The sequence below is a fragment of the Bufo bufo genome, chromosome 7 (assembly GCF_905171765.1).
Source record: "Bufo bufo chromosome 7, aBufBuf1.1, whole genome shotgun sequence".
Taxonomy (NCBI): domain Eukaryota; kingdom Metazoa; phylum Chordata; class Amphibia; order Anura; family Bufonidae; genus Bufo; species Bufo bufo.
In genome coordinates, this window is record NC_053395.1 from 146,531,838 (window position 1) to 147,108,553 (window position 576,716).

The 576,716-nt window shown below is 45.2% G+C and overlaps 3 protein-coding genes across 6 annotated transcripts; all 3 read right to left on the minus strand.

Annotated features, from left to right (window-relative positions):
- Nucleotides 1-18,846: 18,846 nt before the first annotated feature.
- Nucleotides 18,847-48,911, minus strand: LOC121008796 (uncharacterized protein KIAA2012 homolog). The gene is made up of 8 exons (XM_040441489.1): nt 48,902-48,911; nt 48,501-48,616; nt 47,894-48,035; nt 43,632-43,975; nt 42,315-42,517; nt 40,811-40,983; nt 25,170-25,389; nt 18,847-19,213 (listed from the first exon to the last, which is right to left on the minus strand). The coding sequence occupies exons 1-8, from the start codon at nt 48,909-48,911 to the stop codon at nt 19,054-19,056; spliced, it is 1,368 nt and encodes a 455-aa protein (XP_040297423.1). The 3' UTR covers nt 18,847-19,053.
- Nucleotides 47,908-317,096, minus strand: LOC121008393 (uncharacterized protein KIAA2012-like). Of its 4 annotated transcripts, none has more exons than XM_040440895.1 (23): nt 316,815-317,096; nt 280,070-280,351; nt 252,388-252,550; nt 249,482-249,640; nt 237,171-237,361; nt 236,260-236,443; nt 229,102-229,205; nt 221,405-221,615; nt 214,334-214,483; nt 201,005-201,196; nt 188,399-188,530; nt 184,490-184,561; nt 133,613-133,698; nt 132,258-132,314; nt 105,802-105,966; nt 101,676-101,798; nt 97,172-97,249; nt 96,885-97,019; nt 85,734-85,851; nt 81,261-81,428; nt 76,284-76,379; nt 67,323-67,482; nt 47,908-48,035 (listed from the first exon to the last, which is right to left on the minus strand). In XM_040440895.1, exons 1-22 carry the CDS (start codon nt 316,899-316,901, stop codon nt 67,370-67,372), a joined length of 3,066 nt encoding a protein of 1,021 aa, XP_040296829.1. In that variant the 5' UTR covers nt 316,902-317,096; the 3' UTR covers nt 47,908-48,035; nt 67,323-67,369. The 4 variants fall into 4 exon arrangements, with proteins under 4 accessions (XP_040296829.1, XP_040296828.1, XP_040296826.1 ...); XM_040440894.1 differs by having other exon boundaries at nt 85,734-85,848; nt 132,246-132,314; XM_040440892.1 differs by having other exon boundaries at nt 132,246-132,314.
- Nucleotides 317,097-495,514: 178,418 nt separating this feature from the next.
- FZD7 (frizzled class receptor 7) lies at nt 495,515-499,309 on the minus strand. The gene has a single exon (XM_040440150.1). It carries the CDS (start codon nt 499,038-499,040, stop codon nt 497,370-497,372), a length of 1,671 nt encoding a protein of 556 aa, XP_040296084.1. The 5' UTR covers nt 499,041-499,309; the 3' UTR covers nt 495,515-497,369.
- Nucleotides 499,310-576,716: the final 77,407 nt, after the last annotated feature.

The window sequence follows — 576,716 nt, forward strand, 5'->3', positions numbered from 1 at the left end:
GCAGTAGATGTTTTTTGCTGGAGTTTGAGTCTTTGTTATGCTTTTGCAGCTGATTCCCATAGTGTTGAGGAAGATAAGGGAGGACAGAACAAGAATAATTCTGATTGCTCCTTTTTTTGCCCCATCGAGCTTGGTTTACCTGGCTTGGAGTGCTCTAATTAACGAACCCTTGGATTCTGCCAGAAGTACTATATTTCCTTATGCAGGGTGACATGCACCCGCACTGAATCCTGACCCATTCATTTCAATGGGTCTGTGTACATGAGCATTTTTCACGCATCAGTTCTGCATGAAAAACGCAGCATGTTCTATATTCTGCGTTTTTTCACGCAGCCCTGGTCCCATAGAAGTGAATGGGGCTTCAGTGAAAGACGCATTGCATCCGCAAGCAAGTGCGGATGCAATTCGTTTTTCACTGATGGTTGCTAAGAGATGTTGTTTGTAAACCTTCAGTTTTTTTTATCACTTGCATGAAAAATGCATCAAAACGCATTGCACCCGAGCGGAAAAAACGGAATAACTGAACGCAGTTGCAGACACAACTGACTGAACTTGCTTGCAAAATGTTGCGAGTTTCACTGAAGGCATCTGGAGCCAATTCGTCACGCTTGTGTGAAAGAGGCCTAAAGGTCTTCCACCTGGTGGCATGGCTTTTGAAGGGGGATTAAGCAGGTGCCTTTCAGGTTCTGTAGTGTCCATGTTGCTGAAAAGCAGGAGGTCTGTCTCTTTGAGAGTTTATGCCAGAACGTGGTTTGCTTCAAGTTTTTAGAGGTCAGTCCTTCTGCCTGTATCCAGCTCGGCCCATCCCAGGTTTTAGATTTTCTTCAGAAAGGCTTGGATAGGGGGTTGTCACAGTACCATGAAGGTGCAAATCGCTGCGCTTAGTGTATTTGTGGGATGTCAGACTGGCTTGTCATCCTTGAATTTCTCGTTTCATAAAATCAGTCTCAAGAATGGTTCCAGTAAGGCTTTCTTAACCTCCTCCCTTTAAACTTATAGAGAACACCCTTATTAAGATCCTTAGGCCTAGTTCACATTTCAGTGATTTCCATCAGTGATTGTTAGGCAAAACCAGGTACGGGTCAAACACAGAACAGGTGTAATTCTTGTGACAACCTGACATCTCAGAATGAAAGGTAGTTTAATTGTCTTAGCTTACTTGGATCCAACTAGAGAATGGAGAAGGTGGTAATCCCCTTTTGTAGAGTTTGCAGGGGCAAATCAGCTAGTAAATGTGGATAAAGCAGGCCATATGATTAGTTTCTCTCTCCATGCAGAAACCTGTGCCGGCGGGACTGATGGCCCACACGACTAGATCAGTTTCCACAACTTGGGAAGAAAGAGCGTGACCTTTTGAGGACATCTGTAAAGCAGCTACTTGGTCGTCCTCTTATGTTTTTTTTTTTTAAGCACTATCACTTTTCTTCTGGCCTTTACTTTGAGTGCAAGGTTCCCTAGGTGGTATTCCCTTTCTGATTGTTTTACTCCTCCGTTATCTATCCTGGTGCGTTCGTTGTTAAAGAGAAAAAAAGGCGATTACACTTACTAGTAATTTGGTTGTCCAGGGCCCATGACGGCACCCTTTTAATTTCCTCCCTCCCTTTTTTCATACTCCTTCTGGGGTTTCTGGTGGATTGGTGTGTCGCTGGGTGTGCAGTAAAAAAATAGACCTAAACGAAGATGCAGTATAGAAGCTTGTCTGGATTCTTGGATATGGATTTAACACTCTTGGCGACCTCTTCTCTTTCTCTATAAATCACTGAGGATGGTGGGAAGTTCCACCTTTTTTATATCTGCAGATTTCCTTTCCTGGGAGGTGGACCCTGTCTACTGGTGCCGTAATGGGTCCCTGAAAAATGTAATAACAAGTAAGTGTAATCATAATTTTCTCTGCAATGTGGCTACTGAACGAGATGGGACCAACACCATTAGTTTTAGCTGGTTATATTAAGAGGTGTTTTGTGATGGATTCCCTTAAAGGGGTTGTCTCATCACAGACCAACATCACAGCTGACTTTGCCAGGAAACATTGCCGTTCTCTTAACCTTGTATCTCCCGCAGCAGAGGAAATGTAGTCCATGTGCCCTCATAGCTCATGTGGCGACAGATTGTTAAGATAAAAATCCCTTTAAATGTATGCACACGTCTGGTGTACTTGATCATTTGTGTGGTAAATGAATCCCATACCCCATGATAAAGGTAGGCATGAATAGATGCCGGGTGATGGCCTGGTTTCTCCAAAGTTTGTCTTTTAGACATCTTATCCACTTGTATTGCACTCAGGTCTTTATAGTGCACCCTTCTTTTTCAGGACAGCAGTGAAATTCACTTTAAGGTAAAGATGACGACGCATCTGAAGAAGCTGAAAGAGTCCTACTGTCAGAGACAGGTAAAAAAGTTATTTTTTTTCCCCATCACTATTGAGTCTGTACTGTTTCCACTATAATATGCTGCAACACTGCGAGGATCGTCTTGGAGTTGCGCATTGGCGGACTTACAAGCTACCTGAGGCGTGACAGTGTTGGGGCCCTTTTGAAAACTTACAAACACTGTTTTGTCAGTCATATTAGGGATGACATTGAATATGCCTCTACCCTGTATGAGATTTATCTAAGTAAGCTTCTAGTCTTAGAATAGGCCACTTGTTATAGCTTAGATTTGATTAAAAGGGTTTTCCGAGATATTTTTTTTTTAACTGATGACCTATCTTCTGGACAGATCAACAGTAACTAATCGTGGGTTCAGACTCCCGGGACCCTGCTAAATCAGCTGTTTGAAAAGGCAGCGGCAACCACAGTAGAGCCACAGCCTTCTCGCAGGTTTGCCTAGGCCGGTGATGTCACGTTCATCGGTCCCATGGCCTAAGCACAGCTCACCTCTGTTGAAGTGAACCTTATGCCACTATCTGCTGGGATTATTACAAGGGCGCTGGGACATCTGAAAAAGGGGCATCGAACCAATTTGCATATTTTAGGGGGAAACATTTCTTCCCGACTCCAATCAACACTCCTTCTCCAGAAATCTACTAACTATAACTTGTATTATTACACTCCAGAAATACATCCAGGCCCCTCTTGCACTCTTTTAGTGAATTTACCATCACCGGCAGATAGTTCCATAGTCTCGCTGCTCTTACACCTGTGGAGTCATAATGCTCACTACACTCACAGTAATGCCCCATTTAGTGCCATTATATTAAAAATGCCCTGGTAATGCTCCCTATATAAATATTGCTGCCAGTAATGCCCCTTATACTGTTTCCACTATTAAAAAATTCCCCCAGAATGCCCCCAGTAAGGCTACTTTCACAATGGCGTTTCTGGGTCCGCTTGTGAAATCCGTTTCAGGGCTCTCACAAGCGGCCCAAAACGGATCAGTTTAGCCCCAATGCATTCTGAATGGATAAGGATCCATTCAGAATGCATCAGTTTGGCTCCGTTCAGCCTCCATTCCGCTCTGGAGGCGGACACCAAATTCTGCCTGCAGCGTTTTGATGTCTGTCTGACGAAACTGAGCCAAACGGATCCGTCCTGACTTACAATGTAAGTCAATGGGGACGGATCCGTTTTCACTGACACAATATGGTGCAATTGAAAACGGATCCGTCTCCCATTGACTTTCAATGCAAGTCAAAATGGATCCGTTTGCTAATTATCATGATCATGCATGTTCATGGTAATGCAAACGGATCCGTTCTGAACGGATACAAGTGCTTGCATTATAGGTGCGGATCCGTCTGTGCAGATACCAGATGGATCCGCACCTAACGCAGGTGTGAAAGTAGCCTAATGCTGCCAGTTATGCCCCTCCACAGTGCTCCTCAGTTAGTAATGCCCCTCCACAGTGCTCCTCCGTTAGTAATGTGCCCCTCCACTAATATACCCCACATTTACCCCCCCAGGAATGTCCCACATAGTGCTGGTCTCAAACCCCCCACAGTGGTCTCTTTCCTGCCAGTAATGTACCCAAAGTGGGCACTGAAGAAAAAAAAAAGCCAAAAACTAATATTCACCTGTCTCCTGTTCGCTTATGTTCACGATGCAGGCTGCAGCCTCTTGTCTACAGCTTGGGATGGTGGGACACAGGCAGCCAGACGCACACACATCAAAATAAGTGAAAATAATCAATATAATAAATTAAAATAATGACATTGCTGTTTTTTATGTAATAACTTAATAAATAATGGTCTGAACTACTTATTTGCTCATTTTTAGGGTGTGCCCATGAATTCTCTAAGGTTTCTCTTTGAAGGGCAGAGGATTGCAGATCACCAGACCCCTAAAGAGGTTAGTAATATATAAATCAAGGCTGTGGAATTGTTAAAGAGCATCTGTCAGCATGATCAACCCTATTAAACCAGGCATAATGCCTGGTAGGGTTGATTATGCGAAGTAAAATTATACCTTTCTTTTGTCTCTACAGTGAACTGCAGCTGAGAGATTTTTATTTTTATACAAATTACCTATTTCGAGCACCAAGGGGCTGGGCATTTCGTTTGGAGCACTGCTAACACAACCCCCTCATGCTCTGTGCATTCCCACTTCCCATTTGATTGACAGAGCTATATATCTTGTCTAGCCCTGTGTTCTTATGCCTGCGCCAAGTTGGTTTAGTGACTCAGCACTTGAGCATTGGATGTAATGCTGATTTCTGAGCTCATCAGATCCACTGCATTGGAGCCGAGTTACTGAGCCGACTCGGCACTTGCCGAATGGATCTGCTCTAGATTGGTGCTTGAAATAGGGCCTTTGCATAAATATAAAAAGTAATACATCTCAGCAGCAGTTCACCCTATAGAACAGGGATCGGCAACCTCTGGCACTCCAGCTGTTCTCAAACTACAACTCCCAGAATCTTCCTTTCACTTCCATGGGAGTTACAAGAACAGTTAAGTGTGCATGCTGGGAGTTGTAGTTTCAAGCAGCCGAATTGCAGAAGGTTGCTGATATCTGCTATAGCATAAAGAAATATATCATTTTACTCAGCATGATAAACCCTACCAGGCAATGTGCCTGACACTCTCTCTGACTCCTCCATGAATGATCTAAGGGTGTATTTTCATCTCATTGATCCTATTTCAGTCTGTTCCTTATAGAAAATGAAGAGGTGAAAATACATTTTTTTTTTCTTTTTTTTCCCATCTTTCTAGAGATGTTTTGCCTCATACCTTTCTGTGCAGGTCCATGGCTGCACTTGCGCAGATACCGCTGCTTAGATTCTGAGTTTGTAGGGGTATGTGGGAGCACACATGTGGAGATCATGTACAGAGGCTCCCAGCCTGGCCGCCTCTCTGCAGTTCAGTGTATAGGATGGCTTCTGGGCAGTAGCTTGTTAGCTGTCCTGTACATCTCCATGCCCAGCCATCTCCCTCCCTTCTGCAATAGAGGAGAAGCTGTTCTCGGCACACCCTGTTGAAGAGCTGTAATCTGGGTGGTTACCATGTGCTGCGGATAATGGTGTTGATTTTAGAGTAAGCTGAGTACATATGGTACATAACTACAGTCTGCTGACTGGGAAGTAAGCCACTCCAGCAATGCATAGACACCAGTTTCTCTATAACGGTGCATATGCATCCAGTGTCTGCTACTCAGCTAGCGACTGCAGTTATTAGTAATAATATTTATAGCGGCTTCGGGAACATGAACTTCTCAATAGTCACGTAATTAAGAGGCTTAGTCCCCCCCCACAACTGCAGAGAAGCCGGAGAAATTGAGAGAGATAAGAATACCCCTTTAATTATAGTAAGTTCCACATACTTATTGTGTATGAGTGAGTTTGTACCCAGGGATAATTATCTGATCGATTAGAGTCCAACCTCTGGGACATCCATCAGTCCCAACTCCTCTGACTGATTGGCGTTTGATGGAGAATGCACAATGCCACTCTATTCATTCTCTATGGGACTGCCAGAGATAGCTGAGCACTGCACTCTGCTTGGTCAGAGCTTTTCCAAATACTGTCACTTTTAGGAATAGTTAGTTGCTGTGACAGCCTAGGGCCTTGTAAACGCTCCAATGCCTGTTACAGTAAGCTGTCTAGAGCGTGACAGGCTGCCAGAAAACATCCCATAGACTGCAACAGTATTCTATTGCAATCTATGGTACAAACGAACAGAAGATTGCATATTCAAGTTTCCCATGATTACTTATTACAGTGTGTGTATATGTGTATATGTATATATAGATAGAGATATAGAGAGAGAGAGAGAGAGATATAGAGATATAGAGAGAGAGAGATAGATTTTTCAAAGAAGAGGCAGCACTCCAAGATAAGATGAAAAACGACCCGCTTTATTCCCCTGTGCAACGTTTCAACTGCTCATTGCAGTCTTTCTCAAGCATGCTTGAGAAAGACTGCAATGAGCAGTTGAAACGTTGCACAGGGGAATAAAGCGGGTCGTTTTTCATCTTATCTTGGAGTGCTGCCTCTTCTTTGAAAAATCTACAACTTATTTGACCTTACAGCCAGAGGTTAGAGGATTTTGCACCCGGCTTCATCTGCAAGTAGTGCTGCTGCTCTCTAATATTTTTTCATTACAGGGAATGTGTCATCAGAAAAGGACCTGCTGTTAAAATCACATTTTTAAAGAATTTATTATGGTTTTTAATTGTCCATGTATTCCATATATTAAACAAAAAAGATAAAATTCTGCAGTTTTCGCATTGGCCACTATGTCTAATAATTGGCACCACTTCTTGGTCTGTACTGATCGCTTTACTGCAGTTATATATTATTCTAAACCTGTTTGTAATGATATCACCTCTGTGTATAGATAAGACAGGATCCACCATCCGCAATAAAATACCAATAAAAACTACAGCTTGCTACACAGAATAAAAGCAAGCCTTCAGCTTTGTAGAGCTGCCCCTGATCATGGTCTCTGAATTGTATACAGGAGAGATCGGCTTGCAGCAGAAGAGGTGGCAGCTGGATACGTTTTCACCTAATGATACAGATCTTTGGAGAGAACTTTCTCAGTAGTAGCTGCAGCATGTGTCCTCTCCCCTACCTTCTCCTTAGACTTTGATGGGCTGTGTATGGACTTCCGTGTACACAGCTCATTGAAATAGAAGGAGGTTTAGGTATGATTTTAAAGGGGTTGTCTTCTGAAGACAACCCATATGCAGGTGGCTGTAGAGTGGAAATATGTCACATCACCACTGTACGCTTTTGATGATGTTGGCAAAGTGTGCATGTTATTCTTAATCCAAGAGACTAGTAAGCAGAAGATGGTACTGTTCCCAGGAGGACATTTCCACGTCATGCCATTGTGTGTATGTGATCTGACTGAAGAGTTGACACTGTCTGCCATGGTTTCTCTTACCTGTGACTTCTTCCCTTACAGCTGGGCATGGAGGAAGAAGACGTTATTGAGGTTTATCAGGAACAGACTGGGGGCCACTCGTTGATCTAGCGTTTTGTTATTTTTCCTTTGGAAATTTTTGACATTCTGGATTTATTTTATTATTTTTTATTTTGTAATAAGTTGTTTACCTCCCCCGCCATATGGGTTCCTTTCTTGTTGTAATCCACTTGCTGTCTTCACCTTAAGATCGCATCATTTCAGCAGCCACACTATGTACCAAGATGAGCAGCATCTGCACACTTCACCAGTTCAAGCCTTTTTGTCATCTTTGCCTCTGGGCTATGAGGATCCAGCTTGGAGTCTACTTGGTAACTTTGTGACAAGAGGAGAGAACTTACTGGGGACTCTGCTTCATATTAAAGTCTAATAACCTTGGCACCATACATTCATCGTTCCAGCGCCTGCCTAGAAGAGTTAGGAGTTGTGTTTTTAGAAGTGGTCATGCTAAAAAAAAAAAAAAAAAAAAAAATCCCCTATGTATAGAGAATTGTTTGTTGTATCTCTTATTTTTGTGGGGCATGGGTTTTAAGAAAATAGAAAACAAAGAAAAAAAAGTGCATTATCTGTATTGGCTGAAGTAATATTAAAAAAAAAAAAAAACCTTTGTAAAATCTGAGATCACATTTAGTTTTTGTTGTGAGCGTTCTAATCCATTATTATTGTAGGCGAAAATTATGGTCTGGGCTTTTATCTGAGGACTGCTAGCCTGTGACGACGTAGTCCTGGTCCTACAGCTTCTCTGCATAGACTGTAAGTGTAGGTGTTTGCAAACTACCGATTTATAATAGAGAAAAATATCCAGCAAAGGAATATCTTCTAAAACTTACATTAATGTCCATTAAAATTACAGATCCAGAAGCAACGCAAACAGAATGGTCTACGTGTTTTGAACAACCAGGTTCTTACCGTAATCTGTCATTTTAATGAACATTAATGTACGTTTTAGAAGATTTTTCCTTTCTTGGACCTTTTTCTCTATTACAAGTCTTTTATACTCCAGGAGCCCATGCAAGGTTTTTTCTTCTTCCACTGGGGTCAGAGCGAGCACTTTGTCTTTGTGTACTCAAGATTTATACACTTTTGGGGTCATTTATAAAAAAAATGGTGTAAAGTAGAACTGACTTAGTTGACCATAGCAACCAATCAGATTCCTCCTTTCATTTTCTAAAGGAGTTGTGAAAAAGGAAAGGTGGAATCTGGTTACTATGGGTAACAAAGCCACTTCTGCTTTACACTAGTTTGATTAATGACCCCATTTGTTTTTTTTTGTGTGTGTGGTCTTGGCGTTTTCTGTGCCACCTTTTGACCCTTTCACTACCACGGAAATTTTCATACTTCACACAAACATGAACACAACCTAAAATCCCATTTTATAAAGCACTGGTCTTCTGCTTTTGTCACTTCCAAAGTCTTCTCTTGCAACAAAGGTTAGTCAACTTTTATTTGCATGCACTTCAATGCTTATCGGCCCATTCTGAATTTGTGTACTTGGGCCAGGTTCACATCACAGTTTTGTTTTTTGTTCCTCTGATCTGTCAGAGACCTGTTACTTTACACAGGGAAAGTTCTACATGCATGGTCTTTTTCTCCTGCCTAAAATAACGGGTCTCTGACAAAACAAATGCAAAATGAGCGCAGATGCTCAAAAAAAAAAAAAAAAATTCTGTTCTTCTGACATCAGAAGAACAAAAAACTAAACTGCGATGTGAACCCAGCCTGACTTGTGACATTTAGGCTATGTCCACACTCGACTGAACTGCATGTGCCAAATCTGTGGCGTCGTACAGTGCCAGTAAAGGTGAGGATTTGAAATCTGTAGTATCTGTCAGCTTATGCTGCAGATCTCCACTGCGGATTTCACCCTTTGCAATGGAAAGGGTGGAATCCATGGCAGATATCAAATATAATATGTGGAGGGGGGGGGGGGGGGGGGGGGTTTGCAGTGGAGTGGGTCAAGAACCATAACTGCGTTTTCCCCTGTATTTTCAGTCATGCATGAACCTACCCTTTTAAGCAAATTTTACACAAGTGCCTTTGGTCCGGGAAACACGTTCCATATGATGGCTGTATTTCCCGGATCAAACACTGCTCCACTGACCGCAGCTCACAGATCTTAATGACTTATGATGCGGTCAGTTCATACCTGACCGTGGGTCTCTAATGTGCTGTACTCATGGCATTATGCGAGTACAGTTCTGTAGACCCATGGTCGGGCACAAACTTGCAGCATCCTACATCATAATCGGAGCATGTGTCCTGGACTGAACACACTTGCGTGAACTTACATTTAAAGTCACAATCCATACAAGGTGCTTGAATTAATGCACTAGTTTGAAATCTGTGTGGCTGAAACACCTGATCTCAATGACATTAATGCTTAATGAAAATGTGTAGAAATCGGAGTCTCGCTTCCTGCTGGGATTCACCTATCCCTTGGTTGAACTTGATGGACTTATCTAATTTCTCGTGAATGGCATTGGGGCACACAGCACCATGGGTATATGCCCAGCTGACACTAGAAGGAAAAAGTGTTGGCTCCTCCCATCTGGGCATGCACATGCAGGAGCAAACCAGTTTTTTTCTAGTGTTCATAGGAGGCAGGTCTTGCTGTTATTTTATTTTTCATCTTGATGTTTTTCTTCCTTCTGCAGGTGGGTGCTCCATCGTGGGCTGCCATTTTAGTTGCACCCCTTGCGGGCACGCTACTTCAGTGCCTCGCCGGTCACCCAGTCCCCATTACTGCCTCCGCAGTGGCTTGCCAGCATTCCCACGGGTCCCGTGTTGAGTCTGCTGATATGGTTACCCTGCGGCGCCTGAAGACGACAGAGGGTAAGTACTGTAACCATCCCTTTACACCTCCTGGCCAGGGCGTCTATTCCGTCCCTGGAGAACAATCAGCAGGGGCACTTTAAGGGACCGTTCATGTGGCAGTATGGGTGGTTGGTTAATCGATTCTCTGGCCACAAATACCTCATTTTTCTCCAGCCTGCCGGTTGGACCCATTGCCTTCCAGGGCCCCAGTTCTGTTACCTGGGGTGTCGTGTCTCCCCCGCTGGGGTCAGCAACCTTTTCCCTGTTAGGGTGCTCTCCCACGACGTCCGGACCTCCGGCCTGGCCTTTTTTTCTCTAATTTAGCCCCCGGCTTTTCGAACTGCTAGGTCACGCCCTTGTCCCACCCCTCTTCCATCTTGGGCTTTGGCGCAGCTCTTCCTCCTCACATCGGGAGGGGCCTTCTGAGGCAGGCGAAGTATCCATGCTAAGTGCGGGCTCTTCTAAAGAAGGGCGGTATCTTCTGCTGCTTCTGAAGAGGAAGACACTCCATCTTGCTCCAACCAGTGATCTTCCTTAGCTGCTGCAGCGCATCTTGGGACACAGCATCTGGGGCCTGGTAGGATAGCCTTTCCTGGCTAACCCTTTATTTTATTTTTTATTTCCCCCCCCCCCCCCCCCTCCCTCTTCAAAATTTTCTTCTCCTGCCAGCATGTCCTCGCCCAGAGAAGACCCCCAAACCCGGGTGCCTATTGGGGTAGCTGTTATTATATGTGCTCCTGATGCAATAAGGCCTTGTGTACCCCGCAATCTAGCTCGCTCTGTGCGCATTGCCTTAACCACATGCCCCCTCCTGATGCCTTGGTCCCCTCTGTGGTGTCGGTCCCTCTTGATTGGGCCGCCTCACTGTCCTAAGCCATTGGGAATCTTGCCAGCCTCTCCCGGTCCATGGTGCAGTCGCTTGATCGCTTGCCTGCTCAACTTGTGTCAGTTTCAGCCCCATGCAGGGACCATGTTGCTGAAGGGGCACGCCCCTGCTCTGACACCAGGTCAGCTGTTAATTCTGTGGCCATCCGCCGTACAGTCTGGCTCCATATATGGGCGGCAGATGCGGTCTCAAAGAAGGCGCTCATCTCTCTCCCTTTTCAGGGCGAAAAATTATTTGGGGATACGCCTGGGGGAACTTATCTCCGAAGCCACGGGAGGAAAAAGCTCCCTCCTCCACCCCCAAAGCCACTGTCGCCTTCTCTTGGCGGCTTCGCAGTCCAAAATTTTTTGTTCCTTTCGGGACTCCTCTTACCGCTTGGACAAAAAGTCGGTGGGGCCTTCCTTCAAAGCCAGGCCCACCTGCCATTCTCGCCCCAAGCCTTCCAAACCCCGGTCTGCAAAAACCTCTTCTGCATCACTGCGCTTTGGAGTGGGGGGGGGGGGGGGGGAGATTTGGCGCGCAAGCATAGATGACGCATGGGTTCTGGAGGTCGTTTCCTCCGGCTACAAGATAGTGTTCCACCCTTCCATCCGGTCGGTTTTTCATGTCATCTCCCACAAAGGCGGCATTTTTTATTTTTTTTCCCAAGCCATTCATTCCCTTCAATCCCTCGAAGTAATCGTTCCAGTCCCCGATTTGCAATGCTTCCAGGGATTTTACTCAAATCTCTTCACAGGTCCCAAGAAGGACTGATCCCTCCGCCCTATCCCGGATCTGAAGGCACTCAACCGCCCTGTCCGGACCCGACACTTCTGCATGTAGTCGCTCAGGTCAGCGATTGCCTTCCTGGAGGAGGGCGAGTTTCTGTTGTCCATCAACATACAGGACACATACCTTTACGTCCCCATAGCCTTGGCCCATCAGCGGTTCCTTCACTTCACGGTAGGTTCTCTGCATTTCCAGTTTGTGGCTCTACCCTTCGGTTTAGCGTCTGCCCCAAGGGTCTTCACGAAGGTCCTGGCTCCCCTTATCGCTCTCCTCTGTACCAGGGAAGTGGCGGCGATTCCCTACCTGGGTTCTGGGCCGGATGGTTGCCTCTTTCGAGGTGATTCCCTTTGCTCAATTCCACTGCCGACCTCTTCAGCTGGCGATCCTGTCCAGCTGGGATAAGTCCCAGTCGTGCCTCGACCGCCTGGTTCAACTTTCCCCTCTTGTCCGCAGGGAGTTGAGCTGGTGGCTGCTACCTCGCATGCGCTCTCTCGGCAAGTCCTTTCTTCTTGGTGGGTGATTTCCACAGATGCCAGCCTGGTGGGTTGGGGAGCTGTCTTTGGGTCCCTCACTGCCCAGGGCCTGTGGTCAGCGGTGGAATCCTCCCTGCACATCAACATCGTGGAGCTCAGGGCGATTTTTATCACTCTCACTGGACGCACCTTCTCACCGGACTCCCAGTCTGGATCTAAACTGACAACTCCACTTCTGTGGCTTACCTGAACCACCAGGGGGCACCAGAAGCGTGAGGGTCATGGAAGAGGCCTCACGCATACTACGGTGGGCGGAGGACTTTGTTCCGGTCCTCTCCGCAGTTCACATCCCCGGGGTCGACAATCGGGCAGCAGACTCCCTCAGTTGCCAATGCCCTGACCCAGGCGAGTGGGCCCTTCACCCAGAGGTGTTCCTACAACTCTGTCAGCGTTGGGGCTCTCTGGATGTGGACATCTTTGCTTCCCGTCTGAACCACAATCTTCTGCGTTACTTCGCGATCAGGAACAGAAGGAAAAATCGGCGGCACTGCTGCACAAACGCCTAAGAAACACCCCAATAGAAACAATGTAGCCGTGGCTCAACAGCTGCTGACAGGATCATGTGGTGCTCAGCACGGAGCTCAAGCAGACTCTTAATGGAGATAAAGTAGTAAGTAAAAAGGATTGCGGCACCCACTACTGTCATGTGAAAAACTTCAATACTTTATTCATTCATATGAACATTAAGATAGGCAGGCTGGGGAGCGGGTGTGCACTCCACTGCTGGTCGGCAGTGACGGCCGTTTCGCGCAGTAACTTGCGCTTCCTTGGAACGCTGTGACGTCTCTGCGCACAGCCGAGCTCCAAATAAGCGTCAGCCCGACCATCGCTATAGTGACGGCGCGACGCTCCACAGGTGCACAGAGATGCAATTAAAAGCAAAACAACAAGACCACATGCGTACACACATGCAGCGCAACAATGTATCAATAAGCAGATAAGCTCAAAATTGGGATGCATAGTAAAACAGGACATAAAGAGAAGATAGATTAATACATATACAGGGATACAGGATATATTCAAAGAAACACAGCCATGTCGTTTTTGTCATTTAAGACCATGCGGACCCATGGCCTTAGTTCTGATGATGCAGCGTGCCTCCCGCTGCAGCAAGAGGCGATGGCTGTCCCCACCCCTAGGGATGGGCCCCTACAGCCTCAATGCCTGCAAAAGAGAGGCACGACGGATCACCACCATGGACCGCACGGAAATGTTCAACTAGGCGTGGAGACCCCCGTCCCGTTCTAATAGAGTCCAGGTGTTCACGCACCCGCTCGAAAAGAGGTCTTATAGTTTTTCCAATATAGAACATGCGACATACACAAGTAATGACATAAACCACAAAGGACGTACGGCAATTGATGAAATCTTTAACCTTATAAGTGACCTCACCCAGATGCAACATCTTGCTCTGTGAGTTATATGAGCAAAAGAAACATGTGCCACATTTAAAGTTCCCAAGTGGCTTCCTACTTTGTAGCCAATCCAATTGTTTAGGTTTTCTCACCACGTTATGGACTAATTTATCTCTGAGGGTGTGACATTTTCTAAATATAATCAGTTTTTTTTTTTTAAACCAAGTCCCCCAAACTAGAGTCGCCCTTGAGGAGGTCCCAATTATTTAGCACTACACGTCTTACTATATCAGCAGCAGGACTGAACTTAAAAGCAAGCGCGAATCTGTCACTATCACGCTCTTTCATTCTGTCATCCAGGAGATTATGGCGTGTATACTGACTGGCACGGTGCAAGGCTTCAAGGATGTCCGTACATGGGTAGCCCCTTTCTAAGAATCTTTCCTTAAGTTGATGGGCCTGACTAAAATAGCCATCGTCTGTGCTATTTATTCTGCGGAGACGGATGAACTGCTCGAATGGGACTGCGTCCTTTACTGCGGAGGGATGGAAACTGGTCTGATGGAGCAGCGAATTGGTGGCAGTGGGCTTGCGAAAGCCTGTGGTGCAAAGGGTACCATTCTCGGCGGTGACCCTTACATCCAAAAAATCCAAGGAATCACCGCCGAAATACAACGTGAACATCATGTTCAGCTGATTAGTACTTCTGCGTTACTTTGCAAGGTCTCGGGACCCTCATGCGCTGGTTTCAGATGCTCTGGTCCTTCCTTGGTCCCAGTTCAGCCTCTTATACTTCTTTCCTCCCATCCCGCTCCTTCCCAGGGTCCTCAAACACCTGAAGGCGGCTCAGGTCCTGGCGATTCTGGTGGCCCCGGACTGGCCTTGCAGAGCATGGTACGCAGATCTTCTGTTTCTGCTCGCCAGCGCTCCGTGGCGGCTTCCTCTACGTCCTGACCTCCTTTTCATCATCAAAAATTTATCACCGTACCTGGAGGGCTTATTTCTCCGGGTGTGAAGCTGGTCAGTTTCACCCTCTTTACCTCTCTATTTCCAGAATTTTGTCTTTCCTCTAGGCTGGTTTTGACGAGGGTCTTCGGCTGGCCCCTCTCAAGGATCAGATTTTGGCCCTGTCCGTTCTCTTCCAGAAACCCTTGCTTCTCGCCGCCAAGTGAGAACCTTTCTCCAGGGGGTTGCTCACCGTGTTCTGCCTTTTCGTTCTCCTGTGGGACTTGAACCTTGTCCTTGACGCTCTTCAAGCCTCTCCCTTTGAGCCCTTGAAGGATATCTCTCTTTCCTTCGTTTCTTTTAAGGTCGCCTTTCTTGTGGCGATTACCTCCATCTGCAGAGTCTCTGAACTGACTGCGCTCTCTTGCAGGTCCCCCTTCCTGGTGTTCCATCAGGACAAGGTGGTTCTGTGTCCGGTCCCTAAGGTGGTGTCCTCATTCCACATTAATGAGGAGATTGTTCTTCCATCCTTCTGCCCTAACCCCTCTCATCCTAGAGACCGTTCTCTCCACCGTTTGGACGTTGTTAGGGCGTTCGCCTCTACCTTCGGTTGACTGAGTCCTTCCGCTGGTCGGACTCCCTTCTTTGTAGTCCTTGAGGGCCCTCGTAAGGGCCTGCAAGCTTCCAAGGCCACCATATCCCGTTGGATTCGGTCGGCTGTCAAGGAGGCCTATGTGGCAAAGGGTAGTGTTCCTCCCTTTCGGTTGACCGCTCACTCCACTAGGGCGGTCGGGGCTTCTTGGGTGGTTCGACATGAGGCCTCGGCTTCCCAGGTCTGCAAGGCCACTACCTGAGCCTCTGTCCATACGTTTTCGAAGTTTTACCACATCTACTCCTTGGACTCTGCTGATGCCAGTCTGGGTCGCAGGGTTTCGCAAGCAGCTGTGAGTTAGATGCTTTGCATGGCTGTTTCTGCCCTCCCTCGTGAACTGCTTTAGGATGTCCCATGGTGCTGTGTCTCCCAATGCCATTCACGAGAAAACTGGATTTTTGTACTCGCCGTAAAATCCTTTTCTCGTAGGATGCATTGGGGGACACAGATCCCACCCTCTTTGGATCGTTTTAAGTTATAGCCTTCCGGATTCTTCAGGGTTTTTTTTCAATTGTTGGTCCTCCCTGGTTTACGACTTGTTGGATTCTCATCTTTTTCAGTTGTGCTCCTACTGCTTTTCTACCTACTGGTTTGCTCCTGCATGTGCAGAGGGAGGAGCCAACACTTTTTTTCCTTTTAGTGTAAGCCTCCTAGTGGCAGCTGGGCATATACCCATGGTGCTGTGTCCCCCAATGCATCCTACGAGAAAAGGATATTACGGTGAGTACAAAAATTCAGTTTTTTTTAACTGTATTAACTAACACCAGGGTCTATATACAGTACAGATGGGTTAAAAAAAATAGCATCCACAGGAAAATCCTTTATTCATTAAACAAGAATAGTGCAATATTTCTGCTCTAGAGAGCCTTACTTAAAGGGAACCTGTCATGTGGATATTTGATTATAATCAACTAATTATATACAATCATTAACTACTAAAAAGTACCTTCGATGTATTCACTTACTGGTGTGACAGATGGTTACTTCATAATATACACACAAAGATGCAGCATGCTAATGAGCTGATTTGAGTCCAGCGTGATGTCATGGAGTCAGCGTATATTTAATTCAGAGCTATAGCCACTCCCCTGCCCACCTGCTGCTGATTCATATGGGAAAAAAAATCTGTCATTCAGCAGCAGGTGGGCGGGGAGAGTCAGGAGCTCATGAATATTCAGGACTCCTCATTATCAGCTGGAGCTTTTCAATACAAGATGTTGGCAGATTGACTGGGTAAATTAAAGAAAGTGACCCAGCATTTTGCTAAGAGAATCAGTCACTTATTTATGTTGCCCTTAGTTAGGACACCATAAAACTGGTGACAGGTTCCCTTTAAAGGGAACCTGTCACCTCTACTATGCTATTCTGCTCTCACTCAGGTCAGTATAGTATAGTGATAGACCCTTTGCTTTCATGATTTCATCAGGCTGTCACTTTCAGGCTAGTATACAGTTCTGACATGCTGAACCTGCTAGCACTGTAAGAGATGGGTCTGTTGAGAGTCTTTCCTGTCAGTCATTCTCAGGAGGAGGCCGGGGCCAGCTATTCTCATCAGATTAATGTCTCTTGCAGCACTGTCGCGAGGTTTGGCCTGTCGGTACTGTATGCTAGCCTAGAACTGACAGCCCACTGAAATCATTGGGTCTCTGAGCTCAGACCTACACCAATCCCAATAACCAGGGTGGATAAAAAATCAATGATTTAATAAAAAAATCAGATTTAAAAAAAAAAATCTGATTTTTTTTAAATTTTTTTTATATAAAATCCTTTGTGAGGAAAATATATTATCATCCAAAGGTTATTCCATCATGAAATAAAGATTAGTTTTTTAATTATGTAGAATAAGGCTGTACGTGGACTCCCATCTTGTTGAATGGATTAGGCAGTGGCTGAGGGACAGACAACAGAGGGTTGTAGTCAATGGAGTATATTCAGACCATGGTCTTGTTACCAGTGGGGTACCTCAGGGATCTGTTCTGGGACCCATATTGTTTAATATCTTTATCAGTGAAATTGCAGAAGGCCTCGATGGTAAGGCCTTTTTGCTGATGACACAAAGATTTGGAACAGGGTTGATGTTCCTGGAGGGATTTACCAAATGGAAAAGGATTTAGGAAAACTAGAGGAATGGTCAAAAATCTGGCAACTAAAATGTAATGTTGATAAGTGCAAGATAATGCACCCAAGAGCAGAATATAAAATCAGTGATACAGTCCTAACCTCAGGAAAGGGATTTAGGGGTCGTTATTTCAGAAGACTTAAAGGTAGGCAGACAATGTCATAGAGCAGCAGGAAATGCTAGCAGAATGCTTGGGTGTATAGGGAGAGGCATTACCAGTAGAAAGAGGGAGGTGCTCATGCCGCTCTACAGAGCACTAGTGAGACCTCATTTGGAGTATTGTGCGCAGTACTGGAGACCATATCTCCAGAAGGATATTGATACTTTGGAGAGAGTTCAGAGAAGAGCTACTAAACTAGTACATGGATTGTAGGATAAAACTTACCAGGAAAGATTAAAGGACCTTAACATGTATAGCTTGGAACCTTAACATGTATAGCTTGGAAGAAAGACGAGACAGAGGGGATATGATAGAAACTTTTAAATACATAAAGTGAATCAACAAGGTAAAGAGGAGAGAATATTTAGAAGAAGAAAAACTGCTACAAGAGGACCTAGTTTTAAATTGGAGGGGCAAAGGTTTAAAAGTAATATCAGGAAGTATTACTTTACTGAGAGAGTAGTGGATGCATGGAATAGCCTTCCTGCAGAAGTGGTAGCTGCAAATACAGTGAAGGAGTATAAGCATGCATGGGATAGGCATAAGGCCATCCTTCATATAAGATAGGGCCAAGGGCTATTCAGAGTATTCAGTATATTGGGCAGACTAGATGGGCCAAATGGTTCTTATCTGCTGACACATTCTATGTTTCTATATGTGTAATTTTTTTGGTAAAATAAATTCCATTAATCCATTCACAATGTCATGCTTTTCCAGAGGTTTTTGTAAGATTATTGGGCAGTTTCTCTGCCTACAAGATATTATCACAGATGCTTGGTTTACTTTTGCAGTTCTCAAAACTGAATTTGACTTAGCAGAGATCACATGCCTCTTCACAGCAAAAATGTTATAACATGAACAGAGTTGAGAAAAAGACCTTAATCCTAACTTCTACAAACCTATGAATGCAGAATCAAACTAATATGAAAAGTTATTCTAAAAATCTTCATCTACTTGCATATTATAAGTTATACCAGCAAGAATTAGTCTTTATGTAGAAAACTATGATTTAAATCAAGCCTTACTGACTAGTGATTTAAATCAAATCCACCCTGCCAATAACATATCAAAATTTAATGAAAGTAAAGTGCCACTTTAAGTTTACATATTCTCGGATATCTTTGTGAATTGTGCATTGATTTCTCAAAGCAATGTGAAAAGGATAGAAAATAGGATGTACAAGTGCATACAAATAATACGATTGTACCAAGACAATTGTGGTGCCAAAAAGCTGCAAATTTACACGTGTATTTTTTATTTAAAGTATGTGGTAATATGTTACTATGCAATACTAGTTGTGGGACTGAGGCTGTAATCCATTTTCTAGCTGGTAAATGGAAATTCATATCATGCCTTTTTTTCCCAATATTTTAGGTGTTTCACCCATTTCAGTTGAATAGGGAAATCCTCATTTGAACCTGTAGATTTACTATGTAGACGTGTGTTGTATTTTTCAGCTTACTCCCCTTCTACTGGAAGAGGCATTCCAAGTAGCTCCAGAAACTCAAAATAGGAGAAAACCCAAGGTCTGGAGATGCCTTGTGTCTGGTCCATGCCAACTGATTCCTGCAGAAGCCCTCGATTAAACTGCAGCTGTTGCTCCAGAGCTGCTGTTTGCCTGTGAAGATAAATGATGTATTAGCCATCTACACACAACTCCATAATTTTCTTGTAGAATCATAAGGGTCCATTCACACATCCGCAAAATGGGTCCGCATCTGCTCCATAATTTTGCAGAACAGGTGCGGACCCATTCATTTTCAGTGGGGCTGGAATGTGCTGTCCTCATCTGCAAAAATAGAACATGTCCTATTCTTGTCTGCAATTGCGGACAAGAAAAGGCATTTTCTATGAGAGTGTCGGCGTTGTGCGGTGCGCAAAATGTGGAACACACATTGCCGGTGTCCGTGTTTTGCAGATCCGCAAACACAGATACGGACGTGTGAATGGACCCTAAGTGTAATTCTACGTATACACAGTGGAGTATATAAAGGACGGGGTGACACAGTAATGATAAAAAAATTAGGTTACTATTATGTTTGCTTGATGTGACAGGAGGCCTTTGTGCCTATATCTACATGTCATGACTCGAGTACATTTTCTACATCCCTGTTTTCCAAGATTGCAACCCTGTGTCCTTTGTGCAGGTTCTCACCACCCATGAAAATGGGGACAGGATCAACTGAAATGGCCCTAACTCTCTAGGGGCTCATAACAGCTGCACGATCTGCCTCTGTGGTACCTATGTCGGTGATGATCACCTGGTCTTTCAGTCCCAATATTAAATCCCTTACAGCATTGTATTTATGAATATGATAAATATTGGTGTCCTAGACCAAGCGTGTTGCATGGTGATTTATTAGACACAGTGCTAATTATCGAGCACTTAGTGCCATACATGATAACTAGAGATGAGAGAGAATTTCATGTTATGAAATTCGTTCACGCTTCGTTTGGTGGTAAAAGCAGAATTGCGTTATGGATTCAGTTACCACGGACCATAACGCAATTCTATGACAGAATGCCTTTAGAGGCATTCCGTTATTCATTCCATCATAATAGAAGTCTATGGCCTGCATAGCTGATCCGGGACGGATCCGTCTTGCAGCCCATAGACTTCTGTTATGATGGAATGAATAACCTTCATGCCTTTAGAGGCATTCCGTTATGTATTCTGTCATAGAATTGTGTTATGGTCCGTGGTAACGGAATCCGAAACGCAATTCTGCTTTTACCACCAAATGAAGCGTGAACGAATTTCAAAAATATCAAATTCACTCATCTCTAATGATAACCCTTAGGCCTCCTCATGCACACGGTAGTGTTCCGCGGCCGAGAGTGGTCCGTGGTAACCCGGCTGGGATTCCTTCTGACAGCAGGAGCGCACGGCGTCATTGGTTGCTATGACGCCGTGCGCTTCATGCCGCCGCCGCTGCTGTACAGTGATACACTGGTATAGATCATACCAGTGTATCACTGTACAGCAGCGGCGGCATGAAGCGCACGGCGTCATAGCAACCAATGACGCCGTGCGCTCCTGCTGTCAGAAGGAATCCCGGCCGGGTTACCACGGACCACTCTCTGCCGCGGAACACGGCCGTGTGCATGAGGCCTTAGTTAGCTAGTACTGTGTTATTTTCCCCGGTAATAGACAAAGTAAAGGGGAAAATTAGAGCTTGGCAAAAATTGTTAATATCCCAATTGGATCGATTAGCACTAGTGAAAATGATCATACTACCTCTGGTTCTGTACCCAATCTGTGCCTGCCCCATTTGGATAGAGGACGCCTTTTTTTTTTTTTATATAGATTCGAAGTCTTAATAAACAATCTAATTTGGGGGAGGAAGAGGGTTCGTATAAGGCCTCATGCACACGACCGTTGTGTGCACCCGTGGCCGTTGTTCCGTTTCCCGTGATTTTCTGCAGACCCATTGACTTTCAATGGGTCCGTTGAAAACTCGGAAAATGCACCGTTTGTCATCCGCGGCCGTGATCAGTGTATCCTGTCCGTCAAAAAAAATAAGACCTGTCCTATTTTTTTGACAGACAACGGTTCACGGACCCATTCAAGTCAATGGGTCAGTGAAAAAACACAGATGCACACAAGATTGGCATCCGTGTCCGTAGGCTACTTTCATACAGACGGATCCGAAGATCCGTCTGCATAAAAGCTTTTTCAGAGCTGAGTTTTCACTTTGTGAAAACTCAAATCCGACAGTATATTCTAACACAGAGGCGTTCCCATAGTGATGGGGACGCTTCTAGTTAGAATATACTACGAACTGTGTACATGACTGCCCCCTGCTGCCTGGCAGCACCCGATCTCTTACACGGGGCTGTGATCCGCACAATTAACCCCTCAGGTGCTGCACCTGAAGGGATTAATTGTGCGTATCATAGCCCCCTGTAAGAGATCAGGGGCTGCCAGGCAGCAGGGGGCAGACCCCCCCCTCCCTCCCCAGTTTTAATTTCATTGGTGACCAGTGCGGCCCCCCCTCCCTCTATTGTATTAATATCATTGGTGGCCAGTGCAGCCCCCCCCCCTCCCTCCCTTTAGTGTATTATCATTCGTAGCCAGTGTGCGGCCCCCCCTCCCTCTATTGTATTAATATCATTGGTGGCCAGTGTGCGCCCCCCCCCTCTATTGTATTATCATTGGTGGCCAGTGTGCGCCCCCCCCCCCCCCTCGGACCCCCCTCTATTGTATTATCATTGGTGGCCAGTGTGCGGCCCCCCCTCCCTCCCTCTATTGTATTATCATTGGTGGCCAGTGCGGGCCCCCCCCGGACCCCCCTCTATTGTATTATCATTGGTGGCCAGTGTGCGCCCCCCCCCCCGGCCCCGCCTCTATTGTTTTAATATCATTGGTGGCCAGTGTGCGCCCCCCCCCCTGGACCCCCCTCTATTGTATTATCATTGGTGGCCAGTGTGCGGCCCCCCCTCCCTCCCTCTATTGTATTATCATTGGTGGCCAGTGTGCGCCCCCCGGCCCCTCCCCCTATTGTATTATCATTGGTGGCCAGTGTGCCCCCCCCCCCGGACCCCCCTCTATTGTATTATCATTGGTGGCCAGTGTGCGCCCCACCCCCGGACCCCCCTCTATTGTATTATCATTGGTGGCCAGTGTGCGCCCCCCCCCCCGGCCCCGCCTCTATTGTTTTAATATCATTGGTGGCCAGTGTGCGGCCTCCCCTCTCCCCGATCATTGGTGGCAGCGGAGAGTTCCGATCAGAGTCCCAGTTTAATCGCTGGGGCTCCGATCGGTAACCATGGCAACCAGGACGCTACTGCAGTCCCGGTTGCCATGGTTACTTAGCAATATTAGAAGCATCATACTTACCTGCTGCGCTGTCTGTGACCGGCCGGGAGCTCCTCCTACTGGTAAGTGACAGATCATTAAGCAATGCGCCGCACAGACCTGTCACTTACCAGTAGGAGGAGCTCCCGGCCGGTCACAGACAGCGCAGCAGGTAAGTATGATGCTTCTAACATTGCTAAGTAACCATGGCAACCAGGACTGCAGTAGCGTCCTGGTTGCCATGGTTACCGATCGGAGCCCCAGCGATTAAACTGGGACTCAGATCGGAACTCTCCGCTGCCACCAATGATCGGGGGGGGGGGGGGAGGCCGCACACTGGCCACCAATGATATTAAAACAATAGAGGGGGGGGAGCACACTGGCCACCAATGATATTAAAACAATAGAGGGGGGGGCGCACACTGGCCACCAATGATATTCAAACTGGGGAGGGAGGGGGGTCTGCTGCCTGGCAGCCCCTGATCTCTTACAGGGGGCTATGATACGCACAATTGACCCCTTCAGGTGCTGCACCTGAGGGGTTAAATGTGCTGATCACAGCCCCCTGTAAGAGATCGGGTGCTGCCAGGCAGCAGGGGGCAGTCATGTACACAGTTCGTAGTATATTCTAACTTAAAGCGTCCCATCACTATAGGAACGCCTCTGTGTTAGAATATACTGTCTGATATGAGTTTCACGATCTAACTCAAATCGGATGGTATATTCTAACATAGCGGCGTTCCCATGGTGATGGGGACGCTTCAAGTTAAAATATACCATCGGATTGGAGAAAACTCAGATCCTATGGTATATTAACTCCTGACTTTACATTGAAAGTCAATGGGGGACGGATCCGTTTGCAATTGCACCATATTGTGTCAACATCAAACGGATCCGTTTTTTTTTATTGCACAGATTTCTTCTGTAACAGGGGCTGACATATTAGCCACAGTCACAGGGGGAATACAGCTGCCTGGCATTCACTGCAGAGTTGGTCTTCATCTGCTAAGACCCATATCGCTGAACAAAAATGAAAACCTGACCATGCCAGGTACAAATACAATACAGTGGACAGGGATATAAATTGCATTAATTATAATGCAATGTATGTAGCAGGGTAACTGACCCTGTAAACTGAGGGATACTTTATCCTGATGCGTTTCCCCATGAATATGGGTTCATCAGGGGACTACCATTGGGGACAAAAATAGATGCCAAATGAACTCGTAGATATAAGCCAGCCCACTAAATATTAAATAAAGAGTGATGGACACATACATATGCATTGGCTAGAGAAACAAATCAAATCAGTCACCTAAGTCAATATCAGTAATGATACCATTACTGGTATCAGAAATAATTAATCCAGCACACTTCTCTGTAAAAATAATTTTTTAAAACATTTTCATGGTACAAAAAAAAAAAGTCTTCAAGTTTCAGACACTACATCAGCAGCTTGCGCCACTCTCATGCCTTGATTCAGGGGAAATCACATCGGGGCAGTGATGTAATGGTGCATTAGGGCCAGGTTCCAGGATAGGGTCACCCTTCTTAAGGTAGGTGCTCTGTATATGAGGGCATCTAGGGTGAAGTTTAGGGAAAGTATCCCCCAGTTCACAGGTGTCTTAGTATTTGTACTTTGCATGGGTAGTGCCTGGACCCACCTTTTTATGTATTTCTTGTGTGTTGGCGTAATCGTTTATCTTTGTGTTTACTAAAGGTTATGTTTTATGTAATAATGCCTTCAGTAATATGTCTGCTATGACACAGCAGCTCGTGCAGTTACCCAGGACCTACTGAACATGTTATCACTACGATTGGAGCAAAAAGCAGCATTGCCACTTCCTGATCTGTATACACAAAGCTCATTTACATCTAAAAATGTGGGGGATTCAATCAGCACAACCCTATATGCAGGTGCACATCGCTATGGCGAAATACATATACAAAGAAAAAGACACAAATGCAATAGCACTCTGCAACCAGCATTCTGCCCTGCCTCTATGCTGGATGAGGCATTGGTGTACATTTTGGCCAAAACGTAATAAGCCACTCACCACGTCAAGGTCGCCTCTATGGAGTGGTCCCTAACACTAGTTCCTACCTGTTTATGGGCCATGACAGCCACACAAGGTCCAGAGTGCTATTGCATTTGTGTCTTTCTTTGTATATGTATTTCGCCATAGCGATGTGCACCTGCATATAGGGTTGTGCTGATTGAATCCCCCACATTTTTTCTTTGTAGTATATATTGGAGGCGTGGCGATCTCCATGCAGTCATGCACACCTGACCAGTCAATCTGTCCTGGAGGCTGGTTTTAAAGTCAGTATAAAACTGAGTCTGCTTATATGGCACCTACCAGTAGCCATTTGGCTCCAGGAGAAGTATATAGTGGGCTCAGCATGCATGTTGGTACTTGCATCCCTGGATCCGATGAAAGCTGTAATGGCACCGGACGGGGTTAAAAGCAGAGTGTGCATGGCGTGCATGCTGCACCTGCATTCCCTGGACTTTGTGTGGCTGTCATGGCCCATAAACAGGTAGGAACTAGTGTTAGGGACCACTCCATAGAGGCGACCTTGACGTGGTGAGTGGCTTATTACGCTTTGGCCAAAATGTACACCAATGCCTCATCCAGCATAGAGGCAGGGCAGAATGCTGGTTGCAGAGTGCTATTGCATTTGTGTCTTTCTCATTTACATCTAGATTAGAGTGTTTGCAGTCACAAGACCAGAAAAGCAGCAGGATCATTTTGCACTATCTTTATACACTTACTTGGCCAACAGTTGAGCTTGTCTCTGTGCTTCTTCCATTATAGCCTTTGCTTCTTCCTCTGCCTTCCGTTTCCTCTCCTCTGCTTCCTGCCTGGCCTGTTCTTCTCTTTCACGCTTCTTTCTTTGGTACTCCTCTCTTTCCTCAGCTGCCATTTCTAGAAGTCGCAGACGTTCTTCTGCTTCTAGGTGCTCCTGTTCTCTCTGTCTCTGACGCTCCATTTCTGGCAAAAAGTTGAAAATTTTAAATTTAAATTTGGAAGCTTACCTCGGCCTACTTTCTCATATGTCATTGGGGGACACAGGCTTGACCATGGGGTATAGCTGCTGCCACTAGGAGGCAGACACTAAGCACAAAAGTGTGAGCTCCTCCCTTCAGCTATACACTTCCTACAGGGACTAAGCTAAAACAGTTTTAGCTTAGTGTCTTTAGGAGACAGACCTCCCTGCTTTTCAGGTTTGCTGATTTTTTATTTATTTATTTTTCTCCTTTTTCTTTCTTTTTTGGGTTACAGGCAGCTCGAGCTCCCTGCGTTCCTACCCAGGAGAGGGGAGACCAGTGGGACCCCAAGCTCACTGCTCGCTCCCGCTCTCCAGAAGAAAAGGAGGACCAGAGGTTCCCAAATCCTCTGCATCCTACCAGCCTGCGGATCACCACGGCCGCCTACGTTAAGTCCGCTCTGTTCCGGTGTAGCAGCCCTCCCCAAGGGGGCCTCCATATGCCTCTCTCCTGTCAGGGGTGGGGGGTGGTTGGGGAAAAGGAAGCCTCTGGGGCACGCAATGCCCTTCTTTCTATGGGATTTTTTTCCCCTTGTCACAGCGTTCCCGGCCCCATCCTCCGCCGGGGACGGCTTCTCTGTGGCCTACTCCTGACCCGGTTCCCCACGGGTACCTTACACCTGGCCGGCATCTCTGTGCGGCCGGCACTTACAGCGGCAGCTCCGCTATGCTGTAAAGAGGGGGGGCAGGCCTCTTCAGGAAGGCCAGATGGCTTGGGCCAACACTCTCCTCGTTTTCTCCGGGGACTGATGATATTTGTGGGGGCGGGGCACAAAGTTCTGCCCACTTCCCCCTCCTTCCTCTATGCCTGGTGAAAATTCTTGGTGCTCTTTATGCGCTCCACCCACCTCCTGCTTCAGGAAGACCTCTGCGGGACTCTGGCAAAAGGCACCTCCATCCGGTCAATTAGATCCCCTCTGGTCTTCGTGCTCTGCTCTGCCACCAAGTGGCTCTGACCCTGACCCAGTTGCCCCTACCGCCCAGCCCATGGTAGAACAGTTTTCAGATGCAGACTTTTGTCTCTCCTGAGGACCAGTCTTCAAAACTGTCCTCTATGGTGGACAATCTCATTACAACGTTTATAGAAACCTTACAGGTTGAGGACCCTGCACCCTCATCGGCTGGCTCAAGCTTTTCCTTCAGGCGGACCCGTCGCTCGCCGAAATGTTTCCCCAACCATCAGGATTTTGATTCCTCTCTTTCCAAGGAGTGGAATTTTCCTGACAGACGTTTTGTTTTGCCAAAACGTTTAAGAACGTCTAATCTTTTTCCGGAGGATTTAGCTAAGAAGTGGTTGTCCTCACCTATTGTTGATCCTCCAATATCCTGCTAGGCAAAACAAACCACTTTGCCTATGGCGGATGGGGCCTCCTTCTCTGATCACAGGGATAAAAAATTTGAATCTTTTGCGAAATCATCCATTGAAGCAGTGGGCACAGCACTGCGCCCGATATTTGCCTCTACATGGGTGAGCAAAGCTATGGGTGAGTGGGCAAACAAATTGCGTCAGGGTCTATACTTGGGGGATCCCTCGGAGGAACTTTCCGATATTGCCCTGTAACTCTCCCATGCCAGTTCGTATATTTGATAAGCCTCTGTAGACGCGGCCAGACTAATGGCCCGCTCATCAGCCCTTTTAGTGGCTATTTGCCATACCCAATGGCTCTCCTGCTGGGCGGCAGATAATGCCTCAAAGCGGGCCTTGACAACCCTCCCATTTACCGACAGCAGACTTTTTGGCAAACCTCTGGATGAGATCATTTCTGACACTACAGAGGGAAAGAGCAGTAACAAGTCGAAAAAGGCCTCTTTTTAGCCCCTTTCGTAGTTTCTCCAGCCCCAAACGGCCAACCGACAAGTCTAACCTGGATCAGAAGCGCAAGCCTTCCTTCAAACCTCGTCCTTCCTGGCGTCCCCGTCAACAGGGCTCCAAGTCCTATAACCCCAAGACCTCCTCTGCATGACGTGCGGCTTTCAGCACCCTCCGGTCGAGTGGGGTGGCCGTCTTCATCTATTTTGTCATGTCTGGCTGGCTCATGTCTCGCATGCCTGGGTGAGAGAGGTCATCTCAGAGGGTTACAAACTGGAATTCAGGCTCCCCCCCTCCGTCCCGATTTTTTTTGCTAGTCTCCTCCGACCGCTCCCTCCGCCGCAAATTCATTTTTTCAGGCTGTCCACACACTGCTGCGGCACACACACTGATCGCGGGTTCTACTCCAATCTCTTTGTGGTCCCCAAATAGGAGGGTACGTTCTGTCCCATTCTGGACCTCAAAGCACTAAACCTCTTCCTTCGGCTCCACCACTTCTTGATCGAGTCTCTGAGATCGGGCATTGCGTCCATGCAACCGGGGGAGTACATGTCCACGATAGACATCCCCATCTCCGGTTCGCAGTGGATCCCTTTCACTACCAGTTTGTGGCCCTCCCGTTTTGCCTGGCCACAGCTCCCAGAGTCTTTACGAAGATTCTGGCAGCGGTCATGGCACTGCTCCATGCCAGGGGTATAGTGGCGATTCCATACTTAGACGATATCCTGATAAAGGGTCCGTCTTTCTGGGTAACAGCGGACAGCCTGCTCATAATCCTGGACACCCTGGAACTCTTCGGATGGATCCTCAACCGGCTAAAGTCATGTATTTATTCATCTCAGTGGCTAACCTTTCTGGGCATGTTAATAGACACCTGTCAGGCCAAGGTACTCTTGCCCCCGGAGAATCTATCCACTCTGTCTTCAGATTCTCCCATTGTTGCGACCCCATCCTCTTCCCATTTATCACTGCATGCGGGGTCTGGGTCACATGTTCTCTGCCTTCGAAGCAGTCCCCTCCGTTCTATACCTGGACTCTTCAGCGAGCCATTGTAACCAATTGGGACCGTTCCCCAGCCTCCCTGGATCGTCTCATACGTCTTCCTGCCCTGACCCACCGGGCCCTCAGGTAGTGGTTGATTTCCCCGATGCTGATGCCGGGCCGCTCTTTCCTTCCCCTCTGCTCCCTCCCAATCAACATTCTGGAATTGAGGACGATTCGTCTCTCTCTGCTTTATTGGACCGGCCATCTCCGGGGACATCCAGTTTGAGTCTACTCTGACAACTCCACGGCTGTGGTGTACCCGGAGCCTGGAAGCCATGGCGGAAACAGCACTGATTCTCAGCTGGGCGGAGTGCCATGTTCCGACGCTGTCAGCAGTTCACATTCCCGGCGTTGACAACTGGATCGCCAACTTCCTCAGCCGGGAGCGTCACGATCCCGGCGAATGGGCTCTTCACCCACAAGTTTTTCTGGCCATTTGCGAGTGATGGGGTCGGCCGGACGTGGATCTCATAGCCTCCCACAAGGTCGAGACCTTCGTCACTCGGTCCAAGGATCCCATGGCCCTTGCGTACGACGCCCTTATGATTCCGTGGAGTCAGTTCACGTTTCCCCCTCTTCCTCTTATTCCGTGTCTCCTCCGGAAGATCAGGTCTGAAGGTCTGCCTGTCATTCTCATGGACCATGATTGGCCGAGCCGAGTGTGAAACGCATCCCTAGTCACCCTCCTCTCCGACGAATCCTGGCGTCTTCCCCTTCGGCAAGACCCCTTGTCGCAAGGAATCGATCTTCCACCCAAATGTAGGGTCTCTACATTTAACGGCATAGCTGTTGAAGCCGCTGTACTAAGGGCTTGGGGTTTCTCGGATACTGTTGTACAGACCATGATTCGTGCCAGGAAGCCGCTGTCCTTTTGAATCTACCACCGGACCTGGAAGTCCTACTTTAGTTGGTGCGAGTGTCACCAGCTGTCTTCCATTTGCTTCTCGTTTCCGCGACTTGTCTTTCCTGCAGTCGGTCATGGACTTGGGTCTGGCTCTCAGCTCCCCCAAATGGCAAGTTTCAGCTCTTTCCATTCTTTTTCAGCGGAACTTGTCTTCGCTTTCTGCGGTTTGGACCTTTCTGCAGGGGGTTGTGCACGCTGCGCACCCCTTACAGTCCTCTGTAGAATCCTTGGGACCTTAATCTGGTGCTCAGCACTCTTCAGTCATCTCCTTTTGAGCCTTTGCAGCAGGTGTACGTACCTTCACTTCCTGTCCTACAAGGTGGCCTTTATAGTCGCAATCACTTCCATCCGTAGGGTGTCAGAACTCACAACTCTTTCCTGTCGGTCGCCCTTTCTGATCCTCCATCAGGACAAGGTACTACTCCGCCCTGTTCGTTCTTCCTTCCAAAGGATGTGTCGGCATTCCATCTTAATGAAGAGATCATTCTTCCTTCCTTTTGTCCTGTGCCATCTCACCCTCGTGAGCAGTCACTTCACACTCTGGATTTAGTACGGGCTGTTCCTATCTATCTGTCTCAGACGTCATCTCTCTGACGGACGGATTTGCTATTTGTCATTCCAGAAGGACCGAGATGAGGGTTGGCTGCGTCCAAAGCCTCCATTTCACGATGGATTAGTTTGGCCATTGTGTAGGCATACCGCATCAGTGACCGGGCCCTCCCCCTTCGGGTTACTGCTCCTTCTGCTCGAGCAATAGGGGCCTCTTGGACAGTGCATCATTGGGCTTCGGTCCTTCAGGTATGCATGGCGGCTACCTGGTCGTCTTTGCACACTTTTTCAAAGTTTTACAGAGTACACACCTTTGCGTCGGCTGACTATTCTCTGGGGGGTAGAGTTTTACAGATGGCGGTTCTCTAATTGTCCGGAGGGTTTCTGCTCTGTAATGTCCCATGGTCAAGCCTGTGTCCCCCAATGATACAGATGAGAAAACTAGATTTTTGTACTTACCGTAAAATCTGTTTCTCTTCTGTTCGTTGGGGAACACAGCTCCCACCTGTTCTCTCTTTTACGGGCCTCTTATGGCCCACGTGGTTCTGGGTTTGTACATTGTTTGGTTTCCTGTTTGTTCTTGCTTGTCCTATTTTGCACTGTTTTAGCTTAGTCCCTGTAGGAAGGATATAGCTGTAGGGTGGAGCTCACACTTTTGTGCTTAGTGTCCCCCTCCTAGTGGCAGCAGCTATACCCCATGGTCAAGCCTGTTCCCCCCCCCCCCCCCCCCCCCCCAATGAACGGAAGAGAAACAGATTTTACGGTAGGTACAAAAATCTATTTTTTTCAGTACTGCACCAGGCAATTACACCATTTCACTTCATTCTGAGGTGCATCTTTCTTAGCATTTAATAATCATTTTTAGAACCTTCATTTATACAGCCTACTGGTCTTCATACATTTTTTGCAACATTTGGTACTATTTCAGGAAAAATAATGGTAGGCCACTCTGGTCATGGCATCTTGAGGCTGACCGTCGGTGGATGCACCATCTGCTCAGGGCCAGGCCAGAATACAGAGGGTTGATGTGTCAGTGCTGCACAATATTTAAAGGCTTAGGGAGAGGCAGAGGAATGGATGCTCTAGCTATACAAGGAGTAAAACGGGCAGATTATAATGAGGCCCAGAAATTCAGAATGGACCACAGGATTACCTTCGTTATGATAACTAACAGTACTAGGATGTTGGCATAATGCTGTAAGATGGAACTGTGATAGCTGCTGAGGGTGTCCAGCTGCTGCAAGCAGCATGTATAGACTGTCTTTATAGAATAGGACCACTGTTTTATTAGAGGAGAGCCTTTCAGTACTTTTGACTGAGAGGTGCTCATACAATCAGCACTATTGGTCAGCCCAAAAGTGTGTGTGTGTGTGTGTGTGTGTGTATATGTATGTATGTATGTATGTGTATATATATATATATATATATATTTATATATATTGTGACACAGTGAGAGGTTTGGTCTGGGAAAACAGGTATTTTCCTCCCAGCATGTGCTGCTGGGCTGATTTACAGCCAGGTGAGGTAAAATACCGGACCGGATTTTAAATGCCGGTCTGGGTTTTGGCAGCACCTGGCTGTCCTTAAATAGGCAGCTGGGCTCAGAAGCTAGGTCTCTGTGTTGGGATCTGGGAGCCTTGTGTCTGGATTAAGGCTTGCTACCTGTTTGGCGTCAAAACAGGTTGGTGCTGCTATCAGCAAGGACTCTTTGAGGCAGAATTGCCGCATGGTGTGAATTACCACCAACACCGCAGGGTGACTTTTTGTTTGAATATGACTGTTTCGTTTGTCACTTGCCTAAAGTGTGAATAAAACACTGAACTGTTTGATCCGAAGAACTTGTTGTTGCCTCTATACTGCGATCGCTAATCCTATCTACCAGAGCCAGTCCCCACAATTGGTGGAGGATGCGTGCAGGTGCAGTGAGGCTGGCGTGAAGGCCGAAATATTTAAGTTTTTCCGGGCACGGTTGTATGTCTTATATCAAACCAGCGAGATTACAACACGTGTCTCTCGACAAAATGGAAGCTGTTGTGAAAGCCCTCTTGGAGGCTAACTTGCAACAGCGGGAGGCTAATAAGCAGCAGGAAACCAACCAGCTGCTATTGCAACATGTGATGGCTTTACAAGCGGCAGGAGTATCCCAGAGCATCCACGATGCCCGAAAAGCGGTCCAGGCGGAGATCCATAAGATGACCCCCCCCCCCCTCGGACGACGTCGAGACCTATCTGGCGGTGTTAGAGAAGATGGCCATGAGGAAATGACTACCCTGAGATCAGTGGGCTGAGGTCGTCGCTCCGTTCCTGGCATCCGGACCCCCAGAAGGTGTTTTTCGACTTACCAGATAATCAAGCAGCCGACTACACTACAGTAAAGGGTGAGATTCTGGCAAGACTGGGGGTGAATGTGTTGGTCCGGGCCCAGAGGGTGCATCGGTGGGAGTTTAACCCGTGAGACCTCAGTATTATGATCTGTTACACAGGTTTCAAAAAATGGCTGCAGCCTGACGTGCTGAGTTCCACTGCTATGCTGGACCGTCTGTTGGCTGATGTATTCTGGAGGGCTTAGCTGTACCCTCTCCAGCACTGGATCGGCCAGGTGTCTCCTGGTAATGCCCTTGAGATGGTCGACCTGGTGGAGCGCTAAGAGGCTACCAGGACTCTACAGGGGGGTTCTTTTGGGAGGGGGGCAGTTGAATCCCGGAAATCTCCACCCCAGACCCAACGACTGGTGCCAGCAAAATCTGCCCGGGATATACCCCCTACAGACCTAGCTCCGATAGTCTGCTGGCGGTGTCAGGAGCCTGGCCACATAAGGGCCGACTGTCCCCATCGGGGCGAACCTATGGATATTAACTATGGCTACCGCCACTCTTTGTATGCCAGGAGGCTGTGTGAAACAGGTACCACAGAGACTATAGACAATAGCCACCTGTGCCAGGTGGAAGTGGGAGACACTCTGGTGGTAGCTCTGCTGGACTCAGGATGTCTGGTGTCCCTGGTAAGAGCTTCCCTGGTGCAGCCCGCTGACTATACTGGCTGAAAAGTCAGAGTCGTGTGCATCCATGGAGACTTAAGGGACTATCCCACCGCCCTGGTGTCTCTGTCCACGGTGGCCGGCAGGTGTATCCATGAGGTGGACGTCGCCACCAATTTACATTATGAACTCATAATAGAGAGAGGCTTCCTAGCACTGTAGCCTGCTATGAGAGTGACTGATACCCATGAGACAGGGGTAACCCTAGCAGACTGGCCCGGCTCAGGGGGGAGACCAGATCCCCGGCAACCTGAGATCAAAGGGCCAGCGGTAGGGGTGACCGCCACTTTGGTGGAAGAAGGGGAGACAACCCCGCTAAGTGTAATGGTGGGAGATGTGGAGGACTTGCCACCGGGTCCTGAATTGGCAGACCTCAATGTCTCCGGGGATAATTTTGGTACCGTCCAACGTCGGGACCCAACCCTATCCCGCGCCTGAGAAAATGTGTTAATAGTAGATGGTGAACCACAACAACCTGGGGCAGAGTTAGTGTTTCCCCGTTTTGTGGTTCATCAAGATATGTTGTATCAGGTAAACCAACTACGGGGTGAACCTATTGAACAGTTGGTGGTCCCCAAAGTTTATCGCAAGCTTGTGTTAGATCTAGCCCACCAACACATTCTCGGGGGTCACCTGGGGCTGCAGAAAACTCAGGATCGTATTCTACAGCGGTTTTACTGGCCAAGCATATTCAAAGAAGTGGAAGAGTTTTGTAAGTCTTAATCGACCTTCCAGATAACTAGCCCCCAGCCACATTTCCGTAGTCCCTTAGTACCTCTCCCGATTATCGAAGTACAGTTTGACCGAATAGCTATGGACCTCATAGGCCCAGTACCGAAGTCCGCCAGAGGGCATCAACACGTCTTAGTCATTCTAGACTACACCACTCGGTACCCGGAGGCGGTGCCACTGCGACATACCTCGGTCAAACTCATAGCTAAGGAGTTAATGGAGATGTTTTCCCTAGTAGGACTACCTAAAGAGGTTCTGACCGACCAAGGGACCACTTTTATGTCCAAGGTGATGAGGGAACTCTGTAAGTTGCTGCACATAAAACAACTACGGACGTCCGTTTACCATTCGCAAACGACGGTTTGGTAGAATGGTTTAACCAAACATGAAAAAATATGTTGACGGGAAGGACTAGGACCTCCTTCTGCCCTATCTCATTTTCACAGTGCGAGAGGTACCCCAAGCCTCTACTGGGTTCTCACCCTTTGAACTGCTATATGGCAGACACCATCGCTGTCTCTTGGACCTGGCCAAGGAGGCGTGGGAACAACAACCCACTCCACATGAAAGTGTCATTGAGTACGCTACCCAGATGCAAGATCAGATAGAGACAGTGTTGATTCTTGTTAGGGAGCAAATGGAGGCAGCTCAGCAAGCCCAGAGTCGGGTTAATAATCGTCAGGCTCGGGTCCGGATCTTTAAACCGGGTGATCAGGGACAGTAAGTTCCTGGCTAGATGGCAGGGGCCCTACGAGGTACTCGAGAAAATTGGAGATGTAAACTACAACGTACACCAGCCAGGGCGGCGAAAGCCAGAGCAGGTTTACCATGTGAATTTACTCAAACCGTGGAAAGATAGGAAAACCTGTACAGAAGACAGCCTGTGGCCAGGTTTTCTAGGAGAAGAGGTACCGGCCTCTCTGTTTGATGCAAGAGAGGCGGCTGCCACAGTAAAAATTGCTGACAGCCTCTCCTCTAAACAGACTCAGGAGGCCAGGGATTTCGTTAGTCGGAACACGGATGTTTTCCTGGACCTCCCTGGACGCACTTCCATAATCCATCATGACATAGTCACTGAGCCTCAGGCAAAAGTCAGATTAAAACTATGCCGGGTGCCCGAGGCTCGGCGACAAGCCATATCGGGGGAGGTGCAGATAATGTTGCAGCAAGACGTCCATGAGGAATCAAAAAGTGAGTGGGCCAGTCCTATAGTATTGATACCCAAGCCGGACGGGACGTTGCGGTTTTGTATCGACTTTTGAAAACTTAATGAGGTTTCCAAATTCGATGCGTATCCCATTCCCCGGGTGGATGAGCTCACCTAGAGTGGTTAGGACAAACCCGGCATTTTTCTGTTTTGGACCTCAGGGGCTGTATCAATATAAGGTCTTACCCTTTGGTCTGCATGGCACCGCCGCCACTTTTCAGCGACTAATGGTCATTGTGCTTTGTCCACATCATCGGTACGCTTCGGCTTATCTGGACGATATTGTCATCCACAGTACCGACCGGGAAAGTCACCTACCCAAAGTGCAGGCTGTAGTGGACTCCCTTCGGAAAGCTGGCCTAACCACTAACCCAAAAAAATGTGCCATAGGGTTAGAAGAGACTAAGTACCTGGGGTATGTCATTGGGCGCAGAGTCATCAAACCCCAAGTGAACAAAATAGAGGCGATACGGAATTGTCCCTGACCTGTCACACTAGGCAAATAAAGTCATTCCTGGGAATGGTGGGCTATTAAATGAGGTTTGTTACCCACTTTGCAACTCTAGCCGCGTCCTTATAGGGACACAAGTCAGTGATGGTTCGCTGGGATGAGCGGGCGGAAGAGGCTTTTTCAACTTTAGCAGTAGGCCTCGGTGCTATACTGTCTCAGGAAGTCAACGGCGAGGAGCATCCCGTTGTCTTCCTCAGCCGTAAGCTCACCCCAGCTGATACCCGGTATAGTATAGTTGAGAGAGAGTGCCTGGCTATCAAGTGGGCACTAGAATCTCTCCACTATTATTTATTAGAGAGAAAATTCCGCCTGGTGACTGACCACTGGATGAACCAGACCAAGGACAGAAATGCCCAGGTCACCCAATGGTTTCTCTCCCTACAGAACTTTACGTTTTCGGTAGAACACAGGGCAGGCCGGTTACACTGTCTGGCGCGTGTTCACCCCCTCCGGGTTGAACAAAGGGGGGGGGGTATGTGACACAGTAAGAGGTTTGGTCTGGGAAAACATGTGCTGGTGGGATGATTTATAGCCAGGTGAGGTCAAATACCGGACCGGATTTTAAATGCCGGTCCGGGTTTTGGCAGCACCTGGCTGTCCTTAAATAGGCAGCTGGGCTCAGAAGCCAGGTTTCTGTGTTGGGATCTGGGAGCCTTGGTCTGGATGAAGGCTTGCTACCTGTTTGGCGTGAAAACAGATTAGTGCTGCTATCAGCAAGGACTCTGTGAGGCAGAATTACCACCAACACCGCAAAGTGACTTTTTGTTTGAATATGACTGTTTCTTTTGTCACTTGCCTAAAGTGTGAATAAAACACTGAACTGTTTGATCCAAAGAACTTGTTGTTGCCTCTATACTGCGTCCGCTAATCCTGTCTACCAGACATATACCAGATATATACACTGTTGTGCCTTTTCATAGGTAAATGCATTGATATCCAATTCATTCTAGTTAAGATGGATGTTCATTTCCTTTAAGAGCCATGCTCGACTATATTTACAATTTTGTATATCTTGAGTAGGCCAAAGTAAGGTCGTACAAAGGTTTCTGTTTCAAGTGTTATTCTTCTCATGAATGTACCAGTTTGAGAAGAATCCTCCTTGTCTACTTATAAATTTATGACGGGAGATAAAGATAAGCTCTATGCAGCTGGTGATAATTACCTATACAATTAGGTATTTATTAATGAAGCAAAATATATAATATGTATGTATTCATTTAATGAGCCTTAGTTAGTCCTTAGCATAAGACAATCAGTAGGACATATATATATATTTGTTTATATTATATTGTTATATGTTACGAAGACAACATGTATCCAGTATATGTTATATATTTCTCATTAGGAGAATATTCATCTCAGTGTCTGTAAAGATGTGTATTTTGTAACCATTAATCACATCTTTGGTATGACAGAAGGTACTGATATCTCTGTGAGAAAACAAGGCCATTCATATCAATAAATCAACAGTGTGAGAAACATTCAGAGAGACACCTAGAGGTCTGTCTCTAATTACTACAAGTGTCAGAATTAATCCCTATGGCTTTGAATTAAAGCTTCTAAGGTCAAAATGTATAGAATACATTTTATTCAGACTTACATAAGTTAACCCTTTATACTATGATGCAAATAGCTTACACAGCAGTGCCACCTAGGTATCAGTAGGTGACATTACAACAGTAGCAAAAGTGCATTCTGGGTAAGGTTATGATGTCACATTTTTTATCAATAGTCACGCCCATCCGACAATGATTGGAAAGTTCCAAACTAGGAAGGTGTGTCTAACTGATAAGTTTGTGATCATAAACCACACACAGAAGGTAGAAAAAAAGGGAGGAAAAAAAAGGAGAAGAGAGAAGTTGAGCTCTCTAGAGGGGTCTATCAAGATGAAAGCCATGGTGAGATGCGCTATGATGGACCACCCAGCTTTCCTAGGAGCAGAAGTGAGATTCCTACTAGGACTTGGTAAGAGACACAGAAAATGATATTTCATTTTATTAAGACTAATTTGATAGTGTGGGTGAAATTATACCATCTAGATTGGTGAATAAATAAATAATTAAATTAATTGATCATCTCCATATTGAGATGTAGTCTTAGGATATTGTGAGGCTTCATTCTACCTGCAGAAGAATCAAGACTCATAATCTAGCAAAGCATTAAATGATTGCTTATATATATATATATATATATATATATATATATATTGATAGAACATTCTTCGCCAAGCTAAGTGATGGATTCCCACAGGAAAGACTTGTTTCAAGTCCTTCCCATTTAAGATCCTAGATCCCTGTTATTTGTCTTAATATTCTTACCAAAGTTATATATGTGAAAATAGTCCAGGATGGGGCGGAAGGATACAGTTGTCTCTTCTAAGTTATATCCTTGAATGGATTTGCCCATCTTGAAGTCATGTGATGCGTAGTTGGTTAGAGGGGGGTGGAATGTATTTAGCATTCTATATTGATGTCTAGGATTAGACATGCCCATCCTGATAGTATGAGGTTTTCTCTGAACAGAAGTAATGTATATAACATCATAAGTTATTTTCACTCACATGTATTGTTAAGCTTGTAATGCTTTATATTAACGCTATATATATTCATTTGTATGTATCATTGTGTTTATTTACTTATATATGTTTATAACCTTGTAACCAATAAATCTGCATATTTTTATAATACCTGTGTATTATTGTATAATGCAGAACTACATTTTATCGTTAACGTCATCTCACGTCAAAGAGAACTTATTTATCTGAGGAAATAGTCGGACTCAGATGTGAATTGTATCAATTAAGTTGTCTACAATTCACCAGGTCATGATTTTAAGAATTTATGACAAATTTTGTAAATTTTATTTTTTTATGGTTAATTATTTTTATGACCATAATTAATAATTCTGGTATGTCTAGAATGTCTAGCATGCTGGTATGTCTAGAAGCATGTCTGTAAATGTGTGCTTTCATGTTTAGAAGTGTATGTTTTAAAGCATGCTTGCATATCACAATTAGGGATGTTTAGGGATTATTTTAGTGACCATGACCATAAACTAATAACCTTCAACCGTCATTCAAAAGAGTGATTCTTCATGGAGGAACAAAAATACCAAACTTCAAAAAAAGCTGAATTTAGCCAACTATCGGCCTAACTAACTGGGACAAAGTCTTCAAAAATTAACATACAGCCACAAAATGGGATATTTTTAAAAGCATCCTAAAATCTAATTGTGAGAGGTACATACCTTATGGGAATAAAAGGTTAAGGAACAAGAAAAAATGTGGATAAATAGAATTGTAAAGAAAGCAATAAATGATAAAACGAAAGCATTTAAAGTACTAAAACAAGAGGGTAGTGAGCAAACATTGAAAAACTATAAGCAAAAAAATTGAATATGGAAAAGCAGCTAAACTAGAGACCGAGAGATTAATTGCCAAAGAGAGTAAAACTAACTCTAAAATGTTCTTCAATTATATAAATGGTAAAAAGTATAAATCTGAAGGTGTCGGCCCTTTACAAAGTGAATGTGGGGGGGGGGGGGAATTGCAGAGGACGATGAGGAGAAAACAAAGCAATTAAATCTTTTTTTTATCCACTGTATTCACTGAGGAAAGAAAACGGTCAGATGAAATGCAAAATGTAACAGTAAATTAAAATTGCCCTATTTGACCCAGGAAGAAGTGCAGTGGCGTCTTAAAAAGATTAAAATAGACAAATAGCCTGGACCAGATGGCATACACCCCGTATCCTAAGAGAATTACGTAATGTCATAGCCAGACCCTTATTTCTGATATTTAAGGACTGTTCCACAGGATTGGCGCATAGCAAATGTGGTGCCAATATTCAAAAAGGATCCAAAAACAGAGCCCGGAAACTATAGGCCGGTAAGTTTAACATCTGTCGTGTGTAAACTGTTTGAAGGTTTTATAAGAGATGCTACCTTGGAGTACCTCAATGAAAATAAGCAAATAACACCATATCAGCATGGCTTCATGAAGGATCAGTCATGTCAAATTAATTGAATCAGTTTCTATGAGGAGGTAAGTTCTAGACTTGACTGCGGCAAATCAATGGATGTCATATATCTTAACTTCTCCAAAGCATTTGATACTGTACTACATAAAAGGTTAGTATATAAAATGAGACTGCTAGGACTGGGGGAAAATGTCTGTATGTGGGTAAGTAACTGGCTCAGTGATAGAAAACAGAGGGTGGTTATTAATGCTACACACCCAGATTGGGTCACTGTCACTAGTGGGGTACCACAGGGGTCAATATTGCGCCCTATTCTCTTCAATATTTTTTTTAATAATGATCATGTAGAAGGCTTGCACAGTAAAAATATACATTTTTGCAGATTCCACTAAACTGTGTAAAGTAATTAACACGGAAGAGGAACAGTATACTGCTACAAAGGGATCTGGATAGATTGGAGGCTTGGGCAGAGAAGTGGCGGATGTGGTTTAACACTGATAAATGTAAGGCTATGCACATGGGAAGGAATAATGCAAGTCATCAGTACATACTACATGGTACAACACTGGGTAACACTGACATGGAAAAGGACCTAGGAATTTTAGTGAACAGCAAACTAAGCTGTAGAAACCAGTTTTGGGCTGCAGCTGCCAAGGCCAATAAGATAATGGGTTGCATCAAAAGGGGCATAGATGCCCGTGATGAGAACATAGTCCTGCCACTTTACAAATCACTAGTCAGACCACACATGGAGTACTGTGTATAGTTCTGGGCTCCTGTGAACAAGGCAGACATAGCAGAGCTGGAGGGGGTTCAGAGGAGGGCAACTAAAGTAATAACTGGAATGGGTGGACTACAGTACCCAAAAAGATTATCAAAATTAGGGTTATTCACTCTAGAAAAAAGACGACTGAGGGGAATTCTAATAACGATCTATAAATATATCAGGGGTCAGTACAAAGATCTCTCCCATCATCTATTGATCCCCAGGACTGTAAGTGTGACGAGGAGACATCCTCTGCATCTGGAAGAAAGAAGGTTTGTACACAAACATAGAAGAGGATTCTTTACGGTAAGAGCAGTGAGACTATGGAACTCTCTGCCTGAGGAGGTGGTGATAGTGAGTTAACTAAAAGAGTTCAAGAGGGGCCTGGATGTATTTCTGGAGTGTAATAATATTACAGGTTATAGTTACTAGAGATGAGTTGTTGATCCAGGGAGTTTTTCTGATTGGAATCGGGTAAGGAATTTTTTTCCCCCTAAAGTGAGGAAAATTCTACCTCATGAGGGTTTTGTTTGCCTTCCTCTAGATCAACATTACAGAATGATTGGCTGAACTGGATGGACGGATGTCTTTTTTCAGCCTTATAAACCGTGTTACTATGTTCAAACGGCTTAAATCCATGAGAGCAAAACCAGTGGCAGATCAGCATGCTGGCCTTGTTACTTCTCAAGCGTATTTGAAGACAGCAGTATTAGAGCAGTAGTACGATTGTTTTACAGCCAGTTTCCTACTACTAACAAAATTCCGAACGTGCATGACACATCATGGTGTGCTATATGGTCAGGCTATCTATTTTATGTTCTCATATTACCTATTCTTGCCATCTCTTCCTGCTGTTTCCTCCTCTGCATTTCTTGCAGCTTGTGACGGTGTTCCTCTTGCTGCTGCCTCGCTCTCTCTAGTGCTTGCTGTTCCAGTTGCATTTTGCAAGCCCTCTCCTGTTCCTGGCGCTGCCTTACTTCTTCCTCTTGTTTCTTCCGCAGACTGGTGAGACAACAGTGTAGTGATTAGTGTTAATGACTATCATTGCTAATACCCAACAATTCACTGCACTGCACTACTCATCATTGTACTGCAGAAGTTAAGGAGTCCACAAAAAGTCTATTACTAAGGGAAATAGAAGAGGTTATTATGAAATGCTTCAAATACCCAGACATAAATTCGGATCTCATACATGAAGCAGTGAGTTCACCATCACAACCTTCTCTGGCAGATAGTTCTATAGTCTCACTGCTCTTACAGTAAGGCCCCTTTCACCCGGGCGAGTATTCCGCGCGGATGCGATGCGCGAGTTGAACGCATTGCACCCGCACTGAATCCTGACCCATTCATTTCTATGGGGCTGTGCACACGAGCAGTGATTTTCACGCATCACTTGTGCGTTGTGTGAAAATTGCAGCATGCTCCTCTTTGTGCCATTTTCACGTAAAGCAGGCCCCATAGAAATGAATGGGGTTGCGTGAAAATCGCAAGCATCCGCAAGCAAGTGCGGATGCGGTGCGATTTTCACGCACGGTTGCAAGGAGACGATCAGGATGGGGACCCGATCATTATTATTTTCCCTTATAACATGGTTATAAGGGAAAATAATAGCATTCTGAATACAGAATGCATAGTAAAATAGGGCTGGAGGGGTTAAAAAAATAAATAAATTTAACTCCCCTTAATCCACTTTCTCGCGCAGCCGGCATCTCTTCTGTCTTCTTTTTTGCTGTGTGCAGGTGTGGTGAAGTCACTCCGGTCATCACATGGTCCGTCACATGATCTTTTATCATGGTGATGGATCATGTGATGACCGGAGTGACGTCACCACAGGTCCTTTTCCTGCACACAGCAAAAAAGAAGACAGAAGAGATGCCGGGCTGTGCGATCAAGTGGATTAAGGTGAGTTAAATATTTTTTATTTATTTTTTAACCCCTCCAGCCCTATTGTACTATGCATTCTGTATTAAGAATGCTATTATTTTCCCTTATAACTATGTTATATGGGAAAATAATACAATCTACAGAACACCGATCCCAAGCCCGAACTTCTGTGAAGAAGTTCGGGTTTGGGTACCAAACATGCACGATTTTTCTCCCGCGAGTGCAAAACGCATTACAATGTTTTGCACTTGCGTGGAAAAATCGCGCATGTTCCCGCAACGCACCCGCACCTTTTCCCGCAACACCCGTGTGAAAGAGGCCTAAAGAATCCCATTTTTATGTTGGTTATGGGTTCGCTTAAAAAAAATGTACTGTACTGTGCTCACCAGTGATGAAGCCGGATTACCATAGAAATTAATATGGTCGTGTTCATGAGGGGTTATACTGACCGTATTTCCTCTGCCCTTCTTAGCTGCTCTTGCTCAAGGTCTTCCTTCATTTTGTCCAGTCTTTCCTGCTGCTCTTTCTCTAGGCGTAACTGTTCCTCTCGTTCTCTTCTTTTCCTTTCGACCTCAAGTCTTCTCCTCTCTGCTTTCTCTGAGATCTCATGGGCTCTTGATGACCTCCTCTGGCGGATAGAACTGCTTGTGACCTAACAATTAAGCACATAAATATTTAGAAGATAATTTAAGACAAAATACAATTCACCAATTTCATATTTATACACTTTATATGATTTGATCTACCATTTATGACATTCTAGATGGATCAGGGGTGAACAAACTATTGGTGCAGCCTATGTAACTGGACATACCACAATAAAAAAGGCACTAAGGTTCCCTTGGCCTAAAATTAATAACAGCTGTTCACATGGGTGGTCTTAAGTTAGAAAAATTGTACTGAATCTTTTCCCACAAAATTAGATATCAGTCTGCTCAGCTTCTCTTCCTGTATAACATGCTGCCCGCAGGTTACAATGCATTTTGTAGTGAGAGGTCCACTTTAAACAGCACAGGTCCACATGCTATTCTTCCACAGGGACCCTCTACTGTCCCTGATATAGATATATGGCATATAGCCCATTGAAGTATCAGACGGTTTACTCACACATCTGAAGCTCAGAAAGTTTTAGGCACCTGAATTTTTCAAACTCACTGGGCTTCTGCCATGTTGGCTATGTATACCTGTAGCTAATCTATGATGTACAAGCAGTACTGTTCAGTTTGGGTGTTACAGACTACATTAGTACTATAGTACCCAATCAGTACTGTTAAAGGAGAACTTCAACCAAAATCTCTCTAAACATCATGGCATACTCTATGCTATGTCCCCTAGAAGCACTGATTATAGTAGAGTTATACTGTGGCATACTGTACTTCAGTGGTCTACTATGGATCCGGCTGTGCGTTTTCACAATGAGCACTATTCAACTGATACATATAATCACATGGTACTACAACAATTCATGCATATGAACAAATGTGATTTTTTTTTTTTACTGCTTTTCATAAATTTTAGTCCTACACCTATCAAAGAGGAAAGAATAATCCACCACTTCCATTCCGATGCTTCCCAGTCCACTGCCAATCTCTACTTCCTGGTCTCCAATTACTGGCCACAGTGATGACCTGCCTCAACCAATGATTGGCATTTCTGTGACCAGGAAGCAGAGATTGTCAGGGAACCCAGGAAGCATTGGAATAGGAGCGGAGGCAGAAAAGACCATACAAGTGATCAATAGTATTTTATGAAAAAGCAGAAGGTACCTCTGATGTTTCACTATTTGAATAATCATCTTCATTGGCTTGACTTGTTACTTCAAGGGTGGCAGTAACCTGGTTGTCATCTGTCTGTTCTGATATCTGGTTGTATGCCTTGGGTGATTCGGATTCAGGATGAATATCTTTGGACTGTGTTGGAGTTGGGGTTCTCTCGTGATATTCAATGACAACATAAGAGTCTTCACTTTTTTCTGTGTCATTGTCCTCCTCTTCTTGTATCTCTTCAGATGTTTCCTGAGTTTCATGAATGGTATCTTCCACCATCACTTGTATTGAAGGTTTCCTTCGATAAGAGCTGTTGCTTTCTCCTTTCTTATTTTTGGGTTTCCCTGTAAAATAGAATAAGATACCTTGGCAGTGGAAGACAACACATAGGAAGATGAGAGATAACTGGCCCAAGAATAGAACTATGTATAAGGATATAGTAACTACAGTACTATATATTGTAATTATATAATATTATATAAGGAGTGCAGTACCATTTTTAAAAGGATACTATGTATAAGGAACCATGAAAGCTTTTTTTTGGGACTTTCATATTGATGGCCTAGCCAAACTTCAAGTGAATGGGACTGCACTGCAGTATCAGGCAGGGCCAGAATTGTTTGTACAGCGTTGTTCCTATATAAACAATGAAGGAGATGAGTACCTTGTCCCTTTCTTCATCAGCAGGGGTTCTAGGAGTAGGGCCACCACTGAAAAAATATTTATCGCCTATCTTAAAGGGGTTCTGCACTTTCATTTAACTGATGATCTATCCTCTGGATAGATCATCAGCTTCTGATCGGCGGGGGTCCGACACCCGGGCCCCCCACCGATCAGCTGTTTGAGTTTGAGATCCATTCACGTGAACAGAGCTTAGCCCCGCCCACACTAGTTGATACTAGTCGTGACGTCAGTGGGCCGGCGGTAAATAGTGAGAAGGCCGCGGAGCTGCTGGAGCGCCACTGCCTTCTCGAACAGCTTATCGGCGGGGGTCCCGGGTGTCGGACCCCCGCCGATCAGAAGCTGATGATCTATCCAGAGGATAGATCATCAGTTAAATGAAAGTGCAGAACCCCTTTAACCCCTTAAGGACTTATGTTTCCCGAGTCCTTAAAGACCCATGACGTATCACAGATCACCGCCGCCGATCATTGAACAGGCACCTTGGCTAAATGCGCGGGGGGGTCCCGTGTCAGACCCCCCCCCGTGTCAGACCTGCGGTTTGTGGCTTTACCTGCGGTTTGCGGCGGCATGTGGCGGTGCCATCGGGTCCCCATGCGGCTGTAGGGGGGACCCGATGGCATGGAAGGCAGCGCGATGCCTAAGGAAGGCATCGCGCTACCTTTCGGTGACGAGCCTGTGAGATCCAGCCCCCTGGATCTCACAGGCCGGAAGCTGTATGAGTAATACACACAGTATTACTCATACAGCCAATGCATTCCAATATAGAAGTATTGGAATGCATTGTAAAGGATTAGACCCCCAAAAGTTTAAGTCCCAAAGTGGGACAAAAAATTAAGTGAAAAAAAAAAGTTGAAAAAATAAAGTTTTCCCCCCAAAAAATTTTAAGTAAAAATAAACAAACGTCATTTTCCCCAAATAAAGTTAAAAAAAAATTGGTAAAAAATAGGGGGGGGGAAAAAGTATACATATTAGGTATCGTCGCGTCCGTATCGACCGGCTCTATAAACATATCACATGACCTAACCCCTCAGATGAACACCGTAAAAAACAAAAAATAAAAACTGTGCTAAATAAACCATTTACATCACAAAAAGTACAACAGCAAGCGATCAAAAAGGTGTTTGCCCACCAAAATAGTACCAATCTAACAGTCACCTCATCCCGCAAAAAATGAGCCCCTACCTGAGACAATCGCCCAAAAAATAAAAAAAAACTATGGCTCAGAATATGGAGACACTAAAGTATACATATTTGGTATTGCCGCGTTCGTATCGACCGGTTCTATAAAAATATCACATGAGCTAACCCCTCAGATGAACACCGTAAAAAATTAAAACTGTGCTAAATAAACTATTTTTTGTCACCTTACATCACAAAAAGTGTAATAGCAAGCGATCAAAAAGTCATATGCACCCCAAAATAGTGCCAATCAAACAGTCATCTCATCCCGCAAAAAATGAGACCCTACCTAAGATAAATCGCCCAGAAACTGACCTAACCCCTCAGATGAACGTAAAAATTTTAAAATAAAAACTGTGCTAAATAAACCATTTTTTGTCACCTTACATCACAAAAAGTGTAATGGCAAGCGATCAAAAAGTCACATGCACCCCAAAATAGTGCCAATAAAACCGTCATCTCATCCCGCAAAAATCATACCCTACCCAAGGTAATCGCCCAAAAACTGAAAAAATTATGGCTCTCAGACTATAGAAACACTAAAACATGATTTTTTTTTGCTTCAAAAATGAAATCATTGTGTAAAACTTACATAAATAAATAAAAGTATACATATTAGGTATCGCTGCATCCGTGACAACCTGGTCTATAAAAATATCACATGATCTAACCTCTTTGTTGTAAATAACCAAAAATTTAAACGGTGCCAAAACAGCTATTTCTTGTTATCTTGCCTCACAAAAAGTGTAATATAGAGCAACCAAAAATCATATGTACCCTAAACTAGTACCAACAATACTGCCACCCTATCCCATAGTTTCTAAAATGGGGCCACTTTTTTGGAGTTTCTACTCTAGGAGTGCATCAGGGGGGCTTCAAATGGGACATGGTGTCAAAAAAAACAATCCAGCAAAATCTGCCTTCCAAAAACCGTATGGCATTCCTTTCCTTCTGCGCCCTGCCAAGTGCCCGTACAGCTGTTTCCGACCACATATGGGGTGTTTCTGTAAACTACAGAATCTGGGCCATCAATATTAAGTTTGGTTTGGCTGTTAACCCTTGCTTTGCAACTGGAAAAAAATTATTAAAATGGAAAATCTGCCAAAAAAGTGACATTTTGAAATTGTATCTCTATTTTCTATTCATTCTTGTGGAACACCTAAAGGGTTAGCAAAGTTTGTAAAATTAGTTTTGAATACCTTGAGGGGTGTAGTTTATAGAATGGGGTAATTTTTGGGTGGTTTCTATTATGTAAGCCTTGCAAAGTGACTTCAGACCTGAACTGGTCCCTAAAAATTGGGTTTTTGAAGATTTCTGAAAAATTTCAAGATTGTAACATCCCCAAAAAATAAAATATCATTCCCAAAATGATCCAAACATGAAGTAGACATATGGGGAATATAAAGTAATAACTATTTTTGGAGGTATTACTATGTTTTATAGAAGTAGAGAAATTGAAACTTGGAAATTTGCAATTTTTAAATTTTTTTGGGTAAATTTGGTATTTTTTTATAAATAAAAATTTATTTATTTTACTTCATTTTACCAGTGTCATGAAGTACAATATGTGACGAAAAAACTAGCTCAGAATGGCCTGGATAAGTCAAAGCGTTTTAAAGTTATCACCACTTAAAGTGACACTGGTCAGATTTGCAAAAAATGGCGGGGTCTTTAAGGTGAAATAGGGCTGAGTCCTTAAGGGGTTAAGGAGCCAACACATGAGATAAATATTGGCCGAAATTACAGATTTTGTCCATTTTGCCTGACCATTGTTTGAGAATGTAATGCAGTTTACGATCACTGACTGATTTTATAGATGCCTGGCTGTTATACCTGGAAAGTGACAGTGATCTTTTTTTGGGTGTGATCCAAGAGCACTCTGCTGTGGGAACCACTGGGGAGATTTCCTAATCCTGTGTAACATGTAGACAGTGTAAACAGGAAGTCTAATGATGCAACAAATTTATCTTGGTGGCCCATGCACATTGAATCTTAAGTCATGCAAACTATCCCACTGAGGCTAGGTTCACATTTGCAGCTTAGAGATCCAGCCGCCTGATCCGGCAGAGAATGCCAGACAGTGGTTTGTGTCCGGCTGATTCTCGCCATTTTTGCCGGAATGCTGCTGGATCTCTGCCGGACTTAATGGGGCTGCAGCTATTCAGTTTTCATCCGGAAGTGCCGGATCTGGAAAATTACAGCAGGCTGTTCTCTGCCAGAACAGTCTGCCGGAATCCATGGCGCAGATGTGAAACTAGCCTACACCATGTCCCCTGGCAAACCAGGCAGAATGTATATTCTACACATTAGGAGAAATTCCCAAACATTTGATATTAGTCGTAATCCCAATTTATATAGTCCACTGCTGGGGAGCTCGGTAATTCTGGCAAATCACTTACCAACAACAAAAGCAGCTTTTCCTTGCTCTGCTCCAGCTTTCTGATTTACTTTTTTGGCTGGTGAAGCTTGAGCCTTCTCTGGATTTTGTGCCTTTTCATTTTTGGCTTTCTTCTTGCCCTTAAGCTTTGTAGTGTCTTTTGCCTACATATAAGCAACATTAACCATATTAAAGCAGGGATATATCTAAAGACCCCTTTACATGGGCCAACACTACAGGCAGTTATTGGAACAAACCATTAATTCCCGATAATTGCCTGCTCATTAGAGGAGCAGCATTTATATGCAGTGATCACCTCTGCTTTATGGCGACAAACAATTGCTACAAAGTTCGGTCATTCCCCAATCACATTCATTGTTTCTGGCTGGCAGATAGCTGTTTGTACAGCACAATCTGCCACCAAGAAACAATGATTTACAGTAGGTGACTGCACCAGCATGGCTTTCACCCGATAAACAAGTATTTTCTTGTTCACCGAGCAATTGGTGGAATGTTACACAGGACAATTATTGGGAATGAGCTTTCCTTCCCAATCATTGACCTGTGTAAAGGGGCCTCAAAGGGGTCATCCGGTAATTAATATTGATGACCTATCCTGTTTTACAAACTAGCATTGTAGCCACACGGCTGAGAAAACTGGATAGGACCTGTTGTGAGATGTGACATTTTGAAAAGTCTCGAAACATAAATGAGTCATAATCCCGGTCTAATCTGACGTTATCATCTAGAAAACAGAACTCATGAGTAGTGTTGAGCGAACTTGTGTTTTAAGTTTGGCGTCTAAAGTTCAGGTTCGGGTTATCGAAGTATCCCGTTATGGATTCCGCTACCATGGACCATAACGGAATTTAGAATCCATAACGGGATACTTTGATAACCTGAACTCGAACTTTAGACGCCGAAATTAAAACACAAGTTCGCTCAACACTACTCATGAGGAATTGCTGAAGAGACACCAAAGTCACAAAAACACACTTTGCGACTTTTTTAGATGAAAAAACAGGCTTACCTGGCTTCATATATGAGCCCCTTTTAGGTCTAGTTAAAGTCACAATTAGGGTACTTTCACACTAGCGGCAGGACGGATCCGACAGACTGTTCACCCTGTCGGATCCGTCCTGCCGCTATTTTGCCGTGCCGCCGGACTGCCGCTCCGTCCCCATTGACTATAATGGGGACGAGGGCGGAGCTCCGGCGCAGCACGGCGAGGCCACCAGACTAAAAAGTCGGACATGCAGTACTTTTAATCCGGCGGCCTTTCGCCGTGCACTGCCGTGCTGCGCCGGAGCTCCGCCCCCGTCCCTATTATAGTCAATGGGGATGGAGCGGCAGTCCGGCGGCACGGTGAAATAGTGGCAGGACGGATCCGACAGGGTGAACAGCCTGTCGGATCCATCCTGCCGCTAGTGTGAAAGTACCCTTAGAGATGAGCGATTATTATTTTTTTATTTGATTCGGCTGGTTCGCCGAATAAAAAAAACAAAAACGTTTGGTTCGATCTGAATTTATTCGTGTCGAAATGCGTTAAAAAACAGCTATTTCCTGGCTGCAGAGAGCCTTTATAGTGGTGTAGAACACTGTGCCTTGCAGTAACACGCATAGGGAGTCTTCTGTGGTAGTGAAATAATACTGTGAGTCAGTATGACATGCAGATGACAGGCGTCGCTCTTAGAATCACTGCACACTTAATTTATTGGGCAGTCACGGGGCCAAACCTGACCAAATAACTCAAGTATCAACTCAGCCTTACAGGTCGATGTTAGCGCCAAGAAGAAGCGCACTCCTTTTACACCGTTGAGAGCTGATTCCACATAGATGTCTACAGAACCTGTTCTATTAAACGCGTATACAAGTAGAGCCCCCACCCCCCCGGACAGAGTGGAGAGGGTGTCAGCAGTAAGTTTGTGTTGACGTCACTGATTATTTTGCCCTTCCTCTGATCCATCAGAACAATAACCCCCAAAAAAACGGATCCTGTTACGCATCCGCCTTCACTCAGTATTTGGTCAGTAATCAATCAGTATTGCTAATGCCAAAAAAAACAGTAGTGGATCCAAAACAGAGATGACAGGTGAATGGAATATTTGCATATCTTCTGTGTTTTGTACCCACTCCTGCTTTTGGCTACCAAATCACAAGCCAATTCTGATGGGACCATACAGAGGTCTTACAGCTGCTACACAGACAGGATCCGTTGTGAGTCTCATTTTTCCTTCCTTCATCTGATGTTGACTTGATCTTCGACTTCGTCGCAAGTGACCATTCAAGAACCGCTGGGTGGCTGGTCAAGACACGACCGCTAGCTGACACTGGGACCTCAGGCCTCTCGAAGTGACCCGTGCTACCAATGCCCTTTACTCTGCTGTGACATGTGCCTGCGCCAGAAACATTTAGGCCTCTGCCACTCCCCTGTGCAGAGCCTGACAACACACAACGGCTAATAAGCCCTTTTTCCCCCCACTAATACACACACAAAGAAGGGCTTTAGAACATATAACTGCACTGCTGAACGGTAAATAGGTCCATATTTTTTTCCACTTTGTGAGAAGGTACCTGGAATCATCGTGGATGGAAGGTATGTGTCACCGAGGTTCCTGGCCTCGGTGAAGTAAGAGCCGGTATTTTATGTGTCAGCAGCAGCTATTGCTAATTGACACCTTGAGAGTTAGCATGGCTGTCATAGCTGATCCGGGACGGCTCTTACTGGGAGTAGTCAAAGTGCTGGGTGGGTGACTACTGTAACGCACCTAGTTGATCAGTTAGGATCTCAACTGCGGAAGCAATGGACATCCACTATTATCCCACCGCCCTTGTTTTTGGCTGTGGGATTCGCGGTTACTCAGTATGTACCCCAGGCGTCTCTCTCAGTCTTGGGCGGAGAGTTTGGGGTAACAAAATCATTTACCGCTATCTATCTAATTAGTTACTGCTGGAAAGGAAGGTCCCCCAGTATTACAGGAGTCACAAGTTAGTATAAGCTTGTGCACAGTTCAGAGTTAGTATATAGTATGCCCTCAGTTTAGTATGTAGTATGCAGTAGGTTCAGAGTGAGTATAGCATGTCCTCAGTTTAGTATATAATATGCAGCAGGTTCAGAGTTAGTATAGCATGTCTTCAGTTTAGTATATAATATGCAGCAGGTTCAGAGTTAGTATAGCATGTCCTCAGTTTAGTATAAAATATGCAGTAGGTTCAGAGTGAGTATAGCATGTCCTCAGTTTAGTATATAATATGCAGCAGGTTCAGCGTTAGTATAGCATGTCCTCAATTTAGTATATAATATGCAGCAGGTTCAGAGTTAGTATAGCATGTCCTCAGTTTAGTATATAATATGCAGCAGGTTCAGAGTTAGTATAGCATGTCCTCAGTTTAGTATATAATATGCAGTAGGTTCAGAGTTTGTATAGCATGTCCTGAGTTCAGGGTTGGTTTGGGAATATCGCCACACACCAGCAGGAACCACCCCACTCTGAGTTCCAGGACCTTAATCAGAGCAGGTAACAGGCATATACTTGCGGTTAGTTGGTCCTTGCTAGGAAGCCAGCAGTGGGGAAGCCAGTGGCAAGAAGGTAGGCAGTCCTTCACAATGTTGTTAGGGATCCAGGTCTGGATATGTGGACAGAGTCCTCAGATGCAATGGAGCTAGCAGGGTGCGCACTCCATTAGTGGAACACCCTGCTTAGCACCTGTCTTCTATTTAAAGCCCGGAGGTTAGTGGGCGGAGTCACAGGGAGCCGCTGCGATCCAGGCTGTACTGTTACAGTACCCCCCCCTTAAGGGACCCCTCCGGGGTACCCCACTAGGAGAGGGTCGTTTGGGAAATCTTCTATGGAACAATCTTTGGAGTCTGGGAGCATGAACGTTTTGCACATCTTCCCAAGAGTCATCCTGGGGACCATACCCCTTCCATCTAACGAGATACTGGATCTTCCCCCGTCTTCTTCTGGAATCAATGAGCTGCTCAACTTCAAATTCTTCTTCTCCTTGGACCTCTATCGGCGGCAAGGGTCGAGGATCATTTGATGGGAACGGCCTAGGTCTAAACGGCTTTAGTAGTGACACGTGGAATGTGGGATGTACCTGTAATCGAGGAGGAAGGGTGAGTCTCACCGTGTTGGGGTTAATAATCCTATCTATCGGAAAAGGACCCAGGAATTGTCTTCCCAATTTCTTGGAAGGTACCCCCAACCGAAGGTTTCTTGTTGATAACCAAACCGAGTCTCCGACCTGGTAGGGAGGATTTTCTCTCCTACGACGGTCGTAGTAAAACTTCTGTCTTTCCTTTGCCCGTTGAAGGTTGTCTTTTAGCGTCTTAAGGGTAGTTTGCAAAGTGGTCAGATAATCGTCTGTGGCTGGAACGTTTGTGGGAAGGCTGGTTTGAGGAAGAGACCTAGGGTGAAATCCGTAATTAGCAAAGAATGGAGTATGTAATGTGGAGGAATTCGTAGAATTATTATAGGCGAATTCAGCGAGAGGAAGTAGGCCCTCCCAGTCATCCTGGAGAAATGAGCAGTGACATCTGAGAAACTGTTCCAGACACTGATTCACCCTTTCAGTCTGCCCATTAGTTTGGGGGTGATAGGCGGTAGACATTCTGTGGTCGATTTGAAGTCTGGAACAAAGTGCTCTCCAGAATTTGGATACGAATTGCGAACCCCTGTCTGATATGACCTGGCTAGGAATTCCATGTAACTTAATAATATTAGACAGGAATACCACGGCCGTTTCCTTGGAGGAGGGTAACTTCTTGAGGGGCACGAAGTGTGCCATCTCAGTCAGCAAATCCACTACCACCATGATGGTATTGTTTCCTCTGGAAAGGGGAAGTGTCACGGAACCATGAACCAGACGTACAACAAGAGATAAGTGAAAATAAGAAGGCTTTATTGAAAATAAAGCTGTAAAGCAAAAGTCCAAATGGATGGTGAAACCGAGCAGAGTCTTTGCGAAGCCAGAGGTCAGGAACCAGAAGGGTAGTCAGACGAAGCCAGGATCAGGAACCAGCAGGGTAGTCAGACGAAGCCAGGATCAGGAACCAGCAGGGTAGTCAGACGAAACCAGGATCAGGAACCAGCAGGGTAGTCAGACGAAGCCAGGATCAGGAACCAGAAGGGTAGTCAGACGAAGCCAGGATCAGGAACCAGAAGCAGCAGCAGTCTTAGAAGCATGTGAACACAAGAGGACCAAGCAAGGAACTGAAGCCACAGACCTCCTATATATATGAGCTAGGCATCCAGCTCCTCCCAGGGGAAGGAGGAGCCGCAGGGTGGAAGGCTACAAGAAACCCAGAAACCAAGATGGCCGCCAGCACATGTCAAACGAAGGAGAGCAGCAAGCAGGTAAGACCATGACAGTACCTCCCCCTCAAGGGCCCCTCCTCCGCGGAGCACAAAACGGTTTCTGAGGGAAGCGTGCGTGGAAGGCTCGGAGCAAGGCAGGAGCATGGACATCTGCGGAGGGAACCCAGGAACGCTCCTCTGGACCATAACCACGCCAATGGACCAAAAACTGCAACCGACCGCGGACCAGGCGTGAGTCCAGGATATTGCTCACCTCATATTCCTCACGATTGCCCACTTGGACCGGACGAGGCCGAGGAACCGAGGAAGTGAAACGATTACACACCAGTGGCTTCAACAGGGAGACATGAAACACGTTGGAGATCCGCATGCCAGGAGGAAGCGCAAGGGCATAGGCTACCGGGTTTACCCTGCGAAGCACTCGGAAGGGACCAACAAAGCGAGGCGCCAGCTTGGGAGTGGGCACTCGAAGGTTGAGGTTGCGGGTGGACAACCATACACGGTCTCCGACCTGGTAGGAAGGAGCAGGCGCTCGTCTGCGATCAGCCTGGAGTCTCTGGCGCTGCGCAGAGACCTCAAGGGACTTCTGGATCAGTACCCAAGAAGCACGTAGGACGGAAAGGTGATCCTCCACAGCCGGAATATCCTGGGGAGAGAATACCTCCGGTAACACGGCAGGTTGGAACCCATAATTGGCCATGAAGGGAGACGTCCCAGAGGAAGAGTTCACCGCCGTGTTCCTGGCAAACTCAGCCCAAGGCAGGAGGTCAACCCAATTGTCTTGGTGATCGGAGACATAGCAACGAAGGAATTGCTCCAAGGCCTGATTGGATCGTTCTGCGGCCCCATTGGACTGAGGGTGGTAGGCCGAGGAGAAGGAGAGATGAATCCCCAACTGGGAGCAAAAGGCGCGCCAGAACCTGGACACAAACTGACTCCCCCGATCCGACACAATCTCCTTGGGCAAACCGTGCAACCGGAAGACCTCCCTGGCAAAAATCGTGGCCAACTCTTGTGCAGAGGGTAACTTCTTGAGAGGAACACAGTGGCACATTTTGGTAAACCGATCCACAATCATGAGAATGACCGTATGGCCTCGGGATGCAGGGAGGTCCACAATGAAATCCATCCCCAGGTGTGACCATGGACGCTCCCCGGTGGCTATGGGTTGCAGAAGGCCCAACGGAAGGTGCCGAGGGGACTTACTCTGGGCACAAACGGAGCATGCCGCTACATATGCGGCGATGTCGGAACAGAGGGAAGGCCACCAGAACAGACGTGAAACAGCCCAGGACAGCTGATTCTTTCCAGGATGCCCCGCGGTCTTGGAGTTATGGTAGGTTCGCAACAACCGAGTGCGCAACTCCTCAGGCACAAAACATCTGCCGTTGGGTCTCCCAGAGGGAGCACCAGATTGAGCCGCCAAAATCTGCTCACCCAGGGGAGAGGTCAGGCTGGTGCGAATGGCGGCCAGGATCTGATTCGGAGGTATGACCGAAGTCGGAATCGACTCCTCCCTGGACAGCTCGGAGTACTGCCGTGATAAGGCATCCGCCCTGATGTTCTTGGAACCGGGTAGGTAGGAGACCACGTAATTAAAACGTGACAAGAACAGAGCCCATCTGGCCTGACGTGGTGTCAATCTCTTGGCCTCAGAAAGGTAGGTCAGATTCTTGTGGTCCGTCAGGATGAGAACCGGAACCACCGAACCCTCGAGCAAGTGCCTCCATTCTTTAAGGGCCTGCACGATGGCCAATAACTCCCTGTCACCAATCTGATAGTTGCACTCCGCGGAAGACAGTTTCCGGGAGTAAAACCCACAAGGAAGCAGAGGACCCTCTGGTGTTCTACGCTGAGACAGAAGGGCGCCTACTCCCGTCTCAGACGCGTCCACCTCGAGGACAAAGGGCAACCCAGGGTTGGGATGCGACAGAATCGGAGCCGACACAAAGGCGGACTTTAGGGCCTCAAAAGCTCGGATGGCCTCGAGCGGCCAGACCTGGGAATTACTGCCCTTCCTGGTCAGATCCGTGAGAGGCTTGGCCAGCATGGAAAAGTCCCTGATGAACTTCCGATAATAATTGGCGAAGCCCAAAAAGCGCTGCAGGGAACGAAGACCACTGGGCTGGGGCCACTGTAAGACAGCCAAAACCTTCTCAGGATCCATGGAGAACCCCTCAGCGGAAATGATGTAACCTAAGAAGGTTACCTGGGATCGGTGAAATTCGCATTTCTCAAGCTTACCGAACAGCTTGTTCTCTCGTAACCGTTGCAACACTCGTCTGACATCCAGAATGTGGGCCTCCATGGATTCAGAATATACCAAGATGTCATCCAAATAGACTACCACACACTGCTGCAACAGGTCACGGAAAACATCGTTGATGAATTCCTGAAAGACTGCGGGCGCATTGCACAACCCAAAGGGCATAACCAAGGATTCGTAATGACCGGTCCTGGTGTTAAACGCGGTCTTCCACTCATCGCCCGCCTTGATCCTTACCAGGTTATATGCCGCCCTCAGGTCGAGTTTGGTAAAGACCGTGGCCCCTTTAAGGCGATCGAACAGCTCGGAAATCAAGGGTATCGGGTAAGCGTTCTTGATCGTGATGCGATTGAGACCCCTGTAATCGATGCAAGGCCTCAACTCACCGCCCTTCTTTTTCACAAAGAAAAATCCAGCCCCTGCCGGGGACGAAGATTTGCGAATGTGTCCGCGTGAAAGCGCCTCCCTCACGTACTCCTCCATGGCCTCATTCTCCGCTACCGACAGTGGATAGACTTTGCCACGAGGAGGAACGGCACCAGATTGTAACTCTATGGCACAATCATATGGGCGGTGCGGAGGTAGGGCAACCGCGCGCACCTTATCGAATACATCCCGGTACTCCTCATATTCAGGAGGCAACAGAGAGTCCGAGGAAGTACACAGCAACTTGACAGACCCATGGATGCAACTAGCCCCACACTGCGGTGACCACGAGAGGATCTCGACCGATCTCCAATCGAAAGTCGGATTATGCTTCTGGAGCCAGGGGTACCCCAAGACCACCGAGTAGTGTGGAGACGAAATAACCTGGAGGCAGACCGACTCTCTGTGAACGGCACCAATGGCTATCCCCACTGGAAGGGTCTCATGAGTCACGTGTGGCGGCAGAAGGGGTCTGCCGTCTATCGCCTCAAGAGCCAGTGGGGAACCTCGAGCCTGCAGAGGAATGGAATTGGCGGCAGCGAACACACTATCAATGAACAAACCACCAGCACCAGAGTCCACCAACGCCTGGGTCGTCACCGAGCCCCCGACCCAGGAGAGGACAACAGTGATCAGTGGTTTGTCAACACGGGAAACCGGGGACGAGGAGACTCCACCCAAGATCTGCCCCCGACAGGATCTCAGGGTACGAGCGTTTCCCGGACGGTTCGGACATGCCAACCGAAAATGCCCACCGAGACCACAGTACATGCATCGGCCCTCACGTCTCCGGAGTGCCCTCTCCCCCTCGGACAGGCGAGCAAACACCAGCTGCATGGGTTCACCCCCAGACAAGTCATCCCCAGGAGGCGTGGGAGGAGAGGGAGGCACGGGTGGGACAGCAAACGTAGGCACCAATCTGTTAGAAGACCTCCACAGGTTCTCCTTAAAGGAAGGTCTCTCCCTGAGTCTGGTGTCAATCAAAATCAGGAAAGAAATAAGAGACTCGAGCTCAACTGGTAGGTCCTTAGCTGCAACCTCATCCTTCAAGGCATCCGAGAGACCATGAGAGAAAGCAGCGACCAGAGCCTCATTATTCCAGCCCACCTCTGCTGCCAGGGTACGAAACTCAATGGCGTATTCAGCTACGGATCGTGAACCCTGTCTGATGGACATAAGGAGCTTCGCAGCAGAGGCAGCACGAGCCGGCACATCGAATACCTTCCGAAGAGAAGCAACAAAACCGGAAAACTCGGCAACCACCGGATTGTTGTTCTCCCATAAAGGGCTGGCCCAGGCCAAGGCCTTGTCCGAGAGCAGCGAGATCAAGAAGCCCACCTTTGATCTCTCAGTAGGAAAGGCATGTGGCAGCAACTCGAAATAAATGCCCACCTGGTTAAGGAAACCTCGGCACTGAGTTGGCTCTCCCCCAAAGCGCTGTGCAAGAGGGGCAGAACCGGTCATACCCCGAAACACCGCAGGCGCAACAACAGGTGTCGGGGTAGACTCTGGCGCAACAACCGGAGCGGCAGTAGGAGCGAGCCCAGGAGCGACAACCGACCCATCGGCAACGGGAGCGAAATGAGCCGTGCGTTCAAGCAGGGTTTGCAACGCCACAGCGAACCGACCCAACAGGTGATCCTGCTGATCAAGTCTGGCAACCAGCGTGGGTAGCGAGGATGGCCCTGTACCGTCAGAATTCATGGCTTGGTCCTAATGTCACGGAACCATGAACCAGACGTACAACAAGAGATAAGTGAAAATAAGAAGGCTTTATTGAAAATAAAGCTGTAAAGCAAAAGTCCAAACGGATGGTGAAACCGAGCAGAGTCTTTGCGAAGCCAGAGGTAAGGAACCAGAAGGGTAGTCAGACGAAGCCAGGATCAGGAACCAGCAGGGTAGTCAGACGAAGCCAGGATCAGGAACCAGCAGGGTAGTCAGACGAAACCAGGATCAGGAACCAGCAGGGTAGTCAGACGAAGCCAGGATCAGGAACCAGAAGCAGCAGCAGTCTTAGAAGCATGTGAACACAAGAGGACCAAGCAAGGAACTGAAGCCACAGACCTCCTATATATATGAGCTAGGCATCCAGCTCCTCCCAGGGGAAGGAGGAGCCGCAGGGTGGAAGGCTACAAGAAACCCAGAAACCAAGATGGCCGCCAGCACATGTCAAACGAAGGAGAGCAGCAAGCAGGTAAGACCATGACAGGAAGTTCAACTATGAAATCCATCGAGACCCATTCCCAGGGTCTGTTGGCGATGGGAAGACTCATTAGGAGACCATAAGGTCGGTTCCTGTCAGTTTTACATGAGGCACAGGTCTCGCACGTGGAAACATATTCCTCAATTTGTTTGGTCATCTTTGGCCACCAGAAGTTCCTGCGTATCAGGGTTGTGGTTTTAGCAATGCCGGGATGTCCCGCGAGGGGTAAATCATGGCAAAGTTTGATCACCTGATTGGTGAGGGAGGGTGGTATATACAGTTGGCTGTCCTTGTAAAGGAGACCCTGTTGGTTCTGCGAAAGACCAGGGGGGGTATTAGCATGGTCATTAATTAGAGCATCCTTGAGCTGGGTTTCCAACGTTATGGTGGCAAGGACGAGTTTCTTCGGTGGAATGATCCATGTGGGGGCCGTGTCTGAGGTGCGAATTTCAGCCAGTCGTGACAAGGCGTCGGCCTTCCCATTTTTTGAGCCTGGTCGGTATGTAATTTGGAAGTTAAACCTGTCGAAAAAAAAACTCCACCATACTTGACGGCCTGATAGTGTTTTATTGGTTTTCAGGTATTGTAGATTACGGTGATCCGTATAAATTGTGATGGGGTGTATTGATCCTTCAAGTAAATGCCTCCAATTTTCCAGGGAGCATTTTATGGCGAGGAGTTCCTTTTCGCCTATGGGGTAATTGAATTCGGCGGTATTTAGCGTCCGGGAGTAGAACCCGATAGGATGTAACGGAGTTGAAAAAGAGCTTCGCTGGGACAGAACGGCTCCTATGGCTGCCTGGGATGCGTCTACTTCCAGCACGTAGTGATGGTTCGGATTTGGGAGAGTCAGTATCGGTGCCGTAGTGAACCTGTTCTTTAATAACTCAAACGCTGATTGGGCGTCCTTGGACCAAACGAACTTCGTGTTGACACTAGTTAAGCGGGTTAGTGGTTTAGTGGTAGCGGAGAAATCTTTAATAAATTTCCTATAGAAGTTTGAGAACCCCAGGAACCGTTGAAGAGCTTTCCTGGAATCCGGGATCGGCCAATTTTGGATGCAAGTGATTTTTGAGTGATCCATCTCTATACCCTTGGGTGAAATTATGTATCCGAGGAAGGGAAGAGAAGTAGTCTCGAACACACATTTTTCCTGTTTGACGTATAAGCGATGAACACTTAACCGTGCAAGAACCCAATGGACATGTTTCCTGTGATCGTGTAAGTTATCGGAATACACTAGTATATCATCAAGATAGATGATTACACATACGTCCAGTAGATCCCTAAAGATGTCGTTAATAAAATTTTGGAATGTGGCAGGGGCGTTGCACAACCCGAAGGGCATCACTGTATAGTCGAAGAGTCCATACCGAGTGCGGAAGGCTGTCTTCCATTCATCACCTTTTCTGATCCTAATTAAGTTGTATGCGCCTCTCAAAACCAGCTTGGTGTAGATTGTTGCTGTTTGTAATCTTTCTATGAGTTCGGATATTAGTGGCAAGGGGTACCGATTTTTGATTGTTACTTTGTTCAAGGCTCTGTAATCTATGATAGGCCTTAGGCTTGAGTCTTTGTTTCTCACGAAGAACATCCCTGCTGCTGCCGGGGAGGTTGAAGGCTGAATGAAACCTTTTCGTAAATTCTCTTCTAGGTACTGTTTGATGTGAACAAGTTCTGGTTGTGCCAATGGATAAATTCTACCCGTGGGTATCTCACTACCCGACAGCAAGTCTATGGGGCAGTCGTAAGATCTATGGGGCGGAAGAGATTCCGCCTTCTTTGCGCTGAATACCTCACCAAAGTCTGCGTATTGGCTGGGAACCTGGTTCACTCCCACGTGCATGAGAGATTTGAGAGGAAAGCAGGTCTCCATACAATAAGGTGACGTAAACTGAACTCTCCCCTGTTTCCATAGGAGGGTTGGCTGGTGTATTTGCAACCATGGCAACCCAAGAATCACGGGAAACAATGGAGAGTGTATGATATCAAGGGATAAGAATTCTGTGTGGTTATTTTCACATGTCACCATGAGGGGTTGAGTCTGACTGTGGATAGGACTAGAGGTGGTACCGTCAATGAAACTCACGGATATCGGAACGTTTTTTCTCATGTGAGGAATTTTATTTCGCTCAACCAGATGCATGTCGATAAAATTCCCCGAAGCTCCCGTGTCCACCATGGCTTCAACGATAATCCGGTTTTGGTCCCACTGTAAGGTGAGAGACGTGTATATGTAACCACCAGTACTATTTCTTGTACTGCCTAACGTACAAAACGTGCCGCTCTTACCTTCGCACTTCTTACGTATCGCGGGGCATCAGTCAATGGTATGGTCAGCAGACGCACAGTATAAACAGAGGTTGAGGTTACGTCTCCTGGCTTTCTCTCTCTCGGTCAGAGGTCCTCGGATCGCCCCAATCTCCATCATCTCTACAGCAGGACCCTGGCTGGACGGTCTTGGGTTGGGTGTGAAGCCTGAGACTCTCTCGGCTCTGCGTTCCCTCAGCCGTCTGTCAATGGTGGTGGCCTTCTGCATCAAGGCATTAAGTGTAAGTGGTAATTCTCCTCGGGCTAATTCGTCCTTCAGGGCCTCGGAAAGACCTAGGCGGAACTGATTCCTAAGAGTGAGGTCATTCCATTCAGTCTCCCGGGCCCAGCGAGTGTATTCCGCAATAAAGTCCTCTACAGGTCGTCTCCCTTGTTTAAGGCTGCGTATAGCGGTCTCAGCGGTCAGCTGTTTACTATGGTCCTCGTAGAGTAGGGCCATTTTTTCAAGGAACAGAGGGAAGGAATCCAGGACTGGGTCTTCCTTTTCTAAATAAGTATTGGCCCATGCTCTGGGCTCCCCCCTGAGGTAAGAGATCATGGTAAGTACTTTTGTTCTGTCAGTTGGATAAGTCCGGGGCTGCAGCTCAAACATTAGTTTGCACGCCTTCAGGAAATCCCTGAACTGCCTTCGGTCACCCGAAAATATCTCAGGTTGGCTGACCTTGGGTTCTGGTCCATCACGGAGGTGTCGTGGCCCCTGAGTGACAAGTTGCCGTAGTGCCTGGTTTTCTAGCTGGAGATGTTGTACAGTCACGTTGAGGGTCTCCACCCTCTTAGTGAGGGTGACGAGGTGACCTGCAACCTCCGCTGGATCCATGTGTGGTTCCACTAATATGTAACGCACCTAGTTGATCAGTTAGGATCTCAACTGCGGAAGCAATGGACATCCACTATTATCCCACCGCCCTTGTTTTTGGCTGTGGGATTCGCGGTTACTCAGTATGTACCCCAGGCGTCTCTCTCAGTCTTGGGCGGAGAGTTTGGGGTAACAAAATCATTTACCGCTATCTATCTAATTAGTTACTGCTGGAAAGGAAGGTCCCCCAGTATTACAGGAGTCACAAGTTAGTATAAGCTTGTGCACAGTTCAGAGTTAGTATATAGTATGCCCTCAGTTTAGTATGTAGTATGCAGTAGGTTCAGAGTGAGTATAGCATGTCCTCAGTTTAGTATATAATATGCAGCAGGTTCAGAGTTAGTATAGCATGTCCTCAGTTTAGTATAAAATATGCAGTAGGTTCAGAGTGAGTATAGCATGTCCTCAGTTTAGTATATAATATGCAGCAGGTTCAGAGTTAGTATAGCATGTCCTCAGTTTAGTATATAATATGCAGCAGGTTCAGAGTTAGTATAGCATGTCCTCAGTTTAGTATATAATATGCAGTAGGTTCAGAGTTTGTATAGCATGTCCTGAGTTCAGGGTTGGTTTGGGAATATCGCCACACACCAGCAGGAACCACCCCACTCTGAGTTCCAGGACCTTAATCAGAGCAGGTAACAGGCATATATTTGCGGTTAGTTGGTCCTGGCTAGGAAGCCAGCAGTGGGGAAGCCAGTGGCAAGAAGGTAGGCAGTCCTTCACAATGTTGTTAGGGATCCAGGTCTGGATATGTGGACAGAGTCCTCAGATGCAATGGAGCTAGCAGGGTGCGCACTCCATTAGTGGAACACCCTGCTTAGCACCTGTCTTCTATTTAAGGCCCGGAGGTAAGTGGGCGGAGTCACAGGGAGCCGCTGCGATCCAGGCTGTACTGTTACAACTACTCCCCATGTTCCAGGCTGGGTTTTGCCAGACATAAAAACCAGCCAGCACTGCCAGGTGTGGTGGATTTACCTCCCTCTGACAGTGGAGCGCAGGAGTCTGTGTGCTTTGAACTGAGGGCTGTGCTGGGATTTGTGGTTTGAGCCGGGCTGGAGGACTCAGGCCCCTCTAAAGGCGAACAGGTCGCCTATGGACTTGATGAGGCTGAACTTCTAACAGTGTGAATTAACACCCAGGAGAAAAGGTGACTTTTATTGTTTATGGACTTTCCTTGTGTGTGAACGAGCACCAAGCCACCTGTGTTTTGTGATACAGCTTATCTGCATTTTGTTATACACCAAGAACTGTGTACTCTATACTGAATCCGCTAGTCATAACTACCAGAGCGAATCCCCACAACTTATACATGCCACAAAAGCCTTTAGAACATATAACTGTGCCGCTGTACGGCAAATATATTTTTATTTTGCCACTAATACACGACAAAAAGGGCTTTAGAACATATAACTGCACCGCTGAACGGCAAATATATATTTTTATTTTTCCACTATTGTGAAGGCTCACATGGAGGCTAATTTGCAGCAGCAAGAGATCAACCTGCACCAACGGAAGGCTAATAAGCAGCAGCAAGAGACCAACCAGTTTCTGCTACAACACGTGATGGCTTTGCAGACAGCAGGAGCAACCCCAAGCCTCCACGATGCCTGGAAAGCAGTCCGTGCAGCGATCCCTAAAATGACCCCCGCAGACAACATGGAAGCCTACCTGGCGATGTACGAAAAAGTGGCCACCAGGGAAAAGCTGCTCCGAGACCAGTCGGCTGAGTTTGTCGCTCCTTTACTGGCATCAGAGTCCCAGCGGGTGTATTTTGACTTGCCGGATGATCAAGCGGCCAACTACCCGAAGCTAAAGGGTGAGATGTTGGCAAGACTGGGGGTGAATGTGTTGGTCTGGGCCCAGTGGGTACATCAGTGGGGGTTTAAGCCGGCTGAGACCGCGAGACCCCATTATTGTAACTTACTCCAACTTTTGCAAAAGTGGCTACAGCCTGATGTGCTGAGTCCCACGGCTATGCTGGATAGACTATTGGCTGACATATTCTGTAGGGTGCTGCCACCCCCTCTCCAGCACTGGATCGGCCAGGTATCCCCTGGAAATGGTGAACCTGTTGGAATGCTATGAGGCCACCAACAATCTCAAGGGGGTTCTTTTGGGAGGACGGCAGGCAAACTCCAGAACTCCCCACCCCAGGCCCACTGGTATGAGCCAATGACCCCCCCCCCCCCCCCCAGGAGGTTACCGGACCCAGTTAATCTGCTGGCGGTGTCAGGAACCTGGCCACACTATGGTTGAGTGTCCTCATCGGGTTGAGCCCATGGACACTAATTGTGCTTACCGACAATCGCTATATTCTAGGAAACTGTGTGCCACAGGTACCCCGGAGGTTCTAGACCACTTGTGTCAGGTGGAAGTGTGAGACTCTCAAGCGGAGGCACTGTTGGACTCAGGGAGCTTGGTGAGGGCTACCCTGGGGCGGTCCGCTGAGTATACTGGCCGGAATGTTGGGGTGATGTGTGTTCATGGAGACTTGAAAGACTACCCCACCGCGCTGGTGTCTCTAACCACGGTGGCCGGCAGGTGGACACACAAAGTGGCAGTCACCACAAATCTCCACTATGAACTCATAATAGGGAGAGACTTTCCAGGTTTCCCTGCCCTATGGCCGGTTATGAGAGTTATGGATACCTCTGAGACAGGAATAAGCCCAGGAGATTGGCCTTGTTCAAAGGGACGGCCAAAACACTGGGAACCTGAGGCCGAAGGGCCAGCAGTAGGGGTGACCGCCACTTCGGTGGAAGAGGGGGAGATAACCCCGCATAGGGTAATGGTGGGAGACGTGGAGGATTTTCCACCGGGTCCTGGGTTGGCAGACCTCCACGTCTCCGGGGAGAATTTGGGTACAGCCCAACCCTATCCCGGGCGTGGGAGAAAGTGGTAATACTTGATGGTGTATCCCAACAACCTGGGGCCGAGTCGATGTTTCCCTATTTTGTGGTCCACCAGAATATGCTATATCGGGCAAACCAGCTGCAGGGTGAACCTGTTGAACAGTTGGTGGTGCCCGGGACCTATTGAAAACTTGTGTTAGAGTTAGCCCACCAACATGTTCTTGGGAGTCATCTGGGACTGCAGAAGACACAGGACCAGATACTACAACGGTTTTACTGGCCCAGTGTCTTTAGAGAGGTGGATGACTTTTGTAAGTCTTGCCCGACCTACCAAACCACTAGACCCCAGCACCTCTTCCGCAGTCCCTTAGTGCCCCTCCCGATTATCGAGGTACAATTTGAGAGAATCGCTATGGATCTCATAGCCCCAGTACCGAAGTCCACCAGGGGGCACCAACACATCTTGGTCGTCCTGGACTACGCCACTCGGTACCCGTAGGCGGTGCCACTGCGACATACATCGGCCAAACTCATAGCAAAAGAGTTAATGGAGATGTTTTCCCAAGTGGGGATACCCAAAGAGGTTCTGACTGACCATTTATGTCTAAGTTCATGCGGGAGCTCTGTAAGTTGCTGAAAATCAAACAGATACGGACATCTGTCTATCACCCGCAAACTGAAGGCCTAGTAGAAAGGTTTGATCAAACGTTAAAAACTATGTTAAAACGAGTAGTAGCTAAGGCCCCTAAGTCTGATGTAAGGAAAGCGGTTGCCACAGTGAATATTGCTGACAGCGTCTCCTCTAAACAGACTCAGGAGGCCAGGGAGTTCATCAACAGGAACACGGATGTGTTCTCAGACCTCGCTGGACGCACTTCCATAATCCAGCATGACATTGTCACTGAGCCTCAGGCCAAAATCCGGTTCAAACCATACCGGGTACCCGAGGCTCAGCGACAGGCCATCTCTGAGGAAGTACAACTAATGCTGCAACTAGACGTCATCGAGGAGTCTCGAAGTGAGTGGGCCAGCCCTATAGTACTGATACCCAAACTGGACGGGACGTTGCGGTTTTGTAATGATTTTCGAGAATTAAACGAGGTATCTAAGTTCAATGCATATCCCATGCCCCGGGTACTTCAATAGGAAGTTCATGGTACAGACAGATGCCTCCGAAGTAGGCCTCGCAGCTGTTTTCTCTCAGGAAGTCAACGGGGAGGAGCATCTCGTTGTCTTTTTAAGCCGCACGCTCACCCCAGCCGAAACCAGGTATAGTATAGTGGAAAGAGAGAGCCTGGCTATTAAGTGGGCAATTGAGTTTCTCCGCTACTATTTGTTGGGGAGAAAGTTTTGCCTGGTGACTGACCACTCCCCTCTCATGTGGATCAGCCAGGCCAAAGAGAGAAATGCACGAGTCACCAGGTGGTTCCTGTCCTTACAGAACTTTAAGTTCTCTGTGGAACACAGGGCAGGCCGATTGCAGGGAAATGCGGATGCCCTGTCCCAGGTATACTGTATGGCAGGTGGTCACCCCCTCAGGGTTGAACAAAGGGGGAAAGGTATGCAAGAAGGTACCTGGAATCATCGTGGATGGAAGGTATGTGTCACCGAGGTTCCTGGCCTCGGTGAAGTAAGAGCCGGTATTTTATGTGTCAGCAACAGCTATTGCTAATTGACACCTTGAGAGTTAACATGGCTGTCATAGCTGATCCGGGACGGCTCTTACTGGGAGTAGTCAAAGTGCTGCATGGGTGACTACTCCCCATGTTCCAGGCTGGGTTTTGCCAGGCATAAAAACCAGCCCTCTCACAGTGGAGCTCAGGAGTCTGTATGCTGTGAACTGAGGGCTGTGCTGGGATTTGTGGTTTGAGCCGGGCTGGAGGACTCAGGCCCCTCTAAAGACGAACAGGTCGCCTATGGACTTGATGAGGCTGAACTGCTAACAGGATGTGAATTAACCACCAGGAGAAAAGGTGACTTTTATTGAATAAACGCCGCTGTTTGATTCAAGAACTGTGTACTCTATACTGCATCCGCTAGTCCTAACTACCAGAGCGGATCCCCACAACTTATACATGCCACAAAACCCTTTAGAACATATAACTGCACCACTGAACGGCAAATATATTTTTATTTTGCCACTATTACACGACAAAAAGGGCTTTAGAACATATAACTGCACCGCTGAACGGCAAATAGGCCCTTATTTTTTTCCACTTATACACGCCACAGAAGGCTTTAGAACATATAACTGCACCGCTGAACAGTAAATATATTTTACTTTTGCCACTGATGCACGACAAAAAGGGCTTTAGAACATATAAGTGCACCTCTAAACGGCAAATATATTTTTCTTTTGCTATTAATACACAACAAAAAGAGCTGTAATCTTTGCACTTCACCACACAACAGCTGATAAGACCTTTTTTCCCCCGCTAATACAAGCCAAAAAATGCTTTAGAACATATACAGCAGCTGCACCGCACAAGGGCAAATAAGACGTAGAAATATTTCCTTGTAATAAACCCTGTTAATGGCTGTATCAAACAGCACTTGCACCCGAATAACAATAACGGTTTGCTGGAATTACAGAGCTGTATAATGGCAATTTGGGTCCCCAGTCAGTGCAGCAAGGTGTAATTGGATTGTTCCTATTACCCAGGCTGTAACCTCCCCTACTGAACCCTGTTCAACATAAATGCTGTGGAATGATTTCTCCCTATCCTTTCCCTACACCTTGAATAATCTTTCCCTGAGGTTTTTTCTAGCACTGTCCCTAGTTCCTGCTGACGTCTCTCCCTGCACTAAGTACAGTGGAAAATGGCTGAATCCAAGGTGGCTGAGGCTATTAATAGGGCTGTGACATCACAGGGCTGGCTGGCTGCTGATTGGTTGCATGCATGGCATTATGGGTGATCCCGCCTTCCCAGAGTTCCTTGCTCCATGTCCTCACACGTGCAGCAGCCATTTTAGGAAAAAATGCTATTCGTTACTACGAAGCGTGGGTAATTCAGATTCGGTGCAAATCGAATTTTTCATGAAATTCGGATCAAATTCCACTTTGTCAACTTCAATTCACTCATCTCTAGTCACAATTCATTTTTGTTGAACTCCTTTGCAATAAATATTTTGTTATCCAGTGAATAGAGATAGATGTGAGTGTAGTAGTAGTGGCAACCTGCAGGATACTGACCACAGTGCTGGTGATTTCCTGGAGAAGTGCCAGCTCTTCTTCTTCTGTTAATTGTGGCTTCTCATCAGTGTGGCTGTTTTCCTGTTTAACTTCTGTCTGCTGTGGAGTGACAGGCACATTCTCTTTCCTCTCAAAGGACACTTTCTCCACATCTTTAAAACTAAGAGCATAATGGTTTAGATTTCTTAAAGAAAGACTTTAAGCAGCATGCAACGGAATTACCAGTGATAAAGCATGATATTTTAGTCTTCAGCTAGACATTTACCAGTACAACAATAGTAAAAGGGTTTGTCCCAAAATGTCAACTTACCAGTGATCAAACGAATGGGGAGGCCATTGAGCAAGCTCATTGCTGCTCCATTCAAAGTCTATGAAACTGATGAATAGACAGGGAGTACAGGGCTCTGCTACCTCTGGCAATTTAGCCATGCACTAAATTTATCATACAGCTCTAATTGAGCTGTCCAAAACTGTTAGGCCTCTTTCACACGGGCGTTGCGGGAAAATGTGCGTTGCGGGAACACCCGTGATTTTTCCGCACGAGTGCAAAACATTGTAATGCGTTTTGCACTCGCGCGTGTTTGGTACCCAAACCCGAACTTCTTCACAGAAGTTCGGGCTTGGGATCGGTGTTCTGTAGATTGAATTATTTTCCCTTATAACATGGTTATAAGGGAAAATAATAGCATTCTGAATACAGAATGCATAGTCAGGGGCGTACCTAGAGCATTTGGCACCCGGGGCGAACCCTTTGTTTGGCACCCCCCCCCCCTCCCCTTAAGAAAGTTAAGAAAACATGCACAAACTTTTTTCAATGTTTTCAATAATATTTATAATAAAATAAACCTCTGCACACCCCCTTAACGAAATAAACCCATTAACCCCCCTTAATAAAACCCATTAACCACCCCTTAATAGACCCCTTAACCCTTCCTTAATAAAATAAAAACCTGCACCCCCTTAAACCCCAGTATAATAAACATTGGTGGCGCAGTGCGCCCCCCCCCAACATAATAAACATTGGTGGTGCAGTGCGCCCCCCCCCCCCAACACCCTAGTATAATAAACATTGGTGGCGCAGTGTGCCCCCCCCAACATAATAAACATTGGTGGGCAGTGCACCCCCCCTCCCTAGCATAATAAACATATAAACATTGGTGGTGCAGTGCGCCCCCCCCCAACACCCCAGTATAATAAACATTGGTGGCACAGTGCGCCCCCCCCCCAACATAATAAACATTGGTGGGCAGTGCCAATGAGGGTTAAAAAAATAAATAAAAATTAACTCACCACCTCCAATTGATCGCGTAGCAGCCGGTCTCCTGTACTTTCTTCAGGACCTGTCAAAGGACCTGTGGTGATGTCACTGAGCTCATCACATGATACATCACATGATCCATTACCATGGTAATGGACCATGTGATAGAGGCTGGAGCTCAGTGACCGGCAGCAGCTACGCGATCAATTGGAGGAGGTGAGTTAATTTTTTATTTTTTAACCCTCATTGGCACTGCCCACTGCCCACCAATGTTTATTATACTGGGGGGGGGGGGGCGCACTCAATGTTTATTATACTGGGGGGGGCGCACTCAATGTTTATTATACTGGGGGGGGCGCACTCAATGTTTATTATACTGGGGGGGCGCACTCAATGTTTATTATACTGGGGGGGGGGGCGCACTCAATGTTTATTATACTGGGGGGGCCGCACTCAATGTTTATTATACTGGGGGGGGGGGGGCCGCACTCAATGTTAATGAAGATAACTGACCTGTTAATACAAATGCAGGAGGCGGGTGCCGGAATCAAATAGCGGCACCCGACCTCTATGACAGGGAGCGGCACCTGAGGGGTTAACTGCCGCTGATGAGGCTGATCGCAGCTCCCTGTCATAGAGGTCGGGTGCCGGCTATTTGATTCCGGCACCCGCCTCCTGCATTTGTATTAACAGGTCAGTTATCTTCATTGGTGGCGCAGTGGCCACAGCCCCTCCCCCGGCCCTGTCCCTCTTCTTATTGGCCACGGCGGCAGCAGCACAGGGGGAGGGAGAGACCATCTGGAGCCCTGCCCCTATCACAGCGCCACGCCTGGCCCACTCGCCACATTTTTTATTTTTTTTTATCCTCAGTCGCGGCTGGCACCCCCCTTGTGAGTGGCACCCGGGGCGGGCCGCCCCTCCCGCCCCCCCCTTGGTACGCCACTGTGCATAGTAAACTAGCGCTAGCGGGGTTAAAAAAAATAAAAAAAATTTAACTCACCTTAATCCACTTGCTGGCGCTGCCGGCATCTCGTCTGTCTCCTTCTGTGCTGAACAGGACCTGTGGTGAGCATTCATTCCAGGACCTTTGATGACGTCACTCTGGTCATCACATGATCCATCACCATGGTAAAAGATCATGTGACGTACCATGTGATGACCGGAGTGACGTCATCGAAGGTCCTGTAACTGTACTTAATGCTCACCACAGGTCCTATTCAACAAAGGAGACAGAAGCAGATGCCGGGCTACGCGATCAAGTGGACTAAGGTGAGTTAAATTATTTTTTATTTATTTTTAACCCCTCCAGCGCTGTTTTACTATGCATTCTGTATTCAGAATGCTATTATTTCCCCTTATAACCATGTTATAAGGGAAAATAATAATGATCGGGTCTCTATCCCGATCGTCTCCTAGCACCCGTGCGCGAAAATCGCACCGCATCCGCACTTGCTTGCAGATGCTTGCGATTTTCACGCAACCCCATTCACTTCTATGGGGCCTGCGTTGCGTGAAAAACGCACAAAGAGGAGCATGCTGCGATTTTCACGCAATGCACAAGTGATGCGTGAAAATCACCACTCATGTGAACAGCCCCATAGAAATGAATGGGTCAGTATTCAGTGCGGGTGCAATGCGTTCACCTCCCGCATCGCATCTGCGCGGAATACTTGCTCGTGTGAAAGGGGCCTTAGTCTTTTGGTCCGCATTGATGAATGAACTCAGAAGAGTTTACCAGGTCTCTATACCTTAGAATCCCTTAAAGGGTTTCTGTCATGAGAAATAACGTTATGTAGCTGGCTGACATTAGCGATGTGCTAATGTCAGCAGTACATAACAGTATGCTTTATAACTCCCTGCCTGCCGCCGTTCTCTTAAAACGTCCTTCACTCACTGTGCCTGCGCCGAATACTAAACAGGACGGCGCAGGATTTACGGGACACTGAGGAGAACTCGAAAGTCAATAAACTGGGTGTGCCAAATGGTGCGTAGACCGAGCCTCTAGGTGCTGAAGCAATGCCCTAATAGCACCTAGATCCAGAAAGGAGATTAGGTGTCTCTAGGGAGTTTAGGAACAGGCTGTTGTTTGATCAAGCTGAAGTAAAAATCTTTAATGAAACACCAAAGATTATGTCCAGTAGCGAAAGTTGTCAAAAAGACCTCCCTTCCATTGAGGATTTTTCTCAGCTACAGGATCCAATGGAAAGGAAGGTTGATGCTCTACTGAAAAATTCCTGTGAAGCATCCATATTTAAGATTAAAACGAATATAGTGCAACATCAGTGGCTAGATCCATGTATTTGGCTCAGCGAATTAGAAAACCCATATTAAAAACAAGACTCCTAGAGAGGAGATCCTAAACTCTATTCCCCTTCTCAGGTCAGCCACAGAGTTCTTGGCGGATGCCTCAGCTAAGTCTGTTAGGTTCGCCACTAAGGATGCGGCTCTCTCTAATTCAGCGAGAAGAGCATTGTGGATGAAATCTTGGGGGGAGATAGAACATCTAAAGCTAAGTTATGCTCTATTGCTTTCCTCTGGAGAATACGTTTTTGGACCGGTCTTGAACTCTATTCCCGAAAAAGCAGCTGACAAAAAGAAAGGGTTCCCTGAGGAAAGTAAAAAGAAGCCCTTTTGTTCCTTTAACCCTCAATCCAAATCCTATAGAGGCAAAGGAAAATTGGGGAGGTGGAGCTATCAAAAAGGGGGGAAAGGCAGGGGTTTCCTTCTCAATCCCCAAAATAAACAATCTGATAAACAATGACACCAAGGTTGGGGGAAGGTTGAGAAGTTTTCTATCCCAGTGGGAATCCATGACCCAGAATCCCTGGGCCTTGGACATCATAAAAAACGGATACAGGATAGAATTCTCCTCAACCCCTCCACAGAAGTTCCGGAAAACCTCCCACAACCAGAGCGTGTTAGAAAAAATTTGGCAGGGAGTCTTAGATTTAATACACTCAAACATGGTAATAGAAGTTCCCGAACTAGAAAAGGAAAAAGGTTATTATTCAAACCTTTTTTTAGTCCAAAAACAAAATGGGTCTTCCCGTGCCATTATAAATCTAAAAGGGTTAAACAAAGCCATTACCTACAAGAAATTCAAAATGGAATCTATAACTTCCATTAACCCTTTAATCAAAAATGGAGCCTTCATGACGTCCATAGATCTAAAAGACGCCTATTACCACATCCCCATACTCAGAAATACCTCAGATGTCATCTCTACCACAAGAAAAGTTGGTATCTTTCAAGGAAAAGAGATTCCAATCCCAAAGTCAGTGTTCTATCAGGAATGCCATGAGCCTTCTGGGAATGATGACCTCGTGCATCACCCCGGTGCCAGGCCCATACCAGAATAACTCAATTCTGGATACTAGGGAAGTGGGACAGAAAACAGTCCTCCCTAGAGAAAAAGATAACCATCCCCCTACGCGTAAAGTCAGATTTCAACTGGTAGACGGAAAAGAAGAATCTGTCGAGGGGCGTAACCTGGTTGAGAAATCCAGAAGTCCAGATTGTGAGAGATGCAAGCGGCACGGGCTGGGGAGCAAAGGTAGTCTTCTCAAACTACCAGGGCAGGTGGTCAACTGAAATAAAACAAAGATCATCAAACTATCGAGAGTTGAGAGCTCTCTAGGAGACTCTAAAAGTATCCCAAAAACTATTGTCCGGAAAACATCTAAAAATATTCTCCGACAATGTAACAGCTGTGGCCTACCTAAAACACCAGGGGGGCACAAGATCTCCAAGCCTAAAGGGTCTGGCGGAAAGAATATTCTTCTGGGCAGAAAGAAATGTACCTTCAGTCACAGCGATCCATCTAAAGGGTTCAAAAAACATAGAAGCCGACTACCTCAGCAGAAAAACTTTAGACCCAGGGGAGTGGTCCCTAAATCAAGAAATTTTTCATAAAATTTCCAGAAGATGGGGAGTCCCTCAAATAGACCTATTCGCGGCAAAAAACAACACGAAAGTGGCGCAGGTTTGTTCTCTAAACCCCAGAGAAGAGCCATGGGCAGTCTACGCTTTTTCAGTCAGGTCGACCTCAGACCCAGTACACTAAAGGTACAGATATCCGCTTTGGGTGCATGCTATGATACAGATCTATCCAGTCATAGGTGGATAAGAAGATTTGTAAGAGCTGCTTCTAAACTAAGACCATCTATAACCCCAAGGATTCCCCAGTGGGATTTAAACCTGGTCTTGAAAGGTCTAATGAAATCTCTATTTACTCCCTTACAGGACATTTCAATTAAACATCTTCCTTTCAAAGCTGCGTTCTTAATAGCTATAACATCAGCTAGATGCCTGGGAGAGATTCAGTCTCTCTTCTGCTGAGAACCCTATCTCTCTGTCTTTCTGGACAGGATAGTTTTGAAACTGGATCCGAGTTTTCTTCCAAAAGTCGTCACAGATTTTCATAGAGACCAATAAATTGTCCTCCCTTCTTTTCCTGAAGATGTAAAGAATTAATCTGAGGAACAATTCCAACTCCTGGATGTCAGGCATACCTGGCAGCAACAAAAAAATTCAGAAACATGACAACCTCTTCATTCAGTTTGCTGGTCAAAAGCATCCAAGGGCTTTCTATAGGTCGTTGGATTAGGTAAACTATATCCTGCTGTTACCAAATGTCAGGCTTACTAGTCCCCACAAATATATGAGCCCAAATATAAGAGCCCATTCCACAAGAGCAATGGCATCTTCATGGGCTGAAAGAGCGGAGTTTCCCTAGACAAAATCTGTAGAGCTGCCACCTGGTCTAATATAAATACGTTCATAAGATATTATCGTATTGATGTGTCTGCTTCTGTTATTTGACCTTTGGACAGAAGGGTCCTGCAAGCAGTCTCCCTCCTACTAAGTAATCTGTGTTCCTGCCCCTACAGAGGTCAAGGGGTCAATCTCATGGTTAACTCAAGGAAACAGAATTACCGTAAGTCTAATTAAGTTATTTATTTTTTTCTTTCTCATTTACTGGTGGTTTGCTGCACGGAGTGGGGTTAAGGGTTGCCGATTTAGGGGGATATCAATGTGAAATATTGTACTTTCGATATTCTTTTGTATTCTGGAATACCGTGCTTTGGGGTTGTTACTGTCATTTTTGTATGTTATAAAAACTCAATAAAAATGATCTGATGCAAAAAAAATTTATCATACAGCATATAAAAATGGTGCATCTTTAGACTCACTGGGGGTCATTTATTATGACCCTCTATGCCTAATGTGCCTAATTTAGGCCTCATGCACACGAACGTATTTTCTTTCCGTGTCCATTCCGTTTCTTTTGCGGACCATATGCAGAACCGTTCATTTTAATGGTCTTGAAAAAAAAACCAGAAGTTACTCCGGAATGTTTCTGTATGTCTGTTCCGCAAAAAAATAGAGCAAGTCCTATTATTGTCCGTATTACAGACAAGGATAGCTCTGTTCTATTAGGGGCCAGCTGTTCCATTCCGCAAAAATATGGAACGCACACGGACATCTTCCGTATTTTTTGTGGATCCGTGTTTTGCATGACAAGGATAGTAAAACCACATCCACACCTTCACCACAGTAACTTTCTATATGTACTGCCTATCACATTTAGACGTTATAATAGTATCCTTACTGGTCTAGGGAAGGTTTAGGGGTTAATACTTAATATTCCTGGTGGTCTAGGTTGGTGGTTTAGAGTGGGCTACGTCAGCCCTCTAAGCCCCATAGTGGCAACTAAGGCTCATGCACACAACCGTATGTATTTGCGGTCCACAAAAAACGGATACGCAAAAGATACGGATGACGTTCCGTGTGCATTACGTATTTTCTGGAACAGAAAAGCTGACCCCTAATAGAACAGTCCTATCCTTGTCCGTAATGCAGACAATAATAGGACATGTCCTTTTTTTGTGGAACGGAAATACGGACATACGGAAACGGAATGCACACGGAGTACCTTCATTTTTTTTTTGGACCCGTTGAAATGAATAGTTCTGCATACGGTCCGCAAAAAAAACGGAAGAGACACGGAAAGAAAATACGTTTGTGTGCATGAGGCCTAAGGCTGTAGATACATCTTTGGTAATGAAATATATTAAAAAAATAAAATAAAATAACATAAAATGGAAGTCCTCCTTAGACTACTTTCTCCTCGCGTTTAATGCGGATCCGTCATGGATCTGCACAAATGCTTCCGTTCAGATAATACAACCGCATGCATCCGTTCAGATCCGTTTATACAGTATATTCTGTAACATAGCCAAAACGGATCCATCTTGAACAACATTGAAAGTCAATGGGAGACGGATCAGTTTTCTATTGTGCCAGATTGTGTCAGTGAAAACGGATCGGTCCCCATTGACTTACATTGTGTGTCAGGACGAATCCGTTTGCCTCCGCATTGTCAGGCGGACACCAAAACGCTGCAAGCAGCATTTTGGTGTCCGCCTCCAGAGCGGAATGGAGGCGGAATGGAGGCGGAACAGAGGCAAACTGATGCATTCTGATGCCACTGATCCTTATCCATTCAGAATGCATTAGGGCAAAACTGATCCCTGAATGGATCTCAAAAACGGAAAACAAAACACCAGTGTGAAAGTAGCCTTAGGCCTCTTTCACACAGGCGTCATGGATTTGGGCCGGATAAGATGCGGGTGCGTCGCAGGAAAATGCGCGATTTTTCCGCGCGAGTGCAAAACATTTCAATGCATTTTGCACGCGGGTGACAAAAATCGGCATGTTTGGTACCCAAACGCGAACTTCTTCACAGAAGTTCGGGTTTGGGTTAGGTGTTGTGTAGATTGTATTATTTTCCCTTATAACATGGTTATAAGGGAAAATAATAGCATTCTTATTACAGAATGCTTAGTAAAATAGGGCTGGAGGAGTTTAAAAAAAATAAAAAATCATTTAACTCACCTTAATCCACTTGTTCGCGCAGCCCGGCTTCTCTTCTTCCTTCTTTCTTCAGGACCTGGGTAAAGGACCTTTGATGACATCACTTCGCTCATCACATGGTCCGTCACATGATCAATCGCCTTGGTGATGGATCATGTGACGGACCATGTGATGAGCGAAGTGATGTCATCAAAGGTCCTTTACGCAGGTCCTGAAGAAAGAAGAGAAGCCGGGCTCCGCGAACAAGTGGATTAAGGGGAGTTAAATTATTTTTAATTATTTTTAACCCCTCCAGCCCTATTTTACTAAGCATTCTGTATTAAGAATGCTATTATTTTCCCTTATAACCATGTTATAAGGAAAAATAATAATGATCGGGTCCCCATCCCGATCATCTCCTAGCAACCATGCGTGAAAATCACACCGCATCCGCACTTGCTTGCGATTTTCACGCAGCCCTATTCACTTCTATGGGGCCTGCGTTGCGTGAAAAACGCACAAAATAGAGCATGCTGCGATTTTCACGCAACGCACACGTGATGCGTGAAAATCACCGCTCATGTGCACAGCCCTATAGAAATGAATGGGTCCGGATTCAGTGCGGGTGCAATGCGTTCACCTCACGCATTGCACCCGCGCGGAATTCTCGCCCGTGTGAAAGAGGCCTTAGAGTTCAATTAATTTACTGACGACTGAAGAGAATGGGATATCTCTTGCAGCTGATATAGTTCACAGTATGGAGAAGATGTAGAAATTTTATTTGAAGGAATTCTGGATAAAGGTTAAAACATCTAAGAACCTTTGATGATTCCAGGCAGTCTACTCACATTTCAGAATTATTTCCATCTTATTACTGGGCTTTGGATTTTGTGCCTTTGTGACTTCTGAGGTCTTGGGTTTTAGTTTTGGTTGTTTTCCTGAGCCTAGTAAAGAAAATTCAAGGATTAGTAATTTAAAGGGGTTATTCCATGTCATCAGACAGACAATCTCTTTCTAACAACACTAGAACCAGCCCTGTACCTCACATGTATCCAGGGATCTCCCCATTCACTGCTCCAATTGTTCTGCTAGATTTATTTCCATCTGGCAGCTCAGGGAGACGTGTCCTTTCTAAGGGGGCATGTCCTTTCTGCTGCAGCTCTTTCATTGCAACTGACCACAGCTTCTAACAGAAGATATGACTTGTGGCAGTTGAAGGTTTAAACTGAGCATGTGCGACCACCAAAGTGAGGTGGACAGAGAAATAAGTAAAAGAACAAACAGCAGGTGGCGCTATACAGATACAGTTTATTAAATAGCTCAGTTGCTATACTAAATTTTATTAAAGTGTTGAGATCCAGGTGCTAGTTAGAAAAATTTAGAATAATTTTTGTGGCACAGCCCCTTTAATTAAGGACCGGGCTCATTTTCACCTTAAGGACCAGGCCATTTTTTGGAAATCTGACCAGTGTCACTTTAAGTGCTAATAACTTTAAAACGCTTTGACTTATCCAGGCCGTTCTGAGATTGTTTTTTCGTCACATATTGTACTTCATGACACTGGTAAAATGAAGTCAAAAAAATTATTTTTTTTTGCACAAAAAAATACCTAATTTACCAAAAATTTGGAAAAATTTGCAAATTTCAAAGTTTCAGTTTCTCTACTTCTGTAATACATAGTAATACCCCAAAAAATTGTGATGACTTTACATTCCCCATATGTCTACTTCATGTTTGAAGTGTTTTGGGAATGATATTTTATTTTTTGGGGATGTTATAAGGCTTAGAAGTTTAGAAGCAAATCTTGAAATTTTTCAGAAATTTACAAAAACTCAATTTTTAGGGACCAGTTCAGGTCTGAAGTCGATTTGCGAGGCTTACATAATAGAAACCACCCAAAAATGACCCCATCTAAGAAACTACACCCCTCAAGGTATTCAAAACTGATTTTGCATACATTATTAACCCTTTAGGTGTTGCACAAGAGTTATTGGCAAATGGGGAGGAAATTTGAGAATTTAATTTTTTTGTCAAATTTTTCATTTTAACACATTTTTTCCACTAACAAAGCAAGGGTTAACAGCCAAACAAGATTGTATCTTTATTGCCCTGACTCTGCCGTTTACAGAAACACCCCATATGTGGCCGTAAACTACTGTACGGGCACACAGTAGGGCGTAGAGTGAAAGGTGCGCCGTTTTGTTTTTGGAGGGCTGATTTTTACGGACTGGTTTTTTGACACCATGTCCCATTTGAAGCCCCCTGATGCACCCCTAGAGGAGAAACTCCCTAAAAGTGACCCCATCTAAGAAACTACACCCCTCAAGGTATTCAAAACTGATTTTACATACGTCGTTAACCCTTTAGGTGTTGCACAAGAGTTATTGGCAAATGGGGATGAAATTTGAGAATTTCATTTTTTTGCCTAATTTTCAATTTTAACCCATTTTTTCCACAAACAAAGCAAGGGTTAACAGCCAAACAAGACTGTATCTTTATTGCCCTGACTCTGCTATTTACATAAACACCCCATATGTGGCCGTAAACTACTGTACGGCCACACAGCGGGGCGCAGAGTGAAAGGTGCGCCGTTTGGTTTTTGGAAGGCTGATTTTGCTGGACTGTTTTTTTTGACACCATGTCCCATTTGAAGCCCCCCTGATGCACCCCTAGAGTAGAAACTCCATAAAAGTGACCCCATCTAAGAAACTACACCCCTCAAGGTATTCAAAACTGATTTTACAAACGTTGTTAACCCTTTAGGTGTTGCACAAGATTTAATGGAAAATAGAGACACAATTTCAAAATTTCAAATTTTTGGCAGATTTTCCATTTAATATTTTTTTTCCAGTTACAAAGCAAGGGTTAACAGCCAAACAAAACTCATTATTTATGGCCCTGATTCTGTAGTTTACAGAAACACCCCATATGTGTTCGTAAACCGCTGTACGGGCACACGGCAGGGCGCAGAAGGAAAGGAATGCCATACGGTTTTTGGAAGGCAGGTTTTGCTGGACTGTTTTTTTGACACCATGTCCCATTTGAAGCCCCCTGATGCACCCCTAGAGTGGAAACTCCAAAAAAGTGACTCCATTTTAGAAACTACGGGATAGGGTGGCAGTTTTGTTGGTACTAGTTTAGGGTACATATGATTTTTGGTTGCTCTATATTACACTTTTTGTGCAGCAAGGTAACAAGAAATAGCTTTTTTGGCACGTTTTTTTTTTTTTGTTATTTTTAACATTCATCTGACAGGTAGATCATGTGGTAATTTTATAGAGCAGGTTGTCACGGATGCGGCGGTACCTAATATGTATACATTTTTTTTATTTATGTAAGTTTTATACAATAACTTCATTTTTAAAACCAAAAAAATGTTTTAGTGTCTCCATAGTCTAAGAGCCATAGTTTTTTCAGTTTTTGGGCGATTATCTTGAGTAGGGTCTCATTTTTTGCGGGATGAGATGACGGTTTGATTGGCACTATTTTGGGGTGCATATGACTTTTTGATCGCTTGCTATTACACTTTTTATGACGTAAGATGGCAAAAAATGGCTTTTTTTTACACTGTTTTTATTTTTATTTTTTTACGGTGGTCATCTGAGGGGTTAGGTCATGTGATATTTTTATAGAGCCGGTCGATACGGACGCGGCAATACCTAATATGTATACTTTTTTTTTATTTATGTAAGTTTTACACAATGATTTCATTTTTGAAACAAAAAAAAATCATGTTTTAGTGTTTCCATAGTCTAAGAGCCATAGTTTTTTCAGCTTTTGGGCGATTATCTTGAGTAGGGTCTCATTTTTTGCGGGATGAGATGACGGTTTGATTGGTACTATTTTGGCGTACATGCGACTTTTTTGATCACTTTTATTACCTTTTTTGGGAAGTAAGGTGGGCAAAATTTCAATTTTCTCATAGTTTTTATTTTTTATTTTTATGGCGTTCACCGTGCGGGGAAAGTAACATGACCATTTTATAGATCAGGTCGTTACGGACGCGGCGATACCTAATATGTGTAGTTTATTTTATTTTTTTAATTTTTATTCAGTGATAAATGTTATTTTTTTTTATCTTAACTTTTTTCACTTTTTTACATTTTTTTGACCCAGACCCGCTTGGTTCTTGAAGATCCAGTGGGTCTGATGTCTGTATAATACAGTACAGTACAATATATATTGTTCTGTACTGTATTTTACTTACACTGAACAGATCTATGCTTTCAGCATAGATCTGTTCAGCACCATGGACAGCAGGACGCCTGAGCAGGCGTCCTGTTGCCATGGGAACCCTCCCCGTCTGCTCAGAACTTCGCAGACGGGGAAGGGTAAGCACAGGGCTGAGGGGGGCTCTCTGGGGGCTCTCTCCCTCTCCATCGGGGGGCTGCAAAGGCACAGCAGCCCCCCGATGGAGAGGGAGGGAGCTCCCTGACCGATGACAGTTAACTTTTTCCATACAGCGGTCCGTACGGACCGCGGTATGGAAAGGGTTAAACGGCTGACATCTGCACAGATGTCAGACGTTTATACCAGGGTGCCAGCAATGTGCTGGCACCCTGGTATACCCACTAGAAGCCAACGATCATTCATGGGGAGGCGGGCGGGGGATCGCGATCCCGCCTGCCGCACCGCCCGCCTCCCGCAACGACCCCACCGCATGCGACACCCCCCCCCCCCGCACCACCCGCCGGCATCAAATCATGCAGGGGTGCAGGGGGGGGGTGAAAAATATAGATTTTAGCCACTCTAAAGTTTCTGATCGCCGCGGTCAGGGACCGCGGGGATCAGAAACTGCAAAAAGCGCAGCAAACCGCAGGTCTGAATTGACCTGCGGTTTGCTGCGATCGCCGACGCGGGGGGGTCACATGACCCCCCCCTGGCGTTGTCACAGGATGCCGGCTGAAGGATTTCAGCCGAAATCCCGTTCCGTTTAACCCCTCGGGCGCCGGAATACAGATTTTAAGTCAGGACGTACCGGTACGTCCTGTGTCCTTAAGGACTCGGGAAATAGGGCGTACCGGTACGTCCTATGTCCTTAAGGGGTTAAATCGAAGCATAAACTATAATTTTAAAGAACAGGCAATCTGAGCATGGAGGACCAACCAACCATGCAGGATCAACCCTATCAAACTTTGCATAATGCCTGGTAGGGTTTATCCTGTTGAGTAAAAGAATACCTTTTTTATGCAGATCTGGTGTGCAGTTGCTGGGAAATGTATATTTTATTGTTTATGCAAATGAGGGCTCCAAGGGGCGGACCTGAGTCTTTCAGCGATGGCCACTCCCCCTTTCCTTGATTGACGGGCCAGGAATCATCAGCGTCCTCTCACGGGGCCCCGTAATCCCACACTTGCACCATACATTACACAATCAGCACATGTGCAGTAGGTCAAGCAGAAGCAGATATACTGTTCATGCACTGATGTACAGTATATTGTAAAGCACAAGATTACAGGTCTGACAGGACGCTAATGATGTATGGCTCTGTCAATCAAGGGGAAGGAGGAGTGCTTATCATTGCACAAAGCTGGAGCTAAGGTATATCGAGGGGCTCAAGACCACCCTGGGGTGCACTGAATCCCTCATTTGCATAAACATTAAAAGGTGAATTGCTCAGTATTGTTGCTACAGATCTGCATTAAAAAGGTATGCTTATACTCAGCAGGATCAACCCCACCAGGCATTGTGCCTGGTTTATGCATTATAAACACAAATTAGTTGAAAACACAATCCAACTTAAATTAAGATGTTTAGATGAATAATATGAAATAGCAGGAGCTGTTTCTTGTCCTAAAGGTGATCAACCAGAGGACCAATAGTACCTTTAATGACTTGTCCAGACGTCTGACTGTGGTTCGGATCCTGGCCAGTAGAGGGGGCTGCAGGATCACTGTCTGCACTTTCTTGTGAGCTGATGGTATCCGGTTCAGAAGATGCACTTTCATGATGTGTTATCTCCTCCATTAGTCTTGGTCTGATGTTTGTGGCATCTGGGTAAACATAAAGGTGGTAGAAGTATGAAATAAGGTCAATGGTTTTCTTACCCTCATTAAAAATAAATTGTCTTACTTTATTTCTTATCTGAGATTTTCCACATTGGTAAAGATGTCTACCCTTTACACATTTTTCTTCTGAATGTCAGCAGAAACCAAAGTATTCTTTATAATAACCATTTACTTGGCAAAGCAAGGGATTTTCTGGGTAAGGGTATGGCCACATGTGCAGGTTTGTTATGTCGTTTTTTAAACCAAAATCAGGGGTGCATCATCAAAAGGAGAGAAAGTATTAAGGTCCATTCACTATTTTGCGGAACGGAATTGCGGACCCATTCATTTCTATGGGGCAGCACGATGTGCTGCCCGGATACGGAATTGCACTTCCGGGTCCGCAATTCCGTTTCCTGAAAAAAATAGAACATGTCCTATTCTTGTCCGCAATTGCGGACTAGAATAGGCATATTCTAAGTGCTGGCAATGTACGGTCCACAAAATGCGGAACGCACATTGCCGCTGTCCGTGTTTCGTGGATCCGCAAAACACGTTACGGACGTCTGAATGGAGCCTTAAGTACAGATACTTCTCTCTCTTTTTATTATTATTTTTTTTTCTCCACTCCTGGTTGTGCCTTCAAAAACTGCATTAAAATACCTGCACACATGGCAATACCCTTAGGCAACCTGAACAAGTTGTGGAATACGTGCGGTTTTTCAGCACAGATTCCCGTGCGGAAAAACAGCAGCGTAGTACAGAACAAGCAAAGTATATGAGATTACACAAATCTCTTGTCCACTTTTTTTCTGTACGGAAATTGACCCGATTTCCAAATCTGCCGCATGCAGTTATGTTTGCGGTTTTAGTTGCGGATTTCACTTTTTTCCAATCAAGGATGGGATCTGCAGCAAAACTGCATCAAATCTGCTGTTAGAATTTGCGGATTTTTGTTCAGATATGCTGCAGAAACACACATAAATCCGCACAGAAATTCTTGTGGATCTTATGTGCATTCACCCGCACCTGTGTGCAGGCGTCCTTATGGATATTAATGACCGGGTTCAGAGCTTGGATGCTCCCCTTGTCCTGCGCTGGATCGTGCAGGGCAAGGGCTTTTTTGTTTTCATTTTTTACTGCTAGGTGACCAATAGGTGTGTATAACAAAAGATCCGTGTGTGTATACAGCCATCTGACCAATGTTTGGTCAGAAAATCAGTCAGATAATCTGTTGGTGTAATACAGGCCTAAAACTATTACTAGGTTTACTAAGGAACAGTGGTAACAATACTCGTAATTGTAATTCTCTAAGTTGAAGCTATTCTGCTTTAAATAACAATCCAACCCTTATAGGGGTTATCCGACTTGCACTGACCCATGTGTGGGCCACTTCCGGGTCACGTGTCATACATTTCCTATTCTGGAGTTAGAACCCACAGCACGCATGCGCTGTTCTTACACCATGTAAGATCATGTCCTCAATGTACAGCAAGTGATCCCAGAAGTAGCCACCGCACTGGAGTGCAGCGCAAGTCAGATAACCCCTTTAAATATGTAGGTCTTTATTTTCGCATGACTGTTCTTTTTATGTACCAATCATTCTCATGTTTAAAGTGATTTTACAGGAATTAAAATACTGATGATGTATCGTCAGGATAGGTCATCAATATCAGATCGGCGGAGGTCCGACACCTGGCACCTCCGGCGATCAACTGGTTGAGGAGGAGGCCGTGCTCCATGCAAGAGCTTGCTTCCCTTGATTGTTTACCTGCTCGCCATTGACACTGTAGCAGTGAGCAGGTATAATTACACATAAGCCGTCCCATTCACTTCTATGGGACTGCTCATTCCTATACACTTGAATCATGTCGAAAGTTTGTCTATGTGCTGCTAACCAGTGGTTGTGTTGTGTATTGCATGTCAAGGATTTTGACAGCATGTTGTCATGAAACAAAATTAATACAATATAGAGTCCTTAAAGAGATTCTGTCACCTCGTTTTCGGTTATAGAGCTGCGGACATGCACGGCTAGATCGCCGCTAGCATGTGGACAATATACCGGTCCTATAGGGCTGTGTCCTTTTATTTAGTTACAAAAATGATTTTAGAGATATGTTAATGAGCTTTGTAAGGTGCCCAAGGGGCTGCACTAACCTTCCTGGTGCCCAGCCACGCCCCCCTGTGAAGGAGCTCAGCACCGCCTATGTCCTCCAAATCTCCTTATTCCGTCACAGTTAGATTGCCGTAATGGGCAGTTCCTTCCTTGAGGCTGATGCCAGCACAGGGAAGGAACACTATACCAGCACTGCGCATGCGCGAGCTCGCACATCACGAGATTACGGCAATCTAACTGTGACGAAAGGAGGAGATTCGGAGGACGCAGGCGGTGCTGGGCTCCTTCACAGGGGGGCGTGGCTGGGCACCAGGAAGGTTAGTGCAGCCCCTTGGGCACCTTACAAAGCTCATTTACATATCTCTAAAATCATTTTTTTAACTAAATAAAAGCCCTATAGGACAGGTATATTGCGGACATGTTAGCGACGATCTAGCTGTGCATGTCCGCAGCTCTATAACCGAAAACGAGGTGACAGAATCCCTTTAACCAAATTAGAGCCAAGGTAAAGGTGGGCACATCTGTATTCTACTGTATTTTGTATTAGTTACAGAATGCACAGCAAAAAACTGAAATAAACTGTTTTTATGAACACAGCCTTAGGCCTCATGCACACGACCGTTGTGTGCATCCGTGGCCGTTGTGCCGTTTTCAGTTTTTTCCCGAAAAATCTGAAAATGCACAGTTTTGCAGCCGCATCCGTGATCCGTGTTTCCTGTCCGTCAAAAAAATAGGACCTGTCCTATTTTTTTGACGGACAACGGTTCACGGACCCATTCAAGTCAATGGGTCCGTGAAAGAACACGGATGCACACAAGATTGACATCCGCGTCAGTGATCCGTGGCCGTAGGTTACTTTCATACAGACGGATCCGAAGATCCGTCTGCATAAAAGCTTTTTCAGAGATGAGTTTTCACTTCGTGAAAACTCATATCCGACAGAATATTCTAACATAGAGGCGTTCCCATAGTGATGGGGACGCTTCTAGTTAGAATATACTACGAACTGTGTACATGACTGCCCCCTGCTGCCTGGCAGCACCCGATCTCTTACAGGGGGCTGTGATCCGCACAATTAACCCCTCAGTCAGGAGTTAATATACCATTGGATCAGAGTTTGCTCCAATCCGATGGTATATTTTAACTTGAAGCGTCCCCATCACCATGGGAACGCCTCTATTTTAGAATATACCATCGGATTTGAGTTACATCGTGAAACTCAGATCCGACAGTATATTCTAACACAGAGGCGTTCCCATAGTTATGGGGACGCTTCTAGTTACGGTTGCATGTAAATGCAGCAAAAGAAGGGCAATAACTGCTAATGAACTTCCCCATTCCCAATCACTGCCCACTCTGTTGTCCCACATAAAAGGGCCCTAAGATTGGTTGAGCGATCCAGCCTGGTGAAGTTGTCGGCCCAGGGAAGGTGCTCAGATTAATTTAGATAGGGGCTTCCCCAGTAAAGGACTTCCAGTGATGGAAATTATTCTGAGGCCCCAGCCCCCACTTAGGCCTCTTTCACACTACCGTATGGCTATTCCAGTGTTTTGCGGTCCGTTTTTTTACGGATCCGTTGTTCCGTTTTTTTGTTTCCGTTCCGTTTTTCCGTATGGCATATACAGTATACAGTAATTACATAGAAAAAATTGGGCTGGGCATAATATTTTCAATAGATGGGTCCACAAAAACAGAATGGATACGGAAGACATACGGATGCATTTCCGTATGTGTTCAGTTTTTTTGCGGACCCATTGACTTGAATGGAGCCACGGAATGTGATTTGCGGGCAATAATAGGACATGTTCTATCTTTTAACGGAACGGAAAAACGGAAATAGGAAAACGGAATGCGTACATTCCGTTTTTTTGTGGAACCATTGAAATGAATGGTTCTGTATACGGAACGCAAAAAAACGGAACGCAAAACGGGAAAAAAAAAACGGTAGTGTGAAAGAGGCCTTATACTGAACATGTCCATTTTAATTGCATCATAAACCTTTTTGATTATTTTTTACACACAGGTCATAAATCCCAAATAAGTCAAACAGGGGATTTATCAATAAACCCTTGTGACAAGTGACTGGCTCCAAATGGATTTGTCTTCTGCTGACCCTTGTAGCCCATGAGTAAGCCTGGGGGGGCTAGTTATTTTAGATTGTTTTGAAAGTAAAACTAAAAATGATGACTTGTCACCTGGTAAAGGATGGTGGCCCTCCTTTTTTGTCCGTTGTTCCGTTTCATGTTTTATTTCTATCTGTTGCTCTCCTCGCTCGTTTTCTTTCTCTTGGTCTGATTTATGATAATCTTTCTGCTATAAAGTAAAGAATTAATTAAAATACCTGTAATTGGGCATTATTACAACATACCAGTAAGTGAATGCTTTACATGTATTTAAGTACAGTGGCCCCTCAAGATACAATGGCCTGGGGATTAGAGATGAGCGAATTTCATATTTTCAAATTCGTTCACACTTCGTTTGGTGGTAAAAGCAGAATTGCGTTATGGATTCCGTTACCACGGACTATAACGCAATTCTATGACGGATTGCATAACGGAATGCCTTTAGAGGCATTCCGTTATTCATTCCATCATAATAGAAGACTATGGGCTGCAAAATGGATCCATTCCGTTTCTGTTATGTCCTCTCCTGCAAAATGGAAACGGGACGGATCCGTTATGCAGGCCATAGACTTCTATTATGATGGAATGTCTCTACATCTCTACTGGGGATACAACATTTTCAGCATATCATTTTTTTATTTTTTTAGGTTTTTCAGTACAGATAAACGCATATAAGCATTCACTTAAGATGTCATCTAGACAAAGCTGACATCCTTAAAGTTTGTGCATTATTTTCATGAGTAGTAAACAAGGCTAAAGCATTAGTCGTGTCTTGACCAAGCCACTCACCAAAACCTCCTCCAGTCATGTTTCAAAGAGGACCTGGATGATTACAAAGCAGTCGATGGTATACTGGACGTATAATGAGATGCGCACCACAACTCCCATCTTTTTAATGCCCGGGAGCTTTCCTGATATGAACCTGCATATATACATTCATGTTGCATACACTGCGTGCAGAATTATTAGGCAAATGAGTATTTTGACCACATCATCCTCTTTATGCATGTTGTCTTACTCCAAGCTGTATAGGCTCGAAAGCCTACTACCAATTAAGCATATTAGGTGATGTGCATCTCTGTAATGAGAAGGGGTGTGGTCTAATGACATCAACACCCTATATTAGGTGTGCATAATTATTAGGCAACTTCCTTTCCTTTGGGAAAATGGGTCAAAAGAAGGACTTGACAGGCTCAGAAAAGTCAAAAATAGTGAGATATCTTGCAGAGGGATGCAGCACTCTTAAAATTGCAAAGCTTCTGAAGCGTGATCATCGAACAATCAAGCGTTTCATTCAAAATAGTCAACAGGGTCGCAAGAAGCGTGTGGAAAAACCAAGGCGCAAAATAACTGCCCATGAACGGAGAAAAGTCACGCGTGCAGCTGCCAAGATGCCACTTGCCACCAGTTTGGCCATATTTCAGAGCTGCAACATCACTGGAATGCCCAAAAGCACAAGGTGTGCAATACTCAGAGACATGGCCAAGGTAAGAAAGGCTGAAAGACGACCACCACTGAACAAGACACACAAGCTGAAACGTCAAGACTGGGCCAAGAAATATCTCAAGACTGATTTTTCTAAGGTTTTATGGACTGATGAAATGAGAGTGAGTCTTGATGGGCCAGATGGATGGGCCCGTGGCTGGATTGGTAAAGGGCAGAGAGCTCCAGTCCGACTCAGACGCCAGCAAGGTGGAGGTGGAGTACTGGTTTGGGCTGGTATCATCAAAGATTAGCTTGTGGGGCCTTTTCGGGTTGAGGATGGAGTCAAGCTCAACTCCAGTCCTATTGCCAGTTTCTGGAAGACACCTTCTTCAAGCAGTGGTACAGGAAGAAGTCTGCATCCTTCAAGAAAAACATGATTTTCATGCAGGACAATGCTCCATCACACGCGTCCAAGTACTCCACAGCGTGGCTGGCAAGAAAGGGTATAAAAGAAGAAAATCTAATGACATGGCCTCCTTGTTCACCTGATCTGAACCCCATTGTGAACCTGTGGTCCATCATCAAATGTGAGATTTACAAGGAGGGAAAACAGTACACCTCTCTGAACAGTGTCTGGGAGGCTGTGGTTGCTGCTGCACGCAATGTTGATGGTGAACAGATCAAAACACTGACAGAATCCATGGATGGCAGGCTTTTGAGTGTCCTTGCAAAGAAAGGTGGCTATATTGGTCACTGATTTGTTTTTGTTTTGTTTTTGAATGTCAGAAATGTATATTTGTGAATGTTGAGATGTTATATTGGTTTCACTGGTAAAAATAAATAATTGAAATGGGTATATATTTGTTTTTTGTTAAGTTGCCTAATAATTATGCACAGTAATAGTCACCTGCACACACAGATATCCCCCTAAAATAGCTAAAACTAAAAACAAACTAAAAACTACTTCCAAAAATATTCAGCTTTGATATTAATGAGTTTTTTGGGTTCATTGAGAACATGGTTGTTGTTCAATAATAAAATTAATCCTCAAAAATACAACTTGCCTAATAATTCTGCACTCCCTGTATATTGGTTAACTAGGGCTATTAATGCCAAAATATTTGGGGTGATAGGTAGTTTCCCAGCATATAATGGTCTTTCCTCGGCCATCGTAAGCGGAAACTAGACTCAACATACAATGTCTCATTCAGATCCAACCAATCAACATGGCCATTTCACTGGTAAAAATCAATACTGTTTGACCAGTAGCTTCTCTTTACAGTATAGTGCGGTACTACATCTCCTGTACTGCCCTCTGTACCAGGATGAACGGCTCCTTTAGACATCAGGTGAGGACAGCTCTATTTTAGCTTTCTGGTACATTGTGTGCCATATAGGACCCTGAAGAAGCTCCTGTCCTCATCATAGACAGTGATTTACAGCTTCCAGCTGATATATGTAAGGACTTGCTTTATCTGCCTTAGTTATCTGCTTATTTTCTTAAATTTTCACTTTCCCTTATCTTGACATGACATTTTTTCGGCTTTGGAACCAATTACTAGTTTTCTATAGATTTATGGACTCATGTTACAATGGTTTCAACATATCATGGTCATCCAGGAGCCAATTAAAGCGGATGTGCCAAGATTATAAGTAGAGATGAGCAAATCAAAGTTGACGAAGTGGAATTCAATCCGAATTTCAGAAAAAATTCGATTCGCACCGAATCCCAATTTCCTCATGCTTCGTGGTAACAGATCACATTTTCTCCTAAAATGGCTGCTGCTTGTGTTAGGACATGGAGCAAGAAACTCTGGGAACGAGGGATCACCCACAATGCCATGCATGCAGCCAATCAGCAGCCAGCCCTATGATGTCACTGCCCTATAAATAGCCTCAGCCATCTTGGATTCAGCCATTTTCCAGTGTACTTAGTGCAGGGAGAGATGTCAGCAAGCGCTAGGGACAGTTCTAGGAAAGACTTTAAAACTTTTTGCTGCATAGAAGTTCAGGGAAAGGATAGGGAGGAATTATTCCACAGTACTGAAGCAGAACAGGGTTCAGTATGGGAAGTTACAGCCTGGGTAATAGGAACAATCCTATTACACCTTGCTGCAATGACTGCGGATCCAAATTGCCATTATACAGCTCTGTAATTCCAGCAAACCGTTCTTGTTATTAGGGTGCAAGTGCTGTTTGATACAGTCATTAACAGGGTTTATTACAAGGAAACATTTCTAAGTTTTCTTTGCCCTTGTGCGATGCAGTTATATGTTCTAAATAATTTTTTGGCTTGTATTAGTAGGAAAAAAAAGGACTTGTTAGCTGTTGTGTGGTGAAGTGAAACTAATTACAGCCCTTTTTGGTGTGTATTAGTGGCAAAAAAATATATATTTGCTCTTCAGTGGTGTAGTTATGTGTTCTAAAGCCTCTTTTGGCATTTATTAATGGCAAAAAAAAAAATATTTGCTGTTCAGCGGTGCAATTATATGTTCTAAATCCCTTTTTGGCGTGTATTAGTGGCACAAAAATATATATTATTTGCCTTCAGCGGTGCAGTTATATGTTCTAAAGCCCTTTTTGGCGTGTAATAGTGAAAAAAGAGGCTTATTAGCTGTTGTGTGGTGAAGTGAGAAAATTACTGACTTTTTTGGGGTGTTTTAATTTCCTTTTTATTTATTTATTTGATCTAACAGTATGTCAGACAGAGAAGTGCCAGGCCCTGCACAGGGGAGGGGCAGAGGCCTTAATGTTTCTGGCACAGGCACAGGTCGCAGCAGAGTAAGAGGGCGTGGCAGCAGGAGTTGCAGCAAGAGGCCTGAGCCCCCAGTGTCATCTAGTGGTCGTGTCTTGATCAGCAACCCAGAGGTTCTTGAATGGTTGACTTGGTCATCCATTTCGTCCCAAGTGACATCAGACACCCCCAGCCAAGAGTCGGTGGGTTCGTCAGACACAACCCTTAGTTGGCATGGCCCGGGAGCACGCCCTGTGCCCTCATCTGTCCTCAACCTGCCTCTGTCCTTTTCTGTTCCCTCAGCCAGAGAAGTATTATATGCTGTGGGCTCAGCTCCACTATACAGCGAGGACGAGCAACTAGAGGACAGTCAGCAGTTACTGGCCAGCCAAGATGCGGAGGAGACATCCACCGCTTCCTCCGGGAGGCGGGAAAGTAGTGATGAGGAGTGTGGCGTGGGAGCTGGTGTTGCGATCAGTCAGGCTCCTGACCCAGAGACCATTGAAGAGGACATCAGTGATGTGCAGACAGTACTCGATGATGATGTAGCTGTGGTGGACTCTGCACCTTTCAGAGAACTGATGGCTTGTGCCGAGCCGAGGTGGAGAGTCCCAAGCTGTCATTTCTTTGCCAAAAAGGCAGTACCAGCCCTGCTCATGTAGAACAGAAGGTGGGCCAGTCCTTGAGCCTGTCGGTGTCTGCCAAAGTGCATGGCAGCGCCGATGTGTGGAGCTGTAACTACGGTCACGGACAATACATGTCCCTTACGGCCCACTGGATAAATGTGGTTCCTGCACAGCCACACCAGAAACTTGGCCAGGTGACACTTCCGCCACTACGTTCTCACGCTGTTGGGCCTGCGACAATGTCCGCATCTGCCTCCTCATTCTCCACCATGTCCTCAGCCTCCACTGCAGAGACAATTGACAGTACCCCTCCAGTATACCACATGTGCAGGGCAATACGGTGTCATGCTGTTCTGCAACTCGTTTGCCTGGGCGAACAAAGTCACACAGGGGAGGAACTGCTCCGTGTCCATCATCAAGAAATCGAATCCTGGCTTTCTCTGCGACAACTCAAAATCGGAACCATGGTGACCTGACCGACAACGGGAAGAACATGGTGTCGGCGCTGCGTCAAGAAGGTCTGAGCCATGCGCCCTGCATGGCACATGTGTTCAGTCTGGATGTCAAGCGGTTCTTGAAGTCTTCTGCCCATCTGCAAGACATCATAAAAATGGCCAGGAAACTTTGAATGCACTTCAGCCACTCGTACACTACAAAGCACACCCTCCTTGAGCTGCAGCAGCAGAACGGCATCCCCCAACATAGGCTGATATGCAACATTTCCACCCGTTGGAATTCCAACCTTCATATGTTGGACCGACTATACGAACAGAGAAAGGCCATAAACGATTTCTTGATGTTCTAAGCGGACAGGAGTGTTTAACTTCGATGTCAGCCAGTGGCAGCTCATGCGTGACACCTGCCGTTTGCACAGGCCCTTTGAGGAGGCCAGGTTATTTGTTAGTCTCCAGGACTACGGGATGAACAACGTCATTCCACTGCTTCATGTCCTGGTACAGATGCTGGTAAATCTGGCTGGTCAGGGGAATGGAGACGTGGCTCCTAGATCTCACAACCACATGAGCCCTGTGGGGGCTGAACTGGAGGAGGAGGAGGACATTGGAGCACAAGCAATGTGTAGCGAAATGGGTGTTTTTTATACACAGGTGACATGAGAGCAGGAGCAGCCAGAGGAGCTACAGGGCAATGAGGAAGATGAGGCAGAGGACCCAGACACACCGTGGCAGTATGCAGTGGAGATGGAGGGATGCAGGCAGGGAGTCCCTCTGAGTCACTTGCACAAATGGCCCGATGCATGCTCACTTGCTTGCGTAGTTACAGCCGAATTGTCAGCATTTGGCAGAAGAATGACTTCTGGCTCTCCACCTTGTTGGACCCTCGTTACCGGTCCAAAATGGGTGCCTTTTTTACACCTGCTGAGAGGGAGGACAAACTGAACTACTATAAAGACATCCTATGTAGTCAGTTGGCCGCTGCCTATCTGCGTCATCATCCATCCTCTCGCAGGTCTGACCGGGGGGGGGTCCTCTGCTCTCATGTTCCTCTGCCATGGCTGCTGTGCCAGTTCCAGCTCCATCAGCAGCAACTTGAGTCTAGAGTAGCTGATGAGCAGCTTTCTTCACCCTCCTAGTGAATAAACTACTCACCAGCAGCAGCTAGACCTGGAGCAGGTTCTGAACCAGCAGGTGGTGGCATACTTGGACAGCACCCTGCCACTCCACATAGAAGATTTTCTGGAATACTGGGCAGCCAAACTGGATTTGTGGCCGCAACTGGCAGAGTTTGCCCTGTGGCCTCCTCCTGATGCTGCTGCCACCTCCAGACTCTTTCATTGGGCCACTCTGTGGTCTACTCATGCTGCTCCCACCTCACCACTATGTCATAGGGTCACTCTGTGGACTTCTCATGCTGTTCCCACCCTCCCTACTTCATGACTGGGCCACTATTTTGCCTTTTGGCCTGGCTGACATCATAATTTATTTGACCCTTCTTCTGATCTGTCAAAGGAAGGAAAAATGAGACACACAACGGATCCTGTCTGTGTAACAGCTGTAAGGCGTGCATGACATGGTCCCTATTTTGCATCAGAATTGGCTTATGATTTGGTGGCCAAAAGCAGGAGTGGGTACAAAACACAGAAGACCTGCAAATATTCCATTCACGTGTCATCTCTGTTTTGGATCCACTCCTGTTTTTTATGGCTTGAGCAATACTGATGGATTACTGACCAAATGCTGACCGAGTGAAGGCGGATGCTCCACAGACAGGATCTGTTTTTTGGGGGTTATTGTTCTGACGGATCAGAGGAAGGGCAAAATAATCATTGATGCCAACGGAAACTTACTGCTGACACCCACTCCACTCTGTCGAGGGGGCTCTACTTGTATAAGCGTTTAATAGAACAGGTTCTGTAGAAACTATGTGGAATCAGTGTATTGGTGTAAAAGGAGTGGGCTCTTTCACACTATAGTAGGATCTTGGGCCTCTGCACGGTACTTTATACCTGGTGCTAACATTGACCTGTAAGGCTGAGTTATTTGGTCAGTTTTGGCCTCATAACTGCCCAAATAAGTGAAGTGTGCAGTGATTCTAAGAGCGACGCCTGTCATCTACATGTCATACTGACTCACAGTAGTTTCACAGCAGACTCCCTATGCATGTTACTGCAAGGCACAGTGTTCTAAACCACTATAAAGGCTCTTTGCAGCCAGGAAATAGCCGTTTTTTTATGCGATTCGCCGAGAATAAAAATTCGGGGAAACGGCCGAATCAAATTTTTGAGAAATTCGCTCATCTCTAATAAGTTATCTTCTATCCAAAGGATAGGGTATAGCTAGCTAATCTCTGGGGTTCTGACAACTGGGACCCCAATGATTTCAAGAACGGGGATCTCAATAGAGGAAGGGTGGTCCAAATAAGGGTCGTCAATCTCTGGCTCCCATAGAAAATGAATGGAGTGGCAGAACACATGCCCAACCTGTCGCTCCATCATGAGGAAAACGAGATCCCCATTCTAGGAATCTTTTGTGGTCCCAGCGATCAGCTACTTATCCACAATCCTGTAAATAGGGGATAACATAAACTTTGCACAACCCCTTTAATATTGTAACTTGAGGGGTCACTGTACAGTACACCTTTACTAATCTCTGCTATTTTTCTACAATGTATTATTCTAAATTCCAGGCTGTTCACCTGGAAACAAAAATCCGAGCATTGTGCCGAGTTTCAAATCCACAGTACACTCATTCTTGTGCAGAATAGTTGTGGATTTTCACTGTGGATTCCACCTTTTGCAATGTGTTGCATTCCAGTAGGCTGAGATACATGCTGAATCTGCAGCAAACCATTGCAAAGAGCGAAATTCAAGATGAAAATCTTCAAGAATGAACATGCCCTGATGAGGGGTGGCCTAGGAACTTAAAGTGGCCCTGGAAAAACAACTAAAAGTGGCCCCATGTTGTAGGCAGGTCCAAGCTAACAGAAGGGCAATACAATTAGACAGGTCCAGCAACACCATATACTGCCCTAGCAGAACCAAATACGACCATGCAGCGCAAAACTCCTCCCCAGAAGCCATACTTCTGTGGTGACCAGTGCCAGGTGCCACTTTCTGTCCTCCTCTAGTGGCCTCAGGATGCCAATACATCTGAATTCTGGAGTCTGGAGGACACCTGTGGCCTCAGAGAGTGTCCGATAATTACTTACCTGGCTGGTGACGGAGTGAGGCCCAGGTGGTCCTCTGGGCATCAGCCCACCAGGAAGTTTCCCTGCAGAGTCTATGGCCAATCTGCCCCTAATTTTTATAATCCCACCGACTTGCACTTTGTTGTAAATTGTTGTTGATTTTCAATGCAGAATCCACACTGCAGATCCGCAGCAAATATGCCACATCTGGACCTACCTTAAGGCCTCATGCACACGACCGTATTTTTTCACGGTCCGCAAAACGGGGTTCCGTTGGTCCGTGATCCGTGACCGTTTTTTCGTCCGTGGGTCTTCCTTGATTTTTGGAGGATCCACGGACATGAAAAAAAAGTTGTTTTGGTGTCCGCCTGGCCATGCGGAGTCAAACGGATCCGTCCTGAATTACAATGCAAGTCAATGGGGATGGATCCGTTTGACGTTGACACAATATGGTGCAATTGCAAACGGATCCGTCCCCCATTGACTTTCAATGTAAAGTCAGGAGCTAATATAACATAGGATCGGAGTTTTTTCCAATCCGATGGTATATTTTAACTTGAAGTGTCCCCATCACCATGGGAACGCCTCTATGTTAGAATATACCATCGGATTTGAGTTACATCGTGAAACTCAGATCCGACAGTATATTCTAACACAGAGGCGTTCCCATAGTGATGGGGACGCTTCTAGTTAGAATATACTACGAATTGTGTACATGACTGCCCCCTGCTGCCTGGCAGCACCCGATCTTTTACAGGTGGCTGTGATCAGCACAATTAACCCTTCAAGTGCCACACCTGAAGGGGTTAATTGTGCGTATCATAGCCCCCTGTAAGAGATCAGGGGCTGCCAGGCAGTAGGGGGAAGACCCCCCTCCCTCCCCAGTTTGAATATAATTGGTGGCCAGTGTGCGGCCCCCCCTCTATTGTAATATCATTGGTGGCCAGCGTGCGGCCTCCGTCGCCCCCCCCCTCCCTCCCTTTATTGTAATATCATTGGTGGCCAGTGTGCGGCCTCCGTCGGCCCCCCTTCCCTCCCTTTATTGTAATATCATTGGTGGCCAGCGTGCGGCCTCCGTCGGCCCCCCCTCCCTCCCTTTATTGTAATATCATTGGTGGCCAGCGTGCGGCCTCCGTCGGCCCCCCCTTCCTTCCCTTTATTGTAATATCATTGGTGGCCAGCGTGCGCCCCCCCCCCTCTATTGTAATATCATTGGTGGCCAGTGTGCGGCCTCCCCTCCCCCCCCCCCCCCCGCCCGATCATTGGTGGCAGCGGAGAGTTCCGATCGGAGTCCCAGTTTAAACGCTGGGGCTCCGATCGGTAACCATGGCAACCAGGACGCTACTGCAGGCCTGGTTGCCATGGTTACTTAGCAATATTACAATATTAAAAGCATCATACTTACCTGCTGTGCTGTCTGTGACCGGCCGGGAGCTCCTCCTACTGGTAAGTGACAGGTCTGTGCGGCGCATTGCTTAATGATCTGTCACTTACCAGTAGGAGGAGCTCCCGGCCGATCACAGACAGCGCAGCAGGTAAGTATGATGCTTCTAATATTGTAATATTGCTAAGTAACCATGGCAACCAGGCCTGCAGTAGCGTCCTGGTTGCCATGGTTACCGATCGGAGCCCCAGCGTTTAAACTGGGACTCCGATTGGAACTCTCCGCTGCCACCAATGATCGGGGGGGGGGAGGGGAGGCCGCACACTGGCCGCCAATGATATTACAATAGAGGGGGGGCGCACGCTGGCCACCAATGATATTACAATAGAGGGGGGGCCGCACACTGGCCACCAATGATATTACAATAAAGGGAGGGGGGGGCGACGGAGGCCGCACACTGGCCACCAATGATATTACAATAAAGGGAGGGAGGGGGGGGCGACGGAGGGCGCACACTGGCCACCAATGATATTACAATAGAGGGAGGGGGGGCCGACGGAGGCCGCACACTGGCCACTAATGATATTCAAACTGGGGAGGGAGGGGGGTCTGCCCCTGCTGCCTGGCAGCCCCTGATCTCTTATAGGGGGCTATGATATGCACAATTAACCCCTCAGGTGCAGCACCTGAGGGGTTAATTGTGCGGATCACAGCCCCCTGTAAGAGATCGGGTGCTGCCAGGCAGCAGGGGGCAGTCATGTACACAGTTCGTAGTATATTCTAACTAGAAGCGTCCCCATCACTATGGGAACGCCTCTGTGTTAGAATATACTGTCGGATATGAGTTTTCACAAAGTGAAAACTCATCTCTGAAAAAGCTTTTATGCAGACGGATCTTCGGATCCGTCTGTATGAAAGTAACCTACGGCCACGGATGCGGATGCCAATCTTGTGTGCATCAGTGTTCTTTCACGGACCCATTGACTTGAATGGGTCCGTGAACCGTTGTCCGACAAAAAAAATAGGACAGGTCATATTTTTTTGACGGACAGAAAACACGGATCACGGATGCGGCTGCAAAACGGTGCATTTTCCGATTTTTCCACGGACCCATTGAAAGTCAATGGGTCCGCGAAAAAAAACTGAAAACGGCACAATGGCCACGGATGCACACAACGGTCATGTGCATGAGGCCTAACACAGACTATTATCTAACCAGAACCGATCAGGGTTGAATTTCTACCCGTAGCCATAACAATATACAGTGATTGCACATAGAGTCACAGTGAAATGCTGGACATCCCTCTCGAATATTGCATAAGTACAGCACTGAGCACATCCAAGGTAAGACATAAAGCTGTTTACGGTGTTCTCAGGACAATGATAGTACTATAAATCGAGCCACATACTGTAAGGACACTGTGTCTCTTGTTATTTAGCTTGTCAGTGTATGCGTATGAAGAAGACCCCTGCTCTAATACCAGTATGGTCGAATCCAGCTGCTCCTTGTCTGATGTGCTCCTGCTAGAAGCCTCTGCTTGTATCTGATAAGAAAGGAGTGCAGTAGAGCAAATTAGTGTATTTTTGTGTCAATCACTGAGTTGTTGAATGAAACAATTTTTTATGGTTTATTGTAGTTATGATAAATAATTTTGCTCAGAACATCATTCATTACATACATGATCGTAGTACATACCGGCGCTTTATTAAAAGATGTAGGATCCTGTGGTTGGCTGTAAGGGCTTTTTGGTGGCTGAATGTATTCCTGTGAAGGCTGACCAAAATTAGAAAGGAAATGTAATATATTAAATGAAATATACTAGGCACGTACTGAAAGGCTATGGACACATTTCAGGCCAATTTTTTTTATTGCTTTCTATTATCCTGGGCTAAAACTCATTTTTACCATATTTTTTTCTTTTTTCTCTTGCTCATAAGCACGAATTTAAGTTAAATTATGATCAAACTAAACTGAAGAATTTAGCTGAAATGAGTGTTTATAAGCTGTCAACGACCTAGAGAAAAGATGGAATACAGGATGAACCATCAGAGCAGCTCTAGAGTTGAACATTTTTAATAAAAATGTAGTAATAGGAAAATGAGCGAGCACTCATACACTTGGCAACCAGATTGACATGTGCAGAAAATATTTATTAAATCCCCATAAAATACAAGTAATCAAATTTATAAGAACAATGTAGCAATAATATACAACATTACAGTCACATATATTGTGGTAGATATGATCGACACTATATTCATATGACTCAATAGTGTCGATAAATTCAATAATATATATCACACCAAAAAACTTCAAGTATATGCTGTTATTTGGGAAGAGGGGGTATTATCTTCTAGCACTCTATCCCAATTTGGGAAACTGAATGTCACTGAAAATGTTGTAGCTGTATTCACTGGCAGCGCAACATGTTCATAAAGTGTTCACAGGAATCCTGATAATGTGAAAAGTCTCTTATAGCATATCCTTTTAAGGTCGATATGAGCTTTGAATTGAAGAAAGCTTTAAATCGATATTTGGCTTACCGTCTAGCGTCTGCTGTCTCCCTATTGCTTCAATGGAGCTTTAAATATTTGCCGGCTTATTCAGTCGCTCCATACAGCAAGCTGGTTTAAATTTCGCGGGAGTTCCAAAGATCGCAGGAGTTGCCACTCTGTTCCGCAATTTCCTTTGGTGCAGCTTTCGACGATAAGAATAGTGAATCCTTTACTGTAAAGATTTTCTTCTGTATGGCCATACAGTATTATCAGAGGCTTTTCAATGCAGGTACATCACTTGTTTCACCATACGCTTTACGGGTAGATTCACTCTCCCTTCCTCAGTGAGTGAATCTACCCGTAACGCGTATGGTGAAACAAGTGATGTACCTGCATTGAAAAGCCTCCGATAATACTGTATGGCCATACAGAAGAAAATCTTTACAGTAAAGGATTCACTATTCTTATCGTCGAAAGCTGCACCAAAGGAAATTGCGGAACAGAGTGGCAACTCCCGCGATCTTTGGAACTCCCGCGAAATTTAAACCAGCTTTCTGTATGGAGCGACTGAATAAGCCGGCAAATATTTAAAGCTCCATTGAAGCAATAGGGAGACAGCAGACGCTAGACGGTAAGCCAAATATCGATTTAAAGTTTTCTTCAATTCAAAGCTCATATCGACCTTAAAAGGATATGCTATAAGAGACTTTTCACATTATCAGGATTCCTGTGAACACTTTATGAACATGTTGCGCTCCCAGTGAATACACCTACAACATTTTCAGTGACATTCAGTTTCCCAAATTGGGATAGAGTGCTAGAAGATAATACCCCCTCTTCCCAAATAACAGCATATACTTGAAGTTTTTTGGTGTGATATATATTATTGAATTTATCGACACTATTGAGTCATATGAATATAGTGTCGATCATATCTACCACAATATATGTGACTGTAATGTTGTATATTATTGCTACATTGTTCTTATAAATTTTATTACTTGTATTTTATGGGGATTTAATAAATATTTTCTGCACATGTCAATCTGGTTGCCAAGTGTATGAGTGCTCGCTCATTATTCTATTACTACATTTGCCTTTTAAGAGAGGGTGGGGTGATTCCCTCTATATGAGCTTGCAGCACCATACCTTAACTACTTGCTAGTGAGCCACCACAACCTACCACTATTTTTAATAAAAACCAAGTGGAAAAATTATTTTTAGCCAAACATAAGTACAATGTTATAATAAGGAAAATGTCCCAAAAGGTGTCTATAGCCTTCAAGCAATCAGCTGAATACATTATCATTAAAGGGGTTATCTCTCTTCAGCAAGTGGCATTTATTATGTAGAGAAAGTTAATACAAGGCACTTACTAATGTATTGGTATAGTCCATATTGCTTCCTTCGCTGGCTGGATTCATTTTTCCATTACATTACACTGCTCGTTTTCATGGTTACGACCATACTAAATTCCCACTACTAAATTCCTACATCCTAAATGCCTACTAAATTCCTCTGCCAAATCAAAAATCTAGAAATGCAGTCCACCAGCAGTGGCCGTGCCTGCACACTATAGAAAAAAGCACCAGTCTCTGTGTGCTCCCACGGTCCCGACCACCAGAGAAGCCGGCGCTATTTCCTATATATAGTGTGCAAGCACGGCCACTACTGATGGATTGCAGGGTGGTTGTAACCATGGAAACGTGCAGTGTATAATGCGATGGAAACATTTATCACATCCACTGAAGAGGTGATAAATGTAAATTATGGAAATAACTCCTCTAAAAGGGTTTTCCATCTGGGACATTAAAGGCATGACTCTTAGGACAGGCCATCTACATATGATAGCTAGTGCCCATCCCCTTCGCTGATTATTCAGATACAGTGATATACAGTCAGGTCCATAAATATTGGGACATTAACACAATTCTAACGTTTTTCACTCTATATACTACCACAATGGATTTGAAATGAAACGAACAAGATGTACTTTAACTGCAGACTGTCAGCTTTAATTTAAGGGTATTTACATCCAAATCAGGTGAACGGTGTAGGAATTACAACAGTTTGCATATGCGCCTCCCACTTGTTGAGGGACCAAAAGTAATGGGACAATTGGCTTCTCAGCTGTTCCATGGCCAGGTGTGTGTGTTATTCCCTCATTATCCCAATTACAATGAGCAGATAAAAGGTCCAGAGTTCATTTCAAGTGTGCTATTTGCATTTGGAATCTGTTGCTGTCAACTCTCAAGATGAGATCCAAAGAGCTGTCACTATCAGTGAAGCAAGCCATCATTAGGCTGAAAAAACAAAACAAACCCATCAGAGAGATAGCAAAAACATTAGGCGTGGCCAAAACAACAGTTTGGAACATTTTTAAAAAGAAGGAACGCACCGGGGAGCTCTTTAACACTAAAAGACTCTGAAGACCACGGAAAACAACTGTGGTGGATGACCGAAGAATTCTTTCCCTGGTGAAGAAAAACACCCTTTACAACAGTTGGCCAGATCAAGAACACTCTCCAGGAGGTAGGTGTATGTGTGTCAAAGTCAACAATCAAGAGAAGACTTCACCAGAGTGAATACAGAGGGTTCACCTCTAGATGTAAACCATCGGTGAGCCTCAAAAACAGGAAGGCCAGATTAGAGTTTGCCAAATGGCATATATAAAAGCCTTCACAGTTCTGGAATAACATCCTATAGACAGATAAGACCAAGATCAACTTGTACCAGAGTGATGGGAAGAGAAGAGTATGGAGAAGGAAAGGAACTGCTCATGATCCTAAGCATACCACCTCATCAGTGAAGCATGTTGGTGGTAGTGTCATGGCGTGGGCATGTATGGCTGCCAATGGAACTGGTTCTCTTGTATTTATTGATGATGTGACTGCTGACAAAAGCAGTAGGATGAATTCTGAAGTGTTTCGGGCAATATTATCTGCTCATATTCAGCCAAATGCTTCAGAACTCATTGGATGGCGCTTCACAGTGTAGATGGACAATGACCCAAAGCATACTGCAAAAGCAACCAAACTGTTTTTTAAGCGAAAGAAGTGGAATGTTATGCAATGGCCAAGTCAATCACCTGACCTGAATCCGATTGAGCATGCATTTCACTTGCTGAAGACAAAACTGAAAGGAAAATGCCTTTAAGAACAAGCAGGAACTGAAGACAGTTGCAGTAGAGGCCTGGCAGAGCATCACCAGGGATGAAACCCAGCGTCTGGTGATGTCTATGCGTTCCAGACTTCAGGCTGTAATTGACTGCAAAGGATTTGCAACCAAGTATTAAAAAGTGAAAGTTTGATTTATGATTATTATTCTGTCCCATTACTTTTAGTCCCTCAACAAGTGGGAGGCACATATGCAAACTGTTGTAATTCCTACAACATTCACCTGATTTGGATGTAAATACCCTCAAATTAAATCTGACAGTCTACAGTTAAAGCATATCTTGTTTGTTTCATTTCAAATCCATTGTGGTGGTTTATAGAGCCAAAAATGTTAGAATTGTGTCGATGTCCCAATATTTATGGACCTGACTGTACATGCTAGTATGGCTGTTATTGGTACTGCAGCTCAGCTTCTGCATAGGGTGTGTACAAATCTGCCATGTGTATGTCGCCTTCAAAAACTGAAAACCAGAAAGTCTATTTTTTATCTACTTTGGGTGTGCAAATGCTTTGTTGTTTGAAACATACCTGCATGTTTTGGTCGGGTGTACCTTCTTCTTCAATGTATTGATCCTGAAAATCATTGACACTTGTACTAGAGGCTTCATCACTGTCTTCAGAACCATTTTCTGCAGAATAGTGTTCGCTTTCCTGTTGTGATACAGAAATTGTTGGTGTCCCTGCTTTCTTCTGGTGGGATCTGATTCCTGCCTTAACTACATCAGATTATAGTCATCATGATGTGGCCATTAAGGGATTGTCATATTAGAACAAACCCTTCTTCTTTCCCTCTGTTTATTAATATTGCATATCCATTATTAATAGACTAGACATTAAGCCTGTTACAATAACGAGCGCTAGAACAGTAGGAACAGTCTATATTAGGCCTCTTTCACACAACCGTTTATTTTTTTTCATTTGCGGGCCGTTTTTTGAGTTCCGTATACGGTCATTCATTCCAATGGTTCCGCAAAAAAATCGGAATGTACTCCGTATGCATTCTGTATTTCCGTTTTTCCGTTCCGTTGAAACATAGAACATGTCCTATTATTGCCCGCAAATCACGTTCCGTGGCTCCATTCAAGTCAATGGGTCTGCAAAAAAAACGGAACACATACGGAATGTACTTCATATGTGTTCCGTATCCGTTCCGTTTTTGCGGAACCATGCATTGAAAATGTTATGCCCAGCCCAATTTTTTCTATGTAATTACTGTATACTGTATATGCCACACGGAAAAACGGAACAGAAACGCAACGGAAACAAAAAAAATGGAACAACGTATCAGTGAAAAACAGACTGCAAAATACTGAAAAAGCCATACGGTCGTGTGAAAGAGGCCTTAAATGGCACTGTACTAAAATGGCCCCCACAGTCACCAGATCTCAACCCAATAGAGCATCTTTGGGATGTGGTGGAACGGGAGCTTCGTGCCCTGGATGTGCATCCCTCAAATCTCCATCAACTGCAAGATGCTATCCTATCAATATGGGCCAACATTTGTAAAGAATGCTATCAGCACCTTGTTGAATCAATGCCACGTAGAATTAAGGCAGTTCTGAAGGCAAAAGGGGGTCCGTATTAGTATGGTGTTCCTAATAATTCTTTAGGTGAGTGTATATAAGAGAACAATCAATCAAGAATCAATATGAGAATAGCTCCTGCAAAGGGTTAAAAGCGCTTTTGAAATGGATATTTATACTACCCTCGGCGCTTGCGCACTGGGACGTAATTTTTCCCTACCCCCACACTGCGCAGGAGCGTATATCGGGTGGATTTTCATGAGTTAACCGCGGGCCGTAATATTTCGCTATTTCGGCTCCCCGAAGCATGCGCAGTGTCCCGGTGTGCTGCTGAAATCGGCAGTGAGATTTTCCCTATACTGTCCTTTTGCGCATGCGCAGATAGTCAAAACTAAGGCACGCCTCCACACGTCATCTCCGATGCGACAGGAAGTCAGGAGGTAGGGAAATCTCACGAAGTAGGGTAATGTAACATTACACCGGACGCACAAGTATGGGCGCTGTAGGCGGTGTCCGTACGTGCATGCCGATTGGCGCCGCGCATGCGCACTTAACAAATCGGCACACACGCACGGACGCGCACGTACAGAGATTTTATTATATAGGATATGAACGCCATAGAGGGGGATTCTTCCTCTATTAGCCACAGCAGATAGCCACTGCAATAAATGGCTGGAACATTAAAGGATTAGGTGCAACCATATACTAGGTTGTGGTTGTGGCATTTAGACACCTTAAAGGGTTTCTACCACCTCATTTGGACCTAATTAGCTCTCAGACACTAGCGATCTGCTAGTGTCTGATCTACCCTAACAATGCTATTCTCAGACCTGTGTGTGGATCCGTTTCACAAAAAAACGAACTTTTATTAATATGCTAATGAGCCTCTAGGTGCTATGGGGGCGTCTTTTCAGCACCTAGAGGCTCGGTCTACTCACATTGTATGCCGCCCCGCTCGTCCGTTAAGCCCGCCCATCTCCTCTTGAATGCCATCCTCCATCTGAGCCAGCGGACGAATTCTCGCGCCTGCGCCGTGCGCGTCTGTATTCGGCGCAGGCACAGTGAATGTCTGACCGCTGCCTGCACAGACATCTCGGTGATTGGCGCAGGCGCAGTGGAGATGTCTGTGCAGGGAGCGGTCAGACATTCACTGCGCCTGCGCCAAATACAGACGCGCACGGCGCAGGCGCGAGAATTCGTCCGCTGGCTCAGATGGAGGATGGCATTCAAGAGGAGATGGGCGGGCTTAACGGACAAGCGGGGCGGCATACAATGTGAGTAGACCGCTCTAGGTGCTGAAAAGATGCCCCCATAGCACCTAGAGGCTCATTAGCATATTAATAAAAGTTCTTTTTTTTGTGAAACGGATCCACACACAGGTCTGAGAATAGCATTGTTAGGTAGATCAGACACTAGCAGATCGCTAGTGTCTGAGAGCTAATTAGGTCCAAATGAGGTGGTAGAAACCCTTTAAAGGTATTCCCATCTGGTACATTTGTGGCTTATCGCTAGGATCTGCCAGAAATGCCTGATACTTGCGGGTCCTGCCTCTGGGACCCACCTATGTTCCCAGAATGGGATCCCAAAGTGAAGGAACAGCAAGCGGCGCATGTAAGGTCACGTTCCATTGAGCGCGTAGTTCTGTTGCTGGAATTCAGCATTGGAACTGCACAGCTCCACCAACTGTGTAGTTGACAGAGCTCATTACTGCACTGCTGTTTCCCTTGCAGCTCCCTCCACACAATTAATGATGCTTTGTAGTTCCAGCACTGATTTGTGGCAAAGGAGATACAGCCAAACAGCTGATCAGCAGGGATATGGGGTGTCGGACCCCTGCTGATCAGCTATTGATGGCCTATCCCAAGGAAATCTGTCACTTCCGGCAAGCACTAATAAGAACAATAACACATACATAGGACATCTGCCGATGACTCCAAATCAGTAATTAGTTTTTTGATACGCACTTCCATTCCCCTGCAGAGCATCTGAAAAACAACCATGGAATGCATTGAGAAGACTCTTGTGCATGTGCACATAATGGAGAGGACTCAGGAGAAGTTCTCTCTCTGTATTCCACAGCTGGTTTGTGGGCACTTAGCAGGGGAATGGGGGTGAATATTGACATACACCCCCGCTACTCTACTATAGAAGGTAATGATGCATTCCTCTGTCATGACTGAAAAGCGTGAGAGGAACGGGGAGCTGGATTGCGCACCTCCTCCCTGTTCCTGTCAGGCTGCTCAGCCATGATACAGGATCACATCATTACTATCTATTGTATAGCAGAGTTCCGAAGCGCAGTGTAGCGAGGCCCACTCAGCTGCCCCCCCCCCTCCCACAGTAGCTGTAGAAATGGAGGCAATCGGTGCTAGTCACACTCTATGACGGGATACTGGGGCCATTTCGATACATGCCCCTTTAAGTTGAATTAAATGCTAAGTGTTTTTTATTCGATGTATACCGTATATATAGTTAAAGAGGACCTTTCACTAGAATAAAAAAATCTAAACTAACTATACAGACATGGAGAGCGGCGCCCAGGGATCTCCCTGCACTTACTGTTATACCTGGGCGACGCTCCGTTCGCCCGGTATAGGCTCCGGTATCTTCATATGTTAGGCTGCACCCAGGGGAACCTGCCGGTGTCTCCTTCTCCCATGCTGTAGCGCTGGCCAATCGCAGCGCTCAGCTCATAGCCTGAGAGAAAAAAAAGCCTCTCAGGCTATGAGCTGAGCGCTGCGATTGGCTAGCGCTACAGCCTGGGAGAAGGAGACGCCGGCAGGTTCCACTGGGTGGAGCCTAACATATGAAGATACCGGAGCCTATACCGGGCGAACGGAGCGGTGCCCAGGGATAATAGTAAGTGCAGGGAGATCCCTGGGCGCCGCTCTCCATGTCTGTATAGTTAGTTTAGATTTTTTATTCTAGTGAAAGGTCCTCTTTAACATGACATTGTACAAAAATCTGACTTTTAGGGTATTAACACCCTAAAATTTGGTATAATTACCTATTTTTATGCCAGATTAAAAAAAAACTTAATTGTCATTTGTCATGCTGTTTGTCTAAAAAATGTATATAATAAGGATGCTTCCTCACAAAAGTGAGAAATATTTACACGTGAATACTGGCACCTGTTCTGGAGATCTTGTCCTTGAATTTCTTTCTTCTACATCCTCTCCCCTTTGAGCACTTTCCTCCTCAGTCAGTTTGTTCAGTTTGTCCTTCTTCATCCCACTACTGACATCTTTCTTATGCCCTTTGTGAGTTTTTTCACTAAACCTATGTTGTTCAAGTTCCTAGAAAAGAAATATAGTTTGTGCAGTAATAAGACAATATAGTAGACTTTCTAAAGAAATAAATCAGTAGATGTAAGAAAACACAATCGTATGTAAGGCCATTCTATATGTGAAAGTACAACTCACACAAGCTTCTATAGCCATAATCTCCAAAAATAAAAGTACAATAGATTTTTTGTAAAATACCGCAATGCCGGATCCGTCCTTCCGGTCTGCGCATGAAAAAAATGCCGGATCCGTTTTTCCGGATGACACCGGAAAGATGGATCTAGCCTTTCAATGCAATTGTAAGACGGATCAGGATCCTGATCAGTCTTGAAATGCCATCAGTTGGCATATGCTTTGACGAATCCGGCAGGCCGTTCCGGCGACAGAACTGCCTGCCGGATTCCTCTACCGCAAGTGTGAAAGAACCCTAATGCTCGTAATGTTTGTAGGAGTCATGTCAGGACAACTCCTGTCTATGTGCCCTATTAGGATGTCATGTATAGGGGTGTTCTGCCCAGGATAGTCCTATATAAGCCAGAATGAAGAGCCGCTAACAAGTGACTCCTGGTTTGGCGGACTCCCATCATGAAATGATGACAGTACCCATCACAGCAGTGTTGCCACAACCACATGAGTGCCCAAATCACAGTGCCAGCCACAGCAGCACTCTCTGCACTGACACCCACTTTACTACTCCAATCATACCAACAGCCTGACAGGAACACTCACCATTGTGTAGTATATGCAAGTGCCAGAGCGTAGTGTGTAGTGAGGCTAAGTCTCCTCACCCCGCTCGTCAGCTCTACAAGCTCTGGAGGCAACCAGTCCTGCTCAGTCTAGGACAGGTTACTGGTGGCCATTTTAAATAATTCCCGGAGAACCCCTTTAAATGTCTCTATTGGTAAAAATGCCTGCATGACAGATAGGATTGAATGTAGTCACCTATAGCAAACACTTTGTAAGAATCTTTTTTCCTGTGTGTTTTTTTTAACAAATAGTCTACACTATGATATAAGGCTACCATCACTCATTTTAACATATACAGGTATTTACCCCAAAAAGTTGCGAACAATTAGCAGGTCTGAATTCTGCTCTCTGCCAGATGGTATAAATTTCCACTTTTAAACAAAGGCGCCTGGAGCTATAAGACACAGCTCACCTATATCCGCTAAACCTGACAACATGAAACCTGAGGACTTCAAGGCTTGCATACTTTCCAAGGTAGTAAATATTCAGAGAGTGCATTCATAAATAGTGCATGGTCTCCCAGCAGGGTGCCAGATCATACAGGAGATGAGAGAGGATCTGGCGGCTCAGGGGTGTCTGCCTGGGTTCTTCCGTATGCTCTTTCATCCACAGCTTCACACTACTTATTGTACCGCACTGGCCAAAGTGCCATGGGAAGGAGGGAGTAGATAAAGTAATGGCGCTGTGACTGAGAAAACAATTCAAAAGTTATAAAACTCCTTAAAACTTTTAGTTAAAGCTAAATTCCAATATAAGTAATCATATCCTAACCTCATACCAGACACTAGTCTTGTACACTGCTATACTGCTGTCTTAGGGTCACACTGCTGCTGTGTATATTTAATGCATGAGCTGGGAAAGCATTGTACCGATAGCTACATTGGGTGGATATCTGCTCAGGTTTAGAAACATAGAATGTATCTGCAGATAAGAACCATTTGGCCCATCTAGTCTGCCCAATATACTGAATACTATGAATAGCCCTTGGCCCTATCTTATATGAAGGATGGCCTTATGCCTATCCCATGCATGCTCAAACTCCTTCACTGTATTTGCAGCTACCACTTCTGCAGGAAGGCTATTCCATGCATCCACTACTCTCTCAGTAAAGTAATACTTCCTGATATTACTTTTAAACCTTTGCCCCTCTAATTTTAAACTATGTCCTCTTGTAGCAGTTTTTCTTCTTTTAAATATTCTCTCCTCTTTTATCTTGTTGATTCCCTTTATGTATTTAAAAGTTTCTATCATATCCCCTCTGTCTGGTCTTTCTTCCAAGCTGTACATGTTAAGGTCCTTTAATCTTTCCTGGTAAGTTTTATCCTGCAATCCATGTACTAGTTTAGTAGCTCTTCTCTGAACTCTCTCCAAAGTATCAATATCCTTCTGGAGATATGGTCTCCAGTACTGCGCACAATACTCCAAATGAGGTCTCACTAGTGCTCTGTAGAGCGGCATGAGCACCTCCCTCTTTCTACTGGTAATGCCTCTCCCTATACACCCAAGCATTCTGCTAGCATCTCCTGCTGCTCTATGACATTGTCTGCCTACCTTTAAGTCTTCTGAAATAATGACCCCTAAATCCCTTTCCTCAGATACTGAGGTTAGGACTGTATCACTGATTTTATATTCTGCTCTTGGGTTTTTACACCCCAGGTGCATTATCTTGCACTTATCAACATAAAATTTTAGTTGCCAGATTTTTGACCATTCCTCTAGTTTTCCTAAATCCTTTTCCATTTGGTGTATCCCTCCAGGAACATCAACCCTGTTACAAATATTTGTGTCATCAGCAAAAAGACACCTTACCATCGAGGCCTTCTGCAATTTTGCTGATAAAGATAAGGTTTCATTTTGTTCTGCATGGAATATGTACTGTACAGAACCATCCAGTAAAAAAAGAATTTCACTCGGTATACAGATCTTATAGCACAGCTACCTACGGGCAGTGCCACTCAGTGTCATCAATTGAACTCACATGTCCGAGGTTTCCATTGGAAAGATGGAAAACCTTGGATGCACACTGTGACACAGTGTGAAAAGTGCTGTAGACAGTTTTCTATATGAATAACATTTTATATAGTTGTATCTTGAGTTATGAAAATACATCTACTGGCAAAATGATGCCACGACTCGGGGGTGCTGACTGCATGCTGTTCATACAGTTGCCTTAAACAGGGTTTTCAGATTTTAATACTGATAATAATAATCCTTAATTATATAGCAACATATTCTGCAGCGCTTTACAATTAGGGGCTTCATGTACAAACAACGTCATACATAAAACAGCAACAAGCAAATCAACAACTCAAACAAGAGGAATGAGGGCCCTGCTCACAAGAGCTTACAATCTATGAGGAGATAGGGGTGACACAGAAGGTAACAAGTGCTTGTTTTGTACAATGGCCCAGCCATCTTAACACAATAGGGGATTCAGGGGCAGACTGGGAACTTAAAGTGGACTGGAAAAAAAAAACTGACCCCTATTTGTAGTCCAAGTTGAAAGCGGAAAGAAAGCGGGGCAGCACAAGTAGCCAGGGCCAACACAAGCCACAAGTAGGCAGGAACAACAGAAGTAGGCTGGACCAGCAATAGCATAGTGCAGCAGCGACATAGTTGAATTCGGGAGGGCATAAGTACCTGATGCTCCTAGCATTAATTAATGCTGAGAGCATCAGATTTTTATGTACCTGGCCAGCGGCCATGAGGAGGGCTTGGGTGGCCCCCTGGGCATTGGCCTACCAGGAAATTCCCTGTAGGGTCTATGGCCAATCCGCCCCTGAGGGGATTAGATATAAGGCTGCATGTGCCCGACCCCAGCTGATATCTGTAGTGCTTCTGAGTGTATGGGATGTGGATATCTGACAAAAGATCAGGTTCAGAAGAATGATGCTGGGGGAAGGGGGGGAGTGAATGGAGAAGAGTTAGATTAGAGGATGTGATAGGCTAACCTTAAAAAGATGCACTTTTAGGGAGCGCCTAAAACTGTGGATGTTATGAATTAACCTAATTGCTTGGGGTAGGGTGTGCCAGAGAAATGGTGTAGCTTGGGGGAAGTCTCGGGAGAAGACGGGAGTAAGAGGTTCAGATTATGGTGGATGTCAGTCGTAAGTCCATGGGCAGTTTGGTAGGCCGATGCCCAGGGGGCCGCCTGAGCGCTCCTCACAGCCGGCCAGTGGAAGTTTTTGGGGATGTATTTTGTTCTGCTGGGGCAGTATTTTGTGATGGACTGTGGTATTTGGCTCTGTTGGGGTGGTATAATGTGTCACAATATGGTATTGCTGGCCCTGCCTTCCATCAAATTGGAGCAAACTGCAAAACGGGGCAAATCTTTGGTATTTTTTCCAGGGCCACTTTAAGTTCCCAGTCAGCCCCTGCGTAAGTCATTGGCTGAATGGAGAGCACGGGTAGTGTGATAGACGAAAATGAGGGAGGAGATCTAGGGGGTGCAGCACTGTGGAGATCTTTGTGGGTGAGAATTAGCAGCTTAAATTGAATCCTATATTGTATGGGCAACCAGTGCAATGACTGGCACAGGGAGGAGGCATCGGAGTAGCGGTAAGACAGATAGATCAGCCTGGCAGCTGCATTCAGGATAGATTGGAGAGGGGAGAGTCTGGTGAGGGGGAAGAGACCAATTAATAATGAGTTACAGTAATCGAGACGAGAATGGATTACGGCAACAATGAGAATTTTTTTTGTTTCCACAGTAAGAAATGGGAGGACTCTAGTCTATGATCAGTGACTGCATTGTGTATAGGAGGTCCAGTCTCTATGTAAACTTGGTCTGCTGTTCTGTATCTCCCTCATGCTTTACACTGCATAACTGCCTGGTCAATTTTCCTACTGTGTGTAACTGGAAGGTCAGTACGTGGAGAGATGATTAGGTTACAGTAAGGACAGAAGATTCTAAACTACAGGGACCCAAACCCTCAGAGAGAAGAGGACTATCAGAAGTTGCGGCATGTAGATGGAGGGGCATTAATAAAGGGGAAGGGCCTGGGGAGGTTCTTTCATCAGCCATTGATTAGTAAACTTTTGAATCCTCCTCCTGAACGGTGCAGGACTTGCTGTGGGAGTAGAGGTTTTGGGGAAGTTGCTTGGGGTGTTTCCAAATTTTGCGCCTAGTTACTCCCTTGGGTACAGTAAGGCCTCAGACTACTTTGGGGTCTGTATTATGGCTGTGTACAATTTGCATATTTTTATGGTGTCAATGGGTGGCCGAAATGAAATGGACTCTACAATTTGGACAACCCTTTCTTAATCACCAGTGTGAACACAACACAAAAATACACATCTTATATACTGCACACCTTCTTATGAGAAGGACTGAGGCCTTATCCAATCTCTTCCTTACTTTTCAGAAAAGAGGTTCTGCAACATCAACATCTCAAATTTTGTAATTTTATTTAAAGGATTAAAGTGTTTCATATAATATAAAGATCTGACCCCTAAGTTTTGAAAGTATACAGATAAACAATAAATAAATAAAAGAAAAGCATCAACCTCCAATGACAGTCAGTCAGAAAACACATCCGCTCCATCTACCAAAGATGTAGGAAGCCCGAAGATGGGAACACCACAAGTGGAGATGGCCTATACCTGGAGAGCACAAAACAACTTGTCTCCAGAGAACTTATCCATCCTGAAGAGCAGCGGCCAGGAAGGCATGCTGGTTGATGACATCATTAACAAGGCTCAGGATCTCCTGCAGAATCAGTTGGGGACTACGATGAGGACAGGGTGCACTGGCTAACCACCTGCTTCAAAAATGGCGACATCCTAGTGGCCGACAGCATCAAGACCAGCAATTTGCCTCTATCTGTTTGCGAGCAGATGAATAACATCTACAGTGTCGTGGTCCATGAGCCCCTGAAACATCTAAAATTTCTGAAAGTGGATCAGCAGAGAAACACCTATGACTGTGGTGTGTTCGCCATAGAATTTGCCTTTAAGTTTCTGGCAGATGACGGTGAACCCACGGCGATCTTCCAGCACAAAGTGATGAGAGACCATCTAATATCCTGCCTGAAGAATGGCAGGATCACAGGCTTTCCCAAAAAGGTCAATTAGCGACTCCATGTCTTTCATGACATGTTGAGTCTAAGATGGGCCAAGAGATCACCCTGACCAGAAGCCTGATATTACCGAAACAGACCTGGATCCTCTATAACACCAAATTTGCAGTCTCCACCCGACTCCAGATTACAACCGCCAACCCATGGTACAGGTCAAAAACCCAAAGACTTGTTGGCATCGGTAAGTAACTAGTGACTTTTCTAAGTTTGATCATCTCCATGTACTGATTGTAATAATGTCTTCTCATATAATAATATATGTATGTGTAGTAAGTACTTAGACAACCACCAAAGATTCGGGATAATCACACCCCACAAACATTGGCCTATGTTCCACATAACTTTGCTGTGCCTATAGTTATACCTCTTAATGAGGGGTGTATCTTAATTTATTATTTTAACTCGTTCCTAGAGACCTGATTATCAGGCAGTTGTGTCCTGGGAACATGTGTCAGACTATCAGATGATAGGGACCGCATCCATAAGAAGACCTTGTATCTTTATTGGGTATATTGATGATTTGTGATTTTTCTGCTTCTTGATATTTATGGTGTTTTCTATATAATTTGGACACAGTGGTATCCACTGGTCATCACTGGAAATAAAAACTGCCTGGGGTAAAGAAGGCAATTGCAGAAGATGGCATCACCGGAGGTCTGAGACAACATGATGCACAGAATAAACCATCTCCTGATCTTCACCAGTGACCCCTGCTAGAAGTTATTGAGAACCAAAACAGAGCCCTAAATAAGGTAAGATCCTTGTTACAGCAGTCATAAAATGTAATGTAATTTATGACAGGAGCTCATAATAATAACAGACATGATGCCAAGTTTTGGAGACACCAGAGTAGTGGCCATTAGTGGAAAATCATCCAAATCGCCTAATACATGGCATATAATTATGATAAAATTCTAACTGCCTGAAGTCACCACTAGGGGGAGCTCCAATTGACCTTGATGTGTAGATCACCTTGAGCAATGGCTCCCAGAATTCTAACTATGGAAGTATGTAATAAAGCAGGGGTTTGGGCGATTTGCACCAAGAAAACTGAGCTCCAAACCCTATAAAGATATATTAAAATAAATCAGCCCACAATTATATGGTGTATTCTGTTTATGTTGGATACAGCAGTGGGTCCCAGAACAAGAATAACACCTATAACAGTCAATGACAATGATAAGCATTAGTATCACTGTTATAAACATGGAGTTTAATACAGTTAAATGGATTACAATGACCCACAGTGACCGTGAGTAAATTGTGTGTCAATTCAGTCATAATTTGTTATATTTTTTGCATCTGCAGATCACTGTACCAGAGCGGGGGTCTCACTGTGTCCCTGCAATGAATATGGGATACAGCTGGACGTGATGACTCTACCACAAGTCAATGACATGGTGGCCAACGTGTCAGGATCAGATGACCTGCGCTTCAGCAAGAAGCAGATTCCGGGCTCGGTTTTTGAACTCACCCACAGACATTCTGCAGTCAGGCGTATTCACTAAAGAAGTGAGTTTCCTGCTGCATCAAAGGCAGATTCCAGGCTTGGTCTCTGCAATAACCACTGGACTTGTCATTTACCGGACTTTCCGCAGTCAGATGTATTCACCGAAGAAGTGAGTTTCCTGCTGCATCAAAAGGCATATTCCAGGCTTGGTCTCTGCAATAACCACTGGACTTTACATTCACTGGACTTTCCACAGACAGATGTATTCACCAAAGAATTGAGTTTCCTGCTGCATTAAGAGGCAGATTACGGGCTCGGTCTCTGCATTCACCACTGGACTTGTCATTTACCGGATTTTCAGCAGTCAGATGTATTCACCGAAGAAGTGAGTTTCCTGCTGCATCAAAAGGCAGATTCCAGGCTTGGTCTCTGCAAAAGTCAACGCACTTGACATTCACCATTGATTCAAGTTAAAATCTACTGTCCTTGTCACGTACCATTGTTTTCCTCCACCGCCTAAGGGAAGGGCAGTCCTTCAGCCATGGTTCCCTAGAGGTTTCCTCCACTGGGGTTTTTTCCTCTCTTCTGAGTGCTGAAGGCCCGACTCTTCATGAGTCAAAGGCCCATCATTAACAGGGCCATAATTAAGACCAGTGCCCTGACTTCTAATGAGAACATCTACTGTACATTTGATACCTTGCAGTTAATAAAGAAGTCAGTGTATATTAATAAAGAAGTCAGTAGTGGTGTGTCTGAGCTTCTTTATGAATCTTCATAGTCAACTGAATGGGGGAGGCAGGTGTCAGACCCCTGCTGGTCAGATAATGATGGCTTTTCTTGGTTTTAAGGCTCATCTTATTTTTTTATCCCCTACCTATAGGATAGGGGATAAGTATCTGATCGATGGGGACTGCTGGGTCCCCCATAATCATGACAATGGGCATCCTGTATCCCCAAAGAAATATAATGGTAGGTCAACCACATTCCCTTCTGCTTCATTAATGCATTAATGTCTATGGGACTTCTGGAAATAGCTGAGCATTAAACTCGGTTATCTCCAGAAGTCACATAAAGAGTAGCTATGTGCATGCTCAACTTACCACTTCATTCATAAAGGGACACAGGATCCAGTTCTCGTGATCAGTGGTGGTCCCAGATATTCTGTGGATATGGGAAAGTTTTGTATTGAGAGGACCACATACCCATTGAAGTCAATAGGTCCTCAAAAAATGTTGATGCAACATGGACAACATCCATATTTTTTGCGGATCTGCGATTTGCAGATCGCAAAACGAATATGGTTGTGTGCATGGGGCCCTATACAGATTCTACTGAAAAAAATAAAAAATTAAGAGGTAAAGTCAGCGTTGTACATCCAACAGAGGCAGACCACGCAGCTGCTATGGGGCCCCTGGAGGAAGGGAGCCCGGTCTTGGACAAAAGGTGACTTCTGCGGAAACTATGACTTTAGGTGAGATATGACTGTGCTGTCAGTAATGTGTTTTGGGTATGAAGTGAACCCCTCATTTCCATTGCTGAACACCCAGTTCTGCTCTGCAGATGAACCTGAATCTTTGCCTTCTCAGTCACCGACACAGTGTAATGCCTCCATGACCTGCTGTGTGCACTCTCGTACAGTAAGTGTCTCTGTGTCAGACTAATGATTTACTTTTGTAGTGGTCACAAAGTCACATGCCCTGCAGCCACCACAACGGAACATACCCAGGGGTTTATGGATTAATTAAGTACTACCCCCCTTTGAGTGAAAATAATGGCTATGAACCAGTCTATCTCCTATACTCCTGCCTTTGCGGTAGGTTATACTTGGATCTGTCAAGATAACATCAGAGAAGTCGGGGTCCAGAAGTAAAACTTGGGGCATATCTTGGCAGCATTTTTATTGTTTCCACTGTACCCTATTATACAGTTCCAAGACCCCGCCAGGGTCAGACTGACTGGACTGGACCACCAGACAATCCTCTGAAGCCAAAGTGGGCCCCAAAGGTCCAGGAGAAAAAAAAAACATTTGGAGCTAATCACTTGCCACTAGGGTCTATTACTTTGATTGAAAATCTATTAGCCCAGGATCCCCAGTCTGACATTGCACCCCATACCCTCCAATCAGCTGTTCTGCTGTAGGTCCGGCACTGAAAGTTGGCACAAAACTAAACAGCTCTCTCCATTGTGTAGTGGACAGAGGTGGCAACTACAGAGCTGCTCCCATTGAAGTGAAGGGGTGCTGTGCTACAGAAAGGATAGAGTTGTGTAGTTCTGCCATCAGAAATACTGCAGAAAAGCTGATTGCCACGGTACAGGACCCCTGCCGATCAGATATTGATGGCCTTTGCTGAGGATAGGCCATCCATAATAAAATTCCAGAAAATCCCTTTAATAATAACAGTGGCAGAATTGTATCTGTGTAAGAGAACTATTAGTATTGTAAAGCACCATTTAAAGAGGACCTTTCATGGGTCCAGAGATTATGAAATAAGTAGGGGGTTCTGTAGAGCATAATTCCTGGATGTAATATCGCTTACTAGTGTGTCTGTCCTACGCTCCATTCCCCCACTGTGGCCCCTGTTCACTTTGCCCGCCTGATATGCTAATGAATAGCAACGGTACGGGGAGGGGGAGACTGCCCTATTTCTCAATGGCCGTTTCCTTCTCCCTGGCTGTACTGCGTTCCAATCACAGAGGAGAGCGTCACAGCCAGGGAGAAAAAACAACTCACCTTCTCCCTGGCTGTGACGGAGTGCCGGACAGACACACTAGTAAGAGATATTACATCCATGAATTATGCCCTACGCAACCCCCTACTTATTTCATGTCTGGATCCATGAAAAGTCCTCTTTAATTTCAGGGCACTGTGCATATGGATTGCAAGAATAGTTTTAGTACATAACATGAGACAATAAAACCACACTAAGGCCTCTTTCACACTTGCGTTGTCCGGATCCGGCGTGTACTCCACTTGCCGGAATTACACGCCGGATCTGGAAAAACGCAAGTGTACTGAAAGCATTTGAAGATCCGTCTTCAAAATGCTTTCAGTGTTACTATGGCAGCCAGGACGCTATTAAAGTCCTGGTTGCCATAGTAGGAGCGGGGAGCGGGGGAGCGGTATACTTACAGTCCGTGCGGCTCCCGGGGCGCTCCAGAATGACGTCAGAGCGCCCCATGCGCATGGATGACGTGCGATGCGATCACGTGATCCATGCGCTTGGGGCGCCCTGACGTCACTCTGGAGCGCCCCGGGAGCCGCACGAACGGTAAGTATACCGCTCCCCCGCTCCCCGCTCCTACTATGGCAACCTGGACTTTAATAGCGTCCTGGCTGCCATAGTAACACTGAAAGCATTTTGAAGACGGATCCGTCTTCAAATGCTTTCAGTACACTTGCGTTTTTCCAGATCCGGCATGTAATCCGGATCAGGATTCTTCCGGCTTAGAGCCCCGACGACGGAACTCTATGCCGGAAGAAAAGAACGCAGGTGTGAAAGAGCCCTTAATATTAACTAAATGAGTGACAGACTGGTACAGATGGGGAGGACCCTGCACACAAGGACTTGCAATCTAGCAGGGTTATTGCAGGCTTTTCTAAAGAGGTACATTTTTTAGGTTGCTTATGAAGGTTTTGAAGGTGGCTGACATCCGGATGGGGGTAGCGAGTTAAAGAGTATGGGTTGCAGAGTGTCATCTCAGCCTCGTGACATTTCAACCTCACCTTCTTTACATGATTTCTATATTAGAAAAAGTGGCACAGGCTAATTCTGATCATCATATTTCCCAATGTATTTACACCAGAGATCTGGTACAAATACACTGATAATCTCCCCCATACAGCTCTAAACGTCCCTTTACACAGGAAATTATTAAAGCAGATAGTCGGGAAGTAAGCGTCCCTTCCTTACAATCTGCTGATCGCTGGTGGAGGAGACCGGTACATTTACATGCAGCGATCTCCTCCATAGTATGGGGATGGGCGATTGGTAATGCCATTGCTCCTTCCTATAACGACTCTTCATTTCCCGGCAGCAGATCGTGTTTACACGCACCATCTGCTGTTGGGAAATGAGGATTTTCATGTTCACACAAACGATCCAATTACCCAATAAACAAGCGTTTCACTCGTTCATCTGGTAATCGGCAGTACATTTACAGTGCCAGATCATTTGGGATTTTCAGCCCTTAAGTCTCCTGCTTCCCTTTATCAATCCTAAGGGCCCTTAACACGGTCTGAAAATCGCATAGATCATAATAACGCTTGTTAGAAATGATCTGGCACTGTAAATGTACTGCCGATTACCAGATGAACGAGTGAAACGCTTGTTTATTGGGTAATTGGATCGTTTGTGTGAACATGAAAATCCTCATTTCCCAACAGCAGATGGTGCTGTGTAAACACGATCTGCTGCCGGGAAACGAAGAGTCGTTATAGGAAGGAGCGATGGCATTACCAATCGCCCATCCCCATACTACACCACCAGGGGGACTCCGTGCATAGCACTCCCCCTATTGGCAGTTACAGAAAAATGCCTTGCTTTTATGCTGGAAAGCAGAAGAAAGAGTCCAGCATCAGGCCAGCCCTGACCTTATAGTCCCTCATAGCAGTTTCATGCTTTGCTTCCATGGTGAATACACCACCAATGGCTACCTATAGCCTCACTGTCGAAAAACTGCTGCGTAAAACAGTACCAACAACGTGTATGAGATTTTACAAATCTTCGTTTTTGTACAGTTCTCTTGTGCAGATTGTTGTAAATTGCCGAGCACTATACTTGGCTATCTCTGGCCATCCCATAGAGATGAATGGAGTGTCAGTTTATATGCTCTTCCTGACTCCCTATTCATTTTGGGGGGTCCTGCGGAGTACGGGGCCCTTATTCTTATGATTTGTTGGTGTCCTAGCGGTAGGACCTCCATCGATCTAATAGTTATGTCCTATTCTGTGGATGGAGGATAACTTGAAATTGCAGCAATACCTCTTTAAGAGTAATGCGTCATCATTAAAGGGGTTCTCTGGGAATTAAGAAAATGAAAATACTTAAATATTACTTTAGTATAAATATATTCCCAAATACCTTTCATTAGTTATAATTAGAGATGAGTGAATTTCTAAAAAGATTTGATTAGAATTTATTTGCAGGAATCGCGTAAAAAAACTGCTATTTCCTGGCTGCAAAGAGCCTGTATAGTGGTGTAGAACACTGTGCTTTGCAGTAAACCCATAGGGAGTCTGCTGTGGTAGTGAAACAATACTGTGAGTCAGTATGACACGCACATGACAGGCGTCGCTCCTAGAATCACTGCACACTTCACTTATTTGGGCAGTTACGGGGCCAAAACTGACCAAATAACTCAAGTGTGAACTCAGCCTTACAGGTCGATGTTAGCGCCAGGTATAAAGAACCATGCAGAGGCACAAGATCCTACTATAGCGTGAAAGAGCGCACTCCTTTTACACCGTCAACTGATTCCACATAGATGTCTACAGAACCTGTTCTATTAAACGTATATACAAGTAGAGCCTCCCTGACAGAGTGGAGAGGGTGTCAGCAGTACGTTTGTGTTGACATCACTGATTACTTTGCCCTTCCTCTGATCCATCAGAAAAATAACCCCCCAAAAAACGGATCCTGTCTGTTGAGCATCCGCCTTTACTCGGTCAGCATTTGGTCAGTAATCCATCAGTATTGCTGAAGCCCAAAAAAATCAGGAGTAGATTCAAAACAGAGATGACACATGAATGGAATATTTGCATGTCTTCTGTGTTTTGTACCCACTCCTGCCTTTGGCTACCATATCATAAGCCAATTCTGATGGAACCATACAGGCCTTACAGCTGCTACAGACAGAATCCGTTGTGCGTCTAATTTTTATTTCCTTCTGACAGATCAGAAGAAGGGTCAAATACATTGTTATGCAAGCGGGAGTAAACCCACTGCGCCACTGACTGGCTGTACTCTGGAGGGGCGTAACTAAGCAACTACCTGGTCTTCACTAGAGCCTCTGATGGTGAAGATAGGCTTGAGCCATTTGGGTAGTTGCCAGGTGCCACTCCAGAGCAGTCCCCGAGTCAGTGGCAGCTGACCAGGGGGTCAAAGTACCCGATGCAAGCACCGAGGGTACGTGCGTGGCCAGGAGGATCCGGGTCTGGACAGACAGCAATCAAGAAAGGTCAGTAAGCGAAGTCCGGGGTCAGAGGCAGGCAGCAAACAGGCAAAGTCTAGGAGTTCAATAAGCAGAGTCTGGTACACAATGAAGCAGACAAGAGAAACACCTTTGCACTTGAAGCTAGAGACCATGAGTTGCTCAGGCATCTTCCTGTGGTAGGAAGCGCCTTTAAATACCTCCTGCAATCCAGCCATAGGCTGGTGAGACAGAGGGCGTGTATGTGCTGCTTCATTGGTGAAAAGAGACACACCTATGCAAGCTTCAAACACCAGTACAAGTCTCCACCAGGAAGGAAACTCTGGAATGGAACACAGATACCATAGTTAAGCTACCTGCTGCCCGTGCTTGTCATCAGGGATCCCGGCGCCCTTGCCCGCGGTTAGGGGCTGCAGCGCCGGCAGGGACAGCTGGGCTAGCAGTAAGGGGGGGGGTAAGGGGGGCCGCTTTAAGCGCCCTCTCCTCTGGCCTGGTCCTGGACAATAATTTTTTTCAGAAAAGGGAAGTGCATTGATGTTCTCTCTAGGTTCCCAAGATCTTTCCTCAGGGCCAAACCTCTTCCAATCCTCCAGAAACAGGGTTTTCCCTCTTCTCTTCTCCATCCCCAGAATAGCTTTTACCTCATAGACGTTCTCATCACTGACTGCAACAGGAGCTGAGACAGGTTTCTTGAAAAAACTATTCAGGATGAAAGGTTTCAGCAGGGAGACGTGGGAGGAATTCGGTACCCGGAGAGAGGCAGCTTAAGTTTGTAGGAAACATCATTGATTTGCTCAAGAATTTCAAATGGACCTATGAAGCGTGGGTCCAATTTGTAAGAGGGTATTTTGAGCCAGATGTATTTGGAAGCAAGCCACACTTTATCACCAGCAAGGAACTTAGGCAAACCTCTAAGTCTTTTATCAGCGGCCTCCTTCATGCGCACAGAAGAATCTTTCAGAGCTCCCCTGGTCTCCTGCCAGATTTTAGAGAACTCTCTTGAGGTGGCATCTGCAGCAGGGATACCGGAGTGGGATATTCGGTTGTTGGCCATAAATAACAAAAAAAAATGGCGATTTCTTAGAAGATTCGCTGACATGATTGTTGTACGAAAACTCAGCCCAAGGCAATAGTTTGACCCAGTTGTCGTGATGACTGTTAGTGAATTGACGCAAAAAGTTAGTAAGAATTTGGTTGACACGCTCCACCTGACCATTGGACAGAGGATGATACGCTGACGAAAAGTCCAGAGATACATTTAATAGCTTACAGAGAGCTCTCCAGAATTTAGACGTGAACTGTACTCCTCTATCGGACACAATACGGAGTGGGAAGCCATGGAGACTAAAAATGTGCTCGATAAATTTCTTTGCCAGTTGGGGAGCACAAGAAAGTCCAGGCAGAGGAACGAAATGTGCCATTTTAGAGAAGCGGTCAACCACTACCCAAATTACAGAACCAGAGGAAATGGGTAGATCAGTGATAAAATCCATGGCTATTTGTTGCCAGGGAACCTCAGGAACAGGAAGAGGAAGCAGAAGGCCGGCTGGACATTGTTTGGGAGTTTTATTTTGTGCACAGGAAGGACAAGCAGCTACAAATTCTTGAATGTCTTGTCGCATGGATCGCCACCAGTACCGCTGCGCAATGAACCTGAAGGTTTTTCGCTGACCAGCATGACCCCCACTTTACATGAATCATAGTAAGATTTGCTTTCTGAGAGACTCTGCAACAAAGGTCTTTCCAGAAGGGATTTCGGATAGCTTGACAGGACAGGCCAAGATTTTCGAGGGATCAATGATGAATTGAGGCTCCTTCTCCTGGTCAGTGGAATCAAAGGATCTAGAAAGAGTATCTGCTTTGACGTTCTTATCTGCAGCACGAAAGTAAAGAACAAAATCAAAACGAGCAAAGAACAGGGACCATCAAGCTTGTCGAGGATTAAGTCTCTGTGCAGACTGTAGGTAGGTGAGGTTCTTGTGGTCGGTATAGATCACTACAGGATGAGTGGCTCCTTCCAGAAGGTATCGCCATTCCTCCAATGACATCTTGATGGCCAACAACTCTCTGTCCCCAATCGAGTAGTTGTGCTCAGGAGCGGAGAAGGCCCTAAAGAAGAAGCCACATGTTGTCATCTTACCTGAGGCAGATCTTTGTGAAAGCACCGCCCCAGCTCCAATAGACGATACATCCACCTCCAAGAAAAATTGTTTACTGGCATCAGGACGATGCTGCTGATTCAGCCTCAACAGTACAATTTTTTGGATTCGCCCCTTTCTGCATCAAGGCTGAGATTGGGGCTGTTAAAGAAGAGAAGTTGAATGGCCTTTAAACCAGAAGGACGAGGCCACTTCAAAATCGCAGACAGCTTTTCAGGATCCATCTGTTGGCCAGTATCAGATATTATGTACCCCAAAAATGGAAGCAAGGCTTGTTTGAAGATACATTTTTCAAACTTGGCATACAGACGATTTTTTCTTAGTCTTTGAAAGACCAGACGAACCTGATTCTGGTGAGCAGCCAAATCTGGAGAAAAAACAAGGATATCATCTAGATCAGGCATCCTCAAACTGTGGTCCTCCAGCTGTTGTAAAACTACAACTCCCACAATGCCCTGCTGTAGGCGGATACCTGTAGGCTGTTCAGGCATGCTGGGAGTTGTAGTTTTGCAACAGCTGGAGGGCCGCAGTTTGAGGATGCCTGATCTAAATAAACCACAACACAAGAGTATAACAAGTCTCTGAAAATATAATTAATGAATTCTTGGAACACTGCAGGGGCATTGCTTAGTCCACTCATCCCCTTGACGAATTCGAATCAAGTTGTAGTCCCCACGTAGATCTAATATAGAGAAGATCTTAGCTCCTCTGAGGCGGTCAAACAACTCTGGAATAAGGGGAAGAGGGCATTTGTTCTTGATTGTGATTTTATTTAGGCCCCTGTAATCAATGCATGGCCGGAGAGAACCGTCTTTTTTCTTTACAAAGAAGCAGCCAGTGCCAGCTGGAGAAGATTATTTCCGGATAAATCCTCTGTCAAGATTTTCTTTAATATAATCAGACATGGCCTGTGTCTCTGCAGGTGTCAAAGGATAAATGTGACCACAGGGAGGTGAAGAACCAGGAACCTGATCAATAGAACAATCATAGGGCCTGTGTGGAGGTAACGTCTCAGCCGCCTCCTTATCGAAGACGTCGGCATAGGCATGGTATGCTGCAGGCAAATATTCAAGATTTGGTGGTACCCGAGGTAACCGAGCAGGCTGAACAGGAGAAAGACACTTCCCAAGGCAGTACTGTCCCCAATGAAGCGCCTCTCCAGACTTCCAATCAAGAACAGGTTCATGGGTACTGAGCCATGGTAGCCCCAAAAGGAGAGGATGAAAGAGACTTCAAAGAACCAATAACAAAATTTATTCTGTATGAAAAGCTCATACCTGTAGTTTTTACAGGTTCAGTAGAAAATTATATGTACTCAGATAGAGCTCTTCCATCGACAGATGACAACATCAATGGTCTCTGCAGGCGTTGGACTGGAATACGATATCGATCCACTATGGCTTGCTGCAGGAAGTTTCCTGCCGTTCTGGAATCCAGAAGAGCCGTCTCAGTGAACCAATTATCTCCAAACGACAAAGTTGCCGGCAGAGTCAGGGGTGGAGAGGAATTATCTTCACCTAGGGCCGCCTCTCCAACAGACCCTAGACTCAGGAATTTCCTGGCTTCAGGGAACAAGCACGGAGCACATGATCAGAAACACCACAATAGAAACAAAGTCCTTTGGCACTGCGGTGATCACGTTCCTGTTCAGTCAGCCTAACTCGGTCGACCTGCATGGGCTCAGGAACTGCAGACAACATGGAAGGCAGAGGGTTAGGAGCTTGCTGAAAAGAAGACACCAGGCAAAAAGGTCTCCCATCACGTGCCACTTCTCTGACACATTCCTGGAACTGCAAATCAATTTGAGTAGCCAGGGAGATGAGGTCATCCAAGGTGGAAGGAACATCCCGTCCGGCCAGTTCATCTTTAATTCTCCCACAGTAGCCCTCCCACAAGGTAGCCACAAGTGCCTCATTATTCCAGCCGAGTTCAGAGGCTAGCGTATGGAACTGGACTGCATACCGGCCCACGGATTGGTTCCCTTGAAGCAACCGCAGTAGGGAGGATGTGACTGAAGCAACCGCAGTAGGGAGGATGTGGCTGAGGTAGTGCGTCCGGGCTCATCGAACACCCTGCGGAAGGCTTCTAGGAAGGCCTGTAGATTCATTATGACTGGGTCATTCCTTTCCCAGAGAGGATTGATCCAGGCCAGTGCCTCCCCAGTAAGGTGTGACATAAGAAAAGCCACTCGGTCCGAGGCAAATTGGTGGGGCAAGAGTTCAAAATGAAGGGTGCATTGATTTATGAACCCCCAACACTGCTTAGGATCACCGTTGAAGCATGGAGGAGCTGAGAGACGAGGTCCAGATCCTGGTACGTAGGAAGATGGTGGAGCAGGAGCCGAATTAACCAGGGACACTGGGTTAGCAGATGTCAGGTCATTTAGACGCATATTCACATTACGTAAATAGGACATTATTTCATCTTGCCTCTCACAATGTTGGGCCAACTCCTGGTGTAACTCAGTGAGACTGGGAGGGTTCAGATCAGCGGGCTCCATGGCCTGAGCAAACTGTTATGCAAGCGGGTGTGGACCCACTGCACCACTGACTGGCTGTACTCTGGAGGGGCGCAACTATGCAACTACCTGGTTTTCACTAGAGGATAGGCTTGAGCCGTTTGGGTAGATGCCAGGTGCCACTCCAGAGCAGTCCCTGAGTCAGTGGCAGCTGACCACGGGATCAGAGTACCCAGTGCAAGCACCGAGGACACGTGCGTGGCCAGGAGGATCTGGGTCTGGACAGGCAGTGATCAAGAAAGGTCAGTAAGCAAAGTACGAGGTCAGAGGCAGGTGGCAAACAAACAAAGTCCATAAACGAGATCCAAGGTCAGAGGCAGGCGGCAAACAGGCAAAGTCCATAAATGAGATCAGAGGTCAGAGGCAAGCGGCAAACAGGCAAAGTCCAGGAGTTCAATAAGCAGAGTCCAGTACACAGTGAAGCAGACAAGAGAAACACCTATGCACTTGAAGCTAGACAAGCTAGAGACCATGAGTTGCTCAGGCATCTTCCTGTGCTAGGAAGCGCCATTAAATACCTCCTGCAATCCAGCCATCAGGCTGGTGAGAAAGAGGGCGTGTATGTGCTGCTTCATAGGTGAAGAGATACACTATGCAAGCTTCAAACACCAGTATAAGTCTCCACCAGGAAGGAAACTCTGTCATGGAACACAGATACTATAGTCAAGCTACCTGCTGCCCGCACTTGTCAGCGCGTCGCATGGCGACAGGGAATGAGGGAGCCTGTGGTTAGAGGCAGCAGCGTTGGCACGGACCGCTGGGCTAACATAAATAATGATGAACCAGGCCAAAAAGGCAAAATAGTGGCCCAGTCATGGAGTGGGGAGGATGGGAGAACAGCTTGAGAAGTCCACAGAGTGGCCCAATGACATAGTGCTGAGGTAGCAGCAGCATGAGGAGACCACAGAGTGGCCCAGTGACATAGTGGGGAGGTGGCAGCAGCAGCAGTACGAGGAGACCACAAAGTGGCTCATTTACATAGTGTTGAGATGGCAGCAGCATGAGGAAGCCACAGAGTGGCCCAGTGACATAGTGTTAAGTTAGCAGCAGCATGAGGAGGCCACAGACTGACAAGGTGACATACAGGGAGTGCAGAATTATTAGGCAAGTTGTATTTTTGAGGATTAATTTTAGTATTGAACAACAACCATGTTCTCAATGAACCCAAAAAACTCATTAATATCAAAGCTGAATATTTTTGGAAGTAGTTTTTAGTTTGTTTTTAGTTTTAGCTATTTTAGGGGGATATCTGTGTGTGCAGGTGACTATTACTGTGCATAATTATTAGGCAACTTAACAAAAAACAAATATATACCCATTTCAATTATTTTGAAACTAATATAACATCTCACCATTCACAAATATACATTTCTGACATTCAAAAACAAAACAAAAACAAATCAGTGACCAATATAGCCACCTTTCTTTGCAAGGACACTCAAAAGCCTGCCATCCATGGATTCTGTCAGTGTTTTGATCTGTTCACCATCAACATTGCGTGCAGCAGCAACCACAGCCTCCCAGACACTGTTCAGAGAGGTGTACTGTTTTCCCTCCTTGTAAATCTCACATTTGATGATGGACCACAGGTTCTCAATGGGGTTCAGATCAGGTGAACAAGGAGGCCATGTCATTAGATTTTCTTCTTTTATACCCTTTCTTGCCAGCCACGCTGTGGAGTACTTCGACGCGTGTGATGGAGCATTGTCCTGCATGAAAATCATGTTTTTCTTGAAGGATGCAGACTTCTTCCTGTACCACTGCTTGAAGAAGGTGTCTTCCAGAAACTGGCAGTAGGACTGGGAGTTTAGCTTGACTCCATCCTCAACCCGAAAAGGCCCCACAAGCTCATCTTTGATGATACCAGCCCAAACCAGTACTCCACCTCCACCTTGCTGGCGTCTGAGTCGGACTGGAGCTCTCTGCCCTTTACCAATCCAGCCACGGGCCCATCCATCTGGCCCATCAAGACTCACTCTCATTTCATCAGTCCATAAAACCTTAGAAAAATCAGTCTTGAGATATTTCTTGGCCCAGTCTTGACGTTTCAGCTTGTGTGTCTTGTTCAGTGGTGGTCGTCTTTCAGCCTTTCTTACCTTGGCCATGTCTCTGAGTATTGCACACCTTGTGCTTTTGGGCACTCCAGTGATGTTGCAGCTCTGAAATATGGCCAAACTGGTGGCAAGTGGCATCTTGGCAGCTGCACGCTTGACTTTTCTCAGTTCATGGGCAGTTATTTTGCGCCTTGGTTTTTCCACACGCTTCTTGCGACCCTGTTGACTATTTTGAATGAAACGCTTGATTGCTCGATGATCATGCTTCAGAAGATTTGCAATTTTAAGAGTGCTGCATCCCTCTGCAAGATATCTCACTATTTTTGACTTTTCTGAGCCTGTCAAGTCCTTCTTTTGACCCATTTTGCCAAAGGAAAGGAAGTTGCCTAATAATTATGCACACCTGATATAGGGTGTTGATGTCATTCGACCACACCCCTTCTCATTACAGAGATGCACATCACCTAATATGCTTAATTGGTAGTAGGCTTTCGAGCCTATACAGCTTGGAGTAAGACAACATGCATAAAGAGGATGATGTGGTCAAATACTCATTTGCCTAATAATTCTGTACAGGGTGTAGTGTGGAGGTGGAAGCAGCATGAGGAGGCCACAGAGTGACCCAGTGATATAGTGTTGAGTTAGCAGCAGCATCAGGAGGCCACAGAGTGGCAAGGTGACATAGTGTGGAGGTGGCGGCAGCAGCATGAGGAGACCACAGAGGGGCACAATGACAGAGTGTGGAGGTGGCATCAGCAGCATGAGGAGACCACAGAGGGGCACAATGACAGAGTGTGGAGGTGGCAGCAGCAGCATGAGGAGGCCACAGACCTGAAAGGTGACATAGTGGGGAGGTGGCAGCAGCAGAAACATGAGGAGGCCACAGAGTGGCACAATTATATAGTGTGGAGGTGGCAGCAGCAGCATGAGGAGACCTGAGTGGTGAGGTGGCAGCAGTATCAGGAGACCACAAAGTGACCTGGTGACAGAGTCGGGAGGTGGGTGGCAATAACAGTACCCGCTGACGATTGTGGGTGTAGAAAGGCGCACTTGGCATCACAGGCGGATGGCAGCATCAGAATAGTACCTGAGGCAGGTACCCAGAAGAAACCGGTCTCTTTTGTCAAGGTTTGGGTGAGGCAGCATGGATGATCTAATCTGATGCATCAGGCATTAGTGGGTGCAAATTCTGACTGATCCACGCCTGATTCACCTTGACAAAGGTCAGTCTCTCCACATTTTGGGTGGACAGGCGAGTTCTCCTTGGGGTAACTATGGCCCCCGCCGCACTAAACACCCGCTCTGATGCCACACTACTGGCCGGGCAGGACAGCTTTTCCAGGGCAACTTGGCCAGTTGCGGCCACAAATCCAGTTTGGCTGCCCAGTGGTCCAGCAAATCTTCAATGTGGGGTGGCAGGGTGCTGTCCAAGCATGCCACCACCTGCTGGTTCAGGTTCTGATCCATATCTAGCTGCTGCTGCTAGAGAGTAGTTTCTTCAGTAGGCGGGTGAAGAAAGCTGCTCATCAGCGACTCTAGACTTAAGTTGCTGCTGATGGAGCCGGTACTGCTCCCTCTCCCCACCCCGTCACAGCAGCCATGGCAGTGGAACGTGAGCGCAGAGGGCTTCCCCCTCCCGGTCAAACCTGCGAGAGGATGGATGATGGTGCAGAAAGGCAGTGGCCAACTGACTATATAGGATGTCTCGATAATATTTCAGTCCTCCCTCTCAGCGGGTGTAAAAAAGGCCCCCATTTTGGACCAGTAGAGAGGGTCTAACATGGTGGAGAGCCAGTAGTCATCCATCTGCCGAATGGTGACAATTCAGCCGTCACTATGCAAGCAACTTAGCATGCATCAGGCCATTTGCGCAAGTGATTAGGAGGGACATCCTGCCTCCATCTCCACTGCATACTGCCACGGTGTGTCTGGGTCCTCTGCCTCCTCTTCCTCATCTTCCTTCCTCTGGCTGCTCCTGCTCCTCTCCTGTCACCCATTTTGCTACACATTGGAGCACAAGCAATGTCCTCCTCCTCCTCCAGTTCAGCACCCACAGGGCTAATGTAGCTGTGAAATGTAAGCACCATGTCTCCAGTCCCCTGACCAGCCAGATTTACCAGCATCTGTTCCAGGATATGAAGCAGTGGAATGACGTTGTTCATCCCGTAGTCCTGGCGACTGACAAATAACGTGGCATCCTCAAAGGGCCTGAGCAAACGGCAGGTGTAATGCATGAGCTGCCACTGGCTGACATCGAAGTTACACAGGGGAGTACTCCTGTCTGCTTGGATCATTAAGAAGTCATTTATAACCTTTCTCTGTTCGTATTGTCGGTCCAACATATGGAGGGTGGAATTCCAAGGGTGAAAACGTTGCATATCAGCCTGTGTGGGGGGATGCCGTTCTGCTGCTGCAGCTCAAGGAGGGTGTGCTTTGAGGTGTATGAGTGGCTGAAGTGCGTGCAAAGTTTCATGGCCATTTTTAGGATGTCTTGCAGATGGGTGGAAGACTTTAGGAAATGCTTCACAACCAGATTGAACATGTGTGCCATGCAGGGCACATGGCTCAGCCCTCCTTGACGCAGCACCGACACCATGTTCTTCCTGTTGTCGGTCACCATGGTTCAGATTTTGAGTTGTCGCGGAGAAAGCCAGGATTTAATTTCTTGATGAAGGACGCGGAGCAGTTCCTCCCCTGTGTGACTCAGTTCGCCCAGGCAAGCTAGGTGCAGAACAGTGTGACACTGCCATGCCCTGCACATGTGGTATGCTGGAGGGGCACTGTGAATTGTCCCTGCAGTGAAGGCTGAGGACACTGTGGAGGATGAGGAGGTAGAGGCGGACATTGTCCCAGGACCAACGGCTTGAGAAAGTGGAGGCGGAAGCGTGTCACCTGGCCAAGTTGCTGGTGTGGCTGTGCAGGAAGCCCAGTGGGCTGTAAAGGACATGTATTGTCCCTGACCGTAGTTACAGCTCCACATGTCGGTGCTGCCGTGCACTTTGGCAGACACAGACAGGCTCAAGGACTGGCCCACCTTCTGTTCTACATACGTGTGCAGGGCTGGTACTGCCTTTTTGGCAAAGAAATGATGGCTTGGGACTCTCCACCTTGGCTCGGCACAAGCCATCAGTTCTCTGAAAGGAGCAGAGTCCACCACTTGGAAAGGGAGGGACTGCAGCACCAGCAACTTGGCCAGGAGCAGATTCAGCTTCTGCGTGTTGGATGAGTGCACGCATACTGTTTTCTCTTGGCAATCGCTTCAGTGATCGATTGCTGACGGAATGACTGACGAGGAGTAGGAGGAGGAGCAGGAGCATCAGGACCAGCAGATGATGGGAAGGACAGACAGCTCCATTTGGCTGAGGTGGTGGAGCCTTGACTGCCTGAAATCGGGTGTGTGCCACTGGGTGATGCAGCGGTTGATGCGGCAGGCTGGACTACCACATTGGAGCCACGGTTCTCCCAGGCCACTTTATGGTGACGCTGCATATGTTGACGCAGGGCCATGGTGCCAACATTGGCACCCTGGCCACACTTCACCTTCTGCCCACAGATTCGCAAATAACCATGTTCACCTCCTCCCGCGGCTTAACAAAAAACTGCCAAACCGCCGAGTAGGTGATTTAACCCCCAACAGTCCACACTGACTAACTGCTACCGCCGCTGCCTCCGTGAACCCCTGCACCACTACTTTCCAGGCAGGTAGGCTCCTGTGAAGCGGGTGGTCTACCCAGGGCACGTTTGGCTCCCGACTTCCCACTGCTGCCACCCTGCTAACTCCTGGCCACGCTACCGACTTGTTGGCTCCGCCGCTGCCTCACACTCAAGCTGCCACCCTCTTCTCCCGATGATGATGAAGCCCCTTCATCACCCGGCTCCCAATTGCGATCGGCTACATCATCATCGAGTTCAGCCTGCACATCACTGATGTCCTCCTCAACGGTCTCTGAGCCAGCAGCCTGACCGTTCGCAACACCAGCTCCCACGCCACTCTCCTCATCACTACTTGCCCGCCTACCGGAGGAAGCTGTGGATGTCTCCTGCAGATCTTGGCTAGGCAGTAGCTGTTGACTGTCTTCTAGTAGCTCGTCCTCGCTGTATAGTGGAGCTGAGCCCACAGCATATAATACTTGTCTGGCTGAGGGAACAGAAAAGGACAGAGGCAGGTTGAGGACAGGTGAGGGCACAAGGCCTGCTCGCGGGCCATGCCAACTAAGGGTTGTGTCTGACAAACCCACCGACTCTTGTGTGGGGGTGTCTGATGTCACTTGGGACGAAGTGGATGACCGAGTCAACCATTTAAGAACCGCTGGGTTGCTGGTCAAGACACGACCGCTAGATAAAATCAGGAGCTCAGGCCAATTGAAGTGACCCCCGCTGCCACGCCTCCTTACTCTGCTGCGACCTATGCCTGCGCCATAAACATTCAGGCCTCTGCCCCTCCCCTGTGCAGGGTCTGGCACTTCTCTATCTGACATACTGTTAAAATAAATAAAAAGGAAATTAATACACACCAAAAAAGGCTGTAATTTTCTCACTTCACCACACAACGGCTAATAAGCCCTTTTTTCCACTAATACAACCCAAAAAAGGCCTTAGAACATATAACTGCACCATTGAAGGCTAATAAGCCCCTTTTTTTCCACTTATACATGCCAAAAAAGGCTTTAGAACATATAACTGCACCACACAAGGGCTAATAAGACGTAGAAATATTTTTTTGTAAAACACCCTGTTAATGGCTGTATCATACATCCCAATGCACCCCAATAACAAGAACGGTTTGCTGGAATTACAGAGGTATCATCTATTGCAAACCTAAAAGCAGCAGTATAATGGCAATTTGGATCCCCAGTCAGTGCAGCAAGGTGTAATAGGATTATTCCTATTATCCAGGATGTACACTCCCCTATTGGACCCTGTTCTCTTTTTATAGTGTTGAATAATTCCTCCCTATCCTTTCCCTACACTTCTAATGATCTTTCCTTGAACTTCTTCTATTCAGCAAAATAAAAGTTTCCTAGAAATTTCCCTAGCGCCAGCTAACGTCTCTGCCTGCACTAAGTACACTGGAAAATGGCTGAATCCAATATGGCTGAGGCTATTTATAGGGCTGTGACTTCACAGGGCTGGCTGGCTGCTGATTGGCTGCATACATAGCATTGAGTTCTTTGTTCCATGTCCTAAAATGTGCAGCAGCTATTTTAGGATAAAATGCGATTCGTTACCACGAAGAATCAGGAAATTCGGATTCGGTGTAAATCTAATTTTTCCTGAAATTCGGATCAAATTCCGCTTCATCAACTTTGATTCACTCATCTCTAGTTATAATGGTTCATTTTGTCTAGGGAGCAATAATTAGGAGAAATAAAATGGCCGCAGTCCTATTAGTACACAGAAAACCTGTCCTAATCACACAGGAGGACAAGTTACTTCACAACACTGAGATAAAGAGCTGCCATATCCTCATCTCTACTCTACTTGTCACCCTGAATACAGCTGAATCTCTGTGGGAATGGAGTTCAGGAAGAGACAGCTAAAGTACAGAGAGGATGGACAGAACAGACTGTGGTAATGGAGACTGTATACAAGGACTGCTGCTCATTATCTACACCCCCACTATCCTCTCTGTACTTCATGTCTCCTCATGAACTCTATTCCCACAGAGATTCATGTGAAGATCATATTAAACTGTATTCAGGATCATAATCCCTGACAAGTAAGAGAGGAAGATGGTGCAGCTCTTTAACTTGTCCTCCTGTGTAATTAGGACAGGTTTTGTGTGTATTAATAGGATGGCGGCAATTTTATTTTTCCTAATGATTGCTCCCCAGAAAAAAGGGCCATTATAACTAATGAAAGGTATTTGGTAATATATTTATAATGAAGTAATATATAGGTACTTTCATTTTCTTAATTCCTTAAAAACCCCTTTAAGAATAATCCTGAAATCTTGCAGTTTTCATGCTGACATGTTTCTCTAGTCCGTGTTATAATTTGCAACCTGTATCAATAAGCAGTAGCCCTCATTATCCAAATAAATTTTTCATTTATCATAACTGTTTATATTTCCAAGAATTGGCCCTATAGTATTTTTCAAACACCAAATTATTGTATATGAAAGTATATCATCACCTGTACACTCACTTCAGTACCTTCCCCTTGCAGAGATGACTCACTATTGGGGTTCTTCCTTTTTTCCTTCTAAAATATACATAAAAAAGTCAGACGTGCACTTATAAAGAATGACAAACAAAATACATTGGGCATATTCAGAAACAGGCAGAGCGCATTTTTAAAAATTGTATTTTATCACAAAAGTATGGCATAATAAATCACTCCATTTCATGGATATTAAAAGTCAGAGGAGCACGTTTAGTGTGTAGTAGGTAAACACTGGCATAAAAGGCATCCTAGTTATCACACAACTGCACAGTTTTTTTTGTGACTGCTAAAGAGGTTGTCTGGCCTAGGAGCTAACAACCCCCAATGGATGGAATGGCTTACTTGCCACTGCCTTATTCCCGGCTGCTTCCAGTACCCGCTGCACCAGGAGTGGCTTGGTCCCGGGACTGCTACAGTCAATCACTGGCTTTAGTGATCATACGTGCTTGCACAGTGTGCTAGTGATTGGCCACAGCGGTCATGGGATCAACCCACGTCTTCTCAGGTGGGGACCAGAATAGCCAAATAGGTAGGAACAGGGCAGTGGGAATGGTGGGACTGCAGACAGTTCTTTTTTTTTTTTGAACTGGGCACCAGTTCCTTCCATTAGGGTTGTTGGCTCCTAGGCTGGACAACCCACTTAGTGACACTAAAGATGCTAATTTATCTTTGGAAAGAAGCGTTTTACATGGGAGTTTTCAAATGTTAACTGTTTTCCGTTCTTCTAAAACATGAAAAGAACAAAAAAAACTGATACTTTAATTTGAGCATCTGTTGTGCTTACTTTGCATCTGTTTTTGTCAGCTCGTTCTGAGATCCGTTATCGCTTCGGCAAAAATAATGGATTTTAGACAGAACTGACAAAAATGAATGCATTGAGGATGCTCAAAATAAAGGATACTTTTTTTCTTCTTTCTATTGTTCTGGCGAATCAGAAGAACGGAAAACAAAATGGTGATGTGAACGCGGCCTTAGGTCTGTTTGTCACATCTGTGCGACAGATTCATCAGAGTCTACAATCGTGTTGTCCAGATCACAATTTGCATGTTTCAGAGTAATCAAGACAATTATTGCTTAATGTGAATGTTAGAAAAGATCCATGACAAATGATAAAAACTTTTTGACCGTGCCCCGCATGCAGTGGTCAACCATGCATGATGCCACTCCATTCACAGTCTATGAGACTGACAGCGACAACCAGATAATGCAAAACACACTATCTGGCTGTCGCTGTCAGTTATGATAACCCATGGAGCTTTCCAGCAATCCATCAGAGCACTAGTCTGGATTCTGCACTGAAAGGTGAGGTTTTACTTCCAGAATTTATTTGGTAATACCTTTCCTTTGCGGTAGGGAGGTGTGGACACTCTTTCTGAAGAGCCTGAGCAGTCCTGGAGAGAAGGTGGGTTATCACTGTCTTGCTCTGAAAACAGAAGACAAATTTTTTTTTTTTCTCATAGTAATTTTATATCAATGATCCACAGAAGAGACAGGTAGGGCTTTATCATTGCTTTATGGCAGAAAACTGGCCTAAAAAATTACAAATTATGACAGTTTTTAGCCAATCACTGCACTTGGGCAGAGCTTAGAGGTAGAGCGTGGCTATCCTCCAATATACACCACACCTCAGAGCTGGTGTAAATTATTTTTTTCTGGTGAACAGTCAGTTTATGTGATATATTTAGGCCTCATTCATGCGATCAAATCAGTTTTGCAAATCACGAATCCACAAAATACGGATGCAGTCTGTGTTGCATCCGCATTTATTGCAGACCCATCGGCTTCAATGGGTCAATGGTCGGCATTTTATGGAAAAGTATAGGACATTTTCTTGATCTTTTTGGGGAACGGAAATACAGATCTGGAAAACACATGGATCATCCATGTGCTTTGCGCATCCATATGTTCATTCCACAAAGAGATGGATTATGGGGGGTAATTTATCAAGCTGAAATTCGCCTAAATTAGGCATATTTCATATGCAGATCACGCCGCAAACTGCGACTTTTCCCCACTCATTCCAGGTCTAGATAGGTGGGCTTGGCATAGGCCGGGAAGGAGTAAGGCCGGCAGGACTGTCTCATTTACCATTTTTTAGAAGTGGCAGAGAGGTCTTAATAAATGACCCCCTATGTCCATAAAATGCAGACGACGGAACCATTGAAGACAATGGGTTCTCAACGACAGCCGGTGTGAGCTCTTCAAATGTTTTCCATCCCTATAGACATGAATGGGTCTGTGTGTGATCCACAAAAAATGCGGATTGTATGTGGACTGAAAATGCTGTCGTGTGAATGATGCCTAATACAAATCCTAGCTTATATTTTGCCAATATGTTCTGTACTGCTTTACAATCATACATTCAATGGTAGCATAGGTAGATCAGTTAATAAGCTATAAATTGCATTAAAGGATTGGTCCATTGCCAGGATATGCCACCAATGTCTGACAGGTGCAGGTTCCTCCTGGATATATCTCTAGAATGGCTACCCTAAAGTGAACCAGGGCACACCGCACAAGCACGGCCACCCTCCATTCACTTCTGTGGGAGTGCAGAAAATAGCAGAGCGCCGATTCGGCTACTTCCAAAACTATCATAGATGTGAATGGAGAGGTGGCCATCTGACCATTGATTGGTCAGAAAATGTGTCAGATAATCTGTTGGTGTAACACAGACAAAGAAAACCATCATACTAGCACAGCAGTACCTGCCCATTGCCACTAGAGGGGAGTGTTGTACAGTGACAATACTTGGGCTCCCTCTTTTGTTACTTTCTCCATTTAGAAGTCAATAAATTCCAAGGCAAAAAGTTGACACATTTCCAATAACACAATATAATGCTAAATGTTCTCATAGACCACTAATCTATGGATACTGTAGATAATTTTTTCTAATATTACACTACAGTAGTTTTTCTGGGAAGCAAGCCCTTGGCACCTTTAATGGTTACACGACTCCTTCCACTTTATCAGAAAAGATGGGAGAGTGAATTACTGCCAGAAAAAAAAAGATGTTACTTGATAAGGTGATATAATAAAAATGTTTCTACAAAACCGCCATTTGCAATTGTTTTCTCTCAAATGCATTTTCCTTAGAGGTATGATAGGTTTCTAAAAACATTCCTCCACGGCTGGCTCCTGGAAGAGGAAAGGATTTGAAAACTTCAAAGCTTGACTTGTGATGGCTGAAAGGTCCAGGCTCTCCCTGCACTGTGTACAGGCGGCAGTGAAGACAGAGCCATAGGGAAAGAGACATATAATGAGGAGGGCTGCTCTGTGATGAGAGGCAGCTGTCCGACCTCTCTTTGAGCTCCTGATACAGCACAGACAGCCAGGCTCCAAAACCACCAAACCATCCAGCACTGACACAGGGGTCGCATAGCTTGCCAGACCCAGGATGCCATCACTATCTTTAAAGTGGGGTGGCGTGTGTTGCCAGCTTAGGCTACTTTCACACTAGCGTTTTGGCTTTTCGTTTGTGAGATCTGTCATGGGCTCTCACCAGGGTTATCTTTAATATTGATTGGACCCTGAGCAAGAGAGAGAACACAAGTGCCGCTGCCGCATTCATGGGTCCATACTTTATTAACTAAGTAGCAGGACATGTAGAGCATACTTGGGGGATGTCCCTGCACTTACTATTATTTCTGGGCGCCGTTCCGTTGCACCGCTGTGGCCCCCATTACATTCTCCAGCGCTGTATGCTAAGTAACAGGATTGGAACATCAAGGAGGAGACATCAGCTTCTCCCTGGCTGTAGCGCTGTCCAATTGCAGCGCAGAACGTCACAGCCAGGGAGAAGGCCCTGCAATTGGATAGCGCTACAGCCAGGGCCACCCAGGGAGAAGGAACGCCCACAGAGAAAAGCTGATGTCTCCTCCCTGGTGTTCCGATGCTGTTACTTAGCATACAGTGTGGTAGAATGTAATGGGGGCCACAGCGGCGCAACGGATCAGCGCCCAGAAATAATAGTAAGTGCAGGGACATCCCCCTGTATGCCCTACATGTCCTGCTAATTAGTTAAAGGGGTTTTCTCATCTCAGACAATGGGGGTATATCGCTAGGACCCGCTGGGACCCGCACCTAGATTGAGATCGGAGCCCCGAGGGTGAAGGAGGGCGCACTGCGCATGCACAGTCGCCCTCCATTCATTTCTATGGAGCCGCCGAAAATAGCTGAGCGCTGGATCGGCTATTGCCGTCTGCCCCATAGAAATGAATGGGAGCATGGGCCTTCACTTCTATGGGAGAGGCGGGGATTAGCGCTTGGTGGTGGACGGACCCCCGGAAATCTGGCGTCCTCCAGCCACAGCGGTCCCCACTCCGTTCTCGATATAGGTGCGGATCCCAGCGGTGGGACCCACACCTATCAGACAATCCGGGCAAATCCTAGCGATATGCCCCTATTGTCTAACATGGGAATACCCTTTTAATAAATTATGGACCCATAAAAGGCCCTCCAGTGGCCAGCGGGGCTCAAGAGGCAGTTGCCTTGGGCACCCCAGGAGCAACTGGGCCCGGGGCAACTGCCCCTTTTGTCCCGCGTTAAAGACGGCCCTGGCTCTCACAAGCGTTCCAAAACAGATCAGTTTTGCCCTAATGCATTCTGAATGGAAAAGGATCCGCTCAGAATGCTCTGGAGGCGGACATCAAAACGCTGCCTGGGATGCGGAGCGAGACGGATCCGTCATGACACATAATGTAAGTCAATGGAAACTGATCCATATTCTCTGACACAATAGAAAACTGATCCGCCCCCCATTAACTTTCAATGGAGTTCATGATGGATCCATCTTGGCTATACATAATACAACCCGATCCATTCATGATAGATGCACGCGGTTGTATTATTGTAACGAAAGCGTTTTTGCAGATCCATGACAGATCCGCAAAAACCGCTAATGTGAAAGTAGCCTTACCTATAATACCCCTGATAACACTAATGCCTTGCCAATAAATAGTGATTGTTAAAGAGCTGAATGCCTTCAATTATAAAAATTGGGGCCTCTGTCATAAAAACCCTGGAGGGAGTTGCTGTAAATGGGCCAAGGTCACAGACATGATATGATATGAAGCATCTGGTTGTTCCACTTCAAAGCTGAAGGTTTTTTTTACACTTTCAGCCACTGACACTATGGAGGTTATGCAAGTGGAAGTAGTTGTGCAGAACATGATATGTACTAGGAATACAGACAATAATGGAGCAAAATAACAATTACATATTGGAGAAGTGCCGATTTGCTTCTGAGATGAAATATGCAAGTGAATATATAATATAACCGTTAAATACAGACACCAAGGAGAAAGCAGGCGTTACATAGAAATAGGATAGTTAGGCTAAAACAATAAAATGCAGCTGTACCCAAATCACACAAAACCCTTATGGCAATAAAATGAAAATGTCAATCCGATTCAAATGGTTATCCTGCCGGCATCTAAGAGAGAATGGGGGTCCTCTCTGTTTGAGGTGTGGTCAGCTATCTAATGTGTATGGGCAGCGGCCTTAAAAAGGAGCTGTCACCTCTCCTGACCTGTGTGTTTCTGTGAGATGGAGAAACAGTCACCATTGTATGAATACTGATTCATTAGCACTGTCATTCTGTGTTTTGGCCACTAGATGCCGCTGTTTCTTAACACAGCTAACATTGTGCAAGTATTTGAATATTTAATTGCAGGTGGAGACTCTCTCGGTCTGGAGAAAAAGCAGGAAGCAGAGCAGCAGACATATTAGGAGAGAGGCAGAGGGGCTGGAGAACAGAATCTCGTCGCATCCAGGCGTCAGGGAGTCCTGGAGTGGCTGGAATTGCAGCTGAAGCAGGCTGATCGCAGTCCAAGTCCCAGAGTCCGTCCAGAGAAAGAGGATCTGTCTGCACCCTGGTCTGGAGCATTCTTCAGCGATCGGAGCTGCACTTGAGTGACCTCACCATTTGTTCCAGAACCAGATCCTGTTCCGAGGAAAGAGCATCGATTTCAGGAAGCTGATGAGAACGGAGGAGCAAAGTTACAAACCCTGCAGGATCGCATGTTGTGGCAGGGACTTGTTATTCGGTCCGGAGCCACCAGCGGATACAGTACAGACCCGGGTCAGTAAATTCGTGCACGCACCTCATAGAAGTTTGGGCGCCTAGAGACTGAGTTACGGCCTGTAGTTAGCTAGCTAGAGCCACTATCTTGTGTCAGACCGAAAGTGTTGTTATCATTCATCCCAGGAACTCCAGCCAGTTTAATGTGTTTGCCCAGAAGTGATCTTAGGCACGTGCTACGTTATCAGATAAGGGAAAGTGGGGAATTCTGTGTAATGTTGCAAGATTGTATGCTCTTGTGTTGCACCGCAGGCTTACCCATCCTACACACCCAAACAGTTATTCGCATTTTCTTTAGGGTAATAACAGGTATGGCGAGGCAGAGTTAGCTCTGATCGCAGTAGGTAAATTGCTCAAGTGTTTTCCGGCTACCATCGGAGGGCGCCCGTGCTGTGCGACACAGGGGTCTCAGCCTCCCTTGATAACCTGTTACAGTAAAAAGTCTGTTTTACAAAAGCTGGTGTCAGAGTTGCTTTTCTCGTTCGTGACTGAGCTGTATCCTGGGGAGCCCACCCCGGTACATGGCTTACATTTCAGTGACTACTAGTATTTCCCACATAATAACAATTCTGGATCATCTATTCTTATGGCTCTATGTTGTGCCATTCCTGTTAAAAGTTATGAATGCATTGCTATCAGTTTGCAAGGAAGGTCCAGATGGGCATTACCACTTTTACCACTCGGTGGTATGTCCCTGCACACTGGCAGCACTGACGGAATAATGTTAGACTGCACAGGGACACACCCCCCCCCCCCCAATTGGTAACACCCATCTTGAACTTCATTGCAAACTGCTAGTGATTCATTTAGAATTTCTAGCAGGAATAATGGACTGTAATATTATAGAGTCATAACAATGCAGGGGATGCAAGTGGTTAGTAAAATACACATCAGTAGTGGTTACAGGACCTCTTTAAGGCCTGCATACACATTAGTGCATTGATAGCCAAACCTACCAAGAACAGCAGATTCAACAATATCTATTCCATGACAGATGATGTTGGCATGAGAGAAGGATCTGGTAAAATGGATATTTTTGCTCAATCCTTTTGTTTTCCCAGGAGATAAGCTGCTGCCAGAAGTGTCTAGTGGAGGCTTCCCCCTCGCTCCCCAATTAATACACAGCTGAACCGAAAGTGTATACGGTATGTATGGGGGAGTTTGGATACTTAGGCCTCTTACACACGCCCTTATGTTTGTGGGCCGCAAAAAACAGATCCGCAAAAAATATAGATGACGCCCGTGTGCATTCTGTATTTTGCGGAACGGAACAGCTGGCCCCTAATAGAACAGAACTATCCTTGTCCGTTATGCAGACAGTAATAGGACAAGTTCTATCTATTAGCGGAACGGATATACGGAAATACGGAAACGGAATGCACATGGAGTACATTCAGTTTTTTGGGCGGAACTATCGAAATGAATGGTTCCGCATATGGACTGCAAATGGAAACCGCAAAAACAGAACGGAAACGGAAATAAAATACGTTCGTGTGCTAGAGGCCTTAACTATCGTCCAAACAACTGTTAGACCGACAGCTATTTAATGTGTAAGGGGGCTTTGTAAACTAATGCTGGGTTTACACGCCCCAACCAGCCTCCAGTTATCGAGAAGTAAGTGTTCCTTCCTGACAACTGGCTGCTCGTTCAGAGGAGGTGAAGCACGGCATTTGCATGCAGCGATCACCTCCACAGTATGAGAATGAGTGATCGCTACTGCTATCTCTTGTCCTCATACAGCTGCATTGTATCTGGGCAGCAGATCTGTTGTTTAGACATGACTGTATGTATTTTGTGGTCCGCAAAACATGGATCCGCAAAAAATACGGATGATGGCTGTGTGCATTTCGTATAGTGTGCGGAACAGAACAGCTGGCCGCTAATAGAACAGTACTATCCTTGTCCGTTATGCGGACAATAATAGGACATGTTCTATTTCTTTTGCGGAACAGACAGGCACACATACGGACACAGAATGAACACAGAGTCATTTCCTTTTTTTTAAGCCCCATTAAAATGAATGGTTCCGTATATGGACCTATAAAAAAAAATAACTAAACAGAAGAAAAATATGTTTGTGTGCATGAGCCCTAAATGTGGTGTAAGGCCTGTGCTCCAGAATTCTGGCTCAGTTTGCAGTATCAGGGCTTATGCACATAAATGTATTTTCTTTCCGTGAATGTTGTTTTTTTTGCAGACCGTATGCAGAACCATTTATTTCTATGGGTCCACAAAAAAACCGGAAGTTACTCCGTGTGTATTCCATTTCCGTATATCCGCATGTCCGTACCGCAAAAAAATAGAACATGTCCTATTATTGTCTGCACTACGGACAAGTATAGGACTGTTCTATTAGGAGCCAGCTGTTCCATTCCGTAAAATACAAAAAATGCACACGGATGTCTTCCATATTTTTACCGGATCCATGTTTTACGGACCACAAAATCCATACAGTCGTGTGCATGAGCCCTTAATCTGCCCCATTGTCTCTATCTTACTACACACGCATACAACATATATAACAAGGATTTCTTCAAGGCTTCAATACATAAAGAAAACAGGAAAGCTCTCCCTTCTATCAGTTTACAAGACTGTTTCTCTCTGCCTCTCGTCAGCCAAATGAAAACTTACCATAGCCCAACAGATAATTCGACACATGTGTTAATACCATGTATTGGTTCCAATGATCTGTGCTTCTATGGCATTGAAAGAACTGCTTCCAAGTGATTGAAATCTGATGCATTTTTTGGCTAATTTATTGGATGTGCTTAAAACATTCTCTGAGATGATTGTTACAATGTAACTCGTGAGAATACAGAAGTGCAAATGTAGAAATTCAAGGACCCAGAGGCGTATCTAGAAAAGGCTGGGCCCCATCCATTACAGCCCAGGCCTTGTCTGCCAGTACACACACACAGCGTTACACTGTATATGTGTGTGTACTGGCAAGCAAGGCCTGATCATGACAGAGAGGGCCCCCCTGCTACTGTGGGCCCCAAAGCAGCCACTATGACAGTAGTCTCGCCCCTGAAAAAACCATTTTGCTTCCCTGCCATCCCATCAAGAGGCAATTCACTATTTTATGAGAGTCTGAATACAGTCTGCAGCCTAATTGTTTCACAAATGAGTAAAGAAGGCATACAGAGGCGGCCATTAACTCATGTATGTGATGTCAATGGAGTAAGAGGAGAAAGCTGTTGCCAGACACTTCTGGCTATGACTTATCTCCTGGGAGAACAAAAGGATCAGGCAAAACTATTCAGTTTGCCTGATCCTTTAGAATTAGATGATGTCAGGGGAGAGTTGGGAGCTCCCCATACACATTAAATAGTGGCCAAACCCCCCGTTCTCGCCAGGTTTGGCCAATGATGTGAATGGTGGCTTTTAGGGGGTCCCTTGACCAGACAGAGGGCCTATTAGGCAGAGATTATTACTTAAATTGTGATGTAAACACCAGTCGTTAACAATGTAAATGCTCTAGGGGCGAAAGCGCAATAATCACAATGATAAACAAACAGCAAAAAATATTCTGGGATTATTGTTTTGTGTAATTGAACATCTTTTGAAAACAAAGAACTCGCAAAATCGTTGCTTGCTGACCGGTAAAAATATCTGCCCCTCTAATAGGACCCTAACTTTCCTTTCCCCACTGGTTATACAGTACATGTACACTCGGCTAAACTGAGCATGCATGTGTATAGGGGAGTCGGGATAAATAGGTCTTTTAGAAGACAGCTACTGAAGAAGTATGGTAACCTTAAATGGGTTGTGCATAAACTACTTTCTCGTACTTTTTTCCATTAGGGGACACAGACCATGGGTATAGCTTAGAGGTATTAGTAGGAGGGACACTATGCAACAAACATAAAAGAGAGCTCCTTCTCCTCGGGCTATACCCACAGGCTCCACCAGGAGAAACTCAGTCTTTGCTTAGTGTCTGATGAAGGAGGATGACACTTTTTATTCTACTTCCTTTTGTTGTTTTTCTTCTAGATCGGGACACAGGTCGGCATAGCGCCTTCCAGGGCCCCCGTGGAGTGCCCGCCGCCGTCCTCGGACGATGCCTGGCTGCCTCCATTTGTCCCCCAAGAAGACAAGTGGATCCGGGCTTGACCTGTTAGCTCCGGCATCCCACCAGCACCTGGGTCTCCTGCTGCTGCCGCCCTCCATCCAGAGCACTGAACTTGGGTGAGTCAGATGTCTGAAGAGGTGAGCCCAGCTGGTATCGATCTGAGGGAGAAGACTTCAGGAGCAGATAAGTACATACAGGACTCTCTGTTCCCCCCCCCCCCTCTCCCTCCCTCCCCACCCTGCATGATACTATGGGCCGCCTGGGTGAACGGGGACTTGGGTGTTCTGTCTGGGGCGCTGGGGCTCTGGGGGCACTTATTAAGGTTAGCTACTGGGTTTCATCAGCTATCGGCTCCCACCTTTTCAGCGGCAGCTCTGTTATCAGAGCGGCGCCGGTGCCGCTCTTTTCTACTACATCAGCAGCACACATCAGCGGCGGCCTCCCGCTTCATTCGGGGGCTTCCGACTCCTCTGCAGGTGGTACTGTGCTTTCTTTGACCCCCGCTACGCCGCGTTCGGCGCCGGAGGCCATTTTTTCATATATTACAGGCAGTGAAGCGCGGCTCTTTTCGCGCTTCTAGGACGCATCCTGGGGGCGGAGCCTAGCACTTCTCTCCGGCTTTTTCCTCTGGCTGAAAAAAGGCTCCTCTCGCCGTGTGGCTGCTCCCCTGCTCCTCTGGGTGTTTTTTCCTGTGCTGTTGCCTAGGTGGTAGGACGTTTCTGTTCTTGTTTGTGGGTTGCCATCATGCCTAAGCCTAAGTCTGTTAAGACCTCTTCTCAGACCCCAATTGGGTCCTGTATGGAGTATCTTCTCCCACTTTCGGTCACTGGTACCTGTGCCTCCTGCCCTGCCCCTGGACAGGATCACCCTTCTCCCCCTTCTCTTGCCCAGACCAGCCCATCCACGGTCCCTGCAGAGTCTGCGGCCCCCGCTTGGGCATCCGCCATGTCCAGTGCGGCCGCTGATTTGGCCTTAGTCGCCAAGGCAGCCATGTCCTTTATGGAACGTATGGCAGTTTCCAACCCTGTGGCGCCTACCACTCCGTCTCCTCGCAGTGGTTCCCGCAGAGGAGGCCTAACTACTAAGAGGCTGCTTGAGCGGCAGCATCACTCCTCGGATGACTCGGCTTCCCCCCCTCGTCTAGAGGCGTGTTCAGACGACTCCCCCCCCCCCACCCAGGGAGCGCAAGTCTGAAGGGAAGTTGTCCGGTTCGGACGAGGTCATGGAGCAGGACCCTCCGCCTAAGCTCTCCACTAATATAGCGGCTGTCCGTAACACCTTTAATCTCCAAGGGGATTCTCCCCCTTCCACTAGGAGGAAGTTCGCCCTTTTTCCACCTAAAAGACCGGAGGCTGACGTCTTTCCGGTCCATGAGGAATTTTCCGAGGTCTTATCCAAGGCTTGCGACCGTCCTAATCAAAAGTTTTCTGCCACCAAACGCATGGATACTCTTTATCCTTTTCCAGAGGACAGTGTGGAGAGGTGGTCTTCTCCCCCTAAGGTGGATCCCCCGGTGGCCAGGTTAGCCAAGAACATGGCCCTCCCTGTCCTTGACGGCTCCTCTCTGCAGGACGCGGTGGACAGGCGCCTAGATTCCCTTTCCAAATCCATTTCCCTGCGACCTGCCTTTGCCTCGGCATGGATGGCCAGAGCTCTTTCGGTGTGGTTACAACACCACCACCAAGACCTGGCGGAACAAGATACGTCTGCTGACAAGCTTCCAAGTTCCTCTGCGAGGCTTCCATGGACTTTGCCCGCCAGCTCTCTGTCATTCAACGCAGAGAGGTCTGGTTGAAGGTATGGGACGCCGACGCTTCTTCCAAGCGTTCCCTTGCCAACCTCCCCTTTGAAGGTTCCAGACTTTTTGGGGCTCAACTGGACGAGTTCATCTCTGCCGCTACTGGGGGCAAGAGCACTCATCTTCCCCAACCTAGGTCCAAACGCCCTTTTCGGACCAGGTCTTCTGGTTCCCGGTACCAGTCCTTTTGCCGTTTCTCTTCTAGCAGGACGTCGTCTGCTTCCTCTGCTGGGGGGGTCACAGGACTCCCGCAAGAAGCCCTCCTTCAAGCCCCAGCCTTCCTGGCGCTCGAGGGCGCAGTCGGCCCGGCCTGCTGCTCCCAAGCAGTCTTCCACATGAAGGTGGGGGGCCGCCTGCTCTCCTATCAGCAGGTTTGGAGGGTTCATGTTCAGGACGCCTGGGCCCTGGAAGTTGTAACATCGGGTTACAAAATAGAGTTCGCGTCCAGGCTGCCGGAACGTTTTTTCCCTTCCGGGGGATCCGGCCCGCGCCTCGGATCTCTTGCTGGCAGTTTCTTCCCTTCTAGACCGGGGGGTTGTTACCCCAGTTCCCCTAGAGGAACAGTGCACAGGTTTCTATTCAAACCTGTTCATAGTCCCAAAGAAGGAGGGGCCGGTACGTCCGATCCTAGATCTGAAACTGCTCAACAAGTTTCTGCGGGTGCGGAGGTTTCGAATGGAATCCCTCCGCTCCGTTATTGTTTCTCTTCTTCCAGGGGAGTTCCTCGCGTCCGTGGATATTCAGGATGCCTATCTGCATGTCCCTATCGCAGAATCTCACCAACGATTCCTGCGTTTTGCCATTGGTGGCCGGCACTATCAGTTCGTCGCCCTGCCTTTCGGGTTGGCGACCGCCCCTCGGGTCTTTACGAAGATCCTAGCGCCGCTCATAGCGCTTCTTCGCACCAAGGGCATTACCGTGCTACCCTACCTGGACGACATCCTGATAAAGGCCCCCTCGCTTCCGCAGGCCGAGGACAGCGTCCGGATCACTGTTCAGACTCTGGAACAGTTCGGCTGGCTGATCAACTTCCCAAAATCCTCTCTCCTCCCTTCCCAGAAGCTCTCCTTCCTGGGGATGGTCTTGGATACCTCGACCACCAAAGTGTTTCTTCCAGACTCCAAGTCTTCCCAGATCCAGGGGTCGGTGTCGCACCTGCTGCGCTCCCCTTGTCTCTCCATTCGGGAGTGCATGCGTGTCCTAGGTCTTATGGTAGCCTCCTTCGAGGCCGTTCCATTTGCCCAGTTTCACACTCGTTCGCTCCAACGGGAGATCCTCTCCCTCTGGGACAAGACCTCTCGTGGTCTGGACGATCGCATCCGCCTGTCTCAGCGGGTTCAGGCGGCTCTTCTTTGGTGGCTGTCCCCGATGAACCTGAGGTCGGGAAGATCTTTCCTCCCGGTTTCCTGGACAATCGTCACCACCGATGCCAGCCTCCTGGGTTGGGGCGGTGTTCTCCAGTCCCGTACGGTTCAGGGGGTTTGGTCGGCGACGGAACTCTCCTCCCGATCAACATTCTGGAGCTGAGGGCGATCTTCCACTCCCTCTCCCATTGGAGACTCCTCTCCTTGTGGGCCTCCCGGTGAGGATTCAGTCGGACAATGCCACGGCGGTGGCTTACATCAACCATCAAGGCGGAACTCGCAGCCGGATGGTGGTGCAGGAGGTGACGAGAATTCTACTGTGGGCGGAGTCTCACGTTCCGGTGTTGTCAGCGGTATACATTCCAGGAGTGGACCACTGGACAGCGGACTTCCTAAGCCGCAACAAGGTAGAGCCAGGCGAGTGGTCTCTGCATCCGGATGTATTCGAGGATGTCTGCCGCAGGTGGGGCCGTCCGGATGTGGACTTGATGGCGTCCAGGCTCAACAACAAGCTCCAACAAGCTCGCGCCCGGGATCCGAAGGCGTATGGGGTGGACGCGCTGGTGTCGCCGTGGCAGGACTTCAGCCTCCTCTATGTCTTCCCTCCGCTTCCTCTGCTGCCGAAGGTTCTGCGCAAGATCGAGGCAGAAAGAATTCCGACCGTGCTCATCGCCCCAGATTGGCCTCGCCGCGCATGGTTCTCAGACGTGGCTCGGATGCTGGCGGACGCCCCATGGCCTCTTCCCGACAGGGAGGATCTACTGTCTCAGGGACCGCTCTTCCACCGGAATTTACAGTCTCTTCATTAACGGCGTGGCTGTTGAAACCGCCATCATGAGGAAGAAAGGGTTCTCGGATTCGGTGTTAGAACCATGATCAGAGAGAGGAAGCCGGCTTCCTCCCGGATTTACTATCGTACCTGGAAGGCCTTCCTGACCTTTTGTGAGAACTCGGGCTTCCCTCCCCTTCGTTTTTCCATCCCTTTGGTGCTCTCTTTTCTTCAGTCCGGCCTCGAGATAGGACTGTCGCTGAGCTCCCTGAAGGGCCAAGTTTCGGCTCTGGCCGTCTTTTTTCAGAGGTCTCTTGCTCTTCTGGGTCCTGTGAGGACTTTTCTTCAGGGGGTGGCGCATTCCCCCTTTGCCGCCTTGGGATCTCAATTTGGTCCTTCGTGCCCTACAGACGGCCCCCTTCGAGCCTCTGAGGAAGGTCTCCCTGACCTTTCTCACCTGGAAAGTGGTCTTCCTTGTGGCCATATCTTCCATCAGGCGGGTGTCGGAGCTGGCTGCACTTTCCTGTCAGGAGCCTTTTCTGTTTTTTTCACCAGGAAAAGGTGGTGCTCCGTCCGGTTCCCTCCTTTTTGCCCAAGGTGGTCTCTCCCTTCCACCTTAACGAGGATCTTGTCCTCCCCTCCTTTTGTCCTTCTCCGGCAAACCCCAAGGAATGCGCTCTCCATTCCCTGGAGGTCGTCCGGGCCCTGAAGGTGTATCTGGCGGCTACCGCTTCTGTTCGCCGTTCAGACTCCCTCTTTGTGATTCCCGAGGGGCCTCGTAAGGGTCTGGCGGCCTCCAAGGTCACTGTGGCGCGATGGATCCGCTCGGCTATCTCTGCGGCTTATCGCGCTCGTGGTAGGGTTCCCCCGGCTGGGATTACCGCTCACTCCACTAGGGCGGTGGGAGCTTCTTGGGCAAGGCGCAATCGTGCCTCGTTCCTCGTCCTTACATACCTTTACGAAGTTTTATTAGTTGCATTCACTGGCTTCGGCTGATGCTGCCTTTGGCCGCAGGGTTCTGCAGGCTGTGGTTCCTGTTTGACCGATGGCTGTTTGTTCCTCCTGGTGGTGCTGATGTTTTCTCCCACCCCATGGACTGCTTTGGGATGTCCCATGGTCTGTGTCCCCCAATGGAAAAAAGTACGAGAAAAGGAGATTTTTTGTGAAACTCACCTGGAAAATCTTTTTCTCGTCTTTTCCATTGGGGGACACAGCTCCCACCCATTCTGCCTGTTGCAGGAGGGGTCTTCAGTTCAGTTCTGTTTGTGGTTGGACCTCATGGGCTTGGGTCCGATGGCTTCCATTGTTTTTTCTTGTCTCCTACTGCTTTTGCAACGCCTGAGTTTCTCCTGGTGGAGCCTGGGGGTATAGCCCGAGGAGGTGGAGCTCTCACCCATGGTCTGTGTCCCCCAATGGAAAAGACGATAAAAAGATTTTACAGGTGAGTTTCACAAAAAATCTCCTTTTTCACTCTAAAGTTTATGTTCATCAAGTATTTTTATCAAATTTACTTCATTTGCAGTTTTATCTTAACCCCTCCATTGCTTGAATACAACTTCCTGGTTTGTCTTGTAACTACTATCCCATCATGCTTTAGGGCAGTGACATCAGCAGGACATGTGGACATGTGGCACTAATCAGTCCATCCATAACTGACACTGCCCATAGAGGAGTGGTTATTGAAGGGGAGGAAAAGAAGCGCTGTGAGCATGTGCATCCTGTATACAAGGCTTCACTACTACAGGATGTAACCAACAGTAACTGAATATCCAAACTGAATTGCTGCAGTGGTAGGCTAATAACTTTAGAATAAGGCAGTTTCGATAAAGGGTGGTATTTAAGGAAAGTGATATAACAGCGATTTCTGTTGGGCAGGATACATTTATATTCGTGGCACAACCCCTTTAAGACCTTATATAAACTACATACATTTTTACCACAATTGTATATGGAAAAAAATAATATGTAGATATGAACTATTAGGCCTCTTTCACATGGGCGTTACGGATTGGGGTTAGATAGGATGTGGGTGCGTGGCGGGGGAAATCGTGCGAGTGAGCACACAATTTCAGTCAGTTTTGACTTTGATTGCATTGCGTGGTTCAGTTTTTTCCGCAAGAGTGCAATGTGTTTTGCACGCGCGTGAGAAAAACTGAATGTGGTACCCAGACCCCAACTTCTTCAATGAAGTCCGGGTTTGGGTTAGTTGTAGTGTAGATTTTTTAATTTTCCCTTATAACATGGTTATAAGGGAAAATAATAGCATTCTTTAATACAGAATGCTTAGTAGAAGGTCAATTGAGGGTTAAGGAAAAAAATAAATAATTAACTCACCTCCTCCATAGCTGCCGGTCTCTGCTCTTTCTTTAGGACCTGTGGTGACGTCACTGAGCTCATCACATGGTCCAATCACGTCCAATGACGTCACTGTCACACAGGTGACAGGTTTGAGAAGATCTGAAAGATTATCTGCTCATTAGTGATCTGACAGCATCTTTTGGTTTCACTTTGTCTGTGTGTTGCTTGTATGTCCACACCTCCTGTTCAGGTGTGGATCATGTGACCTTTACCTTCCCCTATTTAGTTGGACTCCACCCATCACTCCTTGCTCTGGATAGCTTCGTTTGGTGTTGGATAAGCTGGAGTGTGGTTCTAGTTGACGTCCTGATCATCCATCATCCATAGAAGTTAAGTGTTCCGCTTGTTGTGTTTTGTATTCCTCCCCTATTACATCCGTGACATTATCCAGAGCCAATACCGCCATTTTTTGTTCTGATCTGTGCAGCTATGGATGCTATGACTGCACTGGTCGAACAGAATCTGACTTTGGAGGTAGCAGACCTCCGTGCGATGATTTTGCAAATTCAGAGCCCATAGGCTGCTGGTTCCGATCGTGGGTTCCAGGCCTGCCCTGAACCGAAGGTAGCTCTCCCGGACAGGTTTTCCGGTGGTAGTGACAATTTCATCCAGTTCAGGGAGTCATGTAAATTATATTTTAGGCTTCGTCCATACTCTTCTGGTGATGAGTGGCAACGTGTGGGTATAATTATTTCATTACTTAAAGAGGACGCACAATCTTGGGCTTTTTCTCTGCCGACCGGATCACCGTCCCTCCAGTTGGTAGATTAATTCTTTAGAGCCTTGGGTCTAATCTATGATGACCCGGATCAGATCTCTCAGGCCGAGACCAAGTTACGGGGTTTGCGGCAGGGAGAACGTTCTGCGGAGACCTTTTGCTCTGAATTTAGGAGATGGGCTACGGATACAGAGTGGAACGATTCATTCTGCTCTCCGTAGCCAATTCTGCCAGGGTCTCTCTGAGAGACTGCAGGACGCATTGGCTTTTCATGAAAATCCTGAGTCATTGGAAGCAGCTATGTCCCTTGCTGTACGTCTTGATAGACGCCTGAGGGAGAGATCTAGGGGTCCTCACTTTCAAAACGTACTGTCCAATAAGGGTACTGCTTCCTTTGACACTTATGGTGGAGAGACTCGGGTCGTTGTGCCTTGTGATGAGCCTATGCAGTTAGGAGGAGCTACTCCTGGCAAAAGATTGGGTCATGTGAAAGGAGTCTGCTTTTGTTGTGGCAAGAAGGGACATTTTGTGAATATTTGTCCGTACTTGCAGCATCAAGGTGTAAACCAAAGAAAAAAAAAGTTTAATCCCCAAATTACTATTGGAAGTGTGGGTGGGCAGCAAGAAATCCTACTTTTGTCTTTTACTGGTAGTACCCGTTTTCTCCTGTCAGCCGAGGTAGCGCTAGAGTCCAAAACTGTGAAAATCGAAGCTTTTATCGACAGTGGGGCAGGAGTTAACTTGATTGATGGACAGTTTGTACGCATTCACGGGTTGACTACTAATGCATTAGAGAATAGTATTTCTGTCTTTGCAATTGACTCAGCACCTCTCGCCCAAAAATGCCTGTCGCAGGTAGTGAATGACATTCATTTAAGAGTGGGTGATTTGCATCAGGAATCTATCTCCTGTTATGTGTTGGAGGGTCTGCCTGCTCCGTTGGTGTTGGGCTTACCATGCTTAAGCAAACATAACCCTAACATCTATTGGCAAGCGAGACAGATTCTCGAGTGGAGTGATTTTTGCATGGACAACTGTCTTAATGCATCGTTCTCTATGGTTACCACTAAAACTGTATCCTTGTTCATTTCTGAATTTTCTGATGTGTTTTCTGAGAATGGTAATCAGGAGTTGCCTCCGCACCGGGAGTATGACTGTCCCGTCAATCTTATTCCCGTAGCTAAATTGCCCAAATCTCGGTTGTATAATCTTTCAGAACCCGAAAGAAAGGCTATGCGAGAGTATATCACCGAGAGTTTGGCAAAGGGACATATTAGACCATCCAAGTCCCCAGTGGCTGCTGGATTTTTCTTTGTAAAGAAAAAGGATGGTACCCTGAGACCATGTCTGGACTTCCGTGAGCTCAATCGTATTACCGTCCGTGATCCTTACCCCCTTCCTTTGATTCCGGATTTGTTTAGTCAGATTGTTGGTGCCAAGGTGTTCTCTAAATTGGATCTGAGGGGGGCATATAATCTGGTAAGGATCAAGGAGTGGGATGAGTGGAAGACCGCTTTTAATACCCCTGAGGGTCATTTTGAAAACCTGGTCATGCCTTTTGGGTTAACCAATGCTCCTGCGGTTTTTCAACACTTTGTCAATGACATCTTTCATCATCTGGTGGGGAGGTTTGTCGTTGTATACCTTGATGACATACTAATTTATTCGCCTAATATGGAGACTCATCAGGATCATGTGAAACAGGTGTTACAGATCCTAAGAGAGAATAAGTTGTATGCTAAGATGGAAAAGTGTGTATTTGCTGTACAGGAAGTGCAATTTCTGGGTTACCTGCTATCATCCTCAGGTTTTCGTATGGATCCCGAGAAGGTCCGTGCCATGTTGGACTGGGATCGACCCAAAAATATGAAAGCTCTCATGCGGTTTTTGGGGTTTACCAACTACTACTGTAAATTTATCTTGAACTATTCATCGGTGGTTAAACCTTTAACAGACATGACTAGGAAGGGTGCTGATATTTCTATCTGGTCTGATGCGGCATTACAGGCCTTTTCTGCTGGGAAAGAATGTTTTGCTTCGGCCCCTATTCTGGTGCAACCGGACGTGTCTCGGCCATTTATTGTTGAGGTTGACGCGTCAGAGGTTGGGGTAGGAGCAATATTGTCGCAGGGTCCTTCACCCAGTAAATGGCGCGCATGTGCATTTTTCTCTAAAAAACTTTCGACTGCTGAAAGGAATTATGATGTGGGGAATAGGGAATTGCTGGCCATTAAGTTGGCGTTCGAGGAATGGCGGCATTGGTTGGAAGGAGCAATTCATCCTATTACGGATCACAAGAATCTGGCCTACTTGGAGTCGGCTAAGAAACTGAACCCAAGGCAGGCCAGATGGTCATTGTTTTTCACCAGATTTAACTTCATCGTCACTTACCGCCCTGGGGTTAAGAACGTCAAGGTGGATGCTTTGTCACGTAGCTTTCCTGGGGGAGGGGGGGTGAGTCTAATGACCCTAGTCCCATTTTATCTGAAGGGGTAGTTATTTCCGCTCTTTATCCTGATCTCGAGGCCAGGGTGTTGGAGGCACAGGAGGATGCTCCGGACTCTTGTCCTCAGGGGAAATTGTTTGTTCCCCCCGAATTACGTCACAAGGTGTTCGAGGAACATCACTGTACGGTGCTTGCTGGGCACCCTGGGAGCAGATCGACTATCGATCTCATCTCTCGCAGATTCTGGTGGCCGGGGTTGCGTAAGTGTATTAAGGACTATGTGTCAGCCTGTGGTACCTGTGCATGTGCTAAGGTGACTCATACTCGGCCTTCCGGATCTCTGCTTCCATTGCCCATCCCATCCAGACCTTGGACCCATTTGTCCATGGATTTTATAACAGATTTACCAAATTCTTCAGGAAAGACCGTGATTCTGGTGGTTGTCAATCGTTTTAGTAAAATGGCACACTTTATTGCATTACCTAGTCTACCCAATGCTAAAACTCTTGCGCAGGTGTTTGTCGACAACATCGTGAAACTACATGGCATTCCCTCTGATGTGGTGTCCAATAGAGGGACTCAGTTTGTTTCCAGATTCTGGAGAGCGTTCTTTACTCGTCTGGGTGTACAATTGTCCTTCTCTTCGGCTTTTCATCCTCAGTCGAACGGACAGACGGAGCGCACTAATCAGAATCTGGAGACTTACTTGAGATGTTTTGTTTCAGAGAATCAGGAAGAGTGGTCTTCATTTTTGTCGTTAGCGGAGTTTGCTATAAATAACCGTAGACAGGAATCCACTGATAAGTCGCCGTTTTTTGGGGCATATGGGTTCCATCCACAGTTTGGTACATTTTCTGGTGCTCATAATTCCGCATTCCTGAGGAGGAACGATTTTCCTCTTCTTTGTCTTCTATTTGGCGGAAAATTCAAAATAACCTGGAAAAGATGGGCAACAGGTATAAGCGTGCGGCTGACAGGAGACGTATGAGTAGTCCGGACCTGAGAGTGGGTGATTTTGTGTGGCTGTCTACAAGAAACATTAAACTTAAGGTACCTTCTTGGAAGTTGGGACCAATATTTATTGGTCCATATAAGATCACTGCCATTGTTAACCCTGTAGATTTCCGTCTTTAACTTCCTCAGGCATTAAAAATCCATAACGTATTTCATAAATCGTTGTTAAAGAAATGTGTTGAACCTGTTGAGTCGTCCTCCTTGCCTCCCGCTCCTGTCATGGTGGACGGCAATTTGGAATTTCAGATCAGCAGGATTGTGGACTCCCGAGTAGTGTTGAGCGAACTTCTGTTTTAAGTTCGGCGTCTAAAGTTCGGCTTCCGGTTAGCGGAGGATCCCGATATGGATTCCGAATTCCGTTGTGGTCCGTGGTAGCGGAATCAATAATCGGCCATTATTGATTCCGCTACCACGGACCACAACGGAATTCGAAATCCATATCGGGATCCTCCGCTAACCGGAAGCCGAACTTTAGACGCCGAACTTAAAACAGAAGTTCGCTCAACACTACTCCCGAGTTCTCCGGAGATCCCTCCAGTATCTCGTTCATTGGAGAGGGTACGGACCAGAGGAGAGGATGTGGGTTCCAGCGACCGATGTTAATGCTAGTCGTCTGGTGAGAGCATTCCACAGAGCTCAACCTGATAAGATTTTCACGCACGGTTGCTAGGAGACGATCGGGATGGAGACCCGATCATTATTATTTTCCCTTATAACATGGTTATAAGGGAAAATAATACCATTCTTAATACAGAATGCTTGGTACAATAGGGTTGGAAGGGTTAAAAAAAATATATATATATTTTAACTCACCTTCATTGCATGGAAAACGCACAAAGAGGAGCATGCTGCGATGGGAGAAAACGCCTGTATGTGGGTAAGTAACTGGCTCAATGATAGAAAACAGAGGGTGGTTATTAACGGTACACACTCGGATTGGGTCACTGTCACTAGTGGGGTACCTCAGGGGTCAGTATTGGGCCCTATTCTCTTCAATATATTTATTAATGATCTCGTAGAAGGCTTGCATAGTAAAGTATCAATTTTCGCAGATGACACTAAACTGTGTAAAGTAATTAACACTGAAGAGGACAGTATACTACTACAGAGGGATCTGGATAGATTGGATGCTTGGGCAGATAAGTGGCAGATGAGGTTTAACACTGACAAATGTAAAGTTATGCACATGGGAAGGAATAATGCAAGTCACCCGTACATACTAAATGATAAAACACTCGGTAACACTGACATGGAAAGGATCTAGGAATTTTAATAAACAGCAAACTAAGCTGCAAAAACCAGTGTCAGGCAGCTGCTGCTAAGGCCAATAAGATAATGGGTTGCATCAGAAGGGGCATAGATGCCCATGATAAGAACATAGTCCTACCACTTTACAAATCGCTAGTCAGACCACACATGGAGTACTGTGTACAGTTCTGGGCTCCTGTAAACAAGGCAGACATAGCAAAGCTGGAGAGGGTCCAGAGGAGGGCAACTAAAGTAATAATTGGAATGGGGCAACTACAGTACCCTGAAAGATTATCAAAATTAGGGTTATTCACTTTAGAAAAAAGACGACTGAGGGGAGATCTAATTAATATGTATAAATATATCAGGGGTCAGTATAGAGATCTATCCCATCATCTATTTATCCCCAGAACTGTGACTGACGAGGGGACATCCTCTACGTCTGGAGGAAAGAAGGTTTGTACACAAACATAGAAAAGGATTCTTTACGGTAAGAGCAGTGAGACTATGGAACTCTCTGCCTGAGGAGGTGGTGATGGTGAGTACAATAAAGGAATTCAAGAGGGGCCTGGATGTATTTCTGGAGCGTAATAATATTACAGGCTATGGCTACTAGAGAGGGGTCGATCCAGGGAGTTATCTGATTGCCTGATTGGAGTCGGGAAGGAATTTTTTATTCCCCTAAAGTGGGGAAAATTGGCTTCTACCTCACAGGGTTTTTTTTTTGCCTTCCTCTGGATCAACTTGCAGGATGACAGGCCGAACTGGATGGACAAATGTCTTTTTTCGGCCTTATGTACTATGTTACTATGTTACCTTAATCCACTTGTTAGCGCAGCCCGGCTTCTCTTCTGTCTTCATCTTTGCTGTGCACAGGAAAAGGACCTGTGGTGACGTCACTACAGTTATCACATGGTTCATCACATGATCCATCACCATGGTAAAAGGTCATGTGATGGACCATGTGATGAGCGCAGTGACGTCATCAAAGGTCCTATTCCTCAAAGAAGAAGACAGAAGAGAAGCCGGGCTGCGCAAACAAGTGAATTAAGGTGAGTTAAATTTTTATTTTTTTACCCCTCCAGCCCTATTGTACTATGCATTCTGTGTTAAGAATGCTATTTGCAGCGTCCCACTACGTGTGTGTGTGGGCACTGCTTAAAAGTACTTTTTACCCTAAAAACTGTATTATGCTGTATTATGTGACTTTGTACTAATTTATCTGCAAAATCCCTGTTACCAGGCAGATTAGGTGTAATTTATACATCCCACCACTAGATGGGGATAAAACTTAGGTTCTATATATACCTAGGTCAGGCCTAGTGAGGCAGATCAGACCAGATCAGAGTGGAGAATGGAGTTAGAGATTAGAGCAGATCTGAGGAGATCAGATTAGATTAGTGTGAGAGAATGCAGAGTGAAGACTCCACAACACAGATTAGTGAGTGGAGCCAACTTTGCTATGAGGTAGTACCGAGATGTGAGGCGCAGAAGTGTGTTTTCCTTCTGTGGCCGGACTATATACTTGCATCCCTGACCAGTAGGAGAGAGTTTGCCTCCCTGGAATAGAAACAAGCTTCCTAAGGATTCATCGGTGATAAAAGCCATTATTTAGGGCCACAGACACCATTGCGCATGGTGGAGGACTTATAGCTTCTGGCAGCCACACCATAACTCTGGGAAACAGATGAGTTACCTGTCCCAATGTTCAGCTTGTAGGGAAAGGACAAGGTATAGGACTGAGCACATCAACAGAAACAAGGTACTCCTTAACCACAGCTCAAATCAAGCCTAAGAAAGCCTAGAAACAGTGGACTTGCAGATTAACTCTCATACCAACAAGAGACTGTATTTTGTACTGCTGCAACCAAAGTCAACATCAGTAAAAGTTGTGAGTTGCATCTTACCACTGTCTACCTCATTATTACTACTAATGGTTGTACCACCATTAACGGTACTGGCGTCACAACAAAAACCATCAAGGGACTCAGCCGCAACAAGCCCCCTAAGCACCCCTAACATCAAGGGCACCTCAATCACCATCTTGGCTGATGCTTCCCTACTACAGAGCGTGCTCCGGAGGATTTCGTGCTGTCCACCTCAACACTGTGCTGCCAGCCCAGGGAGGCTTTCTGCTAACCGTGAGTAAACTGATGAACTGTGTGTTATAATTTGGCCCCTCATCGGTCCACCGTGCACCTCACACGTTTCCCCTGCGCTACTGGCTGGCTGCATATCATTTCCCCTTATAACCATGTTATAAGGGAAAATAATACAATCTACACAGCACCTAACCCAAACATGCAGATTTTTCTCATGCGCGTGCAAAACGCATTACAATGTTTTGCACTCGCGCGGAAAAATTGCGCATTTTCCCACGACGCACCCGCATCTTATCAGGGCCAAAAAACATGACGCCCGTGTGAAAGAAGCCTTAGGGTACTTTCACACTTGGGTTTTTCTTTTCCAGAGTTCTGTCCTAGGGGCTCTATGCCGGAAAAGAACTGATCAGTTTTATCCCCATGCATTCTGAATGGAGAGCAATCCGTTCAGGATGTCTTCAGTTCAGTCATTTTGACTGATCAGGCAAAAGATAAAACTGCAGCATGCTACGGTTTTATCTCTGGCCCAAAAAATGAAGACTTGCCTGAATGCCGGATCCAACATTTTTTTTCCATAGGAATGTATTAGTGCCGGAATCGCGGATCCGTCGTTCGCGCAGACCGAAAAAAAGGTGAAAAAAATAAATGCCGGATCCGTTTTGCCTGATGACACCGGAAAGACGGATCCGGCATTTTAATGCATTTTTCTGACTGATCAGGATCCTGATCAGTATTACAAATGCCATCAGTTGGCATACGTTTTGCCGGAGGCGGTAGGCAGTTACGGCGACGGTACTGCTTGCCGGATCACTCTGCCGCAAGTGTGAAAGTAGCCTTACATGGCCTAAAAAGTCAAGGTTACCTCCAAATTCTCTCTTCTATAGCACTATAGCATTCCTATCTGACGTTTTAAGATTCAGAACCAACTAAGGGTACTATCACACTAGCGTTAGAAGAATCCGGCAGGCAGTTCCGTTGCTGGAACTGCCTGCCGGATCAAGAAATCCATATGCAAACGGATATCATTTGTTTCCGGATCCGTCTGACAAATACATTGAAATACCGGATTCGTCTCTCCGGTGTCATCCGGAAAAACGGATCCGGTATTTTTACTTTTTTTCACATTTTTAAAGGTCTGCGCATGTGCAGACCGGAAAACTGGAAGCGTCAATGCGGCAATTTCATGAACACTTGGTACTGGATCCGCATTAATACATTTCAATGGAAATTAATGGCAATCCGGCAAGAGTTCCGGAATTTTAGCCAGAGAAAATACCGCAGCCTGCTGCAGTATTTTCTCCGGCCAAATACTGTAAAAGGGACGGAACGGAAGACATCCTGATGCATACTGAACAGACTGCTTTCCATTCAGAATGCATTAGGCCCCTTTCACACGGGCAAGTATTCCGCGCGGATGCGATGCGTGAGGTGAATGCATTGCACCCGCACTGAATACCGACCCATTCATTTCTATGGGGCTGTTCACATGAGCGGTGATTTTCACGCATCACTTATGCGTTGCGTGAAAATCGCAGCATGCTCTATATTCTGCGTTTTTCACGCAACGCAGGCCCCATAGAAGTGAATGGGGTTGCGTGAAAATCGCAAGCATCCGCAAGCAAGTGCGGATGCGGTGCGATTTTCACGCATGGTTGCTAGGTGACAGTCTATTTACTGTATTATTTTCACTTATAACATGGTTATAAGGGAAAATAATAGCATTCTGAATACAGAATGCTTAGTAGGTGATCAATTGAGGGTTAAAAAAAAAATTAAAAAATTAACTCACCTTCTCCTCTTGTTCGCGTAGCTCCCGATCTCTTCTTTACTTCTCAAAAGATGAACTATCGGCTAGGACCTGTGGTGACGTCAGATCACATGCTCCAATCACATGGTCCATCACCACGGTGATGGACCATGTGATCTGACGTCACCAAAGGTCTTTTAGCCCACAGCTCATCATTAAAGAAGTAAAGAAGAGACCAGGAACTACTCGAACAAGAGGAGAAGGTGAGTTAATTTTTATTTATTTTTTTAACCCTCAATTGATCACCTACTAAGCATTCTGTATTCAGAATGCTATTATTTTCCCTTATAACCATATTATAAGGGAAAATAATACAATCTACAGAACACCTAACCCAAGCCCGAACTTCTGTGAAGAAGTTCGGGTTTGGGTACCAAACATGCGTGATTTTTCTCACGCGAGTGCAAAACGCATTACAATGTTTTGCACTCTCGCGGAAAAATCACGGGTGTTCCCGCAACGCACCCGCACATTTTCCTGCAACGCCCCTGTGAAAGAGGCCTAAGGATAAAACTGATGCGTTTTTTTCCAGTATTGAGCCCCTAGGACGGAACTCAATACCGGAAAACTTTAATGCTGGTGTGAAAGTAGCCTAACCTCATGTTAAGGTGGCCATACATGAATAAAATAAATAAATGCCAGCTAAACCCACTAGTTTAGGGAGATCTGTCGACTATCTTATGCATATGGGAATGTACTGACTCTCCTCCAAAAGATCTCACTGTAAGGCTCCATTCACACGTCCGTGGTGTGTTGCGGATCCGCCCGGCACCCCTATAGAAATGCCTATTCTTGTCCGCAAGCTGCGGACAAGAATAGGGCATGTTCTATCTTTTGCGGAGCTGCGGACCCGAAGATCGGGGCCGCGCTCCGCAAATGCGGATAGCACACTGTGTGCTGTCCGCATCCATTCCGTCCCCATAGAAAATGAATGGGTCCGCACCCGTTCTGCAAAATTGCGGAACGGATGCGGACCCATTTGCGGATGTGTGAATGGACCCTAAGGATTGGGCGTATTGAGTTTCAACATGCCTGATTCTTTGTTGTCATGGGAGAGGCTACTGACAGAGGTGTCTGAAAACACATGCATGCTCAGTCAGCTGAACTCAGCATGTATAAGTAGGCGGAATCGGGAGAGATAGCTGTCAGTTGTAAAAAACATTCGGCTGACGCTGTAGGTGTATGGACGCCTTTAGAATTGGCACAAAATGTTGGCAAGCTACACAGATGCTTTGTATTTCTCATCTAATACCACTTGAGTTAGGCCTCATGCACACGACCATTGTTCGGGTCCACATCCGAGCCGCAGTTTTTGCAGCTCCGATGCGGACCAGGATGGCTTCCGTTTTTTGCGGATCCGCGGTTTCGGACCGCAAAAAAGGGAACGGTCGTGTGCATGAGGCCTTACAGGACATTTTTTATATTAGTTCACATCCAAAGCTAATTCAAAATTCTGTCCGTGTTCTTTTCAGTGCAGACGGAAGCTGAGATGATGAGAGTGAGTCAATTACAGCTGATCTGTGGGGGTCACCCATCTGAGAGTGGAGTGGAAATAAACTGCTGTCTGTCTGTGTAGGACTCCCCTAGGGTGGCTGCACAAGGTGCAGATGTGGTTTTTGGTGCAGATTTGATGCAGATTAATTCCTGCACCTAAGAAAAAAGCAAAGTGTACTGTACATGAGATTTGTATCATCTCATACACTTTGCTGGAACTGTACATGAAATCCGCACAGAAAAACCGCAGTGTAATCCACACGAGTGTGGGTGAACACACATAAGACCCGCACAAACTTTTGTGCTGATTTATTTGCACTTATGCAGCATATCCGCACCAAAATCTACAATTTCTAAAACTGCAAACATAATTGACATGCTGCGGATTTGGAAATCTGCAATTGCAGATCAATTAGCGCATGGAAAAAATCTTCAATATGTACATTCGATTTGTGTAACGTCATACACTTTGCTGGTATTGTAATGCACTGTGGTTCTTTAGCACAGGAATCCCCGCAGCAAAAACTGTGTGTATTCCGTAACATGTGCAGGTGGACTTAGGCCTCTTTCACACGGGCGTCGCGTGTGAGGGCCAGATAGGAGGCAGGTGTGTCGTGGGAAAATCGTGCGAGTAGGTACGCAATTGCAGTCAGTTTTGACTGCGATTGCGTTCCGATGTTCAGTTTTTATCACGCGGGTGCAATGCGTTTTGCACGCACGTGATAAAAAACTGACTGTGGTACCCAGACCCGAATCCAGACTTCTTCACTGAAGTTCAGGTTTGGGTTAGTTTATTGTATATTTTATTGTATACTGTATATTTTATTATTTTCCCTTATAACCTGGTTATAAGGGAAAATAATAGCATTCTTAAAGGGAACCTGTCACTGGGATTTTGTGTATAGAGCTGAGGACATGGGTTGCTAGCTGCTAGCCGCTAGCACATCCGCAATACCCAGTCCCCATAGCTCTGTGTGCTTTTATTGTGTAAAAAAAAAAACAATTTGATACATATGCAAATTAACCTGAGATGAGTCCTGTATGTGAGATGGGTCAGGGACAGGACTCATCTCAGGTTAATTTGCATATGTATCAAATCGGTTTTTTTACACAATAAAAGCACACAGAGCTATGGGGACTGGGTATTGTGGATGTGCTAGCGGCCATCTAGCAACCCATGTCCTCAGCTCTATACCCAAAATCCCGGTGACAGGTTCCCTTTAATACAGAATGCTTACTAAAATGTAGATTGAGGTGTAAAAAAATAAACTTGCCTGTTCCAATTGATTGCGCAGTCGGCATCCTCTTCTTGCTTCTTCTTTCAGGACCTGCAAAAGGACCTTTGGTGACGTAATCGCGCTCACCACGTGGTGAGCGCGGTGACGTCAGCGCAGGTCCTGCTGAATGAAGATAGAACACAGAACACCTAACCCAAACCCGAACTTCAGTGAAGAAGTTCGGGTTCGGGTCTGGGTAGCACAGTCAGTTTTTTTATCACGCATGTGCAAAGCACATTGCACCCGCGTGATAAAAACTGAACATCGGAACGCAATCGCAGTCAAAACTGACTGCAATTGCGTACCTACTCGCACAATTTTCCCGCGACGCACCCGCTTCCTATTTGGCCCTCACACGCGACACCCGTGTGAAAGAGGCCTTAGGGTACAGTTGAACAGGGTTGACCATCTGCAGACTGTGGATTTTGCAGCAATTTCATAATGGAAATTCTGCTGTGGATTTGTTGCAGATTTTGCTGCAGATTATCTGCGTCGACAAATCTGTAGAGTGTCCGTCCTATGTGCATGTGCCCTGAATGTTTTACCCTCATCTGACAAGTGTTCAAATGTTTTTCATTATCAGGATACGGATCAAGATACTGGACAAAAATGCACAGATATTTCAGTTTACTGGAAAAGATGTTTGAAAACAAACTCATTGTTAGGGCTCATTCACACGACTGTGGTTTGGTTCCGCATCCGAGCCGCATTTTTTGCGGCTCGGGTGCGGACACATTCACTTCAATGGGGCCGCAAAAGATGCGGACTGCACTCCGTGTGCTCTCCGCATCCATTGCTCTGTTCCGTGGCCCCGCAAAAATTAGAAGTCCTGTCCTATTCTTGTCCATTTTCCGAACAAGAATAGGCATTTCTATAAAGGGCCGTCCATTCTGTTCCGCAAATTGTGGAAGGCAATTTGTGGACCGCAAAACACGGCACGGTCGCGTGAACAAGCCCTTAGAGTACAAGCACATGGGATATATACTCTGCGGATTTGTCGCTGTGGATTTGCGTGTGGCCAAAATGCAGTGTTTCACAGTATCAGCAAAGTGGATGAGATGTTAAGAAATGACAGGACAAGAATATCTGCAGCGTAAATTGATCTGTTGTGCACATTTTATATCCGCAGCATGTCAACTCATGCTTCAGATTTCCTGACAAATCTGTAGCAAAATATGTGCAAATCTACAGTGGAAATTCTGCTGCAGAAAATCCGCTTTTGTTGCTGTACACTAACAGACATAGGGGGTCATTTATTAAGTCTGGCATTTTAGATGCCGGTCTTAACCACCTCAGCCCCCAGTGCTTAAACACCCTGAAAGACCAGGCCACTTTTTACACTTCTGACCTACACTACTTTCACCGTTTATTGCTCGGTCATGCAACTTACCACCCAAATGAATTTTACCTCCTTTTCTTCTCACTAATAGAGATTTCATTTGGTGGTATTTCATTGCTGCTGACATTTTTACTTTTTTTGTTATTAATCGAAATTTAACGATTTTTTTGCAAAAAAATGACATTTTTCACTTTCAGTTGTCAAATTTTGCAGAAAAAACGAGATCCATATATAAATTTTGCTCTAAATTTATTGTTCTACATGTCTTTGATAAAAAAAAAAAATGTTTGGGTAAAAAAAAAAATGGTTTGGGTAAAAGTTATAGCGTTTACAAACTATGGTACAAAAATGTGAATTTCCGCTTTTTGAAGCAGCTCTGACTTTCTGAGCACCTGTCATGTTTCCTGAGGTTCTACAATGCCCAGACAGTACAAACACCCCACAAATGACCCCATTTCGGAAAGTACACACCCTAAGGTATTCGCTGATGGGCATAGTGAGTTCATAGAACTTTTTATTTTTTGTCACAAGTTAGCGGAAAATGATGATTTTTTTTTTTTTTTCTTACAAAGTCTCATATTCCACTAACTTGTGACAAAAAATAAAAAGTTCTATGAACTCACTATGCCCATCACGAAATACCTTGGGGTCTCTTCTTTCCAAAATGGGGTCACTTGTGGGGTAGTTATACTGCCCTGGCATTCTAGGGGCCCAAATGTGTGGTAAGGAGTTTGAAATCAAATTCTGTAAAAAATGACGAGTGAAATCCGAAAGGTGCTCTTTGGAATATGGGCCCCTTTGCCCACCTAGGCTGCAAAAAAGTGTCACACATCTGGTATCTCTGTATTCAGGAGAAGTTGAGGAATGTGTTTTGGGGTGTCTTTTTACATATACCCATGCTGGGTGAGATAAATATCTTGGTCAAATGCCAACTTTGTATAAAAAAATGGGAAAAGTTGTCTTTTGCCAAGATATTTCTCTCACCCAGCATGGGTATATGTAAAATGACAACCCAAAACACATTCCCCACCTTCTCCTGAGTACGGAGATACCAGATGTGTGACACTTTTTTGCAGCCTAGGTGGGCAAAGGGGCCCATATTCCAAAGAGCACCTTTCGGATTTCACAGGTAATTTTTTACAGAATTTGATTTCAAACTCCTTACCACACATTTGGGCCCCTAGAATGCCAGGGCAGTATAACTACCCCACAAGTGACCCCATTTTGGAAAGAAGACACCCCAAGGTATTCCGTGAGGGGCATGGCGAGTTCCTAGAATTTTTTATTTTTTGTCACAAGTTAGTGGAAAATGATGATTTTTTTTATTTTTATTTTTTTCATACAAAGTCTCATATTCCACTAACTTGTGACAAAAAATAAAAACTTCCATGAACTCACTATGCCCATCAGCGAATACCGTGGGGTCTCTTCTTTCCAAAATGGGGTCACTTGTGGGGTAGTTATACTGCCCTGGCATTCTAGGGGCCCAAATGTGTGGTAAGGAGTTTGAAATCAAATTCTGTAAAAAATGACCTGTGAAATCCGAAAGGTGCTCTTTGGAATATGGGCCCCTTTGCCCACCTAGGCTGCAAAAAAGTGTCACACATCTGGTATCTCTGTATTCAGGAGAAGTTGAGGAATGTGTTTTGGGGTGTCTTTTCACATATACCCATGCTGGGTGAGATAAATATCTTGGTCAAATGCCAACTTTGTATAACAAAAATGGGAAAAGTTGTCTTTTGCCAAGATATTTCTCTCACCCAGCATGGGTATATGTAAAATGACACCCCAAAACACATTCCCCACCTTATCCTGAGTACAGAGATACCAGATGTGTGACACTTTTTTGCAGCCTAGGTGGGCAAAGGGGCCCATATTCCAAAGAGCACATTTCGGATTTCACAGGTCATTTTTTACAGAATTTGATTTCAAACTCCTTACCACACATTTGGGCCCCTAGAATGCCAGGGCAGTATAACTACCCCACAAGTGACCCCATTTTGGAAAGAAGAGACCCCAAGGTATTCGCTGATGGGCATAGTGAGTTCATGGAAGTTTTTATTTTTTGTCACAAGTTAGTGGAATATGAGACTTTGTATGAAAAAAATAAAAATAAAAAAAATCTGCATTTTCCACTAACTTGTGACAAAAAATAAAAAATTCTAGGAACTCGCCATGCCCCTCACGGAATACCTTGGGGTGTCTTCTTTCCAAAATGGGGTCACTTGTGGGGTAGTTATACTTCCCTGGCATTTTCCAGGGGCCCAAATGTGTGGTAAGTAGGTTAATGACCTGTGAAATCCGAAAGGTGCTCTTTGTAATGTGGGCCCCTTTGCCCACCTAGGCTGCAAAAAAGTGTCACACATCTGGTTTCTCCGTACTCAGGAGAAGGTGGGGAATGTGTTTTGGGGTGTCATTTTACATATACCCATGCTGGGTGAGAGAAATATCTTGGCAAAAGACAACTTTTCCCATTTTTTTAAACAAAGTTGGCATTTGACCAAGATATTTATCTCACCCAGCATGGGTATATGTAAAAAGACACCCCAAAACACATTCCTCAACTTCTCCTGAATACAGAGATACCAGATGTGTGACACTTTTTTGCAGCCTAGGTGGGCAAAGGTGCCCAAATTCCTTTTAGGAGGGCATTTTTAGACATTTGGATACCAGACTTCTTCTCACGCTTTGGGGCCCCTAAAATGCCAGGGCAGTATAAATACCCCACATGTGACCCCATTTTGGAAAGAAGACACCCCAAGGTATTCAATGAGGGGCATGGCGAGTTCATTGAAAAAAAAAATTTTGGCACAAGTTAGCGGAAATTGATTTTTTTGATTTTGTTCTCACAAAGTCTCCCTTTCCGCTAACTTGGGACAAAAATTTCAATCTTTCATGGACTCAATATTCCCCTCAGCGAATACCTTGGGGTGTCTTCTTTCCAAAATGGTGTTATTTGTGGGGTGTTTGTACTGCCCTGGCATTTGAGGGTCTCCGCAATCATTACATGTATGCCCAGCATTAGGAGTTTCTGCTATTCTCCTTATATTGAGCATACGGGTAATGAGATTTTTTTTTTTCCGTTCAGCCCCTGGGCTGAAAGAAAAAAATGAACGGCACAGATTTCTTCATTCGCATCGATCAATGTGGATGAAAAAATCTCTGCCAAAAAAAGAAAAAGGAGGGGAAAGGCGTCTGCCAGGACATAGGAGCTCCGCCCAACATCCATACCCACTTCAGCTCGTATGCCCTGGCAAACCAGATTTCCCTATTCACATCAATCGATGTGGATGAATAAATCATTGCCGGGATTTTTTTTTTTATATATATATATACAAAGTGTTTGCCAAAGTATATGAACACCGCCACCTCCTCAGCTCATATGCCTCGGCAAACATATCTTTTACTGCAGAGGAGAAATCTCGTCTTGCAGCGCCGCATACACCGACTTGTGGCGTGTAATCTGACAGCAGCGCAATGCTTCTGTCCGAATGCACATCAGTGCTGCAGCTGGTCGATCGGTTGGTCCACCCGGAAGGTAAAAAAAGCAAAACAAAAAAGAAAAAACCAGGCCGCAAAGCAATAACTTTATTAACTTTAGAACAGAACATATTAACTTTTTTTAACTTTTTTACTTACCGGTAATTTTTTTTTTGTTTAGTTTTTTTTACCTTTATAGAACAAACCTCTCCTTCCCCATGGGACAATGTGCAAAGCGCAAATCGCCCAAAGATGTGGCGAAGTACGTTATGCACTTTATCCCAGGTGAAAGGAGAGGTTTGCAGCAGCTGAGAGTAAAAGGGCCCTAATAGCCCTGTGTGCCTGTCCTGTGAGATGCAATCCCTATGCTAGGTGTACCTGTGTGTGGTACTTCCGGAAACACTCACCTAAGCATAGGGCAGGGTGGTCAGGACAGTCAGGACAGAAATAGCGGGTGTCACGCCTTATTCCACTCCTGCTACAGACACGACATCTTTTTCGGGGTGACGGTTGGGTTGAGGTACCAGGAACGACACTGGGGAAATGTCGCTCGTGTAGACGGCTAACTACACTGGTGGATGGGGCCACGGAACCTCCTGGGTAAAGGAGGTTCTCGATGATCTCTTCCTGGAATTTGAGGAAAGATCGTGTTCTCCCAGCCTTACTGTAGAGAACAAAACTATTGTACAGCGCCAATTGAATTAAATATACAGACACCTTCTTATACCAGCGTCTGGTTCTGCGGGAAACTAAATACGGAGACATCTGGTCATTGAAGTCCACCTCTCCCATGAGCGCATTATAGTCGTGGACACAGAGGGGCTTTTCAATGACACGGGTTGCTCGCTCAATTTGGATTGTCGTGTCTGCGTGAATGGAGGAGAGCATGTAAACGTCACGCTTGTCTCTCCATTTCACCGCGAGCAGTTCTTCGTTACACAAGGCAGCCCTCTCCCCCCCTTGCAAGACGGGTGGTTACAAGCCGTTGGGGGAAGCCCACGCGACTAGTTCGCGCGGTGCCACAGGCGCAAATCCGTTCTAGAAACAAATGCCTAAAGAGGGCCACACTTGTGTAAAAATTGTCCACATAAAGATGGTACCCCTTGCCGAATAAGGGTGACACCAAGTCCCAGACTGTCTTCCCACTGCTCCCCAGGTAGTCAGGGCAACCGACCGGCTCCAGGGTCTGATCTTTTCCCTCATAGATCCGAAATTTGTGGGTATAGCCTGTGGCCCTTTCACAGAGCTTATACAATTTGACCCCATACCGGGCACGCTTGCTTGGGATGTACTGTTTGAAGCCAAGGCGCCCGGTAAAATGTATTAGGGACTCGTCTACGCAGATGTTTTGCTCGGGGGTATACAAATCTGCAAATTTCTGGTTGAAATGGTCTATGAGGGGCCGAATTTTGTGGAGCCGGTCAAAAGCTGGGTGGCCTCTGGGACGGGAGGTGGTGTTGTCGCTAAAATGCAGGAAACGGAGGATGGCCTCAAATCGTGCCCTGGACATAGCAGCAGAGAACATGGGCATGTGATGAATCGGGTGCGTGGACCAATATGACCGCAATTCATGCTTTTTTGTCAGGCCCATGTTGAGGAGAAGGCCCAAAAAAATTTTAAGTTCGGAAACTTGGACTGGTTTCCACCGGAAAGGCTGGGCATAAAAGCTTCCCGGGTTGGCGGATATAAATTGTGTGGCCTACCGGTTTGTCTCTGCCACGACTAAGTCCAAGAGCTCCGCAGTCAAGAACAGCTCAAAAAATCCCAGGGCCGAACCGATTTGAGCTGTCTCAACCCGAACTCCAGACTGGGCGGTGAAAGGGGGAACTACAGGTGCGGCTGAAGTTGGTGACTGCCAATCAGGGTTTGCCAGCACCTCAGGGATTCTAGGGGCTCTACGGGCCTGTCTGTGCGGTGGCTGCGACGGGGTAACTACTGCACGTGCCACCGTACCAGCTTCAACTGCCCTTCTGGTGCTCGCCACGTCACCATGTTGTACGGCAGTGCTGGTACTAGGTCCAGGGAGGGCTGCGCTGCTGGTGTATGCCTCACCACGTGATCCGGCAGCGACAGCCCCACTCTGCTGCTCTTGAAGCGGATCCTGCATAACCTGTGGTCTAGCGACACGGGGCCGGGTACGCCTGGTGCTGCCAGGGACCTCAACCTCCTCGTCCGAACTTTGGGTCAGAGAGCCACTGCTTTCTACAGGTTCATATTCTGACCCGCTAGATTCGTCAGATGAGGGTTCCCACTCCTCATCCGACTGGGTCAGAATCCTGTAGGCCTCTTCAGAAGAATACCCCCTGTTTGACATTTGGACTACTAAATTTAGGGGTATTCCCTGAGACTACCCAAGAAAAAAAGCAAGCCTGTCTTACAAAGGGGAGGCTAGCGAAGTACCGGAGGCCGCTGCGGTTGATAAAAAATATCAAAACTGATTTTTTTATCGCCGCAGTGCGTGTAAAATGAATGTGCAGTGATCAAAAAATATATATTTTTTGTCACTGCGGTGGGGCGGGCGTGGGTGAACGCACGTGTGGGCGACCGATCAGGCCTGATCGGGCAAACACTGCGTTTTGGGTGGAGGGCGAACTAAAGTGACACTAATACTATTATAGATCTGACCGTGATCAGTTTTGATCACTTACAGATACTATAAAAGTACAAATGCTGATTAGCGATACGCTATTCAGCGAATAAAAGTGACTGCGGTGGGGTGGGCGCTAACTGACGCTAACTACCTAACCAAGGGGCCTAAACTATCCCTAAAACCAGTGAAATACCAGTGAAAAAAAAAAAGTGACAGTTTACACTGATCACTTTTTTTCCTTTTTTTGACAGGGGCGATCAAAGGGGTGATCAAAGGGTTAATTGGGGTGCAGGGGGGTGATCTGGGGCTAAGGTGTAGTGTTTGGTGTACTCACAGTTCAGTCTGCTCCTGTGCTGGATCCAACCGACGAAAAGGACCAGCACAGGAGCAGACAAGCCATATAACAGATCATATTTACTAATATGATCTGTTATATGACTTTTGATTTGATTTTTTGAAAATCGCCAGCCTGCCAGCCAATGATCGTTGCTGGCAGGCTGGTGACGAACTTGTTCTTTGAATTTTGCCGGCCCGCGATGCGCATGCGCGGGCCGGCTTTGAGCGAAATCTCGCGTCTCGCGAGATGATGCGTGATTGTGCGCAGCGCTGCCACCTCCGGAACGCGAATCTGCGTACAGCGGTCCGGAGGTGGTTAACCCCTTGGATACCGAATGTTTTTTCGTTTTTGTTTTTCTTCCCTGTTTTCCTGGAGCCATAACTTTTTTATTTTTTCCATTCACATATCCATATGAGGGATTGTTTTTTGCGTTGTACTTTTTATTGCCACCATTTAATATGGCATACAATGTAGTGGGAAGTGGGAACAAAATAAAAAAATATAAACACAATTCTGCCACAGTTTTATGGGTTTTGTCCCTACGGCGTTCTCTATGCGGAAAAACTGACCTGTGCCCTTCATTCTCTGGGTCAGTATGATTACAAAGATACCACATATGTGTCTTAATACCGAAAAAATTATAAAAACTTTGTAAAATATGGCCATATTGTGACCCCCAAAACCTTTTTATAGTTATATCTACTGAGCTGTTTGGGGGCTCATTTTTTGCAGGAGGATCTGTAGTTTTTATTGATACCGTTTTGGAGTATGTGACTTTTTGATCAAATTTTATTCCTTTTTTGGGTAAGAGAAGCAATGAAAAAATTACAAATTGCCTATTTTGAAACTTTTTTCCATTATTCCATTTGCCGTATAGTATAAATATTTTTTATATTTTGATAGTATGGGCATTTTCAGATGCAGCAATGCCCATAATGTTTATGTGTTTTATTTTTTTATGTATTTATTTTTTTATTCTAGGGAAGGGGGTGATTTAAATTTTTAATAAAAAAAATTTTCTAACTTTTTTTTAGCTTTTTTTTTATATCCCCTCTAGGAGGCTACAATATGCAGTACTTAGATTTATTACAGCTTATACTGTATTCCCATAGAATGACAGTACAAGCTGAATTTGCTGATATCCTATGTTGGCCTGCCACCTGCAGGACAACATAGGAACTGCAGCTCTTACACAATGGGTCTCTTCAGAGAGACTCGGTGTATTAGAATGTATGACTGGCTTCCCCGTTAGCCGCACGCTTCTGGGTTTTTCGCTATATAGATACCATGGTCGCACTTCACCACAGCATCTAAAGGCTTAAATGACTGCGATCGGCATTATTGCCAGTCGCAGGCATTAGCCGCGGGCAGGGCCGTTTCTAGGGGCGGGCGGGCCGGGCGGCCGCCCGGGGCGATGTCAGAAGGGGGGCACCGGCAGGGGCGCCCTCTTGTCGTTTCGCTGCCGTGCGCCCTGGCTCCCTCCCTCTGAGATCTCGCCTGCCCTGCGACCTGCGCCCGAGTGCCGAGTCCTCTCACTCTTCAGACAGTGCTCGTACGTACTACCGAGTCCAGTCACTCAGCTCCGGTACGTGCGGGCGGCAATTACTGACGTCACGCGCCTGCTCCTCCCACTAGGCGGCACAGGCGCGTGACGTACAGTGAGTGAGTGAGCGCCGCACTGCCTGCCTGTTACCGCCCGCCCTGAGCAGTGCTGATGCTGAAAAGAAGCCTGCTATGAGGCGAGTGATGGTTGGGGGGGTGGGGGGCATTAATTACAATGGGGGGCGGGGGCCACTGTGGGAGACATGAAAATGGGGGCCACTGTCACTGTGGGGGACATTAAGTTTAATAAGGATCACTATGGACATTATTTAGAATGGAGGCTGCTGTGGGTGTCATTATAACTATAATGTCTGATAGGCCTAGTCCTGAGCTGAGTTATATTACCCTGCCCATGCCCTGTATAATAATGTACCCATCCCTGATACCCCTTAGTTATATTACCCCGCTGGGGTAATATAACTAAGGGGTATCAGGGTACATTATTATACAGGGCAGGGTAATATAACTCAGGACTAGGCCTATCAGACATTATACAGTTATAATGACACCCACAGCAGCCTCCATTCTAAATAATGTCCATAGTGATCCTTATTAAAAATAATGTCCCCCCACAGGCAGGCTCTGCGGGCGGCGGCGCTCACTCACTGTACATCACGCGCCGCATGACGTACAGTGAGTGAGGTGAGCACCGCCCGCCCGAAGCAGTGCTGAGAAAGAAGCCTGCTGTGAGTGAGCCTGAGTCTGTGGGACAGTGGGTCACTGGGTGCGTCACTGTGACCGTCCGTGCAATGTGGTTACACATTTTTTACAATGGGGCGACACTTATTTCATTGAGCGGTTTTGACGGGGGGGTGGAGTTTTTTTGACGGGGGGGGAGTTTTTTTGACACTCGCTCTGAGAGAAATTTTACCTAGAAACTGCACTGGCCGCGGGCCTCTGCTGTTTGAAACGCATGAGCAGGCGCCATGTTTAAAGACCCTCCCACAACACTGTACATGTACAGCGTTGGGAGCCTAAGGGTTAATACCCCTTTAGCTGCAGTGGATGCAACGAATTTATGTAGAGGCGTCGGCCTAAATGTAAGCCAGCTCCTACGCCCTCTATTTTAGACCTGTGTGAACGGGGAAAAGTCACAGATTGTGTCGCAAATCACCTTTGCGCCACAAACTGCGACAGATATACGCCAAAAAGTGGTGTATATGTGTTAGCAAATGACCTCTTGTGCTTGTGCACTGCCCCACATTTTTTGCAGATTAGTTATACCTGTAGCACTAGAAATATTAAAGCTTGTGTGATAAATGTTCCAATAAATTTCATCTGGAAGCAATGGATACAATAAAGATGGTTGATAATTAGGACAGTTTTTATAACCGTTACGTAGATGAGAGCTTTCCACAACAAACCTTCATGGGATTCTTTTTACATAACTGCACCAAATTTTATAATATTATAAACTTTACGCTATGATTACAAACAGCCTTCCTGAAAAAACCACAATGGCTGTGTAATCTTAGTAGTTATACCCATGGCATTTGGCTTCTCTTTTTAATTTTAATATGAATACTTTTTATATATCTTTTTATAAGCAATTTCACCACACTAGTACCTAGGAGACAGAGTCTCCTCCCCGGCACGTTTCAAACAGTAATAATGCAAAGCAGATGGAGACCATTTTAAGAGGAAACCGCAAAAAAATGGCAAATTATTATGTCTTCTACCCTTCCCCCAGCCCTACAATCAGAAGCTGGCCTGTTCAATAAAAGAACAGTTAAAATTTATCTGTTTTCTGTCAATTCACAAAGGCCAGAGAGAAACACAAAGGGTTGATTTGAGAAGCCAAAGGAGCCTAAATGTGTAGTGGAATTGGGTTACCCTATCGAGTCAACAAGAAGCAGACACCACGGAGAAGTCAGACTGGCAAAGGAAGCTCGGTAACTGGTGTTTCTTTACCAAAGACCCAGGAATGTGACCTGTATTAACTCTGTTTCTTGTTCTCAAAGATACTAATAGGTTTGGACAAGGTGCGTGGGAAACATCAAAGGGCATAACTGCATATTTGTGATATTCACAAAAATGGAAAGAAGCGCAAGGCAGATGGAATAAGGCCTCATGCACACGAACGTTTTTTTTCACGGTCCGCAAAAACAGGGTCCGTAGGTCCGTGATCCGTGACCGTTTTTTCGTCCGTGGGTCTTCCTTGATTTTTGGCGGATCCACGGTCATGAAAAAAAAGTCATTTTGGTGTCCGCCTGGCCGTGCGGAGCCAAACGGATCCGTCCTGAATTACAATGCAAGTCAATGGGGACGGATCCGTTTGACGTTGACACAATATGGTGCCATTTCAAACGGATCCGTCCCCATTGACTTTCAATGTAAAGTCCGGAGTCCCTTTTATACCATCAGATCGGAGTTTTCTCCAATCCGATGGTATATTTTAACTTGAAGCGTCCCCATCACCATGGGAACGCCTCTATGTTAGAATATACTGTCGGATATGAGTTAGATCGTGAAACCTCATTTCCGACAGTATATTCTAACACAGAGGCGTTCCCATGGTGATGGGGACGCTTCTAGTTAGAATATACTACAAACTGTGTACATGACTGCCCCCTGCTGCCTAGCAGCATCCGATCTCTTACAGGGGGCCGTGATCAGCACAATTAACCCCTCAGGTGCCGCACCTGAAGGGGTTAATTGTACTATCATATCCCCCTGTAAGAGATCAGGGCTGCCAGGCAGCAGGGGGCAGACCCCCCCCCCCCCCCCCTCCCCAGTTTGAATATCATTGGTGGCCAGTGCGGCCCCCCCCCCCTTCCTCCATTGTAATAAATCGTTGGTGGCACAGTGTGCGCCCCCCCCCCTTCCTCCCTCTATTGTAATAATTCGTTGGTGGCACAGTGTGGCCCCCCCCCCCCGCCCCCTTCCTCCCTCTATTGTAATAAATCGTTGGTGGCAATCATTGGCCCCCCTCCCTCTATAGCATTAACAACATTGGTGGCCAGTGTGCGGCCTCCCATCTTGCGCCCCCCCCCCCCCCCCCGATCATTGGTGGCAGCGGGTTACTAGCAATAGTACAAGATTCATACTTACCTGGGAGCTGTGATGTTCGTGTCCGGCCGGGAGCTCCTCCTACTGGTAAGTGACGGTTCATTTAGCAATGCGCCGCACAGACCTGTCACTGTCACTTACCAGTAGGTGGAGCTCCCGGCCGGACACGAACATCGCAGCAGCAGGTAAGTATTAATCTTCTACTATTGTACTATTGCTAAGTAACCATGGCAACGAGGACTGTAGTAGCGTCCTGGTTGCCATGGTTACCGATCGGAGCCCCAGCGATTAAACTGGGACTCCGATCAGAACTCCGCTGCCACCAATGATGATGGGGGGGAGGGGGGGGGGAGATGGGAGGCTGCACACTGGCCACCAACGTTGTTAATGCTATAGAGGGGGGGGGGGGGGGGCAATGGGGGGCGCACACTGTGCCACCAACGATTTATTACAATAGAGGGAGGAAGGGGGGGGGGGGCGCACACTGTGCCACCAACGAATTATTACAATAGAGGGAGGGGGGGGGTGCCGCACTGGCCACCAATGATATTCAAACTGGGGAGGGGGGGGGGTCTGCCCCCTGCTGCCTGGCAGCCCTGATCTCTTACAGGGGGATATGATAGTACAATTAACCCTTTCAGGTGCCGCACCTGAAGGGGTTAATTGTGCTGATCACGGCCCCCTGTAAGAGATCGGGTGCTGCCAGGCAGCAGGGGGCAGTCTTGTACACAGTTTGTAGTGTATTCTAACTAGAAGCGTCCCCATCACCATGGGAACGCTTCTGTGTTAGAATATACTGTCGGTTCTGAGTTTTCACGAAGTGAAAACTCAGCTTTGAAAAAGCTTTATGCAGACGGATCTTCGGATCCGTCTGTATAAAAACTAACCTACGGCCACGGATCACGGACACGGATGCCAATCTTGTGTGCATCCGTGTTCTTTCACGGACCCATTGACTTGAATGGGTCCGTGAACCGTTGGCCGTGAAAAAAATAGGACAGGTCATATTTTTTTCACGGCCAGGAAACACGGATCACGGATGCGGCTGCAAAACGGTGCATTTTCCGATTTTTCCACGGACCCATTGAAAGTCAATGGGTCCGCGAAAAAAAACGGAAAACGGCACAACGGCCACGGGTGCACACAACGGTCGTGTGCATGAGGCCTTTCTCCTAGTTTTTGATCTGTTTCTATTTCACGTTAGAGATCCCCAAATGATGTTGCAGACAGACAGTAATTTTTCTTCTACTTAGGCCTCATGCACACGACCGTTGTGTGCACCCGTGGCCGTTGTGCCGTTTTCCGTTTTTTTTCGCGGACCCATTGACTTTCAATGGGTCCGTGGAAAAATCGGAAAATGCACCGTTTGGCAGCCGCATCCGTGAGCCGTGTTTCCTGGCCGTGAAAAAAATATGACCTGTCCTATTTTTTTCACGGCCAACGGTTCACGGACCCATTCAAGTCAATGGGTCCGTGAAATAACACGGATGCACACAAGATTGGCATCCGTGTCCGTGATCCGTGGCCGTAGGTTAGTTTTTATACAGACGGATCCGAAGATCCGTCTGCATAAAAGCTTTTTCAAAGCTGAGTTTTCACTTCGTGAAAACTCAGAACCGACAGTATATTCTAACACAGAAGCGTTCCCATGGTGATGGGGACGCTTCTAGTTAGAATACACTACAAACTGTGTACAAGACTGCCCCCTGCTGCCTGGCAGCACCCGATCTCTTACAGGGGGCCTGATCAGCACAATTAACCCCTTCAGGTGCGGCACCTGAAAGGGTTAATTGTACTATCATATCCCCCTGTAAGAGATCAGGGCTGCCAGGCAGCAGGGGGCAGACCCTCCCCCCCCCCCCCCCTCCCCAGTTTGAATATCATTGGTGGCCAGTGCGGCCCCCCCCCCCCTCCCTCTATTGTAATAATTCGTTGGTGGCACAGTGTGCGCCCCCCCCCCCTTCCTCCCTCTATTGTAATAAATCGTTGGTGGCACAGTGTGCGCCCCCCATTGCCCCCCCCCCCATCTATAGCATTAACAACGTTGGTGGCCAGTGTGCAGCCTCCCATCTCCCCCCCCCCTCCCCCCCATCATCATTGGTGGCAGCGGAGTTCCGATCGGAGTCCCAGTTTATTCGCTGGGGCTCCGATCGGTAACCATGGCAACCAGGACGCTACTACAGTCCTCGTTGCCATGGTTACTTAGCAATAGTACAATAGTAGAAGATTAATACTTACCTGCTGCTGCGATGTTCGTGTCCGGCCGGGAGCTCCACCTACTGGTAAGTGACAGTGACAGGTCTGTGCGGCGCATTGCTAAATGAACCGTCACTTACCAGTAGGAGGAGCTCCCGGCCGGACACGAACATCACAGCTCCCAGGTAAGTATGAATCTTGTACTATTGCTAGTAACCCGCTGCCACCAATGATCGGGGGGGGGGGGGGGGGGGGGGCGCAAGATGGGAGGCCGCACACTGGCCACCAATGTTGAAAATGCTATAGAGGGAGGGGGGCCAATGATTGCCACCAACGATTTATTACAATAGAGGGAGGAAGGGGGGGGGGGGGCGCACACTGTGCCACCAACGAATTATTACAATAGAGGGAGGAAGGGGGGGGGGAGGCGGGGGGGGGGCACACTGTGCCACCAACGAATTATTACAATAGAGGGAGGAAGGGGGGGGGCGCACACTGTGCCACCAACGATTTATTACAATGGAGGAAGGGGGGGGGGGGGGGGGGCCGCACTGGCCACCAATGATATTCAAACTGGGGGGGGGGGGGGGGTCTGCCCCCTGCTGCCTGGCAGCCCTGATCTCTTACAGGGGGATATGATAGTACAATTAACCCCTTCAGGTGCGGCACCTGAGGGGTTAATTGTGCTGATCACGGCCCCCTGTAAGAGATCGGATGCTGCTAGGCAGCAGGGGGCAGTCATGTACACAGTTTGTAGTATATTCTAACTAGAAGCGTCCCCATCACCATGGGAACGCCTCTGTGTTAGAATATACTGTCGGAAATGAGGTTTCACGATCTAACTCATATCCGACAGTATATTCTAACATAGAGGCGTTCCCATGGTGATGGGGACGCTTCAAGTTAAAATATACCATCGGATTGGAGAAAACTCCGATCTGATGGTATAAAAGGGACTCCGGACTTTACATTGAAAGTCAATGGGGACGGATCCGTTTGAAATGGCACCATATTGTGTCAACGTCAAACGGATCCGTCCCCATTGACTTGCATTGTAATTCAGGACGGATCCGTTTGGCTCCGCACGGCCAGGCGGACACCAAAATGACTTTTTTTTTATGTCCGTGGATCCGCCAAAAATCAAGGAAGACCCACGGACGAAAAAACGGTCACGGATCACGGACCTACGGACCCTGTTTTTGCGGACCGTGAAAAAAAACGTTCGTGTGCATGAGGCCTTAGGCCTCATGCACACGACCGTTGTGTGCACCCGTGGCCGTTGTGCCGTTTTCCGTTTTTTTTCGCGGACCCATTGACTTTCAATGGGTCCGTGGAAAAATCGGAAAATGCACCGTTTTGCAGCCGCATCCGTGATCCGTGTTTCCTGGCCGTGAAAAAAATATGACCTGTCCTATTTTTTTCACGGCCAACGGTTCACGGACCCATTCAAGTCAATGGGTCCGTGAAAGAACACGGATGCACACAAGATTGGCATCCGTGTCCGTGATCCGTGGCCGTAGGTTAGTTTTTATACAGACGGATCCGAAGATCCGTCTGCATAAAGCTTTTTCAAAGCTGAGTTTTCACTTCGTGAAAACTCAGAACCGACAGTATATTCTAACACAGAAGCGTTCCCATGGTGATGGGGACGCTTCTAGTTAGAATACACTACAAACTGTGTACAAGACTGCCCCCTGCTGCCTGGCAGCACCCGATCTCTTACAGGGGGCCGTGATCAGCACAATTAACCCCTTCAGGTGCGGCACCTGAAAGGGTTAATTGTACTATCATATCCCCCTGTAAGAGATCAGGGCTGCCAGGCAGCAGGGGGCAGACCCCCCCCCCCTCCCCAGTTTGAATATCATTGGTGGCCAGTGCGGCACCCCCCCCCTCCCTCTATTGTAATAATTCGTTGGTGGCACAGTGTGCGCCCCCCCCCCCCTTCCTCCCTCTATTGTAATAAATCGTTGGTGGCACAGTGTGCGCCCCCCATTGCCCCCCCCCCCCCCCCCCTCTATAGCATTAACAACGTTGGTGGCCAGTGTGCAGCCTCCCATCTCCCCCCCCCCTCCCCCCCATCATCATTGGTGGCAGCGGAGTTCTGATCGGAGTCCCAGTTTAATCGCTGGGGCTCCGATCGGTAACCATGGCAACCAGGACGCTACTACAGTCCTCGTTGCCATGGTTACTTAGCAATAGTACAATAGTAGAAGATTAATACTTACCTGCTGCTGCGATGTTCGTGTCCGGCCGGGAGCTCCACCTACTGGTAAGTGACAGTGACAGGTCTGTGCGGCGCATTGCTAAATGAACCGTCACTTACCAGTAGGAGGAGCTCCCGGCCGGACACGAACATCACAGCTCCCAGGTAAGTATGAATCTTGTACTATTGCTAGTAACCCGCTGCCACCAATGATCGGGGGGGGGGGGGGGGGGCGCAAGATGGGAGGCCGCACACTGGCCACCAATGTTGTTAATGCTATAGAGGGAGGGGGGCCAATGATTGCCACCAACGATTTATTACAATAGAGGGAGGAAGGGGGCGGGGGGGGGGGGGGCCACACTGTGCCACCAACGAATTATTACAATAGAGGGAGGAAGGGGGGGGGGCGCACACTGTGCCACCAACGATTTATTACAATGGAGGAAGGGGGGGGGGCCGCACTGGCCACCAATGATATTCAAACTGGGGAGGGGGGGGGGGGGGGGGGTCTGCCCCCTGCTGCCTGGCAGCCCTGATCTCTTACAGGGGGATATGATAGTACAATTAACCCCTTCAGGTGCGGCACCTGAGGGGTTAATTGTGCTGATCACGGCCCCCTGTAAGAGATCGGATGCTGCTAGGCAGCAGGGGGCAGTCATGTACACAGTTTGTAGTATATTCTAACTAGAAGCGTCCCCATCACCATGGGAACGCCTCTGTGTTAGAATATACTGTCGGAAATGAGGTTTCACGATCTAACTCATATCCGACAGTATATTCTAACATAGAGGCGTTCCCATGGTGATGGGGACGCTTCAAGTTAAAATATACCATCGGATTGGAGAAAACTCCGATCTGATGGTATAAAAGGGACTCCGGACTTTACATTGAAAGTCAATGGGGACGGATCCGTTTGAAATGGCACCATATTGTGTCAACGTCAAACGGATCCGTCCCCATTGACTTGCATTGTAATTCAGGACGGATCCGTTTGGCTCCGCACGGCCAGGCGGACACCAAAATGACTTTTTTTTCATGACCGTGGATCCGCCAAAAATCAAGGAAGACCCACGGACGAAAAAACGGTCACGGATCACGGACCTACGGACCCTGTTTTTGCGGACCGTGAAAAAAAACGTTCGTGTGCATGAGGCCAAAGGGAAACAAGTATAGGTGATCTGGTTTGCTGCAGAGCAGAGAATGTCCATCTGATCGGATATATAAGAAGAGATTGCCTAAAGTGACCACACCAGTAAAGGGGTTGTTTCATGAAGGTAATCCTTTTTTTTAAAAGAAGCTGATTCCAGATTTTCTCACCCCTAGTGATTAGCTGTTATGCCTTGAGGAAATTCAGACCAGCCACACAATTCCCTCATAGAAATGGTCACCTATGTCATGTGTGGATGCGATCGGTCTGCTAGCCCCTCAGGCCTCTTTCACACGAGTGTGACGGATTAGGTCCGGACGCGTTCAGTGAAACTCACCCCATTTTGTAAGCAAGTTCTTTCAGTTTTGTCTGCGATTGCGTTCAGTTCAGTTTTTTCCGCACGGGTGCAATGCATTTTTATGCGTTTTTCACGTGCGTGATAAAAAACTGAAGGTTTATAAACATCTCTTAGCAACCATCAGTGAAAAACGCATTGCATCCGCACTGGCTTGTGGATGCAATGCATTTTTCAGTGAAACCCCATTCACTTCTATGGGGCCAGGGCTGAGTGAAAAACGCAGAATATAGACCATGCTGCGATTTTCACGCAACACAGAACTGATGCGTGAAAAAAAACGCTCATGTACACAGACCCATTGAAATTAATGGGTCAGGATTCAGTGCGGGTGCTATGCATTCACGTCACGCATTGCACCCGCGCGGAAAACTCACTCGTGTGAAAGGGGCCTTACAGAGCAGTCCTTGGTTCTGGCGCATAAAATGGGTGTCCTAAATGTGCATCAGTAATAGATAAATTACTGCAAAAAGTATAATCTAATCTAGATTTCTTTAAATAGTAAGGGCCATGCACATGGTTGTCTAAGGCCTCTTTCACACTACAGTATTTTGCGTTCAGTATACTGGACGTTTTTTGAGTTCAGTATACGGAACAGATACTGAACCATTCATTTCAATGGTTCAGCAAAAAATACTGAAGTGTCTCCGTGTGCATTCCGTTTCAGTATTTCAGTATTTCCGTGCCGTGGAAAGATAGAACATGTCCTATGTTTCTCCGCAAATCACGGTCCGTGGCTCCATTAAAGTCAATGGGTCCGCAAAAAAACGGAATGCATACGGAAGGCATCCGTATGTCATCCGTATGTCATCCGTTTTTTGCGGATCCGTCATTAACAAATGCTAGGCCCAGCCCACTGTGGCCATGTGTTTCTTGTTGCCAAACTTTGGCTGAGCACAAATACAGGTGGCTTCCGTTTTTGATCCGTGAAAAACGGACCGTATATGGGAACCATACGGAAACCATACTGAAAGGTTTTTGCGGACATACTGAACGGAAACGGAGACACAACGGAACCCAAAAACGGGACAACGGATCCGTGAAAAACGGAACGCAAAACACTGAAATGGACATACTGTAGTGTGAAAGAGGCCTTAAGCAGAGTTCACACTTCAGTTATTTCCATCAGTTATTGTGAGCTAAAATCTGTAGTGAAACCTACACAGAGATAAAGTATAAGGCCCCTTTTACACAAGCAAGTTTTCCGCGCGGGTGCAATGCGTTATGCGAATGCATTGCGCCTGCACGGAATCCGGACCTATTCATTTCAATGGGTCTGTTTACATGAGCGTTGGTTTTCACGCATCACTTGTGCGTTGCATGAAAATCGCAGCATGTTCTATATTCTGCAATTTTCACACAATGCTGGCCCCATAGAAGTGAATGGGGCTGCGTGAAAATTGCATCCGCAAGCAAGTGCGATGCAATGCGTTTTTCACGGATGGTTGCTAAGAGATGTTGTTTATCACGCATATGCAAAACGCATTAAATCGCATTGCACCCGCGCAATAAAAACTGAACGTGATCGCAAACAAAACTGAATGGACTTGAATGAACACATCCTCAACGCATCCGGACCTAATCTGAACACGCTCGTCTGCAAGGGGCCTAATGGAAAGATATTCACCTGTTCTGTATGTTTGACCTGCGTCTGGTTTTGGCTCACAATAACTGATGGAAATAACTGGCCAAATAACTGAAGTGTGAATTCAGCGGAATGGACACTGAAAGAAAATACATTCCTGTGCAAGAGGCCTTACAGCGGCGACAACCTCTACTGCCAAATGGAATATGTACTAGGCTGCTCATAGACTTCTATGAAGCTCTGCTGCTACTTAAAGAGGTACACAGAGGCTTACAGGGTTCCTGCACCCGGCTCTGCTGTGTGCATGGGGCTTAAATATGTCTTTAGCTCCATTGCTGAGTTTTGCTAACCATGTACTTTCTTCGCTTATCTTACTATGCTTGGTTACATTGTTTGGTCTTCGACTCTAAATGTTAAAGGGGTTGTCAGAGCTGAACCTCCATTTTCACCCAGGCAGCCCCCCTGACTTGAGCATCGGAGCAGTTCATGCTCCGATGCTCTCCTTTGCCCTGCGCTAAATCACGCAGGGCAAAGGCATTTTCAGGAGTTCCAGTGACTTACCGCGCTCTCCATGGGGCTGCTAGGAATCCCTGTGACGTCACCAGCACTTTAGCGCTGCCCAAGCCAGTAAAGCACGCCCATCAGAGACGGAGACGTCACCGAACACACTGCCGGGCGGAAGCTTCCGCCCAGCAGTGTATTATTGTCAACAAAAGAGCCCTTGCCCTGCGCGATCTAGCGCAGGGCAAGGGAGCGCATCGGAGCGCGAGATGCTCCGATGCTAACATCAGGGGGGCTGCCTGGGTGAAAATATGGGTATAGAGCTGAACCTGGACAACCCGTTTAAAAAGGTTTTTTTTAACAGTTTTATTGCAGTCTTAGCTACAACTGCAATATATGAATAAGGATGGATATTTTGACATGTCTGTAGTAAACCTCATCTGTTACACTCTTTACCGTCAAGAGACAATGATTCACGTGACCGCTGCAGCCAATCACTGGCCTTAGCAGTGACGCTTGCATGCATGGCATATTACTGTTATGCGATTGGCTGTTGCAGTCATGTCAACGTCATGGCTGCAGGACCAGCATGGACCACTCGCACGGTGGTGCCTGATAGGGGGTGGATTTAACGGATACGCAATGGTTATTTTTATACCACATCCTGCTCATAGAACATTTTCTTCAAATCACAGACAACCCCCTTTACCAATAGCAAAAAAAGGCTACTTTAGGCCCCTCGGCAGACTATAGAAACTGATAACTCTTTTGGCAGCCCAAGAGTTAAATGTGCACGTTTACAGGAATTCGGTAGGTCCACCTTTGAATTCATGTGACAGAGCTGAGGTATTAGGTTGAAGTCAACGAAAACCCTGAAGGAAGGCAGCTTTATTTTAAAAAAAATGCATGAGGACCAATTAGTTATTGTTGGTAAAAGATCTGTAATCACTTCAACATGCGGTAAAAATCAGTCCTGAAAAACAGGGATGAAACACTTATCGGTGATGTCAGGGTTACCATCTGCCTTATTGTTTCCAGACCTCCAGAGGAATTTGGCTTTTTTTAATAAAATTTAGTTACGCACTGTTACAGCCACAGGGGCACAATAACAATCATCTTGATTTGGGACAGTCTGAGCACGCTCTCCACACTGCTCTCAGTGCTCAGGACGTGGTGACACTCTGACCTTCAGTCACTCCATTCAAGAAATGTTTATTGCTCACCGCTACCCCTATACAATGCCGATTACATATAGGCTTTGTTTCAGAAACATTCACAGCTTGAGTACACATTGAAAAGCTGGAAATAAAGCTGCACGTACATGTGCATGACTTATTATACTTGTGTTATTTCTAAGTGTTAGGCTGCTTTCACGTGTGCGTCGGAAGCTCTGTTCGGGGCTTCTGTCGCAGAATTTGTTAAAAATAACGGAGAGAAAAGTCCTGCATGCAGGACTTTTTTCTCCGCTTCAAAAAAATTCTCCTAAATAGAAACCTAACAGATCCTATTATAATCAGTGGGGGTCTGTTAGGATCCGTTTGCTACCGTCATGAGCCAAATCCGGCACTTCCATAATTTTTGTTCTTCTGCTCCTATAACAGAGCAGAACAATGGAAATAACAAGCGCTGATGTGAGGGTAGCCTTATTATTTATTACAGAAGCAAACAAACATACCTACCTGTGTGTGAGAGGTGGAAAAAATTCTGAATTGGCGTCAACCAGCATAGGGGGAAAAAGCCCTTCTTTTAGGGTACATTCACACGACTGTAATTCTGAGTCCGCATCAGTTCTGCCATTTTGCGAAATGGGTGCGGACCCATTCATTTCAATTGGGCCACAAATGATGCAGACAGCACACAGTGTGCTGTCCGCATCCGTAGTTCCATTCCACAGTCCCGCAAAAAATATAGAGCATGTCCTATTCGTGTCCACAACCATGGACACGAATAGGCATTTTCTATATAGTGCCAGTATCCTTGTTTTGTGCAAACGCAATTTGTGGACCGCAAAACACGGCATGGTCGTGGGAATGGGAGCGGCGCTGCAGTACCTAGGCCCGGCCACTACATAGTGGGCAGAGCTTCTGTAGGTTGGGTTGACTGGCTGAGGTGCCAAAGCTTATTACAGCAGCTGATCGGCGGGGATGCTGGGACCCCCACTAATCACGGGAAGCCCTTTTAACTGCAACTATTAATTTTTTTATCAACAGTATGTCTAAAGGACCCATTACACCTGAAGATAATTGCTCAGATTATCGCTAATAAGCGTTCGTATGAACTTCCTTTAGCGATCATCTGGCAGTGTAATACTTTTAGCAGATTTAAAAATCCTCGCTTGTTGGCGTCAGATCGTGCCATCTGATCACGGATCTGCTGCCGGCAAACAGTGATTCAGCATGGGGATGAGCGATGGCATAAGCTATCGCTCCTCCCCATACTGAGGAGGAGCTTTCTGCATGTAATAGCAGCAGTCTCCTCCACTAGCGAGCAGGCGATTGCCAGTAAGGAACGCTTCGGCAGGTGTAATATACAGCAGGCAATTGTTGGGAAGGAAGCGTTCCTTACTGACAATCGCCTGCTCGCTAGTGGAGGAGACTGCTGCTATTACATGCAGAAATCTCCTCCTCAGTATGTGGAGGTGCGATCGCTAATGCCATTGCTCGTCCCCATACTGAATCACTGTTTGCCGGTGGCAGAGTGATGATTACACAGCACAATCTGATCCTGGCAAACAATTATTTTGATACATGTTAAAAGACTCGTTCATCAGGTAATTGGCGGCGGCATTACACTGCCGGATCATCACTAACAAGTGTTCATACAAACAGTTGTTAACGATGATCTTAGTGATTATCTGTAGGTGTAATAGGGCCTTTAGAGCCCTTTTACAGGGGGGGAGAATTAAAACAATTATCGGTGATGAACGTTCATGCAATTGTTCCCTATAAGTGTCCAGTGTAAATGTGCTGCTGATCATCTGGCGAATTAGCAAAATGCTTGTTCTTTGGTTATTGCATGTGCAGGTAAAATTATTGTTTCCCGGTAGCACATCGTCCTGTGTACATAGGGATGTGCTGCCAACAAACAATGAATCTTTATGGGGATGAATGATCACAGTAGTGACTTTTCATCCCCATACTGCTGCATGAAAACTTAGCTCTACTGCAGTTGAATGAGCTGGCAGTGAGGGTTTATTCCCGATCATTTCCCTGAGTATCGGGCTATGTCAATGCACCCCTATTGTATCAGCCCCATTAGTTATCAGTCATTGAAACTTCTTTCCTGATACCCAGTTATCTTGTACACTGCAGGGTTTCTTACCTTTCTCAGAATCCTGCTGACTACCAGACCATTGTTCTTCCTGACCTGCAGATTCCACTGGAAGGCAATCTAGAAGTCACACAGATAAGACATGTTTACAATGGCGCATGGTCTTTATGAAATGCAGACTGAAGTGACATCATTCATGTAACACTGATTACGCAGCTTTCCCAATTAACACTCAGCTCTTGTGTATTTCTGGCCTCCATAGCAGAAGCAGAATGTAGGGTTATCAAAAAGGAGATGAATATTCAGACCTTATAAAGCAATGGTTCACATTCATGGGCCACTATACAGTTGGCTGATTGAAAATAAAGAGCGTTTGTTTCTGACTATTGCCCAGTGGTTAAAGCTGCATTATTACATGCAGCAATTATCCCTTCTGCATGGACAATCGATACTACGATCATTCATCCCCCTTTTAAATTCAATGTTTGGCGATGTGCTGACAATTCAGTACCCCTGGGGGTATCTACAAATGTAGTTATGTATTGTCATTGTTATGTATTTTCACGTATTGGCCATATGTTCCTGCTAGAGGAAGGAATGGTTGACAGGAACAGGGCTAATCACCCTGTTCTTCCCCGTTGGTAGCAGTGGGATGGTCCTGCTTCCTGTCAAAAGGGGTAGTTCCAGTTCAGCTAGAGAAGGAAGGGGGAAGCACGTCAGCTCCTATTCCTATGGACCAGATCTAATTCTCCTGTGAGACCAACACTCCAGAGAGACCATCAGATTACAGAGCACAGCTTCCAGTAAGCATCAGTGTGTCAAGAAAGCAGAGTGATTTTACAGCTCTACAGACACTGCTGCAAGGTGAGGGACTACGGCTCAGACACCTTTTAAAACCACCACTAGGCCAGACTAATATCATGCTTGTAACACTATGAACACCTAGTACCCACAAGTGCCTGCTCATGCCAATTGATTGCTATCCAACCTGCCACCATACCTCCTCATCTGGTGCCAGAAAATGCACCACTCAGAGCATGTTGAAATTTAAGAAAAATCTAATAGATCAAAAAACTAATGCAAGGAAACTGTCTAAAAACTGTTTGTAGGGCTATTATATTTTTGACTGGACAAAATGGAAAGCAGACTGTGATGACTTTTGTTAATAAACCAAACAGCGTTTTTTTAAATTAGAAAAAACTAAAACAAAAAAAACAATGAAACCAACCTAAGGCCTCATGCACATGAACGTATTTTCTTTCTGCGGACCGTATACGGAACCATTCATTTCAATGGGTCCACCAAAAAACGGAACTTACCCCGTGTGCATTCCGTTTCCGTATGTCTATATTTCCGTTCCGCAAAAAAATAGAACATGTCCTATTATTGTCCGCATTACGGACAAGGATAGTACTGTTTTATTAGGGGCCAGCTGTTCCGTTCCGCAAAATATGTAATGCACACGGACGTCATCCGTATTTTTTGCAAATCAGTTATTCGCGGAAATACATATGGTCGTGTGCATGAGGCCTAAGGCATAATGGAAGAGCCGCACATATTTCCATTATACTTTTGCTCTGTATGTTCCAATCCTAGTTTTACATGATAAATACTGACCATATTGGCCAAATACAGACTGTGTGAAAGAGCCCTAAAAGCAGTTTTCCTGGATTTTACTTTTTTTATATATATTTTAAATACAAACATACAATAAATATTTTCCTCATGAAAAAAGTCACTAAAACAATGCTTTTCCATAAAACTTTGTTATCACTTTGCAGTAGTAGCTAATAATCCTTTTGATGATCTTGCGCCAGGTCTGGTTAACGGAGAGAAAGCAGTGTTTCTATAAATTTTAATAAAGAGACGGTGACTAAAACAAAAAAAGGAAATAAGAAAAGTGAATGAAAATTAGCGCCCAGAACACGGATGGCCTTGGCCGCTGCCTGATGAACATATGTGGTAACTTCAGTTGTGTTTACTAGCAGAGTACTGTTAAATGGGGGAGTCTGTTAATTATAAGAGTCTGCAGCAGGTCCCACAATTAACATCCTTTAGCTAATAACCTCATAAAGAAGGCGAAAATAACATCTTCTATCCGAAGGCACAAAAAACACACATAAGAAAAAAAAACGATGTCTGAAAAAAAGTGAAATCTTTTAATATTAACAGAGCGCCTTGGATATTTTCTTTTCAGGACTGTTTTCTGGACATCTGTCTGACATTCGCCCAGGCTTGTATTCTTTGCTGTCTGCTGGGACCTTTGTCAGCAAAGTTTGTTTTCCTTCCTGACAATCACAGTGTGATGGAGTCAAGCCTGCAAGTGTGGACTATTGATTTAGTCTGGAGCCGATGAGTAGAAGGGCCAAAACCAGGGGGTGGACGGCTATGTGAAAACATGAAGGGGGAGGAGGAGCGCCTCTCCATTCTAACTCAACACTGAAGACATAAGGAGAGGGGGGGGGGGGGAGTTTTAAAACGGGTTTGTCCCCTGTGGCTCAGTAATCGCTAATAAGAACCCCCTGCGAACCAACAATGAACTTCGCTTCCAACCCTTTTTTCATTGGCCATAAATCAGTAGTGAATTCTAGCCTAATAATATTTCAGTTTCCAGTTGGCCGCCTCTATAGTCCATTATGCCAACAGTATATAATACTGAATATTAAGGTTATTTAGGCCCTGTTGTTGAGAACTTTTCCACTGTGCACAAAATGGTTGGTGTAATACTTGAAATGTTATAGATCTTGTTAAGATAAGGAGTAATGGCTGTACGATCCCTAGAGTGCAACAAAGGGTTAATTTTGTCAGAGTGCTACCACTTCAGGATAGGCCATCACAGCCCACCAGAGTAGTTCTATAAATGGAACACACATGTTTTTACATCTGTACTTGTCAGCAGCCCCCCAAAACAGCCCCCCTCCTATTAACCCGCCTTCTTCATAAAGGAACCAAGGACAGAACATACAAACATTTAATAGACCTTGTATGTCTGTCTCACAGGACAAAAGGACCGCCAGATACATTACAGATCCGGATAACTTCTAAGACAGGCAGGCATGAAATGGATAGGAGATAGATATGAGATAGATAAGATATGAGATATATCTGAGATATATATATATATATATATATATATATATATATGAATAAATAGATGTGAGATAGATATGAAATAAATAGATACAAGACAGATAGACAGACATATATGAGATAGATAGATAGATAGATAGATAGATAGATAGATAGATAGATAGATAGATATGAGATAGAAATATACGAAAGATAGCTATGAGATATGATAGGAGATAGATATACTGTATATGGAATTATGATGATAGATAGATAGATATGAGATAGATAGAGATATATATATATATATATATATATATATATATATATATATGGGATAGATAGATAAATAGATATTAGATAGATAGATGAGAGATATATGAGATGAAAAAGATAGAAAGTAGATCGATAGACAGATTTTCTATTAGGTCCTGGAAGAACCAAACTAATGGTATTATCTAAGCCTATGGCATACTAAACTGAATCCATTAGTCCTTAGACCCAAAAAACCACACATTTCAAGGAGTTGTCTCTGGATGACAGCCTCTATATTTGTATTAACTATTAAGTTATATGGATGTCATAGACCCCTCCTCCATGTGCGAGAATGGAGAGCAGCACTTGCTCCAGTGGACCCAGCCTATCCTTGCATTAGATGGAGGGCCATTTATTTGAATGACCACTATGTAATGCTAGTGACAGTTGCAGGGGAAGTATGTGCTGTGCAGTATCCTCCTGAGATGGCTGATTGCCAATGGTGAGGGAAGTCAGACATATGACAATCTGCTGATGGCCACTCTGGCTTCTTTTTGAAAAGGGGTTGTCTACAGGAATAAAACTATGGCATAAAAAATCTTGGCATATCTATCCATATAGTACAATAAATGTTACCTTCTTCCTCAGGAATGAAATCAAAACGAATGGGAATGTCTGCATCCCGTGTTGCCCCCATCAGAGAGAGGCAGACAATCTCCCCGTCAGGACCCATTATAAGGCTCCCTACAGAACTGCCTTTACAGCACTCTGGAAAAAAAGCAGACATACATGGAACAGATTTATTGGTCTATAGTTAGGAGTATAGAGGGAATTATCGCAGATAACTTATATTTATTAGACAGCTGCAACATTTTATTGTATAGAGTGAGAAAAGAAAAATCACTAGCTACACCCAATATAATAAACATCTAAATATATTTTACTAATATACATACAATTATAAAAACAACTAAAATTGTACACTTTTTCAACTTAAAGATTTTTGAATTTCTTTTTTAAAAGGAAGGTCCTTTCATTTGCTGTTTTGGATATTGTCAGCAAAACTTCAGTTCTAACCTGAAGTTTATGGGATAAATGGCCAATCAAACATTATAACTGAGCAGGGGCGTAGCTATAGGGGGTGCAGAGTTAGCAGTCGCTACCGGGCCCAGGAACCTGAGGGGGCCCACTATGATGTGCCGCATAAGAAGACACCAGTATTATAGAAAGTGCATGCAGGTCAAGTTACACCACTGGCTGGAGGGAATGGGTTAGGTCGACAATTTGGCTAGGGGGGGGGGGGGGGGGCATCTCAATTTGCCAAAGGCAGCATGAAGGCTATGTGCCTTCCTGCCCCTGGCCACAAAGTACTGAGGGAAGGGGGACCCAAGCTGAACTCTTGCACCAGGGACCATGAGCCTTTAGTTACGCCCCTGTATCTGAGAATGCTTTTATGACTTGTTCTGCCCCCATGGCTTTTGTTAAAAACTGCCCTCATATCAACTAGTAGATAAAGTTGGTTATAACCTGGAGATGTAACCTATTTTCTGCTAACCGTTGCTACATTTTACATGGCAATAATGAGTGTGATGGCCAACATCATATGTCTGTTAAAAAGTTTATCAACCATGTTAGATTTTTTTGCTCGTTGTTGGGTAATGTTAGTGTAAAATTTGTCAAGGCTAACTACAGATCTGCATCCAATCAATGGAGCCCCACAATAGGTCATAAATAATGGTGTGTTGGTGGTTTGTCATTTTAATTTATCTGAAATTGTCACTGTGGCCACCTTTAGGTTGGAATCACAAATGCTGTTTTTGTGGCAGGTTTTTTTGAGCCAAAGTTAGGAGTGGATACTAAAAGAAGACGCATAATTTCTTTGAATCTGCAACTGCCAAAAAAAAATGCATTTATTTGCCATGGTTTTCCTAATGTTTTTGTGCAATTTTTCTTGCCTAAAATTGCTGTGGCCAGATGTTACATGAAAGTTTACAGTGAAATATAAAACACCTTACAATGTCCCAGATTTATTAATACTTTAATTTGTAGAGATAGTAAACTCAGACAGTCTGAGACCAGTTTCACACAAGTGTGGGTCTGGGAAACATTTGACAGCTCCATTTCCCGGACCGAACACTGCTCCTCTGACTCAAATCACAGCATTATAATGATTTCTGATGCTGTGATTTCCTGCTCGACAGTGGGACTACTGTACTATAGGCATTGTGAATACAGAAGACCCACAATCAGACAGGAACTTGCAGTAATTATGATGCTGAGAGTTTGCTTCAGAGGAGCAGTGTTGGGTCCAGGAAATGCAGACATCACACGGAGCGTGTTTCCCGGAACAAACACACTCGTATGAAATTAGCCAAAAAGTATAAGGTCTCTCTTATACTGTATTTTTTACCTGTATTTGTAAGCCACGAGCACAAGTGAGTCCAAAACACAGAAGAGACTCAAATATTTCCATTATACTTTTTATCTGTAGCTCCCTTTCCTAGTTTGGCTTAGGCTAGTTTCACACTAGCGTTAGCAGTCTCTATTCCAGCAGAGAACAGCCTGCCAGAGCTCTCTGGACCCAGCATGGCCGGATGTTACCGCAATGCCCACCAGCCCCATTCACTATAATGGGATCCAGAAGAGATCTGGCTGCCATCCGGTAAATATGCCAGGATTCGGACAGACAAACACCGCTGCATGCAATGATTTTTGTCTGACTGAATCCTGCATATTTGCAAGGTAGCGGCCAGATCTCTGATGGATCCCATTATAGTCAAAGGGTCCGCAGCGGCTGATGTGCGCCACTGTTCCCCTGCTTGCCGCTGCGGTCCCGGGTGCTATATTCAGCAGTGATCTGCTGCCAGTGCTAGCCATTCACCGCTGCAGTCCTGGCCCTGTCTGTGTAGGTACTGTTGTTCTGGGATCCGCTCCACAGTTTCCTCTCAGCCCTGGCCACAGCATGCTTCATGCTTTTTCCCTGCAGAACTTCCTTAAGGGGCCGGTGCGCATCACTTTCTGTGCTTTATGGGTTAGGTCATGTGACCTCGCTGTCCAATCCTAGCCCTCCTGCACATATATAGGTGGTTCAGCCCCCTTCCCAGATGCCTCAGTGTCAAGGTCCTTGTGTCCTGCTAAGGTTTATTATATCTGCTTATGTTCTTAACTCGTACTTGTATTCCTGGACTCTGCTATCTGTTTGATCCCTGCCTGCTTGCCTTGACTCTCCTGTTGTCGAACCGGATTGCCTGACCCTTACCTGTGCCGTCTGCCCTGACCTATTGCCTGTTTGACTTCGCCTCTTCCTCATCCTGCCCATCCCATCCTGTCCTGCACTGTTGCTCCTGGTTATGACTCGGTCTGCTGACAATGCCTGTGCCTCTGGTACCTTGCTCAGGTACCTCCTGGTCCGCCTGGACCAGCTGCCTCGTGTGCCAATCCTCCTCAAGAGGTAGCGATCTGGTGTGTGGAAAGTCTATCCCCACCATCAGGGGTACTGTGAAGATCAAGGGGTTCACTTAGACAACGCCCTTACAGGAGGTAGGACACCTGTCACATAGAGATGTCGCGAACATAAAATTTACCGTTCACGAAAGGCGAACGCGAATTTTCGCAAATGTTCTTCTAGACTTCAATAGGCAGGCAAATTTTAAAACCCACATGGACTCTTTCTGGCCACAATAGTGATGGAAAAGTTGTTTCAAGGGGACTAACACCTGGACTGTGGCATGCCGGAGGGGGATCCATGGCAAAACTCCGATGGAAAATTACGTAGTTGACGCAGAGTCGGGTTTTAATCCATAAAGGGCATAAATCACCTAACATTCCTAAATTGTTTGGAATAACGTGCTTTAAAACATCAGGTATGATGTTGTATCGATCAGGTAGTGTAAGGGTTACGCACGCTTCACAGTGACAAACCAAACTATGACAGACCAAACTCCCCGTTTAACGCACCCCAAACAACCGCAAACAGTCCATTTGCACAACCGCAAACTCCCCATTTGCACAAGGTTGGATACCAAGCTAGCCATGTCCCGTTCCTTGTCCTCACTGACGTCATTAAAGGTCTCTTCCTCCACCCAGCCACGTACAACACCAAGGGTCCCTGAAAGGTGACAACAAGCCCCCTGGGACGCCTGCTGTGGATGGTCTTCCAACTCCTCAAAGCCACCTTCCTCCTCTGACTCCTCTTCTTCAGACTCCTCTCTCTGCATTGCCGCAGGTCCAGCAATCGACGACGACGACAAGGCTGCTTCTGGTGGTGATGGTGACGCTTCCTCTTCATGCTCATCTACGGCCTGATCCAGCACTCTTCGCAGGGCACGCTCCAGAAAAAACGCATATGGGATGAGGTTGATGATGTTGCCTTGGGTTTGACTGACCAGGTTTGTCACCTCCGCAAAAGGACGCATAAGCCTACAGCCATTGTGCATGAGCGTTCAGTAACGCAGCCAAAAAATACCCAGCTCCGCAGAGGCTGTCCTCTTTTTTTTAAATTTAAAAAAATCTGTTCTTAACAGTTTAATCTCTGTTTTGTCCCCTATCAGGGGCCGGTGTATGGAATAGATTTTAGGAACCGGGAGATGGAAAAAGATGCTTGGTCGGTCCTCTTACTTCCAATTTGGAGCACTGCGCGTATGCCTTGCAATGTACTGTGCCACCAGATATGAGTGGTGTGTTAAGTAGTACTATTCCTATCAGTTTAATCCCTGTTACGTCCCCTATTAGGGGACGTGTATGGAATAGAATTTAGACAACCGCAAAGAGTTGTCAATAGTTGACACTCTCATGACATACATTTTATTCCTCTATGCGTCAATCTTGGTGTAGTGATGACTGTGCTCGTGCGCACGTTTGGGAGATTGCAGGCGATGGGGTTTTTTCAAAGTCTATGGTCGTGCTGAGGTAGTTCAGTGACAGTTAAGTGACCCAGAAAACAATGATTCTGCAGTGTGGGCCCATTGTTGGCCTAGTAGGAAAATTAATTTTTTTTTCTATGCCAAATTATCCAGCCGATCGCTTTTGGTCTGTTTACAATGAAGCAACGACCTTATCATCTGGGGTGTGCCAACATTGCCATTGCCAACACACTTATAGAGGTGGTCGCTTCATGGTGATACGCAAGCCCCTTCACCACAACAAGATAACGATCACGAAGGGGAATTGACACATGTATGTGCCTTTTTGTTGTGTTTTGTTTTTGCAGCCAGTGCAGCACCAGAGGCCAGAAAAATTAGCCATGTACACATGCCTGAAAAATCAGGTATTGTTGCAGCCAATGTTTTCCAGGCAGAAAAGTGCACTAAAACATTTTGGCTTGAACCCTAGTTGGTGGCAGATAAGTCACACAAGTCATCCGGCATGCAGAGATAAAATACAGCAGCGTGTGGACCATTTTTAGCCCAAGGCAGCTCATCTCATCACCAGGCCTTTATTAGTCAAATGTATCGCCCACTGTCAGTCCCTTCGGGATCCATGCCTCATTCATCTTAATAAAGGTGAGGTAATCTAGACTTTTTTGACCTAGGCGACTTCTCTTCTCAGTGACAATACCTCCTGCTGCACTGAAGGTCCTTTCTGACAGGACACTTGAAGCGGGGCAGGCCAGAAGTTCTATCGCAAATTGGGATAGCCAAGGCCACAGGTCAAGCCTGCACACCCAGTAGTCAAGGGGTTCATCGCTCCTCAGAGTGTCGATATCTGCAGTTAAGGCAAGGTAGTCTGCTACCTGTCGGTCGAGTCGTGGGTGGACCCCGAAGGGCTGTGGCGATGCATAGGACTTAAAAAGCTCTGCATGTCCTCCATCAACAACACGTCTGTAAAGCGTCCTGTCCTTGCCGGCGTGGTCGTGGTAGGAGGAGGATTACTTTTACCTCTTCCCCTGTTAGATTCCCATTGTGCTGTGACATCACCCTTATAAGCTGTGTAAAGCATACTTTTTAATTTATTTTGGAACTGCTGCATCCTTTCCGTCTTGCTGTAATTCGGTAACATTTCAGGCACTTTCTGCTTATACCGGGGGTCTAGTAGCGTGGCCACCCAGTACAGGTCGTTCACCTTCAGCCTTTTTATACGAGGGTCCCTCAACAGGCACGACAGCATGAAAGACCCCATTTGCACAAGGATGGATGCCGAGCTACTCATGTCCCGTTCCTCGTCCTCAGTGATCTCACTGAAAGTCTGTTCTTCCCCCCAGCCACGTACAACACCACGGGTACCAGATAGGTGACAACGAGCACCCTGGGATGCCTGCTGTGGTTGGTCTTTCTCCTCCTCCTCAAAGCCACATTCCTCCTCTGACTCCTCTTCCTCACACTCCTCTTCCAGCGATGCCGCAGGTCCAGCAAGCGATGCTGATAAGGCTGTTTCTGGTGGTGATGGTGACCAAAACTCTTCCTCTTCACGCTCATCTACGGCCTGATACAGCACTCTTCACAGGGCACGCTCCAGAAAGAAAACAAATGGGATGATGTCGCTGATGGTGCCTTCGGTGCGACTGACTAGGTTTATCACCTCCTCAAAAGGACGCATGAGCCTACAGGCATTGCGCATGAGCGTCCAGTAACGTAAAATTCCCAGCTCCGCAGAGGCTGTCCTAGCACCCCGGTCATACAAATACTCGTTGACGGCTTTTTTTGTTGGAGCAGGCGGTCGAACATTAGGAGTGTTGAATTCCAACGTGTCGGGCTGCCGTAAATCAAGCGCCTCACTGGCATGTTGTTTCGCCGCTGGATATCTGAAAAGTGCGCTATGGCCGTGTAGGAACGCCTGAAATGGCCACACACCTTCCTGGCCTGCTTGAGGATGTCCTGTAAGCCTGGGTACTTATGCACAAAGCGTTGTACAATCAGATTCAACACATGTGCCATGCACGGCACATGTGTCAACTTGCCCAAATTCAATGCCGCCAACAAATTGTTTCCGTTGTCACACACCACTTTTCCGATCTCCAGTTGGTGCAGAGTCAGCCACTGATCCACCTGTGCGTTCAGGGCGGACAGGAGTGCTGGTCCGGTGTGACTCTCTGCTTTCAGGCAAGTCAACCCCAAGACGGCGTGACACTGTTGTATCCGGGATGTGGAATAGCCCCTGGGGAGCTAGGGGGTGCAGTTGATGTGGAGCAAGACGCAGCAGCAGAAGAGGACTCAGCCGAGGAGGTTATGGAAGAGGATGGAGTAGGAGGAGTAAAGAAGGTGGCAGCAGGCCTGCCTGCAAGTCGTGGCGGTGTCACCAACTCCTCTGCAGAGCCACACATTACATGCTTGGCAGCCGTCAGCAGGTTTACCCAATGCGCAGTGTAGGTGATATACCTGCCCTGACCGTGCTTTGCAGACCAGGTATCAGTGGTCAGATGGACCCTTGCCCCAACACTGTGTTCCAGACATGCCATGACTTCCTTTTTCACAATCGAGTACAGGTTGGGAATTGCCTTTTGTGCAAAGAAATTTCGGCCGGGTACCTTCCACTGCGGTGTCCCAATAGCTACAAATTTTTGGAAGGCCTCAGACTCCACCAGCTTGTATCGTAAAAGCTGGCGGGCTAAGAGTTCCGACAAGCCAGCTGTCAGACGCCGGGCAAGGGGGTGACTTTGTGACATTGGCTTCTTACGCTCAAACATGTCATTGACTCAAGGCAAGAGACGGAGTGGCGGATGGTTGAAAGGGGGCAAGGAGGACAGCAGTGGTTGAGGTGGCTGAAGATGCTGGACCAGGAGAAGGATGGCAGCTTTGAGTTTGTGTGCTGCTTGTACTCATGTGTTGATCCCATAGGCGTTTGTGATTTGAGATCATGTGCCTTCGCAAAGCAGTTGTACCTAGGAGGGTGTTGGACTTCCCACGACTCAGTTTCTTTTGGCACAGGTTGCAAATGGCATAGCTGGTGTCAGAGGCAGACACACACAAAAAATGCCACACTGCTGATCTCTGCAATGACGTCATTCTGGTGGTGGCAACATCATGCGTTGATTGGCGTGCTGTCTGGCTGACCCCGGGTGCCGATGCATGCTGTCTGACTGTGCCACTAGCTCCTTGCGACGACCTCCCCCGGCTTCCAACTCGTCTCCTCCTCCTCTCTGTCTCCCCATCTGAACTTTCCCCCTGTTCTTCTTCTCTTCGAGCGGGCACCCACGTGACATCCACGGACACATCGTCATCATCAACAGCTTCACTTGTATCTGACAACTCAGCAAAGGAAGCAGCAGCGGGTACAACATCATCATCATCATCACACCGTACGTCCATGTGTGTAATGCTGCCTGACTGAGACATATCCCTGTTATCTACATCCTCTGGCAATAATGGTTGCGCATCACTCATTTCTTCCAACTGATGTGTAAATCACTCCTCTGACAGATCAAGTGAAGCAGCTGTGGTGCTAGTGTTGGTGGTGGCAGCAGGCGGGCGAGTGTTAACTTGAGAGGTGCCCGAAGCTGAGCTGGAGGAGGATGGTGCGTCAAGGTTCCGAGCGGAAGCTGTAGAAGATTGGGTGTCCTGTGTTAGCCAGTCAACTATGTCCTCAGAACTTTTTGAGTTCAGGGTACGTGGCCTCTGAACACTGGGCATTATTCTAGGGCCAAAGGGAATCACAGCACCATGACCAGGACAGCCCCTGCGGGGTGGCCTGCCTCTGCCTGTCATTTTTTCTAGATTAGTTTAGTTGTACTATGCGTGCAAGCCACTGTGACACCAGATATGAGTGGCACTGTGCACTGGCAGAAGTTGGCAGAGTAGACGCTGTAGGCCTGACACACACGCTTGCAGACAACTAACTGCTATTCAATCTATTACAGTCAAAATTGTTTTGTTTTTTTAAACTGTAATCTACTGTGACACCAGATATGAGTTGCGCTGGTGACACTATGCACTTGCAGGGCCTGAAACACACACGCGTGCAAGCAACTGACTGCTATTCTATTACAGTCAAAATTGTTTTGTTTTTTTAAATGTAATCTACTGTGACACCAGATATGAGTTGCACTGGTGACACTGTGCACTTGCAGGGCATGAAACACACACACACGTGCAGGCAACTGACTGCTATTATATTACAGTCAAAAAAGTTTTTTGTTTTTTTAAATGCAAGCTACTGTGACACCAGATATGAGTGGTGGCACTGCGCAAGTGGGCACAGTATACGCTGTGAGCCTGACACACACGCTGGCAGGCAGGCAGGCAACTGCAATTAGATTACACAGGGGGAAAAAAAAAAAGCAGACTGATGTACTAGCCCTAAAAAGGGCTTTTTGGGGTGCTGTCCTTACAGTAGAGATCAGATGAGTCTTTCAGGACTGTAGTGGACACTGAATACACTAGCCTAGCTATCAATCTCCCTAATAAATCAGCAGCAGCTACACTTTCCCTCCTCTCACTAAGACTGCAGCTTCCGAATGAATCTAAAATGGATGCTGTCCAGGAGGTGGGAGGGTCTGGGAGGGAGGGTATGATGCTGATTGGCTGGAATGTGTCTGCTGACTGTGAGGTATAGGGTCAAAGTTTACTCAATGATGACGAATAGGGGGCGGACCGAACATCGCATATGTTCGCCCGCCGCGGCGAACGCGAACAAGCTATGTTCGCCGGGAACTGTTCGCCGGCGAATAGTTCGGGACATCTCTACTGTCACAGTGGGTTCACACCCGCTGGTTCGAGACATGCGGTAACATTCGGCTATGCCAAATCTAGAAAGCTCTGGCAGGCTGTTCTCTGACGGAACAGCCTGCCAGGAACTGGTAACATAGATGTGAAAGAGGCCTTACAAATACTGATGGAAAATACTGACCGTGTGAAATATAACGGCTACAAGTATCACTTTAGTTATCTGCTAGAAAAGAGTAACAACAAAGCTGAAAATTTTGAGTATTCTCAGTAGCAGGAGATGGCAACCTTCAAGTATTTAAGGAAATAAAAAAAATTAACTCCAGATGTTCAGGTACGCAAGCAGCAATTAACCATGCCAGTGAAATGCTGCTGGAGTCTCTCTGAAGGCCAGTGAGTGTTTTTTAATACAACTGTAATAAACTAACATCTGTTAGAAGTATTAGGTCTGTACGGTTTTTTATCCGTATGTGCATAAACAATGTCTCCTTTCAATAACAGCAAAGATCTTAAAAGGTAAATAACTGACAATACAAACATGCAGAAATATATATTTAAACACAGACATTAAAGTGTACCTGTTGTTTCAAGTGACCTTTCAGAATAAACTGTCTTGTGTACATGAGGAATAACACTTTCTGGACATTATATGACTTGTACCTAGAATTGTTCACCAGTTTTCCCATCTCCTGTCTGCATCTCTATTGTCAGACTCCCCTAAACTAACGGGCAGAGATTAGTTGCGATGATGTCTCCCATACACAGCGCACACAGAGAAGAGGAGATCTTGTTCCTCTATCTCTCTGTAGTACACTCTAAGAATCAGCAGCATGGAGAGCATTATACAACAGTACTGAGCAGTGCTGCTATGAATCTAGCACTGGGGTGAGATAGAGCCAGCAGCAGCTCACTCCTTCTCTCGTCTTTTTGTAGACTTCTAATGGGCAGCAGGTTAACTGATCTCTCAGTGAGCCGATAATCTGTCTCATCTCTCAAGGTGTATTTTAGCTGTGAATTGAGGGTGGCTGATCATTTCATGAGGCAGAGGGGAAGATAAGTGGCTGATAGGTGGAGAAAGAGACCTATTTCTCATATAAGATATATTACACAGTGTGGTGAGGTGAACTGGAATGTGCATGGTAAAGCCCTGGAAGGGGTGTATATCTCACCTAGATGAGCTATTTTTATTTATTTATACAGGGCTGGATTTTATTTGGATTGGGATGGTAGAATTGGTAGTGGGACCGCTCAATCCACCCCCATTCAAGGGCATAGTTTTCCCTGACCGGTGATCACAGCTGTAATCAGTCTGGCATAAATCCACCCTCAGTGTGTCAGTCTGGGGAAGTGTGTGTGATCCTGGAGCAGAGGCTTTGTGTGTGGTCTCAGTCAGGAGGACTGAGGGGCCACAAGGCTATGCTAAACCTGATTTCTCCCCTGTGTGGACTGATGCTTGATGAGCGGAACCTGGGAGCCTGAGACCCTGACCCTAAGCGGTACTTAGAGGTGAGTCAGAGAAATCTATGTGTTTAGGTAGAGCCCAGACGGGCAAGGTGTTTTATTTTGGCTTAGTATGTTTTTTCGTTATGCCGTGTGCCACAATAAAGCACAGTTTGGCCCCTAAATCCTGGTGTCCGTGAAGAAGTGTGTGGTTGCAGCCCCATTGAAAGAGAGCTACCCCTTACAACAGTTTCTTATTTTAGCTTGTACTATTGATTTATGCAAAATGTGCACAGTGATTATTTAAGGCTACTTTCACACTAGCATTGTTTAAATCCGGCGTTCAATTCCGACACCGGAACTGCCCGCCGGATCCGGAAAAACGTGTGAAAACGGATTACATTTGAATCCTGATCAGGATTTTGGTCACAATGAAAAAATGCATTGGAAATAACGGATCCGCCATTTATGGACTTTAACTTTTTTTTCACATTTTTCGGGTTTAACATGCAAAAGCCGGATCGGTTTGACTGAACACACGGCGCCGGATCAATGGGAAAAAGTCAATGGGAAAAAGACCGTACCCGGCGTTCAGTCAAAGTGTTCAGGATTTTTGGCCGGAGGTAAAAATACAACATGCTACGGTTTTCTGAAAAGCCTGATCTGTCAAAAAGACTGAACTGAAGACATCCTGATGCATCCTGAACGGATTACTCTCCATTCAGAATGCATTAGGATAAAACTGATCAGTTATTTTCCGGATTTGAGCCCCTAGGACGGAACTCAGCGCCGGAAAAGAAAAACGCTAGTGTGAAAGTACCCTAAGCTGTAAATAAAAAGAGGAAGATCACTTTAATAATAGTGACAAAACAAGGCAACCAAATCTTATTGAGAGCTGTTTTTATAGGAGGTGTTGGCGCCTATGCTACAGACCTGCAGCCTTGAACATAAAAAAGAAGACCTGCCACATTATGTCATTGAGGTACCATTCATGCTGATGCAACCACCAAGGCCTGTGATTGGCTGCAGCAGTCACGGAACTCAGCTAATTCCTGGCCCCATGGTGAACAGAGCAGCAGCGGGACTATGAACAGGTGAGTCTTCTTTTCTATGTTCAGGGGCACAAGTCCGTAGATAAGGGGTTGTCAGCTCCAAGGCCAACAACCGGTTATGGTCAGTATCACATATAGCACTGTACTGCACTTTTGGAGTCTAAAATGATTCAGCTAGATGTATGGTAGCAGACTATGGCAATATGAAAAATATGAAAATATTTACATACACAAAAGTATAGTTTTGGGAGTTTTACTGGTGTTTCTGAAGTCAGTGGTGTCTTAAATAAAATATAGCAAGCTGAGGAATTGTGTTTTTTTCAGGCTTTTTTCTCTAAAGGATTTTAAATATAACAATCACCTGGAAGAACGCTTGTACAAAAGGTCCCAATTTAAACCAATGCTACTAAAATACATGTTAACCTTCCCCTACTGGAAAAAAAAACGGTGTGGAGGATGACTGGAATGGAATATACAAGTCTATGCATCAGACCTTGAAATAAGGGCCAGTGTCAGTACCAAGCAAACCTTGGTAGATGCCAAAGCTCACTTGGTTTGTACAATCCATGGTGATCTGGATAAACATGCTCTGTACTCATCAAGTTGGCCGGAGTGCCAATCACCCAATGGTCCACAAGAACATTGAGTAAGGCAATTGTGACACATAACCCACTGTATGGGCATGCAAACACATTACTATTAGACCTCAACTAGAATGGGTCCGTGATCCGTCCGCACCGCAAAAAAAATAGAACAAGTTCTATTTTTTTTTGATGCGGAGGCACAGACAGAAACACCACAGAAGCACTCCGTAGTGCTTCCGTGGGGTTCCGATCCGTGCTTCTGTTCCGAATCTCTGTGATTGCGGACCCATTCAAGTGAATGGGTCTGCATCTGTGATGTGGAATGCACATGGGCCGCATACGGCGGACTCCGCAATACGGCCACGGGCACACAACATTTGTGTGCAAGAGGCCTTAACCAGGAAGATGTCTGGGTCATATTAGTTTTCAGCTGTTAAATAATCTGAAGAACAAGTCCATTTCCCAAAAGGCAGTTTAGCATAGATCACATGAATGGTGCATCTTACAAACACCAGTGTACAGTGCACTCGGTTCTGGAAGATCTTGCACACCATCACAATTCTTTCTTACCTTTGAGTTCTTCTGGGAGAGATCCTCTAATGATACCAGTTGGCAAACCTTTTGGGTTTATTGCACTGGCACTACTAGTAGCATTGGCTGCCTTTAAATTTGCCATGCTGCTTTGGTTCCCAGGTCTCTTCTTGCTATTTATAGGGGGTAAAGAACCTAGTGGAGGGGCCTCTGGGGCTGGAAGATCACCACCTTGTCAAAAGAAACAATAAAAAAATTAAGTGCATTACAATGGACACCATGGCACTTTGATTCTGACATGTTTACTTCATCACTTTCACATGGAGCATACACTGTTATCCAGTTCCAGCTTTTTCATATATGTCACTGGATAACGATTTATAGTTATATAAAATTCTGTCCCAACCCCAAGCTCTTCTGAGAAACTGAAAAAGCATAAACCACAATGCACACCGATATAGAACTAATACAATTTCATATAATCTCTCTCTTGTCATTAGAAGCCAGTAGTGGGACAGTATTTATATGCATATGGATAGCTTTAGGGTAAGCGGCTGCTTTGGGGCCCAGACCCACAAGGGGCCCCCTCAGGAGGAAGACTAAAAAATGTTATTGTCAGGGCCCCCTCAACAATATTATACAATGGTATTATATACAGTGACACTGTAGGAAATGGACGGAGCAGCTGCCGGGCCTTGTCTAAGATCTCAGTCTTGACTAGCCACAGGAGTGGGGGTTGCACGTGAGTTGGGGGTTGCGAAGAAGTTGCTAGTGGGGCCCAGTCAGTTGTAGTTACACCAATGTTTATATCATATAGTGATGAGCGGCAGGGGTCATATTCAAATTCGCGATATTTTGTTGAATATTCGCAAATTCGAATATTCGTTAGGAGTAGTTTTGATTGCGAATTTTCGTAATGCGAATTTTTATAATGAGAATTTTCGTAATGAGAATCAATGAGATCGTGAAAACTCAGATCCAATGGTATATTCTAACCCCCAGGCGTTCCCATGGTGACGGGGACGCTTGTCGGGGAGGAGTATGTCAAAGTGGAACAACTGTACAGGTTTAAAAAAAAAAAAAAAAAGACTAATATTCTAGAAAACGTAATATTCAAAAACAAGTATATATAGCAATATAGCAAATATTCGGAAAAAACCCGAATATAGAGCAATTTAGCTAATATAGTGCTATAATCTTCTTTGTCTTATAGTTGTAATTTTTTTCTCATCTGCAGTACAGATTGGAAAAAAATTACAACTATAAAAAAAAATATATTATAGCACTATATTAGCTAAATTGTTCTACATTATTTTTTTTTATATTCGCTATATTGCTATATATTCTTGTTTTAGAATATTACGAATATTTGAAAAAACAAATATATAGCACTATATCGAATATATTAGTTTTTTAGGATATTCATCTTGTTTTTTAAAAAATCTGTACAGTTGTTCCACCTTGGCATACTCCTCACTGACAAAAGTCCCCGTCACCATGGGAATGCCTGGGGGTTAGAATATACCATCGGATCTGAGTTTTCACGATCTCATTGATTCTCATTACGAAAATTCGCATTACAAAAATTCGCAAACACTACTCCTAAAGTCAAAGCTATTGCAGCCTTCTCATTGGCCCACAAGCTAGAGGCAGGGAGGGATCATGAGAACTGATTTAAAAAAAATCTCGAATATTCGAAATTACGAATATATATCACTATATTCTAAATATTCGCGAATTCTCGAAGTGCCGATATTTGCGATAAAAATTCGCAATTCGAATATTCGTGATCAACACTAATATCATGTAGTCACCTCATATTTACATGAAATTCTAACAAGGGGGCTCCCAACCAGGAGCGGATTGGCCATAGACCTTCCAGGGAAATTTCTTGATGGGGTGATGCCCAGCGGGCCACCCAAGTCCTTCTCTCTGCCACTGGCTGGATACATAATGAGTTCTCAGCGGTAGTTAACACTGTGAGAATCAGGTACTCATATATCCTCCCAGCGACCGCATATGTCCTCCTGAATTCAACTGCTGCGGCCTACATCTCACCTCCTGAGCCCCTTCTCCATATCTTAATCACAGACAACTGGAGGAGGAGGACAGAAAATGGCATATATAGATGGCCATCACGAAGGGACAGCTTTTGGGGCAATAGATTGAGCTGCATTCTGGTATATGGTTCTGCTGGGATGGTATTTTGTGCTATGGTATTGCTACCCTGCCTACTTGTGTTGCCCACCTTCTGTCAAGTTGGACCCCCTTACAACATGGGGCCACTTTTTTTTTTTTTTCCAGGGCCACTTTAATTTCCTAGTCCACCCCTGGTTCCCACTATATACATTTGTAACACCCCAGAGTTGTGTTACTACATGCCTATACCCCCCTACTATCTCCTAAGAGCCTTTATACTGTCATCAGATATGATTTTGCTCATGTCTTCCACGAATGTGCATATAAATCTATGTTAAATGCAATTGTTAATGTCATTTGCCTGGCTATCAGCAGGTGGCAGCAACCCATTGGCAGGTACAAGCTACAGTTGTATCTGAGTTGGAATGGATTATTCCAGCTTAGCTCCCCTCTGTGGAGAGGTGGGCTGGACCCACATCCTGCAGTATGGGTGGAGAAGGAAGTTAGAGGGAGTTTAGCCCACCCCCTGCTAGGGGTAGGGTGTGTGTGTGTGTGTGTGTGTGTGTGTGTGGAGTTCCCCTGCATAGGAAAGACAGCAAGGACCTAGTCTCCGCTGAGACTTGGCCATATACCAGTCTGAGCACCTTCAGCTCTGCTGGATGAGGAAAGCAGAAACTACAGACAAACTCCAGAGTTCCAGGAAGAAAGCATCCTGAGAATCCATCTGTGAGAGAAGTCCAGAGGCCTAAGAGAAGCTTATCCCTCTACAGCTAGTCTGTCCCCACACAGCAGAAGTCCCATTTAAAGCAGAAGTACTCATTCCTGCCAATCATTGCCAAAACCTGCTGGGACCAAGAGACCAAAGCTGTATATTGTTTGGATGCAAGTTATTTCAAGTAAAGCAACGTTTGAACTTCATCTAAAGGTCTGGACATCATTTATTCTGCAAAGTTTCTCTATTACTCCTACTATCACTACACTAAAATGTATTGCAAGTGAGCCAGGAGTCCGGCCTTACCCAGCTAGGAGACACTGTGACACAACTACCACCAAACTACAGAGACATTATAGGCCATTACCCCACTCTGGCATTCCTAACCTGGGACGTGCGTTATAACACCTTGGAATGGCCCTGGGATAGTACCCTGCGCATGCTGCAATTGGTGTCACGACAAATACAGAATATTATCCACCCATACCTGGCCGAGGCAGTTTTATGCCTTTTATAGATCATAGAGTGAAGGATATATGTCTGGTGTAAGCAGCATCAAATCCATATGAAGTAGAGACGGTTCTATATAAGTTCCATATGAGAAAGAAGTATTGCTCAATATACAGTAACTAAGGCATCTACTGTAGAAATTAAAACATATATGTATATTGGCAATAGTTATTTCTCATCAATATGGAGATAGAAATGGCAATTATGCTGGTTTTAACCCCTTAGTAACAAGCCTGTTTTTGGCCTTAATGTTTTTGGATATAAAAGTTTGAAGTCACTTCATGTACAGTCGTGGCCAAAAGTTTTGAGAATGACAAAAATATTAGTTTTCACAAAGTTTGCTGCTAAACTGCTTTTAGATCTTTGTTTCAGTTGTTTTCTGTGATGTAGTGAAATATAATTACACACACTTCATACGTTTCAAAGGCTTTTATCGACAATTACATGACATTTATGCAAAGAGTCAGTATTTGCAGTGTTGGCCCTTCTTTTTCAGGACCTCTGCAATTCGACTGGGCATGCTCTCAATCAACTTCTGGGCCAATTCCTGACTGATAGCAACCCATTCTTTCATAATCACTTCTTGGAGTTTGTCAGAATTAGTGGGCTTTTGTTTGTCCACCCGCCTCTTGAGGATTGACCACAAGTTCTCAATGGGATTAAGATCTGGGGAGTTTCCAGGCCATGGACCCAAAATGTCAACGTTTTGGTCCCCGAGCCACTTAGTTATCACTTTTGCCTTATGGCACGGTGCTCCATGGTGCTGGAAAATGCATTGTTCTTCACCAAACTGTTGTTGGATTGCTGGAAGAAGTTGCTGTTGGAGGGTGTTTTGGTACCATTCTTTATTCATGGCTGTGTTTTTGGGCAAAATTGTGAGTGACCCCACTCCCTTGGATGAGAAGCAACCCCACACACGAATGGTCTCAGGATGCTTTACTGTTGGCATGACACAGGACTGATGGTAGGGCTCACCTTTTCTTCTCCGGACAAGCCTTTTTCCAGATGCCCCAAACAATCGGAAAGAGGCTTCATCGGAGTATATGACTTTGCCCCAGTCCTCAGTAGTCCATTCACCATACTTTCTGCAGAAGATCAATCTGTCCCTGATGTTTTTTTTGGAGAGAAGTGGCTTCTTTGCTGCCCTTCTTGACACCAGGCCATCTTCTAAAAGTCTTCGCCTCACTGTGCGTGCAGATGCGCTCACACCTGCCTGCTGCCATTCCTGAGCAAGCTCTGCACTGGTGGCACTCCGATCCCGCAGCTGAATCCTCTTTAGGAGACGATCCTGTCGCTTGCTGGACTTTCTTGGACGCCCTGAAGCCTTCTTAACAAGAATTGAACCTCTTTCCTTGAAGTTCTTGATGATCCTATAAATTGTTGATTGAGGTGCAATCTTAGTAGCCACAATATCCTTCCCTGTGAAGCCATTTTTATGCAACGCAATGATGGCTGCACGCGTTTCTTTGCAGGTCACCATGGTTAACAATGGAAGAACAATGATTTCAAGCATCACCCTCCTTTTAACATGTCAAGCCATTTTAACCCAATCAGCCTGACATAATGATCTCCAGCCTTGTGCTCGTCAACATTCTCACCTGAGTTAACAAGACGATTACTGAAATGATCTCAGCAGGTCCTTTAATGACAGCAATGAAATGCAGTGGAAAGGTTCTTTTGGGATTAAGTTAATTTTCATGGCAAAGAAGGACTATGCAATTCATCTGATCACTCTTCATAACATTCTGGAGTATATGCAAATTGCTATTATAAAAACTTAAGCAGCAACTTTTCCAATTTCCAATATTTATGTAATTCTCAAAACTTTTGGCCACGACTGTATACTACTTCCTGTCCTGGCTTTTTACGTTCCTCTATTTTGGACATGTAGCAGTCTAACTTAACTGTCTGCCCGGCCATCACTGTGGCCAGAGAGAGCCCCCCTCTTAGAGTATAACACATTACACTGATAAGTGCAATGCTCTTCTGTGAACGTCGTTCTTTAGGCCTATCAAGTTCTACATCTGCGGTTATAATTGGGATTACCTTGCAGATGACATTTTCCCCTCACAGTAGCAGTAAACTGACAGTGGATTACCTATCTATACAGGAGGTCAACTACAAAATAGATAATATTTTTTATTTGATTTTCAATGGCATAGTACTGCCAAAAGGAAAAACAAAACAGCCAAAAATAAGTTTCTTATGAAGTTTTTAAAATAACCCTTTGTAAATGTGTCTTTTTATGGTACTGGTATTTTTCTATATTCTACTTATGAAATGTGTATCTGGTTGATTTTGTAAAGGACAAAAAAAAGTAAAATACTGGCATATCCTTATGATGTATGAGGAAGTTCCATCTCTAGTACCTATCTGCTTGGTGAGCCAACCCCCACATCCATGCAGAGGCAGAATAGATGGATGGCTCCTCTCCATTCAGTTTTATGGAAATTAGGAAAACAAGAGAGCAAGTGTGGAGTTGGGCTCTTTCATACAATTTTCCCGACTGGGAAAATGTGTCCATGTGTAAAACAGCAAGCGGGCTAAACTCTGGACCATTAAAGTTCATATGACTGATTTTTTGCATGGTCCATAAAGAGACAATGACAACACGCACCATCCCACTCCTATTTTCCCACAAGACTCATTTACTGAAGTCCATGGATCTGCGAGAAAAAAACGCACATAGAAGGCATCTATCCAGAACACAGGTTTCATATTGCTCGTCTTATGACGACTTACAGTGGTCCTGGAAATAAGCTAAAAGTGTCCCATGCAAAGAGACAGAAGGTTGGAGCAACACAAGTAGGGGGTACTTAGCCATACCATATGCAATGCAAGCCACAGGTGAATGGCGGAGAAGGAAGCCATGGCTCCTGTGCCAGCCACATTATTCAACTGTATCACCATCTGGATAATAGTAATACAGTTGAATTCAGGAGGACATTTGTGGTACCTGGCTGGGTACATAAGTACCTGATGTTCCCATCATTAATTAGAGTTGAGAGTGTCAGATTGTTAAATATGCCTGAGGAGGGCTCGTTTGTTACATATGCCTGGGCTTCAGCCCACCAGGAAATTTCACTGTAGTGTCTATGGCCAGTCCACCCCTGAAAGAGCCTATATAGAAACAGCCAAGCAAGCCATTGGCTGCCTAAGGGGTGGAACGAGCTTCAGACACCCTCCATTCTCCCAATATATATAGGATATGCCAGAAATGTCTATGGTCTGTTGAAACTGACCTAATATGTGTTCTGGATGCATTAAATATGCACTTCACTTTAAACGTTCTCACATGTATTTTTAAGCTACAAAATTATATCAAAGAGTATATAAAACATATGACAATAAGGTGCATTAGTAATGTGCCTACCAACAGGCTTTACAGAAATAACACACAAGTGCATTTAACACTTCAAAGACAGACATGTTGTTCCGGCATGTACTAACTCATTTCAAATGTTCTAAAGGCCTGAACATCATAAACTTAAGAGGGAATCTGTCACCAGCAACTTTCCTATCCAGCTGTTTCCATAGACACACAGCTGTGGTTCAGCTGATTAAAATGCTGTTTTTCTTTTCTCAGGCTCTGTTCCCCATTTTGGCTATTCAATACCCGAAAAAAATGTTTCCGTTTAGTCCTCATGCATTCTGAATGGAAAGAGATCCGTTCAGGACGCATCAGGATGTCTTCCGTTCCGGCAGCATTCCATTTTGTGACCGGACACAAAACCGCTGCAACATGCGGTTTTGTGTCCAGTTATAAAAAACGGATCTGTCACTGAAAACAATGTAAGTCAATGGTGACGATCCGTTTTTTTTTTTAGGAGCCTAAAAAACGCATCCGTCACCCATATTTAGTGACATCCTTTTTTTTTCCGTTTTGATTTCACAAAACCGAATCCTAACGGAACGGATGCCTCCTGATGTGCAAAATCAAAATAGATCAGTTAAATGCCAGTATTGAGATCCCCTTCCAGATCTCAATACCGGAATTAATAACTGAAATGTGAAAGTAGCCTTATGATACTTTCTTTTAATATGTAATTTAGGCCTTTGGTGCAATGAGGATGTCACCATTGCTCTTGTTGCACCCAAGCTCCACTGCTTTCTGTGGCCAGCCCCTTCCTCGCTGCTTTGCCACTGCCTGACCCTGTCAATCAAAGCAGCGAGGGAGAGGCTGGCCACAGAATGGAGCGCAGCTTGGGTGCAACAAGAGCAATGCTGATGCCCTCATTGCACCAAAGGCCTAATTTGTACATTCAGAGAAAGCACCATAACTCTGGAACGGAGCCTCAGATCAACAAAATTAAAACAGCATTTTACTCAGGTGAACCAGAGCTATGTGTCTATGGTTAGCCAGAATCCTACTCCACACTGATGAGGGGCAACACCCCGAAACAGCTGTCTGTGGATGGATAACTGGCTTAGGTCTTCCCCGTCACATCCTTAAAGCTTGTAAAAGAGCGGGATCTTGACATAGGGGCCACTTAATATGGTGGATCTGGTGATCTTTGCTTGGTTTTCCTTCCTTTGAGGGATATCTGGCTTTCACTGTGTTGAAGACCCATAACTCCACGGTTATTTCGAATATTATTGACTTATATAAGGAATGGTGTAAGTTGTAAACAATTCCCAGTTATGGGACGAGGGAAGTGGCAGAAATAATGCTAATGTCATTTTACTAGGTAATTTGCGTTTATTGTTATATTTGTTTATATTTGGAAATATGGTTTTGGCTGTAACTGTTTAAGTTCTACAAAATCAATAAAAAATAAGTAAAAAAAATAAAAACTCACCAGGCTGGTATCAACAAGAGAAAATCAACAGGGTCACCTCTGGAGACAGGGCTAGGTTGCTAAGCAGCTGTCCAAATTTTTTTCTCTAGCCTATTACCTATTAGTTATGTCAAATAGAGTTTTCGTAGTAACAGAAAACATATGAATTGAATGTCAGAATGCTATGTGCACCGTATGTGGTAGATCAGGGTATAATGATAAGGGGTTGTCTGGCTGGTAAAAAAATGTTTAAATCAAAATCGCTCAGAATGGAATAAATAAAAAAAGAACTGATACTAACTTCACCGATTCCCCAGTTCATCTCTACACACAGGAAATAACTACGTAGCCTTGGCCAGTGATTGGCTGATTAGTTATTTCCTGCATGCTGAGACAGATGAGCAGAAACCAGGGGACAAGGGAAGCATCAGAATAGGAGTGGCGAGAGATCGGTAAAGAGATATATTTTCTTTTATTTTTTTCATTCCATTCTGAAAAATTTATACCAGTGAAAAAAATCCCTTAAAAATTACCAGTTTGGGATTCATCTAGTCACAACTGCTGAAAACCAGTGGTTAAAAATATTTCTACAGCAATGTAATAAGTGAAGACAGGCTTCATTTAGGAACTGTCAAAAAGGGGTTGCTCGTAGGTGACGATGAAAAGTCTGCCAATTATTGAGATGGATGAATCTTTTCTATCTCAATTAATATTTAAGCTTGTTTTAATGAGCATAGACTGTACTGTACATTGCCCAAATATCTCATACCTAAATACAGAGAGCTAATTAGATAAGTAGAGAAATGATTTGTGGCTTCTTTGAAGAAACTGTTGCCAAAGCAATCTGATGGGCATGCATTATATAATGTATATCATTTTTGCCGGCAATTCAGAATGAAAGTGAACACTTTTCATTGGTTGAACCGATTTACATTTGCAGCTTACAGTTCACATTTAGCATAGTCATCATATGCCACATCATAAAGATCTTTGGCTTATCGGCTTGTCATAAATTTTGCAATAGTTTCTAAAAAAAAAAATGTTAAGTGTATCAAATAAGTTAATCAGAATCTAAATACACTGCTCAAAAAAATAAAGGGAACACTTAAACAACACAATGTAACTCCAAGTCAATCACACTTCTGTGAAATCAAACTGTCCACTTAGGAAGCAACACTGAGTGACAATCAATTTCACATGCTGTTGTGCAAATGGGATAGACAACAGGTGGAAATTATAGGCAATTAGCAAGACACCCCCAATAAAGGAGTGGTTCTGCAGGTGGTGATCACAGACCACTTCTCAGTTCCTATGCTTCCTGGCTGATGTTTTGGTCACTTTTGAATGCTGGCGGTGCTTTCACTCTAGTGGTAGCATGAGAAGGAGTCTACAACCCACACAAGTGGCTCAGGTAGTGCAGCTTATCCAGGATGGCACATCAATGCGAGCTGTGGCAAGAAGGTTTGCTGTGTCTGTCAGCGTAGTGTCCAGAGCATGGAGGCGCTACCAGGAGACAGGCCAATACATCAGGAGACGTGTAGGAGGCCAACAACCCAGCAGCAGGACCGCTACCTCCGCCTTTGTGCAAGGAGGAACAGGAGGAGCACTGCCAGAGCCCTGCAAAATGACCTCCAGCAGGCCACAAATGTGCATGTGTCTGCTCAAATGGTCAGAAACAGACTCCATGAGGGTGATATGAGGGCCCGACGTCCACAGGTGGGGGTTGTGCTTACAGCCCAACACCGTGCAGGACGTTTGGCATTTGCCAGAGAACACCAAGATTGGCAAATTCGCCACTGGTGCCCTGTGCTCTTCACAGATGAAAGCAGGTTCACACTGAGCACATGTGACAGATGTGACAGAGTCTGGAGACGCCGTGGAGAACGTTCTGCTGCCTGCAACATCCTCCAGCATGACCGGTTTGGCATTGGGTCAGTAATGGTGTGGGGTGGCATTTCTTTGGAGGGCCGCACAGCCCTCCATGTGCTCGCCAGAGGTAGCCTGACTGCCATTAGGAACCGAGATGAAATCCTCAGACCCCTTGTGAGACCATATGCTGGTGCGGTTGGCCCTGGGTTCCTCCTAATGCAAGACAATGCTAGACCTCATGTGGCTGAAGTGTGTCAGCAGTTCCTGCAAGACGAAAGCATTGATGCTATGGACTGGCCCGCCCGTTCCCCAGACCTGAATCCAATTGAGCACATCTGGGACATTATGTCTCGCTCTATCCACCAACGTCACGTTGCACCACAGACTGTCCAGGAGTTGGCAGATGCTTTAGTCCAGGTCTGGGAGGAGATCCCTCAGGAGACCGTCCGCCACCTCATCAGGAGTATGCACAGGCGTTGTAGGGAGGTCATACAGGCACGTGGAGGCCACACACACTACTGAGCCTCATTTTGACTTGTTTTAAGGACATTACATCAAGGTTGGATCAGCCTGTAGTGTGTTTTTCCACTTTAATTTTGAGTGTGACTCCAAATCCAGACCTCCATGCGTTGAAAATTTTGATTTCCATTTTTGAATTTTTGTGTGATTTTGTTGTCAGCACATTCAACTATGTAAAGTATTTCAGAAGAATATTTAATTAATTCAGATCTAGGATGTGTTATTTTTGTGTTCCCTTTATTTTTTTGAGCAGTGTAGTTAATTCTGTGCTGATTTGATTTTCAATATAGCATTTTAGGAATGGGTTGCTCATTTTCTGTCACCAGCCATTTAAAAGCTATGTGCTTTTTTAAACTATATTTATCTCTATAATGTATATAAAATACAAAAAAGCAACTTTGTAATTGGTCCTTTTTTTAAAAATCCTCTACAGCTCATATCTAGACCTATGTGTCTTCATGGTTACAGACTACAAAGAAAACCCGTGTTACGCCTGACCCTTCAGGAAAATTTTCTTTCTCTCTTTTTCCTCTCCTCAAAAAAAGAATTGTTTTTCTTACCTTTCTTTTCAATTCTCTTTTTATTGATTTTTTTCTCTTAAATAAAACAAAAAATTGGACAAATGGTACATTATTGTGTTTTTCTTATCTGTAGGATAGGTTATCAATATCTGATCAGTAGAGGTCTGACAACACACGATCCTAACATTAAGGTGTTCTACAGGAGCTCTGTCACCAGAACTACACAGCTCTGGCCTCTGTCCATTGTGTAGTGAAAGGAGCTGGGTAATGCAGTGCTGTTCCCATTGAAGTGAAGAGGAGCAGTGCTGTAGTAAGCATCAATTCACTGCCCCTCAAGTCCCTCCTCCTCCAGTTGTCTCTAAGACATGAAGGAGGTTGCTGAGGAAATGAGATGAGATGTGGACCACAGCTAACTTCTAGTGTAACACCCCAAAGTTGTGTTACTACACGCCTCTACCCGCTACTATCTTCTAAGAGCCTTTATACTGTCATCAGATAGTCTTCCACAAATGTGCATATAAATCTATGCTAAATGCAATTGTTCAGTGAACATATGATTTATAATACCATAGCACGAAGCGGCATTGCCACTTCCTGATCTGTATATAAAGAGCTCATTTAGAGCCATCGGGAGGACACGGGTGTTAAAAAAATGTCTCTGCCTTTTCTTTGGGGAGCCTAGCTGTGACTGACAGCACTCCTTTAGCTGCACTATTAGGCTCCATTCACACGTCCGGAATTGTGGTCCGCATCCGTTCCGCAATTGTGGGGAACGGGTGCGGACCCATTCATTCTCTATGGGGACGGAATGGATGCGGACCACACACAGTGTGCTGTCCGCATGGGGGTGCCGGCCGGGTGTATTGCGTATCCGCAATACACTACGGACGTGTGAATGGACCCTAAGTGTGCAGCTGCCGTTTCTGTACGGACATTCAAGAACATCCTTGCAGACATAGGTGCAGACAGCCTGAACATTAATAGTCAATGAGCGGGCGGCAAGCACTTAATGGAAATGTAAAAAACATGAAAAGAAATCTATCAACTGAAATACAGACCTATAATAAACCACAAAACCTACAGGATTTAAATGCAACCTATACCAGTTACTTAACCTAAAAATATTTTATAATTGATTGTGGATGGAACTATACAAGCTCAAGAGGCTAATCAGTCATCTTCTTTTTATACTGAGATCATCTGTACACTTCATGGATTCTTATTTCAACACTCTCTGAGAATACTCCAGCACAAGAGTCCAAAAGGGACTAATTATCTCTGCCAAATTCTTTAAAAAACAAAGGTTTTCAATTAGTTTGGTTTTGTCACGTATTGTTTCCTGATCCAGTGCCAAAGATTGTACTGGAATTGCTAGTGAAGTATGTCTGTATATATGACTCATACACTGCTTTATATTCAGTCCCAGTGACATATTATAGCGGAAGCTTTGGGGAAGTAAGAAAAAGAGTGAAGTTAACTGCATATTAATTGAATTACATTACTGATAATGTGCTCACTTTAGTATTCTGAGCAATCATTGTTGCATGTAAATGCAGCTAACAAGTGGGCAAAGATTGGGAAGGAACGTTCTTCATTCCCGATCATTGCCTGCTCTATTAGCCTATGTAAAAAATCCCTAAGACTACGGTTTTATGTCAACAAGGAGTTCTACCCTCGTAGGCTTCTTTATTCACCAGTATAACCCAGTTGTATCCATTTTATGTCACTCTGGAGAAGGTTTGACTGCGCAAAAAGCGTAATGCCCGTAGGCTCTACATCACTTTGACTAATGCTTTCTTTTGCACAAGCTGATCTCAGCTGTGTGTGATGCTGAAATATAAAAACCCTATCTATGAGGCTCCCACATCCAGTTCTTGCTCTTGTGTTACTTCCAGAAGGAGCTTGGAAACCAGCAGTGAGCAACTGCATTAGTGATCGCTCATCCCCATACAGGGAAGATGATTGCTACATGAAAGTGCAGCTTCACCTCCTCTGAGGATCAGGCAATTATAAGTAGCAAATGGTTCATTCCTGATAGCTGTCCATGTAAAGGGTCCTTTAGCTAACCATTCTTTCCTACAGCATATTTGCTGTGTAAACAGTGATCAAGATTTAGCAATTTCAATTGTATTCCCATTGACTTTCCTTTAGTTGTGTGAATAAACTAACCACCTTCAGGTCTAGAGTATATTCCCTAAGAACTTATGTAAGTTAGTAATCTCTGTGGCACCCTGGGAAAACCTATTTGTGTAATTGCAGCCTTTACATGTCCTTTCCACAGATAGTGTCCGTTCATTTAGCAAATGTAAGTATGGGTTACCTGTGTTAGGATCCAAGTTCCAATCAATATCCATCTGAAGCGTTTTGAATCTGCTCTCTGCAACTGCTATGGGTACATCACTGGTAGGTGGGGGGTCCATTTGCTCTTCGTTTAAATCCTCCTCGCTCTTTGATTTAACACCAGCAGGTTCTACAAGCACAAAATCTTATTCAATAATTGAAACAATAGAAAACAATAGAGAACAAGTGGATTGCACACCTGACTCTTAAGCAAGTAAACTAAATGTAACTACCATATAGAACTAAACCGTTCAAGAGGAGCATACGAAGAAAAAGAGGTTCCACAAATTGTTTGTCCACCTTGGATCAAAGCCAAAAGGAATACTTTGTATATATGTTTTTTTAGGGTTAGTATACACTAGAAATGAAACAGGAGCTCATGTTCCTGTGTCATCTTCAGAGGCCTTTTGTTCTTTAAATGTTTAGCATTAGACTGGTGGACCATTGGCAGCTGTACAAAATTTTAACCGTTCTGCTCATTTATATGATCAGAGAAACAAGGTTAAGATCACACATGCATCTAATGGTTGTCTGCTTGGCTAATAATCAATAGAAATGAATGTCCTGGAATGCAAGAAGTAAAATTCAAAGCTTTGAGAACTGACAGAGCGTCTCATCACTAAAGATTCTGCAGGCCACAAGAAATGTTTGAGGTTAAGCAGCATTTCCATTCTGCAGCTGGATGAGTAGGACCTTCAAAGAATATGAGCATGTGGCTTCTTCTGTGTTGATCACCAAAAACAGAATATCCATAATGTGGAACAACTACTACACATTTCTTAAACAGATCACTTTGAAAAAAGTCTAAAATGTAAAAATAAAATAAAACCTCTATATATCTAACAAGCAGAACAATTAAGGAATTCAATGACTGATGCTTCTAGTTCAAGCCACTTTTAACAGCCTAGAACTGACAGATGCAGGTAGCTGTCTAATGAGTAGAGATGGCCTTGCGGTTCGCCCGGCGGTCGTTTCGCAGCGAACTGTGCTTGTTCGCGGTTCGCCGAACATGCAAATATATGGCGATATTCGCCCCCGCCATATTCTTTTACATTGTGAAGAAATTTGACCCATGACACATCCATCAGGTGGTACAGGACAGCCATTTGAGACGTTTCAGCACATGGACATACCCCCTACCTTATAAATAAACCTGATCTGGCCGCCATTTTACATTCAGCCTTTTGCCAGTGTAGGTTGCTGTGTGGAGCAGGGACAGGCTGTTAGGGACACCAAACGCTAGCTAATAGGGCCACAAAAGTCCTTTTAAGTACTGGGTATAGGTGTGCTATCGATAGGTGTGACATACTGAGGGGTGTGATATACTTATAATATACTTTTATAATGAGTAAAAAACACATAGATAGATCTATATAGTGATCACCTGGAAGTCAGGGGCTTACTAGGGCCATTTTTATATAGAGTAAGGTTCCGGACGGGGTCGCTCTTATCAGGGCGGATGGTCTGTGGTTAGGCTATCAGGTCCAGAATAGCACCCCCCTGTAGGGCAATATCAGGGACAGTTCTTTGCCCACCCTGTCCTTCAATACCACATCATCATCTAGCCCAGGGATGAATGTTTATTACTTTCCCTCCGGGATTCATGGATGTGCACTGGAACCCCCCGGATTGTGGTAGGACATATGGTTTCTAATTTAGTGCCGCCAAGCACTTGTTATTGACTACCACATCTATGCTTTTTGCTTAACTTTAATAATTTGATTTATTTTCATTTTGAGGGATATCTTTTAATAGTAACATTATTAAAGGTTACGTTTTAGCTTTATGTATATTCTAATGGATTGCCTTCCTTGTACAATGTTATGATATACTTTCTAACATAGAAAGTATATTATAGTGCATTTGTATTGTGCAGCAGTTGTGTGCGGTTCTGCTGCGATACCGCAGGTATATAGAGGGACAAGGGTTATTGGAACAAAACATTTCTACTGGTCTGATATAGCAGTTGACCCCCCCCAAAAAAAACTGATTGAAGCAGGGGTGGTATATACCAATAATATACTTTCTATATAGTGCATTTAGGTAGTGCAACAGGGCACATTTAAGAGAATTTCCCTGTAAGGCTACTTTCAGACTGCCGTTTCTAGGTCCGCCTGTAAGATCCGTTTCAAGGCTCTCACAAGCGGCCCCAAACGGATCAGTTTAGCCCCAATGCATTCTGAATGGATGCAAAACCATTCAGAATGCATCAGTTTGGCTCCGTTCCGCATCCATTTGATTAAGACACATATTTTTTGTTGGAATTTTTGTCATTGATCCCCCTCTAGTATGTCACTGTCCATGTTGTGGGACTATTTGTGCACTTCTACTAAGTATTTGGTGGCTGCAAATATGAGCTGAAGGTTTTTCAGGTTCGCCCGCCATTAAAGTTATTGGGACCCGCAGCGAACTTGCGGTTCACGAACATTTGATCTGTGCCCTTTGAGGCTCCACAAAAAGTAGATAATTTGCTGCAAACTTTTGGCCACTCCTTTCATAGACTGTAATTTGGCTATGGGTTCTGGAGAATAAATAACATTTTGGCTCTCAACTCAAAGTCCTACATGTGGGAGACACAATTACTTTTGTCATTTCCCCCGAACCACCCCTAAAAGGGCACAGATAAAAGGTAGTCCATTACGTTATCTAGGCCAGTGTTTGGCTTCTGGGGTCACATGGAAAATTTGGGAATGTATTTGTTGGTACTTGAACAGTGGGGGTTTAATAATATCTCTGACCACCAGCTTATTTTTTGGGTTTCAGAAAACCCTTTTAATATTAAGTAAAGAGGTATCTCACAAGCAGGAGAAACATCTCGCCAGTGCCACCTATCCTTACAGGATGGGTCTCTTTAAGGAGATTCATCACCCTGCCTAAGCTTCTTCCAAGGCATTGCACTAAGCCAGCCAGAATCCTACTCCGTACTGATGAGGGGCAAGCACCCCGAAACAGCTGTATACTGATCGCTATCTGGTTTGGCTATATTCCCGTTATATCCCAAGGATCTTGACTTATAGGTAGATACGTCCAATAGGTGGCGCTGGTGAGATGGTTCTCTTTCTCTTTGCATATTAGTTTTTTATGGAGCATTACCAATAAGCCTCCATACATTAATGGTCACTGTAAGGAGATTCAGCTCCCAATATAAAGTAAATATATAGTACATGGTATTTTTCTCTGAGGATAAGCAGATGGTGGGGACTGATGGCGTCCAAGGATATTACAGTAGATTGTTAGCTGATCCCACTGAACACTACATGATCTTCAAACAAGAAGATAATATCTATGATAAGCTTTAGTCGGTCAAAACACCATATTCAAAGACAGGTTAATGCAAACTCCATGCAGATGAATGGGACAGTCGCAGAAATTTCTGCAACAAATCTGCAGTGTGTGAATATACTCTGTGTCCACTTCAGAAAGAAGTAAATGACCAATACAGTCTGTAAACATTTTGATTCTTTGCTATTGGTCAGTTTAATGATAATAATGCTAAATCTATAACCACAACAGAAAGAAAAATTAAAGATTGTCAAACTGAAGATAAAACATGATGTATTCAAGATGGTTCTTGGGAAGATAAAAAAGCTCAGATATTAAATAGTTTTTTGCATTCTTTTAGCGAAAAACAGGAGGAGGAAGTGTACAGTATGGAGCAGGAAAGATAACAACTGACAGAGATAGATTAGGAGTGCAGGTCAGTGTAGGGGCAGTGGATGTAGGAAGTGACATAAGAAGATAGAAAAGAAAGAGGTCAAAGGATCAGGAGGTAGAAGGACAGGAAAAAAGGCCAGCAAGAAGCTTCTTCCTAAGATAAAGTTCATGGATGAGCTATAAAGGGTACAAGTCTTGGTATTATCTGAAAAGAGGCTATGCAAATGAGTTTTTAGCTAGCTTTGCTTCTAATGCAACCAAATATAAGGCAAGACTTGGATAATAATTAAGCCAGCGCCTTATATGCAGACAGTTATTTTGGGTTCAATGCCCCTCATCAGTGCAGAGCAGAGAGTACTGGCTTAACAGGGTGAGAGGCCTAGGTCAGGATTTGGAGGAAACTATGGGGGTCATTTCTTATCCTGAAAGATGCCTAAATTAGGCGTATTTCAGTGCTATCTGCGACTTCGTCCCGCTCAGTCTAGGTCTACAATTGTGGGCGTGGTGTGAACGGGGAAGGGGGCGGGCCAGCAGGCCCGGCTCATACATTTTTTTTCTACGCCTGTTTAAGGCGGAAGCTGTCTTACATTTAGAACTGGCGCTGGATGCACTGAATTTATGAGGAGGGACCGGTGCCTCTTCATAACTTCAGCGGAACCATCACCAGCTACGGGAATTTATTAAGACCGGCGTCTAAAATGTTGCTCTAAATAAATGTGCTCTTATATCTCTATATGGAGAGAGCTTAATTGGCATGAGGAGTCGTATAGGCCAGGAAACTCATCTGGAATTCTGGGAAGAGAGTATGTAAATGAGCTTTTAGAAAGCTCTGCCTCTTGCCTGGCCTGTAAGACACCATTTAGGAGATACAGAGAGTCCTGACGTAGGTCTCTCACCCAGTTAAGTCAGTCCTCTCTGCTCTGCACTGATGAGGGGCAATCACCCTGAAACAGCTGTCTGCAGATGAGGTGCTATCTTAATTATTATTCAAGTCATGTCTCAAGGCCTGTTTAAAAGGTCGAACATTGACTTATAGGATAGCTGCCTTACATATGGTGGAATTATAGGCAGAGCTTTATAAGAGCTAATTTGTATACCTTCTTTCCAGAATTTCAGAGGAACATGCATGTTCTATAAGAGCTCTCCATAAGGAGATATAGTTTCCCCTGAATCCTTGGTATTATCTGGTTACACTCACACATTTTCATCAAAGCAAGACATTTAGTAAATCATGTTGAATATCATGGCGTTAGCAAGTGGAACTGTGGGATGACAGAAAAGCATGAATTGCATTATTTATACATATACAGCCAGGTCCATAAATATTGAGACATCAACACAATTCTAACATTTTTGGCTCTATACACCACCACAATGGATTTGAAATGAAACGAACAAGATGTGCTTTAACTGCAGACTGTCAGTTTCAATTTGAAGGTAGTTACATCCAAATTAGGTGAACGGTGTAGGAATTACAACAGTTTGCATATGTGCCTCCCACTTGTTAGGGACCAAAAGTAATGGGACAATTGGCTGTTCCATGGCCAGGTGTGTGTTATTTCCTCATTATCCCAATTACAATGAGCAGATAAAAGGTCCAGAGTTCATTTCAAGTGTGCTATTTACATTTGGATTCTGTTGCTGTCAACTCTCAAGATGAGATCCAAAGAGCTTTCACTATCAGTGAAGCAAGCCATCATTCGGCTGAAAAAACAAAACAAACCCATCAGAGAGATAGCAAAAACATTAGGCATGGTCAAAACAACTGTTTGGAAAATTCCTAAAAAGATTGAACGCACCGGTGAGCTCAGCAACACCAAAAGACCCTGAAGACCACGGAAAACAACTGTGGTGGATGACCGAAGAATTATTTCCCTGGTGAAGAAAACACCCTTCACAACAGTTGGCCAGATCAAGAACACTCTCCAGGAGGTAGGTGTATGTGTGTCAAAGTCAACAATCAAGAGAAGACTTCACCAGAGTGAATACAGAGGGTTCACCACAAGATGTAAACCATTGGTGAGCCTCAAAAACAGGAAGGCCAGATTAGAGTTTGCCAAACGACATCTAAAAAAGCCTTCACAGTTCTGGAACAACATCCTATGGACAGATGAGACCAAGATCAACTTGTACCAGAGTGATGGGAAGAGAAGAGTATGGAGAAGGAAAGGAACTGCTTATGATCCTAAGCATACCACCTCATCAGTGAAGCATGGTGGTGGTAGTGTCATGGCGTGGGCATGTATGGCTGCCAATGGAACTGGTTCTCTTGTATTTATTAATGATGTGACTGCTGACAAAAGCAGCAGGATGAATTCTGCAATGTTTCGGGCAATATTATCTGCTCATATTCAGCCAAATGCTTCAGAACTCATTGGACGGCGCTTCACAGTGCAGATGGACAATGACCCAAAAGCATACTGCAAAAGCAACCAAACAGTTTTTTAAGGGAAAGAAGTGGAATGTTATACAATGGCCAAGTCAATCACCTGACCTGAATCCGATTGAGCATGCATTTCACTTGCTGAAGACAAAACTGAAGGGAAAATGCCCCAAGAACAAGCAGAAAATGAAGACAGTTGCAGTAGAGGCCTGGCAGAGCATCACTAGGGATGAAACCCAGCATCTGGTGATGTCTATGCGTTCCAGACTTCAGGCTGTAATTGACTGCAAAGGATTTGCAACCGAGTATTAAAAAATGAAAGTTTGATTTATGATTATTATTCTGTCCCATTACTTTTAGTCCCTTAACAAGTGGGAGGCACATATGCAAACTGTTGTGATTCCTACACCGTTCACCTGATTTGGATGTAAATACCCTCAAATTAAAGCTGACAGACTGCAGTTAAAGCACATCTTGTTCATTTCATTTCAAATCCATTGTGGTGGTGTATAGAGCCAAACATTTTAGAATTGTGTTGATGTCCCAATATTTATGGACCTGACTGTAGCTGAATGGTAGGGTAAAAGTACCGATAAATATTAGCCTGAAGATGATAAAAACATACAGTTGCATCTAAAACAATCATTGGTCAGGTGGAACAATCCTTTTAGCCGACCAATGACAGATCATCATTGTCTGAAAAGTGTTGGCTGTGTCTGAAAAATTATTTAGATAGTCGGACAAAAGATTGTTGAACCATCAACCTACTTATGTCTAATGTGTATACCCATCTTAAGGCTCTGTTCATGCTTGGGTAGTGATTTCCATTTATATGATTGGATTACTGGATTTGCTTACTAGGACAAATACCACTGGCACCCAACGAACTCATTTCACCTACCGTCACCTCTACATCATTATGATGGAAAAAAACAACTCTGACTGAATCTGTGAGGTAGGCTCAGAAGCAGCCTATTCTACTACTATACTAGATTATAACAGAGTGTACTATACCTTCATTATTACTAGAGTTATAAATTCCATTCTTAGTGATCTCCTCCATGCCTGTCTGCTCCTCCTGGTTTACTTTCTGATTCTCAAAACGTACAAGTAATGGTATAACCAAGAGTTCCTTTGGTGGGTCAGTGGCATGCCGTCTTCTCTTTCTTTGAGGAATTTTGGAAGGCTCTTCAATAATTCGAGGTAGCTTTAAGGATTCTTGTACCTGCAAAATAAATTATTCTAACATGTTTTTGGAACATTTAAAAATTCAGTGCATGGATTCATTTCAATGATAAGTGTCAATGATTCTTGGCAAACTCACAGTCTGTACTGTGTTCATGTATGGAGTGCAGTGAATAGTTGTATAACTATGAGAAAGCAGGCAGCGTTTTGGTGTCCGCCTCCAAAGCGGAATGGAGACTGATCGGAGGCAAACTGATGCATTCTGAGCGAAACCTTTTCCATTCAGAATGCATTAGGGCAAAACGGATCCCATGCCGGATTTCACAAACAGAAAGCCAAAACGCAAGTGTGAAAGTAGCTGATAAAGCTCAGAAGCTAATTCAAAAGTAGTAACCAATATGCTACAACAAATGTCTACAGAACATTCCTGTAAGTTACAAAAAATGGTCCTGATTTACTAGTATACTGTATATCATATTTAAAGGCTATGTACACCTTAGGGGGCAAGTTTTTTTTATTATAGCATTATACTTATTTTGAGCTAAAAATAATTTTTTTAATTGGTCTTTATTAGGCTACTTTCACACTGCCGTTTCTGGGTCCGCCTGTGAGATCCATTTTAAGGCTCTCACAAGCGGCCCCAAACGGATCAGTTTAGCCCCAATGCATTCTGAATGGATAAGGATCAGTTCAGAATGCATCAGTTTGGCTCCGTTCCGTCTCCATTTCGCTCTGGAGGCGGACACCAAAACGCTGCTTGCAGCGTTTTGGTGTCCGCCTGGCAATGCGGAGCCAAACGGATCCGTCCTGACTTACAATGTAAGTCAATGGGGACGGATCCGTTTACATTGACAAAAATATGGTGCAATTGTAAACGGATCCGTCCCCAATGACTTTCAATCTAAGTCAGGACGGATCCGTTTGACTTACACTTAGACTTAGATTATTTTTTTAGAGAATAATGCAGACGGATCCGTTCTGAACGGATACCAGCGTTTGCATTTATAGGTGCGGATCCGTCTGTGCAGATACCAGACGGATCCGCACCTAACGCAGGTGTGAAGTAGCCTTAATAATACTAAATCCTTTTTTCTGTACAGAGCTGACATGCTCTACTAGCTGCCTGTGGATTTTTTGTCCTTTCTGTCATCTGAGGAGCAGACTGACTCCTTATCTCTGATCTCTGCCCTTATAAACAATCATTAAAGCTCAATCCTTATCTTACTGATAAGAATGTGGCTTAAATAAGTGTTTATGATGTCTCAATAGTTTATAGATAAAGGTAGTTAGATGACCAGCACAAAGTGAAAGTGAAAGTACCAGTCACACAGTTAGAAAAACAGTTAACCCTTTGGTCTCTTTCACACGGGCGTTGCGGGAAAATGTGCGGGTGCGTTACGGGAACACCCGCGATTTTTCCGCGCGAGTGCAAAACATTGTAATGCGTTTTGCACTCGCGTGAGAAAAATCGCGCTTGTTTGGTACCCAAACCCGAACTTCTGTGATGCTTGGGATCGGTGTTCTGTAGATTTATTATTTTCCCTTATAACATGGTTATAAGGGAAAATAATAGCATTCTGAATACAGAATGCATAGTAAAATAGCGCTGGAGGGGTTAAAAAAATAATAATAATAATTTAACTCGCCTTAATCCACTTGCTGGCGCTGCCGGCATCTCGTCTGTCTCCTTCTGTGCTGAACAGGACCTGTGGTGAGCATTCATTCCAGGACCTTTGATGACGTCACTCCGGTCATCACATGATCCATCACCATGGTAAAAGATTATGTGACGTACCATGTGATGACCGGAGTGACGTCATCAAAGGTCCTGTAACGGTACTTAATGCTCACCACAGGTCCTATTCAACAAAGGAGATGCCGGCTACGCGATCAATTGGACTAAGGTGAGTTAAATTATTTTTTTATTTTTTTTAACCCCTCCAGCCCTATTTTATTTTGCATTCTGTATTCAGAATGCTATTATTTTCCCTTATAACCATGTTATAAGGGAAAATAATAATGATCGGGTCTCCTAGCAACCGTGCGTGAAAATCGCACCGCATCCGCACTTGCTTGCGGATGCTTGCGATTTTCACGCAACCCCATTAACTTCTATGGGGCCTGCGTTGCGTGAAAAACGCAGAATATAGAGCATGCTGCGATTTTCACACAACGCATAAGTGATGCGTGAAAATCACTGCTCATCTGAACAGCTCCATAGAAATGAATGGGTCGGTATTCAGTGCGGGTGCAATGCGTTCAACTCACGCATCGCATCCGCGCGGAATACTCGCCTGTGTGAAAGGGGCCTTTGTGACTGAACAGCTCAATATTTTTAATAAAGGCCACTTGAAAATATGATTTTCAGCCAAAAATAAGTTAAATGCAATCATAAAAAATTGACTCCAAATGTTTACGTTGCCTTTAAAATTTTTTGGTTGGAATCCTATTAAGTCTATACAGAAGACAAGGCTTAAAGGGCATCTCTCAGTAGATTTGTGTCTATGAAACTGGCTGAACTGTTGCATGTGTGCTTGGCAGCTGAAGGCATCTGCGTTGGTCCCACATATGAACATGGGACTAAGGGTCCACTCACACGTCCGTAGAATGGGTCCGAATCCGTTCCGCAACGTTGCGGAACGAATCCGGACCCATTCATTCTCTATGGGGCCGGAAGTGATGCGGACAGCGCACGGTGTACTGTCCGCATCCGCATTTCCGGAGCGCCGATCTTCCGGTCCGCGGCTCCCGAAAAAAATAGAACATGTCCTATTCTTGTCCGCAATTGCGGACAATAATAGGCAGTTCTATGGGGGTGCCGGCCGGGTGTATTGCGGATCAGTAATACACTACGGATGTGTGAATGGACGCTAACACAGATGCCTTCAGCTGCCAAGCGCACATGTAACAGGTCAGCCAGTTTCACCCAAGATTAAATTTATCATATATGCACAAGATGAGTGCCTGTTCACTGGGGGTCCAGACTCATCAATGAGACTAGCAGAGGATGTAAAACTAAAGTTTAATACACTGAAAAATGTGTAATATCCAGAGAAACAAAGAATTATGATGGCTGAAATAGACCACATGCCCGAACTAGTCTGCCCTTATATTGTGTCCTTTTTATTTTAGGATAGATATATGTTTATCCCAGGCAAGTTTATATTCGCTTACTGTTGATTTTCCAACCATGTTTGCTGGGAGTTTGTTCCAAGCATTTACTACATTATCAGTTAAATTATATTAAATTATATTTGTACTTTAGCCTATTGATTCCTACACTAAAAGCCCTTTTCACACTCCCAAAACATTAGGCAGGTCATCGCTAACAAGAAACACTCGTTAGTAATAATCTGCCAGTATAAAGGTGCCGTCAATTACAGTAAGGTGCATCCAACCAATTGGCTCTTTCATGCGGACACCTACAGTACAGACCAAGAGTTTGGACACACCTTCTCATTCAAAGAGTTTTCTTTATTTTCATGACTATGAAAATTGTAGATTCACACTGAAGGCATCAAAACTATGAATTAACACATGTGGAATTATATACATAACAAACAAGTGTGAAACAACAGAAAATATGTCATATTATAGGTTCTTCAAAGTAGCCACCTTTTGCTTTGATTACTGCTTTGCACACTCTTGGCATTCTGTTGATGAGCTTCAAGAGGTAGTCCCCTGAAATGGTTTTCACTTCACAGGTGTGCCCTGTCAGGTTTAATAAGTGGGATTTCTTGCCTTATAAATGGGGTTGGGACCATCAGTGGCGTTGAGGAGAAGTCAGGTGGATACACAGCTGATAGTCCTACTGAATAGACTGTTAGAATTTGTATTATGGCAATAAAAAAGCAGCTAAGTAAAGAAAAAACGAGTGGCCATCATTACTTTAAGAAATGAAGGTCAATCAGTCAGCCAAAAAATTGGGAAAACTTTGAAAGTAAGGGCTATTTGACCATGAAGGAGAGTGATGGGGTGCTGCGCCAGATGACCTGGCCTCCACAGTCACTGGACCTGAACCGTGCTAAGCATTTCTGGGAACTCCTTCAAGACTGTTGGAAGACCATTTCAGGGGACTACCTCTTGAAGCTCATCAAGAGAATGCCAAGAGTGTGCAAAGCAGTAATCAAAGCAAAAGGTGGCTACTTTGAAGAACCTAGAATATTACATATTTTCTGTTGTTTCACACTTGTTTGTTATGTATATAATTCCACATGTGTTAATTCATAGTTTTGAGGCCTTCATAGTCATGAAAATAAAGAAAACTCTTTGAATGAGAAGGTGTGTCCAAACTTTTGGTCTGTACTGTAAATCATCATTTGGCACAGCAGATTGTGCCATTTAAACAACACTCTGCTTCCGGCAAACAATGATTCTGTTTGGGGACGACAAGCGATGGCATTACCAATCACTACTCCCCATACTGTGGGAGAGATCATTGCATGTAAATGCAGAGGTCTCCTTCACTGATAAGCAGCTAATTGTCAGGAAGGAACACTTCCTCTCTAACAATCGTCAGTCTTCTCAATTGCAGATTGCAGTGTAAATGGGCCTTGGCACACATGGCGCCCGGTCGCATGTGCAGCGGGCATCATGGCCGGCAGGTCTCTGCTGTTTCGAACAGCAGAGACCTGCGGCTAATTACCGCGACTGTCAATAATGCAAGTGAGATCCCGGCATCTAAATGTGCAAAAACCCGGAAATGTGTGCTTTCAGGAATCCTACCAGCATCCCCTGCGGCCAATGGGGATGCTGGTCATTGGTTTAAATGGGCTCAGCCTCGCTGAAGAGGCTAACATTCAAACTGAAATTCTTATTTTGGCCACCAGATGGCAGGCCAACATAAGAAATTAGCAATTCTCAATATTAAGTCCAGTTTAAAAATACATGATTGTTCAAAATAAAAAAATAAAAAGATTTTGTAGGCTCATATATGAGCCTCAAAATCATTACAAAAAAAAGTTAAAAAATTATATAAAAAAATATAAAATATTAAATGACCCCCCCTTTCTGTAAAATAAAAAAATAAATACCTAAATAAAAAATCATGGGTATCACCAATTTGCCATTTTTTCATTGCTTCTCTTACCTAATTTTTTTTTATAAAATGTAATCAAAAAGTCACACACTACAAAATGGTATCAATAAAAAGTACAGATTGTTCTGCCAAAAATGAGCCCCCACACAGCTCAGTAGATATAACTATAAAAAAAAGTTATGGGGGTCAGAATATGATGATGTAAAAAAAAAATTTTCCCCCCAAAGTATTAATTTATTTTTACACTATTTAGACATAAAAACATATACATTTGGGGTATCGTTGTAATTGTTCTGACCCAGAGAATGAAGGACACGGGTCAGTTTTGCCACAAACGGAACGCCGTGCAAACAAAACCCGTAATACTGTGTTTTTTTTCCAATTCCACCCCATTTGGGATTTTTTTTTACCACTTTCTACTAGATTGTATGCCATAATTAATAGTGGTATTTGAAAGTACAACTTGTCCCGCAAAAAATAAGCCCTCATACAGCTATGTGAACGGAAATATAAAAAAGTTTTGGCTCAAGGAAGATAGGGAAGAAAAATGAAAACATAAACGAAAAAAACTCTGGTATCCTAAGGGTTAAGGGACCCTGCCACTCATAGTCCCTACTGTTTACTGTTTGTGATGGTAATATGGCAATTGGCACAGTAATGTTTAATATGTGCTGATTTTGTGTTATGTGGTAGTGACTGGCAGCCCGTGGGTCTCATCCCTTGGGCATCACATCATTGAATAAATCTGTAACAAAAAGACCAGGAATGGCAGGGTGAGGTTGTGCAGAATCAATCATTTTTCATTATTAGAATTTTTTTATGTGTTCAACATTTTGAAGATATAAAAATGCATCTATTTTGTAGAAATCCCCTTTAAAGAATTTTATCAGAAAATCTCTTTAAAGGGAATGTATCACCTAGATATACAGGGGCTCAGATTTACTAATGTATCTACTCCAAAAATCTGTCTAAAAAAGTGGCACATATTGGTACATCCCCCAGCGACATGCTTAAAAAAGGGGTTGGGCTTAGTGGTAAGTGGGTGGAGATTCATTGGGAAGGGGGCAGGACTTAAGATGCACCATTTTGCATAAAAAATTTGGTGTAATTTTGGTGTACAAATTGTCTCAAAGTAAACCAACCAATAGTTGGTATAGTCAGGGAAAAGTGTCCATTCCTGCACCAGATTTACCATCCAGCCTGAGCCCCTGTGATAAATCTGTTATAGATCTATATAGCCTATTTAAACTTACACCAACTTTAGCATTAATAAATCTGGGCCAGTATGTTTACTAATTATGACCAGGTACATATTCATATTTCTTCTAGTTTTTATTATCTGAATGTATTTTTTATTGGTTTTCTGTACATGGTTATAGGGGCAGGCATGTGCCTGAGCTTCAGCTTTGCTTGTTTAAGGCTTGTTTCACATCATGCGGTAAGCAGATCTGGCATCATCTCTTTACCTGTCATTACAATCCTGCTTGTGATGATAATGAGATGACTACTGAAAAGTAATCTTACAGAACAGGAAATGTTAGCATATTATGAGGCTCAGTGGTCACACAATAAAAAAAACTTTCAGGATATTTTAAAAAATATAGATAATGTGAAAAAAACAACTAAAATCCTTTAAAACTGGTTTAATGAAAATATACATTGCTCAGGACACATTCCCTTTCACGTGTTACAGAAATCCTGTTCCAAATCCCCAGGGGAGAGATGTTCTGCATGCACATTCACTCTTGATTGGAATAATGGTTAGTTACAGAAACTTTTCTTAAAGGGAACCTGTCACCTCCAAAAACCATCCCAAGCCGTCAGCAGTACCTGACAGTAGCCAGCAGTGTGTTTCCGACGATAATTTTCTGCCTGAAGGCCGATGCGGCTAAAGCTCAGAAAATGTTATTTTTTCCCCTGCCGGCGCACTTCTCTAGTCATGCTTGAAGTCAAGGGAGCAGCGGCCTCCTTGCTTCAAGTCAAGATAACCACGCCCCCTTCCCTGCCCCTTCGCTGTGACTGACAGCGCTTATGCAGAGAGTTTGGCAAAGCCAGCCGAACAGCCGGCTGTCAGTCACAGCGAAGGGGCAGGGAAGAGGCGTGGTTATCTTGACTTGAAGCAAGGAGGCTGCTGCCCCCTTGACTTCAAGCATGACTAGAGAAGCGCGACGGCAGGGGATAAAAGAAAGTTTTCTGAGCTTTAGCCACATCGACCTTCAGGAAGAAAATTATCGTCGGAAGCACGCTGCTGGCTACTGTCAGGTACTGCTGGCGGCTTTGGATGGTTTTTGGAGGTGACAGGTTCCCTTTAAAGAGGTTATCCTCACAGTATCTGAGGCTTCCTGATTGTGTCTCAAAGTAAACCAACCAATAGTTGGTATAGTCAGGGAAAAGTGTCCATTCCTGCACTTGTGGGTTAAAACCGGGCTTGTGGGTTAAAACCAGGCTAGGAATTAATGCTACAACAAAGATTACATTTGAAACCTACCTTAGTAATTGGATCTTTCAAGACTTCTGCACTGGGGAGCTGAGAAATTGGTGGTAAGAATCCTCCTTCTGGAAGATGTTCTACATAATCCTTATGCTGTTTACCTGTGTAGCAAATGATTACCAAATTACATAAGTGATGCAGCACGAAGCCGGTTTGTGTTTTGGTAATGCTAATACTTCTAGAGTTTAATGCAGAAGAACTACATGGCCAATTGTGTTCATAAAAAAAAAGCTAAATATACAGTAAAGTCTAAATTGCAGGTTTTGAGATTCATAAAACCTAACTAGAAATATTCCAGGGCGATAATGGTTCGCATGGTCCAAACACATTCCCAATAACTACAATAAAGCATGTACAGCACATCTGTTGGCAAGATGTTCTTATGAAAAAGGCTGTAATTTGCTTTATGCTGGGCATAGATGTGGTCTAAAGACTTCAACTTTTGACTAATCTGTCCACTTAAAATTACTCAAAAAGTGGAATAGCTTGGGCAGCAGTGGTTTTCATGTAGCCATTCTATGGAGTCCTTACTATTGAATACCAATAGCTAGAAGTCTGCAACTCTTTGGTTGTTCTCCTGGGAAGTAAAGTCACAGACAGACATCCATGGTTTTATCCTCTGTGCAGTGGACAACTCATTATACCGGACAAGTAAGGCCACTTTCACACTGGCTTTTTGGTTTCCGTTTGTGAAATCCGTTCAGGGCTCTCACAAGCGGTCCAAAACGGATCAGTTTTGCCCTTAATGCATTCTGAATGAAAAAGGATCTGCTCAGAATGCCTCAGTTTGGCTCTATTCCGCCTCCATTCCGCTTTGGAGGCGAACACCAAAACGCTGCCTGCAGCGTTTTGGTGTCCGTCTGACGAAACTGAGCCAAACGGATCCGTCCTGACACACAATGTAAGTCAATTGGGACGGATCCGTTTTCACTGACACAATAGAAAACGGATCCGTCCCCATTGGCTATGTTAAACATAATACAAACGGATCCGTTCTGAACGGATGCATGCGGTTGTATTATCTGGACGGATGCCTTTATGCAGATCCATGACGGATCCGCACCAAACGTGAGTGTGAAAGTAGCCTAAGTATTACTTGCAACATTTTGTTGAGTGGTGAAACAAAGTTTCCATTAAATGGAGGATCAAACTATCGATCCCGGCAGATAAGTATAAACACGCCCACATCCCTTGGATTATTTTTACAGGTCAGGCCCTACTGATAATTCACCACTGTTTCTAGCTTTCCCATTATAAGGCCATATTCACACAGTCAGTATTTTTCATCAGTATTTGTAAGTCAAAACCAGGAGTGGAACCTACAGATAAAAGTGTAATATATGTGTCTCTTCTGTCTTTTAGACCTTCATGGTATTGGCTTAGAAATTCTGATAAAAATACTGTTCATGTGAAAGTGGCCAGAAGAAAGTTTGTGGTGAATCTCATTATAAATGTAATTAATATTGACTGCAATCAGTCCTGGTTGTATTCAGTCTTCTGAATCTAAATAAAATCTATACTTTTTTTATATAGATATTAGCCAAATGCATGTTTGGCTGACAGCTATCCCTTCAGATCTCCCCCTACACTTGCATGATCACCTATAAGAAATTCAATATTCAACATTATCTGTCAGGCAAGAGTTGGCCCAACTTAGGGGTTGTCCGGTTTCAGAGCTGAACCCAGACATACCTCCATTTTCACCCAGACAGCCCCCCTGACTTGAGCATCGGAGAAGTTCATGCTAAGGGCAAAGGCATTTTCAAGAGTTCCGGTGACGTATCTGGCTCTCCATGGGGATGCCAGGAAGCCTGGTGGCAATGATGGGCGGGCTTTAGCGCTGCCCTAGCCAGTAAAACGGCTAGGGCAGCGCTAAAGCATGCCCATCAGAGCTGGTAACGTCACCGAACACACTGCCGGGCGGTGTTATTGTAAACAAAAGAGCCCTTGCCCTGCGCGATCTAGCACAGGGCAAGGGAGCGCATCGGAGCATGAGATGCTCCGATGCTAACATCAGGGGAGCTGCCTGGGTGAAAATATGGGTATGTCCGGGTTCAACTCTGAACCCGGACAACCCCTTTAATACACTGTAAGGGATCGTCTCTCTTTCAGGGGGTCACACTCACAGACATCTTCACAGACACCAGGATTTAAGGGCCAAAACTGTGTTTTATTGCGGCACGTCCGCGTAAACAAAATCAGTTGTACGAAATAAACTCCTGCCCGTCTGGGCTCTACCTAACACATAGGTTTCCCTGACTCACCTCTAAATACCGCTTAGCGTCAGCGTCTCAGGCTCCAAGCCTTAGCAGGTTCCACTCATCAAGCGTCAGTCCACACAGGGGAGAGATCAGGCTTCGCATAGCCTTGTAGCCCCTCAGTCTTCCTGACTGAGACCACACACAGAGCCTCTGCTCCAGTATCACAGACACTTCTCCCTCCTCAGACTGACCTACTCTGAGGCGCTTTATGCAAGCCTGATTACAGCAGGCCTCACCTGCGATTACCTCAGGTAGAAAGGAAAACCCATACTGGAAGGGTGTGGACTGGGAACTCACTCTACCAAGTCTAGCCACCAGTCCAAGTAAAATCCAGCCCAACAAATGTATACAGAAATGTCTCAGCAAACTATGCTTTGCTGAGACTACTGCCACTCTGTGGATTTTATCTGTCTCACTCATCTGAGGTACCTGAAGTGGGACAACACACCTTCCAGCACTGTTCACATTACCACAACACATAATATGATCAACATGTCACACTGAAATTGGCAGGTTCAGCCAACTTTGCTCTAATGTACACTCATCGACAAAATAAATTGCAACCAGAGAGGTTGGATTGCTGCAAACTCCACATGCAATTATGCCTCAGTCAGCTATGTATTGATTAAATATGTGGTCTTATTAGACACTGGGTGTTTCCACAAGAGGGTGTGAAAGTGCTTACTCGCTGCTCTATAAAAAGGTGCTCAAAGGCTACTGTTATGCAAGCGGGTGTTGACCCACTGTGCCACTGACTGGCTATACTATGGACGGGCGTGACTAAGCAACTACCTGGTCTTCACTAGAGCCTCTGATGGTGAGGGATAGGCTTGGACTGTTAGGGTAATTGCCAGGTGCCACTCCAGAGCAGTCCCCGAGTCAGTGGCAGCTGACCAGGGGGTCAGAGATATCGGTGCAAGCACCAAGGGGAAGTACGTGGTCAGGAAGTCCGGGATCAGGGCAGGCAGTGAACAAGCAAGGTCCGTGAACGAAGTCCGAGGTCAGAGGCAGGCAGCAAACAGGCAAAATCCAATAATTCCAAAAGCAGGGTCCGATACACAGCAAAGCAGAACTTGAAAAACACCTTCACACTTGGAACTAGGCAAGCTAGTGACCATGAGTTCCTCAGGCATCTTCCTGAGGTGGGAAGTGCCTTTAAATACCTCCTGCAATCCAGCCATAGGGAGGAGAGACACACCCATGCAATCCCTAACAAACAGTACAGGTCTCCAGCAGGAAGTAAACTCTGGCATGGAGCACAGATGCAACAGTTAAGCTACCTGCTGCCCGCACTTGTCAGCATGGCACATGGAAGCAGGAGGGAAAGAGGGAGCCCGGCGGCTATGCCCGCGGGTAGGGGCAGCAGCGCCGGCACAGACCGTTGAGCTACCAGTATTCCCCTCCTTACACCCTCTCTCCTCAGGCCTGGCCCTAGACAAAAAGAAATTCAGAAGAAGAGGGGCATTGATGTTCTCTCTAGGTTCCCATGATCTTTCCTCAGGGCCAAACCCCTTCCAATCCACAAGAAACAGGGTTTTACCTCTACTCTTCCTCAGGAGCTGAGACAGGTTTTTTGACAAAACGATTCAGGATCGCAGGTTTCAGCAGGGAGATGTGGAAGGAATTTGGTACCCATAGAGAGGCTGGCAGCTTAAGCTTGTAGGAAACATCATTAATTTGCTTAAGGATCTCAAATGGACCAATGAAGTGTGGACCCAATTTGAAAGAGGGCATTTTAAGCCTGATGTATTTGGAGGCAAGCCACAGTTTATAACGAGGATAGAACTCTACGTCTTTTATCAGCAGCCTCCTTCATGCGCATGGAAGCCTCTTTCATAGCTGCCCTGGTCTCCTCCCAGATTTTAGAGAACTCTTAAAGTTGCATCCGCTGCAGGGGTATCAGAAGTAGAAGACACCGGGAGGGGGATGTTAGGTTGTTGAACATAAACAACAAAAAATAGTGATTTCTTGAAAGACTCACTGACATGGTTATTATACGAAAACTCATCCCAAGGTAATAACTTGACCCAGTCATCATGATGGTGGTCAGAATTTGATTGACACTTTCCACTTGACCATTAGACTGCGGATGAAAAGCTAAAGAGAAATCCAGAGACACATTCAAAAGATTACAACGAGCTCTCCAGAACTTAGATGTAAACTGCAGCACGGCGCATGGCAGCAGGAGGGAAAGAGGGAGCCCGGCGGCCGTGCCGGCGGTAGGGGCAGCAGCGCCGGCACGGACCGCTGGGCTAACAGCTACTTTTGGCATAGGCCTTAGATTTGGTGGGACAGTCCTGGTTTTTCACTTTCATCCCCCGTACCAGGTGGTTGCTTTTATATCCCGCTATGCCTGGCTCGCCCTATATATAGGTAGTAAGAGTGCTCTGCTAATGGCTGATAACAGCAATTAGCAAGAGCTGTAGAACCTGTAATGTCGTCAACATCATGTGATCGGTGCAGGATGGACAGAGCTCAGCAGTGGAGAAGTGGTGCTGAAGGACCTGTGATGACATCACTATCATGTGATCAGTGCAGGAGGGACAGAGCTCAGCAGTGGCAAGGCAAAGAGATGTTGAAGGATCTGGGATAACGTCCTGTGACATGACTGACCTTTGTGTGGAGGAGAAGAAAGTGAAGAAGCATGGATTTAGTGTAAGAATCAGGGAAATGCTGGGAGTTTTAGTTGTCTTCTCTTATGCCTCCTTCCTTCGGCAAACTACGAGCAGGATCTACTGTATCTATTATACAGTTTTCCCCAATAAAGTTATCCTTATTATGCTATAATAATCACTTACATATCATAATCATTACATTCACACATAGAACATTTCATTTGATTCCAACGAATTTTTGGTCAATGAGTGTACATTGGCACCTTCAGTATCAATTAAACACAGTCGAATTATGTAATGGCAGAACCCCCATTTTACTTATGGATGCTGGATGATTTGTTTCTTCAAAAACACAGTAATAATTAAAAATGTTTTTCTTTTAATAATTTTTCCTTTGACTAATATTAAGATTTGTTAGAACCATTATAATTTGAAAAATATGGGAAATAACAGAGGCCATCTGGAATGGAGCAGATATTTTCTCACAGCACTATACATAATTTACTATGGTCCAGTTTTAGATGTCATGCTGGTAAGTGGTCCAAAGTGAATCTCCAGACTCCCTCCATACTAAGCCTTAAAGGGGTTGTCAGATTTTTTTTTTTTATATTGATGACCTATCCTCAGGATAGATCATCAATATCAGATCAGTGGGGGGGCGACTCCCAGCACCCCCAGCGATCAGCTGTTTCAGGAGGCTGCAGTGCTCATATGAGTGCAGCCTTTTCTTCATTGTTTACCTGCTCACAGTGTAATTACATTTCAGCCTTCTCATTCACTTCTATAAGACGGCTCCCTTGTGTTCAAGTGAATAGGATGGAGCCGTTGTAATTACAGCTGCTCACTGCTACAGTTGCGACGGTGAGCAAGTAAACAATGAAAAGAAAGCATTGCTCGTACGAACGCTGCGGTCTCTTCAAACAGCTGATCGACACGGGAGCCGGGGGTCAGCCCCCCTCGATCTGATATTGATGACCTATCCTCAGGATCAGGGGCATAGCGAGGGGCAAGACAAACAGGGCACATGCCCCAGGCGCAGAGGCTTGATGGCACTCTCGGGCGGTTCAGTGTTCCGCTGATCTCCGGCACTCCCCAGCAGGTCGGACATCACACTGCTCAGTGTGTGAGAGGAGCCATGAAAGCCTGGACAAAGCCTCCTGCACAGCCAGCAGTGCGATGTGTGTGTGTGGACGCATCTGCTGCTGGGAATGTCGGATGTGCAGATCATCAGGGAAACAGGTGAGAATTTAGTGCTTTTTTTTTTTTTATGGAGCTGAAGGGGGCACTAGGGGCCAAAGGTGGGCATTACTGCTGCGAGGGGGCACAAGAACGACATAACTATTGTGAGGGGGTACAAGGAGGACATAACTACAATGAAGGGGCACAAGAAGGACATAACTATTGTGAAGGGGCCACAAGGAGGACATAACTACTGAGAAGGGGCATAATGTTGGCAAAACTACAGTAAGGGAGGCACAATGTTGGCATTTCTGCTGTGAAAGAGGTACAGTGTGGGCATAACTACTGTGAAGGAGGCACAATGTGGGCATAACTACTGTGAGGGGGCATAATGTAATTATTATTTTTTCTTTATCACCACAGGGACCTTGTTCCAAATCCAGTGGACATCAAGCCGACACGCCAGTGAAACCCTGGATGCTGTAGAACCAGTTGGTTCTTTCATTTATTGCAAGGTGTACTGGTACAGCCTTGTAACCTATGACAGATTTTATCAGGTGGAACTGGGTAAGTACAGTAATGTACTGGATGGAGTGCCCCTACACGTGCCACCTTTCCCTCTTTATGTAAACTTGAGTGGCAAGTGTGTGTGTGGGGGGGGGGGGGGGGGGAAGATGGATGAAGGGGGAGTGCTATGCTGTATCCTTGCCCCGGGTGCTGGAAAACCTAGCTACACTTCTGCTGAGGACAGGTCATCAATTTAACATAAGCAGACAACCCTTTAACCTCCTCAGTATCTGGGTCACAGCTATCAATTAATCATCTTTTTCTCACTGGTGGTTTAGTGATCTGTCCTTTATAATTATTTTATCCATTTTTGGTGAGCATGTGATAGACTTGTGTTTATACACAACAGCCAATAAGAGGAGGCAGACACAGGAGGTGTGCCTCAGACTACCTCAGACTTCCTGTAGACAGTGCAGTGTAGCTACCCTAATGGAGCTGAACTAAAAAGCAGCCAAGCAGCAAGATCCGAGGAAGATAAACTGCATCATGTGTAATCATCTCCTGTGGGTAGTTGCTTTAAGACGGTTACTCACTGTGTGGGTGCTTCTTTTGCCCTGCAAAAGGGCCACCATAGAAAGTCATGTGAGGCTTTCCATAATGAAATGGAGAATTTTCCATAAAAAAAGACACATCTACAGGTGCTGGAGGCTTTTCATGGCGGTCAGTCATAAAGCTTGTTGTATCATCTCCACTTGACTGATTCTGTTGTGCTTCTCCCTGTTAAAAAACAAAATGAAGGAAATTTACTAAGACTGGCATTTTATTTGCCAATTTACATTGCAGTCTAATGTACACAATTCTTAATAACTTTGTTAGATTTTGGATAATCATTTCTGGTGTAAATTATAATAAATTTATCTGTCAGCTCCGATAGGTGAATCTGTCAGCTCCAAAACAACCCCCAAATATAGTAAGCGATGTATAGTGTTTTTCCCCTATTGTGATGAATGTTTGAATAAAGAGTAAAGTCAAAATTAATGAGAGGTTTTCTGGGGCATTGCAGATGACATCTCAAAAGAATATCATTAACAAAGACAAGAGAGATGAAATAGAATTGCATGATTTCTGTTGTAAAAAATACAAGCAATGAATGGAAAGTGGGTAAAGTGCCTGAACACTCTCGTTTCCAGATAAGTCAGGACAAGGTCTCCAGGTGCTTAGGTATGGGGTTTCAGAATGCTCCCCAGCACCCTTGTTTCCCGAAGTTAAGCAATGCTCCCTTACTGCCCTGAAGGGATGAACTCACTGGACTCTGAAACAGCATCCAATTAGTTGTATGAAAAAAGTTAAAGGCAAAATTATGTTTGGTTTTTACTCTTAAATTGCCCTCCTCCTCTTTAGTAACACTTTAGGATGCTGCCCTACTTCACCAGCCCTTTGTCCTATTCTAGCTGGTGTGCATCATATATATTTGTCTTGATATTTAGTTTATTAGTACATTTACCATATGTGAATTGCTCTGCTCTTTGACTTTCCAGGAACTCTGTGTAACATAACATTCTCTTGCCTCTGGACTGGATTTTCTGAGGGCCGCTGTACTAGGTAGAGTTGATTTTTTTCCATATATTTCAAGGATTTCCTTGTCATATGCCAGTTCTTCATTCTCAGCCTCTTCTTCCAATTGGGTGCAATTCCCTAGTAGAAGCAAAAAAAAAAAAGCATTCATAAATTTGTATTGTTAAGATGTGACATTTCCAGAGCACACAAAGACTACACTGATGCCCACAATATGTAACAAATAAGTGTAAAATACTTCAATAAGTTCAACACTAAATATGTGCAATATGTGAGACTACAGAGCCAGGAGAGATTACGTGCCTACTGCCTGACCCTGTCAATCAACAGTCAGTTGCACTGAATATCTCATTTGCATATTGATAAGAAGAGAGATTATTGCCGGGAAGCCATGGATAAACATAAGAAGGCACCATTGTAATCTGGTGAATAATACCTATTTGGCACTAGGCTTGGTTACACAGGGATGTTGCTGGTGATGGACCCCTTTTAATGTTGGCTGTACTCAGCAGGACCGGCCATCTAAAGTATATGGGGCCTCCCAAATCTCTCCTCCAATGACAAATGGAGGAAATAAGGATGAGGCTGTTGGTTTTCAACTTGTGCAATCCTGTTGTTCTCACTGGAGATAGGCTTCTGCCCGAGTAGTCTGGCAATGACTTAGGCCAAGCATACAGTCATGGCCAAAAGTTTTGAGGCTGACATAAATTTTGGTTTCCACAGAGTTTGCTGCTTCAGTATTTTTTTTAATCTTTTTGTATGCTGTATACTGAAGTACTATTATACACATTTCATATGTTTTTTAATTTTTATTAACATATAGAAAGACTCAATATTGTATGCAAAGACTCAAAGAATATTTTATATAATAGTTTATACAAAAACTCTATATTTCAGGCGTTGACCTTCTTTTTCAAGACTTCTGAGATTTGCCCTGGCACGCTGGGTATCAGGTTCTGGGCCAACTAATGACTGATGGCAACCCATTCTTGCACTAATCAGTGCTTGTAGTTTATCACATATTCTGTTAGGATTGAGATCTGGGGAGTTTCCTGGCCGTGGACTCAAAATTGCAATGTTTAGTTCAATAAGCCACTTAATTATCACTTTTGCCTGGTGCTCCATCATGTTGAGAAAATCACTGTTTATCACGATTGCTCCTGGATCATTGGGAGAAGTTGCTATTGGAGGATGTTTTGATACCATTCTTTATTCATAGAAGCGTTCTTAGGCAAAATTGTGAGTGAGCACACTCCCTTATATGAGAAACACCCCCTCATATGAATGGTCTTAGGATGTTTTACTGTTGGCTTAACACAGGATTCATGGTATCGCTCTCCTTTTCTTCTCAGAACAATCATTTTCCAGGTGTTCCAAACAGTCCGAAGATGACTTTATCAGACAAAATAACTTTACCCTAGTCCTCTGCAATCCAATCCCTGTAATTCTTGCAGAATGACAGTCTGTCCTGGATGTTTTTCATGGAGAGAAGTGTTTTCTTTGCTGTCTTTCTGGATGCCAGGACGTCCTCCAAAAGCCTTCACCACACTGTGTGCGCAGATGCACTCACACCTACCTGCTGCCATTCCTGAGCAAGCTCTACACTTGTGGCAACCCATAGCTGAATCCGGTTTAGGAGATAGTCCTGGTACTTGCTGGACTTTCTTGAGTAATTAAACCTTTCTCCTTTCTCCTCAAGACTCTTGATGATCTGATAAAACACTGATTTAGGTATAATTTCCAACAGCAATGGCTTTGCCTGGGAAGCCCTTTTGACTCAAAGCAGTGAACTGTGTGTCCTCTTGGAGATAACCATAATTAACAGGAGAAGATAATGATTTCAAGCACCACCCACTTTTAAAGCAACCAGCCTGCTCTTCTAATCTAACCAGCATGATAGAGTGATAGCAGCTGCCTTGTCCTTGTTCACACTTTCTCCTGAGCTAAGGAGAAGGTCACTGAAATAATGTTAGCAGGTCATTTGTGGCAGGGCTGAAATGCTGTGAAAATATATTTTTTATTAAAGGGCTTCTGTCACCCCCAAAACCTTTTTTTTTTTGGGCTTGTTAAAATCCTTTTATAACGACTATTCCCTACATAGGGCTCTTACCTTTGGCTGTGGCTTCTTTTCCTTAAAAAACGATCTTTTGAAATATGCAAATCACTTCACTACCAGCAAGTAGGGCGTCTACTTGCTGGTAGCCGCTGCAAAAAACCGCCCCCTCGTCCTGTTGATTGACAGGGCCAGCAAGCGCTCTCCTCCTCCGGCTGGCCCTGTCATAATTTCAAATCCCGCGCCTGTCTTCATTCGGCGCAGGCCCTCTGAGGGAAGGAGGCTCGCCTCCTCAGCACTCCCTCAGTGCGCCTGCGCCGATGACGTCACCGAAAGGGATTTGAAATGATGACAGGGCCAGCCGGAGGAGGAGAGCGCTTCCTGGCCCTGTCAATCAATCGCTGGTAGTGAAGTGATTTGCATATTTTAAAAGATCGTTTTTTAAGGAAAAGAAGCCACAGCCAAAGGTAAGACCCTATGTAGGGAATAGTCGTTATAAAAGGATTTTAACAAGCTGAAAAAAAAAAAAAAGGGTTTTGGGGGTGACAGAAGCCCTTTAAGTTAATTCTCATGGCAATAAATTACTTTCCAATTAATTGCAATCCATCTAATCACTCATCATAACAATCTAGAGTTTATACAAATTTCCACCATAAAAACAGAATCAGTAAACTTGTGAAAACCAAAATTTGTGTCGGTCTCAAAACTTTTGGCCACAAATGTACACATAAGCAAGATAGCTGCTGTCCAAACATGCATTTGGCAGACTGCTATCACTCCTGATCCCCTCATGCATATGCCTGCTGTAATGAAAGTTATTACAAACTTTCATTCCCAATAAACTTCCCATGAAAATATGCTGTCAATCACTCAATCACTCAATGAACGAGCAAAACACTCTTTCATGCTGCACATTAAATCATTGTTTCTAGGCAGCAGATCATGCTGTGTGAACAGTGATCTGCTGTCTAGAAACAATGGCTCTGTAGGAGGAGGAGCGATGTCAGTAGCTATCACTGAGTCGTCCTCATACAGTGATTGCTGCATTTAAAGGGAACCTGTCATCAGTTTTATGGTGTCCTAACTAAGGGCAACATAAATAAGTGACTGATTCTCTTAGCAAAATGCTGGGTCACTTTCTTTAATTGACCCAGTCAATCTGCCAACATCTTGTATTGAAAAGCTCCAGCTGATAATGAGGAGTCATGAATATTTATGAGCTCCTGACTCTCCCCGCCTACCTGCTGCTGATTGACAGTTATTTTCCATATGAATCAGCAGCAGGTGGGCAGGGGAGTGGCTATAGCTGTTAATTAAAAAAACGCTGGACTCACTGACATCACGCTGGACTCAAATCAGCTCATTAGCATGCAGAATGTGGCATCTTTGTGTGTATATTATGAGGTAACTATCTGTCACACCAGTAAGTGAATACATCTAAGGCACTTTTTAGTAGTTAATGATTGTATATAATTAGTTAGATTATAATCAAATATCCACATGACAGGTTCCCTTTAAATTTAGCTCTTCAACTCTACTGACGAATAGGCAGTTATTGGTAAGGAAGAGTCCTTCCACGATAACTGTCTGCTCGTATCGCTCAGCATTAAGACTACTTTCACACTAGATTTGTTTTAATCCGGCGTTCAATTCCGACACCGGAACTGCCCGCCAGATCCGGAAAAACATGTGAAAATGGATTACATTTGAATCCTGATCAGGATTTTGAGCACAATGAAAAAATGCATTGGAAAAAACGGATCCGCCATTTATGGACTTTTTTTTCACATTTTTTGGGTTTAACATGCAAAAGCCGGATCCGGTTTGACTGAACACACAGCGCCGGATACGGCGTTAATGCAAGTCAATGGGAAAAAGACCGGATCCGGCGTTCAGTCAAAGTGTTCAGGATTTTTGGCCGGAGGTAAAAATACAACATGCTACGTTTTTCTGAAAAGCCTGATCAGTCAAAAAGACTGAACTGGAGACATCCTGATGCATCCTGAATGGATTACTCTCCATTCAGAATGCATTAGGATAAAACTGATCAGTTCTTTTCCGGATTTGAGCCCCTAGGACAGAACTCAGCGCCGGAAAAGAAAAACGCTAGTGTGAAAGTACCCACTTCATTCTCCCCATTGAGAAAACATAAATGCTCAGTCGAGTCCAGTGTGCATGTATGCGGGTGGTTGGGAGGGATAGCTGTCGGCCAAACGAAGTTTCCGCTGACAGTGTTAATGTGTATGGACAACTTTATGCAGAGCACCAACAAGATGTTGCAGCTGTGGGCCAGATGTACATTATGATCTGGTTGCAATCTGATCATTCAAATGTCTTTCCAAAGTAATAAAGATATTAAAGAGGACCTTTCATGGGTCCAAACTTTATAAGATAAATAGCACATTAGGTAGGGCATAAAGCAGGGATCCTATGGTGCTTACTATTATTCCTGGGTGCCACTTTGTTCACCCTCTGTGCCCTCTGGTATTTTCCCCACTCAGTATGCTAATTACTAGCATCGGAACAGGGAGGAGGAGATGCCAGGGTTTCTCAATGGGCACCTCCGTCTCCCTGGCTGTAGCGCTGTCCAATCGCAGCGCAGAGCGTCACAGCGAGGGAGAAGGAGACGCCCATTGTTCCGATACTCCTCGTTATAATACAAGGCGCCAAAATCAACGGCGGGCCAGAGCGGACGAATGGGGGGGTCTTTTGAAAAAAATAAAAACTGCCATGGTATCAGTGGGGGCCGCCTTAAAAAGTAACACCCTAATTAGATTTTTGCAAAACTGATGAAAGGTCCTCTTTAATGAAGTAAATGGCAAGCAAGCTATAGACTATGGTAATAAATATACAGGGTGGGCCATTTATATGGATACACCTTAATAAAATAGGAATGGTTAGTGATATTAACTTCCTGTTTGTGGCACATTAGTATATGTGAGGGGGGAAACTTTTCAAGATGGGTGGTGACCATGGCGGCCATTTTGAAGTCAGCCATTTTGAATCCAACTTTTGTTTTTTCAATAGGAAGAGGGTCATGTAACACATCAAACTTATTGGGAATTTCACAAGAAAAACAATGGTGTGCTTGGTTTTAACGTAACTTTATTCTTTCATGAGTTATTTACAAGTTTCTGACCACTTATAAAATGTGTTCAATGTGCTGCCCATTGTGTTGGATTGTCAATGCAACCCTCTTCTCCCACTCTTCACACACTGATAGCAACACCGCAGGAGAAATGCTAGCACAGGCGCACAGTATCCGTAGTTTCAGGTGCTGCACATCTCGTATCTTCACAGCATAGACAATTGCCTTCAGATGACCCAAAGATAAAAGACTAAGGGGGTCAGATCGGGAGACCTTGGGGGCCATTCAACTGGCCCACGATGACCAATCCACTTTCCAGGAAACTGTTCATCTAGGAATGGTCGGACCTGACACTCATAATGTGGTGGTGCACCATCTTGCTGGAAAAACTCAGGGAACGTGCCAGCTTCAGTGCATAAAGAGGGAAACACATCATCATGTAGAAATTTTGCATATCCAGTGGCCTTAAGGTTTCCATTGATAAAGAATGGCCCCACTATCTTTGTACCCCATATTCCACACCATACCATCAATTTTTTTGTTCCAACAGTCTTGGAGGGATCTATCCAATGTGGGTTAGTGTCAGACCAATAGCGGTGGTTTTGTTTGTTAACTTCACCATTCACATAAAAGTTTGCCTCATCACTGAACAAAATCTTCTGCGTAAACTGAGGGTCCTGTTCCAATTTTTGTTTTGCCCATTCTGCAAATTCAGTGCGCCGATCTGGGTCATCCTCGTTGAGATGCTGCAGTAGCTGGAGTTTGTAAGGGTGCCATTTGTGAGTAGCTAATATCCGCCGAAGGGATGTTCGAGTAATGCCACTCTCCAGTGACATGCGGCGAGGGCTACGCTGTGGGCTCTTGCTGAATGAAGCTAGGACAGCCACTGATGTTTCTTCATTAGAGACAGATTTCATGCGTACACATTTTGGCAAATCCAACACTGAACCAGTTTCACGAAACTTAGCAAGCAGTTTGCTAACTGTAGCATGGGAGATGGGTGGTCTCGTAGGGTGTCTTGCATTGAAATCTGCTGCAATGACCCGGTTACTGCGTTCACCAGACATCAACACAATTTCTATCCGCTCCTCATGTGTTAACCTCGGCGACATGTCAATGGCTGTAAACAAAGAGAAACTTGTAAATAACTTATGAAAGAATAAAGTTATCTTAAAACCAAGCACACCATTGTTTTTCGTGTGAAATTCCCAATAAGTTTGATGTGTCACATGACCCTCTTCCTATTGAAAAAACAAAAGTTGGATTCAAAATGGCCGACTTCAAAATGGCCGCCATGGTCACCACCCATCTTGAAAAGTTTTCCCGCTCACATATACTAATGTGCCACAAACAGAAAGTTAATATCACCAACCATTCCCATTTTATTAAGGTGTATCCATATAAATCGCCCACCCTGTACTTTTCTTCTGTACTACTACAACAATGGACCAGATATACTTATATGCCCAAAAAATTCTAAAACGTAGTGTAATTTGACGGATTTAAGGTTTCCACATTTTTTTCCGACATACTTGACTAGTGGTGAGGCTTAGTAGACAGGGGTAGAACTTCATGGGAAAAGGGGGGCCTAAGATGCTCCACAATTCTGATATAAGTGTCTCTCTCCAAGTAAGCCAACCAATAGTTTGTATACAGTCAGAAAAAACTGTCTTTTCCTGCACAACGGTCACCGCCACTTCTGTGAGAAGGTCTGGCAGACGTTCTTCTCTACCTCTTGTATGATGTTCTTTGTTTTGGTTTCACTTTCTCATCTCCTTTCCTTCTGCCAGGTGTCACTTATTTAGACATAATCGTCTTCCTTTATATTCCCTCCCATACTGCCTCACTTTGCGGTTTATACTACTTCCTGGATGAAGTGTTCACTGCTGTAGGCTGCGTCTGCTGTTTGTCCTTTACTTTATTGTGTTTGCTTGCTGGCTTGATTCTAGGTCACCCTGACTCCCTCCGTATTAAGTGCAGGGAGCCGGTGGTCGTGTCCTCTCACTATTATAGGGTTTTCAGGTGTCACACAGGCTTAGGTACGTGGGCATGCAATCGTCTACCATCGAGACCCTTGTATGTGCATAGCAGTTAGGGAGAGCTCTTAGGGTTTTATAGGGCTCACCTAATAGCTCCTTGGTTTGGGATCAAGCCAGTTGCTCGTTTATTTATAAGTTCCAGCTATCTGCAAATCTCATCCATGACATTATAAACCGCCATAACCGTCTTAAGCATGGATCCGGTTTCAGCCTTGATTGACCGCATGCAAGGTCTTTCACTGGAGGTAGCAGATCTCCGTAAAACTGTGTCTCCGTTTCAGGTGACCGGTTCTGCTGGCGTTCATGGCGTTTGTTCCGAGCCTAAGATCTTGCTTCCGGATACGTTCTCCGGGGGTAGTGATAATTTTGTTCGCTTTAGAGAGGCTTGCAAACTCCATTTTCGCCTACTTCCCCATTCCTCTGGTGATGAGGAGCAGAGGGTGGGGATCATCATCTCGCTGCTCAGGGATAATGCTCAGTCTTGGGCCTTTTCGCTGCCGGTGGGGGCACGGCCCCTCCGATCGGTGGATACATTTTCTGTAGCCCTGGGGCAGATATATGATGACCCAGATCGTATTGCTCTGGCTGAATCTAAACTGTGTTTTTTATGCCAGGGTAAACAGTCCACAGAGATATATTGTTCTGAATTTCGGAGATGGGCAGCTGATACTGGTTGGAATGATGCTGCACTCCGAAGTCAATTTTGCCATGGTCTTTCAGAAAGATTGAAAGATGCATTCGCTTTTCATGAGAGACCAGCGTCCTTAGAGTCAGCCATGTCTCAAGCTGTTCGTATTGACAGGCGTCTTAGAGAGAGAGAGGAGACTACTCTTTCCTGTCATATTCAGCCCAAGGGGCTGTCTCATTCAGTGCGCAGGGGTCTCAGTCTGTCTCAATCCCCTCTGAGGAGGAGGCCATGCAGCTGGGTTTGCTTGCCTCTGATAGTAGAGGATTCAGCTCTCAGAGGAGGGTTTGTTTCTGCTGTGGGGGTATAAATCATTTAGCTAATGTTTGCCCCTCTAGGAGATTCATGAAGTTTTTTTGAGGGTAATAAAAACAAAACAAAACAAAAAAAAACCTCTAAAAACTTTCCATTTGCTACTATTGGCAAGGTTGATGCGGAAATTGAAGGTTTGCCATTTGCTTGTAGTTCCCATTTTCTCCTACCTGCCAGCGTGGCGCTAGACAGCAAGAACATTGTTTGTGAGATTTTTGTAGATAGTGGAGCAGCTGTCAATCTCATTGATAATCAATTTGCAACAACGCATGGTTTCCAGGTATGCACTTTGGAAAAGGATATACCTGTTTTTGCTATCGATTCCGCTCCATTTTCCCAAAGATCGTTAAAGGGCATAGTTCACAATATCTGTTTGACTGTGGGTGACGCTCATGTTGAGGATATGTCATGTTTCGTCTTAAACGGATTACCTACTCCTCTAGTGTTGGGGCTACCTTGGCTCACTAAACATAATTTTACCATTGATTGGCAAGCAAGGCAAATAAATGGTTGGAGTGAGTTTTGCAGAGAGAATTGCCTCACGGCATCTCTTTTAGAGGTTTCTACCAAGACTGTGCCACCTTTTCTCTCTGAATTTTCAGATGTGTTTTCCGAGAGTGGCGTCCAGGAGTTGCCCCCTCACCGGGAGTACGACTGCCCTATTAATCTCATCCCAGGCGCCAAGCTGCCAAAATCACGTTTATACAATCTCTCCCAACCTGAAAGGGTCGCTATGCGTACTTATATCTCTGAGAGCCTGAGAAAGGGACACATCCGACCCTCGAAGTCACCTGTTGCCGCAGTTTTTTTTTTTTGTTAAGAAAAAAGATGCTTCATTAAGACCTTGTCTGGATTTCAGGGAGCTGAACCGTATCACGATTCGTGACCCATATCCGCTTCCTCGGATCCCGGACCTGTTTAACCAGATTGTTGGGGCTAAAGCTTTTTCTAAGTTGGATTTAAGAGGGGCATACAACCTAGTCAGGGTCAGGCAAGGGGAGGAATGGAAGACAGCCTTTAATACCCCTGAGGGTCATTTCAAAAATTTGGTTATGCCCTTTGGTTTGATGAATGCTCCGGCCGTCTTCCAACATTTTGTGAACAGCATTTTTTATCATTTAATGGGGAAATTTGTACTGGTGTATCTAGATGACATTTTGATTTTTTCTCCTGATTTCAAGACTCATCGGGACCACCTATGTCAGGTCTTGCTGATTCTGCGGGAGAATAAATTGTACGCTAAACTGGAAAAATGTGTGTTTGCGGTTCCGGAGATTCAATTTCTTGGTTTTCTTCTCTCCGCTTCTGGTTTTCGGATGGACCCTGAGAATGTCCGCGCTGTGCTTGATTGGGAGCTTCCTGAGAATCAGAAGGCGCTGATGCGGTTTTTGGGTTTTGCCAATTATTACAGAAAGTTCATTTTGAATTATTCCTCTGTTGTTAAGCCACTCACTGGTATGACTAAAAAGGGAGTGGATTTTTCCTCGTGGTCGGTAGATGTGCTTAAAGCCTTTTCTAGTATTAAAGAGAGTTTTGCTTCCGCTCCCATTTTGGTACAACCTGATGTCTCTCTACCTTTTATTGTTGAGGTGGATGCTTCTGAGGTAGGTGTGGGTGCAGTCTTGTCTCAGGGTCCCTCCTGCCAAATGGCGACCGTGTGCCTTTTTCTCAAGGAAACTATCATCTGCAGAGAGAAATTACGATGTGGGAGATAGGGAGTTGTTGGCCATCAAATTAGCTTTTGAGGAATGGCGCCATTGGTTAGAGGGAGCCAGACACCCTATTACCGTGTTTACCGACCATAAGAATCTGGCCTACTTGGAATTGGCCAAGCGTCTGAACCAGAGACAGGCCAGATGGTCTTTGTTCTTTTCTAGGTTTAATTTTGTGGTTACGTTCCGCCCTGGGGTTAAAAATGTGAAGGCTGATGCCCTGCCACGTTGTTTTCCGGGAGGGGGGAACTTTGAAGACCCGGGTCCCATTTTGGCTGAAGGGGTGGTCGTCTCTGCTCTTTATCCTGATTTGGAGGCAGAGGTTCAGGCAGCCCAGGCAGAGGCTTCTGATCTTTGTCCTCCTGGGAGGTTGTTTGTGCCTCTCGCTTTACGACACAAGGTTTTTAAGGAGCACCACGATACTGTCCTTGCTGGGCACCCGGGGAGTAGAGCCACAGTGGATCTCATTGCTCAGACATTCTGGTGGCCGGCTTTTCGTAAGACGGTTGAGGGTTTTGTGGCAGCCTGCGAGACCTGCGCTCGTGCCATGGTCCCTCATTCACGGCCATCGGGTTCTCTCCTCCTGTTACACATTCCTTCCCGTCCTTGGAAGCATCTGTCCATGGACTTCATTACGGACCTGCCTCATTCCTCGGGGAAGACTGTAATTCGGTAGTGGACCGTTTTAGCAAAATGGCACATTTCATTCCCTTTCCTGGGTTACCCAATGCTAAGACGCTGGTGCAAGCGTTTGTTGATCATATTGTTAAATTGCATGGCATCCCTTCAGACATCGTTTCTGATAGGGGCACGCAATTTGTTTCCATATTCTGGAAGGCCTTCTGTTCTCGCTTGGGGGTTCGGTTGTCGTTCTCTTCTGCTTTTCACCCGCAGTCGAATGGTCAGACCGAACGTGTCAATCAGAATCTGGAGACATATCTGCGTTGTTTTGTGGCGGAGAATCAGAAGGATTGGTATTCTTTTTTGTCCCTTGCTGAGTTTGCTTTAAATAACCGTCTCCATTTTTTGGTGCATATGGGTTTCATCCGCAGTTTGGGACATTCTCTGGAGAGAGGTCTTCTGGTTTACCTGATGAGGAGAGATTTTCCTCGTCTTTTATTTGGCAAAAGATTCAGGGTAATCTGAAGAGGATGAGTGAGAGATATAAGCGTGTGGCGGATAAGAGACGTGTGCCTGGTCCGGACCTGAATCTGGGTGATCTGGTGTGGTTGTCCACAAAGAATATCAAACTGAAGGTTCCCTCCTGGAAGTTGGGTCCTAAGTTTATTGGGCCTTACAAGATCTTGTCCGTCATCAATCCCGTTGCCTTCTGTCTTGATCTTCCTCAGACTTGGAAGATCCATAATGTTTTTCACAAGTACCTATTAAAACCTTATGTCCAACCCACTGTACCCTCCTCTTTGCTTCCTTCTCCGATTATTGTTGATGGTAATCTTGAATTTCAGGTCTCTAGGATTGTGGATTCTTGCATTATCCTCAGTTCTCTCCAGTACCTCGTTCATTGGGAGGGTTATGGTCCTGAGGAGAGGATGTGGGTCCCAGTGGCGGACATTAAGGCCACTCGTCTCAGCAGGGCTTTCCATAGGTCTCATCCTGAGAAGGTTGGCTCTGAGTGTCCGGAGTCCACTCGTAGAGGGAGGGGTACTGTCACCGCAACTTCTGTGAGAAGGTCTGGAAGACGTTCTTCTCTACCTCTTGTATGATGTTCTTTGTTTTGGTTTCACTTTCTCATCTCCTTTCCTTCTGCCAGGTGTCACTTATTTAGACATAATCGTCTTCCTTTATTTTCCCTCCCATACTGCCTCACCTTGCAGTTTATACTACTTCCTGGATGAAGTGTTCACTGTTGGAGGCTGCGTCTGCTGTTTGCTCAGAGAAGTCCTTTACTTTATTGTGTTTGCTTGCTGGCTTGATTCTAGGTGACCCTGACTCCCTTCGTATTAAGTGCAGGGAGCCGGTGGTCGTGTCCCCTCACTATTATAGGATTTTCAGGTGTCACACAGGCTTAGGTACGTGGGCATGCAATCGTCTACCATCGAGACCCTTGTATGTGCATAGCAGTCAGGGAGAGCTCTTAGGGTTTTATAGGGCTCACCAAATAGCTACTTAGTTTGGGATCCAGCCAGTCGCTCGTTTATTTATAAGTTCCAGCTATCTGCAAATGTCATCTATGACAACAACATTTATCATCCAGCCTGAGCCACTATGATAAATCTGGTGCAGGTCTAGAGAGTCTATGTTTACGCCATCTATAGGATTAGTAAATCTGGACCAATGTGTCCATAGATACAACGCAACGCAAGTAAAGCGATTAGTAAATTAAAGGATACCTGGACTGGTGAACACATCTGTATTGCTCCAGTAAGGTAAGCAGGTAAAGACAGGTAAACGATTATATTTTAATGGAGTAGATGACAAATCTGGATGTCTTCCACCGCTGTCTACTGAGGCTGTGAGTTTTTGAAGCTGTACTGAGTCTCTAAGGCTTCCTGAAAAAAAAACAAAAAAAACACAAATTTCATTCTTGACCGGTCTGTCGGTTCACATCCTAAAACCTGTTTGAGAACTTTGCAGATTTACTTGTAATATTTTTTTTAAACTTGTTTTTATTACAATTTAACTGCTTCCCTTTCCTAAGACATGGAAAAATTTAGACAAAGCCAAATAAAGGATACAAAGACAGTATAAGAAGTCAGGCCAGTCCCTCAAATACAATAGGAGCAGTTTTTAGAGCTTTGCTGTCATACTAAACGTTGCCTGTTTCCATGTAATCCCTTTAATGCAGTCCTATCTTGTAAAAAATCCATTACCAGAACCTAAATGACCAATAACACATAGAATCTATCCTATAAAGCATGCAAACATATATAAACGTAGACCATGTGAAATGACATTACTGGGGACATTTGCATAAACATTTTTTATAGCAAGATAAAAAAAAATGTAAAGTAAAATGTGAGTCACCCCAAATAAAACTAGTACTGCTAGAAGGTTGTGAACCTATGAGAAAATGTTCAATTCCTGCATAATTTTTCTTAAAGTTATGATCTCCATCAAAACAATAGGAAAGATGTTCTGTGGCTGAAATTTATGGATAGCCATTGGTTCAGTCTATAAACTGTAATGCTTTATTTTTCAGTAGGCTTTCACACTGTGGTTCTCATTGTGACATTTTATGTAAGTTTATAAAACACAAAATGTAAAGGAGACCTGACAGAAAAGTGGAACCCTCTATCAGCTTTTGTCACTGACAATAGTTCACTTTTCTCTCAGGTCTCCTTTACATTTTGTGTTTTATAAACCTACAATAAATGCTCCGAAAATTGCAATGCGATAAACACAGGGTAAATTGCCAGAAAGGAAAATGGTATGATTTTAGAAATAAACTACCGATCTGGTGTTCCTGTATTCTTATGTAAAAAAATAAAAATAAAAAACTTGAGAAAAAAACGAATCAAAAATATAAAAACCTGACTAAAATATTAAGTATGAATCCAGCTTTAATTTGAATATCCACCCATGAACAACATTTTCTTTTCTTTAATTTAGAATTAACAGGTTCAAGCTCTGTGCTGATTAATATTTCTTAATACTCTCACTGACAAAAAATAAGGCAACAAGAAGGACTTGTAGGAATCAAATTAAACTTTCTATGTGTGATTAGAATAATAGAGAGAAAGGATAAGTTTATTGGGTAAAACTCTATATTTGAAAGGAGGGTCTAATACTCTGTTGAGCCGCCTCTAGCCTGGATACCATAAGATGAGATATGGTTGGGCATGGAGGCATACAGGTTCAGTATGGTATCTGCAGCACATTTGCCCACAGATGTTACAGCTGGGCCTGTAGATTGCAGGTGCTGGTTTCCAAGGTCCTGCACATATCGCTGAGCTGTTAGTGTCCCTCATATTACTTACTACTAGGGGTGACTGACTAACGTATGAGATGGCTCCCCAGATCATCACACTAGCAGTTGGAGTAGTGTGCTGCTCCACAACAAAGGTAGAATTGAAGAACTCACCATGAGGCATCCATACTGGAAACCAACCGTCATAGGAGACCAAACAGAACCTGAATTTCTCGCTAAAAATGATACCATTCCAGTTAGTTGCAGTCCAGGTTACTCGTTCATGACATTACTGCAAACAATGGCGACGGTGGCTGGCTGTCAATGGCAGGACACATAATGGGCGCTATCATGGAAATTTCCTTCTGCTAAGCTCCTGGAAATGGTCTAGACACAGACAGGGGTGTGTAATGAAGGTGCCACCTGTGTCTGGATGGTGGACAACAAAACTGTGGATGCTGCTCATGCTTGTCAGTGGATCCAAATGATCCTTTCTACTTGTGGTCTGCTAGGTCAGTATGGTCTAGATGGCAGGCAAGTCGTCAAAACAACCATCCTGATTCTCTGTCCAATGATGCGCTCCCTCTCAAAGTCTGTCAACTGGGAAAAATGTCTGTCAACTGGGAAAAATTGAGCAGTAAATGATCTCTCACCAATAGGTACACTACCCATAAGTACACTCTGAGAGTCTTTTTATAGGGCAGTGGGGGAATCACTTTTACTCCCTCTTGTGGCAAGACCCAGTGTCTAAATAGACCACACCTGTAATAATTTACATATCTGCATACTTGCAGAAGCCTGACCTTTCTACCTCCAAATTACTTGCATAGAGATCCAAGGTACAAAGTTAGGCCGAGTGTATTACTGTACAGCAGCGGCGGCATGAAGCGCACGGCATCATAGCAACCAATGACGCCGTGCGCTCCTGCTCTGAACAGGAATCCAGCCCGGCATACCACGGACCGCTCTCGACCGCGGAACACGGCCGTGTGCATTCGGCCTTACACAGGAGGAAAAATCGCACGTGACTTGAGACGTCTGGATTTTTTGCGACTGTTGCGTCCATATGCATATAAACAGTTAAGTACACAAAGTCGCCCAAACTACTCTGTGCAACCCTGCTCCTGCTGCTTCTCCTGCCAGCCCTTCCCTCTCTTTCTTTATTCACAGGACCAGGCGAGATGACTATGCAGGAACCTGGTCCTTTCAATCAAGTGGAGGGAGGGACTAGCAGAGGAAGCAGGAGGAGCAAAGGCGCATGTACAGAAAATACAATAAAAAAAATCTACTGTCAGAAAATAGAAACAGATTAGAAATAAGAAGTTAACAAAATATAGGTGATCCATTCCTTTTAAGACATTAAAGTGACTCATGACAGTGCTCACTGACCTGCTTGTTGTAGCTTGTAAACTGTGTTTGGATCCCATGTTTGGAAGAGACGGGTAAGATATCTCTTTGGTGAATAGCCAGGCCGGATCTGTCTTCTACAGTGAACATCCTCTTTATTCAGAAAATGCAGGTATGGCTGCCAATAAGGCTCAGTCTGATCCTTCTAAAGAAAGACAACACCGCGCTAGTCAGGAAGTCACAGCAATCGCGGATTAATCAAGTTATGCTGGTTGTATGTTCCCAGCAATGTCTAATTGCAATATATCTATAAATAAGATGCAGACAAAAAAACACACTACTACTAACCAGAATACGCTATGGAAGACATATGAAACCTTGGGCACACGTATTTTGGAGCCAAAATGTCATATGTCATGTTGCAAGCAGTACCGGGCACAACATTTTGCAACATTTTGATCTCAGCTACAACACTGATTCTGCTTACACTACTTTTAAGGCAGATTTATGATTTGCAACTATTGAAAAAGTGGTGTAGAAAAACTGGAATACCATTTTCAGATGTGCCAAATTTAACACCATACGACATTTGATAAATTTAGTGCAAAGTACTCCAACCCAGACTCAAGCAAAACTGAAACATTCTCCCCTGGAGGATTATGGAGAAAGAATTGTAATTGCCTAAAAAAAAAATACAAAATATTCCCCGTTCACTAAACTGGTGTCTGACCAACCTGAACATATGCAAATTTTGCCCAATCCTGCCAAATCATCCAGACTGGGAGACAGTCATAGGTAATTGTCAACATCTACATGTACCTTCACAGTAAAGCTAAAGCAGTAATTAAAACATTATATAATCAGAAATACATATTCAAAGGAATTATGAAGCCAACATCCGGTATGGAGACACATTAACTATTTAAATAGGAAATTACATTATGAACAATTCCCCAATATAAGGTTAATATTGAAGTGAATCGAATTTACCACAGCTTTCCTGCAGACAACTTTAATACAGGTGCCAATCATGGTGGTCTGTACTTTTGTAAATTGACTTATCAAAGTAGCTGTTGCAGTGTTGCGTAGCATCTAATGACATTCCATAAAATAATTCTGCATATTAAGTCTGCAGGGAAGTGGAGGGAATTTTATTTAAAGCCATTCTAGAAAAAAAAACAAATAGATCACTTTCCCTGGTGACCTCCTTTTCATCTTTAGATCCACTAATGCCCAGGCTCCTCTTCTGCCATCTAAGATGGCCACATCATTGCGCAGCCTATCTGATGCTCCCTGTGTATTTGGCAGTTCAAGACACTTTCTGAGTAGGTAGTCTGAATAGGTTGAAAGGAGGGTACCATGTTCTGTTCTCTCCCTGGTTTCCAAAGGCAGCAATTCAGTTGCTCATAATGTGATTTCCTGATATGAAAATATTGGCTTCAAACAACTCTCATAGGAAGGGCAATCTTGGAAGACCTAACTGGGTTCAGGAGTTGTCATTTCACACTACCAGTCCCAGTGATGTTGAGGCTAACAATCAGGCATCAAAAGGTGTCCAACAGGACAAAGCAATGGGCAGCACACCAATTCACAAGTGATTGGGCAATATGGAGATACAGCTTTATGAACATGCAAGAAAGGAAGGTCCGGCACCAATATAGCTTCAGTACCAAATCCAAAGATTTATGCCATACAGATATATAAAATGTAAAATAAAATCTATACAAGGAGCCTAATCAGATGTGCTAATGAGTTTCATAAATTTTCCTTACTTAGACTACAAAGGAACTCAAAAATAATAAGCCCCCACACAGGTCCATTGACGGAAAAAAAGAGAAAAGATATGAATATAGTGACTCAACAATGTAATGGAGTGTTTTTTTTTCCAGCAAAACTGGTAAAATAGTGCTATTACTAAATAGCAGACAAAAAGTTAATGTTATTTACACCACCTGATGAATGGCTCAAAATGTATAATGTAAGAAACAATAGTGGGATTATGTTTTTTATTTCCAGTCCCCCTGCAGAAAGAGTTAATAATACTTAATAAATTGTATGTATCAAAAATGGTGCTGATGAAAAACTCATCCATCATATGGCTTTGTCAATGGAAAAATAAAAAAAGATATGACTGAAAGCAACAAAAAAAAAACAGTAATGTGCTACTTGGGGACATGTTACCACTGGGACAAAACAAGCCAGGGAAAGGAAGATGGCAGGATGGGACCCAGCTCACAGGACTATAGCTGTGTGGAAAAGGTAAGTACAGTGATCCCTCAGCTTATAATAAGAATTAGTTCCTGGATGACTGCTGTATGTTGAAACCATTGTAACTTGAGTCCGTAACTCCGTAAAATTTTATCCCATGATTTAAGAAGAATAACCAAATATCTAAGGCAGATAATGCAAGTCCTTACATATATCAGTCAGGAGGAGATGCTGGAAGCTGTAAATCATTTTCTATGAAGAGGACAGGAGCTTCTTCAGGGTCCTGTATAACACACAATGTACCAGAAAAATAAAACAGAGCTGTCCTCACCCGACACCCACAGGAGCAGCTCATCCTGGTACAGACAGAGGGCAGTACCGGAGATGTAGTATCGGCACTGTACTGTAAACAGGAGATACTAGACAACCGATACAGGTGTTATACTAAAGAAATGCCCATGGTGATTGGTTGGATCTGAGTCTGAGGCATTGTATGTTGTGTCTGGTTTCAACCTACGGTGGCCCAGGAAAGATCATTGCATGTTGAAAATATTGTATCCTGAGGCCATTGTATCTTGAGGATCCACGTGTATACATCTTTCATTAGGAGATCTAATCTAGGGGCCATAAATAAATAGTTAATAATCCCCAGAAAACCCTGTTATAGCTCAAATGTGACTGATTGTTAAAGGGGCTGGCCACTTTCTTCTTACTGTTGACAAACCTGCATATCCATTCATCCAATATATAGCACACCATATATTTTATTATAGTGGTCCGGACCTATTATGTACTTTTAGTTATCTGCTATACCAATTGTTGTCATATATGTGTGGATTATCTAGGGCCTAAGGTTATCATCTATAGATATATTAGCGAGATATTTTATGTTATTAATCATGTTCAACATTTTATTTTATTTAATGTGGATTACTATCTGTTTTAATCAGTTTTTATGGAAAATAAACTACGTATGTGTACATATATACATTTAAGTGATATATCTATGAAGCCCTAGGATATTTAGTGCCTGTCACCTTCATTATTATTGGTACTTTTTGAATATACATGGTGGAGGGTGCGCCGCAGACAGAGCACCCATATTTTTTATCTAAGAGGGTGAGCCACTATTATAGTTTTTTTTACAGTTTTTTACAGTTCTGTTTTTGTGCGAATACTTAGCTGCCGGCACCACGTACACTGTGAAAATAGTTGAATTCCCCATAAAATAACATTACTGGAGTATCTTTTCTTAGAACTCTGTTGTGACATCCCTCTGTTATTGCTCCTGGAAATGTATGAATAAATTGAATACTGGTCATTACAAAGCAGGCAGTCCCTTGGCTATTTTTGGAACTCCCATAAAAGTGAATGGAGAAAGCCACTCAATTGACAGCGGGGCAAGATAGGGCCCTGTTCTCCCAGAGTTGAGACCCACACCTATTAGACATTTATGGCATTTCTTGTGTATATGTCATAAATATCCAGATGGGAATAACCCTTTAATCAAAAAAGGGTATTCCTTCACTGTTGGACACTGTGAGTACTTGCTGGACAGGGCTAGACCATTAGAAGTATGACCCTTTTAAAAAAGGCAAATTGGCAGTAGGCCCTAAAGGAAAAAATTCCCAGTGGGCCACTGCATAGCGGCCCACTGGCGCCTTCCTCAGTTTCTTCCTGTTATTAATACTTCAATAGACTGGGTACATAAGGACCTGATGGATCACAGGGTTGTGATGCTGGAAAGTGTCAAGACGTTCAGTGTGTGACAGCGGCAGTGTGAAGAAGACTCTGATAATGCTGACCAATGACAATCCTTACTGTGTTTGTTCTACATCCCTACTCCTCTTCTGTGTTTCCTGTGGATGCATGTGCTGTATAATACATATATACACAGTCACATTATTATGACCACTTCCTACTTTCGACATTGGCAGCGTGTAGCTCATGAAGGAAGGCACGTGTTGTGATCTGGCTTGGTTGGTATATAAGGTGTGCGATAGGCTGTCTGGACACGTATCCCTCGTTGTGGTAATGGATAAAAGGGGCAATTTGTCAGAGTTGGCAGCATTATGGTCTAGGTAATGTTTTCATGGCGTGTCTGGGCCTACTCATAAATGAGAAAGGCAGTCTCAATCGATTTGGGTATATATATATATATATATATATCTTTGCAGATCACATACACCAATAATTGCTGATTTTTCTTCCCAGAGGCGGATGAGATCTTCCACCCTTCCAAAATGTAACATTGGGTGGAAAAGTATGACTAAGCATTACTCTGGCCCCTAATTCTTGAACCCAATTGAGCATCTGTGGGACCACCTTGATTGTTGTGTTCGCTCTATGGATCCTCCCCCAAACACCCTCCAGAACTGTGGGATGTACTGCAGTCAGAATGGCTCCAGGTGACAACCCACAAGGGCCTTACTGATTTACTGCCAGTCCGTCTAGCTGCTGTCCATGCTGCACATGGGGTTACTCTGGATATCAGCTGGTGGTCATAATAATATAAATCGACTGTGTATATATACAAGACTCACGCATCTGACCTGTAGTCAGGTGAGTGAATCGAATCCATGTGCAAGTGCACACTACACTGACCTGACCTCAATCAGACCTATAAAAATTTTCCAGCTATTTGTTCTCATCATCTCGGATGTTGTCACACTGACAGCTTTCGAAAATCTACCGTGTATCATACCAAAATTGTCAAGAATTTGATGCGGATTTCAGTTTGGAAATGCTGCCCTGTGCATTGTAAAAGGGTGAAATCCATGGCGCAAATCCTCAGCATGGCAATGTAACTTAAAATCGTCACCTTTGTAAAGTTATCTGCAGACTTGATGTAGGAAACTTCTTGCAGTGTGTGGATGAGATTTTATAACATTTTAAGTCTGCAGATGATGGAGATTTCTACTTGTGCAATTCCTTACTTACTTGTACATGAGACCTGCCTACTCCCCCTAGGCTCCCCCTACCACTACATGTTTGCATTGGCCCCAACTGCCAGCAATGCAGACAACATGGGGGCCACTTAAAGTTCCCAATCTGCCCCTGACAAGGAGGATCATAACATCCAGTTATTCATACATTTCCATGGACTTCATAATTCAAAGTTCACGGGGAATGCAAGATTTGCCAGAAAAATTAAAAGGGATTGTCCCATTACAGGAACTTAGCCCCTATCTACAGGTTAGAGGATACTTTTCTGATCAGTGGGTGTCCGACTGTTGGTTCCCCTGCTGTCCACACTTGTCTGCAGCTCCATTCAAATAGGGGAACAAGGGCCTCCGTCTTTGAGATCAGATTCTTGCCTCTATCTCATGGATTGGGAATAAGTTCTTGTAATGGTACAAGATCTTTAAAGGTCCTTTTTAAATCTGACATGACTACCAAATATTCTGAAATTTCTGTATATACTGTGGTGATGTGAACAGTGAAATGTGTGAGAAAGTCCCGGAAGGGGTGTATATCTCACCCAGGTTCCTCAACTGGTAAATAAGATCCAGGATGGTACTGGCTTCAGCAAACATAGTTGCTGAAGCTATTTTTCTTTAGTAGTTCATGGGCTGGATTTTATTGGACTGGGGAAGGTAGGCTTGGTAGTGGGACCTCCCCAGTCCACCCCATTTCAGGGCCTGTTTTCCCCTAAGCCTGAGGGATATCCAGGTGTCATCTGGGATCGCAAAGGGCAAATAAAAACCTGTCCTGGGCTGTCAGTCTGGGGGAAGAGAGAGTGACTTGGAGGCAGAGACCTACCGAGGCTCTGCCTGGTCTCAGTCAGGAGGACTGAGGGACCACAAGGCTATACGACGCCTGATCACTTCCCTGGGTGGACTATTTAGCTAAGTAAAGCCACACCTGAGACAGTGTGTGAACTGTGCTACGTAGGTGAGTCAGTGAGACACGTTATATGTATTAGTTAGAGCCTAGCCAGCAAGTGTTTATTGTTTTGTGTGGATGTCACACGTGTTTAGGTGAGGCTGCGACTTCATTACCTGTATTGGCTTAAAGGGCTTCTACCACCAGATTTGGTCCTATTTAGCTGACTGACACTAGCGATGTGCTAGTGTCAGCAGTCCATAACAGTGTTCTTACTTATCATCTGTCTGCTGCCGTTCACCTTAAAAACTTACTTTTATAGATATGCTAATGAGCCTCTAGGTGCTATGTGGGCGTCATTAGAACCTAGAGGGCTCCGTCCACTAACCATTTCAGCCGCCCATCGCGTCCCTCCAGCCCGCCCCGCTCCTGTTGATTGATGTGAAACTTCTCAGTATCTCATACCAATTCCCGCGCCTGCGCCGTGCGCTTCTGTATTCTCCCGGCGCCGGCTTCCTCACTGCGCCTGCGCCAACTACGTTACAGTGAGGAAGCCGGCACCAGGAGCGCGGCATTCACTCACTGCGCCTGCGCCGAATACAGAAGCGCACGGCGCAGGTGCGGGAATTGGTACGAGATACTGAGAAGTTTCATGTCAATCAACAGGAGCGGGGCGGGCTGGAGGGATGGGCGGCTGAAATGGTTAGTGGACAGAGCCCTCTAGGTGCTAATGACGCCCACATAGCACCTAGAGGCTCATTAGCATATCTATAAAAGTACGTTTTTAAGGTGAACGGCAGCAGACAGATGATAAGTAAGAACACTGTTATGGACTGCTGACACTAGCACATCGCTAGTGTCAGTCAGCTAAATAGGACCAAATCTGGTGGTAGAAGCCCTTTAAGTGTCCTGAATAAATCACAAGTTTGGACCTTAAATTTGGTGTCTGGTGAAGATGTCTGTGAGCGTGACCCCCTGAAGTAAAGCGATCCCCTTACAATACGCAATAACAGATTGTTAGAGCTTAGGTCTTTATCAGTTTTGGTTGTATATAGAATGTCCTGTAAGGTGATGGGAAGTAAGAAAGGGACTTAGTTGTATGTTAGTTTACTACTCAGTTTAGGTGTGTGCTAGTCGAGTTTGTATTTCTTTGTTGCTAAGCTATTCCAAATACCATTGTTCGGTAAAGTCTGTTGAGACGTGTATTAGGACAGATCTCACTGGTAAGCTCTCAACAATATATTTCAGCAACACTGAACAATGCATTCCCTTCAAAAACTTGTTCTCAGACATCGCTAATCAGAACTAAACAAACATTTTTACACCGTGAAGAAAAACCTGCCACAGTGTCATTAATAACAATAGAGTTTATATACAAAACATGCCAAAATATCACATGACTATTGGAAACCAACTAAAAAAATGGAAAAAAATTAACAAATAATAAAACTTGGAAAAAAAAACATACCTGAAATAAGTCACCTAAAATTTCTCTTTAAATGGGAATTTCAAGAATTTTGCTTCCTATTGAAATTATTCATCGGTGGGTTCCTCAACTCTTCTGCTTAGTGCCAGCAGGAGGGTGATAACTCTAGAGCCCAATGCTCTTATGGACATCTTGCCACTCTCATTGAGAAGTGCTGATGCAAGAACACCACCAGTCCTATCTAGCAAGAACAAGAAGATGGCAGCCAGGACAGGGCACTTTTTATTAATGGAAGAAGATAGGCACTAGTAGACTTTGGTTTTCCTGGAGTTTCCTGTTTCCATTTAGTAGTATACAATATATAACTGTATTGCGCATATATATACGCTTATTATAAATACCAGCAGGGGCGTAGCTATAGGGGAAGCAGGGGAAGTGGCTGCAAGGGGTCCCCTCAGGAGGAAGACTAAAAGATTTTATTGTAGGAGCACCCTCAAAAGTATTATACAATAAATGATATACAGTGACACTTTAGAAAACGGACGGAGCGGCTGCCATGCCTTGTCTGAAAGTTCAATCTCGACTAGCCATAGGAGTAGGGTTTGCACGTGAGTTGGGGGTTGCAAAGAAGTTGCTTGAGGGGGGGAAAGGGGGGCGTTCAAAAATTTGCTGTGGGGCCCAGTCAATTGTAGTTACGCCCCTGGATACCAGCCCATCGACAGTGGACACAGACCAGTTCTAGTAAATTCACATATCTAACATTTTTGCTGCATCTTTGCTTGGAAAATGTAAACTATGTCCATGCTACGTGAATGCTCACTTTCCATGGCAAGTAATGCGAAATGACAATATCTTTCACTACAGTGCTTTCCACAAGTCACAAAGCCGTCATTGTGTTCACAGTGGAGCCAGTTACTGAAAACAGTTGAGGAAGCTCCCAGACTGGGGGCATGTATGAACTGGTCGTAGCTATCCGCTGCTTTCTCAAGGACACTTTTTAACAAGTCCTGATTGGCATATTTCCTTCTCATTGAGCAGAGCAGTGAGCAGAAAATGCAGAACCAGATCAATCTGCCAACATGCATCACTTTCATTAAAGCTACAGTCACTTTCAATAGCCACAGAAAAGGGGAAGTGAACGTTTCTCTAAATCATACAACTTTTAAAAGTGAATAAATCCAAACCAGAACTTATAGGGGGTCATTTATTATCAGATATATGCCAGCTTTCTGGCGTATATCTGTTGCAGATTACTGCACAAAGGTTATTCTCCCAGACTTCCCCCCGCTCACACTAGGTCTAAAAAAGGGCGCGTGGCGTGGGCGGGGAAGGCATAGAAGATGGTCTAAATTTAAGCCAGCAAGGAAGCTCGCTTACATTTAGACCAGCGGTGGATGCGCTGAAGTTATGTAGAGGCCGGCCTCTCTTCTTAATCCAACGCATACAGTTATTAAGACCGGCTAAAACACCAGTCTTAATAAATGACCCCCGATATATATATATATATATATATATATACAGTGGGATGCGAAAGTTTGGGCAACCTTGTTAATCGTCATGATTTTTCTGTATAAATCGTTGGTTGTTACGATAAAAAATGTCAGTTAAATATATCATATAGGAGACACACACAGTGATATTTGAGAAGTGAAATGAAGTTTATTGGATTTACAGAAAGTGTGCTATAATTGTTTAAACAAAATTAGGCCGGTGCATAAATTTGGGCACCACAAAAAAGAAATGAAATCAATATTTAGTAGATCCTCCTTTTGCAGAAATTACAGCCTCTAAACGCTTCCTGTAGGTTCCAATGAGAGTCTGGATTCTGGTTGAAGGTATTTTGGACCATTCCTCTTTACAAAACATCTTTAGTTCATTCAGGTTTGATGGCTTCCGAGCATAGACAGCTCTCTTTAAGTCACACCACAGATTTTCAATTATATTCAGGTCTGGGAACTGAGATGGCCATTCCAGAACATTGTACTTGTTCCTCTGCATAAATGCCTTGGATTTTGAGCAGTGTTTAGGGTCATTGTCTTGTTGAAAGATCCAGCCCCGGCGCAGCTTCAGCTTTGTCACTGATTCCTGTACATTGGTCTCCAGAATCTGCTGATACTGAGTGGAATCCATGCGTCCCTCAACTTTGACAAGATTCCCAGTCCCTGCACTGGCCACACAGCCCCACAGCATGATGGAACCACCACCATATTTTACTGTAGGTAGCAGGTGTTTTTCTTGGAATGCTGTGTTCTTTTTCCTCCATGCATAACGCCCCTTGTTATGGCCAAATAACTCAATTTTAGTTTCATCAGTCCATAGCACCTTATTCCAAAATGAAGCTGGCTTGTCCAAATGTGCTTTAGCCCACCTCAAGCGGCACTTTTTGTGCTGTGGGCGGAGAAAAGGCTTCCTCTGCATCACTCTCGCATACAGCATCTCCTTGTGTAAGGTGCGCCGAATGGTTGAACAATGCACAGTGACTCCATCTGCAGCAAGATGATGTTGTAGGTCTTTGGTGCTGGTCTAAGGGTTGACTCTGACTGTTCTCACCATTCGTCGCTTCTGTCTATCCAAGATTTTTCTTGGTCTGCCACTTCGAGCCTTAACTTGAACTGAACCTGTGGTCTTCCATTTCCTCAATATGTTCCTAACTGTGGAAACAGACAGCTGAAATCTCTGAGACAGCTTTCTGTATCCTTCTCCTAAACCATAATGGTGAACAATCTTTGTCTTCAGGTTATTTGAGAGTTGTTTTCAGACCCCCATGTTGCTACTCTTCAGAGAAAATTAAAAGAGGAGGGAAACTTACAATTGACCCCCTTAAATACTCTCTCATAATTGGATTCACCTGTGTATGTAGTTCAGGGGTCACTGAGCTTACCAAGCCAATTTGAGTTCCAATAATTAGTTCTAAAGGTTTTGGAATCAATAAAATGACAACAGTGCCCAAATTTATGCACCTGCCTAATTTTGTTTAAACAATTGTAGCACACTTTCTGTAAATCCAATAAACTTCATTTTACTTCTCAAATATCACCGTGTGTGTCTCCTATATGATATATTTAACTGACATTTTTTATCGTAACAACCAACGATTTATACAGGAAAATCATGACGATTAACAAGGTTGCCCAAACTTTTGCATCCCACTGTATATAGTTTAGTAATTTCTGACATCTCTTAGTGTAGGATTCTTCTTTCTTTTTGATAGCGGACTCTTCCACATGCTCAGGCAGATTGCTATGAGCAGTTGCTGTGCGTTTAATGCTAGGTTCATACCACATTTTTGCCATACAGTTGACACTTTGTTCAGATCAGCTCCATATATGAACAGTTATCACTGGAGCTTCCTTAGGCAGAAAACCAAGCAGGCTGGGAGAAGACAAGCCCAGCCTCTTTCATTGGGGGCTTAGTTCTGACCTGCAGCCTCCTCCAGGGGCAGGTATGAGGAGCTTAGGTTAACCCACCAGTCTAGAGGGGGAGCCTGGGATTTGGGGGACATATCTGGCTTATAGCTTGCTCCCAGGGCTGGCAGCTGTGTTGGGGTGTGTATATCAATTATTTTCATAAAAGGTTATTTTATAAATCTTACACGGGTAACCTTTTGGAGAAGAATAAAATGAATGTTTAGAATGAAATTCCCAATGCCCTTTTACACTACGGTTATAGAGGATTTTTTTTTTAGAGGATTTTTAGGATCTTGAGGGTTTCAGTTTCTGGTCAATTTTACACCATTTATTAGTAAAAGTTACAGTTTAGAATTAGTTCCCTATTCAGTGAAACTTCACTAAATCATATTTTTAGTTCCATTGCAATTTGCAATTTTTTATTCCATCTTGCATTTGCAATAAATATTAATATCCTAAATCAAGAAAAGTGTACGTGTAGATCAATAAAATGGTGCACTACTATTTCATCTAAGAACCAACCTAAATCTGCAGCACTAAGCACACTTTCTTTGGGACTCAATCACTGTGGATGTGTATGAGATTCCAACATATATGGTTGCATATATCTTACCAGGACCATTTAAGCATAAACTCCTGCAAGTGGTGTAACGTTAGCTGTACATCATGTATGACCAGGAATGTGCAAGTTAAGGGGTTGATGCAATTGTATGTGCAAAATAACCGAGGAGACCCAGTTATGGGTCTTCAACACAGTGACAGCCAGATATCCCTCCAAGGAAGGAAAACCAAGCAAATTGGTGTCCTCGTTTTAGAGATCACTATATCCACCATATTAGGTGGTCCCTATATCAAGATCCAGCTCTGTTACAAGCCTTAAGGATGGGACAAGGGAAAAAAACTATGCCAGTTATCCATCCACAGACAGCTGTTTTGGGGTGTTGCACCTCATCAGTGTGGAGTAGGATTCTGGCTAACCAGGAGCAATGCCTAGGAGACTACTCAAACAAAACAATAGCTGATCTTGGGGAGACCAGCTGCAAAAAATACTGCTGAGCCTCATTTAAGAGTCTCAACACAGCAATCCAAAGTGCAAAACTCCCTGGGAAACTGTAATATGCAAAATAATATGCAAAATAACCGTGGAGCAAAGGGTTGTCCCTGCTTCAGAGATCACCAAATCCACCATATTAAATGGGTTCTCTGGGCTTTTAATATGGATAACCTATCCTCAGGTCATCAATATCAGATCGGCGGGGTTCTGACACCCGGCACCCCCGCAGATCAGCTGTATGAAGGGAAGGTGCAGGCAGTGTGGACATGCCGTCTCCCTTATCTCTTCCTGCTCGCTGCTGCTTTGCCGTAGACATAGCAGCAGTGAGCAGGAAGAGAGATGGGAGATAGCATGTGCACACTGCGCGCGCGTTCCCTTCATACAACTAATCGGCGGGGTGCCGGGTGTCGATCTGATGTCAAGATAATTTTTGTTCTGTATGCGTATCTAAATTTTGCACAATGTTAGAGGGAAATAAAGAAAGAAATGGCGCACAATAGGGTGGTACGTTCAATAAAATATAATCAGAAAGTGACGAGATTGTTGGCTCACCTTAAAGGGTTGTGCTAGAGATAGGCACAACCCTATTGTAGACTTGTATATAGAAAAGACCTTTGGTCACCAGGTATGCAGCCGCAGAGTTGATATCTTTCGGATGGGATGCCCAATCCCCCAAAGAGATGCTTACGGAGAAGAAGATTCTGCTTTGGCGCAAAACCACTGGCGTAGATGGTCCATAAAGTATCAAATGATCTTCTTCATTAACACAAATATTCGCATATACATAAAACAACGCGTTTCGGGAAATCTGAGGTCCCCTTCATCAGGTTACAGAGTTATAGTGTACACATTATACTCCCATAGGGGGCAGCCCACAGGTGCTATCCCATTAGCATGAATTCATATTATTAAAACTGCACTTCTAATATGTGCACATCTTCCATATCCATCAACAAATCATATATGTAAGGTGCCATTCAAAAATAGATATTGTAATATGAGGTCACATGATCGCTAGCCCGGAAGATGTTCGCTCCATGTATGATAATTCAGGAATAATCTCTCAAACTATTTTATCGCTGGTATAAAACTACAGCTTTCCTTAAAAAGTCTAACCTCTCCCCTACAGATGGGTGCTGGAGACATGAGTACTCTCAAGGAACATAAAAACATTCATGGCTAGCCTGTACTATTATACACCCCTTTTGGCAGGCCCTTAAAGGGCATCTCTCAGCAGTTTTGTACCTATAAAACTGGCTGACCTCTTATATGTGCGCTTAGCAGCTGAAGGAATCTGTGTTGGTTCCATGTTCATATGTGCCTACATTGCTGAGAAAAATATATTTTTCATATATGCAAATGAGCCTCTAGGAGCAACAGGGGTGTTGCCATTACACTTAGAGGCTCAGCTCTCTCTGCAACCGCTGAACCCTCTTCACTTTGATTGACAATGACAGACAGTAAAAACATCATCTGTCACGGCGGACGTTCACTCAGACTCACAAATAAACCACCAACCAGGCTCTGGGCGAGAGACAGGGGAAGGGTCACCTCCTAGCTAATCCCTGACCTCTTTCCCTGCACTGCTCAGCCCACATGCAGACCTTGGTGGTAGGTATGATCAGTGGCGTCGCCAGGGGGGGGCCAGAGGGGGCCACGGCCCCCCCTACATAACGCTGTGCCCCCCCAACTAAAATGCCCCCCCAAGTGAGCCGCCGCAGTCGGGCACAGGGAGATGAGCGCTTCCATTGCGCTCATCTCCATAGTCATCTGCTTGTGCTGCGGCGGGGCAGGGGAGGGAGAGGCGTGTCCCTTCCCCTTCCTCTGATAGGCTGCAGGCACTAGGCCGGCAGCCTATCAGAGGCCGGCGCAGGCGGCGCGATGACGTCATCGCGCCGCCTAAGCCATACATCGCGGGACACAGGCCGGAAGAGGCCTACATCGCATTGCTGACATGGAGGTAAGTATAACAACACGCGAAATGCGCGTCGAGGAGCGCCATTGCCCTAACTTCTGTCCCAGCCTCATAGGTATGTTGCCTTGCCACTTAGTGCATGACCTGGTATTTTTACTTGTTGTACTTGGATCCAGGCCGTATTGGCGTTCAGTAGTGTTAGTATATATCTCTTGCTTATTTCTGCATTTCATCTTTTTGATGAACTGTTACTTACATGTTCTTAAATTGAGATATTGTTTTTACATTTCATATGACTGGGCTGATGACTGTGGTTGTCCCTGCCTAAACTTACCTATATATATTATGCTTTTTGTATATTTTATTGATACTTTAATAAAATTAATTTTTATTTCTTGACATTGGTGTGTTGCACACTCCTTCTTTGTTGTGTTATTTTGTAAGTTACGGGAGTGGACCGTTTATATTGAGACCGCAGGTGATCTAATGGAGGTAAGTATAAGTGTTTTTTTTGTTTTTTTTTACAATAGTTTTACAGGCACATTAGGGGGGCTCTTGTTACTGGCACATTGGGGGGGGGGGCTTATTACTAGCACATTGGGGGGGGGCTTATTTCTGGCACATGATGGGGGGGCTTATTTCTGGCACATGATGGGGGAGCTTATTACTGGCACATGATGGGGGGCGATGGGGGGCTTATTACTGGCACGTGATGGGGGGCTTATTACTGGCACGTGATGGGGGCTTATTACTGGCACGTGATGGGGGCTTATTACTGGCACGTGATGGGGGCTTATTACTGGCACGTGATGGGGGGCTTATTACTGGCACGTGATGGGGGGCTTATTACTGGCACGTGATGGGGGGCTTATTACTGGCACGTGATGGGGGGCTTATTACTGGCACGTGATGGGGGGCTTATTACTGGCACGTGATGGGGGCTTATTACTGGCACGTGATGGGGGCTTATTACTGGCACATGATGGGGGGCTTATTACTGGCACGTGATGGGGGCTGGGCTCTTATTACTGGCACATTGGGGGGCTCTTGTTACTGGCACGTGATGGGGGGCTCTTGTTACTGGCACGTTATTGAGGGCACTTATTACTGGCATATGATTGGGGGCTTATTACTGGCACGTTATTGAGGGCACTTATTACTGGCACATGATTGGGGGCCCTATAGGGGCATCTACTGAGGCCACAAAGAAGGAGTATTTTATATGGGGGGCTCTGTACAGTAGCATTTTTATACTGGGACACATTATGGTGGGTACTATGGGGAAGGGGGGAGAGGAGTACTATGTAGTCATCTACGGTGGGCACTAAGAAGGTATATTTTATACTTGCAAATTATGGGGGACACTGAGGGCATCTACTGGGGCACGATATATGGGGCATTTTATACTGGTACATTATGGGGGGCACTAGGAGTGACGGGGAGGGGGATCTGTGGATGACACTGTTATAGGGAGGGGGGATCTGTGGATGACACTGTTATAGGGAGGGGGATCTGTGGATGACACTGTTATAGGGAGGGGGATCTGTGGATGACACTGTTATAGGGAGGGGGATCTGTGGATGACACTTATGGGGAGGGGGGATCTGTGGATGACACTGTTATAGGGAGGGGGATCTGTGGATGACACTGTTATAGGGAGGGGGATCTGTGGATGACACTGTTTTAGGGAGGGGGATCTGTGGATGACACTGTTATAGGGAGGGGGATCTGTGGATGACACTGTCATGGGGTGGATCTGTGGATGACACATATAGCATAAGATGCTATATACGGTATGTGTCTTCCACAGATCCCCCCATAGCAGTGTCATCCACAGATCCCCCTCCCTATAAAAGTGTCATCCACAGGCAACTAGGATATGTTGAAATTTGAGTGATTATTTTATTTATTTTTAAAACCACAGACAGCAGGAATTTTCTTCCCTGTTGCGGTTTTAGGTATTGGGTAAAGTATCGCAGCATTTCTAAGCGTACTTGTGTAAATGTATCGTTGTTATAGCTGCCCCCCCAACTTTTGTCCTGGCCCCCAGTGTGCCCCCCCAAAATTTGAAAGCTAGAGACGCCACCTGGTATGATGTGTCCCCGTGCCTGTGCTGAAACTCCCTAAATTCCCTGAGATGGTGAAGAGGGGAAATAGGAGCAGCCTGCTCGCACAGAACCTGGATGGTAGAGATGACACAAAACAACCAAACTAAAACCACACTTATCTTTCTGAGCTGGAACAGACAACCTTTCTTCCTAGCTTCCAAGACCACAGTGATTCCTATAATCCGCTCAGAGCACTGGGATGGTGTGCTATTTAAACTAATGACCCCACCCAGTGCACCTGATGAGAGGCGGATCCAGCTTGGCTCCAAAACAAACACTAAACTCGTGCTGCTATCCTGGCCGACCTCCGCACATCGTCAGAGCGGGGCATGACAGTACCTTCCCTTCTACGGGTGACCTCCGGACACCCCGGACCAACCTTATCCGGATGGGACCTATGAAAAGCCCTCACCAGTCGGCTGGCGTTGACATCCAGCGCCGGAACCCACATCCTCTCCTCAGGGCCGTTTCCCCTCCAGTGCACCAGGTACTGAAGGGAACCCCGAAGAACTCTAGAGTCGAGAATCCTGGAGATCTCAAACTCCAAGTTTCCCTCGACTAGAACAGGAGGAGGAGGCAATGGCAATGGTTCCACCGGTCTCACGTATTTTTTTTAGTAAAGACCTGTGGAACACATCATGGATCCTCCAAGTCTGCAGAAGATCCAGCCGAAACGCTACAGGATTAATCACCGCAGAAATTTTATATGGACCAATAAATCTTGGACCCAGTTTCCAAGATGGCACTCTCAATTTGATATTCTTAGTGGACAACCACACCAGATCACCCACACACAGGTCCGGACCAGTCACGCGTCTCTTGTCAGCCATTCGTTTATACCTCTCATCCATCTTCTCCAAATTCCCTTGAATCCTCCGCCAGATGGAGGATAAGGCAGAAGAGAATCTCTCTTCCTCTGGCATCCCAGAGGAACTAGTCCCAGAAAAGGTACCAAACTGAGGATGGAAACCGTATGTGCAAAAAAATGGCGACTTACCTGTGGACTCCTGCCTACGGTTATTCAACGCAAATTCTGCTAAGGACAAGAATGAGGACCAGTCCTCCTGATTCTCAGCCACAAAACACCTCAAGTAGGTCTCCAGGTTTTGATTAGTACTCTCCGTCTGACCATTCGACTGTGAATGAAAAGCCGAAGAGAATGAAAGTTGAATGCCAAGCCGAGAGCAGAACGCCCTCCAAAACCTGGAGACAAACTGCGTGCCCCTATCAGAGACCACATCCGAAGGAATACCATGCAATTTCACAATATTATCCACAAAAATCTGCGCAAGAGTCTTAGCGTTAGGCAGACTAGTTAGTGGTATAAAGTGAGCCATTTTACTGAAACGGTCTACTACCACCAAAATCACTGTTCTCCCGGAGGAACTCGGCAGATCCGTAATAAAGTCCATAGACAAATGCGTCCAAGGACGAGACAGAATAGACAATGGAAGAAGTGAACCAGCTTACCACCAGGATGTCCAGCGAGGACAGTATCGTGATGTTCCTTGAACACCTTGTATCGCAGACCCTCAGGAACAAACAACCTCCCTGGGGGACAAGAACCAGGAGCCCCCTCCTGGGCTCCCAACACCTCCATCTCCAATTCAGGGTACAGAGCGGAGACCACCACCCCATCCGCTAAAATCGGCGCAGGATCCTCTGAATCACCTCCCCCAGGAAAGCTGCGAGACAAGGCATCTTGTTCTTGACCCCTGGGCGAAAGGTAACCACAAAATTGAACCTGGTAAAAAACAATGACCATCTGGCCTGCCTAGGGTTCAGACGCTTGGCAGATTGCAGGTAAGCCAAATTCTTATGGTCTGTATATACCGTAACGGGGTGAGACGCCCCCTCCAACCAGTGACGCCATTCCTCAAAGGCCAACTTGATAGCCAACAACTCTCTATCTCCAACATCATAATTCATCTCGGCGACCGAGAGCTTCTTGGAGAAAAAGGCACACGGGACCCACTTGCCAGGAGATGAACCCTGTGACAGCACCGCTCCAACCCCCACCTCTGATGCATCGACCTCCACTACGAATGGCTGAGACACATCCGGCTGCACCAGAATGGGAGCAGACGCAAAACGCTCCTTAATAGCCGAAAAGGCCTGCAATGCCTCATCCGACCAGACAGAGACGTCGGCGCCCTTCTTGGTCATATCAGTGAGAGGTTTTACTATAGTAGAATAATTTGAAATAAATTTTCTATAATAATTCGTAAACCCCAAGAACCGCATCAAAGCTTTCTGATTCTCTGGTCGGTCCCACTCCAGAACCGCCCGGACCTTTTCGGGGTCCATACGAAAACCAGAATCAGAAAGCAGGTATCCCAAGAACGGAAGCTCTTGCACAGCAAACAAACATTTCTCCAATTTGGCATATAATTTATTCTCCTGAAGGATCGTCAAAACCTGTCTCACATGATCCTGATGGGTCTTCAGATCAGGAGAATAAATTAAAATGTCATCCAGGTAAACTGATGAAAAATGTCATTGACGAATCGCTGCGCTTTGCCCTGTCAATCAAAGTGGAGAGGACGCAGCAGTTGCAGAGAGAGCAGAGCCTCTAGGTGTAACGGTAATGCCCCTGTTGCTCCTAGAGGCTCATCTGCATATATAGAAACATCATTTTTCTCAGCAATGCGGGCACATATGAACATGGGACCAACACAGATGCTTTCAGCTGCCAAGTGCACATGTAACAGGTCAGCCAGGTCATAGATACAAATCTGCTAACAGATGCCCTTTAAAAATAATATTAAACCAAGTTGTAACCGGAAAATATCCCTGTTGATTGAGACTGTTCTTCTTTGGCTTCCTTCTGAAGACTATAGGCCTGCTAAACACTGCTCATACAAGCAGCCAAGCTATTCATTAGAGAAAGAACCTCCTATTATTGATGATTGGAGAGTGAAGGTGGACCAGCTTTTCTGCCTTGAAGAACTATATAGCTGGGAGGCTAGAGGCTCATTGGGGAGGAAGAGTAGATAATAGTTACAAATCGAATGCTAGAGATTCATGGTGAACAATAACCATGTGATAGTACTGTATGTAGCGACGGAACAATTTTGCTAAAAACACCTGTTCCACGTTTCTGAAATCGTTCATGTGAACAAGTAAATTATTGTTTGTCTTTAATAAATTATGGTTATGTAAAAGTGCATTGTGTGACCTTTCGGCACTAGACCTGTCTTAACACCGTCAGCGATTATCATTTAAGCAAGTATACGATCGAATTTCTAGAAATGTGTACATGATACTCCCTGCTTGTAAATGCTTGTGTAACACCCCAGAGTGGCGTTAACACTCCTGCACCCTGCTACTGTCTTTAATAGTCTAACATAAATGTCATCTATGTATTCTGTTCCATGTTCACCACAATGTGAATCTATAATATTGTTATGCAACTGTTATGCATGTAATATGCCTGGTTCACCAGCAGGTGGCAGCGTTTCTGGCAGAGCTATCTTAGACAGAATGGAACTCCCCATTCTATTCTCCCCCCTTTGGGCAGAAGTGGGCCAGTCCTGCTTGCTACCAGAAGGAGGGGTGGCAGTTCTAGTTTATTCCGGTTTAGACTCCATGTTGGAGCTGACAGGACACTAACCTATTCCTTAGCTGAAACTAAGTCAGACTAAAGAGTGGAGTGTAGCATAAAGAAGGAATCAAAGTTACTAAGCTAGACTGTCAGTACATCAGAGAGAAAGAGAGAAAGCAGAGTTGAGTTTGCCTGCCAGTTTGTGCTAAAGCCTGCTGGAACCAAGACAAAGTCTGAAAACTGTTTGAAGAAACGTTTATTCAAGTAAAGCTGCCATTGAACTTCATCTCAAGGTCTGGACTCAAGTTATTCTTTCAAATCCCTCAATTATTCCCCCTTTTTATTGCTTTGGAGCCAAAGCCTGGGGTCCAGCGGTATCCAGATAGGAGCACCGTGACACGCAAAAAGAGACATTTAGGCCGCACTACACCACTCAGCATTTCTACTACACCTGGGACGTGATATAGAGGGCCCTGGGGAGCAGCGCACGTTGCACTTGCCGTTATTATTGGTGTTGTGTTGGTAAGTTACTCGTGTCATCAATCACCTGAACAATTATCTGCTTGTCTAAAGGATACTGCCCTATCTTTAAGCAGTGCAAGCGCCGATGGATGATAATCATTGGCGCTTGTTTGCACTGGTTTGATTACACAGACTATGGGAAACTTTGAGTGAGGGAAGAATGATGGCTATTGCCGTTGTTACTCCCACACTTTCTTCTATAGAAGGGAGATGTGCTGCCGAAAGATGCTGATCAACGAGTGTTCATATTCCTGATAATTGGCCCGAAATCATGCAGTCTGGGGCCCAAGGATGGCTTATAATAAATATTAATGCCACACTCCCTTCCTCTCAAGTACAATGGGGAGATTTATCAAACTGGTGTAAAGTAGAACTGGCTTAGTTGCCTATAGAAACCAATCAGAATCCACCTTTCATTTTCCAAAGGAGCTGTGAAAAATGAAAGGTGGAATCTGATTGGTTGCTTTGGGCAACTAAGCTAGTTTTCATTTACACTAGTTCTAATAAACCTATCCCAATATCTTTTCACAATACCCAACCTTTTACATATCCATCCCTCGACAGTATCACCTGGACATTGTATGTGTTAGGCCTCATGCACACGACCGTTGTGTGCATCCGCATCCGTTCCATCATTTTTCACAGTTTAGCAGAGGTCCCATTCATTTCTATGGAGCTGTTAAAAAAAACTGATAGTCCTCTGTTTTTTCTTTCCGTCCGTGATCTGTGATTCCAGTCCGTCAAAAAAATATAACCTGTCCTATTCTTGTCAGTGGAAAACGGAGGACAGACCCATTCAAGTCAATGGGTCCGTCAAAAGAAAAAAGGATGCACAACTGGTATGTCATCCGTGTCCACGTCCGTGTCCGTTTTTTTCTACAAGACCTTGGTGCAATAAAATTACACTTTTCATTAACCTTCCTTTTTTTCCCCCTGTCAGACAAAAAAAAAAGGAAGACACAAGGAAACACAACTGAAGCAAAATCGGACACGGACCACTGAAGCCAAATCACTGACAGTGAAAAAACACTGTCGTGTGCATGAGGCCTTATTCTGCGTCTTTTCTCTTGTTTTTTGTTCCAGGCGCACTTTCGCATTCCCACTTTAGAGGTCCCCAAGGTTCTTCTGGTGGACTCGCTTGTTCCTGTATTGCATTTTGAAGCCTTGAACGACCTCCTACACATCACAAGGGCTCTTACAATTGTGCTCCTTCTGTTTCTCCTTGTCTAGATCGTTCATGTGCCTTTATCTCTTAATTTTGTTAAAACGTTAAAAACTAATAAAAATAGATTGAATTAAAAAACACAGCTGCTTGAGATGGATTATATGGAATATTACTTGTGGGTGTAAAAACTGTGAACATCACAAATCTCAGTCTTACCCCCAAACATCTGTTATCCTATTAAATACCAGACAAACAAAGCTTGGGTGATCAACACCCATATGTTTTATGCTACAGTATAACCAGGTATCGAATAATTAGCACTGCCACTGGACGCGAGCTGAACCCTTCGCCCATGGACACTATTGTATGCAATATATGTTGCTGCTTTATTGTATGTTGGGCTGGGAGGTACGGATGTACAAACCACTGCTATATGTGGTGACGATGTTACCATCTTTTGGAAGCGGAGTGGGGGTATGGATTTGTATGTGAAGTTTTTTTTGTTCTGTTAATTTAACCAAATATTAATAAAAAGACATCATTTAAAAAAAAATAATGAGCATGCAACCCTGATCTGTACATACAAAATAATCTTGTATATATTACTACCATACAAAGCCTAACTAATACTCTCATATACTTATTAATTTGCTAAATAATATTGCCATATGGTGCTCATATAATTCCCATTCAATTTTCAATTAATAGCTTATCACAGTGCAGAAATAAAAGAGAAGTGTCTGTACAATACCACTTTACAGCGTCCACATGATAATGAGGTTAACAGGCAAGAGGAACCAGGAGAACAACTGGCTAAGGCCTCCTGCACACGACGACAGTATTTTTTAATGTCCCGCAAAACGTGGTTCCGTTATACCGTGATCCGTGCCCGTTTTTTCTTCCGTGGGTCTTCCGTGATTTTTGGAGGATCCACGGACATGAAAAATGAAAAAAAAATCTAAGTCAAGTTTGCCATTAAAATGATAGGAAAAAACGGACACGGATCACGGACACGGATGACAATCTTGTGTGATTTTTCACGGACCCATTGACTTGAATGGGTCCGTGAACCGTTGGCCGTGAAAAAAATAGGACAGGTCTTATTTTTTTCACGGCCAGGAAACACGGATCACGGATGCGGCTGCCAAACGGTGCATTTTCCGATTTTTCCACGGACCCATTGAAAGTCAATGGGACCGCAGAAAAACACGTTAAACGGGACAACGGCCACGGGTGCACACAACGGTCGTGTGCAGGAGGCCTAAGGGTACTTTCACACTTGCGGCAGAGGATTCCGGCAGGCAGTTCCGTCGTATGCAAACTGATGGCATTTGTCAGACGGATCCGGATGTGGATCAGTCTGACAAATGCATTGAAATGCCGGATCCGTCTCTCCGGTGTCATCCGAAAAAATGGATCCGGTATAAAAAATTTTAGCATTTTTTTCGGTCTGCTCATGCGCTGACCGGAATGCGGGATCCGTTTTGCCGGAACACTCAATGACAGATTCGGCACTGATACACTTCAAAGTAAATTAATGCCGGATCCGGCATTCCGGCAAGTGTTCAGTCTTTTTGGCCAGAGAGAAAACTGCAGCATGCTGCGGTATTTTCTCCGTTCTGAAAAGGCAAAAAGACTGAACTAAAGACATCCTGATGCATCCTGAACGGAATGCTCTCCATTCAGAAGGCATGGGGATAAAATTGATCAGTTCTTTTCCGGTATTGAGACCCTAGAATGGAACCCTAGAATAACGCTAGTGTGAAAGTACCCCTAGCTTAAGGACCCCTGCACACGAACGTGTGCACACCGTGGTCGTGCTGCGGCCCGCAAAATGCAGGCCGCAATGCACGAACGCGGTTCGTGGGGCAGCCGCAGCGGATCGCGGACCCATTCACTTGATGCGGAATGCCCACGGAACGGCACCCGTGTTTTGCGGATCTGCAAATGCGGTCCGCAATACGGCAACGGGAAGCACACGCTCGTGTGCAGGGGGCCTAAAGAAAAGACTGCACTCAGGTAATCCACATTGAGGACAGGTGTTTTTAGTTTCAGGAACACATTTTCAGATTGTGCTACTTCAACACAATAAAACTTGCTTAAAATAATGTTTGCCTAAAATATTGTTTACTGACCTATGCACAAAATCAAATTTTTTTTTTGTAAGTAGCTTTTTCAGTGGAGGCACTCTGGATGGCGCTATTAATAATACACTCACCTGGCACTAATTATAATATGGGACACTCTGCTATTTAGGCCTCATGCACAGGACCGTTGTTGTGTTCCGTTCCGCAAAATGGGGTTCCGTTGTTCCGTGATCCGTTTCCCTTTTTGTTTCCGTGTGTCTTCCTTTATTTTTGGAGGACCACCAGACATAAAGGAATGTAAAAAAAAGTCTAAGACAGGTTTGCCATGCAAATGATAAGAAAAAACGGACGCGGACTACAATCTTGTGTGCCTCCGCGTTTTTTTGCGGTCCCATTGACGTGAATGGGTCCGCGAACCGTTTTTCCGCGAAAATAATAGGACAGGTTATATTTTTTGGACGGACTGGAACCACGGATCATGGACGCGGATCAACGGACCCATTAAAAATCAATAGGTCCGCAGAAAATCACGAAAAACGGCGCAACGGACACGGAATAAAACAATGCATGAGGCCTAAAGGGGAGGTCCGTTTTTTTTTTTGTATTTATGACCTATCCTCAGCAGAGATCATTATTATCAGATTGGGGAGGGCTGTTTGAAGAGAAAGCAGTGTTAGTACGGGCGCTGCCTTCTCTTCACTGTTTACCTGCTCGTCGTCAGCATCATAGTAGTGAGTGGTGATGGCCAGTTCGCATTGTTTGCCCGCAAATATATGCGGGCTGCCATCTTTTATCACAAGTCCGGCAAGGCACAGGTAAGCCCTTACCTGTGTCTGTGCGCGAGCCGGTCTGAAAACAAGTGCGGTCAGCGGGAGCAGGCAGTTCCGAGAACAGCCACCGGGGGGCTTCATTGGGCTGTTCTCGGAACTGCCTGCTCCCGGTGACCGCATTTGTTTTCAGACCGGCTCACGCAGGGCTTACCTGTGCCACACCGGACTTGTGAAAAAAGATGGCAGCCCGCATATGTTTGCGGGCGAACAATGCGAACTGGCCATCACTGGTAGTGAGTATGTGAAATTACATCTTACCAATTCACTTCAATGGGACGGCTCTGTAGCATTCACTTGAATAGGTAGCAGCCGTCCCTTAGGCCCCCTGCACACGAACGTGTGCGCCCCGTGGTCGTGCTGCGGGCCGCAATGCACGAACACAGTCCGTGGGACAGCCACAGCGGATCGCTGACCCATTCACTTGAATGGGTCCGCGATCCGGCCGTTCCGCAAAAAGATAGGACATGTTCTATCTTCTTGCGGAACGGATGTACGGGACGAAACCCCACGGAAGCACTCCGTAGTGCTTCCGTAGGGTTCCGTACCATTCCACATCTCCGGATTTGCGGACCCATTCAAGTTAATGGGTCCGCATCCGTGATGCGGAATGCCCACGGAACGGCACTTGTGTATTGCGGATCCACAAATGCGGTCCGCAATACGGCAACGGGAAGCACACGTTCGTGTGCAGGGGGCCTTAGAAGTGAATTGGGCGGCTGAGATGTAATTACACTGCTCAGTGCTGCGGTTGTGACGACAAGCAGGTAAACAATGAAGAGAAGGCAGCGCTCGTATGGGTGCGGCCTTCTTTTCAAACAGCTGATATTGATGACCTATCCTGAGGATAGGGTACATTCACGTGGTGGATTTTGATGCTGTAAAAATCCACTGCATACTCTTCAGTAGAAACTACTGCAGTTGTTCGATTTGAATGCCGTGGATCTGCTCGCAGCTTAGCTCCATTGACACCTGCGCTTAAAGCAGTGGCGTTCGTCTCGTTACAGCGCCATGGCTTTAAACCTCCAGCTCGTGAACTGCAGAATTGCCTCCCATTGAAAACAATGGGAGACAGACACCACTGAGCTGCCACTGGAATTTTGGCGTGGTGTCCCTTCCAAAATTCCGCTGGCAAATTCCACCATGTGAACAGGCCTTTATGACTCTGGTTCAGTAGTTCCCACACCATCACTTGTTTAACCCCTTAGGCTGGGTTCACACGAGCGTGTCCGGATTAGGTCCGGATGCGTCCCGGTGTATTGCGGCAAACCCACGCGAGTAGGAACGCAATTTAGTCAGTTTTGACTGCGATTGCGTTCCGATGTTCAGTTTTTATCGGGCGGGTGCAATGTGTTTTGCACGCGCTTGATAAAAAACCGACTGTGGTACCCAGACCCGAACTTCTTCACAGTTGTAGATGTTATTATTTTCCCTTCTAACATGGTTATAAGGGAAAATAATAGGATTCTGAAAACAGAATGCTTAGTAGGTGATCAATTGAGGGTTAAAAAAAATAATAATAATTAACTCACCTTTTCCTCTTGATCGCGTAGTTCCTGGTCTCTTCTTTAATGATGAGCTGTGGGCTAAAGGACCTGTGGTGACGTTAGATCACATGCTCCAATCACATGGTCCATCACCGTGGTGATGGACCATGTGATAGGAGCATGTGATCTGACGTCACCACAGGTCCTTTAGCCCACAGCTCATCATTAAAGAAGTAGAGACCGGTAACTACGCGATCAAGAGGAGAAGGTGAGTTAATTATTTTTTTTTTTAACCCTCAATTGATCACCTACTAAGCATTCTGTTTTCAGAATGCTATTATTTTCCCTTATAACCATGTTATAAGGGAAAATAATACAGTGAATAGACTGTCACCTAGCAACCATGCGTGAAAATCGCACCGCATCCGCACTTGCTTGCGGATGCTTGCGATTTTCACGCAACCCCATTCACTTCTATCGGGCCTGCGTTGCGTGAAAAACGCAGAATATAGAGCATGCTGCGATTTTCACGCAACGCACAAGTGATGCGTGAAAATCACCACTCAACTGAACAGCCCCATTGAAATGAATGGGTCAGGATTCAGTGCGGGTGCAATACGTTCACCTACCGCATTGCACCCGCGCGAAAAAACCTGCGGCTCTCCAGCTGTTGCAAAACTTCAACTCCCAGCATGCCCAGACAGCCTACAACTATCAGCCTACAGCAGGGCATGGTGGGAATTGTAGTTTTACAACAGCTGGAGAGCCGCAGGTTGGCCAGCCCTGGCATACAGCATCAGCATCAGTCGCTGTGCAATGTCAGGTCTAGTGCAGCCCAGCAGGAAGTGCACAAGTCCTGCTGCCTCCAGTGAGCAGTGAGTGTCCCCATACATGGAAGTGGTTGAGGTGACTTTTTTATTATTTTAACCCCGATATACCAGTTTCAACTGCCGTTAGATGGGTGCACTCCTGTCCTAACAGTTGTTAAAACAGTCCAATTGATTTCACGTCCAAAAATAAAATATTCTACATTCTGACAGCCGCTACTCTTTGGCTGTTAGAGAAACGGCTGTATGACTACCCCCATAGACTTTAATTGGTTATAAAAATGGCCGGCTGTTACGACCATTTTTTTGCGTCCATGTGCATATATGCTGAATAACATTTCTTCCCTTCTTTCAGCCCCTCCAATATACAGTCCCATGTAAATAACATCACTACTTCCCCCAGCCCCCTCCAACATACAGTCCCATGTAAATAACATCACTCCCTCCTGCAGCTTCCTCCAATGTACAGTCCCATGTAAATTACATCACTACCTCTCTCCAGCCCCCTCCAACATGGTGTTAAACCATCACTCCCCTCCCTTCAAACCTAAAGTGCTAGGTAAATAACTTCAGTCTCTCCCTCCAAGCAGGGAGGGTGTTTAAGAGAACTACAACTCTCAGCATATCCCAGGCTCTCAGCATTTTACATTAAATCAGTCGCAGGACCTTCTCTCCACTGCTAAGTTCCTGATTACCATGCACTGGTCACATGACCGTGACATCATTGCAGGTTCTTCAACTGCTGAACTCTGCCTGCTGACGTCATCAGAGGTCCTTCAGCGACTGCAGACACTGAAAGAACAAGTCCTTCTCAGAGCTCCACAGCCCCCCCCCCTCCTGACAAGGAGGTTAGTAGAAAGTGGGGGAGTGGCAGCCGAGCTGCATGGCGAAGCGGGGAGCGGACGGCTCTCTGCGTCACCATTACAATCAGCTGTTTCAGGACCGCGGGACAGCCACCGAAATCTGGGACTGTCCTGCCAGATCCGGGAAGGTTGAGGGGGTATGTGTATAGTGGCAGTGCTTGGTATTGCAGAATAGGCCTTGTGACTGATGAGGCGCAGCCTCTTCAAAAAGCTGATCGGCGGGGGTGTCGGGAGTCGGACACCCACCGATCAGATATTGATGACCTATCCTGAGGATAGTCTATCAATACTGAACTCCTGGAAAACCCCTTTAATCTGTAGCCCTTGTATTTATGACATGACACAATATATTTCCTCTTCCAAGAATCCAGATCAGCTGTGGTTTGATTTCTGCACCATATAGAAATCTTACGGGTTATTATCATGCAGAAAAGTTATTTTTTCCCTCAAAAAATGTACCTGTTTTCTTCCATAAGATAAAATAGCTCCAGTCAAATCTTGAAGAGTGCTGAGCTCAGTCTGATAACTCTTCCTTTTGTAGCGCTGCCTTCTTTTTACCCTCTTGTCCTGGGATTCATGCCATGCTGGCAATGCCAGGTCCTCGGAATACAGAACCAGTGCCCCCTTCCTAGTGCTGTACGTCTTGTGAGTTGGCACTGCCCAGTAGTGAATGGAAGCACATCTACCACTGAGAAATCTTCTGATGTTAAAATCCTGATGGGACTTCCAGTTGAAATAGTCCTAAAATGAGAAAACAGAACGCTGGAGCACAATTCACATCAAAAATACATCAGCCATGAGGTGTACCTGCCAGGGTTGCCCATAGCAACCAATCAGGTCACCACTTTCATTTTCAAACTATTAAAACTGGTATAAAAGGAAACTGGCTTAGTTGTCCATAGCAACCAATCAGATTCCACCTTGCATTTTTCAGAGCTTCTTTGGAAAATAAAAGGATCAATTGGATTGGTTGATGGGGGGGCAACTAAGTCAGTTTTCTTTTGATAAATCTCTCCCCATGTTCTTTGGGAAACTGAAAACGAGACTTTCATTGGTTGTAGCTAAAATCAGCACTTGTCAGGGTCTGTACACACAACGGAGGCTAAAAGGACACAGCCGGTGGATGAGGCACTATGGATACATTCGATTTATACGCTAAATGCAGGCACAGTGTGCACAGAGCCTAAGAACTGTTTTTATGCATGAGAACTACAGTAAGGCCATGGGTACTTGGTGCTTCACAAAACCCCATACACCTTCTATGGAAAACACAGAAAATAAAATCAATGTGGATTTGATGGCACGCTGTGAATGTTCAAATCTTTTTTTTATGCAAAGGGGTTAATCCATGGCAAAATGCTCATGTAACAGATGGGAAATGCAGCAGGGCAACTCTGCAAAGACAAGTAGCCTCTTTGTGTGCTTATGGCCTAAGGCTGGATTCACAAAGAGCATTTTTTGTGTTTCTTGTTACTTGTTTTATGCATTTATGAATTTTGGCAGATATACAGCCCATATTGTGATTTTCTTCTCCAGCTGGGCATAGGGGGGCCGATTTCACTATATGCAGACAAAAAGTCTAGAACAGGGGTACATAGCACGCAGGCCGCAGGTGCAGCGACCCCTTGGGGAGGCTTAGAGTAAAGAGGATGGGAGTATTAGTTGTGGCCCTGGGATGGGTAGTAGTGCTCACAACTCACGGGTGACAGTCTTCATTTTGACGCTCCCTGGGCCATACACAGTTGAATGGAAGGAGCACCGCAGCCTTCTCTCTGCTTTTCCTAGTGACGACATGTTCATCGACCACGCGGCCTAGGAGCAGCTCAGCCCCATTAAAGTGAATGGGGTTGAGCTGCAATACCAAACACAACCATTATACAATGTACAGCGCTGTGCTTGGCGAGCTGAGAGAAGGCCCTGGCACTCTCTCAAACAGCTGATCGGGAGGGGTCCCGGATGTTGGACTCCCACCAATCAGATACCAATGACCTATCCAGAAGATGAAGTGGCAGGAGGATGATGGAGTCTATAATCAGGCTGCAGGTTGCAATAAATAGCGGTCTTTACTGAATTAGGCCACGGTCACATCTCCGGCAGGCTGTTGTGGAAGATAGCAGCCTGACAGTTTTTGCCGGATTCTATAGTTCACCGGACATGTAATGGTTCTTGATCCCACTAACAGCTGGCATTTATGCTGGATCAGCTTGCCGGAGATGTGAACGTGGCCTTAATAGAGGGAGTAGTAGTAGTACAGAACAGCAAAAGCACAGTTACAAAGTATATCACAGTGCAATGTTCTTTCAAGAGCAACGTATTGGCAGCAACAATGATGGTGGTTGTAGTATATAGTCCTGATAGTCAGGTAGCACTTAGGCGATTTTCACATCTGTGTTTTTGCTGGATCCATCATGGTTTCAGCAAAAACACAGCAAAAATACAACCATCTGCATCCGTTTAGAACGGATCTGGTTGTATTATATCCCAAACTAAATCCATTGTAAGTCAATGGGCGCCGGATCAGTTTTTTTTTTTTTGTTCAGTATCCCCTGACGCTGCTTGCAGTGCTTTTGTGTGCGTCATAGGAACGTAATGAAATGGAACGGAATGCATTCTGGTTGACTTTAGTTTTTTCCCCGTTGACAATGAATGGGGACAAAACTGAACCGTTTTCTTCCACTTTTGAGATCCTATGACGGATTTCAATAGCGGAAAGGAAAAGTGTAGGTGTGAAAGTAGCCTTAGAGTACTTTCACACTTGCGGCAGTGTGATCCGGCGGGCAGTTCCGTCGTCAGAACTGCCTGCCGGATCCGCCGATCTGGGTGTGACTGAAAGCATTTGTGAGAAGGATCCGGATGCGGATCCGTCTCACAAATGCATTGCAAGAACGGATCCGTCTCTCCGCTTGTCATGCGGACAAACGGATCCGTCTTGTATCTTTTTTCACATTTTTACCGGTCTGCGCAGGCCGGAAGGACGGATCCGGCATTCCGGTATTTTGAATGCCGGTTCCGGCACTAATACATTCCTATGGGGAAAAATGCCGGATCCGGCATTCAGGCAAGTCTTCAGTTTTTTTCGCCGGAGATAAAACTGTAGCATGCTACGGTTTTCTCTTTTGCCTGATCAGTCAAAATGACTGAACTGAAGACATCCTGATGCATCCTGAACGGATTACTCTCTATTCAGAATGCATGGGGATAAAACTGATCAGTTCTTTTCCGGTATAGAGCCCCTGTGACGGAACTCTATGCCGGAAAAGAAAAACGCTAGTGTGAAAGTAGCCTTACCAAAATGTACGGAAATTAAATTTCAGATTGTAATCTTTACTATTTCAATGTGCGCAAAATACAAGTTGACACGTTCCTTACTGCTACACACAAATCCACACTCATTTATAGTGAATGACTGCACCTTACATGCTGGTAACATGACTACGTTACTAGACAGGATGTAACATATGAAAAAATGTTAAACCTTTGGCTTCTACCCATACGTAGGATCAAAGGCACAGACCAAAGTGACCATCAAAATTCGTATCAGGTGTTAGAGCACAGCTGCTGGATGACAGCTTCATACTATTCACACATCATGGCGGCTACGTCAACTTCCTTTGTTAAACAGCTTTGCCAAATCCAATTTCCCTCTGTTTGAGAGACTGCAAGATGCTTAAAAATATGAAATACATCCCATATACATGCATGGCAATAAATAGTGGTGCACTATAACACCACACCACTTATTTATATGGCACCGTCATATTCTGTACCAGACAGGAGTTTCTTCACAAAAAAGGGAAAATATCTACAGTATATAAAAATATTTATAAATATATATAAAAATATAAAACTCTGCTTACTGGTGATTGGGGTATACAGAAATCCCAATGACATCTGCATGTGTACAGCTGCTGATTTTTTTTCTTTTTAGCTTACTAAATTATTATCTTTGTGCTTAAAGGAGTTGTCTTATTTCAGCAGATGGCATTTATCACGTCGAGAAAGTTAATACAAGGCATTTACTAATGTATTGTGATTGTCCTTATTGCCCCCTTTGCTGGATTGATTCATTTTTCCACCACATTATACACGGCTCATATCCAGGGGTTATGACCACCTTGCAATCCAGCACACTATAAGAAAAAACTCTGGCCTCTCTGGTGGCTTGGACCACGGCAGTTCTCATAGGCCATTGCTTTTTTCTATAGGGTGCAAGCAAGACCACCACTGCTGGATTGCAGGGTGGTTGTAACCATGGAAACGAGCAGTGTATAATGTGATGGAAAAATGAATCAAGCCAGCAAAGGAAGCAATATGGACAATCACAATACATTAGTAAGTGGCTTGTATTAACTTTCTCTACATGATAAATGCCATTTGCTGAAGTGAGACAACCCCTTTATCCTACAATCTTATGATTGTTCGTGTTATGGAAGCACAACATCTCAAATCCACCAACGTCTGCGTCACTCAAACTGTAAAATTTAGGGGGAGACTTGTCATCACTCCCTGTGCCTGATTTCTGGTGTAGAAAAAAGTCACAAACCTCATGTTGTGACTAAATATTGTTGCAAGTGGCATTTCTATGCCGCCCTCGCCACTTTTCTGAAAGGAGGGGTATCAAGGGTGGGGAGGGGGCGTGGTCATCGGCCACAACAGATTTCTGTATAGGCGCATGGACTGCCGGAGGATGCGCCTAATATATGACGAGGCGTGTGCCTTGCAGTATATTAGGTGCACCCTCCCACAATGCAGGGGATATAAAGAATTATGCAGAAAGCACCGGTCTTCATAAATCTCCGCCTTAGCGCCCAAACTCAGGGGCGGACATAGCACCACAGCTGCACAGGGGCCCAGCAAGGGAAGTGGCCCATCCCAGTGCTAGCAGAGGCGTTTATTTTTTTATCTTATCATATTTTTCATTCCCTACCTCTGCCAACAGGGTAAACTGGGCACCTTGGTGTGGAGGTCAGGAGGGGGACGAGTTTTAGGGGGTGGGGAGCGGCTGAGTTTTTTGGGGGGGGCCTGATTAGCTCTTACTGCGAATCTGCTGCCTGTTTGTGTCTACACTTCATAGCTGAAGTACCTTCGATGACATCATAGTCATGTGATCTTTTCAGCAGTGGAAGTGGAGGTAGGACCTGTGAGGAAGTCACCGTCATGTGACCAGTGCAGAAAGAGGCAGCACTCAGCAGTGGAGACCTGTGATGCCATGGAATGAATGTGTCAGAGAAATGCTGGGAGATGTGGTTCTCCCCATTATACCTCCCCCCTGCTTAGTGGGTGGGAAATATGTTATTTAACTTGGACTGTATGTTAGAGGGGCTGAAGGGAGGGGAGGGGTGTCAGTTACATAGGACTGTATGTTATAGAAGACTATAAGAAAGATATGTTTTTTACATGGCACTGTATGTTATAGAAAATTGGAGGGAGATGACTGGTGTTATTTACATGGGACTAGAAGACTGGAGGGTAAGGAGTGGTTATTTATATGGGACTATGTCTTTGTGGGGGTTTAAGTTATTTACATGGGACTGTATGTTTTAGAGAACTGTAAGGAAGCAAAGGTATTTACATGGGACTGGAGAGAGAGGACTGGTGTTATTTACATGGGACTGCATGGTATAGAAGACTGAAGGGAGAGGAGTGAAGTTATTTACATGGGACTGCATGGTATAGAAGGAAGATAGGTTATTTACATGGGACTGTATCATATAGAAGACTGGTGGGAGACGACTGGTGTTATTTACATAGGACTGCATGGTATAGAAGACTGGAATGAAAGAACGGGCATTATAATTTAGGGGGGCACTACAGAGATGATTATAATTCCAGGGGGTACAGCAGGAGGTTTTATAATTACAGGGGGCACTGCAGGGAACATTATAAATACTGTGGGCAGTGGTGGAGGACATTACTACTACTGAGGGCTCTATAGAAGTGCCTTATAGATTATAAGAGGTTCCCTATAGGGAGGCCTTAGTAGTACTAAGGGCACTGTACGGAGCCTTATTACCACTGGGGATACAATTTGGGGGTCGCTTCCGCCTGGCAGTGAGCCCGGTGATGTCACTGGCACTAATGGACATGCTTTAGCTCTGCCTTAGCCTGTAAAATGGCTAGGGCAGCGCTAAAGCCACCCATCAGTGCCGGTCTGTGTTGGGCCCATGTTCATATATGCCTGCATTATTGAGAAAAAAAAATAATATTTGAAAATATGCAAATGATCCTCTAGGAGGAACGGGGGTGTTACCATTATAGCCAGAAACTCTGCTGTCTCTGCAACTGCCGCTCCCTGTCTACTTTGACAGGGCCTGGCAGTGAAAATGTCATCCCACCGGGCCATGTTAAAGTGTAGAGGGTGCGGCAGTTACAGAGAGAGCGGAGCCTCTACGTGTAATGGTAAAGCCCCCGTTTGTATATAATAAAACATCATTTTTCTCAGCAATGCAGGCACATAAGAACATGGTACCAACACAGATGCCCTCAGCTGCCAAGCGCACACGTAATAGGTCAGTCCTTTAATTGTCCAAGTGTATGAGGGAGTTCTGAGGGATAGCTGAAGGCCTAGGAGCATTTTACCATCAGCTATGGACTTCATTGGAGGGAGAAAGCTGGCACTAAAGTGCTTAGGGAAGCATCAAATCTAAATATGGACCTGGCTCCACAGCAGTAGCAGGATGTAGTGTCACACATCACACTGCTGGTCTGTGAAGGAGGAAGAGCCGTGCGGCCGGGAATCTGCTGTGCTCCTCCTCCTACACAGACCAGCAGAGCAATGTGTGACACTGCATCCTGCTACTGCTGTGGAGCGCCAGCGGCTGAACTGTGATCATGAGGAACTAGCTGAGTATAGATTTTTAACTTCCTGTGAAGGGGGCACATATCTGACCATTACTACTGTGAGGGGGCACATATCTGGACATAACTACTGTGAGGGGGCACATATCTGGACATAACTACTATGTACTGGCACAAAGGGGGAATAATTACTATGTGGGGGCATTAAGGGTACTGGGTGTGTACAGGGGCGTAACTAGAGTTCTATGGGCCCCAGGGCAAACTTTGAATTGGGGGCCCCCCTCGCGAGCCTTCGCCCCCCCTCCACACCAGCCTCTGCACCTACCCATACCCCCCCCCCCCCCCCCCCCTCTGTCACTAGAGTATTTATTTTTTATTTTTTAATGTATAGCACACACTGGCTTCATAAGAGGGATGGGGGGGCGATGAATGATGATCAGTGGTGCCGTGCGGCAGAAATTCAGAAAGGGGGGCCCAAGCCGGCAATATGAGGGCAGCCAGGGGCAGCAAATAATGAGGGGGCAAAATGAAAATGAAATACTCTGTGGGCAATTTTTTTAAAATATATAGAGGGAATGGGGGCAAAATGAAATATAGTGAGACTCCTTACTATATTTTATTTTGCCCCCGCCACCTCCCTCTATACATTTCGATTTTTGCCCACAGAGTATTTCATTTTCATTTGCCCCCGGGCTCCTCATTATTTGCTGCCCTATTATGGCTGGTCCTGGCCCTTCTGAATTCAGACACACTGCCTCACGACACTACTGATCATCATTCATGTCCCCCCTCCATATAAGGCTGGACGCAGGTGTGTGCCATTTTTTACATAAAAAAAAAAAAGACTACCTACCGCTTAGGGGCCCGGTCGAAATTGCGACCGCTGCGACCCCTATAGCTACGCCACTGGGTGTGTATAGTTATGCTTTGGGCAGAGTTGGAGGCGTGACCTAGTATGAAGGAAATATATACAGGGAGTGCAGAATTATTAGGCAAGTTGTATTTTTGAGGATTCATTTTATTATTGAACAACCATGTTCTCAATGAACCCAAAAAACTCATTAATATCAAAGCTGAATATTTTTTAGTTTTTAGTTTGTTTTTAGTTTTAGCTATTTTAGGGGGATATCTGTGTGTGCAGGTGACTATTACTGTGCATAATTATTAGGCAACTTAACAAAAAACAAATATATACCCATTTCAATTATTTATTTTTACCAGTGAAACCAATATAACATCTCAACATTCACAAATATACATTTCTGACATTCAAAAACAAAACAAAAACAAATCAGTGACCAATATAGCCACCTTTATTTGCAAGAACACTCAAAAGCCTGCCATCCATGGATTCTGTCAGTGTTTTGATCTGTTCACCATCAACATTGCATGCAGCAGCAACCACAGCCTCCCAGACACTGTTCAGAGAGGTGTACTGTTTTCCCTCCTTCTAAATCTCACATTTGATGATGGACCACAGGTTCTCAATGGGGTTCAGATCAGGTGAACAAGGAGGCCATGTCATTAGATTTTCTTCTTTTATACCCTTTCTTGCCAGCCACGCTGTGGAGTACTTGGACGCGTGTGATGGAGCATTGTCCTGCATGAAAATCATGTTTTTCTTGAAGAATGCAGACTTCTTCCTGTACCACTGCTTGAAGAAGGTGTCTTCCAGAAACTGGCAGTAGGACTGGGAGTTGAGCTTGACTCCATCCTCAACCCGAAAAGGCCCCACAAGCTCATCTTTGATGATACCAGCCCAAACCAGTACTCCACCTCCACCTTGCTGGCGTCTGAGTCGGACTGGAGCTCTCTGCCCTTTACCAATCCAGCCACGGGCCCATCCACCTGGCCCATCAAGACTCACTCTCATTTCATCAGTCCATAAAACCTTAGAAAAATCAGTCTTGAGATATTTCTTGGCCCAGTCTTGACGTTTCAGCTTGTGTGTCTTGTTCAGTGGTGGTCGTCTTTCAGCCTTTCTTACCTTGGCCATGTCTCTGAGTATTGCACACCTTGTGCTTTTGGGCACTCCAGTGATGTTGCAGCTCTGAAATATGGCCAAACTGGTGGCAAGTGGCATCTTGGCAGCTGCACGCTTGACTTTTCTCAGTTCATGGGCAGTTATTTTGCGCCATGGTTTTTCCACACACTTCTTGCGACCCTGTTGACTATTTTGAATGAAACGCTTGATTGTTCGATGATCACGCTTCAGAAGCTTTGCAGTTTTAAGAGTGCTGCATCCCTCTGCAAGATATCTCACTATTTTTGACTTTTCTGAGCCTGTCAAGTCCTTCTTTTGACCCATTTTGCCAAAGGAAAGGAAGTTGCCTAATAATTATGCACACCTGATATAGGGTGTTGATGTCATTAGACCACACCCCTTCTCATTACAGAGATGCACATCACCTAATATGCTTAATTGGTAGTAGTAGGCTTTCGAGCCTATACAGCTTGGAGTAAGACAACATGCATAAAGAGGATGATGTGGTCAAAATACTCATTTGCCTAATAATTCTGCACTCCCTGTATACATATTGTAAACATATTCACAAGATGTTTTTTACTTGCACATATATGTTTATATTTGTATGTGTGGTTTTGAGGGGGGGCAGGTACATCCTTTGCACAGGGGCCCTTTGCTGCCTGTGTCCACCTCTGCCCAAACTTATACCAAAATGAAGTCAGCTGTCTGCTATCCAAAGTGCGCCTCTATTAAGTGTTGGAGAAAATCTGTCCCGATTTCAGACACAAATTGTGACAGCTCACAGGAACCATTTTTCATCTCATTAATCACACTTTGTGTAGAGATAAGGACGTGCAGACTACAGTGCTCCATTTGTCCCCACAAGCACCCAAAATCAATCAGAGCAAAGGGCTCTTGAGACTGTTCACAGAGCCCAGGCCTTCTTACACTTGTGAACACACTGTATCTGTCACCTGTCAATGACAACTATGGAGGGCATGGAAAGCATCAGGTAAATGTCTGAACATTTACTGGCAGCCTCCCATTTAATGTGGACCAAGAAAAAAGTTTAACAGATCTACAATCAAAATTGTGAAAATGTTTTGTAAGATTTCACTTTTATGCTTAGGTATGGTCCCTGGAAGCTACAGACCCTGAGCCTGAGGCTGCACTACTGAATGATTCTGATGAAATTGGCTCTTCTGGTTTGTGGATTTAGATCAATACATCTTCCTCCTAAATGGTTTCAATGGTGACAACTGTGGGCCAGATTTATCATTAGCTCAGGTCAGAATAATGGAGTGAAAAAGTCCCAAAAAAAGTCCCAAACGCTAAAACTGCGCACAAATTTGCGACTTTTTTCTGCTCTGCACTATGCTCGCCAGTTTTTTGAAAGTGGGCGTGTTTTCTTATGTAAATGAATCTCTAGACAGATTTACTATTGGGACTATTTAAAAAAGTCGCAAAAAAGTCGCAATTTCACTCCAGTGAGGACCATGCTTATCTTATGAGACTTTTTAATAGAACATGTGACTTTTTCATAAAAACGTGCGACTTTTTCGTAAAGATGTGCGACTTTTTCGTAAAGCTGCTTACTGACGGATAAACTGCTACCGTCAAACCACATTTATTACAGTCTTAAAGGGCCGATCATAAATCTGACTTGGCTAAAACTGACTTTAGCCATATGTGAAAGTGGAGTGAGCTGTCAGAGTCATGATAAATCTGGCCCTATGTGTGGATATGTGTGAACATTGAAGTGGATAGTGATTTGAAGCTACATAAAGTCTCCATGACAAAACTGGACTTGAGGGAAATCAAAATGGGACATGTCATTACCTTCATCTCTCAGTGGTGCAGCTTTGGTATTTGGGAAATCATAACTAAGCATTAAAAAGTGTGTTACATCGTTGTCAGATCATTAGAATATTTCATATGTAATACCTCTAATGTGTCACCATTCATTTGATGTAAATGTAAGTTTCTATTTCTTTTTGGTTTGAAAACTGTTAATAAGCAAATATTTTAAAAGCAAGAAAAAGTGTGTTCATATTTTTAACAACTATTTTATAAATGTAAAATTTGTCGTTTCCAAATTTGTTGTTAGTCTTACTGCAGAAAGTCCACTTTGTGCTACTGAGCGGTATAGCAGTGTGCATGAGGCATTACTATGGTAAGGGCCAGTTTAAAAAATAATACAAAAAAATTTAAAACTAAGGCTTTCAATTATACTTCTTTTATTTGAAGGGTCCATTTCTACTTTTGTAAAATAAAAGCACAAAAAACAAACAAAAACAAAACGGAATATCAAAACTGCTAAGTGTGAACTAGGCCTAATTAAGATGTCTGATTTGCAGCTGTATCTCAAATTGGAGATATACCGTATTTTAAAGGGGTTGGCCATTTTCTAGCTACTGTTGACCAATGTGTATGTACTAACATAGCCTTTGTAGATATTTTGTGCCATTTTCTATATTTCATAAGGTTATGCCCCTTGTTGGCCAATTCTTTTGTGCTGTCCACATGGAGGTCCTGTCCATAAATGACTGCAAATGGACGGTCATATGACGAGACAAATCACTCGGTCTCCTCCATTCAAATATTCTGCACCTTCCATTTACACTTGCTTTTGGGAGTTGAGTGCAGGTGCCATGTGTACATAAAGGGAATCAACAAGGTAAAAGAGGAGAGAATATTTAAAAGAAGAAAAATTGCTACAAGAGGACATCGTTTTAAATTAGAGGGGCAAAGGTTTAAAAGTAATATCAGGAAGTATTACTTTACTGAGAGAGTAGTGGATGCATGGAATAGCCTTCCTGCAGAAGTGGTAGCTGCAAGTACAGTGAAGGAGTTTAAGCATGCATGGGATAGGCATAAGGCCATCCTTCATATAAGATAGGTCCAGGGGCTATTCATAGTATTCAGTATATTGGGCAGACTAGATGGGCTAAATGGTTCTTATCTGCCGACACATTCTATGTTTCTATGTGTTAGAATGGAGGTGGGTGAGTGATGTGCCTGGTCACATGACCCTCCATCAGCGGCCATCTTATGGACCGGACCTCTATGTGGACAGCACAGAAGATTTGCCCAGCAAGGGGACAGGGCTTATGAAATATAGCAACCAGCACAGAATATCTACAAAGACTATATTAGTAAGTGCCATATAATCATCTTACATACACATTTGTCAAAAGTAGCCAGAAAGTGGCCAGCCCCTTTTAAGAAAAAAAAAAAACTGGACAAAATCAGTTACTAATTAGAAATGAGACATCTCATGAATGGACGGGTCATTTAATACCTTTTTAGTAAGGAAAGCATTGCTAAGGAATAGGGTGTACATGCGTCTGTACGCCATACATTGTGCATCAGCCAGTAATTGGTGCTCCTCTGTGTGTAGTGTCCCTCAAGTTTGATTCCGATCACTAGCAAATTAAACTTTACATGATGTTCTCCTATAATGCCATTGCCAGGTCATTTCACAGTAAATAGTTTAGACAATCCACAAAGGTGACAGAGCCCTAAACCTGGCTGGACATTAGGAGTTTTAAGATGTTCGTTTTCTGAGCAAAAGGACAGATCAATTAAAAGGCACCAATGGTCAACAGAACATGGTCTATATAAGCCTTTTTGGCCACCAAAAATCTCAACCAGCTTAGGCTACCTTCACATCTGCGGCACAGATCTCTGGCAGAGAACACCGAGATTCAGCCTGACACAAACCGTTGCGTGCAGCAGTTTTTGTACCGCCAAATCCCGGCATATCACTATAATGGGATCTGGCGGGCATGTGGTACTATCCGGCAATGCCTGATCCGGAGAACTCCAGAAGGCTCTTCCCTTCCGGAACAGGAAATACCAGGTAAGATCAAACAGGTCATCAGTGTTTATGGGAAGGAGCCAGTTAAAGGAAATTTGTCACCAAAATTTTAATCTGCCAGTTAAAGCCAGATGGCAACACAAATACTTTTCTTCTTATCTGTTTTTATTTTCTGATTGCAGATTTTTTATTCTATTTCCTGAACATGATTATGGGGGCTCCCATCTTGCCTGAACTGTTCCTAAAAGCATTTAGAAAGCATTAAGAAAATTGCTTTACTGTAGCCCCATGGTCCATAATAGTCAGTAGGGGACCCTATTGCCTTCTATTGGAGAGTTTTCTAGGCATGCTATGTCACCTGTGCAGAGGTAATTGTCAAAGCTTATCTATTCTTTCCTTGTACAATCACCTATTGTGAATAGAGAATCCTGTCTTATCTGTAAACAGAGGTAATATCTTTACAGGCATGATTAGAATGACAGACAAGCAGATTACTGCAGTAAATTGATACGTACAGACCAGGAAGTGGCGCCAATCATTAGGCTTAGTGGCCAGTGCGAAAACTGCAGGATTTTATGGGTTTTGTTTAAGTATAGTGATGTGGAACATTAATAATATCACCAAAAATTCTTTAAAAATATGTTAAACACAAAAACGTCATTTAACCCCTTTCCGACACATGATGTACTATTACGTCATAGAAGTCAGGGCGTTCCCTCATATTGACGTAATAGTACGTCATGGTTAACTCCGGTCACTGCAGTGACTGGAATAAGATGGCTGCTCTAATCAGCAGGCAGCCATCTTAGCACGAACATCACCTTATGTTGCAGCATGATAATGCACGGCCCCATATTGCAAGGATCTGTACACAATTCCTGGAAGCTGAAAACATCCCAGTTCTTGTCTGGCCAGCATACTCACCGGACATGTCACCCATTGAGCATGTTTGGGATGCTCTGGATCGGCGTATACGACAGCATCTTCAAGTTCCTGCCAATGGTTTGCAACTTTGCACAGCTATTGAAGAGGAGTGGACCAACATTCCACAGGACAAAATCAACAACCTGATCAACGCTATGCGACGGAGATGTGTTGCACTGCGTGAGGCAAATGGTGGCCACACCAGATACTGACTGGTTTTCTGCCCCCCCCCCCTCCCTTCAGTAGGGCAAAACTGCGCACACATTTCAGAGTGGCCTTTCATTGTGGGCAGTCTAAGGCACACCTGTGCAATATTCATGCTGTCTAATTAGCACCTTGATATGCCACAACTGTGAGGTGGGATGGATTATCTTGGCAAAGGAGAATATGCTCACTAACGCAGATTTAGACAGATTTGTGAACAACATTTGAGAGTAATGGGTCTTTTGTGTAGAAAATTTTTCAAATCTTTAAGTTCAGCTCATGAAAAATGGGAGCAAAACCGAAAGTGTTGCGTTTATATTGTTCTTCAGTGTATATAAGTCAATTTGAGTTAGTACTAGTTTAGATTTTTTTTCTAAATTTTTATCTTATTCTTTCACTTATCTTTTTCTCTTTTCTTTCTCGTAAATTTTATTTTAAATTCATTACAAGCCCCCTGACGTGTTAAATCACTACATACACCCCCTGACATTTTTCACTTTACACACACCAATAAAAGTAAAAATGTCCCGTCCATCCCAGAGAATGTACTCCGTTGAAGAGGCATACGCCATCCTTGCCTCTAAAACGGACTCTACAAGTGCATTTGCAACATTCCTCTACTCCAATACTCCATCATCATCGTCATCTGGTGATGAGGAACCCTCAATGAGACGCCCCAGGAGAGATAAAGTAGCCCCTACCAGTGATCACCTATGGACCACACCGCCTGAGAATTATAAGCCCTAAATTCCAGAGTTAGTGGGAAACTCTGGAATCCAGATAGACTGCACAGGATTAACAGAAATAGATTTTTTCAAAATCTTTTTCTCTGACGATTTCATAAATTTGATGGTGACCTAAACAAAATTATACGCCCAGCAGTTTATTGCTCAAAACCCGACATCCTCATATGCAAGACCCCTTGGTTGGACCACAGTAAATGCAGCCGACATTATGACGTTTTTGGGACGCTTGCTGCATATGGGCCTGGTAAAAAAACAACTAAATGAGACAATATTGGAGCTAAGATGTCTTTTACCACACTCCAATTCACAATATGGCCATGTCCCGCTCAAGATTTTAATCCATTTTGAAATTCCTACATTATAACTATAACGCACACTGCCCTGCCCCAAATTGACCCACAATTTGACCGTCTATTCAAAAAAAGACCGCTCCTGGAGCACCTCAACTCCAAATTTAGGTGTTCAGAGGTGTTCATCCCAGAATTTTTTTTTAGCATAGACGAGTCCCTTGTACATTTTAAAGGAAGGGTTAAATTTTGCCAGTACCTGCCCAGCAAGCGGGCACGGTATGGAATTAAAATGTACAAGCTGTGCGAGAGTACCTCGGGGTACACCTACAGGTTCCGGGTTTATGAAGGGAAAGACTCCCGGATACAACCACCTGAATGCCCCCCCCCCCCCCCTTGTCCTAGGAGTTACTGGGAAGATAGTGTGGGATTTACTGCACCCACTGCTGGATAAGGTTACCACCTCAATGTGGATAACTATTACACCAGCATCCCCCTATTCATGTCCCTAAAGGCCAGAGGTACTGTGGCTTGTGGCATAGCACAGTATGCAAAAATTAGAGAGGCCTCCCTAGATCCCTGGTAGGGCAAGTACTCCAAAAACTCCAAAAAGGCAACAGTAGGGCTCTCCACCATGAGAACATCCTGGGGGTTAAGTACAAGGACAAGAGAGACGTCCTTGTACTGACCACATGCGTACATTTTACACCGAGCTGCAGGCCACACATGAACTCCAAAGTCAGGAGGTCATAGTGCCAGAGTTGTACCAGGACAACATTTCCCTGGTGAAGTCCCACAAACAGCGAAGAGGGGAAAGACCCAAAAAAGATGCCGGGTTTGTTACAAAAGGGGAATACGAAAGGACACCATTTATCAGTGCGACACCTGCCCTGATCAACCTGGCCTCTGCATAAAGGATTGTTTCTACAATTCCATGGATTATTAATTTCATCCTTTATAATTGCTGTAATTTTTCCATATGGCCTCATGCACACGACGGTTGCGGACCCATTCACTTCAATGGGGCCGCAAAAGATGCGGACAGCACTCCGCTTTGCGGACAAGAATAGGCATTTATATTGCCGGTGCCCATTCCGTTCCGCAAATTGCGGAAGGCAACACGGGCGGCTTCCGTTTTTTGCGGATCCGTGGTTTGCGGACCGCAAAAAACTGCATGGTCGTGTGCATGAGGCCTGATTTAGTCCACCTCGCTTGCATACCCACCTTCCAACAGCCACTACATATTCTTTTCTGTGAGACAACTGTTAGGTCAAAAGTGCCCTTTCCACCCCTTAAAATGTTCATACAGCTGTGCACTTTCCAAAATGTCACTTCTTGGTCTGGGGACCTCAGGAATTTTTAGAATGCAACATGGCACCTAAAATCCATGTCTGCCAATTCAGGCCTTCAAAATTCATATTTTTCAGTTTAAATCTAGAGCCCTGCTGTGCACCCATAGAGCAGGCTACAAGCACATGTGGGGTGTTGACGTATTCAGGGGGAAATGGGTTACAAAATGTGGGTACATTTTGTCCTGTTACCCCTTGTGAAAGTGAAAAATGTGGGTATAAAGCAACTTTTTCTGGAAAAAAATTGTAATTTTTCATTTTCACAGCCAAGTGTTTCCTAATTCTGTGAAACGCTTGATGGATCAAAGTGCTCACTACACACCTTGAAACATTCCTTGAGGGGTGTAGTTTCCAGAATGGGGTAAATTTTTGGGGGTTTATACTATAGGGGTACATCAGAGTGTGTTCAAGTGCAAGATGGCGCCTGTCAATTATTCCGGTGAAATCTGCCTTTCAGAAGCCATTTGGTGCTCCTTTACTTCTGACCCCTTTGGTACGCCAATATAGCAGTATGCAAGCACATATGGGGTATTACTGTAATCAGGAGAAAATGGGTAATAAATTAGGGGGTTCATTTTCTCCAGTTCTTCCTTGCGAAAGTGAAAAATATAATTTTTCATTTTCACAGTCAAGTGTTTCCTAATTCTAGGAAACACCTTTGGGGTCAAAGTGCTTACTATATGCCTTGAAAGATTCCTTGAGGGGTGTAGTTTCCAGACATATTACTGTTTGGTGCACTAAGTATTGTTGTGAACTTGTGACATCACAGCACTATGTCTGTAGCATGTATGTATGCACAGCAGAACCTATCACACCACCTAACACCCTGCACTGGAACCTACACTATATCACGATCTAACCTACACTGACATCTCCCAGTAACTATCTATAATATATATATATATATATATATATATATATGCTAACTAACTATCTAATGTAATGACACAGCAAAGCACAGAGCACAGCAATGATACTGCTGTCTCTTCTCAGAACTGCAAAAAAATGCAGAAAATGGCTGCTGGGGAGGTTCTTATATACTAAGGGGTAGGAAACTTTCCTATTGGTTGCTAGGGATGTTGCTAAGCTCCGACAAAGACATTGCAGCCTTCTCATTGGCCAACAAGCAAGAAGCAGGGAGGGATCATGGGTTCAGATGAAAAAAAATCTAGAATATTCGCGAATACGAATATATAGCACTATATTCTAAATCTTTGCGAATTCTGTGCGCTGCGATTGGCCCAGCGCTGCAGCAAGACACGCCTCATACAAGAAATCAGTCAGAGGGAGCGCAGACACCGGAGCCTATACCGGGCGAACGGAGCGGCGCCCAGACATACTAGTAAGTGCAGGGGGACCCCTGGGCGCTGCTCTGCCCACTGATATAGTTAGGTTTTAGTTTCTACAGTTGTGAAAGGTCCTCTTTAAACAATAGTTCATTTTCTGATGACACATTCATCTTGGGAACTAGTTAGACATTTTCAGTTTCTAATGTACAGTTTTCACTGACTATTCCTTATTTCACGCTAATATAATTCATTTAAACCAGGAAGGGACAAAATACTGGAGATTCAGAAGCCAGATGGACCTACTGAGGAGCCAGGTACTTAGAATTTTCACATATTTAATTTAGAAAAAAATCCAAATTGGTACCACCCAACAGCAAATATCCAAGCCCGTTGATTCCCTGGCTCATGACCGTGTGTATAAAATTACCTTAATTCTATCCACATTTTATAAAGTGTGGGGATTCGCTCTGATAGGCAGGTTAGCAGACGCAGTATAGAGGCAACAACAAAGTCTTTGAATTAAACAGTTCAGTGTTTATTCACATATTAAGTAAATGACAAAACAAAGAGTCTGTTTCAAGGAAAACCTTGTGATTCTATGTTTGTTCACACCATGCAGCAAAGAAGAAGTCCTTGGACAAAGCATAATCCACCTGCTTTCACACCAACAAGGTAGCAGGCCTTAATCCAGCCCCAAACTCCCTGGTCCCAACACAGAGACTGACGGAGCTCCACTGTCAGAGAGGAGTAATCCACACCACCTGACAGTGCTACCTGTGTTTTATAGCCCAAAACCAAGACCTGGCCTGGAACGTGGGGAGAGTTCACCCACCCAGCACTTTGACTACTCCCAGTAAGAGCCGTCCTGGATCAGCTATTACAGCCATACTAAATAGCAACGAGTCAAACAGCAACTGCTGCTAACACATGAAACTGGCTCTTACTTCACTGAGGGCAGAAAACTCAGTGACACATATCTATAATCGTACATTTTCATAGAACAACATTGTTGTTTCATGACTGCTGACCCCCAACATCCCGTTGCCCAATAACACAAGTGAGACCTATATATATATATATATATATATATATATATATATACACAAATATTAAACTTCACTATAAGACGCACCTAGGTTTTTGAGGAGGAAAATAAGAAAAAAATATTTTTAACCAAAAGTTGTGCTTTTGGTGGGCTTTGAATTAATGGTGGTCTGTGCATGACACTATTATGGGGGATCTGTGGATGACGCACTGTCATGTGGGGGACCTGTGGATGGCACTGTTATGGGGGACCTGTGGATGGCACTGTTATGGGGGACCTGTGAATGGCACTGTTATGGGGGATCTGTGGATGGCACTGTTATGGGGGATCTGTGGATGGCACTGTTATGGGGGATCTGTGGATGGCGCTGTTATGGGGGACCTGTGGATGGCACTGTTATGGGGGATCTGTGGATGGCACTGTTATGGGGGATCTGTGGATGGCACTGTTATGGGGGATCTGTGGATGGCACTGTTATGGGGGATCTGTGGATGGCGCTGTTATGGGGGATCTGTGGATGGTGCTGTTATGGGGGATCTGTGGATGGCACTGTTATGGGGGATCTGTGGATGGCACTGTTATGGGGGATTTGTGGATGGCACTGTTATGGGGATCTGTGGATGGTACTGCTATGGGGTGGGATATCTGTGGATGGCGCTGTTATGGGGGATCTGTGGATGGCGCTGTTATGGGGGATCTGTGAATGGTGCTGTTATGGGGGATCTGTGGATGGCACTGTTATGGGGGATCTGTGGATGGCACTGTTATGGGGAATCTGTGGATGGCACTGTTATGGGGGATCTGTGGATGGTACTTGTAACGGTCGCGTACACACACACACAGGGGAGAAGGGAAGTGACCACTGCGCTCCACCCTTACCCCTGGCCCTGCCTACTTGCCTCGCGAGTCCTAATGACAGGGGACAACTGGACGGCAATCCCTAACTTTGAATAAGTGCAGGGATGACAGACAGACAAACAACAGGACGTGAACGGACTGAGTCAATACCAGGAAAACTACAAAGTACAAAGGATTAAGCAAAGAATGGTCAGGAGAAGCCGGGGTCAAATACCAGGAGAGCAGAGAAGTACAAGAGGAGTCCTAAGAGAGTAGTCAGGTGGGAGCCGAGGTCACAATACCAGGACGGATGCACAGTACAGGAGGATCAGGCAAAAGGATGGTCAAGGAACAGGATCAGGTAAGTATTCAGCAGTCCAACAAATAGCCAGGAACCTAGAAATTAACAGGCAACCTGTAGCCAGCAGGCTGCCTGTATTTATAGTGGGGAGTGAGGGTCATGTGACGTGGCCAGCGTCACATGACCGACAGACCAACCAGTCGAGCACCGAGTGATCAGCTCGGCGCTCAAGGCAGACTAGGAGCAGGGAGCCACCCAGCTAGAAAAGCCGCCCTGGGAATGAGGTCAAACACAGATCCTCATTCCCAAAGCTAAGCAACAGGTCTGCGGGCGATGGGGGACCGAGTGCACCTTCGGAACCCCGTGACAGTACCCCCCCTTTTACGAGGGGCCACCGGACCCAAGACTTCAGGCGATGGCTTTTCAGGGTGTTCTAAATGAAATTTACGAACAAGTCTAGGAGCATGAACCTCCCTGGCAGGTACCCAAGATCTCTCTTCAGGTCCATACCCCTTCCAGTGAATCAGGTACTGCAAGGAATTACGCACCTTCCGGACATCCACTATTTTAGACACCACATACTCGACAGCATCATTAACAAGAACCGGCGGAGGCGAGGCTTTTGATGGTACTACCGGTTCAAAATATTTTTTAAGCAGAGATTTATGGAACACATTATGAATGTGGAATGACTCGGGCAGCTCCAACCTAAAAGATACCGGGTTAATCACTTCCGTGATCTTATATGGTCCAATAAAACGAGGAGCAAATTTTTTAGAAGTTACCTTGAGAGATAGATTCTTGGAGGACAACCATACTTTATCCCCAACCTGAAAGTTTACCCCCCTTGAACGTCTCCTATCGGCCTTGAGTTTTTGAGAACATTGAGCCTTTTCTAGGTTCGATTGAACCCGGGCCCAAACTGTGCACAGTTCAGAGGAGAGTTTATCCGCTTCAGGGTTAGAGGAGGAGACGGACGACCCAGAATGAAAACGGGGATGAAAACCATGGTTACAAAAGAAAGGGGAGACCCCAGCGGAAGAATTGACACGGTTATTCAAAGCAAATTCAGAAAATGGAAGAAATTTCACCCATAATTGCTGGTCATCAGCAACATACGACCTCAAGAATTGTTCGACAGACTGATTAAGGCGTTCAGTCTGCCCATTACTCTCAGGGTGGTAGGCAGAGGAAAAAGACAATGAAATTTTACATTTTTGACAGAAGGCCCTCCAGAATTTGGACACAAACTGCACACCCCTGTCAGAAACAATATTTTCCGGGATACCATGCAATCGAACAATTTTTCACAAAAATAGACGCCAGGGTTTTGGCATTCGGGAGTTTAGACAGGGGGATGAAATGGACCATCTTGCTAAACCTATCCACCACTACCCACACTACAGTCTTACCCTCCGCCGGCGGTAGGTCAGTTATAAAGTCCATCGAGATATGGGACCAGGGTCTACTGGGAATGGGTAGGGGTCGTAGGTTACCAGCAGGGCGAGTCCTAGGTGTCTTGGACCTGGCACAAACCTCACAGGCTGACACATAGGACTTGACATCCCTAGTTAGAGTGGGCCACCAATAAGATCTAGAAACCAGATCCTTAGTGCCCTCAACACCCGGATGTCCACAAAAGGCAGAATCGTGACACTCACCCAACAGCTGGAGACGAAATTGTACGGGAACAAACAACTTATCTGTTGGGGTGGATACCGGTGCCAGATGTTGTTCCGACCTAATGCGAGCCGAGATATCCTGGGTAAGAGCTGCTAAGAAGATTTTTGCTGGTAGGATGGATTCAGGTGGTACCTCAGTAGGTTGAAAAGCCTGGAAGCTCCGAGATAATGCGTCCGCCTTCACATTTTTACTTCCCGAATAATCAAAACGAGTAAAAAACAGAGCCCATCTGGCTTGACGGGGATTCAACCTCTTAGCAGACTCGAGAAACATAAGGTTTTTATGGTCAGTGACAACAGTTACACAATGCCTTGCCCCCTCCAGAAAATGCCTCCACTCCTCAAATGCCCATTTAATGGCCAGCAGCTCCCTATTCCCTATGTCGTAGTTTCTCTCCGTGGGAGAGAATTTCCTGGAGAAGAAGGCACATGGTCTCAGATTAGTGAGGCTAGCAGGACTTTGTGAAAGGACTGCTCCTGCGCCGTCCTCGGACGCATCCACCTCCACAATAAAAGGTTTCTCCTGATCAGGCTGGATCAGAATGGGAGCGCTACTGAATGCCTTTTTTAATTTTTCAAATGAAGAAATGGCCTCAGTAGACCAATTCTCCAAATCCGCCCCTTTCTTAGTAAGGTCGGTCAACGGTTTAGCAATTACGGAAAAATTCATAATAAATTTACGATAGTAATTGGCGAAACCTAAGAACCGTTGTAAGGCCTTTAAGGATGAAGGTCTTACCCATTCCTTAATTGCTAGTACCTTACCAGGATCCATCTTGAAGGCGTGAGGAGTCAGAACATGCTCTAGAAACAGAATCTCCTGCACACCAAAGACACATTTCTCTTGTTTAGCGGATAGCTGATTCTCCCTCAACACCTCTAATACTTGTCTAACATGAGACACATGGGATTCGAAGTCAGGAGAGAATATCAAAATGTCGTCAAGATAGACAATAACAAATTTACCTAAGAACTCCCTAAGGCTACTTTCACACTTGCATTCGGAGCGGATCCGTCTGATGTTTCATCAGACGGATCCGCTCCGATAATGCAGACGTTCGCATCCGTTCAGAACGGATCCGTCTGCATTATAACTTAGAAAATTTTCTAAGTGTGAAAGTTGTCTGAGTGGATCCGTTCAGACTTTACATTGAAAGTCAATGGGGAACGGATCCGCTTGAAGATTGAGCCATATAGTGTCATCTTCAAGCGGATCCGTCCCCATTGACTTACATTGTAAGTCTGGACGGATCCGCTCGCCTCCGCACGGCCAGGCGGACACCCGAACGCTGCAAGCAGCGTTCAGGTGTCCGCTCACTGAGCGGAGCGGAGGCTGAACGCTGGCAGGCGGATGCATTCTCAGTGGATCCGCCTCCACTGAGAATGCATTGGGGCCAGACGGATGCGTTCGGGGCCGCTCGTGAGCCCCTTCAAACGGTGCGCACGAGCGGACACCCGAACGCTAGTGTGAAAGTAGCCTAAGAATGTCATTCATGAAGTTTTGGAACACAGCTGGGGCATTGCTGAGTCCAAAAGGCATCACCTGATATTCAAAGTGTCCTACCGGAGTATTGAACGCCGTCTTCCATTCGTCTCCCTCCTTGATTCGGATTAGATTGTATGCCCCTTTCAGGTCAATTTTGGAAAACCAGGTTGCCCCCAGGACCTGGTTAAATAAATCCGGAATCAATGGGAGGGAGTATCTATTCTGGACAGTGATTTTATTTAATCTCCGGTAATCGATACATGGCCTAAGACCACCATCTTTTTTCTTAACGAAGAAAAACCCCGCCCCCATAGGAGAGACAGAAGGTCTAATATGCCCTTTACCAAGGCTCTCCTTAATATAATCTTCCATGGCCTTGCGTTCGGGCATAGAAAGATTATAAATTCGTCCTTTAGGAAACTTGGCCCCCTCTACTAGCTCTATGGTACAATCATAAGGTCTATGGGGGGGTAGAACCTCCGGGGTTGGTGATGAGAATACATCAGAATATTCTCTAACAACAGAGGGTAAAGTATCAGACTTTACTGAGACCCCAGCCTGTACCACGGACAGGCACGAGTCACACTTAGGCCCCCATCTTACCAACTCCCCATTGGACCAATCTATAGTGGGGTTATGTAGTCAGAGCCAAGGCAACCCTAGTACCACCTCAGCAGGTAGGTTCTCCAGGACTAGAAGCGAACATCTCTCTGAGTGGCACACACCCACGGTTAGAGAAATCTCCGAGGTACATAAGCTCACCGTACCACCAATAAGAGGAGTAGCATCAATAGCCATGACATGGATAGGAGTTGGTAAGGCAAACATAGGAATACCCAATCTTACAGCATACTCAGAGTCAATAAAGCTAGCCGCTGAGCCAGAATCAATAAAGGCCTTACCCGGCCATTTATCTACTCCCAGAGAAATCGTAATGGGTACCGATAGCTTACATTTAGAAAATTCAGGGTGTACCTGGTCTTTAGGTTGCCTTGCCTTAGGAGACTTGACAGAGAGGACCTTCTTAAGACACTGGTTGATCCAATTGTCAGAATCTCCACAGTAAAAGCATTCTCCACGTCTGCGGCGAAGATTCCCTCGGGTCATGCCAACCTGCATGGGTTCCTCGGTGGAGACCTCAGCATTGTCTCTGGGATAGGCCTCTGGCTGGACCACCATCTGGGAAGAGAACTGTTGTTCCTGTCGTCTCTCTCTAACCCGTCGGTCAAGTCGGACAACAAGGGTCATCATCTCCTCTAAGGTCTCTGGAAGTTGATAACTGACCAGAAGATCCTTTAATTTATCAGACAGACCTGACCTGAACTGACTCTTCAGGGCTGGTTCGTTCCATCCTGAGGGGACACACCACCTTCTGAATTGGGTGCAATAATCCTCCGCTGGTAAATTGCCCTGAACCAGTGCCTTTAGAGCCGTCTCGGCTACTAGAGCCCTGTCTGGTTCATCATAGAGGGTACCTAGGGCCTGAAAGAACCCCTCCACAGAATATAAACAACTGGCGCCAGCAGGTAAAGAGAACGCCCAGTCCTGGGGATCACCCTGTAATCGGGAAATGATAATGCCCACGCGTTGACTCTCGGGCCCAGAGGACACAGGGCGCAAACGGAAGTAAAGTTTGCAACTCTCCTTAAAAGAGAGAAACTTCTTCCGGTCTCCAGAAAAGGTTTCTGGGAGCTTAATCTGGGGCTCAAAATGCGGACTGGAGGCCTGAGGAGTGGAAGAGCCTTGCCCTAACTCAAAAGAGCTGAGTTTTTCCCCTAACTCCTGCACCATCTGCGTCAGATTAGAGACAGTCAGTCAGGGTCACCAGAGGATTCATAATACAGTGGTTATTGGGCCTGTTAATCTGTAACGGTCGCGTACACACACACACAGGGGAGAAGGGAAGTGACCACTGCGCTCCACCCTTACCCCTGGCCCTGCCTACTTGCCTCGCGAGTCCTAATGACAGGGGACAACTGGACGGCAATCCCTAACTTGGAATAAGTGCAGGGATGACAGACAGACAAACAACAGGACGTGAACGGACCGAGTCAATACCAGGAAAACTACAAAGTACAAAGGATTAAGCAAAGAATGGTCAGGAGAAGCCGGGGTCAAATACCAGGAGAGCAGAGAAGTACAAGAGGAGTCCTAAGAGAGTAGTCAGGTGGGAGCCGAGGTCACAATACCAGGACGGATGCGCAGTACAGGAGGATCAGGCAAAAGGATGGTCAAGGAACAGGATCAGGTAAGTATTCAGCAGTCCAACAAATAGCCAGGAACCTAGAAATTAACAGGCAACCTGTAGCCAGCAGGCTGCTTGTATTTATTGTGGGGAGTGAGGGTCATGTGACGTGGCCAGCGTCACATGACCGACAGACCAACCAGTCGAGCACCGAGTGATCAGCTCGGCGCTCAAGGCAGACTTAGGAGCAGGGAGCCACCCAGCTAGTGGAAAATATGGATTACATCCAGAACAGAATTGAACAACGTGAACGCCTAATATCCCAATATACTAGGAATCCAGTGAAAGGACATGTGAGGCAGAATACGCAAGTACTATCGATGAGAAATCATTACTTAATCTATTTTACAAACTTGAAAAACTTATTACTGATGAAATACAACACCATCTGGACGCTACATTTCTTGAAATCTATATACAAGAAAAAATTGTCCCCCGTGGCCTCAGACTACGGTTTGACAATTGTTTTAAAGACGATGTGACTTTTGACGTAGAATGGGATATGTATCTACTTGACTGTGCGAGGGGTCTCATGACCAGACTCATTGATAAGAGGAGGTCTCTCTATTTGGACCTAGGGACCAAGATATCCACCTGCTATCTAGAATTGTCTAAGTATAGATCAAACGTCAATTTTCCAAAGTTTGACCGTTTAATTACCACAAGAATCCTCACTTTTGAAAAAGAAATCCTAAATAAAAAGAGTGGCAAACTAGCAAGGGACCGGTGCGACTTTGCCTCTAACAATATAAAATTTTGGAAAAAATACCCTCTCCAGAAAAAACTGCATGATAATACACCAGCCATATTTAACATTGAGGCGTCTGTCACTATCGCGGATGAGGGAGGCCCCACTGCACCCACCACTCAACATAAGCAACAAAATTTCATACCTCGCAAGAATCATGTCTATAGAAACAACCATAAATATAGAAACAAGCCGAACCAAAACAAAAATCCACAATTCAGGTCTGCACCCAGATATCCGTCTAGAGAACCGCAGAATCCCATTACCCCATCTCATGGGAAGAACACTGTACCATACACCAAGGAAAGACTCCCTACCAACAATCCCCTTTGCAGTAGACCCATTGATAGTATAAATCGTACTAGAGGGACTCCTATTTCACAATCAGATTCCTCCAAACTAGAGTTCCACACCCCCCTACTCACGCCCAGCAAATTAAACTCAGTTTCCTTCTGTAACAATACAATATCTATTGCGTCCCCATCAATCATATTTCCCAAAAATATCTTGGCAGAGTGTGGACCACTAAATCTCCCCCCCACCCTGTTCTCTACCCACTCACAATCCACCACACCACCCCAGTCTAGATTCTCCACTCCGTCCACCCCATCAGACGTGGAAGCTGACTCGCTTCTTACGGTGCATACCTGTACACCCCCAGCATGCACTGTGAATTCCAATTGTACCACTCCGACCTCTAACCAATTAGATCAGGTGCATCCTATTTCCACAACCTACACAGAACCACTTCAAAATATCACACAATTTGATCCTCAATCTACAGAAGACCTTTCCATAGCAGGTCCTTCTTTTTTAGCATTACCACCTCTCATACACCCCACAGCAGCATACCCCATATTGAAAAGTCCAAAAACAGTAAATATTACACATTTTTTTCACCCACTAGGCCGGAAACCCACAAAAAGAAAAAACCCAGAAGAGGATGCAGAGCAGGCAAAAACAAAAGTAAAAAGAAAAACTTAAACACTAAACATGACCCAGAGAAAACAACTAATACTGAAAGATCCTTGGGTATCTTCAACCTATCGTCATATACTCTAAAGAAAGCTGAAATCGCAGTGCTATCAAAAGGACTGTCATTTTGTCCTACAAACAAAATAAATGAGTTTGATCTGTTCCTAGATCTAAACCGATTTATCAAAAAACTGACTCTGAAGAGACATTTCAAAATGCAGGAAAACTCTGCAATAAAAACATCACAGGGACTATCAGAAACCACTCCTACTGTAGAAGGTACCGACCAGAGAGCCATTCCATCAGGCCTCAGACCACCATCTAACTTTTACCCCATCCACCACAAGGGCAATTTTCTCGATACCTTCTACTCTTTAGTATCAAATGATTTCAGACAAATAAACCAGGGGGAACCCCCGCCTGGCCATAAAAAACACAAAAAACGTGAAGAACATAATCTTAGACCACACGAGAGAGTAGCTCTTAAAAATTTACAATCCAACATAAATATCATGATAAAAAGTGCGGACAAAGGTGGTGGAATCGTGATCCAGAACAGAGAGGACTATACAAAAGAAGCCCTAAATATACTCTCGGACACAAACTACTATAAACTACTACACAGTGACCCTTCAAACCAATATAGAGAGGAGTTTGACAAACTAATTAAATCAGCGGAAACCTTTTTGGACAAAAAGGAGAAAGAATACATTTTAGTAAAAGATGCTACCCTAGCGACCTTTTACCATTTGCCTAAAATACATAAGACCCTAATAAATCCCCCTGGTAGACCAATAATTTCTGGGGTGTCCTCTCTGACCAGAAACCTCTCCCACTATATTGATGTACACCTCCAGAAACACGTTCAAAATTTGAAATCACATCTCAAAGACTCAGCATCATTGATAACATCCCTAAAAAATATCAAGTGGAAAGGAAACTACCATTGGCTAACTCTAGATGTCTCAGCCCTATATACGAACATACCCCACAACCTAGGATTAGAATGTGTGTCTACCTTTCTAAACAATGATATCGATATGCCCCTAGAGCAAAAAAATTTCATACGCAATGGGATGGAATTTATCCTCACCCACAATATATTCTCCTTTCAGGACCAGACCTATAAACAGATACGGGGCACCGCGATGGGGACGCGTTTCGCGCCAAGCTTCGCGAATCTGTTTATGGGTAGGTTTGAAGAATACTTCATATACCAAACCAAGTTCTGGCACAAAAACATCATCTACTTTAAAAGATATATCGATGATTTGATCTTCATTTGGGAAGGCGAACAATCTACAATAGAGGAATTCATATCTCATCTAAATACCAATAACTGGGGGATCAAATTTACAGGCACATATGACAAAACAAAAACTGAATTCTTGGATCTAGAAATTTTCATCCTGAATAATGAAATTAATACACGTACCTTCTTCAAAAAGGTAGATAGCAACAGCTATCTTGACTTTGGCAGTACACATTATAGAAAGTGGAAGTCAAATGTCCCCTTCAGCCAATTTAAAAGGATCCGCAGAAATTGCACATTGGATTCAGACTTTGACTTACAATGTAACATTCTGACATCCCGGTTTAACCAAAAGGGGTACCCTAGTAACATCATTGTTGGTGCCAGAGAAAAAGCAAATAGGCTAACTCAATTAGAAAGCTTAGCCCCACCCCAAAGAAGAGAGGATAAAAATGAGACCAACTCGTATTGTTATAATTTCATAACAACCTACAACCAAAATCACAACGCCATTAAGGCGACACTGGGGAAACACTGGCATATCCTCAAAAGGGATCCCATACTCAGCCAAATTATTCCGGAGAATCCCAAATTTACATACAGAAGAGCTAAAACTTTGAAAAATATCTTAGCTCCGAGCAAGATGAGACCAATAACACATTCCGCTAACAATGATTTGGATACTGAGGCCCCCAAAGGAAGTTTCAAATGCGGTCACTCAAGATGCCTCTGCTGTAATAGCATTAATCAACGATCTTCCTTTCATAGTATGAGTACCGGGGAATTATTTCAAATTCAACATCATCTGACCTGTAACTCCAACTTTATCATCTATCTATTAGAGTGCCCCTGCCACCTACAATATGTAGGCCGTACAATACAAACCCTACGCAAACGTTTTAACACACATCGTTCGAAAATCCGGAAAAGATATATGAAACACAGCGTTTCCAGACATGCGGCGGAACATCATGATGGCAATACTGCAGGGTTCATGATAACACCCATTGAACTCATTCCAATACATCTCCAAACAGACGTCCAATACATCAGACGTCGGGAGATGTATTGGATATTCAAACTTAATAGCCTCAATCCGTATGGGCTCAATGAGGCCTTTGAAATTAATCTTTAAAAAGAAAGAACAAACATCAATTGCTATAAAAAATTGCTATATTTTTATTTTACTTTTTTTTTTATACAATTTTTTATACAATATATATATATTTTTTCTATACAATTTCATTTATCTTCATATTTATACATTTTTATATATCTTATATGTATGTATATATATATACGTATATGCATCATTATTGTATATTGTCTGTATTTTTTATTCTATATATCTACCGTATGTGTTTTTAACATTATAACTTTATATGAGCCAATTTTATGTCAATGTATTATCCATTGGCTGCTACATACACTCTTCCCTTTGCTATGTATTTTTCTACACTGAATACATAGCGTGTAAAATAGGTTGGAAATTAGCCCTATAACTATATAAAATATGGTATGACCTATGAAATAGGATGCCTTATTTATATATTTGTCCTTTTCTCTATATGAGCTCCATATATATATAGATATTAAGGATCGGTCTAAATAGGTCTAAAAACTAACCCTGTGCCTGTAGAAGACAAAACATACAGATCCACAGTGCCGTGCTGGAAGATGACAGGTCACATGACCACATATCTGCGATCATGTGATACCCCCTGCTATGGACTCCTGCCGCCGGCTCAGACTGTTTGTGTGAGCATGCGTTGCCAGGGTGATCCTAGCACTGCTGCTTCCGCCCGGCTAGATGAGCCAGCAAAACACTTCCGGACTCCCGAGTCATGTGACGCCTGTACGAGCGATCACATGACCGGGAATTATATATGTTTTTATGAATCTCACAATCGGTGGCAAATTACAACTAAATAAAGAAGCGATCTCAGCTACAACACTATAAAAAGCTAATCACCTCCATCCAATGCTATGTATGTTAAGAAGACCTGCATGTATTGGATGACACCTGGGGATGGCTCCTCCCACAAGGGGCGTCACCCAGGTGCATCCTTTTGGCGGTTTTTTTGAAAGAATTTACCTATAAATATTACCTTGCAATAATACCTGTTATATGTTTGTGAAACCTGATGAAGGGGAGTCTCTGATCCCCGAAACGCGTTGTTTCTGATTAAAAGAAGATTACATCTATAAGACCGCTTGAACTAGTGATTTCGCGCCGACGCAGAACCTCTTTTCTTCACCACTAATTTCTCTTGGGGGACTGGACATCCCATCCAAGAGACCACAAAACCTGCGGCTGCAGTCCTGGTCTAAAGGTCTTATTCTCATCAAAGTTTTCAGTAGAGTTGTGCCTGCCGGAGCACAACTCCATAAGGTGAGTTTGGATATTTCTCACCTTGATATCTTTACCCGTTTGAACATATTACACTATTGTGCGCTCTCTTTCTCTCTTTCTGTTTCCCTGTTCTCGAGGGGAAATTAGATCCGTCCGTGACCTACACCCAGCTAGTAAAGCCGCCCTGGGAATGAGGTCAAACACAGATCCTCATTCCCAAAGCTAAGCAACAGGTCTGCGGGCGATGGGGGACCGAGTGCACCTTCGGAACCCCGTGACAGTAGTGCTATGGGGTGGGATATCTGTGGATGGCACTGTTATGGGGGATCTGTGGATGGTGCTGTTATGGGGGATCTGTGGATGGTGCTGTTATGGGGGATCTGTGGATGGTGCTGTTATGGGGGATCTGTGGATGGCACTGTTATGGGGGATCTGTGGATGGCACTGTTATGGGGGATCTGTGGATGGCACTGTTATGGGGGATCTGTGGATGGCACTGCTATGGGGTGGGATATCTGTGGAAGGCATTGTTATGGGGTGGGGGGATCTGTGGATGGAACTGTTATGGGGTGGGGGATCTGTGGATGGCATTGTTATGAGGTGGGGGATCTGTGGATGGTACTGCTATGGGGTGGGATATCTGTGGATGGCATTGTTATGAGGTGGGGGGATCTGTGGATGGAACTGTTATGGGGGGGATCTGTGGATGACACTGCTATATGTCATCCACAGATCCCCCTCATAACAGTGTCCCCCAATACACCGGGCCCCGCCGCTCACCGAAGTATTTATAAACGTGAATCCTTATCCTGTTATTAAGTTAAACTAACGCTGCGCTCTCCCATGTTCCCATGTTCCCCTGTATCCCCATAGCACTTACGAACACGCTTCCATAGCAGGCAGAGCGGACGGCACCAGTAACGTCACTCACTGACGTCGCGCGTCTGCTCCGCCTGCTTCATTCATAAAGTGGGCGGAGCAGGCGCTCGACGTCAGTGAGTGACGTTACTGCTGCCGTCCGCTCTGCCTGCTATTGAAGCTTAAGTAAGTGCTATGGGGATACAGGGGAACATGGGAACATGGGAGAGCGCAGCGTTAGTTCAACTTAACAGGATAAGGATTCACGTTTATAAATACTTCGGTGAGCGGCGGGGCCCGGTGTAAGAGTACAGTGACTGCACCGAGCCCCGCCCCTAGTTACGGACTCCAGCCCCTCCTCTCTCCCGGCTCATACATAGCAGTCTGCGATGCTGCATCTTTGCCGGGCCGCAAAGATATTCATTGCGGGCCGCATGTTTGACACCCATGCTCTATACTATACTGTACCTTGTCTCGGCTGGGGTGAGCTTACAGCTAAGGAAGACAATGGGAATCTCCTCCCCGTTGACTTCCTGAGACAGTACAGCACCGAGACTTACCTCGGAGGCATCGGTCTGCACGATAAACTCTCTTCCGCCTGATCATCCCAGTGGACCATCATTGACTTGCGTCCCTTCAAGAGCCCTGTCAATGGTGCGGCTACTGTAGAAAAGTGCGGGACAAACCTCATATAATATCCCACCATTCCCAGGAACGACTTTACTAGTAGTGAGAGGTCAGGGCCAATTCCGTATCGCCTCTATTTTGTTTACTTGGGGCTTGATGACTCCGGCTGTCGTCTGTACTGGTCTCCCTAGCTTTCCAAGGTTAAGTAAATTCACATGGTACACCTGCTTCGGCTTTCGCCACCCTGGCTGGTGTACCTTGTAGTTTACCTCACCAACTTTTTAGAGTACTTCGTAGGGTCCCTGCCACCTAGCCAGTAAATTACTGTCCACCGTCGGTACCAGAACCAAAACCTGATCTCCCGGGTTAAAGATCCGGACCCGAGCCTGCCGATTATAGATCCTACTCTGGGCTCGCTGGGCTGCCTCCATATGTTCCCTAACAAGCGACAACACTGTCTCCATCCGCTCTTTCATCTGAGTGACATATTCAATTACACTTTTATATGGTGTGGGTTGTTGTTCCCACACCTCTTTGGCTATGTCTAACAGACCGCGTGGATGTCGGCCATATAGCAGTTCGAAGGGCGAGAACCCAGTAGAGGCCTGGGGCACCTCTCACACTGCGAACATGAGATAGGGCAGAAGAAGGTCCCAATCCCTCCCATCCTTAGACACCACTCTTTTTAACATGTTTTTTAATGTTTGATTAAACCTCTTTACCAGGTCGTCCGTTTGCGGATGATAAACGGACATCCGTAGCTGTTTTATGTGCAGTTACTTAGAGTTCCCTCATGACCTTTGACATAAAAGGGGTCCCCTGGTCTGTCAGAACTTTTTTAGGTAGTCCCACTCGGGAAAACATCTCCATTAACTCCTTAGCTATGAGTTTGGCCGATGTATGTCGCAGGGGCACCGCCTCTGGGTACCGAGTGGCATAGTCTAGGACGACCAAGATGTGTTGGTGCCCTCTAGCAGACTTCGGTACTGGGCCTATGAGATCCATAGCGATTTGCTCGAACAGAACCTCGATAATTGGGAGAGGTAACAGGGGACTACGGAAATGTGGCTGGGGGCTAGTTATCTGGCAGGTTGGGCAAGACTTACAATATTCTTCCACCTCTCTGAACACACTGGGCCAGTAAAACCGCTGTAGAATCCGGTCCTGCGTTTTCTGCCATCCCAGGTGTCCCCCAAGAACATGTTGGTGGGCTAGCTCCAACACAAGCTTGCGATACGCCTTGGGCAACACCAGCTGTTCAATATGCTCACCCCGTAGTTGGTTTACCCGATACAGCATCTTCTGATGAACCCCAAAACGGGGAAACATTGACTTGGCCCCTGGTTGTTGATGTTCACCATCAACTATTACAACATTTTCCCAGGCCTGAGATAGTGTTGGGTCCCGGTGCTGTGCTATACCGAAATTTTCCCCGGAGACGTTAAGGTCTGCCAACTCAGGACCCGGCGGCAAATCCTCCACCTCTCCCACCATTACACGCAGTGGGGTTGCCTCCCCCTCTTACACCGCAATGGCAGCCACCCCTACCGCTGACCCTTCGGTCTCAGGTTCCCAGGGTTCCAGTTTCCCCCCTGAGCAAGGCCACTCTACTGGGGTTACATCTGTCTCACGGGTATTGGTAACTTTCGTATCAGGCCACACTGCCGGGAAACCTGTGAAGTCTCTCCCAATTATAACTTCATAATGTAAATTGGTGGCGACGGCCACCTCGTGAGTCCACCTGTCGGCCACCGTGGACAGAGACACCAGGGCGGTGGGATAGTCCTTTAAGTCTCCATGGATGCACATGACCCCGACTTTCCGGCCAGTATACTCGGCGGGCAGCACCAGGGCAGCTCTTACCAGAGACACCAGACTCCCTGAATCCAGCAGAGCCACCACCAGAGTGTCTCCCACTTCCACCTGGCACAGGTGGCTATTGTCTATAGTATCGGGGGTACCTGTTGCACACAGCTTCCTGGCATACAATGAGTGGCAGTAGCCATAGGTTCGCCCAGATGGGGACATTATGTGGCCAGGATCCTGACACCGCCAGCAGACCATCGGAGCTGGGTCTGCAGGGGATACATCCTGGGCGGGTTCTGCTGGCACCAGCGTCGGGACTGGGGTGGAGATTTCCGGGGTTTGACTGCCCCCCTCCCAAAAGAACCCCCCTGTAGATTCCTGTTAGACTCATAGCGCTCCACCAGGTCGACCATCTCAAGGGCATAACCAGGAGACACCTGGCCGATCCAGTGCTGGAGAGAGTACGGCAAACCCCTCCAGAATACATCAGCCAACAGACGGTCCAGCATAGCAGTGGAACTCAGCACGTCAGGCTGCAGCCATTTTTGCAACCGGTGTAACAGATCATAATACTGAGGTCTCGCGGGTTCAGCCGGGTTAAACTCCCACTGATGCAAATTCATCCCCAGTCTTGCCAGAATCTCACCCTTTACTGTCGTGTAATCGGCCGCTTGATCATCCGGTAAGTCGAAAAACACCTGCTAGGGTCCGGATGCCAGGAACGGAGCGACGACCTCAGCCCATTGATATCAGGGTAGCTTCTCCCTCACGGCCACCTTTTCGAACACCGCCAGATAGGTCTCGACGTCGTCCGAGGGGGTCATCTTAGGGATCGCTGCACGAAGTGCTTTCCGGGCATCGAGAACGTTCTGGGATGCTCCTGCGGCTTGTAAAGCCATCACATGCTGCAATAGCAGCTGGTTGGTTTCCTGCTGCTGCTTATTAGCCTCCCGCTGCTGCAAGTTAGCCTCCACGAGGGCATTCACGACAGCTTCCATTTTGTCAAGGGACACTGGTTGTAATCTCGCTGGTTCATGTAAGACATACAACAGTGCCCGGAAAAACTAAAAAATTTTGGCGTTCAGGCCAGCCTTACTGCGCTTGCCCGCATCCTCCACCAATTGTGGGGATTCGCTCTGATAGGCAGGTTAGCAGATGCAGTACAGTGGCAACAACAAAGTCTTTGAATTAAACAGTTCGTGTTTATTCACACATTAAGTAAATGAAAAAACAAAAAGTCAGTTTCAAGGAAAACAGTCACCTTGTGACATCTGGTGTTCGTTCACACCATGCAGCAAAGAAGAAGTCCTTGGACAAAGCATAATCCACCTGCTTTCACACCAACAAGGTAGCAGGCCTTAATCCAGGCCCAAACTCCCTGGTCCCAACACAGAGACTGACAGAGCTCCACTGACAGAGAGGAGTAATCCACACCACCTGACAGTGCTGCCTGTGTTTTATAGCCCAAAACCAAGACCTGGCCTGGAACGTGGGGATTAGTCACCCACCCAGCACTTTGACTACTCACAGTAAGAGCTGTCCCGGATCAGCTATTACAGCCATACTAAATAGCAACGAGCAACACATGAAACCGGCTCTTACTTCCCAGAGGCCAGGAACCTTGGTGACACATATCTATCATCCACGATCATCCCTTGAACCCTCCTACAAAATCTATAGCTCCAGTGTCTCCATGTTAGGGTCCATTCACACGTCCGCAACTGTTTGGCGGTCTGCAAATTACAGATCTTCAAAACACGGACACTGGTCATGTTTTGCAGACCGCACATGGCCGGCACTATAATAAAAATGTTCTTTTTTTTTGCGGGCCTCGGAACAGAAGTGAATGGGTCCACACCCGTTCTGCAAAATTGCGGAACGGATGCAGGCCCATATTGCGGACGTGTGAATGGACTCTAATTCTGTGCTCCATTAATAGCTTTTATTTGGCCTTGGCACACGGGTGCAAAGCATCAGTTTATACAGTATTTTGGTGAGGCGCAAAAGTTACTTTTTGAGGGTTTGTGATAAGATAAACTGTGTAGGATGGTGACACAATCACTTGGGAGTCAAAAAAGTCATATCTATACAGAGGGAAGGAGACCCACATACATACATACATATGTATATAAGTAGACAGCTTATGCTATAGATTCAGTTATTTCCATGAACATATTTTCCTCTTCCGCCAGTTCCCCATTATCAGCTGATAGTGATAATGCTAGTTGTTAGTTATTTTGACCTTTTGCAGACCCCTTTAGGGCACATATATACGGCGACATGTATTGTGCGTCATTGTACATAATGATGTCAACGGTGTCACAGTGCGTTAGGCGACATGCTGCTATTGCAATGTGACAGTTGCAAAAAATCCAGACTTAATAATTTTGTGTCGCAAGTGAATTGCAACTTTTACGCCATTAATTTTAATGTAAATTGCACGCATCAAGTGACTTGCCTGCAACTTGGCACTGTTTTCACATCCAAATCACAGTTTTAAAATAGTCGCACAACAGCAAGTTGCAGACAAGTCATGCGTATTTTTGCATTGAGCGACTTTTCTGTGTCTTGCTGTCATACGACACATGTTGCCGTGCAGCCCTACCCTTATTGGGAAAAATGAAATTCTGTGCTAAAGCCCCTTTACATGAGATTATAAGGATAGTTATCATGAACAAAAGTTTGTACAAACGCTTGTTCCCGATCATTGCTTTTTGTAAATATGCCACCAGTCACCTGAGAAACTAGCAAAATGATTGCTTGTTGTGTAATCTGTTGTTTTTGTGGTATGACACCCTGGGCTGAGAAACGTTACATCTGTACAGGGGTTCATTTGTAGTACTGATAGTTCATCCTCATACGGAGGTGATGACTGCTGCATGTAAATGCAGATTTAAAGGGGGTGTGCAAAGTCTTCAAGTTATCCCCTATCCACAGTATAGTGGATAACTGATCGTGGGAGTCTGACCGCTGGGGACCCCACCAATCACGAGAACGAGGGGTCCCATTTTCCTGTCCTGACAGAGCAGCAGGATGCACATGCGCCCTGCCAATCCATTCATTCTCTATGAGACTGCTGGAAATAGTCACCTGCTGTACTCTGCTACCCCCACAGTCTATCAACCTGTCTCGCTTCCGTCTCCTGCAGAGAGGAGAGCGTGCTATTTGAGCAGTTCTCTCTCCTTGTTCTAGAGATCGTGGGGGCCTCAGCACTTTGACCGTCATAGATGAAAACCTTTGATTTTTCGCTATGATATATCTTACGTTTTTAAAAAGTTCAGTGACACTTTAAGGACAATTGCTCAACTTTTTTCCCAGTTTTTCTAATTAAAGGTCATCACAGCACTTTAAAAAATGCTGCCCCCTCTGGAGATACATAACTTTTATGTAACTAGAAAAATTACCTGTATGAGTGATAATTCACTAGAAGCGGCCCAGCACTGTAGGGGCCCTGGCATGTCAGAAAGCACATGGACCAATCTTAGTCACAAGTATATATATATATATATATATATATATATATATATATATATAATACTGTATGTATAGTCAAAACTGACCAAATAAAAAACAACCCATGTTGATTATGTGAAATATCCATCTCACCTCAGGCTCATAGCGAACCACTAGCTTCTCTTGAGAGGTTTTGACCACCTGGGCATTCCCACGGCTCAGCAGTGAGAGAGTTGACATCTTTCATGGCCGACCTCCAGCAATGGTGGTCCTCCCAAATCCTGCACTCTCACGTGCCAGGGCTGCCAGCCTCCCGAGGGGAAAGCCTTCTCCTTCTTGTAATAAATCCTGGGGGATAGGACACACGAAATGATCCAGTCATTTGTTTCCAGCCGGAGAGCTGGATCTGTATATTAGAAAAGACTTGTGTCAGGATTTCCAGTCCCGCCCATTGCTCACAGTTTGTTTTGTCTGCCCTGCACTGGTTGCCATAGACGGCACTGTCCCAAGTCGTTCTCTGAAACTCTTCTCTGCTCCTTATTGTTAAAAGAGATTGTTTCTGGTGTTACCTTGGTAGCAATGAAGGAGATCAGAGCCCTCAGGGATGTGTGCAAATACCAGCAGTAAAGTTGGTGCAATTACTTGGCATATGCTAAAACATACAGCGCATTCCCATCCCTGTTCTTCACCCCTGTATAATAGAAGAGTAGCACTGAACGGTCTCTTGGTGTTCTAACGCATTATAATAATCATATTTTATAAAACTACATTTATAAGTAGCTGATGCTTTATGATATGTATAAAGTAATATATTCCCCTTCCCAAACTTCAGAAACATTGTTAGCAAATATAGTTGTCCTCTTGAATTATTTATATTAACAAAAAGAAGACTACTTGGCCATTTCCAACTTCTACTTTCAGGAAAGCTGAGTAATTTAACTATTCGTGTTTCCATAGAGGTTGTCACCTAGCTTTCCTTCAGTTCAGAAAGTGAAATATGGCTATATATGCAGCCGAAAAAATCCGGGCAATATTTAATGACATAAGGCCTCATGCACATGACCGTGCCGTTTTTTTGCGGTCCGCAAACAGCGGATACGCAAAAAACGGAAGCTGCCCGTGTGCCTTCCGCAATTTGCGGAACGGGGCGGCCCATTGTTGAAGTGAATGGGTCCGCACCCAAGCCGCAAAAAATGCGACTCGGATGCGCACCACAACAACGGTCGTGTGCATGAGGCCTAACTAGGCAGAATTGCTATGCCATAGTGTTGGAAAGCTGAGCGGCACCTCCTATAATGGTAACCATACGCTGTTCATCTAGATATGGTAACTTAGAAATGTTTACACAGAAGTTTTAGTAATTTAATCAGATTACTGTCCAAGAACCTAAAAAGCGCAAAGGAGGACATTTATAAAGACCGGCGATTTAGAAGCCGGTCATCCCTCCTGCTCTGGAGGTTTATCCGCCTAAGGGTACTTTCACACTAGCGTTTTTCTTTTCCGGCATAGAGTTCCGTCACAGGGGCTCTATACCGGAAAATAACTGATCAGGCATATCCCCATGCATTCTGAATGGACAGTAATCCGTTCAGGATGCATCAGGATGTCTTCAGTTCAGTCATTTTGATTGATCAGGCAAAAGAGAAAACTGTAGCATGCTACGGTTTTATCTCCGGCGGAAAAAACTGAACGCTTGCCTGAATGCCGGATCCGGCATTTTTCCCCATAGGAATGTATTAGTGCCGGATCCGGCATTCAAAATACCGGAATGCCGGATCCGTCCTTGTGTGCCCCCAGGACTGCCACTCCGTCCCCATTGACTATAATAGGGGCGGGGGCGGAGTTCCGTACTATGTCGCCGGGGGCACATGTGAGCCTACTGGAGTCCCCTGCCACTAATGTGAAAGTACCCTAAAAAAAATAGTTTAAGAGGTGTTCCTGCAATTAACATTTTCTACATTATCATCAAATATGGTGTAAATAATTGATGGGTGGGAGTGCTCATTATGTCAAGAACAGGGATCCCGTTTGATAAGATAATAAAAAGAAGCCCGCGGCACTGGGGACTCTCCATCCTTGTTTAAGGAAGAGCCTATTCTCCTCAAGTAGGACCTGTGTTCTTGTGAAAGTCACAGCAGCCAGACCACCCCTTAAAAAAGTTATTTGATTTGAAGATATAATGAGTAAACATTTAAACAAAATGTCATCATGCTCCTGCAAATCTCAACAAAATGGTTCTAGATTACAAAAGTATGTATAAGGCTACTTTCACACTAGCGGCAGCAGGGTCCGGCAGGCATGTTCCGGCGGGGGAACAGTCTGCCAGATCCGTGCTAACGCTAGCCCGCCATGCCGCCAAAAGTCCGCTCCGGCCCCATGCACTCGGCAAACAAGCCGAGAGGTAGCCGGACAAAAACCGCAGTGTGCTGTAGTTTTTATCCGGCATGTAAGTAGCCTTAGATGTATATCACATTTATCTCCAAAGAAGATCCTTTCAAGCCATGGAGACAGTAATATCTCTTGTACATGGAACACCTATTTTCATACTTTCATACTAACATTATTGTTGGTAAATTAAGGTGCATATAAGCCACGACCATGCGCCATTCAAAATCGGGAAAGTCCACTGAAGAACTGGGGTTTACATTAGCCCCTCCCATTTTCATACGTGAACAACCTGAATTTGCCAGAATTGGTAAAATTAGGTAAAATCCTGGAAAATGTGGGACTGTTGACAACTATGTATTTGTATTTGTACCCCTACCTCAGATAATGAGACGAAGCGGTCTTTGTTGATAGCTACCCCCACTCCTTCATAAACGTGCACTTGGACATTGATCGGCTAGCATGTAAGTTTATTTTAATAGGTGAAGTAGTCCCTGCCAGACACCAACATATCTGATGCTTCTAGCCATGAATGTAGGGTTTGAGCTGTCTCCATACTTATTAGATCCTCATCCGATCCTGCTGAAATTGGTAGATTCATCCTACATTTATCTACCACTCATGACAAGCGTACTTGTAGATCATTTAGGTTAAACAATCAGTTAATCTTAAGAAAGCAACAGAGAAACCTTCATTTCATCTTATGAAACGGCAGAGAAAGTGAAAAAGTGCTTGACAAACACTGAACAATTCAGAGGGCAAGAGGAAGTACATACAATCTGGTGTGTACAGAGATAAATCACATTGCTTCCTTTCATTGCTATGTATTATTAGCTCAGGGATCTTATCTGCTGCAGCCATCTACATGCAAACACCACTGGTCCAGGCTTCTATCTGTTTCATTACTGTATTGGCGGGCTTATGGGCCCTTTACATGGGACGACAATTGAAACGATCTGGCGGTATAAATGATGTTTACCCAAGGAACGAGCAAAACACTCGTTCATCGGGTAATTGTATCTTTTGGGCAGCACAACAAATCATCGGTTCCCAGTGGTAGATCCTGCTGTGTAAACACGATCTACTGCCAGGAAACAAAGAGACAGTATGGGGAAGAGCGATGGCATTAGCTATCGCTCCTCTCCATACTCTGGAGGAGATCACTGCATGTAAATGCACCTGTCTCCTCCGCTAGCGATCAGCAGATCGTCGTGAAGAAACGCTAACTTCCCGAAAATTTGCTAGATCGTCGTCCTATGTAAAAGGGACCTTTATACGGGCCGATTGTTGGGCAGATAATACAGCTGTATGAGGACGAGCGATAGCAGTAGCAATTGCTCTCATACTGTGGAGGTGATTGCTGCATGGAAAATAATAAGTGCTTCACCACCACTAAACAAGCATCCAGTTGTTGGGAAGGAATGTTTCCTTCCCAGTAATTGGCTGCTTCTTGTAAGGTTTGCACTGGTTTATGATGGTATGTATATCAAAAAGTAAAGCATTTCACCAATAATTTTTGACCCATAAATTGCAAATCTGCCAAGTCACCAATACACGGTTGACTACCAATGTATCTTGGGCATTTATTGTGGGAAAGCTAGGTGAGACCATCATCAATGTAATTTCTTTAATATCATTTATATAGCACTATTATCAAAAACATAACAGTAACTAATGGATATCTAAAGGTGGGTTTACACAGCCCAATGGAGCAGGCAATTGTTTGGAAGCAAGCATTAAGAAGGGTTTACATGGGCCGAGCTAAAGCCGATTGTTGGGAAGGAAGAGTTCCTTCCCAACAGTCGAATGTTCGTTCAGTGAAGGAGACAGCTGCATTTACATGCAGCGATCTCCTTCACAGTGTGAGGATGAGGGATCGCTATTGCGATCGCTCGTCTCCATACAGCTGCACTGGACAGCAGATTCCTGTTTAGACTGCAAGCACAACAGGATCACCCGATGAACAAGTATTTTGCTCATTCATCGGGGTGATCGGCGGAACATTTGGAAAGGCAAATTGTCGGATTGCCGAATATCGGGCTGTGTAAATCCACTTTTACTTTCCGACAATTACCTGCTAGTCAGTGGAGGTAAAGAGCTGCATTTATATGCAGTTATCACCTCCACTGTATGGGGATGATACGGATCTATTGTGGTGTGCGGACAGCGATCTGCTGCCCAGAAACAATAATCGAGGTGTCCGCTCCAACAATTATTTCACCCAATGAACGAGCGTTCCTCCCGTATTTGGTTTACATCGGCCAGTGTAATCAGGCCAGTGCAAACCAGTTCCAGTGGATGTTTTATCATCCATCAGCGCTCTCATTGCCCATACATCAGGCAGTGTAATATCCCCCCTACAGTACAGTGTTACAAAATATCTGTCTGGCTTACAAGATTCCAGGCTGGAACTAAAAAAACGGAAAGAAGGAAACAGGTCAGCACTTCACCTTGGTATTGCACGCTGCACGGGAGAGGAGCAACCTCCAATGTATCAAAGATAAAGGAATCCCAGCTGCTGTGTCTTTGTGAATAAGCCTCTTTTTATTTTCTCAAAGTAGAATGTCCTACAACCAGGACCGGTTTCGGCATGCAAGCCTTTCTCAACAGATACATCCAAAACAGAAAAATCAAGCTATATATAACATATAGTACCGCCCATCTAGGGACGTCTCCACCCACTCTAATGTGTGGTATTCAATTAATGATCAATCAAACTGATTAAACAAGGTGAGACAAAGTAACATATAACTGAAATTTATATTTGTATTCTACCTTATTGAAGAATCTAAATGTTCATATTTATTCATATTTCCATCATAAGGCTGAGGTCTAGAGAAAATTCATAAAAGTGTATATCAATCATCTATAATAAACGTATTAATCTGTTCACAACAATCTTATAAATGTATGACCTCATAGTCTCTGTTTAGACCCCTTGGATGCAGCGTATCTAAGGTGTGGATCCAAAAGGCCTCTCTTCTGAGGAGAAGTCTTTTGATATCACCTCCTCTTCTAGGTCTCTTTATTTGTTCCAACACTTGAAACCGCAATTGTGCAACTGTATGTTTAAATTTTTCAAAATGATATGGGACCGGTAACATAAGTTTTTTTTGTCCTTATATCGGATTTATGCTTACTAATACGATCCCTCACTGCCTGCATTGTCTCGCTCACATACAAAAGGCCACAAGGACATTTAATAAGGTATATTACGTTTGCTGAGTCACAGGTAAAAAAAACTTTTACTCCAAAGCTTTTCCCAGTATGTGGATGGTGAAATGAAGGGCCTTTGATTATATGAGAGCATTGTAGACAATGCAGGCAGGGGGAAGTACCCATCCGTGGCGTGGATATCCGTTGCTGTTTCAATATGGCTTTAGTACCACCTAAATCTGCTTGTACTATTTTGTCACGATAACTAGGGTTCTTTTTATTACAAATCAAAGGGGGTTTTTTGAATTCCTCAACCTGCGTATATGATTTATTCAACAAATGCCAATGTTTCCTGACAATGTTGTCAATGCCCACATTAAATGGATGGTGTTTATGTATCAAAGCTATTCTAGACATATTGGCCCCATCATTTGGTGTCCTATCAACTTGTATCCCTTCCCTAGCTTCATTCAGAACAGTCAGTGGATAACCACGTTCCAAGAATCTTTCAGTCATTTCTACTATTCTTATATTTTGCGTAATAGGGTCTGAGACTATTCGTTTTACCCTTTGATATTGCGATCTAGGGATCGCTTTTTTTAGGGACACAGGGTGGGCACTCTTGAAATGGAGAATACTATTTCTATCAGTATCCTTGCGATAAATATCAGTGGACAAATGACCACCAGGGTCCTCAACGACCATAGTGTCTAGGAAGCTCACCATATTGGTGTCAGTGTTAACTGTAAACTGCAAACCATCAACAGCAGAATTGAGATATTCCATGAAACTAGATAGGGTCTCAGGCGGCCCCGCCCATATGCAAAAAATATCATCGACAAATCTTTTCCAAATAATAACATTTTTTTGAAATAATTCATTATTGTATACGTTATTTTCTTCAAATGTCGACATAAATATATTTGCATAGGGCGGAGCGGTACCACGCCTCTGTAGGTAAAATGTATTGTTACGCTGAGCGCTTCGGGTCCCCTGCTGGTCTCGGAGCGCTCACAGCATATGTCCCCAGGCAGCACTCCAGCGTCTCGGCGTGTGCGTCCTCGCTCTCTAGGGCGCGCGCGCACCGGGACTCTTAGATTCAAAGGACCAGTGCACCAGTGATTGGTGCCTGGTCCAAAGGGGTTATTAAGGGTTAAGGTTGTGAGAGGCAGTGCTGACTTAATTAGGCTGCACCTGTGCACTGCCCATTTATACCTTCTCCTCCCACAGCCTTCTGCCGGATCTTTGTGCCTTGTGCCTCAGAGAAAGCGTTCCCTACGTTGTTAGTTTGCCTTACCTGTTGCCGTACCCGTTGCTACCGTCCACTCGCCTTTGAACCTTTGCCGCCTGCCCTGACCGCTGCTTCGTCCGACTACGCTCTTGCCTTCTCCCTGTGTACCACGCCTTATCAGTTGCCAGAGAGGTCGAGTTGTTACTAGGGGACACGACCTGGTAGTTACCGCCGCGGCAAATCCATCCCGCTTTGCGGCGGGCTCTGGTGAAGACCAGTAACTGCTTAGAACCGGTCCTCTAGTACAACCCGCGCCATCGCCTCTCTGGTGCAGAGGATTCACTACCTGTCCTGCCGGTTTGTGACAGTAAGATCCGGCCATGAATCCCACTGATGTTCCCCTGCCAAGCCTGGATGACCTCACCACCATTGTGGCCCAGCAGGGTCAACAGCTGGCCCAGTTGACCGCTATGTTGCAGCAGCTCCTGCCTTCTCTGCAACAGCCAGCTCCTCCGTCTGCTCCTGCTGCATCACCTCCGCCTGCATTTACCACCGGTTCCAGAATCCGTTTGTCCCTACCAGACAAATATGACGGAGATCCTAAGCAGTGCCGTGGGTTCTTGTCGCAGTGCTCTCTCCACCTCGAGCTTCTGTCCGACCAGTTTCCTTCTGAGCGAGCCAAGGTAGCCTTTATTCTCAGTTTACTGTCCGGGAAGGCCCTGGCCTGGGCTACACCACTATGGGACCGCGCAGATCCTGCCACCGCATCCGTCCAGAGCTTCTGCCTAGAGTTCCGGAATGTTTTTGAGGAGCCTGCCCGGGTTACCTCCGCAGAGACTGCCTTACTAAATTTGACCCAAGGAGGTTCTTCCGTGGGTGACTATGCCATTCAGTTCCGCACTCTGGCCTCTGAGCTGAACTGGAACAATGAAGCCCTTTGTGCCACCTTCAAGAAAGGACTTAACAGTGAAGTACAGGACGTTCTGGCTGCACGTGAGCTTCCTTCCACTCTTTGTGACCTCATCTTGCTGGCCACTAGGATAGACAAACGTTTCGCCGAAAGACAGGAGGAACTCCTCCTTGAAAAGGAAAAAGCTCGTCCTAGACGCTTTCCTCGTCTGGCTCCCGTTTTTCCGCATCCACATCAACCCGCTACTGGGTTTTCCGCCGTGGAAGCCATGCAGGTGGATCGGTCACGCTTGACTCCGCAAGAACGAAGCCGCCGCAGAAACGAGAATCTGTGTCTGTACTGTGCCAGTACCGAGCACTCCCTTAGAGATTGTCCTCTCCGTCCACCGCGTTTGGGAAACGCTCGCACCTAGTAAGCGTGGGAGAGGCGTTGCTAGGTGTGGATTCTTCCTCTCCACGTCTCATCATACCCGTGCAGTTGATCATCTCTTCCAAGTCCTCTTTCTCCGCAGCCGCCTTCTTGGATTCCGGTTCAGCTGGCAACTTCATTCACGCCTCCTTGGTTGACAAGTACCGTATTCCAGTAATCCGTCTACCCAAGCCGTTTTTCATCTCTACTGTTAACGGTGAGAGACTCTCAGCCACCGTGCAGTTCCGTACCCAGCCTCTACAGATGGACATCGGAATATTTCATACCGAGACTTTAAAGTTTTTTGTCCTTCCCTTCTGTTCCTCCGAACTCCTCCTGGGTCTGCCGTGGCTTCAACGTCATAGTCCTGTCCTGAATTGGTCCACCGGTGAGATCCTGCGTTGGGGCTCCTCCTGTTCGGACTGCTGTCTCAAGCCTGCTCTGGTCAAACAGAACCCGCAAGTTTCTCCGCCTTCTGGGCTGCCCAAGCCATACCATTCCTTCACGGATGTCTTCTGCAAGAAACAAGCTGAGGTTCTTCCTCCTCACCGATCCTATGATTGCCCGATCGACCTGATACTCGGTTCTACTCCACCTCGGGGCAGAATTTATCCTCTCTCACCTCCTGAGACTCTTGCCATGTCCGACTATATACGTGAGAACCTACAGAGAGGATTCATAAGAAAATCTTCTTCTGCTGGGGCCGGTTTTTTCTTCATGACAAAAAAAGACGTCTCCCTCCGCCCCTGCATTGACTACAGAGGTCTTAATAAAATTACCATCAAGAACCGTTACCCTCTGCCTCTAATCTCTGAGCTATTTGATCGTCTCCGAGGGGCTAAGATCTTCACTAAATTGGACCTCCGAGGGGCCTATAATCTGATCCGTATCCGTGAGGGAGACAAATGGAAGACTGCCTTTAACACAAGGGACGGCCATTTTGAGTATTTGGTGATGCCCTTCGGCCTCTGCAACGCACCTGCTGTCTTCCAGGAATTCGTCAATGATATTTTTAGGGACTTACTTTACACCTGCGTGGTCGTATACCTGGATGATATCCTCATCTTTTCCTCCAATTTGGATCAACACCGGGTCCATGTGCAACAAGTTCTTACTCGTCTCAGGAGAAATCGCCTATACGCTAAACTTGAAAAATGTCTATTTGAACAGACCTCCCTGCCTTTCCTGGGATACATTATCTCAGCCCAAGGACTTCAAATGGACCCAGCCAAACTCTCGGCGGTTCTGGATTGGCCACGTCCCTCTGGTCTCCGAGCCATACAAAGATTTCTGGGCTTTGCGAATTACTACAGACAATTCATCCCTCACTATTCCACTCTGGTAGCTCCTCACTAGAAAAGGAGCTAACCCCAAATCCTGGCCTTCCCAAGCCGAGGAAGCCTTCCAGTCCCTGAAATCCGCCTTTGCCTCTGCACCCGTTCTCTCTAGACCAGATTCCACCAAGCCCTTCTCTCTTGAAGTGGATGCCTCCTCGGTGGGAGCCGGAGCCGTCCTCACCCAGAAGTCTTCCCGGGGCAAGACTTCCACTTGTGGCTTCTTTTCAAAAACATTCTCTTCCGCAGAGAGAAATTACTCCATTGGGGACAGGGAACTGCTGGCTATTAAATTGGCACTGGAGGAATGGAGACATTTACTCGAGGGCGCCACACATCCTGTGTACATCTTCACGGACCACAAGAACCTGGCTTATCTCCAGTCTGCTCAGAGATTAAATCCCCGTCAGGCTCGTTGGTCTCTGTTCTTCACCCGCTTTAACTTTAAGATCCATTTCCGTCCGGCTTGTAAGAACATTAGGGCAGATGCTCTGTCTCGCTCCTCTGATGTGGTGGGCGACGAGTTAACACCTCGATATATTATCCCTCCAGAACGCCTTATTACAGTCGCTCCCGTGGACCTGCGCCTTCTTCCTCCTGGCAAATCCTACGTCCCTCCACGTCAGCGGCTGCGAATTCTCAAGTGGGGCCATGCCTCCCCTTTTTCCGGTCATCCAGGGGTGCTAAAGTCTCTCCAACTAATCTCCTAAAGGTACTGGTGGCCTTCTCTGGAGAAAGATGTCTCGGACTTCGTCCAGGACTGTATGATTTGCGCCCGGGATAAATCGCCTCGCCAGAGAACAGTGGGTCTCCTCTTGCCTCTACCTGTTCCTGAAGTTCCCTGGTCTCACATCGCCATAGACTTTATTACTGATCTTCCCTCCTCCCATGGCAAGTCCGTTATTTGGGTCGTGGTGGATCGCTTCTCCAAGATGGCTCACTTTGTACCCCTGCCCGGTCTACCCTCTGCACCCATGTTGGCTAAACAATTTTTCCAACACATATTCCGTCTCCATGGCCTTCCCAAACATATTGTCTCGGATCGTGGGGTACAATTCGTCTCCAAATTCTGGAGGGCTCTATGTGCCCAGCTCGGGATCAAATTGGACTTTTCTTCTTCGTACCACCCTCAATCTAACGGCCAAGTAGAACGGGTGAACCAGATTTTGGGTGACTATCTGTGTCACTTTGTATCCTCTCGCCATGACGACTGGGCTGATCTACTTCCCTGGGCGGAGTTCTCCTACAACTACAAACAATCCTCTGCCTCTAACAAGTCTCCTTTCTTTGTAGTTTTTGGCCGTCATCCTCTTCCACCGCTGCCGCAGTCTCCCACTCCTTCTTCTGTACCTGCCGTTGACAGTCTTGTACAGGATTTTTCCTCCATCTGGCGAGAAACCCACGCTGCTCTCCTCAGGGCTTCCGCCCGTATGAAGGTTCAAGCTGACAAGAGACGCAGATCTCCACCGGAATTTCGCCCGGGTGACAAGGTGTGGCTCTCCTCTAGGTACATCCGATTTAGGGTCCCAAGTTACAAGTTGGGCCCTCGTTTCTTGGGACCCTATAAAATCAAGAGTCGTATCAATCAAGTTTCTTATCAGCTCCATCTTCCTCCCTCCCTCCGAATCCATAACTCCTTCCATGTCTCCCTTCTTAAACCTGCTATCATTAACTGTTTTTCTCCCAAGCTTGTTTCTCCCACCCCTGTCGCCGGTACCTCCGATATATTCTCTGTCAAGGAGATCTTGGCGACCAAGATTTTTTTTGGTCGACTGGGAGGGCTGCGGTCCTGAGGAGAGGTCATGGGAGCCGGAGGAGAACATCCTGGACCGCAGTCTCATCCGCAAGTTCTTCGGTACCAAAAAGGGAGGGAGACCAAAGGGGGGGGGGTACTGTTACGCTGAGCGCTCCGGGTCCCCTGCTGGTCTCGGAGCGCTCACAGCGTATGTCCCCAGGCAGCACTCCATCGTCTCGGCGTGTGCGTCCTTGCTCTCTAGGGCGCGCGTGCGCCGGGACTCTTAGATTGAAAGGACCAGTGCACCAGTGATTGGTGCCTGGTCCAAAGGGGTTATTAAGGGTTAAGGTTGTGAGAGGCAGTTCTGACTTAATTAGGCTGCACCTGTGCACTGCCCATTTATACCTTCTCCTCCCACAGCCTTCTGCCGGATCTTTGTGCCTTGTGCCTCAGAGAAAGCGTTCCCTACGTTGTTAGTTTGCCTTACCTGTTGCCGTACCCGTTGCTACCGTCCACTCGCCTTTGAACCTTTGCCGCCTGCCCTGACCGCTGCTTCGTCCGACTACGCTCTTGCCTTCTCGCTGTGTACCACGCCTTATCAATTGCCAGAGAGGTCGAGTTGTTACTAGGGGACACGACCTGGTAGTTACCGCCGCGGCAAATCCATCCCGCTTTGCGGCGGGCTCTGGTGAAGACCAGTAATTGCTTAGAACCGGTCCTCTAGTACAACCCGCGCCATCGCCTCTCTGGTGCAGAGGATTCACTACCTGTCCTGCCGGTTCGTGACATGTATCATTAAATAAGAAATAATTTTCATACAGGACAAGATGTAATAAATCAAGAAAAAATTCTTGTTCTAATGTCGTATAATTGGTCCCATTCAATATGGTTGAAACAGCTTGTATACCCTCCTTGTGACTAATGGAGGTATACAAACTGACAACATCAATGGTCACCAGGAGGCTATCAGGGGGAACTGGACCTATTTCAGCAATAATTTTGAGAAAGTGTGGTGTATCCCATAAAAAGGATTTTGTAGATTTTACCAAAGGAGTTAAAACCTTTTCTAGAACGACCGCTGGAGGGGATAAAATGGATCCCACTGAGGACACTATCGGCGTCCAGGGGGATCGATTAAAGTTTTATGGACCTTTGGCAAAATATACAGGACCGGAGTCCTAGGAGTGTGATTTACCAGAAATTTACTTAAATGTTGATCAATGACACCCAAGGTTACATAACGCTCAACTATTGCCATAATCTTATGTTTAATTCCAAACAATGGATCAGTATTCAGTGGTATGTATGTGGACTGATCTGATAACTGTCGCATTACCTCTTGTATATATTTCACTTTATCCATTATAACAATGGAACCACCTTTATCAGCGGGCTTAATTATCAGATCTTTATCCTCTACCAACAACTTAATCGCTCTTTTTTCAGAAACAGAAACATTATGTCTTAGGTGCAATTCACCCCTTTTAATAGAGTCCAGTTGTTCCCGTACCTCCCTGGTCACCAATTGTACAAAGGTTTCTACTGGGTGATACGTCTTTAGGGGCATAAACAAAGATTTATTCTTGAGACCTAAGTCAGACAGACGTAGGCCAGGTCTTATCTCCATAGGTTCAGCATTAGGCTGCTCTCCAAGGGGTCCAGAAAAATATGCTTTTAGTCTTATTTTTCTAAAAAACTGTTGCAGATCAATGTCCATTTGAAAAGAATCAAAGTCCGCTGTTGGACAGAATGATAGACCCCTTTGCAGGGCCTGAATCTGCTCAGAGTCCAGACACCCGGATGACAAATTTATCACTAAAGAGGCGTGGTACCGCAGAGGCGTGGTACCGCGATGGGGTCGAACGTGGCTCCGCCCTATGCAAATATATTTATGTCGACATTTGAAGAAAATAACGTATACAATAATGAATTATTTAAAAAAAAAATTATTATTTGGAAAAGATTTGTCGATGATATTTTTTGCATATGGGCGGGGCCGCGTGAGACCCTATCTAGTTTCATGGAATATCTCAATTCTGCTGTTGATGGTTTGCAGTTTACAGTTAACACTGACACCAATATGGTGAGCTTCCTAGACACTATGGTCCTTAAGGACCCTGGTGGTCATTTGTCCACTGATATTTATCGCAAGGATACTGATAGAAATAGTATTCTCCATTTCAAGAGTGCCCACCCTGTGTCCCTAAAAAAAGCGATCCCTAGATCACAATATCAAAGGGTAAAACGAATAGTCTCAGACCCTATTACGCAAAATATAAGAATAGTAGAAATGACGGAAAGATTCTTGGAACGTGGTTATCCACTGACTGTTCTGAATGAAGCTTCTCTGTGCCCCCTGCATAGTAATAAACTCCTCTGTGCCCCCTCCATAGTAATAAAGGACATAGGCTACAAATGTCGCATTCCTTGTGTCAAGCCACTCATGACCCATAGACCATGTCAGAAGCGTCATACCTAGGCTAAGAAGAAAAGGGACTGGACTGCTGCTCAATGATCCAAAGTCCTGTTTTCAGATGAAAGTAAATTTTGCATTTCATTTGGAAATCAAGGTTACAGAACAGGGGCAGACTGGTAACTTAAGGTGGCCCTGAAAAAAAAATGAAAATGGTCCATTTTTGCAGTTGCGTCCAAAATGATAGAATATGGGGCAACACAAGTAGATTAGGCAACACAAATAGGCAGGGACAGCAATACCATAGTGCAGTATAAAATACTGATCCAGCAGAACCAAATACCACAGTGCAGCACAATATACTGTTCCAGAAGCTGTCCCTTTGTGATAGCCATCAACAGCTGCCACATTCTGTCCTCCTGCTCCTTTAATTGTCTGCAGGATATGGAGCAGGAGCCAGTGGTGTGCCTTGGGTGTTTGGCACCTGGGGCAGGTCCTTTCTCAGGCATACCCCCCCCCCCCCCCAATACTCAAAAAAATAATTGTACCCACTCAGAGTAGTATTGCCCTATTTGTACAACCTTCACAGTAATTATTTCCCACCTGTGCCCCTTTCACAATTGTAATGCCCCAATAGTACCCCCTTCACAGTAATAATCCCCATTGTGCCCCCTTCACAGTAATAATCCCCATTGTGCCCCCTTTACAGTAATAATCCCCATTGTGCCCCCTTTACAGTAATAATCCCCATTGTGCCCCCTTCACAGTTATAATCCCCATTGTGCCCCTTCACAGTAATAATCCCCATTTTGCCCCCTCACAGTAATAATCCCCATTGTGCCCCTTTATAGTAATAATGCCCATTGTGCCCCCTTAATAGTAGTAATGCCCACTGTGCTAGTAATGCCCGCTGTGCCCCCCTCCATAGTAGAAATCCCCATTGTGCCCCTTTCACAGTAATAATGCCCACTGTGCCCCTTCACAGTAATAATGCCCACTGTGCCCCCTTCACAGTAATAATAATGCCCACTGTGCCCCTTCACAGTAATAATGCCCACTGTGCCCCCTTCACAGTAATAATGCCCACTGTGCCCCTTCACAGTAATAATGCCCACTGTGCCCCCTTCACAGTAATAATGCCCACTGTGCCCCTTTCACAGTAATAATACCCACTGTGCCCCCTTCACAGTAATAATGCCCACTGTGCTAGACTAGAAATGCCCTCTGTTCCCCCTCCATAGTAGAAATCCCCATTGTTCCCCCTTCACAGTAATAATGTCCACTGTTCCCCCTTCACAGTAATAATGACCACTGTGCCCCCTTCACAGTAATAATGACCAATGTGCCCCCTTCACAGTAATAATGGCCACTGTGCCCCATTCATTGTAGTAATGCCCTCTGTATCTGTGCCCCCTCCATAGTAATAAGCTCCTCTGTGCCCCCTGCATAGTAATAAACTCCTCTGTGCCCCCTCCATAGTAATAAACTCCTCTGTGCCCCCTCCATAGTAATAAAGCACTCTGTGCCCCCTCTGTATAAAAAACAAACAAAAAAACAAACAAAAAAACAAACAAACACAGTACCTACTCACCTTGCCCCGTTCCTGAAGCTCACAGTCCTTTCTTCCCTGCAGGCACAGATCGCTCTGCAGCAATGTGTGGGCGGAGCTTATGCAGATTACCGGGCTGCAGGCTAGGGTTGTTGCGGGTATCGAAATTTCGATACCGAATTGATACTTTTGTCCCGGTATCAATACGATACCGGGATTTCCATTTTTTCGATATTGGGCTGTGCTGCTGCGCAGTCTAGAATCACAGAACATAAGGTGCGCTGCTGTCAGCGCGCTCATGTTCCCTCAGCAACACAGAGGAGAAGGAAGCAGTCTCTCCCTCCCCCCTGTACTGCGCTTACAATAAAGAGAGAGGGGCGAAGGAGGGGCAGGCGCACTGCGCCACCAATGATAGGAGGATCTTTCATGGGTCCGGACTTTGTTAAGTAGCAGGCTACATAGAGCGGCACCCAGGGATCTCCCTGCACTTACTATTATATCTGGGCGCCGCTCCGTTCGCCCGCTCTGCCCCCATTACAGTCTCCTGCTTTGTATGTTAATTACTACTATCGGAGCAATGGGGAGGAGACATCAGCTTCTCTCCTGGGCGTTCCTCCTCCCTGGCTGTAGCGTTGTCCAATCGCAGCGCAGAACGTCACAGCCAGGGAGAAGGAATGCCCAGGAGAGAAGCTGCTGTCTCCTTCCCATTGCTCCCATAGCATTAATTAGCATACGGAGCAGGAGACGGTAACTGGGCCACAGCGGGCGAACGGAGCAGTGCCCAGGAATAATAGTAAGTGCAGAGAGATCCCTGGGCGCCGCTCTATGTAGCCTGCTTCTTAACAAAGTCCGAACCCATGAAAGGTCGTCTTTATTTTTTTATACAGGAGGCAGGTGCCGGCAGCAAAAACACATAGCCGGAAACCGCGATCTGAGGCAGTTAACCGCTCAGATGCAGCACCTGAAGGGTTAACTGCCGCTGATCTGCTGCAGGCACCCGACTCCTGTATTAAAAGTTAATTATCATCGATGGCGCAGTGCGCCCGCCCCCCACAACCCTCCCAGTATTAAAATAATTGGTGGCAGTGGCCACAAGGTCCCATCCCCTTCTCATTGCTGGCAGTGGCCACAGGGTCCCCTTCTCATTGGTGGCAGTGGCAGCCTCTGATCGGAGCCCCAGCAGTGTAAGCCTGGGGCTATGATCGGTTACCATGGCAGCCAGGACACTACTGAAGCCATGGCTGCCATGGTAATATTCCTGCTGCTGTGTGCACAAAGCACAGAGCAGCAGGGAGAGTGTGAGATCCTATTCACCCTGATAGAGCTCTATTAGGGTGAATAGGACAAGGGATCAAAAGATCCCATGTTCTAGCCCCTAAGGTAAAAAATTGTTATTAAATAAAAAGTAAAAAAAAATAAAAAATTAAGTATAAATCATCCCCTTTCCCAATTTTACATATAAAATATATAAACAATAAATAAATAAACATATCACATATTGCCGGAACAGAAAAAATAAAAACAGCGCGATTCGCCATTTTTTAAAATGCAGAATGCACGTGGCTTTTTTGGTGTTTAATTTTTTTCACGTGGTATCGAATGGTATCGAGTATCGCAATACTTTTTTATGGTATCAAAATCGAATCAAAACTTTGGTATCGCAACAACTCTACTGCATGTCACTCCTGCGCTGTCGGCCTGAAGGAGTGGAGGAGTGCAGGAAGTTGGGCGTTAAAATGACAGGACCCAGCTCCCAGCGTTCCAGCAATGAGCACTTCCATTTGTATTGATGGAAGTGCTCATTGCTTCTGGCATCCCCCTGGGAGACGGAACCTGGGGCGGACCCCCCCCCCCCCCCCCCCCCATTTAGTACGCCACTGATAGGAGCTTAGGAGGTGAGATGCGGGCCACAACACCAAGTGAGCATGCTGCTTGGACTTCGTCTAGTAATTTCCCCTATAGTGCCCCAGTAGTATGCTCTCCAAGTAGCTAAGTAAAGAAGAAAAAAATAAAATGACATTCAGTCTTTCATACAGGCCACAGGGCTTTTCTACCCTGCTGCCTAAGATGCCTGTGAACTTGTGTAGCTGGCCACCTAAGACCTGTCCTAGGTTGCTAACATGGCTTATATGTTTATACAGCTATGTTTGTGTGTTAAAGCAAAAAGCAGAGTTATTTACAGTGACTTCATATTTGGATGCATATATATGTGTTATATATTGTGTTCACATAAGCAGAAAAGATAATATGCCTTTAAGATTCATTATATGGATGTGCGGTAAGCTCAATGACACAGTAGAAACAACAGAAAGCATAGAGTTAAACTGTTTTTCCTGGGCAGGAGTCTAGACCAATCACAGCCAGCCTCACACACAGCAGGAGTTGGAAATTCCCCTAGCAGGAGCTGCTAGAACCAGAGGAGAGAAGCTGAACAGACATTCACTCCACTAAGAGCTGTGTTTTAGATATTTAAAACAGTTATATAATGTTCCTACTGTTAATATAGTGATTAGAACTGTATACTGAACCAGTTACAGTGCCTTGCAAAAGTATTCACCCCCTTGACTTTTTTCGTATTTTGTTACATTACAGCCTTAAGTTCAATGTCAGAATTTTATGTGATGGATCAGAACACAATAGTCTAAGTTGGTGAAGTGAAATGAGAAAAATATATAAATAAAACTATTGTTTAGGAATAGAAAACAGAAAATTGGCATGTGCGTATGTATTCACCCCCTTTGTTAGGAAGCCCATAAAAAGCTCTGGTGCAACCAATTACCTTCAGAAGTCACATAATTAGTGAAATTATGTCTACCTGTGTGCAATCTAAGTGTCACATGATCTGTTAATACATATACACACCTTTTTTGAAAGGCTCCAGAGGCTCCAACACCTAAGCAAGAGGCACCACTAACCAAACACTGCCATGAAGACCAAGGAACTCTCCAAACAAGTAAGGGACGATGTTGGTGAGAAGTAAAAGTCGGGGTTAGGTTATAAAAAAATATCCAAATCTTTGATGATCCCCAGGAGCACCGTCAAATCTATTATAACCAAATGGAAAGAACATGGCACAACAGCAAAGAGACGGCCGCCCACCAAAACTCATGGACCGGGCAAGGAGTGCATTAATCAGAGAACCCAACACATCACCCAAAGAACACCATGGGGATGTTTTTCAGCAGCCAGGAGCAGGAAACTGGTCAGAGTTGAGGGAAAGATGGATGGTGCTAAATACAGGGATATTCTTGAGCAAAACCTGTACCACTCTGCGCGTGATTTGAGGCTAGGACAGAGGTTCACTGTGAGGAATATGAATTATCATTTATTAGCAGCCCTGATTGCCATTTGATTCACCTTTTAGCCAGTGTACATGCAAAATAAGTTCTCACCCCCCAGCCATCTGATTGTCTGCTAGGAAGGGAGAAAGCCCCAGGGGTCCAGGCTTCAAGGAGGCCCCAGGTGGATAAAGTCACACCTCAACCAGCCAGTTTGGAGGCAAGCTAATCCTGCAGGAAAAAACCCAGCAGGAGGTCTCATCCCTTACACAGGATCAATGATACCTCCCAGACATGTTGGCACCTACATTTCATAAGGAATTATGAACCGTCCGTCCTTCCCAGGCATAATTTGGTTATCTTTTTGCGATCCTGGGGCAAAGCCAAACGTCCGACGTGGTCCTGGCTTGAGGCTAGGATGCCCGGGAGGGGATATATACATATCTCCCCACAGAAACCACATAGCGGCACCATGTTTGGACTCTAGTTGTAGCTGGAACCCAGGAGGATCAATTGGGCCCGGAACCATCTTCCTACGACATTCTGGTCTGGGGCTATGAGCCCTAGGGGGTTTTATGGGTCATTTTCTGCCAGCACCAGAGAAGGAGGGGTGGACCCTACCCATAGGCGGGGAGGGGAGCGGCCGGCTACAGGTCATAAGCCCATGCAAGCCAGCGGGCGGTGTCTTTTCTGAAGGGTGCCAATGTGTTTGGAGAGACCGGGAACCAGCTGACATCACTGCCCCCACGTGACTGCAGCCAAGGACTATTCCACCATTATAACCCAAAGGAACTTTCAGCTTACCCGGTAACTGACTCTTGCTCTGCTTAACCCAGTTGTATCTATATCACCTGTATCTGTAACCTCAGACCACTGTATATATTCTCTGTGTATATTGTGTCATCTAGTGTGCCCTTAAGGCGATTAAATATATAATTTAATCTTGTGCTATCTTGTATCTCGATCACGAATCCCCACGTCTGTGTTTCGGCCTAGTAATAAGCTACCGCGGGTTGGTTTCTCACCATATAAAATCCTGTTAGTGGACCGGGCTTGTATCAAACGAGAAGCTGGTGGCAGTATACCCGGGCTGAGAAGGTGCTGTTTCGCGGCGGCAGTGAAAAGGCTCTCAGCTCGTTGCCTCTCTGTGCCCGCGTGGACAGGAGGTGTCTGAGTAAACTGTACCAAGCTGACCTTACCTGCTCCTCTGGAGGGCGTAACGTCACGCTGTGGTAACCCCTAACCATACCGTGTCTCGTGAGCTCGATGTATGTGACGTCAAGCGGGCACGAGGTCTGGTATTCGTCACATTCACCTTCCAGTGGTAAGATGTGGCAAGCTCATAAAGGCCAAAGCGTAATAAGCCACTCACCATGTCTATGAGTGGTCCCTAACACTAGTTCCTACCTGTTTATGGGCCATGACAGCCACACAAAGTCCAGGCATTCATGCTGTGCCTGCGCTCCCTGGACTTTGTGTGGCTGTCATGGCCCATAAACAGGTAGGAACTAGTGTTAGGGACCACTCTTAGAGGCGACCTTGACGGTGTGAGTGGCTTATTACGCTTTGGCCAAAATGTACACCAATGCCTCATTCAACATCCAGCATGGAGGCAGGGCAGAGTGCTGGTTGCAGAGTGCTATTGCATTTGTGTTTTTCTTTGTATATGTATTTCGCCATAGCGATGTGCACCTGCATACAGGGTTGTGCTGACTGTATCCCCCACATTTTTTCTTTGTAGTATATATTGGAGGCGTGGCGATCTCCATGCAGTCATGCACACCTGACCAGTTAATCTGCCCTGGAGGCTGGTTTTAAAGTCAGTATAAAACTGAGTCTACTTCTACAGGGCCTACCAGTAGCCATTTGGCTCCAGGAGAAGTATATAGTGGGCTCAGCATGCATGTTGGTACTTGCATCCCTGGATCCGATGAAAGCTGTAATGGCACCGGACGGGGTTAAAAGCAGAGTGTGCCTGGCGTTCATGCTGTGCCTGCGCTCTGGACTTTGTGTGGCTGTCATGGCCCATAAACAGGTAGGAACTAGTGTTAGGGACCACTCATAGAGGCGACCTTGACGTGGTGAGTGGCTTATTACGCTTTGGCCAAAATGTACACCAATGCCTCATTCAACAGCCAGCATGGAGGCTGGTTGCAGAGTGCTATTGCATTTGTGTTTTTCTTTGTATATGTATTTCGCCATAGTGATGTGCACCTGCATACAGGGTTGTGCTGACTGTATCCCCCACATTTTTTCTTTGTAGTATATATTGGAGGCGTGGCGATCTCCATGCAGTCATGCACACCTGACCAGTTAATCTGCCCTGGAGGCTGGTTTTAAAGTCAGTATAAAACTGAGTCTACTTCTACAGGGCCTACCAGTAGCCATTTGGCTCCAGGAGAAGTATATAGTGGGCTCAGCATGCATGTTGGTACTTGCATCCCTGGATCCGATGAAAGCTGTAATGGCACCTGACGGGGTTAAAAGCAGAGTGTGCCTGGCGTTCATGCTGTGCCTGCGCTCCCTGGACTTTGTGTGGCTGTCATGGCCCATAAACAGGTAGGAACTAGTGTTAGGGACCACTCATAGAGGCGACCTTGACGTGGTGAGTGGCTTATTACGCTTTGGCCAAAATGTACACCAATGCCTCATTCAACATCCAGCATGGAGGCAGGGCGGAGTGCTGGTTGCAGAGTGCTATTGCATTTGTGTTTTTCTTTGTATATGTATTTCGCCATAGCGATGTGCACCTGCATATAGGGTTGTGCTGACTGTATCCCCCACATAAGCTCATAAAGACTTATCCAAAGCGACTTGGAGCTGTGATTGCAGCAAAAGGTGGCTCTACAAAGTATTGACTTTAGGGCAGTGCTTCTCAATTATTTTATCCCCCTAGGAAGAATAAAACATTTCGCGCCCCCCGCGCGACTGTAAATAGTATCATTTGTCGGGGGCCGGGGGCTCCCTCTCTCCAGCCGTAGAGTTGCTAGGCAACCGACGCTGCGTGGGACGCCGCTTGTGGATGACGGACACTTATGGGGGGATCTGTGGATGACGGACACTTATGGGGGGATCTGTGGATGACGGACACTTATGGGGGGGATCTGTGGATGACGGACACTTGTGGGGGGATCTGTGGATGACGGACACTTATGGGGGGGATCTGTGAATGACGGACACTTATGGGGGGGATCTGTGGATGACGGACACACACTTATGGGGGGGATCTGTGAATGACGGACACTTATGGGGGGATCTGTGGATGACGGACACTCATGGGGGGATCTGTGGATGACGGACACTTATGGGGGGGATCTGCCATCCACAGACCCCCCCCACCCCATAACAGTGCCATCCACAGACCCCCCCATTGCCGTTCCAGTACAGTTATAGAATGTGTAAAATGAATAATGATTCTATTCATTAGGCCCCCTCTGTAGTAGAACATTCAATATATCCATCCTACTCACAGGGCTGTTATCGTAATCCAGGCCGGCCGGGCAGACGAGCGGCAGCGTCACTGACTGACGTCACGTGCCTGCGCCGCCTGCTTCATTCATAAAGTAGGCCGGTCAGGCACATGACAGTCAGTGACGCTGCTGCTCGTCTGCCCGGCCGGCCTGGATTACGATAACAGCCCTGTGAGTAGGATGGATATATTGAATGTTTTACTACAGAGGGGGCCTAATGAATAGAATCATTATTAATTTTACACATATATTAGTATACCGGTGGGGCGGGGCTATAGTACAGTGACCGCACCGCCCCACCGCTATTGCCGGCCCCCAGCTCCAGGCCCTGAACGAGCCCCCCTTTACGGAGCCTGGCGCCCCCCACTATTTGAGAAGCACTGCTTTAGGGGGATAAATAGTTATGCAGATTGACTTTTTCTGGGTTTTTTTTGTCCTATTTGTTGTTTGCTTCACAATAAAAAAAAATAAAAAATCTTCGAAGTTGTGGGCATGTTCTGTAAATTAAATGATGCAAATCCTAAAACAATCCATGTTAATTCCAGGTTGTGAGGCACCAAAATACATAAAAAGTCAAGGAAAGTGAATAATACTGTATACAGTATGTGTGTTTACTTACAGTTCCACTAATTGCAAACTACAAAGTTCACAATCCAAATTCAAATTACATATTGCAATCCAAATTGCATACAACCATACCAGATCATACTCAACCAATCTGCAAATAGTTACTAACTGCATATTGCAAATTGCGACCAAATTCAGCAAGTGAACTATTATTTAGACCTCAGATATACCTCTCAGAGAGATCATAAAGTGCTTAAATAACTTCAAGTGAGAGTACAGATACTCAAGAGAGAAATATATCCACCATTTTATGTTGAATGACAAGTGTGGGGATTCGCTCTGGTAGGCAGATTAGCGGACGCAGTACAGAGGCAAAAATAAAGTCTTTGACTTAGGCCTCATGCACACGACAGTTTTTTTTAACGTCCCGCAAAACGTGGTTCCGTTGTTTCGTGATCCGTGGCCGTTTTTTCTTCCATTGTGCTTCCTTGTGTCCGTGTTCCCGTTTTTTTTGCGGCCCGTCTTAAAACATGGCATGGTTAAATTTTTTTTATTTTAATAGCTCCACCCAGGATACTGGTATAAATGAAGGTCACCTGAGTTTGGTTTAGTGGCAATTTTCTGTAGTCTTTCCAGAGTACAGAGGTTATTTTGGCTGCTTCTCTTTGCTGTATCACCATGTCGGATTCAGAGGAAGAGATCTTACTGCATTGGGTTGTTTCTCGGCAATGGGGACCGCGCACTCCTTTGTTGAATGAGCAACCGAGTAGAAGGCGACGATTTTGGGTCCATCCGATTGTTTCACAACGCTACCGGAAAGGACACTTCCATACCCTCTACAATGATCTGCGGCTGCATCCCGAGAAGTTCTATTCCTTCTGTCGGATGTCAGTGGGTACATTTGATCGCTTGCTGTCGTCTCTACGTACTGTCCTTACCTTCATGGACAGCAATATGAGGCGCAGCATTTCTCCTGAGGAAAGGCTCATTGTCACGTTGAGGTAAGCAATATTTTACATTTAAACTTTACCCAGTAATGTGCTGTGCTTGTGTCAGGAGTAACATGTTCTTGAAAATGGCTGCTGTGAAACATGTGCTACTGTTTGCTTTATTAACGTTTCTTTGTCCTTTTTTTTGTTTTACCCCTTTAATCCCTGCCACATAAGAATCCATTATTGATGATTTTATTTTCGTTTGTGCAAGTTTTAATCGTGTGTTCAGCTAACGGCCTCCAGACACTCCATGAATCCTCAGCACTCGCCAGTAGTTTTTGTAAAATGTTGCTTTAGTCAGTCAGTCAGCCATGTTCCAGCAGGCTGTAACCTGCCTGTCTGAGTGACTATTTTAATATTTTTAGGGCTCTTTCACACTTGCGTTGTTCTGTTCCGGCATAGAGTTCCGTCGTCGGGGCTCTATGCCGGAAGAATCCTGATCAGTTTTATCCTAATGCATTCTGAATGGAGAGAAATCCGTTCAGGATGCATCAGGATGTCTTCAGTTCCGGACCAGAACGTTTTTTGGCCGGAGAAAATACCGCAGCATGCTGCGCTTTTTGCTCCGGCCAAAAATCCTGAACACTTGCCGCAAGGCCGGATCCAGAATTAATGCCCATTGAAAGGCATTAATCCGGATCCGGCCTTAAGCTAAACGTCGTTTCGGCGCATTACCGGTTCCGACGTTTAGCTTTTTCTGAATGGTTACCATGGCTGCAAGGACGCCAAAGTCCTGTTTGCCATGGTAAAGTGTAGTGGGGAGCGGGGGAGCAGTATACTTACCGTCCGTGCGGCTCCCGGGGCGCTTCAGAGTGACGTCAGGACGCCCCACGCGCATGGATGAGGCGATCGCATGGATCACGTCATCCATGCGCATGGGGCGCTCTGCCGTCATTCTGGAGCGCACCGGGAGCCGCACGGACTGTAAGTATACCGGTCCCCCGCTCCCCACTACTACTATGGCAACCAGGACTTTAATAGCGTCCTGGCTGCCATAGTAACACTGAACGCATTTTGAAGACCGATCCGTCTTCAAATGCTTACAGTTCACTTGTGTTGTTACGGATAGGGCGGGCACCTCCGGCAAATGGAGTACACGACGGATCCGGACAACGCAAGTATGAAAGAGGCCTTAGTCAAATGCTGTTGGGTGCCTTTGATTTTTGTAGTGTCTGTAAGAATTGGTTTCCTCGGTCAGGATCTGTAGCTGCGTGCCCCACCCTATTTGATGTCTATATACCAGTCTGTTCCCTATTTTGTAGGATTGTGCTGCTGCCAACACCTGAGATTTTCTGCTAACGTACTCATTATGCCTAATGTTCTCATATTTTCGAACTTGCACATGACTATCTGCATTTCAAAGGGGCTAAACAGAGTTGTTGTAACTTAGTTGTGGTAGTAATGGCCACACCCCAATTGCTGTTTTTGTTTTGCTCATATACACTTTTTTTAGGAAAGGAAGTTTAATCAACAATGGACATGGGGCAGTGATGGCGAGCCGTTTTCAGACAGACGAAGGTACGCCGAAACGCGCGTTGGGGTAGTGCCACCCTGGTTGTTCCACTCCTGGTCTGCTCTTTGGTGAGTCCTACCTGCCATTCTACTCCCCGGTTTCTCTCTATCTGGATGTCTATTCATTACCAGGCTTCCTTTGTGATTGACCAGGTGTTCATATCTCTGTCCGTGTTGGGCTCTGCAGCTATTTTGTGACTCACCTTCTTATTCAGTATATACTGCTGGTATGCGGGTAGTTTATTATCACTGTATATACATATATCCCACTGACCCTATACACTTTTGCATTTACGACCGGAGTGTCCCTCCCAGGGTGGCGCCGTTCTTCCCTCTCCCTGTTCCCTTTTTGTTCCTTGTCTTACTGCATCTTTTGTATGTGATTTTTATCTTCTGTCATGTTACAATAAAATATTTATAACCCTCATCATTTGGCATTTCTAGCTCCATTTCTTTTGCTATTCTGGCATTGTACTCGGGAGCTTGTGCCGAGTTATCTCTCAGGGGTGTCACTGTGGGTATACTGGGTGGGCACAGGTCCCCCCTTCTTCTCCCCGTTTGGCACTCCTGGGGTCGTTCCACCTGTTTTTCTCATTTTCAGACAGAGTTGCGAATGATCAACCCAGATCCGTACAGTTTAATGCAAAATGTCCACACGTCCAATTTGCATGAATACTGTAGTCCAATATAGTTTAGCGTTTTAGCATTTTTGCATTGTGCCCTAAATGCCTGTTTAAATTCTGTGCTGGCTGTCGTTTTCATAGTGTGCCCTGTGGTGATGAATGCTTTGGAAAGTCTAGGGTGGATATTTGAAAACCTTAGACTTTACAATGGGTGTCGGTGCCCACACAGAGGGCCTCTGGCACCTGTCCCATAGGTTCCCGCTCCACTAGACATAGGGTGTTTACAATCATGTAGTGTATACAACATTAGACTAGAATCATGAATCTGTTGTTCCCTTACATTTGCTGTTGACTGTTTTTTTATTTTTATTTTTTTTATCAACAGATTCCTTGCCACTGGGAACTCTTTTGCATCACTGCATTTTGAGTTTCTTTTAGGAACCTCGACGATCTCGCGAATTGTACGCCACACTTGCCATGTGATCTAGCAGCAACTCCGAGAGATGGTGATGCCGCAGCCCAAGGCGGACGATTGGGTTCGGATTGCTGAGGGCTTCCAAATTTCAGCGCAGTTTCCAAACTGCATCGGGGCAATGGATGGCAAGCACATCCGTGTGAAGAAGCCACCTCACTCAGGGAGCCGTTACTTCAATTATAAACAATATTTTTCGGTAGTGCTGATGGCTGTTGCTGACAGTCATTACCGGTTTATAATGGTTGATATCGGGGCCTATGGAAGCACTGCGGATGCTCGCATCTTTAGTGCTTCTAGAATGGGTGAGCGGCTTCGTGCCAACCTGCTTGCCCTGCCCGAGTCCAGAAGACTGCCCGGATATGCAGGTCCGCCGGCTCCATTTGTCTTCGTGGCGGATGAAGGGTTTGCATTGACTCCACATGTTATGCGGCCCTTTCCAAAGCGTGGTTTGGATGTCAGGAGGCGTATATTCAACTACCGGTTGACTCGTGCCCGTCGGTATGTTGAGTGTGCTTTCGGGATACTCTCTAGCAAGTGGAGGGTGTTTTTGTCATCTATACAGATGGATCCGGAGAATTCTACCCTGGTGATTAAAGCTTGTGTTGTTCTACACAACTTCACCAGGATTCACGAGGCTTCCTCTTCTGTTGACCTGGAAGATCTTCCTACGTTTTCAGATTTGGGTTTGGAAAGGACCCTGCATAGACGACCTGGGACTGCAGGCATTGCAGTTCGGGAACTCTATGCAGACTACTTTTTCAGCCCAGAGGGGTCCGTGCCATGGCAGAGGGACGCTATTCGTGGCAGTATTTGAAATATTCTGGGCTCTTTAGTTGTTTTTTTTTTGCTAGATAGATTACTAATAATTATTGTGATAGTTGAGTGTAGGGACTCGCAAGATAATGAGGACCCTTGACGTGGGCTTACGGGCTGAGATTTTTTGGACATCTCATATTGAAATCTGCATATAACTAATTTTAAATGATGCTTTGGTCTAATTGTTAATAGACTAAAACATCATTTTTTTTGTAGTATATTGTCCAAAAATGTTTCTAATACCTCAACATTAAAGTCGCCCGAAATAAAGGTGTTGTAAATCCAAATAAAGTGTTGTTTTGGGAGCTCCTGTGCGTGTTTTTGTTTAAACCAATACAATTTTTAAATGAAAATGTTTTGGGGATTGTGCATTAAAAAAAAAACAGACAAGTTTTTGGCCAAAACACATTTATGAAAAATAATGACCTTAACGTTCGGTAATGTAAGGCAATGTTTGGAAAATTTTGCCCAAAACTATTTTAGAACATAAAACAATTTTTAACATCCAAAAATCACAGATTCAGAAGGTCCTGAGTGAAGGAACCCACAGGAGAAGAGGACCGTGGCCTTCCATGGGTCTGCTGTGGTGGTCCAGGTGGCAAACTGCCCGGGTAAAGGGGCTGAGCCACACCTTGCCTTTGGCCCAGGGGTAGGCCATACTGGTGGTGTGGGGGGAAAGAAGGTGGTTGGGTGGGTTGTGGTGGAAATTGAAAGGGGACAGGTGTTTGGTGCTGGGCGGCATCCTCTAAATCCCTGTTCATCCCATTCAAGTTACAGAGAATGTCGCCATGATTTGCTATGGTGAACATTTTGAGGACCACTGCTAATGAAGCCAGGCACTCGTGATGCTCGTTTTGGAGTCACCTGCTTCATTAGGGGCCCAAGTCCCCTTAGCATCTTCTCCTCCACACCATTACTCCGCCTCTGGGTAAGAAAATCTATGACGCGTGCGTCAATAACCTCACAACTCTCTTGCCCAGAGGTAGAGGGAGGGACTTGGCGGCGACGTCTGGGCTGGGGCTGAATATTCCGGGATGGACTTGCCAGTGGTAGGGGGGCCTGGGCCAGTGTTGAGTCGTCCAGGTCCTCTGCCGGCGTAGGTGCTGGACTGGTTGCTGGGGAAAAACCCGCAGGGGTTTCACTCCCAGCTGAGTCCGAATCTTCTGAAGGATCCAGACTGTCCACAGTACTGTATTTGAAAGAACCAAAAGTAAAAATTACATCATTTGAGTTCCACATTACAAAAGTACTTCATTTATATTAGGTGTAACCAGCCGTGTGTATATAATATATATACGGAGTGGCAGCATACATCAGATATTTGAGTGAACACAATGAACAACAGCTTCTATGTGAATAGTGCAATTCCGAAATTAATTCCATTTAAAATGCAACGATGGGACAAGTCTTGGCAAGGGCTAATGTTAATGTAATGGTAAACCATTGTTTGCCGTTTGAAGCTGTCCAGCGGCAGTAGAGGATCAATCATTCAAGGGACAAAACCAGTGCGGATATTCAAGCCATCTCGACAGTATGTGGCCTGCTTCAACCATCCAAACATAAATGTTGTAAGGTTAAAACCTTGTAGCACCTCAGTTACGGCCAAAAAAAAGAATGAACTAGGCCACACTTGAGCATGGTGAGAATAGTCGTTTTAAGGCGGCTGGAACATCATTATAACCCATTATCATATGATTAGGGTATTGTCATTTTATATGAGCAATGTAAGGAATTCATGTTGTGGTTGGTGCTATTACATTAAACCATTAAAGATGACAGTGCCAATACCTAATGGCTACCAATTTTCAAAGCTGACAAAAGGTAGATAATTGGTATCTTACCTCTAAAAAATTTGACAGCCTATGAAACCATAAATGATTAACACTTTTCTGAACTCCCATAAAAATGGGAGGTTGGAGCACATTTAAAAAAAAAATAAAAAAAAATGAAAATATGTACGAAAGAATAAATTGGTGTGTGACCAACAGCCGTCAAACACGCTGAACATCTGTATGCGGAGATAATGCATGCAGTGCACACATGTCATCTTGCATCTCTATTCTTGTTCAGATTGCAAACATCTATGTTCCAGGACCGTCAATGAATTGATTCATCATGAACAAAACAGAGAGGGTAGGCGCTGTCTGCGCACTGACTGTGTCGTCTCATCAGACAGCTCTTCAGCGGTGGAGCCTGGTGTGACTCCACCACAGAAATGATGTAGAGACTCAGTGTTTCCCAACCAGTGTGCCTCCAGCTGTTGAAAAACTATAACTCCCAGCATGCCCAGACAGCCTTTGGCTGTGTTGGCATGCTGCGAGTTGTAGTTTTGCAACTGCTGGAGGCACACTGGTTGGGAAACACTCATGTAGACAACCAACACCAGGCATGTACAAACTATTGCCCACCATCTGATGCCCAACTCCAACTCCAAGCAGGACTGGTTAGCTTACAGCTATTCGGGCATGCTTGGAGTTTCATTTTGAAAAGAGCTAGGTGGAGTCAGTTATGACATGGCAGGCTTACTAAAAGTATATGTCTTCAATAGTACAACTCAACTCAACCCATTACTTTTGTGTACACTTTAGCTCACCAAGATCCAAACGCAAGTGTTTGCAAAATTTGAGATGCAAATAAAAAATTAATTAAACTTACGGCCTCAAATCCATAACAGGTCTTAAAAACTGCAACTGTTGAGTGTATATGTAGGGGCGCTTCCTTGAGGTCCCCTCCCCACTTACTTGAGACCTCCCGCCGTAATTGGTCCCGGCAACTGGCCCAGCGGGTTTTAGTTTGTTTTACTGTACAAAAATGACATAATAAACAATTGTGAGTCCCAAAAATTTATTCCAAAAATAATTTAAAAAATTATAATTTGCCCAAAAAAAAGAGGACAAAGCAAAAAATACTCTAAAATGGACAGATTAAACACCACATGGTACAGTGCAGCAGGTGTGTGGATACTAATGAAGAAGAACAAGGTGGAGGAGACTAGTCGTGCAAGCCATTTGGACAAAAATAATTATCAATATGTGAAGGTGACAACTGGAAGATGCTCAATTACAAGGTCACATGTGTCAGGGGAAAAAAAGGGCACAGACATGTGATTATACATGAGTACTGTATGCTGTAGCAAAGGGAGGGAAAGCCATTTAAAGATAAAAATGGTGTGGTATGCTATTTAATAGACGTCACTTTTGGAAACCATGTACAGGCCTTTATGCAAAATGAAGCTGGACCACCAAAAAAACAATATTGTGACCTCAGGGCAGTGGCGTACCTCCAATAGAGGCAGACCACGCAGCTGCTATGGGGCCCCTGGGGGAAGGGGGCCCGCAGTGGAGGATAGGCCCCGCCCACTAATTACACTTGTATGGCTACCTGAGAAAGTAAGAGGTGGAGAAGGACCTTTGGTGATGTCATCAACCATGTGACCAGTGCAGGAAGCCAATGAATAGCAGTGCAGCAGAAGTCTAAAGGACCTTTGGTGATGTCATCATCATGTGACCAGTGCAGAGGACTGGTGAAAGACCTGTGGCATATCACTGTGAGGGGGCGGAGCTTGTGTGGTGCCTGAAGGAGAGGTTAGTGGTGTTCTGGGATAACATAACATCCTAGAAAAGCTGGGAGTTGTAGTTTTGTCGTATTATATGTTTCTCAATGTAATTTAAACGTATGCCCTAGTACAGGCTGGTAATGCTGGGAGTTGTAGTTCTCTCCTCTTATACCCTCTCTTTGGAATGTATACTGATGACCCATAATAAGTCTGGCCATACTGGGGGTTATAGTTATTTCTTTTTAAAGCTCTTACCTGGTACAACTAGATGATGTCCTATAATCTGGACATGCTGAGAGTTGTAGTTCTCTTTTCTTAGGCTGGATTCTCATCACAGTTTAGTTTTCCGTTTTGCATGCAGGACTTTTTTCTGTCTAAAATAACGGATCTCCGACAGAAATGGCATAAACGGATGCCAAATGTGCAGAACTGATGCTTGAAATACAGGATCATTTTTTTTCCTTTATTTTTCTGTTTATCTGACGGATCAGAAGAACTGAAAACTAAACGGTGATATGAACCCGGCCTTATACTCTGTGTAATATCTACTTGTATCCGATCATAACAGCCTGGACATGCTGGAAATTGTAGTTCTCTCCACTTTCACGTCTCCCTGTGTTGCTCCCTAATTTCCAATAATAATCTGGTGATGATGAGACTTGTAGTTCCCTTGTCACTATTATAATGTTCTGCAGCAGCTGAGGTGTGTATTACTTGTTCACTTCTGTGCTGGTGACGGTCGCTGTTCTGCCGTCATAGGAGCACAACAACGAAAATCACTGCAGTTCCGGATCTGGCACTTCATGGACGACAACACCTGACGGATCCCGCTGACTATGATGAGATCTGTCAGGTTTCCATCTTTCAGGCTATAAAATTGTGTCCAGCATTTATGACCTGATCCACGAATGAGGCCCCAACACAGATGTGAACGAAGCTTTATATGTTCTGCAGCAGCTGAGGTATGCATTAGGAGGTTCTGACAGTTCATAAGGCAAGGGGGGCTATGGTGGCACTGGTATACTATTATGCCAGCACCACCATAGCACCCCCAATGAGCTGTGCCTGTGTGCTGCTTATAGTGGACAGTGCCCTCAGACAATGAATGGGGACAATCAAAAGCGTTTTTTTTCCCGGTATTGAGACCCTATGACGGATCTCAATACCGTAAAATAGAAACGCAAGTGTGAAAGTAGCTCCTAATGTCTACAAGGCTGCAACTGCTGGGGGTATGGCAGGGGAGAAGCCAGGGCAGGTGGTGGGATGGGCCAGTGGACGGAGTTAGTGGGGCCCCATTAAGATTCTTGCTATGGGGCCCAGTGATTTCTATGTACGCCCCTGCCTCAGGGAGTTTAAAACAAAATATTTTTGGCACACAGAGGGCAAGGACAGCACAACTACATTGCTAGCACTTACATAATTCGCCCCGGCCTCGGCTATCAGCTTTGGCCCATTCATTTTTGCGCAGGCTCCGGGCCACTTGCTCCCACGCAGCATCCTGTTTTACCCGGTCACAGTAATCATTTCAGATCACTGGCCTCTCCTGTACCAGGGTGATCAGCTTCTCCACATTCCAGCGAGGCATGGTGCCAGGAAAATAACAGTAATGGCTGCCTCACCACACAGAGAAGCTTCCAGGCACAAGTGGCTAGAAATTAGCATAACCTGTGACCTTAAACTTCCTGTACATATTTTTTTTTTATTTTATTGGCACAAGTTTTGCCAGACAGATTGCACATGGCAAAAGAAAGAAATAAAACGGGCGCGGATGCGGATGTCAAACGGGTGTGCAAACGCGTTTTTCACGGCCCCATTGACTTCAATGGGGCCGCGAACCGTTAGCCGTGAAAAAAATAGGACAGGTTATATTTTTTTCACGGCAGGAAACACGGGTCACGGGTGCGGGTGACAAAACGGTGCAGTAGCCGAGTTTTCAACGGACCCATTGAAAGTCAATGGGACCGCAGAAAATCACGTCAAACGGAACGGCCGCGGATGCACACAACGGTCGTGTGCATGAGGCCTTAAAGGGAACCTGTCACCAGGATTTTGTGCATAGAGCTGGGGACATGGGCTGCTAGATGGCCGCTAGCACATCCACAATACCCAGTCCCCATAGCTCTCTGTGCTTTTATTGTGTTAAAAAAAACTTTTTGATCCATATGCAAATGAACCTGATATGAGTCCTGTGTCCGGAGATGAGTCCAGCGGAAAGGAGCCCAGCACCGCCCCGCGTCCTCCGAATCTCCTCCTTGCTGGCGTCACAGAGCTGGAGCGCCGAAATCTCGCGATGCACGAGCTAGCGCATGCGCAGTGTCGTCATCATGTTCATTCCCTGTGCTGGCATCAGCACAGGGAACGAACTACGCATGCGCTAGCTCCCGCATCGCGAGATTTCGGCGCTCCAGCTCTGTGACGTCAGCCAGCAAGGAGGAGATTCGGAGGACGCGGGGCGGTGCTGGGCTCCTTTCCGCTGGACTCATCTCCGGACACAGGACTCGTATCAGGTTCATTTGCATATGGATCAAAAAGTTTTTTTAACACAATAAAAGCACAGAGAGCTATGGGGACTGGGTATTGCAGATGTGCTAGCGGCCATCTAGCAGCCCATGTCCCCAGCTCTATGCACAAAATCCTGGTGACAGGTTCCCTTTAAAGGCCTCATGCACACGACCGTTGTTCTGGTCCACATCTGAGCCGCAGTTTTTGCGGTTCGGGTGCGAACCCATTCACTTCAATGGGGCCGCAAAAGATGCGGACAGCATTTCATGTGCTGTCCGCATCCTTTGCTCCGTTACGTAGCCCCGCAAAAAAAATATAACATGTCCTATTCTTGTCCGTTTGGCGGACAAGAATAGGCATTTCTACAATGGGCCGCTTATTCCGTTCCGCAAATTGCGGAACGCACACGAGCAGCTTCCGTGTTTAGCGGATACGCAATTTGCAAACTGCAAAAAACAGAACGGTCGTGTGCATGAGGCCAAATAATGCAGTGTTTATTCACACAAACAAAAATTACAGTTCGTCATCTTGGTGTTCATTCACACCATGGCAAGTCCACAGAACAAAAAGCATTCACCTTGTCAGCGGTTTTAGCAGTAGCAGTCCCCAACAGACTTTAGGGCCTGCTTCCCAGCAATGCGGCTCTCAGCCCTTTAGTACAGCACACATCATGCAGATCTTAAACCACAGTGACTCCACAGATTCACTGTGAAATGGAGGATAATCCACACCACCTGAGCTGGGTTTTATATCCCTAACCAAAACCCGTCCTGGAACGTGGGGAACAGCCACCCACCCTGCACTTTGGCTGCTCCCACAATAAATAACCAATAGTGTCAGTCAGCACGAGCTGCCGCTGACACTTAAAATTACCGGCTCTTACCTCACCGAGGCCAGGAACCTCGGTGACACATATCTTCTGTCAATGACTGCCCCTTGCGCTTTCCTACATTCCTCCCCCCTTTGTTCAACCCTGAGGGGGTGAACACCCGCCAGACAGTGTACCCGGGACAGGGCATCTGCATTTCCCTGTAACTTGCCTGCCCTATGTTCCACAGAAAACCTTAAGTTCTGTAGAGACAAAAACCGAGCATTCCTCTCTTTGGCTTGGCTCATCCAATTGAGAGTGGAGTGGTCGGTTACCAGACGGAACTTTCTCCCCAACAGATAATAGCGGAGAGAGTCGAGTGCCCACTTGATGGCCAGGCATTCTCTCTCCACTATACTGTACCTAGTCTCGGCTGGGGTAAGTTTGCGGCTCAGGAAAACAACGGGATGCTCCTCCCTATTGATGTCCTGAGAGAGTACAGCTCCGAGGCCTACTTCAGAGGCATCTGTCTATACCACAAACTCCCTCTTGAAGTCAGGCGTAACCAACACCGGGGACCCACACAGGGCCGACTTCAGAGCGGAGAAAGCCTTTTCCGCCTGCTTATTCCACTGGACCGTCACTGACTTGCTTCCCTTCAAAAAGCCTGTCAATGGTGCGGCGACTGTAGCAAAGTGGTGGACAAACCTCATATAGTATCCCACCATTCCCAGGAACGACTTTACTTGCCTTCACTATGACTAGGTCACAACAATCAATCCAATTCCTGGATGTGCTTGTGTACATAGAGGAAGGATTGATTAAGACAGACATTTTTGTGAAACCAACTGATAGGAATAACATGCTATATCATTCAAAACATATGAAGGATTCTTTACCCTGGAGCCAACTCTTGAGGGTTAGGTGTATTGTGTCGGATGAAGATCGATGAGATGTGTGCCAGATTTATACAGCGGGGATACCCAGGTGCCCTTCTGTGTAGACTGGGCACACAGATGTTAGCATGTGATGAGGGAGGAGGTGTGATGAAACAGAATAAGAGAAATAAACAAGATAAGGGGATGTGTATGCCATTTGTGTCTAAATTTGGAGGTTTGAGTCCAAGTGTAGCACAGATTTTGCCATTGATGTCGTATAGAAGGAATAAAAATCTGAAGGATAGGCTAGTAAAATCAGATATTGGATCTATGAAAAAAGATGGCCAGACATATTTAATCACACCACGAAAAGGAAATTTCGCTTGTTTGGGATGTTGTAACTGTGGAAATCTAGTGACATTTACTCACCCACAGAGTGGCGAGGTGTGTAGGATTAAAGAAAGATATACATGTAGGTCAGACTATGTGGTATATACAATAACATGTCCATGCAGCTTGATGTATATAGGAGAAACAACTATGGAGGTGAAGGAGAGAATCAATAAGCATAAAAGTATGATTAGAAAGGAGATTATAGAGTTGCCGATACCGAAACATTTTAAAGAGAAAGGGCACTCTGTACAGGGCCGGCTCCAGGTTCATGTGGGCCCTTGGGCGATAAATTCCAGTGGGCCCCCATTTTTTTACATGTCCCCCTGTGGCTCCACACGGTATAATGACCCCCAGTGGCCCCTATGCAGTATAATGACCACTAGTGGCCCTTCACACAGTATAATTAACCACCAATTCCCCCCCTCCCCCCACTGTATAATGACCCCAGTGGCCCTGCATTCAGAATAATAACCCCCAGTCGCCCCCACACTGGGGGAATACTGTATGGAGGGGGCTCTGGGGGTCATTATACTGAATGGAGGGTCATTGGGGATCATTATACTAAATGGGGGACACTGGGTGTCATTATACTATGTAAAGGGCCCTCACAGTATAATGACCCCACAGTGGCCCTCCATTCAGAATAATGACCCCCAGTCGCCCCCACACTGGGGGTTATACTGTATGGAGGGGGCACTGGGGGTCATTATATTGAATGGGGCCTCTCGTGGTCATTATACTAAATGGAGGGTCAATGGGGATCATTATACTAAATGGGGGGCACTGGGAGTCATTATACTGTGTAAGGGGCCCTCACAGTGTAATGACCCCCCAGTGGCCCCCTCACATACCTATCATTGCTGGAGCGCAGGGGAGCCGGAGGTCCTGTCATTCACTAACCGCAGCTCCCTGCGCTTCTTCTCTCCTCAGGCCCGCTGCAGCAGTGAGACACACGTCATGACGTCACCCCTGGGCCAGGCCTGGAGGAGAGAAGGAGATGTGCAGTGATGTAGCTAGAACTGACTAGGCCCCACAGCAAATTTTAGTACGCGCCCCCCCAATGTGTGTTCACATCACGTTTTTCCTATCTGTTTGATGTATACAAATGTGCAGCACTCCATGTTTTTGTATCCTGCAGAGTCAAGTAAAAAATGCATACGTTAACGTATGTTTTTTTACAATGGAACTGTATGGTGAACGTCCGCCACTGTACGGCATCAGTCTGAGGCATCTGTTAACGCATACATTTTTGGTATACATTAAATGGATGGCACAAATGGGATGTGAACCCAGCCCTAGTGTCAGAATAAGCCCCAGTACACAGCGGAGCAGCGTGGCGGAGAGGGGAGGCCGCCATGTACTGACAGAGCGTTACCTGGTCTTGGTGGTCAGGGATGAGGACTGTGCTTCCCAAGGATCATTTTCTACTGGGAAATACAGGGCACAGTATAATACACTAGAATCTATATAATATAAAGATATTAACCCTACCCCCGAATAATAATACAATTAGGTGGTCATTTATTATATAGAAATACGTCCATGTTAGGCATATTTCTGACACAGATTGTGGCGCAAAGGTCCTTAGCACCGCAATCTGTAGCTTTTCTCGCTCGTGCCAGGTCTAAAAAAAGTGGTGTGGGCAGGGAAGGGGATACAGTTATGGCCATGCAGTTATTGGATACCACCGCCATATAGTGATAACACCGCCATACAATGATAAAACCACCATACAGTGACCGGATAAAAGGGTATAAGAGGGCACTGCACAGGGTGTGGTGAGAGGGCACAATGCAGGGTATAAAGGGGCACAGTCACATGACCCTGTGACGTTAGAAGGTCCTTATGGTGAATGCGGTTCAGATGCCACCATAATGAGAGGCAGAGGAGTGAGACAGGGGCTCTGGATGGACAGGAGGGGTGGACACAGCAAGTAGGTGGAAGGGGCTCTGAGGGGGATTCATACAAGAAGTAGTGGCAGGTCTGTGCAGGACAGAAATAGGAGATAGGAGGGTGGGACAGGAGCTCTGGATACATGAGGGAAGAAAGGAGACAGCAGGGGCTCCATGAGGATGAGATAGGACAGGATATGGGGGGGGCAGGTGTCATGGAGACAAACTGCTTAATGAAACAGTAAAACAACTAAATAGAATGAAGCAGCAGCAGCAGATCGAAGAGTCCCCCCCCCCCCTTCTGTCCCACAGAGAAGAGACAGTCACAGTGCAGACTTACTCACAGACTGTCTTCACACTTCTCTGTTCCAGCTCTGCCGGTCTCTCTCCTCAGGCAGCATGTCCTGTGTAGAAGGGGCGTGTTCTGAGTCTCTGCAGCAGCCGGACCCATGTGACTCAGAGGGCCCACCAAAGGGGTACTGCGTAAGTGAAATGACAGCAGTGAGAGCTTCCATCTGTATTGATGGAAGTGCTCATAGCAGCTCAGTGGGCCCCCCCAGGAGCATTGGGCCCCGGCACTTGCCCGGGGATGCCGGGTTATGACGGCCCTGACTCTGTAAACCAGTTGAGGTTTAGGGTCATTGACTCTGTAACCCCATTACGCAGGGGTGGAGATAGAGAAGCCCTTCTGCGGAAGAAGGAACTCAGATGGATTCATACGCTGCAGACATTACAGCCGAGGGGTTTGATGGGGCGAGAACCCAGTAGAGGCCTGGGGCATCTCTCGCACTGCGAACATGAGATAGGGCAGAAGAAGATCCCAGTCCCTCCCATCCTTAGATACCACTCTTTTTAACATATTTTTAAAGGTTTGATTAAACCTCTCCACCAGGCCGTCAGTTTGCGGGTGATAGACGGACGTCCGCAACTGTTTTATGTGGAGCAACTTAAAAAGTTATCTCATGACCTTGGACATAAAAGGGGTTCCTTGGTCAGTCAGAACCTCTTTAGGCAGACCCACTCGGGAAAACATGTGCATTAACTCCTTAGCTATGAGTTTGGCTGATGTATGACGCAGTGGCACCACCTCCGGGTACCGAGTGGCATAGTCGAGGATGACCAAGATGTCTTAGTGCCCGCTAGCGGACTTCGGTACTGGGCCTATGAGATCCATAGTGATCCGCTCGAATGGAACCTCAATAATCGGGAGAAGGACCAGGGGTCTACGGAAATGTCGCTAGGGGCTGGTTATCTGGCTGGCTGGGTGTAAAGGGGGAATATTAATCACCAATATTTATGCAAATATCGATAATTAATATTCATAAATAGGAGGAGCCACCTAGTGATAACTCCGCCCATTTATGCCTTTATATAATAACAATACCTTCGCTATGCTTTACACTAATCACTACGCTAGCTGCAAGCGCCTTACTATCACTATACTACGGCGGCGACTACTAAAAACACCATACACTGCATTATGAACAATAAGGAATATTTATTACACAATACAATTATATCAGTCTAGCAATACGTTATATCTATATATATTCATGGATCAATGGATATGAATATATATACATATAGACGTACACACCGCAGTACAGAAACAGTACTACAATAAACACAATACAAGCCTAACTACACTACACAATCCCAAATTCCACCCCACATACTATCTATAAAACAGTACTACAATAAACACAATACAATTATACATCATACACACAAATATCAGTAACACACCCCACCTGACTATTCACTGTCCCTACGGGGTACGACGACGGTTAATGGTGGCCTCACAGGGGTGTAAACCGACCACAAACACAAAGGGTTAACAATGGGGATAATATCAGAACTGTACAGCAATGCAAGGGTGAATACCCTGCAAGTGTACAGTGGGGGGTGGGGGGGCTTTGTGGCAGGGTTAGAGCAGGGGTTACCACCAGGGGTTAATCAGGGTAGGGAAAGGGTTACACGGTGGAGCAAGGGTTTGGGGGATCAGGGTGTCCAGTAACATGGCAAGGGTAAGGGGTTACAGGACCAGGGGTGATATGTGAGGGGTAGGTAGGGGCTACACAGGTATACTTAGGCCTTATCCAGGTGGTCATCATGAAGCTGCTCTCTCCCCTGCATCTCTGAATCTAGTCTGGTTGCAAGAGACCGCACCTCTGGCCGGTTCGGGGTTTTATAGCCCAAAAGCAACCCCCTCCTCCTTCCTCAGGCATGTGACATCATAGTGTGCCTTAGTCCCCCCCTCCTAGTCCCAAAAATGCTGGGAGTAATGGGCATGGCCATGGGGCAGAGGTGTGGAAAAACAGGTTCTCTGATTAGAAGGTCCCCTCACAAACGGTGCCAAAGCGTCTGATTGCTTTGGGCCTGAACAAAAGGGGACTAGATGCTAATCAGCTGTTATCCTACAGGCTATAACAACTCTGTTGATAACAGTTGGAATTGCATATATGCATATATATATCCACAGATGCTTGGGGGCTCATCTATAAACACATACAAAACCGGGGGTATGAATGGGCAGCAATAAGCCCACATACATACTGTCATGCTGACATAAGTGTATATACATAGACACGTGTGCAAATACATACACACATATCTATATATACACACACCCTCGCATATATCTGGGGCATACAGGGGACATATATAAGGGGGCACATATATATACTAATATAAGGGGGATTATAAGGGGGCACAGCTTCCAGGGACCACATATTTCCCACAGGGGCCACCATGAGCCCCTGGGGATCACCATGGGCATTACCCCATGATGCGGTGGTTAATGTATGCATATATATACCATACATGCCCGCACGTGTTTGCAGGCATGCATGGATATATATGCACACGTCTCAACCGTTCCTCAACAATCCCCCTGTTGTCGGAATATAATACGACAATATAATGGGGGAACGGGTTGAGATATGTTTGCCCCCCTTCAACCCCATCTTTGGTGGAAGTTCAGGAAGAACTGTAGTGCACACTGATCTTTAGGTACTTAGACATCCCCAATCCAGCTTCCTCCGACCTGCCCTTCTGTCTTCTTCTTTAGGAGACCACACACCCACAGTCTCTTGGTTAGCTGGTCTTTCTTTAACAGTCTTAGTGTCGGCCACCCCCACTTTGGAGTGACCACACCCCCACAGTCTCTCGGTAATTCTGCCGATCTTCAGGTATCTTCGTCCCCCCCCCAATTCTGGAGTGGGTTCACCCTTACAGTCTTTAACTGGCCTTTCTTTAACAGTCTCTTGGTGTCGGCCACCCCCACTTTGGAGTGACCACACCCCCACAGTCTCTCGGCAATTCTGCCGATCTTCAGGTATCTTCGCCCCCCCCAATTCTGGAGCGGGTTCACCCTTACAGTCTTTGTCCCAACTTTCTTCTATCCAACGTCTGTTTCCATCTTGATGGGTGCGGTTCTCCCGTGGACAGATTAATAGGTCTTTACAAGGCAGGTCAAACTATTAAGCGGTGATGTCATGGTACCTAAATTCTACTGCGGAGAACACCTCCGTCACACTACACCTCCAGCCCTTCCCTTAAGAACCTCACCGTTCCAGGGTTCAAGGTGGCAAATGAATGATGCCTGTCCCTATCGTGACCTAACCTTATCCCCATTCACACAAAATACATGCCACATCCCTCCCAACACCACCAAATTCCATTAAATGTGTGTACCCATAGAGACTAATGCAACCTGGCATATCTCTACACCTCCAAAGACACAGGTAGGTCGCAGACCCCTGTGTCAATGGGAAACTACTATAGGATGCAAATGTGTACAGCCAAATAATAACTCACCGCAATGCGTTGGGCGAGTTTCCCTGGGTATAGGCTGTCACACATTTGTACCTAAAGTTTCTATGGGTACACAATCAACCAACATAATCAATCAATAAATACAATGTGCTATGGGGTTTCAGGGTAGTACAAGTTATACGTCCCGAACCCTCATAGGAAACAAAGTGTGTCCATACAATATTTGGCTACAGGAACAATGTTTGAGTTATGTCCTGAGCCTCCTCCTCCGGATAGTTCTGTAAAGTTCTGTCTGGTTCTGGTGTATTTGGTCAGTAAGTCCCTTGACCCTCAGATTACGATGACCAGAACCAGAAGAAGTTTCACTGGGTGAAACAATTGAATAAGTTCTTCCACCCGAACGTCTCCCAAGTCTTCCTCCAGAGCCTTAAATAATGCTCCCGCTGGATTGTGGCACAGTCTTCTCTAGAACACCTCTAGGCAGAGGTCGCTTAGTTGCCAAAATCCAGTGGGATCCTCTGGAGCTTCAAAACAGTGTCAGGGGGAATAGCTGGCCTCTTCTGTGGCATCTCCTAGGTTTTTCTTCCGCTCCATATAAAAATCACACCTATGGCAGAAGAAAATACCAGGCGCTCCCAGGGGAGATTCTCCCCTAACAGTGCAATTAATGTGAAAATTCCCAGCCCCAATACCTTTGACCCATGGGTAGAGAAAGGTATTGGGCTGCCCTTTATCTCACAGGACCCCTCGTTATCCCAACACTGGTGTCTGAACACCCTACCTTCAGAGGATTGAGTCCTCTGCTGCACATCCCTCTGCATCAACAGATAAGGATGGCCACCCTACTAGGTTAGGATAACTGGAGTTCTGTGGACAAAGCACCATCTTGTTATTGATGGCACCGCATCCCTGTCCACTCATGTGTACCCAGGCTGATTTCCCCCTGTGATCCCGTCTTGTGGAGGCCCGCAGAACCAATGGCATAGTCATGCCCTGGTTCCCCAGGACCCCACAACACAAGAACACGGTCCACACTCTGCTGCCAAACACTCTGCGTCCAATCCCTATCAGAGCTGTGCTGCCTGACCGGACTAGAATTAAGTGCGCAGCACAACATTACACCAATGTTGTCTGTCCGCCCCAGTCCCCAGCGCAACACAGCCCTACCGAAAACCTGGAGCACAACAGCGCTATCTGTATCGATCTGAGACCCTGGTTGCCCAGAATAATATCACATCATCCTTTGTGTGCTGCATGGAGAAGGTCCTTATGCCTTCTCCCGACCAGCAGGATTTCCCGTGTGATATTATCTGCTCGCAAACCTATACGTTCTCGATCCACAGTATAACACTGTTCCACTCCAAGGGGACACAGAATGAAACAAAGACAGCAGACGGGACTTACAACACTACATAAATCAGCATGGTAGAACACACCCGTAGACAAGGACTACCACCATCAACATCAAGAAGAACTTACAAACAGATAACAAAAACACACAACATGGACATACACAGGGAACAAACGGTGTAACAAATAGTACAGGGGTGTCAAATGTTGCCTAGCCTAGCTTGGCCACTCTGACCCCTCAGCAGCTGGTGATGCTGCCGAGAGGTAACCCCTTTATGGCCAAGCTGACTAGACCCCACTGCACAATTTGTTACCTGGCTGATACTGTTGGACACATTGCAATTACTTGCACAAGGGCAATTCCTTGCAATGTGTCCTTTGTTCCCACACCTGAAACACGTGACTTGGTTTCCTGTCCTGTGTGTTTTGCAGTGTCTCGCTATGTGACCTAGGCCACCACATGCAAAACATCTGATGTTTGCTCTGCATGGCCCAGGTCCATCTACACTGCAGTCATGCTCCCTTCTCCTGAATTGTACCATCCTCAGGGACGCACTCTTCAACACAGTTCTTTTTCCCAAAGTCAGGGACAAATCTCTGTTAGTCTGGACCGGCTTGACCTGATGATCAGACCGGTCACAGACTACTCTCCCCCCTTGTGGCCCTGCACAGGGCAACATTTTGGGAGATTCCGACCCTGGCTTTACGGAAAAAGAAAGGGCCGGCACCAACTTGGTGATGACATGTTGCATGCCAGTCATTATCTGGGACCTTACAGCAACCTGAGCCTTCAATTTGGCTACCGTCACGTCAGTAGAGGCAGTCCGCTCCTTGAAGGCTTTGACTTCAGTATAAGACTGAGTCAACTTAGCCTCAATTTCCTCCTTCTGCCTCTGCAGCTCTACCAACTGTGACTCTATCCTAGCCACCTGCGCATCTCGGTCAACAGTAGACTGCACATTCTCTGCCAGCTGCGCCTGCAATGTCGAAACCTGGTCCGAATTACTGGCACAGCACTGGCAGTGAATGGCCGGAGGAATTGTCTCCGTTGACCGAGACACCAGCGCAACTTCCTTTGGCTTACAGATGCTAGCCTCAAACGTATGAACGAGTTTGGCTAGCATCCGAAGCCGTTTGGTGGCCTTGTTCAAAACCGTCCGTTTGTTAACACAAAGCTTGTCGTAACTACAAGCCTGTGCTAACAAATCGGACCACAGCATTTCTGCTGACTTGTATGTAGTGGGGAGGATGGGGTTAAATGTGCTGTGTCTGCTCAAGTGTTGCAGTGTGGGGAAGTCCATACTCACCGTTTGATGAGTGTCCATCTTCTCCTTGGCGCCGTACCTCGCAGCTGCTTGGAAGAAGTCCATTTTCCCGGATCGCTTCTTCCCCAGCCGGACTTGTACGCCGCTCCCACGAAGATGGATCTCCTTCAGTGACGTGTCCGCTTCTCCCTTGCAATCACTTGAGCAATGCAGTGACCGTGCAAAGCAAATAGCAAAATATTAATTCACAGAACAGATTATAGATTCTCTGCTAAAGATTTTGATCTGCGCCTGGTGCCGTAAGGAAGAGTCACGTTACCTGTCCGAATTATCAGGTCCTAGACGCTCAGCTGACCACGTATCTCTTGCCTGACAATTCACAGGATGACTGACCTCTAAACCCAAAACCAAACACAGATTTCAAAATCTAAGCAGTGGGCCTGACTCGCCAATGTAAAGGGGGAATATTAATCACCAATATTTATGCAAATATCGATAATTAATATTCATAAATAGGAGGAGCCACCTAGTGATAACTCCGCCCATTTATGCCTTTATATAATAACAATACCTTCGCTATGCTTTACACTAATCACTACGCTAGCTGCAAGCGCCTTACTATCACTATACTACGGCGGCGACTACTAAAAACACCATACACTGCATTATGAACAATAAGGAATATTTATTACACAATACAATTATATCAGTCTAGCAATACGTTATATCTATATATATTCATGGATCAATGGATATGAATATATATACATATAGACGTACACACCGCAGTACAGAAACAGTACTACAATAAACACAATACAAGCCTAACTACACTACACAATCCCAAATTCCACCCCACATACTATCTATAAAACAGTACTACAATAAACACAATACAATTATACATCATACACACAAATATCAGTAACCCACCCCACCTGACTATTCACTGTCCCTACGGGGTACGACGACGCGGTTAATGGTGGCCTCACAGGGGTGTAAACGACCACAAACACAAAGGGTTAACAATGGGGATAATATCAGAACTGTACAGCAATGCAAGGGTGAATACCCTGCAAGTGTACAGTGGGGGGGGGGGGGGGGTGGCAGGGTTAGAGCAGGGGTTACCACCAGGGGTTAATCAGGGTAGGGAAAGGGTTACACGGTGGAGCAAGGGTTTGGGGGATCAGGGTGTCCAGTAACATGGCAAGGGTAAGGGGTTACAGGACCAGGGGTGATATGTGAGGGGTAGGTAGGGGCTACACAGGTATACTTAGGCCTTATCCAGGTGGTCATCATGAAGCTGCTCTCTCCCCTGCATCTCTGAATCTAGTCTGGTTGCAAGAGACCGCACCTCTGGCCGGTTCGGGGTTTTATAGCCCAAAAGCAACCCCCTCCTCCTTCCTCAGGCATGTGACATCATAGTGTGCCTTAGTCCCCCCCTCCTAGTCCCAAAAATGCTGGGAGTAATGGGCATGGCCATGGGGCAGAGGTGTGGAAAAACAGGTTCTCTGATTAGAAGGTCCCCTCACAAACGGTGCCAAAGCGTCTGATTGCTTTGGGCCTGAACAAAAGGGGACTAGATGCTAATCAGCTGTTATCCTACAGGCTATAACAACTCTGTTGATAACAGTTGGAATTGCATATATGCATATATATATCCACAGATGCTTGGGGGCTCATCTATAAACACATACAAAACCGGGGGTATGATTGGGCAGCAATAAGCCCACATACATACTGTCATGCTGACATAAGTGTATATACATAGACACGTGTGCAAATACATACACACATATCTATATATACACACACCCTCGCATATATCTGGGGCATACAGGGGACATATATAAGGGGGCACATATATATACTAATATAAGGGGGATTATAAGGGGGCACAGCTTCCAGGGACCACATATTTCCCACAGGGGCCACCATGAGCCCCTGGGGATCACCATGGGCATTACCCCATGATGCGGTGGTTAATGTATGCATATATATACCATACATGCCCGCACGTGTTTGCAGGCATGCATGGATATATATGCACACGTCTCAACCGTTCCTCAACACTGGGCAAGACTTGCAATACTCTTCCACCTCTCTGAACACACTGGGCCAGTAGAACCACTGTAGAATCCGGTCCTGCGTTTTCTGCTGGCCCAGGTATCCCCCAAAAACATGTTGGTGGGCTAACTCCAATACGAGCTTGCGATACGCCTTGGGTAACACCAGCTGTTCAATATGTTCACCCCGTAGTTGATTTATCCGGTACAGCAACTCCTGTTGAACCACAAAACGGGGGAAAAGACTCGGCCCCCGGTTGTTGCGGCTCACCCTCAACTATTACCACATTTTCCTAGGCTCGAGACAGAGTCGGGTCCTGGTGCTGTGCTGTACCAAAATTATCGCCAGAGACATTGAGATCTGCCAGCTCAGGACCCGGCGGCAAGTCCTCCACGTCTTCCACCATCACACTCCTGGGTATCGGTAACTTTCGTATCCAGCCATAGTGCGGGGAAACCGGGGAAGTCTCTCCCAATTATTAACTCATACGGTAACTTGGTGGCAACGGCCACCTCATGTGTCCACCTGCCGGCCACCGTTGATAGAGAGACCAGGGCGGTGGGATAGTCCTTTAAGTCCCCATGCATGCAGACAACGCTGACCTTTCGGCCAGTATACTCGGTGGGCCGCACCAGGGCAGGTCTTACCAGGAACACCAGGCTCCCTGAATCCAGCAGTGCCACCGCCAGAGTGTCCCCCACTTTCACCTGGCACAGGTGACTATTGTCTACAGTCTCGGAGGTACCTGTGGCGCACAGCTTCCTGGCATACAATGAGTGGTGGTAGCCATAGTTGGTATCCATGGGTTCACCCCGATGAGGACAGTCAGCTCTTATATGTCCATGCTCGTGACACCGCTAGCAGACCACCGGGGCTGGGTCTGCAGGGGGTACTTCCAGGGCGGGTTTGGCTGGCACCAGCCGCCGGGTTTGGAGTGGAGTTTTCCGGGGTTTAGCTAGGCCCCCTCCCAAAAGAACCCCCCTGCAGGTTTCTGGTGGCCTCGTAGCGCTGGGGACCAGACACCAGGACGACCTCAGCCCACTGGTCTCGGGGTAACTTTTCCCTCACAGCCACCTTTTCGAAGACCACCAGATAGGTCTCAACGTCATCCGAGGGGGTTATCTTAGGAATTGCCGCGCGGACAGCATTCCGGGCATCGTAGACGTTCTGGGATGCTCCTGCCGCCTACAATGCCATTACATGTTGCAACATCAGCTGGTTAGTTTCTTGTTGCTGATTGTTAGCCTCCCGCTGCTGCAAGTTAGCCTCCACAAGGGCTTTCACGACCGCCTCCATTTTGTCAGGGGACACAGGTCGTAAACCTTGCCGGCTTAATGTAGGACATGCACTTGTGTCGGGGAAAAACACATTTTTTTCGGCCTTCAGGACTGCCTCACTGCGTTTGCACGCATCCTCCACCAATTGTGGGGATTCGCTCTAGTAGGCAGATTAGCGGACGCAGTACAGAGGCAAAAACAAAGTCTTTGACCTAAACAATGCAGTGTTTATTCACACATAAACAAAAATGTCAGTTCGTCGTCTTGGTGCTCATTCACACCATGGCAAGTCCACAGAACAAAAATCAATCACCTTGTCAGCGGTTTTGGCAGTAGCATTCCCCAACAGGCTTTAGTGTCTGCTTCCCAGCAATGCGGCTCTTAGCCCTTTAGTACAGCACACATCATGCAGATCTTATACCACAGAGACTCCACAGATTCACTGTGAAATGTAAGATAATCCACACCACCTGAGACTGCTGGCTGGGTTTTATATCCCTAACTAAAACCAGGCCTGAAACGGGGGGAACAGCCACCCACCCTGCACTTTGGCTGCTCCCAGTATCGGCCCGGATCGGCTTTACAGCCACACTAAATAACCAATAGTGTCAGTCAGCACTAGCTGCCGCTGACACTTAAAATTACCGGCTCTTACCTCACCGAGGCCAGGAACCTCGGTGACAGGGCCGGCCCCACCAGTAAGGCGACTTAGGCAGTCGCCTAGGGCGCCATGCAGCAGGGGGCGCCCGGCGCCCGTTGCGGTAAAAAATAAATATAAATTGCTTATATAAGTTCGGGCGGCCGGCGGCGCCCTTCATGCTGCGCCGCCTGAGCGGCTGAGGCTGAGCGCTTGCCGCTCTAAAGAATCCTGCCTGCGCCTGCTGTGTGCTGTTGTTAATGTAGCGTGGCCGAGCTCTGTTCGGTCCGCGGTACAGGAGCTTTTGTTTCCTGTACCCGGCCGGACTGACAGGAAGTGCTCACTTAGTGTGCACTTCCTGTCAGTCCGGCCGGGTACAGGAAGCAAATGCTCCTGTACCGCGGATCGAACAGAGCTCGGCCACGCTACAGTAGAGGTGACAAGGGAGGGAGGGGGGGGGTGTAAAATGAGAGTGACAAGGGGGGGTGTAAAATGAGAGTGACAAGGGAGGGGGGTAAAATAAGAGTGACAAGGGAGGGGGGGTTGTAAAATGAGAGTGACAAGGGGGGTTGTAAAATGAGAGTGACAAGGGGGGGTGTAAAATGAGAGTGACAAGGGGGGTTGTAAAATGAGAGTGACAAGGGGGGGGTGTAAAATGAGAGTGACAAGGGGGAGGGGGGTGGAAATAATGAGTGACAAGGGGGGGGTGGAAATAATGAGTGACAAGGGGGAGGGGAGCGGTGGAAATAATGAGTGACAAGGGGGAGGGGGGGTGGAAATAATGAGTGACAAGGGGGGGAGGGGGGGGAATAATGAGTGACATTGGAAATAATGAGTGACAAGGGGGAGGGGGGGTGGAAATAATGAGTGACAAGGGGGAGGGGGGGTGGAAATAATGAGTGACAAGGGGGAGGGGGGGTGGAAATAATGAGAGTGACAAGGGAGAGGGGGGGGGAATAATGAGAGTGACAAGGGAGGGGGGGAATAATGAGAGTGACAAGGGAGGGGGGGTGGAATAATGAGAGTGACAAGGGAGGGGGGGGGAAATAATGAGAGTGACAAGGGAGGGGGGGAATAATGAGAGTGACAAGGGAGGGGGGTGTGGAAATAATGAGAGTGACAAGGGAGAGGGGGGGGAATAATGAGAGTGACAAGGGAGGGGGGGAATAATGAGAGTGACAAGGGAGGGGGAGTGGAATAATGAGAGTGACAAGGGGGGGGGAATAATGAGAGTGACAAGGGAGGGGGGGTGGAATAATGAGAGTGACAAGGGAGGGGGGGTGGAATAATGAGAGTGACAAGGGGGGGTGGAAATAATGAGTGACATGGGAGGGGGTGGAAATAATGAGAGTGACAAGGGAGAGGGGGGGAAATAATGAGATTGACAAGGGAGAGGGGGAGGAATAATGAGAGTGACAAGGGAAGGGGGTGGAAATAATGAGAGCGACAAGGGAGAGGGGGGAAATCATGAGAGTGACAAGGGAGAGGGGGGGGAATAATGAGAGTGACAAGGGAGGGGGTGGAAATAATGAGAGTGACAAGGGAGGGGGGGAGAGTGACAAAGGAGGGAGGGGGGGGAAGAGAGTGACAAGGGAGGGGGGAATAATGAGAGTGACAAGGGAGGGGGGGTGGAATAATGAGAGTGACAAGGGAGGGGGTGGAAATAATGAGAGTGACAAGGGAGGGGGGTGGAAATAATGAGTGACAAGGGAGAGGGGGGGAAATAATGAGAGTGACAAGGGAGGGGGGTGGAAATAATGAGAGTGACAAGGGAGAGGGGGGGAAATAATGAGAGTGACAAGGGAGAGGGGGGGTGGAAATAATGAGAGTGACAAGGGAGAGGGGGGGAAATAATGAGAGTGACAAGGGAGAGGGGGGGGGAATAATGAGAGTGACAAGGGAGGGGGGGAGAGTGACAAAGGAGGGAGGGGGGGAAGAGAGTGACAAGGGAGGGGGGGTAATAATGAGAGTGACAAGGGAGGGGGGGGAGAGTGACAAAGGAGGGAGGGGGGGAAGAGAGTGACAAGGGAGGGGGGAATAATGAGAGTGACAAGGGAGGGGGGGTGGAATAATAAGAGTGACAAGGGAGGGGGTGGAAATAATGAGAGTGACAAGGGAGGGGGGTGGAAATAATGAGTGACAAGGGAGAGGGGGGGAAATAATCAGAGTGACAAGGGAGGGGGGTGGAAATAATGAGAGTGACAAGGGAGAGGGGGGGAAATAATGAGAGTGACAAGGGAGAGGGGGGGGTGGAAATAATGAGAGTGACAAGGGAGAGGGGGGGAAATAATAAGAGTGACAAGGGAGAGGGGGGGAATAATGAGAGTGACAAGGGAGGGGGGGGAGAGTGACAAAGGAGGGAGGGGGGGAAGGGAGTGACAAGGGAGGGGGGGAATAATGAGAGTGACAAGGGAGGGGGGGGGGAGAGTGACAAAGGAGGGAGGGGGGGAAGAGAGTGACAAGGGAGTCCCCAGAGCCAGACTGCAGCCAGAGACCAGATCATCTTATTGTCCTGGTGGTAAGTAGACAATGCAATATGTTTATTATGTAATTGTTTAGTTATTAATACTACATTGGTGACTAATTTACCTCACATTTAGGGTCCATTCACACATCCATGTGTGTTTTGCGGATCCACAAAACACAGACAGAGGCAATGTGCGTTCCGCACTTTGCGGACAGCACATTGCCGGCACTATTGCGGACAAGAATAGGACATGTTCTATTTTTTTCAGGATCGGAATTGCGGATCCGGGTCCGCAGTTCCGGATCGGGGCCGCACATAGAAGCTGGATTAACAAGAAGCTGGATTAACCCTAAGGGAAACATAGCAGTTCTTTTAATTTAAAAGCTGAGAAAGGGGTGGAACATGATATGGGCAGATCATCTGATAAGGGGGGGGGGGCGTCAATTTTTATCTTGCCTAGGGCGGCAAAAATCCTTGCACCAGCCCTGCTCGGTGACACATATCTTTTGTCAATGACGGCCCCTTGCGCTTTCCTACACAAGATTGAACAGTTGAACCACCATCTTATGCATACTGCCATTTTGTGATATCTTTTCAACACGTGTTATGTACATGGACTATCTGCTGCGGAGGCGGCAGTGTTATATATGAAAAAAAGTTGAAGTTAATAAAGAAGTTATTTCAAGCATTTGGTGTGCTCTTTAAACCTACTGTTTCCATAGAACCGCGCTAGAGGAATTACAGAGTAATAGACAGTCTGGTTAGACTAAAAGTCAGAGATGCCAAAATTCTTCTAATGTCACAGCGCAAAAGGCACTTCATAGTGCTGCGCCTGCCACAGTGGAACTATTACCCTCAGAGGGCGAATCGATAGCGCTCCTCAACTTGCACAGAAAAGAGCACATTAGAGCAGCGGAGCGCCAGCATATACCGCTGCGCAGCAACTGATCCCTGAGTGAGCAAGCAAAGACACCTCAGCGGAGCTACCATAGAGGCCATAGAACGTGTGCATTAGTCAAACTGCAGCCGACTCTTAAAGTGGCAGAACGGCAAAGGCAAAACAGTCCAAGAAAGAGCGCCAACCCTCCTGCGATCCCTAGAGAGAGAAAGAGACGCAAAGTCCAGAGCTAGAGTGGCCGCACCGCTTTCCAAGAAGAGGCCACGTACTGCAGCCAGCTAGTTCCCACCACTAGGCCCAAAGCCTGCAGAATCGTATCCAAGCCAGCACATCGCAAGTCAGCAGAGAACATAACAACCAGTGTATCCAAGCCAGCGCATTGCAAGACAGCATATCTAAGCACAGATTAACGCAAGTCAGCACGGTGCATCCCAAGTCAGCACAGAGCATTGCATCACATCAAGAAAAGACAAGTCTCCTTTAAGACTGATATTTGTTTCAGCAACCTACAGATCACAGTAACCTGCTCTTCAGAATAAGGTCAGAGCTTTCCTTTATTACTTATCTTTGCATATAGGCTTTGGCATAAAGAGACATTTTCGTGTTTAGGAATAAAGTAAAACAAAGGACAGTTTGTATTACACAGATTCTAAAGTATTTAAAGTGAAAGTCATTTATTTCTGCATTTGTGAGTATTGCATTTAAAGTGAAAGGTTCTTTAATATTTGTATTGATTGTTATAGCATTTAAAGTAAAATGTCTGAACCTAATATTACTATGCCACTGTTAGAGGATGCAAAGATAGATAGAGTAGAGGGGGAAGAGCAAGAGAACTTGTCTGAGTTAGAAGAGTCTGATGCAGCATTAGTCTTGCACAAATATAGCCCAAACAGATGAACTAAGATGTTCATCATGTGCCAGAAAACTGAACCCAAAGATGCTGGAAAATTTGGAGCAAGAAGCAGCATTAAAAGGAAAAATGTTTGCCAGAATGTATGAAGTGGAAATTATATATCAAAGGCATTCGTGGAAAGTTAAAACAAGAAAGTATAAAAGGGAACTTGAGTATTACGGTAGAAGAATCTGAATCAGAGCTTATGGCAGCATATGTCACCCTGTGGTTGCTTACGCCAGCTTACCAGGACATTGTAAGGAACATGGACACATGTACTGCGGTCACTAAAGATTTAGTAAAGCTTATGAGAGAACTATCATCTGCAGAAAACTATGATGAAGTTAAAGCAAGAAGGAGAATGAGCGAGCTCTTTATGAGAGACTATGCTAGGTCCTTAGGTGGAACCACAATTACAAGTGGGACTTTCTTCGCTAGCAGAAGTGCCGCCCCCGTATCAGAGTCCTCAAGCACTTCAGCCAAAATAAAGGAATTAGCTGAACAACTTGCTGTCAAGAGAGCAGAAATTGAGATGGAAGCTGCCATCGAGGCGCATCGCCAACTGGTGGCTGAAAAGGAAGCTGAAATCGAGGCACAGCGCCAACAGATGAAAAGTCTGGAAAGGCAAAAAGAAGTTAATATCATAGAAGCCAGACTTAGAGTACACGAAGAGGATATGAATCAGAGTAGTGTTAGGTTTAAATCTGTACCAAGTAAAGAAACGGACTCCTATTTTCCTCCATACGTCCAGGAGAATGGAAGGAAATCTCCAGCAATTAGCGAGGAAATAAGTCATTATCCTTCCATCCCTGCTCAAAAAGACAAAGAGAGATCTAGCCCAGTGTTAGGAAAAAGGTGTGTGAACTTACTTTCTATCTCTAACAGAAAAAATGAAGAAGAGGACTCCCCTAATTCAGAACTAAATGAGAAAATAGAACTGGATGATTCTATTCCTAGATGTCGCTGCAATGGTCAGGAGAATGTTACAACCATTGTCCCAGCAAGACCACAGAGAACAGTCCTCACTAGACTTCCCGTTCCGGAACCTACTGTATTTTCAGGAGACATACTGAAGTTCATAGAGTGGAAGGCAAGCTTTGAAATGATCATTGAGCATCATTGCTTCAGTCCAGTCGACAAGTTATTCTACCTTCAGAGATATGTTGGTGGAGAAGCCAAGGAAGTTTTTGAAGGTAACTTCTATAGAAGAGACAAAGAAGCCTACAAGCAAGCTTTGGAAAAACTGAATGCAAGATATGGTCATCCTTTTTTAGTACAAAGATCCTTTAGAGAGAAACTGAATAACTGGCCTAAAATATGTCCTAAAGAACACTTCAGAATCCAAAAGTATGGTGACTTCCTGCAAGCATGCAGCAATGCCATCCCACATGTTCAAGGACTGGAAGTACTGAACGACTATCTAGAAAACCACAGGATGCTAACAAAGCTACCTGAAGAAGTGGCTTCTAGATGGAATCACTATGTGACTAAACAGTTAGATCTAGGTAAGAACTTCCCAAGTTTTAAAGAGTTCCCTGAGTTCATCAATGAGGAAGCACGGATAGCATGTAATAAAGTAACATCATCTTATGTTATAAAAACCTTAGAAGAAAGGCCTGCAAGAGAGATAAGATGTGCCAAAGCAACTAGCTTTGCAACCAACACAGCAGCTAAAGGTCCAGATACCTACGAGAGCAAGTTCAAAGTCACTACTTGGATCAGTAGAGAGACAGAACCGACAAATCTTCAGACTACCTTCAAATGTATGTTCTTTGTAGAGAACCACTCCGTACACAAGTACCAACAATTGAAGGAGAAGTCCCCAGAAGAAAAGAAAAAAATTGTACTGGATAACCAACTGTGTTTCAGATATCTAAGAAAATTCCATGTTACTAAGGGGTGTAAGAAAAAATCCACATGCAGCGTTTGCAAAGGACACCATCCTCAGTGGCGTCACCAGGGGGGGACCAGAGGGGGCCACGGCCCCCCCTACATCATGCTGTGCCCCCCATGTGCCCCCCCAATTAAAATACCCCCCCCAAGTGAGCCGCCGCAGCCGGGTACAGGGAGATGAGCGCACATCTCCATAGTAATCTGCCTGTGCTGCGGCGGTGCAGGGGAGGGAGAGGTGTGTCCCTTCCCCTTCCTCTGATAGGCTGCAGGCACTAGGCCGGCAGCCTATCAGAGGCCGGCGCAGGCGGCGCGATGACGTCATCACGCCGCCTGAGCCATACAGCGCGGGACACAGGCCGGAAGAGGCCTGCATCGCATCGCTGACATGGAGGTAAGTATAAGTGTTTTTTTTTTTTACAATCTTGTTACTGGCACAATAAGGGGGGACTTGTTACTGGCACAATAAGGGGGGACTTGTTACTGCCACAATAAGGGGGGACTTGTTACTGCCACAATAAGGGGGGACTTGTTACTGCCACAATAAGGGGGGACTTGTTACTGGCACAATAAGGGGGGACTTGTTACTGGCACAATAAGGGGGGACTTGTTACTGGCACAATAAGGGGGGACTTGTTACTGGCACAATAAGGGGGGACTTGTTACTGGCACAATAAGGGGGGACTTGTTACTGGCACAATGTGTCACGGCGGGCGTGCACTCAGAATCACAGAAAACCCACCAACCAGGCTCTGGGCGAGAGACAGGGGAAGGGTCACCTTCTAGCTAATCCCTGACCTCTTTCCCTGCACTGCTCAGCCCACCTGCAGACCTTTAAGGTAGGTGTGAGGTGTCCCCGTGCCTGGGCTGACAAAACCCTAACTTCCCTGAGATGGTGAAGAGTGGAAATTGGAGCAGCCTGCTCGCACAGAACCTGGATGGAAGAGATGACACAAAACAACTAAACCAGAAATCACACTTATCTCTCTGAGCTGGAACAGACAGAAAACCTTCCTTCCTAGCTTCCAAGACCACAATGATTTGTATAATCCGCTCAGAGCACTGGGCTGATGAGCTATTTAAACGAATGACTCCACCCAGTGCACCTGATGAGAGGCGGATCCATCACGGCTCCAAAACAAACACTAAACTCGTGCTGCAATCCTGGCCGACCTCCGCACATCGTCAGAGTGGGGCATGACAGTACCCCCCATTCTACGGGTGACCTCCGGACACCCCGGACCAACCTTATCTGGATGGGACCTATGAAAAGCCCTCACCAGTCGGTCGGCATTGACATCCACCGCCGGAACCCACATCCTCTCCTCAGGACCGTATCCCCTCCAGTGCACCAGGTACTGAAGGGAACCCCGAAGAACTCTCGAGTCGAGAATCCTGGAGATCTCAAACTCCAAGTTTCCCTCGACCAGAACAGGAGGAGGAGGCAATGGCGATGGTTCCACTGGTCTCACGTATTTTTTTAGTAAAGACCTGTGGAACACATCATGGATCCTCCAAGTCTGCGGAAGATCAAGCCGAAACGCCACAGGATTGATCACCGCAGAAATTTTATACGGACCAATAAATCTAGGACCCAGTTTCCAAGATGGCACTCTCAATTTGATATTCTTAGTGGACAACCACACCAGATCACCCACACACAGGTCCGGACCAGTCACACGTCTCCTGTCAGCCATTCGTTTATACCTCTCACCCATCCTCTCCAAATTCCCTTGAATCCTCCGCCAGATGGAGGATAAGGCAGAAGAGAATCTCTCCTCCTCTGGCATCCCAGAGGAACCAGACCCAGAAAAGGTACCAAACTGAGGATGGAAACCGTATTCGCCAAAAAAATGCGACTTACCCGTGGACACCTGCCTACGGTTATTCAACGCAAATTCTGCTAAGGACAAGAATGAGGACCAGTCCTCCTGATTCTCAGCCACAAAGCACCTCAAGTAGGTCTCCAGGTTTTGATTAGTACGCTCCGTCTGACCATTCGACTGCGGATGAAAAGCCGAAGAGAATAAAAGTTGAATGCCAAGCCGAGAGCAGAACGCCCTCCAAAACCTGGAGACAAACTGCGTGCCCCTATCAGAGACCACGTCTGAAGGAATACGATGCAATTTCACAATATTAGCCACAAAAATCTGCGCAAGAGTCTTAGTGTTAGGCAGACTTGTTAGTGGTATAAAGTGAGCCATTTTACTGAAACGGTCAACTACCACCAAAATCACAGTTCTCCCGGAGGAACTCGGCAGATCCATAATAAAGTCCATAGACAAATGCGTCCAAGGACGAGACGGAATAGACAATGGAAGAAGCGAACCAGGCGGTCAAGTATGAGCAACCTTTGACCGAGCGCAGGTTTCACAAGCTGTCACGTAATTCTCAATGCTCTTACGTAACCCTGGCCACCAGAACCTCCGGGATACTAGATCACAGGTGGACTTACCACCAGGATGTCCAGCAAGAACAGTATCGTGATGTTCCTTGAACACCTTGTATCGTAGACCCTCAGGAACAAACAACCTCCCTGGGGGACATGAACCAGGAGCCCCCACCTGGGCTCCCAACACCTCCATCTCCAATTCAGGGTACAGAGCGGAGACCACCACCCCATCCGCCAAAATCGGAGCAGGATCTTCTGAATCACCTCCCCCAGGAAAGCTGCGAGACAAGGCATCTGCCTTGACGTTCTTGACACCTGGGCGAAAGGTAACCACAAAATTGAACCTGGTAAAAAACAGTGACCATCTGGCCTGCCTAGGGTTCAGACGCTTGGCAGATTGCAGGTAAGCCAAATTCTTATGGTCAGTATACACCGTAACGGGGTGAGACGCCCCCTCTAACCAGTGACGCCATTCCTCAAAGGCCAACTTGATAGCCAACAACTCTCTATCTCCAACATCATAATTCCTCTCGGCGACCGAGAGCTTCTTGGAGAAGAAGGCACACGGGACCCACTTGCCAGGAGATGAACCCTGAGACAGCACCGCCCCGACCCCCACCTCTGATGCATCAACCTCCACTACGAATGGTTGAGACACATCCGGCTGCACCAGAATGGGAGCAGACGCAAAACGCTCCTTAATAGCCGAAAAGGCCTGCAATGCCTCATCCGACCAGACAGAGACATCGGCGCCCTTCTTGGTCATATCCGTAAGAGGTTTTACTATGGTAGAATAATTCGAAATAAATTTTCTATAATAATTCGTAAACCCCAAGAACCGCATCAAAGCTTTCTGATTCTCTGGTCGGTCCCACTCCAGAACCGCCCGGACCTTTTCAGGGTCCATACGAAAACCGGAATCAGAAAGCATGTATCCCAAGAACGGAAGCTCTTGCACCGCAAACAAACATTTCTCCAACTTGGCATACAACTTATTCTCCCGAAGGATCATTAAAACCTGTCTCACATGATCCTGATGGGTCTTCAAATCAGGAGAATAAATTAAAATGTCATCCAGGTAAACTACTACGAACCTCCCCACCAAGTGATGAAAAATGTCATTGACGAATCGCTGAAATACTGCTGGCGCGTTCGTCAACCCAAAAGGCATCACCAGGTTCTCAAAATGACCCTCATGCGTATTGAAGGCCGTTTTCCACTCATCCCCTTCCTTGATTCTGATCAGATTGTAGGCCCCTCTCAAATCCAACTTGGAGAACACCTTGGCTCCAACAATCTGATCAAAAAGATCAGAGATCAAAGGAAGGGGATATGGATCCCGGACTGTAATACGGTTCAATTTCCGGAAATCCAAACACGGTCTCAGTGATCCATCTTTTTTCATTACAAAGAACAAACCTACTGCCACTGGAGACTTAGATGGTCTAATATGACCCTTTGCCAAACTCTCGGCGACATACTTTCGCATGACCTCTCTTTCGGGTTGAGAGAGGTTGTAAAGCCGAGACTTTGGCAACTTAGCCCCCGGAATAAGATTAACTGGACAATCATAGTCTCGATGAGGGGGCAATTCCTGAGCCCCACCATCCGAAAAGACATCCGCAAAATCCGAGAGATACTGAGGTAAAGCCGTAATGGACACACCAGAGATAGATGTGCCAAGACAATTATCCGAAACAAAACTCACTCCAGCCAATGATTTGTCTCGCTTGCCAGTCTATAATTGGGTTATGTCTAGTCAACCATGGCAACCCCAAAACTAAAGGAGCTGGCAAATCCTTCATGACAAAACAAGAAATAATTTCAGCATGTGAATCACCCACCCTTAAGTGAATACCATGAACAATGTGAGTAAGGCTATTTTGAGAAAGAGGGGAAGAATCAATTGCAAAAACACGAATCTCATTCTCCAAAGTGCAAGTACTTAGTCCTAGGTTTTGAAGGAAAAGAAAGTCAATTAGGTTTACCCCAGCACCACAATCAAGGAATACATCAACAAACACATTTTTTGACTCTAGCGCCACCATAGCTGGAAGGAGAAAACGGGAACTGCAGGGAGCTTGCATACCTGTCTGCTCCACTACCATTCATACTACCAAGTGTGAGGGAAGGTTTTTTTTCTTTTTTCTTTTTCTCTTCCACCTGTGATTTAACATAAGGACAAGAAAAAATAAAATGACCCCTCTTTCCACAATAGTAACATAGATTGTGCACTTTCCTAAAGTCTCTACTATCAGAATGGCAAGATATCTGACCTAACTGTATGGGTTCCTCCCCTACCCCAGAGTTATAAGTAATATCCCCCTGGGCAGCAGCTGAGACAAAACCAAACGCAGGAGGGATCCCCTGCACAGAGGGACCCTTACACCTCTCTCTGATATGTCTATACAACCGTATAGCCAAAGACATAGCATTCTCCAGAGTATCCGGGTACTCATGAAAAGCCAGGGCATCTTTCAACCTTTTAGACAACCCCTGACAAAACTCACTGCGTAACGCGGGGTTGTTCCACCCCGACTCAGTAGTCCATCTCCTAAACTCTATACAGTAAACCTCTGCAGTACGTTTACCCTGTAGTAAGTTACGCAATATCGATTCTGCTATCGAGACCCGATCTGGGTCATCGTAAATCAATCCCAGGGCTTTGAAAAATTCCTCCACCGACCGGAGGGCCAGAGAACCGGGCGGTAGAGAAAAAGCCCAGGATTGCGCGTCCCCTTTAAGCAGAGACATGATGATACCAACCCTCTGTATTTTCGACTGCGTCCATTTTCGTCAGGTAATGAAAATCAATTTACATGACTCTTTAAAGCGGAAAAAATCATCCGTACCCCCTGTAAATTTCTCGGGAAGAGCGACTTTAGGCTCCCCACCAATTTGACCTGTACCTGATGCCAGAACCCTCTGACACTGTGTGACCGAACTACGCAGATCCGCAACCTCTAGGGATAAACCCTGCATGCGGTCAACCAGTGCGTCAATTGACGCCATCACAAAACCGCTGAGTGATGGCAGTCACAGTATGGCGGATTATAATGTCACGGCAGGCGTGCACTCAGAATCACAGAAAACCCACCAACCAGGCTCTGGGCGACAGACAGGGGAAGGGTCACCTCCTAGCTAATCCCTGACCTCTTTCCCTGCACTGCTCAGCCCACCTGCAGACCTTTAAGGTAGGTGTGAGGTGTTCCCGTGCCTGGGCTGACAAAACCTTAACTTCCCTGAGATGGTGAAGAGTGGAAATAGGAGCAGCCTGCTCGCACAGAACCTGGATGGAAGAGATGACACAAAACAACTAAACCAGAAATCACACTTATCTCTCTGAGCTGGAACAGACAGAAAACCTTCCTTCCTAGCTTCCAAGACCACAATGATTTGTATAATCCGCTCAGAGCACTAGGCTGATGAGCTATTTAAACTAATGACTCCACCCAGTGCACCTGATGAGAGGCGGATCCAGCACGGCTCCAAAACAAACACTAAACTCGTGCTGCAATCCTGGCCGACCTCCGCACATCGTCAGAGTGGGGCATGACACAATGATGAGGGGCTTATTACTGGCACAATGATGGGGGGCTTATTACTGGTACATGATGGGGGCTCGTTACTGACACATGATGGGGGGCTCGTTACTGGCACATGATGGGGGGCTCGTTACTGGCACATGATGGGGGGCTCTTGTTACTGGCACATGATGGGGGGCTCTTGTTACTGGCACATGATGGGGGGCTCTTGTTACTGGCACATGATGGGGGGCTCTTGTTACTGGCACATGATGCGGGGCTCTTGTTACTGGCACATGATGCGGGGCTCTTGTTACTGGCACATGATGGGGGGCTCTTGTTACTGGCACATGATGGGGGGCTCTTGTTACTGGCACGTGATGGGGGGCTCTTGTTACTGGCACGTGATGGGGGGCTCTTGTTACTGGCACGTGATGGGGGGCTCTTGTTACTGGCACGTGATGGGGGGCTCTTGTTACTGGCACGTGATGGGGGGCTCTTGCTACTGGCACGGGATGGGGGGCTCTTGCTACTGGCACGTGATGGGGGGCTCTTGCTACTGGCACGTGATGGGGGGCTCTTGCTACTGGCACGTGATGGGGGGCTCTTGCTACTCTCTGCTCTGCTATCCCTCTGCCCCTTGTCCAAATCCTTATTATGAAATCTTTCTCATTAGGATAAAGCACAACATCAGCTCCACCGAGCCCCCGGCCAAAGTGTTGAAGTGGCGTCCGAGATCCCCAAGGGCCAAGCCAAGTTACTGTAAGTTTTCTTGTGAAATATGTTTATGTTATACACATATAGCATACACAATGCCACACAATGTACAGTATACCTCTACACTGTGCCACACAATGTACAGTATACCTCTACACCAAGCATGTCAAACTCAAAGGCTAACATGGGCCAAAAAAACAAAATTTAAGTTTATGTGGGCCGCATCAAAAAAATAAAAATAAATCGTACATTTTCATAGAACAACATTGTTGTTTCATGACTGCTGACCCCCAACATCCCGTTGCCCAATAACACAAGTGAGACCTATATATATATATATACAAATATTAAACTTCACTATAAGACGCACCTAGGTTTTTGAGGAGGAAAATAAGAAAAAAATATTTTTAACCAAAAGTTGTGCTTTTGGTGGGCTTTGAATTAATGGTGGTCTGTGCATGACACTATTATGGGGGATCTGTGGATGACGCACTGTCATGTGGGGGATCTGTGGATGGCACTGTTATGGGGGACCTGTGGATGGCACTGTTATGGGGGATCTGTGGATGGCACTGTTATGGGGGATCTGTGGATGGCACTGTTATGGGGGATCTGTGGATGGCGCTGTTATGGGGGATCTGTGGATGGTGCTGTTATGGGGGATCTGTGGATGGCACTGTTATGGGGATCTGTGGATGGCACTGTTATGGGGGATGTGTGTTGGCACTGTTATGGGGGATCTGTGGATGGCACTGTTATGGGGATCTGTGGATGGTGCTGTTATGGGGGATCTGTGGATGGCACTGTTATGGGGGATCTGTGGATGGCACTGTTATGGGGGATCTGTGGATGGCGCTGTTATGGGGGATCTGTGGATGGTGCTGTTATGGGGGATCTGTGGATGGCACTGTTATGGGGGATCTGTGGATGGCACTGTTATGGGGGATCTGTGGATGGCACTGTTATGGGGATCTGTGGATGGCACTGTTATGGGGATCTGTGGATGGTACTGCTATGGGGTGGGATATCTGTGGATGGCATTGTTATGGGGTGGGGGGATCTGAGGATGGCATTGTTATGGGGTGGGGGATCTGTGGATGGTGCTGTTATGGGGGATCTGTGGATGGCATTGTTATGAGGTGGGGGATCTGTGGATGGAACTGTTATGGGGTGGGATATCTGTGGATGGCATTGTTATGAGGTGGGGGGATCTGTGGATGGAACTGTTATGGGGGGGATCTGTGGATGACACTGCTATATGTCATCCACAGATCCCCCTCATAACAGTGTCCCCCAATACACCGGGCCCCGCCGCTCACCGAAGTATTTATAAACGTGAATCCTTATCCTGTTATTAAGTTGAACTAACGCTGCCCTCTCCCATGTTCCCATGTTCCCCTGTATCCCCATAGCACTTACTTAAGCTTCAATAGCAGGCAGAGCGGACGGCACCAGTAACGTCACTCACTGACGTCGCGCGTCTGCTCCGCCTGCTTCATTCACAAAGTGGGCGGAGCAGGCGCTCGACGTCAGTGAGTGACGTTACTGCTGCCGTCCGCTCTGCCTGCTATTGAAGCTTAAGTAAGTGCTATGGGGATACAGGGGAACATGGGAGAGGGCAGCGTTAGTTCAACTTAATAACAGGATAAGGATTCACGTTTATAAATACTTTGGTGAGCGGCGGGGCCCGGTGTAAGAGTACAGTGACTGCACCGGGCCCCGCCCCTAGTTACGGACTCCAGCCCCTCCTCTCTCCCGGCTCATACATAGCAGTCTGCGATGCTGCATCTTTGCCGGGCCGCAAAGATATTCATTGCGGGCCGCATGCGGCCCGCGGGCCGCATGTTTGACACCCATGCTCTACACTGTGCCACACAATGTACAGTATACCTCTACACTGTGCCACACAATGTACAGTATACCTCTACACTGTGTAGTCTGTTCTATAAGCACCCTTGTTCTGTGGCGGCGGACAGAAAATAATCTGGAAGTGCCCCTCCCGAGACCAGGCTCTGGATCCGCCACAGTTTAGAAATGTCAAATGTACACTCCTGTGAGAGGCGGGGAGGGAGATCTGTGGATGACACTGTTATGGAGGGGGAAATGGGGATGACACTGTCATGGGGTGGATCTGTGGATGACACATATAGCATAAGATGCTATATACGGTATGTGGCATCCACAGATCCCCCCCATAGCAGTGTCATCCACAGACCCCCCTCCCTATAAAAGTGTCATCCACAGGCAGCTAGGACATGTTGAAATCTGAGTAATTTCTTTTTTTTTTAAACCACAGACAGCAGGACTTTTCTTCCCTGTTGCGGTTTTAGGTATTGGGTAAAGTATCGCAGCATTTCTAAGCGTACTTGTGTAAATGTATCGTTGTTATAGCTGCCCCCCCCCCTACTTTTGTCCTGGCCCCCAGTGTGCCCCCCCAAAATTTGAAAGCTAGAGACGCCACTGACCATCCTACACCACTACATGAAGAACGTCCAAAGAAAGATAAATCCTCAATACTTATAGATACTGAGAAAGGAAAGAAAGTATCGGTATTCTGTTGCAGAGTGAGAGAAGGAGAAAACAACGGCACATCAATGGTTGTACCAGTGTGCATTTCAAATCCTAAAAGGAGGAAAAAGAAGGTAATGTCCCGCTGGGTAGGATACAAGATACAATTGACACACATTAAACCACAAAACAAGCGTCTAGGCCAGAAGCTGGGGATAAAGGTCACCTCCTGACAAATCCCTACCAGCTCTCCCTGGACTTCTGTGCCCACGTTCAGACCCTAAAGGTGGGAATCAACGTGCCCCCGTGCCTAAGGCTGAAGATTCCCTAAAACCCCTAAGATTGTGGAAAGGAGGAAAGAGACAGCCTGCTTCCTCAGGCCTGGAGGGGGCAGGTGTCTCTCTAACAGCCTAGACAGAACACAAAAATAAAAACAAAACCAACTTATCTTGTAGCTGAGCAGAAACAGCAAATCCTTCCTTCCTCAGAGCAACATAGAAGCTATAACCAGCACAGGACACTGGGAAGGGGCGTAAACTAATACAAACGACCCCACCCAGTGCACCTGAAGGGAGGCGGACACAGCTCAACTCCAAACCCAAAACAAACGACACGCGTGCTGCTAACCTGGCAGACCTCCGCACATAACCTGAGCAGGGCATGACAGGTATACGCCTAAGCGCTACTGGATGCCCAGAGTGACGTCACCTTCATTGATCAAGAAATCTGCAAGAAATGTGTCAAAAGAACCAGTGAAGCTCAAACTTGCCACAATGACGGGGAGAGACACAGTTGTGAACAGTCAAAGGGTCAAAGGACTGAGAGTTAGAGGACTTCATTCAAACTTCACATTAGATCTACCTCCACCTTATACAAAAGATGATATACCTCTAGATCGAGATCACATACCTACCTGTGAAACAGCCATTAAATGGGAACATCTATCTGTCATATCTCATGAAATGTCCCTGCTGAAGGAGTTTGGTGTTGGACTGTTGATAGGCTACGATTGTCCCGAAGCCTTGGTAACACGAAAGGTAATCACAGGAGGAAAGGGTGAACCCTACGCTGTTCAAACTGATCTAGGATGGGGTCTTGTTGGAGGAAAACAGCAGATCGCAAACTCAAGACAGGTGACAGGATTGTGTCATTGAATATCTGTCCAAGAATTACCAACTGTAAGTCCAGCAAAAGTAATCAAGATCCTTGAATACGACTTTGCAGACAAAAGTTCTAAAGAAAAGAGTGTATCCAAAGAAGACATAAAGTTCATACACACTCCAGAAGAAAGTATTCAGCAGAATCAACAAGGTCATCTTAAAATGCCCTTACCTTTTAGAGAACAACCTCGTCTGCCAAATAACAGAAATCTTGCCCTAGCAAGATTGAAATGTTTGAAGAAAAGGATGGTAAGAGATCCCAAACTGAAGAATGATTATTTGAAATTCATGGAAGGCATCCTTGAAGAATGACATGCAGAGAAAGTTAATAATCAGCCTAAAGAAGGAAAAGTGTGGTACATCCCACATCAAGGTGTCTACCACTCAAAGAAACCAGATAAGATTAGAGTGGTATTTGATTCCTCAGCAAAGTACGATGGTGTTGCATTGAACGATCATCTACTTAAAGGACCAGATCTTACAAACACTCTGCCTGGAGTACTCTGTAGATTCAGAAAGTATCCCGTAGCAGTCATGTGTGACGTTGAAAAGATGTTCCACCAGTTTCATGTGAAGAATGAATATAAAGACTTCCTGAAGTTTCTATGGTGGGAGGACGGAGATACATATTTAGCCGCAGCAGAATACAGAATGAAAGTACACTTGTTTGGAGCAGCATCGTCTCCAGTTTGCGCCAATTATGGTATTAAGTACCTGGTCAATCAGAATGAAAAGGATTGCCCATCAGCAGCAAATTTTCTGAAGAAAAACTTTTATGTAGATGATGGTCTTACAAGTCTAGAGTCCACAGAATCTGCAATCAAACTAGTGAAAGAAAGACAAGAGTTATGCGCAAGAGGAAACCTGCGCCTTCACAAATTTATCTCAAACAACAGAGAGGTACTGGAATCCATCAGTGACTCTGAATGTGCAGCAACAATGCAGCAACAATGAAGAATGTAGATCTTAATTATGATCATCTTCCAGTTCAGAATGTACTTGGATTGGGATGGAAAGTAGAGAAAGACAAGTTCTTCTTTGAAGTATCTATTGAAGAGAAAGTTGCAACTAGACACACCATTACTTATGCAGTGGCTTCTAAATATGATCCATTGGGATTCTTGGCCCCAGTAATCCTCAGAGCAAAATAAATACTACAAGAATTATGCAGACAGAAGTTGGGATGGGACAAGTCCATACCTGTCACGACGGGGAGTGGGGGAAATCCCCCACCGTGCGGTGTCAGAGGGTAAAGGGGATCAGCCTGGCCAAAAGGAGTAATGAGGGAGCAGGTCACCTCCTACCGCGTCCCTAATCCTCTCCCTGACTCCTCACTGTATGAGCGGACCCCGATGGTAGGACAACTCATACTCAGGATTCCTAGAAACCCTAAGTCGCCCTGGTAATCCCTCACTTAGGAGCAGGGGAGAGACAACCTGTTCATCCCAGTCATGGAGGAACAGGAGTCTCTATCTAACCCTTCCAACACCAGACAAGGGGAGGAAGCCACTTAAAGGAGAAGTGCACACACGAGCATGGAAAGCTACACGATGCCGCAGGCAACAACATGCGTGGCAACCATGTCACAGCAATCACCCAGAAGGCCGAAACACTGCCACCGCATGCACACACAGCAACACGTTGCCGCGGGCAACTGCAAGTGTAGCAACAGTGTCACAGCGCACACCATAGGCCGTGACACTCCCACCCCTCGAAGCCCCCCCACCAAAAAAAATGGGGAACTAAACAGAACACCCAAAAAACAACAGGACAGGGAGTGTAGGGGAAAGTAAAAGGATCAGCGTCAGAGCAAGGATGTCTCTCTGACTGCCGCCAGCCCCAGGAACAACAAACAGGAACCAGGGCACCAGCCACCAAACAGCCCAGAGAAACCGCACTGAACGCTGCGTCCACCTCAGACACGGATCACAGCAGGTCGCTGCCGGCATGCATCCCCAACCAGCACACAGCCAGTACACCAAGGAATGCATCCAGCACACAACACACGCACCTGAACCACTGAGGAATGGACGAGGAGGGACGCAAACACCAGTGACGGTTCACACCAACTGCGACCAACTGTCACAGGGAACCGCACTGTTAACAGCGTCTCGCCTTTCACCCTCCCTCCGGAGGATAAGTATGTGCGCCAGAAAATGGTAGGCGACACATGCTGGGCCCTCTTCCGAAGGCACCAAACAAGGAGCCTTAGTGGTCATACTGTCACAACGGGGAGTGGGGGAAACCCCCCACTGTGCGGTGTCAGAGGGTAAAGGGGATTAGCCTGGCCAAAAGGAGTAATGAGGGAGCAGGTCACCTCCTACCGAGTCCCTAATCCTCTCCCTGACTAGTCACTGTATGAGCGGACCCCGATGGTAGGACGACTCATACTTAGGATTCCTAGAAACCCTAAGTCGCCCTGGTAATCCCTCACTTAGGAGCAGGGGAGAGACAACCTGTTCATCCCAGTCATGGAGGAACAGGAGTCTCTATCTGAGGCCAGGCTGCAAGGAGAGGGGAACACATACAGCATAAGGAGATGACAGGTAAGCAAAACCAATAACACACTTACCTGCCACAGACACACTGACTGGAACCCGTGCACAAGTGCTGGTGTCCACACCAACATTAAAAGGACACAGCACACACCACAAACCACACAGGAACCCAGGACACCAATAGCTGCAATAAACGTGAGACACCATAAGAACATCAAACATCTTCTATGACCACAAGGGTGGCCCTCACTGGACAGATGGAATATGCCAGGAAGATAGCTCCACCATACACCATGGCTGGAGTACCCCCCAGCTTCAGGCATCCAGCAGAGGCTAAATAGCCCAAGCAGCCACACCCACACACACATAAACCCAGTGTTAAAACACTAGGAAGGGAGTTAACCCTTCCAACACCAGACAAGGGGAGGAAGCCACTTAAAGGGGAAGTGCACACACAAGCATGGAAAGCTACACGATGCCGCAGGCAACAACATGCGTGGCAACCATGTCACAGCAATCACCCAGAATGCCGAGACACTGCCACCGAATGCACACACAGCAACACGTTGCCGCACGCAACTGCAAGTGTAGCAACAGTGTCACAGCGCACACCATAGGCCGTGACAATACCTGAAAATTTAAGGCCAAATTTCCAGTAGTTCAACAGGACGAAGACAAACTAGTAAGAAGAGTGTTGCTACAAATAGGAGACTCAAAACTTGACAAAAAAGGAAAACGTCTCACTACTCCACTTGAGTTGGAACATCCTATACAGAAATTAGTTGTTCTACAAACCGGATTCCAAAAAAGTTGGGACACTAAACAAATTGTGAATAAAAACTGAATGCAATGATGTGGAGATGGCAAATGTCAATATTTTATTTGTAATAGAACGTAGATGACAGATCAAATGTTTAATCCGAGTAAATGTATCATTTTAAAGGAAAAATACGTTGATTCCAATTTTCACGGTGTCAACAAGTAGCAATAAGAGGCTGGAAAAAGTAAATTTGAGCATAACGAAGAGCTGGAAGGCCAATTAACACTAATTAGGTCAATTGGCAACATGATTGGGTATAAAAAGAGCTTCTCAGAGTGGCAGTGTCTCTCAGAAGCCAAGATGGGTAGAGGATCACCAATTCCCACAATGTTGCGCAGAAAGATAGTGGAGCAATATCAGAAATGTGTTACCCAGCGAAAAATTGCAAAGACTTTGCATCTATCATCATCAACTGTGCATAACATCATCCGAAAATTCTGAGAATCTGGAACAATCTCTGTGCGTAAGGGTCAAGGCCGTAAAACCATACTGGATGCCCGTGATCTCCGGGCCCTTAAACGACACTGCATCACAAACAGGAATGCTACTGTAAAGGAAATCACAGAATGGGCTCAGGAATACTTCCAGAAACCATTGTCAGTGAACACAATCCACCGTGCCATCTGCCGTTGCCAGCTGAAACTCTTCAGTGCAAAGAAGAAGCCATTTCTAAGCAAGATCCACAAGCTCAGGCGTTTTCACTGGGCCAGGGATCATTTAAAATGGAGTGTGGCAAAATGGAAGACTGTTCTGTGGTCAGACGAGTCACGATTCGAAGTTCTTTTTGGAAATCTGGGACGCCATGTCATCCGGACCAAAGAGGACAAGGACAACCCAAGTTGTTATCAACGCTCAGTTCAGAAGCCTGCATCTCTGATGGTATGGGGTTGCATGAGTGCGTGTGGCATGGGCAGCTTGCATGTCTGGAAAGGCACCATCAATGCAGAAAAATATAGAACAACATATGCTCCCATCCAGACATCATCTCTTTCAGGGAAGACCCTGCATTTTTCAACAAGATAATGCCAGACCACATTCTGCATCAATCACAACATCATGGCTGCGTAGGAGAAGGATCCGGGTACTGAAATGGCCAGTCTGTAGTCCAGATCTTTCACCTATAGAGAACATTTGGCGCATCATAAAGAGGAAGGTGCAACAAAGAAGACCCAAGACGATTGAACAGTTAGAGGCCTATATTAGACAAGAATGGGAGAGCATTCCTATTTCTAAACTTGAGAAACTGGTCTCCTCGGTCCCCAGACGTCTGTTGAGTGTTGTAAGAAGAAGGGGAGATGCCACACAGTGGTGAAAATGGCCTTGTCCCAACTTTTTGGGAATTTGTTGACACCATGAAATCCGGATTCAACATATTTTTCCCTTAAAATGGTACATTTTCTCAGTTTAAACTTTTGTTCCGTGATTCATGTTATATTCTGAATAAAATATTAGAAGTTGGCACCTCCACATCATTGCATTCAGTTTTTATTCACGATTTGTATAGTGTCCCAACTTTTTTGGAATCCGGTTTGTACCTGAGAGTAATAAAAGACACTTGGAAGTTGAGAACCTGATGGAAAATTCCTCAAATTCATGTTTAAGTCCTACTACTGAGAACATAGAATTATAGGTAATTTTGGTGGGAGTGTAGCCGGCTAGCTAAGCCCTGTCCTAGGTTGCTAACATGGCTTATATGTTTATACAGCTAGACCTGCCAATAACCTTAATACAGTTCCTATGAATGTGTGTTAAAGACAAAAGCAGAGCTATTTACAGTGACTTCATGTTTGGATGTCATATAACTGTTATATATTCTGTTCACAGAAGCAGAAAAGATAATATGCCATTTATTATGTGGATGTGAGGTAAGCTCAATGACACAGCATAAACAACAGAAAGCATAGAGTTAAACTGTTGTTGCTAGGCAGGAGTCTAGACCAATCACAGCCAGCCTCACACACAGCAGGAGTCTTGACCAATCACAGCCAGCCTCACACATAGCCTGTGTGGGAAATTCCCCTAGCAGGAGCTGCTAGAATCATTACACCAGAAGAGAGAAGCAGAACAGACATTCACTCCACTAAGAGCTGTGTTTCATGGATGCAGAGAGGCCAAAATAGTTATTTGAAACAGTTATATAATAAACAGTTATTTGAAACAGTTATATAATAATATGTTAATATAGTGATTAGAACTGTATACTGAACCAGTTATATGTGTGTTTACTTACAGTTCCACCAATTGCAAACTACAAAGTTTACAATCCAAATTCAAATTCCATATTGCAATCCAAATTGCATACAACCATACCAGATCATACTCAACTAATCTGCAAATAGTTACTGCTAACGGCATATTGCAAATTGCGACCAAATTCAGCAAGTAAACTATTAGTTAGACCTCAGATATACTGTACCTCTCAGAGAGATCATAAAGTGCCTAAATAACTTAGATATTCAAGAGAGAAATATATCCACCATTTTATGTTGAATGACAAGATTGAACAGTTAAACCACCATCTTATGCATTCCGCCATTTTATGATACTTTATTCAACGCGTGTTTGTACATGGACTATCTGCTGCGGAGGTTTTATATATGAAGAAAAGTTGAAGTTAATAAAGAAGTTATTTCAAGCATTTGGTGTGCTCTTTAAACCTACTGTTTCCATAGAACCGCGCTAGAGGAATTACAGAGTAATAGACAGTGTGGTTAGACTAAAAGTCAGAGATACCAAAATTCTTCTAATGCCACAGGGCAAAAGGCACTTCATAGTGCTGCACCTGCCACACCTTGTGACATTTGTACACTGCCTCATATAGTTGCCTGTGGCCTATGAGGGTAAATAGCAGGGCAGGGAGCCATGGGCTCCCATGCCTCACTACAGTATTAAACTCTATCACTGTCTTGAGAACTTCCATATAGTTGAATTCAGTAGGACACCTGAAGCTACTGGCCAGGTGTTTAATCACCAGTGAGAGGATTAGATCATTAAGTACCTGGTCAGCGGCAGTGAGGAGGGCTTGGGCAGCCCCTTGGACACCAGCCCACTGGAAAATGTCCCTGTAAGAGCTATGGCCAATCTGCCCCAGCTGACCAGAACCAATTACCACAGTGCAACACGACATACTGCCTTAGCAGAACGAAATAAAGCAGTGCAGCACAATATACTGTCTTGCACCAGGAGAACCAAACATAACAGCGCAAACCAAAATACTGCACCAGCAGCACCAAGTACCTCCCTAGGAGCTGTTCCTGTATGGTGGCCAAAACCAGCTACCACATTCAGTCTTCCTACTCCACTTGTCTCTAAATAAGCAGTATAGGAGAATATATCACCTCATGCCTTTTGCATTCAGTGACGTCTCCTTCAAATGTAGACGTTCTCTTTACTCATCTGCACCAGTCCTCCATGACAACTTCTTTCAGTTACATCTCATCTCTGCAGAGTTTGTTATGTAGACATCTTAGATTCTTCACTTTTCCAGTATCCTCCCCACCTCATGCCCCAACAGTGTCACCCTGGTGTCATCCCAACACTGTGCCCCCAAAGCCACAATATACTATACTGCAGAAAAAATAGTGCCCTAGTAGTAATAATGTCCTCTATTGTGCTCCTAGAAAGTAATAATAATGCACCTATATTCCTGTTAGCATTTATAATGCCTCTATAGCACGTCCAGCAACAATAATGCCGCCTATTTGTTACCTAGTATTAATCATGACCTATATTGCCCCAGTATTAAAAAAATATGCCCCACATATTAATGATGCCCATTGTAGTACCTCCAGCAATAATCATGCCCCTCTGTTGTGCCCTCAGTAATAATTCCCTCTATAGTGTCCCTGTAATAATAAAGCCTCCCTATATTTATTTATATAGTTTACTTGCTTATATAGCGCCAACATATTCTGTAGTATCTATGACTGGTATGTTCTTAAAGCCAGCGAACTGCATATCCAATATGGGCAAATGTACCATTGTATGCCTCAATTATTCCTATAATCACAATCCCCTGGCATAATGATGGATAGTAGCAATTCTGCCAATATGGATTACATAAAATGAGGTTATCCGACAAAGTCACCTGGCAATATTTGTATTATTCTTTTTATGAAACTAGAGACCTCCAACAGTGACCCAAACCATGACGCCTATTAGAACTGGGACCACTCCTATAATATCTAAATTAAGCGTTTCTAACATTTCCCACTTTAGAATAAATCACCATTGTGGATGAATCCCTCTGTAATGTCCATCAATATTTTCCTTTAACCAGTTTCTCTTTTTCAAAAGTGCTTCTAAAAAACATTTATTATGTCTGACATTAGCAGCAAGTACAATCTCTGGTTTATTTCTCCACCTGGTTCATGTGAATTTCCACACAACTGCAGAGTTTCTGTTGTGCTATGGGCACCTCTGCTATGTCAGACATAGAAGTCCCATCCCCTGCCCCATCTCCTAATAATACAGCACTAGAAGAAGCAGCCATGAATGTCTCCAATGTCTCCTCTGGACAGCAGACCACCACTACTGATGCCAATGTATATGGCAGAGCAGGTCTATGGACCACTGGCAGCAGGTGCCACCGGAGGTTCCATGACCTCTGACCTCAAGTCACCTGCACACGACCAACTGCCGTTCACTTTCAACTGTCAGCGACAGCGACTGGACTGAACAGGAGCAGCGAACATGGCGTCTACTGGACACAGAGGAGACAGCGAGAAGACGGAAGATGAGAAGAGGAAGAGGGAGGAAGACTGCGAAGACGGATCCAAGGAGATGAAGAAGAGGAGAGGAGAGGCCAGGATATTGGAGGATGAGGAGCCAAGGGCCGGAGGTAGCCAGGACCCCGGAACATCCAGCCCCTACCCCAAATTTAACATCAATCGCTTCACCTTCCATCAGGTGTTGGGTAGGGGCAACTTTGGCATAGTAAGTTTTATAACTTCCTATTTCTTGCTATAGGGACAGTTATCCTAATTCTGTTATCAGCCATTTCAGACTCCTAAGATGCCAACTGTACATTTCTACATTAGGATGAGTGACAGGGGTTCCAGAAAATTCTCAGCTCCCATTTTCCCTTTTTTATATGTCATATCTCCAGTGCTCAGACCCTCCAGTAACATTATATCCATATGTGTAACTGGTATCCGCAGTTCCTTCTATAGCGCTGCCCTGTAATAAACCTCCACATTAGGTCTAATCTGCCAGAAAGGGGGATTCCAGTGCTGGAGAGATGATCTCAGGGGGTGAGGAGTTTGGGAGAAATGCATTGTTGTTTACTTAGCCCATGTAGGCTACAATAAGGACATTGGGAGTCATATATCCATAGAAAAGGTCAGGCAGCACTCCTTAATATACAGCTGTAGCTGTGCGGTGCCCGCGGTAATCCCTCGATGCAGGACAGGATAAAGAACACAGAAGATCCGCAGCACTCCTTGAAGTAAAAAATGTGCAGTTTATTCACACATGTCAAAAAAATAACAGTTATTTTTTTGACATGTGTGAATAAACTGCACATTTTTTACTTCAAGGAGTGCTGCGGATTTTCTGTGTTCTATATATATATATATATATATATATATATATATACACACACACACACATACACATATGCTTGTTTTACATCCGTACTGCATCTAATGTGGATGTAGATCTGTAATAACATCCCCCATAATCCTACAGTCCCGCCTACAGCTTCCTCTAGTTATATCTATGAGGTATGGCAAAAGAGAAATCTCTATAACGTGTCCAAGAGCAGACACCACAATATATTTGCTCACTTTTGCACAGTTGTAGAGTATGGATTTTACCTGACTGAAGACCACTTACCTCACCCCTCTTTCTTAGGCAGCTGAACAGCCAGAAACCTCTTGAGATAAATCCCCCATGTAATAAATGTAGAAGAATTGCCCTGTAACCACTTCCATTTGTTTCTTCAGGTGCTCCTGGCATCAGTCCCCCGCCGGAACACCTATGTGGCTATCAAAAGTATTAGAAAAAGAGGGGACAATGCAGTAGCTTTAAGGAGAGAGCGACGGATACTGCTGGAGGCCCGAGGCTGCCCATTCCTATGCCATCTCTATGCCGCACATCAGTCTCAGGAGCGGGCCTATTTCATCACAGAGTATCTGTCCGGCAGCAGCCTGGAGGCTTTAATCAAAATGTGCGGCTACTTGGACATCAACAATGTAAGGTGAGTAAATGACTGATCAGGAGACAGAAGGGCAAATACTGAAAAGAAAGTGACTGGAGAATAGAAGGGGACATGACAGGTCAGATAGAGATCAATGTGGAGAATAGAGGGAATACAGGCTGCCATAAACAGCGTCTCTACTATGCTGGTGGTGACAGACACTTTGGTAATAACATGATATTAGGGAGTTACTAGAGATGGATTTCATGTCATTGACATCTTGTTCTCTCCATCAGATTCTACACAGCAGAGATTGTGTGTGGCCTCCAGTTCCTCCATGGACACAACATCGTCCACCGGTAAGAAGAACTTGCTCACATCTCCCTATTTCCTTGTAATGATGGAAACAATGCACCCAGCTTTCCCAGAGTCCTGATATCCTATGTCTCCTGTATCACTGCTACATTAGCCCCTTTCACCATTCTCCTTTCTTCATGCGTCATCTTATTTCATTACAGAGACATAAAGCCAGAGAACATCATGCTGGATAAAGATGGACACATCCGCATCATAGACCTAGGGCTGGCCCAAGATGGTGTCACCTCCTCCAATAAGACCAGTGGAGTGACGGGTACACACTGTTTTATGGCCCCTGAGGTTTTTGTCGGAATGGATTATTACACAGCAGTTGACTGGTGGAGCCTGGGGATTGTAGTGTCCAGGATGTCATCAGGACGCTCCCCATTTTACTATGGCCCCATCAGGAAAGAGGCGTATAAATCCATCACCAGAGCCAAGCCATACATCCCATCTTGGCTGGACGCCGACGTGCAACATCTTATAAAAAAACTGCTGCGTAAAAACCCTGACAAGCGGCTGGGTGTCTATAAGAACATCAGACACCATCCATTCTTTAACAGCATTGTCTGGGAGGAACTGGAGGAGAGGAGAGCACAGCCGCCATGTATACCATTCAGGGCAGCTCTGGAGGACAAACATCTGCAGTGGCCGAAGGATACAACACCACTTCACCCCGTGGCCGGATTCTCCTATGTGTCACCAAGCTTGGCCCGGTAAGATCCCTCTCCTCTGCTGATGATGTCATGAGAACATGAAGTCCTATAGAATCCTGCCTTCCCTTTACACTGATGATATAAGGGAGACATTACTCATCAGTATGTTACTCTCTGTACTGCGAAATATATGTAATACAAGTGACATTCTAATGATAAAGCAAGAGAAGACCAGGACCAGACCAGTATCAGCGCTTACTTGTAATGGTGGTGAATCCTCTAGTATCGTCTGGTCCATAATCTTCTAGTCCCTCCTGTACTTCGTTCTGATTGCTCCTGACAATTACTATGCCCCTGTTTTTTCTTAGGGTGATGAAAATATCCAAATTGTGAAGGGATCCGTTACCATCTGGTGAGCACCCCCTGTACAAATCTATACATATATCTATATACCTATACATACTTAGCTACATACACCTACCATGATACCCATACATTGTAACTACCTTTCACATACTGTACCTTTGAGACTTTATTAGAAAGAACATTTCTTTTAAAATATCATCGTCTCCTGAGTTATATATTTTTGGGGTAATTCTGGTCGACAACTATTATGATCTCCATTATGACTCCCATATTTGCAAAATTCCTACTATAATCTCATAGTAAATATATATTTTGAGCCTTATTCAGAAATTCACACTTTTAGATATCAGGTAGACATCTGATCAGGATAAAGCTGCTCACATTAGTGCTATGTATTTCCGCTATTCTGCTCCTTTATAGAAGCAGAAGAACGATACTAAAGTAAGTGCTGGATTCAGCACCTAACTGACAGGATTGGAGCCTAACAGATACAATTTACAAAAATGGGATCTATTTGGTTTCCATTCGGAACACGTAGGACTTTTTCCTCAGCCATTTTTGGCGAACTCTGTGATGTAGGCCCCAAATGGAGCCTCTAACGCAGAAGTGAATATAGCCTTTGTTGTCGTGTTACACTAGTGACTTTTCTATATCCATAAATGGGTAAACCGTAAAACTAACATTTCTCTCTTACATCTTGCAGGATTAGCCCGTGCCTACTGCCAAGAGCTTTGTGCCTCCTGATACACATCTCTGCTGCTGTATAACACCTCGGCTTGCCTATAACATCCTCTCTATAACATCTTAATGCTGCTGATTTTCCATCATGTTGTTGCCCTGGACCTTGACTTGGCATCCTCCAATACCTGGCTGGCATCAGACTTCACAACCTCCTGAAGACCTCCTGAAGACCCTCTACGCCCCAGGAATGGCCTGTGCTTGATTCCATCTGGCATTTGGTGAGTTCAGGAAAAACAGCCGCATATTGTATCCCTGAGGCAGATAGGAGTGATCTTACCGGAGTGGCTGTTATCTCTGAACTCACTGATTTCTTGTAACATCTCTGCACAGGCCTGGTAAGTAGCACACCTCACACACACAACAGTACACACATATAGATAGATATAAGTATAGACGTATAGATACACATAATAGACACATAGATACAATATAGACACATAGATATAAGTATAGACACAAAGACACAAGTACAGACACAACTATAGACACATATATATAAGTATAGACAGACAGATAGGACAAATAGATATCGGCTTTGATCCTGGGACTTGTTCTGATCGCCAGATTTGGGGTCGGGAAGGAATTTTTCCCCCTTGAGGAAAATTGACTTATTCCTCAAGGAGGTTTTTGCCTTCCTCAGGATCATCTCAGCCTTAAATAGGTTTAGTATTATAGATCTGCATAGTCACATATATAACATAATATAAAACTGAAGAAAAAAAAAATAATTAATAGCTAACATACAAATATTACAGTATTAGGGTAGTAAAATTGTATTTTAAATATATTGTTTTCTTTATACTAAGCAGGTTAGTTAGTGACTTTTGATCCTGGGATTTTTCTGATCGCCATATTTGGGGTCGGGAAGGAATTTTCCCCCCTTATAAAGAGGACAATTGGCTCATTCCTCAAGGGGGTTTTCGCCTTCCTCTGGATCAACAGTCTATAAATAGGTTTAGTTACATACAGTTTACATATCACACTTTAATATACAGTATATAGTACTAAAATAGATTTATAATCTAAACTTTAATATTAAAATCAAATCTATAGAAATCGGATAGGATAGACAACGGCTTTGATCTTGAGATTTATTCTGATCGCCATATTTGGGGTCGGGAAGGAATTTTCCCCCTTACATGAGGATAATTGGCTCTTTTCCTCTTAGGGGTTTCGCCTTCCTCTGGATCAACTCAGCCTTAAAATCCCCCTCATAAAAATCCCACCTCCTATAACTAGTAAAAATAAAATGTTAGTTTTTGCCCCCTCCCTTACATCTGTGTGTCCGTGTCTTTATTTCCATTAGATGCGTGGTCTTCTGATAAATGTGGTTAATGTCCCCAATGTTGTATTCCCCAAAAATCAAGACGTGCAGATTATGTGGAAAGTAATCCTATGGGACGCTGACTGTCCTACAGAAGCTATAGGGAAAATTACTGTAATTTTAGGAATCAGTAGGGGAAAGGTTTTGGTCACTTTAGCGAGCATAAATGAACTGTGCACTGTTCCCCTGTACTGCGTGTGCACAGATTCTCAAAGTGACGCCGCACATAAGTAACACAGGGCTCTGTGCTTTCAGTGCAACGAGGTGAAATGGCGATACCCTTTATGTACATCAATGGTGTTATTCTCATAGTAGAGTCCATAATTCACACCAGAGCATCAGCCTCTTCTAAGTTCTCCACTGCAAACAGCCAGGAAAAAGCATGTAAGCCGGCAGTCAGCGACATTAGAGATCTGCACCGGAGGAGATGTCTGTGCGGCAGGACAAGAGTGAGCAGATGGTGTCACACTAATGGCTGCTGGACCTGCTCACCTGTGAGCTACCACCTCCCCACTATCCACCAGTCATGGCATGGTAGCTAGAATATAAAGCTTCATTTATAAATGAAGGTCTTTGTTTAATAGCATATGATATGCACATCTGGTTATGGTGTCTGTAATTCCACATCATTTTATATCCACAGCACCTCAGTTAGTATTCTCTTAACCCTCCCTCATGATCTCACTTCATATCTGGCATGGGCCTAGGAAGCTGCAGAAGATAATATTATTCCTCTTCATTTCAACATTGGTTGGACACTGGAGAAGAAGTGTAACAGCCTTCTTCACAAGCCTCCAAATATACTCAAGAAGGAACAAGATGGAGGATGATGGTCATAATATGGAGTTCAGGGCCTGGATCATTTGCCTGTGTGGGGTCCAGATGTTGCTCATAGAGGTCTTGTCTGTTATAATGCTGCCCCTTGCAGGCACAGATCGCACCTTGCTCCATGCACACTGCTCTCCTGCTTCTAGATTTTTTCCATTCTGTTCTTTATTTAAATCTGTCTCTGGGAAAGACGGATGACAACCAGAAATACTGCTATTATAGTCTCCAAGGGGTTGTCAGCCAGCTTTGTCAGAGACCTCATTATAATTAGGGATAAGCAGATCGACTTCAGATGAAACATACAAAGTCGATTGGCATTAAACTTAGTTCTAATACTGTGCGGACCAGGAGCCCTGTACAGTATTAGAATGTATTGGCTCTGATGAGCCGAACTTATTGCTTCGCGAACTTTCGTGAGACTTTGCGCAATAACTTCATAAATTAATTTGTACTGTAAAAATCCATTTCCCGAACTCGGGTTCGGTTTCAAGGTACCACTTGGAACCGAACCTGAGTTTGGGAATTGTTTTTTTTTTCGATTTGCTCATCCCAAATTATATCCTACCTTCCATCTATCTGCATGGATAAGAGTGAAACTGATTCCACTTATTTCCATCCTAGAGTGCTCAGTAACTATCTGAATAGTGGTTTTCCCTCATGGTGGTTTTTGCTGCCCCTGTTTTTAGCATCAGCTGACTGAAGTGCAGCACCCCCTTTATTGTTTACCTGGCACAGTGCCATACATTTGATAGTGGTTGTATCTGGTATTGCAGCTCAGTCTTTTTACAGTACCAGCTATTACCAAACGTTGCATCATTATATAGATGATAAACTTTATTCAACGTGTGTTTGTACATGGACTATCTGCTGCGGAGGTGGAGGTTTTATATATGAAGAAAAGTTGAAGTTAATAAAGAAGTTATTTCAAGCATTTGGTGTGCTCTTTAAACCTACTGTTTCCATAGAACCGCGCTAGAGGAATTACAGAGTAATAGACAGTCTGGTTAGACTAAAAGTCAGAGATACCAAAATTCTTCTAATGCCACAGGGCAAAAGGCACTTCATAGTGCTGCACCTGCCACACCTTGTGACATTTGTACACTGCCTCATATAGTTGCCTGTGGTCTATGAGGGTAAATAGCAGGGCAGGGAGCCATGGGCTCCCATACCTCACTACATTATTAAACTCTATCACTGTCCTGAGAACGGCCATATAGTTGAATTCAGTAGGACACCTGAAGCTACTGGCCAGGTGTTTAATCACCAGTGAGAGGATTAGATCATTAAGTACCTGGTCAGCGGCAGTAAGGCTACTTTCACACCTGCGTTCAGGTGTTCGCTCGTGAGCTCCGTTTGAAGGAGCTCACGAGCGGTCCTGAACGCAGCCGCCCGGCCCTGATGCATTCTCAATGGAGGCGGATCCACTGAGAATGCATCCGCCTGCCAGCGCTCAGCCTCTGCTCCGCTCAGTGAGCGGACACCTGAACGCTGCTTGCAGCGTTCGGGTGTCCGCCTGGCCGTGCGGAGGCGAGGGTATCCGTCCAGACTTACAATGTAAGTCAATGGGGACGGATCCGCTTGAAGATGACACCATATGGCTCAATCTTCAAGCGGATCCGTTCCCCATTGACTTACAATGTAAAGTCTGAACGGATCCGCTCAGGCTACTTTCATACTTAGAAAATTTTCTACGTTTTAATGCAGACGGATCCGTTCTGAACGGATGCGAACGTCTGCATTAAAGGAGCGGATCCGTCTGATGAAACATCAGACGGATCCGCTCCGAACGCTAGTGTGAAAGTAGCCTAAGGAGGGCTTGGGCAGCCCCTTGGACATCAGCCCACTGGGAAATGTCCCTGTAAGAGCTATGGCCAATCTGCCCCAGCTGACCAGAACCAATTACCACAGTGCAACACGACATACTGCCTTAGGCCTCATGCACACGACCGTTGTGTGCATCCGTGGCCATTGTGCCGTTTTCCGTTTTTTTTCGCGGACCCATTGACTTTCAATGGGTCCGTGGAAAAATCGGAAAATGCACCGTTTTGCAGCCGAGACCGTGATCCGTGTATCCTGTCCGTCGAAAAAATATGACCTGTCCTATTTTTTTGACGGACAACAGTTCACGGACCCATTCAAGTCAATGGGTCAGTGAAAGAACACGGATGTACACAAGATTGGCATCCGTGTCCGTGATCCGTGGCCGTAGGTTACTTTTTATACAGACGGATCCGAAGCTTTTTCATAGCTGAGTTTTCACTTCGTGAAAACTCAGAACCGACAGTATATTCTAACACAGAGGCGTTTTCATGGTGATGGGGACGCTTCTAGTTAGAATATACTAAAAGAACTGTGTACATGACTGCCCCCTGCTGCCAGGCAGCAGGGGGAAGCCCCCCCCTGTAGTTAACACATTGGTGGCCAGTGCGGCCGGCCCCCCGTCCCTCCCCTGTAGTTAACTCATTGGTGGCCAGTGGGCCCCACCCCCTGTAGTTAACACATTGGTGGCCAGTGCGGCCGCCCCCCCTCCCTCCCCTGTAGTTAACTCGTTGGTGGCCAGTGGGCCCCCCTCCCTCCCCTGTAGTTAACTCGTTGGTGGCCAGTGGGCCCCCCTCCCTCCCCTATAGTTAACTCGTTGGTGGCCAGTGCGGCCGGCCCCCCTCCCTCCCCTGTAGTTAACTCGTTGGTGGCCAGTGGGCCCTCTCCCCTCCCCCTCCTAATTAAAAGCTCCCCCCCTATCATTGGTGGCAGCGGAGAGTACCGATCGGAGTCCCAGTTTAATCGCTGGGGCTATGATCGGTAACCATGGCAACCAGGACGCTACTGCTGTCCCGGTTGCCATGGTTATTTAGCAATTTGTAGAACCATTATACTTACCTGCGAGACTGTGTTGTCTGCGTCCGGCCGGGAGCTCCTCCTACTGGTAAGTGACAGGTCATTAAGCAATGCGCCGCACAGACCTGTCACTTACCAGTAGGAGGAGCTCCCGGCCGGACGCAGACATCGCAGCTCGCAGGTAAGTATAATGGTTCTACAAATTGCTAAGTAACCATGGCAACCGGGACTGCAGTAGCGTCCTGGTTGCCATGGTTACCGATCGGAGCCCCAGCGATTAAACTGGGACTCCGATCGGTACTCTCCACTGCCACCAATGATAGGGGGGGAGATTTTAATTATGAGGGGGAGGGAGGGGAGAGGGCCCACTGGCCACCAACGAGTTAACTACAGGGGAGGGAGGGGGCCCCACTGGCCACCAACGAGTTAACTACAGGGGAGGGAGGGGGGCCCACTGGCCACCAACGAGTTAACTACAGGGGAGGGGGGCCACTGGCCACCAACGAGTTAACTACAGGGGAGGGAGGGGGGCCCACTGGCCACCAACGAGTTAACTACAGGGGAGGGAGGGGGGCCCACTGGCCACCAATGAGTTAACTACAGGGGAGGGGGGGGCCGGCCGCACTGGCCACCAATGTGTTAATTACAGGGGGCGGGGCTGCCCCCTGCTGCCTGGCATGTACACAGTTCTTTTAGTATATTCTATCCTGAAGCGTCCCCATCGCCTCTGTGTTAGAATATACTGTCGGATTTGAGTTTCACGATGTAACTCAAATCCGACTGTATATTCTAACATAGAGGCGTTCCCATGGTGATGGGGACGCTTCAAGTTAAAATATACCATCGGATTGGAGAAAACTCCGATCCTATGGTATATTAACTCCTGACTTTACATTGAAAGTCAATGGGGGACGGATCCGTTTGAAATTGCACCATATTGTGTCAACGTCAAACGGATCCGTCCCCATTGACTTGCATTGTAATTCAGGACGGATCCGTTTGGCTCAGCACGGCCAGGCAGACACCAAAACGACTTTTTTTTTCATGTCCGTGGATCCTCCAAAAATCAAGGAAGACCCACGGACGAAAAAACGGTCACGGATCACGGAAAAACGGAACCCGTTTTTGCGGACCGCAAAAAAATGCGGTCGTGTGCATGAGGCCTTAGCAGAACGAAATAAAGCAGTGCAGCACAATATACTGTCTTGCACCAGGAGAACCAAACATAACAGCGCAAACCAAAATACTGCACCAGCAGCACCAAGTACCTCCCCAGGAGCTGTTCCTGTATGGTGGCCAAAACCAGCTACCACATTCAGTCTTCCTACTCCACTTGTCTCTAAATAAGCCGTATAGGAGAATATATCACCTCATGCCTTTTGCATTCAGTGACGTCTCCTTCAAATGTAGACGTTCTCTTTACTCATCTGCACCAGTCCTCCATGACAACTTCTTTCAGTTACATCTCATCTCTGCAGAGTTTGTTATGTAGACATCTTAGATTCTTCACTTTTCCAGTATCCTCCCCACCTCATGCCCCAACAGTGTCACCCTGGTGTCATCCCAACACTGTGCCCCCAAAGCCACAATATACTATACTGCAGAAAAAATAGTGCCCTAGTAGTAATAATGTCCTCTATTGTGCTCCTAGAATTTCTCAGGTAATAATAATGCACCTATATTCCTGTTAGCATTTATAATGCCTCTATAGCACGTACAGCAACAATAATGCCGCCTATTTGTTACCTAGTATTAATCATGACCTATATTGCCCCAGTATTAAAAAAATATGCCCCACATATTAATGATGCCCATTGTAGTACCTCCAGCAATAATCATGCCCCTCTGTTGTGCCCTCAGTAATAATTCCCTCTATAGTGTCCCTGTAATAATAAAGCCTCCCTATATTTATTTATATAGTTTACTTGCTTATATAGCGCCAACATATTCTGTAGTATCTATGACTGGTATGTTCTTAAAGCCAGCGAACTGCATATCCAATATGGGCAAATGTACCATTGTATGCCTCAATTGTTCCTATAATCACAATCCCCTGGCATAATGATGGATAGTAGCAATTCTGCCAATATGGATTACATAAAATGAGGTTATCTGCCAAAGTCACCTGGCAATATTTGTATTATTCTTTTTATGAAACTAGACACCTCCAACAGTGACCCAAACCATGACGCCTATTAGAACTGGGACCACTCCTATAATATCTAAATTAAGCGTTTCTAACATTTCCCACTTCAGAATAAATCACCATTGTGGATGAATCCCTCTGCAATGTCCACCAATATTTTCCTTTAACCAGTTTCTCTTTTTCAAAAGTGCTTCTGACAAACATTTATTATGTTTGACATTAGCAGCAAGTACAATCTCTGGTTTATTTCTCCACCTGGTTCATGTGAATTTCCACACAACTGCAGAGTTTCTGATGTGCTATGGGCACCTCTGCTATGTCAGACATAGAAGTCCCATCCCCTGCCCCATCTCCTAATAATACAGCACTAGAAGAAGCAGCCATGAATGTCTCCAATGTCTCCTCTGGACAGCAGACCACCACTACTGATGCCAATGTATATGGCAGACCAGGTCTATGGACCACTGGCAGCAGGTGCCACCGGAGGTTCCATGACCTCTGACCTCAAGTCACCTGCACACGACCAACTGCCGTTCACTTTCAACTGTCAGCGGCAGCGACTGGACTGAACAGGAGCAGCGAACATGGCGTCTACTGGACACAGAGGAGACAGCGAGAAGAGAGAAGATGAAAAGAGGAAGAGGAAGGAAGACTGCGAAGACGGATCCAAGGAGATGAAGAAGAGGAGAGGAGAGGCCAGGATATTGGAGGATGAGGAGCCAAGGGCCGGAGGCAGCCAGGACCCCGAAACATCCAGCCCCTACCCCAAATTTAACATCAATCGCTTCACCTTCCATCAGGTGTTGGGTAGGGGCAACTTTGGCATAGTAAGTTTTATAACTTCCCATTTCTTGCTATAGGGACAGTTATCCTAATTCTGTTATCAGCCATTTCAGACTCCTAAGATGCCAACTGTACATTTCTACATTAGGATGAGTGACAGGGGTTCCAGAAAATTCTCAGCCCCCATCTTCCCTTCTTTCTATGTCATATCTCCAGTGCTCAGACCCTCCAGTAACATTATATCCATATGTGTGACTGGTATCTGCATCTCCTTCTATAGCGCTGCCCTGTAATAAGCCTCCACATTAGGTCTAATCTGCCAGAAAGGGGGATTCCAGTGCTGGAGAGATGATCTCAGGGGGTGAGGAGTTTGGGAGAAGTGCATTGTTGTTTACTTAGCCCATGTAGGCTACAATAAGGACATTGGGAGTCATTTATCAAACGGATGTAAAGCAAAACTGGCTTAGTTGCCTATAGCAACCAATCAGATTCCACCCTTCAATTTGGACAGCTCCTTTGGAAAATGAAAGGTGGAATCTGATTGGTTGCTATGGGCAACAAAGCCAGTTATACTTTACACTAGTTTGATAAATTACCTCAAATATATATATATATATATATATATCCATAGAAAAGGTCAGGTAGCACTCCTTAACCACCTCAGCCCCCATAGCTTAAACACCCTGAAAGACCAGGCCACTTTTTACACTTCTGACCTACACTACTTTCGCCGTTTATTGCTCGGTCATGCAACTTACCACCCAAATGAATTTTACCTCCTTTTCTTCTCACTAATAGAGCTTTCATTTGGTGGTATTTCATTGCTGCTGACATTTTTACTTTTTTTGTTATTAATCGAAATTTAACGATTTTTTTTGCAAAAAAATGACATTTTTCACTTTCAGTTGTAAAATTTTGCAAAAAAAAACGACATCCATATATAAATTTTGCTCTAAATTTATTGTTCTACATGTCTTTGATAAAAAAAAAAAATGTTTGGGTAAAAAAAAAATGGTTTGGGTAAAAGTTATAGCGTTTACAAACTATGGTACAAAAATGTGAATTTCCGCTTTTTGAAGCAGCTCTGACTTTCTGAGCACCTGTCATGTTTCCTGAGGTTCTACAATGGCCAGACAGTACAAACACCCCACAAATGACCCCATTTCGGAGTAGACACCCTAAGGTATTCGCTGATGGGCATAGTGAGTTCATAGAACTTTTTATTTTTTGTCACAAGTTAGCGGAAAATTAAGATTTTTTATTTTATTTTATTTTTTCTTACAAAGTCTCATATTCCACTAACTTGTGACAAAAAATGAAAACTTCCATGAACTCACTATGCCCATCAGCGAATACCTTGGGGTGTCTTCTTTCCAAAATGGGGTCACTTGTGGGGTAGTTATACTGCCCTGGCATTCTAGGGGCCCAAATGTGTGGTAAGTAGTTTGAAATCAAAATCTGTAAAAAATGCCCTGTGAAATCCGAAAGGTGCTCTTTGGAATGTGGGCCCCTTTGCCCACCTAGGCTGCAAAAAGTGTCACACATCTGGTATCGCCGTATTCAGGAGAAGTTGGGGAATGTGTTTTGGGGTGTCATTTTACATATACCTATGCTGAGTGAGAGAAATTTCTTGGCAAAAGACAACTTTTCCCCTTTTTTTATACAAAGTTGTCTTTTGCCAAGATATTTCTCTCACCCAGCATGGGTATATGTAAAATGACACCCCAAAACACATTCCCCAACTTCTACTGAATACGGAGATACCACATGTGTGGCACTTTTTTGCAGCCTAGGTGGGCAAAGGGGCCCACATTCCAAAGAGCACCTTTCGGATTTCACCGGCCATTTTTTACAGAATTTGATTTCAAACTCCTTACCACACATTTGGGCCCCTAGAATGCCAGGGCAGTATAACTACCCCACAAGTGACCCCATTTTGGAAAGAAGACACCCCAAGGTATTCGCTGATGGGCATAGTGAGTTCATGAAAGTTTTTATTTTTTGTCACAAGTTAGTGGAATATGAGACTTTGTAAGAAAAAAAAATCAAAAAAAAAAATCATCATTTTCCACTAACTTGTGACAAAAAATAAAAAATTCTAGGAACTCGCCATGCCCCTCACGGAATACCTTGGGGTGTCTTCTTTCCAAAATGGGGTCACTTGTGGGGTGGTTATACTGCCCTGGCATTCTAGGGGCCCAAATGTGTGGTAAGGAGTTTGAAATCAAATTCTGTAAAAAATGACCTGTGAAATCCGAAAGGTGCTCTTTGGAATGTGGGCCCCTTTGCCCACCTAGGCTGCAAAAAAGTGTCACACATCTGGTATCTACAAATTCAGGAGAAGTTGGGGAATGTGTTTTGGGGTGTCATTTTACATATACCCATGCTGGGTGAGAGAGATATCTTGGCAAAAGACAACTTTTCCCATTTTTTATACAAAGTTGGCATTTGACCAAGATATTTCTCTCACCCAGCATGGGTATATGTAAAATGACACCCCAAAACACATTCCCCAACTTCTCCTGAGTACGGCGATACCACATGTGTGACACTTTTTTGCAGCCTAGGTGGGCAAAGGTGCCCAAATTCCTTTTAGGAGGGCATTTTTAGACATTTGGATACCAGACTTCTTCTCACGCTTTGGGGCCCCTAAAATGCCAGGGCAGTATAAATACCCCACATGTGACCCCATTTTGGAAAGAAGACACCCCAAGGTATTCAATGAGGGGCATGGCGAGTTCATAGAAATTTTTTTTTTTTTGGCACAAGTTAGCGGAAATTTTTTATTTTTTTTTCTCACAAAGTCTCCCTTTCCGCTAACTTGGGACAAAAATTTCAATCTTTCATGGACTCAATATGCCCCTCACGGAATACCTGGGGGTGTCTTCTTTCCGAAATGGGGTCACATGTGGGGTATTTATACTGCCCTGGCATTCTAGGGGCCCTAAAGCGTGAGAAGAAGTCTGGAATATAAATGTCTAAAAAATTTTACGCATTTGGATTCCGTGAGGGGTATGGTGAGTTCATGTGAGATTTTATTTTTTGACACAAGTTAGTGGAATATGAGACTTTGTAAGAAAAAAAATAATAATTTCCGCTAACTTGGGCCAAAAAAATGTCTGAATGGAGCCTTACAGGGGGGTGATCAATGACAGGGGGGTGATCAATGACAGGGGGATGATCAGGGAGTCTATATGGGGTGATCACCCCCCTGTCATTGATCACCCCCCTGTCATTGATCACCCCCCATAAGGCTCCATTCAGATGTCCGTATGTGTTTTGCGGATCCGATCCATGTATCAGTGGATCCGTAAAAATCATACGGACATCTGAATGCAGCCTGACAGGGGGGTGATCAATGACAGGGGGGTGATCAATGACAGGGGGGTGATCAGGGAGTCTATATGGGGTGATCACCCCCCTGTCATTGATCACCCCCCTATAAGGCTCCATTCAGATGTCCGTATGTGTTTTGCGGATCCGATCCATGTATCAGTGGATCCGTAAAAATCATACGGACATCTAAATGCAGCCTGACAGGGGAGTGATCAATGACAGGGGGGTGATCAATGACAGGGGGGTGATCAGGGAGTCTATATGGGGTGATCACCTCCCTGTCATTGATCACCCCCCTATAAGGCTCCATTCAGATGTCCGTATGTGTTTTGCGGATCCGATCCATGTATCAGTGGATCCGTAAAAATCATACGGACATCTAAATGCAGCCTGACAGGGGAGTGATCAATGACAGGGGGGTGATCAATGACAGGGGGGTGATCAGGGAGTCTATATGGGGTGATCACCTCCCTGTCATTGATCACCCCCCTATAAGGCTCCATTCAGATGTCCGTATGTGTTTTGCGGATCCGATCCATGTATCAGTGGATCCGTAAAAATCATACGGACATCTGAATGCAGCCTGACAGGGTGGTGATCAATGACAGGGGGGTGATCAATGACAGGGGGGTGATCAGGGAGTCTATATGGGGTGATCACCCCCCTGTCATTGATCACCCCCCTATAAGGCTCCATTCAGATGTCCGTATGTGTTTTGCGGATCCGATCCATGTATCAGTGGATCCGTAAAAATCATATGGACATCTGAATGCAGCCTGACAGGGGGGTGATCAATGACAGGGGGGTGATCAATGACAGGGGGGTGATCAGGGAGTCTATATGGGGTGATCACCCCCCTGTAAGGCTCCATTCAGATGTCCGTATGTGTTTTGCGGATCCGATCCATGTATCAGTGGATACGTAAAAATCATACGGACATCTGAATGCAGCCTTACAGGGGGGTGATCAATGACAGGGGGGTGATCAGGGAGTCTATATGGGGTGATCACCCCCCTGTCATTGATCACCCCCCTGTAAGGCTCCATTCAGATGTCCGTATGTGTTTTGCGGATCCGATCCATGTATCAGTGGATCCGTAAAAATCATACGGACATCTGAATGCAGCCTTACAGGGGGGTGATCAATGACAGGGGGGTGATCAGGGAGTCTATATGGGGTGATCACCCCCCTGTAAGGCTCCATTCAGATGTCCGTATGTGTTTTGCGGATCCGATCCATGTATCAGTGGATACGTAAAAATCATACGGACATCTGAATGCAGCCTTACAGGGGGGTGATCAATGACAGGGGGGTGATCAGGGAGTCTATATGGGGTGATCACCCCCCTGTCATTGATCACCCCCCTGTAAGGCTCCATTCAGATGTCCGTATGTGTTTTGCGGATCCGATCCATGTATCAGTGGATCCGTAAAAATCATACGGACATCTGAATGCAGCCTTACAGGGGGGTGATCAATGACAGGGGGGTGATCAGGGAGTCTATATGGGGTGATCACCTCCGTCATTGATCACTCCTCTGTAAGGCTCCATTCAGACGTCCGTATGTGTTTTGCGGATCCGATCCATCTATCAGTGGATCCGTAAAATTCATACGGACGTCTGAATGCAGCCTTACAGGGGGGTGATCAATGACAGGGGGGTGATCAGGGAGTCTATATGGGGTGATCACCTCCGTCATTGATCACTCCTCTGTAAGGCTCCATTCAGACGTCCGTATGTGTTTTGCGGATCCGATCCATCTATCAGTGGATCCGTAAAATTCATACGGACGTCTGAATGCAGCCTTACAGGGGGGTGATCAATGACAGGGGGGTGATCAGGGAGTCTATATGGGGTGATCACCTTCGTCATTGATCACTCCTCTGTAAGGCTCCATTCAGACGTCCGTATGTGTTTTGCGGATCCGATCCATCTATCAGTGGATCCGTAAAATTCATACGGACCTCTGAATGGAGCCTTACAGGGGGTTATCAATGACAGGGGGGTGATCAATGACAGGGGGGTGATCAATGACAGGGGGGTGATCAGGGAGTCTATATGGGGTGATCTGGGGTGATCAGGGGTGAATAAGGGGTTAATAAGTGACGGGGGGGGGTGTAGTGTAGTGGTGGTTGGTGCTACTTTACTGAGCTGCCTGTGTCCTCTGGTGGTCGATCCAAACAAAGGGGACCACCAGAGGACCAGGTAGCAGGTATATTAGACGCTGTTATCAAAACAGCGTCTAATATACCTGTTAGGGGTTAAAAAAATCACATCTCCAGCCTGCCAGCGAACGATCGCCGCTGGCAGGCTGGAGATCCACTCTCTTACCTTCGGTTCCTGTGAGCGCGCGCGCCTGTGTGCGCGCGTTCACATGAAATCTCGCGTCTCGCGAGATGACGCACGGATGCGTCCAGGAGGAATGAATCAACCACCTTCCGGACGCATCCGTGCGTTAGGCGGTCGGGAGGTGGTTAATATACAGCTGTAGCTGTGCGGTGCCCGCGGTAATCCCTCGATGCAGGACAGGATAAAGAACACAGAAAATCCGCAGCACTCCTTGAAGTAAAAAATGTGCAGTTTATTCACACATGTCAAAAAAATAACAGTTATTTTTTTGACATGTGTGAATAAACTGCACATTTTTAACTTCAAGGTGTGCTGCGGATTTTCTGTGTTCTATATATATATATATATATACACACACACACATACACATATGCTTGTTTTACATCCGTACTGCATCTAATGTGGATGTAGATCTGTAATAACATCCCCCATAATCCTACAGTCCTGCCTACAGCTTCCTCTAGTTATATCTATGAGGTATGGCAAAAGAGAAATCTCTATAACGTGTCCAAGAGCAGACACCACAATATATTTGCTCACTTTTGCACAGTTGTAGAGTATGGATTTTACCTGACTGAAGACCACTTACCTCACCCCTCTTTCTTAGGCAGCTGAACAGCCAGAAACCTCTTGAGATAAATCCCCCATGTAATAAATGTAGAAGAATTGCCCTGTAACCACTTCCATTTGTTTCTTCAGGTGCTCCTGGCATCAGTCCCCCGCCGGAACACCTATGTGGCTATCAAAAGTATTAGAAAAAGAGGGGACAATGCAGTAGCTTTAAGGAGAGAGCGACGGATACTGCTGGAGGCCCGAGGCTGCCCATTCCTATGCCATCTCTATGCCGCACATCAGTCTCAGGAGCGGGCCTATTTCATCACAGAGTATCTGTCCGGCAGCAGCCTGGAGGCTTTAATCAAAATGTGCGGCTACTTGGACATCAACAATGTAAGGTGAGTAAATGACTGATCAGGAGACAGAAGGGCAAATACTGAAAAGAAAGTGACTGGAGAATAGAAGGGGACATGACAGGTCAGATAGAGATCAATGTGGAGAATAGAGGGAATACAGGCTGCCATAAACAGCGTCTCTACTATGCTGGTGGTGACAGACACTTTGGTAATAACATGATATTAGGGAGTTACTAGAGATGGATTTCATGTCATTGACATCTTGTTCTCTCCATCAGATTCTACACAGCAGAGATTGTGTGTGGCCTCCAGTTCCTCCATGGACACAACATCGTCCACCGGTAAGAAGAACTTGCTCACATCTCCCTATTTCCTTGTAATGATGGAAACAATGCACCCAGCTTTCCCAGAGTCCTGATATCCTATGTCTCCTGTATCACTGCTACATTAGCCCCTTTCACCATTCTCCTTTCTTCATGCGTCATCTTATTTCATTACAGAGACATAAAGCCAGAGAACATCATGCTGGATAAAGATGGACACATCCGCATCATAGACCTAGGGCTGGCCCAAGATGGTGTCACCTCCTCCAATAAGACCAGTGGAGTGACGGGTACACACTGTTTTATGGCCCCTGAGGTTTTTGTCGGAATGGATTATTACACAGCAGTTGACTGGTGGAGCCTGGGGATTGTAGTGTCCAGGATGTCATCAGGACGCTCCCCATTTTACTATGGCCCCATCAGGAAAGAGGCGTACAAATCCATCACCAGAGCCAAGCCATACATCCCATCTTGGCTGGACGCCGACGTGCAACATCTTATAAAAAAACTGCTGCGTAAAAACCCTGACAAGCGGCTGGGTGTCTATAAGAACATCAGACACCATCCATTCTTTAACAGCATTGTCTGGGAGGAACTGGAGGAGAGGAGAGCTCAGCCGCCATGTATACCATTCAGGGCAGCTCTGGAGGACAAACATCTGCAGTGGCCGAAGGATACAACACCACTTCACCCCGTGGCCGGATTCTCCTATGTGTCACCAAGCTTGGCCCGGTAAGATCCCTCTGCTCTGCTGATGATGTCATGAGAACATGAAGTCCTATAGAATCCTGCCTCCCCTTACACTGATGATATAATGGAGACATTACTCATCAGTATGTTACTCTCTGTACTGCGAAATATATGTAATACAGGTGACATTCTAATGATAAAGCAAGAGAAGACCAGGACCAGACCAGTATTAGCGCTTACTTGTAATGGTGGTGAATCCTCTAGTATCGTCTGGTCCATAATCTTCTAGTCACTCCTGTACTTCGTTCTGATTGCTCCTGACAATTACTATGCTCCTGTTTTTTCTTAGGGTGATGAAAATATCCAAATTGTGAAGGGATCCGTTACCATCTGGTGAGCACCCCCTGTACAAATCTATACATATATCTATATACCTATACATACTTAGCTACATACACCTACCATGATACCCATACATTGTAACTACCTTTCACATACCTTTGAGACTTTATTAGAAAGAACATTTCTTTTAAAATATCATCGTCTCCTGAGTTATATCTTTTTTTGGTAATTCTGGTCGACAACTATTATGATCTCCATTATGACTCCCATATTTGCAAAATTCCTACTATAATCTCATAGTAAATATATATTTTGAGCCTTATTCAGAAATTCACACTTTTAGATATCAGGTAGACATCTGATCAGGATAAGGCTGCTTTCACATCAGTGCTATGTATTTCCGCTATTCTGCTCCTTTATAGAAGCAGAAGAACGATACTAAAGTAAGTGCTGGATTCAGCACCTAACTGACAGGATTGGAGCCTAACAGATACCATTTACAAAAATGGGATCTATTTGGTTTCCATTCGGAACACGTAGGACTTTTTCCTCAGCCATTTTTGGCGAACTCTGTGATGTAGGCCCCAAATGGAGCCTCTAACGCAGAAGTGAATATATAATGTTGTCATGTTACACTAGTGACTTTTCTATATCCATAAATGGGTAAACCGTAAAACTAACATTTCTCTCTTACGTCTTGCAGGATTACCCCGTGCCTACTGCCCAGAGCTTTGTGCCTCCTGATACACATCTCTGCTGCTGTATAACACCTCGGCTTGCCTATAACATCCTCTCTATAACATCTTAATGCTGCTGATTTTCCATCATGTTGTTGCCCTGGACCTTGACTTGGCATCCTCCAATACCTGGCTGGCATCAGACTTCACAACCTCCTGAAGACCTCCTGAAGACCCTCTACGCCCCAGGAATGGCCTGTGCTTGATTCCATCTGGCATTTGGTGAGTTCAGGAAAAACAGCCGCATATTGTATGCCTGGGGCAGATAGGAGTGATCTTACCGGAGCGGCTGTTATCTCTGAACTCACTGATTTCTTGTAACATCTCTGCACAGGCCTGGTAAGTAGCACACCTCACACACACAGTACACACATATAGATAGATATAAGTATAGACGTATAGATACACATAATAGACACGTAGATATAAGTATAGACACATAGATATAAGTATAGACACAAAGACACAAGTACAGACACAACTATAGACACATATATATAAGTATAGACAGACAGATAGGACAAACAAATAGATATCGGCTTTGATCCTGGGACTTGTTCTGATCGCCATATTTGGGGTCGGGAAGGAATTTTTCCCCCTTGAGGACAATTGGCTTATTCCTCAAGGAGGTTTTTGCCTTCCTCAGGATCATCTCAGCCTTAAATAGGTTTAGTATTATAGATCTGCATAGTCACATATATAACATAATATAAAACTGAAAAAAAAAAATAAAAAAAAAATTAATAGCTAACATACAAATATTACAGTATTAGGGTAGTAAAAATGTATTTTAAATATATTGTTTTCTTTATACTAAGCAGGTTAGTTAGTGACTTTTGATCCTGGGATTTTTCTGATCGCCATATTTGGGGTCGGGAAGGAATTTTCCCCCCTTATAAAGAGGACAATTGGCTCATTCCTCAAGGGGGTTTTCGCCTTCCTCTGGACCAACAGTCTATAGATAGGTATAGTTACATACATTCTATATATCACACTTTAATATACAGTAAATAGTACTAAAATAAATTTATAAAATAAAAATTATTATCAAAATCAAATCTACAGAAATCAGATAGGTTAGGTAGTGACTTTTGATCTTGGAATTTTTTCTGATCGCCATATTTGGGGTCGGGAAGGAATTTTCCCCCCTTATAAAGAGGACAATTGGCTCATTCCTCAAGGGGGTTTTCGCCTTCCTCTGGATCAACAGTCTATTAATAGGTTTAGTTTTATGCATTTTACATTTCACGCAAAAATGTTAAGTAAATAGTGATAAAATAAATTCATAAAATGCAAATTCTTATTAATATTCAATCTAAAAAAATCAGATAGGTTAGGTCGTGACTTTTGATCTTGGGATTTTTTCTGATTGCCATATTTGGGGTCGGGAAGGAATTTTCCCCCCTTATAAAGAGGACAACTGGCTCATTCCTCAAGGGGGTTTTCACCTTCCTCTGGATCAACAGTCTATAAATAGGTTTAGTTACATACATTTTACATATCACACTTTAATACACAGTATATAGTACTAAAATAGATTTATAATCTAAACTTAAATATTAAAATCAAATCTATAGAAATCGGATAGGATAGACAACGGCTTTGATCTTGAGATTTATTCTGATCGCCATATTTGGGGTCGGGAAGGAATTTTCCCCCTTACATGAGGATAATTGGCTCTTTTCCTCTTAGGGGTTTCGCCTTCCTCTGGATCAACTCAGCCTTAAAATCCCCCTCATAAAAATCCCACCTCCTATAACTAGTAAAAATAAAATGTTAGTTTTTGCCCCCTCCCTTACATCTGTGTGTCCGTGTCTTTATTTCCATTAGATGCGTGGTCTTCTGATAAATGTGGTTAATGTCCCCAATGTTGTATTCCCCAAAAATCAAGACGTGCAGATTATGTGGAAAGTAATCCTATGGGACTCTGACTGTCCTACGTTGTCCCAGAAGCTATAGGGAAAATTACTGTAATTTTAGGAATCAGTAGGGGAAAGGTTTTGGTCACTTTAGCGAGCATAAATGAATTGTGCACTGTTCCCCTGTACTGCGTGTGCACAGATTCTCAAAGTGACGCCGCACATAAGTAACACAGGGCTCTGTGCTTTCAGTGCAACGAGGTGAAATGGTGATACCCTTTATGTACATCAATGGTGTTATTCTCATAGTAGAGTCCATAATTCACACCAGAGCATCAGCCTCTTCTAAGCTCTCCACTGCAAAAAGCCAGCAAAAAGCATGTAAGCGGCAGTCAGCGACATTAGAGATCGGCACCGGAGGAGATGTCTGTGCGGCAGGACAAGAGTGAGCAGATGGTGTCACACTAATGGCTGCTGGACCTGCTCACCTGTGAGCTACCCAGTGGCGTCTCTAGCTTTCAAATTTAGGGGGGGCACACTGGGGGCCAGGACAAAAGTAGGTGGGGCAGCTATAACAACGATACATTTACACAAGTACGCTTAGAAATGCTGCGATACTTTACCCAAGACCTAAAACTGCAACAGGGAAGAAGAGTCCTGCTGTCTGTGGTTTAAAAAAATAAAATAAAAAATCACTCAGATTTCAACATGTCCTAGCTGCCTGTGGATGACACTTTTATAGGGAGGATGATCTGTGGATGACACTGCTATGGGGGGGATCTGTGGATGCCACATACCGTATATAGCATCTTATGCTATATGTGTCATCCACAGATCCACCCCATGACAGTGTCATCCCCATTTCCCCCCTCCATAACAGTGTCATCCACAGATCTCCCTCCCCTACACAGTGTAGAGGTATACTGTACATTGTGTGGCACAGTGTAGAGGTATACTGTACATTGTGTGGCACAGTGTAGAGGTATACTGTACATTGTGTGGCACAGTGTAGGCTATTTGTGTATAACAAACATATTTCACATGTAAACTTACAATTACTTGGCTTGGCCCTTGGGGATCTCGGACACCACTTCAACACTTGGCTGGGGGGCTCGGCGGAGCTGATGTTGTGCTTTATCCTAATGAGAAAGATTTCATAATAAGGATTTGGAGAAGGGGCAGAGGGGTCACAGAGCAGGGAGAGGCTGGTGTTGCTACTAGGGGGTCATACCATGGGGGAGTAATAAAGCCCACCATAATGCTTTCCCAGTAGAAATAATTCTCCTTATAATGTGACAATGCAAAAAATACCCCCTTGTAATGCCCCCAGTTGAGCTAATGTCCCCATAGTGCCCCATAATGTGCCAGTATAAAATACCCCTATATAGTGCCCCCAGTAAATGCCCCCATAGTGCTCCTCTCCCCCTTCCTCCTAGTGCCCCCCATAATGTACCAGTATAAAATGCCCCATATATCGTCCGCCAGTAGATGCCCTCAGTGTCCCCCATAATTTGCAAGTATAAAATACCCCTTCTTTGTGCCCCCCGTAGATGACTCCATAGTACTCCTTTCCCCCTTCCCCATAGTACCTACCATAATGTATCCCAGTATAAAATGCTACTGTACAGAGCCCCCCATATAAAATACCCCTTCTTTGTGGCCTCAGTAGATGCCCCTATAGTGCCCACCAATAACGTGCCAGTAAAAAGTGCCCCCATCAAGTGCCAGTAATAAGAGCCCCCCCCAATGTTCCAGTAACAAGAGCCCCCCATCATGTCCTAGTATTGTAATAAGCCCCCCATCATGTGCCAGTAATAAGCCCTCTAATGTGCCAGTAATAAGCCCTCCCAATGTGCCAGTAATAAGCCCCCCCAATGTGCCAGTAATAAGACCCCCAATGTGCCAGTAATAAGCCCCCCAATGTGCCAGTAATAAGCCCCCCCAATGTGCCAGTAATAAGCCCCCCAATGTGCCAGTAATAAGACCCCCCCAATGTGCCAGTAATAAGACCCCCCCAATGTGCCAGTAATAAGACCCCCCCAATGTGCCAGTAATAAGCCCCCCCAATGTGCCAGTAATAAGCCCCCCCAATGTGCCAGTAATAAGACCCCCCCAATGTGCCAGTAATAAGACCCCCCAATGTGCCAGTAATAAGACCCCCCCAATGTGCCAGTAATAAGACCCCCCAATGTGCCAGTAATAAGACCCCCCCAATGTGCCAGTAATAAGCCCCCCCAATGTGCCAGTAATAAGCCCCCCAATGTGCCAGTAATAAGCCCCCCCAATGTGCCAGTAATAAGCCCCCCCAATGTGCCAGTAATAAGCCCCCCCAATATGCCAGTAATAAGCCCCCCCAATGTGCCAGTAACAAGAGCCCCCCTTATTGTGCCTGTAAAAATATTGCAAAAAAAAGCCTCTTGCGGCCTGTGTCCCGCGCTGTATGGCTTAGGCGGCGCGATGACGTCATCGCGCCGCCTGCGCCGGCCTCTGATAGGCTGCCGGCCTAGTGCCTGCAGCCTATCAGAGGAAGGGGAAGGGACACGCCTCTCCCTCCCCTGCACCGCCGCAGCACAGGCAGATTACTATGGAGATGAACGCAATGGAAGCGCTCATCTCCCTGTACCCCACTGCGGCAGTGCGGCGGCTCACTTGGGGGGGGGCATTTTAGTTGGGGGGGCACAGCGTGATGTAGGGGGGGCCGTGGCCCCCTCTGGCCTCCCCCTGGCGACGCCACTGGAGCTACCACCTCCCCACTATCCACCAGTCATGGCATGGTAGCTAGAATATAAAGCATCATTTATAAATGAAGGTCTTTGTTTAATAGCATATGATATGCACATCTGGTAATGGTGTCTGTAATTCCACATCATTTTATATCCACAGCACCTCAGTTAGTATTCTCTTAACCCTCCCTCATGATCTCACTTCATATCTGGCATGGGCCTAGGAAGCTGCAGAAGATAATATTATTCCTCTTCATTTCAACATTGGTTGGACACTGGAGAAGAAGTGTAACAGCCTTCTTCACAAGTCTCCAAATATACTCAAGAAGGAACAAGATGGAGGTTGATAATCATAATATGGAGTTCAGGGCCCGGATCATTTGCCTGTGGGGGGTCCAGATGTTGCTCATAGAGGTCTTGTCTGTTATAATGCTGCCCCTTGCAGGCACAGATCGCACCTTGCTCCATGCACACTGCTCTCCTGCTTCTAGATTTTTTCCATTCTGTTCTTTATTTAAATCTGTCTCTGGGAAAGATGGATGACAACCAGAAATACTGCTATTATAGTCTCCAAGGGGTTGTCAGCCAGCTTTGTCAGAGACCTCATTATAATTAGGGATAAGCAGATCGACTTCGGATGAAACATCCAAAGTCGATTGGCATAAAACTTAGTTCTAATACTGTGCGGACCAGGAGCCCTGTACAGTATTAGAATGTATTGGCTCTGATGAGCCGAACTTATTGCTTTGCGAACTTTCGCGAGACTTTGTGTAATAACTTCATAAATTAATTTGTACTGTAAAAATCAGTTTCCCGAACTCGGGTTCGGTTTCAAGGTACCACTTGGAACCGAACCCGAGTTTGGGAATTGTTTTTTTTTTTCGATTTGCTCACCCCAAATTATATCCTACCTTCCATCTATCTGCATGGATAAGAGTGAAACTGATTCCACTTATTTCCATCCTAGAGTGCTCAGTAACTATCTGAATAGTGGTTTTCCCTCATGGTGGTTTTTGCTGCCCCTGTTTTTAGCATCAGCTGACTGAAGTGCAGCACCCCCTTTATTGTTTACCTGGCACAGTGCCATACATTTGATAGTGGTTGTGTCTGGTATTGCAGCTCAGTCTTTTTACAGTACCAGCTATTACCAAACGTGGCATCATTATATAGCTGATAAACTCAGTGATGTCCCACTACAGAGATAGCACATACAGTGATGTCAAAGCATAATGATAATGCACATATTGATGTCACATCAGAGGTACAATACACATGGTGAAATCACAGCTAAATGTTAAAGGGGTTAAACTCACCGGGTAAAGGTCCCTCGAGTCCAATGCTGTGGGTCTGGTCCCTGTAGGAACGGAAGCCATGACATCACATCCATGGATCACATGACTGCTTAGCTAATTATGTGACGTTCATGCACTAGTGGCTGCTGAGACCAGTGATTGGCTGAGTGGTCATGTGATTCATGAATGTGACATCATCTTTTCTGGTCTGACGGGGACCAGGAGCTCGGAGAACCGGACACACAGGTCTGCATCGGAGGGACATTAAACAGGAGAGTTCAACTTCTTTCTTCAGTTTATGTGCTTGACTGCTTCCCCGTAAATTTTATAAAGCATCAGGCAACCCCTTTAAAGGGATTTTCCAGACTCCGGATTTTGATGACCTATCCGCAGGATAGGTCATTAATATCCAATCAGTGAGGGTCTGACACTTCGAACCTCCACCAATCAGATGTTCTCTGCAGCCTTTATGGTGGAACGAGCACTGTGAATGGAGAAGGAACCACAGCGCTGTTCATAGCGTAGTGGTCGTGATGGGTTACTGAAGCTCTCCTCCAATCGAAGTGATTGAGAGTGGAGGTGCACACAGGGCACAGCACAACCTCTATGACCAGGGGCGTAGCTATAGTGGGTGCAGAGGTAGCAGTCGCTACCGAGCCTAGGAGCCTGTGGGGGCCCAAACCTGAGCCACATAAGAAGACATTGGTATTATACAAAGTGCATACTGGTGAAGTTACACCTCTGGCTGGAGGGAAGGAGTTAGGTAAAGAATTTGGCATGGGGGGAAGCATTTCAATTTTTGCCTCAGTCATTATGAAGGCTATGTGCTTCCCTGCCCCTGGCCACAAAGCACTGAGGGAAGGGGGCCCAATCTGAACTCTTGTACCAGGGCCCATGAGCCTTTGGCTACACTGCTGACTATGACCAGTACACTATGAACAGAGCTGTGGTTCCCTCTTCATTCACTTTCCAGTGCCGGAGACTGCAAGGAACAGCTGATTGGTGGAGGTTGGAGGTGTTGGACCCTCACTGATAGATCATCAATATCGGTTGCCTGATAAACCCTTTTAACGCAGAAAAAATATCATAGTGCAAGCGTGATTTTACAGTATAGAGTGATGTGACAGCTTAGGTCTACAGGACCCTGAAAAGAGTTGCAGCCCCAGTTATTAGTACTAGTCACAGAGCTCCCACACCAGTGCCATACATGGGTCCCTGTGAGTGACAGATATGATTGTGGCCCCTACTTCAGTGAGACTGAGCTGCAGTAGAGGGCACAGTGCCAGAATCGCTGTTTTTTTTTCATCTCATCTCCCCAAAAATTGAATAAATACCAATATAAAAATCTTCAATTTATCTTGGAAAACACAAAACCTCACAAACTTCCGTCGATGGAAAAGTACAAAAGTCAGAATATGGTGACACAAAGCAAATTATTATTGCTCTATTTTTTAAAAGGTTTTTTATTTAGTAGTAAATCATAACAAAACCATATAAATTTTAATGAACGTGTCATCTTTACCAGGGCTGGCCTTAGGTGTTCAGGCGCCCTGTGCGAGCTAATCTTGTGGTGCCCTCCCACGGTTCACCTAAACATACACAAAGAGGAAAACAATCTTTGTAACAAACAGTTTTTTTTTTATTACAGATAATTTAAGTGCAAGTGCAAACAAGTACAATAATAAATAACTGGGTTGACTGGTAATAATGTTACCAGTCAATCCCCCCTTAATCATACCCTGTCACCTTTGCCCAGTCCCCTGCCCCCCTTAATCATACCCAGTGTCACCCAGAGCCAGTCTCCTGCCCCCCTTAATCATACCCTGTCACCTTTACTCAGTCCCCTGCCCTTCTTAATCATACCCAGTGTCACCCTTACCCAGTCCCCTGCCCCCTCAATTAGACCCTGCCCCTTAATCATACCGTCACCTTTACCCAGTCCCCTGCCCCCTTAATCATACCCAGTTTAAACCAAGCCAGTCCCCTGCCCCTAAATCATACCCAGTGTCACCCTTATCCAGTCCCCTGCCCCCTTAATCATACCCAGTGTCTGTCACCCTTATCCAGTCCCCTGCCCCCTTAATCACACCCAGTGTCTGTCACCCTTATCCAGTCCCCTGCCCCCCTTAATTAGACCCTGCCCCCATTTAATGAAAGATATTTGGTAAAAAAAAAAAAAAGAAAACAATAAGAACAGGTACTCTGCTCCCTCCCTGTCTGCAGAGCACCGGGCACCGCCCTCACACATTGAGCGGATCCTTCCGCGGACCTAAGCTCCTCCTCCACGCACCGAAACCTGACCTGGCAGCTGCAGCGGCTCAGCTCGCTAGGCTCGCCTCACACAATCTCGGGCCGGCCTGCTGTAAGAGACTGACTGCGAGCTGTGTCAGCCGCTGGGCACCCCTGTTGCCATAGCACCCTGTGCGGCCGCACAGCTCGCACACCCCAAATGCCAGCCCTGATCTTTACCACAAACTGAATGCTGTAAAAACTAAACTCAAGAAATTATGTCAGAATTTTTTTTTTTTTCCATTATACGCTATACATTTTTTTCTGTTTCTCAGTACATTATATAGAATATTAAATGGTGCCATCAAAACAAAAAAACAAGCCCTCATATGAGTATGGTGATGGAAAAATAAAAAGTTATGATGGCTCTTAGAAGGCGGGAGATAAAAACAAAAGCAAAAAACAAATGAAATGACTGTGATCGGAAGGGGTTTCCCAGAGTTCTGAACGAGAAAGTCCTGAATTTTGGCCGTTGTCTCAGAATCTCTATTCGTCTGAATCCCTTTATTTTTTCTTTGCTGGTGGTCTCCTCAGTTGCAGCATTTAATCAGTTACTGAATAACTGGGAAAGATATTAGCAGCAGTCAGAGGTATTGCCATAGACAATCAGCAAGGCAGCGGGGACTAAAAGGGGTATTCTGGGAAATGTTAACTGTTTACTTATGGCTTCTGGTAAAGATAAACCACGGCACTCATTATTGTAAGTTGAATCAATTGTATTTTTTAATCATCAATCCATCCAGGAATAAATGATGTATAGACTGGCCAACGTTTCAGTCCTAACACAGGACCTTGTTCACGGCCTGGGGTAAAGTAAAAATAGTATACATGGGTATTTTGTATGGCCCCAGTTTAGATGTAATAGGTGCCGGCGTGCACCGCTTGTGACGCTGTGCGTCCTGCGTCATCGCGTCGGGCCGTCATGCACGTGACGTCACCGCGCAGTCAACGGGCGGAAGTGGGAAATAGAGTAAGGGTACTGGCAGAGTTGTATTATGAGAGTAGGTATTAGAATTACAAAGTCTATAGAAATATGGCTGCAATAGTAGGCCAAAGGAGCACTTTTCTAAATAGGATCTATATCTATATGACTATATTGTACAACACTATGGAGAATATTATATAAATCACCCATACTTCTACAAAGGGCATATATCTAGACGACTATATAATGCAACTATAATATACAGAGTGTTAAGTTAGATCACTCATACTACCTGGCTGGGGTGGACTATGTGAGTCATTTTGTCTGTGGGGGGTAGAAAAAGAAACAAGATGTTAGTAATAAAATCATGACAAGTCATTTAAGCATAGACATTGGTGTATAAGTACACATGAAAGTCACATTGATAAAATGTCCGTTCCTATATGCAATCAATTATAGTATTATCATCCTAAGGTGCAGAAGTCAAAGTCCCTATTCATACCGTGTGGTCAGGGCCGGATTAACGTAGGGGCTGATGGAGCTGCAGCTCCAGGCCCCTACCATAAAATAGGCCCATCTGCCAGCCAAAAGGCCGTCGGGAGGGTTAATAGTCCTCTGTTGTACACAGCGTCACATAGCACACAGACAATGCAGAGACGCTCACCTCACGCTGGCAGCAGGGAGCCTGAGGGAGGGACTCGGGAGGAGCGTAATATGATCCTAGAGTGGAAGCTGCTTCTGCCAGCCCCTCCCCTCCACGCCCACCAACCAATCAGAGCTGAGGCAAGGCAGGCACTAGCAGCTCTGAGTCGTCTCAGGTCCTGTAAGGGAATTGCAAAGTGTAAAGTGTAGTTCCCAGGTTAGAACAGTGCATCTGCCAGGACCTGTGATGACATCATCTTCAGCATCACAGGTCCTGCAGAATCTAGCAAAGGAACTGCACCAAAAATGGTGTAGTTCCTAGGTTTGAAAGGTACATCTGCCAGGACCTGTGATGACATCATCACAGGTCCTTCAACCCCTAACAGCAAGTATTAGAAGTTCACAATCAGCTCTGCATTGATCCATACAGACTGGAATGGAGTGGTAAGAGGTGGTCCTCCACTTTTCATCATTTACCCCCCCCCCCATGCCCTGATTTTACTCATTGCTCACTCATGTATAATACTTCAGACAGTTACCACTACCTCATGTACCTCACACACACAGTGACTATAATGTATAACTGACCACATATTTCTGTAAACACTGCATCTACAGTATTATACCTTGTATGCCTCACATATATATATATATATATATATATATATATATATTAGGGCTGCACGATATATCGCAAAAATAATCGAATCGCGATAATCGGCAAATGCGGTTTGGCGATTCGGCCGAGCCGAAAATGCCGCGATTATTATATATGAAGGGGCCCCTATTGATAAAAAAAAGTCCTCTGTCCTATTGATAACAGGTCCAGCCTCTGTACTTACTTTCACAATGTATGCACTGCAGCGACGAGCGGGAGCGAGCGAGGCAGCCGGCCGGCGCATGACTGACGTCACTTAGTCACGCTCCTGCTTCCTGAATTAAGTGGGAGGAGCGTGACAGTGATGTCAGTCACGCGCCGGCCGGCTCGCTCTCTGCCGCTCTCTGCAGTGTGAGTGCATTCATAGTGAAACTGTGAAAGTACAGAGGCTGGCCATTTTATGAATAGGAGAGTTAACACATGAAGGGACACATGGGGCCATGAGGGGGACCAGCATAAGATGCTATATGTGTGTCTTATGCTGGCCCCCCTCGTGGCCCCATGTGTCATAGCACACATCCCCCATAACAGTGCCCTCCGCAGGTCCCCCATAACAGTGCCCTCCGCAGGTCCCCCATAACAGTGCCCTCCGCAGGTCCCCCATAACAGTGCCCTCCGCAGGTCCCCCATAACAGTGCCCTCCGCAGGTCCCCCATAACAGTGCCCTCCGCAGGTCCCCCATAACAGTGCCCTCCGCAGGTCCCCCATAACAGTGCCCTCCGCAGGTCCCCCATAACAGTGTCCTCCGCAGGTCCCCCATAACAGCGTCCTCCGCAGGTCCCCCATAACAGCGTCCGCCTCAGATCCCCCATAACAGCGTCATCCACAGATCTACACCTCCACAGATCCCCCACATAACAGCGCCATCCACAGATCCCCCACATAACAGCGTCATCCACAGATCCCCCACATAACAGCGTCCTCCACAGATCCCCCATAACAGCGTCATCCACAGATCTACACCTCCACAGATCCCCCACATAACAGCGCCATCCACAGATCCCCCACATAACAGCGCCATCCACAGATCCCCCACATAACAGCGTCCTCCACAGATCCCCCACATAACAGCGTCATCCACAGATCCCCCACATAACAGCGTCATCCACAGATCCCCCACATAACAGCGCCATCCACAGATCCCCCACATAACAGCGTCATCCACAGATCCCCCACATAACAGCGCCATCCACAGATCCCCCACATAACAGCGCCATCCACAGATCCCCCATAACTATGTCATACCCAGCCGCGTCAGCGGCTCATATGGGAAAATCCAAGCAAATGGACGTCTAGCACAATTCCCTTAGAATATCGCATCGCACATCGTTATCGCAATTTTTAGGGCCCTAATCGCAATCGCACAAAATTCCCATATCGTGCAGCCCTAATATATATATATATATATATATATATATACACACATACACACACACACTGCATATATTAAACAGTATTATAGATGCAATATGTACAGATATATAATATATATTGCAGTGTACTGATATGTGAGGTACGAGGTATAATAGATGCAGTGTGTATAGATATATTGTATATAAAGCAGTGTACTGATATGTTAGGTACGAGGTATAATAGATGGTGTGTACAGGTATATTGTATATACAGTATTGGATTGATATGTGAGGTACGAGCTGTAATTTATACCTCATATATCAGTACACTGCTGTATATACTATATACCTGTACACACTGCATATATTATACCACGTTCCTCACATATCAGTACACTGCTGTATATACTATATACCTGAACACACTGCATATATTATACCACGTTCCTCACATAACAGTACACTGCTGTATACACTATACATCTGTACACACTGTATCTATTATGCCTCTTTTGTGTGCCAGGCCTGTTTTGTAATCCCAATCCGGCCCTGATGGCATAAATTATAAAACAGCAGCGAACATAGTTCATGGAACAAAGAGAGAGGCCTGGAATGGGTAGTGGGAGGGGCTATAAAAGGGGAATGGGGGCCCAATTTAGATTCTTGCTATGGGGCCCAGTGATTTCTATGTAAGCCTTTGACAGGAGCAGAGAGATAAGAGAAGTGACAGATGACACAGAGTTTAGATTACAGGTTGAATTAACCCTTTAGGATCAAATTGGCTTCTCAGGAGATAAATATGTTAAAGGCATCTCATTCAGTAGCTATATAACTAAGGGTGGGTTCACATCTCCTTTATGGATTCCGTTAAGTGGGGACTGTGGGGACTATTTTATTATCAGCCAGTGACTGTGTTACTGTAATACTGTTATCAGCACATAGTTTTCCCTGTGCATTCACATTTCACTTCACTTGGCTCGTTGTACTACTGTCAGTGTCAGACTGTTGTCACTGTGGGTAACAATGCACAACAGACAACAATGCACACCACAGTGACGGCTCCTGAGTCCTCCTGTCCGGCGTCAGCCTCAGCTTCCCTTCCCTTCACTATAATCAATCCCTCTTCCTGATCCTGACTCACTCATTAGAGAGCTGAAGAGCCGACTGAGTCAGCAGCAGCAAGTGAATCGGATGGATAGCATCTGCGCATGCGCACCGGCACCTAGAGTCTTCGGTTCACTTGCGAGTCAGCTCAGCAGTCAGTGACTCAGCAAGTGAACCGAAGATCCGATTCATGAACCGATTCATCTGAAAGATCCGAACTTCCTATCACTACTGAGGTCATATCCGGCGGGCCGCGGCATTACAGGAACAGCACCAGCTGCTCTGACGTCCTGCCGCCGGATATACGTCACAGGATATCCGGCGGCAGGGCGTCAGAGCCGCTGGTGCGGTTCCTGTAATGCCGCGGCCCGCCGGATATGACCTCAGTGCGCCCGCGGTTATCCCTCCTGCATGCTGCGCTGTGTACAACCTATTCAGCAGTTTCGACCAGCACACGGCCCACAGCGCTCAGCCACACCAGCCCGCGAGACAGCAGGAGCTTCTGGAGCAGGGCAGGTATCAGATAAACTCATCCAGTTGGAAGGACAATCATAGTGCTGTTCTGATTTATGGACACAGCTCTCAGCATGCTTAGCCAGCCTTCTATCTGGCTGTTTCTGAGCCTGTGGACTGTCACTCTCAAGAAGCACAGCCAGATAGAAGGCTGGCTAAGCATGCTGAGAGCTGTGTCCATAAATCATAACAGCACTATGAAAATTACTGACTGGCTAAGCATGCTGAGAGCTCAGTCTAAATAACATAACACATTAAAGAAATTACTGTTTCTAGCTGCTAGTCCACAGCAGCTAGAAACAGTAATTTCTTTAAAGGGATTCTGTCACCAGGTTTGACCCCTGTCAGCTAAACATATGCTGATGTTCACGGCGTCTTCACGATTCCTAATGTGGGCTTATAAATGTCATATGTGGGCTTATTTAGCTAAAAAACAGCTATTACTAACCTGTCAGTCAAACAAATAAGGTGCCCAAGGGGATGTTAATGGTTGCAAGATGCCCGCCGCACCCACCACCGTTCGTGCCCAGCGCCGCCTTTCCGGACTTCTGCACCGCCTCCTAATCCTCTGTGCCGCCTCTCGCTCTCCCTCCCTCCCCCCTCCTTCTGCTGTAAGATCCTGATGCGCCCGTGCAGACTTCTCCATTTGGCTTCTTACAGTGAAGTGCGCATGCGCCGGCATTTCGCTCAACCCCTGTATGTGCGAGATCTTACAGCAGGAGGAGGGGGGAGGGAGGGAGAGCGAGAGGCGGCACAGAGGATTAGGAGGCGGCGCAGAAGTCCGGAAAGGCGGCGCTGGGCACGAACGGCAGCGGGTGCGGCCGACACCTTGCATTCATTAACATCCCCTTTGTTTGACTGACAGGTTAGTAAAAGCTGTTTTTTAGCTAAATAAGCCCACAGATGACATTTATAAGCCCACATTAGGAATCGTGAAGACGCCCTGAACATCAGCATATTTTTAGCTGACAGGGGTGAAACCTGGTGACAGAATACCTTTAATGTGTTGTGTTATTTAGACACAGCTCTCAGCATGCTTAGCCAACCTTCTATCTGACTGGCTAAGCATGCTGAGTTCTGTGTCCATAAATCATAACACAGCTCTATGAAAATTACTGTTTCTAGCTGCTGTTGTCCACAGTCCACAGCAGCTAGAAAACAGTAATCTTCATAGTAATGTTAAATGATCACTATAGTGTCAGGAAAACAAAGCGGTTTTCCTGACACTATAGTGCCCTGAGGGTGCCCCACCCTCAGGGTCCCCCTCCCGTGCTCCCCCTCCATGTTGCCAAGATAGACGCCAAATGAAGGGGTAGTTGCAGGAACAAAATACTTTAATGGTATCGATAAAATATATATGTAATTAAGACACTGAGTGCAGTTCCATAAAAAGGCCCAGAAAAATCCTCAGCACCAGGCCCATGATGCTCTTAATCCGGCCCTGCGTGTGGTGATAGGGTGTTCAATTCAAAGATCCAAAATGATTTGCGTTGTTTAAGACGCGCAATCCGGTTGCCTCCTCTTCTTGCAGCGGGTATGTGTTCAAGTATAAGGACAAGTTCTACAAGCAAAAATATGGTTGTGCTATGGGATCGCCAGTCTCACCTATTGTAGCGAACCTGTATATGGAGGAAGTAGAAAGGAAAGCCCTGACCACGTTCATGGGAATTACACTGAGTCATTGGTTCAGATATGTGGATGACACTTGGGTTAAAATTCATAAACAAGAGTTACAGGCTTTCACCGAACACATCAACTCAGTGGATCATAACATCAATTTCATGCGGGAAGATATGCAGAACAACAAGCTGGCGTTTCTGGACTGTCTTATAACAGTGGAAGAGGGAAGGAAGCTGGGAATAGCGGTCTATCGAAAACCAACACACACAGACCAGTACCTGCTATTTGATTCCCACCATCCTCTAGACCACAAACTGGGTGTCATCCAGACTCTACACCACCGGGCAGAGAAAATCCCCACCAGCACAGAGGCCAAGGCGAAGGAATTCAAACACCTCAGAGGGGCACTTAAAACATGTGGGTATCCAGATTGGGCCTTTGTCAAAACAGAACTAAGGAGAAGAAAGAGCACCAAGAATACCAGTGAGGGCGAGAAGCATGACAGACGCAAGAATATGGTTATCCCATATGTAGCTGGGGTGTCTGAGAAACTCAAAAGGATTTTTAATAAACATCACATGCCTGTCTGATTTAAACCCAGCAACACACTGAGGCAACAGCTGGTTCACCCAAAAGACCCAACGCCTAAACACAAGATGGATAACATTGTGTACGCAGTCCAGTGCAATGAGGAATGCTCAGAACTGTATATCGGCGAAACAAAACAACAACTACATCAGCGTATGGTTAAGCATAGAAGAGCCAAAACCTCTGGTCAAGATTCAGCCGTGTACGTAAATCTAAAAGAAACAGGTCACACCTTTCAAGACAGTCAAGTACGTGTTTTGGATAAGGAGGCCGATTGGTACAAACTAGGTGTGAAGGAGGCCATCTACGTAAAAATGGAGAAGCCAAGCTTGAATAGAGGCGGGGGGGGGGGGGGGGGGGGGGGTTAGACATCTATTGTCTGCCACATACAATGCTGTCTTGACACCTTTTTCTGGGAGGTCATTATCACCTACTGACTCCAATTAGGATTTTGGAATCAACTCCTTTGACCCCATGCTGGGTATAATGACCTCTGACCCCATACTGGGTATAATTACCAGATGTTGATTCAGTTACATATTTATTCCCAGAGAATTCTTGTACAGTCACTCAGAATTGAGAAATCTTGTTGGAAGAACGAGTGAAACGATTTCAAGAAATCTACAGTAAGTCCAGTTGCCTTGATTTATTCTTTACAGATATGAGGTAAAGATTGTTTTGTATTTTTTGGATGGCAGCTGGAATAATGCAACAATGTATTGCGGTCAGTGGGTTTACTGTATAGGTCGGTGGTGAGAGTGCCTGCCTCTGTTTTAAAGACTACTGTGTCCAAGAAGCTGATGGATTGTTGATCAGTGTGGGAGGTTAATGTGAGATGTGGGTCTTGTCTATTGATATAGTAAATTCGGTGAATGAGTTGGAATCACCGCTCCAGATGCAGAAGACGTTGTCAATGTAGCGGTGCCAGGTTTTGGCATGTGTCTGAAAGAGGTGGTGTGGATAGATCAGGTCTTCCTCAAATTTTGCCATAAACGCATTAGCGTAAGGTGGTGCTACGTTTGCCCCCATGGCCGTTCCCCGTTTCTGCATGTAGAAGTCGTCTCCAAACATAAAGTAATTTACATACTTATGGCTTCTAACATGGATTACCTTATGAAAGACCACACTTACCCGTTCACTGTAGTCTCAGTTCTGTGTCCTGTGTCACTTTTCACCATCATCCAGCTTCTTAACTTCTGTCCAGGTATGGACATGGTCAAATGTGCCACTTCATCCAATGACTGGTTTCAGTGGTGATATGTCCCCAAGTAGAACATCACTGCTTGGTTACAATCTTTCATTAGGTGATTCACACTAGAGGCAATGGTTAATAATTCAGTGAAAACCACTTTAAAGAACTTAACTCCCAGTATGGTACTGGTGCAACCTCTCATTTGCTGTTACTCCAGTGTAGCCCACCTACTGGGCCCCGATCTGTCCCGACATCGCATATCGATTTAGACATTCTGTCTCCCTCCACAGAATAATAATGGCAGTTACGATAAGTACAAGGGGTCTCGCTGTGGGCACAATCCACCAGGTACCCCCTGACTACTAATATGCATGGGAGCAGGAGGGGAACTGGTAGCCCAGCAGTAACCCTAAACAAGTAGGATAGTTCACTTAGATGGTGAAAACCTCGCCAAAAAAGCTTGAACCTCATCTAATGATTACAGAAATTAGGGTTCCTTAGTACCGAGGCCTCCACGTGTTTGCTGATAGTCTCCTCTAGAAGCAAGGAGTTCTCCTTCTTTCCATTTCTTTGTTTTCACTTTGCTGTTTCTGAATCCTGTCTTCACAGTATGCAAATTAAAGTGTCTTGATTGACCCCACACTCCATTTAACCTTTGGGACTCCCACCTATTGAAAAAAATAGACGCCCCCTGTGACCCCTGCAGTGTCACCCAAAATGCCCAAGGGCAGATATAAACGGGAGCAAATTGAGAGAGCAGGTTCCACATTGAAAAATTTGTATGCTTTCTAAAAATTCTTTAGTCAAGCCAAGACGACTAATCCATTTATTACTTGATCACACTAGTTACGTTAGGTGTATGTTATATTATTGTTGTACTTTTTCACAAAGTTTGCTTGGTGCTGAAATCCCACAGGACATTTTGTTGACAGTGATGCAGTTTTAAGAGTGTATTTACACCAACAGATTATCTGACCAATTTCTGTCCAATCAGACCAAAAGTTGGTGTGTATAACAAAAGATCTGTGTGTGTAAACAGCCATGTGACCAATGACTGGTCAGAAAATCTGTCAGATAATCTGTTGATGTAAATGCACCCTAGTCTCCACCACAACTGGTCTGGAAGAGAAGGTCCATACCTGGTAATGGGTTAAGAGAGTGAAATTCTCCTATGGGCCATATGATGTCCTGAAATCACCAGTGCCTTAGGAACTATCAATGACGTAAAAAATTTTTTATTGTGTAGCATTTTGTATTTTTCCAGGTATGTCTGGTTGTATGTGTTTTCAGGGTGTTTTAAGTCCTATAGAGAAGTCTATACGAACCAAATAAGGATAAAAATAGCACACCTACAGCATGGGGCGTTCTTACAAAACACCACTAACCCCAAAAACCAATACTCTGTATAAAAACACCATGAAAAAGCCACAAAATGTGTTAAACTCTGTGTGTGAATCCAGACTAATTTGTGTTTTTTACTATGTATTTTCTCTCTATATTTCTTTATTCTACATCACTGCTTTGTTAGTCAATGAATAGTACAATCCTCCTATTCCCAATGTGTTGATCCCGTAAGCTATATATCTTTTATATATCTTTTATAGGATCTTTTAGGGGGAATGTATCATAACTAGAGTTGAGCGGACACCTGGACGTTTGGGTTCGACGGATTCGGCCGAACTTCACAAAAAAGTTCGAGTTCGGTACCCGAACTTGACCCTGAGCCCGAACCCCATTGAAGTCAATGGGGACCCAAACTTTTGAGCACTAAAATGGCTGTAAAAAAGTAATGGAAGGGGCTAGAGGGCTGCAAATGGCAGCAAAAGTGGTTAAGAGCATGGCAAGTGCTCTGCAAACAAATGTGGATAGGGAAATGACTTCAAATAAAAAATAATAATCTTGATTTTGGAGCACAAGGTCCATATGGAGAAGGAGGTTGAGGAGGCGGTGGATGTGGAGGTGTAGGTGGAAGCGGCGGTGGAAGAGGAGGAGGTAGCCAACACTGGTTTTTGGTTAAAATTTTTTAGTTTTATGTTTAAATTAGGGTACACCCCAAAACATTGGAAAAAATAACCTGTTATAACCCCCTCCAGCCGTGCTAAACAAACGTTCAGACAATACACTGGCTGCAGGGCAGGCCAGCACCTCCAAGGCGTAAAGGGCAAGCTCAGGCAATATACCCAATTTGTAGACCCAGAAGTTGAAGGGGGCAGACCCATCAGTCAGTACGTGTAGGCGTGTGCACACATACTGCTCCACCATGTCGCACGTCCCCGTGATGTCTACCATCCAATTGGATATCTGCTCTATCAATTTTCGATGTTCTTTTCTGCGCCTACCATGTTGATCACGGTTAGCGGGGAATCAGGGTTCCATGCCGGAGAGGGAGCGTGAGAAAGGGAGTTCATATCCAAGGGAGGTCCATAACTGCAATGTGATTGAGCTGAAATGTGGGACAAATTATTAAAGTAGAAGGATCGAATGAAAGCGCCAATTAAAGATGAATTTTACAAATTTAATTCCCTGTCACCTATGCAGAGCAGGGGTTTTTCATCGCCAGAAATGGGTTAATGTCACCCACCAATGGAACAGATGATTTTAAAAAATTTCAGTCCCTGTCACCTATGCAGAGCAGGGGTTTATTCACGGCAAAAATGGTAAAATGTCACCCAAGAATGTAACAGAAAAATTAGTGAAATTTATTAACCTGTCTAATAGGTAGAGCAAGGGTATATCACAGCCAAAAATTGGTGAATTTCACCCGAATATGTAACAGACAAATTAATGAATTTTTTTTACCTGTCTACTAGGTATAGCAGTGGTATATCACAGACCAAAATTGGTGAATTTCACCCAAAAATGTAACAGACAAATTAGTAAAATGTTTTTACCTGTCTACTAGGTACAGCCGGGGTATATTACACCCAAAAATTGGTGAATTTCACCGGAATATGTAACAGACAAATTAGTGAAATGTCACCTGTCTACTAGGTAGAGCAGGGCTATATCACACCCAAAAATTTGTAAATTTCACCTGAATATGTAACAGACAAATTAATGAAATTTTGTTACCTGTCTACTAGGTATAGCAGTGGTATATCACAGCCAAAATTTGGTGAATTTCACCCGAAAATGTAACAAACAAATTAGTGAAATGTTACCTGTCCACTAGGTAGAGCAGGGGTATATCACACCCAAAAACTGGTGAATTTCACCCGAATATGTAACAGACAAATTAATGAAATTTTGTTAACTGTCTACTAGGTATAGCACTGGTATATCACAGCCAAAATTTGGTGAATTTCACCCAAAAATGTAACAGACAAATTATTGAAATGTTTTTACCTGTCTACTAGGTACAGCACTTGCAACACATACCCTGCTTCATTGCCGTGTATGTTTACTTTTGACTGTTGACTCACCTGTGTATTAAGGTCATCATATTGTTCCCTGGTCATTGGCTGGTCATTGTACCACGTACTTTCCATTGATCCACACACATGTTTTACAATTGACCCGTGTGCTATCCCAGGGTGGCGCTCTTTTTCTGCTCCTATTCACTTTTTAATGGCATATCATTTATTTGTTCCTTTACATCTTTTAATCATGTCATAATAAAGCATATTTTTACTTTTGGTACTTTGAGCTCCGTCTTCCTGTTTTTTCGCTACTTCACTCGGGAGCTTGTACCGAGTTATAAACTACGGGTGTCCTTTGCGGCTACATTGGGTGAGCACTGTCTTCCACTCCCCCCTTTGGGACGCCCAAGGTCTTTTTTGTTTTTCTAGGTACAGCCGGGGTATATCACACCCATAAATTGGTAAATTTCACCCAAATATGTAACAGACAAATTAGTGAAATGTTACCTGTCTACTAGGTAAACTTGATTTATGAGGTGGAGGTCCATATGGAGTAGGAGTTTGAGGAGGCGGTGGACGTAGCGGTGTAGGTGGAAGCGGCGGTGGAGGAGGACGAGGTAGCCAACACTGGTTTTTGGTTTTAATTTTTATTTATTTTTTCTATTAGGGTACACTCCAAAAGAGTGTGAAATATCCAAAATACAACAATGAGCAATTGCGCTGTAGTATAACAATGGCTGGTTAACTCCTTAAGGACACAGCCTTATTTCACCTTAAAGGGATTCTGTCACCTCTCATAACACAAATTCAGATTTTAAACCAGTCATGCTCCACAGCTTACCTTGAATCGGCTGTGCTGTTCTATATTGTAATCCGTCCAGTAGTTTTGCAGAAAAACGACTTTTATAATTATGAAAATTAACCCTGAAGGTGCCCAGAGGGGCGTTATGTTCCCCTTTGTGTGCCCAGTAACACCCCTCTTACAGTGCCCAAAACGCCTTCCTCAAGAATCCCTAACCGCCCACAGCGTCTCATCCCTCTCCTCCCCCTCCCTGACGGCCGAGCGAAGTCTCGCGCAGACGCAGTACCCACTGAGGGCTGCGCCAGTACGATTGGCTGGAGACTGAGGGAAGAGCGAGCATCGGACGTCACTGGGCTCGGCGCATGCCCAGTGACGACGATGAAGCAGTGACGCGCGTTCCCGGAAGTCTATGTACGGGAACGCGCGACACTACGCCCCAAAGAAGCTCCTGAACTTCTTGGGGCGTCGGGCGTTTTACAGTGCGATCGTACGCGCTGTAAAACGCCCAGGTGAGAACCATGCCGATAGGGACGCGCTGTAAAACGCTCAGGTCTGAACCGGCTGTCAGGGGTGTAGTTTCTTAGATGGGTTCACTTTTAGGGAGTTTCTACTCTAGGGGTGCATCAGGAGGGCTTCAAAAGGGACATGGTGTCACTATCACTCCAGAGGTGGATGAAGAGGCCGAGACTGCAGCAGAAAAGGAAGCAGGAGGAGCCAGAGACCTTTCTTGGTTTTTGAGGTGTCTACTCCACTGCAGCTCGTGCTTTGCACTTAGATGTCTGGTCATGCAGGTTGTGCTCAGGTTGAGAACGTTTATGCCTTGCTTCAGGCTCTGATTGCACAGCGTGCAAACCACTCATGTCTTGTCGTCAGCACATTGTCTGAAGAACTGCCACTCCAGGGAACTCCTTGGAGCTGGCTTTGGTGTGCTCGGTCCCTTGCTGCGGTGGGCAGTAGCAGGCATACTGTCTAGGGGATGGCGCTCCGCTTTTGCATCCTGCTCCCTCTTCTGCTGTGCTGGTGGCTCTGTGTGACCACCGCCTCTTAATTCAAACTACACAGGTCACTCACATGACCTTGATTCCATGTGGGGTCGAGGACCTCATCGTCCTCCACATAATCTTCCACCCAGTCTTCACCCCTGCCCTCCTTACCGGTCTGCACACTTTCGAAAGCCACAGCAGTGGGCACCTGTGTTTCGTCATCATCCGAGACATGCTGCAGTGGTCCTCCAATGTACTCATCTTGAAACATAAGTGGTTGGGCATCAGTGCATTCAATCTCTTCCACTTCTGGGGCAGGGCTAGGTGGATGGCCCTGGGAAACCCTGCTAGCAGAGTCATCAAAAAGCAGAAGAGACTGCTGTATGACTTGGGGCTCAGACTGCTTGGCTGATTTGCAAGGGGGTGAGGTGAAAGACTGATGGACATCGGCTGCAGGTGCCAACTCTGATCATTTAGCAGGAGACTGGGTGGGAGACAATGTAAAGGAACTGGAGGCACTGTCAGCAACCCAATCTACTATCACCTGTACTTGTTCTGGCCTCACTATTCGTAGAGCCGCATTAGGCTCAACCAAATAACGCAGTATCTGCTGGGTGCTGTGTCGGACTCGAAAAAATGAATTTTCAGGTAGGTAAATTTCACTCTTTTTGTGAGTTTTTTAAGTGGTTGCCATAATAAATTTGGAAAGAAACCAATTAACATACCACACCACACCCACTTCCCAACCACTTTTCAAGAGTGGCAAGGATGTTGTAAAATGGCAAAAAGTGGCAAATTGTGGCACAAAAGGGCACTTGCGCAAAAATGTGCATCTTTTGTACAGCAGATAACTGCAGTACAAATATATTTCTCCATAGTTTTTTGATGTGCGATTTTTGTTTTGCACAAAAATGCATCCAAAAATACCTGACTTGTGTAGCATTTTTTTTGTAACATTTTTTAGGCGTGTTGTGCTGCTTTGGCCACATGTTTGAGCACATGATGTTTTTTAATGGTGTTTTCTTCCATGCTATGACAAAACACCATTAAAAGTGCAGCACACACTGGCACTTGCTTCCTTCCAGTGAAACTTCTGGAGAGCTAAAACAAGACTAATTGACATCACCCTTAACATACCTTTACAAAATGTCCCAATAAGCCTGTGTATTTTTATTTTTTGAGAACAGCCCTGGAAAAAAGTGGCTTTATGTTGTAGGTGGATCAAAATTGACAGAAAGCAGGACAACACAAGTACAGTGAGGAACAGAAGTATTTGAACAACCTGCGATTTTAGACAAATAAAATCACAGAAAAAACTAAGATAAAAACATCTTGCACGGTTTGATATATAACTTTGCGGATGTCACTGGCCAAATTATTGAAGAAAATCACAGAAATAAGATAATACTGCACTTAGTAAAGTAGATGCAAGCATTATATATGGACAAAGTCCTCACTCTGATATGATAAAATCTGAGACACTTAGTCAATATATTTTGATCAAAACCCATCTGTGCCCGCCTACCAAGCGCCAAGGTGGTCTCAGGTCAGGCGGGTCCTACGCTAAACCTACCTAAGCCATTGGGCTTCTATGTTCAGGAGCGCAGACGACGCACATATGGTGAGCTGCTCCTAGTCACCTCCATGTGCGTCAAGCAAATAATGGGAGGAGGAGCAAGCACACCTATATGTACCACCTAATCAAGGCGCTCTATTGGATAGGAAGGGCAAAAGTGCAAAGGAATGCTACTCCCAAGATAAAATATGTGCGCATTCACACTTGAAGGTGCCACTCCCTCAAGCAAATACTACATAGACAAAAAAAATCACAGAAAAAACAAAGATAAAAACATCCTGCACGGTATGATATATAAATTTGCGGATTTCACTGGCCATATTATTGAAGAAAATCACAGAAATAAGATAATACTGCACTTAGTAAAGTAGATGCAAGCATTATATATGGACAAAGTCCTCACTCTGATATGATAAAATCTGAGACACTTAGCCAATATATTTTGTGATATTTCTGTGATTTTCTTCAATAACACCCTGCGATTTTGCGAAGTTCTCCCACTTAGAAATCATGGAGGGGTCTGAAATTCACATTGTAGGTGCATCCCCACTCTGAGATACAGAATAAAATAAAAAAAATCAGGAAATCACATTGTATGATTTTTAAAGAATTTGTCTTGCACTGCGGAACATAAGTATTTGAACACCTGAGGAAATCAGTGTTAATATTTGGTACAGAAGCCTTTGTTTGCAATTACAGAGGTCAAACGTTTCCTGTAGTTCTTGACCAGGTTTGCACACACTGCAATAGGGATTTTGGCCCACTCCTCCACACAGATCTCCTCTAGATCTGTCAGGTTTCGGGCTGTCGCTGAGCAACACGGAGTTTCGGCTCCCTCCAAAGATGTTCTATCGGATTTAGGCCTGGAGACTGGCTAGGCCACTGCAGAACCTTGATATGCTTCTTACGGAGACACTCCTTGGTTATCCTGGCTGTGTGCTTCGGGTCGTTGTCATGTTGGAAGACCCAGCCACGACCCATCTTTAATACTCTGACTGAGGGAAGGAGGTTGTTGCTCAAAATCTCACAATAAATGACCCCATTCATTCTCTCCTTAATACAGTGCAGTCATCCTGTCCTCTTCGCAGAAAAGCACACCCAAAGCATGATGTTACCGCCCTCATGCTTCACAGTAGGGATAGTGTTCTTGGGATGCAACTCATCCTTCTTTTTCCTCCAAACACGACGAGTGAAGTTTAGACCAAAAAGTTTTACTTCGGTCTCATCTGACCACATGAGTTTCTCCCATGCCTCCTCTGGATCATCCAGATGGTCATTGGCAAACTTCAGACGGGCCTGGACATGTGACTTGAGCAGGGGAACCTTCCGTGCAATGCATGATTTGAAACCATGACGGCGTAGTGTTCTACCAACAGTGACCTTTGAAACTGTGGTCCCAGCCCTCTCAGAATGTCATTGACCATCTCCTCACTTGTAGTTCTGGGCTGATTCCTCATCTATCTTATCATCAGTGATACCCCACGAGGTGAGATCTTGCATGGAGCCCCAGTCCGAGGGAGTCTTTAGCCTCTTCCATTTTCTAACAATTGCTTCAACAGTTGATCTATTTTCACCAAGCTGCTTGGCAATTGCCCGTAGCCCTTTCCAGCCTTGTGGAGGTCCACAATGTTGTCTCTGGTGTCATTTGACAGCTCTTTGGGCTTGCCCATGGTAGTAGTTGGCATCTGACTGACTGTGGGGTGGACAGGGGTCTTTAAAGAGCTCAGACAGGTGCTACTAAGTTAGATTAATGAGTGGAGTAGAGGTGGACTTTTTAAAGGCACAGTAACAGGTCTTTGAGAGCCAGAATTCTTGCCGTTTCTCGGGTGTTCAAATACTTATGTTCAGCAGTGCAAGACAAATAAATTCTTTAAAAATCATACAATGTGATTTCCTGATTTTTTTTTTTTAATTCTGTCTCTCGGAGTGGGAATGCACCTACAATGTAAATTTCAGACCCCTCCATGATTTCTAAGTGGGAGAACTTGCAAAATCGCAGGGTGTTCAAATACTTCTGTTCCTCACTGTAGGTCCTCATTACCACAGCGCAGCACAAAATACTGCTCCAGCAGAACCAAATACCACAGTGCAGCACAAAATACCTCCCAAAAAGCTGCCCCTTTTGTTCTGTTTTCAACCTTAAGATGTTGCTAATGAAGATATGGAACACGGGGTTTAGGAGGTGACATGTGGGCCACAGCCCTACCTTCAGCATGCTGCCTGCCTGCCCCTAATATTGACCCCTAGAGGCCCTAGTAGTATGCTCTTCAAGGAAACATGAACAAAATACAATACCTGAGTTCTGTTTTCTGTTTCAAGACGCTGTCTGCGGTGCAGGCCTCAGGCCTCTTCCAGATTGTGACCCTGCACCATTTGTACACGGTCTCAAACAGTGGTGTTTTTCTATGAAGGTGAACAGTGGGGCAGAGCCCCATGGGCTCCCTTGCCCTGCTGCATTATTCAATGATATCACCGTCTTGAGGACAACCATATAATTAAATTCAGGGGGGCACCTGCGGCTGCTGGCAAGATACATAAGTACTTGATACTTCCAGCGTTAACATCAAGAGTGTTAGGTCATTATATACCGAGCCAGCAGTCACAAGGAAGGTTCAGTAGGTGCCGTGGGCATCTGCCCAATGGAAAATTTCCCTGTAGGGTCTATGGCCAGTCTGCCCTTGTGCAAGACCCTGATGTCCATTTTCTCTCCATGTAATGCAGGAAACTACGTTGGGATGAAGACAGGAGTGCAGTGACTAGTCTGATTGAAACAACAGACATCGTAAATGTGATAATGAACAATGCAGAAATACTTTATAAAAAGCAACTGAGACCAAAACTGTCCAAATACATATCTCTATAGTCAAAAGTATGAAAAAACTAAAAAAGTGCAAGCTTCTGTCATGCTATTATTTTGGTTTCACGATGAGCAACAAGTTGGCAAAGTTGGTGCCAAGCCATCCTGTGAACCTGCAAGGTGTAGAAATGTGTGTATACATGTACAGTACAATACAATATGAATACATACTGTTACTCACCGTGAATACTTTGAAATTTGTCAGAGCATTATAACTATAAAAAAGACTGAATAATTTGGAGCATTAACAGATTGATCTTGCCAGTCAAAGACATTCCACCTTTATTTCAGCGCCTGCCCTATGAACCTGCTTTGAAGAAAATACAAAGACCCAGGACTCAGAGCTGGGCATTTAATTATAGACCTTTCTATGTCAAAGGGAGGGGGAAGCAATGAACTGTGAATACAATTACTTTCTTATTTCTACCAGCACAACAAGGGTTAACAAAAGACTTTGGTCTCCGCAGTCCTCACATGGTTTGTATTCTTATGCTACTGGAGAGGTCTGTTCAAGGCATCTGCTTCCCTGGAAACAGCTTACATTGGATCAATCAAAGCTTTTTCTTCTAAAGAAAGGCCCCTACTGTGAAGCCCTCCACCTCTCCTAATCATGCCATCTTAACCAGGACAAGAGGGCACAGCTGGCAATAACCCTTTTAAAACTAAAAGATAACCCCAAACTTGTGAACATAGGTCCAAACTTTATCATAACGACCATCTATTTAGCATATGTGCACTTAACCGTCCCGCTCTATTACGTTTCCCTGAGTCACTATTAAATGCCCTAAGTAAAAGGGGTCTATCCTGGGGACAGACCTACTGGTCTATAGACCAACATTTTACACCACCCTGTGCTGCCGGAAGATGCACCTAATTTATGACGAGTTTCACGCCTCCTAATCACCAGCAGTCAATGCGCCTAAACGGAAATCTGCACCAGCCACTTCCACAAAAGAAGATAAATATGGCGGGCCTGCTGTCCCCGCCCCTTCCCTGCTCTCCCCACACCCATTTTTGAGAAAGTGGTGGGGACAGCAGTGAAATGTTACTTGTTCAAAAATGTTTGCACAAATGGCATTAAAAAAAAACATGGTGTTTGCTACTTTTTTTCCACCAGGAAACTAGCAGGGGGAGAATGATAAATTCCTGTGACATTGTTTAGGACTGTCACTTTATATTGTTCAGTAGTTAAAAGGAATGTTTCATCAACAAATGACCTATTGTTTAAATCACTTTTTTATGTTTAACATATTTTTTAAGAATTTTTGATGTTGTTTTTAATTTTCCAGGTATTCCATATATTTAAACAAAAAAGATAAAATCCTGCAGTTTTCGCACTGGCCGCAATGTCTAATAATTGGTGACACTTCTTGGTTTGTACTGATCACTTTACTACAGTTATATATTATTCTAATCCTGCCTGTAATGATATCACCTCTGTGTATAGATAAGACAGGAACCTCCATTCACAATAGGCGATATTACAGCTTATCTCCTCCTTCCTGACCTCTGCACAGGGCACAGAGCATGCCTAGAAAACTCTCCCATAGAAGTCAATGAGGTCTCCGCCAGATCATTGTGTCTATGGCCCATAGGGCTGCCATAAAACAATCTTCTTAATACTTTCTAAATGCTGTTAAGAACAGCTCAGGCAAGATCGCCGCCCCCATAATCATGTTCAGAAACAGAATGAAAAAAATCTACAATAAGAAAATAAAAACAAATGAGAAAAAAAGGATATGTGCTACTATCTGGTTTTAACGCGCAGATAAAATTTTTGGTGACACATTTCCTTTATAGCTTTTGGGGTAAAATATTTACCCATGTGTCTATATTTAGGTATATGCTTAGTTTTTATGCCGCCCTCGACATTGGGGAGTGGGGTGTGGGGCTATTGAAATCTACTGCAGTCAGGAGCTGGAGTAGATTTCAATATAGACACAAGGACTGGCAGAGGATGCGCCTAATTTATGACGAGGCATGTGGCAGCGCAGGGGGTATCAAATGTTTTTTATAATGTTTGGTTGGTTTTCTATTTCATTTTGGCAATACCATGCCACTGAAAATTAAATATAAATTATTCTCCTTTTGTAGCAGTCAACACAAATGATAAGATACCCTATATAGAAAGGTAACTCATTGTCAGTTTACCGCTGCTGTAAGGGGAAGATGTTATCAGCTAGTTATAATAGTAGGTGTAGAATTGGGATAAAAGTATGACAGCTATAGTGTAACACCCCAGAGTTGTGTTACTACACCCCTCTACCCTGCTACTGTCTTCTAAGAGCCTTTACCTTGTCATCTGATATGATTTTGCTCATGTCTTCACAACTGTGCATTTAAAACCATGTTAAATGTAAATTTCCTTGTAATTTTCCATGTTCACCAGCAGGTGGCAGCAATGGATTGGTAAGGAACTAGTTACAGTTTAGTACATCTAGGCTGAAATGGTCCATTCCAGCTTAGCTCCCCCTCTGTGGAGGTGTGGGCTGTTCCCACATCCTGCACCTTGGGTGGAGAAGGAAGTTAGGTTCAGTGTAGCCCACCCCCTGCTAGGGGTAGGGTGTGTGTGTGTAGGAGATCCCCTGTATAGGGAAGAAAGCCAGGATCTTGTCTCGGCTGAGACACTGATCAAATTCCCAGTCTGAGCCCTTCAGCCTCAACTGGATGACAAGAAAGCAAACTCTAGAGTTCCAGGACGAAAGCATTCCCTGAGAATATATCTGTGAGTCAAGTCCAGAGACCTAGGAGAAACCATTCCTCCTCAGCTAGTCTATCCCCACAAAGCAGAAGATATAGAGAAGCGCAGAAGATACATTCCTGCCACAGTTACAGAGCTACTAAGCAGACGTCTTATCCTGCAAGCTCCAGATTTATAGTGCAGAAGATTTATTCCTGCCAACCATTGATGAAAACCTGCTGGGACCAAAGACCAAAGCTGTATTCTGTTTGGATTTAAGTTATCTTCAGTAAAGAAAAGTTTGAAAATTACCTAAAGGTATGGACATCATTTCTGCTGCAAAATTCCTCTATTACTCCAACTATCACTACACTCAAATTTATTGCAAGTGAGCCAGGAGTCCAGCCGTACCCAGGTAGGAGACACCGTTGACACCATTATCACCACCTATAGAGACATTATAGGCCATTATACCACTCTGGCATTCCTAACCTGGGACGTACGTTATAACACCTTGGAAGGGCCCTGTGATAGTACCCTGCGCACGTTGCAATTGGCGTCATGAACAAACTATAGACTATCATCTACACCTGACCCGGTCATTGCATAATTTGGCATCAGCGTATACCCGTATCCTGCTCATTGCAAATTGCTATGGCACCCAACAGGTGAGTTTAGTGTTAGGACCTGTCTTTTAGAGATCGCCTTGGTGTGCGGCAGACGGGCTCAAATAATTTTGTACAAAATGTATTTGCTAAGCATCTCTAATTTATTAGCATAGCATGAGCAATATAATATACCTTTGTACTTTATTTGGTTTGTAGAGTGCTGTTGCACTATGTGTTGTTTATATGTATTTTCAGCCATAGCAACGTGCACCTGCGCATTGGGATGTGCTGACCCCCCCTCTTTGTTTTGTAGGTTGTATGGGAGTAGTGTCTGACTCCTATTTGGTCGTGCACTCCTGTGGCCTGTTTTGCGTCATGGGCTGATTTTAATTAGCTTGAGACAAAGTTTTCTTAGCATGCATGCTGGTATTTGTAGTCCCTGGATTCATTGTAGGCCATTTTTGCACCATAGAGATATAAACCAAAAGGGGCACAGCATGCATGTGGGACCTACACTTCCTGAATTTCATGGTCGCTGTTATGGCACCCAACAGGTGAGTTTAGTGTTAGGACCCCTCTTAAAGAGATCGCCTTGGCATGCGGCAGACGGACTCAAATAATTTTGTACAAAATGTATTTGCTAAGCATCTCTAATTTATTAGCATAGCATGAGCAATATAATATACCTTTGCACTTTATTTGGTTTGTAGAGTGCTGTTGCATTATGTGTTGTTTATATGTATTTTCAGCCATAGCAACGCGCACCTGCGCATTGGGATGTGCTGACCCCCCCTCTTTGTTTTGTACATTGCAAATTTGGCATCACGAACAGGATATAGACTATAATCTACACCTGACCCAGTCATTGCATAATTTGGCGTCAGCGTATACCTATATCCTGCTCATTGCATTTTTTGGCGTCACTGAAACAGGATCGAACTGTGTGCCAACAGGTTCGAGCTGTGTGCCATAACAGGATCGAACTGTGTGCCAACAGGATCGGATTGTGTACCTATCTCTGCTACAAGGCCTACAGACTGTGCCAAAACCCTGACTTTGTTTCTATATTGCGGTCCCAGAAAGCGCTACATTATGCGCACCAGCATTTCAGGGGTTAATTCGCCATATTCGTGTAATGCGCCGCTTCTTCATACCCTTTGGAAGCGGGAAAACGCAAGAATTCCCTCTCAGGAGCGCGAAAATGACGACTACCCCCCCCCTGTAGAAGTGGGAAAACTAAAGACTGCCCAGAACTTTGCAATGTGAACCAAGGGAGTGAAAACTCCTTCCCGTGGGCTCCACCCTCACTTCCTGTACTCATCCTGACAGAGGAGCCAAGGAAGATGGAGCAGCCCCCAAAGCCAAGATGGGAACAGATGGTCATTGGAGGGGAGCCTGTCTATGAGGACCACCTGCCAGAGATTAAAGTGTCCCAGCTGGTAAAGAAAAGTGGCCCCTCCGTCTTTGCCGCGATCCCGGAGGCAGTGGATCCCTCTGCGGCTGCCGAGCCCGCAGCCCAGATTGCCACCAGTGCTGAGGACAGGATGGCCACCGCACTCCAGCCCGCTCCCGTGGAACCAGCTGCCACCCTTGTCCAGACACTAGAGGAGACGACTGCATCAACAACTTTACCGTCTGTACCAGCGACCGATGTCCCAGCCCAGAAGCAAGCCGCGACTCCTGCAGAGCGGACTACAGCTTTAGAGACAGCCGCGATGACGTCACTTACCACAGTGGTCCCCGCGCACCAGCCGGAGGCATCGGAACCGGCCACCCGGCCGCAACATCAGGTAGAAGCAGCCCCACTCCCTGAGGCCCCGGTCCAGAGGCTTCCTCTAAGACAATCATTCTGGAGCTGAAATATTTGTGGGCCGCCGCTCCATCAAGCGGACCTACCTGCCTCAGTCCCGGCACAACCTGTATGTGGGCGACCAGGTGGAATATACCCCAATGCGGTCCATTCAAGGTCCCTTTGCCGCAGGGGTGACCCTTTTGGCCAAACCACTATCCCCTGCATTTACCCCGGAGACCTGGTAGGAAGACCCAGGCTCTGCAGTGAGGGTCAGATATCTACAAGAGACCCCAGACGGCAGGATGCGGTTCAGGGAACGGGCCCCTGATCCCTGACCTGGCATCACCCCCAACACTATGGGTGGGCCAAATAAATAACTCCATTCTAACTTTTAACCCCAGGGTGCAACCCTACATTTTGCCCTGGAAGCTACCACAGGCACCCCCAGTTTGCCTGCCAGAACCCCTTCAGCCGGAGGTATTATCCGCCTCTGCACCGGCTAGGGATCCCGGTTTGTAGCATGTTGCAGCTGCATTCTCCAGGCTGCTGACTGCTCAGCCAAGTCCAAAGCACACCACTAGAGGGCAGTGGCGCACCACTACAGCTGCTCAGTTGAGCTACCAAAAGCAAGAGCGCCCCCTGATGAGATTTAGCAGCTCCAGCAGCGAGGAGGACCTGCACGTCCTTCTCTAAAATGCTCCTTTGCTAAAAATAAAGGACTAATGGGAACAACAGCGTGGACTGGTCTTGAAGACTGAGAGACTGTTGGCCAGTTTTGTTGCTTCCGTTTGCCAGAAGGTACAGCCTTAGCTGGATGGCCACTCTGAGGACTCCCCCCATCATCAACTACTGTTTTATGCCCAAGTTCCCATTGTTTTATCCCCTTTCCCAGGTTACTTGAGAGCCTCATGGAACTATGGTTCTCATTATGCTGCTGTTTTATGTGATCTTATATAACATTTTATACCTTCCATTAGATTACAATTAACTTTATTGTTCCTGTGGATTACAATTGACTTTTACCTGTTTCCAGAGGATTCTACATCAAGAACTTCAAGAAAAAAGGACTCAAGTCATATTTGAGCGTATTATTGCACTAATAAATGCATAAAATTTTTGCACTGTCTTTCCAATATGTTTACAGGTTGAGCAATGTTCAAGTATTATATGCCCATTGTGTGTATTCTTTTCTAGGTGCCGCAATGTGACCTTCATGCACTTATTGTGAAATTGCACTTAACTTTTGCACTTAGCCAGATATGGTGCACCTTACCCCTGTGTGCCTTGCTTTACAGCTCTTGTCTCTTCTCCCTTTATATGGACTGCCTATCTGGACGCTTAATACTAATGGCCTACACCCGGTGTTATATATCCTAGGTACCCAGGGTAGGATCAAGTGGTAAGTCCCAGGCAGGTTCAGTAACTACACGGGTAACCCCCTGCTTCGGGAATGGTTAGAGGAGTTTTTGACCCCTCCTTCCCATTTGTTATTTGTTCAGGATTGCTCCCATCCTGAGGTGTCTTCTAGAAGTTCCATGGGATTATTATACCCTCCTCCTGTGACTGCCAGAAGTGCATGGAAAAGCTGATACCTCCCCTTCTGTGCCTTTGCCTAAGGTATAGGCCTCAACCTTAGAGCCATTTACCTACCCATAGTCACTATAGTGATCGTGCTGTAAGCCTTATATTTTGACTTTGGTGCAGGGAAGGTAATACAGGATAAAGCCACCCTTCCATTTGCTGGCATGTCATTACACAATGGTGGGATTACAGAGTAAAGGCACCACCATGCTTTCTTTGGTATTCGGATCCAAAATACTTCAAAGTTAGTCAGTAGTGATTCCTTAGTGCAGACCTTTGGTTCACTGGTTACACCGAGAGGGAAACTGTTAATTAGGACAGCCTACTCATGCGGGCAGGAACCTCAGATTATCCATTTTATGTTTGTCTTTGTATGTCTTATATGTACTTCATGCAGCACTTTGTATTAAATTGGGTACCCCAGAGCTGGTTCCTCCCCTCCTAAGCATAAGCCGAGTGCGGCTTAACTCAAAGTAAGGGGGAATGTAACACCCCAGAGTTGTGTTACTACACGCCTCTACCCTGCTACTGTCTTCTAAGAACCTTTACCTTGTCATCAGCTCATGTCTTCACAACTGTGCATTTAAAACCATGTTAAACGTAAATTTCCTTGTAATTTTCCATGTTCACCAGCAGGTGGCAGCAATGGATTGGTAAGGAACTAGTTACAGTTTAGTACATCTAGGCTGGAATGGTCCATTCCAGCTTAGCTCCCCCTCTGTGGAGGTGTGGGATATTCCCACATCCTGCACCTTGGGTGGAGAAGGAAGTTAGGTTCAGTGTATTTCTGCGATATTGGTACATATCGGCAGAAAATATTGGGTTTGGGATTTGTGCGGGCGGGCGCCGGGCGGGCGGTTTACTTTAAGTCACTGTATCTTTATTTTACCTTACAATCGTGACGCTCCAGTAACAACTCTGCAGGCAGAGCGGAGGGCGGCGTAACGTCACTTACTCACGCGACGCGCCTGCTCCGCCTCCTTCATTCATAAAGTGGGCGGAGCAGGTGCGTCACGTGAGTAAGTGACGTTACGCCGCCCTCCGCTCTGCCTGCAGAGTTGTTACTGGAGCGTCACGATTGTAAGGTAAAATAAAGATGCAGTGAGTGATTAGTCTGCTGTGAGTAGCAGGGCCGGGGCTGTTATGTGTAGGGGGATCGGTCTATGGCACTGCTATGGGGAGGGGGGATCTGTGCACTGTTATGGGGAAAGGGATCTGTGCACTGTTATGGGGAAAGGGATCTGTGCACTGTTATGCCCATAACAGTGCACATATCCCCCCCTCCATAACAGCGCCACCCACAGATCCCCCTCTCCATAACAGCGCCACCCACAGATCCCCCTCTCCATAACAGAGCCACCCACAGATCCCCCTCTCCATAACAGAGCCACCCACAGATCCCCCTCTCCATAACAGAGCCACCCACAGATCCCCCTCTCCATAACAGAGCCACCCACAGATCCCCCTCTCCATAACAGAGCCACCCACAGATCCCCCTCTCCATAACAGAGCCACCCACAGATCCCCCTCTCCATGACAGAGCCACCCACAGATCCCCCTCTCCATAACAGAGCCACCCACAGATCCCCCTCTCCATAACAGAGCCACCCACAGATCCCCCTCTCCATAACAGAGCCACCCACAGATCCCTCTCTCCATACAGATCCCCCTCTCCCAGCAAAAATTTGTTCTTGACCCGAGGCTACGTCTGTTTACAGTTTGAGGTTGGTTTTACAACTGTTTCTTGCACTGTTGTTTTGTACAATCACTTGTGTATGAGGAAGCACCATGTTATATAATATGATTTATTAAATTCATGAAAAAGAATTATTAATAAAATCATTAAAAAAAAAGTATTTTAAAAGTATTTGGGCAAAAAGGCAGTTTCAGTTTCGGTTTCGGTTTTCGGTCAAGGGCATCCTGAATTTTCGGTTTCGGTTTCGGACCAGAATTTTCATTTCGGTGCACCCCTAGTAATCATGTTTCTCATAGCTCCCAGTAGTAGTAAAGCTCCCCATAATACCCCCTAGTAGTACTAATTTTCCCTATAATATGACAGTACATGAAATACCCCCGCTTAGTGCCCGCAGTTGAGCTAATGTCCCCATAATGTATGCCAGTATAAAATACCCCTATATAGTGCCCCAGTAAATGCCCTCATACTGCTCCTCTCCCCCTTCCCCATAGTGTCCCCATAATATGCCAGTAAAAAAATGCCCCTTAGTACCCCCAGCAGATGCCCCTATAGTGCTCCTCTCCCCCACAATGTGCCAGTAAAAAAATTCCCCTTCTTAGTTCCACTATATGCCCCAATAGTGCTCCACTCCCCCATAGTGCCCCCAAATAATGCCCCATAGTGCCGCTCTCCCCTATAGTGCCTGCCATAATGTGCCAGTAAAAAATGCCCCCTTAGTGCTACCAAATGCCATAGTGCCCCCATAATGTTCCAATACAAAAGGCCCCTTTAGAGCCCCCACTTCCCCATAGTGCCCCCAAATAATGCCCCTATAGTAACACCAGATGCCCCATAGTGCTGCTCTCCCCTATAGTGCCCCCCAGAATGTGCCAATAATAAAAAAAAAGCCCCTTTAGAGCCCCTAGATACCCCCATAGTGCTCCTCTCCCCCATGGTGCCCCCCCATAATGTGCCAGCAAGAAATGCCCCCATAGTGGCAGCTCCTCCAATAGTGCCAACTCCCCCCATAGTGCCAGCTCCCCTCATAGTGCCAGCACCCCCCCCATAGTGCCAGCCCCCCCCCCCATAGTGCCAGCCCCCCCCCCATAGTGCCAGCCCCCTTATAGTGCCAGCTCCCCCATAGTGCCAGCCCCCTTATAGTGCCAGCCCCCCCATAGTGCCATCCCCCTTATAGTGCCAGTTCCCCCATAGTGACAGCCCCCTTATAGTGCCAGCCCCCCCCATAGTGTCATCCCCCTTATAGTGCCAGTTCCCCCATAGTGCCAGCCCCCTTATAGTGCCAGCTCCCCCATAGTGCCAGCTCCCCCATAGTGCCAGCCCCTCCCATAGTGCAAGCCCCCCCCCCCATAGTGCCAGCTCCTCCCCCATAGTGTCAGCCCCCCCCATAGTGTCAGCCCCCCCATAGTGTCAGCTCCCCCCATAGTGTCAGCTCCCCCCATAGTGTCAGCTCCCCCCATAGTGCCAGCCCCCCATAGTGCCAGCTCCCCCATAGTGCCATCCCCCTTATAGTGCCAGTTGCCCCATAGTGACAGTTCCCCCATAGTGCCAGCCCCCCCCATAGTGCCAGCCCCCTTATAGTGCCAGTTCCCATCCCCCTTATAGTGCCAGTTCCCCCATAGTGACAGCCCCCTTATAGTGCCAGCCCCCCCATAGTGCCATCCCCCTTATAGTGCCAGTTCCCCCATAGTGCCAGCCCCCTTATAGTGCCAGCTCCCCCATAGTGCCAGCCCCCCATAGTGCCATCCCCCTTATAGTGCCAGTTCCCCCATAGTGACAGCCCCCTTATAGTGCCATCCCCCTTATAGTGCCAGTTCTCCCATAGTGCCAGCCCCCTTATAGTGCCAGCTCCCCCATAGTGCCAGTTCCCCCATAGTGACAGCCCCCTTATAGTGCCAGTTCCCCCATAGTGCCAGCCCCCTTATAGTGCCAGCCCCTCCCATAGTGCAAGCCCCCCCCATAGTGCCAGCTCCTCCCCCATAGTGTCAGCCCCCCCATAGTGTCAGCCCCCCATAGTGTCAGCTCCCCCCATAGTGTCAGCTCCCCCCATAGTGCCAGCCCCCCATAGTGCCAGCCCCCCATAGTGCCAGCTCCCCCATAGTTCCAGCCCCCCCTATAGTGCCAGCTCCCCCTATAGTGCTAGCTCCCCCCATAGTGCCAAATCCCCCCCTATAGTGCAAGCCCCCCCATAGTGCCAGCCCCCCCATAGTGCCAGCTCCCCCATAGTGCCAGCTCCCCCATAGTGCCAGCTCGCCCTATAGTGCCAGATCCCCCCCATAGTGCCAGATCCCCCCCATAGTGCCAAATCCCCCCATAGTGCCAGATCCCCCCATAGTGCCAGATCCCCCCCTATAGTGCAAGCCCCCCCCATAGTGCCAGCTCCCCCTATAGTGCCCCCGCATAGTGCTAGCTCCCCAAAAGTGCCAGATCCCCCCTATAATGCCAGATCCCCCCCCCTATAATGCCAGATCCCCCCCCATAGTGCCAGATCCCCCCCATAGTGCCAGCTCCCCCTATAGTGCAAGCCCCCCTATAGTGCCAGATCCCCCCCATAGTGCCAGATCCCCCCCCATAGTGCCAGATCCCCCCCCCCATAGTGCCAGATCCCCCCCCATAGTGCCAGATCCCCCCCCCATAGTGCCAGATCCCCCCCCATAGTGCCAGATCCCCCCCCATAGTGCCAGATCCCCCCCATAGTGCCAGATCCCCCCCATAGTGCCAGATCCCCCCCCATAGTGCCAGATCCCCCCCCAAAGTGCCAGAACCCCCCCATAGTGCCAGATCCCCCCCCATAGTGCCAGATCCCCCCCATAGTGCCAGATTCCCCCCATAGTGCCAGATCCCCCCCCATAGTGCCAGATCCCCCCCCCCATAGTGCCAGATCCCCCTTCATAGTGCCAGATCCCCCCCCATAGTGCCAGATCCCCCCCCTTTAGTGCAAGCCCCCCTATAGTGCCAGATCCCCCCCCCCCCATAGTGCAAGCCCCCCGCAAAGAAGAAAAAAAAAAAACACTAATACTTATCTCCATCAGCAGCGATGCAAGCCTCTTCTGGCCTGTGTCCCTGCTGTGTGCTGCCGGGCTCAGGCGTCGCGATGATAATGACGTCATTGCCCTGCCTGAGCCGGCCTCTGATAGGCTGCAGGCATTAGTGCCTGCGACCTATCAGAAGAACAGGGGAGGGACACGCCTCTCCCTCCCCTGCCCCACAGCACACAGCACGGCCGCAATGACATCCAGGGCCGCGCCGCCTGTGGTAATGATCGTCGGTGTGGCCCTAAAGAATAAAAAAAAAAAATAATATTAATAATTTTTTTTAAGACGGGCGGCCCAGCGGCCGTTTATTTAGGGCGGCCTGGGGGGCAATTGCCTCCCTGCCCCCCGGCCCAGCCCGCCCCTGCCTGAGAATATATCTGTGAGTCAAGTCCAGAGACCTAGGAGAAGCCATTCCTCCTCAGCTAGTCTGTCCCCACAAAGCAGAAGATATAGAGAAGCGCAGAAGATACATTCCTGCCACAGTTACAGAGCTACTAAGCAGATATAATTTCTGCTTCAAAATTCCTCTATTACTCCTACTATCACTACACTCAAATTTATTGCAATTGAGCCAGGAGTCCAGCTGTACCCAGGTAGGAGACACCGTTGACACCATTATCACCACCTATAGAGACATTATAGGCCATTACACCACTCTGGCATTCCTAACCTGGGACATCCGTTATAACACCTTAGAAGGGCCCTCTGATAGTACCCTGCGCACACTGAAATTGGCGTCACAAACAAACTATAGACTATCATCTACACCTGACACGGTCATTGCATAATTTGGCATCAGTATATACCCGTATCCTGCTCATTGCAAATTTGGCATCACGAACAGGATATAGACTATCATCTACACCTGACCCAGTCATTGCATAATTTGGCGTCAGCGTATACCGGTATCCTGCTCATTGCATAGTGTTCTCAGTAGTCATATAGCTCTGCAGATGTCCACAGAAGAGCACTGCACTTGTGTGATGTAATGTGGTGTAATGTGTGGTGCACGAATTGAATCATATTGAGTTACTCACCCCCCCCCCCCTTCCCTTCTGGCCACATTGAATGGTCTGACTGAGAAGGTTAAATGGTCAATAACTTTTCACACAACTTTGTATAAATCAATAGTAGAAGCAACCACAAGACACTTTGTAATATCTTTTATCATTGAGTAATATCTAGTTCTCCTGTTATCAGCTGTTTACCAGCATCCCATCCCTTCCTTCCCAATTATTGTTCACTTCACATTCCTGTCCAGGATGTATTATCTCTATAGGATGATCATATTACACATGTCAGTGCAAGTCTATGGAGAGGGGAGGGGGGAGGAGTGAGGCGTAAATGAGTGAGTGGCACAACCAGAGAGACTGCAAGGTTACATAGGAAGGTTACAGCTCATTCACAAAACTACAGGTCAGTAATTCTCTGTAATGTCCTCAGTTATTTGAATGACTGTAAGACAGTTAGGAAGGAGATTTTCCTTTATTTTTTTGTGTACAGTGGATGACAGCTATTCTCCACCCACCATGTCTGAGATAACTGCAAATAAGATTTTCAGCAAGCACACTAAACTGCTAAAACAAATGTCAGATACAAGATATAATGGCGAGACATAATGTTATTCCTTATGTACACACACTGTACTACTGATTAATGCACAGTTTGTTGAAAGCTTAGTGCTGCTTTAAGTGAGACTATCTGCCATGCTAAACGTCAAAACAATGGAGGACGTTAAAGAGCCAGGACAGACAGTAGAATACAAAGAGTGACTTAAAAAAATTAGATATCTAGAAACCATCCAACCTATTTTTTGGTTAAAAAAATATTATACAGTATATTGACATATAGGCCGCTAATATATGATTTTGATAGTAGTCCCCTTTAATTTTTCTTATATAGCATATACATAAAATTAAATCTACCAATACATATTCAATAGATATGGGCCGTACGATATACTACACCCTTTTCCTTCAAACCCTCACCCCCCCTTTTTTTAACAAAGTTTTAAAAACATGCCTAAAACAACTAATAAATGTGGCACAAGTTATGCCAAAATTCGGACACATTTTGATTATGTATGTTTCTAACTGTAATGTATATTTTATTATCATTAAAGAATTTGTAAAAAGTGTATAGCAAAGAACCATCAGGCATAAATAAGTCTCTAGTGGAGACTGTTATAAACCATAACATTCAGTGACAAATAGTTAGATGTGTCAGTAGAATGAAAACAAGACTACACAAGGAAAGGAGCTGATATTCATGCAAAATCATTTTTCAAGAACCTTCATTTTGGCAAGAGATTTAAGATTCTAGTAACGGGTAACAAATAACTGGGTGCTTCTATAAGAAGGTGAAGCTTGCTGGACAGATCTGGGCATGGTTGTGTTGACCATAGGTGGAGCAGGAGTGTTACTGAAAGCATGTGAATGAAAGTGGTCTGGTGCAGAATGAAACACAATCTTATGGAATTTGTGGACAAAGGAATCAAAAAAATTCTACTTATCAGGTTCATACAACGGGCAGACAGTTAATAACATTAGGCTGGATCACATGGATAACTGTGGAGTAGTCTGCATTGGGGACAACAAACTGCACTATGGCAGAGGTTTAAGAAATGATTTTGCCCCAATGATAGTAATAAATTATGAAAGAAATTGAATTTATATAATAACATATTAACTTATTGCCATATGTGCTACAAAGAGTAGCACGAAAACAAAACGTACGCAGTAGAAGCAGAATACAGAACATCACATGCTGTGTCATGTCCATGTGATAAGGAAGTTCTGCATGGTAGTGTGAAAGGACACAGGAGGATGCGGGAAGCAAATATTAGTTTACGCATATCATGCGCAAACGCATATTACGCATATCATGGAAAGGATGGGCGACTGAGAAGGGGAAAAAGGGAGGTTTGTACAGCTGAAAGAAGAAGCCTCTAAAAATGGGGAAATGTCTCCAATCGTTACATTATATCAATGAAAATTTACTAAGCCTGTTTAAAATGCAGACATTAGAAACTTAGATGGTCTAAAGATGCGCCAGTGGTGACCGGCTCTGCAAAAAAAAAAATATATGGCCAGGATGTAAGTGCACCCAGCCTAAAATTTGAGGTGACATTATGTGTGAATTTTGTCACATTTTATAACAAGATCTAGGCACTAGGCACACATTGGTAAATGTGCTAAATTTCAGCCAATCCTTCACCCTAATGTGCTCTGGCGATCTATTCTGACAGACTGTCCAATGTTCTGATTGGTTGAACCTTACATTTTCTCATATTGTTGCAAAGGGAAATATGTAGACAAATTGATCACTATGGATGCAACCAATGGGTTATGCGTTAATTTTATATATCAAAAAGGCTCATTATTTTTAAGATCTTGAGTTTGGAGAAATATTTTCTTGGGACTGGAAAACCCCTTTAAAGGGCATATTCCACCTGAAAGAGCCTGTAATGTTTGAGCATTCATAAGATGCATAAAAATAAAAATTCTCCAGGACTTACCTGAAGTAAAATTTGGCAATTTATTTAAACATTTTTAATTAAAAAAATGCAGACATTAATATACAAAGGTGATTCAATAGCCACTGGTAATTCTTACGCGTTTTGAACTAGATTGTTTGTCACAGCATAACTACACTCCAAATATATTTAAAAAAACAGGCTAAGGGCTCATTCACACGGCTGTTCGGCCATTCCATGCATTGAGGGCTGCAGTTTGCAGTCACCAATGCACGGGCAACATGTTCTATTTTGCGGTGCGGAGGCATGGAAAGAAACCCTACATACCGTAGTGCTTCCGTGGGGTTCCGTGCCTCCATTCCGCACCGACCTTCCAGATTGCAGATACACCATATATATGCAACACACATAAATACACCATATACATGGTGCACATACATAAATACACCATATATACACTACACACATACCACCCAACTTTTAAAAAGCCTAAGGAGCTAAACTATGGAATGGAAGCGCTCATCTCCAGCTGCCGCTGTAATTTTAACAACCGGATCTGGAGAACCTGAAATAACTGGCTGAATCCCATGCCTGGGACCAGCTGTTTGGGGGCCACAATACGGGCACAGCCGAACAATGGCAGTGTGAATAAGCAATAAGGGTACATTCACATCACTGTTTAGCTTTCCGTTCTTCTGGTTCGTCAGAAGAAGAGAGAGAGAGAGAGAGAGAAAAAAATACAGGATCCTGTAAAAAAAAACTGAGGCTACTTACACACTTGCGTTCGGGGTTCCGCTTGTGAGTTCCGTTTGAAGGCTCTCACAAGCGGCCCCGAACGGATCCGTACTGCCCCAATGCATTCTGAGTGGATGCGGATCCGCTCAGAATGCATCAGTTTGGCACCATTTGGCCTCCGTTCCGCTCAGCAGGCGGACACCCGAGCGTTTTCGTGTCCGCCTGGCCGTGCAGAGCCAAACGGATCCGTCCAGACTTACAATGCAAGTCAATGGGGACGGATCCGTTTGACGTTGACACAATATGGTGAAATTGCAAATGGATCCGTCCCCCATTGACTTCCAATGTAAAGTCAGGAGTCCCTATTATATCATCGGATCAGAGTTTTCTCCAATCCGATGGTATATTTTAACTTGAAGCGTCCCCATCACCATGGGAACGCCTCTATGTTAGAATATACCATCGGATTTGAGTTAGATCGTGAAACTCAGATCCGACAGTATATTCTAACACAGAGGCGTCCCATGGTGATGGGGACACTTCAAGTTAGAATATACTAAAAGAACTGTGTACATGACTGCCCCCTGCTGCCTGGCAGGTGCTGCCAGGCAGCTGTAATGACCGGCATCACGCAAAGGGAGGGAAATGGGAAGGCCCTGTCCAAGGGAGAGGGAAAGGTGGTGACCCCTGACTCACCTTGCGGCTGGCACCTGACTGCCCTGACATCCCTAGACGGGTTCCTCACCCGTACGCCGATCACGTGCCTAAACCCTGGCTTTCCCTAAGATGAGCCCTGTGTAGTGAACAGGGCGGTGGGATCACTAGTCCGCACCACTGACACTAAGAGGAAAACACCAAGGAGAGGACAGACAATACAGACAAACATATAATGCCAGGTGGGCGACAACAGCAGACCACCAAGGCCCAACAGGGATCCGGAGGGTAACACTCTGGAACAACAACCAGGGATCTCAGCTCCAGTGGGTCAGTATAGAAGTCTAGGCAGGAATCTCTATATCTGGCAACCAGAGAAGTGGGAGAGGGGAATATAAGGAGGTTGGGATTGCTGGACAAGAAACAGCTGAGTAGGAGAAGCTACGGATCCCTGAGTGAGCCAAAAAGGATTGCAAGGCAAACCCAGAAAGCTACCATTACGAAACAGCACTGTCTTTGTACATCGAACGCGCAGCCACCCACTGCGACTTCCTGACCCCGGGTATAACGGAGTCAGACGTGGCTCTTGACACCCTCGTGACAGTACCCCCCCTTCCACGAGGGGCCTCCGGACACTCAGGACTAGGTCTCTCAGGATGAGAGGCATGAAAAACCCGAACTAACCTGTCAGCGTTTACCTCAGACGCTGGAACCCACATTCTTTCCTCAGGACCGTAACCCCTCCAATGCACCAGATATTGAAGAGAACGGCGGACCCGACGAGAATCAACAATTTTGGATATTTGAAACTGTAGATTACCATCCACAATAACAGGAGGGGGTGGCAGCGGTGATGGTTCTAGAGGTGGAACATACTTTTTGAGTAACGATTTATGGAAGACGTTATGAATTTTAAAAGTCTGAGGTAGCTCCAGGCGAAAAGCCACTGGGTTAATGATGGCTACTATTTTGTAAGGACCAATAAACCTAGGACCCAGTTTCCAAGAGGGAACCTTTAATTTAATATTCCTAGTAGATAACCACACATAGTCATTCACTCCTAGGTCCGGACCTGGCGACCGTCTCTTATCAGCCATGCATTTATATTTACCTCCCATATTTTTCAAATTAGCTTGCACTTTCTGCCATACAGATGAAAGAGACGACGAAAACGGTTCCTCTTCGGGAACCCCAGAAGACCCCCCCTCTTTGAAAGTACAGAATTGGGGATGAAAACCATATGCACCAAGAAATGGTGACTTGCCAGTAGATTCCTGACGGCGATTATTTATGGCAAACTCGGCTAACGGTAAATATGATGACCACACCTCTTGGTTTTCAGACACAAAACATCTTAGATATGTCTCAAGGTTTTGGTTGGTACGCTCAGTCTGTCCATTCGACTGAGGATGGAAAGCTGAGGAAAAGGACAAGTGTACCCCCAAACGGGAACAAAAAGCTTTCCAAAACTTAGAAATAAACTGGGTTCCCCGATCCGAAACAACATCGGAAGGGACCCCGTGAAGCTTCACGATTTCACTGATAAATACCTGAGCAAGAGTCTTAGCATTAGGTAGTGCGGGTAACGCAATGAAGTGTACCATTTTGCTAAACCTGTCCACTACTACCAAGATAACTGTTTTACCCGCAGACAAAGGTAAGTCAGTGTTAAAATCCATTGACAGATGTGTCCATGGCCTATTGGGAATGACAAGTGGCAATAAAGACCCTGCAGGACGTGTATGAGATACTTTCGCGCGCGCACAAGTAGAACAAGAAGACACAAAATCCATTACATCCTGACGCAACCTTGGCCACCAAAAACGACGAGACAATAGCTCCAAGGTTGCTTTACTACCCGGGTGCCCAGCAAGTGCCGAATTATGATGTTTTTTTAATAATTTGAGACGCAGGTTCAACGGTACAAACTATTTCTCTGAGGGGCAAGAGACCGGGGCGTCCCCCTGGGCCTCTAACACCTTCCCCTCCAGAACAGAGTGTACCGCAGAGACAACCACTCCTCTTTGTAGAATGGGTACCGGATCACTCACATTACCCCCTCCAGGGAAACAACGCGATAATGCATCTGCCTTGGTATTTTTTGCCCCAGGACGATAGGTAATAACAAAGTTAAACCTGGTAAAAAATAGCGACCACCTAGCTTGTCTAGGGGTGAGACGCTTAGCTGATTCGAGGTACAGAAGGTTTTTGTGGTCCGTAATCACAGTGACGGGGTGGATTGCCCCCTCTAAAAAGTGACGCCATTCTTCAAACGCTAGTTTAATAGCTAATAGTTCCCTATTGCCAATATCATAGTTCTTCTCTGCTGCAAATAGTTTTTTAGAAAAGAAAGCACAAGGACGCCATTTGCCAGGAGACGGACCCTGAGACAGCACAGCCCCCACTCCCACCTCTGACGCATCTACTTTAACAATAAAAGGCTGGGAGACATCAGGTTGGATTAGTACAGGTGCCGAGGTAAACCTCTCTTTTAGAGAGAAAAAAGCAGTTTTAGCGGCGTCATACTATTTAGAAAAATCAGTCCCCGTCCTAGTCATGTCAGTAAGGGGTTTTACAATCACCGAATAATTTTTAATGAATTTTCTATAGAAATTTGCGAAGCCCAAGAACCGTTGCAGTGCTTTGAGGTTCTCAGGAAGATCCCAATCTAAAATTGCATGGACCTTCCTAGGATCCATACGGAAACCTAAAGCAGATAATAAATACCCTAGGAACTGTATTTCCTGAACGGCGAAAACACACTTTCCAATTTTAGCATATAATTTATTCGTCCGTAGGACCTGCAGTACCTGTCTGACATGCACCTCATGTGTTTTCAGATCCGACGAATAAATTAAAATATCCTCTAGGTATATCACCACAAACCTGCCGATAAGATGACTAAAAATGTCATTAACGAAATGTTGGAAGACAGCAGGAGCATTGGTCAGACCGAAAGGCATGACTAGATTTTCATAATGCGCCTCAGGGGTGTTAAAGGCTGTCTTCCACTCATCCCCTTCCTTGATACGAATCAGATTGTAGGCCCCCCTAAGATCAAGTTTTGAGAACCACCTAGCACCCGCAATCTGATTAAACAGGTCAGGAATGAGAGGAAGAGGGTATGGGTCTCGGATGGTTATCTGGTTTAATTCGCGAAAATCTAGGCAAGGACGCAGGCCCCCATCTTTCTTTTTAACGACGAAAAACCCTGCAGCCAAGGGTGAAGAAGAGGGTCTGATGTGTCCCTTAGCCAAGCTCTCGGAGATATAATCTTTCATGGCTTGTCTCTCTGGACCCGAAAGATTATATAACCTGGTCTTGGGTAATTTTGCACCGGGAATCAGGTTAACCGGGCAATCATAAGGACGGTGAGGTGGTAACTTCTGACAACCCTTTTCAGAAAAAACGTCCTCAAAGTCCGAAACAAATGTGGGTAGGGTAGCTATGGAGGCGACTAAGCAATTGCTATTTAAGCAATTTTCTCTGCACTGCTCACTCCACTCCAATATCTCCCTGGCCTGCCAATCCACCACTGGATTGTGGGCTACCAACCAGGGAAGACCCAACACCACCGGAGTGGGAAGCCCCTCCAGAACATAACATGAAAGCAACTCGTTATGGTGGTCCCCTACCCGAAGGTGTAAGTTATGGACAATGTGAGTGAGGTTTCTCTGAGACAGAGGAGCAGAATCAATAGCGAATATGGGAATAGGTCTCTGTAGCGTACAGAGAGACAACCCCATAGTGTGGGCAAAATGGGCATCTATCAAATTTACTCCTGCTCCACTGTCTAGAAAAAAAGAAATAGTCTCCGTCTTAACGTCAAAAACAACAACCGCTGGCAACACAAATTGCGATGTTCGTATGGAGGAAACGTATACCCCCTGGCTGACATCCTCCACACAGCCTGGGGTTAGTAGTTTTCAGACGGTCTTTTGTTTTTGAGGAAGGAAGGACAGACATTAATAAAATGACCCCTCTCCCCACAGAAAAAACAAACCCCACGCCTACGGCGAGCCACAGGAGGATGGACCTGACGAGTAGTTCCTCCTAGCTGCATAGGCTCGTCTAAGTCCGTACAGGCTAACTGCTGCTTGAGAGGGGTTACCAATTGCTCCGGATTTTTCAATCTGTCCCTAAGACGTCTATCTATTCTGATAGAAGGGGACATCACCGCATCAAGGGAAAAGGGAGTATCATACAGCGCAAGCGCATCCTTAACCCTTTCGGATAACCCAGAGCAGAACTGACTCCTGAGAGCCGGGTCGTTCCACTGGGTATCCGTAGCCCACCTACGGAACTCTGCACAATACTCCTCTACTGGCCGCTCTCCCTGTAGGAGTCTCCGTAATTTTGATTCAGCCAGTGCGACTCGGTCAGGGTCGTCATATATGAGACCCAAGGCCCCAAAAAATTCATCCACTGACCGGAGAGCCTGGGAATCAGTGGGTAAAGAGAACGCCCAGGATTGCAGGTCCCCCTGCAGCAGGGAAATAACAACCCCCACCCGCTGTTCTTCATTACCAGAGGAGTAAGGGCGCAGTTTAAAATATAATTTACAGGCCTCACGGAACGTCACAAATTTGTCCCTTCCCCCAGAAAATCTGTCAGGAAGAACAACCTTGGCTTCCGCAACAACCTGGTTACCTGTAGCAACCGCTGGGCTTGCGGTCTGTTGCCATTGCTGCTGTTGCTGGAGGACCGACGCCTTCAATCCTGCCACCTCCAAAGACAGGCCTTGAAGTTGCTTTGACAAAGCAGCAATTGGATCCATACTGGATTCTAAGTAGGTAGAAAGAAATTTTATTTTATTTTTTTACCTACACAAAATAAGGGCCAGATATAATGTAATGACCGGCGTCACGCAAAGGGAGGGAAATGGGAAGGCCCTGTCCAAGGGAGAGGGAAAGGTGGTGACCCCTGACTCACCTGGCGGCTGGCACCTGACTGCCCTGACGTCCCTAGACGGGTTCCTCACCCGTACGCCGATCACGTGCCTAAACCCTGGCTTTCCCTAAGATGAGCCCTGTGTAGTGAACAGGGCGGTGGGATCACTAGTCCGCACCACTGACACTAAGAGGAAAACACCAAGGAGAGGACAGACAATACAGACAAACATATAATCCCAGGTGGGCGACAACAGCAGACCACCAAGGCCCACCAGGGATCCGGAGGGTAACACTCTGGAACAACAACCAGGGATTTCAGCTACTCAGCTCCAGTGGGTCAGTATAGAAGTCCAGGCAGGAAGCTCTATATCTGGCAATCAGAAAAATGGGAGATGGGAATATAAGGAGGTTGGGATTGCTGGACAAGAAACAGCTGAGGAGGAGAAGCTACGGATCCCTGAGTGAATAACACACTTGGGAGAATTAAATCGGTAGACGTTCCTATAATATTTGAAAGATAACAGCCTGATGAACGTTTAAAAATAAAAAACAAAACCTTTATTAGAATCTGTTTAAAAATGGGGTAGGGAAAACCCATATGTCACAGTCTGTGACCATCAGGCAACTAGTCTTCACATAACACATAAAGGGGGAGAATAAATAACCCCTCTGTATGTTTGGAAAGACCAGGCTAGGGCCTGACTTGCTAACTAGATTTGCTAGGGTGTGCAAGTCAGGGAGACGGACACCAGTATCTGTGTGAACGGATACAGAGTGTGTGTATACCCATAAATTGGTGGACTGTATGTGAGGGCAATTCCGGGTGAATACCCACTGGTATAAATCTCAATACACTAAGTCTCACTACCTCTATCAAAATGGAAATGTAGTTGGATTTGAGACCACTAAATATAGAGTTTAGATATATATATGGCCTATGGTCAGGACCTAACGTCGCAACTCTATGCCCACAGCCAGTCTTGGCATACAGTCACTCAGAGCTAGTATATTTTAGCTCCATACACACAACAGCCAGTATATTTTGGCTCATCCATACATAACATACATACTCTCAGGCTGACTAAAAAGTTTGCATCTAGTGCAGTCCTGCCTAGAGAGCTGTGTCCTAGTTCATTTACAGCAGCTCTACGCGTTTCCACGTGATCTACACTTTATCACGCTTCTTCAGGAGCTTATTTTAGATGTATATGGCAAGACAGTTGGAGCCGCACTGTAGTGTGCTATGGCTCATGGCGCTGTAATGGCCGCATGCGGCCGATAGAACGCCGAGTTCATATGGCCGAGGCCCCACCCATCAGAGAAGGTGTGCAGGTAGCACCTCCAATAAGAAGTGTGGGTGGGCACAATGGCTCCGCCCTCCGACCGGCCGATGCCGAAAGTGAAACTGACACCTTCTAGCGCATATAGCGCTTATTACAGTAACAGTGGGAATGAAGATCGCGGCCCGCATAATGTCATTAGATCCAGAACAGATCAACTGGACGGGGTACCATAAGGATGCATAAACCGAACCATCAGGTACCGCTCACCATCCATGTTATGTGACATCCATAGGGAGGAATGATATCAGTCAAAACACTACCAGACTAGAAATATCTTGCTTACTGCACATCACAGCACAGATGCAGTATACAGATTCTATCCACATCATGCATAGATCTAAATTAGCATATATGCTGGATGCAGCAAATAGAAAAATGGAAAAAAGATCAATTGCATTTCCATGTTTGTAATAAAAGTATGAAGAATAGAGATATATGCACCACTATAATACCAGACTTGCTGTTCTGATATGAAATAACACATGCCCTTCCGTATGTATAAAAGGCTGTGTTTAAATGAAGCTGGCAAAGGATATGGACTCATTAAGCCCAAGTGGTTGAACTGTCTGCAGCTTATATGTCCACATCGCTTCTTTTCGTAGTAGGGGTATATCAATATCCCCTCCACGAATTGACATTTTCACTTGGTCAATCCCCTGTACCTTTAACACATCAGGGTTTCCATCATGCATGTCGCATACATGACGTGCCACTGATGTGTCACGTTTATTGCGGATGTCAGATAAATGTTCCCCAAATCTGCGTCTCAATTCACGTCTTGTTTTTCCGACGTATTGAGACCCACAACGGCAGCTGATTAAATATACAATACCCACAGAAGTACATCTGATAAATGACCGTATCATATACCTCTTGCCCGTTGTATGACTAATAAAAAATTCCCCTCTCAGGATGTTTCTGCAGATGATGCATGAGCCACAGGGAAAGGTACCTTTAAGGGTATTTCTCAACCAGGTCTCGGATTTGGGTTGCGTATATAGACTATGCACCAGATGGTCACGTAAATTCAGACTGCGGCGGTACGTGATTGAGGGAATATCCGGAATAAGCTCCCCAATATCTGGGTCAGATTTCAAGATGGACCAGTGATTAAGTAAAATGTTGCGAACATTTTTATGAGCCTTATCAAAGGTTGCGACAATTCTGGGCGTAGAATCCGCAGTGCTTCTGGGTTTCGGAATCAAGAGTTGCGTGCGATCTGTACTCATAGAGTGATGGAACGCTTGTTTCAAAGTATATTCTGGATATTCCCGATTAAAAAATCGGTCTCTAAGGTCAGATGCTGCAGCTCTGAAATCACCTAGGCCTGAACAATTCCTCCTGGCCCTGAGGTACTGTCCCTTTGGGATACCTCTTTTCAGGGCCAGGGGATGACCACTTTGCCAATGCAGCAAATTGTTAGTTGAGGTCTTTTTCCTAAACAGGTTAGTGGTGATTTTTCTGTCAGTACCTATGGTGATCATCAAATCCAAAAACGCTATCTGTTGCTCTTGTACTTCAGAGGTAAAAAATAGCCCCATCCGATTTATATTCAATGCCGCCACAAATGACGCAAATTGTTCTTTCGTCCCCTTCCACAATATCAGCTTGTCGTCGATGTACCTAATCCATAATTGTACATTCGACGTGTGCTGTTCCATCTCATCACTGAACACAACCTCCTTCTCCCACCAGCCCAGGTACAAGTTGGCAAACGTCGGGGCACAGGGACTGCCCATCGCGACGCCCCTGAGCTGGTGGTAGAAGTGTTGGTCAAACAGGAAGACGTTGTGGGTGAGGACAAAATCCAGTAACTGCAACAGGAAGATGTTATGCCGGCAACATTGTTCACCTCTCTGTTGGATGAAGGCCTCGACAGCTCTACACCCAGATTTATGGGGTATAGAGCTGTACAAGGCCTCAACATCCAAACTTGTGAGGAGGACGCCTTCCTCACACTGAATCCCATCCAGACGTTGTAGCACATCCATCGTATCTCGGGCATAGGATGGCAAAGATGCCACGAATGGACGTAAAATGATGTCCAAATACGTGCTTACATTGGCAGTAAGGCCACCTATGCCCGAGACAATGGGCCTGCCTTTCAATACTGGTCCTGCTTTATGCAGTTTAGGCAGACTATAAAATGTTGCCACAACCGGGGATTTGGGAAGCAAGAAATCCAATTCATTTTTGCTGATCAGCTTATTTTCAAAAGCATTATTCAGCAAATACGCGAGTTCTTGCCTAAATACAGGGGTGGGATTTGTTGAGAGACGTCTGTATGTTTCAGGATCCTCCAGCAAGCGGAGACACATTAAGCGATAATCCTCCTGCTCCATCACGACAATATTGCCTCCTTTGTCGGAGGGCTTAATGACAATAGATGTATCCGTCTCTAATGCTTCCCAAGACCGTCATTCGGCCGTCTTTCGGCCGATGTAAGGTTGTCCCTTCCCAGAGGTATGCCCTCTAATCTTTGGAGGTCCTGTGTAACAACATACAGAAAAGTATCAATCGGAGTGGCATCACTAACTGGGGGAAATATTTTTGACGGATTCCTTAACTCCGTAAATGGACCATCCCCTATCATTCTGTCACCCTCTTACGATAGGCCTGCTAATAGCAGAACGTCCTGCAACTCCTCCTCCTCTATACCAAGTTCATGACATCTTCTCCTGTCGTGGATTTTTACCTACACAAAATAAGGGCCAGATATAATGTAATGACCGGCGTCACGCAAAGGGAGGGAAATGGGAAGGCCCTGTCCAAGGGAGAGGGAAAGGTGGTGACCCCTGACTCACCTTGCGGCTGGCACCTGACTGCCCTGACGTCCCTAGACGGGTTCCTCACCCGTACGCCGATCACGTGCCTAAACCCTGGCTTTCCCTAAGATGAGCCCTGTGTAGTGAACAGGGCGGTGGGATCACTAGTCCGCACCACTGACACTAAGAGGAAAACACCAAGGAGAGGACAGACAATACAGACAAACATATAATCCCAGGTGGGCGACAACAGCAGACCACCAAGGCCCAACAGGGATCCGGAGGGTAACACTCTGGAACAACAACCAGGGATCTCAGCTACTCAGCTCCAGTGGGTCAGTATAGAAGTCCAGGCAGGAAGCTCTATATCTGGCAACCAGAGAAATGGGAGAAGGGAATATAAGGAGGTTGGGATTGCTGGACAAGAAACAGCTGAGGAGGAGAAGCTACAGATCCCTAAGTGAGCCAAAAAGGATTGCAAGGCAAACCCAGAAAGCTACCATTACGAAACAGCACTGTCTTTGTACATCGGACGCGCAGCCACCCGCTGCGACTTCCTGACCCCGGGTATAACAGAGTCAGACGTGGCTCTTGACACCCTCGTGACAGCAGCAGGGGGCAGACCCCCCTGTTTTTAACTCTTTGGTGGCCAGTGCGGCCGCTCCCCCCTCCCCCCCCTGTTTTTAAAGGGAGTCTGTCACCACATTTCAGCATATTAGACCGATCAAATAGGGTTATATGATCCACCCAGAACTTAAAAACGGTACCTTTGTTGTAGAAAACAGACTTTTCTTTTAGCCGAAAATGAACTTATAAGGTTATGTTAATGAGCCCTCTCAAGTGCCCAGGGCGGTCTCTCAATCCTCGGAGCGGGCGCATGCGCAGTAGGTATCGCGATGCCCTGCCAGGAGCGGGCATCGCATTGCGCATGCGCCCGCTACGATTTGGACCGCACAGCCGCAGTGGAAAAGGACAGGGGAGGGGAGTAAACGGGCGGGCAGAGGCGCACGGAGGGCGGGGTTATGAGCCGTTTAGGAGGTGCTGCCTGGGGCTCCGAGGATTGAGAGACCGCCCTGGGCACTTGAGAGGGCTCATTAACATAACCTTATAAGTTCATTTTCGGCTAAAAGAAAAGTCCGTTTTCTACAACAAAGGTACCGTTTTTAAGTTCTGGGTGGATCATATAACCCTATTTGATCGGTCTAATATGCTGAAATGTGGTGACAGACTCCCTTTAACTCATTGGTGGCCAGTGCGGCCGGCCCCCCCCTGTTTTTAACTCATTGGTGGCCAGTGCGGCCGCCCTCCCTCCCCTGTTTTTAACTCATTGGTGGCCAGTGCGACTAGGCCCCCCTCCCCCCCCCAATTTTTAACTCATTGGTGGCCAGTGCGGCAGGCCCCCCCTCCCTCCCCCCCGTTTTTAACTCATTGGTGGCCAGTGTGGCCGCCCCCCCCTCCCTCCCCCCATGTTTTTAACTCATTGGTGGCCAGTGCGGCCGGCCCCCCCTCCCTCCCCTGTTTTTAACTCATTGGTGGCCAGTGCGGCCGGCCCCCCCTCCCCCCCTTATTAAAATGACCGATCCCCCATCATTGGTGGCAGCGGAGAGTTCCGATCGGAGTCCCAGTTTAATCGCTGGGACTCCGATCGGTAACCATGGCAACCAGAACGCTACTGCATTCCTGGCTGCCATGGTTACTTAGCAATTTTAGAAGCATTATACTTACCTGCGATGTCTGTGACCGGCCCGGTGCTCCTCCTACTGGTAAGTGAAAGGTCTGTGCGGCGCATAGCTTATAGCACAGACCTTTCACTTACCAGTAGGAGGAGCGCCTGGCCGGTCACAGACATCGCAGGTAAGTATAATGCTTCTAAATATGCTAAGTAACCATGGCAACCAGGACTGCAGTAGCGTCCTGGTTGCCATGGTTACCGATCGGAGTCCCAGCGATTAAACTGGGACTCCGATCGGAACTCTCCGCTGCCACCAATGATGGGGGATCGGTCATTTTAATAAGGGGGGGAGGGGGGGCCGGCCGCACTGGCCACCAATGAGTTAAAAACAGGGGGCGAGGGAGGGGGGGCCGGCCGCACTGGCCACCAATGAATTAAAAACGGGGGGGGGGAGGGGGGGCCGGCCGCACTGGCCACCAATGAGTTAAAAACAGGGGGGGAAGGGAGGGGGGGGCCGGCCGCACTGGCTACCATTGAGTTAAATATAGGGGAGGGAGGGAGGGGGGGCCGGCCGCACTGGCCACCAATGAGTTAAAAACAGGGGGGGCCGGCCGCACTGGCCACGAATGAGTTAAAAACAGGGGGGAGGGAGGGGGGCCGGCCACACTGGCCACCATTGAGTTAAATATAGGGGAGGGAGGGAGGGGGGGCCGGCCGCACTGGCCACCAATGAGTTAAATACAGGGGAGGGAGGGGGGGCCGCACTGGCCACCAATGAGTTAAATACAGGGGGGGAGGGAGGGAAGGAGGGGGGGGTCTGCCCCCTGCTGCCTGGCAGCACCTGCCAGGCAGCAGGGGGCAGTAATGTACACAGTTCTTTTAGTATATTCTAACTTGAAGCGTCCCCATCACCATGGGAACGCCTCTGTGTTAGAATATACTGTCGGATCTGAGTTTTCACGAAGTGAAAAATCAGATCTGAAAAAAACAGTTATGCAAACGGATCCGTTCTGAACGGATGCAAGCGTTTGCATTATAGGAGCGGATCAGTCTGTACAGACACCAGACGGATCCGCTCCGAACGCAAGTGTGAAAGTAGCCTGATCCTGTTGCATCAGTTGTCATCAGTTTGAGCCATTTCCATCTGAGATCTATTTTTTTAGATGGAAAAAAAAAGTACTGCATGTTGGATTTCAGATGGAAATGGCTCAATCGGATGACAACTGATGCAACAGGATCAGTTTTTTTTTATAGGATTCCCCCCCTGTCTTCTTCTGACAGATCAGAAGAACAGAAAGATAAACGGTGATGTGAATGCACCCTTACCACTCACTCCTTCTACACTGGGTGGATGTGTACCGGACATTGATGGGTTTTACATCGGAGGAGCACTGGTGCATTTTTCTTCTTATGCTACAATTTCTTACCAAGCCAGTGAGTTCCTGTCCACCCACCTGGCTGTAACTGGACACAGATATACAATACATAAAATACATAATTTTAACATATGACACATCAGAAAGTGTGGCCCCCTTATCATAGAATGAGGAGGACTTTATCAGTGCACCAATGTACCTACATTTATTGGAGCCTTTTATAGACGTCCTCACATTTTGCACCCCATCAGGAGACGGGTGCCCTATATTTCCTTACATCATGAGATATGAATCATACGCAGTCATTGGAAGGTAGAAATACTAGCGCAAAATGCTAACCACAATAATGCCATGTTAAAGCGGCCTAAAGCTTTGCACTGCTTGAGACATTTCTTCTGGTACTGTTTGCAGGCACCTGTGGCTATAAATCAAACAAGTGTCATGGAACAAGGAAGTAAATATTCAGTATATTCAGGCTGTCCTCACTTGAGGGTCATGAAGGTTCTCATTTGCTGTCAATCACTTCGGAAGTACTGGCGTTTGCTGCTACTTTGGAATGCAAGCAAAAAGCAAACAGTCTGTAGTTATTACAACTGGAGAGTGCGTACTGTTATTGTGATTGACCTTAAAGCTGTGGATTATTTTCACAATAGCAGCTTTCCATACCGGGTTCTTAGCGCTGCCATATATATTAATTAGAAAGCTGGAATTTACTAGCTTTCTAATTAAGTAAATTTTTTATTTGCTTCACCTACGCTTGCTGTGTGGCACACTACCGCTGACGCCCGCTATATGAAAAACCAGCCTATATTGATTGTTTCAAGCAAGGAACCATGGGGCCTAATAGCAACTCTTGTCCTAAGCCCCCAATCGTACAACAGTGAGTATGTGTTATGAATATTATGGCTTTCACTCACACATTACTCTCTCCCTCTCATCTGCTGTAATCCCCATCTACCCCTTACCTCTGAGGCTGCATCACTCAAATTAACCCCTTAAGGACACAGCCTTTTTACACCTTAGGACCAGGCCATTTTTTGAAAATCTGACCAGAGTCCCTTTAAGTGCTGATAACTTTAAAACGCTTTGACTTATCCAGGCCGTTCTGAGATTGTTTTTTCGTCACATATTGTACTTCATGACACTGGTAAAATGAAGTCAAAAAAATTATTTTTTTTGCACCAAAAAATACCTAATTTAACAAAAAATTTGGAAAAATTTGCAAATTTCAAAGTTTCAGTTTCTCTACTTCTGTAATACATAGTAATACCCCCAAAAATTGTGATGACTTTACATTCCCCATATGTCTACTTCATGTTAGAATTGATTTGGGAATGATATTTTATTTTTTGGGGATGTTATAAGGCTTAGAAGTTTAGAAGCAAATCTTGAAATTTTTCAGAAATTTACAAAAACTCAATTTTTAGGGACCCGTTCAGGTCTCAAGTCACTTTGCGAGGCTTACATTATAGAAACCACCCAAAAATGACCCCATCTAAGAAACTACACCCCTCAAGGTATTCAAAACTGATTTTGCATACGTTGTTAACCCTTTAGGTGTTGCACAAGAGTTATTGGCAAATGGGGAGGAAATTTGAGAATTTCATTTTTTTGTCTAATTTTTCATTTTAACCCATTTTTTCCACTAACAAATCAAGGGTTAACAGCCAAACAAGACTGTATCTTTATTGCCCTGACTCTGCCGTTTACAGAAACACCCAATATGTGGCCGTAAACTACTGTACGGCCACACAGCGGGGCGTAGAGTGAAAGGTGCGCCGTATGGTTTTTGGAGGGCTGATTTTTATGGACTGGTTTATTTACACCATGTCCCATTTGAAGCCCCCTGATGCACCCCTAGAGGAGAAACTCCCTAAAAGTGACCCCATCTAAGAAACTACACCCCTCAAGCTATTCAAAACTGATTTTACATACATCGTTAACCCTTTAGGTGTTGCACAGGAGTTATTGGCAAATGGCGATGAAATTTGAGAATTTCATTTTTTTGCCTAATTTTCCATTTTAACCCATTTTTTCCACTAACAAAGCAAGGGTTAACAGCCAAACAAGACTGTATCTTTATTGCCCTGACTCTGCTGTTTACAGAAACACCCCATATGTGGCCGTAAACTACTGTACGGGCACACAGTAGGGCGTAGAGTGAAAGGTGCGCCGTTTGGTTTTTGGAGGGCTGATTTTGCTGGACTGTTTTTTTGGCACCATGTCCCATTTGAAGCCCCCCTGATGCACCCCTGGAGTAGAAACTCCATAAAAGTGACCCCATCTAAGAAACTACACCCCTCAAGGTATTCAAAACTGATTTTACAAACTTTGTTAACCCTTTAGGTGTTGCACAAGATTTAATGGAAAATAGAGATACAATTTCAAAATTTCACTTTTTTGGCAGATTTTCCATTTTAATATTTTTTTTCCAGTTACAAAGCAAGGGTTAACAGCCAAACAAAACTCATTATTTATAGCCCTGATTCTGTAGTTTACAGAAACACCCCATATGTGGTCGTAAACTGCTGTACGGGCACACGGCAGGGCGCAGAAGGAAAGGAACGCCATACGGTTTTTGGAAGGCAGATTTTGCTGGACAGTTTTTTTTTACACCATGTCCCATTTGAAGCCCCCCTGATGCACCCCTAGAGTAGAAACTCCAAAAAAGTGACCCCATTTTAGAAACTACGGGATAGGGTGGCAGTTTTGTTGGTACTAGTTTAGGGTACATATGATTTTTGGTTGCTCTATATTACACTTTTTGTGCGGCAAGGTAACAAGAAATAGATTTTTTGGCACGTTTTTATTTTTTGTTATTGACAACATTCATCTGACAGGTTAGATCATGTGGTAATTTTATAGAGCAGGTTGTCACGGACGTGGCGATACCTAATATGTATACTATTTTTTTTATTTATGTAAGTTTTACACAATGATTTCATTTTTAAAACAAAAAAAATGTTTTAGTGTCTCCATAGTCTAAGAGCCATAGTTTTTTCAGTTTTTGGGCGATTATCTTAAGTAGGGTCTCATTTTTTGCGGGATGAAATGACGGTTTGATTGGCATCTATTTTGGGGTGCATATGACTTTTTGATTGCTTGCTATTACACTTTTTGTGACGTAAGATGACAAAAAATGGCTTTTTTTACACCGTTTTTATTTTAATTTTTTTACGGTGGTCATCTGAGGGGTTAGATCATGTGATATTTTTATAGAGCCGGTCGATACGGACGCGGCGATACCTAATATGTATACTTTTTTTTTTATTTATGTAAGTTTTACACAATGATTTCATTTTTGAAACAAAAAAAATCATGTTTTAGTGTTTCCATAGTCTAAGAGCCATAGTTTTTTCAGTTTTTGGGCGATTATCTTGGGTAGGGTATGATTTTTGCGGGATGAGATGACGGTTTGATTGGTACTATTTTGGCGTACATGCGACTTTTTTGATCACTTTTATTACCTTTTTTGGGAAGTAAGGTGGGCAAAATTTCAATTTCATCATAGTTTTTTATTTTTTATTTTTATGGCGTTCACCGTTCGGGTAAAGTAACATAACCGTTTTATAGATCAGGTCGTTACGGACGCGGCGATACCAAACATGTGTAGGGAATTTTATTTTTTTCATTTTTAATCAGTGATAAATGTGTTTTTTGATTTTTACTTTTTTTTAACTTTTTTTAACTTTTTTTTTGACCCAGACCCACTTGGTTCTTGAAGATCCAGTGGGTCTGATGTCTGTATAATACAGTACAGTACAATATATATTGTTCTGTACTGTATTTTACTTACACTGAACAGATCTATGCTTTCAGCACAGATCTGTTCAGCACCATGGACAGCAGGACGCCTGAGAGGCGTCCTGTTGCCATGGGAACCTTCCCCGTCTGCTCAGAACTGCGCAGACGGGGAAGGGTAAGCACAGGGCTGAGGGGGGCTGTCGGGGGGCTCTCTCCCTCTCCCATCGGGGGGCTGCAAAGGCACAGCAGCCCCCCGATGGGAGAGGGAGGGAGCTCCCTGCGCTGTTAACCTTTTCCATACAGCGGTCCGTACGGACCGCTGTATGGAAAGGGTTAACGGCTGACATCGCATCGCAGATGTCAGCCGTTTATACCAGGGTGCCAGCAATGTGCTGGCACCCTGGTATACCCACTAGAAACCAACGATTATACAAGGGGAGGCGGGCGGGGGATCGCGATCCCGCCTGCCGCACCGCCCGCCTCCCGCACCGCCCGCACTGCCCGCAACCCTCCCCCTGCACCTCCCACCGGGCTAAAATCACTCGGGGGGTGCAGGGGGAGGGATACAGATCTATTTTAGGAATACTAAAGTTTCTGATCCCCGCGGTCAGGGACCGCAGGGATCAGAAACTGCAGAAATCGCAGCAAACCGCAGGTCTGAATTGACCTGCGGTTTGCCGCGATCGCCGACATGGGGGGGTCACGGGACCCCCCCGCGCATTTAGCCTAGGTGCCTGCTCGATGATTTGAGCAGGCACCGGGTTCCGATCACTGCCGGCCGGGCGGCAGTGATCGGAACAACACATGACGTACCGGTACGTCATGTGTCCTTAAGTACCAGGACATCATGACGTACCGGTACGTCATGTGTCCTTAAGAGGTTAAAGGAGTTGTTAATTTTTTTTTCAAATTCTTGGATTCTGCCATTTTCCAGTGTGCTTAGTGCAGGGAGAGATGTCAGCAGGCGCTAGGGACAGTGCTAGGAAAGACTTTATTGTGCTAACAAAAAGATTTACAAGTTCAGGAAAAATTAGTCAAGGTGTAGGGAAATGATAGGGAGGCATTATCTACGCTATAAAAGGAGAACAGGGTGCAATAGGAGCGATTCTATTACACCTTGCTGCACTTATTGGGGATCCAAATTGCTTTTAGGTTGTTTGCATTATATAATTAATCACTAATTCCTGCAAACCTTGCTTGCGAATGTGGTGCAAGTTCTGTGATACAGCCATTTACGGAGTGTATTAATAGGAAATATATGTACATCCTATTAGCCTTTCTGCGTTGATTTTATATTATTTTACTTATTTTAATTTTTTTTTGGGGGGGTTATTATTAGGAAAAAAAAGGGAAAAATATATGTCATCATTTCTGTTCAGAGGTGAAGTTACATTGTACTACGGCCATTTATGTGGTGCATTAACCCCTTAACGCCCAGCGCCGTACATGTACGACGCTGGCGGGGTCTTTAAAGATGGTGCCTGCTCCTGAGCGCTGCAGGCGCCATAGCCGCGGGTGGCCGCCTGCTTCTTATAGCGGCAGTAATACCAATTGCAGACATTTAACCCCTCAGATGCCGTCGTTAATCCTGACCACGGCATCTGAGCGCTTGAAACACCAAAAGTGCACGCTTACGGTGGTGCTCCGGCTCCCCCGTGTGGCAATCGGAGGAGCCGGAGTGTGTGTGCAGCAGCCCCTGTCTTTGTGAATCGGTATGACAGGCAGTGTTTCTCTGTCACACAGAAGGTATATTAATGACTCCAAATTGGAGCCTCACCTTATCAGGTTGTGCAAGTAATAGGCACAACTCTAGTGTAGGCTTAGTAGAGGGTGTGAAAACCCAAAGGTTTGATGGTAATTCAGCCAGGGATACAAACACTTCCATGTTGGGATACCTGGAGTCCCTGAGGAGGCAAATAGATCCAAAGTTCCTGTTTGACGAAATAGGCTGGTTCTTTGCGCCGTGGGATCATCTCCTTATCCTTTGGATCTGTCTTTGTGAATGACAGGAGGCTGCTGCATAGTATTTCCTATGGAGCCCTTGCCTGTAATAGGGCTCCATAAGAAAGTAGTAAAATCATCATAGATTCCAAAGCAAGTGCATTGGAGTCTATGATAATAGCAATCTAATTATTGCATGTTATAGTTCCCTATTAAAAAAAATATGTTTAAATAAAAAAAATAAAAAAAATAAAAAAATTCAAATCACCCCCCTTTTTCCAAAATAAAAATAAAAGAACAAAAAAAATTAAAAGAATACACTTCATGGGTGTCGCGATGTGCGAAAATGCCCATAGTATAAAAATATAAAAATATATTCCCCATACGGCAAACAGCAAAATGGAAAAAAGCGTCCACATGGCCCATTCGCCGTTTTTGGTCGCTTTACTTTCTACAAAAAAATTACCGTAAATAAAAAGTGATCAAAAAGTCATACACACCCCAGAATGTTATCAATGAAAATTTCTGATTGCCCCACAAAAAATTAGCTCCCATACAGCTCCGTACATATAATTACAAAAAAAGTTAAAGGGGTCAAAATATAGTGACAAAAAAATAAAACTGATTTTTTTACTACTTTTTAATTTTTTTATCACTATCAAAACACAAGAAAAACTATACATATAAGGTATCGCCGGATTCGTACTGACCTGTAGAATAAAAGTAACCAGTCAGTTTTAAATTAAATTTAAAAAAACGTAAAACTGTGGTGGAATTGCTTTTTTTTGTTGCAATTTCACCCTATTTGGAATTTTTACCCCCGCTTCCCACTACATCACATGCAATATTAAATGCTGGAGTTGAAAAGTACAACTTGTCCCGCAAAAAAAAAGCCCTTATATGGCTATGTGAACAGACAAATAAAAAAGATATGGCTCTAGGAAGGCAGGGAGCGCAAAACGAAAATGCAAAAAAAAAAAAAACAACTCCAGGCGTGAAAGGGTTAACAGAATAGATACGTACGTCCTATTAGCAGTTCTTAGTTGATTTTACATTGTTTATCCCGAAACGCGTCTGATATTCGAACAGTGAGGGATTTACCTGAAAATCTGGATGACATCGTACTGGTCTGGGAGGACCTGACAGTCACTGGCCCCCTATGATCGCATACAGCCTGCGCTGGAAACCTTTTTTCCAAACACGGAACTTAACCCCGCCCCGCTCCAAGAATCACATGAGTAACCTGCAGACCACATAGGACGCAACATACAGTACAGACCAAAAGTTGGACACACCTTCTCATTCAAAGAGTTTTCTTTATTTTCATGACTATGAAGGCATCAAAACTATGAATTAACACATGAGGAATTCTATACATAACAAACAAGTGTGAAACAACTGAAAATATGTCATATTCTAGGTTCTTCAAAGTAGCCACCTTTTGCTTTGATTACTGCTTTGCACACTCTTGGCATTCTCTTGATGCGCTTCAAGAGGTAGTCCCCTGAAATGGTCTTCTAACAGTCTTGAAGGAGTTCCCAGAGATGCTTAGCACTTGTTGGCCCTTTTGCCTTCACTCTGCGGTCCAGCTCACCCCAAACCATCTTGATTGGGTTCAGGTCCGGTGACTGTGGAGGCCAGGTAATCTGGCGCAGCACCACATCACTCTCCTTCATGGTCAAATAGCCCTTACTTTCAAAGTTTTCCCAATTTTTCGGCTGACTGACTGACCTTCATTTCTTAAAGTAATGATGGCCACTCGTTTTTCTTTACTTAGCTGCTTTTTTCTTGCCATAATACAAATTCTAGCAGTCTATTCAGTAGGACTATCAGCTGTTTATCCACCTGACTTCTCCTCAATACAACTGATGGTCCCAACCCCATTTATAAGGCAAGAAATCCCACTTATTAAACCTGACAGGGCACACCTGTGAAGTGAAAACCATTTCAGGTGACTACGTCTTGAAGCTCATCAAGAGAATGCCAAGAGTGTGCAAAGCAGTAATCAAAGCAAAAGGCGGCTACTTTGAAGAACCTAGAATATGACATATTTTCAGTTGTTTCACACTTGTTATTATGTATAGAATTCCACATGTGTTAATTCATAGTTTTGATGCCTTCAGTGTGAATCTACAATTTTCATAGTCATGAAAATAAAGAAAACTCTTTGAATGAGAAGGTGTGTCCAAACTTTTGGTCTGTACTGTAGGTCCTTGCAGGGTAAAGCCAAGCTGAATATACAGTCAGGTCCATAAATATTGGGACAGCGACACAATTCTAAAATCTTTGGCTCTATACACCACCACAATGGATTTGAAATGAAACGAACAAGATGTGCTGTAACTGCAGACTATCAGCTTTAATTTGAGGGTATTTACATCTAAATCAGGTGAATGGTGTAGGAATAACAACAGTTTGCATATGTGCCTCCCACTTGTTAAAGGACCAAAAGTAATGGGACATAATAATAATCATAAATTAAACTTTCACTTTTTAATACTTGGTTACTCTGGTACAAGTTGATCTTGGTCTCATCTGTCCATAGGATGTTGTTCCAGAACTGTGAAGGCTTTTTTAGATGTCGTTTGGCAAACTATAATCTGCCCTTCCTGTTTTTGAGGCTCACCAATGGTTTACATCTTGTGGTGAACCCTCTGTATTCACTATGGTGAAGTTTCTCTTGATTGTTGACTTTGACACACATACACCTACCTCCTGGAGAGTGTTTTTGATCTGGCCAACTGTTGTGAAGGGTGTTTTCTTCACCAGGGAAACAACTCTTCGGTCATCCACCACAGTTGTTTTCCGTGGTCTTCCGGGTCTTTTGGTGTTGCTGAGCGTTCCAAACAGTTGTTTTGGCCACGCCTAATGTTTTTGCTATCTCTGATGGGCTTGTTTTGTTTTTTTCAGTCTAATGATGGCTTGCTTCACTGATAGTGACAGCTCTTTGGATCTCATCTTGAGAGTTGACAGCAACAGATTCCAAATGCAAATAGCACACTTGAAATGAACTCTGGACCTTTTATCTGCTCATTGTAATTGGGATAATGAGGAAATAACACACACCTGGCCATGGAACAGCCTATTGTCCTATTAATTTAGGTAATATGCAAACTGTTGTAATTCCTACACCGTTCACCTGATTTGGATGTAAATACCCTCACATTAAAGCTAACAGTCTGCAGTTAGAGCACATCTTGTTTGTTTCATTTCAAATCTATTGTGGTGGTGTGTAGAGCCATAAATGTTAGAATTGTGTCCCAATATTTATGGACCTGACTGTAGTTCGGATCTCCGGCTCTACAACTAACAAGCACTTTATGCCCAGGTCCGTGACAACTACTGAGCGGTAAGGTACGGCGAAGTTCCAGAGCGGTAAAGTACACCTTTATTGTCTTCTTTTTGGCTATCCACCAGTAGCATTTACTGCATCCACCTATAATATTCAATAGCATCTTTTTAGAAACCCATGTGTGGATGTGACTATATTGGCAACCCCTAAACGACATGCAACCACGGAATACATATATAGGAACTCTAATATACCCATCCAGGGACTCAAATATATCCATCAAGGAACATACTTATCTATTCAAGAACAACCTATTCATCTAGGAATTTATTTATTTTTAGGAACATTTTTGCGCCTGTATCATTCACAGCCGGACACAGGTGTTTTTACTGTCAATCCATTTAGAGGCATATCGGCCATTTTACATTGTATATGATTCTGTGACCTATTTTCAACCGACTTCCATTTAATATCTTGATTTATTGTATTCATCACTGATGCTATGTCATTGAGGATACCTATGTTTATTTTATTTATTTTTTAACTTGTTTTTATTTTGGTTTTATCTTCATTAAATTGTTTTACTATTTGCAATTTACATCTATTTGTCCTCCCTGTTGGCAAGTATCAAGTGCCCCCCACCAATCAATCTACCCCTCTTTATTTTTCCATTATCAGCATTGGGAGTGCTGAGGGATTGTGCACCCGTCCATCTGAGGGTGGTCCGAGTGAGCCACTAATCACTTTTCTGTTTCACAATCAGCGCGAAATGTTGGTGCCATTTTTTTGTTAGGCCGTCGGAGGAGATAAACATGGCCACTTGCCGGATTTGTGGGCAGAAGGTGAAGCGTGGCCAGGGTGCCAATGTTGGCACCACTCAACCAACAAACTTGTAGGTCCCTCAGGAGGTTGCCACGCTATTTATAATATAATGTGAAGTTCAAAGGTCTCTAGGACCTAAGCGTAGCTTTTGTACACCTCTCTGACTGATATTGTGTAAAACATAAATCTTTATTAGATGCTCTTAAAAACTCTTAGAACTCTTTGCAAAATGGTTAAAATTTCTCAAGATTAGACAGGTGGGATGTATATTTTTTACATTATAGATGTATCCATCGTTCAGATACACTGTATTCCGGTGGGGTGCCTGATCATTTCTCAGGTCTTTCCACCCTTCCCAGTTGATTCTATCTATGGTCAGCTGTATAATTTCTTCCCCTCTGGGATCCCTGCCTCTCTAATCTGAACTAAAAGTTTTTCCTGCATCCCTACATGATTCGCCGTTTAGATCGGCGTCTTCAGGGGATGGCGTGCAGGTTGTGATATGTGGGGGCAGTCCCTGGGCTTTAAGCCTTCGGTTTTCGTAGGCGGGATATTTGCATCCAATCAACACGTAACATACTTCTGAGGGACAAGTCTATCGACCAATCAAATAGAGGTGCCGGCGCCCTCTAGTGACGTCACCTGTTCTGCGCTGATGATACTCCGTCACACTCCTGTGACGTATCTCCCCTGTGTCCTCCGGCTCCCGGTGATGACGTCATCACATCTCTGTAAAGAAAAAGGGGGTCAGTCAGCACATCCCAAAGCACAGGGGCACGTTGCTATGGCTGAGAACAAGACTGTTAAACAAAACAAGTAATGCAACAGCTCACTGCAAATCAAATAAGGTACAAAATTGCATCATAATAGCAAATGCTGAACTAATAAGTTAGAGATACTTGGCAAATCGTTTTGTACAAAATTATTTAAGCCCGTCTGCCGAACATCAAAGCAATCTCTAGTTAGACGGGTTCCTAACACTAAATATATCTGTTATGTGCCATAGCGGCTATCATAAAATTCAGAAAGTGTAGGTTCCACTTACATGCTGGATCCGCCTGAATTTCCGTCATTTTCGGTGCCAAAATGGCCTCCATTATATCCAGGGAAAGCAGTTACCAGCATGCACGCCGGGCCCACTCCACACCACCCCCGGCGCCACATGGCCACCATAGACTGCAATGAGAGTCCACACACTATCTCTCTCCTGGTGCCAGATGGCTTCAGTGAGTGGGGGGGAGCAGGCCAAGCTAAATACTAACACTAATTAAAATCAACACCTGTGGGACAGACGAGCTGGAAGGAGTGCACGACTGGGGAGGCAGCCACACCTCCAGTACAAATTGCAAAGAAAAAGGGGGTCAGTCAGCACATCCCAAAGCACAGGGGCACGTTGCTATGGCTGAGAACAAGACTGTTAAACAAAACAAGTAATGCAACAGCTCACTGCAAATCAAATAAGGTACAAAATTGCATAATAATAGCAAATGCTGAACTAATAAGTTAGAGATACTTGGCAAATCGTTTTGTACAAAATTATTTGAGCCCGTCTGCCTAACGTCAAGGCAATCTCTAGTTAGACGGGTTCCTATCACTAAATATACCTGTTATGTGCCATAGCGGCTATCATAAAATTCAGAAAGTGTAGGTTCCACTTACATGCTGGATCCGCCTGAATTTCCGTCATTTTCGGTGCCAAAATGGCCTCCATTATATCCAGGGAAAGCAGTTACCAGCATGCACGCCGGGCCCACTCCACACCACCCCTGGCGCCACATGGCCACCATAGACTGCAATGAGAGTCCACACACTATCTCTCTCCTGGTGCCAGATGGCTTCAGGGGGGGGGGGGGGGGGGGGGGGAGCAGGCCAAGCTAAATACTAACACTAATTAAAATCAACACCTGTGGGACAGACGAGCTGGAAGGAGTGCACGACTGGGGAGGCAGCCACACCTCCAGTACAAACTGCAAAGAAAAAGGGGGTCAGTCAGGACATCCCAAAGCACAGGGGCACGTTGCTATGGCTGAGAACAAGACTGTTAAACAAAACAAGTAATGCAACAGCTCACTGCAAATCAAATAAGGTACAAAATTGCATCATAATAGCAAATGCTGGGACTTAGAACAAATGTTGCGCCTGCGCTGGGACTTGGAACAATTTTGGGTGCTTCTCCAGGTACTGCGCCTATATCAGTCTTCGCTCCGATTGTTTTTTCGGTGCGCATGCGTCCCCACTTGGACGAATTTAGATCTTATCCTCCGGTACTTGTTCCGGATCTATCAGGGAGCATATATTTTTTATTTTGTTTCGGGACTTATGTTCTTTAATCCTCTGGTGTTGTCAATTGTCTCTCCCTTCCTACCGGCAGCACCTTTTGTGGGGTCCCTGTCTGACCCGGGACATTCTCACCCGCGATCATCATTGGCATTATTACACTCATTTATTTCGTTCTTATTCTTATAATGCCTCACTGTGTGCTGTACATTGGTCTTAATGTCTCTCATTTCTTATTACCAGTTACTTTCTCTTTTTTGTCTGTTGTTGGATGACCTCCTATTCTACTTTTAAATGTTTGAATTGTCTTGCCTACACTTGGTGTGGGGTACCCTATTGATTTCACTCTTTTCTTTTTCTTTTATTTTTCCTATTTTTCTTATTCTTGGTCTTTTTCTCATATCTCTCTTTCTTGTTTTTTATTTATTATTTCTTTGCAGATGGTTCTTCCTGCAAGTGTACCCTCTCCTGGATACTTCCCACACTACTTGGTAAGTTATTTAATATGGCTATATGTTGTCTTCTTTTTCAGGACGCCCCCCTAAAACCTCTTTTGAAGTTCCTCTTTTCTCTATATCTTGGTTCTCCATCTTATTTCTAAGCTTGTAAATTGCCGTTAACTGCAGGTAATAAAAAAGGAAAAAAGGAGCAAAAGTAAAGCCTTCATTTAGACCGTTGGGTGCTAATGAGTGGAGACGGTATATCCATCTCGTCTCCTCTTGTTGCAGTTTTTTATCTATACTGCCTTGTCTAGGGCTTGCCTGTATTTTTTGTATCCCCCAGATCTTTAGGCCTGTAGTTTGGCCATTGTGATACCTCTGCAGGTGTCTAGACAGAGGTGTTTCCTCGTTTGTGTTCAAGACACTGAAATGTTTGGAAATCCTCCTTCTTAGTTCTTGAATCGTCTTGCCTATATAAAAACATATTGCACTCACATTGTATTCCATATACAAGGCCCGTACTCCTACAGTTCATGTACTCTCTGATCTTATATAACTTTCCATCTACTGGGTTGACTAATTCTTTCTTGGGAGTCATGTACTTACAAAAGATGCATGCTCCACATTGATACGAACCTGTTATTTTGAGTCAAGTTTCTTTTTTCCTAAAGGATCTTTGGAAATGGCTCCGTACCATCATTTCCTTCAGATTCGTTCCTCGCCTATATGTGACACTGGGGCTCTTTGGGAGGATCTGTGCCAGATCCTTGTCAGCTTTTAGGACATGCCAGTGTTTCTTCAGAATGTTATACACTTGTTTATTCTGGACATCAAAGGTTCCTATGCACCTAATCACTTTCTCTCCATCTGTTCGTGTTTCTGTTCATCCCTGTCCATATTTTTAGCCCTATTATATGCCCGGTGCAGTACATTTTTGGGTAGCCCCTCATCCGGAACCTGGAGTAAAGTAATTTACTTTCTCTGTTGAAGGCTTCAGCATCTGTACAGTTTCGTCTAGCCCTAAGGTACTGACCTATGGGGATCCCTTTCTTTAGGGGTTGTGGATGGAAGCTCTGCCAATGTAAAAAACTGTTGGTAGATGTTGGCTTTCTATAAATCTCAGTTTGAATCTTTCCACTCCCATCCATTATGATTTTTAAATCTAGGAAGCTGATACTGTGTTGTTGTATCTCACTGGTGAATTTGAGACCCAGACTGTTGTTATTTAGTCTCTCAGTGAATTGGATGAACTCAGTTCTTGTCCCATCCCAGAAAATAAGGATATCGTCTATAAACCTACCCAAACAAAATAATATTAAATCCGTGAATTGTGTATTGACCTCTGTGAAAACGTGTTGATCCTCCCACCACCCTAAAAACAAATTTGCAAAACTTGGTGCACAAACCATGCCCATTGCAGTCCCATGTGTCTGTAAATAATATGTGCCATCAAAAATAAAATAATTGTGAGTGAGGAGAAATCGTAACATTTGTATTACGAGATCATTGTGACTGTGAAACTGTGTTCCCTTAGTGTATAAGTATTGCTTGACCGCTTCTATTTCTGCTTCGTGTTCTATACTGGTATATAGCGCCTCGACATCAAGGCTGGCTATGAGGGTGTTTGGGCCTACTTCGATATCCTTAAGTTTCCTCACCATGTCTAATGTGTCTTTTATATAGGATGGAAGAGTTGCAACAAAAGGTCTAATCACTACATCCACGTACATGCTGATGCCTTCACACAGGTTCTCGTTTCCAGAAACAATTGGCCTACCAGGTAAAGGGTCTCGCTTTTTGTGCACCTTAGGTAGGGCATAGAAGGTTGCTAATGTAGGACAGGGGTTGAACAGGATTTTATATTCCTCCTTGGAGATCAGGTTCTCATCTTTTGCCTTTTTTAAGACTATTTCAAGTTCTTTTTGAAATTTGGCCGTGGGGTTGGACTCTAATTTTTATATGTTTTTTTATCCTTCAGGAGTCTCTTCACCATATCAGTGTAGTATTCTTGTCATGGTCTTACCTGCTTGCTGCTCTCCTTCGTTTGACATGTGCTGGCGGTCATCTTGGTTTTCTGGGTTTCTTGTAGCCTTCCACCCTGCGGCTCCTCCTTCCCCTGGGAGGAGCTGGATGCCTAGCTCATATATATAGGAGGTCTGTGGCTTCAGTTCCTTGCTTGGTCCTCTTGTGTTCACATGCTTCTAAGACTGCTGCTGCTTCTGGTTCCTGATCCTGGCTTCGTCTGACTACCCTGCTGGTTCCTGATCCTGGCTTCGTCTGACTACCCTGCTGGTTCCTGATCCTGGCTTCGTCTGACTACCCTGCTGGTTCCTGATCCTGGCTCCGTCTGACTACCCTTCTGGTTCCTGACCTCTGGCTTCGCAAAGACTCTGCTCGGTTTCACCATCCGTTTGGACTTTTGCTTTACAGCTTTATTTTCAATAAAGCCTTCTTATTTTCACTTATCTCTTGTTGTACGTCTGGTTCATGGTTCCGTGACAATTCTTGCTTTAATAAGACGATGTTCCCCCCTTTATCAAAGGGTTTCACCACCACGTCCTCCCTTTTCATAAGGTCAGCTAGAGCTTCCTTCTCTTGTGAGCTTAGGTTACTGCCCACCTCACTCTTTTTTGTCCTTATTGTTTCAATGTCTTTTGTTACTAAATTCACGAATGTTTCTACACTAGCGTACCCTGAAAGGGAAGGGGGGGGGGTGTACTTAGATTTTGGATGTAGATCCGTAAATGGTGCTTCCCGTTCTCTTTTACCTGGGTCCTGTCTCTCCTTCTCCTTAAATTCTTTGTGTAATGCCAATTTTCTGGCGAATAAATTGACATCTTTGACCCAGGTAAAACAGCCAAAGCCTGGTGTGGGTGTAAATGAGAGACCTTTGTTCAAAAGGGATACATGCTGTGGTTCTAGATCTATTCCAGCTAAATTGATGATCTGCATACTGGTGATCTCATCTATATTCTTTGTTGTTGGTTGTACCCCCATTTGTCCCTGTCTCTCAGTTGAACACCTGGCACTAAAAAAGAGGGGGTTATTGTGGGAATCCCTTGTGTCACATTCTGTGGAGTGGCTCCTTGTGTTCCATGTGCCAAGGATAGCACAGATATAGTAGAGATGGAGGGTGTAGTAGATTGTACATTTATTCCCTGAATATTGGGCATTTGGTTTGTCTGTGGGTGACCCTGCCATTGCCGACTTTGATTCGGTCCTTTATTCGCTGCTTGGTTTTGCGGGTAATTCCTCTGTTAATATGTTCCTCTATAGTACTTGTTCTTCTTTTTTGCTCCTGTTCTGGAGTATTTCCCACTCCCCTCAGATTCCGAGTTATCGGTTTCTGAGATGTCCGTGTAATCTCTTTGATCAGTACTTCTAGGATAGAAGGATGTACTGTTGTTCTTGTTATTGTAGATATGGCCAGTGTCAAAATCTCTCTTATCCCTCAGGTATTTTTTATGTTTCCTTTCCTTGATCTCTGTTTGTAAATTTTCTATGTTTTTTTGTATCCTGGTTTCCAATGTACCAAACTCTGTTTGGTTTCGGAATATCTGAATGTCAGCTATATCTTTTTCAAGTTGTGAAGCTAATTTGATAAGTAGCTTTTTTTCATATTCACATATGTATGCTTGAAGGAGTTCTCTGTTTTCAAATACTCCCACCCCTTGATGAACTCTGTGTCTTCCTGATGCGCATTCAGGATGATGCGGATGCGCATCCCCCTATATGCAATTTTCTGCTGGAGCTACGTCTCTAAACTCGTAATCTCATATAAGGATCTAACATATCTTTTGTAGGTCTTATTTATTTCCTTAAATGCCTGAGAGCTATCCAGGCTATTTAGAGGGAGGTTATCACTAGAGAATACTATGTTCGCTTCTGACAGAAATAGCTGACTATTTAGATGATTTGAAAGGAAACCTGCCATACCCTCCTATCATGGATCAATATTTCTAAGTGCCGAGGTTGTCTGGGGTTGTTTCTAGGGATCCCTAGATTGTCGGCATATGATCAGGCACCCCACCGGAATACAGTGTATCTGAACGATGGATTCATCTATAATGTAAAAAATATACATCCCAACCTGTCTAATCTTGAGGAATTTTAACCATTTTGCAAAGAGTTCTAAGAGTTTTTAAGAGCATCTAATAAAGATTTATGTTTTACACAATATCAGTCAGAGAGGTGTACAAAAGCTACGCTTAGGTCCTAGAGACCTTTGAACTTCACAATGTTGGCATCACGGCCCTGCGTCAACACATGCAGCGTCACCATAAAGTGGCTTGGGAGAACAATGGCTCCGATGTGGTGGTCCAGCCTGCCACAGCAACCGTTGCATCAACCAGTGGCACGCACCCAATACCATGCAGTCAAGGCTCCACCACCTCAGCCGAAGGGAGATGTCTGTCCTTCTCATCATCTGCTGGTCCTCATGCTCCTGATCCTCCTCATCAGTCATTCCGTCAGCAATCGATCATCGAAGCGGCTGCCAAGAGACAACAGTATGCGTGCACTCAACCAACGGCGCAGAAGCTGAACGTGCTCCTGGCCAAATTGCTGGTGCTTCAGTCCCTCCCTTTCCAAGTGGTGGACTCTGCACCTTTCAGAGAACTGATGGCTTGTGCTGAACCGAGGTGGAGAGTCCCAAGCCATCATTTCTTTGCCAAAAAGGCAGTACCAGCCCTGCCCATGTAGAACAGAAGGTGGGCCAGTCCTTGAGCCTGTCGGTGTCTGCCAAAGTGCACGGCAGCGCCGATGTGTGGAGCTGTAACTATGGTCAAGGTCAATATATGTGCTTTATGGCCCACTGGGTAAATGTGGTTCCTGCACAGCCACATCAGCAACTTGGCCAGGTGACGCCGCTTCCGCCTCCACGTTCTTAAGCCATTGGTCCTGCGACAATGTCCGCCTCTGCCTTCTCATCCTCCACCGTGTCCTCAGCAGGGACAATTCATAGTGCCCCACCAGCATACCACATGTGCAGGGCACAGCAGTGTTACGCTGTTCTGCACCTAGTTTGCCAAGGAGGGCTGAGCCATGTGCCCTGCATAGTGCACATGTTTAATCTGGTAAAGTGGTTCCTGAAGTCTTCTGTCCATCTGCAAGACATCCTGAAAATGGCCAGGAAACTTTGCATGCACTTCAGCCACTCGTACACAGCAAAGCGCACCCTCCTTGAGCTGCAGAGGCAGAACGGCATCCCCCAACATAGGCTGATATGCAACGTTTCCACCCGTTGGAATTCCACCCTCCATATGTTGGACTGACTATATGAACAGAGAAAGGCCATAAACGATTTCTTGATGATACAGGTGGACAGAGGTACTCCCCTGTGTAACTTCAATGTCAGCCAGTGGCAGCTCATGCGTGACAGCTGCCGTTTGCCCGGGCCCTTTGAGGAGGCCACTTTATCAGTAGCAACTTAAGTCTAGAGTCGCTGATGAGCAGTTTTCTTCACCCGCCTACTTAAGAAACTACTCACCAGCAGCAGCAGGTAGACATAGAGCAGAACCTAAACCAGCAGATTGTGGAATACTTGAAGTGCACCCTGCCACCCCACTTCGAAGATCCCCTGGACTACTGGGCAGCCAAACTCGATCTGTGGCCGCAACTGGCCGAGTTTGCCCTGGACAAGCTTTCCTCCCCGGCCAGCAGTGTGGCATCAGAGCGGGTGTTTAGTGCGGCGGGGGCCATAGTTACCCCAAGGAGAACTCGCCTGTCCACCCAAAATGTAGAGAAACTGACTTTTGTGAAGATGAATCAGGTGTGGATCAGCCAGGATTGTTAAACACCAATGCCTGATACATCAGACTAGATCAGCCATGGTGCCACACCAACACTTTGACAAAAGAGACCTGTTTCTTCTAGCTACCTGCTTCAGCTACTATTCTGATGCTGCCACCCACCTGATGCCACACCTGCTGCCAGGTGCTTCTACTGTCATCCACCATCTTCAGCTGGTACTGGTATTGCCCCCCACCTCCCCACTGTCACTGGGCTACTCAGTGGTCTCCTCATACTACTGCCACCTCACCACTCTGTGGTCTCCTCATGCTGCTGCCACATCACCACTGTGTCAATGGGCCACTCTGTGGTCTCCTCAAGCTGCCGCCACATCACCACTCTGTGGTCTCCTCATGCTGCTGCCACATCACCACTCTGTAGTCTCCTCATGCTGCTGCCACATCACTACTCTGTGGTCTCCTTATGCTGCTGTCACATCACCACTATGTCACTGGGCCACTCTGTGGTCTCCTCATGCTGCTGCCACATCACTACTGTGTCAATGGGCCACTCTGTGGTCTCCTCATGCTGCTGCCATCTCACCACTATGTCTCTGGGCCACTGTGTGGTCTCCTCAAGCTGCCACCACATCACCACTCTGTGGTCTTCTAATGCTGCTGCCACATCACCACTCTGTGGTCTCCTCATACTGCTGCCACATCACCACTCTGTGGTCTCCTCATGCTGCTGCCACATCACCACTATGTCAATGGACCACTCTGTGGTCTCCTCATACTGCCTCCACCTCACCACTATGTGATTGGGCCACTCTGTGGACGTCTCATGCTGTTCCCACCCTTCCCACTTCATGACTGGGACACTATTTTGCCTTTTTGGCCTGGTTGACATCATCATTTATTTGACCCTTCTTCTGATCTGTCAGAAGGAAGGAAAGAAAAATGATACACACAATGGATCCTGTCTAGGTAGCAGCTGTAAGGCCTGTATGGTCCCATCAGAATTGGGTTATGATTTGTAGCCAAAAGCAGGAGTGGGTACAAAACACAGAAGAAATGCAAATATTCCATTCACGTGTCATCTCTGTTTTGGATCCACTCCTGTTTTTTTTGGGCTTTAGCAATACTGATGGATTATTGACCAAATGTTGACCGAGTGAAGGCAGATGCTCCACAGACAGGATCCGTTTTTTGTGGGTTATTTCTGACGGATCAGAGGATGGGCAAAATAATCAGTGACGTCAACACAAACTTACTGCTGACACCCTCTCTACTCTGTCGGAGGGGCTCTACTTGTACAAGCGTTTAATAGAACAGGTTCTGTAGACATCTATGTGGAATCAGCTGCCGACGGTGTAAATGGAGTGTCTTTCTTCTTGACGCTAACATTGACCTGTAAGGCTCAGTTCACACTTGAGTTAGATGGTCAGTCTTGGCCCCCTTAACTGCCCAAATAAGTGAAGTGATCAGTGATTTTTAACAGCGATGCCTGTAATTTGCGTGTCATACTGACTCACAGTATTATTTCACCACCACAGCAGACTCCCTATGCGTGTTACTGCAAGGCACCGTGTTCTACACCACTATACAGGCTCTCTGCAGCCAGGAAATAGCTGGTTTTTAATGCGATTCGCCACAAATAAATTCGGATCAAATCTTTTTAGAAAATTCGGTGAACCGACCAGATCGAATTTTTGAAGGATTTTTGTACTGCAAGAGGGTCCCTCCCCTATATCAAACCCATCTTCATCAGTACTCACTGAAGTGAATACTAATGAGGCTGCCAATCCCTGCTTAGATCCATGATGTTCTAGCTGGGAGGGGAAGGAGAGGCCTGATGTACCAGACACTCCCTATGAGTCTTGTGCTGGGATGTAAACACAGAGAGCAGGTCACAGAACGCAATTACGTTGGAGGAGTCAAAATGCACTCAGAACATCATCTGATATTATTATATATTTTTTTTTGTTCAACTGGAAAACCCTTTAATCTAAACTAACTACTAGGTGATATGAACTAGACTAGACAATCTAAAGATGCACCATATGCATCATCCAGCATTAGTTGACTCGCTATGATAAGTTTGAAGCATTTTCAGACTGTCTGTAAGTTAACTCTGTCTGCAGATGGGCCATAAGGTCATCTGCACAATGCAAGGGTCTGAACCACTGCAGATTACACATTGCCTACTGACGATAATCACAGCTGATATAAAATCGAAGCATAGATATGAAATCTTACCATAAAAAGGTTTTTTATGTGTCCTCCCGCCATTCCCCATATGGGAGTGAGTCATAGTACTATTCATCCTGAGCTTTATGGTTCATGGATGTAATTTGTAATAGTACAGAACTGCCAGATGGACAATCCTGCTGATGCACATACACGGAAGGAGCTGAGAAAAAGCAGAGCAGAAAACTTAGTCACAATACAGATATATAGAATATAAGTATTCGGACAACCGTAATAGGCATTGTAATGGCTACCATTAAAGGGGTATTCTGACAAGTTATAAAGTAATAAAGGTAGGTGGGTGGGGTGCCACTACCTATAGTCCCCACCAATCAGGATCTTATGCCCCCATTGCTACTTATATCCCGGTTGCAAAGTGCAGAACCCACTTTCACACGGCATCATATTTGAAAGCCAAAACCAGAACAAACTAAGAAAAGTATAAGGCCTCATGCACACACTGCAAACCACGGATCTGCAAAATACGAATTCCTTCCTCGTGCACTCCGCATTTTTCTCACTCAGTAGAATCAATCTAAATGATTTTTTCATCCAGAATATGGACAAGAATAGGCCGCTTTCTATAATTTACCATGTGGATCCGCCAAAAATATGGCTGGGTGGATGGCCCCTGTGACACAGTGAAGGGTATGGTCTGGGAAGACAGGTATTTTCCTCCCAGTGTGTGCTGCTGGGCTGATTTGCAGCCAGGTGGGGTCAAACACCGGACTGGATGTTAAGTGCCGATCCAGGTTTTGACAACACCTAGCTGTCCTTAACCACCTCAGCCCCCAGTGCTTAAACACCCTGAAAGACCAGGCCACTTTTTACACTTCTGACCTACACTACTTTCACCGTTTATTGCTCGGTCATGCAACTTACCACCCAAATGAATTTTACCTCCTTTTCTTCTCACTAATAGAGCTTTCATTTGGTGGTATTTCATTGCTGCTGACATTTTTACTTTTTTTGTTATTAATCGAAATTTAACGATTTTTTTGCAAAAAAATGACATTTTTCACTTTCAGTTGTAAAATTTTGCAAAAAAAACGACATCCATATATAAATTTTGCTCTAAATTTATTGTTCTACATGTCTTTGATAAAAAAAAAATGTTTGGGTAAAAAAAAAATGGTTTGGGTAAAAGTTATAGCGTTTACAAACTATGGTACAAAAATGTGAATTTCCGCTTTTTGAAGCAGCTCTGACTTTCTGAGCACCTGTCATGTTTCCTGAGGTTCTACAATGCCCAGACAGTACAAACACCCCACAAATGACCCCATTTCGGAAAGTACACGCCCTAAGGTATTCGCTGATGGGCATAGTGAGTTCATAGAACTTTTTATTTTTTGTCACGAGTTAGCGGAAAATTATGATTTTTTTTTTTTTTTTCATACAAAGTCTCATATTCCACTAACTTGTGACAAAAAATAAAAAGTTCTATGAACTCACTATGCCCATCACAAAATACCTTGGGGTGTCTTCTTTCCAAAATGGGGTCACTTGTGGGGTAGTTATACTGCCCTGGCATTCTAGGGGCCCAAATGTGTGGTAAGGAGTTTGAAATCAAATTCTGTAAAAAATGACCTGTGAAATCCGAAAGGTGCTCTTTGGAATATGGGCCCCTTTGCCCACCTAGGCTGCAAAAAAGTGTCACACATCTGGTATCTCCGTACTCAGGAGAAGTTGGGGAATGTGTTTTGGGGTGTCATTTTATATATACCCATGCTGGGTGAGAGAAATATCTTGGTCAAATGCCAACTTTGTATAAAAAAATGGGAAAAGTTGTCTTTTGCCAAGATATTTCTCTCACCCAGCATGGGTATATGTAAAATGACACCCCAAAACACATTCCCCAACTTCTCCTGAGTACGGAGATACCAGATGTGTGACACTTTTTTGCAGCCTAGGTGGGCAAAGGGGCCCATATTCCAAAGAGCACCTTTCGGATTTCACTGGTCATTTTTTACAGAATTTGATTTCAAACTCCTTACCACACATTTGGGCCCCTAGAATGCCAGGGCAGTATAACTACCCCACAAGTGACCCCATTTAGGAAAGAAGAGACCCCAAGGTATTCGCTGATGGGCATAGTGAGTTCATGGAAGTTTTTATTTTTTGTCACAAGTTAGTGGAATATGAGACTTTGTATGAAAAAAAAAAAAAAAAAATCATCATTTTCCACTAACTTGTGACAAAAAATAAAAAATTCTAGGAACTCGCCATGCCCCTCACGGAATACCTTGGGGTGTCTTCTTTCCAAAATGGGGTCACTTGTGGGGTAGTTATACTGCCCTGGCATTTTCCAGGGGCCCTAATGTGTGGTAAGTAGGTAAATGACCTGTGAAATCCTAAAGGTGCTCTTTGGAATATGGGCCCCTTTGCCCACCTAGGCTGCAAAAAAGTGTCACGCATGTGGTATCGCCGTATTCAGGAGAAGTTGGGGAATGTGTTTTGGGGTGTCATTTTACATATACCCATGCTGGGTGAGAGAAATATCTTGGCAAAAGACAACTTTTCCCATTTTTTTATACAAAGTTGGCATTTGACCAAGATATTTCTCTCACCCAGCATGGGTATATGTAAAATGACACCCCAAAACACATTCCCCAACTTCTCCTGAGTACGGCGATACCAGATGTGTGACACTTTTTTGCAGCCTAGATGCGCAAAGGTGCCCAAATTCCTTTTAGGAGGGCATTTTTAGACATTTGGATACCAGGCTTCTTCTCACGCTTTGGGGCCCCTAGAATGCCAGGGCAGTATAAATACCCCACATGTGACCCCATTTTGGAAAGAAGACACCCCAAGGTATTCAATGAGGGGCATGGCGAATTCATAGAAATTTTTTTTTTTTGTCCCAAGTTAGCGGAAATTGATATTTTTTATTTTTTTCTCACAAAGTCTCCCGTTCCGCTAACTTGGGACAAAAATTTAAATCTTTCATGGACTCAATATGCCCCTCATGGAATACCTGGGGGTGTCTTCTTTCCGAAATGGGGTCACATGTGGGGTATTTATACTGCCCTGGCATTCTAGGGGCCCTAAAGCGTGAGAAGAAGTCTGGAATATAAATGTCTAAAAAATTTTACGCATTTGGATTCCGTGAGGGGTATGGTGAGTTCATGTGCGATTTTATTTTTTGACACAAGTTAGTGGAATATGAGACTTTGTAAGAAAAAAAAAAAATAATTCTGCTAACTTGGGCAAAAAAAATATCTGAATGGAGCCTTACAGAGGGTGATCAATGACAGGGGGGGTGATCAATGACAGGGGGAGTGATCAATGACAGGGGTGGTGATCAATAACAGGGGGGTGATCAGGGAGTCTATATGGGGTGATAACCACAGTCATTGATCACGCCCCTGTAAGGCTTCATTCAGACGTCCGTATGCGTTTTGCGGATCCGATCCATCTATCAGTGGATCCGTAAAAATCATGCGGACATCTGAATGGAGCTTTACAGGGGGTTGATCAATGACAGGGGGGTAATCAATGACAGGGGGGTGATCAGGGAGTCTATATGGGGTGATAACCACAGTCATTGATCACGCCCCTGTAAGGCTTCATTCAGACGTCCGTATGCGTTTTGCGGATCCGATCCATCTATCAGTGGATCCGTAAAAATCATGCGGACATCTGAATGGAGCTTTACAGGGGGTTGATCAATGACAGGGGTGTAATCAATGACAGGGGGGTGATCGGGAAGTCTATATGGGGTGATCAGGGGCTAATAAGGGGTTAATAAGTGACGGGGGGGGGGGGGTGTAGTGTAGTGTAGTGGTGCTTGGTGCTACTTTACTGAGCTACCTGTGTCCTCTGGTGGTCGATCCAAACAAAGGGGACCACCAGAGGACCAGGTGGCAGGTATATTAGACGCTGTTATCAAAACAGCGTCTAATATACCTGTTAGGGGTTAAAAAAAACACATCTCCAGCCTGCCAGCGAACGATCGCCGCTGGCAGGCTGGAGATCCACTCTCTTACCTTCCGTTCCTGTGTGCGCGCGTTCACAGGAAGTCTCGGCTCGCGCGAGATGACGCGTATATGCGTGACTCTGCGCAGGGCTGCCACCTCCGGAACGCGAATCTGCGTTAGGCGGTCCGGAGGTGGTTAAAAGACTCAGCAGCAAGTTGTCTCTGTTTTGGGATCTGAGGCTTTGTGCTGTGCTAGAGGGCTGAGAGCTGCATGCGGGGAAACAGGCCCCCTAAAGCCTGCTGTGGACCGCGGGTGACAAAACTGCTAACAAGGTGATTGTTTTGTTCTTTGGACTTTCCTTTGTGTGGACTAACACTAAGACTGAAAAATGTCGCTTTGTTTTTGCCTTGTGTGTGAATAAACACTGAAGTTTTGTTTTACAAACTGGTTTTTAGCCTCTGTTCTGCGTCAGTGTGCTAGCTGCAAAAAATACAGATAGAACATGGATGAAATATGGTCATGTGCATGTAGGTTTAGGCCCCATTCACATGAACGTATCCGTTTTGCGGTCCACAAATCGCAGATCTGCAAAATACAGATGTGGTCCATGTTGCACCTCTATTTTTTGCAGACCCATTCATTTTAATGGGTCGACGGTCCGCATTTTGAGAACAAGTGTTAAACATGTTCTATCTTTTTGAGGAACGGATATACGGATGCAGAAAGCACATGGATCATCCGTGTGCTTTCTGCGTCCGTATGTCCACCCCGTAAAAAAAAAGATATACTATGAAATCCAGACCACTGATCCTGTGGAATAAAAAATGGGTCCACAAGTAAAATGTGAAAAGCACACAAACCGCATCTGTAGATTTTGTGGATCCCTGATTTAGACCTCGCAAAACGGATGCGGTCATGTGCATGAGGCCTTATGGAAAAACTTGCACCTCTTCCATATTTTGCATCCACTCCTGATTTTGCCTTAGACGGCAAATACTGACCGAAATACTGTCATGTGAAAAGTGGGCTAAGTTTACCAAGAGTAAGAAACGTTTTCCTGTAATAACACACAGAGCGGCCGCATACAATACATTCCTGCTGGTTACAGTCATTACGCTTGTGTGCTCATTAATAACATTTTATTACGGGAATCTGACTCCCTGCTCTCAATTATAAGCCGACAATAAAGCATATTTTAAGTGTGTACGCAATTAAATAATCTTCCGGCTCCATCAAAGGGGAGAAATGATTCAAATAGATGAATGAGAAGAATTTCATTCAGACAATTATAAACCTTAAAGGGAGTGTCTCACTTCAGCAAGTGGCATTTATCATTTAGAGAAAGTTACTAATGTATTGTTGTTATCCATATTGCTTCTGGTGCTGGCTTGATTCATTTTTCCATCACATTATGCACGGCTCGTTTCCACGATTACGACCACCCTGAAATCCTTCAGTGGTGGTCTTTCTTGCACACTATAAGAAAAAGCGCCGGCCTCTCTGGTGGCCGGGACCGCGGAAGTGCACATAGGCTGGTGCTTTTTCCTATAGTGTGCAAGCGCGACCACCACTGATGGTTTGCAGGGTGGTCGTAATCGTGGAAACGAGCAGTGTATAATGTGATGGAAAAATGAATCAAGCTAGCAAAGGAAGCAATATGGACAATCGCAATACATTAGTAAGTGCTTTGTATTAACTTCCTCTGCATGATAAATGCCACTAAGGGTCCATTCACACATCCGTGTGTGTTTTGCGGATCCGAAAAAAACACGGAAACCGGCAATGTGCGTTCCACATTTTGCAGACCGCACATCGCCAGCACTAATAGAATATGCCTATTCTTGTCCGCTATTGCGGACAAGAATAGGACATGTTCTATTTTTTTCGGGATCGGAATTGCAGACCTGGAAGTTCCGGATCCGGGCCGCACGATAGAAATGAATGGGTCCGCAATTCTGTTCCGCAAAATGCAAATGGAGCCTTACTGAAGTGAGACAACCCTTTAACATTTTACAGTCTGGTATAAGTTTGTGTTCATTATAAATGGTATATGAAAACCTATGGGAGGCCGTGGTGTTCAGTCATAAGCCATTTATAGATAGACACACCACCTGCGCGGTCTTTTCTCATTACGCTATCATGTCCCATGCTGTCAGCCCCCACTGGCTTGTCCCAAGTTACCGTAATATCTGCCCCATTTAGGCTTTGAGCATGCTGCGTTTGGGCCTGCTGTTAGAGCTATAGGTTGTGGCCTGCGTCACCCATTGACGCCTATTGCAAAAAAAAGTAAACCCAATGCAGCATCCATTTTTTTGTGGCAGCCACTGAGCTGAAAAGTGCATTCAGTTGGGCTTTCTTACAGATGTAGCTAGCATTAACTTGACAGTAAAAAGTTTCACAGTGCCAGCAAACGTGAAATGGGCACTTGAAACAAACTCAATAAAAGGCATTCAAACAGTTAAAGTTTGCTGCAGCTGTGCATTTAACACATTAGGTGTCAAGTTAACAATTACTACATCTGTATATATGGGGGGGGGGGGAGTATACCTGCTGACGGAGGCTGAAAGGACACTCTTGGCCTGCACAAGGTGAATGAGTCCTCTGGATACATTTGACCTATATGTCGGGTGTTTCTCCCGCTCTATACAACAGCACAGGGCTCAGATGCAGTCGGGGCAGAGCGCTGCTCAGCACCAGTACCTCCTCGGTGGACCTTTCTGCAGATCACAGTTAGCGTTGAGTGAAGCAAAGCATTCAAAGCAGAATTTGGTCTGAAGTTTTGGGAAACTTAGATTGGCAACTAATTCAAATTTCCTTGCGCTTCGTGCTAACCAATAATTATTTCCTGAAATAGCAGCTGCCCGTGTTACAAAGTGAAAGTAAGAAGCCCCGGAACATGAGATCACCCATAATGCTGTGCAGCCAACCAATCCGCAGGTAGCCATCCCCTGGAAAACCCTCATCCTGCGCGGTCTCCACCATTGGCCGGTGAGCTGAGCATCGGGAGAGACGAGGCAAGCGCTCATGCGCTAGGGACAGTGTTGCTGAAAATGATTAATAGAAGAATATGGAGGGAGATGCCAGTACTGCTCCTGAGATCCAGCGCCGTTCCTGCCACACTGCGCTGTGAAAGCGTGAGGTTACAGAACGCGCCTACATTTACGCTGTGCGCACAGTGCCGCAAAAGACCAGGGAGCAGTGAGTAATGACCGCACAATTAGTGCTGTATTCACCGCTCCCTGGTCCTAATCAACTAATGAGTGCTTCCACAATGAAAGCACTCAGTAGTATTCACCCTATAAGATGCACTGACGTTCTTTTGGGGGGAAAAAATGCATCTTATAGGGCAAAAAAGTAATTAAAAATTTTATATAGCCTGAGCTATTCAATAAAATGTATCTGTATAGCGCCACCTGCTGTTCTTTTCCCTTATTTCTCCACCCACCTCACTGAGGTGGTCACATGCGCTCAGTTTAAATGTTCATCTGCCACCAGCCATATCTTCCATTAGAAGCTGTGGCAGTTACAAGGAAAGAGCTACAGCAGAAAGGACTCGCCCCTCAAGCTACAAGCCCGAGGACAATCTAGCAGAGAAATTGGATCAACGATTTGGGAGTCCTCTGGATCCACGTGAGGTACAGGGCTGGTTCTAGCTTTGTTAGAAAGAGATTGTCATGTCCTATGTGATGTCTGATTTTCATTTTTTACATCAGTCATGGCACAACTTCTAATAAATATGTGCCAAACATAACAGCAGAGAGTGTTTATATATACTGCACATAAAGCGATGGGGAGGATAAGAACCGCACGATCGGTGGAGATCTAATTTAAATGTAAAACATCTGTAGTTACAATCATGGAAACAATAACCTAATGTGCAACTTATACTTTTGGGTGGAGCTGCCTTTTAAGTGAAATGCCAACGTTTATAAGAAGTGATCCTTCTACACATTGATGTGCATTATTTCACATTTACATTTAGGTTTTCCAAACAACAATCAGGTTCCAGCGCGAGGCCTAATTCATAGCAGACAATGGACAAATACCGGGCGGGGGAGACGTAGGGCGGAGTGCGGTCAGAAATGTTATCATGAGAACCAGATTGATACACTATGGGCCTGGCACGAAAACTGGAATGGTGCCCACTGCAATTAGAGGAAGTGGTTGCTACGGGCAACAAGAACACAGTTTATAAACAAAGCCACATTTTAAGTATTTTTCAAAAATGTATTTCCCATAATAATGGGACCATTAATGTGTACACCAGGAGCATGATGGGAGGTACAAGTTTCCATTTGTGGAAGCCTGTATGTGGACAATGGCTTGTCATAGAGCAGTCTATTTTTCCATCAGACATGTATATCTCAGCAAAGGATGAGGCAATAACGTATTTTTCGTTTTATTTTAAGACACCCCTCCCCCCCCTACCAAAAAAAAAGCTAATAAGGAGAGCTTCCATTGTGGAATCGTCCTATTAGTACACTAGGAGCGGTGAGCGTAGCGCTGGTATTACTCACCGCTCCCTGGTCTTCCCCAGGCAGCATACAGTGCCAGGACGTAGAGTGCATAAGCACACACTATAACCCGATGCTGGGCGACATCGGGTCCCAGTGCAGCGCAGCAGGAAGGGAGCTGGATCTCCAGAGTGGTAGCACGGTCCGGAGCGGGAGAGGTGGGTCTTATACAGCAAAAAATACAGTATTTAGGAATATTTCCAGCATTAGTGTGAATTCATTGATGAAAAGAGACGTACAGAACAAACATTTCTTACAACATATGGGCCCATTTAAATAGACCAACAATCAGGAACCAACCATTAATTCCCAATCATTCAGCTGAATTTACATTCATCAACCATCCTGTGTATGGGGGCGATGTAATATACCGCAGCGATCCTTCATCCCCGTACAGATTTATTGTCTGGCAGTATAACATTCTTCTTTGCACAGGACCATGTGCTGGCGATTGAATCTTTCATGTGGCACCTAAAATAACTAAAAGGTCAGTAGTTGGGCGATTGGCAGAAACCCTTTAGGCCTCTTTCACACGAGCAAGTATTCAGCGCGGCTGCAATGCGCTAAGCGAACGCATTGCGCCCGCACTGAATCAGGACCCATTCATTTCAATGGGTCTGTGGACATGAGCGTTGGTTTTCACGCATCACTTGAGTGTTGCGTGAAAATCGCAGCATGTTCTATATTCTGCGTTTTTAACGCAACGCTGGCCCCATAGAAGTGAATGGGGCTGCGCAAAAATCGCAAGCAAGTGGGTGGTTGCTAAGAGACGTTTAAAAACATTGTTATCTATCACGCACGTGAAAAAAGCATTAATGCACATTTCGCCCGCGCGATAAAAACTGAACGCAATTGTAGGCAAAACTGAATGAACTTTCTTGCAAAATTGCGCATTTTTCACTGAACGCATCCACAACGCATTTGGACCTAATCCGCTCACGCTCACCTGCAAGGATCCCTAGGACACCTGCACACATTGTGGAACACGGGCATTGTTTGGATTCCTGTGCAGAAAATCCACAGCATAGTACAGTACCAGCGAAGTGTATGAGATTACACAAATTTCGTACACTTCGCAGATTCATTTCTGTGCAGGATTTGACCTGCCATTAGGATTTACAAATCTGCAGCATGTCAATTAGGTTTTCGGTTTTAGCTCCGGATTCCACCCTTTTCCAATGAAGGGTGAGATCTGCAGCAAAATCGCATCAAATCTGCTGTTTTTGGGGAAGATATGGTGCAGAAACACACAGAAATCCACAGAAATTTGTGCGGATCTTATGTGCGTTCAACTGCCCTGTGTGCAGGCGGCCATGTCCGCTGTGGGAGAGCGATTTCCTGTTATGGACACCGCTCCAGCGATTACAATGATCCATAATGATGTGCTCCGCTGTAATGATTTGTACTGGCGGCATTATGCAGGTACAGTTCAGTACAGCCGCAGTCAGGCAGGGACGCATTGCATGATAAATTATAAAGCTCTGCTCTCATGGCACAGGAGCCGTATTCATTTACGGAAAATCACGCTCCCACAAGGAGCCCGTTTCCCGCAGTGGAAAAGTTAGTCTGAAATCAGCTTTTAACAGGGCAATAATCGAGAATGGGCGTTCATACGAACATTCATCCCCAATAATTGTTCCAATCCTCGGCCTCTGTTAAAGGGCCCTAAGGGATCCACCCATGCTGCCACTAATCCTAGCCGCATTATAACAACCTATCCTCTATCCACAGGATAGGGGCTAATGGGGTTATTTATCAAACTGGTGTAAAGTAGAACTGGCTTAGTTGCCCATAGCAACCAGATTCCATCTTTCATTTTGGACAGCTCCTTTGGAAAATGAAAGGTGGAATGTGATTGGTTGCTATCGGCAACTAAGCCGATTCTTACTTTACACCCAATGACCCCATAAATGTCTGATCACTAGGGGTCTAACCCCACTAGAAAGTGTTTCCCTATCTAAATGGAGTGGCAGTCAGGCGTGCTATTCCATTCAAATGAAGGAACATGAACCCCGGGCGGTCACTTTCCCCTATTCTGTGGAGACGGTATAAGTTATTATAACATAACAACCCCACTTTAAGGGTGGTTGACCTCTGCATTGAAAGCCCGGTTAGAAACCTCCTTTGCAGACTGAATCTGAAATGCCAAAAGTAGTTCAGAACGCAACCGTTTGTCCATGACTGAAACTCAGTCCCATTATAGTCAATGGAGTCCATCGGGTGCCACTGCCTTTTTTCATACAACGCCACGTGCATGGAGATAGCGGGTCATTCATTATCCAAAAACACCAATAGTAGGCGTATTCCTGGTGCAGATTGAGGTGCAACAGTTAGTTGCGCCACAATCTGACTTTTCCCGGCTCACAAAAAGGTCTAGAAAAAAAAGAAAAAAATATAAAAAAAAAAAAAAATTAAAAATGTGGGTGTGAATAGGCTGACAGGCCCATCTCATTCATCATTTTCTACACCTGTTTTAGGGCTTGTTCACACGTGCCCGTGCTGTGGACGCAAATTGCGGTTCGCAATGCACGGGCACTGAATGTGGGCCAGCCGCATGCGGATCGCGGACCCATTCACTTGAATGGGTCCCCAATCCGTCCGTTCTGCAAAAAGATAGAGCAAGTTCTATCATTTTGCGGTGCGGAGGCACGTGACCCAAGGAAGCACTCCGTAGTGCTTCAGCGGGGTTCTGTGCCATATCGCATCTCTGGATTTGTGGACCCATTCAAGTCAAAGGGTCCACAGGCGGAATGCACACGGCCAGTGCCCCGTGTATGCGGGCCGCAATAGGGCAACGGCTGTGTGAATGAGCCCTCAGGCGTAGAAGATGGTCTAAATGTAAGCCAGCAAGGATGCGCCAAAGTTATGTAGAGGGCACCGCCAGATATAGGGGTTATTAATAGCAGCATCTAAAACGCCCGTCTTAATAAATGACCCCCATTATTTACAATTGTCTGCCCCAGGCTACATGTATATATTAGAGAGCACAAGTAACCCTTCATGTAAGGCACAGCAGGCACAGTTCTCAGATCAGGATCATCCTTGTGCTTGCATCACGTGGGGTACAAATCCATAAAAGTTCTATAGAATCGCTGCTCCACATGCTGAAAAGGCAGAGCGGAGCCGATGCAATCGGAAGGTGAAGACTGCTGGGAGAAGGGCCTTACATCCTCCGTCAGGCTTTAGAAAACGTTCTGCAGGGTATACATAAAATATATGCGGTTATCACGCTGCCTGGTCCCCTGACGTAGGGACATAGCTGTGTGCAGCAGAGAAAGGTGGGGGAGCGGGCACCACCTGGGCGATTGTGGGGTGAATTTACACCATGACAACTTTTTGTAAAGGTATTTCCCACGTTACACTTTATAGTTGGACAAACCATAACTCGCCATTAAAAAGCCAAATAGTTACCTAAAAAGTAGGTTTTATTTAGTGTTCTGTACATGAGATAAGAGTGAGGCGTAGAAATGTATAAATACATATATATCTTCGTACAAAAAAAACAAAAGTAGTTATTTACAAAAAAAAAATATATAACAATGTCTTCATCTGTCCATAGCGCGACATGCACATTACAAAATTCACCTCGAAAATAAGTATCTGACTGTCAAAATACACGTTATGCAGCATTGGTTCTATTTCCTGGGCGTAGAAAAATAAACGGACATTTCATCTGGGTGAGAAATGAGAATATACAGGAAAATAACAAAAAGCCGCCTAAGCCGTTTGTTCTAAATCCTTCCCTAGAAGAAGTGTGTGTGACCAGTGGACGTAGCAGGATCCAGACGGTCTACACAAGGGGAGACCTGCTTCACCTTTAATCTCTGCGGCGACACATAAAAAAGGTGAAGTGTTCACCATCGCTTTGTTAGTGCTGGAAGACCATTTAAAAAGGCAGAACACTTTACAATCCCGAATATCGCAAGACTCTTAGCCCCCCCCCCCCCCTTATGGGTGGCAGAGGAATCCAGGCCATTTGGCACTGGTCTACAAAGGAAATGTTTTAACCTCATTTGCAGCTGGAGAAGATAGCAGAGCCCTGCGAGAGGAATGTGTTGCTGGCCCAGATGCAAGACCTTTTAACCATTTCCCTCCTGATCTGCTAAAACACTTGCTTACCCAACAAGGGTTAATACTAGCTAGCTAATGAACCTATTAAAATGCATGGGCAAGAGGAATTAAAAAAAAAAAAAAAAAAGGAACCTGCGGCTCTTGCACTTAAAATTCCCCTTCCCCAAATTAAAAGCAAACAGATAATGGAGACAAGATACCAATACAGGACATCACAGTAGGAGAGGCGCCACCAAAAGGTGCTGTTTGCCCAGCTGCGGGGGGGAGGTGACACTCCACTCACTGGAACTTTAATTAGCCGGGATACTGGGGGCCACAAGGCCTGATCTGCTGGGTAAACATGGCCTCCCCTCCACCAGCTGAGCAAATGCATGTCTCCAGTACAAGCGGTGCACAGCTGTGCTCTGCAACCTGGGGCCCTAGTCAACTACAGCTCCCAGCGTGCTCCGGCAACCGCAGGCCATGCTGGGAGTTGTCATTACCACTGGGAGAGCCACAAGTTGCAGACTACTGCTGCATGCAAAGGCATCTAACAACCAACTCCACAAAGGAACGATAAGACCTCGTGCACACGATCGTATCCGTTTTGCGGTCTGCAAGTTACAGATCCACAAAATACAGATTCAGTCCTTGTGCTGTCCCCATTTCTTCGCAGAACCGTAGGTTCATGGTCCACATATTGTACCTTTTTCATAGTGGACATATGAATGCAGAAAACACAAGGACGACCCGTGGGCTTTCTGCATCCATATGTCCATTACACAAAAAGATAAAACAGGTCCTATACTTGGACCACAGACCCACTGAAGTCAATAGGTCCACACAAAAAAAATGATGCAACAGACACATACAGTTATGGGCAGGAGGGCTAAAAAGTCTCAAGCTGTTGTATCAACCATAGATGTAGTGATCCTGGGGGGGGGGGGGACCTTCTCACAACATTAGTCAATCCTGAAACAGATGATAACAGGGAGCAATAGACAGTAAGCTGCACAGCAAGGTAGGTAGGTTCTGTGTCCCTGCAGGTCATCACAGGGTAGAACAATGTGCATAGTCCAGCTGTGCATAGTCCAGCTGCAATCAAGTTATTATAACTTATAATAGTCCAGCACCATCCACATGGGGTGAAGACCTGGAGGCCATCAGGTCAACAGTCAGAGGCAGTCATGGATGCACATGGAGGGGGGGTCCTCATACCGCTGTCTCCCCTTTGCCTCCGCCATTGCTGAGTTTATGGTAGAACTTGCGCCAGGACTGCAGGGTCTTCCCGGACCAGATCCAGAAGCTGGAGGTGATCCCCACAATCATGGTCATCAGGTACTTGATCATGAAGACGGTGAAGTCTGGGCTCATGGGGGAGAAGTGCTGGTTGGGACAAGGGATGGCGAAGCTCTTACACGTCTGCATGAGCCACGTCTTCTCCCACGTCTCCCGGAACGCCTGCTCGTAGAAGTAGCAGGCCAGCACGATAGTGGCGGGCACAGTGTAGAGCACGCTGAACACCCCGATGCGTACCATCAACTTCTCCAGCTTCTCGGTCTTGGTGCCGTCGTGCTTCATGATGGTGCGGATGCGGAAGAGGGACACAAAGCCGGCCAGCAGGAAGGAGGTGCCGATGAACAGGTAGACGAAGAGCGGTGCCAAAACAAAGCCGCGGAGGGACTGCACGCTGCTGGTGCCCACGTAGCACACGCCGCTCAGGAGGTCGCCGTCCACCTTGCCCATGGCCAGGATGGTGATGGTCTTGACTGCAGGCACAGCCCAGGCTGCCAGGTGGAAGTACTGAGAGTTGGCTTCGATGGCTTCATGGCCCCATTTCATGCCAGCGGCCAGGAACCAGGTGAGGGACAGGATGACCCACCAGATGGAGCTGGCCATGCCAAAGAAGTAGAGGATCATGAAAAGGATGGTGCAGCCCTCCTTCTTGGTGCCCTGCGCCACCGTGCGGTAAGTGTCCTCCGAGAAGCGCTCCAGGCACACGGCGCGTTCCTCCAGCAGGAAGCCCGCGGCATAAGCCACCGCCACCATGAAGTAGCAGCCGGACAGGAAGATGATGGGCCGCTCCGGGTAGCTGAAGCGCCGCATGTCCACCAGGTAGGTGAGCACGGTGAAGAGGGTAGAGATGGCGCACAGGATGGCCCAGATGCCCACCCACAGCCGGGCGAAGCGCACCTCCTCCTCCTTGAAGTACATCAGGCCGTTGGCTTTGCTGGGCTCGCAGGGGGCGCCGCAGTCCTTCTCGCCCAGGAAGCGGTAGCCCAGGTACGGGGGCACCTTCAGCTGGCGGGGGCAGGAGAAGTCCCGGTGCGGGCTGTGCGGCTGGAAGGTGATCATGTCCGGCAGGTACGGGGTGGGGTTGGCGGTGGGGCCGGCCGGAGAGTCCGAGGTGTTCTGCCCCACGCAGATCTCGCCCGCCCCGTGCACCGGGAAGTTCTCGCAGCGCAGCCTCTCCGGCCACTGGAAGCCGAACTTGTTCATCAGGGCCTCGCAGCCTTGTCGAGCCCGTTCACACAGCGAGCGGCACGGCGGGATGGCGTTCTCCAGCACCGTGCACACCGGGGCGTACATGGAGCACAGGAAGAAGCGCAGCTCCGGCGAGCACTGCACCTTCACCAGCGGGTAGAACTGGTGCACCTCCAGCCCGGCGTCCTCCTGGTTGGTGTGGCCCAGCAGATTGGGCATGATGGTCTGGTTGTAGGCAATGTCCGTGCACAGGGGGATGGAGATGGGCTGGCAGAAGCCGTGGTCAGGGGCAGAGATGCCCTTCTCTCCATTGTACGGCTGGGCGGCTGAGCCGGGAGGGAGGGCGACCCCGAGCAGCAGCAGGCTGAGCGCACCCAGCAGGCGCCCCGCACTCCTCATCGTGGACGATCCCGGGCAGCAAGTGGCTGTGATGCGCGACTCCTAGCAGAAGGAGGCGCTAGAGGGCAGGGAGCAATCAGAGTAAATCCACAAGTGCGCTGAAGAATAGCTCCACGCGGGCGGCTTGTAGTCCACAAACAGTCCCGGAAAATAACAATCACTGCGGCTTATGGCAGGGTCCGTCTCCAGAGCGCACTCTAGTCCTCGCCGAACATAACTACTCACTAGTCCGCTGCCGAGACCAGCGCCGCTCTCCTTATAAGAAGGCGTGCTCTACAACAAGGAAAGGGGCGGGGCCTCCGCCAAACTCCACGTCGCCGCCCACTACGCGAATCAGCATGCTGGACCCCCATTCACAAACCCGTGGCAGACTGAAAGTGGGCGTGGTGTCGTGATGGGGCGTCCGCCAATGGGCGCTTTTGTTTTTCTTCCCAGAGCCCGTCCTCATTGGATGTGGCTGGGGCTGGGGCTGGGGCTGGGGCTGGGGCTGGGGCTGGGGCTGGGGAAGGGGGGGGGGGGCGGTGTTGGGAGCTGAACAAAGCGGGGGGCGCCAGTGGAGGTGGCGGCGGAGGGCGAGGCCGGGTGTAGTGAAACTCGGGGGGAAAGTGTGAGAGGAAATGGAAACGGCTTCTAAAAAGTTCTGAAAACGAGTAGAAAATGGTTTATATTCTGTATGTAGCTCCACATAACTCCTGTACCTCAGGGGCCACATAACTCCTGTACCTCAGGGACCACATAACTCCTGTACCTCAGCCAGGGCCACATAACTCCTGTACCTCAGGGGCCACATAACTCCTGTACCTCAGGGACCACATAACTCCTGTACCTCAGGGGCCACATAACTCCTGTACCTCAGGGGCCACATAACTCCTGCACCTCAGGGGCCACATAACTCCTGCACCTCAGGGTCCACATAACTCCTGTACCTCAGGGACCACATAACTCCTGTACCTCAGGGGCCACATAACTCCTGTAACTCAGGGGCCACATAACTCCTGTACCTCAGGGGCCACATAACTCCTGTACCTCAGGAACCACATAACTCTTGTACCTCAGGGGCCACATAACTCCTGTACCTCAGGGACCACATAACTCCTGTACCTCAGGGACCACATAACTCCTGTACCTCAGGGACCACATAACTCCTGTACCTCAGGGGCCACATAACTCCTGTACCTCAGGGACCACATAACTCCTGTACCTCAGGGACCACATAACTCCTGTACCTCAGGGGCCACATAACTCCTGTACCTCAGGGGCCACATAACTCCTGTACCTCAGGGACCACATAACTCCTGTACCTCAGGGACCACAGAACTCCTGTACCTCAGGGGCCACATAACTCCTGTAACTCAGGGGCCACATAACTCCTGTACCTCAGGGGCCACATAACTCCTGTACCTCAAGGGCCACATAACTCCTATACCTCAGGGGCCACATAACTCCTGTAACTCAGGGGCCACATAACTCCTATACCTCAGGGGCCACATAACTCCTGTAACTCAGGGGCCACATAACTCCTATACCTCAGGGGCCACATAAGGATAGTTCACAGTGGAGCGCCCTCTCATGGCAGAGACACCTAGAATTCAGCAGCCCGGTCTGTAGGCTACATGCACACGAACGTTGTTTGTTTCCGTGTCCTTTCCGTGTTTTTTGCAGATAGGATGCGGACGGTCGGACCTATTCATTTCAATGGGTCCGCAAAAAATCTGGACATTACACCGTGTGCTGTCCGCATAAGTATGTCCGTTCCGTGGCCCCCCCCCCCCCCCCCCAAAAAAAATAGAACATGTCCTATTCTTGTCCGTTTTAGGCATTGTTACAATGGATCCGCAAAAAAAACCCGGATGTCATCTGTTTTTTTTGCGGATCCGCAATTTACGGACCGCAAAACACATACGGTCGTGTCTATGTAGCCTTAGCCTGGCATTGAGGTCACACCGCCATAATCCAGTCATTACATCTGGGTTATCAGCCACAATTCCATCACATTTGATGCTCAGTTCTTACAAAAACTACGGCCCTGATACTCCTCCATTTTTTGGAATTCGCCCCGTTCCCATTCTCAGGACAGACCCACATTGGAATTGCTGCAGATTTTCTGTGTGGATGCTAAATCCACAGTGGCATAAGGCTACGTGCACATGGTGCAGATTCCGTGCAGTTTTACTACACAGATTTTCTTTGGAAAAACTGCAGCGTAATACAGAACCAGCAACGTGTGTGAGATCAGACAAGGCTCATGTAGACTTTTTTCTTAGGTGTGGAAAATTGACCTGATTTAGAAATCTGCACTATGTCAGTTGTTGCGCTTTTCTTGTTTGTATTTCATCCTTTCAACAGGGGGGTGAGATCTGTGGCAAACCGCATCCAATCTGCACCAAAAACACAGTAAATAGTGCAGATTTATGTCTGTTTTTTGTGCACATAAATCTGCACGTGCCCAGGTACCCTTAGCCCAGGTTCACACGTGACTGATTAGCTGCAGATTTTCATGCAGTAAATTCTCACAGTATCAACAAAGCGAAAGAGAATTTCCAAATTCGTATCCGCACGCTGCATTAAAAAAAAAAAGCAGCAGAAAAGTTGCGTCATTGCAGATTTTAAATCAGCAGCTTGTCAATTTACACAGCGGATTTCTCTTGTGGATTTCACGCTTTCCAATGGAGAGGGCAAAAGCCGCGTGTAATACTTGTGGTTTTGTTGCAGATTTTCGTGCTTTTTTTCCAGCTGGATTTTCAGTCACACAATGTTCTTTTGGCACAGATTTCGGCGCACATTCCTTGTTAAAAAAAAAAAAAACGCACCAAAAACACACAGATCTTTTCCATTGATTTCAGTGGCGAGTCCGCATGTGAATTCATATTGCGCCATTTTCCCTGCGTGCAGTTTAAAAACCGCAACGAGGAAAAAAAGAAGTGACCTGTCCATACGTGATGTGAATTCCACATGGAATCCCCATCCAGAGTTCCCATGGATAAAAAAAGCACATAAAAAAACACACCTGTAAAAAAACGTGTAATCTCAAAGCATATTCTGCATCAGTTTTTTCTTTTCAGCACTCAAAAAACTCAAAAAAGTGTGAACATGTCCTAATAAGGACCGTAACAGACCTCACCCATGTGCAAACATTTCTGCACGGAAATTGACCCACATTGAGGATTTTTAATGGTGTGGACAAATCTTCATGTAACTCATGTAGATCTTTCCACAGATTGGCTACTTTCACACTCGCGTTTTGGGCGGATCCGTCATGGATCTGCAAAAACGGATCCGTTACAATAATACAACCGCATCCATCCATCATGAACGGATCCGCTTGTATTATCTGTAACATAGCCAAGACGGATCCGTCATGAGCTCCATTGAAAGTCAATGGGGGACGGATCTGTGTTCTATTGTGTCATAGAAAACGTTTGCTGCCCAAACCCCTGATGAAGCCAGATTACTGGTGAAACATGTTGGGGGGCAGACTTAGGTTTTAGACGCTGATCTCTTAGGCCTCTTTCCCACGGGCGTGTGCGCCCGTTGCCTTACTGCGGACCGCATTTGCGGATCCGCAATACACGGGCGCCGTTCCATAGGCATTCCGCATCACGGATGCGGACCCATTCACTTCAATGGGTCCGCAAATCCGGAGATGCGGAACGGAAGCACGGAACCCTACGGAAGCACTACGGAGTGCTTCCGTGGGGTTTCGTCCCGTACATCCGTTCCGCAAAAAGATAGATCATGTCCTATCTTTTTGCGGAACGGCCGGATTGCGGACCCATTCAAGTGAATGGGTCCGCGATCCGCTGCGGCTGCCCCACGGACTGTGCTCGTGCATTGCGGCCCGCAGCACGACCACGGGGCGCACACACCCGTGGAAAAGAGGCCTTAAGGAAATGTGCTCTAAAGTGATAGGAAATATCCTCCTACACACAAATGTTTAAGAGTGGATAGTGTGTGCTAGTGTGCACCACAATCAGAGTGGTGGTGTGGGGAAGCGCACTCCCAGCCACCCTCTAGAAACAACGTTGTACAATCACGCAGATATATGGCACCAATAATGAGTATCAGCTAGTTTTAACCCACAAAAATGTTGCTCACTTATAATAGTCTAATAGGTGTGTTTATACTATTTTAATCAATTTATTAAAAGTTATATTTTAATATCTGGGACAAGAGAGGATATTAGCTTGTAGCTATCTGACTGTCTATAGATAAGCGGCACCAGATGTGTCTGCCCGCTGCTTATCTCTGTCCCTCCACGCCTATTCAGCCAAGACACACCGAGATCTCTAAGCATTTCAGATTGTTTGAAAAGGCAGCAGGTCGTATAAATGGCAATTAAAATGAGGTCACATTTGTAGAAGTAATCAACTTGTAAAAAGTGCATGTCTGGACGTGCAGCACAGAAGATTCAGCAGACGACAAAGCCATTGGACGGCACAATGACAGAAGATTGATGCTCCACAAATGGGATCATGTCTAAATATTTGCCAATACCCATAAGTGACTAGCGTCTGGTCTTTGAGACATAAGGGCAGAAGCAATGTTGTCATATATATATAGGCTGCCTAGGCGTCTGCTTCTTTTTTATATTTGATTGAACTATAATTATAACTTTAGTCTGAATGCAGATTATAGCATTGCTATAAGACAAGAATTTATTAGACACATTAAGGCTTGTTCACATCTACATCAGAGGCTCCATAGGGGCCTCCATCACCGATTCCCTCAAAAAGTCCTGCATGGGGGACTTTTTTGTCCAGTAAAAAAGCTGGAAACCAAACGGAGCCTATTATAGACAATAGGGTCTGTTCTGGTTTGAACCCAGCGTTGGCGAGTACACGGTTAGGAGGTATACAGGTTCAGGGGTGTGCCGTCTATTGCTACCACTGGGTAGTCTACAATGTGTTTATGTGATGTAGACTACAGAGTCAGACACTTGGTTGACCGGTGACGGGCCACAAGCAATATGATTTACTGACAAGAAGAAGAAATCACAGCCGGCACTACTAATCGCGGTCCAATGTCAGCAACACTTCTCTTTCAGCAAACATGCAGTGAAATAGGTGGAAATTTGAATTTTGCTGCAATTGTGACCCGCATCCGCAGTGTTTTAACCTGTAATAAAGCTACGATTTGTGAAGATTCGGTGAGTGCCGCTTTTTCCTTCTATCTATTCATGCAATATGATTTACTTATGGCTTTCAGTCTAGGAGACATTTTGTTAGGCCTCTTTCACACGGGCGAGATTTCCGCGCGGGTGCAATGCGTGAGGTGAACCCATTGGACCCATTCATTTCTATGGGGCTGTGCACATGAGCGGTGATTTTCACGCATCACTTGTGCGTTGCGTGAAAATCGCAGCATGCTCTATTTTGTGCGTTTTTCACGCAACTCAGGCCCCATAGAAGTGAATGGGGCTGCGTAAAAATCGCAAGCAAGTACGGATGCGGTGCGATTTTCACGCACGGTTGCTAGGAGACGATCGGGATGGGGACCCGATCATTATTATTTTCCCTTATAACATGGTTAGCATTCTTAATACAGAATGCTTAGTAAAATAGGGGTGGAGGGGTTAAAAAAATATATAAAATAATTGAACTCACCTTAATCCACTTGTTCGCGCAGCCCGGCTTCTCTTCTTTCTTCAGGACCTGGGTAAAGGACCTTTGATGACATCACTGCGCTCATCACATGGTCCTTCACATAATCCATCACCATCACTATAAGGCTTATTGCACACGACAGTATATTTTCACGGTCCGCAAAACGGGGTCCCGTTTTTCCGTGATCCGTGACCGTTTTTTCGTCCGTGGGTCTTCCTTGATTTTTGGAGGATCCACGGACATGGAAAAAAAAGTCGTTTTGGTGTCCGCCTGGCCGTGCGGAGCCAAACGGATCCGTCCTGAATTACAATGCAAGTCAATGGGGACGGATCCGTTTGACGTTGACACAATATGGTGCCATTTCAAACGGATCCGTCCCTATTGACTTTCAATGTAAAGTCTGGAGTCCCTTTTATACCATCGGATCGGAGTTTTCTCCAATCCGATGGTATTGTCACGGGGTTCCGAAGGTGCACTCGGTCCCCCATTGCCCGCAGAACTGTTGCTTAGCTTTTGGAATGAGGTTCTGTGTTTGACCTCATTCCCAGGGCGGCTTTACTAGCTGGGTGGCTCCTTGCTCCTAAGTCTGCCTTGAGCGCCGAGCTGATCACTCGGTGCTCGACTGGTTGGTCTGTCGGTCATGTGACGCTGGCCACGTCACATGACCCTCACTCCCCACTATACACTGCGTGCAGAATTATTAGGCAAATTAGTATTTTGACCACATCATCCTCTTTATGCATGTTGTCTTACTCCAAGCTGTATAGGCTCGAAAGCCTACTACCAATTAAGCATATTAGGTGATGTGCATCTCTGTAATGAGAAGGGGTGTGGTCTAATGACATCAACACCCTATATTAGGTGTGCATAATTATTAGGAAACTTCCTTTCCTTTGGCAAAATGGGTCAAAAGAAGGACTTGACAGGCTCAGAAAAGTCAAAAATAGTGAGATATCTTGCAGAGGGATGCAGCACTCTTAAAATTGCAAAGCTTCTGAAGCGTGATCATCGAACAATCAAGCGTTTCATTCAAAATAGTCAACAGGGTCGCAAGAAGCGTGTGGAAAAACCAAGGCGCAAAATAACTGCCCATGAACTGAGAAAAGTCAAGCGTGCAGCTGCCAAGATGCCACTTGCCACCATATTTCAGAGCTGCAACATCACTGGAGTGCCCAAAAGCACAAGGTGTGCAATACTCAGAGACATGGCCAAGGTAAGAAAGGCTGAAAGACGACCACCACTGAACAAGACACACAAGCTGAAACGTCAAGACTGGGCCAAGAAATATCTCAAGACTGATTTTTCTAAGGTTTTATGGACTGATGAAATGAGAGTGAGTCTTGATGGGCCAGATGGATGGGCCCGTGGCTGGATTGGTAAAGGGCAGAGAGCTCCAGTCCGACTCAGACGCCAGCAAGGTGGAGGTGGAGTACTGGTTTGGGCTGGTATCATCAAAGATGAGCTTGTGGGGCCTTTTCGGGTTGAGGATGGAGTCAAGCTCAACTCCCAGTCCTACTGCCAGTTTCTGGAAGACACCTTCTTCAAGCAGTGGTACAGGAAGAAGTCTGCATCCTTCAAGAAAAACATGATTTTCATGCAGGACAATGCTCCATCACACGCGTCCAAGTACTCCACAGCGTGGCTGGCAAGAAAGGGTATAAAAGAAGAAAATCTAATGACATGGCCTCCTTGTTCACCTGATCTGAACCCCATTGAGAACCTGTGGTCCATCATCAAATGTGAGATTTACAAGGAGGGAAAACAGTACACCTCTCTGAACAGTGTCTGGGAGGCTGTGGTTGCTGCTGCACGCAATGTTGATGGTGAACAGATCAAAACACTGACAGAATCCATGGATGGCAGGCTTTTGAGTGTCCTTGCAAAGAAAGGTGGCTATATTGGTCACTGATTTGTTTTTGTTTTGTTTTTGAATGTCAGGAATGTATATTTGTGAATGTTGAGATGTTATATTGGTTTCACTGGTAAAAATAAATAATTGAAATGGGTATATATTTGTTTTTTGTTAAGTTGCCTAATAATTATGCACAGTAATAGTCACCTGCACACACAGATATCCCCCTAAAATAGCTAAAACTAAAAACAAACTAAAAACTACTTCCAAAAATATTCAGCTTTGATATTAATGAGTTTTTTGGGTTCATTGAGAACATGGTTGTTGTTCAATAATAAAATTAATTCTCAAAAATACAACTTGCCTAATAATTCTGCACTCCCTGTAAATACAGGCAGCCTGCTGGCTACAGGTTGCCTGTTAATTTCTAGGTTCCTGGTAATTGTTGGACTGCTGAATACTTACCTGATCCTGTTCCTTGACCATCCTTTTGCCTGATCCTCCTGTACTGCGCATCCGTCCTGGTATTGTGACCTCGGCTCCCACCTGACTACTCTCTTAGGACTCCTCTTGTACTTCTCTGCTCTCCTGGTATTTATGATCCCGGCTTCTCCTGACAATTCTCTGCTTGCTCCATTTGTACTTTGCAGCTTTCCTGGTATTGACTCGGTCCGTTCACGTCCTGTTGTTTGTCTGTCTGTCATCCCTGCACTTACTCCAAGTTAGGGATTGCCGTCCAGTTGTCCCCTGTCATTAGGACTCGCGAGGCAAGTAGGCAGGGCCAGGGGTAAGGGTGGAGCGCAGTGGTCACTTCCCTTCCCCCTGTGTGTGTGTGTACGCGACCGTTACAGGTATATTTTAACTTGAAGCGTCCCCATCACCATGGGAACGCCTCTATGTTAGAATATACTGTCGGATATGAGTTAGATCGTGAAACCTCATTTCCGACAGTATATTCTAACACAGAGGCGTTCCCATGGTGATGGGGACGCTTCTAGTTAGAATATACTACAAACTGTGTACATGACTGCCCCCTGCTGCCTAGCAGCATCCGATCTCTTACAGGGGGCCGTGATCAGCACAATTAACCCCTCAGGTGCCGCACCTGAAGGGGTTAATTGTACTATCATATCCCCCTGTAAGAGATCAGGGCTGCCAGGCAGCAGGGGGCAGACCCCCCCCCCTCCCCAGTTTGAATATCATTGGTGGCCAGTGCGGCCCCCCCCCCTTCCTCCCTCTATTGTAATAATTCGTTGGTGGCACAGTGTGCGCCCCCCTCCTTCCTCCCTCTATTGTAATAATTCGTTGGTGGCACAGTGTGCGCCCCCCCCCCTTCCTCCCTCTATTGTAATAAATCGTTGGTGGCACAGTGTGCGCCCCCCATCGGCCCCCCCTCCCTCTATAGCATTAACAACATTGGTGGCCAGTGTGCGGCCTCCTATCTCCCCCCCCCCCCCCGATCATTGGTGGCAGCGGGTTACTAGCAATAGTACAATAGTAAAAGATTCATACTTACCTGGGAGCTGCGATGTCTGTGTCCGGCCGGGAGCTCCTCCTACTGGTAAGTGACAGTTCATTTAGCAATGCGCCTCACTTACCAGTAGGTGGAGCTCCCGGCCGGACACGAACATCGCAGCAGCCACCAGCAGGTAAGTATGAATCTTCTACTATTGTACTATTGCTAAGTAACCATGGCAACCAGGACTGTAGTAGCGTCCTGGTTGCCATGGTTACCGATCGGAGCCCCAGCGATTAAACTGGGACTCCGATCGGAACTCCGCTGCCACCAATGATGGGGGGGGGGGATGGGAGGCCGCACACTGGCCACCAATGTTGTTAATGCTATAGAGGGAGGGGGGGCCGATGGGGGGCGCACACTGTGCCACCAACGAATTATTACAATAGAGGGAGGAAGGGGGGGGGGCGCACACTGTGCCACCAACGAATTATTACAATAGAGGGAGGAAGGGGGGGGGCCGCACTGGCCACCAATGATATTCAAACTGGGGAGGGGGGGGGGGGGTCTGCCCCTGCTGCCTGGCAGCCCTGATCTCTTACAGGGGGATATGATAGTACAATTAACCCCTTCAGGTGCCGCACCTGAAGGGGTTAATTGTGCTGATCACGGCCCCCTGTAAGAGATCGGGTGCTGCCAGGCAGCAGGGGGCAGTCTTGTACACCGTTTGTAGTGTATTCTAACTAGAAGCGTCCCCATCACCATGGGAACGCTTCTGTGTTAGAATATACTGTCGGTTCTGAGTTTTCACGAAGTGAAAACTCAGCTTTGAAAAAGCTTTTATGCAGACGGATCTTCGGATCCGTCTGTATAAAAACTAACCTACGGCCACGGATCACGGACACGGATGCCAATCTTGTGTGCATCTGTGTTCTTTCACGGACCCATTGACTTGAATGGGTCCGTGAACCGTTGGCCGTGAAAAAAATAGGACAGGTCATATTTTTTTCACGGCCAGGAAACACGGATCTCGGATGCGGCTGCAAAACGGTGCATTTTCCATTTTTTCCACGGACCCATTGAAAGTCAATGGGTCCGCGAAAAAAAACGGAAAACGGCACAACAGCCACGGGTGCACACAACGGTCGTGTGAAAGAGGCCTAATAATGTTATAAGGGAAAATAATAATGCAAAACGCATTGCACCCGCGTGATAAAAACTGAACAACGGAACGCAATCGCAGTCAAAACTGACTAAAATTGCGTACCTACTCGCGCGGGTTTGCCGCAATGCACCCGGGACGCATCCGGAGCCAAAATGTGATGCTCATGTGAAAGAGGCCTTAGAATGTACAAAGGAATTGCAAATGGAATAACACCTTAAAGCTAGATTTACACAATTTGATATTCGGGCCGATTATCAGGAACGAACGTCCCTACGAACGCTTATTTCTGATAATCTGCTTGTGTAAATGTGCTGCAGATCAGTCAGTTCCTTCTCCCAAACAGACTGCCAGAGTTCACAACATGTATGTGAACCCAGTTTATCAGGCAGATTATGGGAATGGATGTTTGTATGAATACTCATTCCTGATAATTGGCCTGTGCAATGGCGCCGACAATCATTTAATGGACAACCAAACGCTCGTTCATCAAGTGAAATAACCGTTTATGCCACAAATTGTCAAACATTGACACCAAAATTGTCGACTCTGGGCAGTAATGAATCTGTATACAGGAGTATGATTAAGGTAGTGATTGCTCGTCCTCATACAGTGGAGGGGATTTCCGCATGTAAGTGCAACTCTCACCTCCTTTAAAAAACAGGCAACGATCGAGATAAAACGGCTCCTTCCTGATCATCGCCTGTTCATTCTGTGCATGTAAATGCGCCATTACTTTGCCCATCCAAAGTGAAGACTCATTGAGATCAAAAACATTTCATTAAAATCACATTTTCTAAATTTTTCTGTACAAATGACATAAAGAATAACATTCAGACCAATGTTAGTGCGAGCCGTCTTTGATTTCTGAACTGTGGATTCGGTAAAGGTACATAGGTATGTACATAGGAAGAAAACAGATCTTGTCTTCATTTGGATGTTCCGCCAGGTGCAAAAGTTGAAAAGATATTGATGATATTGCTATGCTTCATGCATCTTTGGGGACATGTCAGAGGTCTGTAATTACGCTGTTATAATGAAGAAGCGTATAAACATGTGTAGGCCTGCTAGTGTGTTTACGTGTGTGCAAAATGTCCATGTGTATGCTATTTCAGAGACCATAATGCAGGTCTGTGTTTAGTCTATGTAATAGTGGCCCTACTTACTGCTGAATGTGTGTTTTCTATTATATCTTTCTTATGTTGCTGTTATTAGGCAAGAGCGACATAGACATTTGTCACTCAGTGTCGCCTCGTGCAGCAATGAAATCTGCATAAGGCCTCATGCACAAAACCGTATGTATTTTGCGGTCCGCAAAAAACGAATCCGCAAAAAATACGGATGACGTCCGTGTACATTCTGGATTTTGCGTAACGGAACAGCTGACCACTAATAGAACAGTATTATCCTTGTCCGTAATGTGGACAATAATAGGACATGTTCTATTTTTTTGCGGAACGGAAATACGGACATACGGAAACGGAATGCACATGGAGTACCTTCTGTTTTTTTTTGCGGACCCATTGAAATGAATGGTTCCGTAAAAAAAACGGAACGGACACAAAGAAAATAAGTTTGTGTGCACGAAGCCTAAGACTGCCTCACGGCTTCACTCTCAAGCAGCTGTGGTCTACAAATCACCATACCATGTTCCAGCATTAGCTTCAGTGTTCATTATTTGATAGCAAATTATTATTTCCTATGGGAAAATCAAGACATAAATTGGGCGAACGTTGAATCACGTCATCCTAGATAGATACGATCGACAGCAAGTGGCTCAACAAAAGTCCTCCTTGTACTGGAGTGCGTTTGCAACTTTTTAAAGAGTCTAAAGTCTAAGTGCTAAATCTAGAGGGAAACTCATTAACGTAGCCAACCACTTTACCTCCCACTTTTCAGAGTGGTGTAAAAATGGAAAAAGTTGCAACATTTTTGTGCAAGGGATCAAAAAAAAGCAATTTTGCGACTTTTTGAAGACAGGATTCTGTAGTGCAGGGCATGATGAATTCCCCCTTGTGTGTATTACTGTTATCAGTTCGGCATACTTTTTTATTTTCAGCGCACAATTTCTATAGGGTTATTTTTGGCAGTTTTATTTTGTCGCAGTTTTTTTTAATCTGCTTATACAGTACATTGTGTGTCTTTGTGGTTAGAGATAAATCTAATCTCCCCACATGACTTGACACTTCGGTATGAAGCCCTCTTCTATTGTCATCCACTTAAATACTGCACCATACCGGATGTCATTAACGATTGAAGATGGGAAGTCTGTGTTATGAAATGACTCCTGTTTTGTGTGGACAACTTCCGTATCTATTTCATAATGCTGCTTGATCTTATCTAGTTTTTCCCATGTCTGTGGTGTGGGCCTCCTATCACTTTTTTAAAAGGAAAGCATTGTCCCTATGTCCCCAATCACTACATATTACCTTCCTAAAATAACAGCTATTTTAACTTATTTCCTTTTTTACGTAGCTTACACAATCTATGTCAGAACAATAAGAATTGTGCTCTAAAATAAACTTGGTTTCGTGGAGCTGTATTGTACCCAGAATTAGCTGAACCGCTTTTCATCTCCTTTTAACAAGGGAACCATTGCCGTAGGTTTACAAATACACAGCAAATACAGTATATCAAATAACTGTATGTATGAAAGCTTTCAGTCCGTAGCACTTCCACCGCACATACATGTTAATAATCTCATACAATGCTCTATATTACACATCAGATTGTTTGTTGGTTTATTGGTTTCTCAATTTCCAGATAGAAAGGACCATTTACATGAGACAACTGAGCAGGCAATTATCGGGAACCGGCCATTCGTTCCCGAAAACTGCCTGTTTGCATGCAGCAATCATTTCCTCTGTTATGGGGATCAATGATCGCTGCTGCAATCGTTTGGCCCCATACAGATTTATTGTTTCGGGGCAGCAGATCTGCAGTCCAGAAACATTGATATTGGCATTAGGCCTGATGCACACAGCCAAATTTTTGGTCCACATCCAATCTGCAGTTTTTTCCATTTCTGACACGGATCCATTAGTTTCTGTGGGACTGTAAATAATGTGAATAGCACATGGATTTTATCCATGTTATCCATACACATGTCCTGCAAATTATAGAACATGTCTTATCCTTGTCCATTTTGTAGACAACAATATACATTTCTACTATTGGGCCCTTGAAACATGCGACATGCACACAGCCGGTATCTGTATTTTGTGGAGTACAAAATGGACACAGTCATGAGGTTTTAGGATCAACGTTTGGTCGTTCATTTGGTGATCAGAGGCGCATTTACATGGGCCAATTATCACAAACAAGCGTCGGTAGGAAAATGTATTCCCGATAATATTCCCATATAAATGGACTTAAAGGGGTTATCTGACCCCTGAAATGCCCCCTCATATACCCGGGCCCCACACACACAATGTACTTACCTGGATGCCAGCCTACGCTTCTGATGCCCTCACGGCTGCCGCAGCATCTCCCTGTCGCATGGATGGGGGGGGCAGCCAATAGCAGGCGGTGACGGGGACGAGCCTCCCTAGCGTCACTTGCAATGTTAGGGGGGGCTGTCCCCCCCGACGCCAAAATGTTTTCATCCACGCGACAGGGAGATGCAGCGGCGGCCATGAGGGCGTCAGAAGTGACGCAGGTCCCGGGGAGCCAGGTAAGTACTTTTGGAGGGGGGGGGGGTGGGCATTTCAGGGGTCAGATAACCCCTTTAAGAAAATTAGTCAATGAGATTAAAGCATAGGTTGAACCTGGTGAACAGATGTTGGCTTGCACCTATTGCAGTATAAGAATTATATTATGATACAATAAAAAAAATACTAGATATCGCCAATGAATTCTGCAACCATAGAAAAGCACAAGGCCACAGGCTTTTATACAGATTAACAATGGCTTCTGGGCCACCACTCATCTGTGTATTAAAGTCAGAAAGAATGAGTGCCATGTGCAGAGGAATAGGGAAATATTTTAGTAGAAAATATGGTAAATAAAATACCCGTGAAGCACATGTGATAAACCCAGTATAAATTATGCATACCCCTTCCGGCACCAGTAATTGTCATCAAGGACCATCAGGACATCTGCTATTTTGCGTTATTCACTTTACATATTGTAGACCATTTCTAAAGACCCTTGAGGATTTTGTGTTGATTGAAACCATTTCCTGTTCATTCATTTTCATGAATTATTGTATCTCTCTATTGATGGTCCCTAAGTTTTCCTAAATCTCTGCTATGTCACCTTCAGTAAATTGTGCCTTTGTCATCTCCTTTTAATCATGAAAGTGTGTTGTTTTTTTCCTTTTCATTGCTAGTAGGAGAGGATTACAACATCTTCCCACTCAGAAAATGAGATGAGAGGATAATGAAGTGATAAAGTAGATTAAGAGTAACAAGCCCATTTAAAAGATGCCATACACCTTCATTTTAGAATGAATGAACAGCCAGTTCATCACAGATAGTTACATAAGTCCATCAAGTTCAACCAAGGGATAGGTGGGGACGCGAATACCATTCTGTATGGTCCAAATGTACAGTATGAGAAGTCATTAAAATGAGCTGTAAGACAATGGTTCCCACTTCAACACTGAAATCTAATCTGTCCATCAGACCTGCTAAACATTGCCTAAGGTCACACTCTGCTATCTGATATAACCCTTTTGCCCAAGCAATATCTATCAGTCCTGTTTATTGACATTAGAATCGAGTTGTCACTCATCGCTGTGCCATTTCTGATGTTGGTTGAGACCCCCGCCCCGCCACCACCAATCCCCCCTCCCTCCCCCCTAACACACACATTTCCTTAGGCAAGCTGAATATTCACTCTAGTGGGAGTCCATTGCTTCAACTTTTAAGAGTGTTTGTGGAGCACTTGCAAAACAACTTATAAAAGTAAGGGCTTTAGGGCCGTGAACAACTGATTGCATCTCCACAAGAAATAGCTACTTAAGCGTAATTAGCAGCCAGTCATAAAAGTGAGATAGCTTCTTTTTCTGAGACACGATTTTCACATAGCTGCTAATCAGTTTAGTGATGAGCGCAGACTTTCTTCATTTCCTAAACACAGGAAAGTTGACATGTAGGTTTTTAGTGTAATGAGCCCATTGTCTCATGTGGGATCAGTAAACATGCTGGCGGTCATACCTGCAGCTTCTTCTCATTTACTATTCCCAGACGCGTCACGACTGTCTAAGTGTGTATAAGCTAATCATGCAACTATACAGAGGGGTCTGCTACTTCTAGCCGTGCCTATTGATGAGTTAAATACTATACGTGTGTATTTGTTTTCTGGCTTGCCTTTAATTGCTTTTATGGCTATTTTTATGCAAATGTTTGTTATTTCATTACAGATGCAGGAAGAAGAGAGCTGACCTCGTTCCATCACATGTGCTATTGTATGTCACAGGCTATGTACAAAGCTGGTTGTTTGCGGTATAGAGCCATCAAAGATTATTTATCTAGAGAATTTTTGATACTATCTACACTGACTATATATTAATCGTCATAATCATTAGATACATTAAAGGGCTTGTCTCACTTTAGTAAATGGCATTTATCATGTAGACAAAGTTAATACCAGGCACTTACTAATGTTTTGTGGTTGTCCATATTGCCTCCTTTGCTGGCTGGATTCATTTTTGCATCACATTATACACGGCTCATATCCAGGGGTTACGACCACTGATGCAGCGCAGATATGAGTTGGCCAGAGAGGCGTCGCTTTTTCCTATTGTCTGCAAGCACGACCACCACTGCTGGATTGCAGGGTGGTCGTAACCCATGGATATGAGCAGTGTAAAATGTGCTGGAAAAATGAATCAAGCTAGCAAAGCAAGCAAAATGCGGAACGCACACGGCCGGTGTCAGTGTTTTGTGGATCCGCAATTTGCGGACTGCAAAACAGTTGCGGACATTTGAATGGACCCTAACTGATAAAAATAACTGACCGTATAACTGAAGTTTGAACTTGGCCAAAATAGCAACGCTGGAAAGTTACAGTATGTATGAAATGATTAAGTAATTAAGTGGATAATGTTCTTAACCCCTTAAGGGCTCAGCCCTATTTCACCTTAAGGACCAGGCAATTTTTTGCAAATCTGACCAGTGTCACTTTAAATGCTGATAACTTTAAAACGCTTTGACTTATCCAGGCCATTCTGAGATTGTTTTTTCGTCACATATTGTACTTCATGACACTGGTAAAATGAAGTAAAAAAAAAACATTTTTATTTATAAAAAAATACCAAATTTACCAAAAATGAAGTAAAAAATTGCAAATTTCCAAGTTTCAATTTCTCTACTTCTATAATACATAGTAATACCTCCAAAAATAGTTATTACTTTACATTCCCCATATGTCTACTTCATGTTTGGATCATTTTGGGAATGATATTTTATTTTTTGGGGATGTTACAAGGCTTAGAAGTTTAGAAGCAAATCTTAAAATTTTTCCGAAATTTTTAAAAACCCAATTTTTAGGGACCAGTACAGCTCTGAAGTAACTTTGTGAGGCTTATATAATAGAAACCACCCAAAAATGACCCCATTCTATAAACTACACCCCTCAAGGTATTCAAAACTGATTTTACAGACTTTGTTAACCCTTTAGGTGTTCCACAAGAATTAATGGAAAATAGAGATACCATTTCAAAATTTCACTTTTTTGGCAGATTTTCCATTTTAATATTTTTTTTCCAGCTACAAAGCAAGGGTTAACAGCCAAACCAAACTGAATATTTATGGCCCTGATTCTGTAGTTTACAGAAACACTCCATATGTGGTCGTAAACCTCTGTACGGGCACACAGCAGGGCGCAGAAGGAAAGGAACGCCATACGGTTTTTGGAAGGCAGATTTTGCTGGACTGGTTTTTTTTACACCATGTCCCATTTGAAGCCCCCCTGATGCACCCCTAGAGTAGAAACTCAAAAAAAGTGTCCCCATTTTAGAAACTACCGGATAGGGTGGCAGTATTGTTGGTACTAGTTTAGGGTACATATGATTTTTGGTTGCTCTATATTACACTTTTTGTGAGGCAAAATAACAAGAAATAGCTGTTTTGGCACCGTTTTTATTTTTTGTTATTTACAACATTCATCTGACAGGTTAGATCATGTGATATTTTTATAGACCAGGTTGTCACGGATGCGGCAATACCTAATATGTAAACTTTTTTTTATTTATGTAAGTTTTACACAATGATTTCATTTTTGAAGCAAAAAAAATCATGTTTTAGTGTTTCCTTAGTCTAAGAGCATAATTTTTTCAGTTTTTGGGCGATTACCCTGGGTAGGGTAGGATTTTTGCGGGATGAGATGACGGTTTTATTGGCACTGTTTTGGGGTGCATATGATTTTTTGATCGCTTGCTATTACACTTTTTGTCATGTAAGGTGACAAAAAATTGTTTATTTAGTACAGTTTATATTTTTTTATTTTTACAGTGTTCATCTCAGGGGTTAGGTCATGTGATATTTTTATAGCGCCGGTCGATATGGACGCGGTGATACCAAATATGTATACATTTTTTTTTAAATGTAAGTTTTACACAATAACAGCTTTTTTCAAACAAAAAAAATGTTTTAGTGTCTCCATATTCTGAGCCATAGTTTTTTTATTTTTTGGGCGATTGTCTCAGGTAGGGGCTCGTTTTTTGCGGGATGAGGTGACGGTTAGATTGGTACTATTTTGGTGGGTAAACGCCTTTTTGATCGCTTGCTGTTGTACTTTTTGTGATGTAAGGTGACAAAAAAATGGTTTATTTAGCACAGTTTTTATTTTTTACGGTGTTCATCTGAGGGGTTAGGTCATGTAATATGTTTATAGAGTCGGTCGATACTTTCCCCCCCCCCCCCCTATTTTTTATCAATTTTTTTTTTTACTTTATTTGGGGAAAATGGCGTTTTTGTTTATTGTTACTTGAAACTTAATTTTTTTGGGGGGGAAAACTTAATTAAAAAAAAAAAAAAATTCACTTTATTTTTTGTCCCACTTTGGGACTTGAACTTTTGGGGGTATATTCCTTTACAATGCATTCCAATACTTCTGTATTGGAATGCATTGGCTGTATGAGTAATACTGTGTGTATTACTCATACAGCTTCCGGGACCTGTGAGATCCAGGGGGCTGGATCTCACAGGCTCTTCACTGGAAGGCAGCGCAGATGCCTCAGGAAGGCATCGCGCTGCCTTCCATGCCATCGGGTCCCCTCCACAGCCCCATGGGGACCCAATGGCACCACCGCCGCACCAGGTAAAAGCCGCAAACCGCAGCCGACACAGGGGGGTCACGGGACCCCCCCGCGCATTTAGCCAAGGTGCCTGCTCAATGATTTGAACAGGCACCTTGTTCCGATCACCGCCCGCCGGGCGGCGGTGATCGGAACAACACATGACGTATCGGTACGGCATGTGTCCTTAAGGACTCGGGAACCATGTGTCCTTAAGGTACTTTCACACTTGTGGCAGAGGATTGCGGCAGGCAGTTCCGTTGCCGGAACTGCCTTCTGGATCCGGCAATCCGGATGCAAACTGATGGCATTTGTCAGACGGATCCGGATGTGGATCCGTCTGACAAATGCATTGAAATAACGGATCTGTCTCTCCGGTGTACTCCAGAAAAACGGATCCGGTATTATTTTTTTTGCATTTTTAAAGGTCTGCGGATGCACAGACCGGAAAGTCGGATCCATTTTGCCGGAACACTTAATACCGGATCCGGCATTAATAAACTTCAATGTAAATTAATGCCGGATCCGGCATTCCGGCAAGTGATCAGTATTTTTGGCTGGAGAGAAAACTGCAGCATGCTGCGGTATTTTTTCCGTCCAAAAAACGTAAGAGGGACTGAACTGATGCATCCTGAACGGAATGCTCTCCATTCAGAATGCATTAGGATAAAACTGATCAGTTTTTTCCCGGTATTGAGCCCCTAGGACGGAACTCAATGCCGGAAAAGAATAACTCTAGTGTGAAAGTACCCTTACCAGCCTAATACAATCTAGACAGCAAAGTAATGTAAATAAGTAGACATTCAGTAGTTGCTGCAGGTTGGTTGGAAACACTGCTTGGATTGAGTAATGTGTGGATTGAATATTGTAGTTGGTATAGGTCCAGACTGACTTTACTTGCAAATATTGGATATGAGCTGTTCATTTCTAATAGTTGCCGGACGAGGTAAAAGCTGCATTTACATGCAGCAGTCATCTTCTCTGTATGAGAACAAATCATCCCCTACAGATTCATTGTTTGTGGGCAGTAGACCCCTTTTTACACCGGATGATCTGCTGCCCGGAAACAATGATTTTGGTGTCTGCATCAGTGATTCTTTCAACTGATGAATGAGCATTTTCTCGTCCCATCTGGTGATCGGTGACACCTTGTCACACACCAGTTATCGGGAAACAAGTGTTCATACGAATGTCTGGACCTGATAATCAGCCCGTCAATTGGGCCATGTAAGAGAAACCTTAAGAGAAACGGGAGAAATAATTATTTACATTTTAAAGATAGGCGCAGGCCTGATTTTGATGGGACATCCTAGCAATATGCCATCAAAGTCCCAGATGAAACAACCCTTTAAATAATGCCACAATATAGCATGAAGAAGCCCCTCCAAAGTGTTTACCGAGTCTAGCCCCTTCAAAGTTTTTACCAAAACCATAGAATGCAATAAAATAACAAACTGAGTAATACTCATCCCCCACCGATCTCTCCTGGCCTTCAGTGACGACGTTTCAACCTGGATATGTGACTGCTTCAGACAATTACTAGCTATAGCAGACACCATGGAGGACTCCGACCAGTGATTGGATGCTGCAGTCACTAGTCCATACTGAAAGTCTTCTCTGGATACCAGGATACAATGACCGGTGGGGTCACGAGAAGTGATGGCACGGGGAAGCAGTTGCACAGTAGAGGAGGACGATTGATAAGGTAAGTCTTAGGCTACTTTCACACTAGCGTTCAGAGCGGATCCGTCTGATGTTTCATCAGACGGATCTGCTCCGATAATGCAGACGTTTGCATCCGTTCAGAACGGATCCGTCTGCATTATAACTTAGAAAATTTTCTAAGTCAGAAAGTAGCCTGAGCGGATCCGTTCAGACTTTACATTGAACGTCAATGGGGAACGGATCCGCTTGAAGATTGAGCCATATAGTGTCATCTTCAAGCGGATCCGTCCCCATTGACTTCCATTATAAGTCTGGACGGATCCGCTCGCCTCCGCACAGCCAGGCAGACACCCGAACGCTGCAAGCAGCGTTCAGGTGTCCGCTCACTGAGCAGAGCGGAGGCTGAGCGCTGGCAGACTGATGCATTCTCAGCGGATCCGCCTCCACTGAGAATGCATTAGGGCTGGACGGATGCGTTCGGGGCCGCTCGTGAGCCCCTTCAAACGGAGCTCACGAGCGGACACCCGAACGCAGGTGTGAAAGTAGCCTTACTCAGTTCGTTATTGTACAATATGGTAATAGTTTGTCAAAAACTTTCAAGGGGCTTTAAAATGCTCCCCACAGTACCATACTCCGATATCCTCTCACAAGAACATCCTGATTCCTATACTTTTGCCACCTTATCGTTACTAATCCTTTTAGCTGCTTCCTCTGATGGCTCCACTGTTCTTCTATCTACTATAATTTATTTGTTTTTACGTTTATTTCCTGCATTCTTTCTTTTTCCAGTTTAGACTTCCTTTCTTTCTTTTTCAGACAGCACTCTAGGCATATGACTGGCTATCTGTATACTGCAGTTACATGGAGCACACTGCACTGGTTCCATTATTGATTATAATATGGCAGAAATAATTCCCTTTCTTCCTGTGTAACTTCAAATATACAATGTCGGCTTTAAACAGCTAATGTACAAGATAGTGAACACAATGTAGACCAGGAGAAGACATGGAAGAGAGAGGATGGCTGGCTTGATGTAGTTATGGCTTTCATTATGGCTGCATTGCTAGGCGTGTCAGAAGTACATACGGTATCTAGGTGGGATGTATTGATATACCCTGGATAGAATTAAGGCTGTATTAGACCTGCAGATAGTCTGCTCGATCATCGTTAACAAACGTTCCTAGTAATGCTTGTTAGCGATGATCTGGCAGTGTAATACTGATTACTCGATTGGTCATCGGGCAATCCAGATTTTTTAAATTGGTTTAAAAATGATTGTTTGCCGGTGGAAGATTGTGCCGTACAATCATGATTTGCAGCCGGCAAACAACTAGTCAGTATGGGGACTGAAGATGGTATTAGCGATCGTTACTCCCCTTACTGTGGAGGAGATCTCTGCATGTAATAGCAGCGGTCTCCTCCTCTAGCGAGCAGGTGATTGCTGGGAAGGAATTTAGGGTAAATAGCTGTCGGATGAACATTTTATATGCAGGGCTGTATTTTGCCACTAGGCACTGGAGGTGTAGTTCCTTTTTTCTGCATGGATGCAATCATTTTTTGATGCGTTCTTAACACACATTAAGAAAAACTGAAGAATAACACTCAACATCTCCTAGTAAACATCAGTGAAAAACACATTGCATCTGGATGTCTTAAGCTTTTCACACAAAATCCCGTTCATTTCTGTGGAGCCAGGGCTGCGTGACAAATGCACAATATAGAACATGCTGGAATTTTTTTCTGAACGTAAAGATGATTGGTGAAAAACGATGCTCATGTGCACAGGCTCATTGAAATAAATGGGTCAGGATTTAATCTGGATGCTGTCCATTGACAAAATGGATTGCATGTAGAGGGAAAAAAATAATAATAATTATATATATATATGTGCAAAAGTAGAAAACGGCAGCGCTCACCTGTGTTCACTTAATAGGATGCACGGATAAGAGCCCGGACCTGGCCGTAACAATGTGAAAAAAATGAAGGTGAAATCCAGCTTCCCATAAAAAACTATAATCTTATTTCTTCAGCAGTAAAAACATACAGTTGCAAGAAAAAGTATGTAAACTCTTTGGAATGATATGGATTTCTGCACAAATTGGTCATAAAATGTGATCTGATCTTCATCTAAGTCACAACAATAGACAATCACAGTCTGCTTAAACTAAAAACACACAAAGAATTAAATGTTGCCATGTTTTTATTGAACACACCATGTAAACATTCACAGTGCAGGTAGAAAAAGTATGTGAACCCTTGGATTTAATAACTGGTTGAACCTGCTTTGGCAGCAATAACTTCAACCAAACGTTTCCTGTAGTTGCAGATCAGACGTGCACAACGGTCAGGAGTAATTCTTGACCATTCCTCTTTACAGAACTGTTTCAGTTCAGCAATATTCTTGAGATGTCTGGTGGGAATCGCTTTCTTGAGGTCATGCCACAGCATCTCAATCGGGTTAAGGTCAGGACTCTGACTGGGCCACTCCAGAAGGCGTATTTTCTTCTGTTTAAGCCATTCTGTTGTTGATTTACTTCTATGCTTTGGGTCGTTGTCCTGTTGCAACACCCATCTTCTGTTGAGCTTCAGCTGGTGGACAGATGGCCTTAATTTCTCCTGCAAAATGTCTTGATAAACTTGGGAATTAATTTTTCCTTCGATGATGGCAATCCGTCCAGGCCCTGACGCAGCAAAGCAGCCCCAAACCATGATGCCCCCACCACCATACTTCAAAGTTGGGATGAGGTTTTGATGTTGGTGTGCTGTGCCCCTTTTTCTCCACACATAGTGTTGTGTGTTTCTTCCAAACAACTCAACTTTGGTTTCATCTATCCACAGAATATTTTGCCAGTACTGCTGTAGAACATCTAGGTGCTCTTGTGCAAACTGTAAACGTGCAGCAATGTTTTATTTTGGACAGCAGTGGCTTCCTCTGTGGTGGCCTCCAATGAAATCCATTCTTGTTTAGTGTTTTATGTATCGTAGATTCGCTTACAGGGATGTTAGCATATGCCAGAGACTTTTGTAAGTCTTTAGCTGACACTCTAGGATTCTTCTTCACCTCATTGAGCAGTCTGTGCTGTGCTCTTGCAGTCATCTTTACAGGACGGCCACTCCTAGGGAGAGTACCAGCAGTGCTGAATTTTCCCCATTTATAGACCATTTGTCTTACCGTGGACTGATGAACAGCAAGGCTTTTGGAGATACTTTTATAACCCTTTCCAGCTTTATGCAAGTCAACGATTCTTAATCGTAGGTCTTCTGAGAGCTTTTTTGTGCAAGGCATCAATCACATCAGGCAATGCTTCTTGTGAAAAGCAAACCCAGAACTGGTGTGTGTTTTTTATGGCGCAGGGCAGCTGTAACCAACACCTCCAATCTCATCTCATTGATTGGACTCCGGTTGGCTGAAACCTCACTCCAATTAGCCCTTGGAGATGTCATTAGTCTAGGGGTTACATACTTTTTCCACCTGCACTGTGAATGTTTACATGGTGTGTTCAACAAAAACATGGTAACATTTAATTCTTTGTGTGTTATTAGTTTAAGCAGACTGTGATTGTCTATTGTTGTGACTTAGATGAAGATCGGATCACATTTTATGAACAATTTGTGCAGAAATCCATATAATTCCAAAGTCTACACGTTTCGGACATTAAAATCTTTGTCCTTAATCATGACATACAAAGTGAAAAGAAAAAACCACAAGGTAACACCTGATGCTGATTAATTCACACCTATCACCTAATCGTGAAAGGGAGGGGAAAAGAACCCCAGTAAAGACAACCAACTTAAAAAATAAATAAAATACTAAAACAATTTCTTTATCTATATTGTAAAACCAAGTCATATCTTTTGTTCAGACCATTGGGTGCGCAGCTCCCCAGGCTGAACATCCAATATGCTTCTCTGCTCAAGAGCTTGCGCTTATGATCTCCTCCTCTGATAGGGCACCACACCTTCTCTATTCCCTGAACCGAAAAAGCCACAGTATTCTGCTTGTGAACCACCGCAAAGTGTAAACTAGCGGCAGAAACATTTCGTGTTTTAAAATGAGGAATATCTGAAAGGTGTTTGCGGACCCTAGTTTTTATATGCTTTGTAGTACATCCCACATATTGTAAATGACATTCTTTACATGTGATAACATATACTGCAAAATCAGTATTGCAGTTCAAAAGCTGATTTATTTTATGAGTTTTTTCCATTAGCTGTGGACATAATGCTTTTGCTGACATCCATATATCCACAGCAAATGCACCTATTACTGCCGCATTTATAGTTTCCCTTATAGGATAACCATGTTGGCCCTTGGATTGATCATAAAACAAACTCGGACTAATCTTTTGTCCCACCGTAGGTGCCCTACGTGCCACACACCTAACTCCCGAGGACACTATCCCGTCCCATCCCTGGTCACCGTTGAGAACAGGTAAATGACTTCTAGCGATGTCACATACCCTCACATATTCTTCACTGTAAGTGGTCACAAAGATGATTGGTTTATCCCCAACTGAGGCTGAATTGGCTTTTTTTTTTTCAGTTTTTTATTTCAATTTTTGTTTTTAACTTTATTTTTATATTGGGTTTCTATTAACCGTTCATATGGAAAAACAAAATTATGCCTTTCCTAGGACTTGACTGACACAATAGAATCCTGTATATTTCTATTGCAATATTCTCTTGCCTGTAATCTCCTTGCGATAACTTGTGCCTTCTCCATAAAAACCGCATCGTCAGAACAGTTACGCCTGGCCCTGATCATTTTCCCCCTTGGTATATTTGTTACCACAAGGAGGGGGGGTGACAGGATGTGGCCAGGAGAGTGGTGTTACCTGCAGTACTTTTTCTAAAGGTGGAAGTCAGAACCACTACCGTGGCCACATTCCCCTGAAGGCAAAGATCTAAAAACGATATAGACATCACATTATAAGACAGGCAAAACTTTATAGAGTCCATGCACTGGTTTAAATAATCACCAAAAAAATTGTATTTTCGCCACATCTCCTCTCCACACCACCAACAAATCATCAATGTAGCGTCCATACCAATTTATGGAGATAAAAAATTGATTAATCTCTGAAAATAAAAATTGTTTCTCCCACAATGCCATAAAAATATTTGCCACGGGAGTGGTTCTGACTTCCACCTTCAGAAATAATACTGCAGGTAACACCACTCTCCTGGCCACATCCTGTCATCCCCCCATGTGGTAAAAAATATACCAAGGGGGGAAATGATCAGGGCCAGGCATAACTGTTCTGACGATGCGGTTTTTATGGAGGAGGCACAAGTTATCGCAAGGAGATTACAGGCAAGAGAATATTGCAATAGAAATATACAGGATGCTATTGTGTCAGTCAAGTCCCAAGAAAGGCATAATTTAGTTTTTCCAATAACGGTTAATAGAAACCCAATATAAAAATAACGTTAAAAACAAAAACAGAAATAAAAAACTGAAAAAAAAAGCCAATTCAGCGTCAATTGGGGATAAACCAATCGCCTTTGAGACCACATACAGTGAAGAATATGTGACGGTATGTGACATCTTTAGAAGTCATTTACCTGTTCTCAACGGTGACCAGGGATGGGAAGGGATAGTGTCCTCGGGAGTTAGGTGTGTGGCACGTAGGGCACCTACGGTGGGACAAAAGATTAATCCGAGTTTGTTTTATGATCAATCCAAGGGCCAACATGGTTATCCTATAAGGGAAACTATAAATGCGGCAGTAATAGGTGCATTTGCTATGGATATATGGATGTCAGTAAAAGCATTACGTTCACAGCTAATGGAAAAAAGTCATAAAATAAATCAGCTTCTGAACTGCAATACTGATTTTGCAGTATGTTATTACATGTAAAGAATGTCATTTACAATATGTGGGATGTACTGCAAAGCAGATAAAAACTAAGGTCCGCAAACACCTTTCAGATATTCCTCACTTCAAAACGCGATAAATGTTTCTGCCGCTAGTTTACACTTTGCGGTGGTTCACAAGCAGAATTCTGCAGCTTTTTCGGTTCAGGGAATAGAGAAGGTGTGGCGCCCTATCAGAGGAGGAGATCATAAGCCCAAGCTCTTGAGCAGAGAAGCATATTGGATGTTTAGCCTGGGGAGCTGCGCACCCAATGGTCTGAACAAAAGATATGACTTGGTTTTACAATATAGATAAAGAAATTGTTTTAGTATTTTATTTATTTTTTAAGTTGGTTGTCTTTGCTGTGGTTCTTTTCCCCTCCCTTTCACGATCAGGTGATAGGTGTGAATTAATCAGCATCAGGTGTTACCTTGTTTTAAAAGGAAGTGTTTTTTTTCTTTTCACTTTGTATGTCATGATTAAGGACTAAGATTTTAATGTCCGAAACGCGTAGACTATAGGTGTCATGAATATGTTTTTACTGCTGAAGAACTAAAGATATAGTTTTTTGTGGGAAGCTGGATTTCGCCTTCATTTTTTTCATATATATATATATATATATATCTATATTCTGGACCGCTTCATCATGAGATCATTACATCGTCACTGAGGGAAGGGGCAGTGAGTAGGGAAGCTACTGAGCATGTTGGTCCACAACTGAATGCAGGAGAAGGTCTAGCAGAAGGATAGACAGCAGGGGTTGCTACCAGAGAGGGAATTGTGATATACATAAAAAGCTGATCAATATTTTAATTGCACGTATATTAAAATAATACTTCACTTGAAATGCCCTTTTCATTCTGTAGTAATACTTTTCTTGGGATAACCCCTTTAGCATCTAAGCCTCTTTAATTTCTTTGGGAATGAAAATTAGAATATTAGGCTGTTTCGTGGCAGGGACCATCTGGCATGGAGAATTAAACCGTCTGTGTGGGAATGGACCGGTATGAGAATCTGTGTGTCACAGGTAGACAACTTTAACCTAATAACCATACTTCTAGACTTGTAATTAATTTACCCAGTGTCTGTGAACCTTCGGGTGAGTCTACTGTGCAGCATAAATGAATTAATTCCGTCTACTACTTTCCTGGTAAGTGGAATACCTGCTTTTGTTCCTTTTGTTACTGCGGATAGACCCTCTAATTAACACGAGCCTGTCCTTTGCTTCCATTTAAATTAAACTATCCCAGAGAAAGGGGAGCTCATTTTGTTTGCGACAAAATTAAGCCTTTTAACTTTATCAAGTTGGATGAGGGCAATTAGACTGTTCCCTAAATACACAAGTTTATCTCTGCATTTCTCAGTAATTTAAGTTATGATGAAGACGGCCTTAAAAATCTTTTCAAAGAGAAGTATTTTGAGAGGACAAAATGTAATGGGAAATATAAGCCTACATAACTCCAGACTTGCATTTCTTTTCTCCTTGCCCTGCCAGATAATCATTAACAAATTCTTGTCCTTTAAAGATATTGACTGACTTGTTTTATGCTAGAAATGTTTTGTATTTGTGGCTTTTCTCGGCCTTGAAATCATTACCATGATTTCCCCAGAGAAAAAGTAAGAACACATATTCCAGCCATCACCTCAGCACTATTGATTACCCAACTTAAGCAAGCGTCCATTTTCTTGATTACTTTTTCACTAATATAGTTAGTGGTTTTCTCCTGTAATTAGCTGTCTGTAAGCGTTGAGTACTCTACTTAACTATTAACTTATCAACACTTATTGAGCATTTTAATTGCCAGTGAAAAAAAGTGACAAACATAACAAAACTGATCTTGACAAATTTAAATTTGACAAATTCAGAAAATGTAGATTTGGATTTTACACTGACGTCAAGACATCAGTACTAATTGTAAATCTGAAATAATGAGTACGAATTTTGTATACTTTTGAACTCAGGCCAGTTTGGCAAAATGAAACTTTTTTCTTCCCTGCTTACTATAAAGTTACTCCCAAATGAACTTTATTTTCAGGAATTTATTATTGCCTTCACCACAGAATTTGCTTTCTGATGAACAAAGAACTTTTCCATCGTGGAAACATTTTACAACTATGCAAAAAATTGGCAGAAGCAACAGATGGAATAGAACAGATATAGCCCTTATTAAATCATACCATAAACAACTTATTATGACTATAGGCAAGAAAAATGCAGCATGGCAGATTTCAGCCAAAAGTTTTTCTTTTATAGGCCATATATACAAATGAACATGATAGGTTAAAAGCAAGCAAATTATAACCAATAGAATTGAACATTTCAGATGAGCATTATCTTATGTATATGGCCAGTGTAACGGGCAGTGGGTGTGGACCACTGTACTAGCTAACTGTTTTGACTTTGGACTAAATCTAAGGCCCCTTTCACACGGGCGAGTATTCCGCGCGGATGCGATGCGTGAGTTGAACGCATTGCACCCGCACTGAATCCTGACCCATTCATTTCTATGGGGCTGTGCACACGAGCGGTGATTTTCACGCATCACTTGTGCGTTGCGCGAAAATCGCAGCATGCTCCTCTTTGTGCGTTTTTAACGTAACGCAGGCCCCATAGAAATGAATGGGGTTGCATGAAAATCGCAAGCATCCGCAAGCAAGTGCGGATGCGGTGCGATTTTCACGCACGGTTGCTAGGTGACGATCGGGATGGGGACCCGATCATTATTATTTCCCCTTATAACATGGTTATAAGGGAAAATAATAGCATTCTGAATACAGAATGCTAAGTAAAATAGGGCTGGAGGGGTTAAAAAAAAATGTAACTCACCTTAATCCACTTGTTCGCGCAGCCGGCCTCTCTTCTGTCTTTAACTGTAAGCAATAGGACCTTTGATGACGTCACTACGCTCATCACATGATCCATCACCATGGTGATGGATCATGTGATGGACCATGTGATGAACGCAGTGACGTCATCAAAGGTCCTATTGCTCACACATAAAGACAGAAGAGATGCCGGCTGCGCGAACAAGTGGATTAAGGTGAGTTAATTTAAAAAATATATATTTTTAACCCCTCCAGCCCTATTGTACTATGCATTCTGTATTCAGAATGCTATTATTTTCCCTTATAACCATGTTATAAGGGGAAATAATACAATCTACACTACAACTAACCCAAACCTGAACTTCTGTAAAGAAATTCGGGTCTGGGTACCACAGTCGGTTTTTTATCACGCGCGTGCAAAACACATTGCACCCGCGCGATATAAACTGAACATCGGAACGCAATCGCAGTCAAAACTGACTGCAATTGCGTTCCTACTCGCGCGGGTTTGCCGCAATGCACCGGGACGCATCCGGACCTAATCCAGACATGCCCGTGTGAAAGAGGCCTAAAGGTGTTATCCTGGCAATCCCCTAGTTTTCACCCTTTAATCCGCATACAGGGATTAGCTTTTGCTGCAGGGGACCCACCAGGCCGATACCTTTTTTAATAGCCCTGTGTAGTTGGAAGCTGACCCACTGGAGTCAGAGACACTAGTGCAAAGCACCAAGGTGTCAGGCAATAGTCATAGTTGGTAAACAGGCAGAGATCCGGGCAGGCAGAGTATGTGCAATTCCATTAAACTAGTCTGAGGTCAGGGTAGGCAGCAAAGGGTCAGTACGGTAGACAGGCTAAGGTCAGGACAGGCAGTGGACTATCAGAGTCAGTTAACAGGCAGAAGTTCGGTAGATGGGCAGAGATAACAGAAAATCAGAATAGCACACCTTCACTGGTAAACTAGTAAATTAGGAACCCAAGCCCACACTTTGGTGGATTTGCTACTTTTCTATGCCAAAAAGAGGCATAAGGGGAATTATAAATTTCCCCCATAATATATCATGTGGACAGGCTGAGTCTCCTGAAGAGTCATGCTGTCCCACACTCACCTGGCTTGATTGAAGTTTCACAGTCCAGGATACATCATTACAAGGCAGCTCCAGCGGAGTGAAGCAAGGTGTGCTTGCCTCAGCTTCATTAATGCACTGTGCATGCGCTTGTAATGATGTATCCAGGCCTGTGGGACATTGATGAGGAGAAGGATATCAAGCTGACAACTCAAGGGTAGTGTCCTTTCTGCTGCAGCTAAGGGAGCATGTCCATGCTCTCCCTATCACAGCACAGTAGGCAGTTGAAAGATGAAATGGAGCATGTGCGGCCATCTCAGTGAACAAGACAAAGAAATAAGAAAGAAAAACCAAACATCAGGTGGCGCTATACAGATACATTTAATTGAATAACTCAGTGACTATGCTAAATTTTATTTTATGCAATTACAAAAGCATTCAGATCCAGGTGCTGGTTTGAAAACTGTAGAATATTTTTTGTGGGACATCCCCTTTAAATCTTCAGTCTTGCCACTATCAGATGCAGACCATAAAACAACCTCCTGACAAAGTATGCTCATATGTGGCTGAGATTTCTCTTACTTAAAGTACAGTACATACAGTTTATCTCTTATATTCTAAAAATTAGTTTCTATCTGTCTAGACGTTCTTTATGTGCGACCAAACGACTGGACCGATCTTCACCAAATTTGGCACACAGGTACATCAGGTGTCCGGGAAGGTTTTAGACCGGACGTACCATTCCTGAGATATTCCCAAAAAATGACCTGCATTAGCCAATACAAGCCCCCAACTGCCATGCACATGGTCACATGTCTCTTATCAGCCAATAGAAGCTCGCAGGCTCTTAGTCTCCACACACACACAGTTTTATTCCAGGTTTCCATAACAACTCAGCCATAACAAGTCAGCTTTATGCTAGGGCTACACGACGACATGCGCAGCTCAGCAGACAGTATCACACAATAGACTTAGTATCACACAGTAGACAGTATCACACATGATAGGATTAGATACACAGCTCAGCAGACAGTATCACACAATAGACTTAGTATCACACAGTAGACAGTATCACACATGATAGGATTAGATACACAGCTCAGCAGACAGTATAACACATGATAGGATTAGATACACAGCTCAACAGACAGTATCACAAATGATAGGATTAGATACACAGCTCAGCAGACATTATCACACAGGATAGGATTAGATACACAGCTCAACAGACAGTATCACACATGATAGGAGTAGATACACAGCTCAGCAGGCAGTATCACACAGGGTAGGATATTAGATACACAGCTCACCAGACAGTATCACACAACATAAGATTAGATACACAGCTCAGCAGACAGTATCACACAGGATAGGATTAGATACACAGCTCAGCAGACAGTATCACACAGGATAGGATTAGATACACAACTAAGCAGACAGTATCACACAGGATAGGATTAGATACAAAGCTCAGCAGACAGTATCACACAGGATAGGATTAGATACACAGCTCAGAAGGCAGTATCACACAGGATAGGATTAGATAGACACACAACTCAGCAGACAGTATCACACAGGATAGGATTAGATACACAGCTCAGCAGGCAGTATCACACAACATAAGTTTAGATACACAGCTCAGCAGACAGTATCACACAGGATAGGATTAGATACATAGCTCAGCAGACAGTATCACAGGATAGGATTAGATACACAGCTCAGCAGACAGTGTCACACAGGATATGATTAGATACACAGCTCAGAAGGCAGTATCACACAGGATAGGATTAGATACACAGCTCAGCAGACAGTATCACACAGGATAGGATTAGATACACAGCTTAGCAGGCAGTATTACACAGGATAGGATTAGATAGATACACAACTCAGCAGACAGTATCACACAGGATAGGATTAGATACACAGCTCAGCAGGCAGTATCACACAGGATAGGATTAGATGCATAGCTTAGCAGACAGTATCACACAGGATAGGAATAGATACACAGCTCAGCAGACAGTATCACACAGGATAGGATTAGATACATAGCTCAGCAGATAGTATCACACAGGATAGTATTAGATACACAGCTCAGCAGACAGTATCACACATGATATGATTAGATACACAGCTCAGAAGGCAGTATCACACAGGATAGGATTAGATACACAGCTTAGCAGGCAGTATTACACAGGATAGGATTAGATACACAGCTCAGCAGACAGTATCACACAGGATAGGAATAGATACACAGCTCAGCAGACAGTATCACACAGGATAGGATTAGATACACAGCTCAGCAGACAGTATCACACAGGATATGATTAGATACACAGCTTAGCAGGCAGTATTACACAGGATAGGATTAGATACACAGCTCAGCAGACAGTATCACACAGGATAGGATTAGATGCATAGCTTAGCAGACAGTATTACACAGGATAGGAATAGATACACAGCTCAGCAGACAGTGTCACACAGGATATGATTAGATACACAGCTCAGAAGGCAGTATCACACAGGATAGGATTAGATACACAGCTCAGCAGACAGTATCACACAGGATAGGATTAGATACACAGCTTAGCAGGCAGTATTACACAGGATAGGATTAGATAGATACACAACTCAGCAGACAGTATCACACAGGATAGGATTAGATACACAGCTCAGCAGGCAGTATCACACAGGATAGGATTAGATGCATAGCTTAGCAGACAGTATCACACAGGATAGGAATAGATACACAGCTCAGCAGACAGTATCACACAGGATAGGATTAGATACATAGCTCAGCAGATAGTATCACACAGGATAGTATTAGATACACAGCTCAGCAGACAGTATCACACAGGATATGATTAGATACACAGCTCAGAAGGCAGTATCACACAGGATAGGATTAGATACACAGCTTAGCAGGCAGTATTACACAGGATAGGATTAGATACACAGCTCAGCAGACAGTATCACACAGGATAGGAATAGATACACAGCTCAGCAGACAGTATCACACAGGATAGGATTAGATACACAGCTCAGCAGACAGTATCACACAGGATATGATTAGATACACAGCTTAGCAGGCAGTATTACACAGGATAGGATTAGATACACAGCTCAGCAGACAGTATCACACAGGATAGGATTAGATGCATAGCTTAGCAGACAGTATTACACAGGATAGGAATAGATACACAGCTCAGCAGACAGTATCACACAGGATAGGATTAGATACATAGCTCAGCAGATAGTATCACACAGGATAGTATTAGATACACAGCTCAGCAGACAGTATCACACAGGATATGATTAGATACACAGCTCAGAAGGCAGTATCACACAGGATAGGATTAGATACACAGCTTAGCAGGCAGTATTACACAGGATAGGATTAGATACACAGCTCAGCAGACAGTATCACACAGGATAGGAATAGATACACAGCTCAGCAGACAGTATCACACAGGATAGGATTAGATACACAGCTCAGCAGACAGTATCACACAGGATATGATTAGATACACACCTTAGCAGGCAGTATTACACAGGATAGGATTAGATACACAGCTCAGCAGACAGTATCACACAGGATAGGATTAGATACACAGCTCAGCAGACAGTATCACACAGGATAGGATTAGATACACAGCTTAGCAGACAGTATTACACAGGATAGGATTAGATACACAGCTCAGCAGACAGTATAACACAGGGTAGGATTAGATACACAGCTCAGCAGACAGTATCACACAGGATAGGATTAGATACACAGCTTAGCAGACAGTATCACACAGGATAGGATTAGATACACAGCTCAGCAGACAGTATCACACAGGATAGGATTAGATACACAGCTCAGCAGACAGTATCACACAGGATAGTATTAGATACACAGCTCAGCAGACAGTATCACACAGGATAGGAATAGATACACAGCTCAGCAGACAGTATCACACAGGATAGGATTAGATACACAGCTCAGCAGACAGTATTACACAGGATAGGATTAGATACACAGCTTAGCAGACAGTATCACACAGGATAGGATTAGATACACAGCTCAGCAGACAGTATCACACAGGATAGGATTAGATACACAGCTTAGCAGACAGTATCACACAGGATAGGATTAGATACACAGCTCAGCAGACAGTATCACACAGGATAGGAATAGATACACAGCTCAGCAGACAGTATCACACAGGATAGGATTAGATACACAGCTCAGCAGACAGTATCACACAGGATATGATTAGATACACACCTTAGCAGGCAGTATTACACAGGATAGGATTAGATACACAGCTCAGCAGACAGTATCACACAGGATAGGATTAGATACACAGCTCAGCAGACAGTATCACACAGGATAGGATTAGATACACAGCTTAGCAGACAGTATTACACAGGATAGGATTAGATACACAGCTCAGCAGACAGTATAACACAGGGTAGGATTAGATACACAGCTCAGCAGACAGTATCACACAGGATAGGATTAGATACACAGCTTAGCAGACAGTATCACACAGGATAGGATTAGATACACAGCTCAGCAGACAGTATCACACAGGATAGGATTAGATACACAGCTCAGCAGACAGTATCACACAGGATAGTATTAGATACACAGCTCAGCAGACAGTATCACACAGGATAGGAATAGATACACAGCTCAGCAGACAGTATCACACAGGATAGGATTAGATACACAGCTCAGCAGACAGTATCACACAGGATAGGATTAGATACACAGCTTAGCAGACAGTATCACACAGGATAGGATTAGATACACAGCTCAGCAGACAGTATCACACAGGATAGGATTAGATACACAGCTCAGCAGACAGTATCACACAGGATAGGATTAGATACACAGCTCAGCAGACAGTGGGGCGGGTACTGTAGAGGTCACTATTACGGGGGAAACTGTAGATATCTTTTAACGACACACAGAAACTTTAAATGAAATAGATTAAATATACCCGTGCGAAGCCGGGTCCTTCTGCTAGTAGTTTTATATATCTGAATGTTTTCTCTGCAGTATGTGCATAGATTTCTGCAAGCCCCATTCATTGCATGTCCTCATCCATTGTGCCTGTGCTAGGCTTAGTGCAGCATCTGAGGGTTTGGTGCATGACACAGGGACTCTTGGTTTTCTCCAATTCCCTTTGCCATACACCAACCATTCATGCCCTGAACCAATCATTACTCATTGTATCCCTTTGCCCATTCAAGCCAAACTTTCTCAAAACTGGAGATAATCTGATATTAACCTGAATATCTCATACTATGGTGAGATGTAACTGTGTCTCCTTTTGTTTAATATTTCAAAAATGATGATGAATAAAGGAATTTTGTAGGTATCTTTCTCGTATTATCGCATACACAGCTCGGATCCGCAATATGGACAGTTTTAGTCCATATAATAGATGTGAACACATAGATGTTAACATAACATAATATATCCAGACCTTCCCTTTTTCTGATAATGGACAATTCCTATATATGGTCTTTTTATAATGTGGGATATATACTCACAATGACATCAATCAATTATATAGATTGATGTTTGAGTCCCTGATTTATACATACAATCAACATATCGACCGTGATGCTGTGGGTTTTGGTGCGCATGACAGCCTCACCACACGTGCGCTTGCGCCGTCATCCACCAAGATCGAGTGTCAGCGAGGTCAATCCGCTTCACGAGTGAGGTCGGTGGTTGGCCTTTCTAATACTCGACTCAGGGTGAGGGCGGAAGTCGCTATACGTAGTAGGAAGAGGCGGGTTATGCGCCGCACACATTACCCGATCAGCATAAGGTAATTACATATAACACATGATCCAACACATGACCCCTGTTTAGGCCCGTGATAGGACAACACCAAATTTAAATACACCACTACTCTCACCATTAAAAGTTCACTCCTCCTGAGGAAGTCATTTACGACGAAACGCGCGTCGAGGAGTGGTACCTTCATCTATATCAGGGCTGGCCAACCTGCGGCTCTCCAGCTGTTGTAAAACTACAATTCCCACCATGCCATGCTGTAGGCTGATAGTTGTAGGCTGTCTGGGCATGCTGGAAGTTGTAGTTTTGCAAAAGCTGGAGAGCCACAGGTTGGCCAGCCCTGGTCTATATCGTCACCACACAGGTATTTACAAACTTCACATTTTGTCCATCATCATGCACTAGTCACTTTATATTGTATTACATGGATATTGGGACACATATGCGCCTCTATTCAGCAGGCATTGAATTATTGCATATTTCGGTCACGTAGGACCACATAAGCTGCAGACCTTGTTGTGTAGTAATTATCTTTCTCGTATTAGAAAAAAAATAACATGGTGGTGTCACACCCAGCTTTTTTTGGCAGTTTTTGATGCAGTTTTGTCAGAAGTGGGTTGGAAGGGAATGAGAAATATAAAAAAAGGACTTCTACGTCTCCTTCCTGCTGGACCCACTGTCTTTGGCACAAAAAGCTGTATGTGACATCAGCCCTACATTTGTGTCACATCTTTGTTCCCTTATATTATTATAACTTCGTCCACTATTTTCTTTGCTCTATCAGTGCCTGCTTTTTGGAACGCTGGAAGAGTAAAAGGGACACCAAAGGCTCTTTTACATGGTCCGATGTAGCAAGCGATTGTCGTTAGCAATAATCTGCCCGACCATCGGGCAGTGTAAGGGGCCCTTTAAAGAGAAACTTCCACTTTTTAGATTTTTGGCACAGACACATTAGTAAATCTGGTCTGGACCTCTGACTCCATGTGGGCTGTCTTGTCAGTGATTGACATATTTACACAGAGAAAGCTATCAGTCATTTATAATAGCCGAATGGGCCATCTTGGGTTTAGAACGAGCAGAGGTTTAACCCCTTACCGACTGCCGCCGTACATGTATAGTAGAAGGTGAGTCTTAAAAGTCGTGGCATGTGGCTGGCAGGGCTCCATAGGAACATAGCATATCTGCAATGAATTGCAAAGGCAATGTATTGCAATGCAGTGGCGTGCCTAGGGTGTTTGGCACCCGGGGCGGGTCCTTTCTCTGGCACCCCTCCCCCCAATACTTAAAAAAAATTGTACCCCCTCACAGTAGTATTGCCCTCATTGTACAACCTTCACAGTAGTTTTGTACAGATGTGTGCCCCCTCACAGTAGTTATGCCCTCTCTGTGCCCCTTTCACAGTTGTAATGCCCTCTTTGTGCACCCTTCACAGCAATAATCCCCATTGTGCCCCCTTCACAGTAATAATCCCCATTCATTGTGTCCCCTTCATACACTGTGTACAGAATTATTAGGCAAATGAGTATTTTGACCACATCATCCTCTTTATGCATGTTGTCTTACTCCAAGCTGTATAGGCTCAAAAGCCTACTACCAATTAAGCATATTAGGTGATGTGCATTTCTGTACTGAGAAGGGGTGTGGTCTAATGACATCAACACCCTATATTAGGTGTGCATAATTATTAGGCAACTTCCTTTCCTTTGGCAAAATGGGTCAAAAGAAGGACTTGACAGGCTCAGAAAAGTCAAAAATAGTGAGATATCTTGCAGAGGGATGCAGCACTCTTAAAATTGCAAAGCTTCTGAAGCGTGATCATCGAACAATCAAGCGTTTCATTCAAAATAGTCAACAGGTTCGCAAGAAGCGTGTGGAAAAACCAAGGTGCAAAATAACTGCCCATGAACTGAGAAAAGTCAAGCGTGCAGCTGCCAAGATGCCACTTGCCACCAGTTTGGCCATATTTCAGAGCTGCAACATCACTGGAGTGCCCAAAAGCACAAGGTGTGCAATACTCACAGACATGGCCAAGGTAAGAAAGGCTGAAAGACGACCACCACTGAACAAGACACACAAGCTGAAACGTCAAGACTGGGTCAAGAAATATCTCAAGATTGATTTTTCTAAGGTTTTATGGACTGATGAAATGAGAGTGAGTCTTGATGGGCCAGATGGATGGGCCCGTTGCTGGATTGGTAAAGGGCAGAGAGCTCCAGTCCGACTCAGACGCCAGCAAGGTGGAGGTGGAGTACTGGTTTGGGCTGGTATCATCAAAGATGAGCTTGTGGGGCCTTTTCGGGTTGAGGATGGAGTCAAGCTCAACTCCCAGTCCTACTGCCAGTTTCTGGAAGACACCTTCTTCAAGCAGTGGTACAGGAAGAAGTCTGCATCCTTCAAGAAAAACATGATTTTCATGCAGGACAATGCTCCATCACACGCGTCCAAGTACTCCACAGCGTGGCTGGCAAGAAAGGGTATAAAAGAAGAAAATCTAATGACATGGCCTCCTTGTTCACCTGATCTGAACCCCATTGAGAACCTGTGGTCCATCATCAAATGTGAGATTTACAAGGAGGGAAAACAGTACACCTCTCTGAACAGTGTCTGGGAGGCTGTGGTTGCTGCTGCACGCAATGTTGATGGTGAACAGATCAAAACACTGACAGAATCCATGGATGGCAGGCTTTTGAGTGTCCTTGCAAAGAAAGGTGGCTATATTGGTCACTGATTTGTTTTTGTTTTGTTTTTGAATGTCAGAAATGTATATTTGTGAATGTTGAGATGTTATATTGGTTTCACTGGTAAAAATAAATAATTGAAATGGGTATATATTTGTTTTTTGTTAAGTTGCCTAATAATTATGCACAGTAATAGTCACCTGCACACACAGATATCCCCCTAAAATAGCTAAAACTAAAAACAAACTAAAAACTACTTCCAAAAATATTCAGCTTTGATATTAATGAGTTTTTTGGGTTCATTGAGAACATGGTTGTTGTTCAATAATAAAATTAATCCTCATAAATACAACTTGCCTAATAATTCTGCACTCCCTGTAGTAATAATGCCCATTTTGCCCCCTTCACAGTAATAATGCCCATTGTGCCCCCTTAATAGTAGTAATGACCACTGTGCTAGTAATGCCCTCTGTGCCCCCTCCATAGTAGAAATACCTATTGTGCCCCTTCACAGTAATAATGCCCATTGTGCCCCCTTCACAGTAATAATGCCCACTGTGCCCCCTTCACAGTAATAATGCTAACTGTGCCCCCTTCACAGTAATAATGCCAACTGTGCCCCCTTTATTGTAGTAATGCCCTCTGGCTCTGTGCCCCCTCTATATTAGAAATGCCCATTGTGTCCCCTCCATAGTAGTATTGCCCTCTGTGCCCCCTCCATAGTAGTATTGCCCTCTGTGCCCCAGACCCCAGCTGTTTGAAGATAGGGCAGCGCTCATATGAGAGCTGCTTTCTCTGTTCTGTTCACCTGTTCATCGTAGCATTTGCAGTGATGAGCAGGTAAATAGAGCAGAGAAGGCAGCGCTCATACAAAAAAAAAAAACGTTAAAGACATAGTTGGAGAACATTACATACAGCGCTACAGAACATACAGGATAATACAGCGCCACATACCACTTACATGCAGTGACTTCTCTTCTCTGTAAATATTCTCTTTCCTCTTCTCCTGTCAGACCAGACCACCATGGTGATTTCTTTCAGCCGCGCCTTGTCTCTGCAGAGTTTAACAAACAGACATCTTATTTTCCTACTGTTCCATCATCCTCCCACCTTCTCAACACCCCATCCTGCCACCCCCAATACTGTGTCCACTGTGCTCCACAATACTTTCCTGCAGAAACAGTCCCCCTGAAAATACTGGTACCACACAGATAGTGTATCAGTACAAAAACACCCCTTTATATTGTGCGCTAGTAATAAAAAAAAAAAACACCTTCCTTTCAGATCAGACCCCCATATAAAACCCTAATGAGATCCCACAATCTCAGACCAAACCCCCTTTAGACCTCTATGTCAGACCCCATATAAGACCCCAGTTTTAAACCTCAGATCAGACCCCCCATTAGACCTCCATGTAAGACCCCGACCCAATATCAGACCTCAGATAAGACCCCCATATAAGACCCCCATTAGACCTCCAGACCCACATATCAGACCTCAGACCCCCATATCAGACCTCCAGACCCCAATAGACCTCTAGACTCCCACTAGACCTACAGACCCCCATTAGACCTGCAGTCCCCCCTATCTGACGTCCATTAGACCTCCAGTCCCCCCAGTCAGACCTCCAGACCCCCATTAGACCTCCAGACTCCCCAGTCAGACCTCCAGACCCCCAATAAGACTCCCATTAGACCTCTATACCCCCCCAGTCAGACCTCCAGACCCCCAGTCAGACCTCTAGACCCTCCAGTCAGACCTCTAGACCCTCCAGTCAGACCTCCAGAACCCCCAAGTCAGACCTCCCGAACCCCCAAGTCAGACCTCCAGACCCCCCATAGACCGATCCAGACCCCATTAGACCTCTCCAGACCCCCCATTAGACCTCCATAGCAGACCTCAGATCAGACTGTAAAATAATAAAGTAACTTACCTTTCCAGTAGCCACTGTCCCTGTCCTGGCTGTTAGGGAGAAGCAATCTAATAATTGCTTCTTATAGTAATCTATTGATAAATAAAAAGTACAAAAAAAGTTTTTTATTTTTTTATTTTTTATTAAAATAAATCAAAATGGATTTGTATCAATAAAAACTACAGATCACCCCGAAAAAAATGACACGGCTTTTATAGACACAACTATAAAAATGTCATGGGGATCAGAATATGGTAATGAAAAGATCTGAACATAAAAATACAAAAGTTATGGATCTGGGAAGGCAGGGAGTAAAAACAGAAAAGCTAAAATGGAAAGTCCTCCAGGACTGAAAGGAATAAAGGGAACGTGTCACCTACATTTTTTTTTCTGCCAGTTAAAACCACATAGTGACACATATCCTTTTTTTTTTACTCTTTTTATTTTCTGAAATTAGATTTTTTTTTGTTTCTTTTTTTAACATAATTATGAGAGCGTCTACCTTACCTGAGATATGCTTTACAGCAGCGACATGGGCCATAGCCACAATGGACAGGAGGAGACCTCATTGACTTCTATGAGATGGTTTTCTAGGCATGCTCTGTGCCCTGTGCAGAGGTCAGGAAGGAGTAGATAAGCTGCGATATTACCTGTTGTGAATGGTAGATCTTGTGTTATCTACACAAAGGTGATATCTGTCATTCTCCTCCCTGTAATGATAATGATATGACTGCTGAAAAGTGATCTGTACAGACCAAGGAGAGGCACATCAGTCTGCCCAGCTCCTCCTGCTCTATAACCTGCTGCCTGCATTTCGTGGTGACAGGTCCTCATTAACTGTGCACCCTCTAGTCCACACATTGCAGATACAAAACTATGTATTGTGCAGGATGTCAATAGAAATCCTTGGTGTATAGATATATGTTGCTCTTTCTGATGCCAAGAATCTGTGGCATTGCATAGGCTTAACATAAAGGCTACTATACCGCACATATGCCTGTCAAAACACCCAATTTACTCTTAAACTGCTTTACTGAATTTGACGTCACAACTTCCTCTAGAAACAAATTCCATTGCCTGATTACTCTCAGAGTAAAGAGCAATCACTCTTTGCTGGCATGAATGTCTATTGAGCAGTCTGTGCATTGCTGCTCACATGGCTGAAAATGATCGGAAGCAGCAGCCCCAACTGCTGTCATTTTATTTTGTTAGCATACATAAATCAGGAGATCCAAATATTTTACCAGCTGAATTCCCATTTACCCAGTGACGTCTTTTTACTACTTAACAAAATGTTACTTTTAGCACATAAAATCGCTACAGGACAATAAACATTCACACCGGGTGTATCTTTTGAGTTATCATTTTATACATAGCCCTTCCGAAGTCACTTCTTTCAGGACTGGTACCTGGAACTGAAGCCTAGTTCATTTTCAAGTTTTCCGCTTTAAAAATCAATTACCAAAATTGTTCAACAAAGTCACGTGCGACTTCACGAATAACTAACTTCGGCCCATCGGAGCGCATACATTCTAATACTGTACAGAGACGGATCTCCGTACAGTATTAACCCGAAGTTTTGAACTGGCGACCAATGTTACCAATGCAGACGGTGTTTGGGTCTACATGATCATAAGATTTACGCAGTTATCTTTGTCTGAAATAGCAAAATACGGTCGTGCTGTTCTGTAAGATATGAAAAAGAGAAGAGAAAATGTGACGTTTTTGAATGTAATATTCATATACCCAGTCATGTAGTGCACTAACTTTGTAATATATTTTGAGGTGTATACAGTGAATACCAATCTGTATGAACCACTCTGTATAGGTAAGTAAAGAGTACCCCACCACAGCGGTATTAAAACCCATTACAACACGTTTTTCTATTGAGAGTCCACCCAGAAATCGGGTAGATTTATCAAAACTGGTGTAAAGGAAAGCTGGCTTTTATTTTCATTTTTCAGCGCTCCTTTGATAAATTGCCCTTCGTTTGATAAATCTCCTCCTTTGTCTGCCAAAATATGACATTTTTTTTAGAAGTCTAAGCCAAAAAATAGGTGGCGTACATTAGACTAGACATAGTAAAAATGTCATCCTGCAACGGCCACTGTAATAAATTGCAGTTTAAAGGGGTTGTCCCACAAAAAATATTCTATAGTTTTCAAACCAGCTCCTGGATCTGAATACTTTTGTATTTATAAATTTATAATTAAAAAATTTGCATAGCTACTGAGTTATTTAGTAAAATTTATCTGTATAGCGCCACCTGCTATTGTTTCTTATTTCTTTGTTTTGCTCACTGAGAAGGCCGCACATGCTCAGTTTCATCCTTTAACTGCCTCGTCCTGAGCTGTGATAGGGAGAGCTGAGACACGCCTCCTGAACTCTGATAGGGAGAGCTGAGACACGCCTCCTGAACTCTGATAGGGAGAGCTGAGACACGCCTTCTGAGCTCCAGCAGAAAAGACACTCCCCTTGAGCTGGCAGCTTGATATAAATCTAACAGAGCAATGACTGGAGAGATCTCTGGATCCATGTGAGGTACAGGGCTGGTTCTAGCTTTGTTAGAGCTCTTTCACACTTGCGTTGTTCTGCTCCGGCATAGAGTTCCATCGTCGGGGCTCTAAGCCGGAAGAATCCTGATCAGGATTATCCCCATGCATTCTGAATGGAGATAAATCCGTTCAGGATGCATCAGGATGTCTTCAGTTCCGGAACGGAACATTTTTTGGCCGGAGAAAATACTGCAGCATGCTGCGCTTTTTACTCCGGTCAAAAATCCTGAACACTTGCCGCAAGGCCGGATCCGGAATTAAAGCCCATTGAAAGGCATTAATCCGGATCCGGCCTTAAGCTAAACGTCGTTTCGGCGCATTACCAGATCCGACGTTTAGCTTTTTCTGAATGGTTACCATGGCTGCCGGGACGCTAAAGTCCTGGTTGCCATGGTAAAGTGTAGTGGGGAGCGGGGGAGCAGTATACTTACCGTCCGTGCGGCTCCCGGGGCGCTTCAGAGTGACATCAGGGCGCCCCACGCGCATGGATGACATGTCGCATGGATCACGTCATCCATGCGCATGGGGCGCTCTGACATCATTCTGGAGCGCCCCGGGAGCCGCACGGACGGTAAGTATACTGCTCCCCCGCTCCCCACTACTACTATGGCAACCAGGACTTTAATAGCGTCCTGGGTGCCATAGTAACACTGAACGCATTTTGAAGACGGATCCGTCTTCAAATGCTTTCAGTTCACTTGCGGTGTTACGGATCCAGCGGGCACTTCCGGCAAATGGAGTGCACAACGGATCCGGACAACGCAAGTGTGAAAGAGGCCTTAGAAAGGTATTGTCATTTTTTCCATTAGTTTGGAGATAACCCCTTTAAGACTGTCTACAGGCCCCTTTGTATTGACCAAGGATCAGGACAATTATTGGGAAGGAACGTTCTTAAGAATGCTCATTCTTAATAATTGTCCTGTGTACTGGTGCCGTCAATCACCTGATGAACAAGTGCTGGTACACTAACCTAAATAATTGTCTCTGATCAACAGTGATTTCTGCATGTAACTGCTGCTCTCACCTCCTCTGATAAGCAGGCAATTATCAGGAATAATGGTTCCCACTTATGTGTCGGCAGTATTAGTATATCTGCCTATATTTAAAGGTTTGAGCATTATGGTTATCCATGGGTAGATTTCTGCCCAGTAATGGGTGCTGTTCAAACAAATGTCCACATGAATGATTTGATCCTTCACACAGCTGAACAACAATTGTTATGCTGGCATGATCTGATCAGCTGACAAATGATTCACCCACAATAAGGGAATGTTCCATTTGGCCGATAACTGCCCCATACAAGAGGCCCTTAAAAGAAACCTGTCCCCATGAAAATACAGAGCAATTTGCAGACACAGTGTTACATAGAGCAGTATGAGCTGAGCAGATTGATGTATAGTTTATGCAAAAATATTCAAGAAAACTTGTATATTATTCTTTTAACCCCTTAAGGACATATTTCACCTTAAGGACCAGGCCATTTTTTGCAAATCTGACCAGTGTCACTTTATGTGGTGATAACTTTAAAACGCTTTTACTAATCCAGGCCATTCTGAGATTGTTTGTTCGTCTCATATTGTACTTCATGACACTGGTAAAATGAAGTCCAAAAAATGCATTTTTATTTATAAAAAAATACCAAATTTACCCAAATTTTGGAAAAAGTTTCAAATTTCCAAGTTTCAATTTCTCTACTTCTATAATACATAGTAATACCTCCAAAAATAGTTATTACTTTACATTCCCCATATGTCTACTTCATGTTTGGATCATTTTGGGAATGCCATTTTCGTTTTTGGGGACGTTACAAGGCTTAGAAGTTTAGAAGCAAATCTTGAAAATAAATTTTCAAAAACCCAATTTTTAGGGACCATTTCAGGTCTGAAGTCACTTTGTGAGGCTTACATAATAGAAACCACCCAAAAATGACCCCATTCTAGAAACTACACCCCTCAAGGTATTCAAAACAGATTTTACAAACATCATTAACCCTTTAGGTGCTCCAGAAGAGTTATTGGCAAATTTTCCATTTTAATCCATTTTTTCCACTAACAAAGCAAGGGTTAACAGCCAAGCTATTTATTGCCCTGACTCTGCGGTTTACAGAAACACCACATATGTGGTCGTACACTACCCATTTGAAGCCCCCCTGATGCACCCCTACCGTAGAAACTCCCTAAAAGTAACCCCATTTTGGAAACTACACCCCTCAAGGTATTCAAAACTGATCTTACAAACTATGTTAACCCTTTAGGTGCTCCATAAGATTTATTGGCAAATGGAGATGAAATTTCAGAATTTCAATTTTTTGCCAAATTTTCCATTTTAATCAATTTTTTCCACTAACAAAGCAAGGGTTAGCAGCCGAACTAAACTCTATATTTATTGCCCTGACTCCTCTGCGGTTTACAGAAACACCCCATATGTGGTCGTACACTACTGTACGGCCACATGGCAGGGCTTGGAGGGAAAGGAGCGCCGTGTGGTTTTTGGAAGGCAGATTTTGATGGACTGGTTTATTCACACCATGTCCCATTTGAAGCCCCCCTGATGCACCCCTACAGTAGAAACTCCCTAAAAGTGACCCTATTTTAGAAACTACGATAAGGTGCCAGTTTTGTTGGGACTATTTTAAGGGTGCATATGATTTTAAGTTGCTCTATATTACATTTTTGTGAGGTAAGGTTACCAAAAATAGAACTTCTGAAATTTCATCTCCATTTGCCATAAACTGTTGGGGAACACCTAAAGGGTTAATAAAGTTTGTAAAATCAGTTTTGCATACCTTGAGGAGTGTAGTTTCTTAGATGGGGTCACTTTTATGGAGTTTCTACTCTAGGGGTGCATCAAGGGTTCTTCAAATGGGACATGGTGTCCAAAAAAAAGGTCATCAAAATCTGCCTTCCAGAAACCATATGTCGTTCCTTTCTTTTTTGCACCCTGCCGTTTGATCATACAGTAGTTTATGACCACATATGGGGCGTTTCTGGAAACTGCAGAATCAGGGTAATAAATATTAAGTTTTGTTTGGCTGTTAACCCTTGCTTTGTTACCGGAAAAAATGGATTAACATGGAAAATGTGCCAAAAATAGCTGTTTTGGCACCGTTTTAAATGTGTGGGTTTTTTTTGGACCGTGTTAATCTGGGGGGTTAGGTCATGGGGAATTTTTATAGAGGAGATTCTTACTGACGCGGCGATACCTAATATGTCTACTTTTTTAAAGTGTGGTACTCCCTGAAGCAACTAATAATGCAGAGGCCCGGATGATCGGGCACCTGTCACACTGAGTGGTGGTGTCCTTTCGTATCCCCCTCCTGTGAAACACTCTGCACCTTCTTCCCAGTATGGGGGACCACACCTGGAAAGTGTTGGCCAGGGACGATCCGGGCGCCTCCAGTTCCCGAGGTACTCCCGCCTGCTCTTTCCCGGTCAGAAAAGATCAGGGCCTTGAGGACTGCCTCATAGAACTGAAGGAATTTCCCTGTGTTGCCAGCGCTCTGGGACAGTACAAAAGAGTTGTACAAGGCAACCTGCACCAAGTAGACCGCAACTTTTTTGTACCATGCCCAGGTTTTGCGCATCTGCAAAAAAAAGGGGGTTAGTCAGCACCTCCCAGGTTTGGCGCATGGCGTTATATTGCTTGAGGACTTGATCAGAGAGATCAACTCCTCCTATATAGCGATTGCAGTCGATGATACAATCGAGCTTGAGGACCGTTGCTGCGGTACCTCGCACAGGGACAGGGGTGATGCCGTTACCGTGAATTGTGGACAGTACAAGGACATCCCTCTTGTCCTTATATCTGACCAGCAGCAGGTTTCCACTGGTAAGGGCACGGGTCTCACCCCTGGGGACAGGTACCTGGAGGGGGTAGGTAGGAAGGCCGCGCTGATTTTTCCGCACGGTCCCACAAGCGGACGTGGATCTGGCGGCGAGGGACTGGAACAAGGGGATATTAGTATAAAAGTTATCCACGTACAGGTGGTAACCCTTATCTAGCAGTGGGTGCTTAAGGTCCCACACAAGTTTCCCGCTAACTCCCAGAGTGGGGGGACATTCTGGGGGTTGAATACGGGAATCTCGCCCCTCGTACACAGGAAACTTGTAAGTGTACCCTGAGGTACTCTCACAAAGTTTGTACAGCTTCACGCCATACCTCGCCCGCTTAGAGGGAACATACTGGCGGAAAATGAGTCTCCCCTTGAAAGCAATGAGAGACTCATCAACCACGACCTCCCTTCCAGGTACATAGGCCTCCACAAAGTTGGCCCCAAAGTGATCGATGACTGGCCTGATTTTGTACAGGCGGTCATAGACAGGATCACCTTGGGAGGGGGAGGGCATGCTGCATTATCTGCATAATGCAGGCATATCCGGATGGCCTCAAACCGGGTACGTGTCATAGCCATACTGTAGTGTGGGGTCTGGTACAGGACGTCCCCACTCCAGTACTGCCTGACACAGTTTTTTTTTACTAGGCCCATGTGCAGCACGAAGCCCCAAAACGTCCTCATCTCGGCTGCACTGACCGGAGTCCAGCCACCGGCCCTAGCCAAAAGAGAGCCCGGGTGTTGAGCAACGAACTGTTGGGTGTACAGGTTCGTTTGCTCCACCATCAGATTTACAAAGTGGTCACTGAAAAAAAGACTAAAGTAGTCGTATTCAGTGAAGCCCACTGTGGAAATCTGGATTCCTGGTTGGCCTACAAAATCAGGAATCGCGGTCTAAATATTCTCTGGGGTACACCAGACAAGTTCACCGGCAGGGGGCTCAGGTGGACTGATCTGGTGGGCCGGAAAACTAGTATGAGCTTCAGAGCTGCTCGTACTAGCGTGGGCCACAGGGTCCCTGGCATGGAGGTCCCCTTGATCCGCCGTCTTGGGGGCTCATCATCATCGCTAGATGATGAGGAGGACGCAGATGACAACAGGAAAGTGGGGTCATCCTCGTCCTCACTGGGGCTCTCGGACTCGGAGGCAAGCAGGGTGTATGCCTCCTCGGCTGAGAATGTCCAGCAGGCCATAGGGGAGTGTGTGTGCGTGTAAATCTTTATTCAGTGTGCGTGTGTGTGTGGGGGCATGGGTGTTCGCGAACTTTGCCCTACAGCTAAAAAAAAGAAAAATGAACAAAAAAAATTCTAAAAAGTGTAAAAAAAAAAGAAAGAAAGTTACAAATCCGCTGTGGGGTGGAGTGGGCGATGCGCTAACAGTGGCCGGACGCAAAGAGTGCCGGCCACAGTCAGCGCATGCAAAAAAAACAAAAAAAACTTTCTCCCCCCAAAAAAGTGTGTGGGGGGCAAGCTGCAGCACCCCTGGGGGGTCTAGGGTCACACAGCTAAGTGCTGTGGACCCCAGACACCCGATCAAGGTGCTAAAAGTGCTTTAGAAAAAATATATATGTTTTCCCCTATCTATCCCTCACTATCCCTGCCGAAATCGCCTATCCCTACCTGTTCCTACAGACTACAGTGCCTGATGGCACAAAAAACTCAAATTTGGGCAGCACAGCCGGAGCTCCGCTCCACGGACCGGTATGAGCGGGGAGAGACCGCCACCTCTCAGGATCGCAGGATGGTGATTGGTGGTGTATTATCACACCACCAATCACCGTCCTTTCCGGGTTATCGGGTCATCAGAGACCCGAATAACCCGGAAACGCAGCAAACCGCAGGTCTGAATTGACCTGCGGTTTGCTGCAATCGCCGTTATGGGGGGGGGGGGGTCTCAGGACCCCCTTGGGCATTGTCCCATCGTGCCTGCTGATTGATTTCAGCAGGCACCGGGTTCCGATCACCGCCAGCCGCGCGGCTGTGATCGGAACTACACATGACGTACCGGTACGTCATGTGTCCTTAAGTATTGGGACATCATGCCGTACCGGTACGTCATATGTCCCTAACAGGTTAAATCTCTGCTCTTTCAGACCTTAGGAGTCATGTGGGCAGTCTTATCAATGACTAATATCTATATATAGAAGTGATAATTGTTATTGTAATCCTGTCTGTGATGATAAGAAGACAACTTCAGAAAAGTGACTGTACAGATCAATAAGTGGTGCATATTATTAGGCTTAGTGGCCAGTGCAAAAAATGCAGGATTTATTTTTACCAAAAATACTTTACAAATGTGTTTAATATAAAAACTATTAAAACAATAAGAGGGACGTTTATCATTTGTCATTGTTTTTGTGTTATTGTTAAGTCTGTCTTAATGTGTTGGTGCCAAATGTATGAACTGGCGTGCCTCAATAATATATTTGAGGCAATTGCAATGTGGTTTACATCAATGTGTGTAAAGTAAACCAGGGGATTGTCTGGCATGGAGATGCAACTTTTGTGCGACCTTTCATTTATCTGTATTCAGGAATATGTCCGAAGAGGAGAACCGTTAATGTAAGTGGAATCTTCAGTGGTATTTCCTACGATGAATGAGAGGCCACTAATCAACAGACAGTACCCATTGACTTAAAGTGTATATAGTCCTGGAGGTTTTACTACTTGCCTAGGGCCCCATGCTGATCATTCAAAGATGCTGAGAACAGTATGACTCTTGCTTAAAACTGATTTGACATGCTTTCTAACAGTAAAGGGACTCCACTTATTTTAAGTTGGCTCCAACTTACAGTCATACATCAACAAGCCATAAAGAAGTCTAATTTCTCAAGAGGAGACTCCAGCCTGGACCAGTATTCCAGTGGTAAATCAAGAAGTTCATGTCAAATGTGTATGCTGCCTGCACTTAATTTACTTCAATATCTACCCTTCAAAGCTGGATAGAAAGCAGCTGGCAGCAGATTTGCTTGATGAAACAGGCCACATCTTATTTGGGCTACAATGACAAGGTCATAGACTTCACTAGGCACAGACTTTTCAGTGCTACTTAAAGTTAGAAATGCCTTGCCTTGCTGATACCCTAATGACAGAAGATGTTGACTCCTGGCGAAACTTTTTATTTCACAGGAGTAAAGAATACAAATGTTTTAGCCCAGTCTGGTTGCTGGAAATGCACTGCCTTTTCAGATACTAGACGTTCACTGTCTGTCCACAGAGGGAACCATTTTGAACAAAATTGCTAAAATACTCCTAATCATTATTTTTTGGTGCTAGCTTTTTATTTCACATGCAAGTTCACAGTTTGGTGATATCATATTAAAAATGACATATTTATTAATGATTTTGTACAAGGGTTGCACAGCAAAATATCAACTTTTGCAGATGACACTAAACTGTGTAAAGTAATTAACATGGAGGAGGACAGTATACAGCTACAGATGGATCTGGATAGATTGGAGGCTTGGGCAGATAAGTGGCAAATGAGGTTTAACACTGACAAATGTAAGGTTATGCTCATGGGAAGGAATAATGCAAGTCACCTGTACAAACTAAATGGTAAAACACTGGGTAACACTGACATGGAAAAGGATCTAGGAATATTAGTGAACAGCAAACTAAGCTGTAGAAACCAGTGTCAGGCAGCTGCTGCCAAGGCCAATAAGATAATGGGTTGCATTAAAAGGGGCATAGATGCCCGTGATGAGAACATAGTCCTACCACTTTACAAATAACTAGCTAGACCACACATGGAGTACCGTGTACAGTTCTGGGCTCCTGTGAACAAGGCAGACATAGCAGAGCTGGAGAGGGTTCAGAGGAGGGCAACTAAAGTAATAACTGGAATGGGTGGACTACAGAAAGATTGTCAAATTAGGGTTATTTAGTTTAGAAAAAAGATGACAGGGCAATCTAATAACTATGTATAAATATATCAGAGGTCAGTACAGGGATCTCTTCCATCAACTATTTATACCCAGGACTGTGACTAGAGGACATCCTCTGTATCTAGTGATGAGAAGGTTTCTACACAAACATAGAAGAGGATTCTTTACTGTAAGAGCAGTCAGACTATGGAACTCTGTTATTCATTAATGCTAAAAGCTCTTCTCTCTGCACTGTGTATTCCAAATGGGAGTGTATGGACAACAAACAGTTAACACTGGCAGTCTGGGTTAGTGTGAGTTTCTAGTCAGTACAGCTAGAGACAAGACCTCCATGTGTGAACTCCTGCAAAGTAGGCTCAAAGTGAAGCCTCATCCAGGAAACATCATTCCTGAGACTGAACATCTGCAAATGAACAACTTAGAACCATCAAGGCCATGCACAGGATTCAGACAGTAAGGTATTGGTCGTTTATGGCATTAAGACTTTACGGGTTGTGGGAAGTCTTAATTGCCTCCGGCACCCACCACAGTTTGAGACAGATTGGCCATCCTAATCTAAGATCTGAACCCTGCAGCCTGGGAATTGCAGAAAGAGTTAATGAGAACAGAATAGTATGGTTGTGGTTATTTGGAAAGATTACAAAGAGTGTTTAGAGTGAGACTCAGGGAGGAATACTACTACCATCATTGCTTCTGTCGATACACAACTATTGAAAGAATCCTACTGTGTAATATACCTCCGAAGTGTGCCTATAAACTACTACTCCCATTATCTGTGAAATAAAGAGAGACTTATTGCAACTACACTGGGCCTGGTCAGTGGTCACTGTCTCATCCATTCGCAGGCCCTCACTCTACCTGACCTCCTGCCTTGCACCCTGCCAAACATCCACCATCAAGGGCACCGCGACTACCACCAGGCAGGAGCTACAGAGAGTCCGGAAGTGCCCAGAGGGAGGAAAGGGTGCACCCTCCATTCACTGCTGCACTGCCCCAAGGGAGCATCAGAGTGAGGACAGCTACCATGAACTACTCCACCTATTAGTGCCAAAGGCTACCTGCAGACATTGCAGATTACGTGCAGATTTTCGTGCAGAAAAACTTCAGAGTAATGCAGTTCCAGCAAAGGTATAAGATTAGACAAATCTCATGTACACTTTGCTTTTTCACTCTGTGAAAATTGACCTGAATTTTGTTTGTGATTTTTGGTGCGGATTTCACCTTTTTCAATGGAAGGGTGAGATCTGTGGCAAAACCACATCAAATCCGCACTAAAAACTGCAAGTTACACATGCGGCTTTTGGTGCAGAAATGCATAGAAATCCACACTGAAATTGATGCTGATCTTCTGCATCTTTACCAGCACTTGTGTGCAGGTACCCTAAGAGGGCTAGTACAGTCGTGGCCAAAAGTTTTGAGAATTACATAAATATTGGAAATTGGAAAAGTTGCTGCTTAAGTTTTTATAATAGCAATTTGCATATACTCCAGAATGTTATGAAGAGTGATCAGATGAATTGCATAGTCCTTCTTTGCCATGAAAATGAACTTAATCCCAAAAAACATTTCCACTGCATTTCATTGCTGTCATTAAAGGACCTGCTGAGATCATTTCAGTAATCGTCTTGTTAACTCAGGTGAGAATGTTGATGAGCACAAGGCTGGAGATCATTATGTCAGGCTGATTGGGTTAAAATGGCAGACTTGACATGTTAAAAGGAGGGTGATGCTTGAAATCATTGTTCTTCCATTGTTAACCATGGTGACCTGCAAAGAAACGCGTGCAGCCATCATTGCGTTGCATAAAAATGCCTTCACAGGCAAGGATATTGTGGCTACTAAGATTGCACCTCAATCAATAATTTATAGGATTATCAAGAACTTCAAGGAAAGAGGTTCAATTCTTGTTAAGAAGGCTTCAGGGCGTCCAAGAAAGTCCAGCAAGCGCCAGGATCGTCTCCTAAAGAGGATTCAGCTGTGGGATCGGAGTGCCACCAGTGCAGAGCTTGCTCAGGAATGGCAGCAGGCAGGTGTGAGCGCATCTGCACGCACAGTGAGGCGAAGACTTTTGGAAGATGGCCTGGTGTCAAGAAGGGCAGCAAAGAAGCCACTTCTCTCCAAAAAAAAACATCAGGGACAAATTGATCTTCTGCAGAAAGTATGGTGAATGGACTGCTGAGGACTGGGGCAAAGTCATATTCTCTGATGAAGCCTCTTTCCGATTGTTTGGGGCATCTGGAAAAAGGCTTGTCCGGAGAAGAAAAGGTGAGCGCTACCATCAGTCCTGTGTCATGCCAACAGTAAAGCATCCTGAGACCATTCATGTGTGGGGTTGCTTCTCATCCAAGGGAGTGGGCTCACTCACAATTTTGCCCAAAAAACACAGCCATGAATAAAGAATGGTACCAAAACACCCTCCAACAGCAACTTCTTCCAACAATCCAACAACAGTTTGGTGAAGAACAATGCATTTTCCAGCACGATGGAGCACCGTGCCATAAGGCAAAAGTGATAACTAAGTGGCTCAGGAACCAAATCGTTGACATTTTGGGTCCATGGCCTGGAAACTCCCCAGATCTTAATCCCATTGAGAACTTGTGGTCAATCCTCAAGAGGCAGGTGGACAAACAAAAACCCACTAATTCTGACAAACTCCAAGAAGTGATTATGAAAGAATGGGTTGCTTTCAGTCAGGAATTGGCCCAGAAGTTGATTGAGAGCATGCCCAGTCGAATTGCAGAGGTCCTGAAAAAGAAGGGCCAACACTGCAAATACTGTCTCTTTGCATAAATGTCATGTAATTGTCGATAAAAGCCTTTGAAACTTATGAAGTGCGTGTAATTATATTTCACTACATCACAGAAACAACTGAAACAAAGATCTAAAAGCAGTTTAGCAGCAAACTTTGTGAAAAATAATATTTGTGTCATTCTCAAAACTTTTGGCCACGACTGTACACGGTGCCGCCAGGCTGCGGTAACTGCATGCAGATTACCAATAGCTGATGCAATTATCGATAATCCACATCTGCTTACTTTGGCCTAGATGGTAAAAGCAGGGGAATTATATAGGAAAGCTTTTTTTTTTTTTTGCTTAATTTCTCCTAGTTTCAAAATCTGCATCATAATCTCACTTGGGGAAGCACCCTGCAGGCTTCTACACACATACATTTAGTTTGGTGATTTTTGCCACAAAAAAAAATGCCATAAAAGCCACATGTATTTTTTGTATGGCATTTTTAGTGACCTTCCACCCATTCTGATCTGGCTCAATGGGGGTTATTTACGACGCGCTTACTGGCATAAGAAAAAAAGGTCTCAAGACCCTGTCTGCAAATTTTTAAACACCCACAAGACTAAATATTATCACACTTGCGTATTTGCACTGTGCTCATCACTTGGTGGGCACCAGGCCAGGACATAGAGACCAACACATTTTCTATCTTTTACTACTGGAAACAGGCGTAAAAGCAGAGAGAAAACTTCTCCAGTCAGGGGCTTCAGGCACTCGGCCTGCCAACGATGCTCCTAATTTAGGCACCTAAGTTATCATTTCTGGTCAGCAGATCGTGCTGTCTAAACATCTGCTGCCCAAAAACAATGCAGATGTATGAAGACAAATAATCACAATAGTGACCCCTCGTTCTCATACTGTGGAGGTGATTGCTGCATATAAATGTAGCTCTTCACCTCCACTTAACGAGCAGCCAACTGTTAAGAAGGAACGCTTCCTTCCAGACAATCTGCTGCTCATCTGCCGTTCTAAATCCACCTTTAGTCAAGAGGAGGTACACACCTGTGTTCAGCAGCTTCGGTTTAGAACAATAGTTAGCACCTTTTGAAGAGAAATCAGAAACCACAGTTCATCCTGCCTGCCTGTAACAGTGATTGCCTTGAGTGACCAGATGGTTAGACATCTTGAATGGAGTAGCCAGAGGTGACCGAAGGGCAGCTGTAGATGGATAGAGAGACATTAGTAGTAACCAGATACCTTAAAAAGTGGAGGAATAGTGTGTGAAACCCTGTTGCCCTTCCTGAGTCAGCCTTTTATTTGCTATTAGACATCATTTTTAATTCTGTATTAGATTTTATTCATTCTTTATTCCTTCAGGGGAATCCTTGAAAGTGCTTGCAGATGGATAGTAGGAGGCGCGGCTCATGTGTTATCTTTTGAAAGGTTCAGATATGTGTTCTAAAGTAAAAGAAAGTGCCATCGTCTGGTATACATAAAACACAGAAAAGCTTTACCTACACACGAATCTATAAAAGAATTAGATGTCTGATGATCCTGAGCTGTGAAAGCCTTTCAGCTCTGTGATAATAAACACATGCTTCCTCGCTCCCAGCAAGTACCAACATGGGGCATAAAAAACATTATACGTGTTTAAACAGCCATATGACCATCTAACCCTGGAGTCGTGACATGCAAGTAGAGGCTTTATGCCCTGTTTTATTCAACACAAGCATCATAAAAATGCTAAACTATTCTGGTTTGGTTGTAATGTACCATGAATATTCAGAATGAGATTTAGCTGGTCTATTTTTGTATTTCTATATATGGACAAATGAATGGATAGATAGATAGATGGATAGATAGAAGATAGATACAATATAGTTAGGTAGATAGATGGATAGATAAATTCATAGATAGAATATAATTAGCTGGAGAGATAAATGGATACATAGATAGATAGTATAATATAGATTGAGAATAGAATATAGATAAATAATAGAAGATAGATAGATAGATAGATAGATAGATAGATAATGATTTTTCTATTATACTACTTTGCTTCAAAAACATTTTTTGTTATCTTTTTTCCCTTTGAAATTGAGAGGTCGGGCGTTTCTCATTATTTACTACTGTTTGCATATAAAAAGGGGGCACTTTAAGAGACCCATTATACCTGGCAGGGGAGAAAGGGCTGGTGAGAACTGGCCTGTCAAGAGTGATTAATGAATAATAGGACAAGCTTTGGCTAGATGGTGCTGAGACAAACTTAATGGGCCTTTCAGTCTTTATTTATCTTTCATTTCCTATGTCTTGTTTTCCCCCATGTCTCAGAATAGTTTATGTGGATGGTCCTCAGGGGAGCTAAACTCTCTTTCCTTTGATAAGTCTCACACATGAACATGAAAGATAAAAAGAGAAATATTTATATTCTGACAAAGCAGCTTTTTCCTTTTTCACTTCATGTATTTTTTATTAGTTCATTGGAATCAAGTTTGTCTTTCCCCTTAATCTATTTCTAGGAGGGTAGTCAGTGCACATCCAGTAATCTCATAACCACCTGTCATGTTGTAGATTTCATGAAGCTGTATGTTTCTGAATTATGCTAAGAACTACCAATGGAATTTGCATAAACATAATTTTTTGGGTTAAACATCTATTTGTTAATGTCTTTTGGTGTTAACAAGGCAGTAGATGGTTGCAGATGTATTGGCATGTAAAGTAACTGCTTGTCATTTCTGTGCTTTGACCAACATTTAGTGCCAAGTCACTGCCTAGAAATACTAAAGCGTATGTAATTAGGATCACTATGATATCACTAGACGAGCAAATCGATTTAGTGTGAATTAAATTAGTTACAAATTTCTCAAACTATTAGAATGCGAAAACTGTGAAATTCGTTAGGCTTGAATCGAACGAAAGCAGCGGCCACAATTTTTTGGCTCAGAAGCCAGAAAAGAAGACATTTGTCACCAAAAAGGCATCATTTTTGGACCATTTTTTTAATTAAAAAATAAATAAAATACAACAGTGAGTGTGTATTTTTTAACTACCGGTAAGCTGTTTTTAGTAGGCTGTGTTCTTAACTAGGTAACCACTGGCTGCCTTCAGTTTACCCACAGCTATATATGTTATTGTCACTTTGACATTACTAATATCTTCAAAAGGGATGGACAGGCCTGGGATTCAGCCAGCTCCCTCCAGTTCTCCAGATCCGGTTGTTAAAATTACAACTGGATCGGAGAACCGTGTTACTGGCTGAGTCCCGATCCTATGCTTTGGCAGTGGCAGGGCAGCTGGAGATATTCGCTTTCAATGCTTTGCGCGCCGCTGATAGTTTAGCTACTTAGTTGGGTGATATGTGTAGTTTGTACACTGCGTGCAGAATTATTAGGCAAATGAGTATTTTGACCACATCATCCTCTTTATGCATGTTGTCTTACTCCAAGCTGTATAGGCTCGAAAGCCTACTACCAATTAAGCATATTAGGTGATGTGCATCTCTGTAATGAGAAGGGGTGTGGTCTAATGACATCAACACCCTATATTAGGTGTGCATAATTATTAGACAACTTCCTTTCCTTTGGGAAAATGGGTCAAAAGAAGGACTTGACAGGCTCAGAAAAGTCAAAAATAGTGAGATATCTTGCAGAGGGATGCAGCACTCTTAAAATTGCAAAGCTTCTGAAGCGTAATCATCGAACAATCAAGCGTTTCATTCAAAATAGTCAACAGGGTTGCAAGAAGCGTGTGGAAAAACCAAGGCGCAAAATAACTGCCCATGAACTGAGAAAAGTCAAGCGTGCAGCTGCCAAGATGCCACTTGCCACCAGTTTGGATATATTTCAGAGCTGCAACATCACTGGAGTGCCCAAAAGCACAAGGTGTGCAATACTCAGAGACATGGCCAAGGTAAGAAAGGCTGAAAGACGACCACCACTGAACAAGACACACAAGCTGAAACGTCAAGACTGGGCCAAGAAATATCTCAAGACTGATTTTTCTAAGGTTTTATGGACTGATGAAATGAGAGTGAGTCTTGATGGGCCAGATGGATGGGCCCGTGGCTGGATTGGTAAAGGGCAGAGAGCTCCAGTCCGACTCAGACGCCAGCAAGGTGGAGGTGGAGTACTGGTTTGGGCTGGTATCATCAAAGATGAGCTTGTGGGGCCTTTTCGGGTTGAGGATGGAGTCAAGCTCAACTCCCAGTCCTACTGGCAGTTTCTGGAAGGCACCTTCTTCAAGCAGTGGTACAGGAAGAAGTCTGCATCCTTCAAGAAAAACATGATTTTCATGCAGGACAATGCTCCATCACACGCGTCCAAGTACTCCACAGCGTGGCTGGCAAGAAAGGGTATAAAAGAAGAAAATCTAATGACATGGCCTTCTTGTTCACATGATCTGAACCCCATTGAGAACCTGTGGTCCATCATCAAATGTGAGATTTACAAGGAGGGAAAACAGTACACCTCTCTGAACAGTGTCTGGGAGGCTGTGGTTGCTGCTGCACGCAATGTTGATGGTGAACAGATCAAAACACTGACAGAATCCATGGATGGCAGGCTTTTGAGTGTCCTTGCAAAGAAAGGTGGCTATATTGGTCACTGATTTGTTTTTTTTTTGTTTTTGAATGTCAGAAATGTATATTTGTGAATGTTGAGATGTTATATTGGTTTCACTGGTAAAAATAAATCATTGAAATGGGTATATATTTGTTTTTTGTTAAGTTGCCTAATAATTATGCACAGTAATAGTCACCTGCACACACAGATATCCCCCTAAAATAGCTAAAACTAAAAACAAACTAAAAACTACTTCCAAAAATATTCAGCTTTGATATTAATGAGTTTTTTGGGTTCATTGAGAACATGGTTGTTGTTCAATAATAAAATTAATCCTCAAAAATACAACTTGCTTAATAATTCTGCACTCCCTGTATATATTGTGTATTTATGTATGTATACCATGTATATGGTGTGTTTATGTGTATATGTGTTGCATATTTATGGTGTATGTATATGTAAACGTGTTGTGACGCTGCGTGTCCACCGTTGAGTAGGGAACCTGTTGTAAAAAATTAGAATCCAACACCTGGAGATGGATACAGTAATAATAAACCACAGAGTGTCATTCATGACTTTTCTACAAAATTTAGGGCACTTTTGATTCGGGTTGAATTTATTCTGACCGAATCAAATCTGTTGACCTCTGACTTCACTGAAACAGACCTGAAATGAATTTTGGAAAATTCACTCATCTCTATTTGTCACATTATTGCTGTTTTATTCCGTTGATTTCTTGTTATTTAAAATGTGCAAAAAGTGTGCAGGTAAACCATGGTACAGCAATAAAGTAATAGAATCATATCCAAAAACATTGGGTTATTTGCCTCCTATGTGTATATAATGTGCTGCATGTTTGAGACAAGAAAATTAGATTGTGAGCCCAGTTGGGGACAAGCTCTGATGTGCGTAATGACAATCTCTGTGCTGCAGAATATGTTACCGCTATATACGCATCAGGAAATAATTATTTTGGAGTTACGATTTTTTCTCCAGGGTCAATTCTGTCAACCCAGAATAAATTATGCTCCTGGAAGTGAATTAATTTATATCTATATTTTTATTTAATTGAAATATGTGTGCACACATTGGAGAAATATATATATATTTTAACTATATTAGTCTATTTTTGTAATTTGATTTGATTTTTTTGGGGGGGGCTTGAAATATCAGATAAATGGTATATATTTTTTAATTGGTATTCTGCATTTCATCCATAATTTTTTTATTGGTATCCCACATTTCATCCGTTATTATTATTTATTTATCCTTTATTATTATATCATAGTCCAACTGCCAGAATTTGAGTCAGTCTATGTTTTTAAATATTATGATTTATGAACTCTGATATCAGGCCACCAATGAGATTAGAGCACCCACAGCTCTCCATCACTTGGACTAGGCGAGCCACGTGTACTTGATATTTTATCAATTCTGTGGTTTTCTATATTCAAGTTCTATTATATTTAAATGGGACTAAGCTGCACATAGGCCATTTGACCAATGAACGTGATGTCACTGGCCTAGGAAGAGTCCTCAGCGCTCAATGAAGGACTGCAGTCTCTTCAAACAGCTAATCAGCAGGTCATCAATAGTCTACTTCTATAAAAAAAAAAAACACCCCAATTAGAGAACCAACCACAACACAGTCAATATTAATTCCAAAAAAGTCATAAACTTTATTGATACATGTCACATAATGTTAAAATCAATCACATAACAGCGGCATACATATAATATATTCTATAAAACCCCATTTAATGAATTGGTTCAGATGAGTACCGGATTACAACTCGAGTAGTGTATTATTTCTCTTATATCGTTGATATCGTTTTTTTGCAGATGTTATTTTAAAAGTGTTGGGTTAATGTTACCATTTCAGTATGTGAAGTAAAAAAGAAGAGCAGCGTTATCAAGAAATTCCTGTGTCCTTTTCAATTAGGGTGATAATGGGCAGTCCGTGCTGTGCCATTGAAATATGAAAGTCTCTCAAATCACAAAACACTTTTTAAACTCTGTAAATTTTAATTTACAGATGAAGTAACCTATATACTTCAGCCTGACCTTGTCAGAATTGCTGACCTTAAAGTATTTTATAACGTGTTTTGCGAAATCTACTGAAAGATTTAAACATGTGAAAGAGGATGATAAACACTTGGCCCAAAGAATGTATTCATTTTCTACCAAAACAGACCTCAGAACTTTAATTGGTTTTACTTAGTAATTCCTATGTTAAATTAAAATGCCATTTTTCACGTTTTATACTCTAATAATGTCATATAGTTTATTCTATTTTATTAATTACATTTTAAATATATTCACTGTCATGAGCCCACAACTCTGCTAAGGGGATTACCCTGTTCTCACCAGCCAGTGTGTTATCTTATTATGCCAACCAGTTTGTCATGAAAGGTAGGGAACAGTGCAGCCGTGTACTCCACCAGCACCACTGCCTTACCTACTTGCACGATTCACCCTAAATGGCGGCCCACAACTTGGCGACTGTCAAGTTCAAAATCAAGCAAAGTCAAATACCAGGGGGTCACGTCAGAGGCAAAATGGTAATCAGAGGCAATGTCAGAGAAACAAAAGATAAGCGATCCAAAGTAACAAACACAAAACTAGCTAGTGAGCCAGGAATACCAATCACAGGCAACTGTGGCCAGCAGCTGCCTGTTTAACTAGCCCACTCTCAGGAAGCATGTGACACTGGCACCAAGTCTGATGGGTTTGGCATCCCTATCTCCTGATAGGTCCACTAGCCCCACTATCAGCGAGGCTGGTTGCCATAGCAACAGAGATGCTGACTAAGTCACCATGGGGCTGCCAGGCACACTGCATGAGGGCAGCTGGGTAAGTATGTGACACAGTTAATATGGCACATTGTCCGTCTAATCTATTCTTACATGCTCAAGGAAAATGGGGTGAAATATGCCACTCTCCCACTGAAGTAATACAGTACCCAAAATAGGCAATTTCAGATATGTTCACATATTGGCTTGGTATTCTGTTTGGGCGTGCCTTCAAGGTTTCCACTACACTTGGTGTCACAACAATGAAAACCTTGAGGAATCCCTGATGGACCCCATTATGAGTTAGTTTGGATCTGTCAATCGGCCTTAAGTCCCTCATACATGTTAGGGCGGGTTATCACCAGTGTTAGGAATTCCATTATAGTGTTCCGTTATAACAGAGTTATTATGGAATATATAACGGAATTCTAGGACAGAATGCAAAACAGAACCCTTTAAGAAGCATTCCATTTTGCTCTGTCCTAATATATTTCTATGGACATCCGTCATGCATAAAGGGAAAAAAACGGGACCGTCATATGTGCCCCCGCCAGTTGATAGGGGACATCCTGATTGGGCATGTTGAATCAAATTCCTTCCAGAGGAGAGGCTACGGCTCTTTCCTCTTTCCCTATTCACTATATATGCGTAGCCAAGCATGTATATGTATAGAAAGATCGGGAGTAAGAGCCGTTGGCTGATTGTGCATTTGACCAACAGCTACTGTATCTAGTATGTATTTCCAGATTAACTCAGTGGTCTATTCCCTAATAACTCTCTGGTCAAATTCTAGGTAAATCAATACTTTAGAACCAGGGGTATAGCTAAAGGCTCATATGTCCTGGTGCAAGAGTTCTGCTTGGGCTCCCCTTCCCTCAGTGCTGTGTAGCAAGGGGCAGGGGTGTACCTAGCTCTTCTGCTGCCTGAGGCAAAAATTTAAGTGGTACCCCATCCCCCATGCCAAATTCTTAACCTAACCCCTTCTCTCCAGCCCTACTGTTAAAGACATACTTGTGAAACATTACATTACATATAGGGTAATACAGCGCCACATACCTCTTACATCCAGTGATATCTCCTCTGATGGAGACGTTCTCTTTCCTCATCTTCTCCATTCAGACCAGACTGTTATGATGATTTATTTCAGCCATCTCTTGTTTCTGCAGAGTTTGTTAAAAAGACATCTTAGTTTCCTACTTTTCCATCATCCTCCCCACCTTCTCAACACCCCAATACTGTGCTCCCAAATACTATACTGCAGAAACAGTGCCCCTAAAAATACTAGTACCACACAGATAGTGCCCCCTTCAATAATTATTGGCACACAGTACCCTAAAAAATAACTGCGCCCAGCAAATAGTGTAACTGACACTAATAGTGTAAACATAACATCCCCCAAAAATAATTGCGCTAAGCTAATACCGTGCCAAGATGCTCCCCACAGTGATAGTGCTCCCCAAAGTTTCACCAATAGAAATAGTTATCTGCGAGAGTGCACTTAGCGTTAACAGTTCCCCCAATAGTAATAACGGCCCCACTGTGCCCATACTGGTAAGCATGTTCCACATAGTCCCCCAGTAGTAAAAAGTCTCCTTAAAGTGTACGACAGTACAAAAATACTACCTTATAATGTGTGCCAATACAATAAATAACCCCTTATAATGTGCATCAGTACAAAAAATACCATTTTCTAATGTGTGCCAGGACAAAAATACCCCTTTACCTTTCAGATCAGACCCCCATATCACACCTCAGATCAGAGACCCATATTAGACCCCCAATAAGAACTCATATCAGACTTCAATTGAGATCCCCATATCAGACCTCAAATCAGACCCTGATGTCAGACATCAAATCAGACCCCCAATTCAGACCTCGAATCAGACTTCCATATCAGATCTTCAATCAGATATCAGATCCTCAAATCAGACCCCCATTTTAGATCCTCAGAACCCCACATCAGATCTTCAAACCCCCATATCAGACCTCAGATCAGACCCAAAATAAATATATTCACTTACCTCTCATAGGCTACTTTCACACTGGCGTTTTGGTTTCCGTTTGTGAGATCGGTTCAGGGATCTCACAAGAAGTCCAAAACGGATCAGTTTTGCACTTAATGCATTCTGAATGGATAAGGATCCGCTCAGAATGCATCAGTTTGGCTCTATTCCGCCTCCATTCCGCTTGGGGGGGGACACGAAAACGCTGCTTGCAGCGTTTTGGTGTCTATCTGACGAAACTGAGCCAAACGGATCCGTCCTGACACACAATGTTAGTCAATGGGGACAGACCAGTTTTCACTGACACAATATGGCACAATAGAAAACGGATCCGTCCCCCATTCACTTTCAATGGTGTTCAAGACGGATACGTTTTGGCTATGTTAAAGATAATACAATCGGATCCGTTCTGAACGGATGCATGCGGTTGTATTATCTGAACGGATGTGTCTGTGCAGATCCATGACGGATCAGCACCAAACGCGAGTGTGAAAGTAGCCTTACTTCATCTTATAAAGCAAAAATTATGGTAATTGGTGGTGCGCCACTGGCAAGGGAGGCCCTGTGGCTTAGGGGTTGCAATTGTGACTGTTGCGACCCCTATAGCTCTGCCACTGTTTAGAACTAATACAGCATTACAATTACCACTCCTTGGTGACCCACTGAACCACTTCACAGTTCTTGTGTTTTCGGCCCTTCCCTGGTGATCCAGTTCCCAATTTCCATCTCTAACTGTCCAGTTGTTTCATTTGAATACGTGGTGATCTAGTGTCCTAGAACTGTGCCTTAATTTTCAACCATTTTCTACCACTATTCTACACTCTAAAGGCTCATACATATGATATGACAAACACGAATAGGACTTGTTCTATCTTTTTTGTGAGGCCACGGAATGGAAGTGTGAATGCGGAAAGCACACGGTGTGCTGTCCGCATCTTTTGCGGCCCCGTTGAAATTAATGAGTTCGATCAGCAAAATTGCAGAACGGATGCGGACAGAAAAATACTATTGTTTGAATGGGCCCTAAATGGAATGAGTCACTGTTCTATATATATCCAGGTATACATACAATATACTTAGAGTGGATAATGTCCAATCACTGGGGCTCAGTGATATACCCTTTGGCATATTTTGCATTCAGACATACACAAATTTCATTGGTATATGATCGAGTACTAAGTGATATACACAGCACTAAAACCATGGGGCCACAGGTGACATATTTTTCTATTATAGGTCTTATCAGACCCTTATCAGCCCTGTCTGTGTAGAATGCCCTTACAAGATGTTATTTTCCCCTGTGGCTGTGATTCATTTGGATGCTCCAGTTACAATGGAAATAATGCTAAACAAAGAAGTGTCAGTGTCCCCAAGAGGTCTTTTAATTACCTATTGGGGAACATATTATGTGCCTAAAAGAAATGTAAAAAATAAATAAAAAGTATAATAAAATACAAATAAAAGAATAAACACCCAGGCCACCCGAATTGGTTTCCATTATCACCCAAAACTATACACATTTTATATCTCTAAATGAACGACACAAAATAGGGAACTCATCCTAATCACTTAGTTTGCATATTTAAAGAATAAAGAGCTATAGTTTAAAAATGACTTTTTAAAATTTGTATGCAGATTTCCCCAAATAAAACAAAAAAAAAAAAGAATAGCAAAGAAAACTTGATTAAAAAAAAGCCATATGTGTCACATAAAAAAGTCACAAAAATTATTTTGGTAGTCCAACAAGTACAAAAGTTACAATCTTTAAACCACCATGTGTGCTAAATCACCAAAAAAGTGTCTGGGCATTAAAAGGTTAAAGGGGTTTTCAGGGTTCTAGCTATTGATGATTCCAGAATAGGTAATCAATATGAGTTTGGTGCACCCAAACCGATCAGTTGTTCTCAGCCTCAGTACTCGCTTGAATGGCAACTGAGCTTCAGTACACACATCCGCTAAACAGTAGACAGTTTTCTGCTTTCGATTGTGCTTTTCCGGCATCGATGGCCGCTGAGAACAGGTGATCAGTGGGGGTGTCCAGTGTTGAACTCCCACTGATCTGATAATTATGACCTATCCAGAGGATAGGTCATCAGTATCTGCAAAAAAACAACCACTTTAACTTTAGCAACCTTTAGACCTTCAATAACTGTCGGCTGAAAGCTATCCATTCAGACTCCAACATACACATGCAAGCTTGGCAGAATGCTCTGGCAGTGGCATATTTCCTTGGAGAACAAAATTTAACATGCTCAGTTCTTCATTCCCCTGGCAATTTCTGTTGTGTGATAGTCGAGAGGCAGTTAAAAACATAAGATAGTTGGCCATTCCTACCAAAATTATCAGGTTTGGCTGACTTGGTGAAATGTGTAGGGATGGGCCTTTACACATCTGCTAAAATAACTCCACTATTGATAAATGTAGCCTTTTGTCTGTGTGACCAACAAATCTCTAGACAGAAAGTACTGTACATAAGAGAGACTCAGTTTTATCAGTGACAAAGGCAAGAGAGGTCTTTGAAAATAATCAAAAATGTCTCCATGGCACCTCCCAAACCACGGTCTAAACATATGGAACTGAAGATATATCAGGGGTGGAACCAACATAATCTCATTGGTAAGAAAAAACATCAAAGGAACAAATACTTCAACATCAGTTGCAATCCTGGTGGCATACCTCCAGCTCAAAATGCTTATGGCCCTTCTGCATGATGATATTGCCTTATGAAGTATTTGAGCTAATTGCTCTGACTTGTAGAGCTTGTGGGAGATGATGGAATTATATTAAGAAACTGCTGTTAGACAAGACATCAATTACATGAATGGAATCCAGCATAACACAAATGTTTATTTCAATCTCGCGCCATTTAGTATTCGGTGCAGGCGCAGTGAGGAAGCCAGCAGCCTCCGAACGTCCTTCCCTCACTGCACCTGCGCCGAACGGCGCGAGATTTACACTGCAGACATGGCCGACGGGAGGAGAGCAGTGCTGCCCTGGCCCTGTCAATCAAGAGAAGAAGGGCGTGAAAAGAGGTGGGCAAACTGAGCCTTTAAGAGCAGGTGCTCCTAGAGGCTAATTAGCATAGTATAAAAGTTAGTTTTTCTCAATAAAGGCTTTAGGCAGTGAGATGGCACTAATATAGTTCTGTTCAGCTGACATTAGCACATCGCTAATGTCAGCCAGCTTAATACACATTTTTCAGGTGACAGAAATAGAGTTGAGCGGACGCCTGGATGTTCGGGTTCGGCAGGTTCAGCCGAACTTGAAAAAAAAGTTTGGGTTCGCGACCCGAGCTTGAACCCGAACCCCATTGAAGTCAATAGGGACCCGAACTTTTGGCCACTAAAATGGCTCTAAAATACCCCTGGAAAGAGCTAGAGGGCTGCAAAAGGCAGCAAAATGTGCCTAAGAGCATGGCAAATGCTCTGCAGACAAATGTGGATAGGGAAATGAATTAAAAAAACATAAAAGACCTTAAAAAAAAAAAATTAGGAATGATGTAGGGGGAAGAGGTTGAGGAGGCGGTGAATGGGTGGATGTGGCCGTGTAGGCTCACGTGGCGGTCTAGGTGGAAGCGGTGGCGAAGGAGGAATAGGTAGCCAACACAGATGTGTGTTATTTTGAGTACAAGGATGGATGGTTGAGGCTGTTAGAACTGTCTATTCTGCACAAGGTACAGACAAGCCTTGTGGGATCCAGGCCTGGTTCATTTTAATGAACGTGAGCTTGTCCACATTTGCTGTGGTCAGGCGGCTGCGTCTGTCTGTAATGATGCCTCCTGCCGTGCTAAATACACGTCAGAGAGCACACTGCTGGAGGGCATGCCAGCACCTTTAAGGCATACAGGGCCAGCTCTGGCCATGTGGACAATTTGGAGACCCAGGAGTTGAATGGGGCAGAACCATCAGTCAGTATGTGTAGGCGTGTGCACAGGTACTGTTCCACCATGTTGTTCAAATGCTGCCTCCTGCTAACACGCTCCATATCAGCAGTTGGGGCCAGTTGTTGCGGCGAGGTGACAAAGCTTTTCCACATGTCGGCCATGCTAACCCTGCCTTCTGAGGTGCTGGCGCTGACATAGCTGCGTTGGCGACCTCTTCCTCCTCCCCTGCCTTTGCCCTTGTGCTTCCACTTGTCCCCCGGCGTCAGTCGGGAATGCTCTCAGGAGCGCGTCTACCAGCGTGCGCCTGTAGTCGCGCATCTTCCGATCACGCTCCAGTGAGGGAATTAAGGATGGCACATTGTCTTTGTAACGGGGATCCAGCAGGGTGGCCACCCAGTAGTCAGCACACGTTAAAATCAGGGCAACTCTGCTGTCGTTGCGCAGGCACTGCAGCATGTAGTCGCTCATGTGTGCCAGGCTGCCCAGAGGTAAGGACAAGCTGTCCTCTGTGGGAGGCGTATCGTCTGCGTCCTCCGTATCCCCCCAGCCACGCACCAGTGATGGGCCCGAGCTGCGTTGGGTGCCACCCCGCTGTAAACATGCTTCATCCCCATCCTCATCCTCCTCCTCCTCGTCCTCCAGTAGTGGGCCCTGGTTGGCCAAATTTGTACCTGGCCTCTGCTGTTGCAAAAAAACCTCCCTCTGAGTCACTTCGAAGAGACTGACCTGAAAGTGTTAGAGATGACCCCTCTTCCTCGTCCTGGTCCACATCCTCTTCCATCATCACCCTAAGTGTTTTCTCAAGGAGACATAGAAGTGGTATTGTAACGCTGATAACAGCGTCATCGCCACTGGCCATGTTGGTGGAGTACTCGAAACAGCGCAACAGGGCACACAGGTTTCGCATGGAGGCCCAGTCATTGGTGGTGAAGTGGTGCTGTTCCGCATTGCGACTCACCCCCGTGGCGTGCTGCAGCTGAAACTCCACTATGGCCTGCTGCTGCTCGCACAGTCTCTCCAGCTTGTGCAAGGTGGAGTTCCACCTGGTGGGCACGTCTCATATGAGGCGGTGAGCGGGAAGGCCGAAGTTACGCTGTAGAGCAGACAGCCGAGCGGCGGCAGGATGAGAATGCCGGAAGTGCGCACAGACGGCCCGCACTTTATGCAGCAGCTCTAACATGTCGGGGTAGTTGTGAATGAATTTCTGCACCACCAAATTCAAACCGGCTAGTCCCAGAGCTGCAACGAGATTTCGCCCATTATCGCACACCACCAGGCTGGGCTTGAGGCTCACTGGCAGCAACCACTCGTCGGTCTGTTGTTCTATACCCCGCCACAACTCCTGCACGATGTGGGGCCTGTCCGGGGCCTGTCCCCCAAACACATCAGTTTCAGAACGGCCTGCTGACGTTTACCCCTGGCTGTGCTGAAGTTGGTGGTGAAGGTCTGTCGCTGACCGGATGAGGCGGTGGTAGAAGAGGAGAAGGAAGCCAAGTAGGAAAAGGAGGCAACAGGAGGCAAAGAATGATGCCCTGCGATCCTTGGCGGCGGAAGGACGTGCGCCAAACAGCTCTCCGCCTGGGGCCCAGCCGCCACTACATTTACCCAGTGTGCAGTTAGGGAGATATAGCGTCCCTGGCCGTGCTTACTGGTCCACGTATCTGTGGTTAGGTGGACCTTGCCACAGATGGCGTTGCGCAGTGCACACTTGATTTTATCCGATACTTGGTTGTGCAGGGAGGGCACGGCTCTCCTGGAGAAGTAGTGGCGGCTGGGAATGACGTACTGTGGGACAGCAAGCGACATGAGCTGTTGAAGCTGTCCGTCTCCACCAGCCTGAATGACAGCATTTCAAAGGCCAATAGTTTAGAAATGCTGGCATTCAGGGCCAGGGATCGAGGGTGGCTAGGTGGGAATTTACGCTTTCTCTCCAAGATTTGTGAGATGGAGAGCTGAACGCTTCCGTGTGACATACGGAGGTCTGTTTGCTGGGCGGCAGGTGCCAACATTCCTCCAGAGGCTGAGGAAGAGGCAGAGGCAGCAGCAGAAGAGGGAGCAGGAGGAGCCTGAGCCCTTTCTTGGTTTTGAAGGTGCTTACTCCACTGCAGCCCGTGTCTCGCATGTAGATGCCTGTCATGCAGGTTGTGCTAAGGTTCAGAACGTTAATGCCGTCGCTTCAGCTCTGATGGCACAGCGTGCAAACCACTCGGGTCTTGTCGTCAGCACATTGTGTGAAGAAGTGCCATGCCAGGGAACTCCTTGAAGCTGCCTTTGGTGTGCTTGGTCCCTGGTGACGTGGCCAGTAGCAGGCGAACTGTTTTTGGGCGACGGCTGCTCTGCTTTTGCACCCTGCTCCCTCTTTTGCTACGCTGTCGGCTCGCTCTCACCACTGCCTCTTCCTCCGAACTCGGAAAGTCAGTGGCACGACCTTCATTCCATGTGGGGTCTAGGACCTCATCGTCCCCTGCATCGTCTTCCACCCAGTCTTCCTCCCTGATCTCCTTTTCGGTCTGCACACTGCAGAAAGACGCAGCAGTTGGCACCTGTGTTTCGTCATCAGAGACGTGCTGAGGTGGTATTCCCATGTCCTCATCAGGAAACATAAGTGGTTGTGCGTCAGTGCATTCTATGTCTTCCACCCCTGGGGAAGGGCTAGGTGGATGCCCTTGGGAAACCCTGCAAAGCAGAGTCTTCAAACAGCATAAGAGACTGCTGCATGACTTAAAGCTCACCCAGGTTCCCCGATATGCACAGGGGTGATGTGACAGACTGATGGGCATGAGTTTCAGGCGCCACCTGTGCGCTTTCTGCAGAAGACTGGGTGGGAGATAATGTGAACCTGCTGGATCCACTGTCGGCCACCCAATCGACTAGCGCCTGTACTTGCTCAGGCCTTACCATCCATAGAACGGCATTAGGCCCGACCAAATATCGCTGTAGATTCTGGCGGCTACTGGACCCGAGTTAGTAGGTTCAGTTGGACGTGTAGCTGTGGCAGAATGGCCACATCCTCTCCCTGCACCAGAGGCTCCACCAACACCACGACCATGACCGCGTCCCTTATTAGATATTGGCCTCATAGTTTAGCTTTCACCAAGCAAAGTAAAAAGTGGTTAAGTCTGTTAAAAATAATTAACCGCCAATAAACACCCTGATGTATTGCATTCAATTTTTTTTTTAACTCTATATGACAGCGGTATTGTGGCCTAAATTTCACAGCAATTTATGCACGTCAATCCCAGATGTGCAGTATATCAGAGTTTTTTTTCAACCCCAGTAAGCAAAAAGCCGTATTTATGGCCTAAATTTCACAGTAACTTATTGCACGTCTAATCCCAGATGTGCAGTATATCAGAGGGTTTTTAACCCCAGTAAGCAAAAAGCCGTATTTGTGGCCTAAATTTCACAGTCACTTATGCACGTCTAATCCCAGATGTGGCAGTATATGAGAGGGTTTTTTAACCCCAGTAAGCAAAAAGCCGTATTTGTGGCCTAAATTTCACAGTCACTTATGCACGTCTAATCCCAGATTGTGCAGTATATGAGAGGGTTTTTTAACCCCAGTAAGCAAAAAGCCGTATTTGTGGCCTAAAATGAACAGTCCCTTATGCACGTCTAATCCCAGATGTGCAGTATATGAGAGGGTTTTTTAACCCTAGTAGCAAAAAGCCGTATTTGTGGCCTAAATTTCACAGTCACTTATGCACCTATAATCCCAGATGTGCAGTATATGAGAGGGTTTTTTAACCCCAGTAAGCAAAAGAGCCGTATTTCTGGCCTAAATTTGACAGTCATTTATGCACGTCTTATCCCAGATGTGCAGTATATCAGAGTTTTTTTTTAACCCAGTAAGCAAAAAGCCGTTTTTGTGGCCTAAATTTCACAGTCACTTATGCATGTCTATTCCCAATGTGCAGTATATCAGAGGGTTTTTTAACCCCAGTAAGCAAAAAGCCGTATTTGTGGCCTAAATTTCACAGTCACTTATGCATGTCTAATCCCAGATGTGCAGTATATCAGAGGGTTTTTTAACCCCAGTAAGCAAAAGCCGTATTTGTGTCCTAAAATGAACAGTCCCTTATGCACCTATAATCCTAGATGTGCACTCTATGAAACAGAGGAGTTTGTTTCACCCAGTATGCCAAAGCTGTATTTTTGGCCTAAATGTGACACTCACTTATGCACCTATAATCCTAGATGTGCACTATATGAAACAGATGTTTTTATTTCACCCCAGTATGCCCCAGTATGAGAAAGCCGTATTTCTGGCCTAAATTTCACAGTCACTTATGCAGCGATAATCCTAGATGTGCACTATATTAAAAAAAAGGTTTTTTTTTTTTAACCCCAGTGTCTCAAAGCAGTATTTCTGGACTTGCAGACATGCAGATATCCTGTGATGGTGCACTATCGTTGCATAAAATGGCTGCCGATTATGAATTGCTATTGACTAACTGAAGGAAAAAAAGTTCGTTTTCAGTAGTAGTTGGCTCAGGGCAGGCTTAAAACAATTGTGCACTGCACCCACAAAACACATTTGCTGTAGATCGCTGAGTAAAGAAGCAGTTCTTCATAAGATTCCCCCCTGATCTCTCCCTCACAGCAGCTGCAGCTTATTCCTACACTAATCCGAGCAGAGTGACGGGCGGCGCTACGTGACTCCAGCTTAAATAGAGGATGGGTCACATGCTGCAGTTGGCCAATCACAGCGATGCCAATAGTAGGCATGGCTGTGATGTCCTTTTGGGGCAAGTAGTATGACGCTTGTTGATAGGCTGCTTTGCAGCCTTTCAAAAAGCGCCATAAAAATCGCCGAACACCGAACCCGAACTTTTACATAAATGTTCGTGTTCGGGTCCGGGTGCTGAAAAACCTAAAGTTCGGTACGAACCCGAACTTTACACTTCGGGTTCGCTCAACTCTAAACAGAAACCCTTAACTTTTTCCACATGATAAATGCCAGTTACTGAAGTTAAACAACCCCTTCAGGTCCATTCACATGTCCGTAAGTGTTTTGCGGATCCGCAAATTGTGGATCCGCAAAACACGGACACCTGCAATGTGCGATCCGCAATTTACGAACCGCACATCTTGGAGTCTCCGGCGGAGAGGATCGCAGCAGCGGCATAGGCGGCAGCAGCAGCATCCTCTCAGTAAGTTTTCATACTTACTGACAGGATGCTGCTGCTGCTGCCGCCTATGCCGCCGCTGCGATCCTCTCCACTGGGGACTCCAAGATGGCGCATGCCTCGGGATGTGTAAAAGCTCAAGTCTTGTGAATCTTGCGAGAGCTTGAGCTCCTTCTCCCTGGCTAAGAGTGCGGCGCTCTGATTGGATGCGCTCTTAGCCAGGGGGAAGAAAACCGCGCCCTGTACAAATCTTTGTCAAAGCCTACTCGAACCAAATCGCCTCATTAGCATATTAGGCGCCAGAATTACCGGAGACCACAGCGGACGAAAGAGGGGGTCCTCTGAAAAAATAATAATTGGAATTACATGACTGTTAGGTAATGTTACTGTTTCCATACAAGTTTTTTGGTGAAAAATCCTCTTTAAGGTAAACCTCCTCTCTTACAAGCTTTTGTTACAAATAGTTCCTATCAGCTACTTACAGCATATGACTGGTTTCACACAGCTGTAATTCCATCACATCTTTAAAGTCAGTAGTGTTGATCGAGCACCAAAGTGCTCGGGTGCTCTACAGAGCACCCGAGCACAATTGAAGTCAGTGGGAGAAACCGAGTATTAAACCAGGAACCCCCTGCTCGGAAGAGGGGAGGGTGCCAGGTCCCACTGAGGTCTATGCAGAAGATCGCTGTACAGTAAGGGAATCCCCCAGTGTGAGTCTGCGGCTTAGGAGTCCCTGCTCTGACTCCATATATAGCTATGTCCATATATGGAGTCAGTGCTTGGGGACACCCAGTGTTTTTAAATCTAATTTAGCCTCTATTTCTGAAAAGGTTCTGCTGGTATTTGAACTCACAACTTTCTACATTAGAGGCAAGGACTTTAACCACTCAGCTATAAAACTGAATGATAAATTATGTCAGAAAAACCTCATAGTAGTTTGTCATGTAGTAAGTATTCCTATACAGCAGAAGTATCATTTCATATTTCAGTGCAGGTTAACATGTAGCTGTATGGTGTAGTGGTAAAAGTTTTTGGCTCTAATGTAGAATGTTGTGAGTTCATATCCCAGCAGAAACGTTTCACAAATAGAGGTTAAATTAAATTTATATATTTTATATTTTTTTTTAGTAATTGTAAAAAATGTATGGCACAAAATAAATGTGGAATTGCTAATATATATATATATATATATATATATATACAGTACAGACCAAAAGTTTGGACACACCTACTCATTCAAAGAGTTTTCTTTATTTTCATGACTATGAAGGCATCAAAACTATGAATTAACACATGTGGAATTATATACATAACAAACAAGTGTGAAACAACTGAAAATATGTCATATTCTAGGTTCTTCAAAGTAGCCACCTTTTGCTTTGATTACTGCTTTGCACACTCTTGGCATTCTCTTGATGAGCTTCAAGAGGTAGTCCCCTGAAATGGTCTTCCAACAGTCTTGAAGGAGTTCCCAGAGATGCTTAACACTTGTTGGCCCTTTTGCCTTCACTCTGCAGTCCAGCTCGATTGGGTTCAGGTCCGGTGAATGTGAATTATTAAAGAATTATTAGGAACACCATACTAATACCATGCCACGCTCAAAATTGCTTAAATCACCTTTCTTTCCCATTCTGACATTCAGTTTGGAGTTCAGGAGATTGACTTGACCAGGACCACACCCCTAAATGCATTGAAGCAACTGCCATGTGATTGGTTGACTAGATAATTGCATTAATGAGAAATAGAACAGGTGTTCCTAATAATTCTTTAGGTGAGTGTATATTGTATTGTGGCTTCACAAATGCTTTGCTGCATACCTCGGTTGTAACGAGTGGTTATTTCAGTCAACGTTGCTCTTCTATCAGCTTGAATCAGTCGGCCCATTCTCCTCTGACCTCTAGCATCCACAAGGCATTTTTGCCCACAGGACTGCCGCATACTGGATGTTTTTCCCTTTTCACACCATTCTTTGTAAACCCTAGAAATGGTTGTGCGTGAATATCCCAGTAACTGAGCAGATTGTGAAATACTCAGACCGGCCCGTCTAGCACCAACAACCATGCCACGCTCAAAATTGTTTAAATCACCTTTCTTTCCCATTCTGACATTCAGTTTGGAGTTCAGGAGATTGTCTTGACCAGGACCACACCCCTAAATGCATTGAAGCAACTGCCATGTGATTGGTTGACTAGATAATTGCATTAATGAGAAATAGAACAGGTGTTCCTAATAATTCTTTAGGTGAGTGTATATTTAAATTAAATTTAGCCTCTATTTCTGAAAAGCTTCTGCCGGGATTCGAACTCACAACCTTCTACATTAGAGCCAAAAACCTTAACCACTACGCTATACAGCTACATGTTAACCTGTAGTTAAATATGAAATTATACTTCTGCTGTATAGGAATACTTACTACATGACAAACTACTATGAGGTTTTTTGACACAGTTTATCATTCAGCTTTATAGCTGAGTGGTTAAAGTCCTTGCCTATAATGTAGAAGGTTGTGAGTTCAAATCCCAGCAGAAACTTTTCAGAAATAGAGGCTAAATTGGATTTAAATACACTGACTCGCGTTCGAGCACACAAGGTATTCGGCCGAGCATGCTCGCTTAACACTAAAAGTCAGTGTTATAGCTGCATTACCTAGACACCCTCCCCAATTCTACTGAACCAACTTATCTCCCATAAGGTTTCATGTTAATCTAAGTTTAGTAGGACTGTTGGGTGTCCCAGATGTTGTTTAGATCTCGATTGCATAACTCTGGAGGACATTTTATTCAGAAAGGCACATTACATTACATCACACAAATTACATTCCAGTCTTAATGCTCCCTCCACTGGTGTCAGATGCACCACAATTATTAAGAGGTGCACATCTCTTAATAAGTCTGTGGGCCATTATGATAGACTACTATGATCTACGTCAGTTTCCTGGCATTAATTTTTAATAAATCAGCCACCTTAGCTGGAGTGATTTACAGGAAGGGCCTGGTTTGCGTCCATAGTTGCCACCAACCCAACTGGTCCCCCTAGCTGGAACCACCCAGACTTCCCAGGTGCCCAAGCTGCCCCCTCAAAAAAAAACAGCATCTGCCAAGATTTGCTCTAATCCTCCAAAAAGTTGCAAAATTTGGTGCATTCGTAGCATAGATGTAACGGTCGCGTACACACACACACAGGGGGGAGGGAAGTGACCACTGAGCTCCACCCTTACCCCTGGCCCTGCCTACTTGCCTTGCGAGTCCTAATGACAGGGGACAACTGGACGGCAATCCCTAGCTTGTAATAAGTGCAGGAATGACAGACAGACAAACAACAGAACGTGAACGGACCGAGTCAATACCAGGAAAGCTACAAAGTACAAATGGAGCAAGCAGAGAATTGTCAGGAGAAGCCGGGGTCATAAATACCAGGAGAGTCGTGAAGTACCAAAGGAGTCAGCAGAGGATCGTCAGGAGGAGGCCGGGGTCAGAATACCAGGAGAGCAGCAAAGTACACAAGGAGCAGGCAGAGGATCGTCAGGAATTCAGCAGGAGGTAAGTACGCCAGGACAGACAAAATCACAGGTGGAACCTAAATTAACAGGCAACCTGTGGCCAGCAGGCTGCCTGTATTTATAGTGGGGAGTGAGGGTCATGTGGCGTGGCCAGCGTCACCTGACCGACAGACCAACCAGTCGAGCACCGAGTTATCAGCTCGGCGCTAAAGGCAGACTTAGGAGCAGGGGGCCTCCCAGCTAGCAAAGCCGCCCTGGGAACAAGTTCAAACACAGATCCTTGCTCCTGAAGCTAAGCAGCAGGTCTGCGGCTAATGGGAGACTGAGTGCACCTTCGGAACCCCGTTACAATAGAGAAGATGATAAATGTCCAGTTTTCTGGCGTACTGGGGATCATAAATGCCCCCATTGTGTTTGCTTGTTTGCTCCACAATTTAGACAAAAGTCAGCCCAGAGTTGAGCTCCATTTTCAATGTGGCTGGCCATACACATTAGAAAGATGTCGACCACTTGACCCTTTCAGCTGACAGCAATCTCTCCCGACTCCTACATACCTATGCACGCTTCATTCTGCCAAGCATGCCTGGGTGCTGAACAGAAAGAGGGAAGAAGTTTGGTGTCAGAGACCTCTAGCTGTGGCTTATCACCCTGAGAACAAAGATTGGGCAGTTAAATTCACCTGCCCGATCTTTATCTCCCACCTGGACTTAGGGTCACCTTGCCGTGGTGGGTGGGTACAGATATTTTTTGATCAAAATATATTTTCTAAAAGCCTCATGTTTATTTTTCCTATCAAATGCTTTATTCATTTACATATAGATTTTGCATCTGGTGCTTTGAGAATGGTGTTATGTTTGTATACATTAGTGTTGAATCAGTAGGCCCTCATACACATAAGGCTACTTTCACACCTGCGTTCAGGTGTCCGCTCGTGAGCTCCGTTTGAAGGGGCTCACAAGCGGCCCTGAACGCAGCCGTCCGGCCCTAATGCATTCTCAGGGGAGGCGGATCCACTGAGAATGCATCAGTCTGGCAGCGTTCAGCCTCCGCTCCGCTCAGTGAGCGGACACCTGAACGCTGCTTGCAGCGTTCGGGTGTCCGCCTGGCCGTGCGGAGGCGAGCGGATCCGTCCAGACTTACGATGTAAGTCAATGGGGACGGATCCGTTTGAAGATGACACTATATGGCTCAATCTTCAAACGGATCCGCCCCCATTGACTTTCAATGTAAAGTCTGGACGGATCCGCTCAGGCTACTTTCACACTTAGAAATTTTTCTAAGTTATAATGCAGACGGATCCGTTCTGAACGGATGCAAACGTCTGCATTATAGGAGCGGATCCGTCTGATGAAACATCAGACGGACCCGCTCCGAACGCTAGTGTGAAAGTAGCCTTAGATGGTTGGTTATTCCCACCAAAATTGGTATGGCAGATTTTAAAACTCTTTTTAGCTGAATTTTTCATAATCAAGCACTGAAAAATAACAGTTGTAGAATAAATGAGAAAATAGCATAAAAGAAAAGGGGAGGTGGAACAGGAGACCTTTCTGCGGTAAATGTTTCTATAAATTAGCTTCCTAATGACTATGGGACCTGAGCATATCTTACTCATAAAGCTCCTATCTTCCCTAGACTAGGTGTAATTTACTAGACAGTGCCTGTAGGGAGTGAAATACGCCAAGCACAGGCTGTGTTTGAAGGTGATAGTAGTATCAGGAGTGATATGATAAGTAACAAGTTATGCTTTGATTTTCTTTTAAAATGACATCTTTATCAGTTATCTGCCGGGATCCAATGGAATGTTTAGTTTTGTTAGCGCTTAACCTCCGAAATGCAGCCATTTGACTGATGAGCGTATTAATCTTAATGACCAGTTTCAGACATCATTACATTTCATACACCCATTGTGTAAACAGGACTGACAAACCTACTAAGGGCTTGTTTATGTCAAGCGATTAGCAGATCCAAATGATTACAAGTATGCTTAGCATAATTGCCAATGAGCGACTCGAGCAACTAGGAACAAAGGAAATGACCAAGGAATTGATCGTTATTGCAAAGACTTAGGCGCTTTGGTTTATTTTAATTTTCATTTATTTTTTATTTTTAAACAAAGATAATGGCTTTTTTCAGACGTCCGCAGTTCAGGGTCCGCATCTGTTTCATAACATTCATTTCACGGTGTGCTGTCCACATCCGTAGTTCTGTTCCGCAGCCCCCGCCAAAAACATAGAGCATGACCTATTCTTGTCCACAATCGCAGACAAGAATAGGCATTTCTATCACAGGGACGGACATGTGCGGTCCGCAAAATGCGGACCGCACATGGTCGGTATCCATATTTTGTGGATATGCAATGGAGCTTTGTAGAATCGGCACCAACTTCCAGCACTGGAGCTACAAGGTAAAAAGTGATTGACGGGGGTGGAGAGAATCAGACTCCCGCTGATCTGATATTGATAGCCTATCATTAGAACAGGCCTTGAATATCGAACTCCTGTACAACCCATTTAAAGGAATATACACCCTCCAACATTATTTTGGATTTTTAAGCAAATGACTAGGTCTAAAATTCAGGGGAAAATGAAAAGCATTGTACCAAGTTTGCAAGTTATCTCTGACCCACAGGATAAGGGATAAATGAATGGTGTGGCAGGGCGCATGCTTGATCTGCCTCTCCATCAGATCGG

Excerpts from the sequence above, each read along its gene's own strand:
- FZD7 (XM_040440150.1), bottom strand. The coding sequence starts at position 499,040 with ATGAGGAGTGCGGGGCGCCTGCTGGGTGCGCTCAGCCTGCTGCTGCTC.
- LOC121008393 (XM_040440892.1), bottom strand. The coding sequence starts at position 316,901 with ATGTCAACTCTCTCACTGCTGAGCCGTGGGAATGCCCAGGTGGTCAAA. Across the intron at positions 85,852-96,884 it reads AGAGACACAGTGTCCTTACA|CAGAAAGATTATCATAAATC; the intron begins GTATGTGGCTCG and ends TTTACTTTATAG. Across the intron at positions 81,429-85,733 it reads GGGCCACCATCCTTTACCAG|ATGCCACAAACATCAGACCA; the intron begins GTGACAAGTCAT and ends ATGTTTACCCAG.
- LOC121008796 (XM_040441489.1), bottom strand. Across the intron at positions 48,036-48,500 it reads GCCGTGTGGCTACAATGCTA|GCAAAAGACACTACAAAGCT; the intron begins GTTTGTAAAACA and ends GCTTATATGTAG. Across the intron at positions 40,984-42,314 it reads AGAAGGGCAGAGGAAATACG|TCTGCGGAAGAAACAAGAGG; the intron begins GTCAGTATAACC and ends TTGTCTCACCAG.